General features: G+C 45.8%; 6 protein-coding genes, 1 long non-coding RNA gene, 1 other non-coding gene and 2 pseudogenes across 12 annotated transcripts; 4 read left to right on the plus strand and 6 right to left on the minus strand.

Annotated features, from left to right (window-relative positions):
* Positions 1–269: 269 nt before the first annotated feature.
* Positions 270–259708, minus strand: LOC146186385 (atrial natriuretic peptide receptor 2-like). Of its 2 annotated transcripts, XM_084607168.1 has the most exons (10): positions 259317–259708; positions 180805–180979; positions 177513–177668; positions 140563–140686; positions 51812–51880; positions 51541–51715; positions 31477–31575; positions 28555–28646; positions 6398–6522; positions 270–395 (listed from the first exon to the last, which is right to left on the minus strand). In XM_084607168.1, the coding sequence occupies exons 1-9, from the start codon at positions 259414–259416 to the stop codon at positions 6406–6408; spliced, it is 1107 nt and encodes a 368-aa protein (XP_084463294.1). In that variant the 5' UTR covers positions 259417–259708; the 3' UTR covers positions 270–395; positions 6398–6405. The 2 variants fall into 2 exon arrangements, with proteins under 2 accessions (XP_084463294.1, XP_084463293.1); XM_084607167.1 differs by lacking the exon at positions 270–395 and having other exon boundaries at positions 5733–6522; positions 259317–259707.
* Positions 150915–150987, plus strand: TRNAV-CAC (transfer RNA valine (anticodon CAC)). The gene has a single exon. It is a non-coding gene; the product is annotated as a tRNA-Val (tRNA).
* Positions 259709–274294: 14586 nt separating the features above from the next.
* Positions 274295–293247, plus strand: LOC146186387 (cullin-3-B pseudogene; annotated as a pseudogene).
* A 947-nt stretch (positions 293248–294194) lies between these two features.
* LOC146186388 (cullin-3-A pseudogene) lies at positions 294195–294995 on the plus strand (annotated as a pseudogene).
* Positions 294996–302929: 7934 nt separating this feature from the next.
* On the minus strand, positions 302930–308540 carry LOC146186389 (haloacid dehalogenase-like hydrolase domain-containing protein 2). Its single transcript, XM_084607169.1, has 6 exons — positions 307790–308540; positions 307522–307730; positions 306836–306920; positions 306515–306731; positions 305599–305662; positions 302930–305525 (listed from the first exon to the last, which is right to left on the minus strand). Exons 1-6 carry the CDS (start codon positions 307888–307890, stop codon positions 305413–305415), a joined length of 789 nt encoding a protein of 262 aa, XP_084463295.1. The 5' UTR covers positions 307891–308540; the 3' UTR covers positions 302930–305412.
* Positions 308541–311143: 2603 nt separating this feature from the next.
* LOC146186390 (uncharacterized) lies at positions 311144–350963 on the minus strand. Of its 2 annotated transcripts, none has more exons than XR_014708106.1 (5): positions 350639–350963; positions 345105–345262; positions 331568–331887; positions 315276–315456; positions 311144–312214 (listed from the first exon to the last, which is right to left on the minus strand). It is a non-coding gene; the product is annotated as an uncharacterized LOC146186390 (long non-coding RNA). The 2 variants fall into 2 exon arrangements; XR_014708105.1 differs by lacking the exon at positions 350639–350963 and adding an exon at positions 350426–350566.
* Positions 350964–359834: 8871 nt separating this feature from the next.
* On the minus strand, positions 359835–370313 carry LOC146186391 (uncharacterized). 3 transcript variants are annotated; one of them, XR_014708104.1, is made up of 5 exons: positions 363354–363615; positions 362985–363098; positions 361548–361715; positions 360874–360986; positions 359835–360512 (listed from the first exon to the last, which is right to left on the minus strand). XR_014708104.1 is itself a non-coding variant. In XM_084607171.1 (4 exons), exons 2-4 carry the CDS (start codon positions 363014–363016, stop codon positions 360235–360237), a joined length of 423 nt encoding a protein of 140 aa, XP_084463297.1. In that variant the 5' UTR covers positions 363017–363098; positions 370161–370313; the 3' UTR covers positions 359835–360234. The 3 variants fall into 3 exon arrangements, 2 of the variants coding, with proteins under 2 accessions (XP_084463297.1, XP_084463296.1); XM_084607171.1 differs by lacking the exons at positions 361548–361715; positions 363354–363615 and adding an exon at positions 370161–370313; XM_084607170.1 differs by lacking the exon at positions 361548–361715.
* A 26111-nt stretch (positions 370314–396424) lies between these two features.
* On the minus strand, positions 396425–429669 carry LOC146186392 (neprilysin-3-like). Its single transcript, XM_084608038.1, has 8 exons — positions 429592–429669; positions 426046–426123; positions 423934–424254; positions 421696–421861; positions 402656–402763; positions 398874–399158; positions 396558–397003; positions 396425–396439 (listed from the first exon to the last, which is right to left on the minus strand). Exons 1-8 carry the CDS (start codon positions 429667–429669, stop codon positions 396425–396427), a joined length of 1497 nt encoding a protein of 498 aa, XP_084464164.1.
* Positions 429670–503770: 74101 nt separating this feature from the next.
* On the plus strand, positions 503771–511627 carry LOC146186393 (cytochrome P450 3A19-like). The gene is made up of 5 exons (XM_084608039.1): positions 503771–503857; positions 504200–504291; positions 504404–504547; positions 506485–506647; positions 511503–511627. The coding sequence occupies exons 1-5, from the start codon at positions 503771–503773 to the stop codon at positions 511587–511589; spliced, it is 573 nt and encodes a 190-aa protein (XP_084464165.1). The 3' UTR covers positions 511590–511627.
* Positions 511628–513424: 1797 nt separating this feature from the next.
* Positions 513425–546378, minus strand: LOC146186394 (cytochrome P450 3A24-like). The gene is made up of 14 exons (XM_084607173.1): positions 545994–546378; positions 544633–544726; positions 544029–544081; positions 536991–537087; positions 535905–536021; positions 533556–533644; positions 531489–531634; positions 530530–530645; positions 528266–528407; positions 525324–525484; positions 521594–521685; positions 521324–521467; positions 518128–518290; positions 513425–513771 (listed from the first exon to the last, which is right to left on the minus strand). The coding sequence occupies exons 1-14, from the start codon at positions 546059–546061 to the stop codon at positions 513679–513681; spliced, it is 1575 nt and encodes a 524-aa protein (XP_084463299.1). The 5' UTR covers positions 546062–546378; the 3' UTR covers positions 513425–513678.
* Between the last annotated feature and the right edge of the window lie 30338 nt (positions 546379–576716).

Below are 576716 nucleotides of genomic sequence, written 5' to 3' on the forward strand. Positions count from 1 at the left end.
AAAAGTATTTCAGTGTAGGCAAGTGAAAATGGGGACTTTTGTTGGCAATGATGTGCAAGGTATAGGAACTTTCAGGCGCACCGGTGAAAAATAAGCTCTTACGGACAGCTTAAAGCCACTATTAATAGGAACTCAGCCGTCATTCGATCATTAAAACTGTAGGATCGAAGCTGCCTATTACCCTATCCTTTGTGCTAGTGTTTCAAGAGGACTTGTAAGGATGAAAAAAACAACAACAACAACAACGACAACAAACAAAAGGTATCCGTTTAATTCAATCTTGTGTTAGCGATAACAATGAAGGGCATTTGTCGTTTTGTTCTTGAGTTGTACCTGGCTCTTGGGGACAGGTTCAGAGGGGCTTCAACACTTCGTAATCTCCAATTCATTGTCTCCTGTAAGAAAAAAAAAAGAAAGAAAAAACGAAACAAAATTAAAGTTCATTGCAAAGAAGTGGTGCTCATTTACTTGCCACAGTACTCCGTCCGCACAAGCTGGGATGGTCGATAGGCCTCCTTCGATGAGCAGCGTGCGAAACGTTTTCTTTTTTTTTTATGTGAGGTTATACGGAAAATGCTGTGATGTTACGGAAAATGCAGTGGTGGAAAATGCAGTGGTATATATACACTGTTGTCGTTGTGTCGTCGCACAGGATGTGGATAAACTGCTTATCTAGTATATCACGTTCGTGTGCGCGGGAACAGTGTTTTTGTTTCTCCCTACACACGCCTATAAGAATCAGAGACGTGTGTAGTGAAGCTAGTCTATACACGGAGGTTCCATCAGGAGAGTTGTTTCTTGTGTAGAAGAAACAAAAAGAAAAATATCGCAGCAGTAATCGCAGGTTTAAGGCGTCAAAAAAAAAAAAAAGAAAGAAAGAAAGCGACGCAAGCAAACATCCTCAGATACCTACGTGATGGAAAGGAACGGTGTAATGCGCGGTCCGACGAGCGGAGTCTGCGCCGGGAAATGACTTTCTGTTTTGTTTTTATTGTACCTGGTCTTGTACACGCAGCGTATGTCAGAGCAGAGGCGAGATGAGGGTGTTTGTGCCAAACAACGCGCGCGGCATACGTGATAGCGAAGACATTTTGTGTCACTGCTTGCTTATTTCTTTCTGCCGTCGATGAGAGGCGGCCTCCCTGACTTTTTTGTTAACAGTCATCGTTGGCAGGAAAATACAATAGGGTCTTCTATTCTTACTGGCCCTTTTTTCTCTCTTTGTGAGGTAGCGGGAGCGATGGTTTACGCACGGCAGGGGTCTAATCGGCTGTGGTGTATTGCTGCAGAACACGAGGTAGCAGGTTCGATTCCCAAAAGGACGGCCGCATTTGGATGACATTATTAAGTAAATATTGAAAGTAGGGTGGCTAGAACAACGTTGGATTTTGGCACTTCGGCGCTCTCGTGTATGACAAAGTCTGATCTACCTGGCTTGCTTTGTTGCCTGTATGTAGCACAAAGGCATGCCTGGGTCGGAAGTATGTTTGACGGCCAAAACAGGCAAAAATAATCTGTTGGTCGAATGCCAACGGCAAGAATAAAAAAAATACGAGGGACTTTAGCGACTAAAGTAGTGAAAAGCGAAAGCCTGAGTGCCGCATTCTGCTACGCAACTAGTAATTATTGAATTATTAATCAATTAAATAATTGGTAATTAAAGAAGTAATTACCTATTAAATTAAAGTTAATTGATAATATATTAGTTAATTAATAGGTTACTAATTACTCATTAATTAATTAGTCAATAATTAGTAATTAAATATTAATTTACATATGGTCATATAAGGCACGCATTCGCACATACTGAGGTGGTGCTCTGTGATTGGTCGAGACCTCTATGACGCCATCCCGCCTCGGCCAATCAGAGCCGCCGCAAAAGCGGGACACATTTTGTCCACGACAGCATGAGCCATTAAAGGCTTTCGCCTTAAAAAGCGACAATTTTTGCAAAGCATTCGGTTTGCACCCGCGTCGTCGAAGGCGCCGAATGCTGCATAGGGCCAACTGCTTTCCCTCCCAGGGGCGTAGGGGACGTCGACTCGAGCCAATAGACGTAGAGTAGCATCACCCCTCTCCCGTTCCTTTGCATAGAGAAAAATAAACATCCCTTCACTGAGAGACCCGCAAAAAAGCCGCTCCGCTGTTGGAGCAGAGGGCTAGCGAACAACAGCGCGTACGCTCCTGCAGGCCAGAGACAAAAAAAAAAAAAAGCAGTACGTTCGATGTATGTGCGACCCCCTTCCAAGTGCCGGCTCATTTGCCGGCGCGGGCCGGTGCTCGCGCGCGGAGCAAACAGGATTACCTTGAGTCGGCGAGCGACGGCAGCTCCCACCGCTCCTGTGGGCGCAACAGTTGGGCCCTGCCGGATGGCTGACTAACTGCAGACTTCAGTTGTCAACCCGCAGCCCCTACTGCCGACGATGCTTTGACAATTATGAAGGCTGGAGGGGGTGAGCATGCAGTGCACGCACTGTAGGCTATTGACACTATACATAGTGGAACACGTACAGTGCGTTGCCTTTGGGGTACTGACGTCCCTGCCTTCGAAGAGTGCAGCTTGTTCGCGCCTTTTCTTTCGCTCCAGTTAGCTCGTATGTTCCGCTTGCGGGCACTAATGAGGCCTTCAAAATACAGCCGGGTTAGGCTGTCACGAACAGCATCGCTCCGTGCCGTTGAGGCTAACCTGACCGCGTAGTTTAGACTCGGGAGTGCTAACTAACTGCATTCTGCCTGCGCAAAAAAAAAAAAAAAAAAAAAAAAAACGCATAAGCGTGTTAGGAGTAATCTGATGGCTTCTATATATAAAGAATATCGCAGGAATTTTTGACACGTGTATTCTTTTTTTTTTTTTGTCCGTTAAGAAGACAAATGTACCGGTCCTTCCGCATCTCCTCTCGCGTCTGCTCATATTGTGCATTTCACGTTGACAAGTAAGAGATGTAAACACTCCTTAAGATACTTCGAGTCGCATCTCTCAGATGTATCGGCGTGAACATTCAAGTTGAAATCGTGCTTACGTAAAATAAAGCAGTTCTCGACCTCTGTAATTTCGCCGTCTACACTCCTGTTTGCAGTTTTGAAATCTGGAAGTTTATTTTTTTCACCATAAAATGTAGCTCTATTCAACACGCAGAGTATAGACGACAATGGAGAATTTAACTGCGAAAACACGAAATCCTCAACGAACACATACAATGCGCAAATGGTTTCGAAAGCAAGATAGAAGGCTGCAGCTCGTTCACCCCTTTCCTTCTCCGCTTTCATTCGGTATACTCACATTTCCACAGGAGTTTATCAGGAATTACCCAAATGGGGAGTAGCTGATTTCGTATTGTTCACTCGTATTCCTTTGCATTCGGCATGACGTTGGGCCATTAATGTCTTGTGAATTCTCTATTTTCTTGGTTCGACCTATCAAGCTAGCGATAGATCGCAAGGTTTCATTTCTGCGTTGAATAAGAAGACGAGAAAAAGAAAGAAAAATCGGTACACTTTAGCCCCGCAGTTCGCTCAGGCACTAATCGCAATTCGAATCAAACAAATTGCAAGCGCTGTGATCGCCATCCAAATGCAGTAGTAAGCAGCACGTGGCAGCGAGTGGCCTTGAGGCATGCCCCAAATGCGAGCGCGCCGACTGGAGTCGATCGCTGCAGCGATGAGATTGCCTGCATCGACCGCAGAGACGGCGCAACTTCGCACTGCCGCCCATATACACCGCACGCGTTCCATGTTTTGCAGGTTGCTTTACGAAGAAGCTTTAGAATTTTTGACGTGTGCTTTATCCCCCACACTCAGCCCAAGTTGTGGCGAGAACGGGTGTTTACAGCCTTGGTAGTGCTGCTCCATAAGAAGGCGACGCGGCCGCTGTCTCGCCGATTTAAACAGGCAGTACATACACTGTCTCTATGGGTAGTCCAAGTAAGCTTTGCAAATGCCGTTATAACTTGTTTTACTTCTTGGCTACAAACTTAGGTATCTGCATATGTGATTGTTTTTAATAATCCTCCAGGTCTAATTGCACCATACCCGCAATATATAAAAGATCAAAAAAAAAAAAAAAAAAAAACGACCGCGTTGATCAAGGTAAAGAACGAAAAATAGGAGGATAGTTAAACTTCTTAAGAGTAGACGGGTAACGCCTTTAGCACCACCTTTTAGAGCGTCGCTCTACTCTTCGAACTGAAACACTTGCCCAGCGCGAGCGATCCTGTCCACACCACTGTTCGTTCCTTCGTCTTCTTCTTCAGTAGCGCTACTCGAGGCTACGGAGTGATCGTCCCGATCGTGGACTCGGAGGCTCTCCTTTTTGATGCCACCTGACTATAGGCGGGAGGTTTAACAACTGCTTCACCGGCCTTGATTACTCAGTCTCGCCATGGTTGAGGTGTGCGCCGATCCGTGTGCGTCAACGCTTCGACGCAGGCGTCAGGCTGAGTCTTATGATCCAGCCGATATAGCTCGCCGAGAAGAAGCAGCGAAGAAAAAGCGTGATGGGCTCGAGGCAGCGAGAAGCTCGCATAGGAAATGCCAGTGCGACCGTATAATCATGCTTAACAGAGCTTATAAGCTCAGATATCTAGGTTTGACCGAGGTAAACCTCTACATTTATTTTTATTCCGCGTACCAAACACACGCTACTACGTCATAAGCACCACAGCAGGTTCATTGGTACCTCTATAGCATGCGTTGTGCCAACCATCCTTCGTCGCGTATGCGTGCCCGCTTATAAGTAGAGGTCCTGGGTTCGAACAGCACTAGTAGTGACTTTATTATAATAAATTACATATATTTCCTAAATTATAATTATAGGAACCTCCGCCCCAGTACTGGCCTCATTTGAACCCTCCCCCAGGTCGCTAGGCTTATTTGAATGCGGGGTGTGTGAAAGCCCCGCGCGATCGAGGTGATTTAGTTGTGACATCACGACCCTGTCGACCAGTCAGGATTTTCCCTGACCTCCGCAGGACGACGGTAACGCCGACTTTCCACCAGAATTAGGGTTCTTACGCTAGCGCCTATACAGTATGATACGACCATAAGAAATGATGTGATTTTAAACGCTGGATAAAACCCGTTTAGGGCCGCCCGATTACCCTGACGGGAAGCTCACGGGCAGCTTCTCACTGACGGCCTGCGACATAACTGGAGCGAGTGCTGTAACTGGTGGTACTGCTACATCACACGACTCTTGCCCTTCGGTTACGAACTGTAAAACTGTCGGAGGCAAACTTACGAAATTCCATATAACTTCAAGAAGCATGCCTGGACAGCAAAACAACAAAATGAATGAATAAAAAGTTCTACCCCCCCCCCCCCCCCTTAATAACTTCTAAAGAAATTTCTGTCCGGTCATAATGTCTGCACATCGTGACGATACATTCTTTTCAAGGTGCCAATTGTACTTTTTTTAGATTAATTTCTGCAACAAAAAGCCGCTATGTAAACCATTCATTCAAGCACATTTGAAAACGCTGATGCATCCGAAGCCAGCGCTGAATAGATATACGTTCTGAAGTCACGCCGGGGCAATGCATAAGCCCCGGCTTATGCATTGCGCGTGGCTGCTCGCATAGGGTTAAAAATTACAAGCTCTATTCATATGCAGCCCCTATATCCCCGCAGTAAACGAGGCCGACACAGAACAAGCTGTGCACGTTCGCTGCATGAATGACACCCACATCCCTCCCAGCGCCATTGCGAGCTCTAGAAAAAAGTCAGTGCAATCGTATCTCTACCTGGCACCACCATCTGCAGCGGGAGTAACAAGAAGAACAAGTGAGGTGACAGGCAACTAAATACCAAAAACCACCGAAAGGGTAATAGAACATCTTTCATTCATTCTTAGTGTTGACAAGTTCGTGACAGTCATTCTACTCATCCGTCCTCCTTTAGACGGCGAACCCGGAATAATTGGAATTCTTATGAACTGTGAAACTGTAGGTGAGTGAAGTAGATACGCGAAAAGTGATATGCCTCCAGCCTAGGAGAAGCGAGGAAAAAGACAGGGCGCGCAGCGCTGGAAGTCTGGTAGTATCTTGCTGAGTTGAAGGACACAAATATACAAATAAATAAAGAAGCGTGGAGTCGCATTATTTTGAGCAGAGATGCTGCTGCAGCGGATTCCTTCCATTGGGCTCCCTGCACTAAGCTCCCTGCACTCGGCTCCCCGCTCTGGACGCTGCACCGGGCACCTTTAACTTGGCACCTTGCACGGGGCGCCAAATATTGGAAGCGCGACACTGGTGTCCGGCACCGGATTCCTTGCACTGGATGCCATGTATTGGATGACCTACACTGGGCGACTTGCGCAGGGCACCCTGCACCGGCCGCTCTGCACTGAACGCCATGTGCTGGACACGCTGCAAGGGACACCCTACACTTTACGTTCACGCACAATGTCACTCAGGAATCGGTCCGCTGTCCAGCTTGGCTGCTCCCGATGATTGGCCCGGGATTCGGCGGCTCTGAAGGAGGAGGGTCTTCACCCAGCAGGAAGTACGTCGTTTCTTTTCCTTTGCCCTGCGGGTAGAACGGCAGAAAGCTCTTTCAGATATCATATAGGGTCACTATAGGGTCACTGAATGACCACATCGCGCATACTAGATGAGTAATAATGCAGTAAACGTTGTTTACTTACGTTATGGCTCGTGGAAACATAAAGCTCTCCGGTATCACACAGTGTTTAATGCAGAAAGGCGAAGTAAGGGCCGTACTCGATCAGAAAAAAAAAAATGACCCCCCTTTTTAGTCGCCAAGTAAATGTGACAAAGCGGCGGCATAGGCGCTCCCCATAGACACCATGCCATGTAGACACCCATATTGTGACCCGCTCCCGTGACACCCTTGAATGTGTTTGTTGACGGTTCGACTTCCGACCGATGGCTGGCACAAGTTGCGACAATAGCATTTCCGTGCTGGTCGTTTGAGCTTGTTGTTTCAGCTCACCTTCTTGTGCAATCATTTGGGGGCCCACAATGCTCCAGAGAAGCCAAAGCCTCATCGAATATGGCAGCAAAACAACGCCGGAAAAGCGTTTGAAAAGGCTCTTCGTGTTATTCGCATAATCTTCATCACCAGCTTGACTACACATAATTCAGTGCAAAGGCCTCTTCCATATCTGTTCACTCAATTCGGAACTGCTCAACCTCCATATACTGTATAGATGTTGTTGCAACTGTAGGAAGAAGAAAAAGGAAATGCACGGGCCTGCTACTGGCTCTGAAGCTGAACCACGTCCGCTGCCTCATGCGGACAGATGAGAAATTAAAGAGAGAAAGAAAAAGAAGAGGGGAAGAGAAAGACGCGCGTCGCAACAGCCGTCATCCGCCACCAAAACGGCGGCGGGTGTAATGACAGCTTACAACAGGTACAACCACCGGTGGCAGACGATCCCCCGCGGGGGCTCCCCATTTACAGCCTCGTAGGGCCAGAAGCAGCTACCACACCCTGCCCGCTGAAGGCTTCTGTTGTAGCCTGATTCCTGTATACATGATCTCGGCGAACTCCCTTATATAACCTGCCCACATTATTTTCGCCGCCCCCGCTAATTTTACCTTGTCTTGGAATTCACATCGTTAATCTTAAATTCCCCCGGTAAATACAATACCTTCGCTTACATGCTTTGTCAAAACCAGTTTCTTCCTCTCGACTTCGGCCAGAATATTAACAGACAGCGAATTGAGCAACTTGCTACGTGGTTTAAGAGCGCAGCAAGAGACGGCAACACAAAGAACACATAATTACCTCGCGTTTATTCTCTGACCCACTTCACTCATTTCCTGTCCCTGAACGTTGCACCTATCATTTTCCCTCCCATGTCTCGCTGCGTTGGCCTTAATGTAAGTTGAACCGCTTTTGTTAACCTCCACGTTTCTGCGTCATAGGTGAGTACCAGTAAGGTACAGCTGTTATAAAATTTATTCTAAAAGGATGCTAATTTCATTTATTGTACCCTCAGGGCTTTCGCATTACAGATGGGGTGGGAGCAGTGAAACAAAACAAAATCAAGTACAAGAGGAAGCGTGACACAAAACGATACTGTTTCATAGCCTGAGTTGCTTTGGGACGTTAAACCCCACAAACCAAACCAAACCGAAGATAGTTCAAAACGAAATTAAAAAAAAAAAAGAATACATGTATACATGAGTCAATAAAATGAAACCAAACAAAAACATCGAAAATAAATTCGTGAAACAACTTAGGATTAATCAGATCAGATTCCAACAGTGCGATTAACGTGGCTCTTAAACGCGCAGAATAGATGATGCAAGTAACTGTCTGTGAAAGATAGTTCCAGTCATTGCATGTTTTAGGAAGGAAGGAATTAGAGCAGGTCATTGTCCTACAGTGGGGGACAGGAATTTTTAATGTGTTCGACGCGAGGCGAGATGAAAGATGGCTCTTTTATACAGGTAGCCTTCAACTGCGCATTGTGGTAATATAGCTGGTGGAAAAGACAAATGCGTGAAAGTTTACGGCGAGTAGATAGTAATTGAAGCTTGAGGTTAGATTTCATACGCGTAACACTTGCGGCCCGATGATAATTTCCAACTATGAAACGGGCGCTTGAATCTGCACAGCCTCTAACTCATTTATAATGTGATATTACCGGGGTCAAAGATGGACGATGCATACTCGAGTTGCTGACGGATTTTCAATGAAGGTGGCGATGAAGAGAAATAAAACTGACATTTATAATCTGAGAGTACCAGTCAAATGCGCTGTATTCTATTCTGATAATTTTGGTTATTAACTATGGCAGTGCAGCAACCGCGACACCAGCGGCTATGCTGCTGTTTCTCGCGAGCCTCGAGGGCCCGTTGAAAGCGGACGAAGATCTCCTTCGGACCGCTCTCAGCGCGCTTGGCTCTCGCCCCGGTACCGTCCAGGACTACCCCTTATTAAAGCCTTGCGTTCCGTGCCCAAACGCGGTGACGTGACACTGGTGGAGGTGCCCTGAGTTACATAAGAAGGAAATGTCATCAGCGAAATTACAGGTATATGTTACTAAGGCATTCATTACTAACATAACCTTATCAGCAACTGCGCCCAATCCAGGTCTCTGCACCTCCTCTGTAAACAAGCGGTGAGCATCACTTGAGAGATCGTTCCTCCCTGCTTAACATCATTCTTTGCTGTAATATAGTCCCGTTATCCAGAAACCTCAGCGTTGTAGACGTTGTGAGCGAAAATTGATGACGGCTCAACTCTATTAAGCCTGGCTATGCGTATGCCAAAAGCTACCAAACGAATTGTTCACAAAGTCCGACTCGAACGTTGTCGTCGCCAGTGCACTGGCTGCAAACGTATGGTGGGATCGGAGCTTCGGCGCGTCTTCTTGGTTTATTCCGAATACTGTTGTTGTTGTTGTTCCCTAAATAGCATATGGCATATATCCACACAGGGAGATCGTCCAAGAACTGGGCAGGAAAGAAATTTTTTGAAGATACAAGTCCAAAAAGAATATGATTGGAGGGGTAGAATCTTCTTGCCCCATTTGACATAGCTTCTTGTTGTTGTTCTCCTCCTCTAAATTGATGGCGCGTATGCAAACAGGGAGATCGGCCAAGAATTGGAGTGCAGAGATATTTGTTTTGAGATGTATAATTACAACTAAAAAAAAATGAAATGATTGCTAGGAAAGAGAGAAGGAAATTATTATATGAAAAACCGAAATAAAGAGGAGAGTTTATAATGCATGCCGATAAACACTGTGAGATTTGTATCCACAGGTTAAAAAATTCAAAGCATATTATCAAGGCTGACGTTCAGATTCTATTAAAAAGTTTTGAATGGCGTTAAAAACAAACCTGTCGCTGTACCCAAGCATGGTGGCACTGAACGATAATAAGATCTCGCTGCTCAAATTAAGTCCCAGCAGCTATTGCAACGGCTTCTCCAAATACCATCTTCTCATCATGGTGAAACGGCTACAAAATAGCAAGACATGATCTATTGATTCCGGTTCCCCGCAGAATGCGCAGACGGGAGAAAGCGCCAAACCAGACCTGTGCATATAGAAATTTAGGGGCGGGATACGGCAGCGCAGCCTGGTTAGAGAGACTTCAATCTGCCGTGATTGACATGGTTTTCTACTCCAGGAATACTTGAGATGCAGGTAGTCATCCGATGTTAAAATAAATCCAGTCTGCGTGTGTAATAAGGAGCGCCTACGAAATTGCGCTGCTGTTATGTACGCTGTGGCCGGGAGGATAGGCAATACGGGGCCGTCGAGAGAGACTTTAGCTAGTCTATCAGCAACCTCACTGACTGTCACATTGCTGTGGCCTGGTATCCACACCATATGTATGAGGCTCAACTGTGAAGGGAGCAATGAAAGAAAGATGTTTATGATTGGCGAATCTTTATTCGAAGGAAGCAATGAACACAAGGAATAATTCAAATCAAATCAAATCAAATTTCATTTTCCTTTGCACAAAGTACAAAGATGGAGCAGCCGCAAAAAGCTACTGCTACCATGCAGCTTGACGAGGCGACTGCCCTCACTCATGACAGCAGCACAGGCATAATATATAAGATATATTATGCCTCTGCTTATATATAATATATAAGAGCCTGTAATTACAGCCACTGTTGAATACTGTAGGTCTAGTTTGCGCAGAGCAAGCACCACCGCCGTAAACACCGCCTGGTAAATTAAGGTGCAATCCGGAAGACGAACAGATAAAGCCCAGTCTAGAAGCGGACAGTATATTCCAACGCCTGCCTTTTCATGACACTGAGGTGCATCAGTTGCTCTCATAATAATAGGAAGACTTTGTAAATGATCTTCTAATAATCCATTTAAAATGCGAGGTGTTAAGTGTCTTGCGTTATTGGGGAAGATGGTATATAGACTATTTCAACCGAAGATCCACTGACTTTTGTTAGAAAGATGCTAGAGAGGATTACGTTTAAAGGCTTGTTGTGACCGTGCATAGTCCGCGCTTGCGCGCACTATTGTGCGCCTGTGGGCATGGTATTGATATGTGCTGTTGGTGCAAGGGCTCTAAGTGAGCCTGTTCACATGAATCTTTTTGTGTGAGCATGCTTTGCTGTGTCGAGACCCTACAACTGCCAAGTTGGCCCTGTCAAGGGAACGTCAAGAAAAATACAAAGAAATGTCGCCCTGTGAGAAATAGCCGGAAGTGCTTTTGTTCAACTGTTCACCCCTCCCGTCGAGAGGCGCTATTGTCAAGTGAGGAATGCCTATTGTCCAAAGGAGACGATCGGAGTGACACGTCCGCTGACGTACAGGAGAAGAAAGGAGCATGAGGATTACGGCCATTAGAGGATTTCCCGTGAATGCAGGAAAGAGTTGCAATTGCCGGAAAGGGACAATGCTGGGATCAGTATTCGTGGCGCGCACGTACACTTGGGTTTCTGAGAAGGAAATCCACTTGCCGGAACCAACATAGCGAATCTTTGCAGAAGAATCAAAATTTACCTCCTCGCCGTTCCCAAGCTCTACCCGCCAACAAGTGACAACACCCGACGAAACAATACTGGACCAGCATCAGACCATCAGTGCAGTGATGTGATCGATTGGTTGCCGATATCTGAGGGGTGTGCCCTGGAACTGATTGGTCAGCATCTTCAGACAGGGGCTGGACATAGGGGGATTTAAGGACGTTGCAGATCACGAAATGACGCTCTGAGCCCTGGGTAAACGGCTCATCCAGACGCTTCTCGCTATGAACTCTCAACGCTTGCCATTTTGCTGACATACCCTTTTTTCATGTAAATAAGTTTTCTCAAAGTGCCATTAAACCTGCTTGTATATATTTTACTAACTTCGAAGATTCAATCCTTCATCAACCCGGAGTCTCTGCACGCTACCAAGTGAAGGCCGGGTCGACTTAGTCCCAGCGTCACGACAGGCTGTATCAAATTTTGCACTAGTTTTACCTGCGGGGTATGAAACAGAGGCCAGTTGACTCCAAAAAAAGGGGGCCGGCTGACAACAAAAAACTGACAGGGAGCGATAGAAATGTGATTCATATATCTTTAAATACGTCTGGACAGTCAAAATTGTAATCGAGCTAACAACGGTGGTATTCGGGCTTCATTGTTAGCCACACATTTGGGGAGCCCAAGGCATAATCTAAGCGCTTTCCGCTCTAAACGAACAAGCGGACGAATTTTGTTAGCAGGAGAACCAGAAAACAACACAGATCCAAATTCTATAATTGGCCGGACATACATAACATAAATCATTACAATACCATCTCGCCGCATTCCAGACCTGGGATTGCTTAACCACGCGAAAAATATACCCACAGCCCGAGCCCCTCTCGCTGCAACATGCTCAATGTGATTCTTCCGTGTCAGATTATCATCATGAATGACACCCAGCTACATCAAAAACTTGACTTGAAGAATCGTTTCTTTCTGAAATGTTACCAAATCCTTAATTTGGAAAACAATAACGGCGCACTTTTTTTTTTACATTTAATGCAAATTGTACGTCACATAACCAATTCTGAAGGAAGCTCAGTTACGATTGCTCCAGTTGACCGGCTTTTTCTTTTCCTCCCTTTGCTCTCGTCCCTTGTTCTGTGCTTCGGATGGATCGGTAGTTGCCATGGTTGTGGCGCATGTGCAGTAGTGACTAGCAACGCTTGCACGAAATGGGCGCGGACTAGCCTAGAGTAGCTTACGTTATAAAAACCACGAGCGCGCCTCTGGCAGGCGGTAGTTGGAAGGTGACATGGCCGGGAACTGACCGGGTTTTGTGACGTCACAAGACCACGTGATATGCATGACCGAGTCGGCAGGTACTGCCAGCTTGAGTTCTGCTTTTACATGGGAAAGCGAGATGGGAGTCGAACCCTCCAAGACTTTCGGATCGTGAGTCAGGCGAACTGCCATAAGGCCAGGCAGGCACGTTCGTACGGCTTTGCTCATCTATGTCGGGTGGCCTTTCAATAATGCAGTCGGTTCCGATTGTATGCCAACGAGTACGTGAAAGATATCTGAGGCAGAAATTAAGGGACGAATTGATTAAGGAAATAAAAACTGTAGGACTGCGCTTAATTAAGTCTACTCAAGAGCGGAAATGGCGAAAGACACCTTACAGGACTGCTTTCACTAACTGTCAGTCATTTTCTTCCCTAGTATCATCATCCTCATCCATCACTATCATTGTCACTAACGGCATCGTCATTGTCGTCGTTATTACCATCCTTAAAGTATAGACTAGAAGATTTACCATCGGTTTCTCACGAGCCTGGCGTGGCGTAGTGGTTTGCGCGCTCTACTGGGGATCGGAGGGATAGTGATTTGATTCCTGGTGGAGACATTTCCTTTAAGAGCCAGTTCATGTGAACATTTCTTCGGAACATTTCTATCGAACATTTCCTGCGAACGTCTCCGCAACCAATGAACCAGGAAAGGCTTCCGCCTTAATAAAGTTCATGTACAAGAACAAGGACCCGCAAGGGGAGCCGCCAGCGGGAACCGTTAACACTGTAGCGTTATACCCTTAAAGGCGGAAATTTCATGCTCTCCATTTTTGTTTATTTCATTTACGGAATATTGGTTTGGTTTGGTTTATGCCGTTTAACGTCCCAAAGCGACTCAGACTATGAGAGACGTCATAGTAAAGGGCTCCGGAAATTTCGACCACCTGGGGTTCTTTAACGTGCACTAACAACGCACAGCATACGGGTGCCTTGCTTTTCGCCTCCATCGAAAAGCGGCCGCCGTTATAAAATAGTTTAGGTCTGCAGTCCTGAGTGGCAACTTGAGACCACATTCTACAGCTTAAAAGCGCGCACATTTCAGTCTACTAATTCACCCTTCACTACCATTCGTACTTCCTATTCACGCTGGTGCAATGTGGGGTTGTTCTGCAGTCGACCTCTGCGAGTTTTAATGTAGCGTTGGTGGCTTGATATTGATTTTGCAAGCTCAACTTAGCCAAAGTGCGTCACGGCGAGTGTGTTTAATCTGAAGGAGCTATAGGCTCGAAGAGAAATTTTACCGAACAGTTTACCCCGGGGAAGTTAAGTATCAGGTCAGGGTAAAGTTTCTTTGACGACGCGTCTTGAGTAGACACCAGAGCATTCTGAGTATTAACCGGCAAACTAGTCGCGCCTGTCAAGCCCAGTTGCACCGTTAAAAAGGGAGAATGTTGGGGTTGTCGGAGGGCGCAGCAATATTGAACGATGCAGGGTCTTCCCACGCAATCGAACTCGGGTGCCGTATAGCGTGAGCTTATTCGGTACGCTGCGATACTTTATTTTAAAGCGTACACTCTTGCCCTTTGTTTTTCCCTTTGCATTCTTTCTCGCTGTGACACGAGAGCGGAGGGACTTTCTTCGCTATGTTTATCCTGCGCCAAAAAAAAAACAAAAAACAAAAAGAAAACAACAACCATGAGAATGCAATAAAATGTGGCCAAATCGAAGAACTCAAATCTCCAAGTATTGGGCCCTTCCTGAATTTATCACAGAAGATTTTTTTTTCTTTTTAGTTTATAGGCCTGCTGCTTGAAGTGGATGTCCTAATGGAAATTAAAATAGTGACACGATTTTAGTATAAATGCCTCTCAGGAAAACTCACTTCGTCTACAGCCTCCAAGGAAAGTTCAATGCGTGTACGTATGAAGAGTTTCCACGCAACTAAACAGTTGAAAATGAAAGTATCGTTAACCCAGAAATCTGGGCGAGTTGGTGAACGTTCATGATGTTCTTCGAGCTATTTTTTACATCATGAGTATCGTCAACCCTTGAATTACTGGTTTTGCTCCACAATACATTCTGTCCGATACCATGTTTGTGTGCTATGAGCGATCGCCTATAAATATTTTGCATGCTACTTTGTGAAGTGCAACGTACCTCTCCTAGTGTTTATTGATCAAGATTATACTCAAAGAAAAAGTCCAGTAAGTTCATCAATTGGGTTTCCAATTGCGATAAGGAAACAGCGGAAAAAGAAATAGACACGAACAAAATTTACATTTTTCTTCCCCATTTATTAACGTGTATAACAATAACTTTCCACATGGAATCCGAAGACAATATACTAAAATAAAAAAAGCCAAGGGTAAGTTATGATTGTACGAAAGATTTTAAAAGAACACGTTTTTTCAAGCCTTTTTAATTACCAAGCTTCAAAATGATGGGCGAGGTATATTATAGAAATTTAAATATTTTGACGATCGATACGAAGAAAGCTTAGTGCGAATATTGCGAAATATAACTCTCTGGTCTCGTCAGAAATACACGCTTAATATGGAGAATACCTGAGGAGTTAATCGGAACAGTGTGGCGTGAAAAATGAAACCCCGTTACCCACACAAGAATAACAGACGAAAATGCCGCAAATCTAGACCGCTTTCTAGATAGTGGTACCTCAGATGATATTATTGCATGTTACAACGCCATGTGAATAATACATGCTGGTAAAATGCTACAAAGCAACTATTCTCGCTCAAACTTGCTCATAAAAGTAATAAGCAAAATATTCGTGTCATTGAGAGAGAATTTCAAGCGCTGATTATATGTAAAGCTCTTCCCTCGGCCTGAGAGCCGTAGCTACTCAGGTAACTTCCATTTTTATATGTTTACGCAACTGCATGATATAACATGGATATTTTCAGACCAAATAAAGGCCGCATGTTTTTGAGCTCTTCAAAGAACGCTCTTCACGCAGAACGTGATCAAGAGCGAGGGCGAAAGCTGTGTTAGAACCCTCTTACGCTACCTATGGCTTCAAGACTGCCAGAACCGAGACCCCCGTAAGCTACAAGCAGATCAATTAAGGGGAAATGAGGGTGCTCGTTCTAATACATGAAGGAAAAGAAGCCAAGAAGAAAAGAGCACCGGACGCGATATTCGGAGGTCGTGGGTTCGGATCCCACCATCGGCACGTTGTTTTTTCTTCTACTTTGTGTTTAATTATCTTTCCCCTAAACAGATTACATTACTAATTTCTGTGATTATCTAAGCAAACATTAAAAAAAGACATAAAAGTACCATCCCCAACGCTTTCCTTGGCCTCGCCGACTGTTGGCTTCTTTTCCTTCATGTATTAGAACGAGCACCCTCATTTCCCCTTAATTGATCTGCTTGTAGCTTACGGGGGTCTCGGTTCTGGCAGTCTTGAAGCCATAGGTAGCGTAAGAGGGTTCTAGCACAGCTTTTGCCCTCGCTCTTGATCCCGTTCTACGTGACGCTGGCGGTAACAAAGTACGTCCCACGTCCGCCGCTATGGCTGAGGGTGGCGCTGGTGAACACTCTCAAGGTTCGTATACAGACAACATAAATACCCAAGAAAGTAGCAGGGGGGACAGCGGCCGATGTAGCTCAGTTGGTAGAGCACCGGACGCGATATTCGGAGGTCGTGGGTTCGGATCCCACCATCGGCACGTTGTTTTTTCTTCTACTTTGTGTTTAATTATCTTTCCCCTAAACAGATTACATTACTAATTTCTGTGATTATCTAAGCAAACATTAAAAAAAGACATAAAAGTACCATCCCCAACGCTTTCCTTGGCCTCGCCGACTGTTGGCTTCTTTTCCTTCATGTATTAGAACGAGCACCCTCATTTCCCCCTATATATATATATATATATATATATATATATATATATATATATATATATATATATATATATATATAAGTTCCTGGTTTACTATAATCGAGATAAAGCAAGCTATTCAATTTGGAAGGAACAATATACAGTCATACATTGTACATAATTAGAGAGACAATAAGTACAGAGCTCCACAACGAATAATTCAAGGCGCAAAAAATTTTTTCCACATATAAATAACGTTGTAACCATTCCAGGCTTCTCTGAAATTGTACTATTTGCAAATGACACCGCTCTTTTTTTTTATTTTTTTTTAAGCCTGCAGGGTTTATCTTGCCGGAAAACCTCACGGTAGGTCAAGAAAAGTATTAAATGCACTCTCCTACTCACGCAGCATAACATGAACACCTGGGCACGAAGGCCTTGAGGGAAAACGAGGTGGCAAATGATCTAGCCCAAGCTCACAAACCGGGCGGATCCCCATCCATACCCCGCCACATTCACTGGACGGTATGGTCACAGGCGACATCTTAAGCTAGAAATAAGAAATTTTTCACCAGCACACAAACAAAAGTCCTCTCTGGACGCTATATACCGGAGGAGAACACATACCAGTACATTTCTTAATTTTCGTATTTTAAACAGATTAGTCCTCCAAGGCACCCGCATTATTTTCCTTGGTGCAGAACAAGCCCCACGCCGTACCTCTTGGGGGTGCCAGAATAAACCTGATAAAAAGTTAGTATTGCCACATCGACGTACGAGCAATATACATACGCGCGCCAATGAAAGCAAGGTGGTGCAGAAGAAACAGTTTGGAAACAATGGTCTTGCTTCCAATCTGAGCATGGAAAAGTCGTTAAACTGGATAGTTCAGTTTCTGCCATCTCTTCTGTGTTGACATTCATAACAACATGGTGCAATTTTTAGAACGCCTATAGGAGCGTAGTAGCACAGCTCTATGGGCTGTTTTTTCTTCTTTCTTTTCTCAAGAACACCGGGAGCAGAACAGGTATCTTTGGCGGTGCATGCTTCCCCGGGTCGAGCGAATAGCAGGGACTATAGTCGTAAACGAAGCGGACGCGGTGCAGGCTCGACATAAACCACGTAGTCATGCATTATTAAACCGTCGTGCAGACTTTATTCGCAAGCCGGGCCTACGGACATGCTTATCAGGGTGAAAGTACAATGGCCGCACGAAAAGAGAAGGGATATAGTTTCGTAATAACCGTATCATCACAGCCCGCTTCGCGTGAGAATAATGTACGAACAAAATGAAAATTGAATAAAATTACTAAAACGATTGCTCCATAATAGAGTGCGTTTTCGAAAGCAACAGATTTATTGGGTAGCGCGAAGTCGTATTTTTTCATGAGCGCCCTACAAATCGGTGCCGCCTTGCAAGCTCTTTCGCGAGCTTCAGCACGCAGTGTTATATCTCGCTTAAGCATCGATCGGTCGGGCCTCAATAAAATCTCACTTTTACGCTACAAAGAATGCGCGAGGCTGCGACCAGGTTCGATCGAATATAGCAAGTTCACGGCAGCGTGCACAGAGCTGCGTGCATGATACATTTTATGCGCACATATATTGCCACGAGAAATCAAAAACAGGCGCTATATGGGTTAGTGTTTCGCCCCCTATCTTTATCTTTTTGCTTTCAGGTCTTCATCGTTTTACGCATCACTGTATTAAGACTATAGGGGGCGGTGATGTCGCGTAAGCCTTAACGCCTCTGCACACTATATAGAGGCACTGTACTTCAATAGCGGTTGTCGGCATCTATATGCAGGCCGATAAGGTGTGATTAATGATTGCATCGACTGCTATTAAATCAATATAGCGCTTCACCTAATGGATGTGCTTATGATTTAAAAAAAAAGAGCATATACAACAACATTGTTAGTAGAAAAAAAAAACGTGAGGCTACGCCGAAGATTTCCATGAATCTTAAGAGTAATTAAGTTACGGTTAATGTTACCAAATGCGCAGTTTTTGACTAGTGTAAATTGACACTAAAGGGAATGCTAAGTTGGGCAAGGACAGTAGGTTGGCATCAGATGACCGAAAAGGTGCCATCTTGTAAAAAGCAAAACTTGTATAAGCCGGGAATTCGAATAAAAGCGAAGTACACGTGGCGCCACCTTGTAAGAATACTGTACAGCTACGGCTGGTGACGTACTTGAGTGCGTTCTCAGGAACGCTGTTTCGCCTTCAATTGGCGGTTGCCGTCCAAATACGGAGAAAGGAGCTCGATAAGTGCAGCCAAGAATGCGAAAATGCACTGTATTGAACAACGCGATGCAGAGGACGGATCTTTCGCCTCGCGTTCTGTGAACTCAGGCTGCATTCATTGAAAGTTGTGTGCAGCAGGTTCAGCACCGCAAGCTGCCAGAGTCATTTACGCTCTATTGTGGAGCTTGTGCTCGCTAGGCGGTTGGTGAAGCGGTTTCGTTCTTGTTCCAGCCGTCGAGTCGGCGACGTTTTGTATTTTGCGGGCGTTCTGAGATTGCAAAGTGAGTGTATTGCATTAGCGGCTCATGTAGACGCGCGCATGCGTGCTGGTAGTCAGCGTACGAAGAACTCCGCGAGTGCGTGGTATTCCGCGTTTTTCGCGCAGTACTAACGCGGATATACTTTAAAATATAGTTAAAAACATCGGAGAAGAACCGCTGAATGAACCACCTCATTCCTTCTGACTCATTAAGGAGATAGAATAATAATAATTAAAAAAAAAGCTTCACAGCACGGGTCATCATGTTTGCAGTACGTGAGGCGTCGGCACGCAAGTCCCTAATTGTGGAGCATTTCAGGCGAGTTCTCTTTCTCTATACGGTGAAGCTGTAACATAAAGATACGGTATCCAGCTAAACTGACAGAAGCGGCACAAGCACTTCTAAGCCAAAAAAGAGACAAAAAGACAAAAGGAGGAGGCTGAGGCACTTTGCGCATTGCCGCCATGATGGGCTGTCTTGAACGGCGGGCTAGGTTCGGCATCCGGGAGCATTTACTGTCCATGTGAGTGATGTCTCTGATTCGTCGAAGAAGCCTATTGCAAATGTGTCACAAAAAGTAAATGGACTTACGATGCTCTATCTTCGGGACTCTGTTTCAATGCGCAAGAGCTTAGAGCCTTCTATTTGAAATTTTTTTTTACAGTCAGGCAGCCACATTTAGGAGCAGAAAATAAAATTGTTAGTGTTCTCGAGGAATAATTTATTCGTCTTGCTTGGCTTGACATTTCCATTCAGTGTTACTCTGAGTGGGCAAACTTGTTTCCAGCCTCGTATTAATTTTCTTTTGTGCGTGTGTCTTCGTCAAACAGCCACGTTCGGGGAAAGATCACGTCACAGAAAAAAAAAAAATATCGCCTGCAGTTACCAGTATTCTTGATTCTCTTCCCAAACACGTTAACACTACGGAAATATCACACAGCGACCGCAGTGTCAGCATGACAGTTTGTGAAGTAATTTTATGCATTCGCCGGGTAGAAGTCACTTCGCAGAAAGCTGGAAATGAATTTGCAGTTCCTGATCAAATATGCATGTCATTGAGTTAGCAAGTCAAGTTCAGTAATTATATTTTATTTACATGAACTAATTCTATAAAGAGGGTGCTGAGATTCAGTTGTTTTGCCGCAGAGGTCAACAAAAACGCATAGTGACTTAAAATTAACAAACAACACGGCGCACCTAAAACGCACAGCACAGACTATACGCAAAGCGCTACACGACAGTATATGTCACCAAGGAATGTCAGACAACACGCATACAACGGAAAAGGAGCCATGGAGAGGAAATAGGAATAAAGGAGCACGCATAAACCACTGCTCTACGCATCCAATTGCGCAACAGAGATCGCGGTCAAATATTAGTAATTAGAGAGGACCACTAACGTAAGTGGCTTTAGAACACAAGTGGTAGCAATGCAGTGCATACTTAACGGCAGTAAAAAAAAAAAATAAATAAATAAAAGCTCTGAGACAAAGTGTAACTATAGTGATACTGCAAATAAATAGCGTAAATGCGACGCTATATTACCGCTTGGCAAAATGACAGAGCGTCCAAGAATGCGGAGATTAATACTCTTACGATAAAAAAGAAAAAAAGGCAGCGGTCATGGCGCGAGACATGGGTATCAAAAAGAAAAGCAAAGCCACGTTAACAGTTTGGCGGTGGCCAGAACTTCACACGAAAAACAAAGGTTCTGATTAGTTCGGTGCCGTGGGTCTGGTCGCTAAGAATGGGCACATAAGCCGTATATATATGGAAGAGTAAATGATTTGTGTTTCCACGTGCACAGTGTACACATCGGCGTACTGTTCCTCAGCATCGCAGGTGTGTCCTTTGAGGAATATTCCTCTTGGCAGCGGAGTAAAGAAAGAGAACATTTAAGGGTTCGATACCTTGTCACAGGTTAAGCATCGACAGGTAGGGTCACATGTGAGTCGACGATAGGCTGCTCTGACACCTTGTTGCTATCCAAAAAGCGAAAAAAAAAAAATAGTAGCAAGAAAAAGTGCCAGCAACATCATTCATTATTTGGATTCGTCCTCAGCGTGGTGTGCCCACCTGGAAGTCAACTGTTGCCCTTGCCAGCAAGAGTACTCCGTAGCGAGATAGCCGGTATTGCTACAGATTTGCCTCAGGAGTGTCCTTTGAGGAATATTCCTCTTGGCAGCGGAGTAAAGAAAGAGAACATTTAAGGGTTCGATACCTTGTCACAGGTTAAGCATCGACAGGTAGGGTCACATGTGAGTCGACGATAGGCTGCTCTGACACCTTGTTGCTATCCAAAAAGCGAAAAAAAAAATAGCAAGAAAAAGTGCCGGCAACATCATTCATTATTTGGATTCGTCCTCAGCGTGGTGTGCCCACCTGGAAGTCAACTGTTGCCCTTGCCAGCAAGAGTACTCCGTAGCGAGATAGCCGGTATTGCTACAGATTTGCCTCACTTTTGCTATTCAACGAAATACCTCGTCTGTCGTCTATGCAGCACCCATGGAATGATGTCTTTGTTGGAAACACATTCACACGCTCGCGTTTAGCCCAACTTCCCAGAAGTGAAATAAATATTTTGCTGTCATCAGTTAATTAGCCGCGCGAATAAGGCCGAGACATGCCGAAATCGTCATCTCAATGACGTTAGGCTCTATCAGTTGGAAAAGGACGCAAAATACTGACAGGCAGAATTTGACGACGGTAGGCGCCATGAAGTGAGGCGAATAATAAATACGAAATCATATAAAAGCGTAAACTCCTCATAAAACAAAGCGAAGTTCGTGAAGAAAGGCAGAGCAGTGCTGTTGAAAGAGCACAGACTCAAGCAAGCGCCAGTTATTCACAGCGTCGGAGCATATAGAATCTGACTGACGTATGAAAGGAAAGCAAACTAAAGACACCAGAGCACGACTGACACTGACAAGATGCATATTTTAGGCTGCTGGAGAGGAGGGGGGGAGAGCCTATTGAAATACGTGAGATCGCTTTTATTGCGAAAGCAATACTACTCACACTTTCAAGCCTTCGCGTGACCCGGCCGCGGTTACGTCTTACCCACGTGACGCTGTGACGTCACACCCCACGTGACGTACGGGCTGGCAGGAGCTGCCAACATGGGTCTGTCGTTTCACATAGGACGCTTATGTTTGAATCAGCCTGCCAGGTCCTTGGCATTTCGTTACCCCTCTAGGCCACTAAGGCACATTCATACGGATTGGTTAAAGCGGGGCTTTATATGTGGGCTGAGGAAGAAGAAAAAGAGAAGAAGAAAAACGCTCGGTCACCCGCAGCTAATGCTTTCGCTCGATATTTGGTTCAGCAGCGTTGAACCCTTGTAATGTTTTGAGTTTTTAACAACATTCATGGGCTAGGAGGCAAAATAAGAGTATTGCATAGATAACCTACACACTTAACTTATTCCTCTAGTAAATATGTACAGCGGCGCAGACAGAAACGAAGGCAGACTAAAAAGAAGGCTTCAAAGGGCGCTTCACGCGCCGATCCTCCGGAAGTAGTATATATGGACGGCGTCCGCAGAAGAACTAAGATTAATGTGCCCTGTGTACATTTGCGACATGATATAGAGCAGATTTGAAAATGGGACCCCTCTTTCCTGATTGGATCGATGCGTGCCAGACCGGCCTTTCGTGGGCGACTTTCAACATCAGAGCTGATCGAAATGCAGAGCGTAAAAGGTTTACGGGTAGTAAAGCTGCTTTTTTCTCCGCCCGCGCTGTCCAAATGAGGAGTTGTACGAGCATTTCTTTTCGTAATTTTTCCGCGGAATGTCTCGAGAAGACGCAAGACTACTTTTTTTTTTTTCGCAACAGACGTTACTTTTTAAATCGGTGGTGCAAATATATATTTATTGATACATGTATCAGCAGCTAACACCTACACGACCCCAAACAAAGAAGCGACAATCCATAACTAATGCCGAAGGTTGGGCGAGTTGGTGAAAGTACGGGATTAAAAATAGCGCAAAAAGTACACGAAGGACGGATGGACGACACGACGATGGACGACAGCGCTTGTCCGTGTCGTCCATCCGTCCTTGGTGTACTTTTTGTGCTATTTTCAATCATGAACAATCCATAACGGCGGCTTCCTGTCTTGTATCTTATTGAGAGAAGCAAGGTGCCCGTGTGCTGTGCGATGTCAGTGCACGTTAAAGGACCCCAGGTGGTCGAAATTTTCGGAGTCCTCCACTACGGCGTCTCTCATAGCCTGAGTCGCTTTGGGACGGTAAACCCCACAAACCAAACCTATATTCGCTTGCGGATCCGTTGATGTTCGTATTTTTTTTTATTTTTTTTTTTATTGCAGAGCTCATTTTCTCCGTGGGCACGTTCCTTGGCATCTTTCACAACCTCCTTCAACTCGAAGCGCTCTGACCCCTGAATTTTATTTCCAATGTCCGTGCCCTCCGTGCGGATGTAATTCGTTTTACGATATTCCCCAGTTTTACTGCCCCTCATATTACAGCGCACTGCCACAACGAGATGTTTCCTTAATGCGTATCCGACCTTGTGTATATGTTAGCTCCGCAAGACGAGACAAAGGTTCTGTTTTCCGCAGTACAGAACGACTGTGCTGCGAAGCCCAAAGAACCACTTGATTAACCAGAGAGAGAGAGAGAGAGAGGCGCTGTTTGAGGAGCAGAGCTCCTGGCCCGAAAAATTGAGTCTGAAACGTAGCTTCGGAGGAGGGCAAATAAATGTTGAAGAGAAAAAAAAAAAACATCACAGGTTTTCACAAAAGCTATACCATCCCTACCTACGTATACGTACTCCGGATGAATGTCGTCGGAAAACAGACGGTATTACGCAAGAAATCGTCACTGGCAAGGCACTAGAGAGGCTGAAGAAAAATAGCGATTGAAACAGTAACACGTACGCCACTATTTTATTTCTCTAAGCAGGAAATTTTGCATAAAATACTCGCAGCTAACTCAGTGAGGCATTCAAACATAAGGTACCAAGAATATAAAGAAAGGACTGATCATAATCGATTTCGCCCAAATACATTTAATCTGTGTATCTTTTAGTCGGTATACTGCGAGTATATCTTGTTGGAACGCTCTTTGCGCTTCTTTCGGACGTTCGTCACATTTAAACAAACCGGCATTGACATACCCGTCTTTTCTGGTGATCATCATCACCGCTTCTACAAACACGTGCACTATTTTATTTCTCTAAGCAGGAAATTTTGCATACAATACTCGCAGCTAACTCAGCGAGGCATTCAAACAGAAGGTACCAAGGATATAAAGAAAGGACTGATCAGAATCGATTTCGCCCAAATACTTTTAATCTGTGTATCTTTTAGTAGGTATACTGCGAGTATATCTTGTTGGGACGCTCTTTGCGCTTCTTTCAGACGTTCGTCACATTCAAGTAGACCGGCACTAACGTACCCGTCTTTTCTGGTGATCATCATTACCGCTTCTACAAGCACAGGTTAGAGCATTTATTATCTTTAAGGGTGCTATGTAGACACCAAACATCTGGTAATTTACAAATGTAATTTTATTATCACCGTCTATTTTCCTGCTTTCACACAAAATATGTTATTTTTTCGTAGCCGTGTATTTCTCGAGATATTGTTAAGTAATGTTCACTACAATAATGCCTCACTGTTTTGATCCTTAACTACGCATTTCTTGCGATATTGTTAGCAGTGCTATTTTATCTTGAGGTGTTACTTTTCTTGTGAAGTGTGTGTGTGTGTGTGTGTGTGTGTGTGTGTGTGTGTGTGTGTGTGTGTGTGTGTGTGTGTGTGTGTGTGTGTGTGTGTGTGTGTGTGTGTGTGTGTGTGTGTGTGTGTGTGTGTGTGTGTGTGTGTGTGTGTGTGTGTGTGTGTGTGTGTGTGTGTGTGTGTGTGTGTGTGTGTGTGTGTGTGTGTGTGTGTGTGTGTGTGTGTGTGTGTGTGTGTGTGTGTGTGTGTGTGTGTGTGTGTGTGTGTGTGTGTGTGTGTGTTCGGGAAGGAGGAGGGGGGGGGGGGCGTGTGTGGGCGAGGGTAAGAAGCCGACACGGATCCAGGCATCTAATGCATTCACGTCAGTAGGCAGCCGTAGCTGCCTGAACAATAATACTTTAACCATTCGTGCGTCCCAGCCATGATCATCATCACCGTCACACTCGTAGGTGCATCAACGGCAATACAAATAAGCGCCTCCGATTAAAACATTTATTGTGCCAACAGCCGGCTACTTTCCCAGTAAATTTTCTTACCTCGTGACTCGCTGCAACCCCGACTGTGCTTTCACTTTCTTGGCGTCAGCTCAGTCACTCTGTATGCAATCGGTAATAACAGCTGCACGGAATACCTTCTCAAGATTGGGATCTGGGCAGGAGTGGCTCAGACCCTTTTTGCGCGTCGTCGGTGATGTGACAAAATTTGCCAGTGAGTGACAAGTGTCGTCACTGAGGCGCTTCGCCGGAACTGTTTGATGCGCGACACTGGTTGTGTGCGGGCCCAGCTACGGCGTGTGGGAGACAACGCTTCCTCAGAAAGATGGCCTAACGGTGGGACGTCGAATGCTACTATTGAACAACGCGGTATTGCTTTAGCGGCAACTACTGTGAACACATAAGCAAGACTCCAGTCTACACTCCTTTCTATATTTCCCTCATTCTTTCCCCTTTTCTCACTTCGCCTTATGGGAAACATCTTGAATAAAAAAAAAAAAAAAAATTGACGAATAGCTGCCCATCATCTTTCTCATTCGCCGATGATTATTATTTTTTTAATTACAGCCAAATTATGCCAAACTCTTGTTTTTGCCTCCTCTGATTTCATTAATTCTACTGGGGCAAGATATTGCTCAATCTGCGTGAAATCTCACAGTTCGCTTCGCAGATGCTGAAGATTTTGGTGCTTGTTGTATTTGACTCGGAAGAATAATCACCGAGGAATGCTTTACATACGTTACCTTTATTCCCTTCCATTTTATATTTTAAAAACGGGAACTCCATATGCGTTGGGTTCGCGTCCCGTCTCTATACCGATCAAGCGTTTTTAATTTGATTGCCGAAGGCTCATAATTTTACATTACGATAAACGTGCAATTAGGCAAATGAGTTAAAGTTCTTGCGCGACGCAAAGGTAATTTCAAAAGCTGCGGTGTGCGTACCGCGACGCAATCAGGCGGTTAGTCTTTACTGTTAAAGATAAGTGCGGCGTAATTATTGGCGTTATCGTCGTTATCACGCCACGCTTTCTCGTTGATTACCTTAAACACGCACCAGAACAACATGTCCACCGTCGTGAGGCTATAACAAAATGAAAAGATAGGAAAATAATTTCTAAAAAAAAAAAAAAAAAGCAGTGCGGTGCGGCAACCACCGCATGTATTATAGACATGCAGTAGTGATCGTTTGGAAATATTCCTTTAATGCCGTTCACTTCCAGAGAAGCACGCGCGCATTTTATTTTTCTTATTTTCTCTGGCTACTGAGGTTTTTTACAGAGCTACAAAATAAATAAAAAGTCTACCTATACCGGCGTCAACGACTGTTAAAGCGAGGGGTGAAGATAGTAATAAACGGCTGCTGTAGGCCTATGAGACTGCTACATGCACTTCTGCTTTTCTTGTAGAAAATATCTAATTAGTTATTTATATGGAGTTTTCTGAAGAATACGAACCTATTTAATGCATCTGCATATATTGTACAATAGAGAAATCAAACTGTCATGCATGAACGCTTTATATCTACATAGTTTGTAAATGGGTGCCGTAAAAAAGAGCTAGAACATAGCAATCCACTTCATGCCCATATAGGACGGTTTCAGCAAAAAATGTGGAGCATCATATGTCCGCTAAAAGCTTTATTATTGATAAAAGTATGCTGAGGGCCTTTGGCATCGAATCGAATGAATACATCGATTGAGTAAAACTAAAACTATTTGCGGCGTGTATTGCGAAACACTTCGGGACTAGTGATGCTGGTGTTGAAATCTACGCATTAAAGATAAGATAAACACACGGACGAACCGCCCGTTTTTCGCTTTACGGCACATATCGTGGGCTCATTATCAATAATTCTGTTATAAAATTACAGAATGTCTCTAGAGCGAATGTGTGAGGTTTCCGAAGCGACGCATGGAGGCTATGCGGGACGCCGTATCGGAGGTCTCCGGATGAACTTCGACAAACTCAGGATCGTGTGCAGTGACATTCCGCGCCACACGGACGCCTCTGCACTTCGCCAGTACATCATAATGTAGTGTCTGCAGCCGCGGTTTGAACTTGGTATTAAACACCTGAGCCCCACAGCCACTAAACCACCGCGGCGGGCGCTTTCAAAGGAGTTTTTGTTCACCATTTGCATAATTATTAGTTTGGCTCACATTACCAATGATAAAGTGCTCCCGAAACGTTGAAATAGAGATTGAGGTAAAGTACGTCTATCGCTTCGTGTCCAGTCCTTGAGCTGAGATCAGCACGGATTAATCCCTTGCACAAGACCAACTATGCAGAAATGGTTTTTCCTTGTTTCACTGTTTTCAGCTCCAGGAAAACTTCAGTACTGCGGCTGTACAAGTAAGGAGATGCGTTGCGCATGCAACAACCAAAAAGGAGACGTTCCTGTGAACGACGCAGTCCAAGAAAGAGCGAACTTCTCTACCGCCTGCGTGGACAAAGCCCGTACCGTAAAGTTTCGGCGAACGTGTTGTTCACTCAGTGCCAATATTAAAGAGACATGCAATTCTGCAGTTCACTCATGTGCATAATACATTTTCTAACTTTTTTCTTTTCCTGCAGGCGGCAGCCTTTTACCAGTTTCCACTATTCGGTGGAGGCGAAAAGTAAGGTGTCTGTGTAATGTGCGATGCTGTGTGATGTCAGTGACAATTGATAGAAACCCAAGGTGGTCGCAATTTTCGGCGCTTCCAATGCACTACAGCGTCCCTCATAGCCCAAATCGATTTGGGACGCTAAATCCTAAAAGCAAACCGGTTTTTGAAAATAACGGGGACTGCCGTAATATAGTCGTGTTTGTTGCCATGTCACACCGTACCTGCGAAAATATTGCAACAGTTTACCCAGCACGATTGGGGCATAGTAGAACGTGATTTTTTGTAGTGCATGAATAATCAAATGCCATCTATTCCTGGGTTAAATTTCAAGATAATGCAACTTATTCGACAGATATGAACTTTAACGAAAGTCAGCATGAAGCCCGCTTCAAAGTTAAAGGAAGATTGTCCCAAATGGTAAAAAATAAAAAAAAATGCTTTTCTCCCAACGAAAAAGGCGTTATAATTATCTTATTTGGCTGCAACGACTTTCTCTCATTCTCTTTTGCTAACAGCGAATGTCTGTAACTGGATTCACGGTGATATTTTCGTTCCCTGTTCTTTCTCGCCTGTGCGTCTAAACTTTAATTGTAACTTGTCTTGAAAGCAATTTGCACCAAGTAAACGCTCGGAGCGACAATACGTTTGCGTGCAAATAAGTTCCTGACTTACTGAGATCCATTGTTCTTGGCAAGCATCGTCTCTCACCTTTAGTTCCACTTCCCCGCGGAGCTCGAGCCGGAAAGTCTTGAAGGTGTCGAGGACTGATTTCGTGGCCGAGCTCACGTGGATTTTCAAGGCTGCAAAATAAAACAAAACAGCAAAGAGAAACACGCACACACGAATGAAGTTGGCGATATATGAGATTGATACGGGCGTATGACTATGATAACTTGTTGGTAACGGCGTGTTTATTTCACGCGCGCGTCACTAGGTATAGTTTTCACCTAGGTAGTTTTAATACTAAATTACTAACGTTTAGCGACGATCAACGGAGGGTCCTAGCTACGTGCTTGGCTTCCGGACGTATAGCATCCCAAAGCGCGGAAGCCTCACTGGACAGTAACGCCTAAATTATTAGCCAGCGTGCCAGAGCGTGTAGCCGGTAGTTTCGGCTCCACGTTGTTTACTCATAAAATGTATATAACTGACTTCGAAGCATTGTGAATTTAGCTTATCAGAACACGTTTTGTCACTGCTCTCATCCAAATGGACTCGGTATTTAAGCGCGGGAGACATGAAAGGCTTGTGAATCTACGTTTTATTTTGAATGATATGAACATAAAGTGGTGCCTCTGCTGTTTTTCTTAGCCCATCGTCGGTTGGGTTGGCAGCGCCGTCTCACAGGCGGCTCCTGGCTGGCCGGCTCATAAGCTTGGGCGTTCTATGCCCCGTAGGGCATCTCACAGGCCAGTTTTGACATCTCGCAGGCGTCAGCCCAGTTTGGCGTGCCAGGAAGCCCGGTTTGGCGTGCCTTACGAAGAGATGCCGAATTACTGGCAATATGGATTTCGCGCGGACCTTTATGGGCCGGAGAAAAGTGACATCGATCGTACCGGGGGCTTGTGGTGCGTCGACCTAGGGCGTAGCCCATGCCGTTTTTGGCAAGCGTGCCGCGGTGCGGGCCCTTACGGTATTGCGGAGTGCGTCACGTCGTTCTTGTGAGTGCTGTTACCCAATATACAGCATGCGAAAAGAGAACAGAGCTGCCGTCCGCGCTCTCTCCTTAGCGATTCGAGCCGTCTACCATTACAGACTTCTCCGCTTCTAATGCCGATAAGCTCTCGCTGAGTATTGCGCTCTAAGCGCTCAACTGTATTAATCTGTTTATTCTGCTTCCTTATCAGCGTGTGTGTGTGTGTGTGTGTGTGTGTGTGTGTGTGTGTGTGTGTGTGTGTGTGTGTGTGTGTGTGTGTGTGTGTGTGTGTGTGTGTGTGTGTGTGTGTGTGTGTGTGTGTGTGTGTGTGTGTGTGCGTGCGTGCGTGCGTGCGTGCGTGCGTGCGTGCGTGCGTGCGTGCGTGCGTGCGTGCGTGCGTGCGCGCGTGCGTGCGTGCGTGCGTGTGTGCGTGTGTGTGTGTGTGTGTGTGTGTGTGTGTGTGTGTGTGTGTGTGTGTGTGTGTGTGTGTGTGTGTGTGTGTGTGTGTGTGTGTGTGTGTGTGTGTGTGTGTGTGTGTGTGCTGTGAATCCTAAGAGCTAACCCAATAACTCAATAAATTCTGGACATCGCGAATGCATCCCAGCTGATTTTGTCTTTCCTGCTTTCTTATAGTATCCATGAAAAAAAAAAGAAGAAAGTAATGAAACCGTTCAGTATCCTTAATCTTCTTTTTCCTCATCAAGTGTTGTCGTACAACGCCAAATGCTAACTGTACTTTCTAGATAGTATTTGAACAACCATTTGAGAATTAAGCTGTTGTACTTGCGCGTAAGCGGTCTCGATAATTAAACGAGAAAATGTATCTCCATTTCACATGAATATGTTAAGCGATCATACGTGAGGGCCAAAGTCAAGCCCTTTATGCAAATCGCCATTCTATCGATAAAGACGTCTTATTTATGATATGTTTGCGCGCCGTTTTAGGGAATAGTGAGAAAAACCGTACTTTCCCGCTGTCATTCAAGAGAGTCCTTCCACGTCTAGCCGCCGTAACGCACGCAACACTGTGCAAACATTGACTATAAGCCATTCTTAGCTATGAAATGTGCGCAAGGAGTCTCGGATCGCAAATTCAGTGAGCTATAGGGCCTCCCATTCATGCACATCCGCAACATGTGTCTCGCAATGAGATAATAATATCCGCTGCTAATTGTTGAAATCGTTCCAACTGCGCCAGCAACAGCTGCACATGCGGGAACTATTTATGAAACGTGCAAGAAAAAAAAAAGAAGGAAGGCACTTAGCACGCAAGGGAAAAATAAGTACAGGTTGGTTTACGTCAACGATAAACAGAACGGGGCCTTGCGACGTAAATGCGATCGCGTCCGGGGTAGTGGAAATTGGAAGGCGCCGCATGTTTCATCCACTGACGTAGCACTGAGTGTCTACACACTGCCACAGCACGGTCAGTTAGCTCCTCAATGTCGCGTGTGAGCGGGCTCTGGTACTGAAACCCTGTCCTCTTTATTGCTAATGCCACTCGTGCCTACTTATGTAGATGCGAAAACAAACTCAGCGGGAAAAAGAGTAACAAGAACTTGGTAAGCCTCACCAGACCGACGTGACACAAGCCCGGAAAGGAAAGATAAGTGAGAAAGAGAAAGGAAGAAAGTGCAATAGATGCAGTTCAGTTAATGCGATCCTCGGTGTCCAGTCTGATAGCACCATTTCCTGAAGTGGTGGTGGTGTGTATATGTGCGTGTTTGTGTGTGTGTTGGTGGGGGGGGGGGATCATGGAAAGCACGTAATTATACGAAGCACTTACACTAACAGGCGCTTGCACACCTCCTACCCCTCCACACACACACGCACACGATTGCTGACGAGGTGCGACTACAACGAGAGGGCAGACTGCGGCGGCCAGTGACTCCGCACAACGTGCCCTGCCTCGCAAGAACCATCGTTTTGCGCGCGTCACTGCTCTGTGTCGCATCAAGAGCTGTGCCGGATGCGTTTCGTGTCTCCGCTCTCACCCATGCCGGTGGACTCCATGCGCGATGCGGTGTTGACCGTGTCTCCGAACAGGCAGTACCGAGGCATCTTGAGGCCCACCACGCCAGCCACGCACGGACCTGCGCCACAGTACATAACGTGTGCGCTGGAAGTAAGAGCTAGCGTACATATGCGCACGCACGCATGATGGTTGGTGGACACTTTCACTTCTTTTCCTAAAATCTAACGCAAGAGGAAGCAAACCTAGACATGAGCGAGATATTTTACTTTGAACCAATATATTAACTCTATGGTCAGAAAGAGAAGAAAACGGGAAAGAAATAAAGGAAAATAAATAAAGAGGAACTGAAGTGTTAAAATTGGAATAAAGCAAAATTCACAACCTACTCTATGCTCTGAAATATGTGCAAGCATATTAAATGGTCGTTTAAACAACCTATTTAGTACAGAGAGATCACATTACATATTAGTATTCCTGCCTCGAATCTTCAACTGCAGCAGCTTGCAGGCCTCAAATGCAGTTGTTGCTACGAAGGTCCATTTGCTGCGAGAGATGAAGCGCTTGTACACTGAAGCGCCGGCCAAGCTCTGCTACGACATACAGTGCAGCAAAGCAAGTGAGAGGCTGGAAGTAATGTTCATTAAATTGTTCTTAGAATACCCTCCATGAGGTGCTTGTAGACTATAGGTACTCTAAGGAATAATATACAAATATTGTCTCTGTGAGATGCAACTTACGCGACGCTATATATTCCTGCATCGCATTGGTCTTGACGATCGGAAGCTCCGCATGTACTGGACGTAACTAAGCAGATGCTGTCCATATTCTCCATGAACGCTTTACGAGAATAAAATATTTGTGCTGCAAAACGCTTGCACTTTATCTCCAATTCGTGTTTAACTCTGTGAACTCACGGGTGGAAATATACATACTTAAAGCACTATTTTACATAGTCAATTTCTTTAATACGGGCTCAATTATACAAAAGGAGGACGTGTCCATGGTCACAGCTAGGCGCCTGTAATATTTAATGGACGTGAGACATTGCTTGAACACATGATCCAACTGACTGTGTGCACAAAGCTTGTGCGATCCCGTAAATGTTTCAGTTAGTTGGTTTTCTGCGCGTACGTAGTGTGTGGGAGGGAATTCTGACACGCTGATAACTTGCCAACACGCGACAAGGTATGTGGATCACTGAGTGTGCCCGTTGGATAAGCAGCACGAAATCGAGAACTGTACTATCTGCGTAGTATAAAAAGGTTACTAAATACAACTTTATAGCTCACATTGGCATTAATGATGCTGCATTAGTCTCCGAACTAAGAATGTTAGGTGGCATATTTAATAAGCACTTAACGTGGACCTGAAATATACAGCATATATGAACAAATCTGACCAAAAATATCAGTAAAAGGCTCTGCGGGGTTCGTTACGTCACCACCTAAATGTAAAATTTTCATCATTATAGCGCTGTTCTACGCTCAGCGAAATTACAGCGGCGGAATCGTGAGGAGCAGGGTATCTAGACAAATGTTGGGAAGACATTTAAGCTTCGCCTTTAAGGGCATGACGAAGAAGTGTCAATGGCTCTCGTTTGCGGCTCCTCTGTTGGATGCTCGTTCACGTGCATGCAGTTTGCTACTCGTTTTAATCATTATCCTTTAATCTGTGCCTCCGTGGTATATATGGCCAATTGTATTAGTACAGCCATAAGCTATCCCATTATATGTGGGAAACCCCTGGCATAAGGCGCCCCCTCTTTCAGTAACTGGACAGCGTGCCTGATTGAGGATCCAAGAGTCCCGGTGTGTTTGACTGCCACCTCAAAGCAGCTGCACTAGTCGGAAGCTCCTTCAATGTCACGTGGTCTCGTGACGTCACACAACTCGCCGACTAATCAGCGTCCGCCCATGCCACCTGCCAGAGCCAAAGTCGTGATCTTTCGCTCGCAAGGCAGACGCCGGCGCCGACAACGCTGGGTCTTCTGGTGATAGGGCCCTTTCGGACCATCGCGTTAAACCAGATATAATAATTTTAGGGCAGCAACGTTAAACACCGCGTTACCCACACAACCCGGCGCCAGCGTTGTGAGCGCAAAATTATGGGTATGGATCATGTGATAGGCGGTAGTTGGCAGGTGACAGGTCGTCCACTGACCGACCGTCGAATTGAATGACGTCACGAGTCCACCTGACATAGGCGAGCTGGCAAGCGCTGCCAACTCGGGATTCGCATTTGAGATGGCAAGCTGAGATCAGAATCGAGCCGTCAAATACTCCTGAATATCCCAAGACAGACACAATATCACGACAATATGGAGGACACGCAGCTACGTTCTTCGTGTATAATTCTGGAGGCATTTCACATAATCAGCCAGCTTACGAATTCATGCTAATTAGTATGTGTGGATGAATAGAGGCACAAATAAATGCTGGCTAATGGACGCGGAAGAGTATTCGCAAGGGTAGTCGGTAAACAAGAGCCACTGAAGCTGTCTCGTGATGCCCTCAAAGACAGAGCTAAAGTGTCCGCTCAATTTTTTTGTTCTTTTTTTGTTTTCAAGGGAAATCCTTGAGTCACGCAACTGACATTTCTAATCACACGACACAAACTGTACTATAAACATAGAAGGTCATACCTCACTGGCAATTACGTGGTTTTGAGCTGTGATACAAATATTGCTTTAAAAGACAACGCATTTTCATTTTTATCCCGGTATAAATTAAACAACCTGCTTGATAGGGGATAAATTCAAACGAATGCACGTACCGGTGCGGGCAAAAGTAAACGTAGGACGCTATTTTCTTTTTAAAATTTTCCCGCGTACTGGAATTGAAACTGCAGTTGTGGTGTGTGCGAACCGGTAATAGGGGCCAGTGCGTTCTCACTTGGACAAACAACGTTTTCTTATCTGCAGCACAGAAGGCTTACGTGATTGAAACTTGAAAGAAAAATTGGGCTCTATTTACTTACGCCCGCACCTTTACATGACAAATATTCTTTAGAATAGGGTTGAAAATCGTATTCCATGAATATTTAACGAAATAATACACCAGAAAACTGACAGAGAAACAGCTGCTAAAACTATGTAAAACTTCATTCTATCAGCCAGCTATAGGCAGTTGTAGGCTGTCAGGTAGGCCAGACAAAATGTGGTACGTGCTTGCATCACATAGTGCATATTAGAGCGGAAGTTGTTAAAGGAGTGTAGATGCCTAATTTTCGATTTCGAGTTTTATTCGTTGTAAAATGCACATGACGCTGTTGTACACGGCTCACAATATGATATTCGCCTGCGAACGGTGAAAAATTTATAATCGACTTTTTTTATCACCTGTTTCGATTTCACGCAAAGGACGAAAAAAAAAATAATAGAAAAAACAACAACAGGGATATAATCGTTCCTCTGTCGTTTGAATCCACTGCGACGCTAAAGCCAGCCTGCCTCGTGAACAGGAATCACAAGTGAAGAGTCAGTGATTACATCGCTGTTGTTGTGACCTATATTTGATTGTAACGGTTAGCTTGCGGGGTTTAACGCCCCAAAGAGACTCAGGCTAAGAGAGACGCCGTAGTGGAGGACTCCGGTAATTCCGACCACCTGGGGTTCTTTAACTTTCGTTGACATCGCACAGCACACGGGCGCCTTGCTTTTCGCTCCCATCAAAAAGCGGCCGCCGAGGCCGGGATTCGATCCCGCACCCTTGGCAACAGCAGTCGAGCGCCGTAACCACTGCGCCACCCTGGAGGGGTATTTGATAGTAACGTCACAGCCATCTCTCAGCTACTGAAACCGAAGCTGGCGTGAAAAGAAAAATTATTTTTAAATTATTTACTGGTCGTAGGCGAAAACCACGTGGTTTTCCATGTAAAGGAACATACCACACAACATGGGGATGTAGGGCAAGCCCCATAATGCCTAAAATAGATTGCCCTAGTCCTGAGCAGTGGGAGGACCTTCTAGCCGACTGGGACGCACAGCACCAGCTCATGCTGGTGCAGCGGGCCAGAGCCGCTGCTGAGGCCAACGGACTCCTGGACAGAGGACTGCGACTACTGCTCGTTTCTAACCCACTACCCCTAACCCCCAATTTTCCCCAATAAAGATTATCAATCAATAAAAAAAATCTTATACCATTATTAGTTAACAAAATAGTTGTGGTTTAGCTTTGGTTAACCCTAGTTGAATTGCAAAAGCAAAAGCGGAAGCTTCTTTCGCCTGCTACATTATTCCCCTATCACACCCTATGTGTGTAACGTGCTACATTATTGGGGACACTTAAGCTCACCCTCTAAGGGTATGACGCGAGATCGTAAGTTACTAGCCCACATATAAAGTCACGCTTCAGCCAAGCCGTATGGACGTACCTGCGTGTCGTAGGGGTAACGAGAATGCAAATGATTCTGGCAGGCTAATTCTGATATCACCCTCCCATATGACAAGGGCGACCCCAATTGGCAGTTCCTGCCCGCGGCATAGGGGTAACGTGCATTCAAATGTGCACGTGCAGGCAGATTTTTTTTTTATGAGGAGCTACGCCTGTTCACGGCGTAGCTGCGGCCACCCGAGGTCTCGCTTTGGCTGTCGTTGTATTGCTTTCGCAATAAAATGCAATCACAATTTGTTGTATATCTATACTCCTTTAAAGCTCGGTCCTAAGGCGTAGGCCTTGCCGTTAAAGCAGAAGCAAAGGAGACAGAAAGAGCAAACGGATGTAGCACTGACTGCCGCATTACTAGAGATCCTACACGTTGCGCCACCGGCCGGCACACTGGAAATCTGTGGCATCCTCTGGACGCGGCGGCGGGAAAACAAGCGAGTCCGGGGGACAAACATTTACTGGCGCGTGTTTGTTTTTTTTTTTTTATTTTTTTTGCGTATGCGCGAAAATACGAGAATATTTGTTCGAATGGAACGCAATTAAGATGTGTTCTCAATTTTAGTTAAATTAAAAGTGTTCTGTTTTTTACCGAATAAGCCAGCGGTTCGAATCTGCCTTTGCTGATACTTTTTCGTGTCGTTTCTGTTTCCCCAAAGATCAACAACGCAAACTTAATTCATCATTTCCTTCTGGGCGTGGTGCCCTTTGAGGTTGAATTCATGAGATACTTTCAAGTCATAGTCGCTTAAGCCGCACGGTCGAAATGAATCGCTACCTCACCGGAGGCTAGGTAAATATTCTCTTTATTTTAGAAAATCTCAAATTCAGTTTGTAGATTTGAAAATACGCGGATTGCTATAGTCGAATACAGCTCGATAATGCAGCGGAGAGTGCTTCTCAAAGGAAGCTCTCCAGCATGTTGCGTCGACCGACTCCCATGGCTTCGCGAATAATTTCCTTGTACCTGCGCTAGCAGGTACACGGAAATTAAGGATGTGATGCGTGAAAGGAGAATTATCATGGTTTGACCGGATTAACTGACGCATCGTGAAAATCAGTCGACACATCTGGCTGAAGGGCCATCGTTTTAGGGGCATCTGACCCTGCGTTCTTGGGTTGTATCCGATACTAACAATGGTTGCTTCTTGTTTGTATAAAATTTATTTAAAAAAATTATCATGACCTTTTAGTCTCTGGCGCTGAATAAACGATAGAAATCGTTCAACGCCCCCCCCCCCCCCCCCCCCTCCTTTCTTCACATGACCGCTCAATTCCTTTTCTGAAAGGTATTTAAATTAGCACTTTATCATGAGGGGTTGGCGACCGCATTGCACTTCTTTTTTGACCTCCCTCTTTTTGTTGTAACCATTTTCTGTTTTTCACTACGTGGATATTAAATAGTAACTTGAAATGAAGTAAGACTAGGCTAGAAAATTTCTTTCATAAATACACTATTGTAACCAGCTTTCAGTATGCGTTTGTGAAGCGAAGGTGTATTGAACAAGCATTGTTAACCATAAAAAAAAAAAAAATTGATAACATTGAATGTTGGAAATATACCCTTGGTTATTTCTTGGTTTTTCAGAAAGCCTTTGATTGCGTAAAATATAATATTTTATTAAGTAAATTAGTTCGTGGTGTGCTTCTAGATTTATTAAGGAGTTATCTGTGTAACAGGCTACAGTTTGTACGAGTTAATAACTGGTGCTCTGCTAACATGGTTATACGGCAATGTGTCCCCCAAGGAGATCAATTTCGGGGCCACTGTTATAGTATACATTAAAGATATCACAAATATTCCTAACTCACCTGATTCGATCATATACGCTGATACAAATATTTATTTTACTGAATGTTTGCCTAAACTAGAAGTTACGGTCAATAATTACTTAAGCAATTTAGTGATTTGGTTGAAGAATAAACTCAGTTTGAATCTTAATAAAACTGCTTACATAATATTTAGGCCAACCAACACCACTCTTCAACGTAGTATACTAATTATAACAGCAACATTATAAAGCAAGTTACGAATCACAAGTTTCTAGGAGTTTGGTTCAATGAAAACCTTTCATGGAATACGCACATTTTAAATTTAGTAAAATACTTGGGCAGAATTGTAGAATGTAATTACAAAATGACTAATTTGGTACCAGTTTGGCTAAAAATTTCAATTTACGTGCCCTTTTTTAATCCCAACTAACATACTATATTCTCATAGGGGGAACCACTACTGCTGCAAATATTAATAGTTTCATGGATCGTAGTCGCTGTCGTTTTTTTTCTCACATGCAACCTTTTTTTGTGTAAATATTTTCTGATATGAAATGCATGTTATTGAGTCCGTGGTCTGTTTATTCGAATCTACAAATGAATACTACATGGGTTGATACCTTTGATATATCGTATGTAAGTGCTGGGTTATGCTTGTTTTATAGGTTATGTACACAAGAGGTGTGTGCTGTTGTCTGTATTTGAAAGCCAAGACAAAAGGCGGCAAGCCTGAGGCCTTGGTTTCGACCTTTCTTTTAGAAAAAAAAAAAAAAAAAAGAAGTAAACGCGAACAACTCCAACTATATGGAGCCTTGCTTGCAGTGTTGCATCCCAAGCACAATGTGTGCAGCGACGGGCTCGTAACGTCTGTTGCATATTGGAGATGCATGGCTGCGAGTATATATATATCACCCAAGGCACAACCAGGCACCAGTTGAGGACACAAAAACGAGCGTATTAAAAATCAGTCGCGCTGGATCGAAGATACTCTGGTTGCCTAATTCGGGGCGCATTTTCAAGGCAGAGAATGAAACGCACAGTAAAAAGGTCGACTGCTATTCGAACTGCACGTTTTAGAAACCACGTGGATCGTTAAGGCCACTGGGGAGCCGATATAATTTTCAGATATGACATACTATGTAGACATCGCGTGCCAGAGGAAAACATCCTTGAACAGCTGCCGTCGCAAAAGGCACGATCGTCGAATTTACGAAAGTGGCCGCACATTATTTTTTGAAAAAGGAGACAGAAGAAAAATATAAAGCCAGACGGAACTGAAAACGAGACATTCCCGAGCTTTACAAAATCGAAGGCAGAGAAGGCAGCTCTCGCTTGGAGCTCGAAAGCGCTCAGAGTGCTCGGGAAATCGCGGAAGGACAGGCAGCAGCCGGTCGTCGTCCTTCCTTTACAGAAGCCGCAGTAGCGGCGGTACGGCCATTATTAAACGCATCCCGTAATCGTCGGAGCTGAAGCTCCACCAGCGCGCATCAGCCTATAGCGCACCCGAGAGAGAGAAAGAGAAAGAGAGAGCAAACGTCAGCCCGTTTTGCCTCCTGGTCGACTCTCCTCGCTTTCGCGACGATCGGGATTAATAAGTGAGCAGCTGGGAGTACGGCCTCGAGGCAGCATGCCCGGATCGTTCATGTTTTACGCCCACCCACCAGCAGCGGAAATCGCGGAGGCGTAGGCCGAAGCCGATACGCAAGCAGTTCCAAGCACACGCGTATATAAGTTGTACTAGTATACGATCGTTTTAGGGCGAGCGTAGCGGATGCTTTTTTTTAAATATTTTTTTCTGTCCTCTTTTAGAGGATATGGCCTCAAATGCGGATGCATCGCAGTTGGTCTGATTTCTAAGTGGTGATTCAATTTCAAAAATATTCGTATATGATGGTGGCGAAATGGCACCGCTGTATAAGCAGACTTGCTACCAGCTGGATGCACAGTGTATAAGCTTTGCGCAAAAAAAAAAAAAAAAAAATTGCAGAAATTTATGTGTGAGAATGCGAATATAATGACTGTGACTTATGACTGTGCGTAATGTTTGTACAGAAGCTACACCTTGCAGCACGTTATTAAAAGGCTGAGTCATGCTACGGGGCACAAGTAAGTCATGACTACGTATAACGTAACGTTTCATCACTGACAACTATATACGTTTCCCCTGGCACACGGTGCGGCACCGTATAAAGACGTGGTGGTGCATCCAAATTTCGTGCCCCGGACGCCGCGGCCACCTCCGACCCACCAATAAGTGCCCGATCATGTCACATGTCATACGCACACTATAGTGAAGGGGACCGCGATGTATGCTGCCGAAGTGGGCAGGAGTGACATAGATATAAAGCTCCACTCTAACCAGACAGTAAGACCATGTCTGCGGGGCCTTGGTGTAGCATGTTTGACTCGGAACACAATGGTCCCAGTGGGTTCGATTGTCATCTCAATTACGCTGCCCAAGATGGCAGCTCCTGCAACTTCGGCCATGACATGTGTTCCCGTGACGTCACGCATACAGCCGACCAATCACTGCTCTGCTATGTCACCTGCCATCTACCTCTGCCTGAGGCATGGTAGTGGTAAAGAGCGGACAGAGAGGCACACAGACATGCCACCTCCGAATGTGCAAATCATGTAGCCGGCTGAATATAACATGCAGACTCGTGAATGTTTGCACAAATTCTGAACACGCCGCATGCTTTTCTCGTAATGCAGAGAACAATTTTACACTAAAAATTCCTCTAGACGCGCCACTGGAGGACACCGTTGCCTCAAGAAGAAACTTTAGGGGACACTTAAGTTCGCCCAATAACCTTCTTGAGTTCGCTTTAAGTGTTTTAGAAAGTAACATTCATTAGAGTCGCAAATTAGCGACACTATAATTAACGACGCGTTGCTGTAAAGTAATCTACCCAATGTGTGAGGCCAAAGCCTCCGTCAATTTAATTTGAAGAACGCCCTTTAGTGGCTTAGAGGTAGCCGGCCCCAATCGCGACCGAAGGGTCAGAGATTCGATTCCACCATTTGACAACCTGATTTTTTAGGTGACGTTACAACGTGCAACGTCAAGAATGCCTGACAACCTCTCTCGACCAATGAGGCTTCTTCGGGATGGATAACTCCGGCGAGACTTCATCCACCATCAAGGGGAGCCTAACGCCACGCGTTAAACATATCCAGCTACTTCACCGTCGCTTCATATAGGCTCAGTTTCATTTCACGCCTCACGGAAGATGTTACAGCAAACGATCTTTTTCTAGCTAGATCGAGAGCAGCATTGAACTTCTCGTTCCATCCCTATTTGGAGGTGACAGACGAGCGAACATCAGAGAGTCTCTCGAGTTAAAAGCGATAATATAAACGAATTGACGAAAAAAAGATGTTTCAAACGAGGGGGTTTCCAACTGTGAGCAGTACGCGACATATAGGGTGCGATAGTAAGTGAGCACAAGCGGGCCACCTGGATGAAAAAATATTCAGGGAAGCAATTAAGTCGCCTTACGTGCAGCAAGGCGAAAAATTTTTGGCCACTCTGCTGCGATCCTTGGAACGCCGCTGATTCCTCGAGAGAGAGAGAGAGATAGAGAGAGAGAGAAGGGAGAGAGAAATAAAGCCAGAGAGAGTCTCTGTCCTCCCTCTCTCTTCACACCTTTTACTCTATCTCTCTAAAGAAAGAGGGAGGAAGTAGAGAGTGAGAGTCTCTCTTTACTTTCTCTCTCTTGAGAGAGCGTTCTCCCCCTCTCTCTCAACTTTTTTTTTAAAGAAGAGAGGGAAAGGAAGGTGGAGGGAGAAGAGGGGTGGGAAAGAGATAGGAGGTGAGAGGAAGACAGTCTCTCTTTTTCTCTCTCTTCCTAAAGAGACCCCTTCCTCTCTCTTTCTGTGAGAGAAAGCCCTTCCTCTACTCACTCACTATCATTTCTACCACTAACTATGATTATCTGTCACTACATATTCCAGAATCCCGCCGATATTCCGCAGAATCTCGATGACACATTGCGCGCACAGTTTCTGTGGACGCAACTCATGAGCTTTGCTTCGCCTTAAAAAACTAGAGCGTCAAAACCATTGTCACAAATGATACCTAGCTAAAAAATAACGCATAAGATTTCAACAGCTGAGTTGAATCGCTCGGAAGGGCATCCGCAAACGTACTGGAGGTGTATGATGAGTTGAGCGTAATTGTGTCGAGCAAGATTTTGTCCCGCAAGCACACGCCTAGAACTGTAGGTGGTATATGGATACTTGCTCTTTTTTCTTCTTCTCACTGTGTCTCCTGCAGTCCCCAACCCCATAGTGGGAGAGTTACTGCGCCTTTCCTTTCTTGTAACCTAACCGAACCTATAACTAAACATGTGCTCGCCCATTGTGCGTTGCTGGCTATAGGAGCATAGTTATTGGGAACACACATTCAGTGTCATTATTTACTGAGACTTGAACAGTAGTCTAAGTGGTGTTGCTTGAACTCACGCACACAAAAGAGAAAGCCTCTAAAAGCGTCATTGTTTCCCCGATTCTGCACATGACAGGAGCGTGTATCTCGTATGCAGTCGTAAATGTTCAAAGCAACGTCCGAAGCATCCTTCCTCAGCTATTAAAAGAACCAAAACAATAAGCGCAAACGATGGGTATGAATTGTGCTAAATTGGCGACTGCTGAGTTTCACGAGTATACGCTTCTTGATAAGAAAACAACGCTCGCCGTGCTCACTTGTACTGCTTGATGACCATGCCACATTGCACGTGTTTGGGAGGGAATAAGAAAATTAAGTTGGTAAAACAAAGAGACGCGTGTTTTAAATGCTAAATGAATTAATGGTGGCCCAGCTGGATAATTAAACCGAAGTAGCGATCCCATTCCCAGGGATTCGTCCGACTGTAGTTAATCACCATGGACGACGTATTATTATGCATGCTTTTCAGGAGGGAAAAAAATGCGGATCTGAAGTATAAAAAGAAGCTGGCCATTCCATGCCGTTTTTTCAGCGCTGTTGATGCCCAGTAAGCAGGATCGCAAGGGAAAATATGCCAGCTAACACTCATAGGGTTTTCAGATGTTCTCACTATGATATTAACAGGAAGTGCAGCCCCAAAGACATAACCGAAACTGTTGTCGTGCAAGCTAGGTTCAGCCTTTATCAGAATTTTGTTCCATGCTTTGAATGTCGTTTCCAGCAGAGGGAATGTGCATTGCCTCAACGATAGAAATGACGTCCTATGAAGAGCTAATCATTGAATGGATAACGAGAAGCCAAAACCGAACCTTTTATATTGGAGTATTGGCACACCTAATTGTGGGAGGCCCCAGCTCAGTAACCTATACCATCCTCTCCAGGCAGTAACCCATGGTCACGTATTTTGTAAACTGAAAAGGGGATCTTATCTGCAATTTGCAAAGTGGTTACTTCTTATCAATTTTTTTTAAATGCTGAAATCTGTTACAGGCGCCATTCAGAGTAGCGTACCGAATTGCAATCTACAGCATGGGTAGATGTAGACTGGAAGATGAACAGCGTGAACCGAGGTAGACCGCCGGCAGAAGAGGCGCAGAGCCGCGTTATTGTACCAATAAAGCCTCTAGATATTCAAATCATCAAGATATACTTTATCTAACGAGGGGAAAAGCCGGTGGCTCAGCGTCGTCTCCCAGTATTGTTTCGCAGAGGTTCTGACGAGGAAAACTGTCCAGGCCATTTGCATGCAGCCTTTGCAGCACTCCTGCTTTCGGCACGCATAATTGTTTACGATAGAAAACAAACTGGATCCGCACAAACTGACAACTGTTTACTAACAAAAGAGAGTTTTCATATTTATACAAAGAAGGACGCGTGTCGCTAGGTTTGTTTGCACCACGTTGTAGAGGTTGGACCGCCGGTGTTTACCAGCTGATTTGCGATACAGATTTTGTACATATCTCTGAGCCTGCAGTCCGCGTGCCTGGACCACGATCGAACCATGGGATGCAAGCGGAAGAAGGCCGAGTATGCACGCGAGAGCAGAGACGCCAGACTGAGCACGTCAGTACGGGCCTTCAGGCCACTGATGCACTAAGCCAGGTATCTCAGCCTTAATTATTCTTTTTATGCGATTGTAATTACGAATGTCTGCGTCAGAAGCGTACTAGACGCGGTGGTTGAAGTATCAAGTACACTCGTAGTATCACGCAAGCTGAGCATCGGGACAGGCCTCTCCTTGTTTGACAATAACGATTTGACAAGCATCCATTCGACTTGTGCGTACTATCACCTCTCAGCTCATAACAGTGCTACATGCATGGGCAGGGGAAAAAATACAAAAGTAGCACGCACACACATCAGGAAAAGAGGAAAAGCATCCTTATTTTTCCCGTTTCCCTACTTTGCGGAGCTCCGTGAAGCTGTCCGACGATGTGCAGTTTTTGTCTCAAATTGTGCATTACGATCGAGCGCAAGTAGGCGACACTGTCCAGTACGCTGCCCATTAGTGATTAGCATTTGTAGAAGTGATCTCGAGTGGTCGGAAGACGTGCACTTCGGTGATATTTTTTGTGTTCGTAGAACATGCGTTGCCGGTAATAAGGAGGCATAAATATCAAGCCAGCCGTTGGAAACGTATAGGCCGTATGCATAAATAGGGTTATTGCGGACCTCGATCAACCTCGGGTATATATATATTTTTACATATGCTCTTCCCGAAAATGACTCCCATGCGGCACGAAGTGTGGGCAGTCGGAAGCGAGGACAATAGCAAATGCACGAGTTCTTTGCTTAGCTGCGGGATTCCCCTACCCAATCATAGACATTTCTATTGTGTGTCGTTTAAACTACGTTCGGCTTATAACTAGGACAAGATGTTACTGTTAGAAGTAATCTCCCAACAAAAGGTTTACAGGAAGTCACTGAGCGAGGAAAAAAAATTGGTTCAAGTCATGTAATTCAGTGATCTAAAACGTGCTATATAAGGCATGCAGGAGGCGTGCGCTTACATATCCCCGGGTAAAAATACCGCGCGTGAAGTCGCGAAGCAAATCAAATTATTTTCAAGAACTTGCCTCCCAGTGCGACTGCAATGTAGAGCGAATGCAGTGCGCATTGGTAGAACCAACGCTATGAAAATAACGACATAATAATGCATACAGCCTCGTCCACTTCTAGCTATAACACGGTCGCTGCTTTCAAAGCGTCATTGCGTCCGACCCGGCCACGCAATAGAGCTTAGTGGCAGGCCATGTGGAGCAACACGCCCGGGTCCATCTGTGCTTGCATCGCTTTGCATCGATATGTGCCTCCGTAGGCCTCAATGCTGCTTTGACAGCAGTGGCCGTGTTACAGCTAGAAGTGGATGACCCTGTACATCGAATAAGATTATTTATGCAGAGCGCAGTCATCTTTCAGAGTGCACTTGAATGATGTCAGCAAAACCGCTTTTCGATCATATAGGGCACAGCATCGGCCGAACGCAATTTATTGCACGTCTCTTTCTGAGAATGCGGCTGTACTAAGCGGTCATGCTGCTGGCATTGTCTTTAAAAGACGCCTCGTGGCAGAAGCTGGCTGTTTGTGCATTATCTGCTACACTTACAGCTGAACAAGAATTTCTTACAGGACTGCCAGCGATATCGCATGCCATTCGGGTCTTCGAAGGCAAGTTAGGCCATCATTCCAGTGCGGTTCATTCGGAAGGATAATAAACTAAACGAAGTCCGTGTTCGTTCATCTAAAAATACGCGAATGACACTCGTATGCACGCAAAACGTTTGCCTAAAGTCAAGTAGAATCAGGTCCTACCAACGCATGACATCTGGGCTTCGTTCCTTGCACGCCATGAAAATCCATTTTATGCCAGTTTCAAAGCTGAAGACGCGAGTTCCGCTCGTCTTCATGAAAATCCATTTTATGCCAGTTTCAAAGCTGAAGACGCGAGTTCCGCTCGTCTTAGATAGATTATCGCAATGCAGCGTGCAACAACTGAATGGTGTTGAGAATTTTCCCCCACACGGGACCTAAACCACTGCACCGCGCCGCATGCACTCTAATGTTTTGCCCACCGGGCTCGAACTACGTCCTTGCACGAGCACCCAATACGTAATCCGGAGGTCTATAGTGTGTATCGTTGCTCTGACTGGCTAAGCTATTTCGTGAAGTGATTAATAAGAATGACATCATTAGTCTAAGCCATAGTAACCTACACACGCTGTTGCAATTGCGCTGACTGGGACCATAGCAATGGAATAAGAGTCACGTGATTGGAACAAACTGCCTTCAGACACTGCTTGTATTATGTCCGATGATGTTTTTTTTTCTTCTGCGTTATAGTAAACATTTCCATATTGTGGTGCTATGAGTTTTATTTGTTTTGTTTTGCCTTTACTTTATGATGCGACGCTGACTTGTTTCCGTGGCTGACACCGCTTATGTTATGTTTTGTTTTATGCATGTCGTCGCGCACTTCAATGCCGCTTGGCGCTGTGGGCAAATAAATAAATATGTGCACTTTCACATTTTATTGCACCCTTACGCAACGTCTTCTTTGCTGTTCTCATAATCTCCGAGCATAGCGATAAGCAGAAAAAGTAAGAAAAAAGTAAATACTATTAAATTGTTTCCATCTTACTGGTTTGGTTTGGTTTCATTTTAGAGGGCTTACAGTTCCAAGGCGGCTTAGGCTATGAGGGACGCGGTAGTAGAGGGGTTCCGTAACTTCAAAGTGCACTCACATCGCACAGTACAAGGCGCCTTGCTTTTCGCTTCCATCGATCCTGCATCCTTGGGGACAGTACTCGAGCGCCCTACCTTCTACCCTACCACGGCGGGGCTGTTTCTATGTTACTGATGCCTTCCCAAATATTTTAGCACAGAGAGACGAGTGCTTAGAGATGTTATATATGAGCATCGAAATCTGTTGCGTAGCTAAAAACGACCTCGCGCAAGCCAGTTTGAGCTCATTTTCTATCCTTGCGCGCAATCCTCTTAGTTCTCAGTGACACTGGCTGCTCAGAGTAACAAAATATCATTTTCCTGCGCCCGAGTCAAAACCCAGAGGGAAACACCAAACATTGTTCCTTCAGCATGGGTACATAAATGATGTTCTTTGAAGGTAAGCGAAGATTAGTGACGCAGCGAACAGCGACAGCTGCCGTCAGTTTTTAACAGCTTAGAAATCAGTGAGCGGGAGTCCGCTGCGGCTGCTCGCGAAAAATAATTTACATGAGTTTTTATAATATGCCTTATGGCAAGCTTGCGTAATAAAAAAGAAAAAAAGTACGGGCACGCATGACGACGCGGAAGTTTGAATATGTACAGGCGCGACCACCTCCTTCTTGAACACCGCTCAGCCAATGCCCTGCGGAGCATTCCCCGCTGGCGCATACCGGCTAACAGCTAGAACGAATTAAACCGTCACGTCTAACTGGGTTTAACCTTGGTGTAAACCCTGGTATTTTTTATATTTTTTTATTGCCATTCGTAACGCAAGTAAAGGCTTCCATAGGTAAAACTTGGTCGACGCGCGAGTGAAAGCTGAGTGCTGTGCCAGCACTCCCTCACCTTAGCTGTTCAGCGACGCATTGCATACATTCTTCTCGGGTATGATGAGGGCCATGATTAGCGCTGGCGTTCATTGAACCCGCTTCTAGGTAATGAATAGCAGTGCCTAGGGTATAGTACTTGTGCCGTTAAACAAGTACTGCTGAGTTCTAAGAGTTTAACATCAGTGATCCTCTCTACCTTTTCTTGTTTCCTTGTCACGTATCTCTAAAGTGCAAGGATACTACCGGTTGGTTCACTCAACATGACAAAGAGCTTAGGAGAGCGCCCAAAGACGAGACACAAGTGCCTAAGTTGTTCGTTTTCTTCCCGCCTCTTGAACTTTGTTCGGTTCATTTGTCTATCCGATCTGCTAATTGCCAATATAAAAATCGCACTTCATTTTCATCTGATTGTTTTGCAGTTTTGTCACTTTTTGCTCTCATGCGGAAATAAACATGTCCATATCATTCTCTGAAACTTTTTATTGCACTACGTGATAGCCGAACAGCTCTACTTAAGCGTTCACAGAAGATTTGCGTCTATATTTAGTAAGCCCTGTCTCTATCGTCGAATATGTTTTGTTAAACTTTGAGCAGATCAAAACATTTGTGGGAACCGCGCGAATATTTAGGCTGTTCTGAAGGAAGTGGCTGAGCAATTCATTTCAGGGAGTGCCGCTACAGCATGGAGATTTGACTGACGCATGGAGCAAGTTTTGATCATTAGACCCCATGCTTACATAACCGCTTGGAAAAATAAAAGCATGGGTGAGGTTTAATTTCGTCGAACCTGGTTATATATATATATATATGTGCCAACTACCTCCTGGCGTAAATCAGATTTACTTGATACGACTTGGCGTTTAGATTGCAATTTGAAAGTCACCATCGTTTGGCCACAGTCAGTTATGGCTAGATATGAATTTTGTTTCAAATCGGGCATGGTCATATTTCGGGGGTGGTACGGGCCAGATTTTGGCAATAACCCTGGATTGTTTTGGGGGTCATCATTGTGTTGCGGATGGTCAATCATGGTTCGACATCGACATTGGTCAAAATCGGCCGAGGTAAAAATCTGTTCGTGACCCAGGTCTAATCTTGAAGGTCACAATTGAGTTTTGCACGGTCAGTTATGGTACATCAGTTTCGCTCCATGTCGGCGAGAGTCAAATTTCGGCAGTTGTCCGGGCCAAATATCGGTTATGGCACGGGCCAAATTTGATTGTCACCACTGTGTTGAGCGTGGTCAATTAATTCGCCGTTGTCGAGCTGTAGATTTTGAGATAATGGTGTTTGCTTATTTCAGCGTGACCTCGTGTTGCTGTAGCTAGACAACGGCACAACGAAAAACGATAACAAAAATTCACGAGATCCTGGTTGGTGAGCGTATAAGCGCTTTAGGCCTAACATGGGAACCAGAAACAACAGCTACCTTATATGCTGCACAAAGCTAAGCGCAGTCACGAACTGCCCTCGACACGTGATTTGCGTGCGCATAGCAACAGCAAAAGTAACTTCTTTGAGTATAGACGACGGGGGCAGAAAACTTTCATAGAAGCTCAATGTCGCCCATTTCAATTTATTTCATACGACCGGAGGAATGACTATTCAGTTCAGTTCAGTCGTTCAGTCGTGTCCGACTCTTCGTGACCCTATTGACCATGTCACGCCACGCTTTCCGGTCTCTCACTATCTTCCTAACATCACATAACTTCATCTGCAGTGCCTCGAGGATGCCATCTAATTATCGCGTTCGCTGCCTACCCCTTCTCCGGCAACCCTCAACCTTTCCCAACATCAAATCTTTCTCCAGCGACTCCTCTCTTCTCATCAGATGACCAAAGTAGCTGAGCTTTAACTTTAGAATTTGACCCTCCAATGAGCAGTCAGGGTTTATGGTCGACAATATTGACTATTGATGCGTTGTAAAAGAGCTCAGTCTTCGAGCGCGATTCGAACCACCACCGGCGAAAAAGGACTACTTCCAGACGACGGCGATTTGGACAACTCGGTCACTTTAGCGATAAACATCAGTTTCCTTTAGTCTCCAGGTGCGCTGATGTAGTTGAAACTGAAACTAGCCGAAGTTTCTTACCACTGGCTGAAGACGTTATCGAGTCCCCACCTTCGGTTGTCGCTGAACCTGCGTGCTAGTTGCCCAGGCACTAGCGAGAGATTCTCCGCGGAGCGTTGGCCACACTGAGCGGTGTTCAAGATGCAAGTGGTCGCGCATGTACCTTGTGAGTGGGTGGTAAAGGAGAACGAAGACGAGCTTCCGATGTTTTAGTTTGGTTTGAAGGGTTTTACGCCCCAAAGCGACTCGACCTACGAGGGAAGCCGTATTGAAGTGCTCTGGAAATTTCGACCACCTTTAACGTGTGCTGACATCGCACAGTACACAGGCGCATTGCTTTTCGCCTTCATTGAAAAGCTGTCACCGCGCCCGTGATGGAACCTGTGTCCTTAGGTTCAACAGTCGAGCGCTGAGCCACCAAGCGAGGAACGGGCTTTAGAAACAAAGCCAATAACTGTACGTCGTATATTGGTGCAGGTCAAAGAGTCTGCAATTTTGTGATACCGTCTACCGTCACTTGGTGGGATGACCGCAAAGAATGAGCGATCACGACAAGGGCCTAGTTGGCATGCACCTGAACGTTCGATTTCGGAACAAACTTTCAGAACCGCGCTACGAAATGCATCACTAGGCGTGCGTTTGGGCAAAGAAGCGACATATTTGAAGTGCCGAACTTATTCAAGATTCCCCAGAGTGCGCTCTGTGCCATGCCGAACTTCTACAAGATTCCCCAGAGCAAATTCTCCGGTGATGAGAAGTGTGGCAATGACTCTACTTCTATTACCGTCACAATATGATGCCCAGTCAGGGCTGGTGAAGCGTATACATAAACATAAACATGCATATCAGGGCGTATATATGGTGGTATATAGCGCGACGACTCCAACTACATACAATGCACGGTGCGAAAGCCGAAGTGAAAGGTGCCAGCGTTGCGACAGCTCGTTCGGGCCTCCAAGCAGAACAGGAGCCGAGCTGGGCTCGTTGAGCGAATGCTTAACGAGCTGCGACACGAATACCCCAAAGCGAACGCAGATTGCCGGTTGCGTCGGCCGTAATGCTTTCGCCGTGCAATGCGACGCGCGCGCAAATGGTGTTTCTGCGCTGAATAGCACAGCCATCAGTTATGCATGAGTAAACTAGGCGTGCCGCCGGCTCAAATTTCTTCGTCGCTTGTGGGCGGGACGTCATCAACTCAACGAGCCGATTCCTTGATGAGATACGGTATAAGCAGGGCAAGAAAGCGAACGTATACGGAGCCCTATATAGGGTATCATATGCGAATGCGATAGAGGCACGTGATGACAACGTCACGCTAAAGAAAGCAGGTGGGATGTATAGTAACGCATGCTGTGCCATATACACGTATACGCTCGGCGTTTCGCTTCCCCTCCCCCCTCTTTTTGTTTCACCTTTGCCTACATATTTATAAACAAAGCCGAGTCAAAATAAAGGTTTTCTTTTCTCCTGCCGCAACATATTCTGTCTGTATCCAACGTGCAAACTGACGTGCTGCGTCGCTCAGCTTTGAACTCCGACATCCTGGTTATTTAAACAGGCTAATTAGGCCCTTGGGCACTGCAAGACCTTTGCAGGGGCTTATGCGACGGAGACCGAACGAATGGAGAACGTCTTACAGCACGCAATTACTTTCAGTAAAAGGCCGCGAAAGATGATGTGTTAAAAGTATATATTTCTTGTAATAGGGCGCAGCTACGAACTGAACTTCTATATAACACACTGCTTTGCACGGTAGCTCTCATTTCCTTTAACAGGCGTAGATCAGTCGGAGCCTAGCCCCTGGGTGCGGTTATCTGTGCCGTGTAATATAATGATCCAATTGAAACTATTTGCAATTCTTATGCATTTTGCTATTCGCTACTTGCTAAAATAGCGCCACACAACCGCTCTTGTTGGCAGCTGCTAGTCTTCACGGTGAACGATAACGTAAAAGCAGAACCGGACAAAATCCCCATAGTATATCGACTCAGATATGTTCTATGGTCACTCGTTCGTCTGAAATATAGTACGTTAGGATTTTTTTCGTATACAAAGGATTTAGGTTAAAAATGCCTTCCTTTTCGTTGATTTGGATCACACTCTGAGGGATTCATGCCATTCGCTACACGACTTCAGAGATGCGAATTTGAAAAGCGCTTCCCATCCTTTCAGATGGGAAGCGCTGGGCGGCATGGCGTGGAGTTTGCGTATGTTCATCTCTCAATAACTGAGTGAATTGGCAAACGCTGTAACTCACAGAGTACCGCGCACTTCTTAGCCGAATGAGTATGCCCAGTTGAAGCGAAAATGAACAGGGAGTAGGAAAAAGAGAGTAGGAGCCGACATAACTAACCCGTGTGTAGTCCGATGCGCAACCGCAGTTGCTCGTGGGGCCTGTGGTGGATGGTGAAGGATCGGACGTTGTGCAGCAGAGCAAGAGACATGCGCGCGATCTCACGCGCATGCAGGTTGCCGTTGGACACCGGGATTCCGGACACCACCATGTACGCGTCCCCGATGGTCTCCACCTGTGAACGGAGAAGAAGGCCTCATTTTCTTTTTTTGTTTTGCGCTCAGTTATGGAAGGTCTACGTGTGTAGAGCGAAAAAAAGATGAGGGCGCACCTTGTACACGTCGAACTCCTCGATGATGGAGTCGAAGCACGTGTACAGGTCGTTCAGCAGGTTCACTACCTGCATTGGCGAGAAAAAGGGGACGGATGAGCTGTGGATGTCCTGATCAACTTGCTAAACATGGCCACTGGAAATGGCGCAGAAGGAAGGGATGCCCTCAGGAAAGGGCGGTGACACGCACCATTTCATGAAGGAGCATTCAGGCGAAAAGGAAGGATTCCTAACTCCTGAGATAACAAATCCAGAGCAGCATGCAGCAATCGCAACCTTTAAATTTTACGCCGTAGCCGTCCTCATTAAGCAAGCCTCATTTGCAAATTTCCAACAGAGAAGCGTCGAATCCTGCTTCGAATTCCTCGTCTGCCTCTCCAGCTTTCTTGTCGGTGACACAGCCATGAGCAAGTGAGACAGTACTGTTATCTAGACACATTGCTTCCTTGTCTTTTGTATACAGATTCCTTTTCCAATCTTGCAGCAGTAGGGCCGGCTCTGTTGGCTGTAATCTCGCGAAAATGAAAATTGTAATTTTTAATGCATCTCCTGGCTAAGGTACACTCGGGTCGTCGCCACCGCCGCAGGGTAGCCATTGGTGAGTACTTTGTGCCGAATTGGCTACTTCACTATACTCTGCTTGGCGACGCAAGCTTCAGTTTGGCTCCCTTTCTGGCTACTTCAAACTTTTCTTCTGGCTCATTTACTAGATATTTTTGTTTTTGTAATGACAAGTAAAAAAGCTAGTAAATAGAAACAACCCGTTGATTAAAAAAATGCTGCCATTGTAGAGTATGCACTTGTCCTGAAAGATGCGCGCGCGTCATCACAGATGCAGGGATAGTTCCACATCGAAGCAGACTGAGCTTATGCGCGTTCGGCGCCGCTTTAAAGACTCAGTTTTGGGCGCTTGTAAACTCCGTACTTGAGGCGAAAGCTGCATACCAACTGGGGAGCATCTAAAAGCACTTCCTCTGTGAATACCGCGCATTTTAAGCGCAGTGACGCCGTCAAGCGGTTGCCAACGATGTCTTTCTCCACCCCAAAGGTTTTTCGAGCCACTTTCTGTTCATTTCTTCGTTCAAGGAGAATGAGAATGAGGACGAGAACTCATAACGTGGTGCAGGCCTCATTTGCCCAATCGTGGGTGTGACGCTTAGTGCCCCTGGTTGATCTTAAGTTTCTTTGGAGCGATGTATTACGTGGCAACATGACTGCCCAACTGCGGCGAACTGGATCCAATGCGTCTGAGTTTGAGATACGCTCAGCGCCACGGACATTTGGTGTAGGTGCCACTTTCCCCGCCAAGCGCAACTCGCACTGAAAATTTTTGTCACTGCCAGTTTATTTCAGTTTGCTTCCTGACCGTGTAATTTCTTGTGCCAATTAACACGAGAAAAACTAAATGCGCAACAAAATGAAGCTAGACTTCCTTACGGTGATTCTGTGACTCGGTTTTCACATATATGGGTCCAAGTAAATGGCGATTTAACATTTCAACCCCATTTACACCGCGTTGTTGGCTAGATATATTGTACTAAAGTTAATCTGTAAAAAACAGTATTTATTCTAGATGAGCTATGTGCACGCTCACTGGGCATTTAATGATTTAGTTATTTATCTACAACTCAACTGCGATTTGAAGACCAAGCAAAATGGCTAAAATTTATAGCTTTTTATCTGTCTCTTGTGTATCTCAGAACATTATTATTTACTCTTCATTATTGAAAACTCTATTCGGAATATCGCTCAATTTTGTTCTATTTGACGACAAATTTGGCGCTAAAGGCAAATGACATGGTTACTTTTAATTTGAGTTCAGGCTCCTTTAGTGCCAATTGCTAACAACAACGTGCCCCTACGGCAAGCTGTCTATGAATAACCACTACCAGAATGTTGCGGTACTTCAGTGGAATGCCAGTATCAGGAAAGTCAAACGTACAGACGCTCGTAAAGTTCTTATTAAGCATAATTTCCTTTTGCTGCGAGCGAAAAAGCTGCTGTGAGGACACTTTACATCCCTCAAAATCTCTGACTTTGTACAAGTAATCGGCTGGCTTGAGCGCAGAGACGCTTTAACTGTTATTGGCGTTTGGTGGCAAGGTAAATACCGCGCTGCGATTGGTGTTTACATTTATAATTGCTCAGGATTGCGGGATTGGGCAACGAACACTGAGAATCCTAAAAGTGATCGGATCCCACACGATAAAAATATAAATAAAATTCGATCTTGTTGAATACAGGATTTGACGTAAAGCTATAACCACCATGCAACCGCAAGTCTTTCCCTACAACATAAGCCGCTACACAAGGTAACATCGATTTTTTTTTTTTTTTTTTTTCAGGGAAGTGCTCACACTTGACGAGTTATACGAAGCATCGACGAGGAAAACGAGCAGCTTAAGGCTGTCCGATGAAACGCGACTGTATAGATACAGAACTTTAGAATCTTATCGTGATACTCAATAGCTATTCGTTCGCCCAAAGAAGCCAGGCAGAAAGCGCTGGTTTGGTTTATCTGGAACACTGACAGTGACAATTATTCGTGTGATAGCCCGCGTCTTATTGAACCCGTAACACAGAATGACCCACCTTGCTCTCCTAAACGAAATGTACGAAAACGGCGCTCCATGCATTCTTACAGTTGATTCTCAGTCATTTAGCGCTTGGGGTAAGCTGTTCAGAATTAGAGATATCAGTCGCATACGAAAAAAAAAAAAGAAAACAAAAAAACCGAAACGCATGCGCTTAATAGCATTCCACGTGTAGAACGACTTATCGGAATCGGAATGAGAAATTGTGGAACTTAAATATGCACTTGCATTGTCTCGTACGAGGACCTTCACCTGGCTTCATAAATACAGCATGCTTTCCAATCAAAGGTCCGAGTGTACTGCTGTAGTACTGGGTAAACTTAAACAGGCGTGGGCCACGGTTCCTAAATCCCGGAAGATTGCTTCCGTAATCCCCGCTTCAAAGCCCCTGCGAATCTTCCCTGACTAACTAATCCTTCTCATCCGTAGCCCTAACTAGCCGCTAGATGACCGGCGCTAGGTTTCTTGGGTGGATCCGTACGAGAGGAAAGTTATGCATGCTAACGACGAGGTTTTTCAGGAACTTACGCATAGTGTATGCGTTCCTGAACATCGCGTTATATGTGTTCAGCTCGAACGTAGCCGCGGTAGCCCCGCCATTTCAATATTGAGGTATCAAGACCCATTCACACTTTCGAGTCGCGAATGGCGTTCAACTGGCTACCTCTTGCAACAAGGTAGGGTTCGACTCCCTTCAAGGCAAAATTACTTTACAAGGTAATAAATTCAGCACTTTTCTATATATTTTTCTAAAACTGCGAGAAAGTAGATAAACTGCAGACGCAGTTACTTCTACATTCCTTTCTATATTTACGCCAAGAACCAAAGCAAGCAGTAAAACTAACGCGAAATTCTCCCGTTTGATGTGACGCACACAACATTCGTTCTCCCACAGCTCAGCTAGTTCCCAGCCCTTCTCCTCTCCTAAAGAAGTGGTCGCCCCAAAGATAAGAACAACACACACAGGTAGGGACAAAAAGTCTCTGTACCACACGTCTGGCAATTTTGGACTAGAACCACGGTGCAGGCAAATTATCAGCTTATTTTTCTAGCCCACATGAAAGAAACAAAGTTCAACTTTCACATCGACAAGTATATGGTCTGAGACTACTGAACGATACGATAGTTATGCGCTTTGATAGCAGCTTGCTTGGTCTACAGACTTTTGTCCCCGATACTACAACAAAGCGGGAGCATTGTCGAGCCCCTTCACTACCCCATCGTTACAGACAGAAACGAGCGGCGAACCCAACCTCTTCCTGTCCACCCAGATTTCAGCTTTATTCAGTGTATGGGAGTATTGCATCCTAGTTCTGACGGTCCTCGTGAAATCATGTCGGAAATCGACTTATTGAGTCGGTTGGCGACTCAATTTTTCTTAGGGTGGTATAGCAGTTGTTTTTCGGTGAGTTGTGCCGTTCTTAAAACTTCGTGTATGAATGAAAAGCTCTCTTCCTGCCAGAACGACTGTGGGTGAATTGTGACGAATAAAGAAGGTTGCAATATTTTCGGTTGCTCGAAGAAGAGTTTTCGCCTCACAGTGTGGTGCTGAAACAATTGGTGGCACTTGTCAATGTATCAGTTGCCCAGAAAGAACTCCGGAAACGGGCCGGGTAAATCCATGCAGATTTTTTGGAAAGGGACATGTGGCGGATAATTAGGGTGGCTTAGTCGTGGGTCTCTTGCGACAATAGCACTCGAGACAGGTTTGCACGTAGCGCTTCACAAACGCAGCAAGCCTGGTAATATTTTTGGCACTGAACACTAACGTTCAGGAAAAACCAGGTTACCCGATGAGGGAGCACGCCTGCAAGACTGGTAATATTTTTGGCACTGAACACTAACGTTCAGGAAAAACCAGGTTACCCGAGGAGGGAGCACGCCTGCAAGACTTCGTCGCGAAAGGCCTTGTGTACAACGATTAGACAGACAGCTTCCGTCTAACCACCACTCTTTTTTTTTTTTTTTTTGGAGATGATATCGTCACGTAAACAGGATAACGACAGTTTACGTGAGAGGTCTGTGGGCGGAGTCTAAGCGCTTCCTTCAAGACACTCAATAAGGTGCCACAGTGTCGTTCCTTGGTCGTTCAGTAAGACTGCAAGTGGAGATGGAGGCCAAAAAAACTGAACTGCTTTCAGGTTCAGCTTTGTTGTCATGAAGAGGAGCGCCAGACAGAAAATCAGCAACACTGCGCTTCTTTCCTGACTTCTAGATGATAATAAGGTTGCAGTCGAAGACTCTGGCGTGCAAGTCGCACTGAGGGATCTTTGAGGTTCTCCGAGCAGCACAGCGAGTGAAGATTGCTCACTAGTCGGAAAGGGCGCTTATACAAATATGACAGAACTTTCGTCACTGAAAATAAAATAGCTAGGCATATCTTGGCAGACAGACAAACACACACATGAAGGAACGAAGCGACAGGACAAAGCGCTCTGTCCTGTCACTTCGTTCCTTATTGCATTTGTCTGTCTGCGCTGTAAACCAATTTCAGTAATGCGCCAACTAGTCTGTAAAAACGTTCTTGCAGCAGTGCATCTCGAACCACGACAACGTGCGCCTTGCGTAGGCGATTGCGTATTCGAGACAATCGTGCCACTGCACAAGGACAGCATCGAGGCTGACGTGGGTGTGCTGCTCTGTCAGCTTTCTTTTCGAAGTGTCCATCTATGGACGTACTTGGAAACTATGTCGGCCGTCTTCGAAAGCTGGTTGTTGCTCCCGACCCCAGATGAGCGGTTCTTTATCTCTTCCGAGGCGGGTCTTGGTGCTAAGCTATGTCGGTCAAAGCGTCGATAACAGGCGTATAGGGCCGTCAACAGCCATGCAGAAAACGACGGGCACTTCGTTTGTCCGTTGGGATGGGAAAATCAACAATGGTTCCTGTCTTATCAGGATCCAGGCTAGCGCCCTCAGTACTCACAATGCAGCCCAAAAACGACAGCTCTTGGAAAGCGAAGCGACAATTGTATAGCTTGAGGAACAGAACGGGTGAACGAATTGCTTCGAAAACAGCCCGCGAGCGCCTCGAGTGCCCTTCGTAAATATAAAAGGAAGTCACGATATTATACACGAACACGAGGCATGACTGCTATTCCATGTAGGAAAGCACAATGCCCATCATTCGTTGGAAGGTTGCAGGAGCCGAGAACAGGCCAAAATGGAGCACCTTGAATGTGTACGTCGTAAGGCGGTCCTCTCTCGATCGCGTTAGTCCACCTCTATTCGCCAATGACCACTGCGCAAATCGAGCTACGAGAAGTACGCGGCATGGCGCAGCCGGTTGACTCATTATTTGTCCTGCCCATGCCCCTTTCTTCTTGAGTTCGACTAGAAAATGATCAACTCGAGTTTATACCCACTCTGCGCGGTTCCAGTCGCTTAACGTTACTCCTACTATTTTGCGTTGCATAGCTCTCTGCCCCATAGGTTAGTACCAGTAAGATACAACTGGCATTTGCTTTCCTCTTGAGGGATATCGGTTAGGTGCTAGTCATGACCAGCGAACACGTGCTAAATGCGTTCCATCCGAAATTCCAATTTTATCCTCCCAGTTATTTCCTTTTTAAGGCGAAAACCTTTATTGCCTCATCGCTGTCGTCAGCAAAAGTGTCACGCTTTTGCTGCGGCTCTGATTGGTTGAGACGGCATGACGTCATGGAGGTCATGACCAATCACCGACCACCACCATAGTAAGCGCGAATGCGTGCCTTATATGACCGTGTGCCAATAAGTGATCAATTAGTCATTAATAATAAATTATAATAATTACTGATCGATTATCGATTACTAATTATGGCTTATTACTAATTACCAATTATTTTCTACTTATTGATACTTACTGATTAGTGACAGTTGCATAATTAATTAAATTTTCTAATTAATGCCGCGCACACACACAACAGTAAACGCAGGAGGAGGAAGATGAGGTTAACCCGTAAAAGAAACCGGTTTGCTACCCTGCACTGGGGGAAAGGGGTGAGTGGATATAAAAGTTGTGAGAGAGGGGTGGGTGAAGTTAGTACAGTCACATCACATCACGTCACAGTCATATCACGTAACATGACAGCAAAACCATAGTCTTTCGATTAGGCCTCTGCTTTTCATAAAGCGGAGCAGTGCCTGGGAGGCCTTCACCGCAGACGATCGCCGTGGCCAGAGACCTGAAATCTTAATTTCAGTTAATGGGCGTCCATCTAGATGCTACAGCGCACGGAATAGACACTGTCTTTCCTCACTGTATATGGGGCACTCACAAAGAATGTGGCCTATAGACTCGTCGCACCCACAGTTTGTACATGCAGGGCTGTTTGCCATACCTATCATAAAAGAATACGAGTTTGTGAATGCGACACCAACCCACAGGCGGCACAGCAAAGTTTCTTCGCGTCGGGGTATGCCAGGTGGAAGCCGAAGCTTCAGGTCAGGGTCCAGAGATTTTAACCGGCAGTTCGCAAACTGGCCAGAATTCCACAAGGAGAGCGTGTGTTCCCGCTCAAGTGCCGGAAGCCTGCCCGCTGCGTCTGCCCTGGAAAAGGAATTAACACACAATCGCCGTCTTGGTGGGCTGTTCATGCGACCTCGTCCGCCCGGAGAACGCCCGCCATGCCGCTGTGTCCTGGAAGCCATTGGAAGATGAGGTCATGTCCTCCATTAATTGCATATTGATGAATTTGTCTTATTTCCGCAACTAGTTGTTCATGGGCTCCACGGCGAAAAGCCGCTTTTAAGGCTTGCAGGGCTGCTTTTGAATCTGTGAAAATAGACCACCGCTGAGGGTTCTGCTAACTGATATGTCTAATTGCGACAAGAAGAGCGGTTAGCTCTGCAGCTGTTGAAGAAGTCTAGTGAATTGTCCTAACTTTTATTTCTGTATTAATTGAGGGTATGACCATGGAGCCTGAAGAACTCACGGAATTCACTGAACCATCGGTGTAGACGTGCAAACGATTTCCATGGTGCTCATGAAAGTATTCAAAAGTGATTTGATTTAGTTCTGTCGGCGATAGCTCGACCTTCTACCTGATGCCGGATATTGAAAGAAGCACGCGTGGTTTATGCAGGCTCCATAGTGGAGAGACGGTCTAGATGCGGGTGTAAACTGGGACGGCAAAATAGCGCGATGCGCATCAACGGTCTCTGTAAACCATATACGCGGCCTGGTAATTGGAAGACTGGCCAAATGATGACAGGGAACCCGGGAGATGCGTCGGAAATGTTCCCCCAGGGCGTCAACTGTTAGGTAGGTAGATATGGGATGCTCCTGTGCAATTAAAATGGTAGCAGCCATATAGGCACATTTCGGCAATCCCAGGCAGGTTCGCAGAGCTTGAGCTTGAACGCTCTGTAGAATTCCTAAGTAGTAAACGCACAACAACTGCGAAGATACAAGGAGCGCGATCTCGTCGCTACCAAGCAGAATTCACTGAATAAATGCGCTCGCAGAATGTGAAAGAGTAGTCGCTCGCTTTACACGTAGCAGCATATGAATGCTGCTACGAGTAAAGCGAGCGACTCCCCAGTACATGCGCAACAGTCGCGTAGCAGAATGCAGCACTCAGGCTTTTGGCTTTCATCACTTAAGTCGCCAAAGTGTCCTCGCAAAGTGTCCCCAGTACATGCGCAACAGTTGCGTAGCAGAATGCAGCACTCAGGCTTTCGCCTTTCATCACTTAAGTCACCAAAGTGTCCTCGAAAAGTGTCCCCTGTACATGCGCTACAGTCGCGTAGCAGAATGCAGCACTCAGGCTTTCGGCTTTCATCACTTAAGTCGCCAAAGTGTCCTCGCATTTTTGTGCTCCTGATATGCAGCTACTATCGGGGCTAAGTAATCATATTCGTCTACCACTTCCAGCGCTTCGTTAACTATTGTAAACTGCTGTTCCTTCACGAGGCTGTTGCACCTTAGCGTTCTGCATATTAGTTTTTAGGCCAACTTTTCTGCTTTCCCTGTCTAGATGACTAATCATTCTTTTCAAGTTGTCGCCAGCGTAACTTAGCAAGGCAATGTCGCCAGCGATTCACAGGCTACTGAGGTATTATTCACTAACCATTATTCTTGACTATTCCCATTCCAGACGTCTGGATACTTCCTTTATGCAAGTGGTGTAACGTACTGGGGAGATCGTGTTTTCATCATTACCGTAACACCTTTCTTTATGAGAATTTTATTGCTTTTTTGTGGAGGACGATTTATGGGGTTGCTTTGCGTCTACTATATACAGATATTTTCCAGTGCATTCACATATGGTCCAGCCACACCCTGACTTCGCAATGCTTGCATGGCTACATGCTGAGGCTTCTTCTGAGCCCTATCATTTTCGTAACCTATGATTGCTATGTATAGGGTCTGGTTATATTACAAATATTTTTCTATCGCGTGGTTCATAGTGTCGATATAATTCATTGCAGAGTAACCTTTATGAAAGCCCGCATGGTCTTTTTTTTATTGAAGTCAAAGGTTTTCCTCGTTTTATAATGCTACCACACCAGTAGGCACCTTGTACGTAACGGATAGTAAGCTGATCGGTCTGTAATATTGTACGTTCTCTTTCTTATGGATTAAGATTAGCTAGCGGATTAAAAAAGAAAACAATCTGGCTTGCTGACGACAGTGCTGGCTGTGCCTATTCAAGCCAATAGAATTCCGAATGAAGACCTCATTCACTGGCTGCATTCGCGATGTTCCGCCAATGAATTATCGATCGCAACGACCGAGCAGTCGAATAGATTACCCGTTGGTTGGCTCATCAAAGTGCACGGGAACTAAACTTCACGATACCCTCGAATATCTGGCCAAGTCTAACTTCAGGAGAAGGCGCCGCAATATACAAACAACAAATAACTAAACCCTGTCAGAACACCTGAGAGACGTGCAGAATCTTATTTTCCAACGCCGCCCGTCACTGAATACGGAGCAAGCGCATGTACTTCATACTAAGTTCATACTAACACTCTTCTCATCTCATTAATGCGCTGACTTTGTATGACCTGACACAGCTCCCCAGGACAGATTTCTGGAGATCAGGGCAAATACGGAACACATTTTTCCAGCAACAACCGTTAGCTTTTGTTATTCCCCTTTCCCTTCCCCTCCTTCCTATGCTTGTATTTACTTGAGTTCAGCGAATGACCGACAGGCCTAAATGGAGAAAACGCTGTATTTCACTGGGCCTTCGTGTCGGCCGGCCATCAATAAAGCTTTCCCTCCTCCTCCTGTGGTGCCTAAAAAAAAAAAAAAAGTTGTCAAATATGAGGCACACCCTCGCTCTTTGCTAAACCCTCTGAGAGTTTTTGAGTTTTAGGTGATATGTTTGGTTTGGTTTGTGCGGTTTAACGTCCCCAAAGCGACTTAGGCTATGAGAGACGCCGTAGTGGAGGACTCCGGAAATTTTGACCACCTGGGGTTCTTTAACGTGCACTGACATCGCACAGCACACGGACGCCACTCCGTTTCGCCTCCATCGGAACGCAGCCGCCGAGGCCGGGATTCGATCCCGCGTCCTTGGGCAGGTGATATGTATGTATGTATGTATGTATGTATGTATGTATGTATGTATGTATGTATGTATGTATGTATGTATGTATGTATGTATGTATGTATGTATGTATGTATGTATGTATTGTTGTGACGCTGGGGCTATGTCGACCCGGCCTTCACTTGGTAGCGTGCAGAGACTCGGGGTTGAAGTAGGATTGAATCTTCGAAGTTGGCGAAATATGTACAAGCAGGTTTAATGGCACTTTGAGAAAACTTATTTACAATATTTACACGAAAAAGAAGGGTACATCAGCAAAATGGCAAGCGTTAAGAGTTCATAGCGAGAAGCGACTGGATGAGCCGTTTACCCAGGGCTCAGAGCGACATTTCGTGCTCTGCAGCGTCCTTAAAAACCCCCTATGTCCAGCCCCTCTCTGAAGATGCTGACCAACCAAATCCAGGGCACGCCCCTCAGGTATCGGCATCCAATCGAACACTTCACTGCACTGATGGTCTGAAGCACTGACTGGTCCGGCATTCATTCGTTGGGCGTGATCACTTGTTGGCGGGAAAAGCTTGGGAACGGCGAGGAGAGGAGGTACATTTCTATTCTTCAGCAAAGAAACCACAAGCTGGTTCTGACAAGGGGTTTTACTTCTCAGAAACCCGAGTGCACGTGGCGCCGCATAGGGCTCCCAACATGGTCCCTTTTCGACAATTGCAAATCTTTCCTGCATTCCCGGGAAATCACTTAATGGCCGTATGAGTCATGCTCCTTTCTTGTCCTGCACGTCAGCGGACATGTCACTCTGTCGTCTCCTTTGGATAGGAGGCATTCATCACTGGAGGATAGCACTTCTCGACTGGAAGGGTGAACAAAAGAAAGAAAGCACTTCCTGCTATTTCCCGCAGGGGGACGTTTCTTTGTGTTTTTCCAGACGTTCTCTTGACAGGGTCAATTTGGCATTTGCAAGTTGTCCACAAAGCAAAACATGCTTACAAAACAGGATTCCTGGAAACAGGCTCACTTAGAGCCATTGGACCATCACCACATATTCACAAAACTTATCCATGCCCACAGGCGAACAATAGAGTGCGCAAATGCGGATGCTTGGTCGTAACAGCCTCCTCCCCCGCCAGAAGAGACTCGGAGGGCAGCAGTCCCAGCTGCTGCATGAAGAGACGACTTAATGGCCTGCACGTGAACGCTTGAAGCTCGCTGTTGCTTGTCGCGTTGTCTTGATTGTTGTAGGCCAAATTGCTCGAGCTGTCTGAAACTCAACCACATGTCGAAGCAAGCACTCGGCTCCCGTCTGAAGAGACCAGGTTAAAAGAAAACTGTCATTGTTGTTCGAGAAAAGCCCACTCTCAAGACGTTCAGGACCCACGTATTCCTAGAAAACCAAACGTGCTGCTTTACATAGCCACACATATACAAGCGCACAAAAAAAAAAAACCTGATTATCAATTTGGATACATGGTGAGGAACATCTCGGACCGCTTAGAAAGAGCGGCTAAGCGCGTCCGCATTCCCATTTAACTTCCCCTTTTTGTATCTTATTTCAAAATTGTACTGCTGTAAAATCAAGCTCCACCTAAGAAGGCGACTGTTCTTTGATGTCGCAGTTTGCAGCCAAGCCAGGGGACAATGGTCCGTCTCTACGGTGAATTTGGCCCCTCCAAGATAACACTGCAATTTTTGAATGGCCCATACAATGCAAGCGCACTCTTTCTCTGACGTGCAATAAGCCCTCTCTCTAGAACTCAGTTTTCTGCTCAAGTAGAGCACGGGGTGCTCATTACCGTCGTCATCTCTCTGGCAGAGAACAGCACCTGACCCTCGATCACTGGCATCACACTGGACCGTGAATTCTCGGTCATAGTCTGGAGCTCGCAATACCGGACGGCTAATCAGCACAGCCTTCAGGTTTACGAAGGAGGCTTCCTTTTGTTCGTCCCAGACTACATTTGTCGGTTCTGTCTTGCGGAGAGCGTCGGTCAGAGGGCTAGCCAAAGCTGAATAGTTAGGGATGTAGTGATTGTAGTACCCAGTCAGACCTAGGAATGCTCGAATTTCCGTCTTCGTGCTCGGCCGCGGGTAGTCTGCTACCGCAGAAATCTTAATCTCGCTGGGTTTCCTGAAACCTTGACCTACATTGTGACCCAAGTAGTCCACGGTCGCCCTTGCCAGGCAACATTTCTCGGCCTTTACGGTTAGTCCAGCTTGACGCAAAAGGCTCAGTACAGCTCTTAGATGTACCATATGGTCCGCCCATGAGTCGGAAAAAACCGCAATGTCGTCTAAATAAGGCACCGCGAATGTTTCACACCCCTTTAAAACCCTATCCATGAGTCGGGAAAAACAAAATGGAGCATTTTTGAGCCCGAAACTCATCATTGTTGGCTGGTAGCTGCCCGTCGGAGTGACGAAAGCCGCGTATCTGCTGGCGCGTTCAGTGAGCGGTACTTGCCAGTATCCTCGAGTAAGGTCCAGCGTAGTCACATATGCCGCTCTACTGACCTGTTCTACTCTCTCCTCAATATTCGGAATAGGATACACTTGATCCCTGGTGAGAGAATTTAGCTTTCGGTAGTCTACCACAGGCCTAGGGTCTTTACCTGGAGCTTCTACTAAGATCATAGGCGAAGCATAATCGCTTTCCGAGGGTTTTATTACTCCCAATTCCAGCATGCGAGTTACTTCCCTATCCAGAATTTCTCTTTGCCTTGGAGAAAATCGGTAGCACCTTGATCGCACTGGCACGTCTGAAGTCAGCTCAATATCGTGCTCAGTCAAATCAGTTCTGCCTGGCCTGTCCACGAAGCAGGCCTCAAACTCTGTTATTATCTCGCCCAGATCGGACAGCTGGGATTTCTTTAGTTCTCCTCTCTGCTCCGTCTTTCTGAGAAGCTCCTGAGCGTTGCTTCCTTTTCCGCTGAGGCAAATCAAGTTATCCCCCATCTCCTCGGGAAGGTTTAACGTTAGATTTACCACGGCTTCCCTCTGCACATAAGGCTTCATAAGATTGCAATGATAAATGCGCACTGCTTTACGCCTATCGGGGATTTTCACTGCGTAGTTAGCGTCAGAAAGCTCTGCAACGACTTTAGCAGGTCCTTCCCACTGTACTTCGAGCTTATTCTTGGGATCATTGGCTTGCTCCATAGCTAAGTCCTCTCGGGTTACACTTAGAAGTCTCGTGAGATTACTAGACACCGGCGGCAAGAGGTTACTCTCTAGAACGTCCTCATTCCGTGTCTTATCAAGCTCACTTTCTAGTTGACTTATCTGAGATGCCTCGCTCTCAAAGTTTTCTGACCCGCTATCTTCCGCATTTACCACTGTTTTAACTGCCGTTTCCTCCGCTGTTGATTTTTCTGAAATGAGCAGTGTAGCTAGTTCTCGCGCCTTTGAACGTGTTAAGGCCTGCACATCTCTGTCTCCGAAAATCAGAAGGCAAGCTTTGACCTTCTCGTAGTTGTCCGCGTCCTCCTTGTTTAGCCGCGCGACAACCTCCGCTGCCTCGCAGGGCAGAACCGTCAATAATCTCTGAGACCACGTGTCTCGCTGGAAGGACAGTTCTTCGCAAGTTCGCTCAAAGTTACCCAGATACAGACCGATATCCCCTGATATCACATATGGCTGCATGTACTTTGACATCTTGAAATCTGCCTCCTTGTTGAGAAGAGGTACCGCTAGCTGGGGACAATTGCCCGACCTCTTGCTCAACTCTACTTCTAATTTCCGGAGCTCAATTTCTAGCTCCCGCTTTTTTGCTTCTCTCTCAAGCTTCTCACGTTCGTGCTCCCTTTCCTCTTTTTCCCTCTCAAGTTCACGCTCTCTTTCCTCTTTTTCCCTCTGACGTTCGCGCTCCCTTTCCTCTTTTTCCCTCTGACGTTCGCGCTCCCTTTCCTCTTTCTGCTGTCTGAGCTGTTCCTTTTTTTGCCCGATGAGGTTCCATGCTTCACTGAGCTCCTCATCATCGGTTCCCAGATCAGTGATTGCCTTTATAATCAAGGGTTTTCGTGCCAAACCACTTGTATTAATTCCCAATTCCTCACACAATAGCAACAGTTCCGGTTTCTGCAGCTTTTGTAGGTCCATGATCGCTCCGAGTGTCGGCTACTTCCAAAACAACAGTGCAAACTACCAAACCTAAAGGCGTTTCAACACTTTTTACCAGTTCTTAAAATCTAATCCTGTTCTAGAACCTGGTCCACATCAGAAGAAAAGCCAAGCACTCACCCACACATGCGATCGATGTTCCGAGCTGCCCTCTTGGCCGATTGTTGCTCCTGCTTGTTGCTTGAGATGCCACCTCCGATCACAAGGTGTTGTGGCTTGTAGCTTCAGATCCACCTCCAATCACCAGATGTTGTGCTTGTAGATTCAGATCCCACCGCTGATCACCAGTCGTTGTGCTTGTAGATTCAGATCCCACCGCTGCCACCAGTTGTCGTGACGCTGGGGCTATGTCGACCCGGCCTTCACTTGGTAGCGTGCAGAGACTCGGGGTTGAAGTAGGATTGAATCTTCGAAGTTGGCGAAATATGTACAAGCAGGTTTAATGGCACTTTGAGAAAACTTATTTACAATATTTACACGAAAAAGAAGGGTACATCAGCAAAATGGCAAGCGTTAAGAGTTCATAGCGAGAAGCGACTGGATGAGCCGTTTACCCAGGGCTCAGAGCGACATTTCGTGCTCTGCAGCGTCCTTAAAAACCCCCTATGTCCAGCCCCTCTCTGAAGATGCTGACCAACCAAATCCAGGGCACGCCCCTCAGGTATCGGCATCCAATCGAACACTTCACTGCACTGATGGTCTGAAGCACTGACTGGTCCGGCATTCATTCGTTGGGCGTGATCACTTGTTGGCGGGAAAAGCTTGGGAACGGCGAGGAGAGGAGGTACATTTCTATTCTTCAGCAAAGAAACCACAAGCTGGTTCTGACAAGGGGTTTTACTTCTCAGAAACCCGAGTGCACGTGGCGCCGCATAGGGCTCCCAACATGGTCCCTTTTCGACAATTGCAAATCTTTCCTGCATTCCCGGGAAATCACTTAATGGCCGTATGAGTCATGCTCCTTTCTTGTCCTGCACGTCAGCGGACATGTCACTCTGTCGTCTCCTTTGGATAGGAGGCATTCATCACTGGAGGATAGCACTTCTCGACTGGAAGGGTGAACAAAAGAAAGAAAGCACTTCCTGCTATTTCCCGCAGGGGGACGTTTCTTTGTGTTTTTCCAGACGTTCTCTTGACAGGGTCAATTTGGCATTTGCAAGTTGTCCACAAAGCAAAACATGCTTACAAAACAGGATTCCTGGAAACAGGCTCACTTAGAGCCATTGGACCATCACCACATATTCACAAAACTTATCCATGCCCACAGGCGAACAATAGAGTGCGCAAATGCGGATGCTTGGTCGTAACAGTATGTATGTATGTATGTATGTATGTATGTATGTATGTATGTATGTATGTATGTATGTATGTATGTATGTATGTATGTATGTATGTATGTATGTATGTATGTATGTATGTATGTATGTATGTATGTATGTATGTATGTATGTATGTATGTATGTATGTATGTATGTATGTATGTATGTATGTATGTATGTATGTATGTATGTATGTATGTATGTATGTATGTATGTATGTATGTATGTATGTATGTATGTATGTATGTATGTATGTATGTATGTATGTATGTAATGCATGTCATCTCAAGCCACCCTGCTGTACATTCAAGAGCCTGTCTGCGCCGAAGCGACCACGCGTGACATAACGTGATGCCCGCCTTATAAAACTTGCACGCTGAGGCTCGAGGGTCCTCCTGTCCAGCCGGCCATGACGTGTTTCCCAAGGTGCAATAATACACGCTCTGGCATCACCCGTGGTCGATGGTGTGTGGAGTGGAGACAATTCCTTTACCTGCTCGACCGCTCGTCGAGTTTGCATCGTATATTAATGACCATGAGCAGAAGAGATACTGCACCACAAACGAGGCATGCGTTCATTTATACAGAGCTCGTATGCCCTGCTCCTTTGGGATTCACGGCCATGTGTAATGCATCGTCGTCTCTCCCAATGCACAACTCAGCGCGTGCCCCTTCCTTTATCGAGCGAACGGTATTAAAAACAGTTATGGGCGTTTGTGTCAATCTATACCAGACACAAAACATGCAACACTACGCATGAAAACTTCGCAAGCGCACATTGCTGAAGGGATGGAAGTAGAGGGGGGGGGGGGGGGGGGGGTTACACGGGTAACTCGGGACACGAAAGCCGGGACGCCGTATTCAAACGTCTGTGACTGCGCGCTTAACTAGCTAGCACAGAAAGCGCGAACGCGGGGCTGCTAACGAGGTCGATTCGAAGCTGTGTCTTTCACAAGACTTTAAAGAACACCGCTTCTGAATTGACGGGTCTAAAATATTGGCGAAAAGAAGAGAATAAACAAAACGTACAGAAGCTCCTCAAAGCGAGCGTCTGCTGAGTGGCTTGAACATGTTTCCCTCGCATATCCGTTGGTAGCCAAGTAATCTCACGGTCATCGACCGCCTCTGTATGTGCGCCGAAAGCAGCAATGAAACAGCGCATCCCGATATTTTACCAAAAAACGAGCTAGATGTGCGTCTCTTACATTCTCAATACTGCCGAGAGTATTCTTCGCATTTACCTATTTGCGTGCCGTCTCGTGCTCTGTCCTTCACTCGTAAGTCCCAGAATGGAATGGAGGACACGGACCATGCCTTTTAAGCAAGCAAGACAGGCCTATTCAGCGCATAAGAGGCCATTGGCGGCAAATGGCAGTCGCATCCTGTTCACTCATTGGCCGCGAATAACTCTGCCCCTTGCATTAGAGTGAACGGAACGAAGGCACGGGCTTTTGGGAGGAAAACTGTCCTTTGAGCAGGTCACGCACGTGTCTCCGATACCTGTTCAGCGAATGCGAGCATTTCGGGATGAAAAAAAAAGCAAACAAACACAGTCTGCGTCGACAGACATGCGAGTGCAGCGCGTGTCGTCGAGATAGATCAGCATATATAGATCAACTCAGGTCGCCGCATTTTAGAAGCGAATGAAAACATTGAGCATCAAAACAGGAGTGGATTAATGGGATGGCAGATTGGTGCGATCCACCCTCCTCTTCTTCCCCATCCAGGCGAGAATGAGCCGGAAATCTATGCTGAACCATATTTTAAAGCGAAAGGTCCAAGAAATATATCTTTCAAATTGTCTGTTCCCGATCGCACTTCCACGACTCGCCCATTACACCGGTCCTGGGTCATTCTTTTCAAGGCCCCGCATCGTGCAGTCTTTGTAGTGGCGGCTTCTATATAGCGATTATAATAAAAATGAGAGAGCACCGCGATACCCATTTGGACGTGTGGGAGCTCCCATAGAAAGGCACAGCGCAATGAATTCCACGAGATTCCATGAAAATAGCCTGATGGGATGCGGTCTTTAGCGTCGGGCAGCTGTGCACGACCGCTACAGAATAATTAGGATTACCTGGCGTTCAATAAAGTGTACAGATATAACGGAATAGAAGGGTCTTGTTTAAACTTCATCTGCCTCGAAATGCGGCCGCCAGTATCGGTATTCGGCTGTGCGTCTTGCAGTTAGGGAACTCCCGCTTTTTGTTTAACTATAGGGGCATAGATGATGCATTGATAATAGCTGACAACGCGTCGGTTAGCTAACTTTCTTCCGCTTTACCTTTGGCCAAATGACAAAGATCCGATAAAAGTAAACTCTCAGCTGTGTTCCTCTGCATCGACTGATTTATTCTATCTTAATTAATCTATTCAAATTTTAAATTCTAGCTTCTTTCAACCAAAGCTGCTTATTGAAGCATGAAGTAATTTGCATGCTAGTTCAAAATGTCAGCGGCTTCAAGTCTTCAGGCTTCAGGCCCGGCACCGCCGGGAAGTGTAAGAAAAGACAATGACACCAACGGGACCGTGGAAGAACATTACGCAGTACAGTTCGGAAACTCGACCACACGTTTTCGTGAAAAAAAAAAAAAAAAATTAGCTGGGGTTTAGCTTTAGTTAAACCGGTACGTTGTGTAAGCAAAGCCGACGTAGCTTCTCTTTCTGTTATTTCTTCTTCTTCTGTTTCTTCTTTCTCTTCTTTTTCTTTTTTCTTCTTCTTCGTTCTCCTTTTCTATTTCTTCTTTTTCTTTTGCTACTTTCTCTTCTTCTTCTTCTTTTCCTTTTTCTTCTTTTTTCTTCTTCTTTTTCTCCTTTTTTTTCATCTTCTTCTCTAAAGGTCAAAGTTCGAACGTGGCTACCTGCCGGGTTTACGCGATGGACTGAAACCTCACGTAGTATTGCTTAGGCAATAAAAAAAAAGCAAACCACAATGCAACGCACAGTGCGTGCAATGAAATGCGAACAAGGCATCAAGCAAAGCGCTTGCACCCTGTCAAGATGACCTCGGTTTAGATGCGATTTTTTCTGTTCATCTATGACGAAAATTCGCGGAATTCTCATTTCAATGAGCCTCACAAGCTCTATGATGAGAATCTTTTTTTTTTTTTTTGCATTATATTTATGGCAATGTGCTGTCGGTACAAGAAATTTCCACCAAAAGAATGAGGAGATCTTGACCAGCAAGAAACCCATTTCGGTGTCTCGAGAATTATAATGAATAAATAAATGAATGAAAAATAATATATTGCCCTGTACTGCAATAATTTTCCTAGTTATGCGCACATGAAAAAAAGAAAAATGTGTAGAAGTTCGAAGGGAATTTTCAGTGCACGGGCCAAGCATTTTTGCTGTAGTTCATATCTTTCTTGCGATTTTCTGGACTGTTTTGTGCAGTAGGTGTAAGTTTGGCTCGTTCTGAATAATGATCTGACGTGGCGTAATGTGTATCTTGTATTGCAGTGTATCTTGTGGCATAGTGAATTCAGTAGTGAAATTTTGATTAATTAACAACTTGTTAATTGGATATTCGCTTGTGAATAAATTTAGTATCAATTAGTGAGGTACTGTAAGTGAGTTAGTAATCTTAATTAAATGGCGCTAGCACGGAGGACTATTCCCGGGGGAGGGGAGTAGGAACAGGGATATCAAATTTGGACGTCCCTTGATTGGCGGCATTGATCTTACAGTGAGAGCTGTTATAACCAGCTATCACCGTTATAATTGCCTGCTTAACCATAGAGCATTGACTTCTACCCTTGAATTTGCAGCGTCACCCGTAATCCAAAGACGAGTGAATTAATTTATTGTCATCAGCAAGCACAAATACCCACCAACTCTTTAAGCCAATAAAAGTTTACCAGTGTACTTTTCACCTTGAAGGGAGAGGAGGGGCAAAGGAGGTTCAATAAAAAAAGAAAAACAGAGACAAGGAGGATAGGAAGCGACGGGTGGTCTAATGGCTTGGAAGGTTAAGAATCGAGAGGGTAGCCAGGGTGGAAGGAGTGGGTGTTATGACGAGGGCTGAGGAATGTGTAAGCTGAGGGCAGTTCCATGACAAGCTGCAGGGCTATATAGCTAAATCAAAGCTATACAACAGATTTCGCACATTCGTGTGTTAAGCCGATGAGCGTGGATATAATAATTTTCCACAGTAAACGTCAATTGTCCAGATGTGAATGACAGACTACGGTAATCTAACAACAGTTTCCCGAGTGAATGAGTAGTCGTGAATAATAAAAGACCAGCATCAAGTTTCCTCAAAGCGAATGTGGGACACGCGAGCGGCACCTAAACGAGTCGGAGTGTGAGTCCGCGCGCTGACTGCAAGGAGATTGAGTTTCATTTTGCCATCCCTACTTCAGACGAAGTCGCTCACGCCTGCTGAAACCTCAGCTGCGGACCGCCCCGCATGCCGCGTCGGAATCCGAGGAATTGTAACCTAAGCACGTCTCAAGGGGAACGCTATAAGAAACGCGTGAGCAGTGCGTCATCTAACGTCCGTGACCGACTTCGTCCGAAGTAGGGAAGCCAAAACGGAACTCAATCTCCTTGTAGTCAGCGCGTGGACTCACACTCCGACGCTCGCGTGTCTCACATTCGCTTTGAGGAAACTTGACGCCGGTCTTATCTTATTAACGACTACCCATTCACTCAGGAAATTGTTGTTAGATTACCGTAGCACGTCATGCACATCTGGGCAATTGACGTTTTACTCTGGAAAGTTAATAGGTGTCTCCGCGGCGCTATGCTTTCATTCTTCGGTTCCTAGGACAGCTTGAAATCCTGGCCACCAGATGTTCGCTAACGACGACTTGGCTATGCGGCTCAACTGGTGTCCCGAAATGGTAGCGGTGGCGTGATATTCCCGCGGGCCTCGTCGTCAATATGGTTAAGCAAGCGACAGTATACAAAGAGGAAGTCAGCGCCTTCCAGTCGCGCGCGAGCCGTAAAATCAGACCGAAGGAATTTTACAGGTTGGTAAAGCGCTCAAAATATTGCAAGTATACGTCGTAGCAACCACAGTGACGCATGCAGCAGCCGCTACAAAGAATGGGAAAGTTCGGACCTTCTCGTTTCCCAACACTGTCAGGTTTTCGATCCTTCCACTGTGTGCTGCTGACGGGTTGTAATACTTGTACACGTTACGATAGAGCATATTAGGCACACTGTTCCGCCTTTGTTGTTGTTGTTATCCTCTTAACTGTTGGCACATACCCACAGAGGGGAATCGGCCAAGAATTGGGATCAGTATAGCCAGAACATGGTCGACAGCTTCATCCACTTCTTCGCATAGTCTATATATGTCATCTATAGTATTCTTTTTATTGCGTAAGCAATACTACGCCAGGTTTCAGCTCGTCGCATAAACCCGGCCGGTAGCCACGTTTAATCTTTATAGCGACCGCAGATGGGGTCCCTCTTCAAACCACCGGGTAAACCCGGTCGGTATACCACGCCGCGCCGAAGAAGTAGAAGAAGAAAAAGAAGCTATGTCGGATTTGCTTGCGCAACCTACCGGGTTTAACCAAAGCTGAAGAAGAAAAAGAAGAAGAAAACGGAAAGAAGAAGAAGAAGAAGAAAAATAAATAACAGAAAGAGAAGCTACGTCGACTTTGATTACGCAATCTACCAGGTTTAACTAAGGCTAAACCCCAGCTATTTTTTTTTTTTTTCAAACTTCGTTTGCAGTGGATTTGGTTTATTCGGATTTTTTTCATGAAACTAAGTTGGAACCATCGGTAGGGTTATTTCTTTGACGTTCTTGCGGTAAAGTAAAGCCAGGCGTTCTCTTAATCAACCTTTCCGTCAAATTTCTATAAATTTCTATAAAACCGGTCATGCCAAGCCTTATTGCGGCAACTATTTGCTCAGGCATGCGTGAAAGTTTTTCCGGGCGTGCTTCTTTGATGTACCCGGAGCAACGCTTCATTCCTGGCTCTATTGAGTTGCGACTATCTTTGATATAGCCTGCTGGCACGTGCTGTTGCCGCGCACAATCTCCTTTTTTTGCAACGTTATCAGCCTCCTGAACTTCGCCTGCACGTATGCGTAAACAATAATGTCCGGTGTCATTATTTTCTACTTACCGAGGCACATCCCTTCCCGACTGCTATATGCGATGTTACCTGAGCAACGCGTTCGATCATAGGGAACAGAACGATGAAGAGCGAAAGAGAATATTTTTGCGGTGTTGTCAAGTGGAAAATAGAAAACCCGCAATATGGTGCCCCAATCCCACTAAAAAAAAAACCGTGAAATTCAATATTTGCGCCAATAAGCTAATTTCTGGCGTTTTGTTTCGTCGTTTGCTCAGTACGCAATAAAACAAACATCACAAATATATTAGAACGCGCACTTTTTTCTTTCATTTTGACCATAAACTTCGGAGTACAAATTATTTCGTTCTCAGGACTATCCCGCCTGCCTTCTGAAGGTTTACATTTAGGTTGCAAAAACACTTTCTTTTTTCCTGACTACGAACGGCTGTTTACAAGCACTTTCACTCGCAAAAGAGCCATCACCTGCTTCATCTTGGTTTGCCGAGCATTCCGCAGGCGGCTGTTCGTTCGTACCCCCAATTCTAGGCAGAATTTCAGGACTGCTGTCAACGAAAATCTTCATACCGTGCCGATCTTCAGGCTTAAATTTAATTTCATTTCATTTGTTAATACTGTCAAGTCCAACTGGCGGCTTTTACAGGAGTGGGAAGTAAAGCTGCAAGTAATGACTCATAAAGTTCAGAGTGAAAGATAGACAAGCGTTGAATAAGAGCAGGTATGCAGCAGCTAATAGCGCCTAGTCTCTAAATGCATACATCAAACAAAAGAAATGATTACATCAAAATGCAAGACAAGCAAAGAACACGATAATACTGTTACGACGAGGATCATAGGTTCGACCCCTGTGCAGGCCACCAATCACAACGTTCGCGCAGCACACACGCAGATGCACCAGTGATTCACCGCCAACACCACGGAATACCAAAGCGTGATTCACGCTGAACATAACTTTACGTCCTAAACGATTCTAAAATCCTAAACTCTTAACAGAGACTGTTGCTCCAGTGTCAGTTAATGCCATGGTGCGGATGCCTTCAATGAATACTTCGAGTTTGGTTTTTAACATAAATACAGACAGAGTTATTGGGAACGTTGATTTTCCGGCGACCTCACCTCCATCAGCCGCGCCTCCTAGTTTCCCGAATGGGAAGAACGGCGTCGAGGAGACGGTGAGCGTCGAGGTCTTTGGGTTGGCGGCGTCACGCTGCGGTCGGAAGCAGGCGATCCATTTCGCATCTGTGCCGGGCGGTATGTATCCAGAGTCGGTGTCGGATAAAATTCAGCGTCGAGACGATTGGAAGCATCGGGCAGCGGGCGATGGTCTTGTGGCAGCAGGACCCGTCGACGGCAGTACCGGGAGATGTGTCCTGTCATGCCACAGCTATAACACATAGGTTGCGGGCGCCGCCGGTCAGAATAAAGGTGGGTTTAAACTTGTTCTGGATGGCAGTTGCAGTCGGGCCTGCGTTGCTGACTAGCTACGCCGCATGTGTAGGCGGTTCTTCGGTCTATTCGTGGCTGGAGAGAGATTAAAGCGGCATACTGTCTGCGGCCGTTAACGCGTGGCGCATTTAAAACCGGAGCCCAGTAAGTTGATGGGGTCGCGGGCTCTGCCTGCAGCGCGCAACTGTCATACTGGTGCTTATCTCGGCATGCAGAATCTTGTTACGCAGCATTATTTCCCGCACTACTGACGTCAACGCTCGCGACGGATGTCACGTTGGCTAGTCGCCCAAATTTTGGTGTTTTGCGGTGCAACTTCAACGTTTCAAAAGTGCGGCAGTGCCTGATGACGTCAGCTGTGGAGTTCAAATTGTCTTTGCTAGTAAGGAACGTATAGATATCTTGAGCGACCCCTTTGAGCAAGTGTCCCACTCACGACCGGCTTTATTATAAAGCCGGTCGTGGTCCCACTTTATCTACCTGGGACATTCGTGGGTTTACAATAATTTCCCATTATCTTCGATATATGCGGTGCAAGTCTCGCCAGGCATCTGGTCTTGCTGTAGCAACGTTTGCTCTGGGCGTTTTTTCATCGCGGATCCGTCGCCAAATCACTTCTTTATCTCCTTCTGTAAAACGATCCTAGCTGGCAAGTGAGTCTTCGTGATTGTCAAACCAAATTAATGCAATGCCTTCCAAGAAGAACACCACATTCGCTAGTTTCACGCTCGATTCCCAACGATTATACCGGCTCACCCGTTCGTAGTTGGTTAGCCACTCATCGACGCCCTCGTCAGATTTTCCAGCGAAGGAGCGCGGCTCCCGGCAATGCTGCCAGTTGCTTACCGCAGGTGTTGCTCGGCCGGCGTCACCGTCTTGAGCCATATTCGATGGTATAGGGGCAGCGAGTCGACGGCTTCTTCGAAGACAACGGGGATCCGTGTTGATCTACCCCGCATCTCCACCCCAAATATAAGTACTCAGTACGTAACGGGGTGTTTATTTGTCGTCTAGGCACTGCGAGTCCGCAAGACAGGCTTCTGTTTCTTCTCCTTTTCTCTCCAGCTTCTTCCTCTTTTTCCTCCTCATGCCGCCCCAAAGCACGTGACAACACAATATATCAGTGGAACACATAAAAAACAAGACTACAATTACAATAGAAACGAAATTTCTCACCACTTCTAGTTAGTGACATACACAATTTTTTCCAAGTGCTGCAGGAATTTAGTGAGTGACACAGATGAAACCGCAATGTCTGGAAGAGAGTTGCAATCTCCGTAGCTTCGCCGGAAAAACTAAACTTAAAACAATCCCTAGGCCGACGTATGGTCGGTAAGGGAATAAACGTACTATGGCGATGCCTTGATGTTTCATTGGTTTTGATTTGAAAGCAGTCTGATTGATTTATTTTGAAACAATTGTTTATAGTGAGGAAAAGGGTTTTTAATCTTTCATACCTTGTTCTGGCTTCTAGCGTCGCTAGTTGAGATTGATTACTCTGTTGAGGAATGGTTGCGGCGGTATTTATTATAGATGAATCTTGCAACAAGTCGTTGCATCCTTTCAAGTTTGAGGCTATTGGTTGGCGAGCAGATCAAAGTTTGAACGGTATTTTGACTGCCGTCGCAGTCCGCCTCGAATAATTAAGAGGGCATTGGTCATCTGTGTTCCCATTAGGTCCCCTGTTTACACTTGATAATGTTTACGAGACTGCACGTGTGTCCAATTTCTGCATGTCTACCAGAGGTCCATAAGCATAGAGCTCTGAGCAAATTCGGACAGTTCGAAGAAGATATTTTTGTCGGAAGCATCCCTGTACTCCTTCACTTCATCACAGATTGCAGCTGTGCAGTTTGCTCTCCCAGGGTTGTTCTAGCTGTCGAGAGTGGGCTTCTTCGTTTGCAGTTGGCTGGCCGCGATTTGTTTTTTTTTTACCCTCCCAATTCCTCTAGGATGCACCGGCGACTCTTTAACTGCACAAACAGCGTTCATTCGCACTTGGAACTTCCAACACAGTTTTGAAACATAAGGTTCTTCCAGCCACTCTTGGCTAAACTTCTGCACATACTTGACAGGTTCCAGTCCGCCGGATTGCATGCCCTGCAACACAAGACTTGACGATTGCGCTAAAAATGCCTCATAAATCAATTCAAGCCGCGTATTGGGCTTTAGAAGTTTTGCCAGCTTGACATCCCAGGGACGTTATGGGCTCACAAGGAATTTATCTTGCAGAAGCGAATATAACTTGAAAGAACTTGCACTATATTAAAACAATATTTTAGGAGAACCGAAAACCGCAAATAAAAAGGCCAGTACAACCTAGAAATCGCTAAAATTCTCACCTTCCGCAATACAGTGTAAAAAATAAACCCTAATAAACAGTGCAAAAAAAAAAAAAAAACGCTAAATTTAGCAGGAAAATTGTTACCTTGGCAACATTGTGTTTTTCGCTGCCGAAGAATGAACGCAAAGCTCTAGCCCGTACTTCTTTATAAGCTCATAGCAGCCTGTACTATAATCGTGTACGAACATATTTCCAAATCGCGCCTGTGTAAAAATGCACACGCCTGAATAGCTTCATCCGCTTTTATAAGCTTTCGTCCCTGAGGCACTCTTAATCGCTCGTCGCAAGACCTACATGAGCCGAAGGGGAAAAAGTAGAAACAGTCTTCCGTCGCAACTCGCAAATGAGCAGCCACCTGCACCGCTTCTTTGTTTCCTGAAAAACTGTCTTCCAGTAGTTAGGAGCTTGAAGAGAGGGTAATAAAAAAAGGCCAGGCTAAAACTCGCGGTGCTTCGTCGAGGAGGGGGAGCCGTCTTCTTCGACACGAGTCAGTTCATCACTAGCCTAATGGGAGGGGGATGGTGCCCGCCGTACATCCGCTCATCCTATTCGCAAGAAGAGAGATGCAAATGACGCACGGTTCGTTGCACTGGGGCAAGCGAAGCAGCGCGGAGAACAGAGTAGGGGAAGGAAAAGAACACTTGCCCTTTCCGGTCTCACCCATCACCCTCGCGACGGAGAGACTCCCCTTTCAAGCGCCTGGATTGCGGGGTCCCACAGACTCCGACGGCAGGAAACAAACCCGACACGTGTGCCGCATTTCCGATCCAAGACACCGCCAGAGCGCGCGCGTAGGGGCGCGGTGGATCGAGGGACATTACCGTGTTAACTCGATTGTAGGCACCCGCTCACCTTCACGTTTTTTCTCCCTTAGCTGAAAGTCTCGATCCACGTGCGTGACCTTGACCTGTAGGCCATGCATTTCGTGTCGCGATTCATTTAACAGATGCATTATGCCTTTCTTTTGTGCTTTTGCTCATATGGAAAGCGCTTTTGGTATGACGCAAATCCCTTCTATTGATCGTTGCCGCCTTAAGGAGTCATTAGCTCGGATTTGCGTTTGGTGCAGCAACTCAAAAATAGTCGTTAACCCTATGAACATCGGCCTGCAATTTTCTGATAATTTCCTATTGCTCCTTGTCAGTTAGTCACTTAATTTCCCGCCGGAACGGTTTCTGAGTACTAATGTCATGATGCTTTTTTTTCCTGCATATGCCATTGGCTGTCGAATATACTGTGAGCCGCAATTCATTGCATTGTACGTCTTTAGAGAGTCAGTTTTTCTTGCAAAAACTGATATGGCATAATCTTGCCCACGGCTTTAAACTCCACCGGAGTGTATTAGTTAAAAGGTCAATTTATTCAGTTTTAGCTCGTAAGTTGTGTAATTAAAATAGTTTTGCAGTAATAAATAGTGTACGCCCAGGCTGAGACTTTTCCTGTAAATATTTTCTATTCCGAACTATTTGTTTGTATGAATTTTTGAAAGCATTCGCTAAAGCATACGGTATATTTATAACACAAAGAAGTAACTGGGTTAGGTTGGTTTGTGGGGTTTAACGTCTCAAAGCGGCTCAGGCTATGAGAGACGCCGTAGTGGAGGACTCCAGAAATTTCGACCACCTGGGGTTCTTCAACGTGCACTGACATCGCACAGCACACGGGCGCCTTGCTTTTCGCCCCCATCGAAAAGCGGCCTGCTGAGGCCGGGAGTCGATTCCGCATCCTTGGGAACAGTAGTCGAGCGCCGTAACCACTGCGCCACCCCGGCGGGGGAAAGAAACTGGGTTACCTTCACTACATTAACAAAAAAGTGCCAGACAACATAGAATTGATGAGGCGCAGATCGCTAACCCACCCTGTTATCGATTATAATGCACATGCAGTTTGAAATCCAACGAAACGTTCAAAGAAACAAGACGTCAGTAATAAATACTACTCCCCGCTTACTATTTGCTATTTGCAGCTACACGTTCCATCCAAATCTGCAATTCCTTCCTTGGCTACCACCTTGCTTTCTGCAAGTCGCGGCGTTGAATTATTTGCATTGCGCAGCCAGCGCAATAAGGCAATCAGACGGCTGAGGCTTCCATCCCTGGCCTTGCACATAGATGCATCTTTCGAGAAACATCTGTGCCCCTCTTTTCCACTCGGGTTTACACTGGTTATTTCTTGTCAGCCTCTACCATATCACCGTGTCCTAACCGTCACACGCAATTTCGCGATAGAGACACAAGGTGACGGTGAACTGACGACGTCAGATCAACTCCAAAGATTTTACCTCATGTTGGTTACGAAGATCCCTAAACCCCACGTTTCGAAATGTGGCGCTATGAGCGGTCAAAAAAAATCCAAGGGTGCACTTAAGTCTGCTTAGGGAAGTAATGAGAAAGCATTGCGAACTCTGTTACGCAGCTTGGTGGATTCGCCCGATATTACGCTAGCGAATCTAGGCTACACTCATGGCGTATTTACCTAGGTTAAATAAAAGAGCGGTGCAAATGAAACTTCATTAAGAAGATGATGTTCGCTGCATAGATCGGCATTGCGGTTATGTGGGAACTTGATGAAGATGACGGATGTTTACTGCGCCGCGCGAGAATGTTTTGCAGCTTTACACGAGGCGTGATCGACTGCAAATGAAGAAATTAGAGCATTCACTACCAGAAAAGAGCGCTGTAGTTTTGTGAAACGCATCTGTATTATATTGCGTTGGAATGAAGTGCACCGCTTAGCCTTTTTTTCATTTTGTTGCTGAGTGTGCTTAGAGGGAGTGCGAACCAGGACAACGCGGACCACCTTTACAGGCTGCGAGTGTCGTTCGGAACTGGGTATTGGCCCGAGAGGGCATAGCGGGGACTACGGATCCCAATCGTATACCCCTGAAGAAAGCTGGACGCTAGGCCGGAGGATGGTTGTACCCATATTTACTGGGTTACACGTTTCGTGTTGTAGTGTGTTATATTATTTTATCTCGCCCCGAAGGCAATAAATATATCTATCCGTGCTGGCGAGGGTTCGCAACCCAGTGGTAACAATGTTTCAACGCAATAGCGTTAACGCTCCCATGAAAGTTCATGAAGTTCACTTACCGGTGTTAGATCATTTTTATGCCACAGCCGGTCGCACACAGAACACACACTTCCCAGGGTGTTGTTCGTGAAGCGGCGGTGAAACTCTCGCGTGGCCGACTCTTGCTCGCCCACTCATTGTGCAAAGTCTGCGCGCCGACCACCTTCGACGTCTCCAGGCTCAACAATTAAACCGGTCAACGCCCTCTTCCTTCTTTTCTCGAGATGTGAGCCCGCTCTTCATCCGTTTCTTCTGCACGCCGTCTTCTGACGGTTTCGTGGCGCCTGCCATTTGTGGCTACGGCATGCGATCATACGCGAGGAGCCGAGCTGGCTGGCGTAGTAATGAGGCATAAGGTGAATGCAAATGTCTTGGCAGGCTGATTCTGATGTCATCCTCCCATATGAAAGGAAAGGCCCGAGCATAAGCGACTAGCCAAGCTGGCTGGCGTAGTGTTGCTTTCGCAACAAAATTATTTGTAGGTTATCGGCTCCATGCAAAGCTTTTAAATCTGGCTCGAATACTCACAAAGACCATGCCTCTGGATTTCTCACACTAAAATACTGGAAGATAGAACCGTTTCAGGAGTCCTTTAAAGGTCCTGTACACCGAACGTATGACACCGTCGTTGGGAGCGAAAAATCACAAGCATGGCGTTGAAAGTGGAGATGGCAGCTGACAGCGCCGCGCACTGACTGCATGTAATGTTGCCTGACGTTACGTTTGGAAGGAGCGACCGACTGAGGCATCTCCTTTCATATGGGAGGGTGATATCAGAATCAGCCTACCAGGACCCTTGCATTCACGTTTCAGGGCACGCAGGCAAGCTCATACGGCTTGGTTAAAGCGGGGCTTTAAATGCAGGGTGGTTGAGCTTACGCTACGTGATACCATTAAAAACGAAGCTTAAGTGTGCCCATATTTTTTTTTCTTTATGGGCAGTATGCCGACCTGCTCTGTCCATAAATCCTGTCAATGCCACTGATGATCTGGAAAACGAATACTAAGTTCTGCTGAAAAATGAAAGAAGAAAAGTTTCCATGTCCTTTCCTCATAAAGTTAGTACACCTTCCGCTTTGTTTATCGTTTGTTTTCGTGACAGTTTTTGCAACACAATATATACAAAAAAAAAAACTAATTTTAAGTGGATATTCCATTGAATCTCGCTGAGCTCCGCCAAATTCTCTCACACACCATAAACACCGCGGAAAATGAAGCTTGGTGATATTCAAGACGCCTACACAAGCTACACTATACGGCTTTGATCGAGCTCAAAGACATGCAGAAGAAGCTTAGCGTGATGTAGATACATATTAGAGAGATTTAGCTTACCGTGAACCGCGTTCCGCCACCGTGACCCTCTACCGCGCGTGGGCGGGGCGCACAAGCTGATTGGTCCCGATGCGGCAGGTCTATGTTCCGACATCCAGTATGTGGCGCCATCTATCGGCGTCAAGGGGATCTGGGCATGCGCAGTGGAACGCGCGGTGGCAGATCACGGTAGCGGATCGCGGATACCGATCAGCTAAATCTCTCTATTATCGCTTGAGAATTGACCGCAAGACTAACATTCAGTTAAAGTGAATTTCTAAGTGAATACCTGGTCAGATTGGAGTTTGACATGGGATGTACAAGTCCTCAGTATTGCTACTCAACCACTCGACAAGACAGCAAATCGCATCAAGGGGCATTAGAGACAGAGAGAGACTACAGATCGATCCCATCTACTCGGTTCAGGCGAGCAGCAGTGTTGTGTCTACAGCGTTCTCTTTCATCGCTCAGCTTCGCGTGACCAGGGAAGAGGCATTTTCGAGCGTATTCATTTTGCGTCACACTCGTGGTGCCAATGACCCCTTTGCAACCGAGCACAAAATGAAAAAGGGTGTCACTGCCTGTTGTGCAAGGGTGGCTGCAGCTAGGCCAATGAGGCTGTAATAATTCCGAGAGCACTGCACAATTTGCAGTGGTGAAATGCGGAAGCTTGAGCGTTGCTGCTGCACAAGGTACATCGCGCGCCCCTTGTCGAACAGAACCAGCGTTCCTTTGAACTCATCAAAGTTCACCGGCATTCCATAATTGGCTTACATGAAAGCAAACGCGCAGTCTCTGTCACACGCGGAATCCCACTATTACCATCTTCACGGTAGACAAGGAGAATTAGATAATTATTATGTGCGTTGCACGATCCCGGGCGTGGCGCAGTTGTTTAAAGGATCGGCTGGGAATCCGAGGGTTGGGGGTTCGTTTACTGGTGCTGATAAGTTTCTAATTAAGGAATACCAATAAATGTCTAATTAATTTTGATATAATAACTACTAAATTACTGAGTCACGTCGATGACGTCATTTGTTTGATTCACCAGACTCCTGCTGACTAAAGTTTCGAAATTGCCACCTAACCGGATATGACGTCACGTTAGCTATAGTGTGACGGAAGTGTGTGACAGAATCGTGGCCGGCATTGCCGAAAGTATGAGCCGTTAAAGGCTTTTGCCTTAAAGAGTTTGTGGCAGTGTGTTCCAGGCTTTGGGAAACAAAATGGTTAAAAATCACGTGTTTCGCGAACTGCTCTGTCTGGTTGTTTTTTACATGCAAACAAACATGGAAATAATGTGTAATGAACTACGAAGTTAAATTTTTTTTCTCATCTAGATTTAAAATTATTCGCAAAACCGTCAAATTCTTGCTTTTTAAGGATTCCTTAAAGAGAATATTTTCCTGACTTCTGGCGCTACTGTGAAAACTGTCTTCGAGCTCCTTAGACTAACAAACTGAAATACATTTATTTTATAACATTATTAAATTCGATTGTTCCCGGGTAATTCGTCCATATTTCCTCATTATTTTGGCCAAGAGCTTTTGTAAGCGCACCGATGGTTTAACAATTTCTTTATTGAAATGCTATGCGGTCGGGCAAGAATAAAAAAAAATCGAAAAATTTATATATAATCCCCTAAAAATGAGTCAACTCAGTTCTAGAAATGTAGAGGGGAAACAGGTTATCAATAGGATTCAATGGCATGTCTTACACTCTTTTATGTTTAGCAAGTTACTATAGGTGGGGAGCAGTTTTGTAGAAAGGAGCTCACCCGATAAGTTAATAGCAAAAAGAAATAACGCAAGGTAAAAACGATTGGCCTAAATGAGAATCTAATGCATTAGTCCCAAATGCCATCGGAACCACTCCATTCAATCCCGCGCCGTCAATGGAGCCAACCGCCAATTTAAATAATTATAAAATCAGTTGCGCACAACTAAGCAGTTATATAGGATATTTACTAGATTATAGTGACATCAACACTTCGAACTGAATAAGACTGTAAGGCGTTGTATTTATACATGATGAATACAGCAACATAGGTAGGTGCGCTAGTTTATTAAAAAAATATCGTAAGCTGCTGTTTGATCAACTGCATTCGCTCTTTTCCAGCTTAAAGTTACATACTGTCAGCGAATCATAGAGCGCAATGCGAGTATATATATGCATCGTAAAAGTTTTTTATAGACTCCTTGGTGCCGGCATGCCGTTGATGCCACGTTCCTTCTATGGAGGCGACCTAGCTATTATACCAGCTATGGGAATGTGACACATATCTATGATTCCTTCCTCTCTTACATCATGCAATTCGGCTGTGAATAAGCCTGGAGAGAAGGACCGAAGGCATGTTTTCTTTTTTATTGTTGTTTGTTTGGTTAAGGGATTTAAACCGCACCTTCTCTCTGATAACGAGACACAGACAAATTATTTTCTTATCAACAACTTTTCAAGGTCCCCTCTCTCAGGTGTATCTTGGTCATTGTAACTTTAAGCACAATAGCACGTAGACGACCACTCCGCTCCTCTTGTTGATGGAGCGGCCATAGTTTTTTCGTTGTAAAAACGCGTTCGTTGTTCCTTATGTGACAGCAAGAAATAAGAAAGCGTTTTAACTAGACCTCCACGTGGGCAAAATAAATTCCCTTTGCCACAGAGCGGCACCCAGAGCGTATGTAGAGCTTAGGCCATCTAAGCTGCACTAATGTGATAGTCTGGTTCTCTACTGTATAAAGTGTTGTTTTACCTAGACTGAGACTCTGCGCTCCATATATATGCTGGCTAGTTGCAATTTTGTTTTAGCCACCAGCAATAAAGCTCTAAAAGCTTAATGTAGTCGCATGTAGAGGTTGCTCAGTTTAGTTGTCAGCAACGCAGCTAGTGACAATATTAGTTTTTCCTTGAAACAAGGAAACTGCAGACTCGCTATACCTGTAGCTGTAACAGATCATTTAGTTTAGCTGAAAAAAACAAACAAAAATTGTGGAGTCGACATGGCAATATTCGGTTTAGTTAACGTTACATGCACAGTTTCAAGGCACTCGCCTGCAAATATAGAGAAAGCTTTATGGCGCCTACACTTATGCCCATTCTGTTGAAATTAGATTTCTTTTTTTTTTAAACAGCATGATGCTTAACAGCCTCTGAAAACGTGTAGCTTACAAGCGTCCCAACGCCATAACCACTTATTTGTCTTGAACACGTCATGCATAACACACGTGTTGCAAACTATAATAGAGGGAGAAGTGCAAACTTGGAAAACGAGCCGTAAAAAGGAAGCCAAGACAAGGACTTCGAAGACGTCACCCCTGTAAGCCACAAGCAGCTACAACTTCAATCTCAAAGAGGATCAGCAGTTGTAAGTTGTAAATAAGGCAATTTCCCTTCCCAAGCGTCTCCAATCTGCGCACTTCTGCCCTGTTTAGCCGAGCTCCAAGGTGCTGCTCCGGAATTCAGACGTTCTTGCCGCGAGACTCACTGCTTAGGCACTCTAATCTTTCCGGACATTCTTCACTTAACTTTTTTTTTTTTTTTTTACGTTCTTCTTCTTTTATCTTGCCTTATATGTTTTCTCTTTAATAATTTATACGCTACTTCTGAAGATTCTCGCTGTCTCAAGCTCTGCACTGTTAACTGACAAAAGAACTTGAGCGAGCGTGAATAGTTAAAATGACTCAGGTTCTGCAGTCACGTATACGCGCGGGTTGCGTGAATTAACCGTCCGTGCATGATATGGAACTGCCGCAATACTAAGCTGTAGCTTGCACGGAAATAGAATAACAGATGTGTGCTAAGACGAGATACAGTTTGCCTCTATATAATATGCGTGTGTGCCAGTATACATGTGCACGTACGCATCTTCTTGTGATAGCCCCAGAGTGAGCGCATCCGTTCAATTAAGGCACGAGATCTCTAGGAACGCAAAAGCTTAGGAAGTAAAGCATCGATAATGCAAATTTCCAGAGTACCGAAAAAAGTTCGCGCCATCGAAATTTAGCAAGACTAAAAAGAAAACAAAAGCACGAACATGGTCCGATAAAACATTATCTTGATGTTCGTTTCTGTTTGTTGCTGTTCCGCAAAGAACTACGTGCCATCTAGATAGTTATTTTTTCAATTTGGTTCTCCACTCCAATTCTACTTATTGGAGCGGCTCCGACGACACCGCCGCAGATCACTGCATGCGTCACAGAGTGTCGAGAACAAACGACCTGTGGCCATCTCACCCAAAACTGCACCTAACATAGTTTTATCCGTTACTGTGTGTGTACCAGGCGTTACCCACAAGTTCGGGCTGTAGCGACTGTAGTGCGCCTTCCCACTCCTAGATCTAGCGAGCCGTGTATCGGTGTGCTGTTAACGTGCACCTGAGAGGGCTCTTTCTTTACTTCTATGTAATATTGCAAAGTCGCACTCCAGTGATTCGGCGCGTTCATTTTCAATTGATATAACGGACTTGAGGAGCAAAATGGCTGCCTCAAATTTGTTTGAAACTTAACAAGACTCCTGAGGAAACCCATTGTATGGAAGATAAACTACCAGCCAAAGCTAGACGTTTTTAGTGCGTTTGTACTAGGGCTCCCAATCCGGTGATAACCTGCCGTTGTTCGTGCGTTTGTATGAAAGCAGCTACATCTACAGAAACAAATAGAATAAACGTGACCAAACTACGTCAAGCCTGGGCTTCGAGTCAGCGGAGGCACGAAGCGATCAGAGAGCACTACACCACCGCCGCAGCCGAATAACCCAGCGTGCTTAGCTGCCACTCTCTGGCGCTGTACAGCGCTTTGCATGTTGTACCTTCGGCGATACACCCGTCGCATTGCCTTTTTAAAGTGTATTAACCGGTCAGAAAATATTACAGTGCGCTGCTACAAAGGTTTCCAATCACCGCCGCTATTGCCGATCTTTGTCTGCAGCCTGACCTTGAAACCCTAGATAAGAACAGAAAGCGAAATAAACGTGACGGGCTAACTTACAAGTTTCAAACTTACCCAATTTAATTATATCGGCTGCAGTTTTTTTGTTGCGGTTGATGGTGCTTCAAAGACGACCACAAGTGTCTGTGCATGCCGTAGAACGCTCCGAACAAACGTCGAACAAGCAAAATATTAGAAGCGATTGGAGAAGTTCGCTAGACCGTGCTTGAAGATTGCACGTGAATTATATATCCACGTTGTGTCTGATACTGTAGGGGACTCATACGGCACAGCTAAGTGAATTTTGTGAGATCTTTTTATTGTGAGATGCATTTCCAGCACATTTGTGCGAAGACAGCTCAGCGACCAACGATGATTCCAGTGTGCTCCTATCTGTACAGCACTCAGATAATTCAGAGACGATCTCAACACAGTCTCTAATATCGAAACCGGTGATGAAGCATAAATTTATAGATATAATCCTGAACTAAAGCAGCGGTCATCGCTACGGTATTCGACCAATCCGCAGCAAGCAAAAAAAAAAAAAATAGACGCGTAAAGATTCCAGTAATTCTGATTGTTTCTTTCTATATTCAACTGATTTCCTGAGAAAATTCGTACTTTTCGGATAAACCGACTATAGAAAGTTCAACTGCGAGGTTTTCAAGCGCCTACGAGAGAGCATACAGCCCAAACGTCCAGACAAATCGAGGTACATCAACTGGCTGCAAGAACGTTGATAAACTCGCCTCTCTATCACCACTCAAAAACATTACGGTTTGGTTGGCTGGTTGGTTTGTGGGGTTTAACGTCCCAAAGCTATTCAGGCTATGAGAGACGCCGTAGTGGAGGACTGCGGAAATTTCGACCACTTGGGGTTCTTTAACGTGCACCGACATCGCATAGCACACGGGCGCCTTGCTTTTCGCCTCCATCGAAAAGCGGCCGCCGAGGCTGGGATTCGATCCCGCGTCCTTGGGAACAATTCGCCGCGAGATCGACCTAGAGATGGCGCCACCGTCACTCCGGTAGTGTGGATCGGCAGCCGGCGGCGCTCGTAGAAACGCACGTTGCGTAGGTCTGCTTCCGAGTTTACGGCGGGTTTGTTGGCGATGAAAACGTGTCTTCTGCAGTATTTCTGCAATATTGCAGACAAATATCCAAGGATCGCCAATGCAGCAGAAGAAGAGCGGATTTTAGGAAAACAAAGCACGCAACCACCAGTCTTCTAGATTTACTTTGCACGTTTCTTGCGCTGTACCGCGCTCACGCGCTAAATGCTTGGGCCTGCTTAATGACAGCTTTGTTTTTCTTATCGACTTTTAAACAGTTTGCGCGTGTCTCATGCGAGTGAGACCGGCGAATTTACTGTCAAGCCCACGCAGATACAAGGTTCGTACTCTGACCTGCGGTACTTTAGATTGAACCGAGAAAGCCTGGTTCATTATATCATACTTGACTCGAGAATTAAGCAGGTTAAATGTAGCATTGGCAGCGCACTGCATGGCGAGTTGCTTTAGACTGAGTGCACATCAACTCTGGCCCCAGACAACCACGCACAAGTATTCCCCAAAAATGAGATCACGCCGACACTATACAGGAAACCTCGCCGCACAGGAAAGCTGACTGTTCACGTGTACAGTGCTGAGTGGATTGAATTTGCCGAGATGCTTTTTGCGGCCACTGTCATAGAATGTGATAGTGTATTACTGCATGCGCCACTAACTGTAAATGATTTCCTGAAACCGAGGAAAGTATAAGGGATTTCTGATGCGGGTGATGTTAATATATAACGGTAAATTAGTAGTGTATTTTGTTTTGCAATGCGAATAAATTTCACCGTGTGAGAGAACTTTTACACACTTGACAGAATTTGCAATAATCAGCGATTAATTTTCAGTAACCTTAAAGTGCAAGCTACGAATTACTCACTGCGAAGACATCGTTATAAACTGCGCATTGGCACTGTCACGTTCTGGGAAGCAATTTTACAGGCTGAAAATTTCTTTATCACTAATTATTTAGCAGTGACTAAACCTTATGAGAAGTAAAATATTAGGGTTGCTTCCAAAACAGATGCCGGATATAAAACTATTCCGAAAGAAATGGAGGTCATCTTATAATGCGACTATAAAAATGTATTTATTCCCGAACTAAACACTGATATTTAGCCCGCATGAAGCTGTTTTATTCCCCTTGTCAGAAACGACGAGTTTTCTCGGAAAAAAAAAAAAGAAAAAGAAAAGTAAGGCATATTGGTCCGGGTTTAACGCACGAAAGCGGCATCGGCTATGAGGGATGATTGCAGAGGCTGGTTTTGGTGTCGTTTTTTTTTTTTTCGTTATTAACACCACATTTACCACGTGGGATTATTTATTGTGCAGTCAAATCCCACATCAGAGGAGCGCCTTTCGAAACGGTTGTGATTGTATCCCCCGTTCTCGAAATCAGCAGTCGAGCGCCCTTACCATTCAGACACGGCGACAGAGGTTTAAAAGAAAAAAAAAAAACAATGCCCTCACACAACTCTATCGTGCATACAGACGGCATAGCAGGCATAGAGTGGTCTGTTCAAACTGCAGTCTGCGGTGGCATATGTTTTAGTAGCTGCGGTATTCCAAACAGAAACGGGAATATGCGATTTCTGAGCGCTTGCATTAACTTTTATTGACGGCAGCGATCTGTTTTGCTTTGACACGGCGGTAACGACAGTACCACTTCGTTTGAGACATTGCATGTCAAAGGATCTCAAGCGCCGAAGACCGCAATGGATGATGTCCTAATCCAAGCATGACATGTTCGATACGGACAAGTATATATATTTTTTAAATGAAGCGTGAAGAGGCATATAAGTAAGCAAAAGCGCACACCGCGAAACAAACAAAAACGCTCCTGTACACGCCGCATGCGCGCGCGTAAATCACTGCGGGCTGGCACGCGACGCGAAAACGCATCCACACTGAGTAGGTTTGGCCGCTGAGCCGCAAGGTGGCGACTCTGCTCGATCTCGAGGCCATAGTCGAGCGCCGTAACCACTGCGCCACCGCGGCGGGTCAAAACTATTCACCTAACCTTGCCACCTGTGACTCTTTCTCGTTTCAAAAAAGAAAATGAAACGCGTGTCAGATAGAAAACAATTTAATGAAAAGAAAGGTGGAGAGGTCGCCCGGCGGCAAAGTGACCCTGGCCTGCTACTCCACAAAATGCCTGAAAACTGCCGACGCAAGAGCACCGGCCTAACACATCTGAAGAGATCCGGTCGCAATCGCGGGTGTTTTTCCTCGCACTCGCACTTGGTGACTTACACGGAAGCATGAGATCATGTGACAAACAATGGAGTCGGTTTATATATGCCGGAATGAACAACATGAAGATGACAGTGCATTTTAGGAGCTGGGCTGAGTATATATATCTCTCTCTCTCTCTTTTTTTTTTTTTTTTTGCTATCAAATTCCTCTAAGTTTGGAGCAGCATTTTTTGTACGTTTTTGTTGCAAGGTACTCTGCGTGGGCTGTACTTTGATTTTATTCTTGCTTTCTAGTTTTTTTCTTTTCTTTTTGCAAAGTCGCATTACCCATAAGTTTGAGTTCGTACTAAACGTAGCTGGCCCATTGGCGCTGTCGGTACTACGCATCACGAGCAGCTCTTGCGCGGGCTAACACGGTATACGCAGGCAAAAATGAAAAAAAAAAAAAAAAAGTATGCGCCACTGCTTAACAAAGGGACGCCGCCGTCACCGCAGCTGTTGCTGCTGCCTCACATACGCGGAAATTAGTACACAGCGCTCATAACTCCTCCTCGGCGTCACGTGCTCCCAGTAACAGCTTCGCGTTAGGCACGGAAGGCGTCGTTCCAAAGAAACAGAACGAATAAATTCAGTTCTGCGCGCTCAGTTCTGCGCGCGGCACGCGCAATGACATGCGGTGCTCCCACGATTCCAGGCACGCATTTTTTTTAGCTATAGCGAGGTAGGAACCGCGGGCTTAACAAATGCACCTGTCTCCAAGTAAGCAAATAGCTTGAGCTCATGGATTTCATACGACCACAATATATTTTCCCATCCCTCGTTCGCTCGCGGGAACTCACCCCCCTGAGCACTTTTAGACCTATATCCGTTTTTGTTTCCTTTTTCTAATTTTTGTTCCACGTGCTGGCCTCGGCATCGAGACGAGATGGATGCTTGTTTGCGGACTGAGGACTCGGCGGTGTTCGATTGGATGAATGTTTGGACGTAGTTTTGTTCGGAGCCAGGGCACCGAGAATCCTCTTTCACGCCTCCATCAGTTACCATAGCCCGTGAAAAACGACCGGCACGAGAGATCGCGAGACGAAAGGCTATTCATCAGAGGTCGGAGCTCTGCGCTCTGCCAGATGTCCTTGCAGGCAGCGAGAAAGTCGGTGCAACTAAGTGGGCGTCCACGGAATAAGGGAAAGAGTTCGAGGTTTTGCTGACAGGCCCTGTACGCACGGCGCAGGGTATGTGGACGGTGATGGAAGCAGTGGCTACCGAATGCGACGCCAATGCACGCGGAAAAATAAAAGTTGGAGCCCAGGCAAAATATCAGAATACGGGTGCTACAGAGACGGATGTCGCTGCCAGAATTAGAAAGACCGCTAAGCACGCGCACACATCCGCGAATCAACCGCCAGACATAAGTACGTAACTGGGCCAGCGGAAATGGCAGATTCATCCGAGCACTTAGCGACCGCGGTACAGATGCCTCTCAAAACGAGCAGGAAGTTAAAACGAGTGACGATACCGGCAAGCGTAATGGAGAGTTGAAGAGGTTGACGATCAGTGGAAACGGTTATCGCTCTTTTCTAGAAGCGCCCAGTCTTTCCTTTTGCTGTTATCGTGAGAGCGGTACTCTCGGTAAGCGATAAAAAAGTAACGAGCAAGAGATACGAACGGGCAGTGAGGACATAATTAGATAGCTAACTAGGCGCACAGTCCTGCAAAATTTACAGAAAGGCAAAGCAGAGAAGCAGCAGCAAACAGGAGAAGAAAGAAATCAAAGGAGATAGAAAAAAAAAAAAAGCGAGATCGAGCAAACAGCAGAATATGAAAAAGAAAAAAATTAATGCACAAAAGTAGGCTTACTAATGAGGAAAGATACCACGAAAGCGACATACAAAAGGGGAGTGGGTTATAGCGCAGAAAACTTGACGCTAACTTAACTCAGGTTACGCGAGCTCGAACGCCAGCAGTGGAGTGCTGATAAGATTTTATACAGTAACGTTACGCTGGTCGCAACGCTCAGTTAAAGTTTGAATTAAAAGAACCTTATATAATATTGTAACAAGGAGGGGCCGATGGCACTCAAAAGTCATTAACTATTATTTAACGCGCGAGATTACGTCCGTGCAAAGTCCCCGAATATCGGCATTATCAACTCATTCTGCTCCGAAACAGTGTACAGTTAGAATCAATATGACAGGGAACACGGGAGCGCGTGGCCTTTGCGCTTCGCAAAGTGCTGCCACCAACACGAGACGAGAATGGGTGGCACCAAGGGTATGCTCGGAAAGAGCAGCCGACCAAGCTTAATTATTATGGATGCGTCTTTACCCCTGATTCTTATCACCTGTCGGTGACAGCGCATTTGAAAGCGTGGAGGCCACGCGCTCCGATGCTCCCTTTCATATTGCTTTTAGCTGTACGTTGTATATGCGCCTGAATGTAGTGTAAAGGATGAGAACATCATCGAGTTGTTGAATACAAAATTTACGTGCTTTCCTGTTTGTTCGTGGTGAGGTGAGTGATGAGATTTCGGGAAGGGAAATGGGGTCAACCGTCATTTTTTGTCTTTCAGCGGGAACGTTCGAGCAGATAATTGCACCCCTTTTAACAGCGCACGCTCGAGCTTCAGCACGGTGCAGCTTCTTCTTTTGGTAACAGCAAAAACTTTAGCAACAGACTCCTTTTTTGTCGCGGAGGAGTTCTGTGTGGCAGCCCCGAATATGGGCGGAACTTCTGCAAGATATCGTCAGTGGCCACGTGACCCCTCGTGAGCGCGCAATCAAGGCACTAAAAGAAGTGCCACCCCATCTCTCCCACTGTAATTTTTGTCACCGCAGTGCGTGGACGAGAAATAACTACGCGTTTTCGGCGGTGTCCATAACGCCGTACGTAACTGTGATCCACGTTATGCGAGATTCTAAGTAGCAGGTAACCAAAAAATGTTTCAGTAAATGTCGATTACGAAAATAAATGAAGTTCATTGCTTTACACTCCAAAGCACGAAGCCACAAATTGAATGGCGTGCTTCGGACTTGTTTGCACGCCCCAGTAAAGCACCCCTCAAAGCATGGCAGCGCAACTAGGCAGCCGGAAACCTTCTACTTTTTTTTTGTCTCAGTGTTCCGAAAACTTTCGAGGGCACCTGTGCGTCTTTAAAACGTTCCAGCTAATTGAGAAAGTTTGTCTTTCTTAATACGACATTTCTAACACTAATTGCGGCGCTACTGAATACGATTCGATTTTCTCCCCACATGAACGCTGGCTGAGGTCGAAGTATAGTATTGCTAGATGCAGCGAACTTTCGTCTCGAGTCCTGAGCGCTTTTCATAGTGCACATAATTGACCCTCAAAAAGCAGCATCAGAAATGTCACTAAAATATTTTATGCCACAATAGCGTGCAGTGGATATCTGAGTTCGAAGTTGCCCACAACCGCGCCTATACCGACGGCCGAGAGAAACGAGCGGGCAAAAACCGATAAACTTAGTTCTTCGCATATTTACCTATAAGATCAAATGTTAGTCACGTGATAACTGCTGCCGATGTTCACTGTATCGAACTCATCAAATCGTTCTTGTAGCTCAGGTTCACTGACGTCATCTGTATCCCCCCAAAAGCAACTACCTTTACTACAGTAAAGGCTTTATAGCCAGATATCAGAGTTAATAAGGAACACGCGAACACGCAAGCAACCCGCATTTGCTGATGTGTCCTGCTAAGTAACTTTGATATTTAATTAATTACAGCGAATGATTCATGATTACAAAAGGCCAAGTAGAATATTTGGGGACACAAAACAAAGTGAGCCAGGGCTGAGGATAACATTTATTTATTTATTTTTATTTATTAGTACCTCAAAGGCCCACAAGGGGCATTGCATGGTGGGTGGGCTAATAAGAGGTGATTATTAATATCTTCAATAAATTACTTGAAGCGCTTACATTTGCGACGAATCACAGCTTCGGCAGGGAAAAGCCTTCGGCTGTTTAAATGTAAAAAAAAAAAAAAAACAGCAACTTCAGGTGTGCAGATGTAGGCGTTCGAGGGGATAGACGGCTTCTGGATGGTTTATATGGACTGTGTTGCGTTACGCGGGGGTGATAACGAAATTATTCAAGGGTTAGTAACACAATAAATGAAAAAGACATCTGGTTATTTTCCGTCGAGATTCTAGACTGGGACGGCTAACTAACTTTATTTTTAATGACGCAACGCTTCTTTGATATGAACACATCGAAAATGAAAAACGTACCGCTTTGTTTTGGACTGATTCGAAAGCGTATGGTGAGGTTAGTTTGTTGCTGGTCCCAGATCGAGCAGGCATATTCAACTTTCTGACGCACTAGGTTAAAAAGACGTAACAGATTTATATTAGTTGGAACAAGTCTTATGTTTCGTTTCCGAAAACCCAAAGCACGGTTAGCTTCACTGGTGATATTGGTGGCATGAGTTGACTAAGCAAGATCTTGTGTAACTGAGATGCTAAAGTATTTATATGTCGATTAGTTTTGTATTGGGGTGCCCCCTGTGTAGTTCGTTGTATATGATAAACGGTGGTGAAATGCAACTAGAGTAGTCTCAGTTGCCTTTAAAGATATTAGCCAATTAGTACACCATGTTTCCACTAGTTTTAAATCACACTGTAAAATATATGAGTCCATGATATTAATGATTATCTGGTAGAGCACGCAATCACCAACTCATAAACGAATTCAGAAAGATAGGTTATTAGGAAGATGGTTAATATAGGGTAAAAAATAAGGAAGATCATAGAACAGTATATTGCAGCACACCACATGTGACAGGGAACATGGAAGACGCGCGGTTATTGGCCCATACAAACTGTTGGCGACTAGTCAAGAAACTGCGCAACCACTCAAACACTAGTGAAATTAGATTTAGTCGAGATAGTTTATGCAAAAGCCTCTGGTAAGCAAATTTATCGGAAACATTATCGAAGCCTAACAACCATGCGACTACTGGTGTATTGGAGTCCCAGCTAAAGTTAACGCCGTTAGTATAAATAAGGCTAGTTGGTGAGAGCAAGACAGATGTTTCAAAATATACGTGCAGGTTGGGGCGAAGGAAACTAACAGACTGCAAAAATGCCATGACGGGCGAGTAAATTACATGTTCCGCTAATTTAGATGGGACGGTAGTAATGAAAATGGGCGATAATTCTTAGGCGACCGAAGGTGAACCTTTCTTGTGCACAGAATAACATTCTCCATTTTCCAGTCGTGAGGTACGATGCCGCTGTCTAGTGATTGTTGGTAGATGTGGGAAAGAATAATGAAAACTTTATCTTTACAATTTCGAAGCACATTAGCGCTAATTTCATCGATGCCGACCGGTGACGACAGTGTTAGAGAATCGATTAGCAGTTTTATTCCTTAGGCTCAAAATGCATGTCTGGCATAGGCGGATGATTGAAATGTGGGTAATGAGGCATGCCTTCATTAGGCTCATTAATAACAGTTGGTGAAGAACATGATTTATTGGTTCGCTCACAATGCACTGTAAAATGGGTAAACCTGCGTCGTCACACATCGGTAAGGGGGCTGTTGCCTTGCGATTGATTACCTGCCAAAACTGCCTGGGGTTATTGTGAAGCATCCACGGCAAAGTGGGTAAATAAAATGATTATTTAGCGTTTTTGCATGCTAAATGAAATTTTTTTTTCAGCGGAATGATAGTTCTGCTATGCGGAAGAGATACTGGTACGTTTCACATACCGAAAGAGCCTTTTCGGTTTGTTCAGCAGTCTTTTTAATGCTTGGTTGAAGCGTGTTGATGAGGGTCGTGTATTTACGGTTTTAGTGGAGATGCAAGTTAGAATAAGTTCGCGCATTGTGTTTTTGGAAAACAAAAAGCCCACTTATATTCTACTGTACGATGAGGGAAGTTGGAAAGAAAGGGGCCGCAGAATTCGGTTATAGTTTGCGATTCATGGTAGCATATCCGCCTTTGTCATAGAGTGTGAAAGTTTTCGTTACTTTTCGAGCGCGAGATATGTGACTGTAATAGGTGCCGTGGAATACCGAGCGATCGCCGAGGCCAGGAAGGAGCGTAAGTGGTGGAATACTATCAGGATGAGACTCAAACACGAGATCGAGAACATTAGAAGAATTGCTATCTTGTCTAATTTGAATGGTGACGAGTTGTGATGAACCGAATGTGACGCACGTGTTAAGAAGATCGTTTTTGATTTTCTGTTTACTTTATGTCTCCGCAAGATTATTACATTATATCGAAGGAAAGTGAAAATCATGGAATAGAAGAAAGAGTGTGCACGGATAAGATGTGGTTATAGAATGAAGTCTATTGTGGAATTTGTTTACAAATGAAGCTTCAGCGTCTCGGGGTTGGTAACAGCAGGTCAAAATAACGGATGGGTTCGATGCTTTAGAGTGGACGAAAATGAGTACTGAGTTTGAGGCAATATTTATGGGGCAGCAGAGCAAACTTTCAGGAGCGGCGATAAGGACGCTGCCACCACGCCTGTTCACGCGATCGGGGCGGAAAATGCCGTAGTTGGGGAAAACAGTAGGTGATTCAGAATTGCTCGGAAGGGCTTAACCAGGTTTCAGTTAGCAATACTATTTTACTATCAGCGCTGTCAACAACGCTCTGTAAGGGATCTAGTGGAATTAGTGGACAGGACAGAGCGCTATCCTGTCGCTTCGTTCCTTCCTGTGTTTGTCTGTCTGCGCTGTAAACCATTTTCAGTAAGGCACTAACAAGCCTGCAAAAGCGTTATCGCAAGGAATCTAAATTTGTTAGTTTGCTACAAATGCTAGTGCAGAGAAAAAAAGATGGACATAGGCTGTCTGTGTGAGCAAGAAGCAGCATTTAGCTATGGTTAAAGTGGGACAATCGTCTGGGAAAAATGATCAAATACGCAAGTACAGTTTTCTATGGTCAATGGCATCGACAAGACATTGACACTTAAGGGCCGCACAAAGTGAGATCGCTTCTTCATGTTTGTCACTGTGCTCTGTTTCTCCAACGATCTATCTCTTCAATGCAACAGTACACGTGAAACTGTACGTAAAACAAGCCCGAGCAGTGTTGAATAACATGGCAAGGAAGGATTAGAAGTTTAGAGATGTTGCAAGCAGTGGTGAATTATATAAATTTAGGCCCCATGGGCGCAATATACCTCGACTACGAGAGAGAAGCTGGGTGATGCAACACAAGAATACGTCAGCTTGAATTTTGCAGGCGCACGAACTAACCGTACTGGCAGCATCTTTGAGAAGGGGAGTACAGAAACGGCGTACTCCACCTATGCTTACCTATAACTGGTTCTAATACATGGACGCTTACGAGAGAGCTCAGAACGCGTCTAAGAAGGCATTAGTCAGCAATGGAGAAGGGATTTATAGGCGTGGCATTAAGATACAAAATAAGCATAGAAGATAGAACAGTGAGCTTAAGTTGATCCGACAGCTGAAGAGGGAAGAATAGATTAAGTGGGATACGTGACTAGAGCAAGTAACCAGTTCCCTGTGAATACAGAAACAAAAGGAGACATGTAATTGGCAGCGGTAGATGCTGAGGTAGGCCGATGATGCTGAGCATGCTTGCTGGTCTCAATGCCGACATAATTGGATATCGATGAACGGTACATAGGTATTTGCCCAACTTTACCAGGCATGCGTTTATGTTGTTCACTGATAGTGTAACTAATCACGGCAAGAATAAAAACAAAAATAAAACCTTTCTGAGTTCGGTATCATCTTTATCCCCGTGAGGCCTGGGACACATTTGGGGTCGCAGTTACTTTTATTATGCCTTCAGAATACGTTAGTGGGATTACGATAGTGATGAACGTTTAATATTTACCCCAAGACACTGATTGCTTCAGCTGAGAGCAATGTCCGATACATTGGACAAAAGATACACAAAAATATAGAAAATGCAGATATACAGATATGCAAAAAAATTAAAGTAAGCAGTATAGAGGTTGAATTTTCCCTTTTGCGCGTTCGCTTTATTATCGACTACGATAATTAGCCAAAGTTATATCTTGAAAGTATGCGGAAATACTATAAACAGTACTTCATTGGCGTGCTCGTCAATGCCGCAACACTTAATGCTGCCATTTTGCAAGAACCCCAGGTGGTCGAAATTTCCGGAGTCCTCCACTACGGCGTCTCTCATAGCCTGAGTCGCTTTGGGACGTTAAACCCCACAAACCAACCAACCATTTTGCAACCAATTTTCGCGGAATATTTTGGCGTGAATGTGAACAATAAATCTCTTTAATGCTGCATATATTGCGCCAATAGGTGTCCAACATATCGGAGCACCACATTATTTGAGGACAAATACTCTTGCACAGGAGTACTGGCCCAAAATGTAATGTCCAACTTATTGAAAAAAAAATATATATATGTGCCCATAGCGTTAGGAGGATGTAAAAGTCCGCAGTGACACCGAAATGACTATATGTGTAAACATTATCAAAATACGCAACTTCATGACACCTGTACGTAAAACAACAAATGATGCTAGTATTGCAGGCCTGCCTGTATAAAGAACTTGTGAGCCGCGATCCCATAATTTGTGCCACCGACAGTGAACTTCTCTTCACAGTGTATCACTGAGTATTCGCCAATGTGCGGAACATTTACAGCTGCGCAAAGGCAGGTGCTCGATGAGTTCGCCGGACTCTTAATAGGAACACACCGAGCTCATTCCATCTTCATGCTATAGCAATGGCAATGCGGAATCAGCAGTTCATTGTTTCAGAGAACCAAACCGGGAAGTCGACCGTAATTACAAGTGCATCTGAAACAATGTTGAGTTTCTAGCGGCGTTTTGAAACTATCGTTAGTAATCGCAGTCAGATATTGACATAAAGTCCCCTAGTGACGACGAAGTCTGTACTTTTGGTAAATATTTCTGGCTAGTGGACACTCGGAGCTTTCCTAATAAACCTTTTTGAGGTACAGGCTTAATTAAGGTTTATTATGGTATTAAAGCCTACCAAGGCTTTACCGGTAAATAATAGTAGTGCAGGACTAAGAAGACCTCGTTAGCTCAAGTCGTTTAGAATTTCAACCCTAATAGGTGCAGCACACATGTGATGCGGAAAATCGCAGATTCTATACTTGAGGTAATCTCTTGAACTTTCCTCAGCAGAAAACGTTTCGAAGAAACACCTAAGTGTGCCTTGTGAGCGAATTGAACGTTAGTTTATTCACGATTGGGACGTGAATGTTAAGAAAGTAGGCCGGAGGAGAAAACCGCCAGCGAGGTAATCGACAGTGGAGCATATTTAGACAGCTATATCTCACTCAAATTACATATTTACGGGATGGGAAGTTACGTCTAAACTTGAGCGCCAAGCTTTTGAAGAAATTCAAACGCCGCACCTAATCTTATCAGATAACCACAGCGTTAGCAACCGAAGGTGAGCTCGTGGAAGGTTTGAAACCCAGTGGAACGATTGCGCAAATTACCTTCTACTCGACGAGGTTTTTCTTTAACCTAAATGACAGGCATGCATCTAAGAGGGGCACGAGGGGACCTCAGCCCTTCCACCCCCCGCCCCCCCCCCTTTTTTTTTGTTTCTTTTCTCTTGACCTTTTGTTCTATTGACCGCCCCTCTCCTTCCCACTTTATACAGAAAATACCTTGAGTCCATTCCGAAAAAACAAAACAAAAACAAAATTGGCTACGTGCTTGATTCCTTGCCTGCGTTGATTGGAAATCATTGTCTAGAGGTTATAGGGAGACCGTTTATAAAAAATAAATTTTCAGATATGAAATCTACAGGTTACCTTTGTGTCACCATAGGCCTAAGCGTGTATATTTCAATCATGTCTCCGGTAGTCACTGAAGGAGCAGATTAGCTTCAAGACCTCACCCGCAAACAAAGGCAGTACGGAGAGATGGTACTACATTTGCTTAAGATGAACAAACGAACATCACAATGGTAATTATCGCTTTGATGAAAACTACTATTTATCGATGCATTTTCTCTGAGCATAAAATGACGGAGTAAAACATACGTTTGGTATTCACATGAGTAAAAGTAGCGGTATACCGCACTTTCAATCATGCAACTCGCCGTGCATTAGTGCGCGCAGAATCACAAATTACGCGGCCCTGACGATAAACGTGGTGAAACACAGACTCAGAAAGTAATAAGCGCTTTACAACGACAGCTTGTGCCCCGGATCTATTGCTGCCGTCGCAGGCGTAACCTGATGCTGATGTTGAGCGCCAGGAATGAGGAACAAAGTGTTGCCCTGACGTCGTCCTGAGCGTCACTCTGAACGTCACCAGAAAGCGCCTCGCTGGCAAAACACCCGCTGAAGGATCTAAATGGAATGTACGAGTAACAGAGCATTTCTCCTCCCTCGTGATCCTTCCAGCTGCAGTAAAAAGTTGCCGAAATACATTTACATGCTTTGTCATTCTGAAAAAATTTAAATCACAAGGTTTTCTTATATCATTTAAAAACTGGGCAAGAAGCCATAAGCGAATATGTTGGGGAGCCTTGTCAGGAGTGCCTTGCACCGGAACTGGTTCAATACGTATTCTTATTGATTCCTATGAAGCTTACAAGGAAATCGCTACTCCGGGTTCACAAGATGCAACTGCTACGGCCATACAGCGCCTCCTTAAACGCCACCAACCCACGACCAGAATTGTCGTTATTCAGTGGAGCCCATGGTCACTGGGACGAATCAGGGGGCAATGCGGCGGCACACGCCGCGGCTGCCTTGGCAGGTGTGATGTCCACATTTACTTTCCCACCCCCTTTGCTTCATCCTTACTGGACCTTGGGCGGGCAACTCACCCCTTCTCTTGAGCTTATGCACTGTACTCGGACCAGTCTTCGTAGCCTCAGTCAGCATCGCATGAAGGTGGCCACACCAGACCCACCTTTTACGAGAAAAACCCACCTCACCCGAAGTCAAGAAGTCTTTTTGAATAAGCTGATCGCCCATGCGGCTTACACGACACGTATTATGACCCACTGGCGTCAGTATACAGAGGAAATGATTACGTGCCCCCACTGTACGACTCTAACTCGCGGCAGCATATCTCATCTACTCTGGGATTGCCCTGCTTTTTCTACTGGACGCCCCGAGATCGAACCCTACCGCCTGAACTACCGTTCCCTTCTAGAAACTGATGCTAACACACAGATGATATTTGCCATGTATGGCTCGCTTAGTGGCCTGGTTAGAGCAATATGATTTGAGTGACGACCTAAACAATGAAGATTCTGTCTACTCCGCTTTACCCCCATCCATGGCCATGAGCCTTTCCATTCAATAAAAGAAATTCAATCAATCAATCTGAAATGTAAACGAGATTGGTCTGTAAGTGTCAATAGCAACACGTCGTTCCCAAATTGTTTGCCTCAGTATATCGCGAAATCATTATGCCTCGACAGTTTTCACCACATCTCACGTCACACAGAGTAACCATCCTGCCAATTTCCCTGCATATATTATAGGTTTATCAGGATACCTGAGCTATTGAGTTGTCGTGGTTTGCGGTGAGTTTTTGACCACATTAGGTTTGTTGCATTGGAAATACTACAGGTATCTCAGAATCCCTTTTCACGAGAGGCTTTAAACGGTGAAAGTACGAATCGTCACCATGAAATGCGTTCTGCAAAAAAAAAAAAAAAAAAGCATCTTGTAAACAAACTGGTGTGTTTAAATCTAAGTCATATAAATATATCCTTTAATGTCCTCCCGGAATTCAGAGCAAAAGCACTAACCGTAAGAACTTTAGCGTTTGGTAGGGAGGGCGCTCTCCCGTCTTAAAACTCAATTTCACTGCTTGAGAGCTTGGACTGGAAAAAAAAAGTTTGTTCTTCTAAGCACCAGTACTTTGATTGATCCGCCCTTGAACAGCGCTTGCAAATTAAGACGAAACTTTCGCTCAGAAAACGAGGATCACGGTTGTTATTCCGAGAAAACAATGCAAGTTTTTTTTTTTTTTTAACGTCCGCTTTGTTTATTGCGTGCACCACGAGCAAGATTGCTTCGAAGCTCCATGAATATGCGATAACAGAAGCACGTCACTGATCGTAACAGGGCTGGAAGGTTCGATCAGGCACTTCCTCAATTACCTGCCTTCCATCCGCCTTTGCTGTGACGTGACAGTAATCTAACTGAAATCTCCCATGTCTTCGTGATCACGGGGGGAAGGGGGGGGGGGGGGGGGGGGTCGTGGAAAAGGATCTCTTAACGGCCGTGTGCTTTGTTTATAGCACATTTCTATTGCAAAAATGAACTACATACGACACGCTAAAGCTATATAAAAGTGATAGAGGCATATTCAGGAGACGGTTACATCAGGCGGCGTGTGCGTCACCACCAAGGGTAGGTAGCATGGGTAGGTATCGTGCGCCGATGAAGCAATAAAACTAATACTTTTGCCAGTCGCATTGTCAGCAGAAATGGAATGTGATACGCACGTAGGTTAATAAGTCTGATGAGCTACCTTGCGCGCTATAAGACCATTTTCGTTTTAGATTCTATATAGTCGTATTTAATATTGTTGTTGTGTTTTGCGGTTCCAGGCTCCCAGGAAAGAGAGAGGTTAAATCTCATTGCATGCCTCCCACGAGTGAGAGCAGGAGAAAGATAGCGAATCAGGAGATAAAGTGGACTTGCATGAAGAGATGCCTTCTTAGGGATTTTTGTCATCTTAGTGATTGACTTGTACCGTACTCTTCAATTCCATAGCTCCCGCTTGTTACGGGTCAAAGGACGCACTTAATTGGATACGCTGAGCAAACATCCCAGTAGTGAATGTCGGTACTCCAAAATACGTGACTTAACTTTGTTATTATTGTGTTTAATGACTGTTAATTTTGAAACGTTGCGTGAAAGGCTAGGGGAACAAGTCACTGGAGTAGAACGATGAACTGCATGAAACACGCCAAGATTGCGCGAGTCAACCTCCTTTCGATAGCACTGCAAGGAAAATAAGTGTGCCTTCTGAGCACTGGCATGGATGTATATTAAGTATGTTTTGGATAAAGCGCACATTCCATTGACAGCTATTTTTGTACTACTTTTTTTGCACTCATTCGTTCATGTAACCCCCCTTCCGCCCCTCCCCTTTCTATGCTGAAAATCGTTTTATTGAAACTAACCGTGAAGAGTAAGCGCTTCTTGTGCATGTTCCGTGCATCTCGTTGCTCAGCTTCCGCCAACAGTCCCCCAACATTTCCCTCCAGTATTCCAGTATTTTCTCCAATATTCCTCTAATATTTAGTGCAAAGCTTTAAGCTGCCGTCACTGTCAGTACATCTGCGCCTATTGCACTAGAAAAGCGTATCCTATATTTCTCCAATGAACATTGTCCCTGTCCCGGCATGCGGCCCTCCTCGACCACGCCGTCTCATCCTATCCACCGTCACCCTCCCGGATGATCTCGGATTCTTTTAGAACTTACCAGGTTACATTAAAAAACAATACTCGGCTACCTTCCGCTTGTAGCATAAATGAAAATGCGCAAAAACGCCCATCGTCCGCAAACATCGCACCAATGTATATTGTTAAGGGGATGCCCGAAAGACATGGGCGAAATGGAGACTGGATAGATCCACTCCCTTTCGTCCTCGGTTTTTCGTCCTGTTCCCGAAGAATGTATCAACAGCTCAGCTATCTTGCTGTACTGCTTTATATACAATGTGCGAACAGGCTTGATATGCGTGCACATGATTAAACCTCACCCAAATGTCATTAGGCGGGGGCAAATAACATTTTTCGCGGAGGCAAGCTATTACGCCATGGTGTTGCTGTATACTCCAACGTCTTGAGCGGGAACCTTAAGTGAAAGAGTTATTCATATTTTGTACCGTTAAGCACAATTGACTATACCACCATTACACGTTTGTAGGCCTTGTTTGTCGATTGTGATAAGAAAGAAATGTCAGGGAATAATGGCTTTTCGTGTGCTGTATATCTACGCACTATGCTAAGATTTATCTCTATCTGCCCCATATATCAAGAGTTGCAACCACTCCCGGAGAGAAAAAAAAAAAAAACTTTATCTACATACGCACTTGCACTCAACACGGATTTGCCTCGACGGAGACCTTCGTAATATAACGAAAACGACGAAGGACGGCAAAAAACGAAAAAGAAATAAAGAAAGGTCGTGTCAGGGCGCGAAGAGGAGGAGGATTTTACGATGCGAGCGGAAGCTTCAAGTGCGTTTTTCCGCCATTCGGAAACTTTCGTTCAGACGATGATGGAAGGGGCACCTCGAGTGAGACGCCGCAGAGCATCGTTGACACCGCGCTGCGGTCGATCCAGACACTGCGCCCTCCATTCCAGAAGCTGGCCGCGAAAGGAAGAGTCATAAAGAAGCCAGATATGAAGACTGATACGAGTCGAGTAACAAGCTGTGATGGCATCCGCTCGACTTTAATAAACTAAAAAAATATTCAGCGCAGTGTACCAGGGTGTTTTTAAAAATTTGCAAAGGTTTTGAGGAAGCACGAGCAACGGAGGAATGCAAGCCTTTCTCTGCAAGCAGTTCAAGACCATTTGTGGACCGGCATATGCAGGATGTATGAAAATTGAGTGCAACGTACAATGAAGACGTGTCGAAAACTAAGACAGAGGCGCTGTTCGACTGCCGTGAACCAGTATGCAAAAAAAAAAAAAATATTAAGACAAGATGGCTCCCCTGTCGTCTCAAGACGAGGGACCTTTAAGCAAGGAACGATAAAGGATATCAAGAATGAGAGCGCGTGCACAGGCAGCTACTGAAAAATTCACTTTGTGCCCAGACATTGATGATAAAGCAAGCCAAAGGCACGTTTCGCGCGTATTATTAAAGACCTTTCATAATAAAGTTAGGTTGACGTGGGCCACAAGCGGTGGGCCCATCCCTAACCAGTGGATGTCCTTATGTCCTCCACGAGGGCACATCTGGCCCGACTTTAACTCGTCTGGATAAATTTGACATCACTGAGTAGTTCGTTGGAGCAGTATTGTCCATAATGCATCAACCGGGGATGTGTAGTGTCCTTCAGTGCCAGACTGAGGTCATCGTTGTGCAACACGCGCGTGCAAACACCCGCCAACGAGAAAAGCATCCTGATAGTGTCGTTCAGTATAGAATTGTTCTCCCGCTTGTATTCTTTCCTGTTAACAATTCAAGAAGAGGATAGGCACGCTAAGTGCTTTCGAACGCACATTACGCTTTGCTATTAGTTTTGGCCGCGTCCCGACAGCTGTACTCCCATTTGCTAGCGTTCCGTACCCTCACTGTCCGCTCACAGCCAGAGCCGAGAGGCCAGCGCAGCGCGAGTTACTACCAATAGCATGTTCTTCCACATGTTTCTGAAGATGGAGATGCTTTGTTGTGTTTATTCAATTTTCCCCCTACCAGAGATATGTTATTACACTTCCATTATGCCACCCTTCAGCTGGCAAAACAAATATTATACGGAAAGTTAACTATTAGCGTCCAAAGAGCTCCGCCGCTCTGTGGCGAACCATCATCGCCATCATCATCATCCTCAGCCTGACTATACCCAATGCAGGACGAAGGCCTCTCCCATATTCCTTCCGCACGTAGACGTAACCTGCATTGGAAGAGGTACCAGGAAGAAAACGGTTCGGATAGGAGGACGGTAGGATGCTAACAAAGGAAGGGCTTTGCCAACGGAGCAGCGCCTATTTTGAATGCTGAAGTGCTTAAATGCTAAGAACGGTAAAAAGGAGTGAGTGAGTGAGTGAGTGAGTGAGTGAGTGAGTGAGTGAGTGAGTGAGTGAGTGAGTGAGTGAGTGAGTGAGTGAGTGAGTGAGTGAGTGAGTGAGTGAGTGAGTGAGTGAGTGAGTGAGTGAGTGAGTGAGTGAGTGAGTGAGTGAGTGAGTGAGTGAGTGAGTGAGTGAGTGAGTGAGTGAGTGAGTGAGTGAGTGAGTGATAAGAAGGCACGCTACAAGAAGTGAGTTGAACGAGAGTAGAAAACTGGGCAAGTTGGTAAGTATTCATCTTGTTGGTAAGTATTCATCTTCCTATCTTTTCATATATGTTACATGTCCCAATAATTTTATACAGTTGATAGCGAGCACTTGGTCTGTCTTTCTCTGTATCTGTCCTCGTCCCTGTGGTGCCACAACAAGATGAAGAAGTGAGTATTCGTGGACAATGTTCAGAACATCTGTGCCTAACGACTTTATACATTTCGGCCTAATTTTCTGCATTTATGAAATTGCGCGTTTATTCATGCTGTTCAGTGCTTGTTTCAAATGTTTGCCACAAACGTAGTCTGATAGCCAGAAGCGCGCTGCATCTAGATATCCTGTCCAGTTCCTTTTTCTTTAACTATAACTCTGGTTGGACGGTTTACAGGAAGCAGCCAGATTCCAAATCCGTCACAATCCCAAACTAGTAACCTTGATTGCATTAGCGCAGAAACCAAAATTAATTTCACGCTGAAAAAGATGCAGCTAGATGCCTGCGCACACACTGAATATGCTACTACGGCACATCAACGGGCTATCGCTTGATAAGTAGGGCGCCTGCCTCGATATGATAAAGCGGTCTAATCTGTTCGCGCTCATCGTGCGGGTATATAGTATGCGTGCGAGCGGATCCCTTTTCAAACGACGAGCAGCAACCGGTGTCTGGCGCAACTACTGAGATCACACAGTACCTTGTCAGCATGATTTCTTGGCATACAGGCACTACTCGCCTGTGCTTGATATCCAAGGTTGCTGAATAGAAATAGTCAGGCCTTCCAGTAGCGGGCGCTGAGCAGGTAAAACCCTACACATTGTGTTAACAAACGTTCACGTGGACATGACCTGATTTAAGTTCAGGTTAAGAGCTCCATTCATAAGAATGAAGCGTTCATATGATACCTTTAATAATCATGCCGTCCGTCACGAAAAGACAGAATCGAAATGTTATCCACTTCTTAAATAGGGTCTTACGTAGATATATCGAGAACAGACAGCATCCCGATACCTTCAACGGACAAAATAAGTAACGCTGACGAACAGCTTATGATGACCGGTACGCGTCGTCGTTTAAGGCAATGAAAGAAAATCTAATTCCAGAATAGGGGTGGGAGAGTTGGTATAGCTTTGACTGGGAAAACGATTTGTATGTAGCAACTCATTAAAAATGAAACAAGGCGGCCTCATCACGTTGGGATAGCGTCGATGGTTAGACACAGGCTCGTTACGAATGAATTCAGCTTGGTTAAGACAGAATATTCGATAATGTATGAGACCTTTGCTATTAATGGCATACAAATGGGCAAGGAATTGTTCGGAGGTTTTCCGTATAGTTCACAGAAAGCTAATTGGCTTCGTGCGGGTACAAGGGGGGAACTTCGGCGCAGGAAATTGATTAACATCGGCGGAGACTGCCTGCGATGGGGCGCTGGCTGGACAGTGCATCGTTCAATGCAGCTTGGATACAGGAAGCTCATTACCGATCCCTTCAGGACTTTAATCATTCAGCAAACATTTGACCAACCATGTAAGCCTCCTATCTTGATACAAAAATATCAACTAATAGTAAGGGTGTAACACGACTGCGTTAATGACTCCCGTCTGCGGCGCCCGTTGCGGATCTTCGTCCCGGCACACGCACCCTGCTACTCTCTTAATCATTAATTAGTCTCTTAACGTGAACCTCGGTTATCTCACAAATAACAATTAGAATAGGTATGTGAAAGACCCTTCTGACATCGACATATAATGCCCCGCTGTAACCAAACCAAGTGGCCTAGGAAAAGCGTGTTTGCCTCGGGATACAAGAGTCGAGGGTTTGAATCCGATCTCACTCTACCACTTCAAAGAAGCTGTACGAGTCAGCAGCACCTGCCAGCTCGATCATGTCATGTGGTCTCGTGACGTCACAAAAATCGTCGACCAATCAGAGCACCGTCATGTAACTTGCCAGCTATGACCTGCCAGAGGTTTGATCGTGATTTTTTTTCTCTTACAACGCGGACGACAGCAACAGTAACAACGCCAAAGCCTGGTTTTCTGGAGAACTGGATCCCTAATGCTGTCACTTTAAAACAATTATTCACAGCCTAGGAAAAGGATTCCTCCCCCTGAAAAAAGCCGACGGAAAACAGCATTCTTGCAGCGAATCTGAATTTTACTTCCATGCCACTTGTTACTAGTACACTTGAATGAAAGAGCACTGAACAAGGGTTGAGGTGGAGCCTCAGTTCGCAAGCCGAGCCAACGCTTCGACAAGGCGATTTGTCTTCGTCTGGTCTAGATGAAGGCAAGTCCCCTTGTCGAAGAATTGGCTCTGCTTGGGAACTGAGGCCACCCCTCACCACGTATTCAGTGATCTTTCATACTGTGTAGCCATCTTCTTTCTATTGTTACACCCTAGGTCCACTACATTTTAAGGGATTTCAAAGCCCACTGATCATCTCGAATTGACATACTTCACCAGTGCCTGATAACATTCATGTTAATTAAGATACTCCGAGGAACAACAATATTCATAGGCCAAATCCTTCAACTCATTTTCGCTCAGCCAGCTCAGCACCATCGTACTTGTTGAAGATACGAGTAGGTATTCAGATCTGTAAAGCTGCGTAAGTGTCAGCCCAACAGAATGAGGCCTGGGGCCAAATATAAAGGCAAGTGACTTCGATGAAACAGCGGCAAGGATTTCGTTGCGGCAGATCCAATCGGACGTACGAGCGGAACAAGTGTCCAGCGTTTAGGAAGACATTTTTCTCATGCAAAGGGAGCCTGCAGTCAGTGCGGTAGCTCAGGAGGAGGACAGCTTCGAAATCCTCAATGTCAGGGTCTGCACTGTCGAAAGGATAGCCGATTGGATGGTTGCAGCCAAAGTGGCCAACCAGAATATTGTTTTCAAAGTGGACATTGGGTATCAGGCAAACTTGCTGCCTTATTCGGTCTTTCCTAAATGCAAAGCAGAGACATCCCTACAGCCAAGCAGCTCCATTCTTCGGTCGTACACTGGGGACGTGAATAAAGTATGGAGTGGCGACCTTACCAGTGGTCATGAACGACAAGTCCGAGACATTCACCTTCATCGTGACGAAGAGCAAACAGGCAATACTTGGTGTACAGGCAACTGAGTCGCTAGGACTGGTAGCTCGTTCAATCGAAGCCGTGAACGACGTGCGTTCTGAGAAAATATTGTGAGAATTCCCGCAGCTCTTTCAAGGTACCGGCTGCATTGCACTTTCACACCGGATGGTCCCGCGCGAAGATGTCATTCCGTTAATACATCCTGCGCGACGAATTCTTTCGGCGTTACAAGAACCACTGAGAGAGAAGCTGCAACGCATAGAAAAGGCCCACAACATACAAAGGGTCAACGAGCCAACAGACTGGGTGAGTCCGCTGGTCATGGTCAGGAAGAAAGATGGCAAAGTAAGGGTCTGCCTCGATCCTAGAATTATTAACCAGTACCTGAAGCGGGAACACTGTCAGATGCCGAAGCGTGATGATATTGAGACCAGAGCTCGCTGGCGCTGGATACTCCTCCCGCCTCGATACAAAATCAGGGTTTTATCAGATCCTATTGGATGAGGCCAAGTCAAATATTTGCACATCTGCTGCACATTTTGGGCGGTATCGCTTCTTGAGACTGGCATTTGTGATTACTTCAGCACCGGAGGTATTCCAAAAACATTACCTGGGATATTTGACCGAGCTCCAGGCGTTCGCGTGTACGTCGATGACAATCTGGTATGGGGGGCAACACGGGAGGAGCACGATGAGCGCCTTCGTGGAGGACTGGAACTAGCAAAGCAAGCTGCCCTAACGTTCAATGCAAAGAAATGTAAGTTCGCGTGCACAGAAGTCGAATTCTTGGGTGAAATCATCAGCCAAGACGGAATAAAGCCTAATCCCACGTTCAGGGCATCATTTGCCGAAATGACGCACCCGGTAGATAAGAAGGCGGTTCAGCGAATGCTGGGGTGGCCAATTACTTTAGAAAGTATGTTTTGCATCTCGCTGAGAAGACCGTGCTGTTGCGAGACCTTATCAAAAAGGACACAGTCTTTCAGTATAGACAGAGGGCCATGCTGCTGAATGGGGCGCTCTTTGTAGCGTTTTAAGCAGCACGCCTGTGCTGGCAATTTTCGACCCAGTTAAAAAAACGAAGGTCAGCTCGAACGCATCAACAAATGGTCTAGGAGCTGGGCTTTTGTAAGCGTCACGGAATTAGCTGGCGACCGGTCGCATACGCATCGCGTGACATGACTGCAACTGAACAAAGGTACTCGCAAATAGAAAAAGAAGCAATGGGACTCTCATTTCAGTGCGAAAAATTTCGCCACTTCATTTATGGAAGAAAAATATTTGTTGAAACAGACAACCGCTCACTCCTAGCGATTGAGGCGAAAGGAATAGGCGATACGCCGCCAAGGCTCCAACGTTTCTTTTTACGCTTGCTGACGTACGCTTATTCCTTCAATTTGTACCAGGAAAAGAGTTGCTGCTGGCCGATATACTGAAAATGTCGTCGCGAAAGGAATCAGCGGACATCGCCAACATCCCAGATGACGTAGATGTGCATGCGGTTGGAGTGGTCACGAATCTGGTGAGCAGCGAAACAATGGATCGACTTGTTGAGGCCACTGCAAGGGATCCTGATCTGCAGTCACTTATATGTTCCATAACAGATAACGGTGACCTGGTTGGCAGCATGAAGCCAGTCGCTGCAGAGTTGTCTCTCGTTGAAGTAATTGTGTTAAAAGGGACCAACCAAGGTAGTCATCCTAAAGTTCATGAGGGCAGAAATACTTCAACGTCTACATGAGGGTCATTTGGGCTTGAATAAAAGTAAAGCAAGAGCTCGGCAGCTAATGTTCTGGTCCGGACTGAGCTCCGATATTGAGCGGATGTTAAACAGTTGCGCTGTCTGCAAGAAATACGCGTACCAACAACCACTCGAGCCGTTCCTGGTGCAGCCAACACCCCTTGGTGCAGAGTCAGCGTCGATATCTTCCAGCACGGCGGTAGTTCTTACCTGTGCGTGTACGATGCCCTCTCCAACTTCCCAGGAGTTGAACAACTCAGCGACACCATAGCGCGCACTGCTATTGACAAGCTGAGCGCAATCCTGGCTCGTTATGGTATTTCAGTGGAAGTTTGCAGCGATAACAGTTCCCAATTTTCTTCTCGTGAATTCGCTGTTTTTGCATCCAGGCACAAGTTCAACCACGTTACTTCAAGCCCTGGATGTACACAGTCTAATGAACTTGAGAAAAAAAAAAGCGTCTAAATTGTAAAAAAGAACCCTAAAAAAGAAAAAAGGCGGGATACACAGCAGAACTTCTGGTTGCGACTGATTTCCTACCGTTCGACTACACTGGAAGACGGTCGTTCACCGGGTGAGCTCCTGCAAGGTAGAAGACTGTGCACGCTAATTCCTGACTTCAGCCGACAGCCAAAGACAAGTTTGCAAGCGCAAGCCCCTGAATGCTGGTGCTAAATCTCTACCGCATCTCAAGAAAGGATAAGTGGTTAGGATTAGTGACAAGCAGTGGACTCGCAAAGCGCGAGTAGTGGGGCCGGTTGCACCGCGGTCATATCAGGTGCTTACCGATGATAACAAGCTGCTCCGCCGCAACAGATGGTAGCTAAATATGACGCTGGAACCTTTAGAGCGCAGCATAGCCGAAAGTGACGAGTCCGACAGCGAGAGCGAGCCCATCGCCCAGTCCCCGTTCCCAGTCTCCGTGCCCAGTCTCCGTGCCCAGTCCCCGTGCCCAGTCCCCGTGCCCAGTCCCCGACTTGTAGAGGCAGAGGCGCCAACCACAGACGGCCAGTCAACGCCAAAAGTAAGGCGATCCTTCAGAAACAGACGCCATCCTATAGCCTCCCAAACTGGCTCCATTACGACCAGAACTTCAACCAAGTAAATCGCAAACATTTCAAAGAACTGAAAAACAGGGAAAGATGTAAACGATACGCTTGCGCAGTGCCTACCAGCCATGTTCCGCACCGATCGCTTGCGATGACTGCAACACGTGCCTGTATTGATTAGCAGTTACAGAAGAGAACAGCTCCATCAACAAACGCTCATTCTGTTCTGATATGTTGTGACTGTAACAGTACTGACGCTTCGAATTATCGACTCATTTAACTAACTTGCACATCATGCAAACACTTCGAGTATATACTGCGCACCTTTATTGCGATTCACCTCGAACATAATTCGTTCAAACGACATGGTTTCAGTTCTAAACAACCTTTTTATTTCTTGCGTTCACAAAAGATCTTCACCTAAACCCATACTTTATTTCAAACACCTTATTTACGTCAGTTCAGTCAGTTCAGTCGTGTCCGACTCTTCGTGACCCTATGGACCATGTCACGCCACGCTTTCCGGTCTCTCACAATCTTCCTAACATCACATAACTGCCTCGAGGATGCCATCTAACCATCGCGTTCGCTGCCTACCCCTTCTCCGGGGACCTTCAACCTTTCCCAACATGAAATCTTTCTCCAGCGACTCATCTCTTCTCATCAGATGACCAAAGTAGCTGAGCTTTAACTTTAGGATTTGACCCTCCAATGAGCAGTCAGGGTTTATGGTCGACAATATCGACTGATTTGATCTTCTGGCAGTCCAAGGCGTACATTGTTACAAAGTGTTTGATCGCGTTTGTAACCAACGCCTCACGTTTAAACTCGCACGCCTTGTTAGTTGAACCTCTAATCTTATCCTGAATCCGCTGCTTTCAAACTAACTGCTAACAGTTAACCCCCTTCGCGAATTATGCATCTGAAGATGCTGAACTAATCTTTCGAATATCCCAAAGATCTGTTCTTGATCTGCCATTTTTCATAATTTTCATACACGACCTATCTTCGATTTCATCATCCATCCCCCTTTCTGTGAACAACTGAATCATTTATCGCCGCATCTCTAACAATGCCACCCAGGAAATATTATAAGCCGACTCAAACCGAATCCGAAATCGGTTCTCCTTTGCAATAATGCAGCTCAGTGTTTCGAAATGTTAATGCATGCACAGCTCCCGCAAAACGACTTATTATCAATGGCCCGAACTCCCTAAACTTTCAGACGATATTACTAGCGAACTCATGCATACCTTGATGCTGAAATGAGGAATAAATTACCTTCAGTGTACGATTTACCACTAAACTGTGCTAACGCTTCTAGATCACTTGGCTTTATATATCAGTTGATATGTGCCCTCCATCCATCGAACAAGTACCATACGCAACACACATTAGCCTCAAACTGGAAAATGGTTCCTGAGCATGGAACTCTCACCACTACTTTAATCACTGCTATTCTTATTATTCATCTCGGCTCAGCTTTAGTAATACGGAACCACGTTTCGGTATTAAACTCCTAATGCTTCACCGAAAAGTTGTAATGCTTTGTAGTTTTTGCAGAAATTATATTTCAGCTTCCCTACACTTGGAAAACGTTTTACATTATCATTTACGCTCATCTAGCCACCTACACAGATTTAGCATTCAAAGCGTGTGTGGTTCAACGAACGTCTTTACAAATATTCCCTCCTCATTTCCATAGAAGAATAAGAAAACCTTACCGATAGCATTGTAACTCTGTTTAATCGCCCAGATTAGGCAGCTACTAAATGGCCAATTGAACCTGTCATAGCTTTCTCTCTTTATTTTCTGTATTTGTACACGATTTGCCATTTTTCCTGATGCAGTTCATTTTTCCTGTATTAGCGCATTAAGTTTGATTATTATGTTTTAGTACATAGCTTTGACTAATTTTATTTCGTATTATGTTTTAGTTTGATCTGACTGTCTGCAGCTTACTACCTTTCTGTTAACATGTTCATGTGTGGCCGCTTGGAATTCCTTTCTTCCCCCTTTGTATTGTCCAGAGGGATATTTAAAAAAATAAGTCATGACGACCTTACTCTCTAAATCAGCCGTTAAGAACAGTACCTTGCTTCATGGCAGACCAACATAGACGGACCTGATGCTCACTCCCTGGGCTGCATAATATAACTCGTAATATCATGTTAAACCTAAAGGAAGTTGCGATCTGACCGAATCCGAGGAGTTTGTTAACTGAAAATTCAAGGGGCACTTCAACACCGATGATTTTTTTGTCATTTTAAGTGAATAATTGAATCACATTCCTCGTTGTGCTCTGTCCCCGACGAAATAAACAATTTTTCAAAATTCAAAGTAGAACTGTTTTTAAAAGGAAAACTTTCGAGGACGATTATGATACTCCAAAAATGAGAAAATTGAGCGCAGCTACTTCAGCGTTTCTGTGATACATGGAGGCAAAGAATAATTGAGATGTATGTACGTACGTACGTACGTACGTACGTACGTACGTACGTACGTACGTACGTATGTATGTATGTATGTATGTATGTATGTATGTATGTATGTATGTATGTATGTATGTATGTATGTATGTATGTATGTATGTATGTATGTATGTATGTATGTATGTATGTATGTATGTATGTATGTATGTATGTATGTATGTATGTATGTATGTATGTATGTATGTATGTATGTATGTATGTATGTATGTATGTATGTATGTATGTATGTATGTATGTATGTATGTATGTATGTATGTATGTATGTATGTATGTATGTATGTATGTATGTATGTATGTATGTATGTATGTATGTATGTATGTATGTATGTATGTATGTATGTATGTATGCATGCATGCATGCATGCATGCATGCATGCATGCATGCATGCATGTATGTATGTATGTATGTATGTATGTATGTATGTATGTATGTATGTATGTATGTATGTATGTATGTATGTATGTATGTATGTATGTATGTATGTATGTATGTATGTACCTCTGCGTGACCCATTCGACAAGTCACACCGGCAGCAGCACCAACAGCGAGGCAGCTCGACCTCTGAACATGGGCATACGTGCGCGCTAAAGCGGCAAATCGAAGCAGAAACTAAATGCGTGGCCAAGACGACGTTCTGGGGACGTAAAAACATACAGTATTGGAACAAAACTTGCATCGCGCGTGCGTTGAATCGTGAAAAAATAGTCTGGAAATCTCGATGCAGCCCACAAAGTGCCTAAAATGGCCTAATATATACAGACCCCCGAAATTTGTTGTTCACGCTGTGAACGGATAGTAACGCGCGTATATGATGTTTGTGACATCGGAAACTCAGTGTTGCTCGCATAAATTGCCTGAATTGAGGCCACGAAAACGGCTCATATAAAAATCAACGGCGCCCAAATATGATAGAATGCATCAGGGCAGAGAGGGAAACTCATAGTAATGTTTTACCAGAATGCGCGAATGTCGAAAAAAAAAAAAAAACAAACAACAACCTGGGGTTGCTCTCTAAGTGTATGGCGCGATAACGGCCCGTGTTTGTGTTCACAGTCGTTGTTACAAGTGAAGGTAGAACCAAAAGGAAAATTCACTGGCGTCTTGCTATAGGCTCCTGCAGATTCGAAGCAATGCGGCTCAGTTTATACTGTTTGCCAGTCATCTGTTGGGGCAGCGGCGTACATAAGATCGCAGGGGGCCTTTGCGGCTTAACACCGCTTTTGTTTCTTGCGCAATAACCTTGTACAGGCAAATAACAGTGAATAAGTACGCATTAACACTGGCTGGCAGCGGGAAGCCCGTTGGTGTGGACAGTATAGAAAAGCGATGGGCTCGTGCGAAAAGTGGCAGTCCTTGCTTTCACTTGCATGTAATATGGTTCGCTTCTATATAGTCTTGATAAGAAGCTCGTTTAAGGATACAAATTTTTTCACCGTCCCGCGTAGGTGCTTCAAAAGCCAGAAATGAAGATACTGGACCGAAAGCATACATTTTCAACGCTACACAGCCCGTTCGGGCTGCAGAAAATGAAACTTTTCTTGAAACCATCCTGCTTATAATACGCAAGAAACAAACGGAACAAGTAATCCCGTTTTAAGCATCAAGAATAAAAAAAAAAAACGATGTCTTTATCCGTATCTCAGTCTTCGCAGAAGTCAAGCTTAGTTCAAATGACAGTTTTAACGTGAATAAAGACATGAAACTAGTTTGGTTTGGTATGGTTTATGGCGCTTAACGTCCCAAACCGACTCTTAGGCTAGGAGAGACGCCGCAGTGGAGGGCTCCGGATATTTCGACCGCTTGGTGTTCTTGAACGTGGACTGAAATCACACAGGAAACGGGTGCCTTGCTTTTTACCTCCATCAAAAAGCGGCCGCCGCAGCCGGGAAAAACACGAAACTGATATTACCGCTAGAGCCGATGGCTTAACATGTGAAACATTTTTTTCATTGTCCTAAAAATAAAAATACGTTAACGCAGTGCTTAGGCAACTGCATGATTTTAGTCCAGTCACTTTTGTGGGGCAATGCTTCCAGGGTTCAGAAGCAGCGAAAACATTGATCGGTGCCTTGCTTCTAAATACTAATATAGTACCGGACCCCGGCCGTGCAGACCATCGCCACCGGCCGGGCTGCCAGTGTTGTGATCCTGAGGGACATAAACACTTGAATTTCAGTGGGGTCGTGCGGGGACCCAGGGGCCTGCGCGCCTTGAATTCCTACGTCTAATAAAGTTTTTCTGTCTGTCTGCGAGTGTCGCTATCTTATGTTGTTGTTAAGCAAAGCTTGACGCACGTTGAGCATGATAACATGCATTCGATTGACAGCCTCCCATATGTGGTTCGATCATTTGACGAGGTTCCTTTGAAAGGCCATTTTCAATGCTTTCACGGCTTACCTGCATGCATGATACACATTGTAATGTTGCTTGTGTACGTGCCTTCGAGCGCGTATACGCGTGAAGTACGCCCCCATATCTCATTGCTTACAAGTGCGCAGAAACACATGATATATTGTGCAGACATCCGCGTTAAAATCATATCTCACTAACACCATTCGTCATTTTAATGCGATAAAATTATGGGTGCCATGAAGGTGGAAATAGTCCGGTGTTAATGGCGTTCTTGTCAAGTCTCCACCTTGACAATTGTGACAAGTGGCATATTGTGTTTAGAGGTACTTCTTTCTTTCCCGTTGTACGAAACAAGAAGGAGGGACTGGAATAAAAACGACTTAGTAAATATACAAAGATGAGGGCACGCTTTAGCATCGTTAATTCGATTTCGGATTAGGTGTGTTCGTTTGCCCCGCCGGGGTGGTGCAGTGGTAAGACGCCCGACTACTGTGCCGGAGTACCCGGGTTCGAACCCGGCCGCGGCGGCTGCGTTTCGATGGAGGCGAAACGAAGAGGCGTCCGTGTGCTGTGCGATGTCAGCGCACGTTAAAGATCCCCAAGTGGTCAAAATTACTCAGTAGCCCTCTACTATGGCTCCTCTTTCTCTCTTTCCACTTTAATTCCCACCTGCCTCCCTTCCCTTAGGCACGGTTCAGGTGTCCACCGAACCAAGTGTGACAGATACTGCGCCTTTCCTTTCCTGTGAACTGATTATATTATTATTATTTTCGCTTCGGTTTTCACTTCATTTTCGGCTTCGGTTGGATTGACCCACAGCTTTCAAGGCCAGCCAGGCTTAGGAAGAAAAAAGAAAAGCGAAATGGTGAGTGATGGCTTCGAATGCCACTATTCAATTAGGGGGTCAAAGTATAAAACACTGAGGCCGTTTAACGCATCCTAAACGGGCAATGTGATAGCAATGTGCCATGAATCCCCTGAGCGCTGATGGCAGTTTACGAAGACGATAGTAAACAAAGCACACCATGACAGACTTGCAGTTAGAAAGAATGTCCTGCTGCGGTGATGGCGTAATGATCTCGTGCAGTGGACAGTGAAGCTCATTACCCCCCCCCCCTTCGCTCCCCTCTCGCAGGTTCAAGACCCATTCGCGGACATAACATGTTCTATTTATTTTAGGTCGAAGCAGCCCGTTCTAGCTACCATTGTTATTTATTGACTATCTGCGCCATCAAGAGCTAAGGCATTACAGAGGGAAGTGGGCAAAGAAGCAAGGAAAATTAGGCACGCAAAAGGGCAATATACACAGTTAAAGGCAAAGCGTTTAAAATTACACATGCGATAAAATAACGCGCATGAAATTAGCAAAAACTAAACAACAAAGGCAATGTATGACACAGTACGATAAGAGAACGAAAAAAAAAAGAAAATAAACTGGAACAAAAATTTATGGCCGCTAGAGGGTTTCAAGTAGTCAAGGGAGGTCGACCATAGTCTACATCCTTTATTAGAGCTCGGGGTCAGGAAATATTTACGACACCCAGCTCGTGAAGAGTGTGAAGAACCGAAAAGTTTCCTCTTCCCCTACCCTCCCATCCTTCCTAATCTCCGAATAACGGGCCATGGCCGTTCTTCCCCGTGGAGTAATACATTCATTCATTATATACTTCGTTAAATAAATTCCGGGCAAGATTAGCCAGGCAGCCGTCGGCGCATTCGGTGACGAGCTCTACGAGCACCCAAAAACTACGAAGGACTCCGTACAGAGAAGTCAAAGAAGCTATTACAAACGTTAATGTAACAAGAATAGAATCAGACATCGTACGAGTGAAAGAAAAATCTGTTGTTGTACCTCCGCGTTACTGAACAGCCCTGATAATGTTTTGTGCTAATTCGTTCTCGGCTAAGGTTAAAATTTCACGATCTAATTAAAGTAGTGAGCAGGCGTCCGTAGAAACACTGGTGCAGCAAGTGGCAGACGTCATTTGATATCGTCAAAGTAAACCGATTCACGGCGCTCTTCATAGGCCGTTTCTGTCTCACATCTTTCCCATCCAAACGTCGCGTCAGTTGTATAGGTCACCTAATATATACACATACCACACACCCTCCCATAGCATTGGAGAACCTCGTTCCAATGCTATCCCATTTTATCCCATTATCCCATTAGTTTTATACCATTAATTACTATTTTTAATTCAAAGCGGGAAAGGTGCAAATCATGATTATATTCACCGAGTATTGAAATGGTATTGGGATTTGTTTTAGAAGTGCGCGGTATCGTACCAGCGTGCATAACAATTGTAACTTTTTTCACCCTAATCCCCCCCTCCCCCCCCTCCCCTTTCTTCCTTCTAGGAGCATATATATATAGGTGGTTGCTTTTTCTATGATGACCACCACGATGCCTTCTTTATAGGAACTCGTTGCAATGGCCGCGCGCAAGGAGAGTACGACGAAAGGAGGCTTGAAAACTTCGCATGATTACTTTGATACAACGTAAGGTTGCACGAAGCACCAGAAAGGGCCTTCTTACACCGGGTGATGGCCTGATCGTTTCGAAGACCTACGTGCGGTCATGTTATAATGATCGAGCACGTGCGCAAACTGCAAAAGGTGGTTGCGGGATCTGCGACACCACCGACGCCCAGCCCAAGGAAAAGAGCCGTGAACAGCTGTGCACTAGAATACGAATTTTTTTACCCATCATCGATATTCATACGAAGAAGTTTTGCTTGTTCGCGGAATCCTTGGTAATGAAATACAAACTTTGAGCTGTGTTAACGATAAACATATTTTAAAATTTGCTAGTTATTTTGGACGTAGTAGGGGGTTACAGAAGTACAGCTTTCTGGAGCGCCACGTTTGGTTAATAGGCAATCGAGGGGTACTGTAACATTCTGCTATGCAAGTGTCGATGGGAATGACTTATGCTTCCGATATGTCGCAAGAAATTTGCTTTTAATAGTTTTCCTGCTCCCAGCATATATAGCGTCCAATAAACAAAAAAAGGCTGCGTTTTCGAAAACACTTTTGAGCCAATTAACTGTTGAGTATTGTAAAACACCTTTTGTGAACATATTGATCGAAATGGTTTAAGTTTGCAATGCTTACCAGAATTTTGCTTTCAAGGCTTGCGAAAAACGAAGACTGTCACAGAAAATCGGGAAGAAAGATATTTTAAAATAGATAGCAGCTTCAACTGAGGAAAGATCTGCATACAAATGAAATGTTATGGCGCAGTTGCTCAAATATAAGAAAATTACATTCAAAACCTCATTCGTAGAATTTATCCGAGCTTTCTGGGCATGGTGTTGCTCTGGCTTCAGGCTGGTTTTTGTGTGCTATATTTTTCTATCTTCTTTTACGCATCACTGGACATAGCTGCGAGACCTATACGCATTTTTACTTACCAAGTTCACCTTTGCGCATGTTTGTCTGTATTCCGTATTCCTGCCAGTAGTACTTTTCATTCATAGCCATACCTACATTTTCCAGTTTACGTGTGTCCGAGAGAATTTCAATATTCGAGGCCCTCCCGTCGGTTCGTCGCTTTCTTGGTTTTTGCGGGCTTCCTCTTCTGAGGTTTCTCCGCTTCGGGAACTTTTGTACTATCGTTTTATAATCGAAATAGGAATTCTTTGTCCCCGGTTATATAAGTGAACTTTTTATATGTAACAAGTTCTGGTGTATGCAGTTTGATGCCACTTTAGTCATCCCCTCATGGACCATTCCTTTACTAGGCCCCTTAACGTTATAAATAAAGGCTGAAAAGGAATTGTCCTGCGATAGTTATACGAAAGCGAACGGAAATACATTGTAAGTTGGAGATTGTCACAGTACTGCAGAGTGCTTAGTGAAGTAGTGTTTTGAATAACATGTTTCAAGTATAAAACGAGAAAAATATATGACATGTCTCATATTTGAATGATACGCGAAACAATTCCTACTAAAGCGTGACAGGGGAAGTATGAGCCTATTTGACAACATTTACAAAGCATATGCAGGAGATTTCATAGTCTTATAGCTAGTGTAACGCAAACAACAATGCAAACGAAATATATGTACCGTGAGAAAACAGCACAAATAACGGGACATAAATTATTGCGAGGCTGCAAGGAGAGTAAGAATAAAAGGGCCTCAGGTGAACAGACATACACAAACGCACAGCTAGGTAACTGATTACATTTACTGAGTAAGCACATCAATACATGCAAAGAAAGACGCAGTTTAGTGCCGCTGAAGTCAATCCCTCATGGGCCATTCCTTCACTAGGTCCCTTAACAAAAAAAAAAAAAAAGAGCAGCATCACTAAAACTGAAGAAGCACAAGGACTTGTCAATCAAGAATTAAGATACGCCATCTCATTACGGTACGTGAGATGGCGTATTTTTTTAATGGGAAACTGGAAGTTTGCAGTCTCCATTTTCTATTATCGATTACTAAGCATATTTAGTCATTTCTAATCAAGTGTAGTCGTTACAAGTTGTCGCTAGATATAATGGACATTACAAGTCATTAGTGGTCATTTAAGTCATTACTGCTTCTTACTAAGCATTTTAGTGATTTCTTATCAATTGTAATAGCTACAAGTCGTCGTTAGACATATGGGTCCCCACAAGTCATTAGTATAATCATTATTAGTCATTATAAGTGTAAAGAAGACAAAGAACAGAAAACGCTGCGGCATCGCCATCATCATCGCTTGTCTCCGGCGCATCACCCGAAGATACAAGGGTAATCATGAGGGCAGTGGAGACGACAAAGCGCTGCCTCGAGGACTGGTGGCGCAACAGAGAAGCCTGTTAAATTTCTTCTTTCTCTCTCTTTATTACTTCTTCGGACTATTTGACCGAACATTTAGCATAGAATTTTCTCTCACTCCTCAATTTTTTCTACCCGTTTCTCCTGGCCTGATCCAGAACTTTGTGATCCCCCGATACAAAGGGGAATGGCCGCATCAGCATCAGCATCAGCATCAGCGCCCATCTCTCTAGCGCTGAAGCTGTGCCCTGCGGCTGGTAATTCGATCCTGCTGTGCCCGAATTACTGCCAGCGCTAGACGTTCGAAACAGCTATTAAATCCACATTTCACTTGGTGGAGGTCAATCTGAGGTTCCCTGTACCCATCTCGCCCTGGAACTTCGCAGCAGAACGTTGACTACCCCAATGACGGAGCCTACTTCATTGCACCTACCTCCGCCAGTCACCTGCACAGGTGCCCTTCGTCAACGGGACCCCGCTACCTTCAGTGGAAGCAGCGATGACGACGTCGACGATTGGCTGTCCACTTACGAGCGGGTCAGCCGTCACAATAACTGGGACGACAATCGTAAGCTCAATAATGTCATCTTTTACTTGAGCGACGTCGCTAATCTCTGGTTTCGAAACCACGAATCGGACTTTACCACCTGGGCGAATTTCAAAACAAAATTTTCTGATGTCTTTGGCCGCCCCGCCGTCCGAAAACTCCGCGCGGAACAGCGTCTTCGGTCGCGACTGCAACTGCCCGGTGAAACGTTCACCAGTTACATTGAGGACATTGTTGATTTGTGTCGCCGCGTTGACCCGACCATGACCGAGGCCGTTAAGATACGTCATGTCCTCACAGGAGTCAATGACGGCGCTTTCAACATGCTCGTCGCCAAAGGCCCCACTACGGTCAAGGAAATCTACGACCTGTGTCAAAGCTACGACGAACTCCGCAAGGAGCGTGTTTTGATTCGCCAGTCTCAAGCATCACTTCCTGAACTAGCCGCGGAGAGGGAGTCATCTAGCCTCTTTGAAGACATCAAGGCTTTTGTACGTCAGGAGGCCGCGCGACGACTGTCCCTGCAGCTATATGTTAAGGAGTCGTCACCAACTGGCCTTGTTCCGGAGCTTCGCCGAGCAATCCAGCAACATGTATCTGAAGTCGTCCCTAATCCTGCTCCTGAATCAGCTCCGGTCGCACCCTGAATGCCGTTCCCCACGCCCACAATTTCATCGTCCGGCGTTGCGCCACTGAGCTACGCTCCAGTATTCGCGCCGGCTCCTCCTCATGTATTGCGTCGCACGTATGCCGAAGTTACTTCAAGTCCACCTCCTGAGCCAGCATATGCCTATGCGCCCCTTATGCGTTCGGCACCAACAGCTTTTGCTCCCCCCTTGTGTCAGACACCATCTCCATGGCGCACTGCAGACAACAGGCCTATTTGCTACCACTGCGGCATCCCTGGGCACACTACATGCTACTGCCGGCGCCGAATAAATATGGCCTTTGCTGCACGGCCTGCGCCACCTTATTTGGCCCCCCAGTTCCCCGTCCCATCGGGTCCTCCAACAGCACCCCCTGACCCTCCGGACTTCCTGCCTCGTCGTTCGCCATCACCACGTCGCCGCTCCATTTCGCCAATGCGCCGACGACCCGCTACTCAGCCGGAAAACTAACCGCCGCAGTTCGCGAGGCACGAACTGCGTATTCGACAGAATTTCAAAGTCCTCGTATTAATCCCGCGAATGTTACTGCTGTCATCGTTGAAGGTGTTCATACTCTTGCGCTCGTCGACACCGGTGCCGCTGTATCAATTATCAGCCAAAAACTCTGCCGCTCCCTCCGAAAGGTGACTACGCCTCTCGAGGGACTATCGCTTCGTACCGCATCCGCTCACAGTGTACAGCCGACAACTGTCCGCACTGCTCGGGTCGTCATTGCTGCAGCCTTGTACATCATCGAATTCGTCGTTCTCCCCACATGTTCTCATGACGTTATTCTCGGCTGGGATTTCCTGTCCAAGCATCATGCTATCATTGACTGCGCCAATCTTCAAGTAGAGCTCATTGAACCAAGTGATGCACCGTCTGATGCCCTGCTCCACGAGTCGTGTCCTCGTTTTGCGGCCATACTCCTCGTAGCTCATGACATAACCATGCCGGCCGTTAGCGCTGTTCTGGTTCCCCTCACTGCCTCTTTTACCACCGCCACTTGTGCCCTCTAACGTTGTCTGCCGCCGCCGCCACTTACCGCTGCCGTTTGCCGTCCTTGACATGAACAACGGCGCTTGCACACTTCTGGTAGCCAATCCTCTTGCATCTCCCGCTATGTTGATCGAAGGGGAGTGCCTCGGCCGCATCGAGCCCGTGGACCTTCTGTTCGCCTTTGATGATGTGTCATTCCCTGTTTGCCAAGTTGGCGTCTTGACTCCAACTCGTGTGGCTTCAGATCTGGTACAGCGGGACCTTTGTGACCATTCTGTGCACAGCGCTCTGGAACCGCGCCACCGCGAGCAACTTCTTGACCTTCTACACCAATTCCGCGCCTCCTTCGACATTCCGCAATCTTCCTTGGGCTGCACGACGACCGTTTCCCACCTCATCGACACTGGCGCTCACCCACCTCTCCATCAGCGGCCGTATCGGGTGTCCCCGACTGAGCGCCGTGTTATTGCCCAACAAGTCGATGACATGCTGCAACGCGGAGTAATTAGAGAATCCTGTAGTCCATGGTCGTCTCCTGTCGTCCTAGTTAAGAAGAAGGATAGCTCCATACGATTTTGTGTTGATTATTGCCGCCTCAACAAAATTACTCGTCGTGATGTGTACCCACTCCCACGTATCGATGATGCCCTAGACTGCTTGCAAGGCGCAGAATTCTTTTCCTCACTTGATTTTCGCTCTGGGTATTGGCAGGTGCCCATGGCAGAGGAGCATCGCGCTAAGACCGCCTTTATTATTCCAGACGGACTATACGAATTTAATGTTATGCCATTCGGACTCTGTAACGCCCCAGCCATATTTGAAAGAATGATGGACACCGTACTGCGTGGCCTGAAATGGAACATCTGTTTATGCTACCTTGATGATATCGTCGTCTTTTCAATCGACTTCCCGACCCACCTGACTCGACTTCGCCAGGTCTTCACCTGCCTAACCCGCGCCGGTCTTCAAATGAACCTCAAAAAGTGCCGCTTCGGTGCCCACCAGCTCACAATACTCGGACATGTTGTGTGCAGAGATGGAATTCTGCTTGATCCTGAGAAGCTGCGCGCCGTTGCTGACTTTCCGAAACCGACCAATTTGAAACAACTGCGAAGCTTTGTAGGCCTCTGCTCGTACATTCGTCGGTTTGTTCGGAATTTGTTCGGACAGCTCTTGAAAGGCGCCCCTAACCTCTCCTCTTGGTCGCCAGCCTGCGATGATGCATTCGCGACACAGCGCAATGTTCTGACGTCACCACCAATCCTTCGCCATTACAACCCTACTGTACCTACAGAACTTCATACCGATGCCAGTGGTGTCGGCCTCGGCGCCGTCTTCGCCCAGCGCAAGCCTGCAGCTTCTCCAAATACGTTGTCGCCTACGCAAGCCGTGCTCTTACCAAAGCCGAGTCCAACTACTCCGTTACCGAAAAGGAGTGCCTAGCAATCGTGTGGGCTATAACGAAGTTCCGCCCTTACTTGTATGGCCGCTCCTTCGAGGTAGTTACAGATCATCACGCTCTCTGCTGGCTCGCGTCTCTCAAGGATCCGTCTGGCCGTCTCGGGCGCTGGGCTCTCAGGCTTCAGGAATACGACATCCGTGTAGTGTACCGCTCTGGACGCACGCACTCTGACGCAGACGCTCTTTCTCGGTCACCGGTACGTTCGCCTAACTCATCATCCCCTCCTCAGGCATCTTTGTCAGCCCTCACCATTGAGGATATGCCTTTCGAGCAAAGATAAGATCCTTGGGTTTTTAACCTGCTACATATCCTAGGCACTACTTCTGCGGCTATGAATCCTCGGGCACTCCGCCGACAGGCCTCCCATTTTACTATCAGGGACGGCCTCCTCTACCGAAGGAACTACAACTCAGACGGCAGAAAATGGCTTCTTGTCATTCCGCGCCACCTCCGCTCCGAGGTTAGTGCCCACCATCACACTGACCCGCAAAGCGCTCATGCCGGCGTCCTGAAAACCTATGATCGAATTCGTCAGAAGTATTACTGGCGGGGAATGTACAATTTCGTACGTCGTTACATTCGCTCTTGTACCGCCTGCCAGCAACGCAAGATTTCTAGCCGCCCCGCTGGCCCTCTCCAACATTTACCGTGTCCAGCTCGCCCGTTTGATCGCGTGGGAATCGACCTTTATGGTCCGCTACCATGCAGTACCACCGGTAATCGATGGGTAATCGTCGCCGTCGACCACCTGACCCGCTGCGCGGAGACTGCTGCACTTCCCGCGGCGACAGCCCGAGAGGTAGCCCATTTTCTTCTGCACCACTTCATTCTTCGACACGGCGCCCCTCGCGAGCTACTCAGTGATGGAGGTCTTTCGTGTCTTTCTTTCCGAAGTAGTCCAAGAGCTCCTCTCGTCTTGCAAATCAATACATCGGGCTACAACCGCGTATCACCCGCAAACCAACGGCCTTACGGAGCGTTTCAACCGTACGCTTGGGGACATGCTCGCAATGTATGTTACATCTGAATCTGGGAGCTCCAACTGGGACCAGGTACTGCCATTCGCAACGTTCGCGTACAACACTGCTACCCCAGCAACAACTGGTTTTTCGCCCTTCTTTCTCTTATACGGCCGTGAACCATCTTGCACTCTGGACACAATTTTGTCATACAATCCAGATGCCTCTGAGTACAGTGCTTTTTCCGATATTGTACAGAAGGCCGAGGAATGCCGTCAGCTAGCTCGCACGTTTACCTCCAACACTCAAGGCTATCGCAAAGACCAGCATGATAGCGATGCCCCTGCTCCAACGTTCCTGGCCGACAGCTTCGTTTGGCTATGCGTTCCTGCCACCAGCAAACTAGAAACGAAATACCACGGACCTTATCGCGTCTTGGAACGCACATCCCCTGTTAACTACATCATCGAGCCAGTCACCTCTTCTTCCGACCACCGCCGCCGCGGCCGTGAGGTTGTCCATGTTAGCCGCCTCAAGCCGTATTACAACCCTCTGGTCGTCTCTTCTCCGTGAGTCGCCAGGATAGCGACTTCTTCACGCGGGGGAAATGTAAAGAAGACAAAGAACAAACAACGCTGCGGCATCGCTATCATCATCGCTTGTCTCCGGCGCCCATCTTTCTCGCGCTGAAGCTGTGCCCTGCGGCTGGTAATTCGATCCTGCTGTGCCCGAATCGCTGCCAGCGCTAGACGTTCGAACCAGCTATTAAATCCACATTTCATAACCTCTACCAATCTCTATTATAACCTCTATAATACACTAAATATCACTAGAAATCACTTTACCTTCTTTAATCAGTCTTTAATCTGCCTTCATACGGCGGGCATTTCCTGGTCACGCGTCCGGTAGTCACGACCGACGGTCCCGTCTAGAGGTCACTTTCTGTTGACGCACAATGAGCCTAGAAAAGATTTCGCCTTGAAATACGCGTTTCGTTTCCATGTAATCTTCTTCTGTTGAACGTGCAGAAGCACGGCTTAGCGTTAATGCCCAACAGAGACAAACGAACGCCAACGTTCGTTACGCGGAGCTCAGAAGGATAAATGACGCCAACAAAAATAATATAAGTATGACGCCAGCCCCACCGGAGGGGGACAACCAATAGCAGTCCATAGTGACCTGAAAGGAGCAACGAGAGGAGGCCGCGCCGTAGCTTCAAATGTCAAAGCCTATCGGTACTGTGAAATTGTCAATGTACTTTAGCATGGATGGATGGATGGATGGATGGATGGATGGATGGATGGATGGATGGATGGATGGATGGATGGACGGACGGACGGACGGACGGACGGACGGATGCATGGATGGATGGATGGACGGACGGACGGACGGACGGACGGATGGATGGATGGATGGACGGACGGACGGATGGACGGATGGATGGATGGATGGACGGACGGACGGACGGACGGACGGACGGATGAATGGACGGATGGATGGATGGATGGACGGACGGACGGACGGACGGAATATAGGAGCGTCCCCTTTGAAACGGGCCCGGTAGCAGTAGCTATCATGCTCATTTTTCTACCTATATCTTAATTATTAATTTAGATTGGTTAACATTTTATTTATTAAATTTTTGTTTCTACATTACTAACATTATGTCACTGCTCTGCTTTTAAGCCACCAATCCTCCAGTCGTTTTTTGCTAGTTTCCACCGCAGGTTAATTCACCCGGCCACTGGTATCTCTAAACCCTAGAGCTTCAGGAACAGTTACTGCGCCTGCATCAGCACCCACACATCGACAGCGCCCCCTGTGTAGCCTTGTGCGTGCCTTCTCTCGGGTCAGCAAATGAAAGCGTAGCTACCAAGGACTAAACACTGCAATGACATAGTTTACCTGTTAGAAAATTCCTCATATGGTTATCGCCTTAAAGAAAAAACGCTGCTCTGGTCTGAAGCAGTTTCCTGCAGTAGTCTGCGCGGGCATTGAACATTTATATGTCTTTATTTATTTTCACAACCCTCCCTAATGCATCAACAACTCCTCCCACTAATTTATATGTGTGGCATACAGATACACGCATATAAATTTGCCCGGCATCAGCAAAGTACGCTTCGAGACGTTCAGTGCCCTTCTGGCATTGCCACGCGCCATATCAGCGACACGCGTAATTGTTCCCGGAAGCAGATGCACTTACCTCGGCGTGTTCGATTTCCAAGGAGCGCACGTGTATAGATCAGCGCCGCGCGTAGCCACGGCACGCACCTGCAGAAGGCACCGAGGCGGCTGCACCGATGCCTCCTATGCGGGCGCACTTGCGCCATTGCTACCTGTTCTTGAGCGAAACGCTGCCTGGCAAAACATCGGGCGCCGCTGTACGCGGCTTTATTTGCGCACGAGGCGCACACGGTTCCCCCGTCGTACACGGGCGCCTTAGCTAGCGGAGAGAGACCGACAATTGACTGCTCGCTGCTACGTGTACGCCTGACGCTAAGAAATGCCTGTGTATACTTTGCGCTCTAACACAAGTATATCGTGCCCGAAAGTTTAGGAGATGCTAGCAAAAAAGAAAAAAACAGAAAAAATAACCCCTTCGACGCTCTGAAATAAGCCAGTCGCCCAAATGCTTGAAGGAAAAAACATACCAGGAAAAAATATTCCTAAAATATACGGTTCTGGGAAGAATCACCGGAGAGCAAGGCTCTAAGGAAGCGGGCTCTAAAGAAAAAAAAAAAAAAAAGTCCGCAGGTGAGAAATTATCCAAATAATGAATTACCACACCCGACGGTAAATTTCAGTTTACTCGACTATTTTGAATTTCAGAACAGATGTAAGCATGAAGCGTTTTGCAGTGCCCGATCACACCACGTCATGGCATAAAAAATACCACGCCCCAAAACATTGCAGTAGGTGATTTCATTGAAGTGCAGAAAGATCCTGAGAAGCACTTGCCCGCGGCCACTTTTTTTTCACTGACATTTTTTTTTTTTTTTTTTTAATGGATGTCCCGCACCTATTCATTGTTTAACCACATCTATGCCGAATGGTAGGTGACGCATACAATGCTGCAGCTCATAAGGGAAAACACAGCTTACGCCTTGATAGCACATTGAATAATTACGGCTTCTTCCGAGCACAAGGTGTTAATTAACCTCCATACATTTGGGCGACTGTACGTGGGCGACCAAGCTTCCCAGCATTCCGTTCATGATTGTTCGATCTGTGTCGCCGATCAAGAGGGGACTTTCCGCACTGCAGGCAGATAAGTGGAAGACATTTCCCGCAAAGTTACCTTGGCGTTAGCGCTGTTTACCCATCTGTAAATATGGGAAACGTATCTTGCGTAGAAGTAGTGTGGTATTTCTTGGGCAGCTACCATCATTGCAGTTTTTGATACATTCATTACACCTTCAATGTCTACAAGCGGCAGAAAATTGAAAGCGTTCAGCATTCCCATAAAGTCTGAAATTCTTGTTCTTGCCGGTAAAGTTTTCTTGCACTTGTCGCCAGGTGCTTTGGAACAAAAGGCAGAAGAATGCCTTTAAGGTATTAACTTGAAAAACTGCGTGGGCAGTTGATGGTCGCACTTTCAAAGCTGCACGTAACGACAGCGGTAAACCATGGAAAATTTTCTACTATTGCATGGTTTATGCTGCCGGTATGCGCTAATCTCTGTACCGCTAAAACTACTCCAGTAAAAAAAAAAAAAAAATAAGACAGATTAAAAAGAGCTGCTTTTAGTTATTGCACATTAAGCATCGTTAATAAATATATTTCATTAAGCATACGCTTCATCGCACTTTGGATACGGGATGTTTGATGCATCCATTTGGGGCCATATTTTTTACTTTGCAAATGGAACCGTTTTTTCCCGTGACATTTCTTCCGGTGACTTTATCCCTCCCCCCCCCCCCCCCCCTCCCTTTTTTTTTTCTGGATCCCGTATAAGTTACGACGAAACGGGGACGTTTCACGCGCTGGTACCAATACTTGGTGCATGCGTCACGAGACTGCAGTAACATAAATTGTTTTCCGAGCAAAAGAATCCCATAAATATTTTCCGTCGGATGGAACTTCCGAGCTCCGCTGGGGGATTTCCTGTCGCTCGCGGCACGTGGCGTGAACCGCGACAAAATATTTCTCCTTTGTACTGGGAGCGAAATTCGCGTACGCCTTAAACACCTGCGCCCTGCTCGAGTATCGAAACATTAAGAAAACCCCTTTTCAAGCTGTCGCATAACGCAGGCGTACGTTATATGTCGCGATTTCCGTCCGCCCACTTAGTTTTATTTTTCTTTGTTCAGGGCAGAAATTGAACAGAAAAGGTGGGGGAGGAGGAAAATGGATAAACTGACGTTTCCTTACCGCAGCCAATAAGTTCGCGAGAGCGGATCACCATTTTCGGTGTCTGCGCTCCAAGACAGAAAGAAGTAAAGTTGGAAAGAGAATTCGCAAAGGCTGAAACCCATCTTTTTCCTTGGCCAGAAAGCGATCAGCGCGCAGAGTCGCCGGAAGTAGAAGCAGTCGCATCGTAACACGGCGCCACCGGCAATTCCATTAGCGTCTCAGGATGGAATTGAGACGTCTTGTGGGGGAACAACCACGTGTAGCAGCTGTTATTACTTTGTCTGCGTCGTTTTTCTTGAAACGTCAGGATTAATCTCGAGAGAAGAGGGCGGACAAGACGGTGGCCAGGTCTCGTCCGCTGAGGCAGTGCGGCAGATGTAATGGCCGGGAAAGGAAAACAAAAACGGCGAAAGGTAAGCGGAAGACCGGTAACGATCAGCTGTTGAGGTAAGTACAAGAGCATCCCCTTGGGTAGAGTGAGCCTTCAAAATGGGCGAAAAAGGCTTCTTGAAGAGTGGAGGATTCTCTCTGTAAAGTGTACATCCGCCGAGAGGTTTGGAAAGACAGGTGAACAGTGGGAGATTAGGCAACGAAATGCCTCTGCGCGGCTCGTCAGGTAGAGGTGAAGTGGCTTACTTCTCGTTTATGTTCCAGCCTTATACTTTTCGGCCCAAATCAAGGATTAAAATGAGGTGGTGTTCTGTGAGCCAATACTTCCGCTCGCGTTCCTTCGTCTTTGAACTCAATTCAGTAATGGCTATAGCTTTACGCGAAGTAGAAATGACAGCACGCTCGGACTCATTTTCCTAGGAAGCGCTCAACTTTCTTTAATTTTATGAGGTCCTATCTCGGCTCACCTGTCCTGTTGTTTTCGTGCTTCTTCTTTGTCCTCGTACATTTCCGGCCGTCTTCAGAATCAACTCGGCTCTTGTATGTTACGATTTAAGACATTATATTGCACGATACTTCAGATTTTATTTCAAGACCAATTATTTGCTACTGATAGGAGGAAGGCCGGTCTGGACGAGTCTTCAGCTGGAGTGAAGATTGCTGGAAAACGTATCAACAACCTTAGATATGCGGATGATACCACTTTAATGGCAGAAAGTGAAGTGGAACTCAAGAGACTTCTGATGCGCGTACAAGAAGAGAGTGAGAAGTTTGGGCTTAAACTGAACATTAAAAAGACGAAGATCATGGCGTCTTGCCCTATCAAGTCCTGGAGCATCAATGGACAAGAAGTGGAAGCTGTGACAGATTTTCTCTTCTTGGGCGCCAAGATTACCTCGGAAGGAGACTGCAGCCATGAAATTAGGAGACGCCTGCTTCTGGGAAAGAGAGCAATGGTTAGCCTTGACCGCCTAGTAAAGAGCAGAGACATTAGTCTGCCAACCAAGATCCGTATAACCCGTGCTATGGTCTTTCCAGTTGTGATGTATGGATGCGAGAGTTGGACTGTGAAAAAGGCTGACCACCGAAGAATTGACGCGTTTGAATTGTGGTGCTGGCGAAGACTCTTGAGAGTTCCTTGGACTGCCAGAAGATCAAATCAGTCGATATTGTCGACCATAAACCCTGACTGCTCATTGGAGGGTCAAATTCTAAAGTTAAAGCTCAGCTACTTTGGTCATCTGATGAGAAGAGAGGAGTCGCTGGAGAAAGATTTGATGTTGGGAAAGGTTGAGGGTCGCCGGAGAAGGGGTAGGCAGCGAACGCGATGGTTAGATGGCATTCTCGAGGCATTGCAGATGAAGCTATGTGATGTTAAGAAGATAGTGAGAGACCGGAAAGCGTGGCGTGACATGGTCCATAGGGTCACGAAGAGTCGGACACGACTGAACGCCTGAACTGAACTGATTATTCTTTCGTAGATTAAGTCTTCCTCCTTTCATTCGCTTCGCAAAAAGGCGGTAGCGAACGTTTGAGGACGACGAGGCTACAGCCACCGCAGTGTCGCATCAAAGCGGAGAGGGGAAGACACATAATACAAAATGTAAAGAAACAAAATAAACACGGGAGAAACTCAGCTCCGATGAATTAAGTCTAGAACTTCCCGCATTGTCTGAGTACGACGTGGATGCGTTAACCACACCAGACCACCACTGCGATCTTATATTAAACCATCCACTCAATTATGAACGGTGCTAAAGTGCCTGTCTCTCGCGCTATAGTTATCCTGTCGTCATCGCCATCAACTTCCATCTGTGCGCCGCTGATTCTAAAACCTAAGTGAAAAAGGAAGTGCTTGAGCGCTAATTCGCTTCAGGGCTAAGTGCCTCGCTAGCAATAAAGACGTCTCTTCTGGGGACGAAGCCTCGGGTTAAAATAAGCGGAAGGAGCATCCTACCTGCTCGTAGTGAGAGGTGTCAGAAAGAGAGAGGGAAGTCTCCCGTTTCATCTTTTGAGGGAGAGCCGGTACAGACGAAAGAAAGGGTATAACGAAAAGAACCGGATATAACGAATTAACTACAAATAACAAAAGTCATCAACGTGCTTCTCGCCGCTGCCTAAGCGAAGCCGAGAGGGTGTTTCGCCTTCCTTCCGGATCTGTACAATTGACTACCCTAAACTTAACACCCTTGTTAAAACCCTGCATCACAATCGATAAAATTAAAGAAGATACAGAAAGTTCGGCAGTCTGATCTTGTTAACGAACCTGCGTTGCATTTCATTGAGCGAGTACATTGGCGGTTAATGTACTCCATTCGGGAATCGTCTGTAGCCCATGTAGATATGAAGAAAATTTCTTTTCTTTTTTTCGGTGAACGGGTTTTGCATGTGTGGAGAGCGCTGAACCTTTACTCTAATTTATAAATACTGAAAGAAAAGTAGAGTCGACTAGACGCCTATTGAGCTACGTCGCCGTCCCAAAATAAAGTATAACCGCGGAACGAAAGTGGGAAAACTACCGGCCACATTACAGTAAAAAATGCAAACTTCGGTCAAGCTAGTGTCTTGTTCTGGATGAATCTCACTTAACGTCAGAATAGACGTCCACTCAAAACAATCAACTTTGTTTTCTGCCTTTTTGCGATTAAAAATCTGCACTGATGACTAACTTGAGCAGTTTCCTAATTGCATGTTTCCGTATTATTTACACCAACCTGCGTGTTACCCGAGGCAAGTTCAGCACTTCAACACAATACACTGAACAGTGATAGAAAGAGAGAGAAAAGCACAAACTTTGTCTTAGAGGCAGACGACTTCTATACTGATTGCGTAAAATTTCGTTCCTTCGAAAGGATCTGAAAGTGGCTACTATAAATCGGACCTCCTTTCAGGATTTAATGTTTTTTCGCATCATTATTTCAGCAAATTTAAGTCGAGCTTCGTCTTCTTCGTGAAGAAGAAGGCGGGAGTAAGGCTTTGGCGGCAGCTGGATAGAACTTACGTTGTTTCAAACACGGTGTGCAATGTTTGCTGTAGCGCATCCAAAAGAAAACCACACAACCAAATCCTAACAATCTCTACACACATGTTCAACAATGTCAGGCTTTCTACACAAAATGCAGTTAACACCCCATGGTATAAAAATGTCTTTTTCCGTTGTTTATGCCTTCATGAGCAGACCCCCCCACCCCGCCCCTTCCCTACCCAAATTTAAAGGACTTTTTGACAGCAAGTTGTACAGGCATCCATTTTACATGTTTCAATACATTTTTCCCCGACGCAGAAGAGTATAATTACCGCTACATAGGAAGAGGCAATGATATTTCAATAAGATCATTCTATAGTGCTGATTTCTTGTGCCACTGGTAAAATGTTCCATTAAAGATCAGGTCCATAAAAGGCGTGTTGCTTGAACAATTTCAGGAAAATAACCATATGTTTCACAGGTGAAGTGAAAAGCATTTGATACAACTAACATTGGCAAAACGCTTGCCAAGCGGCACTGACAAACGGTACGCAGAAAAGGATCCTTTACATATCGTAAGAATCAGAAACGTTTGACAACTTGGCTCAAAACTACGGGCGACAAAGACAGTCCACCAGCGCCTACACAGCAGAAAAGGTTTGTTTGACTTGTTTTCTCACAATCTGAAGCCCTGATAAACCCTTCGCTTTCGCGTATTTATCCTTGAACATTGCAAAACCTGCACCACGTACCATACTTTGCTGACAAAAAAAAAAAAAAAAAAAATGTGTAATGTTGTTTCACGAGCAAACACTGAACTCCGATATTTGTTTTGACCTCCACTTTTTAGCCTTGGTCAGCAACTGTTCGGTCTGCTGTCCGTAACCAAGTAATATTCCAAAATACCCGTGCTCAACTGCAACAAAATCGATCGCTGTACATTGAACGTTGTTGTCTTCAACAGTTTTCATCTGTGTCCAAAGGCTTTCACACGTTATACTCAGTTTAACGAAGTTAAAACCCTAAAGTTTTTTGTTTTTTTTTTTCACTCTAATGCATTTCAGTCTAATGCACTTCGCTTACCACACTGAGCTAAGGAAACCGCGAACTAGGGCACTGTGTCGCATCAAGAGAAAAATACCACAAGTCCGCTATATTGACGCAGCACAATACAAAGACCGGGAAGCTAGCACCATCAAAGTAATGAACAAGCGCTAGATAAAGTCGTGGCCTTATCCATTGCAACCGCCACCACACAAGAGACAGATGTAGAAGCCACAGCGCAAGCCGTCGTCTCCAGCTCCCCTACCCTAATCCACCTCGTGCACCAGCCAGACTGACAGACAAAATGCCGAAATTACCGCAAAAAATAGTCCTATGTGTATCCGTACCAGACAAGAATACTCAGACCTAACGCCACCGTCTCATCCAGTGTCGTACTATGGTATGGACCCTGGCCTTGAGTCCCTTCATACGAAACAACGCGCATACGCTGTGGCACGCGCAAGCGCCACCCGCGGGGCCCCAGGAACCTCCGTGGACTGGCGCAGTGATTACGGCACTCGACTATACTGTTCCCAAGGACGCGGGATCGAATCCTGGTCTCGGCGGCCGCTTTTCGTTGGAGGCGAAAAGCTAGGCGCCCGTGTGCTGTGCGATGTCAGTGCACGTTAAAGAACCCCAGGTGGTCGAAATTTCCGGAGTCCTCCACTACGGCGTCTCTCATAGCCTGAGTCGCTTTGGGACGTTAAACTGCACAAACCAAACCAAACCAAACCAAGACTACAGTCCTTCATGGACCATTTGGATTTGGTTTTTGGTGGCTTAAACGCCCCAAAGCGACTCAGGCTATTAAACACGCCGTAGTGGAGGGCTCCGGAAATTTCGACCACCTGGGGTTCTTTAACGTCCACTGACATCGCACAGCACACGGGCGCCTTGCTTTTCGCCTCCATCGAAAAGCGGCCGCCGGGGCCGGGATTCGATCCCGCATCCTTGGGAAAAGTAGTCGAGCGCCGTAACTATTGCGCCACCCTGGCGGGTTATATACCATTTGAGTTCCACCAACTACATCCCACACTTTACCCTAATTTCAGCACTGTATAACAAATACCCCTACTTACACCGCACCATCCTTGACATGCCACATCAACCGGACAGACCCTTATGGTCCCCTTCTCGCCCAATCAATGGAAATGCGTGCTGTGTAGTCAGCACTTCGATTACCAGCGCAAGCGTGTTGACTGAGCCGGGATTGCGGTAGCTTCAGCACGAGCCCTCGACACTCAGAACTCCTCCAGGAGAACGCAAACTTCTTACTGCCGAAATTAATGTTTTGCATCGCCATCATCACTGTCATAATCTACGTGCAGCACCGGGGCGTTGAACCCCAAACTGCCGTCCAACTCAGAATTAGGAGCGCGGCAGCTGCATTACTTTCTGCTCGTATTACACTGTCAAACGCAGTAATACGCTTCATTTTGTATCGGGGCGACATAAGAAGCCGGGGAAATTCTGTTGCTAGCGAATTGTCGTTGAAGCAGCGGGCTGGAAGAAAAAAAAAATACTTTTTGTCCCGGTCATGGTTCGAGCCATCTTATTAATCACGTGTGCTATCGAAACAGCAATTATGGACCAGCAGAATTTATGGCATCTTCTAGAAAGTTAGCCCCCCCTTCCTGTTTTCTTTTTCTTTTGAGGAATGAAAATTCAGCGCGTGCAGGTCGATAAGTTCAAGAAACTTAGTTCATTAACTATCACGTCATCGGAGGCGGTTGTTCTGGGTCAGCTTCCTGTTAATTCCCTACACTTCTTCAAGGATAATGCCACTCTCGTACATAGCTTCGCTGGGAACTTGTTACGTAAAGCTACGAGCAGTGAAAAAAGGAGCAGTCAGTTCCCTAAAGTGTCAAAATTTATTTTCCATCAGCATGGAACTTGAAAAGGCGCATAGGATAAAAGCAGGTGCTTAGAATGAAACTACATAAACAAACAAATTGAAGCAAGAAGTCCGTTCCTCGTGCATATTTCCGGAATAATTGTTAACTTCGAGGTAATAAACGTTTTTTTTTTTTTTCCGCATCGACTCGTAGAGTCGTTATGCTCGTTTTCTCTCGTTCTTTTCGCCGCAGGCTCGCGGCCTTTTAACGTTCTCTTTGGAACACGAGGCGCGAGCAGAATGAATGATCATTTTCATGTGCGGTAGTTCCTTTGCGGCGTTCGCAATTTCTTCGACTTGTCTTAACCGTTCGCTGTCGTTAATTTGCTTTTGAAAATTAAATAAATGGCTCTCTCCGGTTGTGTCGATATTTGTTCGGCAGCAACAGGCGCATTTATTAGCACAAAAATTAAGTTTCGTAGTTTTCCCGGAGCCCCATCAAATGCGCGACGCCAAGCCCGGTATGCACTCCGAGACGACAGTTAAGAAGTGAATCACGTAGAAGCTTAGCCCCAAAATTTCATGAAAAAAAAAGAAAAAAAAAGAACAACTCTTCAACATACCGCAGTTCGCTTCCAACAACGGCCGCATGGTGGTGAACCTTGTATTTCATCTTATAGGTTATAATAGCTCTTTTTTCATGAAAGCGCTCGCTCTGTGATCAGAATACGGCGATTGATCGATACCTATAAACCTTAAATTAGTCCGCAATGTGCCTCGCCGCAGTGACTCACTGGTTAAAGTGCTCGACTGCCGAATCCAAGGAGGCGGGTTCGATCCCAGTTTCAGCGGCCGCTTTTCGATGGAGAAGAAAAGCAAGCTGCCTGGCCGGGTAGTGTGCGATGTCAGTGGACGTTAGAGAGCCCCAGTTGGTCGAAATTTCCGGAGTCCTCTACTACGGCGTCTCTCATAGTCTGAGTGGCTTTGGGACGTTAAACCCTATAAATTCAAACGAAACTAGTGCTGCTTAATGTTACATAAACAGAGCATGGTCGAAAGCAGCGGACATTCCATACAGACGAGCGCCGAGAGCAATTGCGCTGCGATCACCAAATCTTGCCCAAAAAGCACCGTTTAAAAATAAAACGAAGGCTTCTTGTTAAACTCAACAATTTTCGTTCGTTAACTGTGATCTCGAATTCGCAGCGCTTGCAAACCGATTTCTCGAGATTCTGCGTGCTGCGAGATTCTGCGTGCTCACATTCTAGCGTGCGGCGCAACGCTCCTTGTCCGCCCAAAAAAGATAGAATGTCCCACTCTAACATTTTTCAAATATTTCTACAGAGTAGAGGTGGTACACAAAAGCACGAACTAAAAGAAATTGGTCCCATTATCCAGAACGGGTTTTTTTGGGGGGACCAATTTCCTGAAATAAAGCACACAGAAAAGTCAATTTCCTTACAGAGCGACAAACCGGGGACACAAGACAGACAAAGACAGCTTGCGCCAAAAGCCGCTGACCGAGGAGGCTTTCCTTTTGCCTAAAAACTTTTTTTCCTTTTGTCCTAAAAACTTCGCTCGAACAGCCGAAGGGAACGGTTGGCATTTGACGGAAGTGAAATACGTTGTAAATCGATTACGTGTTGGTTCATTGCGTTCTTGTTCCCTTTTTTTTTTTTTCTTGCAGTTAAGACGAGAGGATTGCTGCTTCACTTCATCCTTCGGTGTAATATGATAGTCCGGAATGATAGGAAGTTTTGGAATGGTAGAAAGTATGTTTTGTTCGGAAAGAGAAATTACATACGTGTGTTTCACTGCACAAGCATGTTCTTGCTTTTTTTTTTTTTTCGTGGTGAATAAATAGCACCGTTCCAAACACTTTCTTGGTGAGAGTGGCTGTCCACTCTCTTTTGTGATAGGGCGGTGTCTTAGGCAACCCTATCGCATCTATAGCTTGCCTACTGGTTACGCCCGCGATGACGGCGACTCCACTCAAGCCAGGAACAAGCGCGTAAGAGAAGGCCCCTAAAATGAGAAAACAGGTCTCGACTGCACGTCAGCACTGCCCGTCCCACCGGCGTCACTTGGGTGCGCCCCATGAGGGGGCGCAAACAGGAAATATTACGAGGGACTTTAGCGACTAATGTAGTGAGAGGAGAAAGCCTGAGTGCCGCATTCTGTTACGCAACTGGTACTAATTAGTAATTAAACAAATTAGTTTAATTACCCATAATTATTTATGTATACTTGGCTATTCATTAAGCAGGTAATTGAATAATTGCTCAATTTATTAATTATAATTTGTTAATTACTAAAGTACTTATAAGTCATTATTATTCATTATTAATCAACTAATTGAATAATTAAATAGTAAATGATCACTGATTGGCACATGGCCATATAAAGCACGCATTCGCGCATACTGTGGGGCTTTGTGATTGGCTGAGACCTCTATGACGTCATCCCGCCTTGGCCATTTAGAGCCGCCGCAATAGCGGGACACATTTTGTCCACGACAGCATGAGCCATTAAATGTTTTCGCCTTAAAACCTTTAACGTACGTCAACGGGAAGCGGGCGGCCGGACACTCGGTGAGGTGCCGCCCTAATCGGTTGCGAGCGGTCACCAGGAGCGCATTTAAATTACAGGGTTCAAGCAGAACTTTTTACTCGAATACTCACAGGCTCCCCCCATTTACTAATGGCCTATCGTATTACTGTCCAGTGCTCAGCATTACTCAACTGTTTCTTGACTTCGTCTCCAAAGCTAGATCCTATATAGCGCGCGCAGTTTGCTGGATGCGCGCCACGGCTCCTACCTGCGCCCAGTCTTCAAGCAGAGAAATTTGACCATAACTACCTATACAAGGTCATCGAGGTTCTTGAGCTTATGATTTGGTCTGATGCTTAGCTTTTTTACGTAGGTAATCTGAAAAGCTTTAACAACTGATTACTTTCTGTCAAGAAGGAACTGTATGGGGCGGTAAATGCAGACTCTATAGTTGTATCTGACGATATAATATCCACGCTCTGAAACCGCTTCAGTTTCGCATCCCATGCCAGTACCGTCTTTTATTTTGATCTCCCGCGTGGTTCCTAATATCCGTTTGCTCTTGTATGCATGTGATATTATATAGTGTTTGGAATATTTGCCCAGAATATCAGAATCAATTTGAAGCATGTACGTTATGTGTTTGTCTCTAATTTTCGGATTTCTCGGAACTGTACGGAACCAGCAGTATTCGTGTGAAGTGGCCATGTTTATATATCGATGTATACCGATGCCGTGGCGATGCACTCAGTAATAAACTGCGCATGCATGCATTTGCTGCTTGTCCTCATTTCAGCACGCTGAATAATATCGAGCACAGGAGCGATCGATACGATGACCCGATACCGTGGAACAAAAAGGACGCAATGCTTCAATTCAAAGCAGAGTCAAGAAATTGCGAAGCAACTTTCTCGGGCCTTCCCTGTGATGTGCAACTTTTTAGACAATACTGGATTTGGGAACGTTTTTGGGTGTGTTAGGAAAAAGTAAGCACTTGCTGGCCAGATTACAAGTGTCCCGATGAGTTATTTTGGGGACATTTTAAAGAGATTTCGTATTCCTGGGGGCTGTTTGTGATGTATCATTCGGAAATATGAATACTATGTGCGTGCAGTATAATACCCCACGAGCCCGGCCTAACAGAAAGGTGACAGTACCGCTTGGAGTGGCTTGGCTAGCATATATTTTCTCTTCGCAGGGTTGGGAAGAGCGTCTTTTCAAAGCAGATGGGCCAGGCAGGAGGGGCCTCAAAATTATTTCCTTCTTAGGGACGGCAGTTTGAGCGTTTTCTTGCACACATTCATGAAATCTTCACCGCGCTCTCGGGCTCATTCGTCTGGTGATTTGAACACAGTTTATGTGATCACTTTGTACAACGAATAAAGTACTGTGACATGTCAGATCACAGGTTGCAGTGCATTTGTGAGCGGCGGCGTTGACGGCTCGATTATTGCCGACAGAGCGAGCCACCTTCATGATCCGAATCGAAAATCTAACTTTTCTTAGGAGCGGTCTTTGTTCGCCTAAGTCAGCTAATCATTGCAAAATGAACTGTTCCCGTGCTCCAGTGTAGGTGAAAGCATATAAATATCTATATGTTGCGACAATCGTATACTGGCACGGAACTTGTTGCCATTACTTACCTGCATGGGCGTGCTCTGAGCTGAGAGGGATGTGAATCCCACAATGTCACTGAAGTAAATGGTGACGCTCTCGAAGGACTCCGCCGTCACTGCATCACCCTTGATCAACTGGCTGGCCACCGGCCTGCGGCAAAACATGCAGTGGAATAGGTTATGGGGCTCGATGCTGCGTTGAGCCAACACCCCTGAGAAACTACATTCTGTAATACTTCAAAATTACAATCATGTTTAGTACGTTGCCGTTATAATTCGAATAATTGTGAAGAAAGAAAAATCACAATACCGAGCATGACGACATTGTATATCTACTGCAGCTCCCATTGGACGTAAGCCGCGGTGTTAGTAATCGCGACAAAAATGATCAATAGTGAATGCGATGCAAACGCAGTGCGATCGCATGCACGCACGCACGCACGCACGCACGCACGCACACACACACACACACACACACACACACACACACACACACACACACACACACACACACACACACACACACACACACACACACACACACACACACACACACACACACACACACACACACACACACACACACACACACACACACACACACACACACACACACACACACACACACACACACACACACACACGCGCGCGCGCGCGCGCGCGCGCGCGCGCGCACGCACGCACATACAAACGCGTCAATTATTTGTCAAACACCCCGCACTACTCATATGAGCCGATTTAGCTGGCATTTTTGGTGCGCATACTACAGGTATGCTTCTTGGGCATGACCAAGCGAAACCGAATATCATTTCAATGACTATCAACCAGACAGCAAAGCTATGTGAACAGAATATTTTCGCTCTACATTTTCAAGGGAGTACATCCGCGGCTTGAAATTTCTCTTTCCTTCCCCAGGCATGCTGGATCACGCACAAAGCCTCATATGTATTGTGGATGTGCGGCGGCGCTTTACGAAGTCCTACTGACTCCAAAATTACTTCGAGATTTGCTACCCGCGAACATGAACCACTGTGGTGCAGCTCAGCAATAATATTCGAAACCGAATAGATTACGTTTCACTTCAGCGGAATATTCACCCGATCACTAACTGTCGCCAAACCTCCCAAAGTGTTCGCCACCAATCAATAGTTCCAGTACAGCTACCAGATTCAGATGTCACCTACATAAGTTGCGCTTCGCATTTTCCCCACTTCCTTGTTCAAAACGGCGACAACAAGCCAACTGATAACCGCAGACCAACGTCTCGCAACTCGGCGTCGTCCCTTCACCAGAGATTTGAAGAGCAAGATGCTCATCTGCCTCAAGGGTCCATTGTAGTGTACTTGGATGCAAGCATACGAAGCTGTGCAGCAAAAACGTCAATCTCCTGTCCGTTAAGACCTAGCCTGAATCAGATCTCTACGTTTAAGCTTTCGGAACCATAACATCCTTCTGCGCTGAGCTCGTGGCAGTTCAGCAGGCACTCTGCTCCATGGCCACCATTACTATGCTCCCTACGGCCCACGTTGTCATCCGCGCTGACGAACTTCAGGCGGTACGTTGGCTCCGACGTGTCAGCCGTTGCCCAAAAATATGTCAAGGCATTCACCAGCTTGCGACGCGCATCCCACAGTCAGTAGGTATTGAGTGGGTCCCACGGGACCTTCTGCCTTCCCAAAGTCAAGCAGATTTAGCGACCCGCCTCTTGACCCAAGACTCATCATTATCACGGCTCCTCGATGTGGAAGACACTACACTCCTTTTGTGAAGAAAGAAACACCTACGGCGGCGCACACGTGCTCTTATCCCTCCGTGTGCGGTATCCCTCTCCCGCGGTATCACCCGTGCAGAGGAGGTTGCGCTTAGGAGGATCCGGGTCGGGGTTGCCCTCCCACCAGCTGTCACTCGGACGTGGTCTCACTTCCGACGCTTATATCATTGCCCAGGGTGTCCGATATGTAAAGATGAAAATGTTGAAGCCGACATTCACCACCTGCTGTGGTTCTGCCCAGCTCTGAAACCGACACGAATCTGACACTTGACGATAGCTGGCCTTTCAGCAAGCAAGCCTGCCTCGTATCGCTTGGACGCAGGGACCACATCGACGCTCACTCGTGAATTTCATAAAATCAACCAATCTTTTTCCATTCATTTAATAATTTCTTCATTCTTCATCTCATAACCTACTGATGCCCTGAAACAATAAATATCGTTAAAATAGAAATAAAAAAATTAAACAGCCGCGTTAGCCACATAGCCGGCTAATGTCAACTGCATGACAAAAGCCTCTTCTGATGCTGAACATACCTGTCCAACGGACGCTGGAACCTCTGCATCACCGCAAACTACATCATGCACTAGCCGGTCTGACTCAGTCCTACTCGGCTACGTTGCCTTCTTTTAGATACCGGTGGATTATTGCGATAGGTTATCTGTTCGTCGCATTAGTTGACTTGTATATCCTCAATTCGAGTTGTTTTCCAATCCACAATGATCTCTGCCGGTCTCAGAGGCTTGCTGGTATTATTTTTCTACGACATCACGCCTTGCTGCCAGTGATTTCCCTACAAATGTCCTGCGGGGAGGGGCGGCTCTTTGATTTTCTAAAGGCCCCCTCTTATTCGTAAGTTTGTAACCAATTATTTTAATTCACAAGACTAATACGTGTGTTTAACAGCGCCACAAGAAGGGGATGTAGGCGCAGGGACACATGGTTCATATCTAGCTTGTAGTCGAAGAGAGCACCACTTCCACGCAAAGAAAAATACGGAGAACACGACCGCTGCGGTTTAAATTGCCAGAGCCAAGGTGGAATCATGGGAAGCGTGCAGCAAGACTGTGGCGCCCCATGGTGACCTTCAAGAACTCTCTTGCATGTTTTCTAGCGGCGTTATGCTCACAATCGTAACGGCTTTGCGATGTCTCGCATAAGCATCGTCGGCGCCAAGTGCTCATTCCAGGCTCTAGAGAAGCAATTCTACTATTTCTTAATAAGATCAGGCTCGCAAGACCAATGTGAGTGCTGGAAATTTTATCGTACATCAAATTCAGCGAGTGCTTGTGTATGGGAATAGCAAAGTGCGCTTGAGAGCACAACGAAAAAGCAATCGTGCTTGTGTTATTTCATGCAGCGTTGACGGAACAAAATGGAAACTAACAAAGTGGTCACGGCAGTGTCAAAGAGTTTGTGACGAACACAGCATTTAGGGCCGTATACACTAAACACCTGAGATAACTCGCTTGGAAAGTGCAGCTTATCGCAGATCAGCACGAGATTTGCACAGAACCACACAATTGAGAAATTAAAAATGAATACCAACTCTCCTCTTATCTGCTTCTCTCACCCTCAAGAAATTTTAAAGAACACATCATTATTTCAATTGCTATGGAATTCTGCGCTGCGGAAGGTTGACTACTCCAGCTTGTTCCCGGAGTTGGATGATTCTTAACCTGATAGGGTCGCAGGTGCGGATACAAAGGCCAGTTTTGGCGTGACTACGCCATAGCATACCCTGGTAAGAGTGGCATCTAAAGCGCAATGACCTTGATGCACAAACTTATGCACGGCTATAGAACGCTCTGTGACTCTGTGAGGCGCGATAACGAGCCGCGAACGCCTGAATGACATCTTGCTGTCCTCACGACCATTATGATTTCGCAGCGAAACCATTTGTGCAGCTTCACTTACGAGGGCCTGCATAGTGCACAATGTCGCAGTCTTCCACATTCAGCATACGGCAAAACTTTCCTATTAATTACTATTTCGAATAACCGTTGTCAGCTTGTTGTTCCTGCTGGGACATGCGGCATCATTATACGGCATGTTCACCGCGCAATCCGTGAACAAAGGCACTGCTCGCAGGGTTCGGGGGAAAAAAAAAGTGTCTAACAGCTTAGGCTTTCGTCTTCTGACATACACAGAAAAACGAGTTCGATGACTTAAATCCCCACCCACTCTTTTCTTTCTTACGGCGGAATCTATATAACGCGCCCTTTTGGGCAGCGCCGATATCTCGTCTTTAGCGCTGCCAAATCTAGGGGAGAACACTCTCGCAAAGCGCAAAACGTGCCTCACGCGCAATCTTAGTCGTGTTCGAGAGAAACGATCACCGCTCGCCTGATGAATTCTCCATCTCGCGTACGCAGCCGACGCGTTTCGAGCAACCACCTTCGTCGTCATCGGGTTGACATGCGTCGGAACCTTTCTCGGAACTGCACGTAGGCGAAGTACCCCAGTCATAAAAAAAAAAAAAAAAAAAAAAAAAAACCGTGGGTTCAATTAAAAATTTTCCAATTGAAACGGATTAGTCAAACCCCAGCTGTGGTTTCACCGCACGTTAGGCTCGATCATTTCATATGAATTGGAGCTTTAGGTTTGAAATAATTTGTCACCTCATTACGATCAAATGGCTGCCCATACAGTTGAATTCCAATGGCGTATCTATTGATACGAAATGGTTTAATTAACTCGCATAGCTGAAAACGAAAACGAAAATTCAATTTACGATTTTTCTGGAGAAGTGCAGTAGTGCAGGAGTGGGTTGAAAATACAAGTATTACAAGTTTTTACAGAACTCAAAAGAGACAAGCATGCATCAAACAAACGGAGCAACTAACATAGATTCAATGTATACCCACAGAACAATTTGCGCAGACTTATGTACTCCATTAGAGGGCACTCCTCCTGATGGGGACAGTGATATTTCTCCAATCTTCGGAGTTATTTAATTATGCCCGCACTGATGGTGGGCACAATGAAATCAATTAAGAAGATTAAGCTGCAAATAATATTTTACACGAACTTAATTTTGTTTTCACTATTATATTTTTATAGGTAAGCAGAAAGTAAGCGTAGCAGGGAGCGGCAGTAAATAAGGTGGGTAGATGAGGTTAACAAATTCGCAGGGGTCAAGTGGACGCAGCTAGCACCGGACCGGGTTAATTGGAGGAAACTGGGAGAGGCCTTTGTGCTGTTATATGCTGCTGTTAATATGCTGTTTGGCGCTACTTCTCGTCGTTTCTCCTACACCGCCGGCTCTCAAAGGATATCACAACAGTCCTGAACGCACTCTGCAAAACAAATCACCTCGTCAATGGCGATGGTGACACACTAGAAAAACAATGAGAGCGTATGGCGATGTTGCCTGCTTGTATCTGATTCAGTTAAACGCACTGCTCAAATGCAGGCGTATTCTCAATTTAAAAGGTCTCTACATGTCTTCTGATTGGTCAGCAACAGTTTAAACATTACTGCAAGCGGCACAAAAACTACATGTGACAGTAATGGTGATGTAGGGGTCTAATTACTCTGCACATAAAACATGGAGCAAGAATATCAGATTTTGATGTTAAAAGAACAGGGTGGCGTCTAAAGCTCGAGGAAAAGTTTCACTGTTAACACGATCGGGTGAAAAACAAGGAGGGTGCTTGCCAATTTTCGGCATATAGAGATCGAAAGTAGTGTGATATACATGCATAATTCCAAGTACATTAATAAACGCAGCCTGACAATAAATAAATGCATATTACTTAATCTGCAAAATGAAAAATGGAAAAAAATGGTTAGTGCACCGAGCAAGGTGGTTAGAGAAGTCGCACCTAAATTTTATTTGCATATGTATATGAAAAAATAATAATTTGGCGGAGCTCTTTTCTAAACCGACGATAGTGCGAAACCACGGGCGTCTTCTACAATGGCTTGGACCAAGTTTTGAAAATGGCCATGGAATTTGAGGCCACCATCGCGTCGGGAACAGTGAATCGTGGTTAGAAATTAATTTTGGAGAAAATTGGCCAGGTCAAATTTCGGCACGAGCGTGAGGGAGGGGGGGGGGGGGGGGGGGGGGGGCATGCCCAGATTTGGAGGCCACCATCGTGTCGGCAGCAGTTATTTATGATTTGACATCGTCCTTGGTCCAAACCGTCCAAGGTCAAATTTTACGGGTGGGTTGGCAAAATTCAGAGGTGGCACGGGCCAGTTTGAAGGTCAGAATCATGTTCGCCATAATCGAATCAGGCTGCCAGGCTGGACATCGGTTTTCGTCCAAATCGACCGAGGTCAAATTTTGCGGTTAGGTGGGCGAAATTCAGAGGCTGTCCGGGCCAATTAGAAGGTCCCGATCACGTTCTGCATAGTCGAATTACATTAGACATTTATTTTATACAAAGTGCCCGGTCCAACTTGAAGGTCACGACCGTGTTCGCCGTAATGGAATCAGGCTGGGCATCGAGTTTCGTCCTAGTCCGTCAAGGTCAAATTTCGGGCCAGGCTAGGCGAAATCTGGGTGGCCCGGGACAATTTTGGAGGTCATCACCGTACCCGCTGTAGTAGAATTAGGTTGGTCACCGATTTTGGTCCAAATCGGCCGAGGACAAATTTCAAGGCTGGATGGAGCAGATTTGGGGGTGGCCCGGCACAAATTTGAAGGTCACCATCGAGTTCGCCGTTGTTGAATTAGGTTGGACACCGATTTTAGTCTAAATCGGTCGAGGTCAAATTTCGGAACAGGGGAGGGGAGAAATTTGGAGGTCACTGAGTTCGCCGTAGTCGTCTAGGTTGGACACCGGTTTTGGTCCAAATTATTCAAGGTCAAAGTTCGAGGCTGGCTAGCTAGGCCAAGTTTGCGGATGGCCCTGGTCAATTTTGGAGGTAACCATCGTGTTCGCAGCAGTCGAATCAGGTTGGACATCGATTTTGGTCTAAATTGGTTGGTTGGTTGGTTGCTTCACAGGAAAGGAAAGGCGCAGTATCTGTCACACTTGCTCTGTGGACACCTGAACCGCGCCGTAAGGGAAGGGAAGAAGGTGGGAGGGAAAGTGGAAAGAGAGAAAGAGGAGCCGTAGTGGAGGGCTACGGATATAGTGCCTAGAATATACTGGCTAGTGTGTCGAGCGCGCCGGCTGGGATGGCTCGGAGAGCAATGAAAGCCGCCGGCGGCCGCGTAGCGGCGCTGTGGTGCGAGAGGGTGCGAGCCGGTTTCTCGCGCACATTGCGCCGCGCTGCTGAGAGTTGGAAAGGGAGCTGCGCGTTGCTTTGGCTCACGTTTAATACTTTGTTTTAGAGCTCTTTCAGGAGCTTAGGATTGATATAACGTTTCAACATGCTAATGTTAATATCGAATTGCTTTGTGCAGATTGCTCGAACTTGAAAGCTCAATCGGTACGTGAGCCACACGCTAACCCGGTAAACGCACATGAGAGCTTTCGCGTTTGGAGGAATTCAAACTCAAAGAATACAAGTCACGAAACACAGATTCGGTTTAATAGAACGAAGGCAGCATGTTTAATCAAAGGTGACAATGCGAGTGGAAGGCAATGCTGGCATGTTCTTCCCACTTGTCCAGATATCCTAAAAAGTCTTCCAAGAAACGCATGTCTGGGCTACCCGGCTTAAGTGCACGCTTGGTTATCCTGGAGGTCATTACTCGTATCAGGCGATTGATTAGCGTGACGAAGTCTTCTGTTGGTTGCACCCGAGTGTATATAGTCTCTACATGCCGCCATTGCAAAAAAAGTCCTTTAATAACCTCATCTCCAAAAAGTTGGAATGCAAGGTCAACCTTCATCTTTTCAAGTTATTGGGTCTTAAGCATAAGCTAGGCTGTTATCCACGGAAGGTATCCGCATCCATGTAACCGGAATGAGAATGTCCTCAAACGAATGACGGCCTCCGTGGTGGTTAGGTGTCTGCAGTGTAGCCTGGCTGCCACTCTGTTCACCCACAATGCCCGCTTCACTGGAGCCGGAGGAGTCGTTGCAGTCTTGAAAGCCAGCTTCGAGAAAACAGGAGCCCTCGTTGATTTCCGAGCCCGAATCGCCGGGTCCAGTCCCTGCGTCCCGTTTATGGCGTTTACGAGGTGGTTGCTGCTCGCATATGTTTCTTTCCTTCCTTTTTGGTGCCGTCTTGGGCACAAGGTGTGGAGGGTATAATGTTAACGGTTTGAAAATAACGATGTTAAAATAACCATCTTCTACATGCTTCTGTTTCGCACCCCAGTTATGTAACCCCCCTCACATATTACTCCAATCGGAGCCCGTGAGGTATTTGAATAAAAAGAAAAAAAAAACAGCAGAACACAAACGAGGAACCTTTACTTACAGCGGCTAATTAAGGTACATCGCGGCCTGCGATTGCACAAGGTTTTGCCGAAGTCACCATCTTTTGAATGAAGAAGCTGACGAAGTTTTTTTTTTTTTTTTTTTTTCTCAGATACGCAATATGCACGAGACGCGGCCGGTTAATCGCGATGAAGCTCGTTGGTAATGCCGCGCTTACGGTGAAACATGCGCCTAATATATAACTGCATCCATATGACATATGTGTAGCGCAAAATGACAATCGAGGGACACAGAAAAGGTACACAACACAGGTGCTGTCTGTAGCGCCTGTGTACACTCTTTGCGCTACACACTGCCATGAAGCACCGTTACCGACTCGCCCAGGTTTGCATCCTTGTGAATATAAGTGCATGCTCTAAAAATGTTTCTCGCCAACAAAAGCAGTTGCCGTTTACCTTCAGTCATTTCTATCGATGCTTCGTTCCCATTGTACAGAATGCGTACTTACGTAGCATCAGATAGCGCAGTAATACGTACGCTCCTTGTTCTAGCGGTAGCCCCGTTTGCCAAAAAAGAAAGTCTTCTCTGTGCACCACCGCTTTCTCTTTGGCATTTTTCTCTGCAGTTTAGTTAGAGGCACTGGGGAAACAACAATCGGGAACCGCGCTTCACCACTGGCGACACAGTAAAAAAAGAAGGGATACAGGCGAGCACAGAACGCGCGCACAAAACGAGGAAAAAAAAAAAAAAAAAACGATGCAATCGTCGCCGAGCAGGTAGAAGTGCGGAACGACTCGCATGAGCAAACACCTACTCCGTAAATAAACTACTGCACCTTCGTGAAAGCAAGAGGCGCAGAAGCAGGTTTAACACGCACGCACAACACCAACAGATTGCCGTATTCTGAAGAGAGAAAACTGCGTCGTCTGCTCAGGTGGCACCCTCTTGACAAGCAGCGCCCTTTGCCGCTAACGATTGGCTTTCATTGCAAATAGCGCCATCCTCGCCCATAGGGAAGCGCGGGCGCTTGTCACACTAGCCGGAGTAATTTCGACCACCTGGGGATCTTTAACGTGCGCTGACATCGCACAGCACACGGACGCCACTTCGTTTCGCCTCCATCGAAACGCAGCCGCCGAGGTCGGGTTCGATCCCGGGAACTCCGGCACAGTGGTCGGGCGTCTTACCACTGCGCCACCCCGGCGGGGGGTCTAAATTGACCGAGTTCAAATTTCGAGAATGGGTGGGCCAGATTTGGGGGTGGCCCGGAACAAACTCAGAGGTAAGCATCGAGTTCGCGGCAGTCGAATTATACCGCTGTCACACGGGCATTTCGAAGGCCCTCGAAGAGACTGCCTATCGACTCGAAGGCCTTCGAAAGTTGCCACACGGGCGTTTTCAATGACCATTGAGTCGATAGTCTATCGAGTCAGCGGAGCAGCCCAGAACTCTATCGAGATCTCGAAGGCCCTCGAACGTGCGCAAGGTTGCTAGCGCTGACCCGAGGAGCGTCACGCACACACGTGGACAGCGCGTGTACAATACAAAAACGTGAACAAGCGTTATTTTATATCTTTAATTTGCGCGGTAAAATATTAATATCCATAATAATTAAAAAAAACATCGCCCTTTTTAAAGCAAATAATTTATGCACTCTCTACCCCTGTAACATGCGCCGCCGAGAAATGCAAACGCAATGAAAAGCACAGCCGTATAAACGCCAGCGAGTTAAAAAAAAAACAAAAACAAAACAAAGTTGTCTTTGAATAACAACTAAACACCTGCAGTTACTAAAAAAAAAAGGTAACAGTTACAATTTATTTTGCATTTATAGAGAGATTTTAGTTCTTTAAGCAAAACCGAAAGCAACGATAATGGCGCCACAAAAGTTTGGCGTCAAACACCATAACTATTTCAATAGCCTTCGAGTTTTGCCGTGTAGCAGCGGCACAACTCCTTCGAGTTCGATCGTGATTGAAAATCTCGAAGGCTATCGACTCAATCGCCTTTGAAAATGACCGTGTGACTAGGGTATTAGGTTGGACATCGATTTTGGCCGAGTCCAAATTTCCGCTTCAGCAACTTAGACTGAATTATACGCACGAGGTCACGTGGCTGTGATCTCACGAAACAACTTAGCCAAGCAGAGCAGGAAAGATCGGACAAGATTCTTGGTCGATGCAGGTGAGCGTACGATGTGCTCTTGTGTTCTCGCTTTAAAGGCCACAAACAACCAAACATGTTCTACTGTACAGCGCCAAATGCGGTCAAATGAGGTGCACTTGATATTTACTGATTGGCTTGACTCTGAGAAGATGCCTGTTTCCGTGGTGTAGTGGTTATCACGTGCGCCTCACACGCGCAAGGTCCCCGGTTCGATCCCGGGCGGAAACAAGTTATTTTTTTTTTTTTTTTAACATTTGCTCGCAGTGTTCTTAATGATCAAACGCGGCTAGTATAGCATTACAGAATACGGATTGGCTTTCGATAATGGAACTGCACTGTTAACAGCGCAAGTTTTGGAGCGCTGACATCTGCATTCTACTGAACAAGTGATGCAATAAACACACAGACTCTAAAAGAAGACAACACTTCGCGCAATGTTTAAAATAGTGCAAAAGAAGACAGTGTGGCGCCCAGTTGGGCGATCCTTTTATATTTAGACCCTTTCTCCTTTCAGCGGAGGAAATGAGCATAGCGGTAATACGAAATATTAAACACAATTTATGCCCCTGTTTACACTAACAAGTACTGCAACCACGAAGGACGCATGTAACAATGTTCACAAGCAGAAGGGAAAGAGTGATACCGTTCAGCTTACAAAAGTTTTGAAATTTCTAAACACTCAAGACGGTATACGGCAGTGCTTATGTTTCCATGGTTCAAGTGAACCTAAGAAAACCTTTTCCGAGTTTAACTGGCAAAGCATTCAATGCAGATGAACTAAGACTAATTAACTGAACCAACCTTGCACTGTGCGGTTTTGCTGGCATCCTGGATGTGACGAAATGACGCTGGAAACTGACCAAACGTTTTTAAAATGTATTTCCAGAGTCATTTAACAACCGCAAAAGGTCCACCTTTGGAAGGGGTAAAAGGTTTATTTTCCAGAGACTCAGGAGATCATAAGAAAAGCGACAAAGGTGGATGAATGAGTCGAAAAAAATTAAATTGCTTAAATTAGGGGTTGTTTGCTTCTTCTGGTCGAAGCTCTAGTCTAGCACCATCCGGGTAGAGCCGCTGCCAGTCTTAATCATCGGTTGCAGTAAGCCGAACTGTTAACGCTGATTTCACTAAGCTGGCGAATACAAGCCACGATGTAATAGTGATGCTGGCGAAGTCTCTTCTGTACCTTAAACAACTACATACTGTCAAAGCCATCCACCCGCCGGTCAGCCGACAGCCCCTGTGACTTTCGTCTGACCGGTAGAAAGGTGGATAAGGTGCGAGGAGGTTGTCCTCTTTGACATTTGTCTCTTCTATGCTGTGGAAGGATATCACGAGGAGCGACGTACTCTGCGGCTGAGTGAACAGCCCTTAGCCCAGCTTGCAAAAAATGTCAAAATAAGGTTATATTATTCCCATGATAAAAAGCATAAACTCAGATTATCCGGCAAAAAGTCTGCAGCAGGAGCACGTAGTATATGTAAAAAAAAAAAAAAAAAAAAAAATAAAATGACCATTGCAGAATCTACATTGGAGTAATTAGAAAGCACGGGTGCTGCTGTTTGTTGCTTCTGGTTGCTTCTAGTAGCTTAATTCACTTCTTGCTAGCCCATTTTAGCCTTTGGTACCTTCAAATTGCGCGCCAACCCCTTTCTATGGCCTTTTTTTTTTTTCGGCTCTACTTCCGGTTGCGTGAAGTCACATCCTTGATGTCATATCCACTACGGCACCCGTTTATCTCTTTCCGCTTTCACTCCCACCGTCTTCCCTTCCGTTACGGCGCGGTTCAGGTCTCCACAGAACATGTGTGGCAGATACTGCGCCAAATTTCCTTTCATGCGAACCAGTTATTCTAATTAATTACCTAATTACCTTTTTGGCCTAAATATTTTTTTCTACACCAACATTACGTCAGCCTCTATCGATTGACATCACTCATTAGCCTCTACCACTTCTCAGTAATTACCCGCAACTGTTCCGGACACGATTTTGCGGACACGGTCTGCGGACAGAAATCTGTGAACATAGCGAAGTAACACTTTCGCATTAATAAAAAAATAAAAAAACGCCAGAGGTTGAGCTTGAACAAAACGCAACGCTGAAAGTTTACCACATGTTCACCTTTCTGCTAATGCAAATTTTAGTGACACCTGGTGTGGCGCGAAATGCCGATCCAGATCGGGGTGTTCAGTAACTCCTAGTATTGGGCGCATTTTATCCATAGTGTTGGAGCAACAGAGTATACTGTAAGGCCTGTTGGTCAGACATTAGCTGAATGAAAAACGTAGTGCTTTGACAGGACAAGGAAGAGAACTAGTATCCAGAGAACTAGATTAGGAAAACTTGGGAATAAAAAAAAAAAAAACTATTCTAGAGTACATTAGCAATCACCATTTTTGTTGACATTCGAAATCAATGTGGCTAGGATTAGGTGTGCTTAGTTTACAGGGTTCACTCCCTAATGATTCTAGCAACCGACCAGTATCACTAATGGATGGGTGCATGCTTTCTTCCGGCCTGGCGATCGGCTGTTCAGAAATGAAATGCTAAGAAAAAGAGTGTTCGGGGCCCCCCTCACAGCCTATTGTATACACCAATCTTGGAATACGATAACATGATCCGGTACGCGCAGTAAACATAAACCAAACGATACTTGAGCTATTAAAACGCATGAGATGCGCCCGTACGAATAATTTAAAACCCGATAGCTAACTTCGATACCTGAGTGGACGGAAAGCTCGCGCAAACTATAAAGCAAAATTTGAGCCAACGTGTAAAGATCACCACTGGCGGTCCTATCGCAAGATTCCCAAGTGCGCCGTTTCATTTTGATGCTGGCGCCAAAAACGGTGATCGCGTAGTTTTCAAGTACACTGTGATAGGCCTTGCGAAAAAGCGAAATTTTAGATGGTAATCCTGTTCTCTCCTTTCATGAAGTATACCTCATTTGCAGTACTTCTATAATTTTTGTTTTGACCGTATACCAAATTGCAGCCTTCCATATTTCTTGGCAGTGCTCTGGATTCGACTTATAATTTGCGAACCCAATCTTGTAGCAATGCTAAGAGGAATTGAAGGTATATGGACGTAAAAATAAATATAAACAATAAAGTAACTTTTAAAGAGAGCCGGCAATAAACGAATATTACCCACAGACAAGAATGCAAGAATAAAACGTGGCTGATCACGCAGATTAGAAGGTGGTTCGGTTTGGTTTGTGGGGTGGTGGTGGTGTGATAAAACTTTAATCTCTTTAACGTTCAAAGAGACGTAGTGGAGGGCTCCGGAAATTTCCACCACCTGGGGTTCTTTAACGCGCACTGACAACGGACAGCACACGGGCGCTTTGCTTTTCGCCTCCATCGAAAAGCGGCTGCCGCTGACGGGATTCGATCCCGCATCCTTGAGCACTGTAGTCGAGCACCCTAAACACTGCACCACCATTGCGGGGAGCTTAGAACCATTGCAGGTTTTGTGCATATGAAAAAGGAAGCATGACCGCTCAATGTACGCCTTCAGATCTTAGCGCAATATTAATGTAGTAACTGTTCGCCCCGCGATACCATCACCGTATACTCCGCAATACGGCAGGCTAAGTTATAGATCAGCTCCCTAAGTACAAAGTGCAATATCGATCGTCATTAGCGTTGCAAGCGAGCGGAAATGGACAGCGAAAACGAGAGAGTGAGGGGGGGGGGGGGGAGGGTGAAGGCGGAGGGAAGAAACAAGAACTCTGGGTGTAGTAGCGACAGATACGAATTCCCTTGAGTATTGCGCAAACAACGCTTCCGGAGTTGTTTGTATCTCCCGCTGTGCAGGTGCATCAGTGAAATTGTGTGAGTGCGTGAGCGAATTCTGTGTGTTGTGGGGCACGAATTCAGGAGCCCGCGAGGAATGGATTTTAAGCCCATGAATCTCAACTCGTAATTCGCAATCAAGATTTGTCTTCCGAGCTGCAGCGCGCGCTGTGTTCTCTGCAGAGTACCTCTCCTTGCCGGCAGAGAAAAATCTCCTTCAACGCGGTGTAGTTAGTCAAAGCCTCGTGCGCGGCGGCCGTAAAGCTGCGCAGTCCTAGCGGCAAGAAAAAGCGGCGGCAGTTAAGATGAGAGAAAGCCGTTCCGTCGGCTCCTTACCGCTAAGCTGTCGACGACAGGTCCCAGGCAACACATCAGGGCGAAAGGAAAGCAGTTGTATGCCGCGAGTTGGCCGCACGCGCAAGTCCTCAATTCTCCCTGCCTCCTTCTTTCTTTTCTTCCCTTTCGCGTGGTCTGCTCTGCATCAGGTGCCGAGTGCAGGATACGGCTCTGGTTTATGCTCGCTATGCGGCTCAAGGCACCTAATTCGTGCAATTTTCTCTCTAACTTGGCATTGTATGTGCGAATATGTATTCGGTCTTCCGAATAAGCATGGGTGTGTTCCAAACAAAATTTATATGTAGTGCATTAGGAAACGCGATCGGTCGGAGAGAGTGGATTCGACAGGAGTGCGATATTTAAACTCTAAGCAGCATGAACGTAAAGTCGGAAAGCCTGCCATCACTGTCGAAGCCTGCAAGTAGTATTATTAAACATTTATGCTAGTTTTGTTTTCTAACACATCAGAGCAATCTCGGAAAAAAAAAAAAAAAAAGGCGCCGGTCTAGCTCTACTAATAATGGAAATTTTGGTAAAAGCGCCGATTTCATAGTAAGGCTGAAGGTCAATGTAATACTTCTATTTTGTCGATGGCAAAGGTCAAAGGACGGTTCACACGGTGAAAGGTCAAAACTATGTGCCGGTCAAGGGAGACCAAAGGATAACCTTCCATGTACCCCTCACTCCCCTATGCTATGATGTGGATATAGTTGGTTTGGCTTGGTTAGGTTTCGTTCTTCCTAAGCGGTGCAGAGGCTTCTCGACGGCAGCGGCCTAAGTCCTGCAAGCCTAGCACCCTTTTCCCGCTAAAAGTTGTCCGGCGTTGGCGCCAACAGTTGGAATCCCCACGGAAAATCATGAGCATGCACCTGGCAAGTGCTGCCAATATCGGGTAACACGCCTGCGCTCTAATTGGTAGGACGAGGGTGATTTCAGGAAACCACGTGACGTGGACGAGTTTGTAGAAGCTACCAAGTTGAGTAGCTGTTTTGAGGCGAAGACTCGAAGCCACCGCGTACCTTGTATCCCGAGTCAGCCACTGTCCTCCTACACAGTACAAGCTAATTGGTTTAAGCTGGGCTTTATATTGATGCCGATTCTCTGACCACAAGTGTATGTCAGTCCCATCAAACTTGAAAGGTTAACCTGAAGCAAATAGTGAAGCCAATAGCTATGGGCATCTCATGTGGCAAAAGTGCCTGGAAGAAAATTGCCACAGCTCAATAAGTGATTGAGAAACGAGATTGAAAATATCTGTTGTTTCTTTACACAGGCAATTACATAATCACGTTGCATGCTCCAGAAAAGTCACGCGGCATGCTGCAGAATGACGCGAGAATCTTTAGTGAAAAATACTACTTAACGGGGCCTTACTGATAATGTGAGAATCTTTAGTGAAAAATACTACTTAACGGGGCCTTACTGATAATGTGAGAATATTTAGTGAAAAATACTACTTCACGGGGCAAGCGGAGAAATATTATAGGCACGTTTGACTTACCTTGATATTTTACCTTTGAGGATTACTCTGGAAAGTATAATAGAGCTAGATGATATGATCGGGCTCTGATTGGTAGGCTGTTTGTGTTGTGTCACAAAACCACGTGTCATGGTCGAATTGGCAGGCGCTATTCGGGATTCACCATGGAGATGGAATGGTGAGATCGGAATCCAGTTTTCCAGGAGACTTAGATCCCAAGTTTGACACGCGGCCCCTAGGCCAAGTACGCACGCTCGTAAGACTCGGTTAAAACGGGTATTTAAATCTACATCGCTCCTGGCAACCTTAGCTGCGTACATCGCCGTCTTCCTCACGGATCTCCCCCTCGCAACCGGTAGTTTACAGGTGGTACGACCGGACGCTGATTGTTCCCAGGATATTGTCACGTCACCTGCGTTAATGTTACGTGTCTTTGTGTTACTTAAGTTTGCCAACATTAAGTGCTTGTGACATCAAAAGTGGCATAGATGTCCCGTGGTTTAACCGTATAACTTCGCGTAATGAGCTAACTAAATTCAGTCTTGCTTTGCAATGGCTAGCGAGCGGTGTACTTCACGGCTGTTGGCACAGGCTGAGATAAGCCGCGTCAAGCGGCGTGAACAACGGCGGGCAAGAAGACCGCGAGAATGTCATCTACATCTACCATCTAACAGGATAAACTGTCCGCCAAAATAGGATTTTCGTACTTTAAACCAGGTGTAGGCGCGTTAAACTTGCGCAGTTCTGATTTTCTATGTCTCGCCATGAGTGTGTGGCATTATGCGGAAGCATATCATGCTCGACCCAGTATTGAAGATAAAGGCAGCGAAAAAATGGCTCTATATGCAAGCCTGGTGTGCTTAACAGGGTTGAGTTAATGAAAAGAGATGACGCTACTCAACTCAACACTGTTTGTAGAGTTTGAAAAACTGTGAACTGTGAACATGCCTTGAAAATGCGAAGGCAGGGCAGGGCCGGTATATAGTCTTCCTAAAATGAATCTCAGCCATAAATCACAGCACCGCCGCAAAGCGCATGCTGCGAACCCCAAGCATTAAAGAACCGCATAATAGACAGCCTTGCTAAGTTTTGCGGCTGGCATCGCTGGCTAAATAGGCTATCGGTATAGTTTTTGCACCTGGCTCAGCAAAATTAACCAAACTTCGCTAAACCACTTTATAACAAAAGAAACAAAAGCACCGCCAGCTAATGTTCGGTAGTGGTTATGATAAAAAACTGCTTTTTTGTTGCTGTTGTTGTGTGGTAGCAAGCAGAGAACGTGTTTCTTCGCGCTAAACGACGATTGGAAGTTGCTTTGGGAAACTTTCTGCAATTATTTTTTAGATAGACCACCAGCGCTGAATGTAGATTTTGATGCCTGTGTAATTTACTGAACGTTTTTCTTTTTGAAGAATGCGCGGTCGGTGGAGGCAATAAATGGGCAGTCAGTGCATGGACTGAAAATGCTATTATGCTATTATGCAGCCGTAAATGATGATGGAAAAGCACATGTTTTCAAAGAAGCATTTTGAAAACAACATCCAATATACCCGTGTGGTAAGTCAACGCCTGCTTAATTGAAATGTCAACTAGACACGCACGACTATATTAATCCAAACCAAACCGTCTTCCTCCCCCCAAATTCATTCAAAGTTTTCGCATGTTTAGGCGATTCCCCATCGGAGGTCCTTGTTTCGAACGCCGGATGAGGACGAATTGTTATTTGGCTACTAAGTTTTTGCTATAGGTGTTAGCCTTCCTTTGCAAGTATTCGTGCGGTTCCGCACGGGTGCATGGAAATGAGAAATTACTCCCTTGTTGTTTAAGTAGTGGTCGGAAAATAATGACATTCTGGTGGTGTCGACATTCAACATAATGCATAAGATTCTTTTTGGGATGGACAATTAAATTCCTCTTCATTTATGCTTGATTAGCCATGACAGACGCGCAGTATTACATGGTTCAGCGCAGTGAGAATATATTGCCCTGAAAATAGTAGCATTCGTTATATGTAACGTAGACATATACTTAGAGGTTAAACTAACTTGCCAAGTTTCCGGTTTTCATTCCGTTTTATCCGGGCAGATAAAACGGAATGAAAACCTAACTCGACTTACGCACAAGAGCAGCTGCTTTTCGAGGTCGTCATTTACGTCAAGTTAAAGAAAGCCCCGGATCACGAATGAAATAAACCATCGTTATCTATTGCAGCTGACTTTGCCAAGCGAAAAGGAAACGCGTTAGATTAAATTAGGCCCCCAGCGCCTTGTCTGCTTCTGAAACAAAAGGATAGAGAAAATAAGCTTCAACGCATGGAGGACGACCGGCAAACCATTAGGGAATACGCTATAGGCTCAAGTTCGAGAATATTTTGTGGTTTCAATCTCTACACATGCCAGGGTAGCGTGGTAGATTTAATATCGGGCTGAATAACGGGACTCCCTTTTATATCGGAACGAGGAGTACCGCGGCAACAAAAGGAAGGGCCAATGTACAATTCAGAGAGGCCGCAATCATTAGGCTGATGCTTTGCCCTCTTCTGTTCGGCTACGAGATAGTCTTCATCGCATCTCTAAATTCTGTTTACCACGGTTTCTAGCAAAGGGTAGATGGCAAAGCCTGCTATTACGCACTGTTATACGATCCTCCACCATGAAACCCACGCGCCGTAACCGGTTAATGGCTCGCGTGGGAAACGGACTTCGTGTTTTGAAAACGGATCTCGATGGGGAACGTTGCAAAGGGAGAGCGCGGACATCGCCGCACGCCTGGATCGGTTGCCTCAAAAACGGAAACCTTGGTGGCCTCGCGTCTCCCTTTATTCGCCAAGGTTCCCTCTCAGTAACTCAAACACGCACGCGGCCTCCTTCAGAGCTCCCCTCTTCCCGACTCGCTATTCCCTAGCTCTATTCTTCCCGGTGCTTCTACAATACTCGCGGAAACCCGAGGCAGGCCATAAAACGCCGCTGCTGGGGTTCCACGCGACGCCGCTCATTTCGCCAAGGCGCTGTGAAATCGCAACTCATTCCTCTTTATTTTTACTCTTGCTAAACACGTTTTGAAATTGTTTAGAAGGAAGAGAATTTTAATATATGTCTTGTTTTCTCGAAACTGCATTTTTCCTTCTTTCAGCTTCCATATTCCCTAAGTGCCCTTACCAAAACCGCTGCCGACTTCCCCGCAGCGTGTAGTGTTGCGCTGGAGAATGAAGTATACGCTCGTTTAGTGCATTAGCTGTTCGTTACTGTAGAGTACCGAAACCTTTCCCGAAATGGTACCTTTTGTACCTTAATGAAACACAGCGCAACGTAAAAGAAAAGCAAATAGCTTCATTTGTTACAAAAGTGGTGGGAAACCTAATATGAAAACTGAGTCGACTGTTTGTGAGCGCCAGTGCCAGGAGGATTTCTTTCCTGAAAAAGAGCAGTGGGGAGTCGAACAAAATGCAGAAACAAAAGGTTATAAAACAACGAGGCTGAAGCGAGTACGGAGGGCTCGCCACGTGCCGCTCGAGACTACAAAAAAAAGGGGAGGGGGGGGGGGGGGGGAGCAACTGGGAACTGTGTTATTTTGCGCTGGTTGTATTCTCTGCTGCCTCGTGCCTCTATTTATTTCGAGGCAAAATTAACGCGTTTTCTGAAATGGCCATACTCGCTAAGGTTAGGAAAACAGCATGAGCGATCTGCATTCAATCACTCGACCAACATCGCAAAAACTATTTAAACTATACTCGGGGACAGCTCTCTGCTGCTGTGCAGCCAATGAAATAGGAGTAGAGCTCTTTCCTTACACTATTATTACATCAAGGGGTTCAGGCATATTTCACCTCAGTTACAGTATCGGTTTAAGTTCTGTTTCGACTTTTAGTTGAAACATGCCTTTGGCTAAAGCTGTCTTCCGCATAATATATTCGATTAGGTTTGGTTTTGTTTATGGGGTTTAACGTCCCAAAGCGACTCAGGCTATGATGCCGTAGTAGAGGGCTTCGGAAAGTTCGACCACCTGGACCACGACGGACGAACCGTCCGCGGATGGAGCACCACGTCATCCGACTAGCTACGCCTCATCCGCGCGCTGCGGACGAGGCGCCGGACGACGTCGCGGACGGACACCACCGGAGGTCGGAGCCGCACCGCTCCTTGCAGCACCGCCACCGAAGAGGAAAATGGCAGGTGACGACATTCCAAGCCAACTACTCCGCATTGTTGACTAGGGTGCCTCCACGGCCAGGGAGGCGAGAGCATCGACGCATTCTATTGTTGACACTACAAAAGCGTCCCCACTACGTTAAATAAGAAACTACAATACCAGTGTTACCGCAGTTAGAAGATGTAGTTATGCTAGAAAAATAGCAGACAACCCATATATTTTTAACACCGTTAATAGATTCTAGTAACGTTGATTTTAACGTCGGAAACGCGCGCGCCAGTTTTTGGCTTGAGAAGGGTGCGCCGTTTGCGGACGAGCTCCAGAAACTCCAAAAACAGGGCCCCAAACACTTACTCACTGATTCGTCGTTCATGAGGAGCTTTTCCGAGGAAGTGGCACACAAAGCGCCGCTGCTAATTGAGCACGAACGTTAATTATACGACTTGCTCCGCAAACACATATTACAGCAAAGAAGCAAATGAACGTGGTCCCGGCCGGACAGTTTTTTAACGCCGCACAAGAGAACGTATCACCTCCACAGTGTCGCCGGACAGCTCTCCAAGCACTGATTTTTTTTTTTTTTTTAAGCGATGAAAAAGAATTTCTGCGTTTTATTATACGCCCCGCCGCGGTGGTGTTGTGGTAAGACGCCCGACCACTGTGCCGGAGTACCCGGGCTCGATCCCGACCGCGGCGGCTGCGGTTAAATGGAGGCGAAACGAAGAGGCGTCCGTGTGTTGTGCGATGCTGTTTTTGTTGCTGTTGTTGTGGCTGTAGGAAGAAGGAAAAGAAAATGCACGGGCCTGCTACTGGCTCTGTAGCTGAGCCACCTGATTGATTTACAAGAAGGGAAAGGCGCGGTAACTGTCCTACTTGTTTTCTGTGGACACCTCAACCGCGCCGTAAGGGAAGGGAGGAAGGTGGGAGTGAAAGTGGAAAGAGAGAAAGAGGAGCCGTAGTGGAGGACTACGGAGTAATTTCGACCCCCTGGGGATCTTTAACGTGCGCTGACATCGCACAGCACACGGACGCCTCTTCGTTTCAGCTGAGCCACCTAATTTATTAAAAAAAACTGATTTAGTTATAGAAAGGGAAAGGCGCGGTAACTGTCTCACTTGTTTTCTGTGGACACCGCAACTGCGCCGTAAAGGAAGGGAGGAAGGTGGGAGTGAAAGTGGAAAGAGAGAAAGAGGAGCCGTAGTGGAGGGCTAAGGACTAATTTCGACCACCTGGGGATCTTTAACATGCGCTGACATCGCACAGCACACGACGCCTCTTCGTTCCGCCTCCGTCGAAACGCAGCCGCCGAGGTCGGGTTCGAACCCGGGTACTCCGGCACAGTAGTCGGGCGTCTGACCACTGTACCACCCCGGCGGGGCCAGCTGAGCCACTGATTTATTTATAGGAAGGGAAAGGCGCGGTAACTGTCTCACTTGTTTTTCTGTGGACACCGCAACCGCGCCGTAAGGGAAGGGAGGAAGGTGGGAGTGAAAGTGGAAAGAGAGAAAGAGGAGCCGTAGTGGAGGGCTACGGAGTAATTTCGACCACCTGGGGATCTTTAACGTGCGCTGACATCGCACAGCACACGGACGCCTCTTCGTTTCGCCTCCATCAGCCAGTTCCGCTGCCTCGTGCAGACAGAAGAGAGAAAGGAGGGAAAAGAAAAAGAAGAGAGAGAAAGACGCGCGCCGCAACAGCCGTCGTCCACCACCTAAGCGGTGGCGGGTGCATTGACGGCCTACAACAGATAAAAATTAGTGGCCGGCTAGCCGCCGCCGCAAGCGGCGTTGACATGCCGTCCCAGCCCCGTAGGGCCAGGAACAGCCACCCTCCTCACCCATGCGATTTCAGCCAGGTGGTCAGCCATGTGGTCGAAATTACTCCGTAGCCCTTCACTACCACTCCTCTGTCTCCCTTTTCACTTTCACTCCAACCTTTATCATTTCCCTTACGGCGCGGTTCAGGTGTCTACAGAAACAAGTGTGACAGATCCTGTCCCTTTCTCTTCCTGTGAACCAATTATTTATTCATTATTATCATTATTTTATTATACGCAGTGTCTAACGGCGCAAATAATGCGCAATTTATACTTTCAACTTCATCTTTGATAAAGAAAACAATAAAAATAAACGTTGGTTGGTTGGTTCATAGGAGGGGAAGGCGCAGTATCTGTCACACTTGCTCTGTGGACACCTGAACTGCCGCGCCGTAAGGGAAGGGATGAAGGTGGGAGTGAAAGTGGATAGAGAGAAAGGGGAGCTGTAGTGGAGGGCTACGGAGTAATTTCGACCACCTGGGGATCTTTAACGTGCGCTGACATCGCACAGCACACGGACGCCACTTCGTTTCGCCTCCAGCGAAACGCAGCCGCCGAGGCCGGGATTCGATCCCGGGAACTCCGGCACAGTAGTCGGGCGTCTTACCACTGCGCCACCCCGGCGGGGCTTCCCTGCCGCAAACTTTGACGGGAACGTAAAGAAATTAAAATGAGGTAGTTTTTTTTTTTTTGTGTGTGTGATGCAAGCAAAACCTAGTACTTTAAACAAAAGGGTAACATAAAAGGAATGAAGAAAAGCCAGCCGTCATAGTGACTGTTACACAAATAGGAATAACAAGCAGAAATTTAGGTTCCTGCTAACGTTGTACTCTACAACAAGTTTTTTTTTTATATATATAATTCGAGGCCTCACACACCTACATTAACTGTCACAACTGTTACCGCGCAACAGTCATTATTAACCGCCGTTCATGCGCCTACCCGGGGACCCCTTTTGTTTCAAAAATGATGATCCCTATTAGAGTAGATTTTGTGATGATATGAAGCTTTAGCCGTGAGTGTCAGGCTTCCAGAACCGTTCGCAGCGTACGTTTTTATCTCACGCAATGCATTATTTTATCTCCACAGAGCCTAAACATGAAGGGTGCTTCGTTTTAGAGTCTCTGACCCCACTAACACAAGCTCTTACTTTATACTGGGCAGCATGCATCCTGTTAGCATTGTCATATAAGACCTGAAAATTGACTAACATTAAAATGAGACTGGTACTACTGGTACTAGAGATTTAAGAAAACAATGCTAAGGTGTTGGCCACGCCTACGTCAGCCAATAAGTCAGTGATAAATTGCTTAGACAAGAGAGTCTGCTTCACAAAGACACCAATCCCCAACAAGCTGTCTCTGAAATCTGTACCCTTTCACATTAATACCAGACCTGATGCATCCTTAGGGCACTAACACAAAACACTTAAATTCAGATTCTACATCTCTCAGCATACTTTCCAGCCAGAAGAACGTAAAATATTACTTAGCGCTGTTAAGCACAATGGATGTCTGAACACGTTAAATAAACCCAGGTGGTTAAAATTTCCGGAGTCCTCCACTACGGCCTCACTCATAGCCTAAATCGTTTTGGGACGTTAAACCCTACAAACCAAATATTATATAGTTAAGCGCTGAGAGAGAGAGAGAGATTGAGAAAATAGAATAGAAAGGCAAGGAGGTTAACCAGGCGATGCCCAGTAGGCTATCCTACACGTGGGGAGGGGAACAAAGGGAAATAAAGAGCACGAAGGGAAGGAGTCTATAACATGTCTAGAGATCTATAGTGAAAGGGGGTAAAGAGCACGCAGTTAAAGTCTTGAGCTCAACCCCGAGTTCTTTAAAAACTCAAGTAGCGCCTTTACTGACTACCTTTGGAAGGAGTCATCCATGGGCCCAGAATCTTTTTTTCAGTCAGAGCGTGAGAGTCCAAGCGGCGGAGTGTAGCAGCCAGGAAAGCATGCTCAAGCTCAAACTGAGAGCACTCACAAAGTATGTGCGCAATAGTTTCAACATACAAACGCTGCTCACATGTTGGAGAGTCTCCCATGCCGATGAGGTGGAAATATGCGTTTGTAAACGCCACTCCTAGCAACAGGCGACACAACTTTGTAGCATACAGGGGGGAGGCCTAATGATACCTTTCAGTTGAAGTAGCTGGTCAAAGTGGTGCGAGCGGGACGTCCACCCTCCAGGCGTGTACAATGATTGTCTAGTCACGTTTCGGGCGATCAGTCGAAGGTGCCTTGCTGCGTCGGCTCTTGTCAATGGTATCTCGACAATGTCAGTTGTATCGTGAGCCGATCGAGCAGCATCGTCAACTATGCTGTTGTCAGCAATTCCGATATAGCCTGGTATCCACTGGTAGATTATTTCGTGACCCTTTTGCAATGCCTGGTGGTGCAGATGACGAACCTCCGCTAGAAGTTGTTTATGGTCGCCATGTCTCAAGATCGATTGAATGCACTTTTCGGCAGGTTTGGAATCGCAGAGCACAGCCCGTTTTATTGCGAAAACAATACTACTCTAGGTTTCGAGCCTTCAGCGTAGCGTGGCGGTAGCCACGTACGTCTTACCCACGTGACGCTGTGACGTCACACCCCACGTGACACTAGGGTGAGAGCTGGGTTACCAACTGAAACGGTCGGCGTAGCGCGACGGTAGCCACGTCTTACCTACGTCACGCTGTGACGTCACACACCACATGAACTCGCAGGAGCCGCCAACTTGGGTCACTCGTTTCATATGGGACGGTTATGTCAGAATCAGCCTGCCAGGACCTTGGCATTCACGTTACCCCTATGGGCCACTAAGGCACGTTCATACGGCTTGGTTAAAGCGGGGCTTTATATGTGGGCTGAGGAATAAGAAAAAGAGAAGAAGAAGAACGCTTGGTCACCCGCAGCTAATGCTTTCGCTCAATACTCGGTTCAGCAACGTTGAACTCTTGTACTTTTTGAAGATCGTGTTCAGAGATATACTTTACAGCAGCACGAATCGCGGCCAGTTCTGCTTCAGTAGAGGTAGTCTTAGGCGAAATTAGACGGTAATTGTTTGCTTGTCCCGCAGGAACGACGACGGTGCATGCAGAACTTGTAGAGGTTACCGAGCCATCTGTATAAACGTGAATACGGTCCAAATAGTCATTGTGTAGCATGAACAGTGTCATTTGCTGAAGAACTGGCGTTGATAAGTTCGATTTTTTCGATATCTCCGGAATAGCAAGGCGCACACATGGGAGCTGCAGACATCATAGGGGCGACGGAGGTCGTGCTGCCGGAGTGAACTGTTTTGGGATGGAAGACTGGTGCGTTGCTACGATTTTCGCAAATGCAGAATGTGGTCTCTGCAGAGGTATCTGCACAAGGTGATGCTGTGGAACCCTTGAAATATGTCGTATGTGCATTCGCAAAGAGTCTAGAACAATGTACGTTGAAAGCGGGTGGTCTTTGGAGAGTGTAATACTTCCCAGTATCGATGCGCTCCGATGGAGGCCCAAGCATGCGCGAAGGGCCTGACCCTGTACTGCCTGGAGGGCGCGCAAGTTAGTCTTGCACGTGTTTGAAAGTACGGGCGTACTGTACCGCAGGAATTCTAATAGTACTCTGTACAACTGCAGCATTGTCTGTACTGACAAGCCCCATGATGTTTCGCCAAGAAAGCGGATTAAGTGAGCGAGGGATGTTAGCTTTTTTTTTTTCTTTTCGATTGGGTGCAATGCGGGCTCCATGATAGACTGCAGTCTATCAGAATCCCTAAGAAACGATGAGTTTTGGAGTACGAAATGTTGTGACCGTCGATGCATACCGGATATTGATTCATAGATTTGCGTGTAAATGCCACTAGCGCGCACTATTCCGGTGAAACGCTCAGACCTTGTTTCTGAAGATAAGACGAAGTTATTGTTACTGCCCATTGAAGTCTTGCACGCACCTGGAGACGCGTCACAGAGGAGGCCTAAATGCCGATGTCATCAGCACACATTGATATCTGGACAGTGGAAGGGAGGTTCTCTGGGAGGGCTGTGAGTGTTAGAATAAACAAAGTAGGGCTTAGCCCACCACCCTGGGGCACACCACGGTGAGTGAAATACGCTGGAGTCGAGCCACATTCACACTGAATAAAAAATGATCTTCTTGTCAGAGACTTCTCTATCCAAGCAAACATCCGACCACCGATGCCACATTTTTCGCCGCATCAAAGATGACTGCATAAGCCACGTTGTCGTAAGCACCTTTGACATCAAGAAAGGGTGCCACGGACAGAAGTTTCATTCGTTTCTGTTGTTGAACCATGGGCCCGAGGTCAACGACGTTGTCAATAGAAGAGCGACCCCGCCAAAAGCCGGCCGTTGCTGTGGAATATATTGTATAGTGCTCGAGGTAGCACTCAAGGCGCGTCAAAATCATTATTTCCATGACCTCTGCCACGCAACTGGCCAAATCTATTGGCCTATAGGATGTGAGCTCGAGCGGAGATTTTCCTGGTTTTAGTAGGGGTATCAGCCGACTAGATTTCCATTCCTGTGGAACAATACCGTCGAGCCAAGAGTGGTTATAATGTTTTAGGAGCTCTTCTCGCGCGTCGTTGCCAAGATGGGACAGCGCAGCGTATATGATTCCATCTGGCCCTGGTGAAGTAGAACGCCTATATCTTGGAAGAGCAGAGTCGAGTTCCTCGCGAGAAAAAATCACATCCATTGCTGATTCCCGTGATGCAGGAGGAACAATAGTTAAGCACAAATATTAACATTTTAACAGTTCTCGGAGCGCAATATTAAGAACGTTTCCATGCATATAAACACCCAGCTAAAACGTTTTTGTCACCACGCCGAATGTCATCGCGGCTGGCTTAAGGCATCGCAAGGGGACACCACGCGGTATACAGAGCTTTGTACCGAGCATAGCACTGGCATAGACACTATCCACGTATTTGTACATACACGCTCACATGCGCAGCTGTTCTTCCTTCGATCAGTCAATGCAACGTCCATTGTGAACGATTGCAGCGAGTTACTATATACAGGACTGAGAGACGATGTCAGTACCGCTTCAGCCATGCATTACAACCCCGCTCTGCGTCGGAACGAGTACATTTCGCACTAACCAAAGACGCACCGTCGGAGTCGGGAACGACTGCAGCCCCAGCTCCTTTTGTGCTCATGACAAAGACTCGGGATCTGGATCGGCGCATACGGTGCGCCTTGCTGTGGCAGGCGTCAGCTACAGGTGGAAAGCCCACGTACCGCCGCTGCATAAGACGCCGTACCATCCGGATTCGTTGCCCGCTGCAGACTGAACAGGTGTACTTACGATTAGGAACAGAGCTGGGCGAATCTATTCCTTGACAAAAAAACAAAAGAAAACAAAAGAAATAGAAAAAAGTTCACTCCTCTCTCTTTTCCTTGCGTGGGAATGCATGAATTGGCAGTCTTGTGGCTTTTGCGTCATGTTTAGCACGCTATTCTGAAGACATTTTTTGTAATTTCAAGACAGAAAAGTAAAAGGTATAAAATATAAAAAATAAAACTGCAGCAATAAGGCTCTTCCTGACGCTTAAAACAGTCGCAAATGTTGAAAACGTTTTTTCTTTTCTTTACTGAATAATGCAGTGATAAGGAAAAGTGATTTTTTTTTTTTCTGTCGTGCGTTTTTAAAACACCTTTCATCAAGTGAAAATAAGTGCCGGGTAATAAAGAGGAGACGATATACCCTTTTGGCACTCTCTCCAAATGGCAGCTGCTGACGCATGAGCAGTGCCCGTAAGTAAGCGCCAACATATATCGAAACTTCAGAGGAATGGCCAAAGTATAGAAATAGCTACCGCGATACATACCACTTGAGACGTCCCCACATAACACTGCACGTTGAGAACTTTGGGCTGTTCGCAAGATTTATACCCTTCGCTTCATCCAGCATACATCTACAGAGCAGTTTCACCGTGAACATTGCTGCCTAAGAAAACAGCAGAGGCAGCGCACGTGCTTGCCTTTCCCACAGTGCAGATCCTTTGATCGCGCGCTTTGTTTGGGAGTCCCATTCTGACTCTTATATTTCTTTCCGCTTCCAAAAGAGCGCTGTATCGGCAAATAAAGCGAACCCGACTCAGCGGAAAGAGGAAGGAATTCGCAATGCGTGTGAACGCTGTGTGTCTGCAATGTACGGCGCCAGATAGCGCGAACAGTACACATACGGATGTTTGCTGCTTATCAAGAGAAGCACTGCCTTGTTTCCTGAAAGGAGAGCGGCTTGGGACCGAAAGCCGCAAACGTTTTCTTCGGATATCAGCGAGGAGAAAGCAAACATTAAAATACTGAGCAGCCAATGCCTGCCAGAATATGTACTATACATACATCATATGCGCACTGAAGTTTTCATCCTGAGTAACATCGGTGAGGGTCTAGAATCTTAGAAACGCTTGGTACAGTCCCAGAAAGCGGGATTCAGGATACGATTTCAAGACGAAAAGCTGTCTCAAAGTACGAAGGTATCGCCCATGCATGACCCCCCCCCCCTCCCCCTCTCCCCCCATCCACCTCCTTCCATTACTCTTCCTCCCAGACTTCAGTTCGCCCCGCCAAGATCTTTGAAATCCGTGCAGCTTATCTTTGGGGCGACTGTTCGCACGCGGCCTTTTTGACGTTAAACAAAAGCACCTTCTCTTTTTTTAGCAGTCTTCAGGGAAAAACATACTCCAAAATAAAAGAAAGCGACAGAATCTTAGGAATGCTTTGAACGCGTAAGGGTTGATTCGAGCTAAGGTTTTACTCCTGGGCTTCATACAGTGAAGTGCAATTCCATCAATTCCATCCGAGGGGGGGGGGGGGGGGGTATGAAAGCAGGAGTCTTTTCTGGCTCGCCACTCATTCAGCTCGTAATACTGCAAAGCGTCCGTGTCGCTTTCTTGCGTTTCTTTTTTTTTTTTTTCTTGCGTTTGTCGCAGCAGTGAGTCGAGCAGCAACCTTTACAGCGAGTCCAGTAACAAACTGCAACAGTACTCGGCTGCGGCTGGAGAAAATAAGCAAAATAAGCAATCCGGCAGCGGTCGGCCCGACCGAAAGCGAGTCCTCCAGGGATGCGCTTCTTCCTTCCTTTTAATACATTTTCTCTTTCTGCTTCTCAGATAAGCCGCACCATCATCTCACCATTATGCTCTCTCTCTTTATCATTTATATATTTTTTTGCTATATATATATGGCTCCCTCCCACATCGCCAGAAGTCCGAAGCACACAGAAAGGTGCAATAAACAACCGACCGCTGGGCCCGCGCGCACGCGACAAGATGAGTGGCGGGCACTCTGTACGATAACGCATGGAAAGTGGAGAACAAACAGGGGACTCCCACGGTATTGCTCGAATGAACTTGGCGAGGCGGTGCTAAAGGAGTCGCAAGTTGTCCTTTCTTCGGCGGCATGAGAGGCCGAGTGGGAGTGAGAACAGAAACAACAAGCCCTGTTTGTTGCACAGGAAGTCGTCCAAATGGAGCTCCATAAAACGCTGTGCGCTATATGCGCAGCGTACCGTATACTGAGACCTTTTTCCAATGCCCACCGCGAACGCCTCCTTACGCCCACAGGAGCACCTCTAAGAGTTTCGAGTCTCTGAGTGATTATCAGCCTGTTTGGGTAAAGAGACGGGGAAAGTGAAGAAGAAATAAGAAAAGACGCTCACAGTACTGTTCTGGGTATGCTTAAGGACATGTGAGCGAATATTAGATTCCTCGCCTCGAATCGGATGTGCGATTGCTTTGGCCTGACTTCGTATACACACGGAGGACAATATATTTTCATTCGCCTTGCTTATCGTGCTTGTAAATTGTGCTGCCTTCTTTCGTCGACGTGCCAACGACGGTACTCAACCACCTTTCAACAAATTTAGCGTTGGTTATCGCGTCGAAAATCGACGTAATTTATTTCAGAACACCCATCTGGACAAAGAAGAGAGAGAGTGTGTGTGTGTCGAAACAGAGCACTGGTCACGGTGGTAAGTGTTTCCCGAAGTGAAGCTCGGTTTGGTTATAGTGTTCTGATTTGTTATATATTACGAGGAAACTAAAGAAGAGAAAAAAAAAGAATAGTGTGACGCGTCAGAAGAATAAAAAAAAAATTGGGCGATATACTGTCCCGGAGGAAGCAACCGCCTTCAAGACTTCACTTATGCATAATGAGATGCACACTAAGGTTTTTCGCTACATCAGAGTTTTTGGTTATAACCGAATCTCTCGCCCCCTTTCTTCTATCCCACACGAAGAAAATGTAGTGATCTCCCTCTCTCCATTTTGCAACCAGGAAACTATGAAAGGTGGCAGGTGGTTCTTGCCACCTGTTGGGTGACAGATATGGCCGAAGCTTCGGACATGGCGGACAGCCTTCGCCTTCCCGGCGCTGCTAATGATTAAGCAATAATAATAAAATTAGTGATGTATAAGTTACAATCCACGGGACTGGACATTGTACTTGTGGTTATAAACATTCCAAACATTTGCCAAGGTCGCTTTTAGAGACCACGTGAATCGGATGGCTCACTATTCGCTTACAACGACGCTACACTATACACCTTAGCACTGGGTCGGAGAAGCCGCAGCCTTCGAGAAAAGGAGGTCCACCATCAACTCTGCTATAGTTTATCCAGGCCTCTGCCGGAAGCAGAATATTGGACGCGTACCGGATTCTATGGGCGACGGCACAGCATCGTACACTGTTCACAAGAAAGTGCCACCCCTGCTAATGCAACGCTCGGCAGGAGCGGAAATGAGCCATGTCTCGAACGGCGCCGCGGGGACAGCAACGCTAACATACGGCGCGACTTCCTATCTTCCGCTTATGCCAAACTCATCAGCCGTTACGAATGTTCGCTGACGACGAGCGCGTACCGCTTGCAGGCAAGTACACCGACCTGAGAGATGCATGATATTCATATGCAGTGAACCACTCATATCTTGCATACGTGGTATACCACGCACGCATTTCTTTTAATTATTCAAAGTCCGCGTAAAACATATCGCAACAAAGCGAGACGAATTAGTCCCCATTGTCATAATAAAAATCAACAGGCCCACTGCACGTAGAACTCCCCAAATCATCTCCATTTCATTACGTTTTGATCCAGCCGCAGCCAGCTGGCACTCTAGAAAATTTGACAGTTCAAACCTTCCGCTCCGCTCCCTCCGACTAGCATATCTGCTTTGCCATCAAACACCCTACGTTACCCTAATGAATTACAAGTTACCTTTTCTCTAATATCAATTTCCCTCCATTCCCTCTTATCCCGAATAGGTTTAGCTGGAAGGAATGAAACATTTATAGCGGTAATCTATACGTCATATAAATATAAATATGTGGGCCGAGCGATACCTTCCAGTTCCTAGAATGGATTATGAAAGAATATGTTACAAAATAGAAAATTGAACTTTTTCCTAAGATTGCAATCGGATAATTTAATTCGACCCGAATTTAAACCGACACCATGACCACGTTCTAGTTTAGCTGCAAAACAGCAGGTCTCGTCGTCCGCAGGCCACTAGATATTGGCCCATGGCTCCATTCTTCCCCTTCAACCGAAAGATTGCCTTCATATTGAAGCACGCGGATGGAAGAAACCGAGCCTGCCGCGATAACACTGGAGGCCCTGTTACAAGATAGCGAGGGGAAAGAAAATTTAGCTATTCAAAGCGCAAGCATTTTTGTCGATACTTCCGCTCCGGAGCCATCGTAGGCGTTCCCGATGTCGAGTAGGGAGGATGCACTTTAATCGCACGCCGCTATTAGCGAGAGTTCAAGTTCGGCGCTGACCGGCTCAAGGTGGGAAAGTAAATTACCGTTGCGGCTATTTCAAGATATTCCGGCAGTTACAGTGTGCTCAATATGGCGAGTCTCTACACGGATCAATGGGATTCTCGTGCTCAAGCACACGAGTTCCGCAACTCGATCAATGCCGGAAGGCCGAGGACAACAGAAACGCCGACAGAAAGAAAGAAAAAAAGAAGGCACCGCAAAGCTTTGCTCTCTTTTTTCAAGCCCACAAGAACATGAAGCTCTTCTGGATATTACTTCCCATTTATAAGGCACTGCAGAAGCGGATGTGGAGACGCGCCTCGTGGGAGCACGCCCACTCGTATTAGATCGTTCTTTTCACCCCAGCTTTCTGTTCCCTAAGCCCAAATTAGGATTTCTTTATTCCCTATTCTTGGCCACGTTTTCCGACTCTCTACACCTTTCTTTGCCTCGTCTTTCATTTCCTTCCAAGCCCTTCGGGATTGCGCGAAAAGACGATCGAATCGTCAGCAAAGTCCTCCGTACTATATACGGGGTACAGCCGCCAAGCAGCGCCAGCCGAAGCGTCGCCCATGTGCGAGATTGGTTCTGCATCATGGTCTTTGCAGTCCCCGCTGCTTTTGCCGTACTCATAGCCGCCCGCAGAGCTGCGGCGGCGGATGTCAGGAATTTCCGGCCGCGGCTCATCGGCTCTGGCTTTTCTCCTCTCGACTTTTTCTGCCGAAACGGGGTGCACAAGCGTACGCGCTGAGTAACGCTCTGTGGCTGGGTACCGTCGATGACAAAGACGAGGTGCGATCACGAAGCTCTGATTTCATATTCACGAGAGAAGGATTACATTTCTGTCAGACCGACTCCTCTGAGAAGGGAACTGCATCGCCAAATAAGCTATGGGTGTTCAATTTGACCGAACTGAATGGCCATTGTTAAAAGGATCGGAGATTGTGGCCGCACCACCAATGTGGATTTATGGTTCGTTCATGGTGGGGGTGGCTGAGGAAAGTGAGAGAGAGGAAGAGGGGATTATTTGAAAAAAAAAAAGTGTTTTTATAGCATTATTTAGTCGAAAATATGGGTTTCCACATGGTGCTCGTGCAAAAGTTATAGCTTGGGAAAGTGTGGACCCCCCTTCTCCTACCGCCCCTGCCATTACGTACGAAAACTTTCTTGATGGTCTGATGTAAATTGTACGGCTGCCTGAGCTTCCGTTTTCTTTCTTTGTTTCTACCAGACGTCAGCTTCCTCATCAACTGCAGAAGCCGCTTCAGCGATGTATGGTGGTTTCAAATCGACGAATTACTGAGCGATCTTGAAGCTTAAACACAATGGTCGCAGCACGCTCTCATCAGCTGGGAGAAACAGAAGAATACTTAGCCTCCACCTTTTCTTGAAGACCACCGGTGGGGAGGCCAAACTCTCCGCATCGTGGGAGGGGGCAAGGAATTTCGAGCTCATGTGTCTGAAAGATGACTAATAGGAAACGGAGGACGTACCATGCCCTCGCCTGCTCGTCTCCTGTTCAGGGGGTGGCACTGAGAAACGGGTATATACACGCGAACTAATTTACAAAATTAACAACAAGACAAGCCTTTTTGTATTAATTAACAGCCACGCTACAACTAAGGTCGGGAGTGGAAGCGTTTAAAAGTTATAGGAGTGCACTTAAGTCTGCTTACGTACAGAGTTGCGAAAGCATTGTGAGTTGAAATTGAAATTATCTTTATTTGTTGGAAGCGACTCAAATAAATCCTGCGGCTAGCTCGAAAAGCTGACGAGGCCTTAGCCCCCCTCCCCTCCCCGAGCTTCGTTGCTTAGTACTGTTGCCTAGTTGCGGTTTCTATTAGTCCTATTCGGACGGAGTCAAATTTTCCAGCTCGAGGGAAGAAAGCTTCGGATTAGTCCACCCAATTTCCAAGCCACCATTGAGTCAGTAATATTAAAATTAGCTTAGTCACCAGCTTTTGTCAATCTCGGAAGAAGTCAAACATTAGGGGCCCAGGGCGGTCAAATTTTGGGAGTGGCCCACTTAAAACTGCAAGTCACGCTGAATTGTCCATAGTCAATGCGGTTACACACCGATTTCGGTTAAACTTGGACGAAGACAAATTTTGGGGGTCCTGGGGGGTCAAATTTTTTGGGGTGACATATTCAAATTTAGTGGTCATCATCGAGTTGGCCATGCTTGAATTAGATCAGATACCAAATTTCGACAAGTATCTGGTCATTCGCGCGAACACGCGCTGATTTACAGTTACTACGGATGGCAGCACCTCCCTGCTATCAGTCAGCCATGTAAATTACTGTCTCTAATTTTTCCTCCTTGGTCACTCTGACCTCTTAAAATCAAGAAGATCATACCGGATGTCACTGGAAAGAACGACATGCTACAGGCTGCTCTGCTACAAGCTGCTCTGACCTGCTTAGCTGAGCAGTATTCGGAAGACACATCTATACTGATGGCTCAACTTCTCACGAGCCCTCATCATGCGGTCTTTATGCGCCCTCATCAGGCCAAATTCTGTCATGGCGCCTACAGCGTATAACATCCTCCACCACAGCAGGGCTATACGGAATAAAAGAAGCTCTCTCTTATATTTTGCGCCATAAGCCAGGACGCTGAGTAATCTTCACGGACTCGCAAGGCGAAAAACAAACCTTGTAAAACCTACTGAAGAGAACAAATCCCCAGCCAATATCTCCTTACATTAGATACCTGCACCACTTGGCTGTTGCTGAAATTCGCACTATAATTTTTTAATCTATTACGGCTCACTGCGGCATCCTGGCCAACGAGAAAGCAGACGAAGCGGCCCGCAAAGGTCTACAGCGTCATAACAATAAGCACATCTTTACAAAATCAGATGTGTCCCGACTCGCTAAACGATATACCCAGGATGAGAGGAACCGCCTCTGGAACTTGCCAAGCCATCATTATCTCTTTCTCCATTCCATTGACCTACATCTCAAATCAAGGCTACCACTCGGGCTTCTGCGTCATCTAGAAACAATTATGATCATCCTCAGCCTGAGCCTGACTATACCCATTGCAAGGCGGGGGCCTCTCCCAAATTCCTCCAATTAACACGGTCCTGTTGTAGCTGCATCCACTTGACCCCTGCGAACTTCTTAACCTCATTTGCCCAACTAACTTTCTGCCGCCCGCTGCTGCGCTTTCCTTCCCTTATAATCCAATTTGCTGCCATAAGCGACCAACAGTGATCTTCTCTTCGCACTACATGTTCTGCCCTTGCCCATTGCTTCTTCTTGATGTCCACTATAATGTCATTAACTCGACTTATTTCTATGACCCACTCTGCACGCTTCCTAATTTTTAATTTATCATCGTCTCCATTCACGCTGCCTCTACGAACTGTCTACGATACCATTTCAAGCAAGCAGAGAGTCTGTATTGGGACAACTGCATCTCAGTTGAGATTTTACTTCATATTCTCCTTGAATGTCCAGCGTACGCACTATGAGCAATGCATGCAGTCTGTCACCCAAGTGCCACTCACAGTGGACTCTATATTACATCCTTTAGGCTGCTACAGGCAGCAACACCGTGCACTGACATTTTTATTTGCTATTTACGCGTATTGGTGTTTTAGGTGATTTGTAAATTGCCCGCTCACTTAATTACCCGCTGTACATGCACAGTATTGGACTTCAGTCTCATCCAAAAAGCCATCCATCCATCTATCCATCCATCTTCAATCTTTACATCTTCCAGAGTGACATCACGAGCAAACACGTCGATCTCAGCTGCCCCGTTTCGCGTACCGTTTCCTCTGCGAACTGCCAAAATTGGAGAGTCGAGATCTGCAAGCTAACATCATAATCCTCATCATAATCATTATCATCATAATTGCCACCGTCGTCGTAATCATCATAATCATCACCATCATCCGTTACGAGCCTAATGCTATGCGAATGCCTCTTAGCTCCTTTCCATTAGCATTTTCCAGATCCATCGCATGTAGAATTGGTGACATGCCGAGAACCCAGTGAAAGAATGCTGCGGAACACGGCAATGGACCTCCCCATTCGCAGCAAATCAGCACAAATCCGGCGATGTGTTTCAGAGCTATATACAAAATCCCCGCTTAATATAAAATCCCATGGCGGCGAATTACAAAAGAAGACAGTGTAAAAAAAATCAGCCTTTAGAACACTCCAGCGCAAAACATGAATATATTCGCGTCATTCTGTTTCAGTCTTCCAGCTGCGATATTTAGTAGCAATTACTTTTATTAATCATTCTGAAGCGCCCAGCACTACTCTCATCTACGGTCTGCAACGTGAGGGCCAGCAGGTAATGCAACCGCCGGCTACGGCATCAAAGGAAGGGCTGACTAATGGAAAGAGTAGGGCAAAAAAGCACTTAGACGCACGCACTCTGGGCATGATGCACGCTGCAGCAGAAATGCATCCCCCGGCATACTAGGCTTGCTAATGCGGCGGATTGCGGTGTCTTTACTCTGTTCTTATTCTTTTTTGCGAAAACTCCCATGGCAGCCAATATATGATATTGAGGCTGCCTTCTTACCTTTTATGCCTCTTTTCCATCCTCTGCTTCGTCCCCGTTCATTTACATGCATCCGTGCTGCCTCCTCTCAGCGTGTTCACTTATATGTACACTGCACTGGGCTTGGAATACGCAGTGTAAGCTCACGAAAGGGTTAGTTCTTTGAATGCGGAAGCAACGCGAAAGCCAATAAGTCAAAAACTCCGCCACGCATCTGAAGCCTCTGTCATCTGCCACGTGGCAGGCGGTAAAAGACGCCTGTCACCTACGTCGCTTGGTACACTAGAAAGACCTGCTCTTGTCGGTAGGTGGAGAAATGGAGATAAGGAAATGGCCGATTTACTCCTGGGGGGACGACGAAACACGGAAGACTTGGATATACCGAAGAAATAGCATTTAAATAAAGATTAATATAACAAAAAATTCGGATACAACGAGAATCCTTAATGTGCCCCTCAGTACTGCAGCGCAGTCGAAAAGGCGTGTCACGGTTTGCTCCCTTAATTTCTCCACATTAAAATTGCAACGGATCGCATTTCTTGTAGCCAATACCATTAATGGCCCGATGTGTTTGATGGCAGAACGTCAAGGCAGGCGGTTTGGAGCAGTTTTGGAGCAATATCGCATCTTGGATCCGAATGGATAAGAATTGAGCACATAATGCAACACTTCCGACTCCGCGACTGCTTTTGTATTTTCTCCACATCAATCGAATTGATATCCAAACATTTCTTTACTGCAATCCAGGTTCTCTGCAGAGTTGCAGGAGTTATGAAAATACTTTTGCATTGAAACTGTGCCCTGAAAGCCGCGCATGATTTTCTCGCATCAAAAGAAGGAAGGTGAGTCAGAAAACACTGCTGTGCAGGGTCTCACTTAGGCAGCAGCTGGTAGAGGAGATCCTCAGCCTTCCGCTTCTGTCCGAGGTAGTCGGCGGTGCGTTCTTCGACCAGGGACTCGAGGCTGCTGGCGTACTGCTCCAGCCGACCCACTAGCGCCTCCAGCAGCGCCTCGCTGGCGCTGCACGGGAGCCTGCACGCACACGGGAAGCAGCGAACACTATCAGCACACTGTACGAGTGCCCACGTCCCAAAGATTTCACCAAGGCATCTTTAGCGGAGTGAAGAGAACACTAGTCAACAATACCTGGCACTCGCGTTTCGGCCGCGAGACCGGCATTCTTCAGAAAAAGCTGAGTTGCAGACAATGTCCGATAGGACGACTGCTGACTTCCTATAAAGAGACGTAGCCATTACGTTCTGTAATAGTATACCCAGCTCTGTTTTTCATTCGCGGCAGGGGCTGGATTTATTTTCATATTTCACAATCGCCTGCCAAGAAAGTATCCTTAAATACGATATGTGTTTCGTCAGCTAAAGCATTGCCCATTACGCGGGATATATTTGTTTGATTTTGGTTTGAGTTTGTGGTTTTTAACGTCTCAAAGCGACTCAGGTCATGAGACACGCCGTATAGTGGAGGTCTCTAGAAATTTCGGCCACTTTAACGTGTACTGACATCGCGCAACACACGGACGCCTCGCTTTTCACCTCCGTAGAAAAGCGACTAGATCGGTATTCGATCCCGCATCCTTGGGCACAACTATCGAGCGCCCAAACCACTGCACCAACACGGCGGAGTAAGATATATTTCTATTAAACCTGTAAAATCTATCCCTTTTCCTTGCCTATCGATCCTTACTTGGGCTCAGTCTAGTACGTGAAGGCCTAGCGGGTGGAGCCCCAAATGCAGAGCTGACGGCTGAATCCTATTCGGTCATCTCGGCTGAAACTGTGCCTCCCGTTACGTCAGTGACAAATTTACAAAAGAAGGATATGTTAGAACAATTCGGCTATAAATGCGCTTTATAAGAAATGGTGTGAAAATTTAAACGTACGCCAAGTTTTATTAAAAGGTTCTAGAAGCTTCAGCGCCATTAACACCACAGGAGACTGCAGCAGCGGAGTTGAATGTTTTTCGGAGGAAGAGGACTACGTGCCCGTTTTTGGCTCTCTGATTTAGGCATGTCCTGACATAGGGGAGAGATAAAAGACGAACTCGTGTTATACCCCTCTCTGCCTCTAATACTTCTAACTATATACGGTTTCCTATACTTACGGAGCTTAACATGAGAGGTTAAGTGGAGAAATATGGGAGAGGCCTTCGCCCTGCAGTGGGTATAGTCAGGCTCATGATGATGATAATGATGCTTACGGACATTGTCCAGCTTTGTCCTTAGCTTGTGTTTATTTATTTCGCATTATTACTGTCCCTTCATAAAGTCAGCGCATCGTGACGCAAGGCAGCCGAACAGAAGATCCCTTTAACGCAAACTAATACAGAACAAGATGCTGCTCCTGGAATGTTCGTCGCTTCTCCCATCCTGTCCGTTTCATAAGCTGTACTGTCTCGTGCGGCCCGTCTGAGTCTTTCAATTCACTATCAATCATGAATTCAGGACGCCGCGCAGTGCAATGCTTACGGACTAAAATCGAATGCAACTCAGTGAAAGGGCATAGTCCCCAGGCAGTAAAAGATAAAATACTACACGGCTGCAGAACGGCGAAAAAGCACTCTTCGTGCAGCAAACTATTACGCCAACAGAATAAAGAAAACTACTTTGAAGTACTCGACATAGATGCGGAACCACTTGTGTGGAGTGGTCCGGGGCCGGGGCCATAGAGAGCTGGGCGTGCCACGCATAGCGATAGCCAGTTCGTTCGCGATAGTATTGACCTGAAGGCAGCAAGCTTCGTTCGTGGCCTCAACTCGCAGCAGACCTGTGGGCTTTGTTGATCGCGATTTGAATCTTTTTCTGCGCGTGCTACGCTTGGCGAAAATATGTACTGCATATTACCACACAGATCCTTAATATTTGAGTGCATCAAGGCAAGCTGACAATGTAAAAAACATTTACCCGGTTTTTGTAGAAACCTAACGGTAATTTATTGCCGAACAGTTACAGCAATTTCTAAAAGAAAACACTTGCAAAAAGCAACAAAATTCATAAAGTAGACTCCGTGTACTTAAATACGGAAGTTTATTAGCAGTTCAGTACGGAAGGATAGTCCGAAGGATTGACGTCAAGGCCTAACTTACTGACACAAAGGCATACAAGGTACATTCCTAAAGACGTAGAGTAGCATTATCACTGTATCGCGATTCCTGAAATGGCACAACTTATGGTTGCTCGCGCTTACATGCCTTATTTCTTGGACTTTCATTCAGGTATCATTGCCCTTTGCCCATTTATCTCAGATAGCTAGTTTACTTTTGACTGCATGTGATAAGGCAAGTTATGAATACAAAGTTGTAGGTTAAGCTTCAGATAGCTGTTAGTATAAAAACCATATCAGTGCTGCCTGTATTGTCCACTATGTCAATGTTTATATGAATACCCTGGATACAGTTGCTAATGTTCAAATCCGCGCATTCAAGATACGGAGAAAATTCGAAACAAATTGCGGACTAGCCGCCCATATTCTGCTTTACGGCACATCTCATTACCGAATTATGGACGGTTCAGCCGTAAAATCGAAAATTATTTACACTGTATGACAGTATTAAATTTTAGCGCCACTGCCGCCTGGCGCTGACTGGCAGCCACGGTACACTGCCGTCTTTACGCTACTTTCGACATCGGCCGAAAGGAGGCGGCCATAGAGTAAATGTGAAAGCATTGCCAGGACTCGTTTCGCAACAAATGATGGAATCTTTCACATTCACGAGCGGGATTGCTTTCACTCTAACGAAGTATTCTTCTTGAACGTTTCCAGATGCAACAGCAAGCACAGCCAGCCCCGAGTACATAGTCTCCAGTGCTTCCGCTCGCAGAACTGTGGCCACATAGAATTCCATAAATATTTTCAGTTCGTAATAGTAGAGAGAGGTAATCACATCTTTGGGCTTCGGAAGATAAGCGGCGCTATGCGTATTGAAACAGTCGCACACCCCCTGCTGCACACGAAGAGCTCAGCCTTTACTCTGCAAAGCGGCACTCAAAAAGTTATGTACTTTTAATGGCGAGATAATAAATGGTGAAAACGGTACGGCTGCAGCTCAACGGGTGCCTTTACCGTGCAGGAGTTATGAGCGCGGGCCTCTACAAGCTCGCGACAGGCCACGAAAGCACGTCTTGCTTTCAGAGGCGAAGCGGGGAGCATCTCACATGTTTAGCCTCCGTATGACGTGCTTGAGCACCCGGAAGTCGGGCCTCCTCGTCGGGTTGCTCGACCAGCAGCGCTCCATGAGCATCGACAGGCCTTCGTCCACGGTGTCTTCGTCGTCCCCACGGCCCCGGCATGCTCCCGTTGGAATCCGAGAGTCGTTGCCGATCCTCGTTCCTGCAGTGAACGACAGAGGGAGTGAAATTAAAAGGGGAAGATAAAGATGCTAGCCAGAAGGGGTTTTTCGGCTGGCGACACCACAGTGAGGGAAAAGGGACGTTAAATGGGGACAAGAACGAGACGTGAAGGGAGTAACGAGTGGTAAGTAACGACGTGCCTTCTGCACAGTCACGATCATTCTCTCAGGAACGACGCTCCTAAAGGGCAGCTGAAGTGAGCTAGGATGAGCTTAAAGGGATCGCATATAAAGCGTGCTAAACATATTTTGCGCTTTGGAGGAAGGAACTAAACGCCGAATTAAGCCGAGATGGCATTCAGGCTTCTCCGCAGTGCGCACCGCCATGTATGGGCCTGTTAATGTAGTGCATTTTCAACGCAGAAACATTTAAAGGGCAACGCCGGTGGTTTTTTTTATCATTTTGTGTTTTTGGTTGAATTACATTCCTCGGCACGTCCTGACTCCAACAAGAAAAAACGTTTTTCGAAATTCCAATTAGAAGTATTTTTACAAAAGCAGAACAGCAAATCGAAACCGAAACTGCTGTCACGGCCAGAAACGACGTCCCAGTTGACGAAATGGTGACGTCACACTCAGTATTAGAAAAACAATCGTACGTGCGTTGGATGGTGGAAATAAAGTATGGAAATCCTGACGCACTGCATAAAATGTCTGAGGTAGTTCAATATAAGCCTCACAATTTCATAACAACGCGGGAAGTGGACAGTAACGCAGGTATACTGTTTGTGACGTCAGAAACTCAGTGTTGCCCGCAGAAATACTCTCAACTTAAGCCATGAAAAAGGCATATTTTAAGGCCGTGTTGCATGTGAAGGGATTATCGTACGGCGCCAAAATTTTGTAGAATGCGTCAGGACAGAGAGGAGAACCTACGGTAAAACTTTTACTAGAATATTCAAATGTGCTCATGAGGTGCAGTTTGGCGGCATCCTATAAGCGAAGGATACAGCTGCTAAGAATCCCATCGTAAATGACATTAATTATTGAGCTTCTCCTCACTTTTCCTGATAATTGCGGCAGTCTTAATCACTAAATACGCCGCCATTTAAAAATTCTACCGCAAGAGAATTGACGTACGCATCTACAGGCTTCGTAGATTTGAATATTTGAATCTTTTCGAGTTCGCAAAAACTGCATCGGCTTCCCTTAGAGACCGTACAATTAATAAACCGTCAAATGTACCTACGACACACAAAATGGCCGCCCATTAGTCTGATGACTTAACCATTTGCTTGAAAGAGATTTCAATGCCGTTTGTTTAAAAAAAATGCCGTGGAACTGTTTGCAAACTGCCAGCGGGGTGGAAAGTAATGATTCTAGACTTTCCACCAGCACGCAGCCGGATTTCTTTCTTCTTTTTTTTTTTTTTTTTTTTTTTGGGGGGGGGGGGGGGGGGGACTCACAGTAGTCTTACCCTTCTTCTATTAGGCGGGGAGGAAGTGGGGTACTGGCTAGTATATGCTCCAAAAGAATTTGGTTAAGCGAAAAAAAAGAGAAAGGGGGTATCTTGATTTCGCGGGGAGAGCGAGGACTCGGATATGTTCTAGGGACAGTTTTACTAATCACTGTAACAATCTGGAAAACAATTATACGCCGAAGATGATTTATGCTTTGTAAACGAGGAAAATATTGGACTTCACTGTTGTGCAAATCGAAGGCATATGGTACACTCAGAGTGACCAGTCACAGTTACGCCAGCGCAGTCAGGGTAGCACTGTGTGCTTTATAGCTTTGCAGACGATGCAGTTGATGCATATTGACAGATGGCTAACAGCAGTATGAGAATTTGTTAACACGTCGAAACCGCAAACATCTCCGAGCATCTATGCATCCCAAATATATATGACCACAGCTGACGGCTCTATGCAAAATGCATCCCTGTACGCTACTGAATAGCACACGATTAAAAATGGAGGACTACGAGATGCTGATTTTTTTTTTCTTTTTTTTTTTTTTTTTTTTTTTTGCCGCTTTCAAATGTTACTCCTCCGATACGATACTTCCAGAGACAGCTTCAACCTCTTTTGGCCATATTTCTGCGGTCGTGTTATGAGCAAGTGGCCCCGAAGAGGAAGCAGGAAATGCAGTGGGTTGCTCTACAGCAGATTCCTCATTGACTAATTGCGAGGATTCCCGTGGAACGTGGATAGGATCCTCCGCCATTACGCGGAGTAGCGCCGCTACCGTGCCTTAATGGGCGCTCGTAATCGGGAAGGAGTCTGGCACGAGGTGGTGCGCGGAACTGCTACCCCAAAAAGCGGGTGCCGGGGATACTGCTGCAACTTGGCCGAAGCGATATTGCCGTGTCGGGCAGGTGAAAGCAGTCTGCGCCGAGAAAGAAAGGGAAGTCGTTCGTGCGTGCTCTACGACTGAATATTTAACCAAGCGAGCGTATACGCAGCGGCTAAGCCTCGCCGTGGCTGCAAGAAAATCGGGAGTCGCAGACGGCGGAATGAGTTTAATGTATTAATTTCAGAGCCGAGCTTGGGATGATCAGGCGGGAAAAGTTTCACTCGGTAGCTCCCAGAGCCCAATGCCTTCTAAAGGCAGCCAAAATCGTTAACACACTGAGAATAAAGAATAAATAGAGAAGCAATTTCGGACAATTCAGTGCAATCCAATGCGCTGACTTGCACTGTAATTATACTTTGTGCAACGAAGTAGACTTCATTGTAGAACATTGCAAATAAATTTGACCACAATACAGGAGCACACAAAGCCACTACAAAATAGAAAATCGGTATAAAAAAGGGTAATAAAAAGCACATAAAAAACAATTAATAGAAATATGCTTCGTGGAGAAGTTAGAAAGCATATTCGCCTATCTGCGATTGCATAAAGACTTTCGTCCAACCCCTAGAATTATTCAGGAAAACTGGCAAATTGTATAGGGCACGGAGCATGCTTCGAAATAGCGTAACTGCCAGTGTGTGTGTGTGTGTGTGTGTGTGTGTGTGTGTGTGTGTGTGTGTGTGTGTGTGTGTGTGTGTGTGTGTGTGTGTGTGTGTGTGTGTGTGTGTGTGTGTGTGTGTGTGTGTGTGTGTGTGTGTGTGTGTGTGTGTGTGTGTGTGTGTGTGTGTGTGTGTGTGTGTGTGTGTGTGTGTGTGTGTGTGTGTGTGTGTGTGTGTGTGTGTGTGTGTGTGTGTGTGTGTGTGTGTGTGTGTGTGTGTGTGTGTGTGTGTGTGTGTGTGTGTGTGTGTGTGTGTGTGTGTGTGTGTGTGTGTGTGTGTGTGTGTGTGTGTGTGTGTGTGTGTGTGTGTGTGTGTGTGTGTGTGTGTGTGTGTGTGTGTGTGTGTGTGTGTGTGTGTGTGTGTGTGTGTGTGTGTGTGTGTGTGTGTGTGTGTGTGTGTGTGTGTGTGTGTGTGTGTGTGTGTGTGTGTGTGTGTGTGTGTGTGTGTGTGTGTGTGCGTGCGTGCGTGCGTGCGTGCGTGCGTGCGTGCGTGCGTGCGTGCGTGCGTGCGTGCGTGTGTGTGTGTGTGTGTGTGTGTGTGTGTGTGTGCGTGTGTGTGTGTGTGTGTGTGTGTGTGTGTGTGTGTGTGTGTGTTGAAGCGAGCGAACGCAGTAAATAATATTAAAAAGTGTCCTTTTCAACGCCCCCATCGGCATAGCAACGCAGACTGCCACCAGTTATGAAAGTCTGTCTTTTTACTGCATTTCTATGCCTCCGTTTGCATACAAAAAGGCACGTGATTCCACGATACCCCCACTGCAGAAACCCTGCTCTTTTTATCTTAAACTACGTACAAGGCTTTTTTCCATGGCTGCCAACAACTGACAGCTGGTGTTTCGCGTTGCGAAAGTAGTACCTGGCCTTCTGGTAGCCTGTGTAAACCTCCTTCAGAGAATGTTTACCCTGCCCTTTGTATTCTAGCGTCCATGTATGTTGGCCTCAAATATGAGCATGTTACTGGCCATGCTGAATAACTGAATAACACGCAGGTATATTGCTTTCCTACCTAAAGTAGCGTAGAAGCGATGTTTGATTCATTTTACCTTCCGTGTTTCACTTCTGACCTGTAACCAGCTCATCATGCTTGTTGGCAGAACTCATGCATGCAGGGAAGTGGGGAACAGTTCATAGGAATGGAATGGAAACATTACCGTAATATCAAGCTGCACTGAAACTTTCAGTGTTAGCCTTTCTTTTTTTTTTAGAACAGGGGGGGGGGGGGGGGGGGGGGGGTAAACAACTTTATACACATCACTCCACAATTTATTTTCAGTCTCAGAATGAATTTAAAATTTGAAAAGGAGAGGGCAAAACATACAAAATCGCGTATCCTCATGCAATGTTACATAGAGTTTCGCGGCGTTTGAAGTTATCAACTGTAAACCCAATCCACCGGTCAGGCTTTTCCATTGTTTTGAATTCATGAAGCACTTATTAAAGAGAGCGAGAGGAAGCGTTCTTTTTTTATCTACAGAGACGTCAACTTACCGGCAGCTATCGATAACCGATATGGGAAGAACTTTCCAAATGCCCTTGTTCAGTGCACATTGGTTAACTTATGAGATAGGGCGAAAAGCGTGTCGTCGAGATGTAAAGAACCGAGGAGAATTGTCATGAATCTCCTTTCCCCTCGACGCTTCCAGGGCGAAGAATCTTTCCTCTCGCTTGGCAGAAATTCGAAGCGGGATCGGGTGGGTCACGTGGTCAACGCTGGAGGACTTTCTCCGCGATTGACGGTTGCAGGGCTGTGAGTACGGCATACGTCGACGAGTCAGTGCTTTCTGCAGTGTTGTTTTTATTTGCATTAAATACAGAATAATTCAAGCATATCACAGCTTCATCTCAGTTCCTTCCGACTCCAGACCGAAGCCAGACATCCACAAGAGCTGACCTGTACGGATGCCAAAGAGAGTCTTCGGAATTACCTGGCCACCGCCGGTCTTACGCAGCCGGCTCTCAATCTTGCCTGCGCTCTCAATGCTGTCCCGTCCTCACCAAAACTCGTTCCTCAGACAATAGATAACGTCTTGCCAAAATCACACCTCAGGCAATGAAATTTCTCCCGCCGTTTTTCAGAGATGAAGCCATTCCACAAAACAAAAGAAAGCAATGCGCCATAAAGGCAACCGCCGTTGTTATCCGCTTAGGATAGCTAGCCGAAAAAATAGAGACACGGTGCCAGAATGCCGGACTCTGTACTGTTGTATCTTGTTCGAAACGAAACGACTTCTGAAAAAGAAAAACATTGCTTCCCTGCTTCTCAGGAACACGATACTCGCACCTAGGCGCCGTTGAGAGACAAATCTCTTGTCATCCTGTCCCGCTTTGTCGGCAAATCCTCTGGCGCTCTTTCGATGGCACTCGTGTTCCCCACGACGCGCCCTCCGGGCGGGCGTGACAGCCATAATGAGATTTCATATCTCCTATACTGACTTCTCGATGGCAGAGGCGATGAAGCGAACGCATATAGCTTATATGAATAAGTTCATGTTAATGCTATCAGGTAATCATTGTCGAAATCGAAGTTTAAACTAGCATTTTCTGGACAAGCGGTAACAAATACAGTGCACGAGAAAGGTGACGGCTTAGAGAACCTTGCGTTAGCGTATTTAATTATATGTCGATTGTGAAGCTTTGAAGTAAAACTAATGCGATGTAAATCCAGCACGCTTCTGTAAGAATTGACTCTTTCTTTAAATGGTATACTTCAGGCAATACACAGAAGATGGCCAGAAGTGTTACGTGATTGGCCATACTCTTGTTAATGTTATGTTCTCTATTTCACACCTGCCATGGCAGATAAACATATCACTGATATAGTGAGTTACTAATACCCATGCTACACGGGCACTGTAAGGGCGTTTGAATAAAAAGACACCTCCCCAAAAGGAGTTTCATCCGCAGACACACGACAAAGTTCAATCGCCGTTCCAGAAGCGGTCTTTTGCAAAACCGGAGATCGCCGATCTCTTTTACGGCTGGAAAGGTGTAGCCTCGACACCAGTGTACACCAGTGATTATCATCTAGCGAAGAAAGGAAGCAGCAGTTTATTTTTGTGTCACGTTTACACGGTACAAAAAAGATATTTATGCTTCGCAGAAGGTTAACTAAGCGCAATAATGCACTTTTTCTGCAGTTTGAAGATAGTGGCTTGGTTATAGCAATGTGATTTGAGTGACGACTTAAACAATGAAGATTCTGTCTACTCCCCTTTATCCCCATCCATGGCCATGAGCCTCCCCAATTCAATAAAGGACATTCAATCGATCTATCAATCCCGTGATGACGTTAACCGCCGATGCGGATGCGCGACATCTTTTCTTTTTTTTTTTTTAATTTACCGTTCGTGAACATACTGTAGCTAAATTTACTATAAACAACGTGTAATAACACACGCATTTGATTTATATGTTGCAATACGTCGGTTTATTGGGTTTATTCTGAGTAGTTTTGTTTCAAGATGTAGCGCCGCGCTTTCGATAGCGTCCTCGGTAGGAAACGCTAAAAAGAGATCGCCAGCGCGGTGTGTCTGCTATGCAACTCCTTTTGAATACAACTCTTTCAACTCGCTAAAAGACCGCTTAGGTAAAAGAGTTTTTGCTCTCTCGTGTCACATGGGTATAAGTTAATGTAGTTGTCACTATTTGTTTTGAAAAGATACCAAAATAATCAGGGAATAAATGGCGACGACTATTTAATGCAAATAAGAAAGCCGCTAGTTGTCCGAGAAATTAACCTAATAGAACACTTGAAATCGTGCGAGTCAGTAAAGTAAGACCAGTGGCCGTTTGTTAAATCAAACTGCTTGCGGTGAACACGAAAGCGCGCACTCTGAGAGAGAGAGAGGAGCTCTGTAATGAAGAACAGCCAGTTAAGCTGTTTAGAAAGTGCTGACAATACATACTTTTAACAGGTTATAATTGGTACTTAACTAAGGTAATTTAATTATGAGGAAGCAATTTGCGATAAACGCAGCGATAAGTTGTGAAATACGTAAAAATACGCAGTGAGGAATAGGGACGAGTTGTCTGTATCATACGGTGTTAAGAGCGCGTTAGTTATTTAGAGGGCGAGCGTGGCAAGCTGTCAAAAGTGTGCTTGACAGGAGTGCGTGAACCTTAAAATTTGTTCCGGAAACTATGCCGAGCTTGCGTTAAACCATGCTGGACACTAAATAAAGTTATTACTCACTCGTTGTATGAGGACTGACCTAGGCTACAACCTGGATAATTAACAACGCCGGCAAATATGATGTTTTGCAGCAGGCTTTAGAACGTACTAAACTGGTTATCCAAGTGATATAATGACTTGCGCGAGCACGATATCTGTTGCAAGCCACGCGTTAAATAGCTAGATATTTCCCAAATTTGATAGGGACGTTTGGTATGGTTAGGCAAGGAGAATCATTTAATTAAAGGGCAGCTGCTAGCGTCACTAAGTATAGCAAGTTTGAACCAGCTATTAAATGAGTGAAAAATCCCTAGAGTGAGCAAAGTGTCATTTTAATTGCCCGCAAACGAAACTAATTCAAAACGCGTACAAAAAGCCGACATTCGAACTTGACCAACTCCATCATATTTTAGTAAGCTTTTTGTTATCGCTGCATGTTAAATAGGGTTGACGCAGGAAAAAGTGTCCTGAAGGCATTCAGAGAGGAAGTAACAGGGATGCAAAGTCGGAAGAAACTGGAAGGAAAAGTAAGAATGACTTTTTTCTAGTTTGACGGCTATCATTCCTCGCTCCTCGTAGTTAACTGCTGACAAGTTGTAATGACAAGATTGTCTGGTGCGTCCAAATTGGGCTTGACATGGCTTTTTTTTTTTTTTTTTTGTTCCCAGACTAGAGACACCAGGTCTGACCCTCATCTCGCGAGCATTCGACGATGAGATTCTTCGAATCAAGCATTCAAGAATTGCGTTGTCCCGGCCTCTTTTTTTTTTATTTTTGTTATTCTTTTTTTCTAGCTTAGGAGGAGTCAAACGTTATTCTCTTATGCGCGTGAAATTTCGCGAGGCTTTTCTTTTAACCCAAAAATAAGAATAGTGCTAACGAGTTTCCCGAGTCTGTATACGATTGAAGAAGGCTCTCGAGACAGCGCTCGACCCGTCGTCTCTAAGCAATGGTTTTTCTTCATATCTTCTTTAGAAAAACACACTTCGGGGGCTGTCTGCGTAAAGACCCCTGTTTAGCCCTGTATTCGTGAACAACACTTCATTTACTACATTCGAAAGCCACTCCCGAGTTGCAGCGAGATTTTATGCACTGCTACATGTAAATAGCAATTAATAAAATGATTGAGGGGGGGGGGGGGGAGGGGGGGTAGTTACTCAGCCGTCAACTGCTAAATGACAGATGACAAAACTTAACATACAAGCGATACATAACTGTTAAAACTTCGTCTGCAGCGTTACACCTGTGAAGACGCTATGAAAATTCGGTAGAAATTTAAAATAGCGCTAACGAACACCGTATTTTGCTTCAGTAGGAAGAAGGCACTCTGCCAACGATAAAAAAGAAGCCGCGTTTCTTAATAACAACATTAATTTTGAAAAATTTGCTCCCATTTATTTGCGGTCTCCCCAAGTGGGCGCGAGTGTATCGTAACAAACAAGGATTCTTCAATATATCATATACCGGATGTTTAAGCGAAGGTGAACCACAATTCTTAAGTAGAACTCTTTTTTGGGGGCTAGTTAGTATATTTTGAATAAAAAATGATACGGAGCGACGGACGAGGACAAAGAAGACACAGGCGCTAGTCCTGTCTTTTGTGTGCCTTCTTTGTCCTCGTCCTACCCCCGTCACGCCGTATTATTTTTTATTCACAATTTAAAGAAAAAATAGGCCTTTTGAAATATCTACAAGGGTTCAACGACGCTGCAGTACCAGTGTTGCTTGACAGAAGAAGATGCGGGAATTATACGCTAATTTGTAATCTGGATAACTGAACTTTAATACATTACTTTTGAATTATTACACTTAGGAGCTTGAATGTAACTGGATATTGGAAGGTGGCGGTTTCATAGCCATATAACATTTTAAAATTTTGAAAGCGCGAATCCCGTCGTCGCTTGGTCTCAACAAATTTCTTCCACAGTGCGCCGTCAGTGAAGCACGCGTCGTGAAGCGACGTCAGCCATCGCACGTAACTCCGTTCCGTAGCTCACCAGTCACGTGACTTTCCCTACACCTCCCACGTTGCAGAGGTCGGCGCTGCTCACTACTCTAGCCAGTACAGGAGAGACGCCGCAGTATCAAGTAACCGACAAGGGGGGACACTTTCATAGGGCCCCAGCGGTCACCTTTAGCAGCCAGCGCTCCTAGTGGAGGAGGCAGAGCACGCCAGCCTAAACTGCCTCAGAGATTTTTGTGCTTGCTGACAACGGCATAAGACGTTGTTTTGCATGTTGCCAAATCTCGGAGATGGATGGATGGATGGAATGTAGGAGCGTCCCCTTTGAAGCGGGGTGGTAACAGTAGCTATCATGCTCATTTTTCTCCCTATATCTTAATTATTGATTTAGATTGGTTAACTAAACCATCATTCTATTTATTAAATTTTTGTTTCTACATTACTAACATTATGTCACTTCTCTGCTTTTAAGCGGTGGTGCTTTTAAGCCACCAATCTTCCAGTCGTTTTTTGCTACTTTCCACCGCCGGTTTATTCACCCGGCCACTGGTATCTCTAAACCCCAGAGCTTCAGGAACAGTGACTACGCCTGCATTAACTTCCGGATGGATACCATTACATTCGAGTATAATATGGTCAATTGTTTCACTGGAGTTTCCACATACAGCACATGCGTCATCTCCATTGTTAAATTTCTTTTTGTAGCTGCGTGTTCTAAGGCACCCTGACCTAGCTTCAAAAAGTAGGGCACTGCCTCTTGAGTTATCAAAGGCCATATATGTGCAACGCCATCTGGCGGAGGCATGGAACACCGAGCTCAGGCACGAAAGGGTCCGAGTGTCCCCTCTTGTAGGTTATGTTATTGTATGGAGAGGCCATGTTACACCATGCTTTGGCATTACTGAATGGTGTCGCTTCGATGTCAGCCGAAGATGCGCGCTCTTCGAAAAAGGTGCGCGGCAGCAATATTGGTGCTGCCAGGCGCCTAGAGAAATTGCATTCTTGAAATTCTAAAAACGTGATTTGGTTTTTACTGACGGTCAAATAAAAATGTTTTATTGCAACCTGGTGCCACACTGTGTCGGGTAAAAAGTTAACTATTAGAAATCTCTTAACCGGCTTAAATTCACCGTAATTCACCAGCCAAAAGTGCTTCTATAGAGTGCCGCATAAGCTACATTCATATCTTAAAAAAGCCTGATTTAAGAAGTCTAGTTTACGTTCGCTGAAACACCCTTTATATGGACATTTTTTTATCCTATATAATAAACCTAGAAGAACGACGCGTACATTACCTAACCCCGGCAAACTCCTGTGAGCGAGGTCGAAACACCAACGAAGGGACGTGAAAACCGAGAAACAAGACCACGCAATTTCTTCCTTCACAGTGCCATTCCGCGTTCTCCTTCAACCTTGGTCAAAATGGGACTTGTTTCTCGCTGTTTCTTGTCGTCACCGGGCAGATGGGACACTTTACGCCCCATAAAGGAATATGTTAAGGAAATAAGGGTAATAACATGGACGAAAAAAAAAAAAAAGAAGGCCGCAATAAACCCAAGGATCGAGGCGCTCATCTCGTCCGCTGTCCTGTTATGGCCCCTGGGAATGTGGATAACGCGGACAACGACGTCCTGTGCCTGCCTGGGGCTTACGCTGCCACGGCTTCGTTCCTGCTGCGCTGGGGGCTCGCTCCTCTCCCTGTATAATGCATGTGGCCGCAGAGGGCCAGGCATGTTGTTGCGTAAGCTCCTTTCTCCGAGATGCCAGCTGCGAGAGACGCACCGTGGTCCTTCCGCCCTCGCATTTAATTTCCTCTTTTTGTGGCTCCCTATTTTTTTCCGACACGTTCCTGAGCACGCGCCACTGCATCGTCCGTCCGAAGAAAGGGGGCGCTTATCTAGTAAGCATGCGTGAGGTCTCGGACGGAGGCGCGAAAGAATTTGCCGCGGCCCACTGGATTCGCCCTCTGTACAAGAGAAGCTGATGCGGATGAAGCATGGTCTGGGGGCATTCCTTTCTAAGAGGAGTGATTAGCGCACACTCTAACCTTAAAGTACGTGCAGCCATTAGCAGACGTGTTTCGAAAACACTCCAGAGGTGCTCCGCGGAGCACAGGAAGTGGAATTTTAAAGATACTACCTGTTGCAAAAAAAAAAAAAAAAAAAAAAAAGTTACGTTGAGGAGCGGGCGCGTAATATAAAAAATGGGGCAGAAGCAAGTATCATGACCATACCTTGCTTCATCTGGCTTTACACTAAGGAGCACGGTAACTCTAGACAAGCGTGCCCAACCCTGTATTTGCATATATGGCACTCATTAATTAAATAGTAATTTATTTATTTTAGGCGTGGTTAATGCAGTGTAGAAACTTAGCATCGATAGCTTTGCGCAGCCGAGAAATAGGAATCTATCAGGTGATCTGCCTGCAACACATCGTGGACTTTGCTGTTAGTGGGAGACGCGGCATTACATCGTTGCTTTCAGTCGACCATGGGCGACTGCGAGAGAGATCCGCTTACTTGGCATAGCGCGAACAGGGATTAACTCAATAACGATGGTTAGCTTTTCACTTACCGTGTCAAGAATTACAAACATGATACTGCACTTTGATAAGAATTGGCAGTGGCTTAACTCAGATAAGCCAGGATATACAAAGAGAAAACAGTAATAGTCGTGGGCGAGACCGAATCGTTTCTCTGTTGTTCTTGTCGCGCCTCCTTCGCCACCTTGCGTCGTCTCTTTGCAAGTCTCTCTTCTCGCTCTTCGGGGGCTTCCATTGCTCGTTTAGCGCTCTCCGCTTCATTTTTATACGTGCCGCTATCTCACGCTGAACTATGTCGGTAGGATGAGTAGATTCGGCTTGTAGGCTAGCGTAGCCAGCGCTCGCACTAGGTGTTGTTGCCTCATCCATGGCATAGCAATACAGACTCGCCGCAATTCTCAGCGTATATATTCACTTTCGCAAGCGAGTGGCTGCTTCACAGCTTATATCCCCCGCTGAAGTGCCCCGCGCACGCTCAGTGAGGCGCATAGCTAAGTGATGGCGTCACGCGTAGCGCGGCGTTCCGCGGAGACCGACGACATTTGTACTTTCTTACAGGAGCCTGAAGATGTGGTACCTGACCAATGTTAGTAAGAGTAGTAGTAGTATAAAACATTTATTTCGGTTACATCAGTTATGGGTCAAGGGCGGGGTTGGTCGGATCCTCAGTCCGGGACTCCGTTGTTAGTAAGAAAATTCTTTACAAGGACCTCATTGATAAAATGCTTCCTGTGCCGTTTACCACACCGTGCAGGCCCAGGACAGAATGTGCTTAAGCGATTAAAGTAAATCTGTTAAAACATTCTCCTTTAAACTTCATACATGTACACTCCCTGTTGAGACCTGGCTTATGACAAGGGTATACTCATACCATGGACAGCAAACTGTTTTATTTACAAGAAAACCGATAAAATATAGAAAACTTATTCCTGGACTTCTACGACCCAATATTTTTCTGGGATGTACTGCAGCCCGCATTAAAGAAACAACTCCCGCTAGACCCACATAGCATACGTTTTTTGCCGGTAGATTCATCGAATGAAACGCAATACTATTTAAGTATAGTCCTGGGCCTCCAAGCTTTGTGGAAATCAAAAATGCGGTTTGAACATGCCGAGCATGTTGCTCACCCCGTGCGCGAACACTTAATTGAAAGTGTTGTCCGTCTTCGAGAGACGTATTGAGCGTTGCCGGATCCGCCTTAATGAACGGCTGTAGTTAATGATTTGGCCTCATTGAAAATATTTTAATGTTATGGTAGCCGAAGTGCGGCCACCACTTTTTATGAACTGAACTGACAGCCGGCAATGAAGAAAAAAATATGTAACGGTACGAATGAAGTCTGCCAGGTGTGTGAAGAAGAGACGGGTAATCGATATGTAGAAAAATCGAAGTAGCAGCAGAATATGAATGAGCACCGCTCGCTCCGTGCACCACACGCTCGAAAAAGATAAATCGGGAGGCCAGCAGGCCGCGCTCCGCGAGGCACGCGGATCAAGGTCGGCCGAAGGTCGAGCTCCGGCGTACAGCTAAAATTAAATTGGTTCACAGGAAGGGAAATGCACAGTAACTGTCACACTTGCTCTGTGGACACCCGAACCGCGCCGTAAGGGAAGGGAGGGAGGTGGGAATGAAAGTGGACAGAGAGAGAAAGAGGGGCCGTAGTGGAGGGCTACGGAGTAATTTCGACCACCTGGGGATCTTTAACGTGCGCTGACATCGCACAGCACACGACGCCTCTTCGTTTCGCCTCCATCGAAACGCAGCCGCCGCGGTCGGGTTCGAACCCGGGAACTCCGGCACAGTAGTCGGGCGTCTTACCACTGCACCACCCCGGCGGGGCAACGTACAGCTAGCCCTGTGAACCTTTTGCTTATCGACCACCTAGCGCACGTTAAAGATCCCCAGTTGGTCGAAATTACTCCGTAGCCCTCCACTACGGCTCCTCTTTCTCTCTTTCCACTTTCACTCCCACCTCCCTCTCTTTCCTTACGGCGCGGTTGAGGTGTCCACAGCAAACACGTGAGACAGTTACCGCGCCTTTCCCTTCCTATAAATCAATCAATCAATCCGTTTTTTTTTTCATTTCAAAAGCACAAACGTGGCTGATAGAAATAACTACATCAAAACTTTAGATGAACAAGGTGCGACCAGTCCCGCAGCCAGTTGTCATGTCATGGCACGCACACAACAGGAAATCCGCTGTAGACAGCTTCACCGCCTTAGATGCTCCCCTTCTTTTTTTTTTTTGTGTAACGGGGGAAAGGGGTGGCAGATTATATTGGAAGATGCACCTTTGTTAAAATCCAGTCTTCTCCGACGTCGTTGACTGTTGTTGTGGCTGTACGAAGAAGGGAAAGAAAATGTACGGGCCTGCTACTGGCTCTGTAGCTGAGCCACCTCCGCTGCCCCGTGCAGACAGAAGAGAAAATAGATAAGAAAGAAAAGAAAGAGGGAGAGAAAGACGCACGCGGCAACAACAGCCGCCGTCCCCCACCGAAGCGGTGACGGGTGCAATGACGGCCTACAACAGATAAAAAGTCGGTGGCAGGAGCACCCTCGCCGCAAGCGGCGGTGACCTACCTGTCCCAGCCCCATGGGAGTAGGTGTTGTTACGAAAACTCAACATGCAAGGGAACGCGCAGACAGCGTCATTGTTTGTTTTTTTTTTGTTTTCACGAAAAACTACAAAGAATATAAGCAATTTTTGGGCAAACAGTGGGATGCATCATCATACAAGACTCCATTTCGTCTGCTGAATCGTTTACTGTTAGCCATTGTTCTAATGATAATTTATATGCCAAACCAGTTCCCCAACCGTTAGTGTAATCACAGTTGGTGTCCTACGAGCTACCTTATGCTCCTCTTTCCGCAAGGCTAAGCTTAGGCTGGAGATTCAGCAGAGCCAGAAAACGAAGTTGCCAGCTCGTTCTTTGCTTTAGACGAAGACAGTTGCATGTATGATCGCCACAGAATCGGTATTTCATATAGACGTGCAAGGTTTGAAATGTTGTTGCAAGATGCTAAATTTTTAGGGTTTCTATATCAGTCACGATAATACACATGATATTCTGGTTTTTCATTCGCGCTCGGCTGAAACAAACTTCAGATTAAAAAAACGGAGTGTTTTTTAAGCATTACAGATCTTTATTTTTAAAAAGGCGGTAGATACGCCTGTTATGTTCAGTTATACCTATTGTATGTTCGCTTGCAGAGTTAGAGTAATATATTATATTTATTACTGTAGTACGCACCTGGTATATATGCAAGGCGAAAAATGTGTACCTAACCTCAATAACTAAATCAACAATCTGAATTGTTTTTATTTTTTATTTCAAGCAGCAAGTTTAAATTGAAGGTCACGCACATTATAGATGAGCCAGAATTTCTTTTCTTTTAATTAGACAATTGGTTGTAAATATTCAGTGCCAAAAATGTAATTTTGAACTCGGTCAGCTGAGCTTCCAGCGTTTGGTATATATAAAATGGGTCACTGCGCTTGGTATCGTCGCCGCAATGAAGTAAACTTCTTCTACGACATCAAAAACTAAAAAGGCGTCTGCATCTGATGTATCAAAAATGCTGACGACGCCTTTTTATAAGCATTATTAGAAGAAAAGTCAGCCCAACACGTTTTTGTATGTGTATTTTTGACGTTCGACTTACCGAAGCACATTAAGAAAATTTATAAATTGGACTCATCTCTACAATACACCTCCACAGACCGCACCAACCGGCGTATCTCACACCGCTTTTTAAAAGTGAAAATCTGTAATGGCTGAAAAATAATCCTGTATATTGGCCGGTTGCAGAAACACAAGTATTACTTCCCTTCACATAAAGCCGCTACCCCCTGGTGACTACATAGCCAGCTTAGGAGCAGATTTTACGCTCAGCACTGGATACATTCAGTAATAAAGCACTGCTTCACAGGCTAAATCGGAAAAACCGGAATGCGAAAGGGAAGCCTCGAGTTTTGATCTTTCAGTTTTGAGGAATTTCTCGTGGGAAGCGAGCATGTACCTCATTGGCACTCCGCTATCGCATTGCCCCCTCAAGGTGCGTTAAATGGTCCCAAAATATTATACTGTACACCGATTTCACCGATCTTTGCCTGACTTTGAAATCCTAGCCTCAAACCGAAAGCGAAATGAAACGTGTTTGCGCACAAACTTCGCATTTAGCCAGCCTATATGAATGGACTGTAGTTTTTTAGGTAGAAACAATGCCACAAGTCTTTGCGCCGTGAAACTAATTGCTGGGCTAGTTGGTGTATTACTCATAAAAGGAAAGATTCCCAGCGCTAACAAATAGACACTCACAAATAGACACACAGGACAGGCGCTGACTCCAACTTCTTTTTCTCATAACTGGCATACATATGTTGCCGATGGTGTGGGAGCATTTGTTTTCTGAAGATGAAGTTTCTATGTTGTGCTGTTTCGAAAAAGAAGTTGGAGTCAGCGCTTGTCCTGTGTGTCTGTTTGTGAGTGGATCTATTTGTTAGCGCTGTGAATCTTTCCTTTTCTCCGTGTTTCTGCACTGCACTGCTGCCCGCTGGGACGAGCCGCGACGTCATAGTGAAGCTACTTTTGCTTCGCGTAAAAGACTTCCAGCACTGCTCCAAGGGTCAAAGTCTGTTTGGTCATTTTGGGGCAACAGCGAGCGAAATGTGAGCCTGTTGAACTTAGTCACTGACCCCAAGGGTGCTGTCGCTGCTCTTCAGTTGAGCCGGATCGAATGAGGGTCAATATCGAGTGTTGTTTACCTGCAGCTAATTACGAACACACGATGAAGTTTAAAACGGTGCAAGGGGGGAATTTATCCACCTTTCGTAATGTGCTGGTAGGCACATAAAACCAAATGAAGATCAGAGATTCAACATAGTGTGACGTCCAGGTTCGGTTACACTGGCTAAATTAAGCAAAAAAGTACCAAGTGAAATAAATACTGTACAACGCTGGAATTTTTTCACTCGATTTTGAGATTCTTTTCCCCCTCGCAACCCAAAATGTATAAAGGCATCGCGCTTATAAATAGGGGGAATAGGGGGGAAGGAGGTGAAGGAGGGGACAGAGGCTGAATGGAACGTATCTTGATATGAGGATACCAGGGTACAATAGTTGCAGTTGGCGTATGCACGACACGTGATCTTTAATTCATGCCTCTCAGCTAACGAGTACAACAGCTTCAAAGCAATCTTTTTTCGTTTATTTTCAATAGCACGTATTGGCATCTAGTTTATTCCTATTCATACTGAGTTTTCCGATGGAGCTTGCTCGATTATAGCGTTTCTGCTTCGTGCCCGTAAAATGGCCAGTAGCCGATTTCCTGATGTCAATAAGCATCCTCCTTCGTTGACCACCCAGAAGATCTTAGCCTTTCCAATGGGTGCTACGTTGAACATGGCTATCTACAGAAACGTCCAAGCTTACAGGCACTGGTAATTTGTAACTAGTGTGTCAACTAACCTCGCGTTGAATAGGATCGAGCAAGCCCAGTTTTCGATTTTTGCTTCTTCTAATTGCTTTTACTACCGAATATTCGTTCTTGTTTATTCCTGAGAGTTTTTTTCCAATTCTACATATTCTACCAATTCTGCGCTTCCTGCAACCACTACCTCCACAAACCTATGCCAGAACGTTCTTTAACAAAAAAAAAAAAAAAAAGCCTGAGCTGCAATTTTCGTGATTTTAATTAAAAAGTTAAAAACTGATTTATAAACAGGTATCTGCTAAATTCACCTGTGCGGCAGAGTAACCACCAAGCTCTGACGTCCTCATGTGAAAAAATGTATAAGGAATCGTGCTGTACATTTATGATTATTTTTATTATTATGAGGGCAAATAGATTTTACTGCGGTTATTGTCTCTAGTAGACTAGAAAAAAAAAAGATTACGAAACGATGAAAAGCCAAGGAAGGTAGTTGAGGAACAGACAACACCAGAACATAGAATGTGTCATATTTGTTATTGTTCTTCCTTGGCTCATGGCACATACATTATTTCGGCCATACGCCGTCTTCCCTGTCAGCTTTAACCGCAACGTACGGTACCAGCAGAGCAAAAATATTGAGACCGCTTTAATAAAATGTCCTTTTTGTGCAGAGTTCGCTTTTGGCGTCTGTGGCTTTCACCAGTGTTAAGCCCAAAAACAATATTATATGTCCTCATATGACGACACCACTCATTAAAGTGTTAAGACGAACAGATGAACAGCGTGGGCCGTAGGACGGCTCCAAAGGAACATTGACTGTGCTCTTAAATGGCAACACTGTGCTATTTTTGAATACCTTGAGTTGACTATCACTAGAGGTTTCTTGGTTCTCCCTGTCTGAGTTCTAAAAATATTTTCAAAGTAATGAAGAAAACGCTTATAAAAACATTTCTCTGGAACGAAAAACTTCGATCATTAATGTCTGATAGCATCAAAAAGAAGCTCTGATTTTTTGTTTTCTTTATCCACCAAACTCGAAGCGCATATCGGCAGATTCGCCACTCGCGGCGTTAAACACGCCAGGTCGCAGGACAGTAGTAGCGCAAAACAATTATTTATGAAAATTGTTTCAGGGTTAGCGCGCACTTGATCAGGTCATCATTATACGCGACTGCGTTGGCTGAAACCGCTGCCACCAACTCTCTTTCGTCATCAACTTTCTTTGTGCCGCGAGGTCGTAGACGAACAAGGCCACTTCGCCACCCACCCACCTTAGGTTTTCTTTACGGGGTATGACTTGGTTTTCTTGAGAAGCCCACACCATATGGTAAAGGTGTGCCTTCTGGCCGCAAACCTTGTATCAGCTGAATAAGAATGTGACCTAACAGCGTGCATTCTAGCTCGGCGGCTGCAGGACAGTGTTTGCAAATACCTTAAGTGACGTTCATTTCATTTATCCAGTCCTCGTTTGTAGTTTTCGTATAGCGATTCGGTAGTCGGCAAGGATGTATGTATGCGGCTAATGCGACCGCTGCTTCCTCCATTTCAGCGACGTCTGAATTCCTAGCCGTTGGCACCTCTACCGCGTGGCCTCGGCGAGTGGCGGTTACTGTTGCGATGCCTCACAGGGACCCGCGCATCCACAAAGCAAGCTCCTTTGCCCTTGAAGTAGTTCTTGTCTATTGTCCTGGCTCGTGTCGTGTGCCATACCTGATGGCATTCAGGGTGCATTTTGGGATCTAAGGGCATGGCGTGGAATTTACCCCTCCATACATGCAGTATCCTGTCTCTGTTGCGTCCTGCTGGGCAGGCTAGTGCCGACCTGTTGAAGTACTCAAGTCCGTTGGCGGTACCATAGAGGTGGAAAGTTCGCGTTAAACGATGAGCCTCTGTGATTTCGTCGCTGTCGTTTTAGACGCCAAGTTTAAGGAGCCGGTTTCTAGACGCGATGGGAACTACCCTAGCGCCCTCTTGTAGGCAATCTGAGGTGTTCTGTCGAGATGCTTGAGGCTGCTCTTCCGAAGCTTGAGGTACGGGGTTACGCAAATTATGCGGCTGACGATAAAGGCTTGATTTAGTTGGAACGTGTTCTCTCTCACAGCATTCTTCTTGTTTCTAATGCTTGAGCTCATTCTGTCGGATAGTTCACAGATTGTGTGGAGCTTAGTGACAGTTGCAGCGTTGATCACCTAGGATAGGAATGGTGTCTGCCTCGGGAATGTATCGTGGATCTTAATTTGGACTGGTTCTTCGCTGCCCAGTGAGGCCGCAGTCGATGACGTAGTTATGCAGCGTGTTGCCGGCTTCCTGGAGTGCATCCTCAATCTGACCTTAGTTGCCCCTAGGTGATGTCATCTGCGTACAAGCAATGGCGTATGCCTTCTATGGCGTTGAGTTGGTTCAGTAGGTACGACGGGCCATGTTAAAAAAGAGTTATAGGTACGAACTCCGCAGTGCGTGCTTTGGAGGTTGTTCAAGATTTTCGATCCCCTGATATTATCGAATGCCCCCTTTAAAGTCGAGCGCCAATATGGAGGAACCATTCCTTTTAGTGCCATTTAACCAGAACATTTTCAGCGATTCAAAACTCGTACAAAGGTGGCCATCGGCCTTTCACCCAAGCGAAGTCCACTTAGAATTGATGCCCGGAGTTGCACCATTAGGATTTCTAATATTGCTCTCGACCTCATTGTTTCCAGTGTCGTGGAGTTGGCAATTCTCCACTGCTCTATATGAAATACAACGTTGCACTTCCCCACAAGCTGTTTGCATTAAGTTCGGCGCTTTATGTACATGGCTTCCCGAAACACCGCTCGAGCGATGATTCAGAGGGCACGCGCATGGTTCAGTCAGAGCAATTGCGGTTGTCGTCAATAATTACATCTCTTCCGAAGCGTGCTCTATCGCGCTCGCGTAACGACCTCCATCGCAAAGCTAGCTTAGTGGCTAAGCCGTCCACGTAGCATTTCTACACAGCTCTAAAGCTATAACGGCGGCTTTGTAGTCGCCTGGTGATCTGTACATGTCCATAGAGTTTCCGCGCAAGCCTCAGGCCTCGGGTAGGCGCACATTCACCGCCGATACTGATCCTGGACCGCATATATCGCGCTGCTTATCATTTCTCGACCCGGACCGCCCGGATGTACCAGCCGTGAGAAACGCCGAATGCACGTTTTATGGCATTTTCTCCTTTGTGGCTTTTTTTACTCCATTCCATTATTCTTCGCTTCAGCTTGTTTTGTGTACATTGTGCACCCTGGATTCTGATCGCAATGTTTGTTCCGTCTTATCTTTGTTTCCTTCTCTTCGCCAGGGTTCTTGGTTAGGAGGTAAACTCCTCGCTCAGGACGCGTTGGTTGTGATCCCGGAAGTGCCAGAGAGAAACTTTTCGCCGAGTTCCGCGTCGTCCTTCCAATCACAACAAAGAAAAGCAAAGGAATAATGGGAACCGAACGTTGTCGCTGAAAGCCATAACACGTGTGCAGGATAGGCGTCTATCCCCAGGCTTTCTTTTGCTGCTTTACCTCTGTTTACATATATTTTTCTCTTTGCGCCGCCTCCCGGCGATAACTCGAACCTTCTAAAGCCTGCAGCGTAAATGAAGAACATGGCTGGCTTAAGTGATGAAAAAAAAAGTGAAGGGGGGAAGTATACGTGCCCATACTTCCTTTTCGCAGGAAGAAAGTAAGCCTTTATACCCATAATATCAAAGCGGCGACACAGCCAACTACGTCACTGTAACGTAGATGAAACCGCTTTTTCTTTTGCTTCAAGGCGGCGCAAGACGCATCTTATGTCATACATCACGAAAGCTGTGAAAGCCGCCTTATTGAAAAGAGCGGTCGTATACTTAGTCTACCTATGAATGGTACTGAGAAGGACGTGACGCAAAGATTAAGGAAGGAAACAGAAAGAAAAGCTCATGCATCCACGGGATAAAATTTCTCGTTTGAGAGCTAGATGGCCGCCTGTGCCAACGTGCTAACCAAACCAAAAGCGGTGAAGCGCACAACTCCTCCAAAGGAATGCGGACGAGGAAAAGGACGTAGAAAGACGAAAAGAAAATTTGATGCTTTCTTATGTCTTCAAAAACAAGTACACGCACGAATAGAAAGTACGTTTCACGACTGAAAGCAAAAATAGCGGGAACAACTTTCACAGCGCTATGGACAAGAAAGCGGCAGTTCCAAAGAAGGCAGCCGAGGTGACCTCAGATTATTCAGAAGTATGCGGAGATTCTCATTATCTGAAGAATGACACGCCTTCGACGGAGGTGCATTGCTGCCTTTGTGAAACGACAAGGTCAAGTAATTTCGATAGCAGCAAGTCATCAAGAACCGCATTGTTCGCCTCCAGAGCTCCAATGGAACTACTTAAGCCCTTTGTGTATAAATTTCTAGACGTTCAAACGGTGATACCCACGGAAGCATTAGTGGAAGTTGGTACACTATGCAGCTCACCACCAGAGCTTCGCGCAGACTGGAAGCGAGATTTTCTGATTGGTCACCTGCGATCTGGCGGAAAGGCGCAGATGAGACAATCGATCGCACAGATCGTCGCCACTGGCCAAGAAAGCGCATGTGACTAAGTGTGGCCTTGTATCCTCAAAGTTTGTTTTTGTTTTTTTTTTTCTGCTTTCGGCAGCCCTGGCAAATATTCGCTGCACAAATATCCTAGATTTGTGCGATGTCATTACTCATTATATAACCTTAAGGTGCCCACTCCGGAGCCCTCCACTATGGCGCCTTTTTCTCTCTTTCTTCTTTCACTGCCTCCTTCTTTCCTTTCAGAAGGTAAAGTAGTGGCGTGGTGCGCCTTTTTTTTTTTTTTTTTTTTCAAAAACCAACTATCCTTTGCGTAGTACGAAACCAATTAACGAATAAGACTTGAGACAGCTTATAATGACAGTGTATAATTAATATCATTTACTCCCGCACCTCGGAAGCTTACGGCGATGGCCAAGTTATAAAACAAAAGGTCAATGGCGCTTGCCCAAAAGCTTTGTAAACACATCATGTAGGTTGATCAATATATCACTGAAATAGGGTTGGGTTGGTTTGTGGGGTTTAACGTCCCAAAGCGACTCAGGCTATGAGACGCCGTAGTGGAGGGCTTCGGAAATTTTGACCATCTGGGGTTCTCTAACGTGCACTGACATCGCACAGCACACGGGCGCCTTGCTTTTCGCCTCCATCGAAAAGCTGCCGCCGAGGCCGGGATTCGATATGGATTCTATGTTAAAAAATCTTGGAGACGCTTTAGCTGCCTAAGAGTTGACGCGATAATGGTTTTTTTTTTCTTGATTTCAACCTTTTTTTTTTTTATTTTTGCACGCACCGCAATGGGTTCATTAAGTGGCTTCTAACACGCCTCGCCTGGTACCAACTACAACTCATGCGATGTACCTGAAACCATTGAACTAAATTTCATTACCTACAAAGATGCAACTTTGTTTGGGACGTGTTACAAAGAACACCGACAACCTTTATTCTAAGTTCCTAGAGTGTGTGATACTTTCTGGTTACGGAAGCTTATTAAGAATATGATTTTTCTGATTGGATTACACAGCTTGCGGAAGACACGCATGTTGGACCCCACTCCTGAACCTGTTGTGCCACCGAACACGCATTAGTCGAACAAAGTGCAACTAAAGGACTTTTACGAGAAAAATGTCTTTCCCCCGGACAGGTTTCCATTGTTGATATGGTGTCTACTCTTGGCGCCGTTTAGTCATGCCGTCTGTTTCTGTCAAGCTTGTGCAGTGAAGCATTAGCTGGGTTCGCTGAAAAATAGCCTGTAAAAGAGCCGCTAATGTGCATAACAGTGCGTAATAAATACCATTTATAAAAAATTTCTCGGCTTTTACGCTCCTTGAGTATGCAGAGAGGCTTTGGTCCGAATATCTCCTTGAATTACCTATATTTTCTGAGCTACCTACAGGAACCTCCACGCCAATTTTGGCTTCATTTGGACCCTCCCTAAATTCATTACCTTTATTTGAATGTAGTGTGTTCGAAATTTCCGCGCGAGGCTATATGGCCGTGACGTCATGACCCTGTCGACTAGCGTGCATTTTTTCCGACACCTTCGGTGACTGTTGGTGGCGGTGAAAAACTTTATATTTGGGAGCCTTAAGGGATTACATGCTAATGACGGGTCGGCTCTTGGCTGCGTGTTGTGGCCGGAAGCTGGGGCTTCCCAGCGACACCCAAAGCCCAGTCCGTCAGCCGCTTTTGAACGGCCGGGTCAGAGCTGGACACCGCAGCCTCCCATCGCTCGAGGTCGGAGAGTTGCCAAGTGGCTGGAGGGTGGAATTTCGAGCATTTGATCATAATATGCTCAAAATCAGCTTTAGGTGCCCCACACAGGGTGCACTGCGGCGAGAACAGTCCTGGATGGATCAAAGCTAAGAAAGCAGGGGATGGGAATGTACGGGACTGAAGTTGGCGCCACGTCACCTGTTGTAGCTTAGTCATAGATTTATGAGGAGGAGGGTAGATGGTTCGTTGATCACGGTAATGGAGAGATATTGGGGCGGTGTCAGTTTACGGCGGCGGCTTTTCAGCCTGAGAAGCTCAATACAATATAGCGTTATAAAAAATGAGAGACCAAGAGACGAAATCGTCAAAATCTCGACTGTGCATCCACATTTAAGGACATGACGACCTAATTTAGGGGGTGGGCTATCTAAATTTCAGGTACTGGGGTTGGGACAAGCCTGCTTTGAACATGGCTCAAGTCAATTTTCAAAATATAATTATAATAATTGGTTCACAGGAAAGGAAAGGCGCAGCATCTGTCAAACTTGTTCTGTGGACACCTGAATCGCGCCGTAAGGGTTAGGAGGAAGGGAAGAGTGAAAGCGGAAAGAGAGAAAGAGGTTGCCGTAGCGGAGGTCTGCGGAGTAATTTCAACCACCTCGGAATCTTTAACGTGCACTCTTTCTTCCTACAGCCACAACAACAACAACCGCACTGACATCGCACAGCACACGGACGCCAGTTCGTTCGTGTGCTGTGCGGTGCCAGTGCACTTTTGAAGATAGCAATTTTTATTTTTGGAATGCGCTATATAATACACATCGCGAGGCCTACAGAACTAAAATAAAACACGCGGAACGATTGGATTCGGCGATATATATCGCTCTGAGGTTCCGTGCCTCCTACCCACTTGAGATTCCCTGGCTCGAATCCGCTCCGCTACGATGGGTTTCTTTTTTTCCGTGAACTCGGCAAAGGCTTCTCACAATATTTGTGGCCAATTTTGATAGTGTTATAAGTAGTTATTTCACATTAAAAGAAACACCGATGGCCGAGTGGTCTAAGAAATCAGCGAACTAACTGCTCTGTTTACGACGGTAATAGCAATACGAACTTTCCTTCAGCATGAAGGTTATTTCTGCTGAACGCAGTCCTAGCGGAAATGTTCGGAGATTTTTGTATACGTCGGCATATGTTCGGCTTTTTAATCCGCTTTATGTTCTATCTAAGGTTAAGTGCAGTTTCCGGCCGAAATGGGATCTAAGAAGTATGCCATAATTGAATGAATGAATGAATGAATGAATGAATGAATGAATGAATGAATGAATAAATGAATGAATGAATGAATGAATGAATGAATGAATGAATGAATGAATGAATGAATGAATGAATGAAGCCTTTATTTGAAGGAAGGGATGGCTCTCGGCCGCAGTTTGGGGAGTTAGGAGGGACGGGAGTGTAGCTTTGTCTTCACAGTTCTTCAAGCTGTCGCTTGTTGCTCGCCATGTTGCGGATCTTCGCGCTAAGTCGACCTGTCTCACACTACTCTAAGCAGGCCGCTCTCACTGCCATAAGTAGCAATAGTATGTTGTATCGCGGTGCTTGATAGAATCTGATCTGCTAGGGTGGGCATGTCGTCGTGTGGAATATGCGCAATTTTGTTTCTTCCTCGTGAAAACAATGGACATTGCCATATAAGGTCTTTTAGGTCTGCTGTACACTGTTCATGACAGTGGGTGCATATTTTGCGTTTGAGTGTTTCGTCTTCCGAGAAACCACTTGTGAAGTATGTGTGGTGTAAGCTGCGTTTGTTATCACTTTGTTGAGAAATATCTCTTGCGGTCGAGTGAGCCCTTTCGTGTTGTCAAACACCGGCGTTGGTGTTGCTTCTCGAGAGATACACTTCGGCCCGCTTCACCATCTTTGCCATAATTATTAACCCACAGAAATGGAAATTGCTTTGAGTGAGATATTGAGTGAGATATACTTCTAAGCATTAGTCTGCCTGGAAAAAAAGCAGTGCAGACGCGTTACACTATAAGTTGTCTACAATCCAGTCTTGAAAATGTCATGATGGTGCACTGTACAGCAAACAGGCAGACCATATTTATGCTGTACTGTATAACTAGCGTTCATGATATACTACATAATTATCTGATTTTTCCTCGGCGCCTTCCCTTTCCAGGGAAGCTTGACGGGATACTCAGCCTGTAATTTCGGAGTACCCTTAATACATCTGGCTCTTCTGAATCTACAGAGGGTGAGCGACCGGCTCTTTACTGTCTTTGACAACTGTTTCTCCCCGAGGATGCATGCGTGAATCTCATCGTCATCATCATGTGTCAGTTCAGGGTTCTCACCTACTACACCAAGCAGGACAAATTGAGCTCTGGGCTTGTAATGAGCTTCTCTCACGGTGTCTGTGTTTTTCTTTTTCTGTTTTTGTTTTTTGTTTTGCGCCGCTTCAATTTTTTTTTCCTAAAAAATGCACCAATCGATAGATACAAGAATGCACCAATCGATAGATAGAATCGAATAATTCCCATATCGATATAACTTAATAAAAGCAACTTGCTCACTGCAATGGTGGCATAGTATATTAGCTATTGAAATTATGACAAGACACTGCACTGCGCACTGTTGGTTTAACCACGTACGGCTAGACTAGATCGTTTGTGCTCAGTGAAAACCCAGAAGAAAGCTCACGAAGAAGGAGCCGATGCTGAATTCATGTTGTCGTATTTGTTTCACGCAAGGCAAGCAAGCCAAGAAAGGCTTGGCTTGATAAAGTGATAAGTGGTGACAGACATTCTTTGGGTTATATTAACTGCTCTTCTGGTATTTATAAACTTTCCTCCCTTTCTTCAGCAGGAATGAAAGACATTCAGTCAGTTTCCCATGCTTCAGGACGGTCCCTATCTACTACTTAGTGCCAGATTGAAGCAGCAGAAAGATTGTCTCCTATTGCCTTCGTTCATGAGAAAGAGGAGTCAATTAAATTACCGCTGCGTTATCTATAGGAAATGAGCACACGTCATCAGTTAAGTCGCATGCGTGTGGTTGTCACGCTCTGGTTCGCACATAACCAAGTGCGCCGCCAAATGCGAAGTGTCGGGAAAACCGTATTAGGCGCAGTGCGACGAAGGACTGCGGCACACCTTGCTCAACTTCCGGTGCTTAAAGAGACGACGCTGCCGGCCGAGGCTGGTAAGGGCTGTTCAGAAAAATGCCGCGGTGCTAAGAGTTGAACCACTAATAGGGCTATAGTTCGGATCCTATTTGCGGTCTGTCACGTCCTTTGAAGCGAACAGGCATACTACCCCTTCATATGTCACGCGCTACAGTTGACTATATTCATATATCGTATTGGTGAGTGCGCAGACGCGCGCTGAAGGTTAAAGTGAGTCGTTATAGCAGCACGCATTTCGTAACAATATTTGAGGCCCACATGGCTGCACGGCTGCGTTTTGATGGAGGCGAAACGAAGTGGCGTCGTGTGCTGTGCGATGTCAGCGCACGTTAAAGATCCCCAGGTGGTCGAAATTACTCCGTAGCCCTCCACTACGGCTCCTCTTTCTCTCTTTCCACTTTCACTCCCACCTTCCTCCCTTCCCTTACGACGCGGCTGCGGTGTCCACAGAACACAAAGTGAGACAGTTACCGCGCCTTTCCCTTCCTATAAATCAATCAATCATGTGTTAAATAATGGCGAAAGTATTGTGCTGTAAAAACCAGCCACCCTGCATACACAGTGTCTCGGCATCTCCAGAACACTGAAACTTTCTAAGGGCAATAAATTATCTGATATCATATATATTCAAAGGGACGTCAAAGACGTGAAACATTACAAGCTCATCACCTTATTGTTCATTGCCTCCAATATATTTATATCAAAACAACTTCAGACTTGGATCACTAAAGAACCAGGTTGGCTTTCGTAAAGGCTACTGGACAATATAGACCATATTCATGCAGTCAATTACAGAAAAAAAATTCAGTTATTAAGATTATAGTCGAAATCAAGAAGAAATGGGCATGGACAGGGAATGTACAATGCGAAGACAAGATATTAAATGTTATGGACTGGATTCAAATAGCAGACCGGTATATCAGAGGCCGGCAGGAAGTCAGGTGGCTGGATGAGATTAGGAAGTCTGCGGAGATAACGAGACAGCGGCCGACACGAGACCAGGTTAATTACAGACGTATGGGAGAGGGCTTTGCCTGCAGTAGACACACATTGATGATTATGAAGACAACATGTAAGTGTGCCTTATCCCTAACTTCTCAATGAATCCGATATATTTCTGCATTCACGGACGTTGACCAAGAAGACCAAACAATAAGAACGCGTGCATAGAAACAGCGATGCTGTTTCCCTATTGGAAATACCAGCACAGAGCTAACTAACCAACGCCTACTAATCGAGCGGGCCGAGAAAATAGTGGTGGCGAACGAAACTCTGGACTGAGAACGCGTATCTTCCTGAGACCGTACTCAACAATCAACCCACAAGACCAGCCACAGCTGCTATGGCGGGCCTCCAGCATAGCGGTGCCACATGAAGCCCTGGAGAGAGGTCTCTACTCAGGATTTCAAGGAAGATACTCAATAAAAGATTTTCCTCCTCCTCTTCTGTTCCATTTATCTTCTTTTCCTTAGAACTCCTGGGCCACAGAGTTTACAGCCATGAATGCGTGCGTGCATGCGTGCGTGTATGTGTGCGTGCGTGCGTGCGTGTGTGCGCACCGTTAAAGCGGGTTCTTACAATTGATCCATACACATAATGCATCTGCGATAGCAGAGGAAAAAGATCTATTAATGCCTAAGCATTAAGTGGCCATGTTTGAGGAGTTTGTCACCAGAACTTTTTCGGCAGGATTCCGTCAAAGTGAGGAGAGAAAGGAAAAATGGAATGGTTGTAGTCAATAGAGAATTAAAGAATGTCGGCAGGGAAAATATTTGGTGCATGTGAAGTCATGAGTTAATTAATTAGAGCCAATTAAGTCAGTCAGTCGTCGAAATAGCCAAACGGGCTAATGTCGACGTCCAAAGTGATCCCCCACTTACGCCCACGTGGCTATGAGAACGTCCGAATATTGACGTAGCTATGTCGAATGTGACGTCAGTGTGTGGCGTCATAAAACCGGAAATGGACGTGTTTGGACATAAAAGAGCCGACTAAACGAGTTAAAGCGATCAGAAAGTGTGTAAAGGGCATTATTAAATCATATGAAATGTAATTAGACCATACATAAGGGAAAAAGGCATCCAAAAATACGTAACGAGTATATGACGCATAAAAGACGCGGTTACTACAGCAGCTGCCGCTTTGTTGTCATGGCGCAGCCAGCAACGCGTGACATCATGGAAAAAACTGGCGGAACCGCATAGGCGCGCTCGTCTCGATTTCGCCAGTCGCTTCTCTTCCTGTTAATGCTTAGGCATTCCCTCAACGCGGGTGGCCGCAGTGATCTCAAACGTCTTTTCTGAGTGCCAAAAGCAAAATGCCCTCTATTTTATACACGTAGTTCAAACAGAGCTTTAGCAATTGTTAGCAGTTATTGATAGTTACTGGGTAAGCCTAGAATGGCTCCGATTTGATTCATTTGATTTAATGTTTGAATAAATTAACTGACTGATTCTTTTTCAGTGGTAAAGAAGCTTTGTCAACTGTATGACAAAACGACATGGTGAAAGCTTCCCATTAGCCTCAATTATCTTGGGTTTAAATTAATCAGATTTATCTTTGCCCATTTGCATGCTGGGTAAATCTCAGCACTGAGTCACTCTGAGGACCAGGGTTCATTGCATGCAATGGCGGCCCGCATTCAATAGAGGGCGAAATGCAAAATTTGCCCGTGTACAGTTCAATGAAGTCCCCCCCCCCCCCCCCCCCCCCCCCCCAGCGCAGGTTAAAAAAAATGACAAGGGTTCAAAGCTGCTGAGCAGAATATATAGAGAGAACATTAGCTGCGGGTGACAAAGCGTTCCTCTTCTTCTTCTTCTTCTTCGTCTTCTTCGCGGCTGTTCGAGGTCATTCGTGACTGCAGCCACGGACTACGCGACTGGCCGAAACCTGGCGTACTATTGCTTTCGCAATAAAACCCCTATGGTGGAAAATAATACAAAATCCCCACGTACGGCGTCCTTGCAGCCTGTTTGTCGCTTTGGGAGGTTAAGAACCAAAGCAAACCAAGTTAGCAGGTTAAACCAAAAATTGTGGTGGCTTAGCTTGGTTAAGCCTGGATATCAGAAGCGAAAAGGTTCGGCGATGCCATGGCTTAGCGTGTGGTTCCTTAGCATTGTTGGCCCACTACACATACTTTAAAATTGTCTGGGAAGCGAGGCTGAAACTCACGAGTAGCATAGCCAAGCTCACTCACCCGAATGTCAAGGTCCACTTTTCGTTAACAGTTAACCTCATCGTCACATCCAGTGTTCTTCTCAGCAGTAAAACGCGCCCGTCTTGCTGCGTCACTAATACGTCTCTTTTCCAACCGCGCGGCACGCTGTTCACTTTTCTCAGCCCACCGCCTCCTCGTGTTTTCATTCCGCCATGCAGCAGTGGTTTCGGCCTGAGCAGCAGCACCCGACGCCTCGTGTCCTGTCATTCTTCTTCTCTTTCCCGGCATACGGTGTCACGGTGCCACGCCCGCGGCTTGAAAACCTAGCGCAGTGCATTCTTCTTCTTCTTCTTCTTCTCCTGTGACGTCACGTGGTTTGCGCATGCGCAGCTGTGGCTTTTTCTACCGACGGAGAACACGCAAGACTCGGAGTTGACTAGCCTAGCGAAGTTTTTCGCTTCAAAATGTGGCCAGTGCAGGTGAGTATATGCACCAAAGTAATCTCTCCTAAGACATCGCTGCATCATGCGGTCCTCTTTTCTTGAGCGGTTTATTTTCTGTTCAGTATCATGCACACTTACTTTTGAGCGCACCTGCCGGGAAACCAGATAATGAAGGCGCGGCTGGGCGAGCTTTCTATTTTTAATAAAGTAACTTACCTCCCTCGTTTCTCAGGCGCTTTTCATAAAGAATTGATGCAGCTTTATTCAGTTCAGTTCAGTCGTTCAGTCGTATCCGACTTTTCGTGACCCTATGGACCATGTCACGCCACGCTTTCCGGTCTCTCACTATCTTCCTAACATCACATAACTTCATCTGCAGTGCCTCGAGGATGCCATCTAACCATCGCGTTAGCTGCCTACCCCTTCTCCGGCGACCCTCAAACTTTCCCAACATCAAATCTTTCTCCAGCGACTCCTCTCTTCTCATCAGATGACCAAAGTAGCTGAGCTTTAACTTTAGAATTTGACCCTCCAATGAGCAGTCAGAGTTTATGGTCGACAATATATACCTCCCAGTATTTTCCTAATCATTCGGCACACTATTGCAGAGTTCGGTAAACCGATCATTTTTTAGTCTGCTTTACATTCTGCCCATTTATACGCTCCGATTGCAACGTTGCGCATATTTACCAGCGACCAAGTGTGCAAAGAACTTCGAACTCGAACTTAGTTTTTGCGACCGTGTATTTTCTGCACTCCTGATAAAGACCTCCCTATAAATTATGCACTTGCGCTCGCAACATCCAGTTTCTTGATGCCGAGGTAACCATAACAAGGCTACCTTAACTCAGATAGCCCTTACGAGAATACATAAATCGAGCTGAGAACACTAGCCTGTGTTTCCAGCTCATGCATTATTTTCTTCGCGGTACTTGGCTGCTGCAGGGGCCGAAACATTTCGAGGCTCGATACAGCCTCATAAAATATTTAATCTACGTGTTTTCGAATAGCGCAACGCAGCAACTGACGAAGGACAGAACTGCACAAGTCCGTAAGAGGATTTTCCCAGATGAACGACGGTTCAAATGGGAAACGGTTTCGCGGCGTTTCCTTTTAATAACAGGCTAGAAGGGGTTACATAAGTTATCCGACTCGGAAGTGGTGTTTAGGTTCCTCTATGCTTACTTGAGTAAATATATCAAGAAATGAGAGTGGAGTTCAATTTAGTTTCCAAGGAGATGCACTTGGAGCTTTATTGGCGCGCTTGTTCAGATCGAATTGCTCTTTGTACGCGTCCTTGAAGTTAAACGTGTATGCTTTGATGGTGCGGCGACGCGGCGGCAGCCCTGGAGTTGTTGCTGTTTTGCTTTCGGTTTTCCTCTTTCATCTGAGATATTTCGAGAGATGCAGGCGCTCAGCATAACGTATATATACTGTAATGCCCTATAGCTTTCGCACTCAGCTTAGCGTCCTATTTCGTGGCGTAACCATGCTATCGAGAAAGCACAATATTCAGCAAATAAACGCAAGAATCGAACGAAATCGGGCCATAAATTGCAAGAAAACAAACACAAAACTCTGGCGCCCACTTTCAGCTAGTGGTCAGGCGATATGAGAGAATTTGTGCTCATCCGAGTTCCGCCGTTCTAAGGCTGAATGACGTCATCTTAGTACTTCGGCATGACCTCTTTCTTCCTCTGCGGGTGTCGACGCCATCATTCCTGCTTCACTCTAGTGTACGCGTTATATGCCTGCAATTTGTCTCATCCGCTAGATTTAGGGGGCAGTTGTACGGCGCTGTGGTCGCTATTAGGCAATGATCTCCTCCGTCATTTCTTCAACTTGGCAGAACTATCGTCTCTAACTTTTTAAGAGCGACCAACGCACATCTTCTGTCTGCTTCTGCATCGCAGAAATGCTTGCGTGCGTGTTTGTGTTATAGCGACCCTGACGACGATTGACTACTACTAACTTTAAATCTGCAGCTCTTTCTGACCAGAATGAAGTTTGCCCGCATCAGGAGACGGGTTTTCTGTTAACAAAGACGCATTAAATATTTTTCTGGGGGCTCTATTCAAACCTCTGATATATACACCGAACATGACACCGAGATTTCCGCGCTAAGTAAATGGTGCTGCAGCCTCGTCTCTGAAACCCGCGCAGAAAGAGCTTGTTGATGCAACAGTCCACAGACAAAATCGGCCGGTCATGGTGAAAATTCTATTGCATTTTTGTCCTTTTGTAGTTGATAAAGTAACCATACTTGAGGAAAATAGTATGTATGTAGCTATAATTTATCGGTACACGTAGTCTCTTGGTAGCAGTTATGCAAAATGATCCGGCCCTTGTGAACGTCAAAGCAACACAGTTACGTGTTCCCCATGGCCAAAAAATTAAGAAACCGGACAGAGTCTGTACCGACTGAAATTGCATTTCCATTTCACCTCTTAATGGTTTTGAGACGATGTACTGATTACCACGTGTAGTACATGGCTTTGCAACCGGTCTATACCATGTCACCGTCGTGGGCCGCACACAGTCGATTGTGGGAGAGTGGAAAGTTGGTTACTGCATGCGTAATACAATACGATATAAATTACATACATACATACATACATACATACATACATACATACATACATACATACATACATACATACATACATACATACATACATACATACATACATACATACATACATACATACATACATACATACATACATACATACATACATACATACATACATACATACATACATACATACATACATACAAACATACGTACGTACGTACGTACGTACGTACGTACATACATACATACATACATACATACATACATACATACATACATACATACATACATACATACATACATACATACATACATACATACATACATACATACATACATACATACATACATACATACATACATACATACATACATACATACATACATACGGACGGACGGACGGACGGACGGACGGACGGACGGACGGACGGACGGACGGACGGACGAACGAACGAACGGAGATAAGTTTTCAGATCCATCGCCGTTACCATCAGCCAGATTATACACACTGCAGGGCAAAGGCCACTTCATTATTACTTTATTAACCCGGTTTTGTGCTAGCTGCATCCACTTGACCACTGCTAATTTCCTAACCTCCTACCTCAGCCTTTCTTCCTCCCCTGTTAGGCTTTCCTTCCCGAATTTATTTTGTTACCGTTGCGACCGTCGGTTATCCTCTCTTCGAACTACATGACCTGCCCATGTCCATTTCGTCTTGATTTCCACTACAGTGTCATTAACTCGACTTATTTCTATGACCCGCTCTGCACGCTTCCTATCTCTTAGCGTTACACCTACCTTTTTCCGTTCCATAACTCTTTGTGTTGTCCTTAACTTAAGTAGAACCCTCTTCGTTAGCCTCCATGTTTCAGCCCCATAGGTGAGTACCGGTATAAGATGCAACTGTTATATACTTTCCTCTTGAGCGGTACCGGTAAGCTGTTAGTCATAATCTGCGAGTACTTTCCAAATTCGCTTCATCCTAATCTTATTCTTCTAGTTTTTTCCCTTTCATGGTCGAGATGAGGGGTTACGACCTGTCCTAAGTAGACGCATGGCTACGACTTGCAAGTGCTCCACAACCTATTGTAAACTGCTGTTCCTTGGCAAGGCTGCTGAGCATTACGTTAGACTTCTCATATTAATTTTAGGCCTACCTGTCTAGGTCATCAATAATTCTCTGAAATTCGCCCATTGAGTTACTTAGCATTGCAATGTCATTAGCGAATCGCAGATTACAGAGGTATTTTTCATCAACCATTATTCCCAACTGCTCCCATTCCAAGACTCTGAATACTTCTTCTAAATACTAAGGAGATCGTATCTTCTTACCTAACGCCTTCCCTTATAAGAATCTTATTACTTTCTTTATGCAGAGGTATGGTTCCTGCGTAGCCACTATAGATGTGCTTTAGTACTTTCACATACGGCCCATCCATACCCTGATTTCGCAATGCCTGCACGGCTGCCGAGGTTTCAATTGTGTCAATTGCTTTTTCGCTATCAGTGAAATGTTATCACCTGGTTGATAGTATGGATGTGATCGATAGTAGAGTACCCTTTCCGAAAACCTGCTTGAGCATTTGTTTGATTGAAGTCTAAGGTGGTCCTGATTCTATTAGTGATTATAGTAAATAAAGGATAGTAAGCTGATTGATTAGTAAGTTTTCAAGTCCTTTGCGTCCACTTTCTTACCAATTAAGATAATATTAGCGCTCTTTTATGATTTAGGTACTGTCGATTATACCAGGCATTGCGTATACAGAATGGCCAGTCTTTATAGCACGATATCCCCTCCCCCTCCGTTCTTCAACAAATCTGTAGTTACCTGATCTTCCCCGGCTGCTTTCCTCCGTTACATAGTTCCTAAAGCTTTCTTAACTTCGTCCTTCGTTACTGGCGGAACGCCTGATTGCTCTTCACTATTGGCAATCTCCTTATTGTCCTGACTACTTTCGTTACTGCAACTTGCAGTGGCCAGGCGACGCTAGTGGAGCGCAGCGTTCAGAGCCGAGTAATCTGAGGCGGCTGGCGCGTCGAGATGCATTCGCGTTGTACGGCGGGGAGCATGTCGGCTCTCGTTTTCTTCGGTTTTAAAGCCATCGCATGTGTTGAGAGCTACATCCGATCACCAATACCGGCGAAAGGACACAACCTGTTCGAGAATGGTCATGTTTAGAACGTGAACGATGTCGATCGACGTCACCGCGAAGTGCGCGCTGCTCTCGACGAAACAACCGCGCGCACGACGTTGAATTTCGCGTGAGTAAAGGCTGAGCTGCATGTACGCGAAAACTCACGCGAACGCGACGGCGGCAAGCGTCGCGAACAGAAATGCATGCGCCGCTTGGCTCCTCGCTCGGATCTGCCGAAATAGAAAATTTCGCTCGTTCGCACTATCGCTAACTTCACGTTTTTTTTTTTTTTCGGTAATTTCGAGCTTTGTACGAACAATGCTGAATGGCCGAGGAATCAACAGATATCTAGTAGCAGCCATAAAATAAAAGGTCACGTGGCTACTTGTAAGCGCAAGTTACACTTGTTAAACGCTTCAAATTAAACGCAGTGTGTTGCACATTCATTTTATTTTGCATGTTGTCGCAAAATACTTCAATTCTTGCCATTGCTACGACTGTTATTTCATTTGCAAATAGTTTAGCGGTATACTATGCCAGCAACACAGAGCGTCATCGCCGTTGCGCACTGCCGTCGGTTCGCCCTGTAGCGAGCATGTATCTTACTTAGTACGCGACGCAGCGAACAATGATCGCTTTCGGCGCGCTTCGCTCTGTCTTTCGTTTATATGCAACTCAGTCTTAAACGGAACTTTTCAATTCCCTATTACGTTCACACCTCATACCCAAACATTGAAAGTGAAGAAAAAGCTGAGATTAAGAGGTTGACTGCCTTTTTTTTTTTTTGTCCTTGTTGTTTGATTACAGCAGCATAATAATTTTCTCGAGGTTGCGACAGTTTAATACCATGACGAACACTTTTGTTCGTGGTGCGCAGTTCAACAGTGCCGCAGAAGTTACAGGAAGGCAGGTGCAATTCCCGTTACGGATGTCGTGGCTATTGCAAGCACTGTGCGGTTGTAGCGTGCGTCATTAATGAAAACGGGCGAGGATTTTGTACCTATACGTACTACCTAAAGCGTCGGGAAGGCCGGCGCGGGTAAGCTGATATTCAACGCCAAAGCTTACATAAGTGACTTCGTTAGAGTAATGATTTATGACTGTCGTTATACTAATGATAGAATGCTCTATTGCCTAGGAAAAGAAACTCTTGAGCAGCTTGAGCAGTCGGTGCAAGAAATGTTCGGCGCGGAACTATAAAACGAAGTTCCTTCTCCGCGTACGCGGTCTCACGGGCCTCCACACACCGCAGTTCGACTTGTTCAGTACCTTAAGAACTAACTTACGAGTAAAGACAACTATGCTTGTCCAAATCTGTGCTTAAAAGTTTTGAGCGTATTTTTGGTTTAGGGTTCCGAACAGACACTGCATTAGAGGTGCGGCTCGGACGGGCAATTTTTTAATTAATTTTGCTTCCGATTAAATGCCGCTGGAATTCTATGCTGCGGGACTTCGTCGCTTTTCTGCTCGTTACGGCCTTTAAAAGACGGACAATGCCACTCGATCCTACACATTATATACCAGTACACGCCAAATTTTACAGTGCGGAGCGTGTACTGCGGCGAGTGGTCCAACCAGCGTGCGGCGGCCCGTTTCAGAAGTGTATACCGTTTTCTTCGCTCAACCGGCAATCTTCTTATTTCCCCTTGGCGTCTGCACGCCACTGACCCCAAAAGCCAATGAATTTCAGTTGCTTCACTCTCTCACAGCCACTATCTTCTTCTCTCATAATTTTTCCCAGGGTCTCCCCAGCAAGCAGTACGCTTGGGTCCCCTGCGCGATTGTGGCGCTCTTTCTCGCAACACGTGCGCTTATTTTTATTCTTATTCACATCCGTAGCAGTCGGAGCATCGCATGAAATGACTGAAGCCACTAAATGAGTAAATAACAGACGCCACAACATATACGACATCTGCTCCTGGGCCGCCTCATTGCTAGCTCCCGTCGGCCGCTAGTGGCGCCGCATGTCCCAGCAAAATCATAGCCACTCACCTGCTTGGACAATCTTGTCCATATTAGTGACGACATTCCGCTTTGTCACTTAGCGTATACAAATAATTTTAGTTTATGCCTTGTTTCTTCTTCCGCTTTAAGGTTCTTACAAGCATGCTCGATTTTTTTTATGTTATACTTCCTTATGTCGGACACTTTGCGCCTACTGATTAGCTTTAATAGCTTTGTCAGTTGTATCCTGTCTGTTGGATTGGAGGTTTTTCTAATTTCAGATTATCCTTTAGTCCCTGACACACGGACCTGAATGTAAAACGACTTGAATGTTAGTGTCCTTTTATCATGCTTTTTATGGACTGAGCTTCGCCATGATTCATCTTTCTCTGACCTGGGTTAAAAAAAACCCTGTCCGTACGCTCATTACATATTTACATTCCTTGCCACCGGTGTTGCATATTTGAAACGGCAGGTGATTTGAAAAGGCCGCAAGAAGAGGTGAAAAAAAAAAAAAGGACAATTGAAAACGGGCGTTGAAACAACCACGGAGCGAACGAAAAGTTGAAGAATGAGGCTGGTAGCGGGCGCGAAGCAAACTTTGGTAAGCACCGTCGGCAGGAGCCGCGCCCAGCGAGAGGGGCCCAGTAATTAACATTCTCGACAGATGACAAAGCAAGCAGAGCCGGCCTGCACCGCGTCACGCAGTCGGCGAGCTTATCGACCCGCGCCGGGAAGCAGCCGAAGTAGAGCCGAGACCCCATACGAAGGAGGGCTCAGCCACCCGCAAACGTTGGCCTCGAGTGGCCTAGTGCTGCCGCTGATCCCTGCACAAGGTGCTGACAGTGCGCTCTCCGAAACAGACGCGCAGTGTCGTCACAGAAGCGCCGAATACAAAACACGAGGAAGCATGGCTTCCCATCGGAGGATGTGCTGGCTTTATTTTTATGCAGCCTAGGCTGTCTACTGAGGTGCACTGACAAGTGATCATTACGCTTTATGGTTACTTAAAATTTCATGCAAATTGCTGCTTTTGTCAAACGTTTAGAGCTCAGAATATCTGCTCCTAATCTTTTTGCAGCATTCGTGGAAGTACTACCTTTAGGAAGGGGAAGGAGCAGAAATCTTCTCTCCCAAAGATTTGGAACGCTGAGCATCGCTGAGCAGACAGTACGTGCCACGCGGTGAGGCTGAGAAGCAAAACTCCTAAGCTCTAAACTTTTGACCAATACTTTACTTACGAAAGAAAAATAATGTGAAAAGGCCCATCTTGGAAGCGACGTTGGTCAAATGCAAGTCAACAAACGGTTCACGTAGGAGCCCGCTTTTTGTGGTGAACGCGAGGAACGCTGAAAAGTTTCTATCAATGATTCACGTCTGCAAGACCTAGCTTATGTATACAGAACATGCATTCAGCATTTGTTATTTATGAGAAGCCTGCTACTCAATGAAATAAGAAAGTTCGTAAGAAGTGAGTAAAAAAGGACAAGTGCTGCGTGAGGTAGAAAACCGTATTGTCTGAAGTAATTGTGTATTTTTGTATGATATTGCATTTTGTATGATCTTGTATGATATTTGTAATTTTTATATGAGTGAGTAAAACGAAGATGTGCTACATGAGGTAAAAGCCGCATTGTCTAAAGTAATTATGTATTTTTGTATAATATTGTATTTTGTATGATTTTGTATGATATTTGTATTTTTGTATGACTTTGTATGATATTTGTATTTTTTGTATGAGTGAGCAAAAAAAGAGAAGCGCTACGTGAGATAAAAAGTCGTATTGTCTAAAGTAATTGCGTATATTTTGTATGCTATTGTATTTTGTATGATTTTGTATGATATCTGTAATTTTTGTATGAGTGAGCAAAAAGGAAAAGTGCTACGTGAGATAAAAAGCCGTATTGTCTAAAGTAATTGTGTATATTTTGTATGCTATTGTATTTTGTATGATTTTGTATGATATCTGTAATTTTTGTATGAGTGAGCAAAAAGGAAAAGTGCTACGTGAGATAAAAAGCCGTATTGTCTAAAGTAATTGTGTATATTTTGTATGCTATTGTATTTTGTATGATTTTGTATGATATCTGTAATTTTTGTATGAGTGAGCAAAAAAAGAGAAGCGCTACGTGAGATAAAAAGTCGTATTGTCTAAAGTAATTGCGTATATTTTGTATGCTATTGTATTTTGTATCATTTTGTATGATATCTGTAATTTTTGTATGAGTGAGCAAAAAGGAAAAGTGCTACGTGAGATAAAAAGCCGTATTGTCTAAAGTAATTGTGTATATTTTGTATGCTATTGTATTTTGTATGATTTTGTATGATATCTGTAATTTTTGTATGAGTGAGCAAAAAGGAAAAGTGCTACGTGAGATAAAAAGCCGTATTGTCTAAAGTAATTGTGTATATTTTGTATGCTATTGTATTTTGTATGATTTTGTATGATATCTGTAATTTTTGTATGAGTGAGCAAAAAGGAAAAGTGCTACGTGAGATAAAAAGCCGTATTGTCTAAAGTAATTGTGTATATTTTGTATGCTATTGTATTTTGTATGATTTTGTATGATATCTGTAATTTTTGTATGAGTGAGCAAAAAGGAAAAGTGCTACGTGAGATAAAAAGCCGTATTGTCTAAAGTAATTGTGTATATTTTGTATGCTATTGTATTTTGTATGATTTTGTATGATATCTGTAATTTTTGTATGAGTGAGCAAAAAGGAAAAGTGCTACGTGAGATAAAAAGCCGTACTGTCTAAAGTAATTGTGTATTTTTTGTATGATCATGGAATCAGCCCTTCCTCTTCTCATTTGAAAGAGAAAGAAAGTTGATGCTCTTAAAAGTAAACGCACAGTGAGTACGCAATTCTTGCGTAGACAAAATATTTGCGTTCTTTTAAAGAGCGTTACGTGTTTTATGATACGCGCATCACTAAAAACAAGAACAAAAATAAACACACAAAGACCCAATGTTACCGCGTGTCACGCCGTGTATGACGCAGGCCTAGAGTAAATTCATACCCCCATGACTTGTTACTACACCCGGCCCGGCTACTCCAATAATGTCACCTAAAGGTACTCGCTAAAGCTTACCTGTAGCGCTATTGAAAACGTAGAAGCACAAATGTGGCAGACGTACACACCTATGTAAGTTTCTAAACGCTCTCACACGTCAACCCAGAAGCTCTTAAATACACCTAATGACATCAGCATTTCTCAGCCATTCCATAAGTCTCTGAAATTCGTCTTCGTCATCATTATCATAAGCCTAATTATGTTCAGCGCCAGAAAAAGTCTACTCCGTTAACACAGCGATCTGTCGATCACCTTGTATTCGTATTGTATTCGTATGCAGTGGGCGCACTGTTCCCGCTCATTTCTTCGTCAATTCGGCTTAGTATGTCATTAACTCGCGTTTGTTCAGTTACCCATTCTTCTATATTCAGCCATCTTAGCGTTACGGCTAGAATGTTCTTCTACATGCTCGCTGTGCTGTTCTCAACTTGATTTTGCGTCTTTTCTTTTAAATTCCTTCCATGTAGGCGTGCACCGATTTAATACAACTGTTCTCCTATTTTAGCATTCAAATTACAATAAAGAGACACGTCTGGTATTACTTGCAGCGGAAGCCCTTGCAAGGAACGCAACCGTGGAGAAGATTCACGTTTGCCCCGAAATATTTCCGCACCCCTGCGAAGTGCAAATTGGCGAGGAGGTTCCTCTAACGGGGGCATTTCACACAAAAGTAATTAATTTAAAAATCTTTGCCGTTATATGGGCGTCGAATCAAGGCCATCTGCATGCTAGGAGGGCCGGCGCGAAACACACAGGACACCAGCATCGGCGTCATTTTTTATACACGCAATTTATTTCACGCGGTTAGGTACAAAACGGTTTGTATACAGACTATGTATAAAGCGCTCATCTATTGCTGAGCTGAACTATATTCAGAGAAAAAAAAAACGGCGGCAAAGATAAACACCGTGTCAAGAGCGAAAGCCACTCTGGTTGAAAGTCATTCTCCTTATAAATGGGTCATTCTCCTCATAATGTGTCGTTGGTCTAGAGCGCCACCTAGTGAACGGGTTGTGGTGCGCATGACTTACTGACGTGTGTCTTGGAGGTGCACTGATGTTGAAGTAACAGCGATAAAAAAAAAAATATTGCAAACATTTTTTTTTTTTCGCTGAAGGAGAAGGATACGTTAAAGGTGCTATCGTACCTACTTTAAGGCGAAACTTAAGAGTCTTTTTCTTTAATATAAAACTCGCAAAATAAAAAAAAATCAATAAGCTTCGACGTGGCAGCGGCGCTCCATCAGCGACCCCGGATGACAGGTCTCGGAAAATATCCGCTTTTCTCTTTAAAGATGGCCCCTGCACTGCTCCGTGTATGCCCTTAGCGAAGGATATGCGGTAGCAATCGTCACGTGGCAGCTTTCATTTAAGGCTGGTGAATAAAGCTGCCTAATTATTACCCCGCTGCAGGCACTTCAGTGAGTTGTTTCAAGACAACCAGAATATTCTGATCTGACACTTTGTTCAGGAAGCCAATAGTAATAAAAACCGTTAGCTGATTGCTCGTTCAAATACTAGTTATTTTCCTTTGGTGAAAACAGTGCTATAGACAAGGCCACGTGAGTACTCAACAGCTTTCAGCTGGCTGCACTGGGCTAGAACTCTCCGTCTTAAAAGCTTGGTTGCCTTTAGCTAGGACACTCGGTGTTTCCTGTCCTTGCAAGCAAGCAACAAATTCTTCTCTACGTTATTCTGCTTCCAACGAGCCGCACAACCAAACTTTTTCTTTTCAGTCTAATGAAACAATATCACCCTTGCCAGGGACTAGACGTTTGGGGGTATACATTGGAGTTGTCATACTTCAACAACCGGCCCACTTTAAGAAGTGCGTCCTCACTCCTCGAGGATGCTTAAAGTATAGAGTCGGTCGATTTCCCAGCCACGCCCCAAGCTCTTGCCGACCTTGTCCGTGCCTCTTGCGAGGAACAAGCGTTCCGCCGTCCACAGCTCCTCAGCGTTGAGCACCGACACTCCAACTGCCAGTGGTGCGACCTTCTGCAAAAACTGCCCGAAGAGTCTGTCACGCGAGGTTCTTTTTTTTTTTTTCCGCTGCACGCTCGCTCCGGACAACAAAAATATTTGTCCGCCAAAATTCGATCGCGAAGAGGAGACTGAACAGCGCTTTCTTTCTTTTTTTTTTTTTCTTGAGAAGAAAATGATTACAAAAGCGTAAAGGGGTATTCAAAGGCTTTATAGCGTCAACAATCTGGGCAACGCAGTACAATTTTTTCTTCGTAATTTTTTTTTATTTTTCAGCTGTTTCAACTGCCCCTTGTTGACGATTCGGCCCAGTCTCTTCACGTTTCGCGCACACCGCGCCAAGGAGAAAAAAAACAGGGGTTTGAAAAGAGTTGCTTTTTTCCAGAAATTCCTTTCATTGTCTACAAAAGATCCATTCAGGCTGTAGGCCAGCAAAAAGCACATAACTCGACATACTGAACAAAAAGTATGTGCAGAGATCCAAGTCACCGGGCCAAAGTAAAAGCAGAAACTTATGCAAATAATAAGCCTTCGTGAACACCACTTTTGCTAGCTTGCCTACTTGCTTTTTTTTTTTTTTTTTTTTCTCTGTTCCCTAGCGTTCTGATTTTCACTTTCGTTTAGCGACCGGAGGTAGTATTCTTGACAAACAAACACACAAACAAAAAACGAACCCAATTTACGGGCAACAATACGGCTGCAACCCAACGCGTTCAAATCCACGCAGTGCATGTTTGTGCGTGCCTTCCGGGCTCTGGAAGAATGCGTCGTTCGCCAGTCCGCTCTCTGTTCTCGGCTGGTTTCAAACAGCTTCGAGTCGACGAGATTACAAGCTCCAACGCAAACGGAACGAATAAACTGGCGCGAAAACATCACTCGAGGGCAGTGCACTTCTACGGAGATTTATGTTTGCTTATATCTTCGCGCCAGGCTGACGGCTCAGCATTGAGTGTTCCGTTCTGCTCCTGCTTCGTGTTTTTCCAGCGAGTGCAGAAACTCAAACCACACAGAGCAGGAAACCGCACCATGAATCATGCGCGAAAAACGGTGACGCAGAAAGAGGATTGTTTCCACGCGCACGTCACGCACCGGATTTAAGGGCTCGGGACAAGTGGGGCTGGAGCCTGATACGGATTTGAGTCAAGTGGATCTGCCACACCGCGGAATCGAGTCGGGACCCATCACATTCCCGAGGCGATCGCACTGTGTCCACGGAACGCTAAGGAAAGCCTGTTTGCTCTTTCGGGCCCATCTCGTTCGGCGCGCCGACATATTGAGCAGAGAGCGCAAGCGCTTGAAGAAAGGCTGCCGAGCTTTCGTATGGCACGATATTGATATACACGGTGTGTCCGTGTTATTTCGGTGATTCAGCAAATACAAAAGTATATTTGTCGATATCTTGTTGTTTAATAACTGAACTGCAAGCAGTTCCCGTGTTTATCCTCGGTGCTCGGCCGACTATCCAGAGGCGACAAACTGCGTAGAAACATTCGCTTGGAATGGTGCTTGGCTGTTCTGGAGGGAACTGTTTGGGAAACGGATATGTGACAACACCTTGCGTAAAGAGAAAGGGACACAATTGGCTTTACCACACAAAGGGGATTTCGATCTTCCACGGATAGAGTTTCCATCGAGGGAGGAATGAGCTGACCAAGGCCCTTTTCCCAAGCATTTCATCCGAGAAGAAATAAGCACCAAGCCGGGGTAAATATTGTATCCATATAGGGAAACCGGTGAGTACCCGGCCGCACAAAAGCTCGAACCTGGTATCTACCGAATGCGAGGCGGGTAATCTTCCACAAGCCCACCACATCGAACTGAAATAAAAGAAAAGGGATTCGAAAGTACAAATATGCTGGCTCTTTTAAGAGCAGAGTTTTGAGAGCCAAAGGCCGGAGAAGAGAAAGGTGCCGTCTACTGCACTGCCTGCGCAAACATTTTGATGACCACCAAGTAAGAAAAGTTTCTTGTCATGGACCTCGAGAGCAGAAACGACGCGAATCGCGCCAAAAAAAAAAAAAAAAATACATGACCAGCTGCTGCAATTCGAACCTGCAAAACACTTTCTTTAATTTCTCTAATTGTTCATTAGCCTTCTGAGGCATACAGCTACCTAAGATGCTGCGGCAAACTGCAATATATTTGCCTGACCATGGTCGCGGCACCAAAGGAATTCTATTTCCGTCCGGATTATTATGCTCCAAATACTTCCAGCACGATATTCTCGACATAAACCCGTTACTGCGCCAGAAATTACTAGCGTGACTAAACATTGCCGGTCACATCACGTGATCCCGTACGTGGAAACGCCAGTAAAGGTGCACTAAGTGGGAATTTGCATGGCGCGGCCCACACACGTAGCAATACTAAAGTAACGCTAGATGTTTTTTACCAGACCTCGGGTAATTATCCGTAAGACAACAGTCATGAACGTTGCTGGTTCTTCTTGCTCTCGGCATCTGGATTCTCTTACATTTTTATTTTGCTTTCTTTCGATTATCTTGCCAACACGATTTTGTAAACTGGACTTAAACAACAATTATTATGAAGCAATACGTGACTGCATGATGGTAGGGCGAATGTGGCGCACATTTGCGGCAATGCCCTCCAAACAAGCGCCCAAACGTCACCTCCGTCACAGGGAACGGTTACGTAAGAGAAGGTCAGGTTTCAGGTACCACAATCTTCAGCCATTCTAGTTCTATGTCGATTAGAAATAGCAGTACAACACTACGCAGACCTTTGTTCTGCAACCAGATCTGTAGAGGTTCAACATTTTATATTATGTCGTACCGGCTATCTCGTACACCCATGCTTCGTTAATGCTATAGAACATTTGATCGTTTGCACACTTTCATTTCAAATAAATATATATATATATATATATATATATATATATATATATATATATATATATATATATATATATATATATATATATATATATATATATATATATATATATATATATATATATATATATATGACGGCGGCACCGGAAGCGCACCGCAAGAGATTGGCAGCTTCGCACGCGAGAACGATGAGGACTATAGGACATCCAGATTACGGTGCTAGAGACTGGTTAATTAACAGGCGAGAAGATTGGCTTCAACAATGGCATAATGCATAAAGAAAAAAAAAGCAACAATGACGTAGTGATATAATGAAAGAATGGCTTAGTGGTTTGAAGGATCTGTTGGCGCAGGCGTGGGCTCGTACGCCGCTCCTGGCCGTGAATGCATAATTATGCCACGTAAAAAATTATGTCATCAAATAAACAGTTATTAAAGTTTGTTTCGACAGGGTATACACTAACCAACGCTTTCCGTTAAAACTGGCACTTTGTGCTATCACAGAATGTGTTCGGTGGCGAAAGATACACCTTTATACAGCTAAATACACTTCTTACTCCTACCCGATCGTTTCTATATCGAATCAGATATTCCCCCGCATGCCCAAATTGTTCTGAGCACTACGCAAACCTAGAAGATTGCATGTTTTCATGCCCTGTCGCAATTTAATCACCTCACTTTCTACACCCTCCTCCCTTAACGTGGCAGGCTTGGTTAGCCTCTGACCAGCTGAAATATCAGTTGGCCTTGGTGACCCTGGCCCAGGACATTCTTGACGCTTAGTAATGCGTTAAATAAAGTTGTTTCCTCCTTCTCCTTTCACACAAAGAAAATAATGTAATGCTATTTGATTCCAAAGACAATATCACACAGCGTCATTTATCATCTGCTACTCGGAATTATTCATCGCAGTAAGATTGCAATGGACATTCGTGATCGAATACGTTAGGCGAAATCATTGTAACGGAATGCTTACACCCCAGCACAGGTGAGCATGGAGTTGGAACAAACAGCATGCAGTCAAAATCCGCACGCCATCAAGTAAAGAGTTTTCTTCGGCATAACACTCCTGGTACCCTTATCGAGAACCCTAGGAACGCAGGAATTAGCGTGTGATTTCCCCTTGTTGCCGTTTTATATATACATATAGTTGAATACAGCTAGCCCGCTTGCACTAATCAAGTTCGCGATAGTGTTGCCTGATATTCAAAGGCCTGCATATTATGACCACCGAGCCACCGTTATTTTGTGGCTTGTTGTGTTGAGTTTAAATTGTATTGGCATATGGGCGATATGTAGTGTGCTGAAGTAGAGATGTCAAACTCTGCGTAAAACTGAACGTTTGATATGCAATATCTTTTACAGAAACAGCCATGTAAAATTTGCTAAATGGTAAACTGTTATTTCAAATACATTGCATAGTCACTTCTTCACATCCGCATGTCATATTCTTATCCTCCGATTGTCATTGCTGTCATCCTAAAAAAAAAATGAGATAAGAGAACGGAGAGATAAGAGACAGTGATAAGAGAACCGACAGATATGAGGATATTTCGGGGCCCCGCACTAAATATTGGGCACAGAGAAATATATTAAAACGAAGAGATAAGAGCACGCTTTGCCGGCAGCCCTCATTGAAATGACCAGCACAGATTTAGGGGAGAAACTCCCAAGAACGGAGAGATAAGAGAGCTCTTCGGAATCGCGTGGCGAATACAGCGGCAGAGAAACGCAATAAAACGGAGAGATAGGCAAAAAATAAACAAGACACAGACACTTCTTTGCAATAATGTCATGTAAACTTGATTTGAAAATTTACAGTTGCACTTTAAACTAAGTTGCGGCTTGGTTAATGCATTAAGCGAAAGGGACTGCTCTGGTTACTCCTTGAGTTGTTCAGAGCTGAAATCATTAGACAGCGACATCCTCCAATTAATGATTACGCGGATTCTTAAACTAGGCCTTGTAAAGTCTAGGTGACGTTTTTTGTCACCTAGCTTCGAAGAATGGCACATAACGGTCAATGTACCGATTCCACTCGCTTCGAGCGGTATTGATCTTTGAGTGTGAACCCGCTTTCGTCTACACTGGTGCTGACTCTTTTCCGCCCCCGTGTCACACATTGGCGAAAACCCAATTTTGGCTCCAGTATGACTAATTTAGTTGAGGATTCTTCGGCAGCCTCCTCCGTAATATACTATATCCTGTACACAGCGTATACATGAGACGCGAACACTATAGTGACTTGTAACAAGAAGGAGGAGGAGGAGGAGGAGGAGGAGGAGGAGGAGGAGGAGGAGGAGGAGGAGGAGGAGGAGGAGGAGGAGGAGGAGGAGGAGGAGGAGGAGGAGGAGGAGGAGGAGGAGGAGGAGGAGGAGGAGGAAAAACATTTGTATTGACAGCCTAAATCCAGATGTCTAAGATGTCGATCGGCTTACTGCAGCTCTTCGTTACAGTCCTCCAACCAAGTGCCCAGGTAGGGGGGTGAGATTTGATTAGTAGTGAGGGTGAGAGTAACAGTGCAAGAGTAGAGACAGTGTTCGATACCGATGCAGAAGGAAAAGCAGATACAACAGTGGTGCTGTTGTACAAGTTTATATTGGTACAGCTAGGGTAGATACTTCGTGTCATTTTCAATGCGCAGAGTAATTAGGGACGACCTGTTCCCCGTGCGCCAGCTTGCTATTCTGAAAAACCACGCAAGCGTGAGACGTATAATTGTTCTTGGGCAACGATGCTCACCAGGTAATAGGGGCTCATTTGGAATATGGAAACCGGAGTCGCGCAGGGGAGTCCTGCTGGCAGTAGTGGGACATGCAACGCGAGACGGGCAATAAAGAAGACCAGATCGTTCTTTACGGTGCTACTAATGAAGCATGCTGATGATCGCGAAGACTGAGCACTGGAGATAAAGAATTATACGCCGCTCGCATAGTTTCCCTACCTTTCCCTAGGCTTCCAATCTGCGTTCCACTGACGTAGGTATGTCTTGTCTCGCCGCTACCAATTAAACTAATAACCTGACGAAAGTTCTGTAATGAGATACCCATCTTTCTTCTTCTTCATGAAGAAACGGACGAAGTTCGCGGTGTCTGGAGACGTTGTAACAGCGAACCAAGGCACGCTTTCAAACCGTGGGTGGAACGAGATGCTATTATTATAAAATGCCAAGAATATGGAGTCGTGGAAAGAATTTCGCCAGCCAGTCTCGCAGAGAGCTGCTGCCCTGGCCAGAGTGCGGGAGCTGCAAAGTTATTCCGCTCGCGACTAATTTCCGCTTAAAGCTGACAAGTAAAAATATTAAACTTACTAATTCCTTGTTTCACGTGTACGTGAAATTAGTTTTCACCCAAGCTATAGAAATGGCCTTAGAGTCCGCTGCGAGAAATTGCGCTGCATGTCCTCAGGGGGTTCTTTTTTTTTCTTTTCCCCCCTTTTAAACCACACTGGTGGCATATGCAAAATTAAAAGTGCGACAAGGAAGATCCTCGAGCTTGTAAAAAGCGTAACCATTGACTCAATGTCGGCGAAATAAAAAATGCACCAATATATGCTGTGCGATCTTAAAGGGTGGTAAATAATTCCAGGCAGTTAAAGGTAATCATGCCTAGGTTTGAATTATTTATGCATACAAAACGCCGAAATGTGATCAAGCATAGCCTTAATTTGGTAGTGCAGGCTTGGCTATCGGCTCATTTCTAGTAGAATATTGATTATTTTCACATGATAATTACTATTACCATTTTGCTATGCAGCTAGTTACAAAGTCGCTTATGCCATGACTCCATTTAACGGCCACTCCGAGCGATCCTTGCAATATAGAGCTGAGGCACCCAGGCAATGAAATGATCGCGAACAATTCTCACTGTTACTAGTAGAATGTATATGGTAATCTTTTCACATTAAGGTGGCTTTCTCAAACTCCTATCCCCGGCTTTTAGTGCTACTGCTTTTTTAGGCTCATGGAACGAAATCCCGTGCGCGAGAGTTGTGCGCGAGATCTGTCATACTGCGCGAGATTCCGCGAGATGCGTTCCTGTTCCTGCCACCTGTAATCCCATACATCAACGCGCGCCAAGGAACGCCACGCGACAGGAGCGATGGTGTACCGTCGAAACTCACACTTGCCGAAGAGAGTGAGACAGATACAGCGCCTTTCCTTTCCTTGTAGATCAATTATAATTATGTGTAGTACCGCAACGAACGCCGGTAAGAGGCAAACGACGAGAGCCCGCCGCGGTGGTGCAGTGGTAAGACGCCCGACTACTGTGCTGGAGTACTCCGGCTCGATCCCAACCGCGGCGGCTGCGTTTCGATGGTGGCGAAGCGAAGAGGCGTTGTTGTTGAAATTGTAGGAAGAAGGAAAAGAACAGGCCTGCTACTAGCTCTATAGCTGAGCCACATCCGCTGCCTCGTGCGGACAGAAGAAAAAATAAAGGAGAAAGGAAAGAAGAGGGAGAGAAAGACGCGCGTCGCAACAGCCGTCGTCCACCACCGAAGCGGTGGCGGGTGCAGTGACGGCCTGCAACAGACAAAAATTCGGTGGCAGGCTAGCCCCCGCCGCAAGCGGCGTTGACCTACCAGTCCCAGCCCCGTAGGGCCAGGAGCAGCCACCCTTCACCACCTCCCCATGGCTTGGTTGGTTGGTTGCACAATTTTTAATTCCATCTGAAACGGGGAGTCGTGGCGAAACGAAGAGAGAGGCGTCCGCGTGCTATGCGATGTCAGCGCACATTAAAGATCCCCAGGTGGTCGAAATTACTCCGAAGCTCTCCACTACGGCTCTTCTTTCTCTATTTCCACTTTCAGCCCCAGCTTCCTCCCTTCCCTTACGGTGCGGTACAAGTGTGAACCTTCCTGTGAACCAATTATTAATATTAATTTTAAAGGAAAAGAGAATGACAGGAGACGAAGAGTACGTCCTCTCCCTTATCCTCTTAGGAGACATCTTAGAGACCCTCTCTCCCCCGCCGGGGTGGTGCAGAGGTAAGACGCCCGACTACTGTGCCGGAGTACCCGGGTTCGAAGCCGACCTCGGCGGCTGCGTTTCGATGAAAGCGAAACAAAGAGGCGTCCGTGTGCTGTGCGATGTCAGCGCACGTTAAAGATCCCCAGGTGGTCGAAATTACTCCGTAGCACTCCACTACGGCTCCTCTTTCTCTCTTTCCACATTCACTCCCATCTTCCTCCCTTCCCTTACGGCGCGGTTGCGGTGTCCACAGAAAAACAAGTGAGACAGTTACCGCGCCTTTCTCTTCCTATAAATAAATCAGAGACCCTCTAATTTTTGTGTGGACTCAGGAGTTGTTGTTGTGGCTGTAGGAAGAAGAAAGAAAATGCACGGGCCTGCTACTGACTCTGTAGCTGAGCCACCTCCGCTTCCTCGTGCAGACAGAAGAGATTTATTTTATTTATTTATTTATTTATTTATTTATAGGAAGGGAAAGGGGCGGTAACTGTCTCACTTGTTTTCTGTGGACACCTCAACCGCGCCGTAAGGGAAGGGGGGGAAAAGGTGGGAGTGAAAGTGGAAAGAGAGAAAGAGGAGCCTTAGTCGAGGGCTATGGAGTAATTTCGATCACCTGGGGATCTGTTGATTGATTGATTGGTTCACAGGAAAGGAAAGGCGCAGTATCTGTCACACTTGTAGCTGTGGACATCTGAACCGCGCCGTAAGGGAAGGAAGGAAGGTGGGAGAGAAAGTGGATAGAGAGAAAGAGGAGCCGTAGTGGAGGGCTACGGAGTAATTTGGACCACCTGGGGATCTTTAACGTGCGCTGACATCACACAGCCCACGGACGCCTCTTCGTTTCGCCTCCATCGAAACGCAGCCGCCGAGGTCGGTATCGAACCCGGGTACTCCGGCACAGTAGTCGGGCGTCTTACCACTGCACCACCCCGGCGGGGACGTGCGCTGACATCGCACAGCACACGGACGCCTCTTCGTTTCGCCTCGAATAGAGAAGAAAGAAAAGAAAGAGAGAGAGAGAAGGACGCACGCAGCAACAACAGCCGTCGTCCACCACCTAAGCGGTGGCGGGTGCAATGACGGCCTACAACAGATAAAAATTCGGTGGCAGGCTAGCCCCCGCCGCAAGCGGCGGTGACCTACCTGTCCCAGCCCCATCAGAGGAGACCGTTTTAGATTCAACAAATAAGTGAAACCTTAATGCTACAGTCGCTGACAACTTTAAATTTCCTGTTTTAAGTTCAACTGTTGGGTATCTATACATCGGCACAAAGGTTTTCCAACAAACGCGTTTCACGTTTCGGAGCGCTCCTGCAACAACGGCAGGAGAACCGTTTTCTCTAGAGTGGCGCTAACGCCGCATAAGTGACAGGGTTCCTGTCAGCCCCGCTTTTCCAATAAACGAGGACGCGCGTTACGAAAGCCTCTGGGACCCTCGACCTCGATCGAAAGCGACGCTCGCAAACGAAACGGGTGCGGATTCTTGCAGCTGCCTTCACGTGTGCTAACACTAGACACTTTGTCTTCGCAACTGCTGCATGCAGCGCTTGTGCGAGAAGTGACGCCTTCGGCTTTCTTCTTTCCACGACGAACAACCTAAGCGCTAACTCTATTCAAACGCTGAAGAGTCTAGCACGCGTGCAGTGACTTAGCGAGAGGAGCGTGGCGCTTCTTCGGTGCCCAAGACGCAATCCGCCTCCGGTGACGACTTAAGCAAGACGAGCACGGCGCTTCTTCGGTGCCGACGGTGCAATCCTCCTCCCGACCACACTTAGTTTGGTTCGAGCAGCGTTCGAGAGGCGCTTATTTTCGTCTGCTTGCGTTCGCGTGGGGCGGCAGCTTGGTGCAGGGGCACAAGAAGACGTGATGAGAACTATACCTTGTAACTATCGCAAGGCTTCAGAGAAAAAGGGGCACTTCACTGCTCCCTCCAACCGCTGATCACGTTGCATTTCAGTGACGTCTACAGCAATATAGCAGACGGCGATTAGTGTTATAGGGACAGAGTGACTCGCACTAAAGATGGAAGCATATCATACACTAAGTAAACAGTGGCCCCGAAGCAGCGCGTCCGTGAATTGTTTTTTGTGGCTGTGCTGTATCTGCAGCGGACATAAAGCGGAACGCTACTGACCTTTTCTTAAGGTGGAGGTTGGAGGAGAGGTCGCCCAATAATCGCTAACAAATTGGATTCCAGGGGAAGGAAAGCGTAGCAGTGGGCAGCAGAAAGTTAAGTGTGCGGATGAGGTTAAGAAGTTCGCATGGGTCAAATGGATGCAGCTAGCACAGGACCGGGTTAATTGGAGGAATAATATGGGAGAGGCCTTCGCCCTGCAGTGGGTATATGCCGACTGATGATGATGATGATGATGATTGAGGAGGAGGAGATGGGGGTGCCAATTAGGGCAATATGCTCTTTTTCCCTATACCACGCACTATGCTGGGAAGATCGATGGCTAGCTGCTTATCGCGCTTCATAACTACTTGTCCTAAAGCGCAAGCACCACGAATGCATAACCGCGAAAACTATTCGAAGTGAGTCTGAAGCCGCCATCAGCCTGCCACAGTGAGCGGGTGGCAACATGGGATGAGAGAAATCCTTCTCTCCACAATCAGAGAAGATAGGTAACGCGTGTATACGTTTGCATATTACAAAATACTCCGATAAAGCGAAGAACACGAGTGCAACTAAAGCTTCGAATATAAGGAAGACTCGGGTGTAACGGTGTTTACCGAAAACAATGACGAAGCATGAACGTCATGAAGAAAGAAGCAGAATGAAAACAAATTACTGGCTAAGCGAGCCAATTTCTTGGCCAGGAGTTTTTATATTGTCTATATGTTCTGAAGTAGTTATGAGAGAGAAGACTTTCTCATTAAGCAAGACGTGTTTTGTCCATGCTATATCCATCGTTCGTGTCTGATAAGGAAAATGCACTCTGAGCTCGTCTAACGCTTGGCAGCGAGTATGACACAGCCTGGGTGGCTTACGGAATATAAACATGTGCTAATGTGCATATCTGATGATTTTGAGTTGGTCAACCTAAATATTTAAATGCAAAACAGAAACGACAAAAAACGCGTATATAGTGGCATTGTTACGCTTTTTGACCCTTTTCTTAGAGGCGGAGGCCTTAGATATCTTCATGTTTGGAAGAAAAGAGAACTAGAGCAAACTGCTCTAACGGCGGTGAGATGTGAAGGGTGATTTTAGTACATTTACTCCACTCTCCCCGTGAAACCTTTGCAGTGAAGCATCATCGCCGTAAGGCTGCTTCTCAAAATGGTGCTCGCACAAAGTCAGTGGCACAAAACATGACAAACCATTTTGCCCAGATATATATGCGCTTCATGGCGTTCTCTATCAGGCTTTCTTCTCAAAATGCGCGCTTATCAACGGCTTTGCTCCGTGCCATTGAGAACAAAGCTGCTGCTATCGATCTATCACCAAACTCATTTTTCAAAACGTTCAACCCTCTGTTCACTCTTTAGCTTTGTTACTGCAATAAAGAGAGGTACAGCTGTAAAAGAAGAAAGCGTTTGGTATCAAGCGCGAAGCCAGCAACCCATACATGCGCATTCAACCTCGTAAAAAAAGAACGACAGCGAGACCGGCCCCGCTCAACTTTTCTAATAAAATCGTCTTGCTTATACGATCTTCCTCGTTTGAACCTCTCCGACTTGTCTTGTGGAGCCACCATCACAGAGAGAACGAAAAAGAGCGATAATGAGGGAAAGAGAAGAAAACAAGCATTAAGTCTGCTCAGCCGTGCGTAAAAGATGTGGAGCCATCGAGAGAAAAAAAAAAGAAAGGAAATCGAACTCGCCACCGTCCACGGAATTTCTGCTAGAGCTATAAATTAATGCTGACGGGACATGTTGATCTAATTCTTTTTCGTGCGAGCGAGACGGCTCTAAGCAATCTTGGCCCCATCTCTATAGTTGTTCTCGTCTTCACGCCACAGATTAATTGGCGGCTCCAGGCCGGTGCAGCCGAACCCTGCGCGCGAGTTTGCGCAAGACATTCTGAAAGCCTCCGTCCTATGCCGCCCATTAGCTATTTATTTATACCAGGCACGGAAAGTGTCTGTTTATTAACCGAATCAGGTAAACCTAATTTTCTCATATTGCCATACGGGGAAGAATGTCTAGACTAATGTTTCGCCATAGCATCGGCGTTTTCTTGCCGAGAAGGCATTTTTAAAACCGAGTACATAACTGTAGCAAACAAGAAAAAAAATTCTTTAGCCATGTTCATGAAGCGAAAGTGCACAAGCATACATTAAAAGTAAAGTTCTCTTTTTAAAGTTCACAGTAAAGATATTGAATCTAAATTGCAAATACTGTGACGTCTACGAAGACGGTATACATGCCGACCCCACGGAAGACAAATATACAATGGTTTAAAAGAACTTGTAGATGGGCTAGATGGTTTTCAGATACAGACGGCATTCTTAGCGCTAAAAATACACACGCACACGCGAGAAAAATAAAAAAGGAAGGACACGGGACAGGCGCTTCCCGTGTCCTTCCTTTTCTCTCGTGTGCGTGTGTATTTTTAGCGCTAAGAATGCTGTCTGAACAAATATACAAATACGGAGATAGTTTGGCTTGGTTTGGTTTGTGGGGTATAACGTCCCAAAGCGAATCAGGCTATGAGAGACGCCGTAGTGGAGGGCTCCGGAAATTTCGACCACCTGGGGTTCTTTAACGTGCACTGACATGGCACAGCACACTGGCGCCTTGCTTTTCGCCTCTATCAAAAAGCGGCCGCGATGCCGGGATTCAATCATGCCGCATTCTTGGGCAGAGTAGTCGAGCGCCCTAACCAGTGTAATACCACGGCGGGGCACAATGACGGAGAGGCGACTGTGTTGGAACCACGGAGAAGAAAGCGCGGCCCACTTCCGTACCGGCTAATTCGACGAACCTCATCAGCTTTGGAGGCCGAGGATACAGTGCTCTAGAATCTTTGGCAGTGTGTCGTCCGCGCCGGGGAACAATAGAGGAGCGAGGTCGCCGCAGCGATGAAAGCGCGTGTGACACCCAGGGGGCGCTGCCAGTAACAGGTGTGCCAAGGGGTGCGGTGCGCCGAGCCGAGCTCCATTCGCTTGCATGCAAAGACAAGCGCAGACCGTCTTCGCGCGTTGATTTGAGGAATTCGTGTTTCGTTGTTCTGCATGTTCTTCGCCGTTTGTTGCGCTTTCTTGGTGTGTTGTTGAAACCTAACATCTAAGCAATGCGTGCACGACGACGGAAAGACGACGCGACACAAGGGACAGTGCCGGGCTGCAGCAGCGGTTACAGCTTGTGCAAGGGAGTTCCTCTCTCTTGCGTGTATGCCGATCGCTGTGAGATTTGGTCACAGGACATCAAGAAAGCAGACAGAGTGCTGAACGAAGCAAGCGTTGTGTGCGAGCGCTATTTTGAACAAGTTTTCATTCAGCGCACGTATAAAACAATCAACGGTGAACTAGAGTAGAGGCCGGTCACACACTTACTGATGACGCCGTTCCGACCATCTTTCCGGACGCATCAAAATATGTTTCAAAGTCGCTGCCATGAAAGTCGGGAACATCTGTGAACAGACAATTCATGCAGCGAAGCGGAAACGGTGTTTACAAGCTAGCTCATGAAGAGCAGCCGACATCTAACTGCGACAGTCCCGAGGAGCCCAACAGGGGGGGATTTTGCCAAGAAAAACGAATGTGCCGTCTTTGTCAAAAGCAGGCTGCATGTTTTGCTTCTCACTTGTATTAAAAGCCAATGAGGATTTCCACTTTATCACAACTAGTTGAGAAGTGAGGAAGGTGCTCGCCTTTACATTTGAGATTTAAAGCTTCAGAAGTTTAGTATGAATCCACTACTATATGGCTGAAAAGCAGATCCTGCAGCCTACTAAATACCCGAAATGTGGTCAAGGATCGCCTTGCCACGCTGAGAAAAACCTTTCCACTACGCCGAGTGCATGTGAGCTGGATGCTGCCGGAGACAGTAGCAAATTGGCCCTGAAAAAGCTGTCAAAATTGATATGTCGGCTACAAAATCGGGTGAGGAGGCGGAAGTTTCTATAAGAGGAAAAAAGTTGTTCACAAGACATTTCAAATCCAGTAGAGGCGGAGGCGCTAATTGAAAATGTTAGTGGGCTACAGTAGTGCCCTAGCTGGTGCAGGCATACAAACAGTTGCTGGTGAGTGCTCGTCGTTCAGCGGAGATTTCTTTTCCCAGAAGTGTACGCTTGCGGTAAAGGACGGTACGGCCTACCAAGGCTCTGATTTGCATGTTGTGCCATGTTTGGAACCTGAATAAATGACTGTCTGCAGAATGACGTTCTTTGTTTTGTTTTTTTTTTTTTTTTTTTTTTTTTTTTTTCACAACGCAAGAGCTCTCTAAAACACTTTACTATTCAGACAGGATTCTAAGATTCGCGAGTTTCGAAACACCGCAGGCTTCAAATGAATTTCTTTCAGTGCAACATATTTATCCAAGTGTGTGCAATAGACTCACATAGGTTCGGAAACACGAGATGCACTCATAACACACGCAAAGTGTGACCTAAGCTGTATTTAGCTCTTGGCTAATAGCGCGCACCGCACCAATATTACAGTTGTACTGTGATAGTCAGCACTTCAGCCATCGACATGCACCAGTGCGTTGTGCGACGAAGACAAAGAAGAAGTACGCTGGGCTCGCCGTTGCAAGGTCCTCTCCTCACAGCTCTCTATCTGAGCGTCAATAAACGCCCTATTACAATTGGCGGAGGTGCCGGAAACGATCCCATCCAAACTGTAACTGCGAAGCCGTACACTACCCTCTACGACCGCCATGCAAGACGAGTCCACTTCGACGCTGCCGGCCATTCCACCCACGATCATGTGTTCTGGCGTCGTGCGCCAGCGTGACCCTTGCCTCTTCAGTGGCACGGCCGATCAAGATGTCGACGACTGGCTGTCATCGTATGAAAGAGTAAGCAGCTACAACAAGTGGGATGACTCATACAAGCTCAGTAACGTCATATTCTATCTGACGGACGTGGCGAACCTCTGGTTTCGCAACCATGAGGCTGACCTGTCATCTTGGTCGACATTTAAAAAGATTTTCGCGGAAGTGTTCGGCCGCCCGGCAGTGCGTAAGCTTCGTGCCGAACAACGTTTACACGATCGTGTTCAGCGCGCTGATGAGACCTTTACCAGCTACATAGAAGACATCGTTGATCTCTGCAAACGAGTCGACCCGGCCATGCCGGAAGCGAACAAAATCCGCTACATCCTCGAGGGCATTTCTGAGGACGCCTTCCAGATGCTGGTAGCGAAAGATCCCACCAGCGTTAGTGAACTCGTGAAGCTTTGCCAGAGCTACGACGAGCTCCGCAAGCGGCGCGCTTCTAGGCGCCGCACCAGTGTGTGCGACGAAGGCGTATCCGCATTAGCCCTGGGTGGTTCGCCAACTTCTGAAGGGAGCCCGCTGAATCAAAAGATCTGGCGAATGCATTGGACGTCTTGAAGAGCTTGATCCCGGTCATATCACCACTCTTGCTAACTCAACCCCCTCCTTCGACGTTAGTCTGTGCTCTTGCGATGTTGCGACCGCTTCGACGCCCTCCGACGTTTTCCAACATGCTATTGATGCTGATCTTCCACTTGCGCAACGTGATCAACTTGTCGCCCTCTTGCAGAACTTCGCTTCTTCATTCGGCCTTCCTCAAACTGACTTGGGCCGCACGTCTGTCGTAGAGCACACCATCGACACCGGTAAAACTGCACCTTTGCGCCAGCGCCCCTATCGCGTGTCGGCTTCGGAGCGCCAAGTAATTGCTGATCATGTGGACGACATGCTCCGTCGTGGTGTCATTCGGCCATCCCACAGTCCCTGGGCGTCTCTAGTTGTGTTGGTACCTAAGAAAGATGGCTCCTTCCGGTTTTGTGTCGACTACCGCCGGCTCAACAAGATCACGCGCAAGGACGTCTATCCTCTGCCACGCATCGATGACGCACTGGACTGCTTGCAGGGCGCCGAGTTTTTCTCCTCGTTGGATTTACGATCGGGCTACTGGCAGGTGCCAATGGATGACGCTGACCGCTCTAAAACTGCCTTCATCACACCAGATGGATTATATGAATTCAACGTCATGCCCTTTGGGCTTTGCAACGCCCCGGCCACATTTGAACGCCTCATGGACGCTGTGCTTCGTGGATTCAAGTGGCGAACCTGTCTTTGCTATCTCGATGATATCGTGGTCTTTTCTACCGATTTTCAATCCCACCTGCTCCGACTGAAGGACGTTCTCACTTGTCTCGCTACCACCGGCCTCCAACTGAATCTGAAGAAGTGCCGCTTTGCTGCTCGCCGACTAACTATTCTAGGTCATGTCGTTTCTAAGGATGGCATTCTTCCCGATCCCACCAAACTTCGCGCAGTTGCCGAATTCCCACGCCCAAAATCGCTGAAGCAGCTACGAAGTTTCATTGGCCTGTGCTCCTACTTTCGCCGCTTCATCTTAAATTTCGCCTCTATTATTGCTCCTCTCATCCAGCTCCTCTCCGGCAGCTCCGACCTCTGCGCATGGACACCTGCTTGTGATGACGCCTTCAACACTTTACGCCGTCTCTTGGTTTCGCCTCCCATCCTCCGCCACTTCGACCCGAATGCGCCAACTGAGATTCACACTGACGCTAGCGGTATTGGGATAGGCGCCGTTCTCACCCAACGCAAACCTGGTATCCGAGACCAAGGCAGAGTCCAATTATTCTGTTACGGAAAGAGAATGCTTGGCCATTATTTGGGCCATCGGCAAATTCCGTCCGTATGTCTATGGCCGCCCATTTTATGTGGTCACTGATCATCACGCTCTGTGCTGGCTGGCGTCCCTCAAGGACCCGTCCGGCCGCCTTGCTCGCCGGGCTCTTCGCCTCCAAGAGTATGACATTCGTGTCATATATCGCTCAGGCCTCAAGCATACTGACGCGGACGCTCTTTCGCGCTCACCGCTGCCTCCCTCTTCGTTGTCTGATGAGATCTGCGCCTACGATTTGTCTTCGCTTGCCACTATCGACATGACCATGGAACAGCGGCGCGACCCGTGGATATCTACACTTCTGGACTTTCTTTCAAGTCACTCTCCAGGTCGTTTGTCTAGGGCGCTTGCCCGCCAAGCTCACCATTTTTCAATTCGTGACGGGCTGCTCTATCGCCGCAATTATCTTCACGACGGAAGGAAGTGGCTTTTAGTCATCCCCCGTCATCTCCGCGCCGAAATTTGTGCTGCTTTCCATACTGATCCCCAGTGCGCCCACGGCGGAGTGTTGAAAACCTACACGCGCTTGCGTCTACGCTTCTTCTGGCGTGGAATGTACCGCTTTGTCCGCCATTTTGTCCGCTCTTGCCAGTCTTGCCAACGCCGAAAAACTCCTCTCAAGTCTCCTGCTTCTTTGCAGCCGTTGCCCTGTCCTGCCCGTCCGTTTGATCGTGTCGGCATAGATCTATACGGTCCCCTTCCTACAACTTCAGCTGGCAACCGCTGGATTATCGTGGCAGTGGATCATCTGACCCGCTGCACTGAGACATCATCATTGCCCTCTGCTTCCGCACGCGACGTGGTTGCCTTTATTCTGAAAAACCTGGTTCTTCGCCATGGTGCCCCTCGCGAACTGCTCAGTGACCGCGGACGCGTTTTCTTATCAGACGCTCTTGAGGCTCTCCTGAAAGAATGCCGCATCATACACCGTACCGCTACCTCGTACCACCCTCAGACGAATGGACTGACAGAAAGTTTCAACCGCACTCTCGGTGACATGCTGGCTATGTACGTGAACTGCGACCATTCCAATTGGGACCAAGTTCTACCGTTTGTAACTTACGCATATAAGACCGCGGCACAGACCACTACTGGATTATCTCCATTCTTTCTCCTTTACGGGCGCGAGCCACCCTGTACTATGGACACACTTTTTCCCTACCGCCCTGACATTTCCGAATCTTCCCCGCTCTCCGATGCCGTCACGTACGCAGAAGAATGCCGTCAGCTCGCCCCCTCTCTCACAACAGAAAATCAGTGGCAACAAAAATACCTCCGTGATACCGGCGAAGCTTCGTCATATCTCCCGAACTCTCTGGTGTGGCTATGGGTGCCCTCCACAACCCCTGGCCTTTCAAAGAAATTTCTTGCTCGCTACCACGGGCCATATAGGGTCCTCCAGCAAACATCTGCAGTCAACTACGTAGTTGAGCCCGTCACGCTCTCTGCGGACTTGCGTCGCCGTGGTCGTGAAACAGTTCACGTGAACCGATTGAAACCATTCTATGACCCCGCTGTGCTTTCCGCGCCATAAGTCGCCAGGATGGCTCCTTTTTTTACCCGGGGGGAAAATGTACTGTGATAGTCAGCACTTCAGCCATCGACATGCACCAGTGCGTTGAAGACAAAGAAGAAGCACGCTGGGCTCGCCGTTGCAAGGTCCTCTCCTCACAGCTCTCTATCTGAGCGTCAATAAACGCCCTATTACAATTGGCGGAGGTGCCGGAAACGATCCCATCCAAACTGGAACTGCGAAGCCGTACACTACCCTCTACGACCGCCATGCAAGACGAGTCCACTTCGACGCTGCCGGCCATTCCACCCACGATCATGTGTTCTGGCGTCGTGCGCCAGCATGACCCTTGCCTCTTCAGTGGCACGGCCGATCAAGATGTCGACGACTGGCTGTCATCGTATGAAAGAGTAAGCAGCTACAACAAGTGGGATGACTCATACAAGCTCAGTAACGTCATATTCTATCTGACGGACGTGGCGAACCTCTGGTTTCGCAACCATGAGGCTGACCTGTCATCTTGGTCGACATTTAAAAAGATTTTCGCGGAAGTGTTCGGCCGCCCGGCAGTGCGTAAGCTTCGTGCCGAACAACGTTTACACGATCGTGTTCAGCGCGCTGATGAGACCTTTACCAGCTACATAGAAGACATCGTTGATCTCTGCAAACGAGTCGACCCGGCCATGCCGGAAGCGAACAAAATCCGCTACATCCTCGAGGGCATTTCTGAGGACGCCTTCCAGATGCTGGTAGCGAAAGATCCCACCAGCGTTAGTGAACTCGTGAAGCTTTGCCAGAGCTACGACGAGCTCCGCAAGCGGCGCGCTTCTAGGCGCCGCACCAGTGTGTGCGACGAAGGCGTATCCGCATTAGCCCTGGGTGGTCAATAAACGCCCTATCACACAGTGAAGTATTCTAGTTCACTGTACCAATATCGTCGCTCGCATTACAGCGCCATAGAGCCGCGCAGACCATGGAACAATGCATTATGATTGAAATGTTAAAATTCTTAAGCAAATAGGCGATCACCAAGCATTATATATCGAATTAAGCGCACCACGCAGTGCAGATACGATGAGCCGACGCTCACGGTAGCGCAGCCAGCGGACGGCTCGCTGCGCACACCTGTTACACGAAGCGACCCCTGGCCGATGGCGCAGCAGTCCTCGCAAAAAGAGCCCATGCTCCACCCTCGCACGAGACACTGCCCAATATTCTAGAGCACTGTACCGAGGAGTATGAGCGAGGAGGAAAGCCTCTCGATCTATATAGCTCTTTTTCCTCTTTTCTGCATATCTCTCTTGAATTTTGGACTGCTGTGCCGCCGCCACCCCGCGACCGTATCGCGCGTCGCCGGCGTCATTTGAACGGTGTGTATGTGTGTGTGTTTCGGGAGCTCCGCCAGCCGCTTTGCCTTTGTTGCACATCCGTCGCCTTCCTGGCCACTTTGTCGTGTTGTTTCTTCACGTGCTCGTAATTTCATCACGTCAGTGCTACGATAACTACAGCAGTGTTTGGTTTTATGCCCGTGACGTTCGAAATCTGTCATATCATGAAGCACCGGCCTGAGACTTTTAAGATTCCCGAGTCACTGAAGAGCAACGCTTATGCGTCGTTTTTTTCTGAAAAGTGATCGGATACAACAACTCCGACTGACACGCAGAAGGGCCGGAACGTCTTTGGAGACAGTGGACGAGCACATCAAAGCGAGTGTACACAGTGACCTTTCGCCCGGCTGTACGTGATGTATGTGTGTATTAGCGCGGTAGCGTTAAGGAGCTCGTGTCGCAGAAAAGCCGGTGTCGTCGGCGTCGGCGGCGTTGGCCGTGAGCGATATATCCCGGCATGCACTTCATAAATAAAAAGCAACTTCCAAGATGGGCTGGGTGGGAATCGAACCAGGGTCTCCGGAGTGGGAGACGGAGACGCTACCCCTCAGCCACGAGTTCGATGCTTGAAAGCGGTACAAAAGCGCTTCTAGTGAATGCGGTGTTGTCTTAGAAACGTGCCGTAGAACGTTATACTGCGGTGTACATCGGTAATTATGAGCATGTTACTTACAGAAGTCGCAGTTACACGAGTAGCGAAGTACGTTTCCGCTACATTTCTTCTGCGCTCTGCGCACATGCAGAGCCATCTTGCGGCAAACACAGAAGAACCCCTCCTCGCAATGTGCGGCGCTGCCCCGACACGTGGCGCGCCACTCGCCCCTGACGTTTCGCTGTGCACCCTCACGGGTTGTAGAATCAAGCGTCTTTCCTTTGTTTAGATCACTATCTTCGCTCACCCGCTTCTTCCCTTCGGGCCGCGCGGGTACCGGTGCGAGGATGCCCCAATACCCTTGCGTTTAATAAGTTTTCTCGCTCTCTCCCCTTCCAACATCCAGCGTGCGTCACTCAACAGTGGTGTTTAGGCGACGCGGCTCCTCTTTCCGCTCACAGCGCGATTGCTAGGTGCAGCGTCTGATGCCGGACGCCTCTGAAGTGATCGCTGCGCCTTAGCGCTTCTGCTGGGATAGTGTCCCCTGCGATGTGTGCCGAGCTGCTTCTAAAGGAACACGGGAGCAAGAAACGTTGTAGTGAGCACAACACAGTGCGATAATGTAGATTGTGAGAAGCACTTGTTTGAACAAATAGTTAGAAAAAAGTTGTAGAGTGCACTTAGAAGTGTTGAGTATGAAAACTGTCTTTGTGTGACTCAAGAGCATACCGAGCGAATGAGTGGGCGGTGAGAACGAGGTGTAATAACCCTATCGCGTTCCACTCTTGAAGGCGAAGCTTAAGCGTCCTCCAAATTTTTAGAGCGCAGCTCTTTGGCGCTCGTTCCTGGGTGTCGCGTCGGCGTCGGCCTCGTAACCAGCGCCTCCCCACTTTCATCCCCCCAGTTCGAGCCGGCGCTTGGCAACCGAAGCCTCGCAGGAAGCGCGGAGCAGCCGGAGAACACAAGGAAAGGAAGGGGGTTTGGGGGGGGGGGGGAGGGGTCGCCGGAGGAAGCGCTAGCAGCGACTGTCTGATGCCGCTGCCGCCGCTAGCGAGTCAAGACAACGTGACCGCGTAGACAATAATAATAATTGGTTCAAAGGAAGGGAAAGGCGCAGTATCTGTCACACGAGTTTGTGGACACCTGAACCGCGCCGTAAGGGAAGGGAGGAAGGTGGGAGTTAAAGTGTTAAGAGAGAAAGAGGAGCCGTAGTGGAGGTTTCGACCACTTGGGGATCTTTAACGTGCGCTGACATCGCACAGCACACGGACGCCTCTTCGTTTCGCCTCCATCGAAACGCAGCCGCCGAGGTCGGGTTCGAACCAGGGTATTCCGGACAGTAGTCGGGCGTCTTACCACTGTACCACCCCGGCGGGGCATGACCGCGTAGAAAAACTGATTTATTTTTTATAGGAAGGTAAAGGCGCGGTAACTGTCTCACTTGTTTTCTGTGGACACCGCAACCAAGCCGTAAGGGAAGGGAGGAAGGCGAGAGTGAAAGTGGAAAGAGAGAAAGATGGTTGGTTGGTTGGTGGGGTTTAACGTCCCAAAGCAACTCAGGCTATGAGAGACGCCGTAGTGGAGGACTCCGGAAATTTCGACCACCTGGGGTTCTTTAACGTGCACTGACATCGCACAGCACACGGGCGCCTTGCTTTTCGCCTCCATCGAAAAGCTGCCGCCGAGAGAGAAAGAGTCGTAGTAGAGGGCTACGGAGTAATTTCGACCACCTGGGGATCTTTAACGTGCGCTGACATCGCACAGCACACGGACGCCTCTTCGTATCCCGTTCCTCTCGCTCGTAACGCGTCCCACGGCTGTGACAACCTCGCGAGGCACTTGTATAGATCTCGTCTTTGAGAATCAAGCATTGGTGTACCAAGTCGAACATATATCGGTCTATTTCTCCGGCCACAAAACTTCCGTCATGACTGTCAAGAACTGTTAGTGGAGTCTTTGTTAAAGGAATACGTGTGAAAAATAAAAAAAAAATTCTGTGATAGCGAATACTTGTGTTGCTCGATTTCTTTGCCTCAATCTATCGAAAAGGTGAAACAGCTTATTTGCTGCGCTCAAATTTCGAATTAGCAAGTAACGTAATCGTCGGTAATTTTTTTTATGTATGCTGCATCAAAGTGTATTTCTGGGCGAGTTGGCGACTGATCATGGTAGAAGAAAATAGCGCAGGAGACGGGACAAGGCAGTAGACAGCACGAGCGCCGACTAATTAACAACTGAAGTTGTTAGTAGGCGTTCGTGTTGTCTACTGCCTTGTCCCGTCTCCTGCGCTATTTTCTTCTACTATGTATGCTGCGTTTTCCCGAATGTCACCACATTTTTAGAACAGAGATTCAGTTCAAGCGCAAATTTTTCATAAAAAACGTCAAACGTTCAGTCGTGTATTCCCGCAGTTTCCTCCTCGCTTCGGTGAACGCTAGCTGTTCACGAGCGAGGTTGGATGCATTGTAAGCGTATGCGAGAGAGCTTTCTCACTCTCTTTAATGCCCTATTTTTGCCTAATTTTTCATTACTGCTAAGAGCAGATCGCGTTGAACGTGGTGTTTGGTTGATGCGTTCTCTCCGCTCCGTGCGCGCGTGTGCCCGCGAGCGAGCTGCCTTCAATGCACTTCGTCTACTTTATCATTGCTGCGGCGAGCTGGTCGCGCTAGAAGGCGGAAAGGTAAAGGCAGTTCGCTCGCACGCATACGCGCGTACGGAGTGCGATCTCCAGAGCAGACCCCCCTCTCCCCCCCCCCCCCTTTATAAAGTGCGTTTGAAGTTGGTTTGAAGGCACCCGGCTGTGCGAACGATCCTTCCCTCCGCGCCAAAAATGGTTCAGTCCATAGTTCGTCCTCCAAATGGTAGGGCGTAACTGAAGGAGGAACTGGAGCTAGCGTTGTAATTCGTGGCCGCCGGGAGATACAGGAAGTTTCCGCCCCGTGTTGGCACTCGGAAGCGGACTCTGCCGGCTTCGGTCGGCCGCTCTGCACCTCATAAACTCTGGCGTGCTCGAATGTACTGTGTTTACAATTCACCCGAAGACGGATCTACAGCCTGAGCTTTGCCGGAATCGCCGAGTTACTGGTCTGTCATCTGTGCACACGATGTCCCTGGACAGCGACGCTCCAAAACTAGTACCAAGCATTTCGCGGCAGCATTACCGGGTATCACGTTCATCCGGAAGCTGTATCCGTGATGAAGTAGGCGACTGACTTGCTGGCTATCAACGAATGAACCTCTACAATGAGCGGTACTCAACCATCCTGTTCATCAACGTCGTCTTCTTGCCTACCGTCACGGTCCGTATGGGTTTGGCAACCACGAGCGCACTATGAAGATTTGAGTCTACTTAGCAGAAAAGACCAGGAAGTTCTCCGGCTAATGTATTGCGAACAGAAAGCCAGCTGAATACGCGCTTGCGGGATGGTTCTCCGGCACAAGGCAGAGTGACACACCCTCCAGCTCCCCGTAAATGTCGATGTGCATCTCCAGCGCGACAGATGCGGTGGGGTAGCGGGCATCCACCGCCAGAAGTTCTCGAGATATTTAACGATGTTCCACTCATGGCTTTATTGATGCCTGAGTCACTTTTTTCGTTATCGGGGCTGCCTTTAAGTGCCTACTCGGACGAATGTTGCGTTTCAAGGGACAAAAATGTTCAGTCTTGTGGTGTGAGCGGCGAACTGTTGCCTCCTACCGGAGTGTGCAATGTCGAAGTTTTGTTCTGAGGTGAAATATTCAGCGCGGAGTTGGCAATGCTTGCCCAATTGACAAATGACGTTAACTTGGGCTCCAAGTTTTGCAGACGTGTCGCGCTAACGTCGACTGTCCCGCTGTTGTTGTTATTGCTCCCTTAGGCAAGGTTAGCTTTGGCAAATGTTTCCGCCCGGTATTATAAAAGACTCGTGCAATACCGAGACCGTTGTCTCCTCCTTTGGCTGTGTGGGTACTGCCTCGACACCACACTCGACATGCTTGATGCGACTGTGGAACCGATCAATTTCACCTCTAGAAAGAAATATTTCATCGTTCCTCATGCCATGGCTTCTGCCCTGAGAAGTCGCACTGAGCTATGGGCACTGAACTTCTCAACAGAATCTGTTGTTTTGCCACAATGCTTGAAACTTGCGCCGTGCAGCGTCGACAGGCCAACGTTCGCCGCCATGGTTACAGAGAGACCGAGTCTCCCGGTGAATCGCAATTCGCGTGATGTACCACTGTAGCTCCCAACGCACAAGCGCCCAGTTCTGTCGGGGGTTCTTTCTAAACACTAGTCCGTGTTTGACCTGCCAATCGGCCCACCTTCCATTCGCCCATATGGGACGCTTCACGGAGTCGACTTTGGTGCCTCGAATTCCGATCCGAAGAAAGGCCTGCTGAGTGTCACCGTCTGAACACAAAATGATCAATGAAGCAATGAACGAGATGTTAACCCGTGGTGTTATTCGAGATTCATCGACTCCTTGGGCTGTTCCATTGATGCCTCTCCACAAGGAGGACGAACCATGGTGCTTTCGCGTTGACTGCCGTCGTCAGAATGCGATGACTAATGATGTATACCTCCTCGTGTCCATGATGTCATCGACTGCCTCTTCGATCGGCTCCATACTTTTCTTATGTTGATCCACGATCGGGATATCGGTAAATTCTATATTCATCCAGCGGATACAGAGAAAATTGGGTGCGTTACACCTGACGGCGTTTATAAATACAGTGTGATGACATTTCGCCTTCCCAATGAATTCTTCACTTTGAGATATTTGTGGGCACTATACTCCGCGGTTTGAAATCGAAGATATGCGTGGGCGACCTTGACAATGTTGGAATTCTCTAAAGAACGTTCAGTGCTCACGACGCAAGCTTAACTCTGGTCCTGGTCTGTACGCGCAAACGTTGGCTTGTGGACAGCTTCACAAAGTAGCTCTCTGACGTGTGTAAAGTGTTGGCGCTCAGATACCTTGCTGACAGAGACGGCGTCCTACCTGATCCCGCCAGGGTTGAAGCTGTTGAGTAGTTCAAGCCACGCGGATATATATCAAAGAACTGCGGAGTTCTTTTTTTTTTATGCTCATAATTTCATTGCTTCATCTATCCCTTTGGTCTTCGCAAATCTCCAGACTGACCTCCTACACACACTCGACATCATCGCTGGCGAAATCAGTGAGCTCAATTATCGCACTGCGCGCGTCTCACGGGAAGCGGCCGTTGTTCTGCGAAAACTGAACTCGTTGACGTTGCCCATTTGAAGCCCTATACCATCCACACGACTCTGTCTAACCCACCCTTTGGGCTTGAGGTGCACATAAAGGGAAGTGACACGCCGACGAAGAGGCGGCTTCTGCTCGGACTAGGAAGCAGACCCAGCTGCTAGCATTGGCCGCCCGTTCTGCACAACGTGAACCCGTAATTTTATTAGTATTCACAATATAAGAACGTACTGTTTTCGTAAAAGCCTCAAACGTCCTATACAAAACGCGAGTTTAAAGCGGTCGCAGTTTTAGCGCCCGAAAAAACTGATATTCGCTGACTGCATCACGCATACCCTTTTAACGTTGTGTACAGCAGGCAATATTCCCAGCATTCCTGCGCACAGGCACACGTATTAAACAGGCTCGCTATTGTGCTGCCTAGCCAAAGCAGCGAAATTCCGACGGCAAAGGGCTGGAGGCGTGCTGCACAACGAACTACAAAAAGACGGTCAGTACGCTTTCCAACCTTTCTTTAGTTTGCTTGCTGGCGTTGCCGCGACTGTACTCCTCCAAACTCGGTATATGCCATCGTAGTTTTTATAATTGAAGCCTCGAGTTGAGATACTTCCAGCTTTTTTTTTTTTTTTTTTTTTTTTTTTCAGTTTGGCGCTGCTGTCGTAGTCGCAAGATATACCGTACGCGCACTCAACGCTACGCCGTATTCTGTTTGTCCATGCTGTTTATTTGCGTCATAGAAGCTCTCGGGTCCAAATTTCCTTTGTAGACGAACCCGTTTTTTATTCTAGTCGGGTTTTCTTCGCCTGCGCATTGTAACCTAGTGGTATCTGCGCTATGATGTAAAGTATGCATTGCTTTTACTTGCTACTTTCCTTTAATAACAGTTAACCTGCATTTGTCCGTCTGACGTCTATATTACCCCTAGATGCGAGAAAATAATGCAGCCGCCGTGACCGTCAAAGTTTAAAGAGCTTTGACGCAGTTATGACTGCCATTATTCGGCAACAAAAGTCGTTTGCCTGTTTCAGTGTTATTGCAGCCAGCGGGATTAAAAGGCGGACCATCATTGTGTTCAATGTAAGTTTATCCCTCCCCACTTATGTCGGATCATGTGCATATATTTGTCCTTTTATCTGCACAAGCTGGTCGCGCATACGAAGTCTCCATTGCAAGGTTATAAAAGAGAGTATAATAAAACACGGAGCTGCATCTTCCGGCAGAGGAACTTAGTCTCATCAGCGTTCGCATTACATAAGCTGGATTTGCTTTTTTTTTTTTTTTTTTTTTTTACTGTGGCTGACTGCGTGGAAATCTGAACACTAAAATTAGGGCATGCCTTCCTATCCGTAGTATGTGCAAGTGGCACGAGTTTCCAAGTAATCAGAGGCACAGCTAGCGCATAGCGAAAGTGCAACGTAAAATCATCAAGGAACCGAGTCCTGAACAAAACCTGTCGGTTGCTGAAAAATTACAATATTATGTATAACAGATGCTTCGCAAGCATAGAAAAAGAACTAGTTTGAAAGGCCGGTTAGAGACACAAAACATGTAGCAAAAAAATTGCCGTTCATGATAGTCTATTAAGCCTATGCGCTCGCGAATTTATCTTTTATTTCAAAAAGTGGACAACCTTGGGCATTGATGTCTCAATAGATGATGGCAAAACTCAGGCGCATACTACGTCGGTGCAAACGTCCGGTCACGTGAATTTCGACTTCCGGGTCGTTTTTGTTGTTTTGTTTGCGCAGATGTTGCTTGATTGGCGTAGGGTTTCAACCTGTATTTCGTCAATAATAGTGGTCATATCGCTGGAAAAACGGTGTTGTGCTTTGCCTCAAGCTGTAGCAACTTCTTTGGAATGGGACGCATGATATTCTGAATGCCGTCAAAAAATGAGCGGCAGAAACAGCAGGCTGGCCGTTGCGATCCGCTTGCAGACAGCCGACGGCCAACTCTACGGGCAACTCCAGGCTTTGCTTCGAGTGTTTTGATAGCGGTAAGTGTTTTTACACTGTTGTGAAGGCTAGCGAATTTCTCTCGATTAGTGAAGCAGCACATTGCCGATGTTAACCAGCGGCAGCAGCGCGCGCGCGGTCTTTCGTCTTGAAATGTTTTGCAAATATACATGGGTATTCGGCCTACGTCAGTACAGCGTGATAAGGCGTTATAAGCAGTGAAATAAATTTTCGCTGGGCATTTGTGCTACATGCGAGCTCCTCGAATCAAAGCCTATGCGACAATGCTTTCAGCTGCATCCCGATAGAAGGTCTCGTTGCGTGACTGCAGGCCGCGTTGTCAACGAATGTGTTTTATGAGCCCTTGTAAGATTTATACATTGCTATGTGATAGATTTTTCGCTAGTTTAATGCCAAATAATGAAGGATGCTTCATAAGCAGGTCAATCAGTTTGAGCCTGCAAGTGTGGAGAAATTACAAGGAAGATGTGTTATGATAAAGTTTCCTGTTCGTGCGGACCCGAATATGATGCAGTTATGCTTATTCATGTTTTGTGTACGAAGAGAGAGGGTTACAGACGAGGTGATCGCGTTAGGAAGAGATACAAAACATTTGGCAGCATTTTGTAATGCTGATAGTCAGACTCCAAAGCTAAATCATATCATATAACACAAATAAAGAAAAAAATAAAATAAAGATATAAAAAAAATAAAAAAAAATAAAAGCTTGCATATCATTATTTGCATAGTGCTGCCCTCATTTTTTTCACGATATTGCATACAATAAGTTTATGTGTCATTGTTTCTCGTTTCAGAGTTAGTCTGCAGAGGCTTCAGAATGGCCGGGAACCATGATTGCGGGGAGGCACGGCCTGCCTTCTACGTGTTAGGTTTGAGATACATCACTTCTCTTGATCTCCAGGATAGCAAGGCAGCAAGTTTTAGAAACAAAGAAAACGAAGCCCAAAAACATGTTGTGATCTAATTAAATCGTCACTGAGACAGTGATTAGCTATTTCAAGAAATGAAAAACGCCGCAAGGTAGGCAGAGGTTGGCCTAGCTGGTAGCTTTTGGGTCCATGAAAGTCACAATAGTAGTTGGTAATGCTATAAAAATGCTAGCTTTAAAAGCCTAGAAAAACACTGTGTTCACAGCTATTCCATACTTTTTGTAATCACCACTGTCTTGGAAATGGTTGACCAAAAATCAGTAGGGCATTCAAGCTGTGCTGAAGCGATATACCAAAATTAAAATAGGGCGACTAGTTGGTTCAACATTATGCGAACATTTGTCAAAGGAACTTGTAGCAAATGCTTAAACTAACTTGTATCAAGCTGATGTGTGCGCTAGAAAACCCAAAGCAAGATTTCTGTACATTGTACCGTGCATTGTTGCAGTTTATTATTTCTTGATCACAGGTCTTAAAACTCTTTAATTTATGGCCGCTGTGCCGTGCATTTTGTTGCAATTTGCTCTTTCTCTCTCAAAGGTCTGCTTTAGATTAATTTGTTACATGCTATAGAAAATGTATTGCAAAACTTTTGCAAGAAAATGTTGGTTGTTATTGTGCACACTACAAGAAGGGCTTATCATTAACAGCTGAGAAACTTTCCCCTTTCATAGTTCTATAATAAAGCTGCCTGTATCAAGAGTTACGTTTTGCTATTTTCTTTTTTGGGAGACCCTTGTGCTTAACTTTGTTTCTTTTGTGGTGCCTGTAGCAAAGCTGTGCACCAAGCTTTAAAACATACCTTCCTTTAATTAATAGAGGTTTTCATTAGGAAGAACCACAAGACAAGCTCACCTTATGTCTAGCTGTTCGTAATAAGTGATTTACTTTGAACACACTGCATACAATACATAACCCATACATTTTCCACATTTCTGTATGTATGCATCGGTAGCCGAGGTGTCATCCATTCAAGGCATTTGTTTGTACAAGGGCTAGTGGTTCTCGTTTAACCAGGCTTCGAGTATAAAATACACATCAGCAAAATGGCTTCAGACTTTTCTCTACATTGATGGGAAGCGATTGCAGGGGTTTTACTTTCTGAAGCTTCTGGAGGTTTCAAGGGGTGCCGTAAAGACAAAACATTTTCTTTATTACTTTTTTCTTAGTCACATAATGCAGCAATCGGTACTGAGCAGAATTTCCTAAAATGATTAGCTCCAGCAGTTGTATGTCTATAGTTTGAAATGTCTGGAGCCACCTGCTTGGTTAATTTTGTTCGTAAGCACGGTTCTCTTGCATGTCCCAAAGCCTCAGTAAGTGAATGCCTCTCCTACTGCTGGGTTAGCTAGGCTCATCCGGGTCAGGAATAGCTACAGTCCTTCCAAGCTCTTGAGACACATTAGTAGATCTTTTCAGCCTTTTACTAGGTATTGGTTTCATACAGGTTAGGTCATAATGCATACATGCTAACGAACATTCACAGAAAACAATGCAACATATGTGATGCAGTTGCACTTTTCAATACAGCTGAAATAAAATTCAATTGCACGAGACTTTGTATTTCTTTTATGATACATGCAACCCTTTTATTTATTGAATAGCTATCAATAATTAAAAGAATGATTATACTAGTATAATTAGGAGCGTGCCAGATTCTGCAGTATTCAATGAACTATTCAATAAAGTAGTTGAGCTGTAGGGAGCATGAAGTGTTCCCTTCTAAGGCTGTGACGCTCAGGTAAGTAAACCTAGACCTTCGCTAGCTTGAGCACTTTTAAGAACGGCATGTCCCAGTTTAAGATGCTGTGTACCTTCCTTGCAGGCTGAGGCAGTTGTTAATCGGTCGGCAAGAAACCCTTGCTGCTTCTGCTCAGTGCAACGCACGTAACACGTGAAAGTTTTGTGAAGACAGTGAAAAAAAAGTGCTCTTTTGATTTGTATGCGTTCAGCTCTTCTCCGTCGCAGCCCCAAATCGCGCGGCAGTCCTCTACAACGTAACGCTAGACTACGGCTGCTATAGCAGCCCGAATATTCAGCTCTTGGTAACGCCGAACCTCCATAATATGTTTATTCTAATGTATATTAGACACACATGTAGCGGCTGCACAATAATAGTAGCAACCAACGAACTTTTAGCAAGTATTGGAGCGTTGCTAAACTTCAGCGCGAACGGACGACATTGGCTGGACGGTCGCACTTACAACGCATTTTCGCTCTTTTTTCAGGTAAACAACGCTGAACGTGGGCATGAAAATGTACACAGATTCCCTTACGGCGCGGTTCAGGTGTCCATAGAACAAGTGTGAGAGATACTGCGCCTTTTCCTTCATGTGAACTAATAACAACAATATCATACTGACCTTTCTTATGACTTCATTAGTGCTCAAAACACTAATGAAAAGTTGAATTAAAGCTTGACTGCGCCGCGTTTCAAGCGCTCCCCGTAGACGCGCTCCTCGCCGAGCGAACCGGAAGTCGGAGTATCCAGCATGCTTTGCGCTTCGTTTACTTTGACCCCCACCTGCTTATTTTAGATACCTTCTTCAACAGGCCACAGTGTACTAACTTCTAAATTCCTTTCAAGATCGCTATCATCAGCCTTGTCGGCCTGTCTTTTATCTTGAAATCTTCTGGGGCGTCCCTAACTTCAAATGGAATTTGAAACCTTCGAGTAGCTAGAAATCCCTTTGGGAAATGCCTCGGAAGCCGGGAACTGACACATCCGGGGGATACTACGCCTTGCCTAAAACCCAGCTCGAGACGTGATGAACGGGCAGGCGCATGGCGTGAAAGGAGCTGCCAGCCCCCCGGATCACCCACAAATCCCATCTTTTTTTTTTTTTCTTGCAGTATCACAGAGGCGGTGAAGAGTACGCCGTATTCGGTCACTGTTTGTTCACATTCATCTTAGGTTTAGCGCAAAAAAAGCTGAGATAATACGGCACGGTGAAGAGCTGAAACAAAGTATTCCTTGTACTTTTTCTGGTTTAAAGCAGCATGCACACTCACGCACATCGTGCAATACCTTCACGATAAAAAAAAAATATCAACGTGGCCTCCACTGAAATCCGACTTAACTTCTTTGCGCTGTTTTTAAGTAGGGACACGCAGAAACGCTTTCTGTTGGAAGAATGGGCTTTTGTTTCTGAATAAGAGTGCTCCAGCAGCTTCCTCCAACTGCCCTGAAACTTCAGCTCGATTTTTTTTTTCTCTCTGTATGCGTACTTCACGAGGGACAAACTTGGGCGTCATTATGTCGCATGTCTGAACTGAATCCCACAAAACGAAAAGCGGCAATTCTTGAAACGCCAAATAAAGACGTCTTCTGGAGTATGAAGTGGATTTTTTCTTTGGTTAATGGCCTCTTTCTGCTTTACGCTTTTTGGCGTGCTAGCAAAGCAAGGTCACACGCAATGAGCGCCACTCGTAAAATCGCCGTCACCATCCTTCAGCCAACAGAACACGGATCTGTTTCCCGTGTTTCAGCCTCAAACTGCATATATGGCGACGCGCTGCGGGCGATCCTCGTTCTTACGATGGCGCGATGCGTTTTGCGTTAAGTCCTTCCTGTGCATCTCGGCTGGTGATGGCCGTTCTAACAACCCGCTTAGACAGTGCGTGTAGCAGCTTGAGGTGTTATTAGCACCATTGGCGAATGCATCACAGTGCGTCGAAAAATTTCAAGACGCCTCGGCGAGGCTCGGCAAAAAAAGAGAGGGGAAAGAAAGATCCCCTTATCAGTCAGAGCATCATGATTTGTTTTCAGGCCTTAAGTTCTACTGCCCCCATGTCAAACCACATCATTTCTCTCCGCAAATTTCACCTTGAGCACTCTCGCTGTGAAGCAAACATTGTTGTCTTCATTCTCCAAGGTCATTAAAAAGCGCAAGCTAGGTACTGCGCATGACCGAGTGTCATCTGGGCCTCAAAAAAAAAAAAAAAAACACTACCACGGCTCGGTTTCGATCCGTGCCAGAACGAACAGATCAGACTTCTGGCCTCGTGTAAAACTGCAACGCACTCTCGCGCAAACACCTTCATCTTCATCAAGTTCCAACTGTAACACACTCGCGCGCTGTGCATGAACCTCATCGTCCATGTACAGTTTCATCTGCTCCGCTCCTTCATTTAATGTAAGTAAATACGCCATACACATTCACCATCTGGGCGAGTGCAGTCGAGGCCCGCGAGCGTAGTTTCGAGCGAGTCCACTAGGCGGCGTGGCGCAGAGGAAGCCACTCTTGTTAAAGACAGAGACAGCAGCCGTGCCAGACAGAATGCCGAGACCATCGAACAACGAGAAGCCAGAGAAACCAGTTGCCGAGAAGCTCACCAAACGCGGAAGTGAGCTAAGATCGAAGCGCCAGCAACGACTCCGGCTAAGGCCGATGGCTTAAACTCTAGAAACTTGATTCAGGGATAGTTGAACCTCTACATTTTCCTCATTTGGTCAGATCGCGTTGCCAACGCGCCTAAACGACTCTGGTTGTCAACTCACCTGAAGATGCATTCAAGTTCGACAAAGAGGCTATTTGTTTAGCTTAGAAATGACATACCCTGTTCCCAAGGACGCGGTATCGAATCCCGGCCTCGGCAGCAGCATTTCGATGGAGGCGAAAAGCAAGGCGCCCGTGTGCTGTGCGATGTCAGTGCACGTTAAAGAACCCCAGGTGGTTGAAATTTCCGGAGTCCTCCACTCCCCCACAAACCACAACCACCACAGTGATAATTACATAGCCAAAACCCTTAACACATTCATGAGCGCAGCGCCAGTCGCTCAGCAATTATGATTGCAAAAGATAGGTTCCTATCACAATCAGCAACTTGAGACTGGTCCACACAAACGCACTATCCTGCACTGTTCAAGCAGCGAGCATTGTTGCCGTCGCCGCTTGTGAAACAACAATGCGAACGAAACGTTGATCCCATTTCTTCTACTAATGGCCTTAACTTGACGACTCAAGAGTTTGACGTTGAACAGCATCGGGTCGCTAAGACAAGAGATCACAATCTCAGGAGTATATTCGGACTCCTGCCTAAAGCGTCGTCAATGCGAAGCTCTCGCTCCATCTCCTTCTCCCTCCTCACGCCTGTCATGCGGAAGCGGCTTGTAGGCTGTCGTGCGGCTTAGCGCGGGTTCCTACGTGAGCAGTTCCAGCCGCGCTCGACGCAACGATGGCGGTAGTAACGAAGTACGTCCGCAAACTTTGGTACCCACCCGGTTTTGAGAACAGCTGGCTTCAGATATCTCATTCAAATGAACTATTTAATGCATTCAAACCTGAAACGCATAATTTTGGCGGCCCCCAACTACACTTCGTTTCACAAGCTCTTGATTAGCAGAACTTAGAAGGCAAAGGGCGACTTGGGTCAATCGGGATGACGTGCTCTACACGATTCCCAAGTACCTGCCTACCACGATGTAAAAATGCGCTAGGATCACGTTGTTCCCATCATCTTGAAATATTTTTTTATAGTGTCATTCATTCATGTAACCCTGTGACTAGCCGTGGCACCTCTGTCCCAGCAAATCTTTCAAGTTCGCCCCTCCTCACTCTCTGGCATCCTCGACCCTGGTCTTCTTTTCTGCTTCTCGTAACCGCTCTCCACCTTCGGCCGTCGGTAATGCGAATTACAGGCAGGTATCACATCCATTCTTTTTTTATTCAGCTAGTACATTAATTTCTGTACAGTTTTTAACCCACTGTGCTTCGCTTTCAGCTTCCAAAAGCAACATATATCCTATCATTTACCTTTCAATCGCACATTCTGCGCAGCGCTGTTTTAATTCTCACTTTTCACCCATGCATAACTGTAGCCCGCAAGTTCCGGCTTCACAAGTGAGTACTGATAGCATAGAGGAAGGAAACAACTTAGGAGAAGCCCTGAAATCATTTTTCTGAAGCCGGCGATCGGACGCTGCAGTGTCTCTCCTCCTCCTTTACCCTCCGCATTTTCTTTCTCCGCGACGCTCACGTACCTCGGGTCCTTAGCAACGCTGTTGCTAGTGGCCCGAGTTTTCATAGCAACAGCGATGCCATTGCTAATGGCCCGACTTGGCTAACCCTAAATTTTGACGTCACTTCCGTCCGCCACACTTTCTCCAATGCATTGGGAATGGCAAGGGCCTCTCCTTAGTTGTTTCCTTCCTCCATGACTGACAGGAAGGATAGATCAGCCGTGCTTATATATGCTTCTTTTTTTGTGTGTGTGTGTGTGTATTGGTGAGCTCCTGTTCAGACATCTCATATGCACTCCATTTCAGTCGTATATTCACCAGACAATTTTCTTATGCAAACAGGACGATATAAATTAAGTAGGTAGATACTTATCTCCGCCTTTAAGGATGTGACAGGATAGTCTTAATGTCTCTCCCGTTTTCCTGCTCCCCTTGCGGATCCTCATTGGCGTACATGCACATTTCTACTCGCCTAATCACTAACTTTAAAAGCGTACAGGGTCGTCCACACTGAGTGCGAACAAGCATGCTTTCGTCTGAGCGCCATTAATGCCTTCGAGTCGACCACGCGCTGAAGCAAAGTCGACAACTATGCCAAGCCCCGCCTTCGGGTCGCTTTCAACCCGTGGCGCTTTGCTTCGATCTGCGGCAGCCTCGGACGCAATGGCGTTTTGAAAGAAGCATACTTGTTCTCATTAAGAGTGAACGACCCTGTATACCTCTATAGCACGGGCAGAGGCACATTAGTTTATGTTTTTTTTTTTTTTTTTTTTGGGGGGGGGGGGGGTAGCCTCACCATAATATATGTATACCTCTATATCTCGGGCCTACTCATTTAAGCTAGCGAAGTATATGAAGAACCAGCAGCCATGGGTATAAAGCCCCGCATTATCCTAGCCGTACCAACATATCTGCGTGTGTCTCACTCGGGATTCTTAAATGCGAAGACTGAGTTGGCAGCGATCGGCTACTCGGTCATGTGACGCGGTCTCTCGTGACGTCACACAACCTGACGAACAGTCAGTGCGCGGTCATGTCACCTGCCAGCTACCACTTGTCAGAGGAATATGATCGTCACTTTCCAATCACAACGCGACGTCGGATTTCCTAGATCGGGGGCTTTAAGGCTATCGTGTTAGATAGAAGTTTATAAGTCTCAATGAATGAGGCCAAGGAATCACGACATTTCAAATGTTATTTGCCTCATTATAGAGGAGAATTCCGGAATTAAATATTCGCTTTTGGTTGGAATATGGAGCTTCCATCTCAACATAGAAAAAAAAAATACGGAGCATAACTCGTAATGAGTGACAGGGAGTCCGTGCCTTGTATGCGAGACCCATAAAATCGACACACCAGCTTACAGCCGGAGTGCACTTGTTTGAAGCTCCAAGCCAAGACGGGACTCCCTTCCAGTGAGCGGCCGATTACCGTTATTTTTTTTTTTTTTTTTCATTTTTTTTTTTTTTTTTTTTACTTTCGGAACAGGCGTTGCGCAAGTAAAATAGAGGACAACCGCATGTTTTCATATCGACGCCGTTCAAGTCGCCTCTGGGGATCCAAGAAAAAAAAAAAGAGCTTGTCATGTCTTGAACAACGCCGCAGTATCTCTAGTGGCCTGCCATTACCTCCTCACGAGAACACGGCAGCCACTCGGTGCAATGGGAGCGCTATATTCGTACCTTTGCAAACAGCCAGATCAATTGCCTTATCATTCCTCGCCGGGCTAAGTCAGGAAGCCTTATTCGGGGTAAATGCGTTCCGTACAAACTTAATGGACCCCGCACACGCCAACTCCAGTTCAAGATGTCACGCGACGGTATAGTGACGACGACAAGAACGATGCGTGCCCGAAGAATGAGCACTCATGGAGCGTCGAAACGAAAATAATGGCCGCACAGTACTCATGATATCCGAGCGATTGTCTGCACGCGTCGTGCTGTAAATCGCTTGCAATGACAGCTCGGTGTCATGCATGCTGCGCCTGCTGAAGTGTGAACGGTGGGCTCGTCCTTGGAAGGGTTTGCGGTATCGAGCTGGGATATGGCCCGTGAAGCATATGAAAAAGAGACTGATCTCAAGATATATTGCTAGTCACAGAAAAATAACTTATGATAGCGGCAGGTAAGTACGCAGAAAATTTAAAGTGTTTTACCTGAACACCGGTCCGTTGACCGGCGCATATACCTGCATGGCGCACGCGGGGCGTTATGTAGCACATGAAGAACACAGGCGCGTCACGTAAGCCCACGCTCACTACAAGCTTTATCAAAGCGTGCCCGCGTTTATCAGTGTGTAGGTGCACTTACCGCCAGGCTCCTCCGGTGCGTCTCGCCGCATCAACTCGCGACACGTGGCACAATCAAAACAGCAAGTCAGCGGTCCCCGCCTCACCGGCTCGGCCATCATCGCGGCCAAAGCGACAGCGGTCGCAAACAATAATAGCAACGCAGCAGTAGCAAGAGTGGCGGCGTCAACGACGTGCGCCGGTGAGACTTCCGGAGTCGGCGGCGCGGGTTCCCGCGGCGATCAGCTGTCCGGCGCTAGTCGCATGGCCCGAACGTGCTGCGGCGAGTGCGCCGGCTACCGGGCCCGTCCGCGGCTCGCGCTCGACTCGGTACGAACGGGCTCGCGTGCCGTTCTGGCGTGGGCACATGCGCACTGGCCAGGACCTCGCACACCGGGCTGCCGCCGCCGTAGTATACCTACACCAATCGATGCGCCGCCGCCTCTGTTCTGTGCGGCGGGCCCTGTTAGTCCTTTCCTTCCCCCTCCCCCCCCCCCCCCCCCCCCCGCGCCTCTACCTCCCGAAACGTTTGCCACTGGTCCCTCCCTTTTGACGCTTGAGATTTTTTTGTGCCTTCTATAGCCAATCTCAGTATAATGCCGTCCGCTCAGCGCTAGCTGTGGCGTTCCACAGCCGAGCGCGCGAGGTCGCGGGTTCGATCCTGGGAACGCAATTCTGCGGGATGGAAATGCGCATACGTCCCCGCACTATCTCGATTTTCGTCAAACCAGCATGCGGTCAAAATTGATCCGAAGCTTTCCTCCACGACATGCCACAGATTCTGTGGGGGCAACAATCGCTGGGCTTCCGGATTAGGACCATGAATCCTCGATGAGAAAAATGCAGCGAAGTTTCCTTACTCTCACCCTTTCACGCAGCCCGCAACGCTGCTCAGACAAAAGTCGAACTATAGCCGTTCCTTCAATGCGGCAGCGTTAAACTCCCCGTTCTCCAGAAAATCTCGCGTCGGCTTTGGCGTCCGCGTTCCGAGCAAAAAATTGCGAGCATATGCCTCTGGCAGGTTAGCAGTTGACAGGTGACTCGATCGAGCATCGGTTCCTCGTCGGGTTTTGTGAGGTCACTGACCGCATGATATGGCCGAGATAGCTGGTAACTCGCATACTGGCGTAATTTCCAGGCAGCATAATCCATTGACCCAGTATTGGAGTTTGTTGGCAGTGCACTGGCCCTATGTAGGGCCGAGCATGGCCAACAAGTACCAACGTTGGGAGCGTGTTGTCCTGCTTGGGAAGCTACCACATTATAACGTAATATAATGTCGTAAGCAGGGCATTACTTCTATGTCAGGGCGGTCTTTCGCATACTGTGCTACACTGCGACTGTATGCTACCGATTGTATGTGTGTGATACAACAGAGGCCCAAATAAAGGGGGCGGAGACTAGCCAGTAGCAAAGAGCATGCACGTGAACGCGAACCCGCAAGGGGAGCCGCACATACCTTTACAACGATTACAACGTAGCTTACGTGTCCTTCACTGCTTTCCAGATAGCTACATTGGCTCCGTGCACGCCCGCAGGTGTTCAACGGTCGGCGCTGCGTTCAGCGCCACAGGCGGTCACTTCTGCATCCAGAGCGGGAAAGCGCCCCACAGGAATATATGTGCATAAAATCCTTGAAAGCATTTTAAGGCGAAAGCTTTGTATTGCTCATGACTCGCCGGGCTGTCCGTTCGCGAGAATTGTGTCACACTTCATCGCGAGATCCCGCGGGATACCACGAGATTGTGATGTCATCACCTGGTAACGTCATCGGCCATGACTGGACGGGATTAAAGTCAGGCGTGATGCGTGTGGGAATCACCTGGCGGCCGGCACTGAACGGGACTATAGTGCTTCAGAGCACTATAACGGGATTGCAGTGCATAGAGATGCAGATTCAAACAAAATTTTCCAAAATCTTACTTTCATTGTGTGCTCATTAGGCAGCCGTTCGTTCACAGCTAGCATATATGCTTTGAAAAGTACTGCGACTAGCTATGCAATGTCATTTAGAACCTATATATTGAAAACGGCACAATATGTATGTTACGAAGACGGGCATACCCTTAACAGGCGCTCTGGCAGCTGGTGTTTCCGAATCGCACAATTCTTTCCTGAAGTCCAACATCCTGTTATGTGCGGCCCACGTTTTCATAGTATCGTCGTTAAAACTGGGCAGTCTAGAAGCTCAACGTGAAAAGCAGCTCTCAAACGGCATGACAAACACAGACAAACTGCGCACCATTGCAGACGATGGCGCAACGGATACTCGGACGCTGCAGTGGCTCTCAGCGTGCACACGACGGCGCAGACGACACCCCGGCCGCTTAATTCCGCCGTATGCGTGCGAGCAATCTCAGCGGCCGGGATATCGTCTGCATGCGCCGTCGTCTGCTCATGCAGTTCCAGAGCTGCCATTCGCGTAGAGCATCCAGGCTGACTAGTTTCAACGACTGTACTATGAACCAGTGGAGCGCACGTAATAGCATATCGGACTCCTGGAGAAGCCTTTGCGATTCGGAGACAGCCGCTCACAGAGCACATGTCAAGGGATGTGTCTGGTTTCACAGGCCAAACTTATCATGCCGTTTTAAAAATATAGGTTCCAAATGTTCAGTGCATATTTTATCATAGTGCTGCTCATAGTACACGCCAACTGAACGAATGGCTGCCTACACGGTGAAACGATAAAAATTAATGCTTTGTCTCCGTTAGTCACGCTCCCGTGAGGTGTCGGTGGCCAGCAGCGACCCCCCCCCCCCCCCCCCTTTTCACGAATCGCGGTGTTTTAAAAATACATCGTCAGTGACGACTTGTGCAAACAAGGAAGATTCTGCCTACTCCCATTTACCCCCATCCATGGCCATGAGACCGGAAAGCGTGGCGTGACATGGTCCATAGGGTCACGAAGAGTCGGACACGACTGAATGACTGAACTGAACTGAACTGATGGCCATGAGCCTTTCTATTCAATAAAGTACGTTCAATCAATCAATCAATCAATCAATCAATCAATCAATCAATCAATCAATCAATCGTCTTCGAAATGATGTTTCATAATTGTGCAAAATGTTTCAGAGTTTAGTGGGCTTTTTTTTTTCTCATCGTACTTGTACTGTGCAATCATAAAATTCGTTTAAGACATCTGTTTACATGTAATCCTATGGGCGCATTCCCACTCTGGACGACGAAGGTGTCGCTAGTGGCGCGTGCGTCACCCCAGAGTTAGATGTGCGCAGAGTCTATAGAGAGAAAACTTCAGTATCTGCCGCAGTCCGAATCCGGGTGTGAAAATTTCCGAAACTTTTTAGCAAAGAAAAAGCAGGTACCCGCGCAGCACGACATCGCGCAACGTGATATGTCACGAACCGAAACTAAGGGCGAAAAACAAAAAAAGAATGCAACTTTTTTAAGGCTCTCGTGCCTTACGAGTTAGTGCCTTTTATGGCACATAACTCACCGGTGTGTCCGCGCGTTCGTCGGTGCGTCCGCGGCAGCTGTCAATCATCTTCAGAAGGATTGGGATGGTTCCAGTACTGATAGTTAATCAATGATGTAGGAGTAGAATTAGTAGAGGATAATGAGTCAATTAATAAATACAATTAGCAACATTAGTCAATGCCAATTAGTTAATTAGTTCGTGAATATTAGTTAATTTATTAATAATATTTAGTTAATTGGTCAAATACTTAGCTTTGAGACATCTTAAACGCACGCACTGCTCATGCGCAGTGTTCTCGTGCGCAAGCCTCAACCGCCACCTAGTAGCCATCACAACTGCGGACGCGCAATGACGTCACAGCTGCGCAATATGATTTCGCCTCTTCGCACTTTAGGTCGTTAAAGTGCCCCCTCAATTTTTACGTCTAACGCAATTCGAAATACTGCCGCAGAATTTGTGCGCCCTACATATGTCAAGTGCTCCTTATAGCGAAATTTAGGCCTAATGCGTATCAAATCACAGAGCATCGTGTATTTGATAGGAATTATTATGCGAGGTTTGAATATAAGGAAGGCCTGCTTCCGTGACGAGAGCGTATAAAAGAAAGATAGCAGAAAAAAATGTAAATTCGAAGCCTCTAACTAATCGGTCGAGGTCGGGCCGTGGAATGAGCGCTGCAGGTTATGAGGAGTAAGCACGCCAGCAGAATCCGCACTTGGAATTTCGATTGCTTTCACCAGAACCGCACAAAGAGTCCCAGTGATTTGCCTGTTTATTCCCTCCAACCTCCTTTAAGCCTAATTCACATGGAACCTTTATCCCCCCCCCCCCCCCCCCCCCACCTTCCCAGTTTGGTTCGGTTGTGAAAGGCATGTGGCAGGGCCGCCGAAATCGCACTCTCACGGGCATTTATGGCACGCCCTTTCTGCCCTCGTGACCCAGAAAGTTTGGCGGAACAGTCGTGTGCGTTTCGCACGTGGAACGAATTGGTGGGCACTATAAACGCAGACGAGGCTTCCGCGTAAGCTTTCGACAGTGTCGAGATATTAAATCATTGCTTGCTTTTATTCCAATTTTCGCGTGTTTTAACAGTGCCGAAAATGGTCAATGTCCAAGAGCGCGAAAACTGATGTTTGTGCTGATTCTGCGAGACTGCAGCTCAACATCGCAGCGAGCATCAACGCAAGTCCATCATCTCACTTGCTGCTGCACAGGACAAAGAAGGTACAAAGAGGGCTTGCCAAGGCGTCCTCAATTCCCTTTCACAGGTGTTTGCAAGCATGACAGGAATACCGAATGGGGGCAGATATAACATTTAAACCCACGCGGCAGTTCAAACATTTACAGCTTGCTTTTTGTGTACGCCGCATAAAAGTCACGGAGTTTTATATGTAACACGTCTTCAACAGGCATGCTTTAGATGTGACATACAGGCCGTTTTGACGACCAAGACACTGAGTTTTTGTTCAGTCTTTATTAAACCGATGAGTAATGAAAGACTGATTCACATGAGGCCACCACCATCGACAAACAAGCGCGAGTGTGTCGTGAAAAAAAAAAAAAAAAAAAGAAAAAGCAGTCCTCCATAGTGCAGAGAGACTGAGGCGCCCCCTTTGAGCCGTCAAGATCACCGACACAACGGAAGACGGTCAATCTCTCAATACACGACAACATCGAGGGCATCACGCTGATCAGAGGTGATGTGGGGTCGTAGCTAGCCAAGATTTATTCAATCTCCAGACAGCGTAAAACGGTTCGGTTAGCGGAAATTCGTCGAGTATTAGTTGACAAGACTGAAGGGGCACACTGTAGTTAAGAAGCGAGGGAAATAGGCAGGGCGTATTCGAAGAACACACAACTCTGTCTAGTTTCGTTAAGTACAGACGTCCATCGTATCACTATTGCTATGTTCGATATTTGCTGCACCACGTTAGAGATATTTATTGTTGAGAAAAATATAGGTTTTAAAATGGACCGCTGCTACTTTTAATTCTGATCATTGGATTCATAATTCAAGAAGTCAGGGCTGCGTGCATCTGATATCCGCTCAGAAAAAAAAAAAAAAAAAAAAAAGATGCCCAAAATATGATTACGACAACGACCGGTTAAGGTGCATCCTTTGTTTAGTTTTCATGTTTTCTAGGGATTATAAAAGGTCTGTTTATAGTTAGTAGCCTCGTTTCCTATTACGAAGCGGTAAGTAATTTGACGATGCATCGGAAGATTTTTCTTTTTTTAAGTTCCGCTTCGAGAACTGGACTTATAACTTAAATGACGAAAGCCCCGCTCCGAAAACACGCCGCCATGGCTCAGTGGTGGAGATGCTAGGCTAGTGAACCAGAGTATCCGGGTTCGAACTCGACCTCCGCAGTCGCTCCTCAAGGCGACGTGCAAAGGACGTGCACGTGCTGTGCGGTGTCAGTGCACGTTGATAATACCCAGGTGGTAGAAAGTAGTCCTACACTACGGGTACCTATCCATATCTTTCCACTTTCACTCCCCGGCGGCCGCATTTCGGTGGAGGCGAAAAGCAAGGCGCCCGTGTGCTGTGCGATGTCAGTGCACGTTAAAGAACCCCAAGTGGTCGAAATTTCCGGAGTCCTCCACTACGGCGTTTCTCATAGCCTGAGTCGCTTTGGGACGTTAAACCCCACAAACCACAAACCAAACCAACCACTTTCACTCCCATCTTGTTCCCTTTTCTTATTGTTACAGATACAGCTTATTTCTTTCCTATAAATCAAAACAATCCAACTCCTATTCGATATAAAGGATATAAAGCTTTTTTTTGCTCCACTTATTTATATCGTTCGATATGAACGATAGTGTAAAATGTCTCATTGAGCGATATATCCGTGATTTTTTGTAAGCCGTTTTACGGAGTACACATTGAAATTCGCACGAAAGCCGTCAACACAGAGCAATCGAAGCCCTTTGCGTAGACATTTGACGCTGAACCGTTGGCAACGACGATGCTCTCGCAATTTCGTAGCATCTGCACTTGACCCTACAGGTTAAGAGCCTGTGTAGGTCAATATTCGTCTTAGGTCAGGCAAAGGCGGCTGCTCTGTCCAGCCTGGACTACCGACAGATGGCTGTAACTATAGTAATTGCCGATGCCGATAATATTCACTGCTAACCGGGCATCTCCTAATGCATCTGCCATGTCCTGAAGGATTGCGTGCCGCCACCAGTATTACAGCAAACACAATATTCTACAAGACTGCTTGAGGCCTACCTTGGTACTGCACTGGGCAGTATCCTGAAGTGCTGGGCTCGAGAAATTGAATCTTTTCTTACTAACCATAATGTTTGGCGTGAAGAGCTCTGTAAATCTGAATACTAGTATCTGACATCTAGTTCAGTTCAGTTCAGTCGTTCAGTCGTGTCCGACTCTTCGTGACCCTATTGACCATGTCACGCCACGCTTTCCGGTCTCTCACTATCTTCCCAACATCACATAACTTCATCTGCAGTGCCTCGAGGATGCCATCTAACCATCGCGTTCGCTGCCTACCCCTTCTCCGGCGCCCCTCAACCTTTCCCAACATCAAATCTTTCTCCAGCGACTCCTCTCTTCTCATCAGATGACCAAAGTAGCTGAGCTTTAACTTTAGAATTTGACCCTCCAATGAGCAGTCAGGGTTTATGGTCGACAATATTGACTGATTTGATCTTCTGGCAGTCCAAGGAACTCTCAAGAGTCTTCGCCAGCACCACAATTTAAACGCGTCAATTCTTCGGCGGTCAGCCTTTTTCACAGTCCAACTCTCGCGTCCATACATCACAACTGGAAAGACCATAGCACGAGTTATACGGATCTTGGTTGGCAGACTAATGTCTCTGCTCTTTACTAGGCGGTCAAGGCTAACCATTGCTCTCTTTCCCAGAAGCAGGCGTCTCCTAATTTCATGGCTGCAGTCTCCTTCCGAGGTAATCTTGGAGCCCAAGAAGAGAAAATCTGTCACAGCTTCCACTTCTTGTCCCTTGATGCTCCAGGACTTGATAGGGCAAGACGCCATGATCTTTGTCTTTTTAATGTTCAGTTTAAGCCCAAACTTCTCACTCTCTTCTTGTACGCGCATCAGAAGTCTCTTGAGTTCCGCTTCACTTTCTGCCATTAAAGTGGTATCATCCGCATATCTAAGGTTGTTGATACATTTTCCAGCAATCTTCACTCCAGCTGAAGACTCGTCCAGACCGGCTTTCCTCATGATGCTCTCTGCATATAGGTTAAATAGGCAGGGCGACAGTATGCAGCCTTGCCTCACTCCTCAATCGGAAACCAATCAGTAAGACCATGCCCAGTTCTGACTGTGGCCTCTTGCCCTTCATACAGGTTCCTGAGGAGACAGATGAGGTGAATTGGAACTCCCATCTCTTGGAGAGCTTGCCACAATCTGCTGTGATCTACGCAGTCAAACGCTTTCGCATAATCAATAAAGCAGAAGTAGATGGGTTTCTGGAACTCTCTTGCTTTTTCCATGATCCAGCGAAGGTTGGCAACTTGGTCTCTAGTTCCTCTGCCCTTGCGAAACCCAGCTTGCACGTCCGGAAGCTCCCGATCCACATACTGCTGCAGCCTACCTTGGAGGATTTTCAACATCACCTTGCTAGAATGCGAAATAAGCGCGATCGTGTGGTAGTTGGAACAATCTTTGGCACTGCCTTTCTTTGGAATGGGGATGTAAACTGACCTCCTCCAATCCTGTGGCCACTGCAGGGTTGTCCAAATCTTCTGACATATATGCAGAATGTTAACAGCGTCATGGTTGAGGTTTTGAAGCAACTCAGCTGGAATGCCATCAATTCCGCTAGCTTTGTTCTTAGCAAGGCTGGCTAAGGCCCATTCAACTTCACTCTTCAGGATGCCCGGCTCGAGATCAGTGATCACAACCGTCTTATGTTGGGTTTGCACATTCGGGTCCTTCTTGTACAGTTCTGTGTATTCCTGCCACCTCTTCTTTATCTCTCCGGCTCCAGTGAGGTCCTTGCCTCGTTTGTCCATTATCACGCCCAGCTTAGCACAGAAGTTTCCTTTGATATCTTTGATTGTCTTATACAGAGCTCTTGTGTTCCTTAATTGGCTGTTGTCCTCAACTGCTTGGCACTGTATGTTCAGGAAGGCATTCTTATCTCTCCTTGCTATTTTCTGAAAATCCGCATTGAGAACCTTGTATCTTTCTCTTTCCCCCATAACTTTTGCCATCCTCCTTTCCTCAGCTATTTGCAAAGCCTCTTCAGATAACCAGATTGCTTTCTTGCACTTCTTTTGCTTTGGAACTACCTTAGTAGCAACTTCTTGTATTATATCACGAACATCAGTCCACGTCTCTTCGGGCTCTTTGTCTTCTAGATCTAATTCTTGAAATCGATTCCTCACTTCCACAGCATATTCTAATGGAACTTGATCCAGATTATACCTGAAAGGCCTTCTAGTTTTCTGCGTTTTCCTCAATCGAAGCTTAATCTTGGCAACAAGAAGCTGATGATCGGTGCCACAATCGGCCCCAGGCCTTGTTTTTACTGCTTGTATAGCGCTTCTCCATCTCTGCCGGCAAATAATATAATCGATCTGGTTCCTGTACAGACCGTCCGGTGAAGTCCATGTGTACAGGCGCCTCTTGTGGTGTTGAAAATGAGTATTCGCTATGGTCAGGTTGTTTTCTTGACAAAACTCTACTAGCCTCTGCCCAGCTTCATTTGGCTCACCAAGACCGAACTTGCCTGTAATTCCGGATAGTTCTTCACTCCCTACCTTAGAATTCCAGTCTCCTATGAGAAAAACGACGTCTGATGATGGGGTGCGGTCTAAAAGGCATTGTAGGTCCGCATAAAATCTCTCAACGTCAGCTTCTTCAGCAGTAGTGGTCGGTGCATAGACTTGGATAACTGTTATGTTGAAAGGGTGACCTTGGATCCGAAGTGAAATCATTCGGTCGTTTTTGGGGTTGTACCCTAGCACTGCTTTGCCCATTCTTCTGTTTACTATGAGAGCGACTCCATTCCTTCTCTTGGATTCGCGCCCACAATAAAAGACATAATGGTCGCCGGAGTTAAATTCTCCCATTCCGGTCCACTTGAGCTCGCTGATACCCAAGGTATCAATGTTCAATCTGTCCATTTCTCGCTTGACGATATCCAGTTTACCTTGCGTCATAGATCTTACATTCCATGTTGCTATGTGATACATCTCCTTGCAACATCGGACTTTCCGGTCGCTTCCCGACACATCCACAACTGAGCGTCCTTTTGGCTTTAGCCCAGCCGCTTCATTCGTCCTGGAGCTACTAGGAATCGCCCTTTGTTCATCCCCAGTAACATGTGGGACGCCTTCCAACCTGGGGGGCTCATCTTCCGGCGCCATATCATTAATGGTATTGTAACTGGCCATAGGGTTTTCTTGGCAGGAAATACTGGAGTGGGTTGCCATTACCTTCTCCAGTGAATCACATTTTGTCAGAACTCTCTGCCGTGACCTGTCTATCTTGGGTGGCCCTACACAGCAGAGCTCACGACTTCATCGAGTTTCGCAAGCCCCTCCGCCACGACAAGGCAGTGATCCATGAAGGGGAGTATCTGACATAGGAACGCATAAAATGTGTATCTTAAATATTTTTGTTCGCTTATTAATGACTGAACGTACTCAAGTGATCTGTGCACTTTTTTTTCTAGTTTCTTGCATTTTGTGATTGATAGGTATTTTCCATCCTAAACAATATACACATGTCCAAAGTTTAGGGAAATCCGCCAAGATTGAGTAGAATTTGTTATCATTACTGTATTGATTGCGCACTGGTATCCACTTAAGCACAGCCATACGGCTTCAAAGGAAACCCATACAGCTTTCCCAGATATTTGGTAGTTAAAGAAAAAGCCCGCACCAGGACAAATCTTCCGTTAACCTTTTAATATCGCTTTTTGTTGTTTAGGTTAATAAAAGAGAATTTCATTACCAACTCCTCAAGGTACTGCAATAAAGAAAAAAAAAGTATTTTAGTGGGTGAAGAGAACGTTTGCGCGCACTGCCCTGAAACCACCTCTTTTTTCGAGGTAAGCATAGTTAGCTTAGTTTTCATGATATGGCATAGCCCTTATGGTATGGGCTCCCCATAAATTGAAGCTCGGGGGTTCAGTGAGGCACCATATTGTCGCACCAGAGGACCAAAAACAAGTTCCAAGCCGACTGCACTCACTTACGATCATGCTGCACCTTCGACTGTGATCGGAAATCGGGCGCCGAGACTGAAATAGGGTTTCGCTTCCGCGGTCAACCATAAACGGAGGGAGTCTTCCTGCTTCGCCGATGCTCTTGGATCGAACGAGCCAAACAGGTAGGCGTAAGCAAAGTAAAAAATAACAATAACTCAAAGGCATGCACACAGAGTCATAGACTCTACTGTGCGCTTACCCGAAAGGAAAACGAAACCATCGATCTATGTAAGGAGTGAATCGAGAAAGAAACTGGTTTGGTTTGGTTTGTGGGGTTTAACGTCCCAAAGCAACTCAGGCTATGAGAAACGCCGTAGTCGGTACCTCCGGAAATTTCGACCCCTGGGGTTCTTTAACGTGAAACTGCCATGATTATTGACCAAGTAGGCGGCCGAACAGATGTCGTTTATTATTGCGAGGCAAGAGCGAGGTTGGGATCGTGAGGACGTCCAAACACTGTTGTCCTCAATGTACGGTGCAGCAACGGGAGAGAAAGTGGTGTGTGTGTGTGTGTGTGTGTGTGTGTGTGTGTGTGTGTGTGTGTGTGTGTGTGTGTGTGTGTGTGTGTGTGTGTGTGTGTGTGTGTGTGTGTGTGTGTGTGTGTGTGTGTGTGTGTGTGTGTGTGTGTGTGTGTGTGTGTGTGTGTGTGTGTGTGTGTGTGTGTGTGTGTGTGTGTGTGTGTGTGTGTGTGTGTGTGTGTGTGTGTGTGCGTGTGTGTGTGTGTGTGTGTGTGTGTGTGTGTGTGTGTGTGTGTGTGTGTGTGTGTGTGTGTGTGTGTGTGTGTGTGCGTGTGTGTGTGTGTGTGTGTGTGTGTGTGTGTGCGTGTACGCGCGCTAAATCTTACGCCATGTATCTACCAACACATCACGGCACTGGGAATAGCATCGTACGATGTTCCTGTAGGTGGGAACACCGCAGGCACTCCAAAATACGACTAAAATGAAAACGTGCACTCAAAACAGCTTACATGACTCATTACAGCATCGCCGTAACGTCTCGGTGGCAGATTTTGCCCAGTTTCACGCAGGATTTCACATTCACTATTTTGTTATAATATACACAGTTCATGATGAAAGACTAGGCGAAGCAAGCAATAAGAATAGCAATAGTCGCACAGTTCGATATGCACACAGAACGATGATTTTTTTAATACACTGACTCATGAAAGTCGGTACGTGCTTCCTATAACTGTGCGTGCAGCCTTGTCTGTTCGCGTGTTACGAAAATTGTCTCGAAACAGTTTCATACAGCTGCGCAGGCCTCGGCTCCGTTACCACAGGTGAGAAAGGTAAAATATTACTGCACTGGACCCAGTATATGACTTGTCGATACTGAGTCATCATAGTGCATTTCCAATACGCCAGAGTTCATCTCCCAGCATTCGTTTCAAGGATATGCGAATCGTCAGCTTTGTTTTTTATTATTTTGCACACATGACTCCTGCACTCGATCACCAATAGACCGGACTGTCAGCGCATGCCGCCGATTAAAAGCACGCATCGTACTGCAGAGACGCGAAACTAAAATAACTACACCGGCGTTCAGCTCGCCGAAGCTAGAACGCCTATGGAGCTGTAATTAAGTAGTTCCAGTGAACCAATTACAGAGTGCTCTAAACACTGGATACAGGCAAATATGAGCGTATGTACTAGCTATATTCACAGCGCTGAAACATCAAGCAAACGCCTAACGCACTCATGGAAAACAAAACACACTAGAGCAAGGCTACTGACCGTCTTGTGAAAAGCCCAACTCTCATTGCGGCAACTTATCACTGGCACTGTGGTAATGGCTAATCGCACGACTCTCCAAACAGCGCGCCTCTTCTTGGCATCGGCAACGCAGGGTAATAGATCTTCGCCGCGAAAAGAACACAAGACGCGTGCGCATTGTAGCTATGCTTGCCATGTTTGGACAATTTCTGGTCGACGTCCAAAATAACTACCGGTCCCGCGGTTAATCCATCGGGTGTCCGCTCTGTCTCTGTGTTCTATCCTACAGATATCCTGACGGTGCAATTGGTATCGCTGTTTGCGGTGTGCTCTTTATTATAGGTAAACGACACTACTTTAGGCATAGACGCAATATCCAGGGAACTTTCATGAGCCTTCAACCACTACCCGTGATATTTTAGTTTTGCGGGCGAGGTTTCCGTTGTAAGATCTCACGCTACTGCCTCGCTATATCTACCTTTATCTGCTGCTCAAACACAGTTGTCCGCTGGGTCTCAATCCTGAGCAGTATGCGGGCCACAGAGAAGGCACTTCTAGATATGGGGGCTCACGTTAGAGCCATCATTGTCATTTCTTCACTCGCTGGTAGGCGGAACGTTTGAGGTCTTTGTCTTGACTACGAAATCGAAGCAGGAAAAGAGTGGTTATTCAAGCGGGATAGCTAGCTAGCACTGCTCTTTCATAGGTAAGATATAATATTTGCCAGAGAAATCAAGCGAGCATTACAGCTATACACCAAGTACTAAAACTGCACTGCAAAGACTTTGGAAATGTAGTCTTGCACCCCTCCTCTACACTGAAACCGTTTTTTTTTTTCTTCTTTTTTTTTCTTGTTCATACACGAGCGTAAAAATGGTTCGCTGTCAGCCTGGGGCCTAAACTGTATTGGTGCATTCTTCTTCTTCCTTAGCTCATGGCACATACTCGCGAGGGCGGATTGGCCAGAAATCAGTGAGGACAGCCAAAAGTACTGCATATACTGGATTAGTTTAACAAATCAAATATGAACTAAAGAAAGAACAAATATGAACTAAAGAACTAAATATGAACAAGTGATTCAAGGTCGTAGATTGGAATAAAAGCAAAGTTTTTAAAGTTTGTAAATTTTGAATGCTATTAGTGCTTATTGATATGGTGCATTCCTCATGTCCGCTCTGACCTGATCGCGAGCGCGTGCCTTCTGGGGTTCAGAAAATCGAAGTTCTTGGGCTAGGAAGCTGACGTTGAGCCGCTGGCCTATACGTAGCCCGCTGTCGCTGCGACTTTTGTCGAAACCTTAATCCGTGACACTACAATTAGCAGCACTGTTGTTGAGAGTCGCTCAGCGCCTTTGCGGCTCATGTTTTGAACTTTAAAAGCCGGACGGCTTAAAGCTGCTCTGAGGAGAAATAAAAATTGGCTTGTATCGATAGATAATGGAATTCTAGCGGAAAAGACACCGATTACACTCCATGCGGAGCTTTTTCTTTTTTAGACTAGAAAAGACTGAAAACAATAAACAATACAGGTGTCGCCGCCAGCGCCAGATTTCGGAAATAAACTGCGGTGCGTCGAAACCGAATGCTTTCGTCTTTGATCCCGGAGTCCTTGCAAGTAGACGTCACGGGTTTGATTCAAGTCACCAGTAAATATGCAAATGCGTTTTTCGCATATATAAATGCGCGTTTTTTCTTGTCAGACCAAGATCAGTATACACACGACATAGAGTAGAATACCACTCGAACAAACGTCACATAAACGAAGTATTCAGTTCTACGAAATTTCTTACCCCCGAAATTTTACTGAACGCTATGCAAACACCTGTCATTTAACGAAATTCAGTGCATCGCTCATTTCAATTTTACGAACATTTTCCGCGGCGTCCTCATGGGTCTCCTATATTATACAAACACTTCAACAAGAAGAAACCTCACTTTTTGTTGCATATTTTGACGTTGAGAACCACGTTTCGTTGCCACGTGACTAAAGGTGGCAGTAATTTACCTTTAAATTGAATTGGCTATCCAAATACGCTCGTAGCCAGCCGAATCCATAACTGGTTTTACACGTTTAATTGGCTCCACAGCCATAGCCAGCCATAGAGCTTCAGCGCTACTGTAGCCTTTTAACTCCAAGAAAGGCGTACGTGTTCCTACTGGCTATTTATTTATTTATCTATTTTACCGTCAGAGCCGGAGGGCATTACCGACGGGAGTGGGGATACATAAAAGCACAAAAAGGCAGCAATGACAAAGAGGAAAAAAAATATTTAAGTACATAGAAATGGCCGCAAATAAATAAAGCAAATATGTTCAAAATGCAGCGGGGATACAGTACAATACATTTTTAGAGAGTAAAAGGCAAATATTCACATAGTTACAAGTATAAAAGACATTCAAAGGGAAACAGTAGCTTTGCGAAATGCGTTATAATCCTACACACAAACAATATTATGGGGAAGGCGATTCCAGCTGACACAAGTTCTGGGTATGAATGAATCATGAAAACGTTTTGTGTGACAAGATAGAACCCCAACTTTATGGCGGTGATCAATGCGTATCGATACGTAAAATGGTCTCGTTAATAATCTGTCTTTCAGATAGCTGTTGTGATAAATTTTATGAAAAAGGCATAATGACGCTACTCACTTACCGTGAGATAGAAGTGGATCTGCTGACCATGATCTGCTGAAGCAATGATCTGCTTGGGGAAACTGAAGGCTTTTGCTGCCCACCAGACCGTTGTGTCGGAGAAGGTTCACGAGAGCTTGGACACAGTGACTGAGTTCAAGACCACTGTAGTCTTGAGTTCAAATGTCCTGTTTTTTAAAGGTTACTGCATTCTTCGCTTGAAAATGGGCGTAGTTACAAATAAATCGATTGAGATATGATTTGAACACCCGATGTTTTTTGTAGCTAATGGAAACAAACTCCCAGGCACTTATTTTGGTTCAGCGAACTTTCACTTTAACAAATCTTTTCCTAAGGTCCCTTGAAACTTTTTCAAGTGTAGTTTCACTGAAGATTCCGCATTCATAACCACGATCGAGTTGGCACCATTCTTGTCGATTATTCGAAAACATTTGATATAGGCTGCCATAAGCAGCTTCTACGTAAATGCCGTGTAATATTTTAATGCAAATAAATGACTCGACAGGATAATAGACTATTACATTTATGATCTCAGTTCTTCAGATTTAACCATGTACAGCCATCGTAACTCACAGTAACGTCAAGGCTCTGTGCTGCGGCCATTATATTTATAACGTATGTTATTCAGGTCGCAAATGTTATTAGTGACGCCGCAGTTAAGTTACGCATATATGCCGGTGCCTGCGTCCTTTACCGCAATGTTACTAACGCTCATACTCAAAGGGAATTAAATTAGGTTTTTCATCGTTTCTTGAATTAAGTAACACAAGGCAAAATAAAATAAAGTACACTAAAACAGTCGTGACAACTTTTGGCAGCAAAAAGCAGCCGCTTCAGTTCTCTTACAATGAGAATAGTAGGTGTTTAGCCCATGTTAGTAATCTTAAATACCCAGGTGAAACTTCTTCACATAACTTGCAATCACATATCAAGATATCAAGCCCACTTCTGGAAAAGCAGTTCCCAAACTTGGCTACCTTAGCCGAACTTTCTAAAATGCAGCTAACTGCAAAAATGTAAATTAACCATATACAAATCACTAGTTAGGTCGATACTGGAGTATGCTTCTACTGTTTGATGCCTTCATTGCGCATGTGCTATTGAGCCTTTGAAATAACTTTAAAAAATAAGCAATCACATTTACCTGAGCTCACTGCGATCGTAAACTTTTACCTTCAGCACACGTTCACACTTTATCATTGCAGACTTTCAAAAAGGCACACATGTGAAGGCATTATCATGCTGCAAAAGATCGTTAACAAGTATCAACTCGCATTTTTGCACTCTAGCGTGCATGCAACTCGACGGAACAAGTTACTAAACATTGTTCCTTTCAGGCTACATATAAACTGCTGTTGAAATGTAGAATAACTTGGATAGCTAGCTTTGCGCATAGATACCTAATGATTTCGTTCTGCACTTCCCTTAACAATATGACCGATTTATGTAATTAACATATTTTATAAGTATCGATGTTATTTTGTTCTACCTTTGTTTTACTCTCATGCCTCGCGTGCGACAGCAGTATTTGTAAATAAATAAATAACACAGTCAAGAAAGGGAAGACAAATCGAATTTTTCAAAACAAAAAATAGATAGAGAGGTTCTCACCCCTTTTAAACAATTCAACTCTCCAGGAACAAAGGGTCAACGTCCCTTTTAGCATCCTTACCGAGGATCGGAGCAAAAGGAACCAAGACATTCATGCAGCAAAAGTAGACCACTTTCAAAGTCTTGTACACATGGTCTGAATTGTTGTACGGCAATTGTTGTACGGTTTCTCACTGAAGAAAATTCAGCCTGAGGGTGGCTGAATATGTTCCTCCAGCAGGCCAAAGTCCAAAAGGGATAAGTATATTATGGACTTCAACAGGGAGGTCATTATAGTTTCATCACCAGATTTTTAAGCATTGGGTCGGCTAGCAGAACTGCTACGCAGTTGGAGATCGGAGCTAGTCGTTAGTGATTATTAGCAGCAGCGTGGCAAATTTTCAAGTACAATTTATTTTCGTTTGAATATCATTATATGTTAAAGCTGTTATCGTGGCTTTAGCTCCTGTTTCCTGACTAGCTGTAGAGAGGCGTCCTACTTTCACATAATGTTCGTGAGGAATGTGCGTTTGCATTGACCGCTGTTCTCGAGTGGAAAGCATCGGCTACCCACAGCATTCAAGACCGCAAGGAGAGAGAGAAAGCGAACAATGACTGATAAGAACCTCAGAAAATTGAAAACGTCCAATTCCCATCACCTTGCCCGAAAGTAAAGCCACTGACAGTCAGGTTGTCGTCATAAGAGTCAGAAGTCTGTGGGAGTCTTCCTGACGATTCGAAGCCATGCAGTTCTCTCAGCGTGATAGTCATCACCAGTCAGATTATATACCCACTGCAGGGCAAAGGTCTCTCCCAAATCCTCCAAATTAACCCGTTCCTGTGCTCTGCATCCACATGACCCCGACAAACTTCTAATCTCATCCGCCCACCTATTTTTCTGCCTCCCCCTCCCAGCTTCGATTGAATCCAGTCATGAATACATTTAGCAACCGTTGGTTATTCTGCCTTTGCATTACATGCCCTGCCCACACCAATTTATTCTTCTTGATGTCAACTAAGGTGTCATTACATTGACTTTATTCCCTAGCTAGCCCACCCTCCTTTCTTTTTAGCTCTTGACGTTATACCGATATTTTATCTTCCATAGCAAAAGGCTATGCCTTCCATAGTTCAATATAAGTCCAACCCTTTTCGTCGTCCTCCACGTTTCTGCCCTATAGGTGAGTACCGGCAATATACAGATCTTATAAAGTCTTCCTCGTCAGAGATACGGGTAAACTCGTATTCAAGACCTGGTAGTGTAGTGTTGTGTGTGTTACCATTTCGGTTTCGACTTTGTTGGCCCTCGGAAGCAACACAGTCATGAACATCATCCTGTCAATGCATGCTTGGTATGTGCGCCGGCGGAGGAAGGTGATGTGACCACGCGACGTCGAAGTGTAATGATGTGTAATCCAGAAAGTAAATATTGCTGAAGTACTACACTGGCGACGAGGATAAAAACGTAAGCCCATCGACCACCTCCAACCACCTACATCAACGTACCGAGACCGTTATAGCTGCTAGCCTCGCCGAATTGGATTGGATTGGTACTGAGGCTTTCCTTTTTTACCAGGTGGACCAGAAAGGTTCTAGCCAAGTCAATTCCCTACTGTGACAGAGTATGTGCCGCCATGGCGCAATGCCACTAACACTATTTATCTAGTATGCCTTATCCAGTTCTCAAGGCGTCGTTTGGTTGCCTCCACTGCCACAGCCCTCTCATCCCGCTGTGTCGCATCACTGTCTCCTTGCGGCTGTCCAGACGTGAACCCCAGCAGCCGAAAGCGACGCATTAATCATGTCCATGTTGCCGCCATTCCCAGTCGATGAAGACATCGCATCTGTTGGCACCGACTGAAAGTGAGTCGCCCATTTTAGAAACTTTCTTGCCGCGAACAACATCAAATATCAGGCAAGATGCAAAGCAATGCTCCGTCATTACGCTGGCGACTAAGTGCGCAATATATATTACGCGTAGCCCTCGTGCAGCCACCGTCTCGTCTATGAGCACCACCGCCCCGAACGAGTACACTACTGCCGTGGCACAGCTGACTCAACCCTTTGACCCACAAGACAACCGAGAGGTTCAATGTGTGTGTGTGTGTGTGTGTGTGTGTGTGTGTGTGTGTGTGTGTGTGTGTGTGTGTGTGTGTGTGTGTGTGTGTGTGTGTGTGTGTGTGTGTGTGTGTGTGTGTGTGTGTGTGTGTGTGTGTGTGTGTGTGTGTGTGTGTGTGTGTGTGTGCGTGTGCGTGTGCGTGTGCGTGTGCGTGTGCGTGTGTGTGTGTGTGTGCGCGAGCGTGTGTGTGTGTGTGTGCGTGTGTGTGTGGCAAAAGTTCTAACCGATGCTATCTACGTACGTATCAACGTCATTATACCGAGTGCACGGTAAAAATTTCTCCCCACTAATATAAAAGTAATCATCTCCCGATTCTAACAGTTTTTTTTTCTAATATATACGGAGCATGTGCTGGAAAATTTCCATCGAAGTTCATCGCATGTCCTGACCATGAAGAAGTGAGCGAACCTGCCAATGAGTGATGGTTTTTCAAAGTTATACCGAAATTATGGAGGCTTATCTGTCAACCCAATAAACCAATCAAAATTGAATTCGGCTGGACGGCGCGCGCTACTGACTGAGATTGCGGGCTCTCTGGCTTTGCACTTTTAAATTAGATAATGAGGCAGAATGGAGGTCGGCTTCCATAACGCGAAGCAAGCGCTGGGTCGAAGCTATCCGCCGATAAAGACTGCCAAATCTCCGCGCCACAAATGCACGTGCCGCAAAATGTGCATATGAAAAAGAGTATTCCTCCGAGATTACACTCGCACAGTCTACGTGGCATGCAAACGCGCACAGCACGAAAGTAAGTTCGCGGAATTCCGTTAAGCATTCCCTAAATGTAGAAATTAATCTTTTACTGCTTTAGCGAAGATTCTCGAGGACCGATGCAGTTTTACCTGCATAGGAGAGTTCGCTCTGATTTGAAGAGTTCGCCTGAAAAAGGAATTACCACGAGGGAAAATGACATGTCCATGTTAACTTGGCGAGCTTGGAAAAAGAGGAAGGTGGATATTAAAGGATACTCTGAGGATAAACAAAAATTGGCGGGTGTTGTCTCTTTTAAACCGATTATAGTGCGAAAACAGGGGAAGCTGCAGTTTCGGCTGTACATGTGGCGCCATCATCTATAGGAGTCGGCGTGTCAAGTGGTGGATGTTTATTCGTGGTCTCAGGGCATCCTTATGAAGAAATATTTATGAATGAATGGCCTCCGAGATCAGCTCCGGTGCCACGGAGGCCACTAGAGGCCACGAGTTTATGGCACCACCTGAGAGCCGCAGCGTCAAATGATATGTTTTTAACACTATTTAACCTGGTTATAACAATAGCAAGCGCCTTCCACCATGGCTTAGCGGTGAAGACGCTCAGCTACTGAGCCAGAGTGCCTGGGTTCGCACCCGATCGGTTCAAATTCAGTACGATGTTTTGTTTTTATGTGTGAAAGCACTACAGGCAAACATACATGGTCAGTCATTGCACTGTCAAGTAACATTGGCTCTGTCATAGTCTACGCCATTCTATACGTTTGCTGTCTGACCAACTTGAAAGACCCATCGGGATACTGGCGGGTTGGAGCCACTATGCTAGACTAAGTTTGAATTACCCGCTCGAGGCCACAAGGCTGTGACCTCACGGAATGTCTTAGCCAATCAGAGCGACGGCACAAACAAGAACGATCGGAGGCGGTGAGCGCACGAGTGCTTTCGCACTAAAGGTAGACGGTAAACTGATCTCAGACGCGTTTTAACGAAACGTAGAGACCCCTTTCGCGGCAAACGGAGGTTTTCTCGGCTATAAATGTCAAAGAAACTGGATATATATGTCGCCACTATCTGCAGTTTTCTCTACGCGCATCCCTGAGGCTAAGCCAGGCCACCATTGATTTTCAAACGGTGTTCGCGGATTCTTTTTCGCTTTTGACATCACGATCTTGAATCGAACGGCGGGAAAATGTTAAATTGTTTCAGAAAAAAAAAAAAAGAGATCACCTTTCGCTCCGGGCAGACCCAAAGGTGTAAGCAAGTGAAGGGCAATAAATTTGTACATAGATGACAGAACAAAAATTAAAGCGCCCTGCTGCGGTACATCAGTAGTTAGAACGTTCGAAGACTGAACACAACGACGAGGCATGGAACCCCTGCCGCAGCGGCCGCTTTTTCGATGGAGGCGAAAAGCAAGGCGCCCGTCGAAGTTAGAGGCCAAATAAAACGAAATTTTATTTTGTAGCGCAAAGATACACTACGCGGGTCAGAACAAATGTCAGAGCCGAGTTTCGCGTGAATGTGCCCCGCCCGTTATGCGCATGCGCGAGAGCCGCGTCTAATTGAGAGGAAGAACGCTCGGTCACCCGCAGCTAATGCTTTCGCTACATGGATATTCGGTTCTACCTTTTTTTTTTTTTTTTTTGGCTTCAGTGCGATCAGTGGGTCCTATAACTAATTGAGACGAAGTTTCATACTCCACAAGAACGTATTTCTGTAGTTGCGAGCGTTTCAAAGCTGTGTAACAGACGACTCTTGCGCCTGTCGGCGTGTCGTAGAGCTGGGCCATTTGCCGGATATGACATAGAAACGGACGCTCGAGAATTGTCCTCAACCCGGGCCATTTAGGGTGCATACACAAGAGCTTGAGACTTAAGCGTGGCTTGGCGGCAGTAATTTGTTAGACGTACTGCTGAAGATTTTATAATTGCCGCCGCGATCACCATACCGAAACAGTGTTCAGCCGTCAGGGGCAGGAATGCGCGTGGTGCGCAAGAAACGCACGCGTCACATGCGTCTCAGAAGTACGGAAAACATAGGGCAAAACAAATTGTGGTCCATATTGATGATTGGCTTTCCTTCACAGTGCTGTAAATTCATGCGATCGACGCTCATGTCTCTCAAAATACCCGAATAAAACCTCTGCCCATTATCTGAGGTTTCTTCTAGAAGCAACAAGTCTCCAGTATGCTACAGCTACAGCACACGATGGGCCGATTGAGCCTGTTTCTACGTCATTTCAGCTTATTAATGGCCGCCCCTTTTTCCAGTTTGAGTTACGAAAACAAACGTTTTTTTTTTTTCTTTTTTTTTTCTTTAGCGATTACTGAAACACTCGCTTCAGTTACGAATGCGGTTGGTTGGTTCATAGGAAGGGAAAGGCGCAGTATCTGTCACACTTGCTCTGTGGACACCTGAACCGCGCCGTAAGGGAAGGAATGAAGGTGGGAGTGAAAGTGGATAGAGAGAAAGGGGGGCCGTAGTGGAGGGCTACGGAGTAATTTCGACCACCTGGGGATCTTTAACGTGCGCTGACATCGCACAGCACACGGACGCCACTTCGTTTCGCCTCCATCGAAACGCAGCCGCCGAGGCCGGGATTCGATCCCGGGAACTCCGGCACAGTAGTCGGGCGTCTTACCACTGCACCACCCATGCGGTATTTCGCTTTTATTGTCGTTGCGACTGTAGGAAGAAGGAAAAGAAAATGCACGGGCCTGCTACTGGCTCTGTAGCTGAACCAACTCTGTTGCCTCGTGCACAGAAGAGAGAAAGTAGAGAAGAAAGGAAAAGGGAAAGAAAGACGCAAGCTGCTACAGCCGTCTACTTAGGACAGGTTCTAACTGTTCAACCTGACCATGAAAGGGAAATAATTAGAAGAATAAGATCAGGAAGAAGAGCAATCGTAGAGTACTCGCCGATCATGACTAACAGCTTACGGGTATCGCTCAAGAGGAAAGTACATAACAATTGCATCTTACCCGTTGTTACGACCAAGCATCCGCATTTGCTTGTACATATTTCACCAACTTCGAAGATTCAATCCTACTTCAACCCCGAGTCTCTGCACGCTACCAAGTGAAGGCCGGGTCGACATAGCCCCAGCGTCACGACAACTGGTGTCCAGCGTTGGGATCTGAATCTACAAGCCACAACATCTGATGACTGGAGGTGGGATCTGGATCTACAAGCTACAACATCTGGTGATTCGAGGTGGATCAGAATCTACAAGCCACAACATCGGTGATCGGAGGTGGCATCTCAAGCAACAAGCAGGAGCAACAATCGGCCAACAAGAGAGCAGCTCGGAACATCGATCGCATGTGTGGGTGAGTGCTTGGCTTTTCTTCTGTTCTAGAACCTGGTCCACATCAGAAGAAAAGCCAAGCACTCACCCACACATGCGATCGATGTTCCGAGCTGCTCTCTTGTTGGCCGATTGTTGCTCCTGCTTGTTGCTTGAGATGCCACCTCCGATCACCAGATGTTGTGGCTTGTAGATTCTGATCCACCTCGAATCACCAGATGTTGTAGCTTGTAGATCCAGATCCCACCTCCAGTCATCAGATGTTGTGGCTTGTAGATTCAGATCCCAACGCTGGACACCAGTTGTCGTGACGCTGGGGCTATGTCGACCCTGCCTTCACTTGGTAGCGTGCAGAGACTCGGGGTTGAAGTAGGATTGAATCTTCGAAGTTGGTGAAATATGTACAAGCAGGTTTAATGGCACTTTGAGAAACTTATTTACAAGATTATTTACACGAAAAAGAAGGGTACATCAGCAAAATGGCAAGCGTTAAGAGTTCATAGCGAGAAGCGACTGGATGAGCCGTTTACCCAGGGCCCAGAGCGACATTTCATGCTCTGCAGCGTCCTTAAAACCCCCTATGTCCAGCCCCTCTCTGAAGATGCTGACCAACCAAATCCAGGGCACGCCCCTCAGGTATCGGCATCCAATCGAACACATCACTGCACTGATGGTCTGAAGCACTGACTGGTCCGGCATTCATTCGTTGGGCGTGATCACTTGTTGGCGGGAAAAGCTTGGGAACGGCGAGGAGAGGAGGTACATTTCTATTCTTCAGCAAAGAAACCACAGGCTGGTTCTGACAAGTGGTTTTACTTCTCAGAAACCCGAGTGCACGTGGCGCCGCATCCGCTCCCAGCATTGTCCGTTTTCGACAATTGCAAATCTTTCCTGCATTCCTGGGAAATCACTTAATGGCTGTATGCGTCATGCTCCTTTCTTGTCCTGCACGTCAGCGGACATGTCACTCTGTCGTCTCCTTTGGAAAGTAGGCATTCCTCACTGGACGATAGGGCTTATCGACTGGAAGGGTGAACAAAAGAAAGCACTTCCTGCATTTCCCGCAGGGGGACGTTTCTTTGTGTTTTTCCAGACGTTCTCTTGGCAGGGTCAATTTGGCATTTGCAGAGTGTCCACAAAGCAAAACAGGCTTACAAAACAGGATTCCTGGAAACAGGCTCACTTAGAGCCATTGGACCATCACCACATATTCACAGCACTTATCCATGCCCACAGGCGAACAATAGAGCGCGCAAATGCGGATGCTTGGTCGTAACAGCCTCCTCCCCCGCCAGAAGAGTCTCGGAGGGCAGCAGTCCCAGCTGCTGCATGAAGAGACGACTTAATGGCCTGCACGTGAACGCTTGAAGCTCGCTGTTGCTTGTCGCGTTGTCTTGATTGTTGTAGGCCAAATTGCTCGAGCTGTCTGAAACTCAACCACATGTCGAAGCAAGCACTCGGCTCCCGTCTGAAGAGACCAGGTTAAAAGAAAACTGCCATTGTTGTTCGAGAAAAGCCCACTCTCAAGACGTTCAGGACCCACGTATTCCTAGAAAACCAAACGTGCTGCTTTACATAGCCACACATATACAAGCGCACGAAAAAAAAAACCTGATTATCAATTTGGATACATGGTGAGGAACATCTCGGACCGCTTAGAAAGAGCGGCTAAGCGCGTCCGCATTCCCATTTAACTTCCCCTTTTTGTATCTTATTTCAAAATTGTACTGCTGTAAAATCAAGCTCCACCTAAGAAGGCGACTGTTCTTCGATGTCGCAGTTTGCAGCCAAGCCAGGGGACAATGGTCCGTCTCTACGGTGAATTTGGCCCCTCCAAGATAGCACTGCAATTTTTGAATGGCCCATACAATGAAAGCGCATTCTTTCTCTGACGCGCAATAAGCCCTCTCTCTAGTACTCAGTTTTCTGCTCAAGTAGAGCACGGGGTGCTCATTACCGTCGTCATCTCTCTGGCAGAGAACAGCACCTAACCCTCGATCACTGGCATCACACTGGACCGTGAATTCTCGGCCATAGTCTGGAGCTCGCAATACCGGACGGCTAATCAGCACAGCCTTCAGGTTTACGAAGGAGGCTTCCTTTTGTTCGTCCCAGACTACATTTGTCGGTTCTGTCTTGCGGAGAGCGTCGGTCAGAGGGCTAGCCAAAGCTGAATAGTTAGGGTTGTAGTGATTGTAGTACCCAGTCAGACCCAGGAATGCTCGAATTTCCGTCTTCGTGCTCGGCCGCGGGTAGTCTGCTACCGCAGAAATCTTAATCTCGCTGGGTTTCCTGAAACCTTGACCTACATTGTGACCCAAGTAGTCCACGGTCGCCCTTGCCAGGCAACATTTCTCGGCCTTTACGGTTAGTCCAGCTTGACGCAAAAGGCTCAGTACAGCTCTTAGATGTACCATATGGTCCGCCCATGAGTCGAAAAAAACCGCAATGTCATCTAAGTAAGGCACTGCGAATGTTTCACACTCCTTAAAACCCCCTATGTCCAGCCCCTCTCTGAAGATGCTGACCAACCAAATCCAGGGCACGCCCCTCAGGTATCGGCATCCAATCGAACACATCACTGCACTGATGGTCTGAAGCACTGACTGGTCCGGCATTCATTCGTTGGGCGTGATCACTTGTTGGCGGGAAAAGCTTGGGAACGGCGAGGAGAGGAGGTACATTTCTATTCTTCAGCAAAGAAACCACAGGCTGGTTCTGACAAGTGGTTTTACTTCTCAGAAACCCGAGTGCACGTGGCGCCGCATCCGCTCCCAGCATTGTCCGTTTTCGACAATTGCAAATCTTTCCTGCATTCCTGGGAAATCACTTAATGGCTGTATGCGTCATGCTCCTTTCTTGTCCTGCACGTCAGCGGACATGTCACTCTGTCGTCTCCTTTGGAAAGTAGGCATTCCTCACTGGACGATAGGGCTTATCGACTGGAAGGGTGAACAAAAGAAAGAAAGCACTTCCTGCATTTCCCGCAGGGGGACGTTTCTTTGTGTTTTTCCAGACGTTCTCTTGGCAGGGTCAATTTGGCATTTGCAGAGTGTCCACAAAGCAAAACAGGCTTACAAAACAGGATTCCTGGAAACAGGCTCACTTAGAGCCATTGGACCATCACCACATATTCACAGCACTTATCCATGCCCACAGGCGAACAATAGAGCGCGCAAATGCGGATGCTTGGTCGTAACACCGTACTCACCTATGGGGCTGAAACATGGAGGCTAAACGAAAAGGATTCCACTTAGGCTGAGGGCAACGCAGAAAGCTATGGAACGCAAAATGGCAGGTGTAACGTTAAGAAATAGGAAGCGTGACGAGTGGGTCAGAGAAATAACTCGAGTTAGTGACTTTGTAGTGGGAATAAAAAAAAAAGAAAGAAAAAAATGGACATGGACAGGGCATGTAGTGCGAAGAGATAACCAATGGTCGTTTACGGTAACAAATTGGATTACAAGGGAAGGAAAGCGTAGCAGGGGGTGGCAGAAAGTTAGGTGGGCGGATGAGGTTAAGAAGTTCGTAGGGGTCAAGTGGAAGCAGCTAGCATAGGACCGGATTAAGTGGAGGAGTATGGGAGAGGCATTTGCCCTGCAGTGGGTGTAATCCGGCTGATGATAATGAAGGCATGCATATAGGTGCTATTTTAGTCGTTCTTTTTTATATTATTTCCAAGCACGCATATCATATGCCTTTCATGCGGCTCCAGTTAGGGACAGTGGTGCTTTAGTTATCTTTTTCTGCATCTTTATTATAAGATTTTTTTTCTTCTTTTGGCTTACCGCGTCTGTTCGAGTATGGTCTAAACCTGGTGTAATGATGGACGTCTCCACCATCTGCTCACGTTCTGTCGTGTTTTCTCTTGGTATTTTTTGTTTCGGCTGTGCTTTTTTTTTTTTCCTCTCTTTTGTCTGATTTGTTGGCTCTCTCTACCCTTATTTCCCTTTTCTTTCTTTTGCTCCTACCTGTAGCCTACTCCCACAGTGCCGCAGCTTGATTGGCATGCTCGAATTTTAACCCCTCATTTTCGTCCTGGCTCATGTCATAAGAACATTTTGTTCATGATTTTATCCGTCTATGTCTCTCTTACCATAATTTCGTTTTTTTCCTGCGTAAACTGGTTTTCTACATATGCGTTTTCCTGCTCTACCGCTTCTTTTCTGTATTACTGCAGTGCCTCCTCTATCTCATGTCTACACACCGTACGTCCCTCCCTCTACCCCCCCCCCTCCCTCCTCCCTTTCTCTCTCTCCTCGCACGTTCTTTGTTGTTCTCGCAATTCTGCTTAACTGTATTGCCGCTGTTCTTTACTTTTCCCATTATGTTTCTTGCTTTTCTCTTTTGCAGTTCTATCCACCCGGAATCCCTGTGTAAATCTCTTTGGGACTCGGAGTGTGTTATTGGTTTTTTTTCTACATTATCGATTTGCGTTCAAAGCCCTTTTTTTTTTTAGATTTTGCACTTTTTGTTCTTTTTGTTATATTGGCTGTAAGCCCACTGAACCTTTTGCTGGCCTGGGCCTCCCTTTCTTTATTAATTTTTTGAGTTGCAAGTACAAATAAAATGGGTAAATGGGCTGGTTTAACTTCATCTGGTCGCAATGTGCAGCTGACAGTCGCTGAGGGTAAGACGGCCTTATACGCAAAGACAAAGAATAATAACTCATGTTTGCGAAGTACCGGCCATAAATGATGCGGCACCCCTGTTTTGTCTACAAACAGAATTTGGACCGCCGTGTTTATGCGACAGGGCTTACCACAGCTTGTCGCAAAAATACACAACGGCACAGTCCCCACCAATTTCTAGGAAGAGCACTGCTTTTGAGAAAGACCTAAGCATTGAACAATAATAGAGAGAGATGCGAATAGAATAGAATAGAAAGGCAGGGAAGTTAGCTAGGCGATATATACGAAGCACAAGAAACCTTTGTGCTTCGTATATAAGGCCCTTCTTCACCGCTCTTACTCGGCCGCTGTGATGGCCCGATGATATCTACGCTGGGTTCCCAAACTGAAGGTCGTGAGTTCAAGTGCTGAGTATTTTAATACGTACTTATTTCTGTTTCCTTACTCTCTTCTGCGTGATCACTGCTGTCAGGAAATCACTAAACTGCCGTAATGAGGACGCTTGATTTTTTTCTTAACAATTAACTACACGCCAGGGGACCAGCTGTTGCATTCCTTTCTCGCGGGGCAACATAGTGCAGATAACGCTCTTAGTTCAGTACGCCGAAATGGTGCTCTATTCCAGTCCGCTTTCCTGCTTCAAACTTTACTTCGGCTGGGAATGGGGACGCCAGAATGAACGCCTGAAATAAGACGATTTACAAGCGTCTCTGATAGCTTGAGCAGTTTTGGGGCGTTACACCACATAAACCAAACTAAACCAACGATTTACAACGTTAGCGGAGCTGTAAGGGTGGTAGCCACATTATTTGGGAGAACAAGCATGGTTTAAGGGGTCCTGCGTCCAAGAGTTTATAGTGGATGATGATGTCTCCAGAGCCCTGATGACCAGCTTCTTCTGATCGTCCAAGTATGAGCTGGACTGCGCCTTCTTCCAGGCCACGGGTAATTTTAGGCTGCATTGCCGCAAGAGAGGTTAGTCCTTTTGTGGATTAACTGACCTGCCATTGGCAATCGTTCCATTAAGAACAAACCGGGAGGAGTTTAACTGGGAGCGTCCAGAGCTAGCGAGAGCTGTACCACGCCTCGCTTGTATCGAATGAGATTTCGCACGTGTCGAAGTTGGCATCATGAGCTGGCCTGCGCTATAGGAAAAGAAAAGCGACGAAGAATATGCTGCTCACATAGTGTGCCGATGATTAACGGCACCTAGCACCGCTACAACATGTGCATTCAAGGAGGCCACATGGCGGCGTTTGCTGAATTCTGCACTCGAGAACACGTCCTTACTAATAATCACTTACGGTCGCTTTGGCATCCTTCACCGCTCGCCGCTACATTGATGCTGCCGTCGAGTGTTTTTTTTCTACCGGCGACGAAAATTCCAAATTTATTTGGAAAAACTACATCGTAATATCGTACATTTTCCTCTAGCAAGGGGCGCGTGCTGGCGCTGGATGCTGCAAGCTGCCAACACCGCGCCATTTCACTACATGAACGAAAATACGCAACGTACAAACTGATCGGTTCATCTAATCACTGCAATGATAATCTCTGAGGGCCTTTGCGCCCGTCTATGAAGTAGGTCGGCCCAACGTACACACTGCCCAATATGTTCAAGGCACAACTCTCGACCCTTCAGCACAAGTAGTAGTAGCATTCATGGTTTCCGTGTTGTGCATGCGTTATGGTGTCAAGGCTTTAGGCCATGCAAGCAATCTCGCTTACTTTTCATGAAGTGGCAAGCCTGCCATCAAGAACACGACTGTGTCCATGAGAAACATATTTTAATTACCTTTGCCAGGGTGAACCATTATGAACAAGATGGTTCTACGTGCGGCCTACTTCCAGTTCGCGCACGTACGGTAAGAAACCATTACTGGAAGGTATAAGAGCTGGCTCTGCATACTAAGAATTCTGAGCGACCTGTTTTCAATTTTAAGTTCTTCCCTATCACGTTTCCTCGTGGGCGAAGATTGGTATATAATGCAGGTTCCTCACTATGCTAAACATCCGTTCTGTGCTTTCTCCGAATCAATGCGCAATTTATATTCGAAGAACTGCATGCCATTGAGCCCGAAACCTTTTCGGCGCAGTGCAAAATTTTGTGGCCAGAATGCAAACTTATACCGCATGGTATGGGCTTGTCAACAAAATACCAGTATTGACATCATACATCAGCAAACGTGGGAAGACTGGGAGGCGGCCGGCCCTGTCCAGCTCGGACCTCGAGGAACAACAAGCACGGGCAGCGGCTTTTACCAAGGATGTCCCGGACTAGGGACCCGGCCAGCCTTCCCTTAATCTAAGCCAATGCCAATAAATGTTTTCATCATCATCATCATCATCCTCGTGAACGCGTACGCGCGTACAAAATGCTCGCTAGCGGGTGAAAACGAAGACGTCTGGATGGCTCGAGCAGCGCGATTTATTATGTCAATACTGGTCCCGTTTCCAGCGTTATCAATACCTGGCCGCTTCATGCAATGATCCCTTGCTATCTACAGCCGAATACCAGCATCTCATATACTCACGGAAAGTTCGTTCATGTAAATCACGGCAGTGTGAGGTAACGATGACTCTTATGAGATTCCTCGCCTAAATCTTTAGTTATGTAGATGCGGGATCAACCCCACAAACCTTTGTGAGGCTTGCGGTGAGATTGAAAATATTGATCACTTCCTTCTCGCTTGCCGAAGGTTCTCACATCAGAGGAGGGTGAATTTAGAAATTCCAATTGCAAGCTTGGTATTTACGTTGTCGATCCCGCTTCTACTCTCCTTCGGTGCGAGTGCGAAAGGATTTGCCTTGCCTCAAATTTGTCAGTACTTACATAACTACATCACCGCTACGGACAGATTCCCTTGCTAACTGTATTCCAAATTTACAAACTTCCGAATTTTTGCTTCGTATTTTTTTCCTTTCAATCAATTTTGTTGCCTTTAACCTTATGTTTTTGTTTATTTGATAATTACCTTATTGCATAATTCACTATGTGTAAGACATTTGGCAGTCCTCACTGAACCCTGGCCAATCCCCTTTCGTGGGTATGTGCCATATATCAAGGCAGAAGAATAAGAAGAACAGCGCGATAGGCCCAGGCGCGGCCGTCATAGAGAAACATACTTACGTAAAGAGCGGACACTTCCATAGGGCCCTGCGGCCGAGCAGTGCCAGCGCCCCGAGCGGCTGGTCAGACCGCTAATTTCGTCCTCCGAGATTTTCGGCACGTGATTTACTCTGTTTCGGTTTCGCTTTTGATAGAAACGCTTTCAATTTTGACTTACCTTCAGCTGGTAAAATATTCAACTACATCGTCTAGAGTTGCGCGCAAGTGCTTTAACGATGCCATGCATACAGACGTATTAAAGTCGCGGATCGCAACCTCTTTACTGGAAACACCGGCAAGGTTCTCGCAGAGTGAGTGAGTGAAAAAACTTTATTGAGGTCTTTTGGTTAGTCTCGGAGAGTCTTCCTGCAGCCGCTTCTTCGCCACCGTTGGAGACTCCTTAGCACGGGTGGTTCCCTCATTCCAGGGCTCCACTGGTCCTGGCTACCTCGCATGCGTGCTGCACCAATGCCCTTTGGGCGGTGAGCTCGCAGCTGGTTAGCAGGCCCTCCCATTGCTCCGCACTCGGGTTAGTTTGTTTGTGGAAAGTGTAGTTGTGTTTACATTCCCATGTGACGTGGTATAGGGTCGGACTGTCTCCGCACCAGGGGCAGCTATCTCTATACTGTGTGGGAAACATTTTGTTTAGAATGTATAAGTTGTGAAAGGTGCCAGCTTCTCCAGCTGGTCGCTTCTTCTTGTGTGAGTCGCTTGTGGGGCGGAGGGTATTTTAACCTGGTGCCTCTGTAGTGATTTAAAATATCTGCGTACGTCGGGTCCACCATCACGGGGTCTACGAGGTCTTCTGTCAGCAAGGCTCGGTGCGTGATTTCGCGAACCAGGCTGTCTGCCCTCATGTTGCCCTCTATGTTGGTGTGCGCCGGTGCCCAGAAAACTACTTGTGTTGCTTTATAGCCCGAGGCTCCTGCGCCGAGGAGAATGCGTAGGGCCTCCCTGCAGATTCTTCCTTGTTGGAACCTTCTGCAGGCTGTCTTGGAGTCTGTTATTATAACCTGTGATTCGTTTCTTCGATAGCCCTCGGCCGCTGCGAGTGCCACAGCGATCTCCTCTCCGTCTACTACCGATCTTCCTCTCGCGGATGCGCAGCTGATCGTGTTGCCTGAGCAGTCAACCACCGCTGCTGCTATCCTCGTGTTGGTGCCGTATCTGTCTCTCGGGTATAGTCCTGCGTCTGTATATACTGTATATGCCTTTTTAGCTAGGTGGTTCTCCACGTATTCTGCTCTTGCCTGTCTTCTGGTCGCGTGTAGGTTGGGGTCCATATTTCGTGGTATCGGGCGAATTCTGAGGGTTCGCCGGATTTCGTCTGGAATGTTTTCGTTTGGGTCTGGCGTGTTTTCCGCCTGGTAGCCTAGTCTTCTCAGTAGTCTTCTGCCTGTTTCCGTGAGTTCTAGCCTTTCAATAAGCGTGGCTGACTTAGTTCATGCAGGTTAGAATAATGCGATCAGAGCTGTTGTTATTAGAATTTTTTGCCGTTATTGAGCCACTTTTCTCAGTGGCACACAAGGAGACAGTGGTTCCATACAAAAACGTTTATTTTCTTGTTTACATATTGTATGGCACAGAAAGAATACTGGATCACACACTTTATAGAATACATCATATTACAAAGAGCAACAAGAATGAAGGTATGGTGAAGCACGCGGAACAGTCACGAAGAAATTTCGCATACCGGCTGTGTGTTTTTCCTGTAAAACATCACCCGTGAGAACAACAGAAAAGGAGTTGTGAACTGGTAGACTCAAGCAAGGAGGAAAAAATGCAGGCACAGCCCGCGCGAAATTTCTATAAATCAGCCTTGATCAGTAGGCTGTTCAGAAATTTAAACACACCACACTGAATACATAATAGTAACCCAATGCTATGCTTATACTCATAATCGCGGACAAAATTGCCCTCTGCCCGTATGGCAAAGGTATTACAGCAAAGCCACTGTTAGCGACTAATAGCGGTATATGTCGTCAAAATGCAGGCCCCGAACAGGCAGCAGCGCTTTTTAGACCCCAACGAGAATGCTTTAGCCATGACAAGGAATTCGGCATGTAAAAATGGTGCTTACGAAGCGGCAAAAGCCCATGCATTTTTCAAACAGCGAAGTAAACACCATTCACAAAACGATCCCAAATGCGCAACACGCAGTTCTTGTACTGCCGAATAAAAGTTTGTGTTAAGATACATCTGAGCCACCGAAAAATTATTTGTCTTAAAGCTGTCTTAGAAAAATACGCAATCGAAGGAATGCACAGGTTCTTCAGAAAAACACCACCCAAAAACATATAGTAACTGCACATTAAGTGTTTCACGGCTCCTATTCTATATTACACGTGCAAAATACGTTCAAGTTGCGCAACAAACGACTTGCTAAAACCGTTCTTAGCTCAAAAAAAAAGAGCAAAATTATTTCTGTAGACAAAAGGAAACAGTTTACCGGCCAAACGAGGTGACGCATTGAAAAGCACAGTGAGGTGGGCGTAACTGGCGGCACATGACCGGCTCAGCATCAACGTTTATATGGAAAAAGCAAGGAAAGCATACGCTTTGAGCCGGTGTACGTATGATAAGCTATCTACCTTTGAGGTGGAGTGGAAGCGAACATTGCTACGCCACCTCGTGGGTGGTCAGACCCTTACTTGCTCGGCCGCGAAAAGGCTCGAGTGTCCGCTCTTTACGTAATTCACTTTGTGTAAGACATTTGGCAGTCCACACTGAACCCTGGCCAATCCCCCTTCGTGGGTATGTGCCATATATCAAGGCAGAAGAAGAAGAACAGCGCGATAGGCCCAGGCGCGGCCGTGGCCCAGGAGAGGAAGATTAAGTGAAAGGCGGACGCCATGGCCAGGCTCCCTAGGAAGAGATAAGCTAAGGTGCTTCGGGTTCCAGACTATCATGCGATTGACGAGGGCAATGCCGACAACCTCTGGCAGACGCTGCGCAGGGCCTTCCAGGACATCCTGGAGAAACGAGACAGCGGGTGCCGCTTCTACGAGCTGTATGACATTGCCTACAACCTGGTGATCAACAATAAAGCGGCGTTCCTCTACGATGGATTGCGTGAAACCGTGACCAAGCATTTGGTGAGCAAGGTTCGGCCTACTGTCTTGGCTTCTGCTGACACCTTCCTTGGGACGTTATATCAGGCATGGAGCGACTATCAGTCAAGCATGACCGTGATAGCAAACATCGTTATGCACCTGGACCGGGTATATGTGCCGAAGAACAACGTGCATAGCATACACAACCTGGGGCTGGTCTTGTTCCGAGACGAGGTAGCCCTCCACGGTAACGTGGGGGTCAAACTGCGTGAGACTCTGACGCATATCATAAACCTAGATCGCGAGGAGGAAAGAGTGAGTAGGCCGCTAATCAAGGAGGCCTGCAAGATGCTGATCAAACTTGGCGTTGATTCGAGGTCTGTCTACGAGGAAGGCTTTGAGCGGCAGTTTCTGGACTAGTCGGCAAAATTCTACGCGCTCGAGAGTCTAAGGCACCTGGCAGAAAAGGACGCGGTCGCCTACATTGATATGGCTGGTTGGTTGGTTTGGTAGGTTTGTGGGGTTTAACGTCCCAAAGCGACTCAGGCTATGAGAGACGTCGTAGTGGAGGGCTCCGGAAATTTCGACCAAGGAGCAGCGCATGAACGAAGAGGCCGAGCGGGCAAGGCAGTGCCTAGACCCTTCCACTGAAGGTCCCATCAGCCAAGTGGTCTTCCAGGAATTGATTGCGAACCACGCGAAGACAATTGCGGAGATGGAAGGCTCAGGAATCGTCCACATGTTGGAAACCCAAAATTTGGAGGCCCTGTCAGCATGTTTGGGTTGCTTAGTCGTGTTGATAATGGCCTGAAAGCAGTAGCACAATGTGTGAGCAAGTACCTCCGCGAACTAGGGAGATCAGTAATGGCGCAGGAAGGCGACAGGGGAGACCCACTGCACCTTGTTCCGAATGTGCTGGCTCTTAAGGACCGTTTTGACCACATTCTGCAAAGCTCGTCTAAGAACGAGTACATTATCAGGGCGACGGTGAATTCCGACTTCGAGTACATCCTCAGTTTATATGAGAAATCGGCCGAGTCCGTCGCCTTATTTGCGGACCACGTACTGAGAACAGTGATAAGAGGAAAGACTGGGCAATAAAAAGAACGGCTTCTGGACAGTATCGTCACAGTATTCCGGTCCCTTCTGGAGAAGGAACCTTTTCGAGCGCCACTACAAGCTGTGCCTGTGTAAGCGGCTTCTTCTCAACAGGAGCGCTTCAGAGGATGCAGAGAAGAGCTTAGTATTTAAATTCAAGGTTCAATGCGATTTTTATATCCACCTCAAAGTTTGAGACCATGTTCAATGACATGAATATCTCGAAATCAATGACACAAGAATTTAAAAGCGCCTTGGATTCCTGCAATATGCAAGGATTGGACTTGCGTATGCACGTGCTGACAACTGGATCCTGGCCTTTCCCTGCGATCGTACAACAAAGCAACATTACCGCGGCTCCTCGCAATGCTTACGAGACATTCTGGCGATTCTACCTGGCGAGGCACTCTGGCCGAGTGCTGACGCTACAGCCGCAGCGAGGCTGGGCGGATCTGAGTGCGGTGTTTTACGGACAGGACCAGCCATCCACATCGTCAGCGCCTCCCGTGGTTGTCAGCGGGCCGCGGACATACATCATCGCCGTGTTGACGTACCAAATGTGCGTGCTGATGCTTTTCAACAACCGCGATAGTATATCGTACGAGGACATTGCCTCCGAGGCAACCATCCCTCAGAACGAGCTGGTGAGCGCCCTTTCTTCTTTGTCAACTGGCAAGCTCACTGAGCGGATATTCAACAAAAACCCTTGTACAAATAACATCGAGTCAGGACACATGTTCACCGCGAATGAATATTTCACATCAGAAGAGTGCAAGGTAACAATCCAGCCGCCCGCTGCCAGCAAAGAGGGCCACACGAAAGACCGCGAGAGAATTGTGGTCAACGTGGACGAGGAGCGAAGGTTTGAGCTGGAGGCTGCCATAGTGAGAATAATGAAGAAACGTCAAAGGCTATTGCACGACGAGCTTCTCACGGAGATGGTCAACCTGCTGCGCTTGCGATACACCCCTAGCCCCGAGGCCATTAGGAAAAGAGTCGTGGCCCTCATAGAAAGGGAGTACCTGGACAAGGCTCCCGAAAACGAGGAAGTTTACATCTACATTCCATGAAAGAACAGGGGTTAAAACCACCCCAGTAGCAAAATCTTCTTCGTATAATAAATACAGCGGATATTCGTAGTCGCCTTAGTAACTTCCTTGAAGTCGGTTTATAGACAAGAAAGCGACAGCACGCTCATTTCGATGCATTGTAATTTTGCGCAGTTTCTGCGCGCGTGATAACGTCAGCGTACAGACCTACGCATAAGCTACGCGACTGCGACTTTCGATTGCAAATGAGGGAAAAAAATGGGAAGCTAAGTACGTACACCACACATTGTTTTAGCGTTAAGACGCATCATTGGGTTTGAGCAGTCATCAGTACGAGTTTTACCATAGTTCTCGAAAACCGCACGGGCTACACGGGCGACGGCTACCGATAACAATTGATGGTTTGAAATAGCTGGCATCTAGCACGCACCGCCGCAGTAATATCACTAGATGCATATTTTCTTCGCCCATTATGCCAACATATTTCTACTATTATTCGTGTCATGCGCGTTCACTTCTAGCCTCGTGGGCTATTAGCATTACGATATTTGTTTAAAGAAAATTTGTTTCAATGGCTTTGCCTATTGCTATCTAATGCCTTACGTTATGTTTCGCTCCCTTTCTGTTTCTTTTCCGAACGTGCTGACATCATCAGACAAATTGAATAAAGCTATCTACATACGTACATTTTCTGTGGTAGTGTTTCTGTGTGCAAAAAAGGGACACTTTCATCATCTATCCTCAAGGTGGGATTATCGAATGATGATGTTTCATGGAAAAGTCGGCCTCAAATTACTAATATAGAGCCGCCGGCGATGGCATCCAATGGCAAGGCACGCAGGGTACAAAGGGCACGAAGATCAGTAAAAATATGCTGTCATATTGGTGGAAGAAAACGACCGTTGCGCCGTCAAAGTTCCCGAATGCAAATATTTTGCGGCAGGGAACGCCGAGTCGTGTTATCTCCGCTTTTGTTCTGCGGGACTGCAGCGCATTCGCCGGCGATAGTGGGCGAATGAGGCTGCGAGTCGCGCGGCTGTTAAAGTGAAATCGTTGTCATTAGTCGTGCGAAAAGTGTTTGCATACTTGAGATCTCTAACCAGGCGCATACCAATGGGCGTGAGCCGTGAAACACAAAGCGTGCCTTTCGAGCGCTCTAAGAATACCACGCTAACCATTGAACAAAATGACGACAAGCTGGCCTTCTCGAAGGCATTCAGCATACAACACATCAACGAAAACGGCAAGGCAATAGCAAAATAAAACAATATAAACTCGAATATGTATGCCTAAACAAGAGGTTGGCGAAACCTGTTTCTCTCTGAATGGCTCTGAAAAAAGCGGCACGTTGTCTTCGACAATAAGAAAAAAAAAAAAAAAAGATCTTGGGGTTTAAGTACGGCTTGAACGGGACAAGCTGTTGGCCAGTTCAAGAAAAACAGCCCAACTGGCCCTAATCACGCGAGCTGAAGAGGCCCCCGACTGGAAGCCACCCCGGACTCGCCCCAGCCCCAAATAATTCCTTGCATTCCGTGGCAATAAAAGTTGTTACCAGCAGCACCATCTTATACTTTTGAGCGGACGCCGCAGAATAGTAGACACCTACACCTAACCAGGTCAAAATTTGTGTATTTATATTTCGCATTGGTTTATAAGAAAGGAAAGGCGCAGTATCTGTCAGACTCGAGAGAATGAGGATGAGAGTGGAAGCTGAGAGAAAGAGGTCCCATAGTGGAAGGCAACGGGGTAATGTGACCACCTCTGAACCTTTATGTGCGGGAGGGCTGGTGGTGGCTGCTCCTGGCACTAGGGGGCTGGGAATGGGGTCAGCCGCGGGGGCTCGCCTGCCACCTGTGGTTGTACCTGTTTTAAACCGTCATTGTATCCGCTGCCGTTTCGGTGGCGGATACAATGAACCCCCACGCCCATCAAAGCCGAAGAAAAGCAAGAGCTAAGAGCCTGCACAAAACCCTGAGCTGGCTACAGGATGTCATCTACGTCAACGCCGCAGAAGACGTCATCTACGTTGACGCCGCCCAGCGAGACTCGTTATGGCGGATACTGTTTCGACATCCAGACCCCTAGTGGCGGAGGAGGCCGCCATCGCCGCGGTCATCGCTTTTACTAATGCAACAAACATAGTAAGCGACTCCAAACTGGCAATCAGTAACTTTGCTAGAGATAGAGTCTCCAAACCCGCCTCACAAATACTCAGTGAAATGAGAGAATATCCTCTCTCGAGAGAGAGATCGAATTAATATGGAGTCATGGACCCCAGCTCATGCGGGGAATCCGGGAAATGAGGCTGCCTACAAATACGCTCGAGAATTAGCCGGCCGAGCGGTGGCGCAAAATCAGGAACCAGAACCCTTCGGTGAGCCGGCCGTATCATACCACGAACTCACTGCACATTACAAAGCAATGAGAAGAACACTCCCACCACCCCATAAAACACTGACCAGACAACAAGTGATATAGAGACAGCTACAGACGGGACCCCCCCCCCCCAATCCAAACTACATATCAAAATTCATAAATAGGGATATGAATCCCTACTGCCGGTTTTGCGAGGGCGAGGAGATAGACAACTTCGAGCTTATGATCTGGGCGTGCAAAGCCCATAAGCCTCCCTCAGAACTCTTGCCTGATCCCTCTAAAGAAGCTTGGGACAAGCTAAGGTCCGGTGATGACCCTGGCATTCAGTTCAAGGCCGTCAAATGGGCCGGCGTTGCCAAAAGTCTCCACGGCCTGCGGCACGCTAGCCGACTTCTCCTATTCCTCCCATTTATGGTGAATAACGTTTTATCAGCCTCAGTCTCTTTTCCTTCTTCCTACAGCCACAACAGCAATAACCCAGGGCTGCCTCTCCGTTTAATTGGAGTACAGGAAAGGCGCAGTATCTGTCGCACTTGTTCTGTGAACACCTGAACCGCACTGTAAGAGAAGGGATAAAGGTGGGAGTGAAATCGGAGAGAAAGGGGTCAACAGTATATCTTGCTGGGCTAGTTGGTCTGAGAGAAAGGGGTGTCGTAGTGGAGGGCTCCGCAGTAATTTCGACCACTTGGGGATCTTTAACACGGTGAAGGGTGGCAGTTCCTGGCCCTACGGCTGAGTGAGAGCGATCGATGTTCAGATGTGTCAGAGACACACCTTCCTCTCCCGTTTCTTTCTTCTCTTTTTTCTCTTCTGTCTGCACGAGGCAGCGCAGGTGGCTCAGCTACAGAGCCAGTAGCAGGCCCGTGCATTTTCTTTTCCTTCCTACAGCCACAACAACAACAACATGCACTGACATCGCATAGCACGCGGACCCCACTTCGTTTCGCCTCCAGCAGAACGTAGCCGCCGGCGTTTAAGTTAGACTTTGAGGAAAGGAAGGCGAAGTATACATTTCGGTGAACACCCCGAAATCGTGGATACCCACACTCAACTAGTTCAAGGTCACTTGAAGGCCAAATTTAGTGTGTGACACGATGCCTGATTTATTTATAGGAAGGGAAAGGCGCGGTAACTGTCTCACTTGTTTTCGTGGACACCGCAAACGCGCCGTAAGGGAAGGGAGGAAGATGGGAGTGAAAGTGTAAAGAGAGAAAGAGGAGCCGTAGTGGAGGGCTACGGAGCAATTTCGACCACCTGGGGACCTTTAACGTGCGTTGACATCGCACAGCACACGGACGCCTCTTCGTTCCGCCTCCATCGAAGCGCAGCCGCCGAGGTCGGGTACAAGATGACCTGCTATACTAGCGTAGTCAAGCTTTCGCTTCTATCATAAATTGGTCTATAAGAAAGGAAAGGCGCAGCATCTGTGTTTGCGAGACTGTAGGAAGAAACTGCACGGGTCTGCTACTGGCTCTGTAGCTAAGCCACCTTCGCTGCCTCGTGCAGACAGTATTATTAGAGTCCCTAGAAGTATTTGATAGTCTGCCGTCCGAGCGGGGTTCCCTGTGGAAACGGTTGGCCGCTTCTCGGATGAAAGCGTCGGGGGCGCTGCTCACCTTCGGAGAGTTATCGGAGCGTGGTGTAGGTTGTGCCGTACTGCGCATCTGCGCCCTGCTGAACCGCTAGTGCCGTGACAACGCTTGTGCACCACGTGCACTTCTTTGCGCTCGCGAGCCGGAATCCGCGGAAGTCAGCAAGCATTTGTGTTGGTGCTCCTTTTTTATGGATGTGCGATCGCGTCATGTCCACACAACGGGACAAGCGTGACAGCACGTGTTTCGAACCCTACCGCCTTCTAGGAACTGACGCTAGCACACAAATAATATTTGCCAAGTATGGCTGCCTCAGTGGCCTGATCAGAGCAATTTGATTTGAGTGATGATCTGTGGAAACACTAAAGATTCTGTCTAGTCCACGTTACCTCCATCTATGGTCATAAGCCGTCCTATTCAATAAAGGACTTGCACCTCAACTCGTGCTCGCGGGTGCAAGAGCTGGTAGCGCTCGTTCAAGGTGAAATGCTGTTTTGGGACACCGAAAGACGCAGAGAAGAGGCAAGAGTGGGAGTGCACCATCAAGCGCGGCGACAGCTAGTACGTGCTCGACGAAGGTAGTGTCGTTTGTGAGCGACACTTCGAACCCTATAGCTGTTTTATTGAGAAGACTGTGATTCAGGAAAAGGTTAATTGAGGTTCCCCGGGATGTTACCTCACGAAAGATGCCGTCCAGACAATGCTTCCTGACGTTCCAAAACATTCGCCGAAACCCTTGCCTCAAAAGAGAAATTAGCGCAACTTATTGTGTGAGCAAAAACAGTCAGCAGGAAGACCTGCAGAGAAAAAGAAGCGCATTGATCCAAAAGCACCAGTGAGCCGATTGAAGAATACAATGACGGTGGATCGCACGTGTGACGCGAGTCTGCTCCAGGAATGCAGAAAGCTGCCGTCACCACCACCGCGCGGACAAATGTCGATCTTTCTGATGATGAACAAGTAACATTCGCACATGCCACTCAAGTGAGGACGGGTCTCCGGAAGCAATCTACGTAAGCCGGCGAGTTCTGTATACATGAAGCTGCCATGAATGCTGCAGTGTACATCGAGCAAAGAAAGTGATTGAGATAGCAGCTATCAAGTAAACAGAAGAGATAATTAATCTTCTTCAGGACATTGCGAAACTCAGTTTGTGTTGTGTCCTGGCTGCGGATTGAAGCCCATGCATGACAAAGACCTTTCCCTCCTTCAATGGGCGTTACTTTGCGACGAACTGTACCATTCTTTCTGATGCAGCACGCATGCATAGCCTGCAAATACTTGCGAAAGTTAACTCAAAACACCCTGTCAAGGAGAAAACGGCCAAGTCTGGCGGGTGTAAATAATAAAAAGACTTCCAAGCCTCGAGCAGGTTGTCGTATGAAAGACGTACAATTGGTGACAAAGTTGGTAAAAGGTCTATGAAATGAAAACGAACACCTTTCAAGGACAGAGTTTGAAAGAAGGGTTAGTGGCCTTCCTCTCAAGCAGCAGCTGGCTGTTAAAACATGTTTTGAGGCTGTAAAACGCAATTCAAGAAAAGGTTGGTTGGTTTGTGGGGTTTAACGTCCCAAAGCAACTCAGGCTATGAATTCAAGAAAAGGGCCGGGGTGGCATATTCGAGTGGCTACTCGTCTTCCTAAGCACCAAAGAATGCATATCAGCAGTTTGCCTGAAGCGCGATGCGATTTGCAGGGCTTGGGTTTCCATCTTGCGTGCTTTAATTTTGCCTGCATCCGAAAGGTTCTACTTACGTGTTATAACTTAACAAGAAGTTAAGATGAAATTATAGCGTGAACGAAAACGCCAGTGACAGCGCTCTGTTTCTCGCACATATATGGTCCTCTGAGCCTAGAATGTGCGTCTAATATAGCCCTTCATGCAAGCGCAATTGTTTATAGAAACCCTTCAGAAGACGTTATTACAATACGGCACCGCGGTAGTATTCAGTGAGGATAATAGGGTATAAAAAGCGGCTTCGTTTCTCCGTCGGCTCCGGGGCATGCGTGCAAAACATCGGTCACAACAACAACAACAACAACAACAACAACAACAACAAAAAAAAAATCGTTTCCGTGGTTATGCAAATAACTGGGGCGCGAATCCAATACTACGACTAAACTGAAATAAAAATCTAAAGAGCGGCATCGCACGTACAAGGCACCAGGCAGTGCGCAGCGAATGCATTTCGAAGCGCACGGGTGCGCGCGTCGTCTGCTCCGTCAGAAGTGGCGCACTCCGGTTCACCGCAGCGCCACCGCGGCGATCATTCAGCGGCAGCCCTTGCCGCGGCCGGCGGACGAGAGACTAGCAATATTTCTAGGGACCCTAGTATTATTCCCCTAGTGGGGCTGGGGCAGGTGGGTCACCGCTGCTTGCGGCGGGAGCTGGCCTGCCGCAGAATTTTTATCTGTTGTAGGCCGAAATTGCACCCGCCACCGTTTCGGTGGTGGACGACGGCTGTTGCTGCGGCGCTCGTCTTTCTCTCCCTCTTCCTTTTCTTTCTTCTCTATTTTCTCTTCTGTCTGCACGAGGCAGCGGAGGTGGCTCAGCTACCGAGCCAGTAGCAGGCCCGTGCATTTTCTTTTCCTTCTTCCTACAGCCACAACAACAACAGGAGAAAATAGAAAAAGAAAGCAAATAAAAGGAGGGAGAAAGACGCGCGTCACAACGGCCGTCGTCCGCCACCGAAGTGGAGGAGAGAGGTGGTGAAGGGTGGCTTTTCCTGACCCTATGGGGCTAGGAACTACCACGCGGACCATGTGCACTTTTTTTTTTTTTTTTGCAGTCTTTACAAAGCTTTATCGGTTTATGCTGCACTGCCCGAGATAGTCAGAGCAACTAGGGTTTCTTGTGTTGCGATGTACTGCAGCTATCGGCAAGCACGGCCGGTACACCGCGTTTTAATTTCTCAGGTAAAATTGTGACATGCGATTCTAACAGTGTGTTGTGCTATTCCTCCGGAAGATCTAGATTTACTCACCAGTGCTTCTACACATTAGACGTGTGCACAATCTTCGCTATTTTAAGCTACATGCTCTTGACAGCTCAACTGATTTTGTTTACATATGTGCTTTTTTTTCTTCTGAAAACTGTAGGAGGTAGAATGCCAAAGAATTGTATCATGGTTAACATCATACTGTCAGTCAATGAAAACGTTAGGACGATCACGAAATAAATAAAAATCTCTCTCAAGCATCTGATTTTTACTTGAGTTGTATTACGAAAATGCAACTGCATGGTATGTATGAGTTGCATTTTTAGCACTGCTGCATTCATTTTGCAGGCATCATACCCCGAAATGTATGTAGCCAAGACTGTACGGCCCAAAACCTCTACTAGTGTTTGTTGAGGGCCTGGGTCTGCTAGTAACAAAGCTGTTCCGGCTGTCAGAGAGTCACATATATCCACTTGCCAAGGCTGCAGTGCATGCGAGCCCACTCATAAACAAAATTAACCAAGCATAGTGTGTGGGACATTTTATACAATTCACGTACAACTGTGGAAGCTCTCCATGCTTGATATTCCCATGCTTGATTCCCCAATACTGATTGCTGCATTATGTCGGCCAAAAAAGGGAAGTACTAAATTAAAAGCTTTATTTTAATGGCATCTCTTGAAACCTCCAGAAACTTCACAATCAGAATGCAAAACCATTATTTCTTCCAATAAAAGCTGGGAGGAGCCTGTAACTATTCTGCTGTTGTGTACTTTGTGCTGGAGTCTGAGAGAAAAACTATAGATTGTGTACATTCAGGTGTTTCCAGCAGGCCCATAGGCTGTTAATGCATACATACTGAAATGTGGGAATGTATACCTTCTGCATGCACTATATGCAATTTGTTCAAGGTAAAGGAGCCAAGTACGAAAAGCCAGGAATAAAGTCTGGTTCTTCATAATGAAAGCATAACTTGAAAGCAAGGTATCAACGTTTAGCACAGCTTTGCTACGGGTACCAAGAGCAACAGTCAGGCACAAGAAAATAGCCAAAGATAAAAGTGACTAGTCTTTATTACACAGCCATAAAAAAGCAAAGATTCTTGTACATGGGAAACCGTTCTCGTACTGTAATTATACCTCATATCACTTTCTCCAGCAGAACTTTTTCAGCACATTTTTTACAGCATGTGTGATTAATCGACCTCCAAGCAAAGCTCATGCAGAGTAAGGAATAGCAAATTGTGACAAAATGCCTAGTACAGGCTGTAGAAATGAGCTTCAATAGACCTGCGGGCAAGTAACAGTAAGCTGTAAGAAAATGCATAGTATAGAGCACAGAAATCTTGCCCAGCAAGATTCGTACTTCTTATCATTACAGACATAAAAGCTGCTAGCTAGGCCGGCCCCTGCCTACCTTGAAGAATTTTGCACTTCTTGAGATAGCCAACAATCCCCAGCACCTTGCTTTCCATGTGGAGGCCATACAGCAAATGAAAATAACACAAACTTCCTGTATGGAGCACCTTGAATTGCATCAAAAGTAGCTTATGCAGATATTCATTTAATTTTCGCATGCACCTTTAGCAGCACATAGGCCATTATAAAACTGCTTTGCTGAAGAGCAAAAGTTGGTTTTATACCATGTATCTCAGCTGTCAGCTTTTCTATGAGCCATACAATGAAAGATGAAAAATATATAGGTGGACAATGTTAGTGCTGTCCTGAAGTGAAGATTTTCATAACTCTGACCCAGAGCATATAAAAATGCTGTTATTTTTATCCTTGAAATAGTCTTCAACTGTCTCTCTTTCCACACAGGACAAGAATAAACACCACAGCACCATGTAGTAAGTCTGCACAAGCATGAAACTAGCCATCTTGCTCGTATTTCTCCGCAATTTTGTGCGTGCCCATGCTGATTGTTTGGCTAGTGAAATCATTATTCGTTGTCTGTAATTAAATCAGCAAATCATTGCTTACACAACAATGTATAAATCTTACAACTGCTAATGGTGACACGCTGGCCTAGTCAGGCAACGAGACCAACCATCGACAGCTGATTGCACTGGCCGTGGTTGTAGAAACTTGCATTTAGCAGAAATGGCCGAGGAGAAAATTACTCAGCACTTATAATATATCCCGCTGTACTGACGGAGGCCAAACCACACAATTTGCGAACTTTTTGAAGATGTGAAACGACCGCTCGCTGCTACCGTCATCATGCGAAAACAGCTGTAGCGCATAGCCGAAGTCGCCCGAGCACTAACTTGGTACTCCTGAGCGAGAGAAAACCACCTACTTCACAAAACTTTCTTAGCTTTCACAGCACTATCCAACACTTGCCATTGAGAAAATATTCGAAATAAAGCCTCGTGTTCTACGTGCAACCCTCCTTCAACGGTCAGCCAGCGGATTGCAACGGCCAACTGTTTTCGCCATTCACAACTTGACGGCACTTGGAACATATATATTGTATCGTGTTCTAGTAGAGTTGTCGTAGCTGGAAGCTGAGTACAACACCTCATTCCCAGCAAATTAGGCGCAAATATCAAGAGAATAAAAGTCGCACCCGCCCGCTTGCAAGCAATGCCAGCAGAAACCAAATCACAAAAACGCCCCGGAAGTCAAAATTCACGTCACAAAGCCTGGCCATGATGCAATGTCCGCCAAAACTTGGACACCACCTATTCCGTCGCGACCATTGTTGGCAGCGATAGTTCCGAAAGATGCGCTATCACGGCGTTGTTGGGCAAAGCGCAGATCGGTAACATGAGGCATGCGGCCGAGCTAAAGGAGGATCACATAGAGCAAGGTTTGGGCAAAGCCGCGCCAGCAACCTTTTAACACCAGGCGCGCTGAGGGGCTGCCCTTTAGTCGTGATCGAAGGTGAAGCCAACGAAGCTTCAACATCTACTGCGGCTTCACTAGCTGCCGCTGGCAAATTAGCCGCCGCCTACAAGAAAACAACACATTGCTACCAGTTAGAAGCGGCATGGCGTTCTAGCGCGGACAGAGGTCACTTATTGTAAGATTCAGGGCAGTGACCGTACAGCTAGAAAGCTCGGTCAAAAACTGCAAGCCTATCCGGCAAATCAGAAGGGTTGGCAGGTATGCATATTCCAGGGTACTGGAAAAGGCCCCGTAGTCATCCCTGGGAAAAGTGACGAAATTCCACTCTATCCCAAGGAAGGCAGAGTGTATGCAGCACACTTCTACAATTCTTGAACAACAGAATAAAGCATGTGCCCACTGTACACAATACTTTGAAATCACAGTGCTTTTGCAACGTGAAAAGACTGCAAATTGCATGGACCCACTAGAACTACACCATGTAAAGAATTTGCAGTTCACATACAAGGCCACCAATTCAAGGTGGATCGCTTTCATGAAACCCATCAGCTCTAGCTCCACTGCTGGCATGGATGAAACCAAACAAAGAATCAATATTGCAAAAATTCTGTAGCTTAATCTGTTCACATATACTTTATTACATAATCACGAGCATTGCTCACACCAGCAAATTATGTGCCCTATTTTTTATGACGTTTTGAGTCTAGTATTGCGTCCACAGCTTCAACAAATGATGGCACCACAGCCCACGGCCGATTTGCTATCTTGTTTTCATCTCCATCCATGTACTTTCCTGTAAAGCATCCACATATCAGGAAAAAAAAAAAAAAAAATTCCAGTCACAGACTGAGCAGTAGAACATGTACCTGTTTTCACAAGAATTCCACGTATGCCAACTTGCTGTGCCCCGTCAATGTCATCACGAACGTCCTGAAAGCAAACAGAACCTGAGCAAACACTGCAAGACAAAGCATCCACAAAAGCCTGAGCTCTACAAAGTTTGTCGCATAAATTAAGCTACAATACAAAATGCTGCCATAAAATATTGCCTTAACTGGGCTTGAATTTCTTGCTTTATCATATGAACACAGCTTTAGCATAAAATGAGTACTCATTCCACATATAAGCTTGCATGGCACAAACCAGACCAGAAAATTTCGAGAAACCCTGCTAAATTTTACACTGCTAAGTCTCAATGTGCCTTTTTCTGATGAAAACTATGTGGTTTCTTCATTCTGAAAAACAAGGACTTCCAAATATACTTATTTTACTTATGCAGACAGAAGATGCCTCCTCATTCCAGAGTAAACATATAAAGCCATAGAGAAAGAGAAAATGTTAACTGCCACACTTACTGCATTTGTTACTTCAATATGTCAATGTGCTCCCTAGTCCCAGTAAAGTCCTTAGCACAATAAATTTCCTACAAGTAAAAGTTAGAAAGGGCAGCTAGAGCAGCCGGCTTTCTCGCTGCACCTTTGAATTCAAATTTTGCCATCTCTTTTACGGCAAGCCATAGAAGCATCCCTTTTATAGTAAGTATAGTACTGCTCTAGCAATGAAATAAAGCCATGTAGCCTATGTTAATACAAGTGATCCTATGACTAATAATGAAATGGACTTATCGTTCCAAGCACGGCTATAACCATTAACCATGCTCAGGCCATATAGAGGTTATGTTTAAGTGAAATTCATCTCACTGTCTAGGTCGCAAAAGCAGAAATAGCTTTTGTGATAGTTTCAAAGTAAATAAAGATAGCAATTTAAACTTCACAAACTTACATCACCAATCATAACAGCATCTTCTGGTCGCGTCTCAAGTTGCCTAAGTGCAGTCTGAAAAAAAGTCTTCTCAGGCTTGCCCACAATTTGAGCTGTAGTGTCGGTGGCAAACTCCAGAGCAGTCACAAATGGTCCCGGACCCAAAGCCAGGTAGTCGCTAGTGCGATAGTAGCGAGCTTTGTGGATTGCAACAAGCATTGCTCCATCAAGCAACAACCTGAAAATAACAAATTTCCCAGAAGTCGCATGTTTTCAAAGTCTTCATGTACACCTGCTTCATAATAACTGTGCTTCAAGTGCAGGACTGCATAATCGATTTACCTAAAAGCTTCATTCATCGGACCATAGTCAAACTTTTCTGGTGCCAATCCAACGAGGACTGCGTTGGGTTGCTTCGTATCCAGCCCTTAAATAGAGAGTCACAGTGCCGAGCTAAGCTGTGGCAAAACGTCTGCAAAAACTTGGCAGCTAATTTCTTTTTTCTTTTATTACTGTGAATACTTTACACGAAAATTGGCAGAGCGTAAATATGGGCTAGTTGGTTCATGACACATAGAATAGGTGCAAAAATTACAGTTAAGTCCAGCGCTCGTGTTCTTTCTACTAGACGTTTAAACCAGGAGCTCGCGCCCACACAACATACTTAGGGGGCTCGTCTACTCAGCTCTACCCTGGACGACCAACGAGCGCTCATCGGTCTCGCTCTAGAGGCTGCATCGCAGGAGTCCTGGCCGACCCCTAGATTTGGGCCTTCAGCCCCTTGACTGTTCTTAATAAATGTTTATCAACCAAACAACAGTATATTGAACTGCACCATGACCAGCTACACCTGCACGTCACGGTCGCCACATGCAGGTAGAAACGTTCTGATTGCATCCAGCTACTTGCGTCCTGACTGACGGTCGCCGTTCAAAACAATTGAACGGCCAAATCAAAGGGCACAACTGGCGGTGAGAATGTGAGGTACAGGAAAGAATATATGCAATACAAGGTAACAATTAGCTTACCTTTAAATTCCTCAATAGCAGCATCAGCAACCATGAGGTGGGGCCTGAGATTGCGGATTTCTATGAAGGCCCTCGCCGCAGTCAGGGACGAGAATATTTCGTCCGAGGAAATCTTGAAGCCTAAACTAACCAATCGCTCGTGCAGCAATCGCCGCGATTCCTTAGTGGTGTTTGTTACAAACTTGATCTTAATTCCAGCTTTGCGTAACCTGCAGAACAAGACAGCGTTTAACAACTGCATCGGATAAATTTCAGAACACCGGCTTACCTCTCGAGAGCTCCGGCGGCCCCAGGAATGATGTTGTCTTCAACATGTAACGTACCACTCAAATCAATGAGAGCTGCCTTAATGCGTTTTTCTGAAGCCATTGCCGAATATGAACGAACTATCAAAGAAAAACGCGCGAACGTAATTCATGCAATCACTTCGTTCATGAGCGCAGACATGTTGTGGTTGTAGTTTCACCTTTGGTTTCACCAGTTTCACTTTCAGATCCCCCTGTGGCGAACGTATTAAGTACTGATCACAAATGTTATTAAATGCCTTACCTGTAGCAGTAAATAAACGTGTGTATGTACGTGAGAGAAAATTATGAGTATGTCAAGATCGTAAGTTTCGATTGCGGTTAGACTATCGATCTAGCTTTGATTTTATGTACGCAAGGCGGCGCTAGCCGTACAAGACTACTAGAGTTACTGTGCTACCCTGTGACGCCGTCCCCTGTGTGACGCCCTCCTCACAAGGGCGTCACAAAGTGCTACCAAAAGTATGCAGTAACTCTAAAGACTACTTTCGCGATGTCAATACCTGACAAAAAACCTGCGAGCGGGGTTCCCCTGTGTGGACCCTCGGCCATATACGGACAGGTGTCGACCACGGCACGCGAGCGGCCCCGCCTCTTCTCCAGTGGTGGGCCGTGGTGCGTGGTTTTGACTGATGGTGCCCGGAGCACCGCACATACTGTTTTCTTGGTGTTGTACTTTAATTTTTCATTTTGGTCGGACTCGGTTAGCCCGACGTCCACCCGTTGCAAAGGGCAAAACCGATATATCATCATCATCATCATCAAAACACTAAGAAAAACAAAAAAAAAAAAACCTTCCAATATTTTTATTACGTTAGTCGTGTCTTCACGTTTTTCATCGGAAGTTTGTGGCGGAAAGTGAGCTGTTTTACCTCACCAGTATTTTGTCGCAAGTAACCGGAAGTTACAGTGCTCTAGAATTCCATGTCCTTGTTTCCGTAGTGAAGTGCATAAAGTGTCTGAAAGTGTTTGCTGCAGCAGCAGATTTTTGTGGGATAGTTGCGACCTATTGGCGCCAGCTAGTACGCGTTTCGACTTCAAGCGTCATGCGACATGATCGGATAGAAAGCAAGCGTATGCACTGTGTCATATTCTAGTGCGCTATAACTATAGCGTGGCGAACTTTATTGCTGCCATTCTGGACCGATTCCTCCGCTGAATCGAGGCGATGGTCCGTCAGAACTACACCCTACAGCAGCGCACCCGGGTCGTAGCCATCTACATGGAACATAAAGACCATCCCCGGCCCTTAAGAGCCGTCTCAGCCCAGTACAGAAAAGAATTTCGTGGAAGGCCGCCAACCGGACGCTCAGTGCTTCGCTGGGTGAATAAATTCATGGAATATGGATCAGTTCAACGCAAAAAGCGAGTCAAGAAAGTCGGCAATAAGCCTAAAGGAGAGTTTGTATACGCAGTCGCCGGTGCTTTCGAAGCCAACCCAAACCTTTCGCTAAACAAAGCTGGCGAGTTGTTTGGTGTTAACAGGATCACCATACGCAGTGCACTAAAGAAGCTAGGGATGTTTCCATGTGCAAGTGTGGCGCAACAAGAACTCTGGAAAGCAAAGAAGAAAGCTTTTTTCACTACGCATCCACGGAACATCACCAAACGGATGAATGCCAGCAACCGAGCAGATGGAGAAGAGTCATCCGTGTGTACCTGTGTAATGTGTTACGGCAAAAATTCCAATGAGTGTTGACTGAGTGTTGTCTTAAAAGACTTTGCAGTGGTCGTGTTTGATATGTGTAAGAGACATCAGGCATATGTCTAGCAGAAAGCAAATGGACCTTTTTAACACGAAAACGACATTGGAGGCAAAAAGTAGAGGCAAGAAAACGCTGCCACTTTGGTGACTAAGATAAGGTACCATATTGATGTGTTCATTTGTAATCATCATTAACTGTTAATTATTCAATAAAATGTTAGCATTACTGGCCTATATTACCATAGCATGCTTTTATTATTCGCTTCAGTTTCAGACAGTCTCTAAAAGGTGTCCCAAAAGGCCCTGCTAGTTGTATAGCGTGTTTCTTCTAGTCTTTCAATGAAATAGTATCCAGTTGTGTGGACAATACAAGCCATTATTGCTATTTTAGTCTGGTGGTTACATGGAACTGTTTATTGCAGGTTATTTTCCACGCATGCAACAATTTATCAGTTGTACCATTTACCTCTGCATGTGGGTAGATAAAAGACTAACTAGAATCCATCTACTGATCGAGAAATTCATAGTGCTGGAGCATTTATGTGAATGAGGACGACGCCAGCAGATGGCAAAATGTGACATTTCAAAAAATACTTTTCTCGTAATTCTGTGTCAGGTCTGGTTTGCTTGCTGATTCAGTTTGTTATTACTAATGAAGAAAAGACTTTTGAACTTCAAAGAAAAATAAAATTAGCTCCATTCTGTTTAACAATGGTAGTCATTGATAAGTTCATCTCGCTGTGAAGAAAACGTGTGCAGAATTAAAGATGCGCATCAGATTTGTCTGTTGGGAGCAAGTAAAGCTTTTAATATTTAGGTTTATAGAGAGTAAAGAGCAGCTGTAGGTATTAGAATTTTGGCATTCGTGACAGTTTTAAATCTGCAACTGTTCTTGTGTGTTTATGTGCATACTGTTTTGTTGCAGTGTGTGCATTGTGACACTGTAGTTTGTTGAAAAATATAGGGAATGTTTGCCCAAGAACACCCCACTTATTATATTCCTATATGGCACCTCTTCCTACCGAAAGCCATGGCTGTGAAGGCAGTCACATTCTTTCACCCGAGAATTTTTTTTCTGCTAAGCGGAACCATTGAGCACACACCGACTGGCACCAGAATGTTTTCTTGAAGTGCTGAGGCAAAGTGCAAGAAATAAAATTGGGCAATTTAACATGTTAGGCCAAATATGAAATAGGTGTGCTAGCACTTTGGTTTCAGATTGCACATATTCATTAGCATACGGTTGTAATCTACCACCTGATTTAGATGTAAAGTCTAGCTTTAACCAAGGTCAATGAACGTGCCTGCATGGCGTAGGAATAGCATGGCTGACTCTAAATGGCTCCCAGTGGGTTCAGTTCCCAGCTGATGCTGCCATCTCAAAAGTGCTCTTCAATTCGGCAGGTGCTATCAATTCAGCGATGGCATGTGGTCTCGTGACATCAAACAAACCCCCAGACACGAGCGTGTCACACGACTGCTCCTACTGCATGAGCCTAGAGACTTCCGACATCACACAACAGCTATATGGCTGAGTAGCAGTTCAACAGTCGGACACAACTCAAGTCTACAGTAACCGCCACAAACCATTCTTCCGTGACAGAAAGCCCACTCTTAAAACTTTTCTAGTTGCCTAAAAAAGCTAACTGTCAAACTAAGCTATAAGCTCAAGAGTTTTGATGCGTTCGACCTACTTGATATGGTTGAACATAGAATAGAAAACCAATTCTGTTAACTGTTAGTGGAGCATTACGAAGGCACCTACCATTTCCCATAGTTATGAAGTGCTGCTTTTTTCTAAGTTGTTTCTTGTAAGTTCTGACATATTAAAAGGAAAAGTTTTAACGGCAACCTGAAAACTGAACTTGTAAATGATACTTTTTTTTTTTTTCATTGCCACTCTTGTACTCCATCAGTGCTAAATTATGTTAGAAGTGCAAGCCTTCATAAGAGTCCTCGTTTATGAATTATGAGGAAGATACAAGTGCAGCAGCAGCAGCAGCCACTCTTACATTTCCTGTCAGCCACGTTTGCTGTCTGTACAATCCCTACTCTGCGCGGTACAGTGGAGTGCGTGTCTTTTGCAGCATGCACTTAATGAGATCCGGAAATGGGTTCAAATGTTGGTGCTAGATGTGTTCAGTGTATGGAAGTCATGCTTTTGATCATTCGCCCAGAGTATAACTCCTTGGAATGGAGCGAGTTATTAAAAAAAAGTTTATTTTTTTTTAATTTGCAGCTGATTGATTAGTACATAGTAATTTCTGGAACTATTCTTTATCAAGGTTCGCCATAATCAGATACAACTCAATTCTGCAGCATAGAGAATATGCTATCTGCATTAACAGCAATACAGAATTACCAAATTACTCTGTCACAAAGTAATCGGTGGCTGAGACTTTTCTGATTACCGAAATGGAGACCTAAGTATCAAACCGGATTACAAGCTCAGGAATCTAATCTCTGGCATCTTTCAGTGAAATTTCAAACCACACACTGTGTGACATGGCCCATAGCAGCTGCCATTTTTATTTAGTTGTATCCTACTGGTGATCTCATCATGAGTGATAGGCCACCATGTGTAGCTACGATGGCCATGCTGCAGGTAGGCGTGAAATTTGTCTCCTAGCATTGCTAAATGAGCCCCTCGGATCTGCAACAGCGAGGTTGGATGGCACGAAACCTGCGAGAAAATGCACACTCAACCGTAAAGTGAGTGGAAATGTAAGGAAACAATTTAACTGCAAACAAACCGACACTGTCAGTCGGCACAAAGATTGCATGAAAACTGCGCAAAGAAGACGCAATTAACAGGAGCAATACGGAACAAAACTTTCAGGAGGAGAACAATCAGAGGTGCAAAAAAGAACTAAAACACACAGGAACAACAATAACACAAACAAACAAACATGAAAGGCCAAAAAAAAAAACCTACAGTCATGTAGACAGAAACAATACTCTCTGGAGAATGGACGCCGAGGGAATGGTAACACATTTATCAGGTTGTGACCTCAAGATAGCCTCAACCTCAACTATATTTCCTGTTCCAGCAGCCCTTCTTTCGTCCTATAATCTGTGTGCAATTCTTTGCAACTTCGACAGCAAACCGCCAGACATGGTTCCCAAGGCTTCTCCAGGGAGAGCACGTGTTCATGCAAGCAGTTGTTTAAACATCTACCCATCTGGCCAGTATAAAAACGACCACAGCTGAGCAGGACCTTATACACGACGCCTGTTACGCATGAAACAATTATTTTGAATGCCTCATGCCAGGATCACGGGTTTAGAAGTCTGTTTTGCCACCAAGTTGAAAAGTCTTGAAAACTTAAGGTGAAGACTTCAGCGAATCTGAAATCTTCTTAAGGTTATGAGAAACCTTAAGGAGATATGAAATTACTACTTTTTAGTTCAGCTAGCCAACTCTTGTGAAAGAGGTTTTTTACTCAGTCTTGCGCATTTTTGAGCATGAATTCATCACCTAATTTAAAGAAAAGTGAGGTTGGGCAGCCCGCCTTACCGAGTCTTTCAATATGAAGATGAAAGTGCATAATTTCAACACGATGTAAAAGCTATGTAAAAGCACTTTTCCAGCACATAGGTTTCAATAACAAACCCAAAGTCAAATAAGTTTTATGCCACAAACATTTCAGCGAAACGTGAATAAATCTTGCGAAGAACCCTTACTTCATAAAGCAATAAACTGTTAAAATCTTTTTGAAATATGCGAATTGATTGACGTCATATTAGCTACTCTTTCTTAAAAAGAATGCTTCTTTCTTTTATCTAAACCAGACTAAGTTCTCGAAAGGTGCTAATGAATCTTGACTTTGTTAACTACATTCAAGATCATCGAGTCGACGCGGCTATGATTCACTCTTCTTTTCCGGTAAAGGGCCCCTTCATCAAATATAGCAGTGCGGCGTGCTCGTCTAACTATATGGAGACGCTTTTCTTATTTGCCTCACTTACAGAACGTCCACATCGCGGGACTATTTCGGAACTAATAAAAACGTTCAGCCATTTTATTTTTGTTCTCATCTAGGTTTTAACACATAATGCGAGCTTCAAATGTCTTCTATTGCACTAATATCAAAATACCTGCTCAGTTGTCCAAGAGCATGCAGCACTGAGCCTTATAGCAAAGAAAAAACGGAGGGGGTCATCGCATAAGTAACGTGTAATATATGAAATGGAAAGCAATAGAAGAACTTCCAGATTTAATGTAGCCAAGTGCTCACAGGGCAGTTCGTATGAAGAACACTAGGTGAAAGAAATTGTTCGCTAGGCTGCTTGTGGAAGCTTTGTAATCCTGGCTTCAATTCAATGTCAAGTTGTGACTAAAGCCAGCTGACCAGACAGCGGAGCTTCAATAAATCCGTGCTGTCGAATTCGTTTAAGCCCTTTTAGAGAAACAAACTGCGATATAGGTACCACTGAAAGTTCCAGAAACCATGGTAAAATTTTCCAGCTTCTTCAATAATATTACTGCCTTTATCATACTGGGATTTAAGAGATGTATCGAAGTATCAAAAATACAGTATCGAGTATCTGTATCGGAAACCGATTTCGTTTCTGTATCTTGTATCGGTATCGGAAATATAATTTTTTAAGGTAGCGAGTATCGGTATCGAAGATACTTTTTTGAAGTATCTTGCCCAGCCCTGCACAGTGCGTACAGACTAAGCAAAAACACTTTATTTAGAGCTGAAAGTCGCCCCTGTGGACTGCACAGGGTGCAGACTCCTCGGAAATTAAGCTAGCTGATGTTAGGTCCCGTGAGGCATGAGAAGAACGGTAATATAACTATCCTTTTTCTTTACTGGCTTTATTTTTGGACTAATCGTAATATAACTGCCAACAGCAGATTGTGAATCAACTTGTTTGGCATCCTAGCTTTGTTAGGTAATTAGGAAGGCTTTAACGGCGGACTATTTTCTGTCGCAGAGGAATGGTGTGTGGCAGTTACTGTAGACTTCAGTTGTATCAGACTATCGAACTGCTACTCGGCCATTTAGCTGTTGTATGATGTCAGATGTCTCTAGGTTCATGCAGCAGGAGCAGTCGTGCGACACGCTCGTGTCTGCGGTTTGTGCGATGTCACGAAACCACGTCATCGCTGAATTGATAGCACCTGCCGAATTTGAAGAGCACTTTTGAGATGGCAGAATCAGCTGGGAACTGAACCCACTAGGACCCATCCAGAGTCTGCCATGCTATTCCTAGGCCATGCAGGCATGTTCATCAACCTTGGATAAAGTTAGGCTTTACATATCAATCGGGTGGTAGATTATAACTGTATGCTAATGAGTGTGCGCAATCTGAAACCAAAGTGTTAACACACCTATTTTACATTTGGCCTAACATGTTAAATTGCCCAAGTTTCTTGCACTTTGCCTCAGCACTTCAAGAAAACATTCTGGTGCCAGTCAGTGTGTGCTCAAAGGCTCCGCTTAGCAGAAAAAAATTTCTCGGATGAAAGAATGTGACTGCCTTCAAAGCCACGGTTTTCAGTAGGAAGAGTTGCCTTATAGGAATATAATAAGCGGGATATTCTTGTGCAAACTTTCTCCATATTCTGCAACAATCTACAGCGTCCCAATGCACACACTGCAGCAAAACAGTATAAATATATAAACATACAAGAACACTTGCAGATTTGGAAATGATTACAAATGCCAAAATGCCAATTTCTATACATTTGCTCTTTACCCTATATACACCTAAATATTAAAAGCTTTACTCACTTTCCACCAACAAGTCTGATGCACACCTTTAGTTCTGCGCACTTTCGCTCCGCAGCGAGATGAACTGATCAATGACTACCACTGCACAACAGAATGCAGCTTTTTCTTTTTCTTTGACGTTCAAAAGTCTCGTCTTCATTAGTACAACAAACTTTGGATGACGATCATGCAAACTTCAGATCTGAAACAGATTTACGAGAAAAGTATTTTAAAATGCCAGATTTTTCCATCAGCTTGCTTCGTCTGCAATCACATAAATGGCCTAGCACTATGAATTTCTTGATCAGTAGATGGATTCTAGCTAACATTTTATTTATTTATTTATTTACCCACATGCAGAGGTAAATGGTGAAAGTGATACAAATTGCTGTGTGGCATGCCTATACATATATTGGTATGGAAAATGATCTGCAATGAACAGCTCCGTGTAACCTCCGGTCTAAAATAGCAGTAACGGCTTGTATTGTCCACACAAGGGTTAAAAAACTGGATACTATTTCACTAATAGACTAGAAGAAACTTGTTATGCAAGAAGCAGGGCCTTTTGAGACCTTTTAGAGACGGTCTGAAAGTGAAGCGAATAATTAGTTCACATATAGTTAGTTCAATTAGTTCACCTAGTTTCTTTGGCATCTATAGAGTGAATATTTATTGTATGCATGCATAACAAGATGCAAACACATACAGTGCAGTGAAGAAAGTGGGGGGCATCTGTCTTTCTGTAGGGACTGCAATTTGGTTAGTGAGGCAGTTGAGGCGGCCTTACACTTTGCTGCCATGATAGCAGACTTGATAAGTGATGGGGCTAGCGGGCTAGTTCCCATTTCTAGCTGCACTCCTGGGCTCTAGAAGTGACTTCATTGATAGGCAGATGAGATCTGTTGCAAAGGCATCACGGAAGTGATGCCATCGCAGTTTATTCCTTCGCGGGCCCTTTGAATCAGGAGGGGTCTCTGGTCATTCAGGTGGGATTATTTTAGTGCCACAGCTATATTTTCATGCAAAAAAAAGGAATGTAGGTAGTGTTTTTGAGGAATAATCTATCTACATTGCTCCTCTAGTTACTTATATGGAGTTTTTGGTGAATCAGCAACTGTGGCTATTATATGCACCAAACAAAAATATTGGTGCTCCTTTAAACTGTGGAGGCGTATTTCAGCTAGTGCCTTTTGTACTGGTAGCTGCTTGTTAGGCAGTTTAGCAACAACTTAATTACTTCCTGGAATATTCCCTGCATGCACTACAGCGTGAACTTACATTTTTGCCCATTCTGGTCTTATATAACCACGACTCTTTGTGTCCCATCTTCTGGATTGGAATTGGAGCTTACACCGTGCTTCGTCACTTAAGTATGGCACTGAGGAACTGATAAGCCACCGTGATAGGAGCATAACTAGCCTGCTGCTGTTAGCGTGACAGTATACTCTCAAAATGCGCAATGCAAGAACTCGCTAACAGAGAAGAACTAAGACTAATGTAACTGTTTTCTTTCCCCATCTTCCAGCCCTGCAGTACATAATAAGAACAACCACATGGTCTACTCTAGTGCAAGAGCGATGTGATAATGCCATTCGCTTCAGTGGTGAGGCTCACGTCCAAATACTGTCTTAATACAAACAACAAAGAGCACCTTTTTCGTTCTGCCAAGTTGTCCAACACTAAATGTGCGCAGAACAAATACCACTCCATTGCTAAGCAATATTCCTATCTCACTGCCGAAACTAAATGCCAGTTATTTTCCACTACCCTCTCTGAAATGTTACGAGCCAACCCAAAGTGCTTTTGGAAAACAATTAACCCTGATGCAAATGCTACTATTTCACTCTGTGACAACACCGGCTCACCAGTAGGCGTACCTGACGTGACCCATGTCTCAAACTATACATTCTATTGAATTTTTACTAACAAAGCGACTCATAATGTTGCCTGTCTCTCATCACTGCCACATCCACCAATGGATGGCATTACCTTCAACTCATAAAAATCCCAAGCCACGCCCGTGCTGGTGATGCAAGAAAAGATTGCAGGCTATTCCGCAAATCAGTCAGCCTTCCTCACATCAAACATTGTAACTTTATTGCAGATTCCAGTACCGCTAAACTTGGAGAGATCCATCAAGCTTTTCATAGATTGTTAGGGGACCAAGCTGAGACTAGATAACATTCTGAACCTGCCCCAGTGCACGTCCACCTTGGCAGCCACCTGGGATTACAGCACCGAGACATTGGAGTGCACATGCCAAAGCAAGCAGGCGAAGTACAGGACCTTGTAGAGGCTTTTTCTAGGCAGAAATTTTGCAACGTCCCGAGTCTCATTTGGTACCAGAAAGGCAGCAAAGGAGGACGGGTTATCAATAAAGGATATAATTTGGCTTAGCACATGCACAATTGTTGCCACCTTAATCGTTCTAAGCAGATTTGCTAAATTAGTTTTAACTCTGCTGCCCTCATCAATTCATCTTATTTTTGCCTCTTTATCACTGTGTGTTATTTCTCTTTTTAATGTCGCTTAACGATTCTCTTGCATAGCTGAATAACCCTTTGGTGTGTGTGTCTGAGGTAATCCTATCTTAATTTTATTTTTAATTTTTTTAATCACCCTTCCTATTATCCTATTTTCTTTCTAAGAGCTACTGCTTTTATGAAGAGAAACATTTATCTGTTCTCAAGCTAGGCCCCCACTGGACTGGGCAGTACAGGTGCATTATCTCCCACTTGCAAAAACCTTTAATCAGTGAATTTCAGGAATAAAACTGCTTTAGAAGTTATGTGCATCGATATATGTGCATAAAGCTGGCTGGTGGCGTCGCCTACCTATGTCTCTGTACATGCCTTTTTTCTCTTGTACATTGCAACCAACCGGAAATAAATAAAAGTTGATATTGTTAATATTATCGACTCATTAAAATGTTCCATCTTCCTGGACTATTCATGAAATTAATTCCAAAGTTTTAAAAAACATTGAACATGCTCCCAGTCTTATTCTCTCATTCATACTGGCTTCGTTTCATTTGACTGGCAAACTGGCAAGCAAAGGTCATTTCAGTTTTCAAGAAAGTTGACCGATCACCCGGACCCACTTCACTAACTCTTGTGTGCTCTAAGATCATGGAACACATCATTTATTCCAACGTTGCTACATTTCTAAAATCGGTCAACTTTTCCGATCCAAACCAGCATGAATTCAAGAAAGGCCGCTCACGTGAGACCCAATTAGCTTTGTTCCTGCACAACATTAATTCAATTTTAACCTCAATATCCCAACTGATGCATTATTCTTATGTTTTGAGAAAGCATTTGATGAAATACCCCATTCCTGCCGTTATTAAAAGTGTCTCTTTTAAGCCTCTGTCCACTCGCCTCCAACTGGATCCGAAGCTTTTTAATCAACTGCATGCAATTGGTCTCCACAAATCGCTTCTCATTGTTTTACTTGCATGTTCTTTCAGGAGTACCTCAAGGCTTGGCCCCTTGCTCTAATAAATATTAACAACCTGCCTTTCACAGTAACATCTATCATCCTAGTTTTTTTGTGGATGACTGCACATCCTACCCCTCTATAACTAACACAGCGACACTTCTCCAAACTGACCTCTGTAATGCCCCCAGATACTACAAAGACAGTACTACTATTTTTTTTACTGCCACCGAAATTATACTCTGCCTGCTAATAAAATTAACAATACTACCATTATTTCCACCAATTCTTTTATATACCTTGGTATCAACCTCACCACTGATTTAGTTAACCACATAATAAATTCGTCAAATTGGACAATTAGGTACCTTTTTCCTAAAAGATTTTTAACTTACAAAACACTTGTGCTACCTAAACTTGAATAAGCTAGTGGAATCTTTGACCCGCCCTTGTCTAGCCATTACAGCTCTTGAATCTGTTCAGAACCTCACTAGTTGCTTCAGTGTTTCAAATTACTCATGATACTGTAGCATATCTGCTTTAGCTTAAAATACAACTTCCTTTTTCCATTGCTATCACCAAATTTCACGTCTCTGCTTTCATTGCAGGTTTTTCTATTGTTCACCCCTTGACAGCCAGCTTATTCAACCAGTGCGTCGAATATGCCTTGCACAGGCCGTTCTAACAGTGTCATCCCGCATCATGCCCATACTACAGTAGAACTACGCTATAGTCAAGTCGGATATAGTAAAAACTCGGGTATAGTAAAGCGAAACTGAAATCTCAGTTTATTTTCCACAGAGACCTGTACATTTTCCCCCCCTTATAGCAAAGATAATTTTTTGTAAAAATCAGTTATAATAACGTGCGTCTGGCCGCGGCAACGACTTCCGACTAAATAACATCGCCGCTCGCGCTGCTTAGAATCTCGAAGCGTTTTTTTCTCTTTGAAAAAAAAAAAAAAAAATGATAACACAGTTTTTTTTTTTTTTAAGTTGATTTTACCACCACGCTGAGCAGCACCCAGGCGGAGCCAACTTTACGTAAGCCTTGGAGCCATAAGGGAAAGCATGCAGTGGTAGGGGAAAAAAAAAAATGTAAAGCTGCGTACAAACAGAAAGTAGGTGGCGCGGTCCGTTCTGAAAGTAAAAGAAACTAAAAATGCAGCGAGAAATAGGAAAGGGAAGAAATGGCCAAACATTCCCAGCACTATACAGCGTGAAGCATGAAGCAGCAAGAACTGGAGGCTTGGCGTATACAGTTTTGCAGCGCTTGAGTGCTGCACGCATTTCTCATATCTTGCCTCTTAAAAGACAGAACTAGCGGAAGGTGACGCCATATTAATGCAAGGCTCTGGTATTCGCATGAAATCAAACTCTGTTGTGTTTGCAGCCATATGCTGCATTCATGCTTAATAGATACTTTCACAAGATGTAAACAAAAAATCTTATAACTGAAAAAAAATGGCATGAAGAGGCAATAAGAGTGAGATGGAAGATATTTTAGAGTGTTGTTTTTTCATTAAGCAACAAAACATGTTCAGTAAGTAGCCATTTAGTTACCAGACAGCATTTTCAGGAACATATGTCGTCACCAACAACTGATATACTAAAGATTTTTGTTGGTCCCAGTGACTTTCTATAAAAGGGCTCTATTGTATTACATTCCAGAAGTTTTTATTTTTTTTTTTAGAACACAGCTCACGACTGGAATTACCTTTCCAGCAGCCTTGTGCTAGTCAATCCCTGATCCTGATCATTTCAAGACTGCCATCAAAGAAGTTATGTCATCTCTGTAATCACCACGAACAGTCATTGTTAACTGCCGTTCTCAAGCACCCAAACCTCATGTAATGTCCCTCCTGGGGACCATCGAGGTTCAAATAAATAAATAAACAGTTTAACTGAGAAAACGCGCAAGAGACACAAAGAGATCCCTGCAATGTGAATTAGAACGTCCTGCTACAATCCAAAGCAGTTGATGCCATGTTGACGGCACTGCCACAACCACACTGTACTTCCTCCCACTCGCACACTCTGGCTCACCCTGTACACAGGCACGTCCACATGCCACCTTCGTAGGCATCATTCTGCAACCCACATTAACGAGTACAGTTGAATGTAAAATGTACGTGCTAGCATTATACAGGTCACTAGCAGGGAAGTACTAGTAGTTATGTGTGATCATGAGGCCTCCGAAAAGCTCACAGCGTATTGGCTCGAGTGCTGTGCACGCCTCTGCGTTGATCAAGGAGGAAATTGCGGTTGGTTCGAACAGCATTGGTCCGAGAACAGCTGGTTTGTTAATGCGTTCTTAACAGATGCTGGAACAAGCAACCATTGGAAACAACAGGCTCAGTGGCAGCTTTGAAACATTAAAGCATGTAATTTTTTAGGATAAAAAATTGCTGCAATCATATTGTTTTTAGCCTATACAAAATATATTACATTCAAGTGGTGAAGTAACAGTTTCTATGCGCCAAGTGCACATAAAAAAAAAAAAGTTTTATTAGCGCTAAAACGTTAATTACCTTAAAGAGCTGCGCAGGTTTCCGAGAGCTGAAGTACAGCTTAAATTCGCATAGCAGCTATGAGAGCAACAACTACAATATATTTTGAAGGGACAGCAAACCAAAATGAAGGCCCACATAGCTTGGGAGCGGTAAGATGAGGGTCGTCATGTTTGCTTGTTAGTTATATGGGGTTTTATGGCGTCTATGGCTATCATGTGCTAAACACAAGGTTAGGTATCTAGATAACTGCAGTTGACACAAAAGATTGGCTCCCTTGAGAAACCTTTAAACATGTGAAAAGTGGACAAGTGCATGTTCTCCTAAAAGCAGTGCTGGTTTGGTTTGGGTGGTTTAACATCCCAAAGCTACTCAGGCTATGAGACACGCTGTAGTGGAAGGCTTGGGAAATTTCGACGTGGTGAATGAAATGGGATGCGTTGACTGTAAAATAAAGTAAAATATTTTTTTATTAGGTGTGTGATTTTTGTACATGCGATTAAAATGTGATTTACTATGAGCTGGTCACCACACAATTCTCATACAGGTTTGTGTGTCTTTGTTAGCAAGAAATTGTGCATATAATGTGCATGCCCAATACATAGACTACTTCAATGAAACGTTTCTGGTGCTGGCATGATTTCCATTCCTCCAATATGGGCTTCGTGGAATGCTGTTTGTTTGTTTCATTTTCCCAAGAAACCTGCCACTTAACTCTTAGTTGGCCGTGAACTAATTTCATGCAATCTCTGTGTGGCACATACACCTGTTTTACTTCCATGCTTCTGACTTGTGCAGCGCATGCATCTGTTCACTCATCATCTCTAATTCCATTGTGACTGGGGACCCAGCAATTTTATGGAATGTTCTAGTGTCGTGACTTTTACTAAGTTATGTATTACGTTTCCTGATGATGGCTCAACGGCGTTTCTAGAGGTTAATGCAGTAAGGACACTTAATGAATCTGTGTAAATAATGCTATTTTTGATGTTTTCATTCATTAATTGCCCCATAGCGACACAAACTGCATGCATAACATTCTGCTGTAAAAGCTGATGCACACTGACAGAGTGGTACTGATTTTTCTATTTCATCCTATATTATTCGCCTTCTGACATAGTCCTTAGTTTTTGAGCAATTTGTATACAATGCGGTGTAATTCCTACATTGTTTCCTTCAGCATCAGGTGTTCCTGTAATATGAGGTCACGTGATGTGTGCATTTTCTCGAACCGTGTTAGTGTGCGGTCAAAAACATCAGGTATGGTATACCACGATGGGAGTGGTTTGTGTCTTGGGGCAATTAATACTTGGCATTTCACTTACTAAGTCCAGTTCCTGATATTTTTCTTCGAAACGCAAGAGGGTGGCTTTACTGCCCGGCGCTTATTGCTGAAGAGAATCCCAGATGGGCACTTTGTGACTGTAGAATAACATGAGTGTTTCGCTGAAAACGAATTTTGAAGTCATATGAACAAGTTAGGGCAATTCTTTGATCTTGTAAGAAAGGTTCATTCGTTTCCACATAAAGGCTGGCTATTGAGAATGTTCTGTACACACTAGATGATAACCGTAGCCCCAATAATATGAACTGGATCTAGTCGATTGAAGTTGAATGGTCTTGCTGAAGTGTATAAAGTAGAACCCCGCTATAGTAAATTCGAAGATAGTGAAGTAAAACTGAAGTCCCATTTCACCTTCAATAGACGACTGTACGTTTCCCCCTCTTTATAGTTAAATGCATTTTTGGTAAAAATCGGTTATAGTAAAGTGCGTCTGGCCGTGGCGACGAATTCCCACGAAATGACCGCCGCATGCGCGTTACCTAGGATATTGAAACAATAATAATAAGAAAAAGTTCTTTTTTTTTTTTTTTATGGATGTACCACTCGGTTTAGCAGCAATAAGAAGCCAACTTTACGTAGGCCTTGGAGCCGTGAAGGAAAGCATGAAGCGCGTAGGAAAAAAAAAAAATATTACAGCTGTCTACAAACATGGAAAGAAGGTGGCACGGTCTGTTCAGAAAGTAAAGGAGAGTAAAAGTGCAGCAAGAAATAAAGAGAAGAAATCGCTGAACATTTGCTGCAGTGTGCTGCACGAGGCAGCGGTGGAAAGTGGAGGCATGGCATGTTTGGTTTTGCAGTGCTTGACAATGCCGTGCGCCTTTCTCATCTATTGGCTTTTCAAAGACAGAACTAGTGGAAGATGATGCCGTGTTCATGCAAGGATTTGATTATAACATAAAATTAAGCTCAGTAGTATTCGGAGCCACCTTTCCCTCATGAATAAGAGGTACTTCCACAAGATGAAAACAAAAAATCTTATAATTGAAAGAAGAAAACGGCATGAAGAGACGATAAGAGAGAGATGGAAGGTATTTTGGAGTGATTATTTTAACAACCAGCATCTTCAAGACCACATGATCACCAAGAAATGATGCAGTAAAGAACTTAATACAGTAAAGATTTTTGCCAGTCACTGGCTTACGAAGCAGGAAATTGTATGAACTGGCAACATATATCCTAGAGGATCTACTGTATCATAGGGCTGTGGGGTCCTACACAATTTTTCATCTGTGAATTGGAGGACACGAATGCTGTGGATCATCTTGAAACCTCCCTAGTTACTACTGCAATGCAGTCTCCCTTGCATACCAGAAGAACTTCAATTTTGCACCAGGGAGTTGCCCATCTGACAGCAGCAGGCAACGTGTCTAAGCCTTTCATTGGCTTAGTACATTGGCATTGACAGTACAAAAAGTGTTAATGATGAAAAGCCTTAATGAATATGCAGAGCAGACAGTTTAACAGCTAGCAAGCTTTTAAAAGCACCACTGTGCTCTTCATCGCAATGATCCCTGAAAAATCTTCAGCAATAACTGCCAATAACTGCCGCGTTTGTATTTGCTGTGTCAGGGGTTGTATTTGCTACGTCAGACCCTCTCTGCAGATGAACCACTTTAGGGACACAATTAGCGTTTGGCGTACTTACGGTGACCAACAGAGGGCTCAGCATCACATCTTCAACCCATGACAAAAGTTATATGGCCCAGCAATGAAACCTCCAAAACACATTCACAAAGAACGCTTAGTAAGAGATACCCGGCCTTGTGTTAATCATTCCGCTATAACACTTGGTGCTAAATTAAGCTACGCCTATTCACAGCTAGAAACTTGGTGCAAAAGCTGCTTAGTCCAAAAAGACCAGAAAGGAACTTCAGTCCTAAAAACCAAACAGACGAAGCACTTTACCTGAAAACTATCACATACATACTAACTTTAATTAAATGGTGCACACTGCTTGCTTAACACAAGCTTGACAATTGCCTATTGCCTGCACTCTGCATGCATACAGCAGCGGCACAGCAAGTAGACCAGCAAGGAGTACCTCCTAATTGGTATTCAGACTTTTCATATAGCTATCATTAGTTGCTCCTTCGCCACATGCAGTGCATTCATTTTCGTTTTCAATGCTGCTCCTATTTTGCGCATATATATCTTAACATTTCTTTTTTTGCACATGGGGAGAGATCAAAGGTGCTGCGAGACATGCGCACCTCCGCGGTGACAGAGAAGCTTGTGTTTCTCGACTTTGGGGGCAAGTTTATGGTGCCTTCCAGTTGATTACAATCGAGTGATGCGACCACAGTTGTTTGCTTTATTTTATCCAAGAGCAGCGCCACAGCTCTAGCACGCGTTTTGACAGCAGTTCCGCCTTTTTTTGTAATAAGTGAGCATTCATTATAACCGTGGTCGTTATAAGTGACCTCGACTGCATTGGCAGCACAGAAATCACTGTGGGTGTGGTGACCCATGATGCATATATGTACACTTCCATATGCCAAGCACCATTTGCCCCAGGCATAAAAAAAAAGAAGTAAGGTAGGAGGGGGTGCATCTTCAGAATCCACTTTGTAGGCACAAGCAAGCGCCAAATATTAGGCGGGAACAAACTTAAGTGTCGGAGGTTGAGCTGCTCGCATCTCTTGGCGCGCAGCACAAGTGCCACTGAAGTTACGGCTCGCATCAAAGCTACAGCAGATGGTGCTTTGGGAAAAGCCACTACTGACCATGAGAGGTCCAGTTCTGTTACTGGCACAGCAGGCCATGCGAGAGCTATCGCAAACCTTCAGTCAGCTAAGAGTTCACCGCAAGACAACCGGTACAATTGCTAGCCTCTCCTCATGACAGCAATCTTGCATTGAAAACAAGCAGGCCAGACCAAAGGCCATTTTCATGTGGGCTCAAAGGTGCATCTTGTCACACGGTTTTACAAAACTAGCAGTCGAACATGCCAGCAGTTCGTTAAGGCTCGTTTGGATGCTCTGTGGCCAGTGCATAGTTGTGTATTACCAGTTGTAGAAATAAACCTCAGTTGTTGTTGTTTCATAAAAACCTAACATCCTAACATCCTTCCTAACATCATTGAAGAAACAAACATTTTTTGTGCCGAAACACCGTAATAATCGAAATCGAAGAACAATGGCAGCGTAAGGCAAGCAATTTGAACAGCAACGGATGGTGGCATAGGAGTGACTCCAAACAAAAAAGAGGTGATGCGCACCAAACTGGAACGACTCAGCGCAAAGCTTGCAGGACTCAGAACGAAAGATGACCTGAGCCCTCAGCAACAAGACCCCATTGTGGAAATATCAGACGAGTTGGATATTATTTCTAAAGAGATAAAAGAACTGGAAGCCCAGATTGAGCCCCATGTGCGTGAAAAAGGCCTCATGGCAGAATATAAAGGTGTTTGTCAGTGTCAAGCTCTCATCACCCGAATGCGGACAACACTTCGGTGCTTAAGTGCATTAAATCCTAACGGTGTAACAAGCATGGTGAATACAGAAGAGGCCACGGCCGTATCTCTTGATGCCCAAGCTGGAGCTCCAGAAATTTAGCAGCAACAAGCTTGGCTGGCAAACTGTTCTGTGAGCAATTCTGGCAAGCAGTCCATGCGAATAACACCTTGACCAGAATATAAGCGTTCCTGTACCTGCTGACAGTGTTGACGGGGAAAGCAGAGACAGCCTTGATCGGCATTCAGGCGACGGAGAAGAATTATGACTACACCGTCACTCAGAAGACAGGATCTGCTCGTGCAAGAACACCTCACACAGCTGTTAAAGATACCCCAGGTTAGAACTTTGACTGACGTGAACGTGCTGTGATGCCTCCACGATCACGTTCAGTGACACATCGCAGGGCATGAAGCATTAGACGTCGGATCAGACAGCCATGGTGCACTGCTATGCGTAGCTTTGTTTCGTGTGCTGCCTGACGAGTGAGCTGTTAAGTATCATGATGCCCACAGTGCGGACAGCGATGTATTGGACAGCTCGTGTCTTCAAGTCATTCTGCAATCAATTCATCTGGAAGTGGATAGCAGAGAAAAAATACACGGAGGAAGCACGCATGCTCCTCACCAAATATGAAGGCCTGGCCATCCCAGAGAATAGCTTCCCAACAATGTCAATGTCAAGGGCTCAGTGGCCAGCCTCCCAGAGGGTGCCAAATTGAGCAAGGAGAGGTGCCCTTTCTCTGCCTCTGAGACGCATAATGCGGCAGACTGTAATGCATCAATATCAATGGAAGAGAAGAAAAAAAAAAGACTGCGAAATGAAAGGAAGTGCTACTGATGTGCAAAAAAGAGTACACGACGAAAAAATGCAAGAATTGGACACTATGGTGCGCAAAGTGTGGCCGACGATACATTACTTTTCATTGCGATCTGCCTGCTTCGAATGCCAACGACGAGACTGTTACAGGATTGCATTCAACAGCATCTCTCAGCAGCAGTAACAAGATTGCCGTGCCGCTTCAGGCGGCACAGGGTTGGGTGGACAGACCATAAAGAAAGCGCCCTGCTCGCTGTGTTTTCGACGGAGGAAGCCAAAAATCATTCGTAACAGAAAAGCTTTTGCGAGAGCTAAATCTAAAGATGTCTGGCTGCTGTGTCTTCGACGGAGGAAGCCAAAGATTATTCGTAACAGAGAAGCTTTCGCGAGAGCTAAATCTAAAGATGTCTGGCAAAGATTTGGTTTGGTTTGGTTTGTGGGGTTTGACATCCCAAAGCAACTCAGGCTATGAGAGACGCCGTAGTGGAGGACTTCGGAAATTTCGACCACCTGGGGTTCTTTAACGTGCACTGACATCGCACAGCACACGGGCGCCTTGCTTTTAGCTGCCGCTGAGGCCGGGATTTGATCCCGCGTCCTTGGGAACAGTAGTCGAGCGCAGTAACCAGTGCGCCACCCCGGCGGGGTTGTCTGGCAAAGAGGTGACCACTTCCCCTTTCGGTGGCTTGGCCAACATCATGAAGAAAGCTGGTCAAACTCTGGCTGAGGAGACAATATGACTGCAAGGAGCACTACATTGAAGCCCTTGAAATTGAACACATATGTTCCGACCAGCTGCTGCTTTCAGAAAACTATCGAGATGACTCATGCGGCTGATTTAAAATTAGTGGATGTCGCTGCCTTATCAGCTCGCCGAATCACACAAGGGGAACTTTCTTTTTTTTTTTTTCTTGCAAGGGAAACTTTCGAGCGTTCTGGGAGCTGGACAGCCTTGGTATCTCCTAAAGTAGCTGCCTGTCTGGAAAAGAGGAACAGCAGGTGAGAGAAGAGTTCACCCTTCCCTGACTTTGACCAACGGGCACTACAAGGCAAGCTTCCCATGGAAGGCACTCCACCAAGAGGTAGCCAGCAATGAGAACACCTGGGCAGTTTGATGCGATGTCTGAGATCCAACAAAAACAGGCTAACAGTCTATGATGCAGCCATCCGCGAATATATGGATAAAGGCTTTGCAGAAAAGGTTCCAGCTGATGAAATCGACAGCACCTTGTCTCGAGTGTATTATACGCCTCATCGTGCTGTTTTCCGCTCAAACTCTACCAACAAAGTTCGCACCATGTTCTACGCATCTTCGAAAGCAAAAGGCTGCATATCACTTAACGATGCCCTCTCCACGGGCGTGAACCTGAACCCTGACTTGCTGCTGCTTATTCTGAATTTTTGATGCCACGAAATTGGATTCACCGCCTACAATGAGAACACCTTCCTTCAAACTGGCATCAAAAGTGAAAACTGCGATGCACTCCGGTTCTGCTACTCACCTCCGTAATGTAAAGGCTCATCGGAGGGTGATATAGAGGTGTGGCGTATGACAAGAGTCCAATTTAGCGCCATGAGTGGCTCTTTCATGCTTGCTGCCACAATACAACATCATCTACAGTCTCTGAGGATCCCTCTCCATCAGCAGAAATTTTGGGCAGCTGCCTACATGTTGATGATTTAATAACCAGAATCAGGAACATCAAAGAGATGACGAAATTGTATGAAGAGGCACAGCAAATAAAGAGCTCAGCTGGGATGAAACCGCAAAAGTGGATTTCCAACAGTGAATTCCTGCAACAGCGCTTCGATGCTGATGATGTTGGAAATCCTTGCACTGATGCTGCAATGGCAGCTTTCGTGCTGGGGCATGAGTGGGACAGAGAAAACGATGAGCTAAAGCATTCACTGAAAACAGAGCTGGAGGTGCTCACTATCAACAAGAACACTACAAGCTTCGTACTCCAAGCCTCAGCAAGAATCTTTGACTCACTCGACCAGCTGATTGTCACAGCGAAAATGCTGTTTCGAGAGCTTTGAGTGCTTGGATTAGACTGGGATAAAACATTTATTTATTTATTCAAGTACCTACATATTGCCCTGGTGGGCATTACAGTAGGGGGGACAAGGCAAAAAACTGGAACACTTGTCAGCGCCGAAGTTCTAAAGTGAAAACAGTATAGGCATCAAATACATCGTCCTGATGGGCATTGCAGAAGTGTCGAACGATAGAAACCCATTTCAAAGCATCAGAGTAACAACAAATACAAGAAGGAGTGAGTGAGAAATGGGAAAACTGAGTCGATTCAGTACATCGCCTCAAGGCCATTTCCTTCCCTCATCGGTACAACAACCAATGGAACGGCAGAACCGAATTTCACATTTTCACGGATGCAAGTTCTCAAGCCTATGGAGCATTTGCATACCAGGGAGGCGAGAGCGACGGGAAAACAACGATCTCCCTTGTCATGGCCAAAACACGTGTGGCACTGCTCAGGATGCTATCCCTACCATAGCTAAAGCTTCTCAGGGCCTTGATTGGAGCTTGGATGTATGTATACCTCAAAGAATCTTTTGCACTGAATATCGACAAGGCCTACAAGGTCACACCGTGGATAGACTCCATGATTTCTATGTATCGGAAAACTTTGTAGCCAATAGAGTCTGAGGAATTCAAGAGAAATCAAACCCAAATTATTGGAGATACTGCCCAAGTATCAGCAAGCCAGCAGACCATGTAACTCGAGGAATTTCTCCAGAAGCACTCAAGAGTTGCAAAAAATGGTGTAAAGGACCGCTAAGGCTTGAGAAGTCGCCAACAACCTGGCCTTATACGCCGGCTGATATTTCCACCGAGACAGCTGACGAAGAAAGAAAGAGCAAGAAATTAACGATCAGTTACATTGCAGTACCAGCACCTCTGCCATTGATACAAATGCAGCGCTTCACAGCAGTCTAAATCACCTGCAGCGAGTCACAGGTTGAGTGCAACGGCTTGTGCAAAACTGTAATCAAATGGAAGATTGATTTAAGGGACCGCTCAGTGCACATGAAATCTACCAGGCGCAGCATTTCTTGCTACGCAATGTCCAGCGAGAAGCATTTGGCAACACGAAGAGCAAACGATGACACCCACTTTCAAAGACCATTAGAACTTCGAAATTTAAATGTGTTTCTGGATGACACAGGATTTCAGAAACTGAAGAAGCATATAAAGCACTCAAATCTCAGCTATGAGACTTCTCATCAGGTTGTTCTGTCTGTGTCTCACCCATTCGTCGATTTCTTTATCTAGAACACTCACCAACGAATGCTACATGCAGGATGTGCGGACACTCTCACTCAGCTGCGCGAAGGGTTTTGGGTTATACGAGGCCATCAGATCGTGAAGGAAGTTCTGGACCATTGTATGATACGCTAAAGAATGAACCGCAAAAGTGCCACTGAGCCTGTAGTGCCACTGCTACGCGACAGGGTGTCGGAATCGGCTCCATTTGCGGTTACAGGCCTTGCCTTCGCGGGACCCGTATTAGCAAAGATGGAAGGCAAGATCATAAAATTTTTCTCAATGACTCCTGACCTGCATAGTAACTAGAGCAATATATTTGGAAATTGTGTGCGACCTCTCAATGGGCAGTTTCCTCTTGGCATTTCGCTGGTTCATAGCGTGATGCGGTATCAGCTGCACAGTGCATTCTGAAAATGCAAAGACCTTCCACCAAGCTGCAGCAGAACTGAAGAAGCTACGGAATGTGTCGCACAATCAAGAAGAGCAAAATTATTTGTCTCACCAAAGCATAGAATAGAAATTCGTTGTGAAAAGGGCAGCTTGGTGGGGAGGCTTTTGGGAGTGGATGGTGTGCACCGTGGAAATGACGGTGAACCAAGTACTTGTGTTTGCTGAGGTCCTAACATAACTCCACACTGACAGCCTTAAGTAACCTGCAAGTTAATGACCTGGTACTGCTTCGTGATGATTTGCACTCTCAAAAGACTTCAAAAATTGGCCCCATAATTGAGGTGTTTCCTGGACGAGATGGAAGAACGCGATCCTGCATGATCCACTTGCCAGGTGGCACTAAAGTGAGGTGCCCGATACAACTGCTTCACCCGTTAGAAGCCTGAAATGAATAAGGCAGCATTCATGTGGCGGGGAGGATGTTAAGAGTTCATCGAGCTGCTTCCGTGATATCGAGCCGCTTCCGTTCCCTTCAAACTGGCAACCCTACACTCTGAACTCGCCTGCAGTTCGTTAAGCCTCATTTGGATGCCATGCGCCCAGTGTGCCATCGTGTAGCATCCGCTGTAGAAATAAACCTAGGTTTTTGTTCTATAAAGATGTCCCTAATGTCATTGAAGAAACGAACAGTGTGCACCAGTGTTTTACGTGCAGTAGATGCTTCCTGCCATGTAACAATAAACTGACTGTTTCACTGAATGGTAGTTCTATAAATTCAAACAATACTGTTGCACTTTAGCACAGCGCTTTCAAAGCAATATTATGAGAGTTTGATATAAACAATTATTCAACCTATCTGGGTTCGGTATACTTGGAATCTACTGTATTTTTTATATACAAGGTAAGTGATAGTATGTAACTAAACTGCTTCACAGCACAGCTAAACAATAATTAACACAAAAAATAAGAGAATTAAGCAAGTTTGCAGTTAATAAAGAAAGTAAAAGCGTTAGAAGGGGCCACAACATAAATAGTCTCATATGTTGACTGAACCACAATAAAAACATCTACCTGGATTTAGCATGGTTTCTGAGTGCAGGGAGTCCATGCCATCCTTCTTCCAAGATCCAAGCCATTTCTAATGACTGTCGACACTCTGCGTTTCTGAACTTGGACAACGAGCGTCGAAGTGCAGGCTAGTTGGTTATACATTTGGAATAAACAGCGCGAATGACGATGACGAAGACCTCGTCCTTCGTGGACAAGGACGCAGACCTTAGCTTGTCACGTGCACACCCAAGCATAAGCTCTGACTGGTGTCCTATACTTTGCCAGACGGAAACCGCTACCAATTCACTGTGCTCGGGAATAATTGTGCTGAGCTACAACACCTGAAAAAAAAAAAAAAAAAGGGAAAAAGTTTTAATGATTAATCGGTATCCTTTGCCAACAGTGGCACATGTAACAATCAAAAGGTGACAGAAAGTAATGGTCAGATGCACAAGCATAATGAATGAAAGCAGAGTAGCGGCGCTTGTGTTCCTATACATCTCCATAAAGGGCCATTGACGAAAAATTGAAGTTGGCTTGTATTGATAGAATACCAACTCTTAATAACAAGATCACTCTAACAGAAAAAAAAAAAAAAAAGAAAAAAGCCTTTTCAACTCGGAAAATAGCAAGAACTGAAATACACATATCGCTGCCGCAGCCCATGGTCACGATGTACAACTACCATGACATCATTGGGGAGGCTAACAAGTGTGCATTAAGCTTATACATCCAAATATTGAAGGTTTGTTTTGAAACTGCTAATGCACTTTTGTCACACAAAGAAGATGGAAATAAAAAACAACCTGAATTTTTGATGCCAATGAAAACCTATACTTGATGGCATCACAGGGTTCCAGTTCTGTTCTGGCACGTCACAATTATGCAATTTGCATACATTGTTTTGATTTGAAGCGCCTCAGTTTAAAAGTGCGGCGCAGCGGAGAAAACCTAAGTGCTCTTTGGATGAAGCTCATGCCTCAGCACACATTCTTATTGCGAAACGCAGTAGAAAATTTATACAAGATTGTGTATACCAGTTCACTGCACAAGACTGACCTGCATCAAACTAAATGGAGCTGTTTATACTGTATGGCTTTGTGCTATGGCTGCTGGGAGGGAGAAAGAAGGCTGGAAAAAAAAAATTAAAGCTGTAAAATACCATGGCTGTATCATAACTCTTCGATGGTTTACAACAGGCTGCTGTACTCCAATTTCCATGCTTCTGGCGTACATAGCCCCTTCAAGAAAGTAGCTTGACATCTGTAGTTTCAGTTCCAAGAAGTTCGCATTTTATTTGCCAGGCAGATATTTAAAAGAAAGAATTATCTGAGACGTGGTAGTCTCAAATTTAATAAATATGTTGAGCTCATGTCAAGACATGCTAAGGATACAGCGTCAGTTATGCGATTTTGCAACTTCTACTGTACATTTTTTATGACAGCAGTAGCGAAAAGCCTAAAGATGACTATCTCCACCATGATAACCCAGGAGCTGTAGTTAGTAGTCCAAAGTAAGCATACTTTCTATTTCAGCTCACTCTCGAGCAATTACACATGTTCTTTATGTGTTCTCGCTGCTTTATTTTTATTTGCTCGAATTTCAACGACATATGCTAAAATTTCAACAAGAAAACTTCCAGTATGTGTGGTGGCTTTACCGGAACATCAACAAAGTGCAAAGCTCTCACAGTCAAATTAAAGTAGGTTTGACAGCCAAGCTTTCAAAGAAAAGCTCCTTGAGCAGATTTTCGATCTTGATGTCAAACCAGCTCACTCCCTGCTCCCTCTGTGAAATGTGCCATCCGTAAACCCCAAAATGTTCAAAAACGAAAAACAAAGCCCTGCTATATGCAGAAGACTGCACAGACAAGAGCATTTTTAGCCAGCCATTAGCAGTGTTGTTACAGGAACTAAAATGCATGGCATCAATATGGTTTAGTTCGTAGGCTTTAACATCCCAAACCAACTCAGGCTATGAGAGACGCTATAGTGGAGGACTCCAGAAATTTCATCCACATGGAGTTCTTTAAGGTGCACCGACGTCAATACAAACTTCATTGCACAACATGTTAGTTACAAGGTAATTTGGCTTCACTGCATTTTGAGTGGCGTAGCAAAAGGCTGGGTATGTCAAATTTGCAACAGCCGTCATAGGAACCAGATGACTAGTGCTTCAGAACAATATAGAAAGGAACTTGCAGATAGGTGCGTGAAATTTTCATAACAAAGAAAAGAGGTAATGCAGCATGTTTATTTATTATGAATTATTTTTTGTTTTGCAATTTTTGTTGTGATATTCATGCCTTTTTTCATCTTTTTGATTTTTTCAGCAAGCTCACAGCTAGGGATTTTTTTTATGTTATGCAGAGTCTAAGCAAAACATGCTGTATCTGCTTGAAATATGACCTAAATAGCCATATTTTAGCAAATATTAAAGCAGGATGGTGCAGTTATTTCATTTAACAAATTTATTTCGAAGATGCCTCCTGCTTTCTCACAGTACTGACCTGATAAAAATAAAAACTAATAAAAACTCACCAGCGAGGATTATAACCATTGCCTTACATAGCTTTACTGAATTTGTCAAGCACTAAGCCATGCCGAGCAATGAAACTGCATTATTTTTACCAGTGTTGCGCAAGTACCGGTACAGTCGGGCATTCCACAGGGATCCGTCCTGGGGCCCCTTTTCTTTCTTATCTTCGTCAATGACATGATACAAGTAGTGAACGTGAAAATAAGGTTATTTGCAGATGACTGCATACTATATCAAGAAAGCAATAACTGCAGTGACCAGGTTTGAATTCATCATTGGCCAGTGTGGAAGCATGGTGCGCCACATGGCAAATGACTATGAATGCAAAGAAAACGGTCGCTATGTCAATCACGCGAAAACGAAACCCTTTAAAATTTTCTTACAGCACTGGCGGTAATATTCTCTCCACGGTCAGCAGCTACAAATACTTGGGTCTCGTAATTACATCTGATCTCAGATGGAACGAGCATATGTCATATATTTCAAAAAAAGCAATGCGCAAGCTTGGTTACTTGAGGAGGTCGCTTCGACAATCAACACAAGAAATCCGTCTTTTAGCGTACAAAACGTACATTAGACCAATTCTTGAGTACGCCTCAGTAGTATGGGACCCGTATACCCAGAAAAACATAACACAGTTAGAAAGCATTCAAAGAAAATCGGTTAGATTTATATTCAACTGTTATAGCTGGCAAGTATCTCCGACAGTTCTTCTAAACAACGCAAACTTAGAGCCATTAAAATTGAGACGGTATAGGGACAGACTGAAATATATGTACCTACTATATCATGATATGCTGTGAATAGATAAGGATGTGTACATTAATTTAGTTTCTAAGCGCCCAACACGATCTAACCATTCGAAAAAAATTAAAGAATTTTCTTGCAGGACTAACGTGTTTAAAAACTAGTTTTTTTCCACGGACAGTACGTGAGTGGAATGCGCTCACCTCGAGTACAGTGGAATGCCCGACGGTCCAGTCATTCTGCGGCATGCTTAACAGTATTGAAGCAAAATAGAATTACCATCGTGTCGTTGTGCGCAATGCCTTGAGTGCTTCATATGCATGATTGTTTTCATTGTTTATACATTTCGTTTCTTGCTCAAGTGACTGAGCATGCGTGGTTGTGTCATGCTGCTGTGTACGCGCCTTGTTGTTTTCGTCGCGCTTTACTTTTCGTTACTATTATTATTGCTGGATTTCGTCTCTTCTTCTCACTTAAATTCTTGCGATGTTTTTCTCTATGTTCGTTTTCTTGATGTATTATTGATATGCCCACTCCTGCCTAAGGCCTCAAACTGAGGCCAGCAGTATCCTGTAAATAATAAAGTACTTGATCTGGTTTAGTTTATGGGGCTTGTCTCAAAGCTACTCGAGCTATTATTAAGGAAAACCATAACGGAGGAGTCATAATCTTGACTACTGGGGGTTCATTAATGTGCACAGACATTGCACAGTACACAAGCAGCATCTCTAGTTCTTCCTTGCACCCTGAAGCTCTCAACTAAGTCCACCCTCAAAGACAAACACTCCTAACTTGTCATTCCATTACACCCTTAGAAGCCTCCTAGCAAAACATAGTGCACTCATTAGTTTAAGTGATGCCATGCTAAGCATAGTCATCCTAGCTGAAAACAATTGATAATGAAGCATAAGCGATATTCCAAGACTGTGAGATTTTCTGGAGCAGCTACTTAAGTAAACGAACAAGTGGCCTCTGAAATAACTCATCGTAGGCTGCAATTCCGCATTACGATTCACTTGCTCCAGGAAATAATTATTATCTGTTCTGAGGCCTCATTTCTACCAACAGTAATCTGTGTTGAGCACCATGCTTCCAAGAGCGATGCTTCATTCATTCCCTCGTTTTAAAAAAAAACAATTTCAGCATGGAAACTCAAACTTTTGCATGCTTCTCTTTGTATACCAAGTGATTTTAACTGCCCCGAAATAAATTGGTTTAACCTACTTGAGACACATGCCAAATTTTGCTCAAGCTCAATAGATAGCCCGACTAGACAGAACACTCAGTTATCTAGAGTAACAGACCTGATACTAACGTCACACCCAGCCAAAAATACTTGCCAGGAATTGGTGATAACTCAACAAGCCATGCCTTATTTCTCAACTAATTACCCTGCCTCAAAAAAAGTAATCAAATTTCACAACATGCGTTGGGCTTTATGGCTCATAAGAACTTAAGGCCATCATGTACTAAGCTCAGGGTCCAATTACTATAAGTCAGTTTGTTTAGAATGCTTACTTCTTTGAAAAAAATTGAAAACACAAGAACGCTCTATAAAGGCATTTTCCCTTGCAAGAAGCTTGGATGGGATGGGACGAGACAAGTAAAATGCTTGAGACAAGTAAAAAAGTAAGGTGGTTTCTGGTTTAGGGGTTTAACATCCCAAAGCGACTCATGCTATGAGAGACGCCGTAGTGGAGGAATCCAGAAACTTCGTTCGTCCTCCTGGGGTTCTTTAACATGCACTGACATCGCACAGCACATGGGTGCCTTGCTTTCCACCTTAATTGAAAAGCGGCCGCCGCGGCCGGCATTCGATCCCGCATCCTTGGGCAGAGTAGTCAAGTGCCGTAACCACTGCACCACCCCGGTGGAGTGCTTTTATTGAGAAAACAATATTACTCTAGGTTTCGAGCCTTCAGCGTAGCGCGGCCGGTAGCTAAGTCTTACCCACATGACGCTGTGATGTCACACCCCACATGACACTAGAGTGAGAGCGGGGCTACCAACTCAAGTGGTCGGCAGGAGCTGCCAACTTGGGTCTCTCGTTTCACATGGGACGGTTATGTCAGAATCAGCCTGCTAAGACCCTGGCATTCACGTTACCCCTATAGGCCACTAAGGCACGTTCATACGGCTTGGTTAAAGTGGGGCTTTATATGTGGGCTGAGGAAGAAGAAAAAGAGAAGAAGAAGAAGGCTCGGTTACCCGCAGCTAATGTTTTCGTTCAATATTTGGTTCAGCAGCGTTGAACCCTTGTAATTTTTTCCTTTTGGCATAACAGTCTAACATGGCCGATTGTCAACTCATCCTTGTATGCTTCACACGTAGGCTTTTCTTGTTTAGGCAGAGTGAATGTGACAAAGGGTTACTTTGATACAGTGCTCTTCAAAACAATGACCTTCTTTCTTCAATGATAAGCTTAACCAAATGTATTTTGTTCACTTCATTATCCTTTAAGCCAGCAATTTATTTCTCATTTCACTCTATACAAACTTAATGAAGTCTTTACAAGGCATGTTGAATTGTTTCATTACAGCTTTACAAACACGTGCTGCACATTCATCAACTTTCTCACTCCTGCTGATTTCCACGTGGCCATAGGGAGCTAGTAGTATTTTATACCTGTCCTTAATTGATCGCCAATGTTACTACATTGCGCATGACATCTCCAATGTGGGCTCCAGTGCATTTTTGTCGCGCGGTACTGCGATTACGCTTCAGGAATCCGTGTAAATAATACTACTGGTTTTAATACTTTTCTTTAAAATTCTTTTCACAGCTACCGAGACGACACAGCATTGGATAGTATAAAATCGCGCAGCAAGATTCATTATCTCGGCAATCGTATCATTACAATTTGTTGGTTACAAGAAGCTCCTACAGATGACACCTGCTACACAAGCACCTCGTCAAACCTCAGTGACTGCCATTTTCCTTCTTACCTTAATATTAACACAGATATGGTAGACGATTCACATCATATGGCATTGCCTCTTGAGTTGCTATGCAGCAAACCCATCTCTGTATTCCACACCTAATCAAACATAAGTTGTAACTAAGTAATAGAACCTCAGTTATCCCCATGTAGAAGTCCTCAGATCATTCAGCCAATCTATATTCAACAGGCATGTGTCTATGCACTAAAAATGCAGCATTTATCTCTTACCCATAGCTAACCACCGAAACATTGGTACATAGCCTTTTGATAAGTCTTACTACGTATTACCAATTTCTGAAGTACATTAGCAACCTCGCTTATTGCACCTCCGACTGCAAAAGCAGTGGGTATGCTCTCTGTAAGGGATCGGTGGACTTGCTAGGCACCAGTAGGACCGTCCACTCTTTTTTGGGTCACTTGTTCAAGCCCAGCCACAGCCGTTTCCCACTTGCCCTCAGGCAAGAGTCGGGAAGAAGCGCGCAGAGAGGCAGCTACAGCAGGGTCCGGCTCAACGAAAACAGAGAGGGAAAGCAGTCCCTTCTTCGGAAAACTTTACGGTCGCGCTCAAAGACGCGCAGTTTTTTCTCATCGCTGGGGCTCTGTTTTTTTAAAAGAGCGTTGGTGAACTTTGGACACTGACAACCCCGTAGTACGTCGACCGCACCGATCGCCCGGAGGCAACACAGCTTTTAAACGAGCGTCTCCTTTGAAAGGGCAGCATATTGTTCAAACCACAAATGCTGCCAGGCTGAAAAGTGTAAGGCCCACATCCTTGGCGGGGACCCTATAAATGTGACAATTAGTCGGTGCAGGCACGCTGAGTGGGTCTCGGTGACGATTCCAACCCTGGATGCCAACAATGGTGGGAGATGGCGGCGCAGAGCGGGTATCTGGGCGCATGTGTAACAGTGACGGATAAGATGCAGATCGTGAAGACGGTTTTGCTCTTCTAATGTGGTCCGCAATGATGGCGCTCGGACGTCGATAATTGCCCTGTAAAAGGAGCCGCCAAGGGCACAAGCTATAGGCGACAATTGCGCACGTGGGACTGCTTTATGTGTTTTACTGTTTACGTTTTCTCTCCAAGGGGAGAGAGTGAGTATAACACTGTGAAGGCATGGGGCGTGACATGTAATCGTGAGCCAGTCATTTCGAGGTCCATTCTCTAAAATTTCGTTTGTTGTGAAACGAATTTGTTGTTCCTTTTGCATTGTTTGTTTTAGGGAGAGGGTGATGAACCTTACGGAAATGGAAAGACACGCCAAAATGTTTGTAAACCAATCATGTGTGAGATTGTTGTGATTGGGTGATGAAAAATGTGGGCCGGGCTCCGAAGGTGGTAAAACCGGGCCCGCAGCTTGGAGGATTGGTTCTGAGCTAGATCTTGATCCCTCGTCTCTTCGGCCATGCTGGAGAGTTTAGACAGTTCTATGTTATCGTGCTTGTTGTTTCCCCTGTTATAAATATGTACATTCCTGTATAAAGTTTTCATTTCATTTTTCCCTCAAGTCAACTTGTTGTTGCCAGTTATCGTCAACTCTATCGTCTCAGACGGTGTGGCACCGACAACAAGGTGTCGGTGCCGAAGAACGCCATTCACAGCGAGGCAAGAAACTTCATTCACTCGATTTTTCCTCTCTTGTTCCGGACATCTGTGCATCCGTCACTTCCATAATGGCAAGGTACTGGAATAACTTGTCAAATGCCATTGTGCATCAACTTGACCCACCCAGATCATGCATCGAAAAAATGAATTGCTGAATGTCCCAACCCTTATGTAACACCATTTCAATGGGCCTGTTCAGCTATTGTAATATAATAAACTCCATACATAGACAAAAAAAAAAAAAAAACTCAAAATATTATGGCACCTTGCTCTGTATATTGGTTACACACTGTAGACTCTCGTTAAGATGAAATCAATTATGATGAATTCTCAGATAAGATGAGCAATGTGAGACTGTTGGTCGGTTTCCCATAGCACTTGATCTAAAGAAGCCTGCTTAAGATGAACTCTTGAGTGTGCTTCGGTTAAAATGAACTTTCGATCCAACCCCGAACTATGGCGACACTCAAGAAGCATATGCGCAGCACTGTAAAGGAAAATATGAATATGTAACACGCTTCTGTGAAAGAAAGCGCGTCCACACAATATGGCTTCTGTGAATCACTGCAGAGAATTCCAGAAAACCTGTCTTGTGAGAGAACGGTTTCAAGGGGGAAGTTCTTACCGGTGCGAAAAGGGCCGAGTATTATCGAGCCTGAGCTGGGATCTCTTACATGGTCAGATTTTGGCACTGTATGTGCATCATATGCCGTGTGCTGTCTCCCACAGATTAAAGAGCGCCTATGCACAAAATGCACCCGCTCATTGACTTAAGACTTTAAAAGTACTCCAGAGCTGCTTTTTCAACCGACTTTGCATCACAACACGAGCGTTATGTCAGGGCAACGATGGCCCCATATCAGCAATAAGTGCTATTTATATTGTAACGAAAGCTACACTAGGCTAGTACAAGTGCATTTCGAGAAGCCGAGCACAGGTCATTACTGCACAAGCGGCGTTACCATGGCAACCAGTTGTGCCGAAGCAACAGGTGAGCGCTGCACTCTGTCACAGTCGCTGCGAGTGATGTCTTCATTTCGCTAGGCGCCTTACTGTGCATGCACAGAGTTGCTCTGCACAGGTGGGATACAGGCTGGGGCTGAGCGTTCGTTCCTCAGATATGTACCATCGAAGAAGGAGAGTGGACGTGCTCATTACGGCAGTAGTACAGGCTGCAGGAAATTGAGTCTCCCGATCCAGAATTCGCTGCAAGGCACAAGGCCGACCGACAGCGTGAAAATGAGGCAAGAAAGGCTAAGTGGGCTACCGAGAAGCCCAAAGAACGAGAAGAACGTCTTGCGAAGGGACGCCGCCAAGCCACTGAAAAACAGTGACAGCGTCGCTATAGGAATGTCAATAGACGAAACTGTACAAGGTGAAGACATTTTCAGGCAGTGTAGAATGAGCTCTTTAGCAGGGACCTTGCAATAGGACAATTTCCTTGCTTTAAAAATATCTCTGAGTAGTTTACCTCGAAATATGATCTAGACTGATGATCCCTCACTAGCTTCAGGTGTTGGTATGTTACATTGCACACTGATTAGCAGACTTCAGTTTCAAATCTCTTTCAACAACATAAGATGTGCTAATCTTGCATCCGCACGTTCTGGAAAATGTTTGCCTTTTTCGATCTCATAAACCACAGAAATACAGAAGTATGAAAAATCAAAAACAACTGGAAATATCTCTTCTAGTGTTTTTATAGTGCCATGACTTCAAGTACAATTCAACTTCACACTGTGCTCCACACACATTAAATGCAGTTACATTTGGGCTTGGTTTGGATCGGACTGGCTGCTTAGTCGATGAAGCTGGCACTGGTGATCACAATGCAGCTGCAGGTCATGCGGCGCCGGTTTCACAAAAACCATTTTTGTAGGAACAGTGACAACTAATTGGTAGATACATGCCAATAGTAGCACAATCGGCAAATTCAGCCAAATCTCGGGAGCTTTCTGGGTAAATCAGGAGGGTTGGCGAGTATGCTGTTGACATATAGTATCTGAAATCTGAGTATGCATACGTGCTTCAGAACAAGATATGACATCTAGGTATGCATCTTTTACCACGGTGCCTATTAAACCCATAGTGGTAAGCAATGAGCCCGATGATATGCACCCTTGCTTGCTCGTATCAATTCTCTCATATAACTATCTCAATAGTAAAATGATATACAAGTTTATGACAGTGTTGTTCACATGCACAAGAAAGACTCATGTGTAAATGAAAACAAATGAGGTATATTATTACGATAGCAATACTGCGCCAGGTCTCAGCCTGTCGCGTCGTCGCGGGCGCGGAAGCGCCATGTTTGACGTTTAACAGCCGAGGAGGAGAAGCAGAAGAAGGAGAAGAAAGGATGCTCGGTCACCGGCAGCTAATGCTTTCACTCCACATTCGGTTCAGCAGCATTGAACCCTTCTCATTTATATGTGGACTGGTAGCTTACGCTCTCGTGTCATAGTCTTAAAGGATGAGGTTAAGTGTCCCCAATAATGTAGCACCTTACACTGATAGGGCGTGATAGCAGAATAATGTAGCAGGCAAAAGAAGCTTCCGCCATTGCTATCGCAATTCAACTAGGGTTAACCAGAGTTCAACCACAACTAATTTTTTGTACATAAATACACAGTACAGCATGCGACTACAGATAAACTAAATGTTCTGCCATCTGAAATGCTATGGCAAGCTGGAGTTTTCTTGAAGGCCTGCAAGCAGTCATGTCTTTAGCTAGGCTGTTTCTTCAATTGCAGAGGACCCTACAAAATAATAGAAGTTAATAAGTATTTAAGAATTTTGCCAATCTCGGCTATTAATAGTCCGCTTTATCTTTACAGCACAAAATGAGATTGCTGAAGTTGACACCTGCAGGGTAACTTGTAGGTTGATATTACTGCAAGAAATGATTTTGGCCCTATGAATACCACTAACATGACAATCAATGTGATCCATTTTGAGACATGAACAACAGCATGTTTCATTTACTCATACAAATTCAAGTTGGTTTGTGGGGTTTAACATCCCGAAGCAATTCAGGCTATGAGAGATGCCGTAATGGAGGGCTCTGGAAATTTCAATCACCAGAGGTTCTTTAACGTGCATTGACACACGGGCGCCTTGTTTTTCGCCTCCAGCGAAAAGCAGCTGCCACAGCTGGGATTCGATCACACATCCTCGGGCATAGTAGTCGAGTGCGCTAAACCATGTGTCACCATGCCGGGATACTTGCGGCGATGGGTCATCACAGAGGGGTACTCGTAAAAATCCATGTTATAATAAAAGCTTTTTACTAAATCTAGAAAATGAACGTGAGCAATAGGTATTCTGTCAGTCCCTCCACAATGTAAGAAATTTTACTTTAGCTTCGCTAATGCCGAACACGGAGTGAATGAAAAATGACTCCTCGCCTTCAACTCAACGCATGCAGACAAACAAGAAAAAAAAATTTTTCAAGATACTTTCTACATGTATGTAGGCAAAAACTCGCTTGCGCAGCAATGCCCTATTCCCACGCTTCCTTCCGTGGTGCATGCCACCACACGACCGGTTGGTTTATGCATTCTGCACTCTTTCTGCTTCTTTGACACTGTCCTCTCCACTCAGCCTCTGAAAACGCCCGCTGCGCTACGTCATGTGGTGCAGTGAGGTGATCACGGCATACAATTAGAGGCACATACCATGTCGCTTCAAATCTCTGTCTAACTAGATTAGTAGATGCATGCCAATTAGAATTCAAAATGTTATGACAGCATGCAGTAAACAGCAAGAAGATCGTTGCATCACAGTTTTGATATGCAAGATCAAAAGTGGCATCTGTTAGTGATGCCTTGCGAGCAAATGTCGTGCCAGAGGCGTCAGCAAGGCATGATGGAATACGCAGTTTTTATTACCTCTCGTTACAACATACTGCACCCTGATCCATTCTATATATCTAATTACCTCTATCAATTCTTACTCATGACATTAGTTCTGCATTGCACGAGACATATAAAGCTTTCATCGTATTAAATAAAACAAATCGCGACAATACTTCCCACAACCAGTTCCATTCGCTTCACTTCAAAGCGTCGAATGAGGGGGTGCACCCAGAGACCCCAGCTGATATCAGCTGGAAGGGGCACGTGAGAAGGTGTCACTCTACTTGGTTGCAGACGCCAGGGACACTTTTATTGCGATAGCAATACTGCGCCAGGTTTCAGTTCGTTACGTCGTCCCGGGAAGGGCTCTATTTGACCTTGAATAGCCGAGAAGAAGAAGGAGGAGAAGAAGAGAAAGAAGAAGAACGCTCGGTCACCGGCAGCTAATGCTTTCGTTCCACATTCGGTTCAGCAGCATTGAACTCTTCTCATTTATACGTGGACTGGTAGCTTACGCTCTCACGTCATACTCTTAAAGGATGAGCTTAAGTGTCCCCAATAATGCAGCACCTTACACTGACAGGGCAGGACAGGGGAATAATGTAGCAGGCAAAAGAAGCTTCCGCCGTTGCTATCGCAATTCAACGAGGGTTAACCAGGATTCAACTAGGGTTAACCAGAGCTAAACCACAACTATTTTTTTTAAGGATTACTTATAAATTATAGACTCCATGCAGATCTTCAAAATCTCACAAAGACCACCTCTATGAATTTCTTGCATTAGACAATATTATTGCAATTATCGTTTCACGGTCCCTTTTCTCTAACCAAGCAATGCACAGGCTTGTTATGCTCATCTTCATACCATCTTTGCCGCCCCCCAATACAGTGCACCAATATACTGCCCCTGAAATCAACTAAAAAATACAAAATACAGGCTTACCTGAAGACTAATTCAATCATCTCTTTTTCAAATCAAGGCTTTCCTTTGTAAAATGTCCTGCCTGTGCTGTCCAGATCAATCATATTGGTCAACGCTGCTGCTTTTCCCATAAGTGCATAATGAATACTAAATGCTGAACTTCAAGTAGACGTTACCAAACATACTTTACACAAAAAATATGTTAGTTTCTGACAATGGTCACAGAACATTTCAATTTTGATGGCTACAGAAGTAATTAGACTAGAAAAAAAAATATACAGAGGACAAGTGTGCGCTGACAACTGTAGAGTATCCAGAAAAAGGGGTACATTAACGCTGTTCATGCATATGTTCAAGTTAACGCAGTCAAGCAAATTCATTACCATCAGCTGTGTCATGTCTGTGTGCTGTCGATGAAATCATTTTTTTATTCTAAGATGTAGATAGATACACATTTAACACAGGCTAAAAGTTAAGAGAGCAGCTTGAAAAAAATCTGTTCGTCAGTTTTACCTAGCAAATGTTAGCACGTTAAGATACCTTACATACCTACCTGTCCTCATAAGCGTTCAATATCTCAAAACCTTCTTTTATTTCCTTTTTGCCTCCAGCGTATAGTGTGCGTAAGCAACTCCTCTGTTACACTAAAAGCTGAGGAGATAGAACTATACATAAGCAAAGACATTGCACAAGTGCGACACCACTTGTTGTAATGAAACATTGACAATCCGCATGGACTGCATTAATGTATCACCATGTTTGAATAAACCACATTTGTCAGTACGCACTTGTCGTGTGTATCTAAAAAAAAAAAATAAGGAAGCCCGGTTAGCTTTACTGAACAGGATAATCAGTGTACCCTACAACAGCTGTGTGTCACAGATCTAACAAAGAACCCCTAACAATTTGTAAGCCAAGGAACATGCAGAAGGGAGGTTGTCACTTACCGCAGATAAACAGGAGATGTGAAATGCTCTAATTTCCACTTTTTCTTCTGGACAGGTCATTAATCAGGCACAGGTACTTTTTGGATCAGCAAACCATTGAAAATATGTTGAGTAAGAGCACTCCACTTGTTCCACAAAGAACCATTGAACTCGGGCAGCTATAACGGAACAAAAGAAAGAATATGTATGGTTCATGCACCTAATGCAATTCAAAGAATTTCTAAGATCCGCAGTCTGAGTGTAACTCATTAAATGATAAAATTTTAGATAGAGACCTAGCTAAACACTGACACAATTCGAGTAGATTTGTTTGGAGTCGTCGAAGCTGAAATGCCGCACCTATAGCAGTGAAAAGTAGGTAAAAAAAAGCAGCAAGCAATTTAGGATGTCAGAATGATTTCTTGAAGCATTTATGCCCCTGTGCTAAATCTCCCATAAGTAACCACTAACAGAAACAGAAAACAGGGTAGTTACACATTACCTTCAAAAATACCCCACCTCTACATGTACACTGAATCATATTACAAAGGAGTGAAATGCAATCTCTCCTCTATGGTGTTCCGTGTGACTGCTCCATGCTTCAATGCTGTTATTTATTAAGCTGACCCTGAAGCATAGTAGCTAACCTATTTCAAATGTTGCTGTACAGTTAATACACAGTCCACACATAAACATTCTAATACTAGGCTGCAAGCAAAGCCAAATGCATTTCAGAACTGCCATGATATGACATAGCATGGATAAACCATTTGTCTTATCCGGCTGCATAGACACATATGAAGGAAAAAGAAAGCAAACAACACTCCTCACCGTCGCCCTTGAAAAACTGTGCCATCGGCCGTCAATGTACAACATGGATAAGTTTCAGGCAAGCTTTTCTCGATAAAGTTCAGCGACAAGCTCACCTTGTTGCAGTGGCAACAGTCAGTTACATGTCGTGTGCAAGCACATGAAGAGAGCCTCGTGAACTACTCGCTGGCTAAGTTCAAGCTATTTTTGGATGCCCAGTCGCCTCAGCGACCAGCAGGTGCATAGAGCACACCCTGCAAGGAACCGCCAACGCGAGTCTGGCCACCACCATTACAGCCCAATGCCCAACAACGGTCACCACATACATGAATGTTGTCGCATAACTGGACCGAATCATAAGACATTCATCATTTCGACAGACGTAAGCAGAGAGTTAGAGTGCCAAGGTCTCAGTGTCCAGAGTGCAAGCCCCGCTACGTGACCTAGATCGCACAAATCCTCATATCACTTTTAACAGAACAGATCGACCACAACGCATTTCAGCCCTTCTGCCAGACCAGTGAGATGCTTGGTATAATACAATCTCCTCTAAGCACGGCGCCCCTGCCTACAACCCTGTAGACTACCTTTCTAAGGCGATATGCTTCGACTGCTGCCAACCAGGACACCTGTCTGCCAAGGGCACTGCGCCCAGAGCTCCACGCCTACAACCTCCGGGCAACGCCAAACCCCCCTACCCCTGCCAGGTCCTGCCTAGTGGGATCACTTGTACTGTGCGCTGTGATAGAAGCTCATGCTGAAGGTGTAGGAAAAGTTGATGCCTTTCCAAACAGTGGCTCCACGCTCACAACACTGTAACACTGTCCCAGGACTTTGTCACATAATCTGCATTGTCGCCCTGGAGGAAGTCACCCATCTCCATCGCCAGTGGTGTTACTGTGATACTGGCAGGTAAAATATCTACATGCATCTCCATTGGACCTATTTCCGAGATGGTAGATGTGACGGTACTCACACGTAACACGCTATCTCTGATCCACGGTGAGGACTGGTTTGAAGCTGCCCAAACCGAACTTGTCATAATGCCACCCAAGCCAACAATCCAAATCCACCAGCCACCCAAGTCCAATAGACGAGCACAAACACCATGCTGCTCTGTAATGGAAGCGTCTTCCTGAGGATGTCGAAAGCCATACTACCGCACATGACCTCATCCCTGTTTGCTCTAACTTCGTCATTGGAGGATTAGAGATCAAACCCCTCCCAGATGTCAACCAACTGCCGTGGCTTTCACTGGCATGCCATGAAATAACACTGCAGGACAACAGTGCCGATGAAAAGACAGCCACGCCACCAAACTATGCAGGCAGCTCAGCATTGGAAGAGGAGAGTCCCATCCTAAGTGAGGCACAGATAGGAAATAGCTAAACAAAAAACAGACAGCCATCGCCCAAGATGCTCTTCAGTAATATACAAAGCTTTTTGACTTCGACGAAAACAGTTTCGAGCTCTATGAGGGGGCCGAACACGCCATTGACTTGCCCCTGGAGTTGTGCCATATAGTCGACAACTGTACCGTTATGCTGCTGACAGAGCATTCATTAAGCAGCAAACCAATGGGCTCTTAAAAAGAGGCACTACTGTGCCATCCACAAGCCCTTGGGCCTTTCCTGCAGTCGTGGTTTTAAGGGGCACGAAAAAGGGGCTCGGTGTAAATTACATCCCTCTCAACAAGCAGACTCACCATTGCCTAGCCACTTCCCCGTGCCAAACATATTATAAGCAATATCGCTGGCTGCTCCCTCTTTGGAGTGTTAACCTGAAATTTGCATACTGGCAAATTCAAGTATGAAAGGAAAATCAGCCTAAGACATCATTTTAACCCATCATGGCACCTTTCAGTGGACTAGCACGACATTTGGTCTTAAGAATGCCCCGCAACTTTTCAGAGTCATGCAAAACATTTTTCAACAGCTGAGGCCACAACATGCAAACCGTGGTGTCCGGGTATATCTTGATGTCCTTCTCTTTGGTACCAACTTCGTCAAGTTCGTGGACCTGCTACAGGATGTCTTTACACTACTGCTGAGAAGTGGCTTCAAAGTCACACTTGCCAAATGCCAGTTTGCAGTACCATCTTTGACATTCTTGGGTTACGTTCTTTCCCAAGAAGGCAAACAACCAAACCCTGAGAAAGTTGAACCGATGAAGATGCCCCCGCCAACGAATGCTAAATCCGTACTGTCCTGGCTTCAGACAGCAAATTTCTACCGACGATTCACCGTAACTGTGCCCAGGTTTCAGTGCCTCTTCAGGAAATTGTCAGAACTGGAACCTTCAAATGGACTGCAGCTTGTGATTCTGTGTTTGAGGCTCTTCGAAAAGGATTAAAAGCCCTCATACTTGGTCAATTCGACCCAGCCACCCCAATCACAGTGACAATGAATGCCTCTGCTGTGCTCTTTTAACGACAAGGGGCTAACAATGTTATTAAATACGCCAGTAGAGTGCTCTCTGCTATCTAAAACATACTTACACAGCTATGTGTGGGAGTGTCTGGCAGTTCACTGGGCCATCTGTTTAAATTCCGCCCTTACCTCGTCAACTGGAAGTTTTGCCTCTTGACAGATAATTTGACTGTAGCCTGCCTTACCACAACAACTAGCATGCTCATAGACCTTGTAGAATTTGATTTTACTGTTCAACACAAGACAGGGAAACAGATTGTTGTCACTGATATGCTCTTCCTCCTTTTTTTGTGCCACTTTAGACTCCAAAATAACACTGCGCAAACTTCAACATGTAGACCAGGAGTGCTCGTCCATCCGCCAAAAGTTCTTATCCGACAGTGAAGAGACTTCTAACTTCCTCTTACTGAATGACATTCTTTACCATGATATGCCTTCTAACCTGCACGCCATTGTTGTACCCTGTAAGCCACGCCAATCAGTTCTAAAAATGGCTCATGACAACAGCGGCCATATGAACATAAAGCATACACCTCGAAAGCTACAAGACAGCTACTGGTGACTACAGATGAACTCTACTATAAATCAGTATTTTCAGGGCTGTCAGATATGGCAAGCTTACAGCCGCCCTACAACAAAAAATTAGGAAAAGACATGCTTTATGCCGACGACAGAAGTCCCATCTACTGCTCTTGCAATGGATCACATTACAATGCCTCTTGCAGACAGTAACAGGTATATCCTGAATGTGACTGACTTTGCCACACTTCATAGTACCTGCTGCTGTGTCGACAACAAGTGCAAAGGAAGCAATTCAGCACTTGTGTTCAGTATTCGATCACTACGGCGTCCTTGATGACTGTCAGATCACGGTCGTGCTTTCAACTCTTGCGAATTCACGCACTTCCCGAGACTTCACGGAATTCAACAGCACTTCTCTGTTAAATACCATGCGTCAAGCAATGATCTCATAGAGCCAAGCAATGCAACTATTGTTTCGGCACTCAAGAAAATATGTAGTGCTGTAGTGCTGAACCTTCACTTTGGGAAAGGAAACTCGCCACAGCCTGTCAACACTACGATCAACATGAGCTTAGGATTTTCACCCTTTCAACTACGGCATGGCTATGTTCCTAAATTGCCCACAGATAAATTTTGCCATCCAGTGACACCTGGCTTTGAGGCAAGGTTACTGGACCTCACAGAACGTCATACACAAGCACAAGACAACTCCATCCAAGCTCAGCAGCTACAAAAATGTCACTACGATGAGTCACATCGGAATGCCAAGTATCGAACTGGCCAGTGTGTCTGGCTTCAGCGTCAGGAGCCCATCACAGATGGTTCATCCAAGCTTGCCCCCACATTCAAAGGCCTGCATAAGATTGTCAGCTAAGGCACCAATCACCTTCGAATGCCACCACCCACTTGGCCAGTACATCTGCCAGGGACGAAAGAATTGTTCCCTTGAGCCAAATAAAGCCCTTTCATGCGCCATACATAGATCAAGCCCTGGTGAACATGCAAGCAATGCCGCTTACTGTGTCATGTGAATATGCAGAGAGTGAAATTGTTGACTCAGAACTGTTCTCTCCATCATCAGTTGGGCCTGTGCAAGATAGATGTGACAGAGAACTGTCCCCCGAAGCACCAAAACTGATTGCGGACTGTGCTCACAACACTGCCCAACCAGTTTTTTTCTTCCTCCATGCCTTTATGTCCTTAGCCAACCTCGTTGTCATATTCATCCCCCGCGATGGCTCAACGACTGTGAGGAGTAATTTGAGAATGGGGAAATCATTTAAGAGGGGTGGGATGTGAAGACTGCAGACCTGACCCATGCCAATCAGGTTGCGCCATCTACCTTTTCGGCAACCATCTAGGCCTGTAGCAGCGCATTCTTTTAGTAAATGGCTTGTGTGTGCAAGCAGCCATTAAAGCAGCTGAGAGTCTTGTTGGTGTGTTCTCTCCCCCGCCCAGTGAAGTGCACGATGCCGAATTAAAGTGCTTTTCTATCAGACCTCAGACCCGCAGGTACGCCTCGCATCCCCCGCACCTCACAGGAGTATTTTTGCGACAACACGCAAAATAAAATGCACTTACCACGCCGTATTGAATTTGACAAGTTGATGTGTTAACTTGAGCTATATATGTAGTCACGTGACCTTTTGCTTATTTTTTTGGTTGCGACTACAAGTTCGCTGAATCCTTGACGATTCACAATTGTTCATAGTACAAACTGAGAAATTCACTCGGCAATGCATAATGCAGCACTTCAAAAGGAAAAAGCATACGAAACAAGTGGCAGTGACATACGCTGAGCATTCCTGCTATTGGCTGACTGCGCATGCACTTCTGGGCGAACGAGCAAAATTTTCTCTTTCGGCAGGTTTGAGCAGTTTGTTCTAGTAAAGTTGGTCAGAGCGAAGACGCCGATGCGCCCAGCGACACATGCATCTCTATTCTTGCGACGCTTGCCACTGTCGCGTTAAGGCCGGAATACATGGAGCATTTTTTTCTAACGATTATCGCGCGGCAGTAAAAACCGCCGCGGTGTGACGGACGCTAAGCGTCCGCGGAGCCAGCTACATGAAGCGAACAAGCGGCGGCTGCCGCCTCAGTATGGCCAGAAGAGTCAACAACGTTTCAGTCCGCACGAAATGCAAGAATGTTTATATGCCATTTGCTCCTCTCCTAATCGTCAAAATACTAAATAAACACTCTACTATTACTCAATAAACACTCTACTATTAGGTACGCTTACCAATGTCTCCTAACCGATGGTCGCTTAGGGTAACAAACTGGATTCCAAGGGAAGGAAAGCGCAGCAGGGGGCGGCAGAAAGTTAGGTGGGCGGATGAGATTAAGAAGTTCGCAGGGGTCAAGTGGATGCAGCTAGCACAGAACCGGGTTAAGTGGAGAAATATGGGAGAGGCCTTCGCCCTGCAGTGGGTATAGTCAGGCTGATGATAATGATGATGACCAATGTCTAAGTACTTTTTTGCCGTTTCAGCGGAGAGAGTCGGCTGTGAGTGTTCTGTTTGGCTACACTGTGCGTGAAAAACCACGGTACGAAGTTCTTTCCTTCCTCCATAGCGGTACGCGTAGCACGGAGAGCAGACGCGAGCAAGCAGGATTAAAATTTGTCAGCTTCGTTCTGTGAGTTGCTTGTGGCACTTGTTGGCGAATAGCACTCTGGAAACCCGCCTCTGTTGAAAACAGTAATCTGCATTACGAGGGAGAATGCGTGGCTGCCCAGGTTATTGTAGGTTGCAATAGGGATAGTGTGCCTACTGCTGTTGAAAAAAAGATTATTGCTGACGAAGATTAGGAACTTGGAAGAAAATAAGAAGCAAAAGAGGAAATTCTGGGTGCACCCCGTCTGGCAAGCAAGAAAGGAGGAGGGCGAATACCACACCGTGGTAAGCTCCAGAATTCGTCTACTGTTCAGCGTTCCAAAACACCAACTAGCCACTTCTGTTTATCTTACCACATGCCACAATGAGGTTTTGTTCTATTATTCTTTTTACTTTCAAGATGCTTGTTGAATGCCACCCAAATGCATTGATCACGCGTAAAAAAATGCGAGAATAGGGACGTGAGCTATAATAACTACTGCAACTTGGAACTGCCGTTCGTCATCGTAAGCGATACCATTCTTTTGGGCGTTGCTTTTCCGCATATGCCTGAAAAAAAAAAAAGAAGTCGATCGTTGAACTTGGTAATCACGGAATTTGCGAAGCCTCGGTAACCGGCTGGGAACCTCCAAGCGGTAACCTTGCGGCATCCACTCGGTAAATAGCCATAAACACTCCATGCATGGTGGTAACTTGCTGGTAAACAAGTGACAATTTGATGGTAAGCATTGGTAACTAACAATGGTAACCAAAGGTTACCACAGCAAGATCCCATGTAACCACGTATGTATTAATGCAGTGTCATGTGTTTTCTGTCCGAAGCAGTGCATTGAATGAGTTTGGCAGAAGCATTCCACAGAGATTGGCCAAATCACTTTTGCTTACCTAGAAGTGCAAAAGCGATGCTTTGACACTTGATAATGCCACGTCAGCAGCATATCCTGTCAATTCTAACATACCCCCGACCAGTCATTTCAGCCCCAATAAACCCGAAAGACGAATACTTTATTTGAAATGAATATCGGACACCTTTGTCTAAGCTCCAGATTACGGTCAGCACGATCGACCGGTTGAGAAAAAGAAGTACTTGAAGTGAGACGCCTGTGCCGTTTTTAAAATTGAAGCAATGTGAACTGAGGAATGCATCGCCCACTGCATTAAAAAAAGATGCTGTCTCTCTGTGTCACCTACCATGTTATACAAAGCCCATAAATGATAAAGGGTAGATCAGATGTTCGGTCTCTGTTTTGGAAGAAGTCATATGCCTATTTTACAGTTCATAATTATTGTTCCACTGTTGTCATTTCAGTTCAAAATCATGAGGCAGGACAAGGATATGTTCTTCAGGTACTACAGGATGACTCCGAAGCAGTTTGACCAGCTCCACAGCATTGTCCGAAAGGACTTGGAGAAGAATTTTCTTTGCCGGAAGCCTGTTTGCTCTGAAGAGCGACTTGCCATTACTCTCAGGTACTGTAACCCTTGTGACTTTACTGAGGCTCGCTCACAGGTTTTCAACTTTCTTATCATACGCAGGTACCTCTCCTCTGGAATGGCTATCAAACAGATAGCAATGGTGTTTAGAGCACCAGCAACATGTCAGCTTGTCATACACAATGCCTGCAAAGTGATCTGGCAGCATTTGGAGCCACTTTATCTGCCTGTATGTATTGCTTGCCTCATTCTGTACTTAACTCGTCATAAAGTTTAAGTAGGGGGTTTAGGAAACAAATTAGCATTAAAGAGCCATGAGGGTAGCAGTGGAACATATTGTAGTGGTGCAATGACCTAACATGGAAAAATTATATTTAGAATTTTACTCGCTTCCAAACTGTTCCTTCATGTCTTCTAATTTTTCTTTGTTGTTTAGGATCCAGGGCCTGTACAGTGGCAGCAGTCCTCAGAAGAATTCACTGGGCGCTGGAATTTTCCCCATTGCGTAGGAGCCGTTGATGGCAAACACGTACAGATCACAGCACCACCACATTCGGGAAGCCGCTACTACAACTATAAGGTACAGTTCATTAACAGCAGCTTGGCATGGTAATGAACTAGATCAGATGTCAAATGTGTACAGTCTGCTCATGCACATCGTTTTTGCTTTTACTAGGAGACATTCTCTATTGTTCTCATGGCCATCGTCGATGCACACTACAAGTTCTTGATGGTCGATGTCGGTGCACCGGGGCGGCATAGCAACGGCGGAATTTTCAAGTCACACACCTTTGGGAAGAGGCTAAGCAACGCCTCTGTGAAGTTACCAGCAGCAGCATGCCTCCCAAAAAGCCAGAAGGTTGCACCGTATGTCTTCGTTGGGGACGAGGCATTCCAGTTGAGGCACGATTTTCTGCGCTCCTACCCCGGCAAGAGCATGCAAGAGCAGAGGGTGTTCAACTACCGCCAGAGCAGAGCAAGGTAATGAATGGCATTGTATAGATAGGGATAAGTTTATTCAGTATGAGAAAAGAAAGAAGGATGATGTTGAAATTCCTTCATATTGATTTTCGTCAGTAGCATTTATTTCATATAGTATTTTACACCGTGCTTGAGTGACAAGGAGGGAGGAGAGCTGCTATGAAGAAGCGTAGTATTTATTGAAATAAAATCATATGAGCAATTAAATGCACAGCAAAATTATTTTCTGCAGTACATACGGCCAAGCAAAAATAAGGGTATAAACATTGTCTAGTTTGCATGTTTTCTTCGCAGCGGTGTGTACAACATTAGTAAACAGTAATCACTGCATGGCATTTGCCTGTGACCTTTTCATAATTCATAACTAGGCCATTTAGTTTTCAATTTTAACTGAAAACATCCACAAACTTTGCCAGTAAAAAAAAAATATGGAATTTGTTAAAACCCCCCCCCAAAAAAACCTTGTTTTTTGGGGATGTTCATGATTTCCTTCAAAGTAAAGCAACGGGCAAGCAGATCCTCAAAAAGCACACCAAGGAGGGGGGGATCAGCTTGAGAATATCTGTCACGTTGACCCACCGAAACACACTGCTATCATGGACCATTTACGTAAATCTGTCAGTCAGCTTCTCCCTAAGGCTTATTTTTCAACTAAGTAACTCATTTCCAGATGACACTCCTGCATTATTGTATTGTTTGTGGAAGTTGTATATAGTAAGAGCACTGCTAGGAGTGCTGCGGAATGAATTCAGTTGAACAGTATGGGACACACAGTAAGGGATGAGCACAATATAAAACAGCTCAAGTCAGAGTTGCACAGTTACCGCCAGTACATGCTGGGCGCTGCTGTCAAGCCCCCTTTGTTTTCAAAACTGCGTGCATGTGGCTGGCTAGTATTAGCCCAAGCGTCTTTGCACATTTTAGGTTTTCCTGTGTGAAGTGCTAAGGCTAATCTAGCACTCGCACAATTGTCTGCATTCATAACAAAGGAGTGTGCTGACATGATTGCCGACAGTTTAGGTATGCTTGTATCTAAAACAATCAACCCTAAACACAGTTTGTTCCAAGATCAGTAGAATTTTGCCTTTTCACTTTTATAATCTTGTGTACTGAGACTTTTTTTCACCAATGTTCGCCACAGGCGCCGAATATAAATAAATTTCATTTATCAAGCTGTTCAGTTTAAACAGTTAATTGGTGGCTGCAATAGTTGCCTACAGGTCACATGAAGCATGAAACAAACTGCAGTATAGTCGCTGCTTTTTTATTCCTTTTCACTCTCATGCCTGCGCCAGGCAGGATTTAGCATTCTGGTAAAAAACTAAAGCGACCAGTGGATGCACTATTACTGTTTGATGTCCGCGCTCCTGGATTTATATGGTTCAGTGTACATTCCTTCATATCTAATACCTTTTTTAATTACTAACTAATCATGTGCACTAATACAAATCTTGCTTGAAGTGAAAATGGCTAACTTGCACTATTTCACAGTGACAAAACATATAATCATGTTTTTTAATTGCACTGCAGGCGCATTGTGGAAAATGCTTTTGGCATTCTGGCGGCTCGGTGGCGAATCCTGCTTGGACCCATCAACCTACATCCCAAAAACGCTACTGTTGCTGCTCTGGCCTGTTGTGCCCTTCACAACTTCATATCGACAACTTGAGATGCAGCCTATTGCCCGCCAGGCTATGTCGATTGCGAAGATGATTATGGGAATGTTGTCCCAGGACAGTGGAGGAGAGAAGCTGCATCAAGTAGCCTACTTGACTTGGAGACCACACAGTCGAGGAACTACCAAGGAAATGCTGCTGAGACGCGAAACCATTTCGCCCACTACTTCTCCAACGAAGGTGCCGTTACTTGGCAGACGGCACATACTGGAATTCCAGCACCTCAGAATCAATAGTATATCAGGGGTGGGAGTGCCCCTTCATATGCTCCATTCTGCTCCAAGGCACAATATTGCTCCAAAAGTGTTCCAAACTGGCTGCCTCGAATGTTCTGTCATCAAATTTAGCAGAACACAGATTTTTGCTGCACTCTGTGGTGTTAATGGTATTATCTCCAGAAATGTGATTCGATGCAATTTGTTTTCTTCTCCATCTGTGAACACTATTTTCCCGTCAAGGTGTAGTTTTCCAACCCAGTTGCGGCCTAAAGGAATAGGAAGGCCTTCGTCCATATTAATGCCTTCAGGCATTAAAGCAGTACAAAAACTGGTGAGCATAAGTGCCTAGTCACAGGGATAAGCGGGCCACGTCCTGGCAAGCGTGCTGTGTTTTGGGCACTATTCCACAGATGAAGCCGAGCCATTAGCTATCACAAGGGAGTGTTGAAGGCTGCTGCTTTTCTATTATATCACTTTGTGTTTGTCAGGAATACGCAGCACATCTGTCATAAGATGATCATATAAGAAAGGTTAACTGAGATATCCCCCAATGAGGAGATGTTCAACCACAAGTCACTAGCTGGAAATATAAACCTTATATGTCTGAACCATGCTGAGAAGGGCAGCTCACAGCATTTCGTGGGAACATTCAGCCCCTCCCTTGTGCCCAGACCCTTCATATTGAGGTTCACAGTTGGTGTTAAGTCGCAATAAATGATGAGGGTTTAAATATCTGTTGCAGTGCCATGTTCCTTTTATCGTTGCATTTTGTGAAAATACTTGTGTTGTAATATCAGCCAATTTTTGATACTTATGATCTGTGGGGCCCCACAGCCCCTTTTAGCATCTCAAACCGCGCGCGCTTTTTTCTGTTTGTGCTGGTGTCCGCCCGGGCAGCGCGAGTACGCATGAGCGAGCTGCCCGGAGCGGGGGCGGCATGTTATCGACGCGAGACAGAGGGTAGATAAGCCCGTCGGAAGCATGGCTCGAGGCTCTTTCGCCGGGAGGCCGGCCAGAGAAGGGCGGCGTGGCAGTGTCCCAAGCCGGCGGGATGTACACGGACGACAGAGCGGAGTCCTGCGAGGCAAAGACGGAAGCGGCGCCTACAAGAAAGCCTTAGGAGTGTTAGCGTGAGTGCTGCCACGCGAGTAGCAATGGTTTTGTACCGTAATCAATGCTTTGTACTCGCCCTATCTGCGCCGCAGTGTGTTTTGTGTTGTCGCGGTGAAGCCCTGACCCACGTTCCGTTTTATTCTGCATAGTCCATTGTCACGCACTTCGACGGCATGTTTCCAGCGCAGTTTTGACCAATGCTGTTTCTTTTCTATTTTATACTTTTCTGTTGATCCGGAATAAACCGGTGTTTTTAAGAAAGACTTGGTTTTCACTCGTCGGGCGAGACCATCGCTCGCGGACCCGTATCCTAGAAGGCGGAGCCTTCATTTGGCGCCCAACGCGCTTTCTGCTCGAGCTTTGGCTTGCCCCGCGAGTGTAGCCCTTTGAGGTTCATGCAGTTTCGTGCGTAGCGATGTCGGACTTACCGGGTGCAAGCGCCCACTTAACGGAGACAGTTCGGCCTCCCACACAGGCGGGTTCCAGGCATGAGCAATCAGAAGACAGGAAAAGCGAACTGTCGGACATTTGTAGCGGAATTCTTGGCCTCCTGTTCGAGCTACTTGAATCAAAGGCACATTTCAGAGAAATGGTAAGAAGTGAGGCAGTTTCGTTAACGCCCACACCCTTGTATCGCGATAATCAGCTGCGGCTGAATTTGGCCGTGCCAAGGTTTAAAGGATACGCCGACAAGAAATGCGTTTCCGATTTTCTTTATGAAATCGACGATTATCAGAAGGCAATGGCAATTTCGGACAGCGCTCTGGCCACGCGTGTGCTTCCCGTAGCTTTGGTACGTTCCGCAGCAACCTGGAGGCGTAGACAGCGGCCGTTCACAACAAAGCAGGATTTTATAGACCGCTTTCGAGAAGAGTTTTTGCCGCCTGACTATGACATACGTATGAAAGACGAGCTTTGCACCAGGACGCAAGGCAAAAACGAGGGTTTGCTAGAGTTTTTGCGCAGTTTTCAAGAGCTGCATGAGCGGGCAGTAGTTGTCTCCGCAATACGACCGTAGACTTCGGACCGGACCGGTTTATCAGGGTGGCCACCGGTTGAACAGAGGACACGAAGCAAGATCGCGTTCCAAGCTCTGCTCGCTTTGTGTGCACTAAACAATTAGCCAAGAAGGAGCTGCCATGGAGACCGCCGTTGAAAACGAGAACTACAAGCCAGCGGGATGTCCTGACATTCGTCCGCACTTGTCATACCTGCCAGACCGCGAAGCCGAGGGGAGGGAAACCACCGGGCCTCATGCAACCTGTAGAGAGCCGATACCCATGGGAAATTGTAGCTTACGACATAATGGGTCCCTATCCCAGATCAGTGAAAGGGAATCGCTACTTGTTAGTAATCACTGATCATTTCTCGAAATGGGTAAATTGTATCCCCTGAGTAGGCTAGACTCGAAAATAATTTGGGATAAGCTACTAGAAACATTCACTCGCTTTGGTTTCCCAGCTCAGCTTATCACTGATAATGCCACTTATTTCACCGGTATGATATTCACTGCCACTTGCAAAGTTCTTGGCGTGCAGCACAAAAAGACTACGCCCTACCATCCTCAAGCAAACATTACAGAGCGAGTGAACCGAAATCTCAAGACTATGATGGTGGCATTCACGGAGCGGCACAAGGACTGGGACGCTCGTATCCAGGAAATGGCATTCGCCACAAGAACCACAGTAAGCCGGTCAACAGGTTTTACGCCAGCGGCCATTCTTCTTGGTCGTGAGCTCAGGTTCCCTATTGAGCATGCTCTGAATGGCTCTGATTTACCGGGTCTTAGCCATTCTAAATTTGCGCATGATCTTTCCAGCCGCTTGGCCGAGACTCTGAAGGAGGCAAGGGAAAACTTGGACCTTGCCCGCCTGGAACACTGTAACCAGTACAACAAGGGAAGGCGACCTTTGGAGTTCACAGTCGGCGACAAAGTCCTTCGCCGCACGCACCCACTAAGTGATGCAGCAAAAGGGTTTGCGGCTTCTCTCGCTCCACGATGGACTGGCCGTTACACGATAACAAAGCGCGCGTCTCGGCTTTCTTACTTTATTCGCCATGTGCAGGGTGGTCGAGAAGCCGGACCAGTCAACGTGGACGATCTCCGAGCTTACCACGGCCGTCCACTAGCCACATAGAACCACTTGACCTACCAGGCACTACGGGTACCCACGCTCGGCGGATACCTCCAAGCATGCGCCCCGCCAGCAGCAGTACCAGTTCCGTCCTTATCCCGCATTATTTTTGTTTTACACCTTGGGAGGTGTCCCGTCTTGAGAGGGGGGGAGTGTGGGGCCCCACAGCCCCTTTTAGCGTCTCAAACCGCGCGTGCTTTTTTCTGTTTGTGCTGGTGCCCGCCCGGGCAGCGCGAGTACACATGAGCGAGCTGCCCGGAGCGGGGGCGGCATGTTATCGACGGGAGACAGAGGGTAGATAAGCGCATCGGAAGCATGGCTCGAGGCTCTTTCGCCGGGAGGCCGGCCAGAGAAGGGCGGCGTGGCAGCGTCCCAAGCCGGCGGGATGTACACGGACGACAGAGCGGAGTCCTGCGAGGCAAAGACGGAAGCGGCGCCTACAAGAAAGCCTTAGGAGTGTTAGCGTGAGTGCTGCCACGCGAGTAGCAATGCTTTTGTACCGTAATCAACGCTTTGTACTCGCCCTATCCGCGCCGCAGTGTGTTTTGTGTTGTCGCGGTGAAGCCCTGACCCACGTTCCGTTTTATTCTGCATAGTCCATTGTCGCGCACTTCGACGGCATGTTTCCAGCGCAGTTTTGACCAATGCTGTTTCTTTTCTATTTTATACTTTTCTGTTGATCCGGAATAAACCGGTGTTTTTAAGAAAGACTTGGTTTTCACTCGTCAGGCGAGACCATCGCTCGCGGACCCGTATTCTAGAAGGCGGAGCCTTCAGATCCAAAATGAACATCTGACATTCGAATGCTCTTAGTGGAAACGCATATGCTCAGAAGAATAAAGGAGAAGGTAGATACCCCTGCGAAAGAGTTTGAAGAGAAGCACAAGTCAGTTTTAAGGTTGGACTCTCTTCATGAAGAAATCAGTTCTTTCAAACGAGCAAATTCATTTTCAAAGGTACATTTCTAATTTCAGTAAAGATTACGCTGTGAATAGCAAATACACCCTTTATACTGTTCCTTATCATTGCCTGGTATCTTTCCCACCTCTTCAGTGGTCAGGGATTTTTGGCAAATGTTCAGGAATAACATGCTACATAGCCTGGTTTAGCTGTGGTGGACTGGAAACACTATAAGAAGTTGATGGCCCATATACAAACAGGCCACTGAATACATTTCTTTGCTTTCAAAAGTATATTTAGCTATAAAGTGAAGGAAATCTAGCTCCATCGCATGCTTTGGGCATGCTCGAAGCTTGAACTGCCCATGAACTGCCCATACATTGCTGCTTCGTCTCGTTCCTCTGTAATCATATTTCCTTTGTCTATGTCCTCTTGCCATCTCGCTTTTTCTTTTCGTTTCCTTTTTTGGGGAACAAGCCGAGGGCTTTGTGGGGTTGATGTCCTGCTGGACTGTGTCAGGCCATTTGATGCGAGTGGCTCTGGGCTCGGGCTCCTCCTTGCCTGCATTCCGCAGACCTCGTCTTGCAACTGTTCATCTGTGTCCAGACAAAACAGAGGATTTCAAAGCTGAAGCACTATAAAAGATTTAGCAAGATTATACAAACAAGACACAAAATGACTAGCAGGAACATGCCATGCTGCTTCTTTATAAATGCGAGTATGTATTCCAGAATTGAGCCTCACATAGGCCATTATGGTTTTCAGCATCATGTTGACTGTAACATGAGGAATAATACCTTTTTTTTTTTTTTAAATACCAGAATGGTACTTGTAAAAAGCAAAGCATTACTTTCGATCTTTGAGAGGCTTCACTGTCAGCAATTTCTACTCCATGTGTGCGCTCTTGCAAACACATTTCCAAGTAGTTAGTGGCATAACTCAAATGTAAATTCATACCTTCTACCTCACTGTATATTGAGCGCAGCAGAGATTTGCACTGATTGTGCAGTGGTTCAATGTCTTCTATGTCCTGAATACATGGGCCCTGCCCATGGCTGTTTGAGATGGTGCTGAAAATAAAAATGGAACATCACATGAGCCTCAGTGCCACAAACTTCTTTACATTTCACAATTGCACAAATTCTTACTGATATGATAATGCTTGGTTGAAAGAAAAAGACTTTACCCGACAGCAGTGGGTCTTTCGCCAAACAACCAGTCTTCTTACATTGCTTGGACGCAGGGGCCTCATCATCATTCCCTCTTGGACTTTATTTTAACTGCCAACTTTTTTTCTTTCATTTCATACCTTTTTATTTTATTTTTACATATTCCTTTATGCCCTGAGGCAATCAACAACATTCTTAAAAAAAAAAAGACTGTTGTAAATAATGCAAACAGCTGCAATCATGCATGTTAATTTTTTTACACACAAAATGATAAACAACCCATTCCAGTACGCAACCTGTAGAATATATATGTATATATCTTTTTTCAGCTGCTTATATGTCATCTGATCTTGCTTGCCAAGCACTTTGCTTCCTAGCCTCTTTATGTATGTAGCACCCTTTATTGGGCTTCTTTTGGAAATAAATTGTTTTAAACCAGTAACCATCAAGCAATGGCCATACCTGCCAATGTCCACCTATCTTTCAGGAGCATCATCAGGTGGAAGTACGGCCACTGCACTTGCATAGCATCGGCGGCTCCTGAACCACTTGGTGCACCATCCTTCCATGCGCAATGTTTCTTTATGAAAGTATCGCGCAGGCTTTTCCACAGCGCAATTATATTAACGCCTGCCAATAGAGTTTCACAGATTAATCTCTGTTCACTACCATACATTCACACCAATTAAATATGTTACGGTGAATATTTTAGGAATCCAAAACAGCACGCCATTAATTAGCCTTTGCTTGTCACGGTATGGTTGCTGGAAGGCTCGAGAAATTTTGACCACGTAGGAATTAAACGTGCACTGACAACGCACAGTATACAGGCTCCTATTGCGTTTTACCTCGACTGAAATATGGCTGCCGCAATCTCATCCGCGTCCTCGAGGAGCAGCAACAAACCATTAAGGGACCGCGGCGAGGTTGAAATAAGTATTGACGTTATCTTGAAATGCACGTAACACACCACGTTGATGACACGGCGAGGCTGGTCGCCCTTGTGGCTAGCTACATGCTTTTCACAATATTGTGAGCCAACTAGCCCAATGCTCGTAACCATGCACCTACCCATGAACAAATTCATGCAGATCGACAACCTCGTTGCATATGCATGTAACAAGAACTCTGATATCTTCCAGACAGGCAAACGTAATAAAAGAGCATATGTCGCATCATTTCACTGCAGGGAACACTCAAGCAATGATCGGCTCGAAGACTGGCTCCGCCGCGCATACTAGTAGTGCAGCAGCGGAACAGAGGCTCTTTGACCATGCGGGATACATTCCTAAGAAGAACATGCATGCAGACCGTTAAAAGGCGCAGAAAACGACTGCCCTGCACTTTGCTAGAAATACTTGTAGCATGCAAACATACCCGAGTCGCATCCAATTTCCGTGACAATTTCGGCCCATGCCGCTGCTTTCTTCCTGTGGTTTTTGTAGTCTTTGCGGGAGCTATCCCATAATATGGGGCGCTTTTGCACCGCGCATATAAGTTTATCATTGAACTCTACACGCGAGGCTTTGGTCGCCATTTCTCTATGCGGGTAGAGCGCGCGCGAGTAAAGATGTGAGGGTTCGCACCAAAGGGAACGAAAAGACGGAAGTGAGTTGAATTTGGCCACTTTCGGTAGCGTCAGACGCGCGCGGCGCGCGTCAAATATCTGGCAGGTCTAGATGGGAGGCGGCGGGCGTTTCTTTTCTTTTTTTTTTTTTTGAGGCGGGGCGTCGAGTGCGCGCCGTCGGGCGCAAAACACCGGTTTGACGCGGCAAAAACGCTCCATGTATTCCGGGTTTTCACGTATATGCAGCTCAGCCTTAAGTTACGCCGAAACTTTCGCACTGCATAGCTCATATGGCTAAATCGCACAAAAGCGCGATGCGAGGTGCTGCTTACCTTGTCTTGCTGTCGGCTTCAGTAGACACCATGCTGCCTCCGCTCGTCCCCGGCCTTTCCCCCGACACGCCCTAGGCCATATGTTGGTGAGCTGCTGGCGGCGGGCTGGTAGGCCTGTTAAAATGCCATAACGCCACACGTTCCTGCCTGTATACTCATGCAAGCAAAGTATGCGTCAACTGCTTGTAACGACACCGCGGTTTAGGACGACCTTACGTCCGAAGAGTGCAGGCCCGATTCATGTAGCGCTGGCCGTGTCGATATGATTTAGAATGCGGGCCCCGAATGCGCCGAGCTCGCCACCTCCGGTTCGTAATGCAGCGAGGCATGCTGAAATGACATTTTACAAAATGATGCTGACGGACTTACCAGCACTCTAGCTTTATGCGGGCCGCATCAATCCGCTTTCGGCAGCACAACACGTGACACAAGTGCCGCCAACCGTCGGCTGTCTTGACGGCCGGGCCCTGTTCAGAAGAGCTGCCAGCTCGTTTCACAGTACGCGCTTTTCAGCGGCTGTGTACGAGCTGGTGAATTCCGCGGAGCTGCGTGCTAGTAGAGTATGTGTTTCCATAAACTCTACCAGAAGCAGCTCCTGCTCACGCGACATCCTACACTCACAAGCCACCATTTCAACTGGCGCCAAAACTTGCACTGCAGGCAGCAACTAGCGGCGAAAAAGGGTGCATAATTTCTGGTTGCGGTTTCGATGTAGCAACAGCGAACAGCCATAGGCGTGCAACAACTAAGGTTGCGGCTGGAAAAAGAGGAACCATAACGTACGATTTGTCTTTCAAAACGAAATAGCAACATCAAATATTTAGTTTACGGTTACGTATGCAGGCGCAGCGCTGAAGAAACTTGCGCCGCAGGATAACGAACGATAATTTATTTATTTTATTTCAAGATACTGCAGACCAGTATTCCGGTCCTAGCAGGAGTGGCATACATATATGGCTGTGGCTAAAGGTACGTCGGACGGACCCGATCAATGGTCTTAAAGGTACGTCCGACGGATCCTGTGCGTTTTTCTTCGGGATCCGTCCGACGGATCCGGGAAATATTTTTCAGAGGTACGGCGGACGGACCCGATCGGTAGGGTTCTTCCGACGGACCCAACGCATTTTTCTCCGATATGGGCCTTGGGATCCGTCGGGAAAGCCGGACGGATCCGAGATCCCCAGATGTGGTTGTAGGTGGGTTGTAGCAACAACATGGTAGCCATATGTAGCCAAATCGAAGTTGGTATGAGGTGTACGTGCGAGGTGCAAGAAGTATGTACTACATACTGCATGCGTGAAATGTGAAATTACAAAGAATAGTACAGTGGCAAGAATAGTGCCTAGAATGGGTGATATACTACGTGATGGCATGATGATAGGTTTACGTGAGTTGGACCGCGGCAGGGTGGCAAGCAGGACCAGAGCGCAAGCGCATGTAATCGCGGTGTTGACGGCCAGCCCGCGGCCCGCACGCCCGCTCATTTGGTCCTCGTTATTATGTGGATTAACGTCTACGATGGTCGTTATGTAATTATGTAGTTTTGATTCTTCAAAGTTTCCTCACTTCCATCTGTGATGAGATGCGTCACGTAACGCATCGCTTTCTGCTCGCATTGAGGTTTGGTGCTGCAAGTTCCACGTAGTACAAGCGGCGCTGAAAATGCTGGGCACCGCCGGCGTGTCTCTAGCCCAAGCATCGCGTCATTCGTGTTTGTTGTACAACTGGAGGTGTGGTTTGTGCTTACCATGAGATGCTGTGATGTACGGATTACGTCCTACTAGAGTGCTGTGATGAGTGCGCCGATGTCCGGACGGACATCATTGTGTCCGTTTATGATCGGCGATGTTGCACGTGCATGTCAGTGTTTATTAGGTGCAGTGGTAATTTATTTACACGCGCTGTGCAACAATCAGACGAAAATAAGTCATCGACAATTTGTTAGCCTGTACTACAGAGCTCAAAACTCGGAAAATGGGAATGCACATGATGCAGTTTTCGCATGTTGGAGTGGACCGAAAAATAAGTGCCCAGCCCACACCGCCGGGATGCGCATTACTACAGGTGAAATGGTTCAGGTTTCTGTAAAATAGCTGCCTGGCACAGCACCTTTTTAAATGTTCAGGCTTTGTACTATTGTTGAAGGCCACTTTATCATTAATAAAGGAACGAATATGCTTTATGTGTTAATGACTAGTGCTTTTTCAACTTATTATCTTCATTTTTTTTTTCGTTTTTCCTTAGTTTCCTTTGTTTTTCATGCTAGACAAACACAAATAGTACACTTTTAAACTTGTCAGTCCAAAGCTGAACATGAATATCTGCCATGCATGTGACAGCTTTAATGCTAGAAAGGTTGACATGTATAGCATGTACGTACACGCTGTGACATCTTAGTGGCACGTTAGGCTACTTGCCCCAAGGTCGTGATGTTTAATACCAGTGATGGCAGTCGCACTTTGGTGCAGGTGAAATGCAAATGCTTCTGTTTTCTGCAAGATGTCAATGCAAAGTACAAAGCCCGGGCAGTCAAATTAGTCTGGAGCTCTCCACTACGGTATTCTTCATAGCTACATATGTCACTTTAGGATGTGAAACCCTACATGCCACAGGTAGGCTGCATTGTTTTTTAGATTTTGTAACCTCTCATCTATGTTTTGCAACATTTGGCTAATTTTAGTTCCCAAACAGTTGCTAAAGATGAAACCGAAGCAGTTCTTGGCATGGTTTGCTGCTTAGATTAATTTGCTAATTGCAGTTCTTTGAAACTTGCATCAATGCTGGACAGTTCAAATAGCAAGCAGTTGAATTACAGAAATGATGTGGATCATGCATTTCAGTTCTGACAAGTGGAAAGTAACGGTCCCCTCCTTGCATGCATAGGTGCCTTTAGACAAATACATACTCGGGTGTGTGATTGTGACGCATATCAAGGGTCAACAGAAGGCCATGTGGAGCCAGTGTGATATTCTTCATGAAGGCTAAAGTAAAATTGTACAACAGCTGCTGTACCATGCAGAAAAAAATTGATCATTTAGTGTATGATTAACTGACCATGAATAGCATCTTACTCAGAGTATGATGTGATATATATCTGGTTTAGCATCCCAAAATAACTACGGCTATGAGGAACACAATAGTTGAGGGCTGCGGTATAATTTCGACCATCTGGGGTTCTTTCACATGCACTGACACCGCACGGTGCATGACGGCCTATTGTTTCGCCTCTATTGAAATGCTCCTGCTCTGGCTGGAACCAAATCTGCATCTTTGGGTTCAGCAGCCAAGCACTCTAACTACTGAGCCAGCACAACGGGGCCAAGTATCAAAATGCATGCCATTACATTTCCTTCTAGCCTGTGGTTTTCTTCACAGAACTAATGTATACAAGGAAAAGTAAATAGCAAGAAAACACTAGTTTTATTGCACATTATATTCACATTTCAGCAAATATTCTCTAGGAAAAAAATTCTCATAATGTTTGCATGGAAACCATGAACATCTTACAAAAACAAAACAATGCACTTACTCCACTCCAACTATTAATGGGCAAGGTTGCATCTATGCTACTACACTGCACTTATCACAAAACCACAAGCCCCATCTGCTTCGGCCAATCACTTGATGAAACTAACGGAGACAGATGTCGCACACCACAGACTGGTCGTCTCGCAACATATGTCTGCATATGTTGCATTTCAATTTCATGCCTTTCCACTTAGCTTCAACTGTTGCCAGCATTACTAGTCACCCATCTTTTCTGAAATTCCTTTTTACGCTGTTGGGATCAGCATCCTTGTTAACGATGGTCTCTGGAATTTTCGATGCTATCATTTTCACATCTTCCTCATCTGGAAGAATGAAGGAAATGACAAGCTTTGAGCAGAAAAAAAATTAGGGAGACTCCTAATCTCCACCTGTAAGGGTATGGTGTGCCAGCGTTAATGGTTTTTGTCTGCAGATCCCACTGTGGATTCCCGTTAATTTACATGCCCTTTGCTACAAACATAATTACTAATTCCTTAATTCATGTCTCTGTTGTCTCAGATATACTCATTAGCATACGGTCGTAGGCTGCCTTGTAAGGTGATAGACAACCTGGCATAGACCTCTGTAAGCCTCAACCTTTCTTAATTGGAGCTGAAACATCCCAGAACATATTTCAAATATAACTTTGTAAGCTTGACTTAACAGCTCCTGCCATGTCGTGTGGCCTCGTGAGATTTGGCTCGTGGCACTTTTGGCTTGTGCACAGGGGTCATCTGTTAAATACTGGTTAACATGCATGAAAAATACATTTTCACACAAACTGGTGGCAAATGGTCAAGTGGTGCACTGCAGATTCTGAAATGTATACCCATATGCATGCAAGGATCGCATCATCACATAACATGATCAAGAGTTTTATCAGTACCTGTAGTTACTTAGCATTTCAATGCCCATTAAAGGACCACCTCAGACAATGGTTGTTGTTACCACAAGACCTGTTCTGAGAGCGTACTGACACCATTCCACTGAGCGATGGACATATGCATACCCTAGATAGCTCATGATTGTGGATCTCATTTATTTCTATGACTTCCAAGGATTAAAAGGTGATGAAAAGAAATAACCAGGTTACCTTGACACAATGCTAAATTACAGAGGGTGAATATGCTGCATGAAGATACCAAGAAGCTTGTACAAAAAAAGTTAAAGTGAAATGGCAGGATTTTTGAAACATTGAAATAAACTACAAACTATACTTGTCAAACCTGTCATTAAGGAATGGAAATCATGCAGTAATCAGAAACACAACATGGAGGCCATTTTAGGCCATCTTCAAAAAACACATACCAACACCTCACACACAGCTTCATACTTATGAAAGAGGACAAACCAATATGCAAGGAGTGTGGAGATGAACTAACAATAAACCATATCTTACACGTGCGCCAGAGTCGAGAAAATAAGAGGAAACATTTTGTACAATTTTGCAACAGATCCCTTTCCATCCTAGCATGATCCTAGGAGAGACGTGCAAATTTCCTGCATTTTTGGTTTCCTAAAATGTTCCTAAACAAGCTACATCCTAAAAAACATTTTAGTCATTACACACAAAATAAATACATTAAACCTTGTTCTTGGTGCATGGCAGCATTAGTCGCTTATGCACCATAAAAATCAACACAATGCTGTAAGGTATACCTTAGTTAGCTATGTTATATGAGACAAGCTTTTGGTCTGGTGTGGTCCTTATTCACGTGAAAGCGCTGTCATGAGGGTCTATGTCCCAGCGATCGGAAAGTGACCTATTCCAATACTTTTACAAACTGAAGGCGATTCTACAGATTTCTAAAGACTGGAGTGCTCAACTGTTTTATCAACGTCCGCCTGCTTTGACAGCCTGGAGTGAAACTGTTGAAGAGAATACATTTTTGAGCATTTAACGCATTTCTGAAGGCGTTGCTTTCATTTACGGGGCCCACAAAAAGCAGCTGAATGTCAAACGCCGCCTAGGTAGGCTTTCTAGCAAGACAGCGGTGTAGCGTGGAAAATCGCTCCGCCGGTCCATCGCTGGCACCGCTGACTTGACAGGCGAACTGTTCAAACTTATAGCTACTGACCAAACCTGAAACACTGAATTGCGCATGATCAAGGCAGAATTTCTCTAACACTGAGCACTGGTAGCTATCGATTTCGCGCCCAATATTGTGAAAATCTGTCCTCTCTTCGATCATTGATACGTCCACGGTTGAACATTTATGCGCCTCGGGGTAGGCCAGCCTTTGGAATATGGATGCGTGGTTGTAGCAACGATCACTTGCATGGCCCACTCTGCAAAATTCCAAGAGTCAGCTTCTGCAACGAAATGTGCAGCGCACATTTTCTACCGCGTACCTAAGTCCGGCGATGCATGCATATCGATCCCGATCGTTTCAGCTGCGCGGCCGTTCAGTCGGGTCAGGCTAACTTCGAGCATGCGGGGGTTTAAACTACATGTACGCAAAATTCAACGACAAGAAAAAGATGCAGGCTAAGCACTTTAGTCTAGTCTTCCCCTAAATACCAAAGAACATTGCTGTTCACAGGGAATTCGGATCATTCGCGCTTCCGGCTTTCCGGTTGTGCACTCTTGCGGTGCGGTGCAGTAGGTCTTCGCCTCGACGAGTCGATGTGCAGCTCGCCGCAGTAGCAGCGCAGGCCTCTAGTAGATTCGGCATGTCTTCTTCCACGGCTCTGAGGTAGAATTTAAACGAATAATTTAGCTAGAAACATCCTTTTCCCTCGGTCTGCTAAGAGGAACGAGCATAATGCCATTTCATATACATACTTTGGACTGCCGAATGTTCTGCACGGCGAGGTGTGTGTGTGTTGTGCCGGCGCTAGACCTTCGGAGGTCGATGCAGGACCTAAGACAGCGTAAATGCTAGGAATAGCTCGCTCGCATTACGGGCAGATCGAGGTGATAGTTTAGTGCGAAGCGAAAGCTGCTCGTGAATGTGCGTATCTCGATGCCAGCTGGTAGAGCTGGTGCAGTACGTAGCATCGCCTGCAGCTATGTGCGTGACAGCGATGCTTGCCGTACACAATCCTGAGTGAAGACCGTGATCTATGTTAGAACGGATGCACTCTTCGTAACACCTCATCGAGAGTCGCGGATAGCTGATATGGCTGATATCCATTCACGCGTAGCACGGAATGTGGCCGCGCTCGACGTGCATACAGCCATGAGCCTGTATATCGACGTCCGCCGTATCTTTACGAGAATCGAATGGATACGTCGGACGTACCTTTAGACACTTCGTACATATATACAGCGCACAAGAAACGCAATAAATCACACGAAGCACCCACAAAACTAACAAACAGAGGCAATGTAATGACACGAAATGTGTTGACCAACAGCCGGAGAGAAAAAAAAAAAGGGAAAACATGAAAAACCTTTGTGCGACATAACTAACTAGTACAGTTGGCTGCGCACGCTCAACCGTCCCTCGTTCTTAAATGAATGATTTCTGTGTCGGACGTTCATGCAGCTATGATAGTTTATTTTGCCCAAATAACCGTGTCACGTGGTCACCTTGTATTTCCTAAAAAAGAAACGGAACCACAATAATGTATGTACTTGGCGCACATAACCCTTACCCCACTTTATACATCAATGTAAACGCTGACATATAACACAAAACTTACTTCAGCAGGTTGTCTTCGTCGATTTTCTGGTCCGTGCCCTTCACTGGCTTCGATCACAATCTTCCGTGCACTTGGAACAACCACACCGAACTTGGCTTTAGACAATGCATTCAGAGCAGAGCCGTGGAATCAGCTGTTTTCTCATGGAGAACATGTGTTCATGTGTTTTCTAGAAATCGCCATGTTTACTGTTTACCTCTGCAAGCGCGCCTTTACGGCGACAAACGTTACCAATAAAAAAAATTTAACTGTACAATGGTAACTATGTCTTCTTCTGCTTGATATGGTTGAATTTAAAATACAGTTTTTTGCAAACTAAAAGCATTATATATTGATGTGCAAATAAGCCTTATGCCGTGTAAATAAAAGCCCCGCGGAGGCAGGATGCTGGCCATTGGTTGATCCTGCATTTCGTCACGCATTGGTCTGCGCCGTACGGAAAGAAGAAGAAGAAAAAAAAAAAAAAAAAAAAAGACGAGGAAACCGCACAGAAAGCGCAGAATGACATATAAGAACCATAGCAATACCCCAGAGAAAAAGAAAATAAAAGAAACAAGTAGTCAACTAGTATATATGGCCGTTTTTCCCCTTGCGCACCCACCTGACTCAAAACAATTCTGTGCCTCCAGGGGCGTATGCAGCATGGACGGTCTCTGCAGTGAGGCGACTCAGAGAAACAATTAAATTCACTACAATGTTTGCCATGCCCGATGGTGGCAGAGGGCCCGCGTCAGTCCGGAAGACTTCCTAATGTGTCTCAGGCATAGCAAATGGGTCCGGCTGCACAACGGCGTCAATGTACACCTTTGTAGCGCGCTGTTCATCCGATTCTGACAAGCTTTTCACGTAGCCCTGCATTGCTGTAGCGCACACTACATTCTCTTGCAAGGAGTGCAAGTCTGACGATCTAAGGGACTGTTCACAGCACGATGAACTGACCGCGCACAGTCGCAGACGGACATGCACCACCGGCGTCGTCGCTAGCAGACGCTTCGGAGCTGGAGGTGGCCGCGGTGAGTATTGCCGGCTGCGCCGTCGTCTGCTGCAATGCGCGATTCTCATTCTGTCCATGTTGTCGTATGGCGTTTGACAACTGCTCTGTAAATGTAATTCTATCTATTATTTATCACTTGAGCGACAGCATTAAGCTAATTTACCTCATGCGGCAGCATATCAGACTGTAAAAAAAAAAAAAAAAAAAAAAAAAAAAACTGCCCGATTTGTTATAAACGCCCAGCTTGCAGTGAGCTTTTTGGGGGTGTTCGGATTCACAATGCATATTATTTGGGGAGTTTTAAAACTAGACTACCTCCGAAATGACGTAGTATACTTTGTCACACACTCTTCAAAGCGCTGGCCAACATTTAATGACCGGCCACCACTTCTGATTCTCTGCGAAACGAGAAAAACGTTCCGATAAGTTGTTTACGTGTGTTTCTAAGGGTCGCCCTCCCACCTTTCACCCCCAGCCTTTGTCCAAAAGTTTAGAGTCCAGAGGGTTTGCGTTTAAGCCATATATTATGAGTTAAGAACTCATAATATATGGCTTATAATATATGGAGAGAAAGAGGAGCCGTAGTGGAGGGCTACGGAGGAATTTCGACCACCTGGGGATCTTTAACGTGCGCTGACATCGCACAGCACACGGACACATCTCCGTTTCTCTTTCACATCTCCCCCTTTCTCTTTCCACTTTCACTCCCACCTTCCTCCCTTCCCTTACTGCGCGGTTCAGGTGTCCACAGATCAAGTGAAAAATACTGCGCCTTTCTCTTCCAGTGAACCAATTATTAATTAGATGGTTCAGCTACAGAGCCAGTACCAGGCACGTGCATTTTCTTTTCCTTCTTCCTACAGCCACAACAACAACAACATAAATTGCTTCGCCCATGCAATTTATGTTGTTGTTGTAAAAATTGCATGGCCGAATTCAGCCTCGCCGGGTTGGCGGAGTGGTAAGACTCCAGACTAATGTGCGGAGTATCCGGGTTCGAACCGGACACCGGCGGCATCCGTGTGCTGTGCGATGTCAGCGCATGTTTAAGACCCCCAGGTGGTCAAAATGTAGCCCTCCACAACGGCTCCTCTTTCTACTTTTCCACTTTAACTCCAACCTTCATCCCTTCCTTTACGGCGCGCTTCATGTGTCCACAGAAAAAGTGTGACAGATACCACGCCTTTCCTTTCCTGTGAACCAATTATTTATTTATGTGGGCGAATTCAGGCTATGACACTGCAGTCCTCCACTACGGCTCCTCTTGCTCTCCTTCCGCTTTCACACCCACCTTCCTTCCTTTACTGCATGGTTCAGGGGTCTACAGAAACAAGTGTGGCAGATACTGCGCCTTTCTATTCCTGTGAACCAATTTTTAATATTAATATTATTATATGATAGACGCCGTAGCGAAGCGCACCCTCCACCACCTAAGCGGTGGAGGGTGCAATGACGGCCTACAACAGATAAAAATGCGATGGCTGGCTAGCAGAAGACCAGTCAGTAAAGGCTCTTACGGACCTCTTTAACAGGTACTGTACAGAGGGCAGCGTCCCTGAGGAAAGGAAGCACGCTAAAATTATTGTTATAGGCACCGTGCAGGAGTAACTCGCGGTGCGACGCGCGCGCCCCTCGCGGCGGGAAGAACAGTTTGGTAGGGAGACGTGCGCCCGGCCGTGCAGCGGAGACGCGGCGGATCTGCTATGCGTGGGGCGTATTCGCCGTTCGTTCTTTCGATTTGCGGCATTCTATGGTCACAAATGAATTGCTAGGTTGGAGACCTTGCATTGCTGCTGCTGCACACATTTTCACTGGCCTGATAACATATTTTTCGCGTCACCGAATAAGCTTTACGACGCGAAGAGACGCTAAGTGCAAATTGCTGCCTTCCAACGAGCAGTGAGCTGGCAATCATGCCCGGATATTGCCGCGTCCAGATTTACCGCGAAGCATTTTTTTCGAAAGAGGACACACTATGCCTTCACCTGCATTAGCATCCTTTCTCAACCTGCAAAAAAAAAATAATATTTAAAGAAATTGGGCAACTCGCATCAGTGCTACTGGGACCGCCGTGCGCGCCCAGTGGGCCGCGCTCGTGAATGCAGTTGTTCATTGCATAATTTTTATGTATGCTGTCCTGTGGTCTATATTTCCCTGTCTACGATAGCTTGCATAAGCACCAGTACAATGCAGAGTAATCAACAGGAATGGAGCGTTTTAATGGCGCATTTACTATGTTTTGCGCATGGAAACTGTAGATCGCTTGTGCAGTGCTGTAAGGGAGTTTTCATTCTCATAGCTGTGTCGCTGTATCAGCGACCGCATGCTATCTGCCATCCTTTCCTTTATCGTCGAGAAAAGTGGCAACCGCCTCACCAGAAAACAGTTAAAGCTCTTCAAAATCCGTCTGCGTGCCTGCGGCATTTCAGGTCCCCGTAATCGCGTTCTAGAGTTTTCAGGCTTGTCGCTTTTTATTTTTTTAGGCTTTTTTCTCTTCTCCGACTACAGCTTCATTCATTCCTATTCTTCTCCCATACTCCTTCCGTCCTTCTCGGCCGCTCGATTCCCCGCAGCTTTTTTTTTTTTTTTTTTCTCACCCACCCCTACTTGGGGCATTCGAGCTGGCCTTTGTGAAGCTGTACCACACTTGGGAGGAGGGGCGTTCGCCACAAATGTTTTTTTTTTATTTTTCTACATTTTTACCGTGTTTTTTACGCCCCCACCCTCCTACCCCCTTCGTTTTTTGATCGGGCTTTTCCAACTGCGCGCGCTTCTCCTGTCGTCTTCCGTTTCGCGTGTTTCTAGCCTAGAAATAAACGCCCAACGGGCGGCCAGGGCTCGTCCCTGTCTCTGCATCCTGTGTCGTGTGGCTCTCGCATTGTTTGTGCTTCGCTACGTCGCTCGAGCTGACTGAAACTGCTACCATTTCGCTGCGCAGGCCGCCTTTTTCAAGCGCGCGTCCTGCCCAGGCGGCCGCGCGTCTCCCTATTAAACTGTTATTGCGCTCACTCGTGGCGCTGCCTGTTCGTCGCGAGTGCTGCCCCCTGGGTTTCTGCACGGTGCCTATACCTAAACCGGGCAAAAGACTCGAGATGGGGAACCTCCGCCCAATCTCGCTAACGTCATGTCTCGGGAAGATAATGGAACAGGCTCCTTATGCACACCGATGCGGAAGGCACGTTTCCCCCGTCCATGATTGGGTTTCGATCAGGTCTTTCGACTCAGGACATTATGTGGCAAATTCAACAAGACATTCTAGATGCAAATCGCATAAGAGCCACGCGAACCATCCTGGGACTCGATGTGAGTAAGGCCTTCGACAATGTGTCACACGCTTCCATCCTCAATCACCTCTCACAGTTAAACGTAGGCAAACGGACATACGACTACATCGCTGCCTTTCTGAATGCGCGTACGGCTACGCTCCATTTCGTTGACAAAGTTAGCGACAAAATTACACTAGGGACGAGAGGAACACCGCAAGGCGCCGTACTTTCACCTTTTCTCTTCAACATCGTTATGAGCGGCCTCCCGCGTCTGTTAGATGATATCCCACACATACATCACTCCATATACACCGACGACATCACCACATGGACCAATTCTGGCTCCGATGGAGATATTACAGAGTCATTACAACGAGCTATCGACACGGTACAGTCTTATGTGCAGGAAAACAGCCTTACCTGTTCACCGGCTAAATCAGAACTATTAGTTATAAGGAACAAACAAGCTTCACAGGTAAAACCAGATTCTCGAGAACCCATCCACTTACACATTGACAACCATCCGATACCCCCGGTAACCACCATCAGAGTTCTCGGAATGTTGATTCAGAATAATACGCAGAACACAGAAGCTATACGCCGGCTACGCGTCACGGCGCACCAGATAGGTGGGCTGGTGAGACGCATTGTCACACGTCGCAGGGGTATGAGAGAAGCCGACCTGTGCAGGATCATTGAAGCCTTTATGATAAGCAGAATCATGTACGCTTGCCCGTACTATCTGCTTCGTAGGGATGAACATGCACTTAATAGCACAATTAGAACAGCATACAAAGCGGCCCTTAGCTTACCAGTATACGCTAACTCAGATCGACTACTGCAGTTCGGAATTTTTAACACGCTATCTGAACTAATTGAAGCCCATAAGACAGCACAAGTGACCCGCTTGTCACGCAGCCTTGCGGGAAGCGTAATTCTCGACAAGCTCCACATACACCCCACTGAGGAGGTGTGCGCAACATCCCATTTTTCGGCTGACATAACTAGCAGACTAGTTGTTAAACCAATAGCCAAAAACATGCTACCAGGTAGACATGATGCCCGCAGGAAGACAAGGGCACAGACCCTTGAGAAACAGTACGAGGACGATCCACAAGCAGTGTACGTGGATGCAGCTCAACACATCAAAAACGGAGCATACATGGCATGTATGGCCACTCCAAAGTCAACCTTCATTAACGCCATAACATTTCATGCTAGCTCCATATGCGAGGCAGAGGAAGTAGCTATCGCACTGGCCATCGCGGATCCCCGAACCAAAACTATTCTAAGCGACTCAAAAAGCGCCGTTCAAAATTTCGCCAAAAATTCTGTAAGCGCACTCGCGGCGCGAATTCTGCGCAACCGATCTCTCAATCACAACATCAATCTCGTATGGGTTCCGGCTCACGCGGGTAACTCCGGAAACGAAGGGGTCGACCGTCTAGCCCGAGGCTTAAACAACTGGGAGACGGGAGATCTATCGGGAACGGACGCGGCTGTCGAGGCACCGCACACATACGCGGAGGTAACAAACTTATATCGCGAGCTAAGATGTACGTACCCCGCCCCTCACCCCGACCTCGACCGGGCGCAAGCCACGACACTCAGACGCCTACAAACAAAGGCCATTCTTAGCCCCTACCGACTATCGTTAATTACGAACGAATTCAACCCTGCACGCCGGCACTGCGGTGACGGGACGCAGGCCACTCAAGACCATATACTGTGGGAATGCGCCAGCAATCCCCCTCCAAAGACACTTTTGCCAGCTCCCTCAGCGGAGGAATGGGACAAGCTGTTGGCCAGCCCAAGAAGAACTACGCAACTGGCCCTCGTCACGCGAGCTCAAGAGGTCGCTCCCGACTGGAGGCCACCCTAGACTCGCCCCAGCCCGAAATAATTCCTTTCATTTCGTGGCAATAAAACTTGTTACCACCACCCGCCGCAAGCGGCGTTGACCTACCGTCCCAACCCCGTAGGGCCAGGAAAAGCTACCCTCGATGTCAGCGCACGTTAAAGATCCCCAGGTGGTCGAAATTACTCCGTAGCCCTCCACTACGGCTCCCCTTTCTCTCTATACTCTTTCACTCCTACCTTCCTTTCTTCCCTTACGGCGCGGTTCGCACGTTAAAGATCCCCAGGTGGTCGAAATTACTCCGTAGCCCTCCATTACGGCTCCCCTTTTTTTTCTATACTCTTTCACTCCCACCTTCCTTTCTTCTCTTACGTCGCGGTTCAGTTGTCCATAGAAACAAGTGTGACAGATACTGAGCCTTTCCCTCCCTGTGAACCAATTGTTATTATTATTATTATTATTATTATTATTATTATTATTATTATTATTATTATTATTATTATTATTATTATTATTATTATTATTATTATTATTATTATTATTCCACTCATATCGCTTAGCATGCGTGCGGACCTAAGTTCCAAGTCCATCGACACGCATGTATCGATGGTCGGGTCCTAACCCCGGCACCCCGATACAGTAGTCGGGCATCTTTAACACTGCGCCACAGCGACTGGAACCTTTTTGAAGCGAAGAGCTTCCCTAGGCTGGTCAACAGCGGGTCTGGCGTGCGTGTGATCACTTTTAGCCGCAGCTCTATATGCGCGGTTGATTGATTGATTGATTAAAACTTCATTTTCCACCGATTTAGGAGGCCACCTACTCCCCATTCCTGGCACGCAGGCCTGAGGAACGGGGCCTGGAACCTCCGTGACTAAGGACTGGCGAATACACATTGGTTATTCGCGGCCTCAGCCGCCAGGCGTACGGCTTTTTGTTGGTCAACGGGGACGTCGCTTCGCAGGTTACCTCTACTTTTAATGTTGTCGCCAGCGCCCGGAGACTTAGGGAATTCCCAAAGTATATGGTAGAGGGTCCCCCTCGCTTTGCAGGCTTTACATTTATCATTTTTTCTCTCATCTATCTGGGTGTGAAACAACCAGACAGGGTTTTGGAAATTTCCGGCTTGTAATCGCCGCCAGGCTATGGCCTCTTTATTATTTAAGCTAGGATCTTGTGGCGGCATCAGACGTCTTCCTAATCTATAATTTTTGATTATTTCTTTTTAGGTTTGCAAACGTTCCTCCATCGCCTGGCAGTCGGGCGGCTCTGCGTTTGCCCGGAAGTAGAGATCTCGGGCTAAATCACGGGCCGCCTCTTTGCCGAGGACGGACGTGTGTGCTGAGACACAAATTAAGGTGATTTTGCGATCAATTTTAGCTACAGCTATTAAAATTCGGGCGGCTTCTTGCGAGACCTGCTTTTCCCGATATTCCAGAGAGCAACTGTACTGTCGCTAGAGATCAATTTAGCCTTCCTTCCGACGCAAGCGAGCGCTATTGCGACCTCTTCAGCTGTGTGTCTGTTTCTGCTTCGGTTGGTGGCGGAGACGACTGGTGCGCCGCTACCATCGACCACTGCGGCGACTGCCGCTCCTGATCGGCCGCTTGCAGCGTCTGCGTAGGCAACTTCTTTTACTCTGAATTCTTTTGCTCTTTTAACCAGTGCTTCCGCTCTCTTCTCCCGTCTCTGCTTGTGGTATTCTGGGTGCATGTTGCGGGGGAGAGGACGGATGATGATGCTCTCGCGACATTGTGGCGGGAGGGCAACCTTGTCGGCTGTGCCCCTATCTATTTTTCGACCCACCCATTCTAAGATGGTTCGACCCGTGCTCGACCTACTTAATCTCTCATGTTGGGTGATTCTCACCGCTTCAGCAAGTTCCGTCCAGCTATTATGCACTCCCATTTCTATTAGGCGTTCCGTAGAAGAGGAGATGGGTAGACCCAGCGCCCTCTTGGCGCAACGCCTGATGAGTGCGTGTGTCTTATCTTTTTCATTGGTCCTGATGTTGAGGAACGGTGTGGCATAGCATACTCGGCTTATTATGTACGCCTGCATCAGTCTCAAGTGGCTTCTCGCTTTGAGGCCTCTGCCTTTGAATGCAATCCTCCTAAATATCCCTGTTACTTGCGTCGCGTAGGTAGTGAGTTTTTTGTATCTTTCCGTCGTTATACCCGTCCTTTTGTGTAAAACGTCCGAGGAATCTGATTTGCTGGACGTTTGGTACGGTTTTGCCGTGGACCTTAATTTCAACGTTAAAGTCGCCCTTGCACCTCACTGATTTTGGGTTATATATGAAAAGTTAGGATTTTTGCGGAGAGCACGGAAGGCCGCTTTCGGCCGCGTTACAATGCTATCCGCCGCCGCCTGTAGGAACTCCCCGATTGACGTCACTAGGAGAGGCGCAGGTGTTTGAAGCGATTAGCTTCACTACGGGATACAGAGCCGAGCTTCGCGTAGGGGGGCGCTGTGAGCGCGCGAAGAGAGAGGACGTGCAGCGTATCGGCTCCACCAAAGTTTTGGCTGGAGCAACGAAATTTCGACCTCAACCCCATCAAGCCAGCTGCGACTGTCTGCGTGAAATTGGCAGCTACCTGTGGACACCACCCGCACACAGGTGGGACTATTAGGGCATTTTTAGGGCCGATCATCACTTGCGTGTCGTGGCGGCGACGCTAGGCCTAACGGCTGCGCCGCAGCCCGGCCGTGGGTGAGTCGCCCAACAGCGGCAAGATGGCTCAACAGCTACAACGTGGCTACGACCCGGCCACCATGACCTGGTCAGAGATTTCGGCAACTTCTGCGCCTGATAGCCCGGATTCTGCGCCCATCGAGAACGCGAGGCTATTCAAATTGGTTGAACGCCGCTCCCGCAAGCGGAACGCCAAGAAGGCGGACACCAAGTTGAATGACCCCTCAACACAGCAAAACGCTGCTGCGCGCGCTGCAGCACTTCACGGCGGGCCCCCACGTAACTCTGGACCCGTTTGGAAACCAAAGCCGCTTCCGCGGCTTCACCCCGAAGACATTGTCATCATCCTGAAGCCCCGGGTGACCGTCGCTCTCAAGGATGTCTTCCAACATGGCGAGCTGGGAGCAGCGTTCGCGGCCTACCTGGGCACCCAGGCCGCAGCATCGCTCAGCCTCCTCCCCACGTGGGAGCAAAATCTTATTGTCGCAGGCACCCGACAACCGCACGTCGCTGACAAGCTTCTGCGTGAATTTGAAATTGAGTCACCCAAAGGGCACCTCCCCATGTACGGCCAATTGAAACTGACTGGTGATGTGTGTCGCGGCGTCATCACCGTAGCCAACTACGAGACCAGTGAGTCACTCCAAAACAAGATCCAGTGGCGTGCTGGAGAGCTTGCGGATATCCGCAAGCTTGGAAAATCAAACGTCGCGGCGCTCACTTTTGTGGGCAAAGTGGTGCCGCGATTCATTCACTATAATTCAGAGGTGACCCTTGTACGTGCGTACAAGCGAACTGTCCCGGCCTGCGTGCGATGCGGTACTTTGGGCCACCGGGCGGACACATGCCCCTGCCCGGACAACGAAAAGTGCGGCCTGTGTGGCCAAACGGTGCCGACCGTCGACGGGGTCGAGGCACCTCATGAATGTACTCCATCCTGTGCAGTGTGCGGGCAAGCCCACCCTACCAACTCACGTGACTGCACAGGAAAATTCCGCCAGCTGAAGGTACCAGGCCCCAAGGCCAAACGCCGTGAGCCCCCAGCAAAACGGCGGCAGCCAAGGCAGCAAGCTTCAGGTGGCAATGGCGGAACGCCGCCTGCTCCTCCTGCTACCGACATCAAAACGCCGCCTGGGAAGAAGAAGGCGCCTCCACCGCCACCGCCCAGTGGCACGGACAACCACCACTTCCCGGCTCTCAAGACGGGTGGCGCTGCCGGCGCCCGGGCATCCGCGCCCCAACATGGCAAACAGGTGAGCAACTGGGCGGGAATCGCCTCCTCTTCTCCCCGGCCCCCCTCTTCCCCACTCACCGCCTCCGCGCTCGATGCGGAATACAAAAAGCAGATTGACGTGCTCCGGGCACAGAATGAAATTTTACTGAACAAAATTCAAAATTTAGAATCAAAATTGGCGTCCGCCGCTCCGAGCCCACAGAACTCGGACGCGATGGAGAGCGATGCGGAGCTGTCGCCAGCCCTCGTGACAGCGATCTCCGCGATGGAGGAACGCTTATCCTCAAAAATGCAATCTATGATCGAGGCCGCTATGGACCAGATCTTCACCAAGGTCATAACTGCCATACCCGCGGTCGTCTCAAAACACATCTCGGACAACCCCCGCCTCCTCCGTCGGTCGGGGCCCATTAGGGACGTATCCCGTCCTGCAAAATTCAACCGTCGGATCACTGATTCGGACAATGAGGACAGCTGCCCCGCTCCTGCAGCAACCTCCTTGGTGCCGCAGGTAGCTGGCTCTGGGGCAGCCACTCCCTCCTCCTCCCCTCCAAAAATGTTCAATCATGGCGAGACACCTTAGTCAAAGACGCTCTTCTACCTCCAATTCGGCCATCTCAACATTAATAACACAATGGAACTGTAGAGGTTTTAAGGACCGCACTAAGCGGGCCAATTTTCGCCTCTACCTTGAAACATTCGAGTCTGTACCAGCCGTGGTTGCCCTCCAGGAGCCAGGTCTGGGCGCCACACTTTCAAATTACACGACGTTCCAACAGGATCCCGCGTCTTGTCTTCTCGTACACAAAGCATGCACAGCCAACTTAGTGGATCTCGATCTCCAACTAGATTATTCCTATGTAATGGTGACAATCCTACCACTCCGCCGCAGGGACCCGCCATTGCATGTACTCAACGTGTACTGCCCTCCCAAACTGAAGCGAGTGACATTCGCGGACCTCTTCAGCCGCGCGCTAAGAGTAGCGGGTCGCGATCCCCTCCTGATCGTGGGCGACTTTAACGCTCCCAGTCAGCTGTGGGGGTATCGCAAGGAGGAGTCGCGCGGACGTAAGTTGGCGGAACTTGCGTCCACGTTGGGCCTCACCCTCCACACTGACCCGGTCTGCCCAACACGGTTAGGAAACTCCGTGACACGGGATACTTGTCCGGACTTAACCTTCACTCGCAACATAAAACACGCAGACTGGCTCAACACCAAGGAAACCCTCGGTAGTGACCACTGCATCCTTAACATTACAATACACACACGCCCGCTCAAACGTCCCACAACACAAGCCCGTATCCCAGATTGGACGAAATTCAGGCAAAATTTTGACTCACTTGATAACACACCCATTTCCGAGCAGGGCTACTCAGCATGGTCTCAACAGCTGCTGACACACCTTCGCTCGCATGAAACACAGATCCAGCTCTCAGAGGCGGTCACGGACGTGGATAACCACCTCCTACACCTCTGGGAAGCCCGTCGCAGCCTCGTCCGCCGTTGGCGACGCCAGAAACACAACAGAAAGCTTAAAGCTCGAATTGCCGAGCTCACCCAGAAAGCGGCTGAGTACGCGGCCCAACTCGCCGACTCCAACTGGGTGGATAGATGCAACACGGCCGCGCGACAAATGTCTAGCCGCAACACATGGCGCCTCTTTCGAGCCCTCATCGACCCAACCCAAACACGAACCGAAACACAGAAACATTTGCAGAGAGCCATGCATGCTTTCTCTGGCAACACGACACAACTGGCACAGAAACTCCGGGACCAGTATCTGTGTACAGCCCAAGACCCCCGTGGATCATCATACTCTTATGCAGGCAGAGAGAACACAGAGCTGGATCAAATTTTCCAGCTCCATGATCTGCGGGCGGCTCTTGCCAAAATGAAACGAGGCACTGCCCCGGGAAGGGATAAGGTCACCGTCAAGCTTTTGACGAACCTGCCCGACTCGGCATACCAGTCCCTCCTCGACTACATCAATGCGATTTGGCGCGGGGACACCCCCCTGCCAAGCGACTGGAAAACGGCTCTGGTAACCTTTATTCCTAAATCAGGGAAACCAATTGACACAGATAACCTCCGTCCCATCTCTCTCACCTCCTGTGTGGGCAAACTAATGGAGACGATGGTGCGGGACCGGCTATCTGAATATCTTGAACAAAAACATGTATTCGCAGGCACCATGTTCGGATTCCGCCCACACAGATCCGCTCAAGATGTCCTCCTGCAACTCAATCGGGAAGTCCTTGACCCACTCGAATGCCCCCATAATGACCGGGTAGTACTCGCCTTAGATCTCAAAGGGGCATTTGATAATGTAACACACGAGATTATACTCACCCACCTAAGCCAGACCGACTGTGGTCTCAACACATTCCAATACATCAAGCAATTTCTCACGGATCGTCAATCCTACATTCGCATCCAAGATAATGAGCATGGTCCTTACCTACTCGGCACGCGGGGAACCCCCCAAGGCGCAGTACTTTCCCCGTTGCTCTTCAATTTGGCTATGATGCACCTGCCTGCCCAGCTCGATGGTGTCGCTGGTGTGCAGCACGCCCTGTATGCCGATGACATCACCCTGTGGGCCACGCATGGCAGTATCGGGGACATTGAAACCAGCCTGCAAACAGCTGCGACGATAGTAGACCGCTACGCCCGCCGCTGTGGTCTTCAGTGTTCCCCACAAAAATCAGAATTTGTGCACCTCCGCCTTTCGCGAAAGTGCACAACTCAAATCACTCTATCTTTAGACAGTGGTCCCATACAAGAAGCTGACGAGATACGGGTACTCGGACTCTACATACACAAACACAGACGATCAGACACTACATTGGCCAAACTCCGTAAGGTGGGGGACCAGGTGGGCCGCATGGTCCGCCGGGTTTCAAACAAACGCGGGGGGTTGCGAAGTAAGGATGCCTTGCGGCTGGCAAACGCCTTCGTGACCAGTCGGATTCTATATTCGACACCGTATCTCCACCTACGGAAACAAGAGGAGGATGCCCTTGAGGTTATCCTTCGCAAAATTGTCAAGCGTGCCCTGGACCTCCCAATCACTACTTCAAACAGGCGTCTTATGGCCCTTGGGGTGGTGAATACTTTCCGGGAGCTCCGGGAGGCCCACCTTATAAATCAGTACACGCGTTTGTCGCAAACGGAGTCGGGTCGCCGCCTTCTTGCTCGACTCCGTATCCAACACACCACACTCATGGAAGACAGGTTTCGCATCCCAGAATTGTGGAGACGCGCCCTCTGCGTGCGACCTCTGCCAGCGAATATGTCACGCGAAGATCATAATGGTCGGCGCCTGGCACGAGCGGAAGCCCTAGCCCGACATTATGGCAACAAAACAGGTGTATACTACGTGGACGCCTCTGGCCCTCACCACGGGGGATGGTACACGGCCGCTGTAGTTCACAACAGCAAAACGGTTAACGGTCTCACCTTCAGAGCCCGCAGTACAACACACGCAGAAGAGGTGGCGATTGCTCTCGCGGCCTCTCATTCCGACTCAAAATACATAATTACCGACTCGCGAGGAGCCTGTCGGAACGTCAGACAAGGCTGGACTCCCTTACTAGCCTATAAAATTTACTTAAATTGCATACGGGATACGGACCCCGCACACCGCTACCTTATATGGGCCCCTGCTCATCAGGGTTTGGCAGGAAACGAGGCAGCAGACGCAGCCGCCCGCGCGCTCTCTCACCGGGCTGTTTTCTCCTCCCTACCCGATCAGGAACCCGATTTTAATCCGGCCTACACCTTCAAAGATATCACGACGTACTATCAAAATTGTCATCGCCTTTACCCCAGCCCATGTAAAGGTCTCAAAAAGGCGGATGAGCGGCTCCTTCTCCGCCTTTTCACCAATACATTGCTGTGCCCGGTAGCCCTAAAACATTTTGACCCCTCCTTTAGTGGCAGCTGCCCACACTGTGGAGCGGTGTCTTCTGACATCTATCACATGGTGTGGGCCTGCCCCTCCAACCCGGCTATTCCCCCCATCCCCAACCCAACCCGGGAGAACTGGGAGGCGGTCCTGCTCGGCTGCCACGACTTACAGGCCCAACAAGCCTTAGTGAGACGCGCCCGAGCGGCGGCAACCGCCACTGGGGTCCCCAACTAGGGACCTCCACCTAGTGTTTGTAAGGACCGGTCCCTTATGGGCCGATCCAAACATCCATGTGTAAATAAATGTTCTTACCACCACCACCACCCTTCGCGTATGCCGTGACCTCACAGGCAAGACGAAACGCGCCGCCCCTCACCAAGCTCTGCCAACGTTGCCTAGGAACGCTTAAGCGGTGTGCGACTCCTCTTCGCTATAAATAAATTATTATCCATCCGGGAATCGAACCTCCATCCCTTGGATCGACAGGTGAGTTCTTTACCGCTGTACCATACCGCGGGTCGTGAAGCGCTGCTGATAATTCCGCTTGTGTACGTAGCGGGATTCCGTGCGTGACAGATACTGCGATTGGCGCGCAATTTGAAAGTACCACATATTAAAATAGTTACGTCAATCAATTAGGATGACGTAAAAAATGTGACGTCACCCATCTGTCGTCAGCTATGAGGACCAAGCGGCTGAAGCCGCGAAGAAACACTGTCACTTCGCCTGTCTTTAGTCGCGGAGGCCCCGGCCTCCGTCCCATAGGCCTGCGTGCCGGGGGCGGGGAGTAGGGGACCTCCTACTTCGGTGGAAAAGTTCACAACAACAACAACAACAACAACAACAACAACAACAACAACAACAACAACAACAACAACAACAACAACAACAACAACAACAACAACAACAACAACAACAACAACAACAACAACAACAACGACAACGACAACGACAACAACAACAACAACAACAACAACAACAACAACAACAACAACAACAACAACAACAAGCGGGAACGAGTGAGCTCCAACGCCGCCGGGCCGCTCTTCATGCCTTCCGCGTGACAGATTCTGCGCCTTTCCTTTCCTGCAAACGAATTATAGAACGCCGGTGAACTTAGACGTGTCGACATGGAAGCCAAGGAGACTTTAGCTGCTGGCGAACCTCGCAGAAGACTGGAGAAATTACTTCTTATCCCGAGGTAGTCACTGCTTTTCGCTGCGTATATCCAGGCATAGCAGAGCTAAACCATGTTCAATTTTTTGATACTTTTGGGCATGCTCCAAAGCAAACTAGTAAATTTCAGTGGAAATTGTTTGGGGATTCATAAAGGATTTTCAGTAATGATATGGGTGCTCCGAATAAAAGCAGTATACGCCGTGAAAAACAAGTATATTTAAAGTCTGGTGAATGCAACTGGTCTTCAGCTGAAATTACTTTGATGAGGGTAGTTTACATTATCCTGGTAGCACTAAACTTCTTTTCCAGTATAGCTTGCAGTCAGGCCGGCAACAATGCGGCTTCGTTAGCGGTATGATTAGAGGATTGCTCAAGTTACTTTCAGTCCACCTTGGTACTTGTGTTGTAATGTACATATCTATGTCAATTCATATCTGTATATATTTATAAATATATCTCGAGCAGCCAAATGTCCGGAATGTGAAATTTAGATATATTTCCTCGACATAAGGTATGTTATCCGCAATGTCCCATGTTCTTACCCGTGTACGGTTTCAGTTTTGTCAAATGTATAATGTCTCATAATACTTTCTAAACAGGATTTTCCAGAATTCAGGTCCGCCAGGCCCACGCGTCGTCCGCGTCGGGGTTGGGACCAGGCAACGACAGGCACCTGTGCACTACTTCCAGCTCCCCCAACACCTCCCAAGGGATATTGTTTCCTGTTAGCGTCTGAGGCCGCTCCATGTCACCGCGACGACCTCATCGACGCTGTCGAGGAAGTCACTGGTGCAGGCGCCGTACTGTACCTCCATTACACTGGCGGCTGCAAGTACTTAGTGTGTGTGCGGCACCAGTCACACGTCATCAAGTTGCCAATGTCCAGGGCCGTCAATCTCGGCAACCAACGTGCTTCTGTCGACCCAATGGGCCCGCCAGTGTTGTTACCTTTTACAGGTACCCCAACCCCATTTCGTGCCAGACGAAGTCCTGGTCGCGGCGTTGGCTCTCTTCGGCAAAGTGTGAGCCGTGCAGGACGGGGTGTTCATGGACAACGCGCTCACGTTTAACAGCTCGAGAGTGATGCGGCTCGAGATGCGGAACCAGGTGCCCAACGCCACAGTCATCCATTGCTGCATGGTCAAGTTAGAGCAAAGGGGAATGCAGAGAGCCGTAGGCACCACCCTCTTACAGGTAAAGTTGCATGGGTTGTGCTTGAATGCAGTGTGCGGCACGCCGCGTACCTTGCTAAAGACAGGCAACGCCGTGACCAGGACGTCGCCCGGTACGAATGGGGGGTAGCCTGTAAACGGTGACAAGCAATACAGGTGGGCCCACTGGGTCGAACACATCGATTGCTGAGATTGGACTCGCTGCATCCCCCGGTACTGTAATTTGACCTTGTGGCTTGAGATGAGAAGATTGGTGCCCTACTTCACGCTCATCCAGAGACTCAAGTTCAATCTAGAGCACTGGCGGAAGCAGCGAGTTCGCGCTCAATGCAACCAGGTGGCCACATGGCGGCGGGATGCAAGACCCCGAGATGCGGTGCGCAGCCTTTAGCCAGGCCGCAGAGGGGTGCACTGGTGATCGCAAGAGGTATGGCAGGAATTACTCCACTGCGGATCGCGTGCAGTGGTGATCCTGCGCGATGGTGGCTCCAACGCCAGTAGGGACCCACGACTCGCTCGAGGCGAAGCTTCCGGCTCCTGCGATCATCGAGCCTGCCACCACTCCTCCCGCAGCCCCGATGTACGCAATGAGGCAACGCTTTACCGCTGATGCCAGGGGAAACGGGGAGCCATTGGCGGCCAAGCCGTTTCAGCAGCAGTAGCCGCAGCCGATTGTTGGGTTGTTAAAACGTTTATTTGGGGCCTGCAGTAGAACGCGCGCTTGCGCGCGCGCTCTCTGGACGGTGCTTACGTCGTCCTCTGGGCACCGGCCGCGCGGCCGGGGTCTCTGCTCGTGGTTGCCGGCTCACTGGTTCCCTGCCTGGCCAGCGCCTTGATGACCTGCTGGACGGGCCAGAGTTGTTCCTTTTGATTGCCGCGCGGCCGGGGTCTCTGCTCGTGGTTGCCGGCTCACTGGTTCCCTGCCTGGCCAGCGCCTTGATGACCTGCTGGACGGGCCAGAGTTGTTCCTTTTGATTGCCGCTCCCTGCGGCTGCTTCCAGTCGCGGCGGGATCCTCCCAGACTTAGCTTCTTCCTGGTACTTGTTGCAATTACACAGAATGTGTGCGAAGCCGGCCGTCCCTTTTCGGCAGACTCTGCATTTGTCTGTCCGGTGCGTCTCGGGCCGGCCTTGGTCGTAGACAGTCTTTCGAGTTCTGCGGCGCGTTGGGCCTCAGCTATCTCCCCCAGCGTGTTGTGCACCCCTCAGCTACAGGAGGCGTTTGGTGCTCGTTTCCGACGAACGCAGCTTTGCCTCACAGGTAGCACGACAAGCCGAGTGATCGCAGGAGCTGCCATATAAGCACCTCGCTCCTTGCCCAGCCGGTTCCTTGCATCAACCGGTCTCAGTGCCTGGAATATTACTGCTGGGAAGCTCAAGAAGGCAACGGCGTTCCTGTTATGAATGTCTCGGTGCTTAGAGCATCATGGAGACCAGGTCGAGACAGCATGCAAGGATAGTCTATCGCAGGCTGCTCTGGGCACCTGGTCCCCGCCAGGCTCCGACAAGGAGTCCCTTGCTTCATTGTGAAGCCAGCATTGTGCCCAGCGTGTTCAAGATGTCCACCGAGCGACGCCAACGGATCATCCACTGCTTCGATGGTGAGGAAGCCACTCGTTGCCCATCCCACCGCACCCGAGAAAGATCCCTCTATGGAGGATGACATGTTTTTCTGAATTTCCGGCTGGCAAGAGGGCTATTTTCTTGTTATTTATTTTTTTTCTATCACTTTCTTGTACATCCTCACGCTTAGCATTCAAGGCTCTCTCGGCACGGAAAAGCGGCGCGAGGTTGTTCGTTTCACCAAATCCCGCAAGGTCGATTTACTTTTTGTTCAAAGCTGGAATTTACGTAATTATCACTGCGTCATTACCTCTAAAACCAGTTTTTGTGTTAGAAGTTTCTTCTCCTTTAGTTGCAGTAGAAGTCGAGTGGTGGGAGCGGTTATTTTCGTCGCAGCTTACTCGATGAGGGCCATTGTTTCTTTTACATTCGAAGCAGAGGTATTGTGTTTGACTTTTGTTATGGTGAAAAGAACATTCGCATCATAAACGTAATGCGCCCACCGACCGTTCCCAGAACAATATTTTTTCCTTATCGCCCTTTTTTGCTTGATGGCCAGATGTAAGCAATCAATTGTGGTGGGGGGAAACTTTTGTACAAGGGCAACCTACTGTAATTCATATACTATAGTTCAAGGTGTCTGATAGAGGGAGGGCAGCGTAATTACATGAAAAGCATATTTGACGCGAGGAAAGAAGCAAGCAAACAAACCTTACCAATCAACAGGGCTGAAAGAGCGCGGTATCAGTGTGTAATATATTTACGTTGATTAAAAAAAAAGCCGATATTTCCACATTGTCATCATGTATTGCTATGACATGGTAATAATGTTTTGTTACCATTTGGTACTTGCACTGCAGTCAATCAAATTGCAGATATATTGTTCTTTTGTTGTTAACTCCTAGGAAAACATTGAATTCAGAACACCTGACCATATCCTCTGGCTTAGAAATGTGTGCCTAATGATTTGATCGGGGATATGTTTTTCACATTGCGATTACTCAGTTGCATGACCTGGGCTCTGGGAATCGTCAACATTACGATCTCATCATGTATCACTGCCGATAGGCGTTCGTCCACTGATGTAGTCAATTACTTAGCAGTGAGAAGCTGGCTAGTCCGAGAACGTGTATGTTCAATTGAGAAAATAAACGTTGTCCATTACACTACTTTTTTTTTAATGTTTTGAATTTGAATCCCTAATTACGCTATCCACGCTTTGTGTCAGTTGAAGCGGAGGTTCTTTGACCACGCGCTCTCTAACCTAGATATTACACCAGATACTGGCATTCTGAACATTGACATAATGTGACCACTATCCGGATTTCATGCGCTTGAATTCCAATCCCCAACCTAGCACCATCTCGCATTCCAAAGTTGGGTCTGGTAAAGAAAAGTTCACCGCTACCGTTAATAACGCAGTCTGGTCTTCGGTGAACTCAACGAACGACCCACAACAAGCTTTTTCGTGTTTCTTGACACTCCTGACACCTTCTATCCATTGCCAGGAAAATAAATGAAAGAAAGTTATCGCGTCACTCCAAGACCCATGTCTAACCGACCAGCTCCTAAAGTTCATGCGCAGTTTTATCTTTACCTAGCAATTTTATTCTTAACAAACTTAAAAAGAAAGTAGATGCAGGAAATTGCGCAGTATTTATGGACCTCACAAAAGCATTCGATTCTCTTAACCACTCAATTCTTTTTTTATGAAAGCAGAAGCAGTCGTTATAACAGGTCCACCGTTGCAACTGATTAAAAATTTCTTTAAAGACGGCTAACTAGCAAGTATTTCAGGCGTCTATTCTGATGAAAAAACTACTAATATCGGCGTACCTCGACGCTCAATATTAGGCCCACTTCGTTTCCTTGTTTATATATAATAACCTACCTAACCACCTCACTTCTTCAGAATGCATATTATATGCCGATGATAAAACTGTCTTCACTTCTGACAAATCAATATTGACTGTAGTTAGCAATCTTGACCAGGACCTTGCTCATAGTTTAAACTGGTAAGAACTTAATACGCTTCAGATTAATTCTCCAAAACCCGCCATTATTTTATTTACCTCAAGCCAGGCAACTATTGGATCCCCCTTATATTCGAATTGGGCAGCATATCATTTCAGCAAGCGATTACTGCATCTAGTTGGGCGTAAAACTTGATTCACATTTAAAAGTTCATCTGCACATTGCCCACGTTAAAACTAAACTTGCATATAATATACGCATTCTAATCAGAACACGAGCCGTCTCTCGCATGCTACACTGATCAGTTTGTATTATGCGTTCATCCATTCCCTCATCATCAACGGCCTTGTTGCCTGAGGAAACACCACACACATTCAATTTCTCTACAAGCAATTCAACACCGCGCACTTAATATAGTTACACCTTCAACGATTCCAGCGCTAAGAAATAATTTCATAAACATGGAATCCTGGCAGTCGTAGAAGTAGCTAATAATAACCTATGCATATTCTTGTATAAGTTACTAAACGACGAGTTTCCAGTATCCCTTATTCCACAAATTTCACTAAAAATGATAACAAAACAGGATTTGCAAAAAACAAAAATTGTTTTCTTCCTAGAGTGCGAAGAAATTATGGAAACAAACTTTCAATTTCTCTGCTATCATGGACTGTAGAGCGTTACCATCCATCATTAAATCACTTAAAAAAAATTACACAGTCTCTTAGATGTCTCTTAAGAGGAGAATGGCGAAAGCCTACCCTTCCTATATCCTATAATTTGCCACCAATCGTTAGCCTCTTCAAGACATTCATTGCAGTGCTACATATAATTACAATTGGTTTACAGGAAAACGAAGGCGCAGTATCTATCCATTATTGATATAAACAGCGCGAACACGAAAACAAGGGACAAGAAACAAGAAAGCCACAGTACATGCGCTGACTCACAACTAAGCCTAAGCCGTTTACTCCAAGGCCCAGAAAAACAAACATGAAGAAAAACGAAACAGTCACGTGAAAAGCCCCTGGGTTCACCTGCTGCATAAAAATTACTTAAAAAAATCACTTGTCCCTTGTTTTCGTGTTCGCGCTGTTTATATCAATAATGAATAAGTACCAACTCGCCCAACAAAGTATCTTGGTAAGCAGTATCTATCACTTTCTCGGCAAGTATGAGTTCGGAAGGTGCACCATCGCTCCTGTCGCGTGGTGTTAATTGGCGCGCGTTCAGGTGTGGCATTGCAGATGGCAGGGACGCATCCCGCCTCGACCAGTCAGAACGCCGCAAAAGCGGGACACATTTTGTCCAGGATAGCATGGGGCAACTCCGGGGGTTTTTTGACATTCGAATATTCTAATAAAAATTTTACTGTAGATTCTTCTCTCCTCCCTGACGCATTCTAGAAAATTTGGGCGCCGTACGATAATCCGTTCGCGCGCAACACGACTTTAAAATATGCTGTTTTCATGGCTTAAGTTGAGACTATTTCTGCCGGAAACACTGAGTTTCTGACGTCACAAACAGTATACCGGCGTTACTGTCCACTTCCAGCATGATTATGGAATTGTGAGGCTTATATTGAACTACCTCAGACATTTTATGCAATGCTTCATGATTTCCATACTTTATTTTCACCATCCAACGCAAGTACGAGTGTTTCTTTAATACTGAGTTGGACGTCGCCATTTCGTCACCTGGGACGTCGTTTCTGGCCGCGAAAGCAGTTTCGGTTTCGATTTGCTGTTTTTCTTTTTAAAAATAATTCTAATTGAAATTTCGAAAAACGGTTTTTTTTTGTGCTCGAGTCAGGACGTGCCGAGGAATGTAATTCAACCAAAAATACAGAATGATGGAAAAACCACCGGAGTTGACCTTTAAAGGCTTTACTGAAAGCCTGAAAACTAACCGATTCGCTATAATGGTTGAACGTGGCTGGCGCGTATCCTCTCGCCCGCATCTATTCTTCCTGGCTTGTTCTGAATGCGCGTAGTTCATTTTTTGTGTGTTTTTTTTCGTAAAGCGCTGTATTGCGACACAGAGTCAAATTACGTGTTGACTCAGTTGCTTGCACTTGGTACAAGTATAATGTACTATAGCTGGAGAATCTCTGGCTGCATGTTGAAGAAAGTAAGAACAAAGTACTGAATATGCGGCGGAAAAAAACGTCCTCAAAATTTCAGACTCTGCAGCTGTAAAACATTCCTGTACAGTTGGTAGCTCAACTCTAATTTGCACAGTGCACGACCAAAACTGAAGAGTGAGATAGCAGCTAATATAACGCGCACTTTCAACATACTACCTGAGATCGTGATGCAGAAAAACATTGTATTTGTCAAAATTACCCTGGCCGCAAAGTGAATTGATGAATCCCCCAAATGGGGCACTGGCAAGATGTCTGAAAATCGACGGCTTCAAAGAAGTGAATAAAAGACAACTAATCACAATCAAGGGACATGGTGACCAGTGCGTGCTATAAGATACCAGCATTAAGCTTCCTGGCTTTAGCAGGTTTGACAAGGCTCTACCAAACTGACCATATTTCGCTCGTAGAGATAAGGATATAAGTGGAGAATACGAGTGAAGCCAGAAATTGTAACAGAATATTCCCACTCTGCTTTACACTCGAACTTCCCAATGCATTTGACATACTTGATCTACGGTATATGGTAGGCCACTCTGCTAGCTATAGAGTAAATGACTCAATAAGATATAAAGATATGAAAGAAGACAAGTAGAGTATATTTTCAGCCTACCTATTCATTCTATTACACGGAATAACTTTGGAATTAATCTACTTCCATTAATGTACTAATGTACATCATCCGCATCATCATGTGTAAAATCCATGTCTTTACTTTCAAGCCGAACCTAGCGTAGCCATACAGATCGCTCTCGCGTAACTCCAGGTTTAACCACAAGCTAAACCACAGCTAATGTTTTCTTGTATTATTCGAAAGGGGCTGAGTTATGCGTATGCAACCCTAGCTCCGGTGTGTCTGCGTGCTACAATGAAAATTATTAGCAGGTCGTCGTGTCCGCATGAACATGTGCTAATTGTGATTCATTTACAGCGCTGTCAGCGAAATATTGGGTCAAGTAAGGAAATAATTGGGACATGCAATACTTCACGCTTGATATGATGCGAGCTAGGTTCACATCACGAGCGAAATTCCAGAGTCCTGTTTTGTGAAAATCAATTTATTTGCGAAATGTCCAGTCTAGAGAACAACAAGATGGAAGGTTAAGACAGGCAAAATTCGTGCCGACCCTTTGTGTATTTCCAAGCGAACCTCTGTAACCGGCGGTCAGCCTAAAAGTTCTTTCATGACGCACACCTCTCACGGGGACTCATTTTGGACCCCACAGGACAGTTGAAGGCCGCAGAAAATTCATGAATTCGGCTGACGACACTGTTGCATTGGAATGAAGAAACACAACGAGAAGTGGCGTCTTCGCAAGGATAATCGGCATCGTACGTATGATCGGATTCAAAGTTTTTGTAGTCGCAACAACGCAAAGCACAGTTCGCAACAAAAAACAACTGATCTGCAGTGTAGGGGATGGCAGAGTTGAAGCTCTTTTTCGTCGATACAGGCAGATGGCTGAAGGCTTCGTACGACGCGTACGTCGCCGCTACTTCGGCAATCAGCTCTGAGTCTTCAAGCATGGTTTCGAGATTATATCCATACTCGTCGACGGCCTGGAAAATAAATAGTTCAGGTACGTTTATCCGTTTGCTATAACGGTATTGTTCTGTTAATGCAACATAAATAATGATGAATGATAATGCAGCGGGCGCACAATTATTGGAAATTGGCAAAACGTTCTAAATAATACTACCCAGATGAGCCGTGACCCTTTATATAACAGTAAACATAATGACCGCGTTCTCCAAGAGCCTTGTCGGGATCTGTTATGTTTTCTGGTCTTTTATGTTTATTCTTACCTCGTGCGAAGGCACAAACTCGAATTTAGGATGCGTAAACCGACATGATAATGATTTTAAGTGACGATTTTTAAGCGTCGTCTGTGTTCTCGACAACGATCGCCAGAATTAGTCGAAAGTGCCGCGTTGCTATTCGTGGAAAAGCTACGCTCGCACTTATCTTATTGATTGGCCTTTTTTGTCAAGGCACAGAACTGAGCTAGTTGGTATCTCTTGATTAACAAGAGCATTAGAGGAGATAAGTTTCATTTGATATTTAATGCTCACCCTGACTTTTTTACTTCTTCGTCCTGTCCAATGAGCTAGTCTTTCTATTTATTCATGATCTATTTAGTTTTCATTATAGGAATGCATATCGGCGACGTCTACTTGTGTGACGCAGCGGCAGGCGTCGCCAAATTTTGACCACCAACTGGTTCTGTGTCTATTGCCGCTTGAGCGATACTACGTTGCTCTAGCTTGCGCCTATGTGTGCTCATCACCGGCGCCTGTAACTACATCGATGCTACGTTAAGGTGCTGTGCGTGTTTCCACTCTGTGGGTATCCCATACGAACGAAAGGCAAAAGTCTTAAAGCTGCGAACATTTACACTCGTAATATAGAGTTTTCAATTACCGCTTGACGAAGAAAGCCGGCACCGAAATCCCTTTTGAAGGCACTAGCTCCTGGGTTCTCACAGTACATATACGACATTGTGACATTTAGCCAGTCTGATCTGTTCGCTCTAGCTCTCTAGCGATTGAAGCTTGGCCTTGTCACTCTGCTAGGTTGCGCGTTATTCGCCGAGAGGAAAAAAAACTTGGTGATTAGCTATGAGAGACACGACGGCGATGACGATGCGGTTTGTGCGCCTACAATCCGATTATCTATCATTGATCAATCCAAACTTAACAGAGAAAACGTAAATCACACCCTCAATGTGTTCTAGGTGTCAGCGACGGTTGACGTTATTGCTACATCATTGAACGAGCATGCCCCTTACCAGTTACTACATACCCAAGCCATGCTCGTTATTTTTTGCGTACAATTTCAATGCCGATGATACATATTCAAGAGCACGGGTCCTTCAACACTATCGCTTTAAAGGAATAAATGTTATTGTTCACTATTTTAGATTTTGCAAATTGCAACTATAAACGCAATGCACGTTTCCACTGCTAATCGCAGCAACTCACCGTTCTTGGAGCAGATTTAGCACACTTCGCCGCTCGGTCGTAATAAGAGTGCGTGAGAGGTGTCCACCAGTTTTCAGCTCCTCCCGCCGCGTCAATTCCAGGGGAATCCGGAGGACACCCACCGAGCAAAACAGCGCGCGCGATGGCCTGTGATTCAGAAAGCGAGATTTCCTAAATTTAGTAGCCTTCTATTGACTTCTGAGTCACCGAGAAAGTTGACGCCCAATGGTTTAAGTTTTAGTTTCAAATTATATTCTCAATTGTTCCTTTCCATGATTGTTTTTACATTACCTCCGATGACTGAACGAGTTGATGGAATTAAGTCACTTATACTAATTCTACTGCAGAACTTTGCTCTTTAGATGCGGAGACATCCACTCAAAGACACATTTTGGCTGCGTTTTCCAATACTTCTATACGATGCATCACCAGCGATCTTACAGTAATGGCATAGAAAGATTCGTTTAATTCGTAGCATTACATGGCTCATCCGGAGAATGCGTAGTTTGTGTTTAGATTGTGAGCGCAGATTGTGCGTATAAAATGTGTCCGCATTGGCTGTGTAGCTCACGCAGAGTATAATTGCACTGAATTACAGGCCTTAATTATTGTTAATTAGATATCTGTGACAAAATTGAATTTTATACTATGTAGCACCAAGTCATGTATTAGTGGCTAGCTTACATCGAGTACGATTGCTCTACACCATTGCAGGTACTAGTTAATAATCATTAATTAGTTGGGATTTCGAACTGAAATTGAGAGCACAACGTCGTCATATACCTTGAAAAGATCTCGTCGAGTAGAGAAGAAAACCAAATGCCATATCACGAAATAATGAAGCAATCGCGAGCTCGCCTGTCTCACTCCTCTCAGAGAAGCAGGTAACAAAAACAAAACAGTAGCGTGTCACGCTTGAGCATTCACATAATTTAAGGCGACTTAAGTGCTGCCGGCAGTGTTTATCCATATGCCATGCTTCATGATAGCTGCATGGTCACCGGATTGCTTTACTAAGCATCTCGCGCCTCACCAGTGACACCTTTTTGTCACTCAAACCTCTGACTTGGGTGACCGCTCTGACTGCGCAGATATGCAATCTTAACGGCGTTATACGACCCTTTCTGTAAGACGCAGGGGTAATATCGTTCACCCGGGAGCTTTTAATGAATTCAGAACACCCCCTCCACCCCCCCCCCCCCCCCCCCCCCCATTTTTTTAAACTCCAAATCTATGTTTCCTGGCATGCAATAAAAACGCAAAGTTACTCTTCGGCATCTTGGTATAAGCTTCCTCATGGGCATTTTTTCTGCACACAGTATTCAGACTAGACATACGAGCAAGCTCTCATCATAGCTATTCCTAAGGGCTTGAGGTGGTCGCAAATGGATAGTGTAAAGAAAGCGATGTATAAAAAGCGCGCAAACCGTTCCGATGGTTCCGTAGTGGTAGGCCAGAGGCGCATTCCCCATGAAAAGAGGAGGTCTGGCCACACCAGCTGGAACAATAAGCTTGTTGAGGGAGGGCGTGTAAGCGGCAGCAACACTCGCCACCGGAAAGTGCACGCCCGGGACGGCAACGCCCTGCAGAATGCGCTTCTGCACTATGCTTGATGATAGTAGCCACGTTTCCCAGAAGATGCCGTTAGCTTCCGGAAAACCTCCATATATCGCTTCTAAGTCCGTCTCGGTTCTAATGTTGTCGGGGAATCCCACGACCACGTCCATCGCAGCAATACGGCGTAGTGCCGCTAGCCGTGTGGCTTCAATGATGCGCCGTGATGAAAAGCTGGTCTGATTGAGGTGTCCGATTGTTGCATTCAGCAGCATCCGAGACAGAGATTCCACTTGAGTTTTCACTTGCGTATTCAACGCTGGTTTAAAACAAGCGGCAAGGTTTAAGTCACAGATGATACAAAGCAAACACGTAAAACATGTTTACGCAGTAACACGTGTAGGCTAGCAAAGTATAAAGATGATAGGGACTATATCAGACTGCCATTCTAATAAATGGCCAATTATATGGATTCAACGCAGTACCCCCCTCCTATTGTATAGAAACAATTCAGAAATTGGCAAATATCAAAATACTAATACAAAATTTCTTTGTAAGTTTCACTAACATATTTGTTACGTTGCCACATATTATGTGCTGCATCAGTTGTAGTGATCGTTCGTGCTTTTGTAGCGAAAGCTACACTACTGTAGGTTTTGAAACCTTCGGCGTGGCCCCGTGGAACCATGGCAGGAGTTGCCAACTTGGGTCTCTCGTTTCACATGGGACGGTTATGTCAGAATCAGCCTGCGACCCTGGCATTCACGTTAACTCTATAGGCCACTAAGGCACGTTCTTACGGCTTGGTTAAAGCGGGGCTTTATATGTGGTCTGGTTGCCTGCACTATCGCTTCACACTCTGAAAGGCGGAACTTAAGTGTCCCCCATATTTACATGCAATAAACGCCTTTACTACCGCCGCCTAAAACGCCGGTGAACTTTGATGCGTTCAACGAAATCCGGATTGTCTTCGATGCAAGACTCGGTCTCCCACAGCCAAATCTTTAGCTTCACACTCGGTTCAGCAGCGTTGAACCCGTGTATTCTTTTGCTGGAGAACTGCCCATTACTATTTCACCATTTCCGCTTACAAATAACTCATCTGTAAGGACTATAGAAGCTTGGCTCATGCTGTAGAAGCGAGGTGTTTCCCTCATTCTTGGTCGTTGAAAAGCGTTATGCACCATCAAACCTTGCCGGCCTGTACATTTTTGTACGAGTACTTATCCGTTTTAGGCAATTTTGCATTTACGTTGTTGTAAAGCGTAACTAAGGACCATGCAAGGTTATTTAAATTTTGAGCGTATAATATTGCGGAAACGCTAAAAACGCTAAGAACACTGTATTGTCGGTTGAAAAAATTATCCGTACTCTAATGTTTCAGCGTTACCTGGGAATCAGAATCATATGAAAGCTTATCTTCATGCGCACTTTCAAATTCATCTAGATAGTGAGGCTTACCAGCGTGAATTATGTTCATTCAACGAATGTACATTTTGTCAAATCGACGCTTCGCTCGTGATTTCATGACCGTAAATAGTATCTGGTGACCCGTATTCGTCGTTAATATGTGCAATTGTGAAATAGGATTGCTCAATTCAGGGATCGTGGACGTGCTAAGAAAATTTAACTATCCACTACAGGCATGCAAATCTTATCGTGTTCATATATAGTCTCCTTTTTGTTTCTAAGGAGACCCGTGATGATCTTAAAAATGTTATTGTACCCTCTGATAGCAAAACACTGCTGTCGAACAAATTTTGTTTAAACTGAAGGGGCTCCCCATCCTTCATGAAAAAACCTCCACTCCTGGAGTTTTGAAATATTGCGTATAATGAAACATTGAAGTAAATAATAGCAAAATAAAAAGATGTGACTACCGAACAAATCAGAATAAAAACACAGTCAAGACTTCTCTGCATCGCATCTCCGGAGTGTCGAAACTCATTGGCCCATAGGATACTCAGTTTTAGAACAGAACGTGTAACTACAGATAGAATCTGTGAATAAGAACGCTTCAAAATATCCATAGGCATTTACAAGTTTTTCATTGGCGGATGGGAGGTGGCGTGGATAATCAGAGCACACTCATCCACTCTCACAGCAAGAACAGTAATAATTACACTAATAAAACTATTTCTCCCCGAAGTGACACTTTTGCCCCGAGTTGAAAGGCACTCGGTACCTACTTTTCATCAGGAACAGCCCTTGTAAAGCCGGTTCCATAACTTCTGAGACTTTTCGGATGCAGCGATCTTTCAAATCGCTGACACTGTGCACTGCTAGCAATCCATTTCTGCCGAAGCCCACGAGTTGACGGATGAGGCTCCAGGTCATCAGTCGCTTTGCTTTCTGCCGTTGTTCTGGCAAAGTTATTAGCTTCAAGAGCGCGAGCCCAGCGGACGATGCATACGCTGTGTCATTGGAGCCGTAAGCCAGCAGCGAGATCTGTTGAAGTTTTGTGTGCCATTGATCTAGGAAAAAGTATCAGCCATAAAATACGGGAGTCTATGTTTTACCTACGTGAATAAAAGGACACATAACAATTCAATGCTTAAATTATGGATAATAATTACCTGCACATTATAAAAACTGACGTACATCATTGAAACACTAAATGGGAAATATTTGTTAGAGGCGTCAAAATTTCCTAAACTGGCAACTTGTCAGTTAATCACAATTCGTAGTTGGTTAGTTTCGTGCCTCTAAACCAGCCCGTGTTGAGAGACCAAAATGAAGTCACCTGACGCTGAGACACAGCAAGCAGTGTTTTACTGTCAAATCGGTAATTCCTAATTTACTCGACACACTCCATATCAATGCAAAGATAAGGGAAAACTGAACGCTAGCTAAACGTCATACGCACGTATCACCTATATGCTCGCATATCCTGACCATAGTTATACCTCATATTTTAAAGGAAAACACTGTCTGCTGGGAATATGTTGACATTAAATTTCTCCTACAAGCTCCGTGTAAAAAATAGCACACGATGTGCAATAAATATATAGTCAATTTGCAACGATCTGGAGTAACGCTTTATTAAAGTTGTGCCATTTTGTGATGCTGCCACATCAATTTATTTGCGCCATACAGCTAGCCTCAGCTGAGGCTGTGGAAGGCTTGGGGATAGTGTAGGCATTTCACAAAAGGTATACGATCAGAAAAGTTGCAACGAAAGAAATCCCAAGCACTCAAGTGACATCGTAAATCAAACATCAGCTGACAGTAATGAAATTAACCAAATAACAAACCTAAACCTGACACACTCCTAAAATGCGAGCATAAATGGTTAAAAAGTTGGCAAATTATTCCAGAGTAATAATTGGCTCTAAATCTTGTTACATAATTGAACCCTTATAAAAGCATAAAGGCAGCAAAATATTACTGAAAGCATCTAAGGCGTTCCAATTTTGAACTATTTGGCAAAAAAAGGGACACCTGAATTGCCATTAGTAAATAAATTTTCATTTAAATACCCTGAATACCCTTGGGTAGAACGAGAGAAGGAAGATGACTACGCAGTATGAACGAGCACTGATCAAGGGTAGAGGAGGAGCCTCGGTTCGCAAGCCAAGCCAGCGCTTCGACAAGTGGATTATCTTCGCGACTGAGCAGCGCGACCATCACTCAAGTGACGAGTGATGATAGTGCTGCCCAGACGAAGACACTTGTCGAAACGATGGCTCGTCTTGCAAACTGAAGCTCCCCCTGTACCCTTGCTCAGTGTTCTTCCACGCTGAATGTTTTTTGTAATGCATAAGGCTGTTAAAAACAAAGAAAAAAAAAACTTTACCACTTCATTTCTAACAAAATGCTAGCAACATCTAGAATAACAGAAATTTCGGGTTTGCTTAACAAATCGCATGATTATCTATCAGGCACTTCAGATTGCTTGAAAGAGAATGCAGTAGAAGTCGAGTTCTTAGCTGCGTATCCTTTGCGTGTTTGTGTCAATTTCGTTGCTGCATTCGTCAGCAATTCACCAGACACTCGTCTGCGGTTGACACAGGTCCTCACATTTTCCATGTGGGTAAGAAGGGTTTCAAATTTTACTACTCGGGCTGGTGCTCCGAGAACGGTCTTTCCTGATGACCTCTCTGCTATGACGTCATCACTGTCTCAATCTAGAAATTCCGTCTCTGAAGGGGCTGTGTTTGAGTGCGCCGGTAAGTTTAGCAAGATCAGATTAAAACCGCCGAGTCCTACACGCAGGTACGTTGCGTTGCAAATAGTAAGGCTCCTTTATCTATATGCAATATAAAGTCGATATGTAAGCATAAACATTTCAACAATAACAATATACTGCATTATGAAAAATGGTTTCGAGTGGTAAGAACAATGGTTTTAACAGCTTATACTTGAATGACTCGCACAAAATTAATGTATTGCATCCTCACGCATACACGAGAAGCCCAGACTGTACCGAAAACACTGGAGGCTCATCATGACGCCCTGCAGCAATGCTGTAGGAGCGTAGTGGAACGCAGGAAGCTCATCATGATCATGACACCCTATAGCAATGCTTCCTAGGGTTGCAGTGTAGTGTTTCTCTAGATGCAGATTTCCGCCGCCTATTTGATACGAAAGTAGGAAAATAGATGCCCTATTTGCGCTGGCTGTATGGGTATTGTGTGCAGGCGAAATCTCAGATACCGCAGTTAGACAAACAATGCGAAACAGTCCTGTGATTCTAATGAGCAACTGGAGCAGATTGCACAGTTAGCAGTGCTACAGAGAAAACCATATTTTTGTGTACTTGAGGCATACCAGGAAGTTGTGTGGTTGAAACAAGTGATCAGTGCTACATCCGTAGCTGTCACGAAGACGTTTCGTTAAATTAGTTAGAATGTTTGCATGACCCCATCTTTAGCCTAACTAGGCATTTGATGGAGAATGATCTCCCGCATATATCTTTACATTTATTCAGGTTGTTTGCCTGCTTCGGCCGCCAAATCTCCTCCAATTTCCTAGCCTCATCCGGCCAGCTAACTTTCTGCCGAAGACTTGCTGCCCTTGCTTTCTTTTGGAAACAAGACCGTTATCTTTAGCAATAATCGGTTACGTTGTTTTGCGTTACCTGCCCTGTTCTTCGTAATTTCGGCTACAGTGACATTTTCTACCACGTGTTAACTCATCACGCCTGTCGCTCCCCAGTGTATTATAACGTTACGCCTATAATTTTCCTTTTTATAGCTCAATGCCTTGACCACTTTTTGTTAGTTTTCAAGCCAAACAGGAGTGTCGGCAAGGTACGGCTGGCGCGCAGTGTTCTTTATGTGATTACATTAGCCTTCGCGGCATATATAAAATTCCCTCGGAATATATATACACAGAGAAATATAACCATCTTCATAATTTTCTAAATAATCAGCTCTCACATTTAGAGAATTGTTTCTGTAAGAGATTAATTTGCGCCCGATGCTTTCTATATTCGATAAGAGCATGGAAGTGTACAATGTAGTGTATATTGTTCCCATTTATGACCGACCCTTGTACTTGTCCAGCTACTTTCGCACGCGTCCAGTGCACACACCATCTTCAGTTAGCGGTGACTGTCATGTCATTGTAAAACTGAAATACCTGAGACAAGAGATAATATGATGCTAAGGATCGTCGTCCTTATTGTAGTGTTCATGGGCAACACTAGGTGCCCTTAGTTAATAAGTGTTGTGAATAACCACCAACAGATGGCGCTAAGAATTTGTATATAAACTGCTGCACGCTTGAATAAAGAGTCTCGTGTGGCATGAGCGGAGTGATTGATTCCCGCGGTCGCGGGAAGGCCAAGACAATACTTATGTCTTTCTATCAAGGAAAATTCCTTCCCTTCATGAGAGTGCGAGAAATACATTAAATCCGGTCAAGAAAAATATCGTCTCTCAGATAATGATGTGTCCTGGGTACTTTATCGTCTAAAATATGCAGTAATATTCCCCAGTGCGGAATTGGGCCTAATTGGATGACTTACCGGGTGGCTGATACCAGTTGACATAGGCAGCTAACTCTTCTAGGTTGAAGAACAATCCTTCCTGTCTTCTTTTTGATATTCGGTCTTCAGCATTCAGATTCCGGGATGCTGGAACGTTCGTTTGTTAGTCACTGTATAATCATTGCGAGTACGCTTTTACTCTTACTTGTGAAACATTTATTCTGAACATATGCGGACTTCGTAACACCTGTCGACGACAGTACGGTTAGGCGGCGAGGTGTGTTTTTGTGTGGCGAAAACTCCGGGATGAGACAGCTTACGGTAAGGTTCGAGAAGTGCTGTTATGGTACACTCTAAAGAAAGTGACATTTATTGTAGCTTTTAGACGTCAGTAACCTATGGAGCAAACGTTACGTCGCCAGTTTTTATGTTTGGTCACGTTTTCTTTTATTTTTGCACATACCAAAGGTTACAGCGACAAATATTCCAGCGTTTCAAAGTTTACCATCAAACTATTGCCAAGTAACCTTTGCACAGTCACATATGAGTAGCATGGTAACCTATGTGCCGACAAGCCAGGAGATGCGCACATGGAGACACGCATGAGCATACGCGCGACGCTTGACCTACTATTTTGGAAAGCGGAGCTTTTGCCCAACGGTTGGCTGCGTTGCACGTGGTGGTCTGGACGGCGGGAAAGCCCAGCATTAGAGTGCTGCGGCGGCTGCCCCGTTAGCGCAGTCAGTTCGAGTGATTCAATTATCTCATGAACCACGTCATCGCTGGCGGCGTTTTTTTTAGAGTGATATAGAAGTGTTGGGGGTATGTGTGCGTACTGTAAAATCACCAATGTCGCTAAGCAGGAAGGGACTTGTGAGGTGTGCATCGCGGCAGCTGCAACGAATCTTTACATGTCTGTCGGGTGTGTGTGTTTAAAAAAACTTTATTTGGAGGAAGCTTGAGGTAACCGGGGCAACCTCACGCAAACACTAGGTGGGCTCCTCATTACAGGAGCCCATTGGCGACCGCTGCGGCTCGGGCTCGGTGCCAGGTAGGAGCAGCCGAGCAGGGCTGCCTCCCAGTCCTCCTGGGTGGGGTTGGGTTTGGGGGCGAGGTTCGGGGTTGACTGGCAGGCCCACACCATGTGGAAGATGTCCGAAGACTTCTCCGCACAGTGCGGGCATTTTCCTGTACAGACTGGATCATAGTGTTTTAAAACTGCCGGGCACAGCAGCGTTTTGGTGTAAATGCGGGGGAGTGTGCATTTCTCTACCTTTGTAAGGCCCTTACAAGGCTTAGGATAAATTGCATGGCCGAATTGAAATAATTCAGTTTTTTTCTCAAAAAGTGAGAGCCGGATTAGGTTCGGGATCCATATCATAAGGGTCTGAAGGCGTTGACCGGAGAGTGAGCGCGCGGGCGGCGGTGTCTGCCGTTTCATTGCATTCGAGGCCCATGTGAGCTGGAGCCCATACAATCGTTCGAGATGCGGGGGCCCCGAGGTAGTCACTGTTTTGAAGGATGCGGTGCGCAAAGAGAGGAATGTACCCCTGTTTAATATTTCTGCAGGCCCCTCTCGAGTCGGTGATGATGACTCGCGAGTCCTTGTCTGCGGCGGCTAACGCGATGGCAACTTCTTCCGCATGTGTTATTTCTTGAGCTCGGAACGTTAGGCCATTCACCGTGATTTTTTGACGGACGACTGCAGCTGTGTACCACCTCCCATGGTGAGTGCCGGAGGCGTCCACGTAGAATATTCCGTGTTTGTTCCCATAGTGACGGGCCAGTGCCCCCACCCGCGCAAGGCGCCTGCCACTGTGGTCGTCACGTTTCATGTTGACCGGAAGAGGGCGCACGTGCAGGGCGTATCTCCAGATTTCAGGAATGCGCAAGCGCTCTTCCGTAAGTGTTGGGTGGTGGATGTGTAGTCGGGCTAATAGGCGGCGTCCCGTCGGCGTTTTTAAAAGCCTTGTGTATTGATTGGTCAAGTGCGCCTCTCGGAGCTCCACGAATGTGTTTACCATCCCCAGGCTCATAAGACGCTGGTTGGATGTGTTGATCGGGAGATCGAGGGCACGCTATTACATCTTTCTGAGAATCACTTCGAGGGCGTTCTCATCAAACCTGCGCAGGTGGAGGTAAGGAGTCTAGTAGAGTACTCGACTGGTCACGAATGCATGCGCCAGCCGCAAAGCATCTGTGCACCGTAACCCGCAGCGTTTGTTGGAAACCCGGTGCACCATACGGCCCACCTAGTCCCCCACCTTGCGCAGTTTTGCTAGTGTTGTATTAGCCCGTCGATGTTTGTGGATAAGGAGACCAAGTACTCTAATCTCATCGTGTTCGGGTATCGTACTGCTCGCCAGGGATAGTTCCATATTGGTGGTGCACTTAGGCGACGGGCGAATGTTGGTTGGTTGGCTGGTTCATAGGAAGGGAAAGGCGCAGTATCTGTCACACTTGCTCTGTGGACACCTGAACCGCGCCGTAAGGGAAGGGAGGAAGGTGGGAGTGAAAGTGGATAGAGAGAAAGGGGGGCCGTAGTGGAGGGCTACGGAGTAATTTCGACTACCTGGGGATCTTTAACGTGCGCTGACATCGCACAGCACACGGACGCCACTTCGTTTTCGCCTCCATCGAAACGCAGCCGCCGAGGCCGGGATTCGATCCCGGGAACTCCGGCACAGTAGTCGGGCGTCTTACCACTGCACCACCCCGGCGGGGCGGGCGAATGTGCACAAATTCGGATTTGGACGGTGAGCATTCAAGCAGTAGATCCAGGCCTAGGCGTAGGCCCAGCAGCTCCGCCGTGGTGGAAGAACCCAGGTATGACAGGTGCAGCTGTCTGTGCAGTTGCAGGGCGGGGATGGTAGCCGCCGCTGCTAGCGAGCAACTGTCTCTGGCCACGGAGCCGTCGGTGTAAACGAGGAGGTGGTGTTGGAGTTCCTCGTAGATGACGGCTCTGGTCAGCTGCTGCACTGCACAGGGCGGTGTGGTGCGTTTCCCCGCGATTCCGACAATCTCTCGCTGAACCTCCGTAGCAGCGGGCCAGGGCGAGAAGAGGTCGTAGGGGGGCGTTGCATTGGTGAGCTGCTCGTACTCGAGCAGCGCCGCTCCCATGCGTGAGTGGCGATGATGTCGCAACCGATGTAATAGCGGGCCGCCGTCCTTTGCGCGCTGTAGGCGATCAATGTGTCGGAGCGCCCGCCGCGTGGCCTGAAGTTGTAAAGGCCACGCACCTGCCTCGGCCAAAGTAGCTGCGCATTGAGAGCTCTGAGGTAGGCCGAGGCAAATGCGGAGCGCCTTGCGATGCTCGACCTCTAGCTTCTTCCAGCATGGTTTGCGCAGTGTGACGAGCGGTAGCGCGTAGAGTATTGCCCCCAGAGCCGCGGAGTTGTACAGCCGTAACGCTGCTTGCTGGGAGATGCCCTGAACTGACTCCGCCGCCACCCAGGTGTGCCGTGCTATGTGACTCCCGCGCTGCCCTCAGCCGCCTTCGAACCACCGGCCGGGGAACTCCGCTGCTGTGCCAGATTCGCGCACGTCTCAAGCACTTGGCGGAGCGTGGCTGCGCTATACGGGCACAGTGGATCCCCGGGCACTGCGGCATAGAGGGCAACGAACGTGCCGACGAGCTCGCGACCGCAGCACATGAACTCCCTCCTAGCGACGAGCAACTCGCTTTGGAGGATGTGCGTGCGGTAATCGACGATCACCTCCGGACGCAGCACCCCGACCCACGCATCGCAAGAGGTGAGCGCATTCACAGTGTCAGCGGCCGCTCGCTGACTCGGCTGCAACGCGCAATGATCCTCCGTGCACGCATTGGATGTGTGTGGCCTGGGGAACGACGGATGCGCCACGGACTTGCCAATAGTGACGTGTGTGACGGCTGTGGCGAGGTAGAAACTCTCGAACATCTTCTACTGCGCTGCACCGCGCTAGCCGAACCACGACGTGAGTTTCTGGCGGCTTACAGAGCGCAGGGGGTAATCCCGGACAGCGTAGCTGTGCTCCTGTGGCCGCCGGGCTGTGCGCGCGCCCGCGAGCGGGCTCACGTGAGCTTGTGTGAGTACATCGAACAGGCGGGCTTGATGACCCGCCTATTTCACCTCGCCAGATAGTGCGCGCTGGGACTGAACGCTCCACGTGTGCTATTTCCCACAATAACGGCTGATCGCCCACGACAGCCGTCAGTGTTTTGTACAGTGTGCAAGTGCGTGCGTAGTGAACAGTTGCCTGGACGTGGAGCTATTGCGGAGGCCCGCCCGACGTGCCGAGTACTCAGTGACCTAAGACATTTGCGGGTGGGCCTCATGCAAACTACTGTATACTGTACCATAGTGTATATATTTCTTTTATTTTTACCTACTCTTTTCTTTCTCCCTATCACTCTCCTCTTTGATTTCCTCTACCTTCTCCTCGCTATCCCTTTATTTCCGCCGCCCCAGTTCAGGTGCTTCAGATATAAGATAGCAGATACCGGGGCTGGCAAACATCTTTTCTTTCCTTTTGTACATACAATAAATAACCACTACAACAACAACGGTGAGCATTGTACGTCATTGTCTGCTCATCGGACGGCTTCGCAGCTAGCATGATTAGTTTTTTTGACTGCAACAGCAACTGTCCAGACGGCCATGAATAGAATGATGGATTTGGGCGAGTGGCCTTTTTTGCATCTAAAAACCAATAACGACTGGCGTAGACTTCGTTTATTCGTTGCTTAAAAATGCGTATTATCTTTGTTAATTTATAAAGTTCGTTGTTTAACTGCACTCCGAACCGAAATCAGGTTCAAAAGGTTTCTACCAATACATGACTGACTTATCACGCGAAAATGTGTTCATGAGTCTATTTATTTGTGATATTGGTTCGGGTCGGTGGCACGGGTCGATCGTAAGGTATAATCTATGAACAGTGTAGCTTGGCAATCAACCCCTAGTTGTTGCTTGTTCGCATGCGTGTGGACGCGCTGACGTGTAAGTGTTCGCGTACTTTGAAATGAGCACGCTTGAAATGCGCGGCTGTACTTGTTTTCTCGATCAGAATTATGCAACTTTGCAGGTCTTCTCACTTCTTGTGTATTGATCTTTTCGACGCAAGCGTATGGCGCTACAGCTAGGCACGTGAAAAACACAATTGAATATATGGCTGTACCAAACAATAGTCCATGCATTACGTGATATGTCAGGCAGCCTACTGATGCTTCAGTGCAGTACGGACGGGGTGTAGCGGCACTATATAGCGTGAAAAAATTTTCACGCTTCTTGCAAACTGATTCCTTCGTGCGTTTGACTTCGTATTCTTTCTAGGTGGCTTATAGCAAGAGAGGGGAATTTATTAAGTGAAACAGCATAGTTAACAGCATGGTTACTCGAATGGTTAGTGGGCTGGGTACAAAAAATGCTTAAAACAAAACGTAAGCCCTGCAAGCACTTAAAAACGCAGATATATGTGACTTCATTGCTTCAGCGAGCACGATATCGCTTAAAGAAAACCGTTACAGCGCTACTTGAGTGCTGAACACAAACTTTCATGAACAGAAAAGCTGCAAGTGTACGCAACCACGCGTGCGTATATAAGTATACCCAGTGACCAGCTTGGGCTGAGCTGAGTAGTACCATGCAGTTACCACCGAGTGCACGCTGTCACTTATTCAAGCGGATCGAGCGAGTAGCTAAGCCTAACAGATAGGCCTCGAGTCAGCTGCCCGCCGCGGCTCCGCGGGCAAACTCTGCCGCAAATCATGACAACCTTGACGGGGTACGACCCGGATGGAATGCGTATCGTCACCATTCCGCAGGCGAAAACGCCAGTTTTCGACAAAGTAACAGAAGCCAACATCCAACGCAAGATAGAAGAGTGGGAACGCGCATCAGCCCGTAACAACTAAAGCCCCTCAATAAACTAAAAGTAGCGCCAACATGTGAAGTTTGCCGCCCGCCTCCTCTCCTGCGCTCTCCTTCGTCGTTCGACCCTCTCATTGGCCGAGCGCCGTCACGTGCGCGCGCGCGCTTTTTTTTTTGCTGGGCGTGCAGCTTCCTCCTTTCCAGCGGGGCGGGCGGCGCGCGCGCGGCACATATCGCCGTGTGTTTTGCTGCCACGCGAACTGCTACTAAATCGTTCCCGCTGGCTATTTAATTTTTTTTTTCATGCATGTTGCGCTCTTTGGCCGGCGGCTGATAGAAGCACGGTGGTGAAGGCGAGTTCAACCAACGCAGACATCGCGTACAAATGGTGTCATGCACTGACAGTTGAAAACGGAACCGTTTCAGTGCAAAATATAAAAAAAAACTGCTACCACGCTTCTCAAGTTTCACGGTAGCTTACAATTCAGTCCAACCTGCAAAGAAATCACACAGACTGCAGCTCCGCAGCCTAGTTAATTTTTTTTTCAAGCATGTTGCGCACTTTTGTCAACGGCTGACGGACTCAAGGAGGTGAAGGCGAGTTAAATCGACGCCAAAATCGTGTACGTATGGTGACACACCATGGCAGCTGAACACGGCACCATCTCAACGCCAAATATAAAAAAAAAAATAGCTGCTACCTCCCTCCTCAAGTTTACCGGTAGCTCACAAGTCAATCAAAGCTGCAAAGACTCCACACAGACTGCAGCTTCCGCCGCCTATAGTTAATTTGATCTGCAGCTGAAGTTGAAAATACATGGAAGACAGCTGCTGTCATACTTCTTAAGTTTACCGGCAGCTCGCAATCCAGTCAACGCTGCAAAGAAACCATACACAGACTGTTCCAAAATTGTTCCTGTCCGCCGCCTAGTTACAAATTTTATAAAGCATGCCGCTGAGTGGCCAAATGTGACGAACTACGGACACACGGAGATGACGGCGAGTTGAACCAACGCCGAAATCATGTATATGTGGTGTACGTATGACACTCACAGCTGAAACTATTCTGGCGGGAAATCCCTGTCAACATTCGGTAATTATGTTTCAGCAGTGAGTAATATTTTAACCTGAACACATTGCGACAAAATGCAAGGCTCTGGTGAGACCCGCTGCCTCGATCGGCGCGCGTGCGGCGCTGATCGAGACGGCTGTGAAGGGCGCCTGCTCCGGAGAGCGCGCGCTAGTCGCGCACCCCGTAGGTGGAGCCACGGTCGAAATGCGAGAGGAGGAGCGGCGCCGCCGGAGGAGGAGAGAGGAGATGGCGCTACTTTTAGTTTATTGAGGGGCTTTAGTAACAACCGCTCGGCACGGCAGAAAGGACGAACGCCAGATGGCCACTTCACCGCCGCAGCTGATACGCCGCTGCAGGAGACGCCACGCACGCAAGTCAAGCGTTGGAAGCCTCCTCCGCAGCCGCGTCTCGACAAGCAAGATGCAGTCATCATAATCAAACCTAGAGGAACGCTGGATCTCAGCAAATTCAGGGGAAGCAACACTCTCGGAAGCTCCTTGCACATGGCAGCAGGCATTAATAACACATCAGCAGCGCTCAGCGTTTGGCCCATTTGGGAACAAAACATCATCGTCGTCGGCGTACGAGATGCCGAAATAATCAGAAAGATCCTCGCAATTCAAGAACTTAAACTAGGGGACACAGCACACGCAGTGTACTCCTACCTCCGGCCTTCTGACGACACATGTAAAGGAGTAATACAGGTGGACCCTAGGGTTTCCAACGAAGACATCACGGAAGCGCTTCGCTCCCCGGACGCACCAGTGGTGAGCGTGAGAAAACTAGGTTCCTCCAACAAAGCGGCCGTCACTTTCGAAGGAAGAAAGGTCCCTTTTCACGTCTTTTACTACGGAGAGGCGCTTCCCGTGCGCCTCTACAAGAAAACAACACCAGCCTGTTTGCTGTGCGGGAAACTTGGACACCGGGCGGATGTCTGCCCTTGCCCTGTGCAGTCACGATGTCCGCAGTGTGGCCAGGACGACATTCAAGAAGCCCATGACTGCCAACCCAAGTGCACAGTGTGCGAAGGCCCACATCCCATGGGGTCGAATCAATGCAAGTTCAAGTACCGAACATCACAACCAGCCAAATCCAAGACAGGTCAAGACAGTCACCAGTCCAGGGCCAAGTTTCGGGACCGGTCCAGCCGCAGAGGCACATCTAACAGCGGGGACCGACTGACCCAACGGGCCCAGTCCAACAGCAGCAACTCAGGACCACGCGGCTCCCGGTCATCAAGCAAAGGACGTGACACTAGCGACAAGGCGTCGCACCCCACCGGCAGTCGTCCAGCTGAGAAAACAACAGGACCCCATTACAAGGACCAGCGCAACGACGGCAAGGTGAGCTGGGCAGATGTAGCTGCCTCCTCCCCCGAAGCGTTGGCTTACAAACAACTTAAAGCAGAGATCGAGAAACTAAAGTCAGAAAATAGGAAATTAAAAGAGCAATTAGGCGTCGCAGCCAACCCGAAGAACACATTACCTCCATTGACACAACAGGCATGTCCGATGGAGGAGGACAAGGAAGAGGTACACCCTCCGTACCCACAGGAGCTAAATACTAGCACTATCGACAGGCAAACTGCACTAGAGACGCCACAGCAGGCGCCAATGCCGCAGGTACCACAACCGCAGGCAGCAGCACCGCAGGCACCCATGCCGCAATTTATTGAGAACACCGAAACACAGGACCGCATTACCCGCTTGGAAAACACAGTCCAAGATCTCATGGCCAATAAATTACAAATTATGATCGAGACGACAATCAAAAGCATGTTAGAATCAGTCATCAAGCCCATGATGGAAAAACTTGAAGCAGTTCTAATCAGGATGCAAGCGCAGGAGATTAGAATTGACCGAAAAATTCAGGAATATTCGGATGTTTCTCACAACAAGGGCACAAAACTACAGGGCAAAATGGGAAATCGTCGCCTAGTCATCCCTGAACTTGATAAAGAACCTGAAGATACACCACAGGATCCGACACACATTTCTAATCCTCAACATGGCGCCACAACCAAGACCTAAACTCACCATCCTACAATGGAACTGCAGGGGACTAAAGCGCAAGAGGGAAACATTACAACAATACATAGACTCTTATTCTCATGCGCCGCAAATAATAGCCCTGCAAGAAGTAAATATGGAGGCTAAGATCAGAGGATACTCAACACATCAAACAAACCCCTCGACATGTATTTTGGTCCACAAATCATGCACAGCAACCACTGTAGACCTTGACCTACACAGCGACATTGAATATACCTTCATAAAGTTGCTACCACAACACCGTAACAGCAAGGGCACCTATATACTCAATATATATAGTCGCCCCAAACAGCGCCGCGCAGCCTTTGACGCTATCTTTATCAAAGCACTAAGAGAAGCTCACACAGCTCCCCTAGCTATAGTCGGCGACTTTAACGCTTCTAGCCCATTATGGGGATATCCAAAGGAAGACACTAAAGGCAGGAAACTAGCTTCCGCCATCGCTGACATGGCACTCACCTTACTTACTGACCCGCAGCATCCGACTCGAGTCGGTACCAGCATAACTCGGGATACCTCCCCCGACCTGACGCTCGTCCGCAACGCCCGCAACTATGAGTGGCTCAATACGGGAGAGACCTTAGGCAGCGATCACTACATGCTGCAGACCATCTTTGAAAGCAACAAGCACAGCAAACCTCGTGGGCAAGCCAGAATGACAGACTGGGAGAAATTCAGGAAGGATACTAAACTAGTTACATCGGAACAAATAACTAGTTACGAAGAGTGGGCGGCATCTATTCTCGACCTTAAAGAAAACCTCACAAAAACCCTTGCCACCACGGAGGACCACCCAGCTGTTGACAACCATCTTCTACACCTTTGGGAAGCTAGGCGTAGTCTCATAAAACGGTGGAAGAAACAAAGGCACAATCGAAAACTCAGAATTCGAATAGCGAAGCTAACTACTCAAGCAGACCAATACGCATGGGACCTCGCTCGCACCAATTGGCTAAAAAGGTGCGAATCCCTCAAAGGTCGCCTAGACAGCAAGACTACGTGGAACCTTCTCCGATGCCTAATTGATCCACCGAAATCGAAGAGTGAACAACGTAGAAATTTGCATCGAGCCTTACACAACTTTCAAGGCACGGATGATGAACTCATGGATGAACTCACGCGTCGCTATATCTGCACTTCGAGAGACGCAGAACCCTCAAATCCAGAATACCGGGGGGAACCGAACGAAGACCTAGATAAAGACTTCACTTTAGAAGAAATCATAGCAGCACTAGCAGATATGCGCCGAGGTACAGCCCCGGGACAAGACAAAATTACGGTCGGACTTCTAACCAACCTCGGCACGGAGGCACTGCAGCAACTTACGGATTACGTTAACGAATGCTGGCGCATCGGCACCATTCCACAGGCATGGAAAACAGCCAATGTACACTTTATCCCCAAACCCGGCAAGAAAATCAGCATTGAAAACCTACGCCCCATATCCCTCACGTCGTGCGCAGGCAAACTCATGGAAAAGGCAGTCCACGCACGTCTCTCCAACTATCTAGAGAACAACGAGCTACTGCCACACACGATGTTTGGATTCAGAGCACATCTGTCCACCCATGATGTGCTTCTGCAACTCAAACGCGAAGTCATTGATCCAGCACGCAGAAACAGTGACCGAGCACTTCTATCCCTCGACCTCAAAGGAGCGTTTGACAATGTCAAACATTCCACAATCCTCCAAAATCTCCAGACCACCAACTGTGGCCAGCGAGTCTACTCATACATCTATGATTTCCTTAAAGACAGAACAGTCAACATCAGCATCGGCACTAAACAAACAAAGCAAGTGAAGATGGGCACGAGAGGCACTCCGCAAGGGGCAGTATTATCCCCACTTCTGTTCAATATTGCACTCCGCAATCTTCCACCTCTTCTAAATCAGATACAGGGCATACGACACGCCCTGTACGCTGACGATATAACCATCTGGACAACTAGGGGTAGTATGGGAATGATGGAAGAACAACTACAAACAGCGGCAACAACAGTTCAGAATTATGCACGAGCGTGTGGACTAACCTGCTCTCCCGAAAAATGTGAACTCCTAGTCTTCCGCCAGCACAAAAATCAGGCCACGATCGACATCCACGTTGACAACTCACCCATAAAGGAAGTTCAGACCGTTAAGATACTGGGTCTATGCATCAATAACAAGGGCAACAACCACCTCGCCATCCAGAAACTCCGCCTCGTGAGCGAGCAAGTCGGCAGGATGATCGCCAGAATAACGACGCGGAAATCAGGGATGCGCGAAGAAGATACTCTCCGACTGGTGCAGGCCTTCGTCGTGAGCCGCATCGTCTATGCGGCACCCTACCTTCGTCTCAAGAAGTTTGACATCAAGAACCTCGACGTCATAATCAGAACAGCCTACAAGAAGGCCCTGGGCCTCCCTCTTACGACATCGACGGACCGGCTTTTACGACTGGGCGTCCACAACACGGTAGACGAGCTGATTGAGGCACACCTCACGGCGCAGGTGGTACGACTCTCCACGACTCTGACTGGCCGACAAGTCTTGAACGATTTGAACATCAATTGCCCCGAACAGCTAGACCCTAAAAGCGACATCCCAGCCTCATGGAGAGGACAATTCAAGGGAACTCCATTACCGAGGAATATGCACCCCGACTTTCACCAGCCAAGAAGACAAGCACGAGCGGAAGCTATAAAAAGGCACTACGGCGGGCGCGAGGGCGTGTTCTATGTCGATGCTGCGGGTCCTGAACAGGGAATGGCGGCCGTTGCGGTAGTACACCAAGATAAAACAGTGGATGGACTAATATTACACAGCCATGACACACTGGCCGCGGAGGAAGTGGCAATTGCCCTAGCTGCGACACACACTACCTCAGAATACATTCTTACAGATTCACAGACAGCATATCGCAATTACCTCAGGGGCAGGATTGCACCGCTAGCAGCTAAAATCCTGCAAGATAGTTACACCCGTGGCTACCAACCCATGGATAAACACTTAGTATGGGTACCAGGTCACCAGGGCATCCCAGGGAACGAGAGCGCACACGCCTCAGCCCGAGCATTTCTCCCCCGGGCACCCAATACGGATCTCGTGGAACCTCCTATCCCATTGCTAACTTACACCGAAATACTTCAGCACTTAAGATTATCTCGCCGGGTCTACCCTCCACCGGCAAAGACACTAGACAAAGGGGAGGAGATACACCTCCGCAAGCTACAGACCAACACTTTTAACAATCCACGCAGACTACACGCAATAGATCCAGAGTCATTTGACTCACAATGCAAATTCTGCGGGGAGAAGGCGGACCTATACCATATGGTGTGGGCATGCCAGCGAAATCAGACTGTCACTATTAATAACCAGCCAACGCAGGAGGGGTGGGAGGCAGCTCTGACCAGCTCGGACGCAAGGGTTCAAAAAGAACTCATCGGAAGAGCGCGGACAGCAGCCTACGCCAATGGGGTTCCGGACTGAGGACTCCAACCGCCGCTACAGCCTCCTAATCATTTTCATTAAAATATTTTTACCACCACCACCGGCACAGTAGTCGGGCGTCTTACCACTGCACCACCCCGGCGGGGCGGGCGAATGTGCACAAATTCGGATTTGGACGGTGAGCATTCAAGCAGTAGATCCAGGCCTAGGCGTAGGCCCAGCAGCTCCGCCGTGGTGGAAGAACCCAGGTATGACAGGTGCAGCTGTCTGTGCAGTTGCAGGGCGGGGATGGTAGCCGCCGCTGCTAGCGAGCAACTGTCTCTGGCCACGGAGCCGTCGGTGTAAACGAGGAGGTGGTGTTGGAGTTCCTCGTAGATGACGGCTCTGGTCAGCTGCTGCACTGCACAGGGCGGTGTGGTGCGTTTCCCCGCGATTCCGACAATCTCTCGCTGAACCTCCGTAGCAGCGGGCCAGGGCGAGAAGAGGTCGTAGGGGGGCGTTGCATTGGTGAGCTGCTCGTACTCGAGCAGCGCCGCTCCCATGCGTGAGTGGCGATGATGTCGCAACCGATGTAATAGCGGGCCGCCGTCCTTTGCGCGCTGTAGGCGATCAATGTGTCGGAGCGCCCGCCGCGTGGCCTGAAGTTGTAAAGGCCACGCACCTGCCTCGGCCAAAGTAGCTGCGCATTGAGAGCTCTGAGGTAGGCCGAGGCAAATGCGGAGCGCCTTGCGATGCTCGACCTCTAGCTTCTTCCAGCATGGTTTGCGCAGTGTGACGAGCGGTAGCGCGTAGAGTATTGCCCCCAGAGCCGCGGAGTTGTACAGCCGTAACGCTGCTTGCTGGGAGATGCCCTGAACTGACTCCGCCGCCACCCAGGTGTGCCGTGCTATGTGACTCCCGCGCTGCCCTCAGCCGCCTTCGAACCACCGGCCGGGGAACTCCGCTGCTGTGCCAGATTCGCGCACGTCTCAAGCACTTGGCGGAGCGTGGCTGCGCTATACGGGCACAGTGGATCCCCGGGCACTGCGGCATAGAGGGCAACGAACGTGCCGACGAGCTCGCGACCGCAGCACATGAACTCCCTCCTAGCGACGAGCAACTCGCTTTGGAGGATGTGCGTGCGGTAATCGACGATCACCTCCGGACGCAGCACCCCGACCCACGCATCGCAAGAGGTGAGCGCATTCACAGTGTCAGCGGCCGCTCGCTGACTCGGCTGCAACGCGCAATGATCCTCCGTGCACGCATTGGATGTGTGTGGCCTGGGGAACGACGGATGCGCCACGGACTTGCCAATAGTGACGTGTGTGACGGCTGTGGCGAGGTAGAAACTCTCGAACATCTTCTACTGCGCTGCACCGCGCTAGCCGAACCACGACGTGAGTTTCTGGCGGCTTACAGAGCGCAGGGGGTAATCCCGGACAGCGTAGCTGTGCTCCTGTGGCCGCCGGGCTGTGCGCGCGCCCGCGAGCGGGCTCACGTGAGCTTGTGTGAGTACATCGAACAGGCGGGCTTGATGACCCGCCTATTTCACCTCGCCAGATAGTGCGCGCTGGGACTGAACGCTCCACGTGTGCTATTTCCCACAATAACGGCTGATCGCCCACGACAGCCGTCAGTGTTTTGTACAGTGTGCAAGTGCGTGCGTAGTGAACAGTTGCCTGGACGTGGAGCTATTGCGGAGGCCCGCCCGACGTGCCGAGTACTCAGTGACCTAAGACATTTGCGGGTGGGCCTCATGCAAACTACTGTATACTGTACCATAGTGTATATATTTCTTTTATTTTTACCTACTCTTTTCCTTCTCCCTATCACTCTCCTCTTTGATTTCCTCTACCTTCTCCTCGCTATCCCTTTATTTCCGCCGCCCCAGTTCAGGTGCTTCAGATATAAGATAGCAGATACCGGGGCTGGCAAACATCTTTTCTTTCCTTTTGTACATACAATAAATAACCACTACAACAACAACGGTGAGCATTGTACGTCATTGTCTGCTCATCGGACGGCTTCGCAGCTAGCATGATTAGTTTTTTTGACTGCAACAGCAACTGTCCAGACGGCCATGAATAGAATGATGGATTTGGGCGAGTGGCCTTTTTTGCATCTAAAAACCAATAACGACTGGCGTAGACTTCGTTTATTCGTTGCTTAAAAATGCGTATTATCTTTGTTAATTTATAAAGTTCGTTGTTTAACTGCACTCCGAACCGAAATCAGGTTCAAAAGGTTTCTACCAATACATGACTGACTTATCACGCGAAAATGTGTTCATGAGTCTATTTATTTGTGATATTGGTTCGGGTCGGTGGCACGGGTCGATCGTAAGGTATAATCTATGAACAGTGTAGCTTGGCAATCAACCCCTAGTTGTTGCTTGTTCGCATGCGTGTGGACGCGCTGACGTGTAAGTGTTCGCGTACTTTGAAATGAGCACGCTTGAAATGCGCGGCTGTACTTGTTTTCTCGATCAGAATTATGCAACTTTGCAGGTCTTCTCACTTCTTGTGTATTGATCTTTTCGACGCAAGCGTATGGCGCTACAGCTAGGCACGTGAAAAACACAATTGAATATATGGCTGTACCAAACAATAGTCCATGCATTACGTGATATGTCAGGCAGCCTACTGATGCTTCAGTGCAGTACGGACGGGGTGTAGCGGCACTATATAGCGTGAAAAAATTTTCACGCTTCTTGCAAACTGATTCCTTCGTGCGTTTGACTTCGTATTCTTTCTAGGTGGCTTATAGCAAGAGAGGGGAATTTATTAAGTGAAACAGCATAGTTAACAGCATGGTTACTCGAATGGTTAGTGGGCTGGGTACAAAAAATGCTTAAAACAAAACGTAAGCCCTGCAAGCACTTAAAAACGCAGATATATGTGACTTCATTGCTTCAGCGAGCACGATATCGCTTAAAGAAAACCGTTACAGCGCTACTTGAGTGCTGAACACAAACTTTCATGAACAGAAAAGCTGCAAGTGTACGCAACCACGCGTGCGTATATAAGTATACCCAGTGACCAGCTTGGGCTGAGCTGAGTAGTACCATGCAGTTACCACCGAGTGCACGCTGTCACTTATGCCTAGAAGTGATTATTGATTTCTTTTTTCAGTTTGACCGAAGTTTCTCTGCAGTTTTTTGGCTTCGCGTTATGGGCCGTCTCTAGACATTTGAAGCCGCACTGATTCCCCCAGAGACGGACGTATATTCATTCAACGCTGATTCGTTGTATTTCTAAAAAAACAGTTCAAATACAGTAGAGCTTAAAGCAAAACACATAAACAACCATTAATGCTTGTCGTCTTTTTTTGCTGATGCACATGCGTATACGTGGTCGGAAGATTGGGCCGTCTCAGCTGGCATAAAATATCAGCGACCACATATTGCAGCTTCTCTGTTGCTAGGCAGGTGTTCGGCTTCGTGTAACCGGCCTCGACTGGAAACTTGAAGCCTCGTAAAACCACGGGAGATGTGGCTAATATTTTATCGCTTGGAGATCGACTGTTTGTACCAAGTTCTACTTTCACCTCTGATGCCTCAGATGCCCGAACAAACTTATATACGAGCTTGACGAGCTTCCCCAAGTTGTACAACCAGATGCTGTCCAACCTTTGCTTGCTTAATTGTTGCATACTCACTAGTCTACAGGTTGAAATGAAAAAACAAAAACAAAAAAAAAAAAAAACGAAAGATAGGCCTCTGGAGTGCCCGAAGGTCTGCCGTATAAAGGTATTGTGGGCCCCCTATACGGCGAGCGTTCCGTGATTTTCTCCACCTAAGTTGGTTTTCAATTTAAAATAAAATAGCGTTGTCTTCTCATTGAACCAAATTTCACTCTGGTGAGATGATCAGGTATGCATTTTATGCAAAAGGTTGCTTAAGGCTCTTATGTGACGTTCACAGATCCAATGACCTGCAAGAGACGGCGCTTCGAGCTAATACCTCAATCTCACGCACTTTTATTTATGCGGAAAAGTAATCGATTAACGATCTGGATCGCCAGTGGAAGTCTAGAGCGTGCCTTCACACTCTGCCTGCTAACTTATATCATGAAGAAATAAAGTATCCACCTGTAATTTCACCAATGCTGGTACAACATTCTGCAAAGGGTTGCTCTGCCAGGAACTACAGTGACTCGAAGAGTTCCTAAGAATAGCCAGTAAGGCCTGGTAATCTCCTCGAAAAACTCAAATATGTGCAATATTTTGTAAAAAATAAAATGTTTTACTCAAATAGTTCGTTTTCTTGGATGCTGAATTATCTTCTTTTTTTTTTTTTGGGTAACTTCCGTGACATTTTTTTTTCTGAACCTCAGCACATTTGCTTGAAGTATGGCTGCGAATTTAGCTAACCTTACAGTGTTTTTAGAATCACATGTTCTTGTTCATCGCATGGAGTATATTTGTTCAAATGTTTGGAGGCGTCACCATACTACAATGGAATTTTTAGTGAAGGACATTCTTGATAGCCTCGGCGGGGTGGTGCAGTGGTAAGACGCCCGACTACTGTGCCAGAGTACCCGGTTTCGATCCCGCCCGCGATGGCTGCATTTCGATGGAGGCGAAACGAAGAGGTGTCCGTGTGCTGTGCAATGTCAGCGCACGTTAAAGATCCTCAGGTGGTCGAAAAAACTCCGTAGCACTCCACTACCGGGTCCTATTTCTCTTTCCACTTTCACTCGCACCTTCCTCCTTTTCCTCTTTCTTTATTTCCACTTTCACTCCCACCATCCTCCCTTCCCTTACGACGCGGTCGAGGTGTCCACAGAAAAGAAGTGAGCCAGTTACCGCGCCTTTTCCTTCCTATAAATCAATCAGTTCAAAATCAATCAGTTTACGGCGCGGTCCAGGTGCACACAGAAACAAGTATGACAGATACTGCGCCTTTCCCTTCCTATGAAGCAATTATTATTATTATTATTATTATTATTATTATTATTATTATTATTATTATTATTATTATTATTATTATTATTATTATTATTATTATTATTATTATTATTATTATTATTATTATTATTATTTGTTGATATACTCAAGGCAACCTGTACTGTATTTTCGGAATTTGTGCACTCTGAATACTTCTAGGTATATGTGCATTATAAGCATACTGTATGCTTAGAAGATGGTCCTGTATCTTTACTTTTGCATCGCGCCACGATTTGAAGGCACCCGTATTGTCTCTACTGCTTACTGTATTCAGTTCAGTTCAGTTCAGTCGTTCAGTCGTGTCCGACTCTTCGGGACCCTATGCACCATATCACGCCACGCTTTCCGGTCTCTATCTTTCTAACATCACATAAATGTCCTCAAATGCGTCCTCAAAACTGTGATAAATTCATTGTTCTAAATATTTCGTTGTCGAGTTTTATACCGTTTATATTTTGTGGTTTCTGTCTTCATACCACTTGTATTTTGTGCTCGCTGTGTTCCTTATTTTGTGTTCGCTGTGTTCCCTCAAGTGACTTGGCTTTACAGTATAGTGGTTTTATTTATTTCGTTTTTTAAAACCATAACTATAGTGCCTATTGTTTCTTTATGATGCAATGGAAGAACGGGTAACTTAAATATTTTGCTGCATGTTCGACTTGGTTTCCTCTGGTTTGCTAACAGTGGTATAATATGGGATTATATTTCGTACTTGCTTGCGCGCCTCTTTTTTATATTCTCGCGGTGATACCTGTGCACTAAGAAACATGCATTATACTAGAATAATCGCTTAGGTTTTATGTGATTTAGCTAACACAAAAGAACATATTTTTTTTTGTATTTGCGTCTATACACTTGAGTCAATGAATGTTTTGGCCATCACACTGATTTTTCTAGTTTGCTGTCTTTCTACGTAATCAACCTGGTTAATAATTTTTTTTTTACCGTTGAAACCGGTACACAGCCGAGTTTTAGATATCATAAGTTTTAGCACGCTCAAAGGACATTTTTGATAAATGAACTTTTTATGCCAAGCATTACAGCGTACAAAGGGTACACATGTTGCAGCAAGTAACAAATGCCATTTTGAATGCTGTATACCTTTGCAAAGTTTACACCCCTTCAAATACATGTAACCTATGTATAACCTATGTAACCTTTATGGCTTGTAACCTTTACAAAGGTTAATAGGGCAAAGGTTAGATTTTGTAAATTTTAAATTTAAATACACAAGAATGTGAAAATGTGCACCTGTACAAAGGTTACCGTATTTTGAGTGCACTGCCGGTCCACAGCATAGAAGGTGCATTACAGGTACGTTTGGTCCTCCTTGGATAGCAGCATCCCGTTTAAAATTTGTTTGCCTTGCGAACGAAGCCACCACTTTAGCCACGTGCACATGATATACAGGCGCAAAGCTCTGGGCAAGCGGTAAACTCAAATACCCTAATTATTTAACGTACGAAAAGAGCTAAAACTTTCTCACGCAGTTATTTAGCAGCAGTGCTATCTCTATGCTACTTTCCCAAAGATTAGCAATTAAATTGGCCTTGTCTTCTACAAAACATAAAACGACGGGTTTAAAGCAATATTCTTCTCGTAGCAATTAAAGTTTGAGATTAAATGGTTTTTCCACTGAAAGGTGGTGAGATTAATTTCCGAAAGGTACCAGAAACTTTCCAAGGCGTTGAAGCAACCAACTTAACTCAGACTGGCTGTTATCAATGATATTACGATGGTACCTTGAGATTCGAAGTTCGCTATGTCAGGAATGAGCATGACAATCTCCGGCAAGAGAGGCTTTGCCTCGTAGACGAGCAGCGTGCCAGCGTAGTAGTCTTTCTTCTCTTGCTCACTTAGCATTGCTCTTTCTTTAAGCCATTCCTTGTCACTGGAGCTGATGAGAACCTGAAAAACGTGTGCACATTTCTGAAATCGGTGATCACTTGAGAGCATTAGTTCTGTTATTGCTTCACTGCTAATATTTGGTGATACAAAAACGTTGTAGAAGAAGACATAGTACACTGCTTTCAATGTGGCCTTGCAGTACCCGTACCACCAAAATAAAAATTTGTTGACAAGAGAACAGCAAAACTGACTGGGACATCTAAGTGTCAGTGAAACAATGTACAATACGTAGCACTGTTTTGAATGCTTCGTTTGGATCGGTAGCCCTTAGGCGCAATGAAACACTGACATTCAAACCTACATATTCTAACGCGATTTAAGGTGTACTTTAGCAACGCTTGTCTCAACAATATGCACTTTATTAAAATCACAATCATGGTTGTTGGGAAAGGAAACCTAAATGTGCAGTGACTGTAATTGTAAAGATATGACTACCGAAGCTCTCATAAAGCTAACACGCATAATAAATCCGCCTTCCACGTTAATGGGCTAGCCTTTCAAGATGCTACACCAAAAAAAGTTATCGAGGACAATTCAGCTTCCCGTTTACAGGGTGTGACGCCATACCGTTGCACGTATACCATCCGTCGGCTCTCTTTGCGGTTCCACTTTTGCTACTTGCTTTGCCAGTAATTTTATTTTTGTGCCCATATTATGCCGAACATACTCATAAAAATAAATCAACAGCTACCACATTATATTAACAACCAATCGACATAGATATTGTCACGTGCAGCAGTTAGGAACAGCCCTCGCTAAGAAAGCTCTCTCTTCAGCAAATTTGTGCTGTTCCTAAAGAAACCGCGGTGCCGCATGGAGTCGAGCCCCGTCGCAGGCAGATGGACCGAATGGCGCGACGATCGTGGATCGAGCACAATGTTATTGTGAGCTTATCGCTCTTCTGGTAGCCAGCGGTGAGTAAGCGCTCGCTCATGACACGGCTTCATGGCAAGAGCACAGTCGCCACCCCAATAGGAGAGTAAAATTCTTGGCTGATTTCTGTCAACACGTATATCGCATAGTTCGCAGCCATATGAAGCACCCTTTAACGTGGCTATTTGCATTCGAGGATGTGGTAAGGCTGGATTGAACCCTTACCTTCTCATCTGAAAGGTGAAGCTCTAGTTGGCAGCGGCAACCAACTGCGCCATCATATGGTATCGCGACATCTAATCTCGATGACTAGTCAGTACACGACCGTCATCTATCGACTACCATCTGCCAAAATTATACCCATGATTTCTCATTCAGAACGCCGACACCAGAGTTTCAGTACAACGGCACTTTGAGCACTCTCGCGTTATAAGTTTTCCGTACAAAAGGAACGTGCCGATAAATGAGTGCTGCCCAACGATGGAGCCAGCTGCATGTGTGTTGTGCGGTAAAATGCTATACCAACAGCTCCTGTTGTATCTACTTCCATAGGTTCTGTGGTAAGCGGTATCTCACAGCGGTATAAGGTTACAGATCAAGCGCCGGCATAGCAGCCATATTTTAAGCTCTCGAATCTTCATTGTTGCATACGCGCTGCGTTCAGAGCTGCGCACCCCCTACACTGCAGCGATGAGGCCGGCGCAGAAGAGCGGCGAGCCCTGTAGTCATTGAAAATATTTTTCTCATCTGAAACTGCATGCGTAGACACTACCCTCTACGCAACAAAAAAGGTAACTAGCTACAGTGGGGCTGACATGATGATGCACGGAACACGTATAGATCCTGTAATTTCTGTCTTTGGGAGTGAGCTGCGGATTAGAATGTCATGCTATTTGTTTATATGCCTTCACAAATATTCTATTTGCTGAGAATATTCGTGTCCTCTTAAATATTAGGAGTGCGTGAGTGAATAAGGTTCTGATCTGAACACAAATATTAAAGCCCAATATTCGATTAGTATTCGAAATTGTACATATTCACACACACCTAACAGAAAGCAATCTTTGTATTGGAGCCAGAATAAAAACAACGATAGCTTTTTGTGTTTCTGGAGGTCAGTAGAACAAAGTGCGAAAGCATATGCAATATTTAAATTGACGGTGAAGCGACAATACTGCTAGAAACAAAGATGCTCTTACTCGAAGTATCTTCTTGCCATTTACGGCGTTGAGACCATCGACACGAAACGCCACGTAGGTGTGCAGCGCATATTGCAGCGAAATGCGCATCATGTGAAGCATCGGGTTCTCCGAGGTCTCCTTTCCGCCGCCAGTAAGGCTCATCCCGACGGTTGCGAGAAAGCGCCGGATGCGGGGCAGCTCCAGAGCGAGCCCGTCCGTCGGATACCGCACACAGGCCCGGAACATGCTGACAGCCTTGTGAATCGCCGTGTGGTTTCCTTCCGGAATAGACGTTGACTCGAGGACAGCTTTCAGAGAGCTCAAGGACTCTTTTCGCATCTGTAAATGCGTCGAATTAGGGAGACACTGAATCAGCGGTCACGTGTCTTATTGAATGCCCCAGCACTTTGGCGGCCCAATAAATGTAGGGTGGCACTGCAGTCCCTTAATGCGGACATGCTTACTGAACATATATAATAGAGCTGAACGTTGCAGAATGTGCCCAAAGGGAGGAACTCATGCACAGCTTATCAAATATGCACATTTTCTCCCTACCTCTCTTGCCGTTAAGTATCCTGATAAATGATCAATATGCGGGGTTCGTTAGTGGCCACACTAGCGTTCCCGAAGTGGCTTAGTGAAATGGCCAGAGCTGTGGCATTCATAATACTTGCTGTGTGACCTCGCACGGCACTGCGCGACAACTGTCCAAATGTGTGAATGTGTCTAAGCACATTAAGTAAGGTGGGGCTTGTGGTTCGTCCCCTTCACAACTAACTCTTTGCCCCCCCCCCCCCCCCCCCTTTCAACATGCGTCTCCGAGGCAGAGTTCAGCGAAAGTTCGGTGCGCTAAATATATTCGTGATAGGTCGAATATTAAATGTGCCAGCTCTAAAGAAATCGGCAAGATCAACTACGGATTTAAAGTATGAGCTACTATCTCCAATTTACAACACGTAGCGGACACCTGACTATGGCATCGTACGCCAGCAAAGAAATTTCCAGCTGTGGCGGAATAAGTGCTCACAGACTTTAATTCTAGGATGCCTCGTGAATACTTGTAGTATTAAGGGACACTTGTTTGTTTACCTGTACAAAAGTGTTGTCCGAGCGCTCGTGCAACCCTCCACAGACGTGCTTGTAAAAGTCGTCGCAGGGATCCGTAGCGACATCCATTGAATTCCGTAACAGTTGGTCAAGCCTTTCGCAAGGTTCAGCACCGCATTCCATTGTCACGGAGTCCTGTGTACGTACTCTTTCCGCATGTTGTGCATTCCCGTTATTTTGATGCGAATCTGTCGCCAAACCCATCGAATTAAGCGGCTGGCTTCTATTCTGGTTCTTGTTTCGAATTACCGTGAGAATATTATCTACCAGTCGCATATCACGTTTTTTAGTTCGAATAGCTGCAACGTTGGCAGCTCCGAGAGTACTCTCATCTGAATATCTCGGCATGTTGTCCAATGACCCGGTTCTTTCATTTCCACTGTAGCTCTTGTAACGCCTATTTCCATCTTGCAATCTCGCTCTGTCGGCAGTTCTTTTCGATTGCGCGGCAATATTTAATTCTAGCTCACTTCTGCTCTCATGACGTTTCAAAACCATTTCCGGTTCAAGCATTTTGTGCTGCGCACTTCTTTTATAGCCGATGCCGAGATCCGTGATGAGTTCTGAATTGATAGTTTTGCTTACACCTTTTGCCCCTGGAGCGCCGGTAGCACTGTCATCGGAATAGCCGTCGCGTTGGGAAATCTTGTCTTGATCAATGCCAGTAATAGGTGTTGGTCTTTCTTTCACGACAAGCCGTATATTCAGAGCTGGTTTCGTAAATTGGCTTAGGTTAAGGAATGCAGCCCTGTATATTATTCTTCGCGACATTCGCCTTGTAATACCAAACCTGGCACGTCTCTGTATGAGCGGCTTTCGAAGTGAGCTTCGCGATGTAGTCTCATAATTTATCGGCAATATTTGATCGTCGTTTCCGACTGCAGATATTTTCGAGTTCAGCAGTGTCACGTTAATCGCATCATCAAACCGGTCGTCGGGCGTTTTATATACATTCGTTTTGTTGCTGTCAATCGACAAGTTGGGTGCAGTTTGTCTTTCATTGTAGCTGCTCATTGCTATTACAACAGGGTCTTCCTGCGCCAGATGCCAGAACTGCCCACTCAGTCCAGTGTCTAAGTCATCGACTGCCATCTCTCCTCCCTGTGAAGAGAGAGAGACAGAGAATGACAGGGTGTTTCTCACTGCGTTGCTTCGGTAACGTTTCTATGAAGAACAACACATTACATTAGTTCTTACAACATCCTAGTTGGGAAAAACTACAGAAAATTTTCTGTTGTTACGACAGAATGTTAGTGCGGTTTTTGACGGGAAAGCTATTGGAGAACAGAACGTTCTTTAGTAACATCAGAATTTTCTGTAGTTACAACACAGAAGGGCTACAGAACTACAGACAACAGAAATACACTACAGAAAAACTACACAACTACAGAAAAGTACTACAGAACTACAGAAAAACTTGACGTTTACGATAGAACTACAGAATATTTTGTCGCATGTTTGACACGATTTCGAAGTGCGCTTCGACTGTAGTGTTTTTCGATGTAGCATATGTTACATCAAAATTAAATATTATGGTTAGTTGCAACGTGGGTACACGGCAAAATTGTTTCTGCTTCAAGGTAAGGTAGCCTGCATTGATCTTAACGGTCACGGTGCAGAGCGCTTTCAATTCATCGAGCTAAAATTTCATTTTCGACAGGAGCGGCTGGGTGCACTAGAACCATGAGATGAGCTGGGCTTGCTTCTGGGTCTGCATGAGTCCAGAATTGTATCTGTAGAAATAAGTGCGTATGAAAATTACTAAGGTATCCCCAAAACTGCAGCGCGAAAAAAAAAGAGCACAAAAAAGGAACAAACACACACGACACGGACAATTGCTGTTGGGAAACGTTGGTAACGAAAAGCTGTCCAAGCAGATAATCAGTTGTAAAGGCCATGCTTTGAAAGTGTCTTTTAGTGTCAAGACGCATACACCGGATGTACCATTTAGAACTATTGTTAGCGAGTATGGAACATGAGAGTTGCTTGTTAGTTGATACCTGCAGGTATCTGCGAGTTCACACTTTTAACGACCCTTTTCTTCAAAGAAATTGTTGATTTCTTGAAAACCAAGCACAACATTGGCTTCGTGTTCTCTGTGAATGTGGAATATTTGTTCTATTCGATACCCCACCAAGAGTTCGCGTCAGTGAAACAGAACCAGCACTATTTACAAACCATGGAATGTGTATTTGGTTCTGCGTTGCATCCAATTTAAGTGATATTTTTCCAACAAGTATTGACCAGATTTTAGCATCTGATTATAAAGCGGACGAGGTCATAAATGAGGACCGACATGTTGACGATGATTTAATCTTGTTGGACTATTAGGCAGAGCGCTTTACACTACTGCGTTTTTGTAGACAGAATTTAAGACGAGTTTCAACAGCATGGAAAAGGACCGACCTTCAGTTACGAAATGCCAAACGAGAATCATCTTCAGTTTTTATATATTCGTATCAAGTTTAGTGCGTACTGCGTGTGTTGGGGCTACGCCCCATGTGTGCAAACACGACTGTTTCCTTATGATTCCGCGCACGCTAAGATACATAACGGAAGCATGGTGAACTTGTGCCTCCAATCGGCACTAGATAAATCGTGCGACCATGACTGCAGACCAGATTTGATGGCATATTGGCAAAAAGATTGGACTCAGGCTACCCTCAGTCGATCGTGACGGCTGTTGCCGAAAACCTCCTGAAAAAGGTAAAGAAGAGCGCTACGACCATGAAGACGAGGCATGTTGAGCTCACCTTGCGTCCGGAAGCTGCCCTACCTGCTGTCATGCATAACTTGAAGATAGTTTCGATCAGGTTTGGGGTGCCGCTCGTTTTTTCGGCTCCTGTAAAGCTCGGCCAGCTATGCCTTCGTATCTCTGCAAAGGAGGCCACCAAAGCTAGATGCGGGAAAAAGCATGCCAAGCCCCTTGTTCAGTGGCAGTCGGGAGTGCTATTCGAAATTCTACTGTAGTGCGGAAGAGCCTATGTCGTCCAATATGGCAGATGTGTCAACGATCGGTTGAGAGAGCAGGAAATAAATTTAGAGAATGACAAAGATGGTGAGCTTGGTTAACATTGTAGCTCTTTCCACGAATGTTCGCTGCATTTTCATTGAGCATGGATTCTAGGCATAAACAAAGATCAAACTGCTCATTACCATATAAAGAAAAGGGGCGATTATTGCGTAAGTGATACTTAAATTCCCTTGTACAAAGAAGAATATGACCTTTTCTCTGCCACTCGATAATTCGATAATATGTATCACACGGTGAGAAAATGTTCTATATTGACGGTGGCATGGGTTCTTCCTTTTTTTTTTTTTCTGCTCGCGCATCCCCTATGAAACATTTATATTTCCTACGCGTTGGCGAAATAAATTTAGTTGTCAATAGCAGCGATTGTCCGTGACGTGTGTTTTTTTCCTTCCTTTGTTCTCGTCTTTTTTTCGCGCTGTAGTCATGTGGAAGTAAAGTAACCAACTTGCCCAAAAGCTCGCTTTACTAAAGAATTACTAAGGCTCTTTGATTTCGTTAATGTGCTATTAATTTGAACTAAAATGCGCAGAAGCATGCAATAACACTCCTGGAAATGGCTACGCATTAGGACCCGCTCTCTGCCGTGCTTGAAAAAGGTCTGGCGCAGTGCGGTAAATACAACTCTGCCCTTTATATAGTTCACAAAATCGAAGCACATCAAGTTGTTCATATATACCCTGAAAACATAATATAGTAAAATTTAAAGGGTATCGCGCTCGATCAGTTCGGCCGATTTTAACACATCGAGGCGCCTTTCATTTCTGAGACACAGGCTATTTCTTGAGAGTGAGCACCAATGAGATATCATAGTTTTGTATGGCCGGGTGAAATACTCGTGTTGAAAGCAAAACAACTTATCAGTGGGAGCGCAGAAATAAACTTTGAATGGTACGCATCGGTAACACAGACCATACCTATCCGCGTGTTACAATACCCCCGTATTGGAGCATCTCACAATATTCTACAGCTCTCTGAAGACTTTCTTGCAATTCGAGCATATTAGTCTTCTTCAATAGGATGATTTTACTACTTGGTGCGAGCGGAGAAAAAACTTTCGAAACAAATATTTCGTACTTCTCTGAAGCACAGACTATTCCTATCACGTGCGTGTAAAGGTATTGCAGTATTCTACAACTGCCTGAAAACGTTTTCTTTCAATACAAGCCAATTGGTTTTTCTGCAATCGGCAGCTTTGACTAAGTACGAGCGCAAAAAAAAAAAAAAAAACTTCAAACGCAAATCATTAGTACGCGTCAGAAGCACAGACCATTGTTACCCCCGTGTATAAAGGTGTCTCATAATATTCTGCAGCTGCCTGAAAACGTTTTTTCGCCCAATCAAAGCATATCGGTTTTCTGCAATAGGTAGCTATAATTCTTAATGCGAGCGCAGAAAAAACTTTAAAAGTCAATTTTTGCACCGTCGTCATAACTTAGCTCATTTCCATCATATGTCTCTAATAGTATTCTACAACACAATACAACTGCCTCGCAATTGAAAGGTTTCTCAGAAAGATGGACCTAGTAAAGGCTTACGTTATCTTCGCTGAGGCTTCTTAAAGTGACGTACACAGCAGAGATGAGGAAGGCAGCGATGAGCGCCAGCGCCGTCATACTGATGCTGGCAAAATGCTCACACCTCGCCGACTCCCCATCTTCTTCCTCTAGGCGAATAGCCACGACTTGTGGCTCGGCAAAGGCATCAGCATTGTCGGGAATTCCGTCAGAACTTGCCGGTGAGTCTACCGTACGCTCAGGTTCCTCACTATTTGGTACCAAGTGAGAAGCAAGCGAATTTTTCGTAGAGCGGTGCAACCAAGCGCAACAATTCTTATAGGAAGTACTCTTTAATCATGTGCATATGAATGAGAAGCGGCTGAATATGTAATGAGTTGTAATTTTAAATCTTAGCGTATGCGTTCTTGTTTCAAGACAGCGTTTATGCTTCATAGAGGCTTGAAATAACAAAAAAAAAAATGTCATTATTATAAGATTGCTGTAAAGCGAATCTATTTGGTCAAAAAAGCTGCAGAGTTTGCGCGCAAATTTTGCAGTTAGCGCATACTTATACCACATATGTGGCACAGTGCATTTTACCAATAAACGAACAAGATCGGCACGAAGAGGGAAAGTAGAGATCGAATTGGTCAGCTGCTCGAAGCGAAACAGGTGCTTGAACAACGTTCAATTTGTACAACCTCGAAATTAGCACTAGCTGAAACTATCGCTCGAATAACTAGTTTTAGATAGTGTGCGAGGTGTATAATGCGGCAGGGCAGCACAAGACTTGCATCACGACAAAAGGAGATAGTACGAAAAAGAAAATTTTGATCTAAAACGCAAGAGACGGGTCCTCGATGAAGCACGTTGAAAGTATACTGCAGAAATGCCATATTTTATTCCTGTCGTCTAGGCATATATGGCACAAATGAATAATGTTCACGATGGTAGTGAGCGGTGCGGAAAAGTGTCTCATGGAAATATGAATGGTCATGAAGGGGTCATGAAAACATGCATTAGGAACCGACTTTCTCATTGCATGCACCTTTGTAATGTGAGCCAACATAAGCTTCAGAAAAGTGCACCGCGGTATCTGGGCAATTCCACTACCAGCACAATTATCGCCAAACTTCTGCAAGAAAAGTACTAGCCGTATATGATGCTACATCCATGCGAAGAATCAGAACAATGATCTTGGGCAAACCAAATCGATCACCACATATTCAACCATTTGAAATCGGAGTACGCTGCAGCGATATATGGCCGTATGCTTCAGCAATTTTTGCGTGCACCCAAGACACGGTTGCCATTTCTTTACGCATGCGTGATTTTATTAAAACTTGTTTAAGTCTAAGAGTTGAAGCACTTACCGTAATAACTGAGCTGGAGAAGCACTTAATTGCTCGGCGTTATCTTGTTTAGGAGATTCAGGATTCATAGCGTTGAAGCTGAAGTCTCTATTTCTTGGATAGTGCTCCTCTTCAGCCTCTGGATATAGCGAGGACAAATAAAGATAAGCTAATATGTATCAATTTGGTAAAGTTCTTTTAGATAAAAAGTTCCGTCCTGCCGTGGTGGCGCAGTGGTTACGGCGCTCTACTAGTCCAATGAGGCCCAGCAAATAGACTCCCTAATTCGGCAAGCAACAAAGGCAGCGCTTAAATTACCGAAAAGCACCAGCAACGAGAGGCTACTCGAACTCGGTGTCCATAACACAATACATGAACTTCGAGAGGCCCATTTACAAGCAGAATACCTCAGATTGGCCGCTACATCTACCGGGCAACACATACTCAGTAAGCTAGGCATCCCTATTCCTGCAAACAATGCATCTCTAAGAACACATTTACACTTCAATCTATGCTAAACCCTTACCACAATCATGCACCCCCACTATGACAAAGATCGCAGGAAGGCGCGCGCGGTAGTGCTCCAGAAATGGCACGGGAATGATCCCGATGCAGTCTGGGTGGATGCCGCCTGCGATGAGAACGGAGCCACTGCGGTTGTCCACAACCCCCCATTTCCCCCTTAACTTTCGAGCTTCAATTAGGCACCATCCCTGAGGAAGCCGAGGAGACCGCTTTGGCTATTGCTCTGGTGTACACAGATGCCAGCTATGTACTTAGCGATTCTAAAACTGCCATTCTAAATTATGCCAGGTTTCGGGTTCATCATCCGGCGCATCGCCTGCTGCACATGCCCACCCCCCACCTCCCCCGACAGGTTGAGCTCATCTGGGTGCCTGCGCACTTGGGAAATTCCTGCAACGAGGCCGTCGACTCCTTAGACCGAGGGTCTAGAAACCGGGCACAGGCGGACCTCGTGGAAGATTTCTTGAAGGAGCGCATGCACTCGTTTGCTAGTTCACTGCAAACTCCCGCGCTGAGCGCCTCATCTATCCGTCACACCACCCCTTCCTCACTACCAGAGAACAGTCAATTTAGCGTCGCCTGCAGACACGAACGCTGCCGACACCAGCTCTACTGCCAAAATTTCAGTCGGTATCCCCCATATGCACTTTGTGCTCTCATCCCAAGGCTACCCTTACCCACATTCTTTTATCCTGCCCGGCGTCTCCTGCCCCCCGCCAGACCGGTGCCTCTCCGAACCTGGGAGGTCTTGGAGACCTCACTGCGGTCAGCGGACCCGGCCAGGCAGATCATCGTCAGTCGGGCCGCATACGTCAAGGACCAACATCACATGAACGTATAGAGTTCGAGTGGGGTCGTGCGGAGACCCAGGAGGCCCATGTGCCTCAAATTCTACGTAAAATAGTTTTTTCTTCCTCCTCCTCCTCACAAGGATGAAGGATCGATTCCCGGCCTCGGCGGCCGCTTTTCGAGTAAAGTGGCAAGCAAGGCGCCCATGTGCTGTACGATGTCAGTGCACGTTAAAGCAGCCCAGATGGTCGAAAGTTTTGGAGCCCTCCCCTACGGCTTCTCTCATAGTTTGAGTCGCTTTGGGACGTTAAACACCACAAACCAAACCAAAGATAAAAAGTTCCAGCAAAAACTGAAAAGTTGAACATTGTTGCAGCTTATTTTAACTAAAACGAACATAACTCTGTTTATCTGTGACATAACGGCTATAAATGGGCAAAACTACCTATATATAATGTCACAACAAAATACCAGCAAGGCTTCATAACTAACACTCGTTACTACTGATATTGATGACGCAGATTATTTCGGGACTCATTCAAGCCGGCAAAGAGAAGATGACAACTGAATGAAAGGCTTGAAAAGGTACTGACATTGACAGAAGCGTGGTAAGGTGTGGCCACATGCACCTGCGCAGCCGGGGTTAAACCGCACCCAGGGATTGTAGGCCGGTACGCGTTCCGCTAGTACATGCGTTACCGTCTGGTGAAAGCTTCGGGTAAGGCTGAGCCGTGAACCTATGGATGTGAATTGGTCGCAGTTTCCAAAGAGAAACTAGAGGGATGAATTTTTGAAGGAGAGGAGAAGGGGCACTTACGGCTGATGTAGATACTAGACGCTCGGTCTTGTAACACTTTATAGAGATAACTGTTACAGCTGAGACAGCCAATCTCACACACGGTTTTAGGCGTGAGAGTGCGTAACCCGAGGGTGTCTTTCTAATGATGAGTATCCAAGTGCGTTTCCTCTAACGTTAGGTATCTACAAGACAAGGTCGCCAAATGTATCAGTCGGTGGCAGTTAAGCGACATTTTTTGGACAAAAAAGCACCTGCATAAAAACGAAAATATCAACTTCACAAGTATTTCTTACCTTCCTAGCGTATGGCTATTCAACACACCTTTTTTGCCGAGAAAGCCTGTTAGCGAAGTGCTGCGTAAGAGCGCTTCTTCTTCTTCTTTGTCTAATTTGATAAATGGCACATACCCATGGAGGGGGATTGGCCCGGGTTCAGTGTGGACTGCCAAATGTCCTACATATACTGAATTAGTGTATTCAAATAATTATCAACTAAACAACAATAAGAGTGTTCGTCCTTTTCTTCTCGCATCTGTTCATTTGGCACATACTCAGAGTAAGGAATTGAGCAGAGTTCAGTGGATGTGTAAGAATTGAATACAAGATCCTGACAGAGACTGTGTGATATATATATATAACTTATCAATTGGAAATTAGTCTTCCAAAAATAATTCAGAAAAATTTTAGGTGACAAAAATAGCAATCAAAAAATAATATTTAAAAAATGCGATAAAATTTGTAAGCATAATCCAGACAGAGTAGCGTTATCATACAAAGAGATCCAAGTCGACGGCTGAGGGGAAGGACATGGCTGGGACAGAGCTGCGCCTCCGATCCTCGTCAGCCTTTTGAAGGGTGCAAATAAATGATACTTCTCTCTCTCTCTGCTCGAAAGAAGATTTGCGATCACATTGGGGGTTTTCTTACCGAAAGGACAGCAGAAATAAGCCTCGGCGTCATCAGTGTTAGGTACAACCAAAATATTGGCAGTGGCTTAGCTTGGTTAAGCCTGGCAATTGCGAAAACAATAGCTATGGCTACGCCTAGGTTCAGCTGGTTGTGTAGCTGGTTGTGGTGCTTGTGGTTATGCTTATGGTTATGCAGTGATTCACTCTGGCCACGGCATATGATTCAACTATTGTTTATTCCGGGGTGCTACCTGGTTATTCTACGTATAACTAGCGGCGAGGCAAGGAGTGCCGTGGCTGCAACGATATACATGGTTGTGGGTGAGGTTAAGGCAGAATGTACAACTGCCGCTCCGGCACCTGCTGCAACGGCATTCTTTACGCCAGCAGAAAATGATAGCATCCCTGGAGACTGCGTTGGTTCCACCTGCCGCTAGGCCACCTCCTATAGTATCCAACGTTGCACCCCCGGCGGTAGCTGCGGTAGGAGCGGGAGTTAGGCCGTGGTTGGTAGCTACCGCCTCGCAAGTTGACGGCGCGAGTTGGGGCCCCTGTTTTTGCGGCATATGAAATGACGTCACTCCGGCTGTAGCGCTCCCTCACGGAGGGAGCGGGAGTTAGGCCGCGTTTGGTAGTTACCGCCTCGCGAGTTGACGGCGCGAGTTGGGGCCCCTGTTTTTGCGCAGCTGTGCTTGGCGGCGCGCGAAAGGTCATGCTAAAGGTCAATTGTAGCTACCGTCTCGCTACGCGAAGGGCTGAAAAGTGAAAGTAGAATTGCTTTCGCAATAAAACGCACTTCTTGTAAATGCAAGGGAAGAAAAAACGTAAGCGTTTGCTTCAGAAGACGCGCCTTCGGGCTTTCCAGCGCTGGTAAGATCCGCATGTAGTCAGAGAATATGATTAGGTGAGTAATATTACCGGAAACGTTTTGAGGGGCCGAACAAATTGCAAGCAGTTCAACAGTAAATATTGGTGTATAATCCGGGACTCGTACACAAAAACACCAATCGAGTGCCTTGGAATACCTAATTTGGCTTTTTCATCGCATTGGGAGAGGAGGAAGAGTAAACATTTATTTACAATGAAATGATTTGGGAAAGGAGGTGCATATATGGTTGTGGAGCTGAGTGGCAGAGCCTATTCTTGGACGCCACTGGCAGCCGCCTCTGTCCGAGCTCTCTGGACCAGGACACGCGGGGCCTCCAGGTCCGAGCTGGACAGGGCCGCCTCCCAAATCTCCCTAATTGGCTGTTTTAAAAACTTTTATTTTTAAATTTTTCTGGCAGGCCCACACCATGTGCAATAGGTCAGCATACTGCCCGCAGGATTTGCACCTACCCGTGAATGTCGGGTCATCTGTGAAAACAGCTGCGTGGTGTGGAACTTCCATGTAGCCATTTATTACAAAGCTGTCAGGTGCTTTGCGTTCGATGGTTCTGGTCAAATAATAGTCGTCCCGCCGAAACACCAACGCTCTTTTCCTCCAATACATGTTTTAGGACAACGAAGCACACTAGGTGCTTGTTCATTCATTGAAAATGCGTGAACGCACGAGTATATCTGCCAAAATCTTCTTATCGCCAAGGCGAATAATGGGTCCTGTCAACGCATGACTCTACGCTTCGTTTTCTGCACGGCTAAAAAAAAAAAACATTGTGCAGCACTTCCGGAGCTACAGAAACACGCGTCATTGGTCTTAGATCGATTATCGCATTCCACACGCAACTTGATGTTATTGGGGGCAAAAAGACTGTTCCGCACCGCTGAAACGAAAGTCGATGTCAATTCGAATCATTGGAGCGTGATAATCATGGATGTACTCATCGAGTTAAAATCGTGCGAATTACAACCGGTTGCAGACTTAGCTTACGTATCCGAATTGATTGTCCATAAAGTCTTGGTGTAAACAGGTGGTAGTGGTCTTGATTAAGGAGCGTTTGCTGGAGTGGGCTGCTGAGGTTTAACCAGGCTGAGCTATAGGCCAGAGTTGAAGGTCGATTAAGCATAGTAAGGTACACTTTGCTATGGCTAAATTCTTCCATGGCTGACTGTGAAAGCAAAAGACACCAGGACAGTACAGCCTGATCCAGATGACATGGAGGCGCCAAGAGCATTTTGAAGCAGGAAGAACTTTCACTTTCCGACAGAAATGGCATCCCCCTCCCCTCCCTCTGCACATGGCTGGGGTGGCAGGAGGCACCGCTTTAGATGCTGGCCGCGAGATCTTGGGTACGGCAGCCGTTTCAGCCAGTCGGAAGAGGCGGAGGTGGAGTTCGCGGTCCGAGCTACGCAGCAAGATCTCCCAGGAGTCTCTAGAATCGTTATTTAGTGCTCTCTCAGGAGAACTTTGCAATTCCCATATTATACGGCCAAGAAGCCAACTTTGCCCACAGGGTGTAGACTCGTGTGATCACACATCGGGAAACATATCGTTTGCCAGGATCGAGTATGGGCACGTGTATTTGTCTAGTCGTCTGAACACGAGTGCCGGATCCGTACTATTTAACTCCCTTTTTTTAGCTTCCATCAATTTTGGCTTATTGTAAACCGAGGTTCCCGGAGTCGACCCAGATGGGCAGCGGGGGCGATGAAGGGAACGGGCTGCCTCGGGACTTGAAGGTGTTATTGTGGCATTTTCAGGCAGGGGTTTACGTTGTAGATAAACACAAAAGCCGTTTATCCGCCTCGCGCAAGTACCTCTGCACATCTGCATTCCTTCTTTGTCCAGACTGCAGTCGACTGGAATGGCCTGCCTGCCGATGCCGCACTCCACACCAGCACCGCGAATTTTAAAAAGCATCTTTTTATTTATTCTTTGTTTTAATTTTTGATTTTTTGTGTTGCCATGTATTCCCCTCATGTAATACCCCGTATTGGGGCAATACGGTGTACAATAAATAAATAAATAAATAAATAAATAAATAAATAAATAAATAAATAAATAAATAAATAAATAAATAAATAAATAAATAAATAAATAAATAAATAAATAAATAAATAAATAAATATTTACCGGCACGGATAAAGTTCGCCAGGTGCGTCGGAAAGAAGTAGACGTGCGAAGAAGGGAGCGGCGCCGGCCCCTCGAGCCGGTCCTGAGGTCGATTCCCTGCGTGCTATGACCTCCATGAATGGCGTCATTAGACCTTATGGTCTACAACACAGCACATTGCTGCTACGCGAAAAGGAGTCCTCTGTACTATGCCCCCAGCAGCTGAATGTTTTGCCCTACACGCTATGATACATCATTCGGTGTGTAGGACAGGAGAGGACTAACAAGTAGCGACGGCTCGTTAAATCTCCCCGGCCCGCCGGAGTCAATTGGGAGCTTCTAAGAAATGAGCGCTCCAAAAAAGCCCAATTGGTGCCATCGGCAAGGAAGAGCGCGGGGAAGTATGTGCCGCCATAATCGACTTCGAGTGGTCCATGGGCCTTTTTAAAATATTTGTAAAAGCTAGGCTCTGCACAGAGCTTTCTAAATTGACTCGAATACTCCCTTAAGTGGACGACATAACTGGCCGACATAAAGAATCACATTATGAAGAAAAACGAGTAGATTTAAAATATTGGTCGTAACCTGAAATCAATGATGAAAAAATTAGGCACGTTAATATCTAATTGAAGCCAGCGCAATACCGCAACACGGCTCCGAGATGATCGTTAAAGTTACATTTGCATGTCAAATTTGACAGGCACCAGTAACGTCTTCCAGTTAAGTCATAACATCGCATTGTGAGTCGTTAGAGGCAAGAAAAGTTTGGAAATAACAGGACATTTATTGTTAGCATTGAGCCCTAAAAGGTATACAAGATGGCTTCGAATATGTGGCTATCGATGACCTAACGGGCCTACTAAGCAGCCCGAACATGCGTCAACGGGTCTCAGCTAGCCTATATAGCTTCCCACCTGCTCTAGAGAAGAGACAGAGCTTAGGTGTAGCGGTGACGGTGCCTTTTTGCAGCTCCATAAAATGTGATCACATCTGACTATCTCATCGCATTCTTTAGAAGTTGAATTGCATTGCTTTGTGTACATGTATATTGGCAAGGGGAAGCGGAACGCATTTCGAAGGTCATCACTTTCTGGTATTCTGCCTGTAAGATGATCTTCACCGACGCAGTCAGAGAATAACAAATAATGCAATAAGGAGAAGGAGTCAAGCATTGCCTTCGAAATATATGTTAAATGTATGGATGTTTTTTCATTTGTTCCTGAGAACATTAATAAATGCAGATATTTAAAAGAAAGAAGAATAACAGCAAACTGCAGATGAGTAGAGGTAGAAGAAGTGAAGCCGGTCTACGATGCGACCAGTCAAGAGATCACTGCCGCTCCAAACGTCGCCATTTCCCAAGACACCGCTGCCCGCATCTTGTACTGGTGGTAACCGCGCACCGCCAATTGACACGTCAAGCCTGCGGTCCGTGCCACGTTATGTGACATTTGTTTTGGCGACCTCATCTCTGACTTCTGTGGTGCTGTTCGCTGCGCCCGCCATATTGACCAGCAGGGTGGACCTCTGCCGCAGACCGGGTGGCTGCTACTCTCTCGAGCGAGACCTCATGGAATCCATCGACAGCAGCGTCCACCCGTGCGACGACTTGTACCGGTATGCGATGACCCACAGAAAGTGTTTTTTTTTTTTTTTTTTTTATACTGGAGCTAACAGTTTGGAGAGGTCTCAATACGCCGTTGAATTTAATTGGTGTGCACGCCGTAGGATTTTGAGCCTATCGCTTTCGGTGTTGAGTACATGCCGTAGCACCCCTATGTAAGTAGACGTGGGGCTATAAGCATCATGGGGCCATCCAGCGGTGAGATGAAGTGTATTACATACCTTGTCCTAAAGAAACATTGTCTTACAATAATCGGTTTCGTTTGACTTAAGACTTTCGCGTCCCAAAGCGATCAGACTATAAGGGCCGTCGTAGCGGACGGCTGTAGAAATATCGACAATTTGACGTTCTTTAACGCGCGCTAGCACCACGCATTAGAGGTTTCGTTGAGTTCCGCCGCCATGCAAAAGGACCAGCCACCAATAAATAATAATAATAATAATAATAATAATAATAATAATAATAATAATAATAATAATAATAATAATAATAATAATAATAATAATAATAATAATAATAATAATAATAATAATAATAATAATCCATGAAAACGCGGACACCGATGTGGCGACCGATCCCGCGTCCTCGGGACTAACAGTAAAGCTTCCTTACCACTAACTTACTACCACAGCGAGCCTTAGAAGAATTCGTGATGTTTAATTTCATTTTTTTTTCCGGGAAGTAAACCGTGAAAATGGGATGAAACACAAAAGCTGAAGTCAAGCTTGAGAACTGTTTCACAGGGTGTAAATAGATGGGCTGAACAGTCTCGAAAGTCGACAAATAATCTGAAAGGCAAGGCTATTTGCCGATTCAGCATTGAGGCATTGGTGACAGTGCCAATTATTAGTAAACGCAGCCCAATATTTAAAGTAAGCTGTCGTAGTGAAAAATATAGAGGTGGCCTTCTATTTGTTCCGAAGTGAGCGGGGCAGCACACCGCTGTTCGTTCAACGCAGCCTCTAATATGCCGGACTACAGACAAGGTTTCTGCGCCATCGGGTCGTGCTCCCGGTTACCGGCTTCACCAAAGAGCCAGCTGCGGCGTTTAGGGGAAACAGCGCATGAAAATGACCAGGCCTGGCGATGCTTATAAAAACTCAATTTAAGTACAGCCGCCCATCCCTGTTTACAAACCTCGGTGGCCTGCATCGGCGCATTCTTCCTCGTACGCTTAACTACACAGTTCTGCAGTGAACCTCATTCTGACAATATCATGCGTGGAATGTTTGTTGCGAATGAAATAAAGGCTTGGTGTAACGCCCACGCACTATGTAACGTGGAAAATAGGGTGACTAGTGTATCCACCGTTTTAAGCCTGAACTTTGTGATGATGCAGCCCCAAGGATTATGCAGCTCACCAAACAAGAAGGACCTGCCTTCAAGCTTTGTGAATGAAAACACTCTAACACGCGGTAAATGGTTCCTCCAATCAAAGCCTCGCCTTAAAATGTCGGGCTCTGTGCACACCCAGCGTTAGAGGGATGAACGCTGCAGGGAGGCTGTGCGGCGGGCTCCGCATGCTACCCCGCCTTGAGTGTTTTAGTATGGCGGGATTTTGAAAACACGCGGTTTGGAGCCGTCTAAAGTGGCAATCCTCAGATCTGTCGAGACCTTAGGCGGGTCCCGGGAATGTCCTCCTGCAAAAGCGTAAATGATTTGTAATCTCCACATAATTTGCGACTGACGCGAGACGTGCGGAGTGGAGCAAGCCATGTGTGGGTAAACGCCGGCGTTTAAGAAAATGAAACCGTTTATGAAAGTACTGGCCAAGGATTTCGAGGTTATGGGCTCGACCAGAAAATGGGACATGAGTGCAATGATGGCGAGGGTACTGGAATATACAACGAGAGTGGGAACGAAGCTTACAAGTGCGACTTAGGAGGCGGAGGTGCTATTTCCCTGGTGGTGCCGATGAACGAGAAGAACAAGGCAATAACTAACTCGCCAAATATGGGGGCATATGCGAGCGTAAAGACGATTACGGTGCACGTGGCATCGCAGGACAGCTCAGCGTAAGGAGCCTCCTACAATGCATGCAACGGGTACCGCTGGAAGTATTTCGGGTGGAACTCCTGACAAGAAACAAATGCATAGAAGTTTTGGATTAGATTCCTTTCATCAAGCCAAAGGTGAAACACATTATACTTGGGGGAGGCGTGTTTCGCGTCAAGTCCTTTAGTGGATTGCCTGTATTGTAGATTGTTACTCGAGGCATGATACGTTGTAGACTAGTGGGAGATCTAGCGTGCGTGGGTGCTCGTGTGAAGGCCAGTCGGCGTCGTCTTTGCAGGAAAATCCTACACCGCCGGAAGAAGACCTGCTGACATGCAAGCCGGACTGTATCGCGTCCTATGGGGTGCACAATGGAAGGAGCTGAAACTGAATATTTTGTAAAGCCCATAAGCAGTCGACGTGCGGCGGCAGAACAGCGGGAAAAAGAACCAATCTGGCAAAGAGAAAGCTGCGTTCGGCCCAGGAGTGGCCATGCGGTGATGCGAGGCGTGGTATTAAGAACGGGGACCAGTCGGGTTCCTTCCCGCCACATAGCGGACCAAGGGGTCTCAAATCAGGAGGATAGGGTTCCAGCCATCGAAGAAGTACAAGCGGTTACAAGGCAACAGGTGGGCTGGCGAAACTCGGGCTTTCAGAGTGAGACTGCTTGAGAGAAGGAGCTTACAGCCATCATCAATAGCATGCCAAGACGAATAAAATGATGCAAGCCAGGATGGCAAAGATAGAACGCGTGCTTGAAAGCTGCAAAATATAGATTGCCGTTTAGCTTCGGTTAAACATAGTGTAAACAACAGCTGGAGCATGCACACACATGGAATCGAAGTTGCAAACGTCTTGCTTCGGTCATTGTTGCTGTCGGTGTTGACGCAGAAGCGGTGGTGGCACCGGCGGCCATCTGTACTGCTCGTCGCCCGCGCCTCGCAGTATCGTCGCACCGGCGTTCCGCAAGACGCTGACATGTTGTTTTGGATTTTCCGTCGCTCTTTATGCTTTAGTTCCGGTTCTTCTCCTCCGCAAACTCTCAGTTCGCAAAGCAATGTCCTCCGGATCATCGAATGCAGCAAACCGACGATCGTAACGAACAAGATTGCTCAGTTGCTCTTCTCCGGATCTATATGGCGCGGCTCCGGCCGAAGCGCGGGGCGTCTGACGTCAGCGATCATGTGCTTCGCTACACAGCTGCTCACGTGTTAAGCTACTTTCCAAGTCAGTTGATCTTTGACCACTGATATTTTTGGTGGGAACATATCTACCCAAATTGTTTGTGGCTTAAGTTTCAACTCATCGAAGCTGTTTGAAGGTCATCAAATGCATATGATGAATTTGGCTTTACCTCGCGTAGTGAAGTTACGACTTGAAAAACGACGGGCAGAGTTCCCGGTGGTTCAGGCCTTGCAGGGAACGACGCAGACAGCGCCTTCGCGCACTACGGAGACCGTGTCTATATGATAACGTAGAATCAGGGCATGGTCAAGAGGCCTTCACCGGTGGAAGATGGAGCTAATGCTAAGAGGGTGTCAAACATCGGCGGCAGCACACTGCATACGGTGGTTATTGGAATAGTAGGCTACCAGCAAGGAGTAACGAGTGGGAGTGACATGGACGTCACATGGCTGTATGCGTGGAATAGAGTAAAACCATTCTTGACACCGTCCCTCTCAACTTTGCATGGTGTCAGAGGTCGGGCTCCCGTTGCGCGAGGACTGGCAGCGTAATAGGACACTATTGAAGAGAGGCGCCGAAGAAAAATGTGTAAAACGGGGGGACGAGAGGAAGCCCTCCCGCAAAACGATGCCATGTAAGAACGCTATGCATCCCTTTGACATCAGTGATTGGCCGTCAGTAGCTGCGCTTTATAATTCCGGGAGGATTAAGCACTATTGTAAATCTCTCTCTGTCTTTCTTATTTCGCTTTAGTGTTAGAGAAAACGCTATATGAAAGCCGCCGCACGGACGCCTGAATCGGACGCCTGGCAGAATTGTCTGGTAGCATCATCACCAGTCGTGATGTCATGATCGGACGTGACGTCGTTATGACATCACCATCAGTGACGTTATAGTCCTAGTCATCTCTATTACCGATGACTAGTTAGTCATGATTAATGACAAACTATTACTTGTTAGTGAGTAGATAGTCATTAGTACTGGCTATTGACTAGTTAGTCATTAGCCGTAATTATTACATGGTTGTGACATGGTCGTGGCCGGAAGGACAGGGTCATGGCCGCCAGTATGAAACATTAAAAGTTTTCGCCTTAATATTGCAGTCTCAACGCTACAGATGCAGAGCTCAAGAACACTGAAGCCGTAAATGGAAAGCTCCAATTGCAGTTCGAGCACACAAAAAACGTAGTTTCAGAAAGGAGTCCTTTCCATCGCCGCAAAAAAGATGGGAGGAAAACAGTCTTTCACTTTGCTACGTCGCTACACAAATTGGTTTGTCGGCGTAAAGACGACACCAAAGAACAATTTGTGTGCGACCGGTTTGTTGTGGGCCTGTTCGGCCAGCAGCTTTCGGAATCAGCTAAAACGGACCTGAAACACCCTTTGGAAACGGCAATTTCGAGCGCCAAAACAATTGAGGCGATGAAAAGACAGCAAGTAGAACTTGACTCATAAGCCGAAACGCGAGGTATCGACGGGGTTAAAGGGAGAAATCCATAACGAGCTGTAGCGAACAAGGAGGACTCATGTCAGGCGTCATCGAGTCGAAGATTCTCCACGTCGCAACGAGCGTGCTACTTCTATGGCCACTAATTTCGCAAGCGTTGAGAATGACCAGACAGGAATTAAAAATTCCGTTTATTTCACAAGAATGGACACTTCAAGATCGCCTGCGGTGTAGAGAGGCAGACGGCAGGGTAGAGCTGGCAGACCCTCACCAATCCCAGCAAGTTTGTGGGTGCCGGTTAAGGGCGATAAGCCAGGCCCAACCGCGGATTCGTGAATGCTCTGAAGGAAGCCAGGGAAGAATCGACGCACTTCGTGAAAGAGGATCAACGGCTGCTGTGTTCCGAGGTAATTGTGGAGAATATAGAGGGAATCGAGGAGCGAACCTTGCTGCGCTGTATAGTCTATAGGGTAGTCCAAAGTCCAAATTCAATGGAAACGAAAGAAACTGTATACGTGGTTCCCAACCTTCGGATAACTCTACTTGGGTTACCGATGGTGCGGCACTTGGCTTTATCCGTATCGTATTGTATCGAACATTTTACGCGGATGACGTTACTGTAGGGTCACCGGGGTAGCGGCGGACAACTGAACGAAACGCCACAACAGGCAGTAGAAATTGAGGAAGAGGAAGCAGTAGAGGCAGGACTCCTACTCTAACTCAAGTCTAAGCTGCTTGTGGTTAGGGATAAACGAAGAGGGTTGATAGCTACGACGCAATATGTGCCGCGACCGCACTAGAGGTAAAGCGGTGTTGCCGGTCGCTCAGGTCAAACGATCACGACCCTCAGTGTGCGTCTGCAGACTAAGGAATAATAGGGAAGCCTTATAAATGCTTAAGAATGCGACAAACGCAGTGAGGCTCATCAGGAGAATCACAAACCTTCAGAGTGAGGTGCAAGGGTGGGCGAAAACAAAATTATGTCAGCTGGTATACGAGCTTTTACGATCAACAGAATAGTTTATGGGACGCATTTTATGGGATGGGCGCGACGGCGAAAAACAAGGTGGAGTCTATGATTAGGCAGTCATATATAACGCCGGTCGGATTGTCTAACATTGCCCTTATCAAACCGATGCTTGGATTAGGGGAAAACAACGGAACTACGGCAGGCGCACATGCTGATGCAAAACAGCAGATATTCGAAAAGAAGCAGGAATAGACATTTTGGACAGGATAGGAATTTGTGCTAAGGTGAGGCGGGTAAAGCAGAAGTGCTTATGCGTACATAAATCTCTGCCCTGTAATATGCATCCGGTACGTCACGTTGGCCGCACGAAGACACGCGACGGAGCTTCACATGCTCGGTACAGAAACTAACACGGAGCCACTTATGTAGATGCCTCAGAGTATTAGGACAAAGGCGCACTTACATTTGTGGTGGTGGATCGGCAAGGACGCTCGATCATCTCTGGATAAGTCTAAGAAATGCAGAGGAGGCAGCTTCTATTATTACTATATATTGTATTATATTGTAATATATTATATTATAATATATTATATTATATTATATTATATTATATACTGTATTATATTATACTATGTTATAATATATTATATTATATTATAATTTAGTATATATATTATATTATTACTACATTAGTTATATTATTACTAACACTGACCCGATTTTCAGCGTCAAAAGCAGCCATCCTGAATTTAGCGAGGGGCAGAATATCTGCCAGAGCGGCCCACGTGTTGGATCGGGCCTCGGAATGATATCCCAGGGGAATCGAAATTGTCTAGGTATCTGCACACCCTGGGACCGAGGCGGCTCACACAAAAGCTCGAGGATCGTCAGCCGAGCTGATAGCCGGTCGTTCCTGGGCGGTCAACGGAAAATATAGTGGTGCCCTTTCAAATTATAAACCTGATAAACTGGAGAGGAGTATTTATCCGCTTTTAAATACTCACTCATCAGCGTACATGAATGCGCCTGCAAAACATTCCAGACTAGATATTTCCTCAATCATATACTGAGTAAAATATACCCGACGAGATTCAACCCGAGTGCAGATGGCGCCAGGAGGTGGCAACCTATGGTCATATATTATTACGCGTGATCCTTCTCGCGAGCAGTGGAAGGCCGTTTCAACCAGCTCAGACCTGGCTGTACACACCAGGTCCGTGGTGTGGGTCACTCAGGTTGCCCTCAGCTCTGGGTTGATGGTTATCTAATACTGAATCGTCCGCGCATACTTTCTGATGGAATAAATTTTTCCATCTATCGATCCATCCATATCAACGCCATGACAGGAGGAAGATCTGTGCATGACAATACTTATCCATGATACTTCTTCCTCCGTCATTCGACAACTTTGATCGCGCGGAACCAAGACGCAAAATGGCGCGGATTCGGTCTTTATAGAGTTACCGTGGCAGCGAGCATCTGGCAACGGGGAGTTCACATTCGTTTATCCCATTACAAAATGTTTTGGCATTAGCGAAACTGGCATCGCTGCTAGTGAATTAGCGATGAAGTGGCTGCTTTCATGTCGGACTGAAAACATGTAAAAAACTGGACGTTGATGACACCTCACAGCCTTATACGACGTTCTCTGTAGAGCCTTCGTCAAACGTACCGTTCGTTTTTAAACAGGAATCTGTACCAACTATGGTACAACGCTTTCAAAATTGGGAAGCGTGTCACGAGTGATAAACTGCTTAATGCAGAGGTGAAAAACAAAGAAAAGAATGTGACGTGAAGACTTATGACCCGTGCGGACCAGTACTCTGCGACTCTTTTGCACTCGTACAGTGAGATGAGACTTTGAATATGATTTTCAAAATTCGGCTGTACAGCAGTAGTAATGAAAGTTATGGCTGTAGCATGGCAAGGAATTTTGAAGGCAGGCACAGCGTGCATTAGAGCTCAAATTTACTTTTATATATTGAGTGGGATGTTTATATTTTTTATTTTTCGGCGTGTGTACATTTTTCTTAAGATCTCTTGTCCACAGAGTAGAGTAATTTTGAATAAAGGCAGCAACAAATGATTTGCTGAGGTGGAACTTAATTTAGGCGCGTAGAAAACACAAACTAGATTTGTTATGCTTTTTTACATTTGTCGATGCATGAAAATTTCCACTTATGACTGGCCTTTTATACTACAAAAAATGAAATGCCCCCAGACTATTGATTCTAGTTCCAGGCATGTATATGCCACAGATTAACACATCTGAGAATATTTGTTTTCTTATGCCCTAGATTTCCGGAGAAAAAGGTACACAAACCTCCAAATATGTTGTTTTGAGAAAAACACCATTATATTCTTTGAAAACATTTCTTCTCTTCAAAGATTCCCTGGTCTGTAGGCTTTTGAAGCGGCAAAATTGCTGCATTACAATGCTCTTTGTAATTGTTTGTTTGGATCTTTTTTCTCTATTTCGCTTCATATGTCGGCTTGAAATCAATTTTTTGCACCCGGTTTGCGTCTATAGATGTTAGCGTTGACACACAAAGAGGTTCTGGGTATGGCTCTCAAATATTTTAGCCCCGTTACTAGTGCTACATTTCTATTATTAAAGCATACAAGGGCGTCATCTACAGCTGTCTCAACTGCTTTGATGCTGACAATTGTGCTTTTAGGACACCTCATCCAAATTAATTGGCTTAGTGCCTCATTGACATTCTGGGTTCTCCCATGAAGGCATATTAAAAGCAATGCGGGGTCTGAAAGGTCGCGGCAAATAGGTTCCACAGTGTCCATTACAAGAGTAATTCCAAACCGTAATCGAAACCGGACAAGTATCGGAAAGGAAGAGACGATGCCGAGGTCCACCCCCTTTTCCCGTCAATTGGTCAAAGATAAAGGGGAAAATATTTTTCAAACCGCGAATACCAAAGTATTCATATTTTCTTAAGATAAAGATACTCTCTCTCAGATGACTTGAAAAACTCAATATCGAATTTTTGTGACCAAGCGAAGTCTCACCCCGTGTTAATGGCAGCCAGACGAGCCTCCTGCACTTTTACTCCATTACCTGGGCCCGTGAGGCTGCAGAACAAAGTGTTCTCCCTTCTTCCCGCCCTGCTATTCAGGCACGTATGTCACGGCTGGAACAAACGAGAAAACGAAACTGTGCCCTTCGAGAAGTATGAACGCCGCTTCAAGACAATGTTCATCTGGAACCTGCTGAAGCGGAACATTCCTCGGAGGCCAAAGACTGCTCTGGACAAAGCAACCTCGATGCTGTTGCAGTGCGTCAGAGAGGTACGTGATGACTTCTATTTCCCGAGGCCCTGGTGTAGTCGTGTGTTCTTTTGGTTTTGAAGCATTCTGGCTTCTAAGGCAGCGAGGACATTTTGGTCGACCTTGATGCTTCTCTTCAGTACAATTTTTTACCTTTCCGTTCGGCAATAGCGGCCCCCAGTAAGCAACCTTAGAATCGTGTGAAAATTCCGATCGAATATTTTGTAGTTTTGTGATAACTACAAATTTATTACTCATGAAATTATCGAGATATGAAGTGCGAGGTATTGCATTAAATCTTCTAAATAATATGTGAATGATTAACATGAGCTGGTCAAAACAAGCGACGCAGTATCAGTGCTTGTAAGGCTAAAACAAGGAGTGCCGTAAATCAAAACTAGGTCAAATATTTTTGCTCGTTTATTAAATATCATTTTAATGTCGAGGTATATAGTTTCGCTCAATGTATAATGTTTGCAGATGACACTAATATTATCGTTTCTTCCCCTAATCTACTGACACAAGAATGCTCTGTGAATACCTACTTCCCACAGCTTTGAAACTGGTTAAGAAGCAATAAATTAGGATAAAATGCTTATGAAACAACATATGCAATAATTCGTAATACAAGCAAACTTTTACGTAAAAAACTCGCGGTTAAATTTCAGAGTTTCACGAAGACCTATTCTCGGTCTATGTACATAGAAAACTTGATTACTGAATTTGCCCGTGCAGTCGGATGTGAGTCCAAGATATTTCATTTCTTACATCTCGGGCTAAAAAAGAATATTTTGCTCTCTCTTTTACTCCAAATTAGCATATTGTTTGACTTTTATGGGGACCACTACGCAAAGAACCGCACTAAACACATTGCTTTACAGCGTAAATTTTGCGATGTTTTAAATGTTTTTATGATTGCACAAGAATTTAAGAACAACATCTCTGTTGAACATAGAAAGGCGGATGAAATTGCTGTTTTATTGCGAACAATATAGCTGAAGGAAAAAGAGCATTAATACTCTGAAAATGCTCAGCATTTGTAACGAACTGAAAACAGCGAACAACAAAAGTAAAAACCAAGTTTCAAAAGCTAACAATCGCCTATCAGATACCTGCCATCCTAAACCAATTTCAAGGCGGCGGGGTTCGGGAAAACAACACTTCAACGCCGTCTAGCAACAGTTATCTGCATGGTATCGAGACAATCATGGCGGTGGTCCATTTTATTGACGTGCATATATCGCAGTCGATTTTCCTGCTGCTATTGCTAGATAGCGTTTTGATGCACTTTTTCTTACCATCGCCACTGGCTATATAGCACTTTTGCTCACGTCTGTACATCACGTGTACTTCCAGGCCCTGTCATGGAAATGTTGTCCACTGGCATAAAATACGCACAATACTCAACATTTCTCTAAAATAACACTTCTTTAACACACATGTTCCGTATGAATCATGTGAATGTGTTGGGTTCATATTTCATTATTTGTTAAGTTCTCCCAATCTAAAAACGCATCTTATTTTGTTTGTGCAGAACAGTTATTTCTTGTAATAGTTTGATGTTACTTAAGATAGTACGAATTAGTATTTACTATGCAGTCTCTACTTCGTGCTGCTGCAGAGATGAAACGTATTTGTAACAATACAGCTTAGTCAAATGGCGCGTTATAAATCTTGTCTTGTTCAAAGTTTCTGTTTTCAATGGATCTAAAAGCATTGCTGAAAACTGAAGAAGGTCAAAGGGCTCGTCAGGCGCCACCTGACTTTAGGTTCAGGGTATGCATTAGGCTCCGTATATTGACTCTTGTTGATAATTCTGGTGCTAAGCAGCACCTTTTGTAGTTCTGTATAGTACGTTGTATCGCACTATAGCATGTTTTCTTTAATTACGTTATTTAGCAGTTTTCTGTTGCGAATAGACAAATTTCTTCTGCTCCTAGAGACATTTCTGTCTTTACTACAGGTTCATGGTAAAAATGGCGCAGAAATTTGCTAAAACTAAATATTTTGTACACTCTTTTTCTACTGCATAATGGCGCTCCTAGCTCTTGCACATGTGGTCAATTTCACAGCAACGTACTGCGAGAAAATTCCCAGTATTGTTGCCCATAACACCTGCACATAGAGAAATGTTAAATAATATTGTTACGAGGCACGTCGAGATGTTAGGAGGCGATGGTACGTCGTAGCCGCAACAGTTCACCGTAAGGGACACACTCACAGGAGAACCAGACGTAGCTGCAGCGTCGTCTTTCTCCACTAGCCCAGCACTTCGTCATCGTCTCTTTCACTGCGTACCGTAACAATGCCCCCCTCCCGTGGAAGAAGCACAGTCCCGGTGCGTAGACTACACAGGTGAGCGCGAGATATAAGGTTTGAGACGGGCGACATGCACGACTTCTGGATGATGGTTTGCAGTAGAGTGGCGGTTCACAGGGATAATCTCGTACGTCACGTCGGTAAGTTGCCGCAAGACCTGGTAAGGGCCCACGTAGCGGGGCAGAAGTTTCTCGCACATGCCTACACGTCGAGCAGGGAGCCAGAGGAGTACGAGGGATCCAGGAGGGTAGTAGGCGTCACGGTGCTGGAGATCGTAACGGTGCTTTTGAGAACGCTGGGACGCACGAAGCCGGTCTCGAGCAATATGACGGGCGGCATCAGCGCGGGCGATGGCATCAGAAGCGTAACTGCAGGAGGAATCGTCAAGAGGCAGTAAGGTGTCGAAGGGAAGTAGAGGGTCGCGGCCGAAGAGTAGATAAAAGGGAGAGTATCCGGCGGTATCATGGCGTGAGGAGTTATAAGCGAATGTTATGAAAGGTAAAGAGATGTCCCAGTCACGGTGATGGTCAGAAACATACATTGACATCATATCGGTCAGGGTACGATTAAGGCGCTCAGTAGGACCGTTCGTTCGTGGATGGTAGGCCGTTGTGAGGTTGTGGCGCGTAGCGCATGAGCGCAGAAGGTCATTAACAACTTTAGAAAGGAAGCAGCGACCGCGATCGGTGAGCAGTTGACGAGGAGCACCATGAAGCAAGATGACGTCATGCAAAAGAAAGTCTGCAACGTCGGAGGCACAGCTGGTGGGGATAGCTCTGGTTATGGCATACCGGGTGGCGTAATCGGTCGCTACGGCAATCCATTTGTTCCCTGAAGTGGATGTGGGAAATTGCGCAAGCAGGTCGAGACCAACTCGAGAAAAGGGCTCAGTTGGAACTGCGAGTGGTTGCAGGGGCCCACTAGGGTGAAGAGACGGGGTCTTCCTGCGCTGGCACAGCTCACAGGCGGCGACGTAGCGACGAACAGAGCGGTAGAGGCCAGGCCAGTAGAATCGCCGTCGAACATTGTCGTATGTGCGGGACACTCCTAGGTGCCCTGCTGTAGGAGCATCATGAAGGTGCGCAAGAACAACAGAGCGTAGATGTGTCGGGACAACAAGCAAAAGGTCTACACCATCTGGGCGCATATTGCGTCGGTATGATGTGTTTTTAAGCAGCACAAAGATACTGATGGGCGGATCGGTGCTGTCGTTGCGCAGGTGATCAATAATGGGGCGCAGGGAAGGATCGCGACTCTGTTCGAGGCCGATGTGGAGAAAGTTCGAAATGGACAAAACGCAGTCGTCAGCAATTTGTCAGGAAGTTCAGGAGGGTCAACGGGGTGGCGGGACAAGCAGTCGGCGTCTTGATGTAGGCGGCCTGACTTGTACACAACAGTAAACGTGTATTCTTGTAATCGCAAGGCCCAGCGACCTAAGCGGCCAGTAGGGTCCTTGAGTGATGACAACCAACACAAGGCATGATGATCCGTCACTACGCTGAAGGGCCGCCCAAACAAATAAGGGCGGAATTTGGTCAACGCTCAAACAAGTGCAAGGTATTCGCGCTCCATAATGGAATAATTGCGCTCGGACTGAGATAGAAGGCGGCTGGCATAGGCAATCACACGAGAGTGGCCGTGCTGGTACTGGGCAAGGATGGCGCCAATATCATGTCCGCTAGCGTCGGTGCGCAGTTCTGTAGGCGCAGACAGGTCGAAGTGCGCCAGTACAGGAGGAGCGGTGAGCGCGGAAATGAGCGTTGTGAAGGCCTGAGCTTGTTCACGGTTCCACGAGAAATTCACGTTTTTCTGCAAAAGGGAGGTAAGGGGACGTGCTAGGTCAGCGAAGTTCCGAATGAAGCGACGGAAGTAGGAGCAGAGCCCGAGAAAACTTCGCACATCACTTGTATTACGTGGTGTAGGGAACTCGCGGACTGCACGAACTTTATCAGGGTCGGGCTGCACACCATTTTCGTCAATCAAATGTCCCAGGATTTTGATCTGGCGGCCGCCGAAGCTGCATTTTTTTGCGTTGAGTTGAAGACCGGCGCGGCGAAAGACTGCCAGTATCGTAGAAAGCCGTTAAGGTGACTTGTGAACGTAGGAGAGAAAACGACAATGTCATCTAAGTAGAATAAGCACGTTGTCTACTTGAAGCCACGGAGAAGCGAGTCCATCATGCGCTCGAAGGTCGCAGGAGCGTTACAGAGGAAAAATGGCATGACCTTGAATTGGTATAGTCCGTCAGGGGTGACAAATGCGGTTTTCTCTCGATCCCGTTCGTCGACAGCTATTTGCCAGTAGCCGGAACGCATGTCGATCGAGGAAAAATAGCTGGCACCATGCAAGCAGTCGAGGGCGTCGTCAATTCTCGGGAGCGGATAAACGTCTTTTTTAGTGATCTGATTGAGGTGGCGGTAATCTACACAGAATCTCCAAGTTTGATCTTTCTTTTTGACTAAAACGACAGGAGACGCCCAGGGACTGCAGGAAGGCTCAATAATATTATTTGTCAACATCTTGTCGACCTCCTTCTGTATCATGAGGCGCTCAGCAAGAGAGAGTCGATAAGGCCTTCTGTGAATAGGGCTGGCATCACCAGTATTGATGCGATGGGTAACGACAGATGTCTTGGCCAAAGGTCGGTCGGCAAAATCAAAAATGTCCTTGTACGAAAGCAAAAGGTCGGAGAGAGCACCGGCTTGCTGAGGTGTCAAATCCGGTGCTATTATGGGAGTAAAAAGGGTCGAACGAGAAGCTGATACGGGGGGTTCAGACAGAGGCACAGGCTTGAGGGCAGAAACTTCGCAGTCAGCCAACGGAAGCAAGTCAGCGAGTGCAATGCCATGGGACAAAACTTGGACAGAACGGCTAAAGTTAAGGACGGGAAGATAGGTTCTGTTATCCGTGACGGTCAGGACAGTGTGAGGGAGTATGACGTTACGGTGGAGAACAACATCGGTGATTGGAAAAGTGACGTATGTACCATCAGGAATAGCAGGAAACGGGGCCAAAGGAACATACATGACAGCTTCGGGCGGTAGGCGAACAAACTCGGCGGAGCAGAGGAGTGGCTTGATATCTGTTCGGTCGGAGCAGAAAGGCAGGTCTAAGCGAAGGAGGCCACTTGAACAATCAATCAGGGCAGAGTGCGCCGTTAAAAAGTCGATGCCCAGGATCACATCGTGAGGGCAGCGGTCAATTACACTGAAGAGCGCAGGGGTAGTTTGACCACAAATGCTCACTAGCGCAGTGCAAAGTCCCACGACGGCAGCGACGCCTCCATCGGCGACACGAACGGCTGATGAAGAGGCGGGTGTGACAACTTTTTTGAGTCGGCGGCGAAACGAAGAGCTGAGGACGGAAATTTGGGCACCAGTGTCAATGAGGGCGGTAACAGGCACACCATCTACACAGGTATCTAGAAGATTGCGGCGATGAGCGAGGGTCAGCAGAGGATTTTCGGGCCGGGTCGTCAATGCAGCTCTCAGTTTTCCGGGAGCGGGCCAGAGAAGTGAGGGGACGAGAAACGGTGAGGTAGGGGCGAGCGAGAACGGCGGGTCTGGGGAGACGCGATCGGCTGGACATGCGCGGGGATGGCGGGTTAAAGTCACGAAAGGGCGGATCACGGAGAGAGTTTGGGTGTGGTCCGTAGGCGGTGCTGCGATCATGATAGTAGCGAGGTCGAGGTGGCGGAACCCAACGGCTGCGGCAATGGCGAGAAATGTGGCCGGCACGTGAGCAGTTGAAGCAGATGGGTCGGTTGTCCAAGGTCCGCCATTCTTCTGGGTTGCGGTAGCGTCGGGTAGATTCGGGGTATCGCGTCGGGAAGAACGCAGTCGGAGCCGCAGCAGCTACCACCGGAACGGTGGGCTGGACAGATGGCTGTGCGGACGGCTGACCAGAGCTGAGGCTTACGCTCGCATTAAGGCCCACGTTCGCTAATTCTTGGCGAACGACAGCTTGGATCAGTGCTATAGTAGCATTCGCCGGCTGAGGTGTGAATGCGACGGGAGCCATTGCCTCCAGCTCTCTGCGAACGATCCTGGTCAAGTTTGGCTCATGGGACGGCTGCTGCAGTGTTGGCAGATCTTCGCACGAAGACGTAGCAACTGTGTTTGGCAAGCGGTCGAAGCGGGGAGCAATACGACGATGTTTAGCTTGCTCAAACCGCCGGCATACCTCGAGGACGGAGTCGACCGTCGTACAATCTTTGCAAAATAGAAGGTTAAAAGCGTCGTCAGCAATGCCCTTTAAGATGTGGCCCACCTTGTCACACTCGGGCATGGCGCTGTTCACTTTGCGGCATAGAGCTAGTACGTCTTGTATGTACGACAGATATGATTCGGTCAACGACTGTGCTCGCGATGCCAGGTCCTTTTTAGCGCCGAGCTTGCGTCCGATCGGCTTGCCAAAGAGATCCCGAAGCTTCTCTTTGCACATGTCCCAGGATGATAGATCTTCTTCGTGCGTCTCGAACCAGACGCGCGCCGTACCAGCCAGGTAGAAAATGACATTTGCAAGCATCAACGTTGCGTCCCATCGGTTGTGCTTACTGACTCGCTCGTACATAGCGATCCAGTCTTCGACGTCGATGTCATCAGTGCCGCAAAAGGTTCCCGGATCACGAGGCTGCGCAACGACGACAGTGGGCGCTGGTTGTGCCGCTGTAGAGGTAGCTGCGTCGGACTGCATAGTGCTTTGCACCAAGTTGGCGGCCACTACGGAGATCCAGCTTGTGGTATTGGTGTCTTACCCAGCAGCTCCACCAAGATGTTACGAGGCACGTCGAGATGTTAAGAGGCGATGGTACGTTGTAGCCGCTTCACCGTCAGGGACACACTCACAGGAGAACCAGACGTAGCTGCAGCGTCGTCTTTCTCCACTAGCCCAGCACTTCGTCATCGTCTCTTTCACTGCGTACCGTAACAATATAGTAACACTAAATCAACGTTTCTAACAAGAACCTTTTACAAAAGAGAAAAACGGGAATGGTGCTGCAGATGAGCGGGTCTTCTTTTGAGGAAGCCTAGCTCCTATTTTAATTCAGCATGGATAGTGCCGGTCCCATTCATACATTCGTTCGAGTGCGATGATTTCCAGAAGTTATGGCTATTGCCACATCAGGCTCTGGTACGTGCCGCAAAAATTTACGTGCAAATCACTGGCCGTCAGAAACGCTGTGATAAGGTTTGCTTACAAACAATTTTAGGAGCTAATCTAAGGCGACGCGCAATAACCTTCTTATGAAGGCAATTAAAGGGTTGCTAAATGCTGCCAGTACATTTTGAACAAACAGAATGGCAAGGTTTTAAAGCAGCTCGACGGAGAATATGATTAGCGAAAACTTTTGCTCAGAGATGAAGATCGATCGAGAGGACGATGGGCAAAGCACGGTGCGAAAGTGGGCTGCAGTGAGCATGCGGAACGATTGGCTTGGGCGACCCCTACCACGTTCTCTACTCCCTCCCACGAGACCAATTCCTGAGTCTGAGTCCACTTCCCTACGACGGGTACTCGCCGTGTTCGGCAAAGCAAGTCGCATCAGTCTTGGATGGGTTTGGCATGGTGAAGAAGTGTGAATCAGTCTTTTTCGCATTAAAATATATAACAGGCAACAATCGCTTAAGCTTTATGGAAAACAACCATCCTCTAACTTCTTTGTCGCTGGCTAAAGAAGCAATATACTGGCTCGTTCAGCTTTGTCGCAGTTCACTAACCGCATGTGGTATTATACTTTGTCGGTCCGTAAAGGGAACGCAGTCTTCTTCGAAAGGTGGCAGTGCACTCAGGGAGTTCCTGCTGGACGTGGGCTTGTCGTGGCCTCAGGAGAGCGCAGCCAGCCGGCAGCAGGTGTTGGAACTGCTGGTGAAGCTGTCGTTGGAACTTGGCATGCCAACGCTGTGGAAATTTATAATAGGTCGCCACCCGTCGAGACCAACAGAAAATACGCTCTACATGGCCCTGGACTCGCGCTTCTACGGCTGGTCAAAGGACGTGCAACAGCTTGAAAGACGAGGCACCCTACATCGTTACTTGCGCCGGGCAGCCGAGATGGTCGGCGGGATAGGCAAGTCCTACAGCGCCATGATTGACGACGTTCTAAAAACGCACCAACAGTTCCTGAAAGTGCTGCAGGTAAGACTTTTGTACAGACTGTCAAATGCTTAGGCACGTACAAGTAATCTACGGTTGCTCATCGGTGACATCTGCTTCAATAGTGAAACCACAGCAGGGTATGCGCCTTTTACTGGCTCAAGCTTTATACCAACGCAATGTAGGAATCGTTTCTCTTCTTATGGCGTTGCTGCAAAAATAAACATTGAAGCAAAAACAAAAAGACTTGAAGGCGTAATTCGAGATAAACTGAAAGAAAGAAACAAACGGGTGACACCATAGCAGACAGAACGAAAAGGGGAAAAAGACGCAATGAGCTCAGCACATCGGTGCATGCATTTAAAACCCCTGTTGCGTTCTTGATTCCACCAGTATGCATAATGAGCCCTTCACCCGTCGCCGCCACGTGATGCCGTCCGCTAGTTTTATTTTGCGGTTTTTTGTTTTTCCCATTTCCTTCCTTTGTCCTACAGACTGGCTATTTTCTTCTTTACCTATCCGTCTGATCACCTGATTTCGCGTTGGTGGAGCAAGAAAGGGGACTATTTCTTTCAGGCGCATATCATTTTTCTCATGTACTACATTTGTGATCTTACGGCTTCACGAAAAGCTATAAATGCTTTATTAGCATAGCGCAAAGCGCGTTGATGCTCGCTATGCGTTCCTGCTAATAGTGGTACCATCATTGCTCGTCAGGCAGTTTTTATCTTGCATAACAGGAAAAGTGCCTCTGTTATTTTCCTATTAAGTCCCAGAGTGTTTTGTAGGTATCGGAAGCAGTATCGTGCTCTACCAAGAGATAAATTCTTTCAGCCGAGTTGCTACTGTATATCTATCAAAGCAGCAGGCAAAACCTGTTTGTCTTGTTTCTAAAATTCAAGTTGGCGCATATGCTTTGTTTGAATTCAGATTTAGTCGATTACCGGTAGGTTCCAGATTTCTCCCTTGCTCAGTTGTTTGATCATCCCACCATATGTCAGTTGCTCTCTGAGATGAATCAACCTTACATGTAGCACTGGCTCCGATTTATCCCTGCCTTATTTTATCGCGTATTGAAAACTGCGTACAAACGCAAAGCTAGCGGCCATCGGCAGCTGCGGACGTGTATAGTCGGTGGTACGGTTACAAAGCGTATGCCCGGACTAAGCCAGTCGCACCATTCTAGCTATGGACATTTTCTACCTACACCCTTTAGATCCCAAATAAAATCTTATTCCTGGAAATATTTTTCAAATTAGATTCTGAAGTGCTTCTCATATGTGCTGCTAATCTAATTTGATTGTGGTGGCGTGTGAAAGGTTGCAGAATTCTTTTTATTCCGAATAAAGATATGTAAGCTTATCTCCATGTCCAAGAAAGCTAAAACACAGCTTGATGAAATTTTTGTCTCTGTATCTAGATCAGTTGCCTAATGCCGTTTATTGGATACCATTGCTTTTCTGGCTTCTTATTTTGTCGCACAGGGTAAACGGAGCAGGTACAGAATTCCCCAGTACATGAACTTAAGCGACTACGATTTGCGGCTGGCCATCAACGGTCATCTTCCGGACGACTCGCAGCTCTGGATTGACGACACGGTGGTCGTCTTGCAGCCTGGATTATTCAGCGCCATTGACGAAGAGCATCTCAGAGGTGATGCTGCGCGTCGGCGCTTCAAGCTATACCTGGGTGCCTATTTGGTCTGGGCAATATCACCGGTGCTGGCCAGCCATCTCGACCGTGCCATGCACGCCGACATGGGGCACCTGCAGACTCCCCTAATACACAAGACCCACCACTGCTTAGCGTCCATAAGCCACTTGATGCCGCTGGTGAGCTGGAAAGTGCAGTATGACTACGTAATCAGCAAACAGCGTGCGTGGCACATGCTCAAGCAGCTCACACGTTCAGCCACCGAGCACATCGGAGTCTACAGCCCGGAACTTGCGGCGCGGGTCACTGAGGCTACGTCGCGCTTGACTATCAACGCAATGAACATGACCGTGGCTTGGTCGTCGCTCGACCAAATCTATGACTACATTCCCGTCTATGCTGGTAACGGGAGCTACTTCGACCACTACAGGCGCGCTGCACAGGCCACGGTACGCTTCTGGAAGAAGTCTCTGCGCCGACCACAGCTAAATTTCTACCACCTCCCAGACATTTCGACAGAAGCCGTTTACCGCATCCTGGTCATGCGGGAGGTCGCAATAAGTTGCGCCTTTTTCGTCCCACCCCTGATGATGCCGGATCATCCATTGGCTGTGTCGCTTGCTACCGCTGGGGTGCAGATGGCCTCTAAAATCCAAGTGTTGCTTCACATCGTCCTCCTTTTCAATGACCAGTTCATGGTAAGAAGGAATGTATAGCATTATGATATGGCTTGCCTACTATTTTGTTCCACATGCTTGATTATTATAATCGTAAACAGACACACTACCGATCGGTGAAGGGTCGTTATGTCGGAACATCTCGAAGTTCAAACAGATACTTTTACCAGGAGTTGAAACCTAAACTAATAAGTTCTTTCTTGTCGGAATTGTAGCAATATATGTTTTTGGAAGTACATAATTTTCTGATAAAACTGGAGGGCTTGCATGGCATCCCGTATAGTGAAGCCGTATAGTGGCAGTCATTTATGTGTTATCTAAGTCGTTCCGGTTGTGGTGATGGTGGTGATGATGGTAATGGTTACGGCGTTGTGAATCACTGGTTAGGATGCTTTTGACTGGTGAAGCCAACGACGCTGGATCGAATCCCGGCTATGGCGGCTGCTTTTCGATGCAGGCGAAAAGCAAGGCGCCGGTGTGCTGTGCGATGACAGTGCGCATTAAAAACCTCAGATGGTCGAAACTTTTTGAACCATCCACTACGGTGTCTCATAGCCTCAGTCGCTTTCGGACATTCATCATCATCAGCCTGATTATACCCACTGCAGCGTGAAGGCCTCTCCCATATTTATCCACTTAACCCGGTTTTGTGCTAACTGCATCCACTTGACCCCTGCGAAATTCTTAATCTCATTCGCCCATCTAACTTTCTGCCGCCCCCTGCTACGCTTTCCTTCCCTTGGAATCAAGTTTGTTACCCTCAGCGACCATCGGTTATCCTCTCTTCGCACTACATGTCCTGCCCATGTCCATTTCTTCTTCTTAATTTCCACTAGAATGTAGGTAACTTGAGTTATTTCTCTGACCCACTCTGCACGCTTTCTATCTCTTAATGTTACCCCTACCATTTTTCATTCCATAGCCCTCTGGGCTGTCCTCAACTTAAGTAGGACTCTCTTGGTTAGCCTCCACGTTTCAGCCCCATAGGTGAGTGCAGGCAAGATGCACCTGTTGTATACTTTCCTCTTGAGCGATACCGGTTAGCTGCTAGTCATAATCTGCGAGTGCTTGCCAAATGCGCTCCATCCCAATCTTATTCTTCTTGTTATTTCCTTTTCATGATCCGGATCTGCAGTTACTACCTCCTAAGTAGACATAATCGCCTACTACTTCCAGTACTTCGCTACCTAATGTAAAGTGCTGTTCCTTCCCGAGGCTGTTGAACATTACCTTAGTCTTCTGCATATTGATTTTCAAGCCTACCTTTCTACTTTTCCTGTCTAGGTCATCAATCATTATTTGCAGTTCATCCCCCGAGTTGCTTAGCAAGGCAATGTCATCAGCAAATCGCAGATTACTGAGGTATTCTCCATCTACCCTTATCCCTAACTGCTCCCATTCCAAGTCTCTCAATACTTCCTCTAAACAAGCTGTGAATAGTACTGGGAAGATTGTGTCTCCTTACCTAATACCTTTCTTTATGGGAATTTTGTTACTTTCTTTATGCAGAACTATGGTTGCTGTGCAGCCACTATATATATCTTCCAGCACTTTCACGTACGGCTCGTCTACCCCCTGATTTTGCAATGCCTGCATCACCGCCGAGGTTTCAACTGAGTCAAATGCTTTTTCGTAATCAATGAATGCTATGTATAAGGGCTGGTTATATTCCGAGCATTTTTCTATCACCTGATTGATTGTATGGATATGATCGATAGTAGAGTACCGTTTCCAAAACCCTGCTTGATCTTTTGCTTGATTGCAGTCTAAGGTTGTCCTGATTCTATTAGCGATTACCTTAGTAAATACCTTATACGTAACAGACAGTAAGCTGATTGGTCTGTAATTTTTAAGGTCCTTAAAGTCCCCTTTCTTGTGAATGAGGATAATGTTTGCATTCTTCCATGGTTCCGGTACCGTCGATGACACCAGGCACTGCGTATACAGGGTGGCCAGTTTTTCTAGCACAATATCCCCCCCCCCCCCCCCCCCCCCCCCCCCCCCCCCCCCCGTCCTTCAGCAAATTTGTAGGTATCTGATCCTCTCCAGCTGATTTCCCCCTTTTCATAGTTTCTAGTGTTTTTTGACCTCATGCTTCGTCACTGGTGGAACGTCTGACTGTTTTTCCCTACCGCCAATCTCATTACGGTCCTGACTAATTTGGCTACTGTAGAGATCTGTATGGAACCCCTCGGCTACTTTGACTATCTTGTCCATATTAGTGATGACGTTGCCCGCCTTGTCCCTTATCGCATACATCTGGTTTTTGCCTATGCCTAATTTCTTCTTTACCGCTTTAAGGCTTCCCCCGTTCTTTACAGCATGCTCAATGTTCTCCATGTTATACTTCCTTATACCGGCCACCTTGCGCTTATTGATTAGCTTTGATATCTCTGCCAATTCGATCTGATCTGTTGGATTGGAAGCTTTCATACTCTGGCGTTTCTTAATCAAATCTTTTGTCTCCTTAGACAGCTTACCGGTATCCTCTCTAACTATCCTACCATCTACTTCGACCGCGCACTCAGTAATGATATCTCTGAAATTATTGTTCCTTGCCTCTAGGGTAATGTCGCCATACTCCGAGCTGAATACCTATTCTGTAGCGAGATCCTGAACTCTTCTGCCCTCCCCCTCACCGCTAATTCGTTGATGGATTTCTTTCTTAATAATCTGTTGCGTTCCTTCTTCAGTTTTAGGCTAATTCGGGACTTCACCATCCTGTGGTCCCTGCATCGCACTTTCCCGATTACCTCTAAATCTTACATTACACCCTGCAAATAAGCGAACTCTGTCGGAAGGAGATTGAGGATTTTACACAAATATGATTACGGCGCATGTAGAACTATTGCAAAGGTCTGACTAATCGCAGACTTAAAAGGTGTGACAAACCGACCAGTAAAGTTGAAAAAAAAAAGCGCTCCGCATTCCAGCGCTACAGCTTGATGCTCCTTGTGCTAGCGAAATAAAAACAAGTCTTCTTCTAAGTAGCCTTGGCTTAGGCTTTTCTTGTGTTTTAACAGCCCTTTTAAAATAAAAATGTTGGGTGGTCATTTTTATGTTATTTCTCGTACAGCCCCAGTGGATTCGGTGCAGCCTCGAAACGAGGACAGTAAAAACAAAACGTGAAAAACTCCAATTGCTTCTCCCCGCGTAACTTCGCCTTCATTTCCGTTGCTGCTGTCTCCGCTTCTCTGCACGTGGGTCTCGAGGATAATCGTGCCATCTCTACGTCAGTGAGGCACCATCGTAAAGATGGCAAGGTAATTTTAAACATTCACTCAAGCTGCCATGCGCTGAGGCAACAACCAGAAATAAGGCACAGCAGGTCACATTATAGTTTTAGTTGATACGAAGCCGTTGGGTACTGATGGAAGAAGTACCACAATGTCACCAAAAGTTTCCTAAGCAAGGGTAGAAAATTTGAACTTTTTGGGAAGCCATCGAAATGGACTGCCGATGGCGATAATTGTTCCTTGTTGAAAGTGAGAGAAAAAATGAACGGCGGTGTAAGTCTTCGAATGGTCTTTGACGAAGGCCCCGCGGTTATTCCTCGGAGTTCCAGCGATTGTTACGCCTCCAAACAACGTAACAAAAGCTAGGAGACTAACAGGAGCCTCAGTATAATATTCAGGACATATATGCGCAGTCGGTTCCACCTTAACTTACCAATGACGTCGGTTTAGTTAGCTTCGGGCTGTGCCAGAACTTGTGTGTGACACAAACAGACTTCAGACTAAGAAATTGTAGCGAAAACTACACTATGATAGTAGAAGCGCATTACGCGGAGAGGGCAGAGGATACTACTGTGCATGCGCCGTTACCATGGTACCCAACTAGGTCAAAGCCACAGGTGTGCGCAACATGCCGTCGCACCGCCGCAGCCGCTGCTCAGAGTCCGCCGCGCATGACGTCATCACTTCGCCATGCAGTTCACTGCGCATGCGCCGAGTCGCACCGCCCAGCCGGGATATAAGCCGGAGCGATGCGTTCGCTCCTAAAACGTGCGCCATGGAAGGAGAGCAGCCATGCTCATTACGGCAGCAGTGCAGCCTGCGGTAAATTGAGTCTCCCTATCCAGAATTGTTTGCATAGTACAAAGCCAGCCGATAGAGTGAAAAGGAGGCAAGAAAGGCTAGGCGGGTGGCTGAAACTCCCGAAGAACGAAAGAAACGTCTCGGAAAGACACTGCCAAATCGCCGAAAGAAATATCTGTAGACGAGTGAGATACGACGCGACGAGGAGCGTTACCGGTTCACACGGTCTAGGAGAGGTCAGAAGAGAAGGGTAGTTTCCGCACTACGCATATGCGCGTTTCCGCGAAGAGCTGACCGACTGAAGACATGAAGGTGGATTCTACCTGCAAGGCCGGTGAACTTTTATGTTTCAACGTAGCGCTAGCTGTGTTCAATGGGAAACAATGTTATCCGGTGGTGGTGATAAAAACGTTCATTGCCTCTAAAAAGAGTGCGTTACATGATGGTTGCTCTGAAGTCTGGCTTGATGCTGTTCTGCTGGTAATCACTATCTGGAGTCTCCAGTACGGGACCCCAATGGCTTCCGTTGCCGCCATTGCTCGTTTTATCAGCGCTTCTTGCGCTTCCGGAGTGGAGCAGGCGGATAGAGTCGCTTCCCAGCCGAAACTCTTGCTCCACATTCGGTTCAGCAGCATTGAAACCGTCTACTTTTTGTTCAGTAAACCGATAAGATGTTCGCAGCCTTTATTGTCACACTGGGCAAGACAGGCTTGTAGTGCATAGTCCGAAGCATCGGTCGCGAGCACGAACTTCCCACTCGGATCCGGCGCACAAAGCAAGGGTGCACTTTTCAGGAAATGTTTGACTGCATCGAACGCTGTCTGTGCCTCATCATCCTATGGGAGCTGCTGCGGTGCGCGTCGAGGAGGAGGAGGAATAACATTTATTTCCGGCGAATATGGCGCGGCAGCCACCTCCGGGTCCCGCACGCAGTCGTCCGGGGAGGCAGTCTGTCGCACCGCGGCCAGAGGACACCCGGCCCCGTCTAGGAGAAGAGGTCTTCAGCCTCGGCCGCAGGCGGACGGCGAATAGCTGTTTTTTTTTTTGTCGGTGCTTCTTAGCGTGGTCTCCCATTCATCGCTAGTTTTAATCGCGTTGCGCCCTGGGGCACGAATGCATCTCCATATTATGTGATCTAATGTTGCCACGTGGCCGAAAAATTTACAAATTTCGGTTTCTGCACCGTCCCTCCTCCGCCCTCTGGCACGCGTCGATTGCTTAAGTTTGTTACGATAAGCACTACACAAGGATAGCCAAGGACGTATTGTCGGTAATAGTTCTCCAAGCTGAGAAAGCTCCTGAGTTCCTTCTTTTTCTGGAGCCTCACCATCTCACCTGCTCATCATCATTATCATCAGCAGCAGCCGCATTATACAAACTGCAAGCCGAAGGCCTCTCCCATCAACCCAGTACGGCGCTAACTGCATTCACTTGACTGTCGCGAATGCCTTAACCTCATCCGCCGACCAACTTTCTGCCTGCCTCTGCAACACTTCCTTTCGCTTAGAATCCAATTTGTTACCCTTCGTTACCTCACCTATTGCTCTGACCTTGTCAGAGTTAGCGCTAAACTTGCCAGGTCCAACAATATCTGCCCCAAGAATTCAACTTCTCGCCTTGCGAAACGGTATTTCTCTGCCTTCACGTTGAATCCGGCTGCGGAAATCGAGAAAAGCACCACCTGAACAGCAGTCAAGTGCACCTGCCATGTATCTGAATTAAATTCAAAGTGATCTATGTAAGCGCATGCATATTCGCGGTGCAGCGCCAGTACCCGGTTGAAGACCCTCGGGGACGTAGAGCTCGGATTTTGGAGACCGAAGTGCATGACCCTCCATGCGTACTGCCCAATGGCACGAAAAACGCCGTGAGTGCATGTGCGAACGTATAGAGAGCTATCTGCCAGAATCCTCCGAACATGCCTATTTGGCTGATGGAACTGCCTTTCGCCACTCTGAGCGGGAGCTCAGAAGGCAGGCTCATCAGCGTTCTGTTCTCTTATCGCGTTCAGTTTCCGGAAATCGCAGCACACGTGCCGCTATCCATCCTTTTTACCAATGCAGATCACAAGGCGCGAGTGTGAACTCTCTACGGGGTACATGAATCCGCACTTCAGGAGCTCATCCACCTGCCGCTTGATTTGCTTTCGATATGCCATCGGTACTTACTACGCATGGCCACATCGTATCTCAGAACCTTCCTTCAGTGTGATTTTATGCGTTTCTAAGGTGCATTTGCCGGGCTTGGTGCTGAGAACTGGCGTATTTCCCTGAATAAACGCCTCCAGCTATCGGTCATCAAGCATCTTTCTCTCTCTCTCTTTCTTGCACCTCCCGATTCTACCGCATCATTCACAACTTTCTAGTACAAAGCATTCGTTTTACACTATGTACAAGCTTAACGGCATAACACCTTCAAGTTGCAGCCTCTGCTCGGGCCACGAGTCGCATCTCCCCTGTTCCTTGCTTTTACGAGCCGATGGTCGTCTCTTTCCATTCCATTTTCTCTGTGTCCTCCTTGCAGCTGTCCATGTCTGTTGTTTCCAGGCTTCCTCTCTGGCGAACGCGAAGCCCCGCACGATTTCCGGTAGATGCGCGGTTGCTCCATTGATCCGCCGCCGTTCCCAGGCGTGGACTGTGGCCAGCTACGATGCGAGCAACCCAAAGGGCCACGAACTCCGTAGAGGTTAGCGTTCGCCTCGGCCCTTCGCCGTCCTCGAGGCGCCGATTGACTGGGCCTCTCCGTGCTGCCCTATGCTGGACTTTGCACGTGGTCACAAGTTCGATCGCACCGCGCACGCACGAAACAGAGACAAACAGACCCCGCGTTCGTCCTTGGATCTCATTTCGGGGAATCTAATTGCAACAGTCTGATTTCTGAGCTGGATTTGGAAGCCAGCGGATGTCCTCTTCTCTACGCTACGTGTTGCGTGGTTATATATACACCTCCGTCTCTTTCCATGTTTTTCCGAAAAAAAACGTTCATGATGGGCTGCATTTAAAGTAGCCATGTAAAAACGGTTGAGCCTAGGATATAAACTCGCTGAATTTATAGATTGCATTGTCATCACCAATCACACAGAATACACAGGACGACAATTATGGAGGTTTAAGAATGCCTTGAATCTCAGTTCAGTTCAGTCGTTCAGTCGTGTCCGACTCTTCGTGACCCTATTGACCATGTCACGCCACGCTTTCCGGTCTCTCACTATCTTCCTAACATCACATAACTTCATCTGCAGTGCCTTGAGGATGCCATCTAACCATCGCGTTCGCTGCCTACCTCTTCTCCGGCGACCCTCAACCTTTCCCAACATCAAATCTTTCTCCAACGACTCCTCTCTTCTCATCAGATGACCAAAGTACCTGAGCTTTAACTTTAGAATTTGACCCTCCAATGAGCAGTCAGGGTTTATGGTCGACAATATTGACTGATTTGATCTTCTGGCAGTCCAAGGAACTCTCAAGAGTCTTCGCCAGCACCACAATTCAAACGCGTCAATTCTTCGGTGGTCAGCCTTTTTCACAGTCCAACTCTCGCATCCATACATCGAAAGGATCTTGGTTGGCAGACTAATGTCTCTGCTCTTTACTAGGCGGTCAAGGCTAACCATTGCTCTCTCTCCCAGAAGCAGGCGTCTCCTAATTTCATGGCTGCAGTCTCCTTCCAAGGTAATCTTGGAGCCCAAGAAGAGAAAATCTGTCACAGCTTCCACTTCTTGTCCCTTGATGCTCCAGGACTTGATAGGGCAAGACGCCATGATCTTTGCCTTTTTATTGTTCAGTTTAAGCCCAAACTTCTCACTCTCTTCTTGTACGCGCATCAGAAGTCTCTTGAGTTCCGCTTCACTTTCTGCCATTAAAGTGGTATCATCCGCATATCTAAGGTTGTTGATACGTTTTCCAGCAATCTTCACTCCAGCTGAAGACTCGTCCAGACCGGCCTTCCTCATGATGCACTCTGCATATAGGTTAAATAGGCACCAATCAGTAAGACCATGCCCACTTCTGACTGTGGCCTCTTGCCCTTCATACATGTTCCTGAGGAGACAGATGAGGTGAATTGGAACTCCTATCTCTTGGAGAGCTTGCCACAATCTGCTGTGGTCTACTCAGTCAAACGCTTTCGCATAATCAATAAAGCAGAAGTAGATGGGTTTCTGGAACTCTCTTGCTTTTTCCATGATCCAGCGAAGGTTGGCAACTTGGTCTCTAGTTCCTCTGCCCTTGCGAAACCCAGCTTGCACGTCCGGAAGCTCCCGATCCACATACTGCTGCAGCCTACCTTGGAGGATTTTCAACATCACCTTGCTAGCATGCGAAATAAGCGCGATCGTGCGGTAGTTGGAACAATCTTTGGCACTGCCTTTCTTTGGAATGGGGATGTAAACTGACCTGGCCACTGCAGGGTTGTCCAAATCTTCTGACATAATGTATGCAGGATGTTAACAGCGTCATGGTTGAGGTTTTGAAGCAACTCAGCTGGAATGCCATCAATTCCGCTAGCTTTGTTCTTAGCAAGGCTGGCTAAGGCCCATTCAACTTCACTCTTCAGGATGCCCGGCTCGAGATCAGTGATCACAACCGTCTTATGTTGGGTTTGCACATTCGGGTCCTTCTTGTACAGTTCTTCTGTGTATTCCTGCCACCTCTTCTTTATCTCTGCGGCTTCAGTGAGGTCTTTGCCTCGTTTGTCCTTTATCACGCCCAGCTTAGCACAGAATCTTCCTTTGATATCGTTAATTGTCTTATACAGAGCTCTTGTGTTCCTTAATTGGCTGTTGTCCTCAACTGCTTGGCACTGTATGTTCAGGAAGGCATTCTTATCTCTCCTTGCTATTTTCTGAGAATCCGCATTGAGAACCCTGTATCTTTCTCTTTCCCCCATAACTTTTGTCACCCTCCTTTCCTCAGCTATTTGCAAAGCCTCTTCAGATAACCAGTTTGCTTTCTTGCATTTCTTTTGCTTTGGAACTACCTTAGTAGCACCTTCTTGTATTATATCACGAACATCAGTCCACATCTCTTCGGGCTCTTTGTCTTCTAGATCTAATTCTTGAAATCGATTCCTCACTTCCACAGCATATTCTAATGGAACTTGATCCAGATTATACCTGAAAGGCCTTCTAGTTTTCTGCGTTTTCCTCAATCGAAGCTTAAGCTTGGCAACAAGAAGCTGATGATCGGTGCCACAATCGGCCCCAAGCCTTGTTTTTACTGCTTGTATAGCGGTTCTCCATCTCTGCCGGCAAATAATATAATCGATTTGATTCCTGTACAGACCGTCCGGTGAAGTCCATGTGTACAGGCGCCTCTTGTGCTGTTGAAAATGAGTATTCGCTATGGTCAGGTTATTTTCTTGACAAAACTCTACTAGCCTCTGCCCAGCTTCATTTGGCTCACCAAGACCGAACTTGCCTATAATTCCGGATCTAGTGGTACAGCAAAAGCTGTTGTCGCGTCTGAAGGAAGAAGGAAAAGAAAATACACAGTCCTGCTACTGGTTCTGTAACTGAGCCACCTCCGCTGCCTCATGCGGACAAGAGAAAATAGAGAAGAAAGAAAAAAAGGGGAGGGGGGTGGGAAACGCGCGTCAGGACAGGCGCCGTCAAACAGAGAAATGGTAGCGGGTGTGAGTGAGTGAGTGAGTGAAAAACTTTATTAAGTATATTTAAGGGAGGGGGATGTGTAGGTGGGGTCCCTAGTCCGGGACTCCAGCGGCTGCCGCTGCTACCCGCGCACGTGTCACGATGGCCCGTTGGGCCTCTAGTCCAGAGCTGGATAGGGCAGCCTCCCACCCCTCAATTGTTGGCACTGCATTCGGATCATCTCGAGGATTGTGTGGGCAAGTCCACACCATGTGGTGCAGGCCTGCCTTTTCCCCGCAATATTTGCATTTGGGGTCGCAGAACCCGGGGTGTATTGTGTTTAAACGGGCTGGTGTGTTATATGTACCTGTCTGTAGGTGTCGCCATCTAACTTCCTCCGCTTTGGAGAGCCCCTTGGCTGGGGGTGGATATTTTCTGCGAGAGAGTCTGCAGTGCTGTAACCTGCAATGACGGCCTGTGAGTGCGGCACCTATAGCCTTATAAACATCACCGCCTTCTAACAGGTGGGAATCAAAGTGGAAAGAGAGAAAGATGTACAGTAGTGCAGGGCTACGGAATAATTTCAGTCAATCACCTAGTGTTCTGTAACATGCATTGAGAATTAACGTACAGCAAACAGACGCCGCTGCCAGTCGCGTTCGAACACCGGTACCAAGGAACGTTATCGGTGGCCTTAGCCACTGCTGCGTCGCTATGGGGCTCATAATAATTAATAATAATAATTGGTTTACAGGAAAGGGTAGGCGTGGTGTTTGCCACACTTTACCGCAAATATGTGAAACCCATCGTAAAGGAAGGGAGGGAGCAGGGGAGTGAAAGGGAAAGAGAAATATGTGCCGTTTGAGGGCTGCAGAGTAATTTCGACCACCTGGAGACCTTTAGCGTACGTTGACACCATACAAATCAGGTCTACCTCTTCGTTTATATGAGGCTGGACACCACGGAATCGCGCAGGCCTACACGTAATTAAGTAAAGGTTACTTGAAGGTCATATTTAGCGCCACCTGGAAACCGCATGTACGTAGCGTAGTGAAGCTTTCGTTTGAAAAACGCCAGACGACGAGGCGATGAGCAGGACAAGCGCTTCTGAAGTGCAGTAATGTCTTGAATCTGAGCCAAATAATATTGGAAACGTATTAAAGAACGGACAACTGTTTTCGCAAACAAGCAAGTCCACTCCTAGAGAACATTCAAACTTGCGCCCTCCTTCTTCTACTATACGCCTACGTACCTAGTCATAGGAAGTACGCATCAGGTTATTTTAGGCGTCCGCGGCAGTAGTGGAGGTGCCTATGTCAGCTGCGTCATGCTGGCGCGTCATGAAGCTCAGCCTATTGCGGCCATTTCAATTTTCACTCGCGCCAGCAGCCTGGAAGCTGGGCGAGGTGGAGGAAACTCAGCCACACCGCCTGAAAACAGAGAAAACAAGAGTGAGAATTAAAGGCACTGGTGTTCAGATCTCGACTCCAGATAACCATGCTCCTGTCAAATGGTCAAATTAATTGAAATTCTTGTTGCAGTATATTCGTGGAGGAGCGGTGTTTTACGAGATCCATTTTTATGCACAGTTCTGGTCACCATACTAAAACGATGTTTTTGCAGATGGACATCAACGCGGAGCTGAGACCCCTGATTCCATTCATAAAACAGTTGATGACCTTAAGGAAATACCTCAACACAGCTGGGCGCGCCTTGGCTGGTCTCGAGAGCTTGACAACCACGGATATTGCGGACATGACGCACGACGGCTTAGTGACGTTGACAGCTTCTCGCGTGATCGAGTCCCAGTGCGCGGCGACGGCTGAAGATGGCCGGCATCCGGCTTCCTCTGCTTTCCGTGAAATGCCTCCTGGAAAAGTTTTCTTTCTCGTCGCCTGCTTCATGGAATGCGGTGGTGTGGGCCGCAGTCGTCTGCTGAAGGTGCGAAAAATGCAAGTCGATTGTGCGCAGGCGTAGATTTATTTCTTTACCGAATATAGTTGTTACGAAGTTCGCATCAAAGCTTATTTAAGCTTTCAGTACGCGCACCTTCATCTGCTGCCGCACAAATAAAAATGGTGTTCTACGAGGCACTTTAACCGTCGTACAATAAACGCACAGTGCTAAAGAAAAAAAAAAACAGCAGGCGAAGTAGACACCTGCACATTAGTAGAATTACTCCTCATTTGCCGTACACTGCTTTCTTGAGATGTCGCTGTCCAGCTGTGGGTTAATCAGGACATTTCTTCAGGAGCGGTGACAATTTTATTGCCTAACCACCGTGGCTTACTTGCTTAGAGAGTTGGATGTTCAGCGCCATTGTCACTTGAGGCCCTGACTAGAGAGCCAAGATACTCTTGCGCAAATGCCTGCACATAATATGCATGTTTAATAGGAGCAACAACATTAGTGGCTCGCAGTCTAAAAACTTTGTAGAGACGTTTAGAGCCAGCACGAGCTAAGCATGCTTTCGAAAAGTTCCCTGCTTTCATACCATTAGCATTGCTTATATATTCGCATTGCTCACGCGTAATTATGTGGGAAATTACGTTGATCACCTGGATTATGACATCATGTTATACAGGAAGAAAGCTGTTAGACAAGCTCTAGAACATAAATGCATTTGTTATATGCGGCAGGGTCGCCTTTGCTTTGGCAATTACTTTGAGTTATACTTTATGCCACATTGCATCGTGCACAAAAGTTTATTCGTTTCCTGCAGCTTCTCTGTTCTGCTGTGAAGATGCACGATGCATCTTAAACGTAAACTTTGGCACATGTAGGTCACAAGAAAGTCTTGAATGTTAATTTGAATTCAACCTAGATATATAATTTTGGCGAACTTTCCATTGTGACACTGAAGAGATGCATTTTAGATGAGAGTTTGAAAGACTTGCAGCTACAACTTAATATACGGGCTCTTGCGATATCTGCTACGCCTGTTAAATCTTCAAGGAAAACCAAAGATAGCGGTGCCTTTCTCCTCGCTAGCTTGTGCGAACGATAGCCGATAGCATCTGAGACATGAATACCTAGCCCCTAAAAAATATATAAGCGTTCACCGAACTAAATTTCGTTGCAATTGAAACGGTAAGTGTAATAAGCTGCATCCGTGTTGAATGTACACACTTTGTGATCAAGATTGAATTCCGATATGAAAGGAGACAGCGCGCTGGGAAGATATCTGATCCGTCGTGCAATGCTCCAAGCATGTCATTAGACAGTAACAATAAATACCTGTCTTCAGATGAACGTAGCAGAGGGGTTTTGTATAATCTCGCACATACGCGAAAAAAGTAGTCTATCGCGAGCGTATGTCACTGTCGCATCTGGGCAAATCTTTTCGCTTGTTTCAAAATTCCCTTCATCAGACACAGGAGGCAGGAACCATAAGCACTCCTGAAAACAAGTTGGATTTGGTTAGACTAACGCAACACGTGTACGACCTGGATGTTTCTTAGAACAAAACAGATGAACAAAGCAATCCATTTCAAATGGCAACTAGGCGCCGCCAAAAATGAAGATATCTCCACCCCGTGCTGTGTTACAGTACTCGAGGGCAGGCATATTGATGTACAGTGCATGGTCGTCTACTTCTGGCTATAACGTGGTCACATGCTTTCAAAGTGCCATTGTGTCGGACCTCGCCTCGCACTGAAGCTAAGCGGCAAGCAGTGCGAAGTACCACTTTCTGGTCCCTCTTTGATTCATCGCTTTGTTTCGATATGAGCCAACGTCGGATATGCAATGTTGCTTTAAACGTAGAGACCATGTTACGGCTACAGGTGGATGGCCCTATGCATACGGACATCACTAACTCAGCCCAGCACTTGCAATATAGTCGCATGCCTGCTGCTGAGCAGTTTAATTTCTTTTCTGTATCTATCTTCGTTGTAATAGAGCGCACGTTAGCAATCAGTAACTCATGCGCATTGAAGCGGAAGTCAGGGAGACGGACCCATACCCTGTTTTTAGCGGACATCGCTCGGAGCCTTTCACTGGTGCCTTAACAGGAAATTCACTGAGCGGGTAGGTGACGAGGCTCCAGTGGTAAGCTCCCGTTTTTTCCTTTTGCTAGGTGTTGACAAGTGTGTTAAAGAATTACATTTATCACTCAGAGTAGATATAAGAGCAGTTCAAAAGAAAACAAACTAAGTTTAGAATATGGTCTTTGCGTCCCCGGTAGTTGTTTATATATATAAACGGTTTTCTGTCCTTCACTACCACATTAATTTAGGTCATCGCAGTAGAAACATGGTAAAATCATTACAAAGACGACCCAAAATGCGTGTAAGTCTGTACGTGTTGAAGTTATAATAAAGTGTAAGCTCCCAGAGAATCTTTGGGTATCCATTATTGCAGTAAATTTGTTGGTACTGAAGCACCGAAACAGAACTCCCTCGTAAACCTTTCATTTGTCCCACACCTCATTCAGGAGTAGAAGCGCCTGGCAGCACTGAAATGACAAGGAAGAAATATATCGCAGGATAGGTCGAAATGTATTTTTGTATTAATATACGTCGATCTTTATCGCCATGATTCTTTCAAAGCTGCAGTCTAACTCTGGCTCATTGTTTCCAATTTACTTCCAGAAAGCGCACTGCAATGCTATTCTTCCAACGATGCCACTGTTCAAAACATCTTTCCAGTGCACTCCGAAGAACAGCCTCGCGACAAACTACTCCTGGCCAGTGGTTGCTTCGGGAGGTGTGACTGCAGATAACTGCTCAGTCAGTGCTTAGGCCTCCATTAAGGCCCACGACAGGAAATGTGCCATTCAGCCATTTGAGCCTTCGAGTAATGAACCAATGTTGCTGAATGATGACCTTCCGCCGTCGTACAAATGCAGCAGATAACGTGACCATATCTGTGCAACTTTAAATAGCCCTTAAATCATATTATTCGTATCATACGTGTGGAAAGAACATTCGCATCAGCGGACGTTGATGTAGCCAAAGGTGTTGTGCATGAAGGCACGTGATGTCAAGTTATTTCTCTATTCACTGTCAACACACCTAACTCCTGACGCGCTTGGTTTGAGCTGAAATCGCGATTTTAATACTATGTGGTTTCTGTGATATCTAACATTTTTCTTTACTTGTTCTTTTGCCATATACGCTTGATAGAAGCCGTCGTGTTCACCACCACTTTCTCATTCTTTCAACCTTGTGCTGCTAAGAATTTTTATTTAATGATGACACCAGCAAATTCGCACTTTTGTCTGATAGTAGAGTAGATTTTTTTTACTCCAAGTTCCGCCCAGCAGCCGTTTGTTATTAATATCCTTTCACGCCTGGCGTTACCGGGTATTAATAAATGAACTTTATAATTCCGTGTATAGTTCTGGATTGAAGCAGTGGTGAGCGTACCACCTCAAGATAACCTCAAGATACTGACGCTCTCAGAAAAAGTGTGTCAGTCCTGAATGGCGCAAAATGGCGGCGTGAAGTTGTATATACGAAATGAGATCTAAAGTCAATAATGCACTTTTCGCCTACATTTTATGCCTAACTCTTAATACATTCTGCATGCATGCCCAACTACAGCTGAATTTAATAGGGCATGAGTGCGGGTTAGATGGCGGTCCATGATGTATACCAACGCAACACAGCAAAAGACGCGACGAAGATCATTAGACACACACCCTATGTGTCAGCACTTCTGTGTTTACCGTTCTTCGTTGTGTCTTTTGCTCTTTTGTGTTCATATAGATCACCTAAATTCCATTAGATTAGCGCAAATGCTGTGTTGTGATGAGCTCGAGTCCCCAGTAATGGGATCGGTTCCCTAGGTTCGTGATCTAGCAGTTCTACAGTTCCTACTAATTAAGCTCTCGACCTTTTAGTGGCCTTGCATCGCCTCTGAAACTAGCAGTAATGCGAAACAGCTAACAAATAACGCACAGGCGCCTTGAAGACGCATTTGACAGGATCGCCGAGAGGGCAGAACGTCCCACTAGGTGTTGCGTCACTGATTTCTAACGCCTTAGAATATCGGGCACCCACTTTTATTAGTCAGCCTACGAAGTATCTGGAATTGATGATATGAGTGAGAAATGTCTCTCTTAACCAGCCGCTGGACGTTCCTCGAACGCAGGCTGCCCCAAACAGCCACACCGTTCGTCTCATGTGAACAAAATTTATTGCAGAGCTGAAATGCATATACTGCAGTGGAGCGGGCGGGCAGCACTTTTTGTAATGCACTCAAAGCTCAATGTAAGAAAATGCAAAACTATTTCCTTATACGTATCCCACTGTTGTGTATACGGACACTCAAATAGATGGAACGACATGCAAGGGGGGGGGGGGGGGGGGGGGGGCAAGTTGCGAAATGTCTATCCCTACCTGAAGGCCTCTGCACATGTTGTCTTCAGCGAACTTTACTCATTCACTGTTTTAAAAGAGAGCACCTAATTTTGATTTCGCCGTCAAATTCGAAACTTTTGTGTGATAAACAGGAAAAAACATTTTTTTCAGGTTCTTGAATTTTGTTGGTCCTCTACATGTGTAGGTAAATAGTTTCCTATACCGCAGAATAGAAAATGAGAAAATAATACTTAAGTTTAAAAATAACGAGTTCTTAGATCAGCATATCGGCGATGCCTGGAGCATTGTTGCTTTTTTTGCGACAGGTAGAACGAGAAGAATAATTAGAGAAAGAGCGTATAGCAGATGACAGACCAGGAAGAGGAGGACATACACACTTTTTTTTTTCCTTTTTTTGCCACAGGCAGAACGAGAAGAAGAATAAAAAAAAGAGCGCTATAGCAGACGACAGACCAGGAAGAGGAGGACACACACACAAGGGTAAATGGGGTACGCCTCTTCCTGGTCTGTCGTCTGCTATAGCGCTCTTTCTCAGACAATGAATAACCAACTCGCTCAGCAACATACCCTGTTCGAGAAGAAGAAGATTGTTTGCACTTTATGAAGAAGAACTGAACAAGGGTAAATGGGGGTACGCCACAGTTCGCAGATGAGCCAACGTTTCGACAAGTGGACTTTTCTTCGCCCCAGACGAAGACAAGTCCACTTGTCGAAATGTTGGCTCATCTGCAAACTGAGGCGTACCCCATTTACCTTTGTTCAGTTCTTTTGCCATAGCCATGTGGGATTGCCGACATGGAGGCAGCGGATTTAGGTTAGCCAGTCGGGGCGGCGAGACGTTTTAAACCATTTCAGCGCGGTGTAGACCATATCGTCCAACGCTTCCTCCGAACAGCGTATTCCGGCATGTTAGACCTCCGCGTGTCTCGGTATGTGCGGGTATGTTTGTGCAAACACTTGTGAAGCGCGGCGCTCCGGAGGAGAAGCGCCGAACCTGACTAGTACGAGAAGTACGTCTCATCCGGCGCCAATGTGTCGGCTTCGGCGAGCCCGTGGTAAACATGTTCTATTGACTAGAGTTGCGATCTTTTAACACTCTTCCCTCTCCCTCAAAGTACCGAGTGTATGAAAGCGGTGGTCACGCACGCTAAAGAGAAGCCGTCGAGACAACTGCTGTGTGAACGCGTGTCTTGTATTTTGGGACCTTCTTCTCTTGCCGTTTTGTGAGATACAACAAAATACAATAGAGATACAAGCTCTATTTACAGAAGCTGGTCAAATGGAGCAAGAAGACACGGTACACTCCACGAAGAAGACAGAAGAAGAAAAGAAGGGAAGTATAAGATTCGAACGACGCCAAGAAGACACGGTACACTCCACGAAGAAGACAGAAGAAGAGAACAAGACGGGAAGTAAGACGATTCGAACGACGCCAAGAACAAGAAAACAGAAGAAGGAAAGAAGACAGGGCGCATGTGTAGTGGTGACCTGCACCCGGCACGGTTACCTTCGCTTTACAAGCGTTTTATGTTAAACGGCCCTTCGTATTTTGCCGGGACTTTCTGACTCTTTCCGCGGTAATATGAGTCGCCAGGCCAACGCTACACTTGGGGTCGCGAACCTCTTGCAACACATACGCACTGCTGGTACGACCTCTAATGGTTCTAACAGAATCTGTAAGGCCTAAAGTTAAATGTATGCACAAACTTGGTGTCATAACGCGCATTCGATCCCTGGCTCATTTTCATATACCTGACAAACTGCTTTTTTCCAAACAGGCGGCTTACTGCTGATAACCTGGCTGTTTTGAAAAACTGTACTTCAAGACAACTTTTTTCTTATATAAGTATTCTTTCCCTGTCTTCGTCACTGAAGTGCTGCTTAACTAAAAAGCTTCATTGACGCTATAGATTTTTACCTGCGATATCGACCACTTCCTGTAATTCTTCTGTTGAACTGTTTGAAGTCGCAAGCTTTTTTTCCAAACATATCCGACTCGCCACTACCTATTTAATGCTCGTATTGTCGCAGAAGCCAGCCGGACTAAGTAGGCAAGTTGATTTCCACCAAAGCTCAAGCACCGGTGAAAGAAGGCACGACCGGCTAACCAACTAGTGAGCGAACTCCGCGAGCAAAGACGAGCGCGTGCCAGTCTCTCGAGCTGGACCACATGGCGGTGCCAGTATGTAACATTGCGGCAGTATTTATATCGTCGTTTATGTACAAACAGTAGTGCATTGCTTGAACCAGCTGCGACCAAAGCACGCACCATAGTTTACAATCAATACGTATACGGAAGTGAACGATGGGGGGAGAAGGGGTTGTTTTCTTATCATTATAATAGCTTTTGGAAAAGCAGCAGTCACTTGTGAAGTATTCCCTCTCACGACTGCCCTATCAGTATATCCATATATCTGACGTTTCCACACCCACTGCACTAGCTCCAACATAAGTACATACACCCTGTTCGTATCTTATTCCTGAGAGCTGGACCGCGGCCCCCTCTGCACCAAGCGTCTACGCCCAGCACTGTGTCATCTGATTCTTTGCCCACGTGCAACAGATGTTGAGTAACAATCCTTCACGTATATCTACAGCCTCGACGGGACATCTTCAGATAGCGACCTAGACAAGGATAGAGTGTTATTTGCTCTGTCTTGCTGCATTTTGCAACTCTAGCTCAGTGATGCGCTAATCATAGCTATACAAATTTTCCTACCTCGCGAGAACTCCTTTCCCACTTTCGAATCGAAGAGTGATAGCGTTTCGACTGACCGCGTTCTATGCAATCAACAAAACAGCGGCACTGCAATGTGTCCATACATATTTCTCATCAGTCCCTACCCTAATATGCAGGTAGGCCGTTGCCTGGCGCCACCCTTCCGACTAGTACATTCTCATATACGCTCCTCTTAAGCCATATGCTCCCAGGAGAAAGACCAGAATAATGTGTAAATGCGACTCGACCGGGATCCTCGGCCACATCATTTGGGCCTGCCCTTTTTATCCCGGGACGGGCCCAAAATCTGGTACCATAACTCTTGGAGACCGTGCTACGCTGCTCGGACCCTGGTCTCCAGCTGGCCTTGAGCGCCACCGGCCAGCAACGTCTGCCGACCTGCGGTTGAAGCGGGGCCCTCCGCCACCCGCCCCAGTGAAGGAGAGCCGGAGCTCCGTCATCCGGTGGTTTAAATAACAGGTTCTACTTACTTCCGCTCCTTTATCGATATTATTGAATGGACCTGTCGTGCAGTGACAAAACGCGAAATGCAGTAATACGAGGGTGCCCTGTCCTGTGTTACTGCAAGCAGTATTTTGATTCTGCTGTTCAAGTGCTGCGCTTAGCGCCTTTACGAAAAGAGACAAAGAGTAAAGGGAAGGAAATGCGCAGAGGTCAACAGGACAGAGAAGACGTTTATCCATGGGCGCTGATCTTCTCAAAGCGATGAGACAGAGTTTATATCGCCCAATATCGCTCCAGAAATGGCCCGAAGCTAATGGTTTGGTAGTTAACTCTAACAAAGCCAAAACCATCTTTTTTCGCACCCTTAGCCAATATATTACTGTAAACAATACTCTGCATCTAGAAAATAAATATATTGGCATTGTAGACAAATTGAAATCGTCGTTGTTGTATTCAACTATTCCATGAGGGGGTCTGACCATATAATGTATATTGAAAGCAAGCTTACTAGATCTGTAGGTTTCCTCTCTAGACTCGTGAAAGAATTTCCCCAAAGCTCAAGCTTCTTATTTACCACGCTATAATTTCATCACACATAAACTACTATCACCTCGTTTAGGGTACAATACACAAAACAAATCTAAACATCATACTCTGTTTCCAAAAGAAGGAAAATAGACTGATCGGTGGTGCATATGTTACACACTCCACACGGAAACATTAGTTCCGAAATATAGGATTCATCGTGTGCATACCATGTTTTAGTATAGTTTGCTGTACTGCCTTAAATTATAATCTCAATGCTCAACCGGCTTATTGAAGACTATTGATGAACTTAAGCCTTAAACAAAAACGCTTTCACACCAAATGTAAAGAAATATGGGGTTCCTCGAACGAGGACATTAACGGTAACCAGAGCCTTCGTTTTACTTTACAATGCATGCTAAATCATAATAGCATAAACGCCCCAAACATCTTTACCACCCAAGTTAAGGACTTTAAGCTATATTTCATCAAAGCTGCATTTTCTTTATGTACTTTCCGTTCCTTGCCTTGGTGAACATTATCATGAGAAGAGTCACTTCGTTTTCACTACGTTTTGCCATGTTGGTTGCATACTGTTAGACGATTGTTGGCCGTTATTTACTGTCCTTGGTTTAGGATGAAAATATTTAATGTCTCATCATTGTCAGCAGAAGCTGTCGGCAGAAGGTGTCACGCTTTCGAGAGAGATAGTTAAAAGTAAATTAATAAACCTTGTCTCCACCAGGAATCGATCCTCCATCCCTTGGATCCCGATCCGAGCGCTTCACCCACTGCGCCATGCCCTGGACCGTGAAATGTTCATCATAATTCCCCTTGTCTACCGTGAGGATGATAGCGGGATTCCGCGAGTATCAGATACTGCGCCTTTAATTTCCTGTAAACGAATTAAAGAACGCCGTTGAACTTTGATGCGTTTAATGGAATGTTGGTTGTGATCGCCTTTAATTTGGCGCTTCCTCGAACGCGGCACCACGCTGCAAACAGAAGGAGACCCAGATGTCTAGGAGGCGTTAGTACAGCAGGGATCAGCGACATTCCAAATTGCTATACAGGTTGGAAAAGGCGCGGTATCTGTCACAATTCTCTGCGGACACATGTACCACGCCGTAAAGGAACGGATGAAAGGCGGGAGTGAAAGAATAGAGGGAGATAGAGGTACCGTAGTGGAGGGCTACTATCCACCGTGCTATAATGGCTTTCGCCTCATCGCACTTTAGTGGTCTAAAGTGCCCTCTAGATTTTTTTTATTTGGCTCTTTCATGTATATATTTGTGCTCTTTCCATACTTCATAATGTCCATGTTATATATGTATATGTTTGCCTTTGGCGCACACGTCTTGTTGCTCTACCATTACAGGGCCTCAGACATCTCTCAAGCTATTTCTTCGAGACCATTTCCTCTATATTGCAGGAAATCAGCTTTCAATTCAATTCAATTCAATTCAATGTATAGCTGATATTGGGTACTAGCAGTGGTACTAGGCGCAGTGCACAGGAGTGGCCCACAAGACACTGCCGGTAGGGAAATCGTTTTCTCTTGTAATACACTCTGAAGGGCTAGTTGGTTCCTACTAAGTGAACGAGTAAAACTGCACGAAAAAAAAAAGACATGAGAAACACACAGGCACAAACAAGGCGCAGACTCCCAACTAGATTTATTCACGAAACAGTTGGCCTATATAGCCTCTCAACAAAACAATAAATACACTATCGCGAGAAACGCTCGAAAGTTACAACACATTATGGCAGAACAAAGCGGCTGTGGAAACCCGAACATGCCATTCTAGATACTCTATCTCCTTTCTCGATAGCGATATTGACGACGAACTGACGCAGTTGTCCATTTTTTGGCAATCAGGAAGGCCTCGATGACCCCCCTTTCAGTTTTGTCCCTTGCCCTAGCGAGGAAAGTGGTTTTATTGAGATAGGGGTTGCATCCGCAGCTTTTGCAATGCAAAGGTAAATTGCTACCTGTGCCGGTGCGCATAGAACTATTGTGTTCAAGTGCCCGCTTATTGAAGCACCAGCCCGTTTGGCCAATGTATGCCCGGCCGCAAGATAGAGGCATTTGGTAGATAACCCCGGAGGCACACCAAGTTCACCAGGTGTGCATCCGGGGTTATCTACCAAATACCTCTATCTTGCGGCCGGGCATACATTGGCCAAACAGGCTGGCGCTTCAATGAGCGGGCCCTTGAACACAATAGGTCTATGCCCACCTGTGTGTTTCTTATGTCCTGTTTTTTTTTTTTTTTTTTTTTTCATGCAGTTGTACTCGTTTTTTCTTGTATAATGAATGTAGATACTGAGCCAAAAAGATGGAGAGAAAGGGGGAGGTAGAAGCGGTGGATAAGTCACTATTGTCTTCAATCTTTCTTTTCAGTGTTTTTGGTACATAGCCCGCTGAACCTTGCGCTTATAATCAGCTGTATAAGGCAAAGGGTCGCACGAAAGGTTTTCACCAGTGAAGGCATGTGTCAGCTTATACCTTTCTTTCTTTGCTGTCCAGGACGCATTCCAGAAAGACATGCATGTTTGGGTGCTGCTGGAAGGAGGTGTTTAATTTGGCGTGAATATGTCCCGGACGTATGCCGGTAGACAAGTCATGGAGTAAATTCTGGCTATCCATACAAGCTGTGATGGAATTAGCTTGGAAGGATGGTCAAGGACCGCTTCTGTGATTGCTTGTGTTTCGGTTGAGATCAGGTCAGGAACTTCGGTGTGATCACGCACTTCCTGGTTGAGGGGGCGTATGAACGAAGTTGTAGCATTGGAGTCAGCAAAGATTTGTTTGGTTGAGTTTATAGGACTTACAGTCCGAAAGCCAGTAGGCTATGAGGGATGCCGTAGTTGAATGCTCTGTAAATTTCTACTACCTGTAGCAATTTAACTGGAACTGACATCGCACAGTACATAGGCGACTTGCCTGTCGCTCCCACAGAAAAGCGGTCTCCGCGGCCGGGATCACAGTACAGGTTTTCTTTTAATTCTAGGTGTCATCAATGTGGGATCACATTTCCTATTGCCGAATCTGTCTCCGGGCCCATTATGCGAAGTATAGGAGGGTTGGTGAAGCGGAATTTAGAGATGGTTCTATGGCAATTGAAAATCAAGGATTTCTTGGAGGTGCATAAATTGTGCAAGAGTTACTAATATATAATGACCGTGAGAGATAATGTTCACGTGAAACAGTGGTGCTGATGCTCATGTTCTGCTACGATCTTCTCCTGTGGAGCAATGTGCAAGTTTGACTAACCATGCATACCGAACCTCATCCGAAGTAGATGGAATAAAAAAATTAAAAGAAACAACCCTAATGTTTTTGTTAACTTTCAAGTGAGACTATATAACAAACAAATCAGCATGGTAAGCACTGTTCTCTTCTGCTGCTACTTTTATCGCACTTCGCCTTCGTTATTTTTAATAAAATATACAGCGTGAATGTTTGGGCGTTTGTTTAAGCAGAAACAAAGAAAAAAATATAAAGATGTATAAAGTGAATGACTCCTTTATTCGTTTTTCTCGTGGCCAATCTAAAGAGTCGGCAGTAGTTAACTTCGCATGAATTGTTAACTAGTCATACGCTTAGAAATCCTGGGTCCATTCGGAAGACCTGGGCGCTTGTTATCATTCAACTGGCCCCCGTATTAGCCATTGTTAAATACTACAGTGTTTCTTAACCATTTACGCGAATGATATGCGATCGTTCACCACCTTTTATATCGCGTCGCGGCTCCAGCCGCTAGTGGGCTACTCTTGCGCAATGACCATAACTGCATTCTCTGAGAGATGGAGGAACGCCGCCAGCGGGAAGGGCGAGTATCGATTACAGTGTCGCCAGGATGCCCACGGAGATATAACAGGTACACGCTTTCTTTTAGCCTAACTGGGGCATTCTAGAATTAAATGACCTAAAAAGTGTCTTTGACTCCACCTTGGGAAAAATAAAAAAAAAGTACCCGGTGTCTAAGCTGGCTCAAAACGATATAGGCGCGAAAGTATTTTGTGGCATCGTGTAGCATGGTTCTATTCGGCAGTTTATATTGAATTGAGAGAATGGCACATAATTTGGTATGTGTTATATGTCTCTATCACAGAGCATACAATTAGACCTAGGCGTATATAGCTTATCTGTTCTAATCCCTCTAGCAAATTACAAGCAGATAGATGCCAAATTGAAACCGAAAGTGTATGACGACACCCTGAACGCTGAGCGAAAAACAGTTGCATCACAGCTTTGAAACGAAATAAGGGACATGTGACGAACACATGGAAGTTCTTTATGATGCAGTACGAGCAAATGGCGGGCCAGAGGCGAGTGAGGCAGAGGCCCGCCGCAGGGTTATCTGTTTTGCATGCCATCGTTTCACTCGCCGCTTAAGTGGGTCGAGAATGGTTGTCACATTTGCTATGGTAACCAGCTAGACACAAATTTGATTTTTGCTCAGACCTGGCCATCATATGAGCGATTTCGCACTGAAATACCTTGTGGCATTGTGATTGTTGGCCAAGACCTCTCTTCCGCCGTAGAAATTCATCACCGGCTTCATACAGGCCCGTCGGCTGAACGGGGTTTCGAAGATGATGATTGCAGTTCTTTATCCACCTGCCTAGGTTTATGTGGCGCGAACATCACGTCACCCATTCCTTGCACCTTCAAAAGTGTAGATGACTGAAGCATCGCCTATACACTTGCTCAAACGAAAGATAGGTGACTTGGTGAACTTTTTGCATTTTCAAGAACGATTCGTCTGCCTGTGCGTTTCTTTCTTGCTCAGCCTTTGTTTCTCGTGATGATCCACATGCAGAACTGTGCTCAATTTTACATATACTGAAAAAGGTACAGCAACAGCAAAAAAACATTGGTAGAGCTGATTAAGCGTAGTAGTTCAGAATGTCAATCAACGTGTGCTGATAGGGCTTTGCTGCCGAAATGCGTGGATTGGTAGAGTTAGGTTTCCGGATCAAGGCAGGCCGCACGGACAACAGGATTCGTTCTCTGTACTTGCGTTTTCCTAGCTACGACGTAGACCAATATGAAAATTATTTACCTCTGTGGTACGGCGCATCTGGTGAGGCGGATGCGGCAAAGCGTTAAAATTATAACTTTCCCGTGGCTTTATGGACATTACGGTTTTCCCCTGTTTTACGAGTACTTAGTTGATATAGCTGATCTGTTTTACCTTTGTCATTGCCTGTATATACCCCGTTAAGAATTCTGACATCAAGTGCTTTTATTAAATATGCATTCTTTGCACATTTCTAGTCGTCATTCATAAATACGGCCTCTTTGCGATGTAGTTCCTCAACTGTGTTTTTAACAGTTAAAATGTCTAAACCAAGCAAAATGGCCTTATCCGTATTTTATCGTCGTTTTAACTGGAAACCGCGGGTAGTAGCGCTGTAAAAATATTCATAAATAGATTGGCTATATAGGGACAATAAAAGGTCACAATGTACACGCTTATTAGGAAAATGATGGCATATGTTTGGTGCTTATTCGGGCATTGCCGCAGACTTCCTACCCGAATTTTGAACTGCATCCCTCCAGCGCTTTGCTTTGCTTCGTCGTGTTCATCAATATTTCTTATCTGCGGCAATTAGTCCAACTGGACACTTTAACATGCGAACACGGTTTTGTGCCACCGCTTCCAAGCACAGATGAAATGACCGCTTGCACAAGAAAAAATAAAGGCACACGGAAGTGCCATATATAACGGGTATGAAGAGAGCCACGCTGAAAGGCGCGGGGTTTTAACCACCGAAGCAAAATAACAAAGTACAATTTTCATTGATATAAATAAACGCCGATCTTCCGCACATAATACTATCTAAATCGGAACCCATATTCCCTTCCGCATCAGTTTTAGTGAACGCCCAAGGCTTTTGCAATAATAACATTTCATCTCAGTCTTCTTTATTCTATGAGCCATGCCTAATATAGCACGAAGAAAAGTCTTCATTGGCTTCCATTGGCTTCCATTGGCCATGCATAGGCAGCTGAGCATGAAGCAGACTGATCAAAGTTTCGATCACGAGAATTGATTCGAGATGCCAAAGGAAGCGATGACGACGCAGTTTGGCAGTAGCATTCTAAAGGAGCGCCACTCACTCCTAGGCCGACTATTTGCATACTCGTGACTCGACTCGATCTTATCTACGCTTTGTAGTTGTTGTTCACCTTGGCAATAAGATCGCTTAGATTACGGCACATTCGAGCGGACAAAAGAACTCTTTGCAAACAACGTCTGTTGGTGTTGTGTATCGTCTCCTGGAGCTCCGGGCCATATCAATTAAAGATTAAGCACGTACGCCAGACGAGACGAGTGTCGACCGAATAGCATCACTGGCCATTTTCTGATCGAATCCTTCAGAAGCACACCTTCAGGCAAACCAGCTGTCATGTCGTTTCTCTCCTTCCCCGTTTTAAGTGACTGGTTTCTCTTGGCAGGCGTCATTTGCTACCTGCTGTACATGTGAGTAGCGGGGGCATTTCACTCCTTCTGCGGCTAATCTCGGTATCTAGCGGGAAGCTGTAGGTTCTGGAAAGTATCGTGATCTAGCGAGTCATAGGGACGCAGAAGCGCAGAAGTAGTATATATACGCACCTGCTGTGCTCCGGCACATTCTTATTACGCCGACTGTGAATTAAGCCAGGAGAAAAAAGGAGAGGACACCGGTCACCATGAAACTAGGGCAATACCAGATGTGCGTACAAGTTGTGCTGTATGTGCTCTCCGCTTTGGGCACTTGGCACCATGAGCTCTTTTACGCCAGTCGAATTTGCTCAGCATTGAATGCTGGGGTTCAGGATAATAGCTTTGGGGCGGGTGTGGCTTCTCTGTGATGGTATGAACGTATTGGAGGAAGATGGTGCAACCTTATCGAGATCTATAGCTATCATAATTAACGGCTACACGTCCCTCTCGCCAAATAAGCAAGGAGGAACACTGCACGAGTGAAACCGAATATTACACTTAACATCAAAGACTGAACGGAGCACTCCGTAGCGTCAACGTGAAGCGCTGGGAGTATTGTGAGGTGCATGCACAGTACAGGGAGAAATAACGTAGCGATATATCAATCAAAGGCGCATTACACCCGCTTTAAAACGAATCAAAAATATCTCTCACGGCAGTTCACTATGAAACACATGCAGGACGGGGGTTGATGTCGCGTTTTCTCACAAATCATAGCTGGATTACAAGATTACAGAAAGAATACAACGTTAGATAGCGCGCACGTACTCAGAGAGCTGTAACGGGCTCAACACTCGCGTATTGACGTGGCGATGCAAAAAGGTTATTTTATTTTTCCATAATTATTCAGTGTCTAACCTGCTCCGCACCAGAAAAAAATCTTTCATGTAGCTAGGTGCGTTGTAACCAATATCATTAAAATGAGACCAGGCGTAACTTTTTCTTCAATTGTCACATTGGATTGCTAAACGATGTAGTGTACACATAAGTGATCAGTTAACCTGGGTGGGTTGGTTTCGAATGGACGAAGCTGTCCTCTGCACATCATTCATAATCAACAAATAGGGCAAAAAATAACTCCATAAATAGCAAGTACACAAAAGAGTCCGATGTTTGCTTTTTTTTTCAAGCACTATCCTTATTAAAACCCTCACCAATGCATTGAAACTGGTGCACTTGTGCAGTACACACTACTTGATTGGTTGAAGGGTTCGCCAGGTTGCATATATAACTGCACATTAGATGTTAGTAACGTGCACCTTCAGATGTTATGCCATGGAGGAAAACAGTTCCGGAATTGTACGCTGGGCCACACGAATAGGAAACACGTACGTTTTTTCAGTGCGCTTTTCTGAGACATACCATCTCTTCTGGTATCACTGAGAGTGGTTTCAGCTCTTCGTATTTCACCCCCAGCCGAGCGACTCGATACCGTAACTATTGGAAAAACCAGAACCTCGTGCACGAAAAGCTCTCCCTCTACTTTGGGCCACAACTCAAGCATCTGTTTAAAGTAAGCAACATTCCTTTCCTTCACCTCTATTTGCCAGCTTCCAAACAGGCATAATTTTTGTTTCTCTTTGCAGCCATTCCACATAGTAGAACAAGAGCTTTACAAGAAGCACGGGCGACTTTTCGGGTAAGAACAAACTAGTGACGCTTTTCATACGATCCGCAATAATAGTTTGGGCTACCACTAGCGCGCTTTTATCACTGAATTTGTTTACACGCTCTCTCTCTTCAAACAGGTCGTTTGAAGACGGAAAGCCGGTTCTGTACGTCGCCGAGCCTGACCTCCTCAAGCTAGTTCTCGTGAAAGACTCCTCGAAGTCGCAGAGAAAGGTCAGTCTAAGCATCTTCGGTGCTTTCTTCTGTAGTTTTAGTTCCAAAATGTAAAGCTTTCTCAGTCCAATGCGAATCATCAAATGGCTTAATACTTGTTCTACATAACATTTACCCACTCTTAGTTGAACGGTCGTAGTTTTTTTTTTATATTTGCGCGACCTTTGACTGCACGAGCAATTTGCCTGATCTAACTGCATCACATAACTGCATCTTCTATATCACACTGCCAGGCGCTTCAGAGAGACTCGTTATTAGTTAGTAATAATAGGTTTTTCGAAATATGATGATGGTTTCTGCGGCATACTAATAGCTGCACCATGGACGTAAAAACAGACATTTGCATTTTCAACAGCTTAATTAGGCTTCGTAAATAACGGTACTAGTAAACGTTTTAAATATGACTAAAGGCAGCTTGTGATAGCAGGAGGTTTCCTACCGGTCATAATTAATAAGCGTAGCAGCTTTTAGTACTTCAAAATTCTATTATTCTCGGCTCTATCAATCAATTCATTTTGATAGCTTCAGGCACGATCTGAAATCCGCGCGCCCGCTTAGCGCGTGGTTATATTAAACTCCAAGCCTTCCATGGGGATGACCTGCAGACAGACGGGTTATTGCGGTGCACTTATTCTACATGTGGAAACGAAATATTACGTTCAAGAACTCTTTCCTGTAATGCGTCCAAGATTTTACGTATTAATGTCGAATCACATGTGAAATTTTCAAAATGTGTTGAGTCAGAGGGCAGAAAGCAATATTTTTCTCGAAGTTCTAGAGGTTAAATGTTACGCATATGTTTGTACGTTTATTGATGCGGTCTTTGGTGTAACCGACACCGCGGAAAAGGAGTGAATCGGCAGATCAACGTCGCGAGACGTTGCGAGGAGGAAAGAGGAGCGTTCAGAGGGAGCGCGGCATCTCCTTGAGCGGGGCCCATCCTTTGACGTCACAATGGCTGCTCTCGAATTTCGCGTTCTTTAGCGTCGTTAATTCAGTAAATGTTTTAAAACCCATATGATTACTACCAATATCAACCTTTCACAGCAACTACACATTTTCCGTGAAAGCTGCGGGCTGTCCTTTGTAGCCGAGGGCTGCGCTTGCGTGCTTATATATGTTTAGTTATGAATGAATTAGTATGGCTCCATAGTACCCGCCTTCGTTGTAGTTCCCCCAAACGCTGGAGCAACTTGATTGCGTCGAGGCACCTAAACAAAAAGCGTTATCAGCGAAATAGCACATCTATCTAATACGAAATTAATTACTCATTCACGTTTACCCATGATTGGCCCTACGGCTACAAAGGAAAGCTATTCAGCTTTCTCAGAAACGTCTTAGTTAAAGAAAAATTCGTGCTGATTTCGCGGTCGAACACGGGACCATTGCATTTCCGAGGCATTCGCTCTACCAACTGAGCTAACCAAAACGGTCAGCAGATCACGCGGCATGGCGGAAACGAATTGACCACTAAATCGAATTTAGAATGGCGTTGATCGAATATTTACGGGAATCCCCCAAAGCGGAGTGAATTTGTAATAATATTGTATTAACTCACTGACATTCAACAAAGCGCAGCCATGTGGCTGCAAAGGAAAGCTGCACAGCTTTTTCAGAAACTTCGTAGTTCCCGAGAAATTACAAGTTTACTTCACCCTCGGGTATCCCCCTAAATATTGGACCAGTGACTGATTGTTCACGCGCATGACGCCGGCGCGAGACACATCATCGAGCACGGGCGCAATGGAAAAGCCGCCTGCTCAAGTGACCCAGTCCAGCCGAGAAGCCAAACGGCCATCGGCTTTTACAGTCGCCCATCTAATCCGGTCAAGCGGTTCCTTGCATCTGAGGCACTCCCTAACGAGCCGGCTGCGCTCACTGCCAGCGAGAGTATTTATTGATCTCAGCAGAGGTGTGGATTTCGCCACCCGCTCTTCACGCCCCGCTAATACACTGCATGGGCGCTGAAAATGCAGCATCTCCTCCTTAAAAGTGCATTTCCTTGTCTATAATTTACATTCTCCAAAAAGGGTGCGTTAGTACCTAAATGTACCTTTTCTGAAAGGTGTGAGTTATGGACATGGAAAGTGTGCAATTTTATTTACAGTGAAGGACGAGAGCAAATTTTCAACTGGTTTATTTTGTAAAACCGTAATTACATCCGCAGTTATATTGCGAAAGTACACAGCAATATTCTTCAAAAAGCACGCACTGGCTCAATGCTCATCGCTCGATCTAATTTTCCGGGTCTTAGTACCCAAAGTACAGTCGATTGGCGGGCAGATTTAAAGGTGCAATCGAACAGCGCGTGTCAAATGCATCCCCACTTACAACCCGGCAACGAACAGAACAGACCAACCGGGCCTGTTACAACATGCGCGGCTGCACTCTTTCCTTCGCTTTCCTACGCTGACAAGCGCGGTCCTCGTGTGCCTAAAGGCAGTCAAACGCAGAAGGTTGGTAGCTAGCGCCGTACTACTAGCAACGTGCCGGCGACCCAACAATTGTATCACACAATTGTAGTTGCTAGATTCAAATAGCCACGTGATCAAATTAGTGGTTAACGTCGTGCTACCCATAAAATATTTTCAGATATTCAAATCTGAAGACATCGTAATAGACAACTTATTATCAAACGTTGAGCCCGAGAAATGGAAGAAGATTCGGAGTGCTACATCACCTGCGTTTACAGCAAGCAAGCTCCGCAAAGTAAGTTTTCTCCGGCCGCTATTAACATGCATGGCGAATAGAGGGCGTACCGTGATGACATTATTACGCCCTTTAGTACCGAAGGCTTTTGTCGGTCCTTAATGGAGAAGTGTAGGCGTCAGACTTTGCACTTATTTGTGCGCCAAAGTGGAGCTGCAGGATTCGAGCGCAGGCTAGTTTGAAGCTCTTTGCTCGGCAATCATCCGCCGCGCACTGCGGGCTCACTGAAAAGTGCATTAAAGATATAAGCATACGTAGTTATATTTTCTGATGCCCATTCTTTTTAATGACCGCGTTTTATAATCCTAATTCATTGGGCCATATATTCGCGCTTTGCATACCCGATTCTAGCATATCCCATCAAAATGAAAAAAAAAAGAAAAGAAAAAAAGGCTAAGCAACACGAATATGTTGGCGAACTCCGGGTAACAGATAAATCACGTTGATCTAATCTAGTCAACTAACTCTAATACTTAACGGTCTAACTGATTACGTTAACTAATGAGATCTGCCCTGTGGTGAAGTCACGAGATTAACTCGATGTCAGCAGTGCATTCACCCTATGGCATATGCCGCGAGGCGCAATCCTTTTTTGCTAAGTAAGCTGCGCAAATGATTCCATGCTGGAGCAAAGACAGTGCCCCCTTTTTTTACTTGTATATGGCACCAAGAACACCATTTTTTGCACTAATGAAAGAATTTTAGCTCTTCTTTAAGCATAGTTTAACTGTCTTTAGTATTTTCCTTTAGAAAGGGCTTCACTCCAATCTCTGCAGCAGAGAAAGTCCTGATTGTGGCACATAAAATAGATTAAACAGTGTTTTATATATTCAAGAGTAGTCGAATAACCAGGCTCCTTCGAAATAATATATCATACCTATTGTTCGGAGACTTTTCTGCGTGTTTTCCTAATTGTCATTAGAGAAAATGATATGTTTGTTTAGAACACCCAAACTCATAATGTCTAGCTTGAAGCCATGAAATCGGGCGCTATGACGTTGTCGGTCGGACGTGGCGCCCCTATAGACTGCTTTTCTCTTTTTCGCATTGCTTAATGAACTATAGGTGAAAAAGTACACTTTTGTGAAATTAGGCTTTGTTTAGGAATCCTATTCTCCGCGACCAGAAGCGATACCCTCTCCACATTTTCCGAACTATAATAGACACTTGTGCAGTAATCCAGCTAACTAACTTTAACTCTTGTACATAAGGGCAAGGATAAGAATTATTATGCCAATTATCGCATTTGCGACTGCATGCGTTCAATTAAAAAATAAATTATAAATACCCCACTTCTAATTTTGCTCAAAGTCTTCAAAACAATGATTAAGATGTAGGAAAGAAAGGATATGAAAAGACATGTTGCATTATTTTGTTCCTTATAAAGTTAAGAGATCTCTAGCTTGTCACTTTCCTAGCATCGGCAAAAGCACCTCAAAGGAGATCATGACGCAGCTGTTACTCTGCCCGCAGTTGTAATAAATTCACAAAATACCATGTTTGAGACAGAGTCGATGCCCTGAGTAGGCAATCAAAATGTTCTTTTTTTTTTTTGTTTCGCGCTGCACTTAATCAGAATTTTGCCGTCCAAATAAACATAACATGAAATCTAAGCATAAGCATAAAACAGTTTCAATAAGTGAATGCCGACATTCTCCTGATTTATTTCTCCTATGAGTGAACCGGTATCATATATGTGCCAGGATATTCATTAGCGAATGCTCTAGGAAGGTAGATTTTGATCTCCTTTCGACGATAGAGGTTCAACAGAACTTGTGATAATGATTGTTCCCAATCGATATTCTTGTAATTGAACGTATTGCCCTTGTTTTGGATCTGTAATTGTACTCCTGACACCCGCTGATAATTAGAGTATGACTTTTTGTACTGGTTTCAACCAGTTCATGTGCGTTCTGTTGCTGACTGCCAATTTCAGAGGTTCTTTTATCCCTTGATCATTTCCACTATGTAACTTTCTTCTGAAAAAATAAAGAATTTATTTGACAAGAAATGCAACCTTAGGTGTTTAAAGACTATTGGGGCTGCAGAAATCGAGACGGAAGGCCGAAACGATTTCAAGAAGTTATTTTATTTCCTTTGTCGCTCAAACATAAATCATCCTTGGAATCTGGGTGCCTTGTGACCGTAACTTCATGAGCATGAATTTATTCATGCAACCGGTCGCAAGTCTTTACACTCACCTTTTTTTTTTTCTGATCAAGTAATTGTTCAAGTTTGTCCCCAAGCTCAAGGACCAGTGGCACGTTCTTCAGCCTTTCTGACAACAGAACGTTACTTACGCTGATTGCATCACATTCGTGCTGCCTGTTCCTTGGTCGTTAAAGGTGGGTTCAGACGGGAGGACCGGAGCGCGGACGGTCCGCGCGCGTCAGCGCTGCCCGCACCCCACGTGACGCCGACGTCACTGCTCTGAGCGACGGCTAGAGAGCGGCGTGGCCGGTGGCCGTCCGGGGCCCCGGATCGCGGAGCGGATTGAATATGGGATGCCTGGCGTTTCACTAGTCTCCAAATTCTATGGCACTTCTTACCATGTCCTGTCGCAGAGAACAGCACTTTATGGACGCGTGCTTGGTTTGCCACACTCCGTGCAATCAGTATTTGTTTTGGAATTCCTAGCAGCCTTGTTGCTCACGTGTGTGACATGATGTTAACGAAGAAGGTCCTTGTTTTGGCACTCGTAAATTTGACTTAGCGTGCGGCAGGCTTCTATTGCATTATAGGTGAGATTCGACGAGTGCTTTTGCATAAGGCACATTTTGGAACTCAGAATCCTGACCCTTCAGAGTATAAAATACTTTGCTCTGGAGAGTGCACTAGTCATGGCGCAAAAGACCTAAAGGTGGATCTTGCAGTGACCGGAATTAGCCGGAAGCACTGACGACGTGGTCTGCTACGAATGTGCGGAGAGCCTATGAAGCAGGTTGAGAACTGCCTTCGACTCAAGTTGTCTAGGCTGTCGAGTTTGCGCGGTTATTTCTCCGACCAGATGTACAGCAGAAAGCAGCGTGTATGAATACACGAGACATTATTTCGATTCGGAGCAACACACAGCTATATCATTGCAACGTTAGGAAGAGAAAGGGGTGTTATCAATACATACATTTTTCACGATAACTTTAGAGATTCTCACATTGCATACTTCATAAGACCTTAAAGCTGCTTACCATAAAGTGATTGAAAGATTTCTTTTTTTTGGTTGCATGTGGAAAGAGAACAATATATTGGAAGGTATGCTAACATGCGATTGCAGTGGCCTACACTTTCCAGTGGAAAGCATAGTGGATTTTTTAGAAATACATTGCCTTTTTAATAGTGTATTATATTGTGATGCTCCTGGTTTTTGTTAGAAAAAGACGACAACACAAGTACACAGGAACGCAAAAAGACAAACTTTTCTCTGCATAAATTATTATGGCCCGTTTCCTTCACTATTACTCCCATTCGGCGTCTGCAGCGCTACCTCACTGCGCTTAAGTGACAACTTGATGCTGCTGCTTAAAATTAATTGCTTTATATCGGCCATTGAGAAAAAAATATCTGTCATGGCAATTAGGGGCAATTTAAGGCAGAGTAGCAGCTGTTTCACGACCGCCATTGAGGGGATTTTGCCAATACCGGAGTGCTGAGAAAATTGAGATCCCGTAACTTGATAAGGAACAAAATAGTGCAATATGCCTTTTCATATATTTTCTTGCCTACGTCTTGAGCATTGTTGGAAGGATATTGAGCAAAATTAGGAGTGTTTGTTTTTATAATTTAATTTAGAAAGGAACTCATACAGTAAAACTGCAATATTTGGTGTATTATATGCTATGCTGCCAATTGATATAGAGAAATTAAAATTAGTGAGCTTAATTATTGCAATAGTGGCTATTTGGAAAATGTGTAGAGAGTGTGGCTTCTAGTCGTCGAGAAAATAAATCTTAAACAAGGTATAATTTCTCATGGTGTACTTTTTGAAAATTTTCCTTGGAAGCAATACCTACCTTAGAATGGCGGAAAGACGCCTAACGTGCTCTTTACCACCTGTAGTTTTGCAGCTCAAAATATATTATGAATGGCTTCAATGCCACCACTTCTTTACGTCATTGCAATATCCGGACACACGATGTGTGGCAAAAGTTTGCCTGTGCCGTGCAATCATTCATATATTTTCTCATTTAATATTAACCTTAGGAAAAGAATAAATGCACTGTTAATATATTGAGTACTACGCGCACAGTTTATAAAACACAAAATAAATTAAAAATATTAATTATTTAGGCAGTTTGATCTCTCAAGGAATCACTCCTCTGCAATGGCGCGATTTTTCGTTAACACCATTATGTGCTGTGTATTATTTCACTGCAACTATGAGTGTTGTTACTACCTACCCGGCACACCCACCGAAATGGTGGGTGTGCCCGAAGAAATGGTTTCACTCGAACTGTGAGTGATGTTATCCCCCCCCCCCCCCCCGCCTTCATCCTTCCTTCCTCGAAAACACACAAAAGAAGTTGTAATGACGTGATCAGTAAAAGCACCCGTCATATAGTTCATTTTGCAAAAAAAAAAAAAACAACTCCTACCATCGAAATTTCGGATAGAAATAGATGACTTGTGATCTCCTTTGCTAGTGCTTTGTGTTCCTTCATCTTTGCGTTGAACTCCCGCCACCAGTCTACTTCACTTCTTTTGCCACGCATGGAGCATGATGACGATTCAATGTAGAGATGTTCTTTGCCTTTGACACCTTACAGCATTTTTTTTCTTGCGTCTCCAACTGCAATTTACAGATGCAAGTAATCATCGATAGCTGTGTGACTCTGCTATCAGAGCGTTTGAAATCAGTCGCTAAGGAGTCAGCGGACGTCGACATGAGGGGGTAAGAGGGTCCATCAAAGAGTTCATCCTTTGTAAACAAGGCTTGACGTATCGCTGTAGAAAATGGGGCATTCCTGTGGTCAGCATGTGCAGGTTTGCTGGTCATCACTTTCTTGCAAGACAACACAAACGCTCTCTTAAGTGGTCACACATCGGGACATCAATTACAAAAGGAAGTGCACTCCACCCAGCGCGACAGTGCACACCTCTCTACATTATAGTACATGCACCCTATTCACTGCGTTGGATCCCTCTCTTTGGCCTACGGCTCCTCGACACGATTTCACAGAACTGATCCCGGCCGAAGCGGCCGTCATTCATTGAAAATATAATGTGAGAATGCCCTTGAGATGACATTCCGCTGACAGCTAAAAATTCTAAGTTACTAAGAATTATACCCGCGCTCTTTGAACTCCCCAGACTGGGGCAACAATTAAAGTGACGGGCAACCTGGTCCGCATTGAGTACTTTATTAAGAGAAGTGTATTACGTTTAATTGAACGGGTTGGACGTGCCAGATATTGTGCCAGATGATGAATAAGCACGTTGTACTGTATGCTGCACAAAGAAGATCTGTCACGCTTGTAATTGCGCGGTGGTAACGTAGAATGACCCACGCTACAAATTTATTCTTAAATTTAAATTTTGAGGCAAAAGAGTCAGGAAAATGTTTTTGTTTATTAAAGCAGAAAAACCTATTCTTCAAACGGTATGTTGATGTCACCTGTCTCACGATCTTATTGGTGTTCCCATCAATGGCGTCCAAGACTGCGGGTTATTTTAATCATTAGCTACATGTGCCTTCGCTATTGTCATAAGTTGTCATGGAACCGATTCCATGCCAGTAGTATTGTTCAGCTTAACCTTTGAGTTATATCAGCGTTAAAAAGGCATTCACAAGATGAAAAAATATTCTCACTGTGAAGAGCAGAGCAGAACGGCACTATAGCGCGGAAGGATAGGCGGCCCTACATGTGTGGCATAACAAGGTGAGAACTCTGGCACCATGCATTTACGTATAGGATCGACATCCTATTATCTGCTTTTTACAACTACTTGTGCCTAAATGCACATTTCCGAGCTCGAAACGTTTGCCTATACATGTATACAAATTAATACTATCACTTAATATTTTTCCGCAGTTACTGTTTTAATAAAAAATAACTATCTTTACTGCATGGTGGTCTAGAGTCGTGCCTGTTTGCATAGGTTGAACACTGGATTTAGAAAGAACAACAATTCATTTTTTTTTTGTACAACGTGACCACTCTCACATTAAATGAAACCTAAAGAGGATCAGTAAGTACATCATCCAGAGATAACATGTATGTTTATTTACGCGTGACAGAGCGCTAAGGCAGGACATTTTGTAAAAGAAACGTGCATGCAACCTCCCTCGCGGACTCTGGTCATTGCGCTCTCTTGTGTCACAAAGTATATATGGCAGTCCACTACCGAATTACCCGGGGAGCTTTGCTAGTATGCGATATTAATATGCCACCGCATACTACGACTCTTCTTCATGCATCGAGTCTGTGGCTTGTGTGAAGCAGCTGTAAAAGCAAGATAAGAACCACACATTGTCAGGCCGCCAGGGCATTCACGCCGCGTTGGGCTGCCGGGCAAGCGCACTTGTTCTCGTTAAATAGCTTTTTATAGGTAGCGGACCCAAAATTTAGTGCAGGGACGGTTAGGCAGCACTATTTCGAAATACCACTTGTAATCTGGTTCCACATAGGTTCCAATTATAAGTAAAACATTTAAAACGTTCCGCTTATACGTGGAACGTTCTTAAAAGTTCCACTTATAATCGGAACGTATGCGGAATCGGATTAAGAGTGTACGAGTGGACTCGTATGCTTCAGCAAGATGCAGGGTGGTCGCAAATAGTTGCCGCGAGAGTAAATATAATCACAATTTAGAGCTTCTATGTGAACCATTTTCTATCTGTAGGTCCAAACGTCAAAATAAATGGTAATGCTATGGGAACGCTGACAGAATTGGAAGCCAGTACTGCCTGACGAGGCTTGCGGTGTAATAATTTGAGCAGTGCGCCCTATTTTATATGCCGGCCTGTACGGTAACGCCTTGCCTCCAGACACATTTCTTGAAAAAAAAAGCGGCGTAAGACCTTTCTTCACTGCACAATGCGCTTGTACAGACGAACTCTGTAAAGTAACAAGTGCAGACTGCAATGAATATATAAGTGTGGACAAAATAAACTGCCTTCTAACATCTTTCACATGATGTCTAATAGAAATAGGGACCTGTGATATGATAATGCTGCTTGTAGACGCTAGCACGCTTTCTGAAGGGCAAACAATCTTTCCTTAATTGTGTTTTATACGGGAGGCAGGATAGCAGTTAGACCAGAATAGGGTGCCTCTTATACTTATGTCCGCAATCGTACTTATGAGAAGGATTTTAAATTTGTCTTTATCACAATTTTTCTATATGTGTGTGTGTGTGTGTGTGTGTGTGTATATGTGTGCGTGCGTGCATGCGTGTGTGAAATTAAGTTCTGTGCATAAAACCTCACCGCTTTTGGTAATCCCCTTTTCTTCCTTTCCCATTAAGCTTCTTTGGTCAATACATCTTGAACGCCGTAGCAAGGTGCTCATTTGGAGCTAATCTGTCGCCGAACTCACCAGAAGAAAAGTCTCTGATCGAAGGCGCAAGATACGCTCTTTTTGTCAGAATTACACCATTTATAGTGCTGAAAGGTAAGCACCTGCTCCGCCTCGTTCCTTTCTCTGATGAAAAGACTATATCCTTCTGACAGAATGTTAGAGGAAAGAGAATTATTGAAAATTTGGGGACTAGTCAGTTTCAACCATCTGACAGACTATGCACACTGCTACGCTGGCGTATAGTTAAGTCGAACAGCTTTTCTAGAGACAGTAGAGCGAATTTGTAGCTTTAGGTAACCTTTAGATGTATTATTTCGCAAATAAGATGGTTTTATATACATCATAGCAAACGCAATAAGTAATATTTCGAAAAATTGTGAGCGTGGTAGCGCATTGTTCATCATTCTTGTAGAGATTTAATTTTCCAGCGGCAGTAGAAAGAATTGTGTTCACATTTTTAATTGCAATGCGCGCCTTCAAAAAAGAAATTATTTCCAGAATTGCTCAGGTGCTCATCAGATAAACCATGGTATCACACCGTTGAAGATATGCTTTAATTTTCGCATGTCCTTCCAGAACATTTGCTGCCATAATATTGCGCAGGAAATGTAACAAATTCGTTGCTTAAGGCGTGATTAAGCAAAGGGCTTCTGTTTCTATGCAACAAGAATATTACGTGAAATGGTTAAGTGACCTATTCAGTGGCATCTTATTTTCATCCTACTTCATTGCTCGTATACTTTTCAGGATGTTCTTCGAATAAGCGTAAAGCAAAACCTAGTGATTCCACATAATCTAATTACAGCAGGATGTGTAATCAAATTTTGTCTCTGAAGCTAGAAAAATATTCGTAATAAATGAAAAAAAAAATCCATATTTCAGACCACCTAGAATTATTTATTAATCATCTTTTGAGGCCTTACTATTGTTAGGTTGCATTTACCATGACTTTACTTCACTGAACGCGAAACGTTACGATTCTGAAAATATTTAATTCCGCGTGGAAGCACATTGAGAATGAAAGTTTGGCATGTTACGACTATTTGCCGTAATTGTTCAGAATTTTCGCACAAGGTGCAAGGTAAAACAAAGATGGGTATGACGTGATACCGACCTTAATTTCACATACAGCTGAACATAACCATTTAGTTTCAGACTTGAAGATAAAGAAAAGATATTCCAAGTGTCAAATAATGAAAGTTATTAAATGTGACCTGCTGTCGTGCTCGTTCGTTGCATCACGTTTAATGCAGCGTCAACGCAAAGCATGTCAAACTTTTATCAAGTATGTATATACGTCAAGTATATACATGTACATATGCATGAAAACTTTCTCCCTTTCCTTTTTCAGCCCTTCAACAGAAACTCAGTGAAATCTTCCATGAGCGCTTCTTCAATCCCGAAGCCTTCAATTTCTATAAATATGCGACATTAGACATCATCCGAAAACGGGAACAAAACGAAATAGTAAGCAGCCTTATTTATCACAACTGCCTCACGTTTTGAACTAACTTCTAAGAGTGTTCTTATTATTCAATCGTACTGCAGCTCAGACATCTAATGTTCGATTTCTTCTTCGAAGTGTTTTGTAGTTGGTACTATGCACTAAGATAAGGATGGCACGAATGTTGCTAACGAGAAATTACTCGCCATTTTGTTCCAGAAGCGTCCATTCAGTGAGAGGTGCGTTTTAGCGCTGCTTTAGTAATTAATTTTTATAATTACACTGCGCGCCGGCAGCTTTCAGCGTTAGCAAAGATTTCAAAGTTCCAGTATTGCTGACCATCAGAGTAGAAAGCTTCTGTCAGACCGAAAATTTTGTCCGTTCTTAGCGGTGAAGATAGTGAGAGCAGAAATTTATGTAGTAACATCACAGTTTTCTGCGGCTACTACAGAGGAGTAAAAAAACCTGACTACATAAAGGTACAAAAAACAAAACAACAACAGAGAACTACAAACAGATACCGTAAAACTACCGGAAACTGACGTTGTAATAAAGCCACATGTTTTTTTTTTTAAATTTTGCAAAGGGTTCAGTCATCTGTTTCTGCTGGGATAGTGTTTAAGATAACAGTAGGTAACTATCACACCTTATATCGAAAAAAGTTCGTTCCATTTTAATGCATTGTGGCCAAGAGCGGGGGGATTCTGCTTTGCGTCGAGAGCCAAGAACGCTTCCATTATCCCCGTCATCGAGTTGTTCCTTCGCAGGTACTAGATAACCAAGTAAACTGCGTTCAAATTTGACGCAAGTGGTACAAGTCTGACAGTTTATCATCAGACTGCTGCCCCCCCCCCCCCCCCCCCTCACACACACCCTACGTGAACACACCATGAATCATAGCCGTCACATTGTCACAGATAATAAGTTAAGTGCGCATCGAAATTTGGCATATCAATAAACTCACCAATGCTGAGTGACATCACGTAAAATAAAGTGAAAAATAGCAGAGAAAGACTCCGCTCTCGCCGGTGGAAATCGTATCACAATGAGAGCCACGTAATAATTCGAAATTACCTAAATTTCCATCTGCCAGGATGCGTTGCAGTGCATCCGTTGTAGAAACGCCGTTAAGTGCAAATGTCGCATTTGGCTAGGCTAGGGCGACACTTAATTCACGCGTCTTCGTTGAGAACTTGTAGCTGAAAAAGGGCGAAAGATACCGGGGTCACGTAAAAAAAGAAGACTAACCGCATCTCCCATGATTGGCAAATGCCAGCGAGCATAAGAAAGGGCTGCTTACTTTTGCGTTGTGAGTTGTACAGTAATAAACGGGAAACAAAGACTAACGTATAATTCGACACGAACTCAGCGCTTATATGGCGCACACAGAGAACAACAGAGACTTGAAAACGCCAATACGAACACACGCACTGTTTACTGAAGGAAAAGTTTTGTCCGTGGCAGTGTGGCAGTGGGATTGCTATGTCCCCATATCAAAGAAAACTTTTGTGATAGCTATCCTAATCTGTCGTTTTTACAACCATTCAAACCTTTATAGCAAAGTACGAGTGGGGCGGCCATCATTAGATAACGATCAAGTATAGCCCAGCAGCAGTAGACAGATCGCAAGTTGCGACGAACTGAGGAGTAGGGCGGCACATTGGTGGTAATAAATAAACGCGAGTGACGGAAAACAGGCATATAATACGTCATTACAAGACAACTATGTTACGCCATTTTCTGTTTAGTTCAGATGAAGCAAACTATAGGGTGTGCCGGGGAAGTGGACCATGCGCCTAAATATAACTCTACTTGAGTTTTTCTCTGAAAATTTATCTTCAAGTTATGTTTCAATACTCAGGTAGCCCACCTCTAAATATTTTGAGTAGCGAAGCTCACTTGAAGATTTCAGTTCTGACAGAGACCAAGTGCCGAAGCGTTTTACTCACAAAACACTTGCTATATGAAACATCTATGTTGAGTGCTTAATTTGCGCTCTTAAATAAAGTGTTTTTCTTTCTCTCTCTCTCTTGCACGCTTGCGAACGACAATTTCCGAAAATGTAACATTTACTTCTGGGGAACTGCAGAAGAAAGAAGACTTTCTCCAAATGATGCTGGACGCCAAATCAGCTTCTAATGCGTATTCAGAACCTTTGGAGCGGTCAATACTGAGTCCCGAGGAAGTAACCTCTTTGCTGAAACCAGAACACGTGAAAAGTGAGTACTATTTTTCTATTTCTTCAGAGTGCGCGCTCATACAGGTTTGTTTGCGGAACCATATATTTGCCCCATTTATCGCCAAACATCTGCAAGAAAGCACAGTAATGCCACCTGCGAAACATTCCCAAGATACGTGTTCCACACGATCGAAAGCGCAGCAGAGCAGACAACGGCACATGAGCAACAGACACGAAGATTAGGACAATGTGTGTGTTTCTTTTTTTTTCTTCTGTGTGGATCTCTCTTCTGCTGCATTTTCCATCGTGTGCGATCAACTAGATAAAAGACAAACAACAATACTTGTTCCATTTAGTAAACTCTGTCCCTGTATGCGATCTCCTTCTATGTGCGTGTCCTAGTTACATGCTGTAGATTTTTTAATAACAGTTTACAGAAAACGTTCATACAGGATATAAATCAGAATCTACTGTAGAGCGGTCAAGCAGAAACACACCAGAGCTGCACTCGGACTGTCGTTGCACGCTTCTCCCATACGCTTTCTGCAATCAGTTTTACATTTCTTTGAATATTTGTGCAGTACACGATGACGCGTTGCTGTTTCGATGATGTTACCACCGAGAAGTGCAGTAATGAAGGAATTTAAGGCTTTCAAAGAGTCAAACGCTAAGGAGGAAGGCAGCTCTGCCATGCATAAGCGTGTGAAAGCATACCCCACTCGGGCCTGGCAACACTGGGCCGGCGCAATGAATCTGGTTAGAGAGTAGTTTCCTCACTGAACATCCACACTTAATTGATATGCAGGAGAACGGAGCGATCACATGCCAACACATGGAGAGCACTAGATGCTCCCCCTTCCGCAGAGGGCGATTATCGCCTTCGTTCAGGGCTGTTACTCAGTACTGCGAACGTAGTGTGCCTTCCCACTGTGTCTGACTAAGGTCACTAATAAAGTGCCTTCCCACTGTGTCTGACTAAGGTCACTAATAAAGTTTAGTGGGCATTTCAACTCACCATATGCACAATGATCCCCGTATAAGTCAAGGCTGTACAACCCGTATTCATTTCATACGACTTTCCTTCAAAACGTGGATAATCATTCCTGATCACTGTCTGTTGGAACTGTATTCCGGACGCAGTGGCATCAGGACGTTTGTTTTAAAAACAGCGCGTGACAACGGCGCATAGGAAGAACAAACAACGAAGTACTGACAATGCTTGGACTTGTCTGTGAACATGTGCAATAAAGTCAGCCATGCCCCTTCTGCTCTGACTTCACCTGGCATATGTGACCACAAAACCTTACACCCAACTAGAAATACGATAAACTATGCAATAATCTTTAACTGCAGACCCATTTTTCTGACTAGTGTACACTCTGAAACTTAAGAGCATATCATTTGCACTAAATAATTAAACCATCTTAACTGCAACAACTTTTTCCCTCAATGAAACTTTGTTTCTGAGCAGGATTTCTATGCAGTACACTATTAGCACAGTTAACGGTAACATGGCCAAGCAGAATACGTATTGTTATACTTCCGCGGGCTGTTTGATTTGATAGAGCCTGAACTACTGGTACAGAATCTGTCAGTTCTTAACAAGCCTACTAAACTTATGACTTGGAGAGAACCTTGTCTGCTCGGTAGAAGGCACGGATTGGTTCTCCTTGGTATGCCGCCATCTTGCGTCTCAGCTGGCGTTCCACGAGGATCGATTTAAGGCCCACTTTGTTCCTTGTTTTCTCAGAGACTTTGCTGAGCCTTTTTATTGCTGATTCTGGCTACATCTAATTCATTGTTGCGTCCATTGCGATAACTGCGAAATCGATCACGACTCCTTGCTTAAAGACCTCAACCGTCTTTGATCGCAGAGTATATGTGAAATCTGGAATTTAATATTTGGAAGAATGGCTTGATTATGGCCCGCAAATAAAGAAAAACGCGCTCTAATTCGTTATATTAGTAGTGGCACTAATTTGTACTTTGGCACAGAATATGAATATCTAGCTGTTATTTTTGCAAGCAGCGCGCAGTGGAAAACTGTATAGTATATTTAATTAAGGGCTAGAAAAGTTTGCCGGGTGCTAATATTTATTCCTGACGCTAACATTTGCGCTCTAGCGGAGTATCGATGTAACGTGAACCGCAGAGACAGAAGCACTCTGCCTGTAACAAAACAGCTGACGTCTTTGCACCAGTAATGTGCTTACAAATTTATTTTATGCAAAAATCAATGTATAGTTGTTTACTAAATGAGACTCCAATTTAATTTCACCATACTTTTAATCTCCATAAGTACACCAAATGCCAGTTCAATCTAGTCTCTTAAGGAGACGCTTTAAACTACTCAACTGATAAGCTCTTCTGTTTCACGCTGGCTGCGGCGCAAAGACCTGACCGAAGAGGAGGCCCTCTCACAGTGTGTGCTATTCTTCCTTGCTGGCCAAGACGCAACATCGTCCACCCTCTCGTTTGTAACCTACTTGCTGGCCCTCAACCCGGGAGTCCAGGATAAACTGCACGCTGAAGTCGACGACTGCTTCCGGAAGCATGTATGTATTTTACTTCACCTTCACTGCAATCAGCCCAAAGAGCAGCAGAAGCAAAGAACGAATTTCACTGCAAAGATCATTTTGATTGAGGGAGTCATTCTTATTAAAACTTAGAGTAGAACGAAGGCCTTTCTATGAGATAGGGACATATATTATGGTGAGGCTGCCCCCCAAAAAACATAAAATAATGTGCCTCTGCCCGTGCCACTAGGTATAACGGACTTAATGAGATAGGGACAGTGGGAAGAGCAAAGTTACATTGAACGGCCAATGCTTTCTTTAAGTGCTAATTCCCAAAGGGAAAGCAGTGTGAATCGGACCCTACCGTCATTACTTGGTGCAGCAGATTCACAGTACTCGTTGGCACATGTCATGAGATAATTTTCAACTGCTGGTGGAATTCCACGCATCCTCCACTTTTGACTGGGTACCTTAGTAATCACAAAGAGGAGCATCACTAGGAAACACGGGCACAAGAACAGGCTGTAAAACAGCAATAGCGCAGTCCTGTCTTTCAGCGTGTTCTTGTGTCCGTGTTTCCTTGCTCTGCTCCTCTCCATGATTGCCTCGCTGACTTTTCCACACGACAGTATTAATCACCTAAGTAACGCTTTACACTTGCGACTGTTGCCGCTTTGTTGTTCGGCGTCTGTCTCTAGGTCGCTCTGGTGCGCGAGAAGTTTGTGCCACGTAATAAACAGCTTTCTAAAATATTAATTTGAAGATTACGTCCGCAGTGAGCGTGCATCATGTGCTAGCTTCGTAAGTAAAAATTTCTCATGTTCTAGTTGATACGCCCCGCCGGGGTGGTGCAGTGGTAAGACGCCCGACTACTGTGCCGGAGTTCCCGGGATCGAATCCCGGCCTCGGCGGCTGCGTTTCGATGGCGGCGAAACGAAGTGGCGTCCGTGTGCTGTGCGATGTCAGCGCACGTTAAAGATCCCCAGGTGGTCGAAATTACTCCGTAGCCCTCCACTACGGCCCCCCTTTCTCTCTATCCACTTTCACTCCCACCTTCAACCCTTCCCTTACGGCGCGGTTCAGGTGTCCACAGAGCAAGTGTGACAGATACTGCGCCTTTCCCTTCCTATGAACCAACCAACCAACGAACCAACCAATCTAGTTGATACCGCAGCGCACCTCGCCGGTGCACGAGTGCTGTGCGCCTTTGTAAGCCTCTGGTAGGCGGTAGTTGGCAAGTCGCATGTCTGGGCACCTTATGATCGGTGGGTTGTATGACATCAAGAGACCACATAACATGCCGCCCTCACCAGGAGCTGCCAACTTGGATGTCTGCTTTGAGATGAGAAAGCGAGACTGAATTTAACCTTCCAGGACCCTTGGATCCCAACTTTCTAAGTCAGGCAGGCTCCCTAGACCATGCAGACACGTAGTCTTTGTGGGAGTTTGTGCTTAGGAATTTGTGGATAAGGATGTGTGTCAGATAACAGAGTTACAAATTAAGAAATTTGGATTAGGCTATATCAGTGAAGTGCATTATATGCCCGAACCATCATAAACGGAAGCCGCAGACGTTAGTCATTAACGCTGCAGTGTCATACCCTTAAAGAAAGGGCTCAAGATGTCCCCATAACTGTTATATTACTTGCAGTTCTTAACCTTCACTTTATAGGGAAACACACCCTCCTATGACGAAATCTCCAAGCTGCCTTATTTGGACAGCGTCCTGAACGAAGCGCTCCGAATGATGCCATCGGCAACAAGGTAACAATCATTTGTGACCAACCACAGTGTGCAAGCATCCAAACATCTTACAGCATGAGCTATCGGTACCAGCTTTACGTAATAATCATAACACTCGCTTTATCTCGAACAGGCTGGAGAGGGTCACGATTGAAGATTACGTTCTCGGTGACACCGGAATCAAGGTTCCTCGTGACTGCAGCATTGTGGTACCAATCTACGCAATGCATCACGATCCATATTTTTTCCCAGAGCCAGATGTCTTTAACCCCGACAGGTTAGTTGTGTCTGTAGCCTCTTGTGATGTACTCGTGAATAGCTACGCAATAACTAATTCACATATTTTTCAACGTTAATTAGTTTTCTGCATTGCTGTCACGGCAAACTTTCAGCATACGGTGCAGCAGAGGAGCATTCTTTACTTGAACTTCTCAGACTTCCGTTGTCAACTCAATAAAAGTTAATTCTACAGGATGGTTTTTCGTGTTTATAGAGAGCTAGAACACACGCTTGATCAGTGTTATTGGCCTGGTTATGAGTAGTCTTATGAGATGTGCGCTACATTATACTCAGCTGACACAACACAAATGTCTGATGCCACTTGTTCAGAAACTTTTTTTCTTCTAGCAGACATTTGTCTCTGTATAGACGCTTATTATTTTTTTTTGTTCGCATCAGAACAGAGTTGTCTCTATATAGGAAGTTTTGTTGCGCGTGCGGTCATTGAGTTATACTAATTTTACGCCACATTATTCTTGTATGTTTTCGACAAACGGCATCGAACCTATGTATACTAACTGTTTAGTTCTGTGCTAGAGATTCCGGCTTCTTGACTGCACAAGAATCTGTTCTACTAAAGTCATTTGCCTTTTCATGCTCGTCTCGCACCAAACTGCCTTTCTGACTCTCTTTCGTGCTAGTGGCGTGCCTTCTTTAAAGAGATATCCGCATTATTTTGCGTGCTAAACGAAATGGAGCTATTACTTTAAATGCGAGTGATAGAATACAAATATCAAGTATCATTTAAAAAAAAAAATGCACGCATCAGTACACTCTTATCGCCTCGTTTACTGTGCCTTAGTAGTCACTTCAAGGTTTTTCTCCTTGCCCCGCTGGGGTGGCGCAGTGGTTACGGTGAAAAGCAAGGCGGCCGTGTACTGTGCGATGTCAGTGCACGTTAAAAAACCCCACGTGGTAGAAATTTCTGGAGTCCTCCACTACGGCGTTTCTCATAGCCTGATTCGCTTTGGAATGTTAAAACCCACAAACCAAACCAAACCAAACCAAGTTTGTTTTTCATTCGTAACACAACACTTTAAATTTGAACTTGCAGTTGCGATGTTCAGCTACGCTTGTGATCTTAGTCACAATACTGCGCTGGCGAGTCATTACACATATTAATGGAGTTATTCACATGATCATATCAGACTAGGAGGAGGCTGACCATTCAAAACCAAAACCAATCTTCAGAAATGAGCTTCATTTTCCATGCTTATATCTCGAATTAAAACACTTCCATTAAACACCTTTCTATTGAAATTAAATATTTTTCGTCGCTGAGCGAAAGAAATTTAGAAAATATACACATCAGTAGCCTTTGAAAGCTAAGGTACTTCGCATGGGGGGCGCCGGCCTAATCAAACTTCAACATTGTCTTTTGTTCTTGCGCATACAACTGTATAGTCGATTGTGGTATTAGTTACCTTTTTTGTTGCAGTAAGTGCAGAACTGAACTCAGCTATACTCCAAAATTGATTAAATAGACTGGATGGGACGCAACTTGCCTAATTTATTTAGTTTAACGCTGCTGATCTATCATTGTTGATAGGAAGTCAGTCGACGGTGCTTGTTCCCAGAACAAATGTTTCTAAATGCTCGCTCAGAAACATCAATGAAATCTGAAATAAAGCATTTTCAGCGTTCATAAATAACAAATAAGTTGATAATTATTTTCACAACATTATGTTCAAATTAACTCCCTACCTGAATCGAGACAGAAACTTCATTATATGTGCATCATAATGCAGGAAATATACCTCTCAAGAAGACAACGACACGGTTACGTATGCTTTCATTGTGTGGGTGATTCAAAAGTATTCACTGTGCCATCCAAAGCGCTGTCAGAAATAATACACTCGAAACTTGCTTTCTCCCTGTTGTCGCTCCGAAAAGTTACGGTATACTTCCCTTTGCCGATTCATTTCTGCAACTCAGGTTCAGCAAGGAGAACGTTGGATCCATTGGTCTCTATACTTACCTACCATTTGGAGCCGGACCTAGGAACTGCCTGGGAATGAGATTCGCCGTGCAACTAATGAAGACGTGCCTCATTCATGTCATTCACAACGCCGAATTCGTCCGTTGCCCCGGAACCAAGGTTGCCATTTTTAAAATATCATTGTGTTGTGCACTGTACGTCATGAAATCAAACTTTCCTTAATAATCTAGGATACAAAAATGAAGCGGGCTTAAAGATCTCCTGAAATGCTTCTTGGGGTAACATTCTTATGCAAACAATTCATAAAGGCGGTGTTTGTGACTATTCGAGCCAGATTTGAAAGAATTACGTGGAACCAATAATTTGCATACAAGGTCTAAAACGTGGTCCTGGCAATCGCTCGCAGCCAATTTGGGCGACACATCGTCGCGCGCGAGCTCCCCACTGACGTCAGTGGGGCTGGTTGGCGCGCCCGCTTACTGGTCGCTCCCAACTTAGGCAAGCGGGACGGGGCGTAGTGGGCGCCGTCGCAACTTGTCTTCTTTTTTTCTTGCGCGCCGGCGTGGTTTGATTGGAGGGAGGGGGGGGGGGGGGGGGGGGAGGGGGAGGACTGGCATCATTGTCGATCGCTCATATGTGCGGTGCTAATGAAGCTAGCATAAAATATTTTGCGTTGCAGAGGTGCTTGACAAGATACTTATTGCTAGTGCACGCGTTTTATTATTCTAGCAAATAGCTTTCCATGAGCCCTTAAAGCGGCAGTAATCGTGCGGGAAGATAGAGGAAATAGTAAGAAGGTATTGCACGCCCATAAAGTTAGCGCTAAAACTATATTTTATTCGCAGAGAATGCTCTGTATCCTGCTATAATAAGAAAATGATGTCTGGAGATGTGTTCATCACGAGTATAGGACAGCGCTGATGCAGATAGCAAGTTCTTAAGGGACTGACAAAAGATACGGGTCTTTGCGTTGTTAATGTTAAAGTCAGGTATGATTTAAAGCCAAAAACGTCCTGTGACCTGCCCCTTAAAATTTTTTAATTGTCTGAACTAGACATTTCGCACCTCTCTGCTGCTAATAGAAGCCAATTTTAAGAGTCAGCACGTTACGAGAACGCTTGTAGAACTTGACCAGAGCTGCAGGAATTGCTTATGGCTTAGGGTCGATGAACAAACAAACCTCGGTGATTGCGCCATTTGATGCGAATCTAATATGATGTGCTAGCTGCAGACACAGGAGCACAAGAAAAAGAGGCACACAGGGCATCACTGTTCATGTTTTTCTTTAGTTCTCGTGTCTTACGCTGGTGCAATATGTTGGCATAGAGTTTATCATTATATGGCCTAGAGGGAAAGCTGGCGGCGCTGAACTTCTGCCACCATGAAAACCTTCGCGAGCATCTTAACTGAATGCCTAGAATTATGGGGTGCCGCGATACCTGATGTAGGAAAGTCAGACTTTCTCTAGCCCATAGTGTTTCATTACTCAAGAACGGCATTCCCAAAAAACAGTTCTTGTCGTGTTTTTTTTTTTTTCCGGAATACATGCAAATATGATTTCAACGAAGAGCGGATATATGCGGTTTCTGTGTAATAAACCTCACTATTGGGATTGAGAGGGAAATGTCAACAGTAGGCGCAATAGTCCTCGCTTTATATTTAACTTTTATCGGAACATTTCATTTCAGCCTGGGTCAGAAAATGTTCAGCATGTCACTGGTTGCCGTAGGAGGTGACGGTGAATAAAGGAAATTATGCGTTTAGAAGTGTGACGTTTGTCGACAGACTTAAGTTCTGTTCACCCGCAGATATCGAGGCCAAGCGGTAGCCACGAATGGCGTGCATGCACTAGAGTTCGTTAATGCATTTACAAACATATGTGCAGTAACGCTTCTTAGCATGAACACTGCCATAATGTACTTGTGGTAAAACAGATTACCACGTCGTGCTTTCTGGTCTTCTTTGCAAAGTTCATACACTCAGTTCCAGGACATGATAACTCTCACTTGGAGTGCGCAGATGACTTTCTCGAGGTGCGAACATAGTGAGACAAAGCGAATTATGTTATGCGCGAAAAATTGTTTTTAAAGGTTTGCTGCAGTCATCTTTCATTTTGGGTAAATTGTACACTTCAGCGCTTTTCTGCTCATTTATCAGAATTAATGACCAGATAATTAAATGTTAAAACATCTAAGCTTCTAAACAACATTTCATTTTCAATATTTTACATCCAATGCTTATTGTTCTACAATAGGTAGCGTGTCGCCACATGATGCGTAATGGGTCCATGGCGGCTGTGAAGTGCTCTTTCAGAAACTTGCATAAATGATGGCGCCAGCTTTCGTTCTAGTTAATAGTTAGCAACTTGTTTCAATGTTTCAATGCTATGCTATTGCGATCTGTGAGTTCGCTAACAAGCTCCCATCAGAGCAGCGTGAAGTACCGACTTGCCAGTAAGCTATGTCAATATACATAGCTCAAGAAATGCGCACTCAGGAAACAGAGAATATAACACCTCACGGGCGCAGGTTGATGCTTCTGAAAGATGTCTTGAAGTGTGAATGGACGCATATCTTAATTTATCCGGTGCGTATTACACTGGTTAAGAAGGTCAGGAGTTAGTGCTACAATAAATTTATTGCCCGTGATCGCTGGCGGTTGTTCATGAGCCTCTAGAAACACTAGAAAAACAAAACTGCTAGTCAACTCTCCTATACTTCGCGTTTTCCAGCTTAAAGCTTGTATAGTCGAACTGAAATATATTCAATCTGTATTTAATAGTCTCAACAACCCCCTCGAAATCCCTCGTACCGCCATTATTAGCGTTTTTCGAACTTGCGGTGGGTAGAACAGTCGATATATCTAATAGCACGGTGGCACCTCTATCGTTGGTGGGTTGGTTGACTTGTTGAGTTTAACGTCCCAAAGCGACTCAGGCTATGAGAGACGCCGTAATGGAGGACTCCGGAAATTTCGACCACCTGGGGTTCTTTAACGTGCACTAACATCTCACAGCACATGGGCCCCTAGCTTTTCGCCTCCACATAAAAGCGGCCGCCGTGGCCGGGATTCGATCTCGCATCCCTATCCTTGTAGATAGGTAGTATGTATGTATGTATGTATGTATGTATGTATGTATGTATGTATGTATGTATGTATGTATGTATGTATGTATGTATGTATGTATGTATGTATGTATGTATGTATGTATGTATGTATGTATGTATGTATGTATGTATGTATGTATGTATGTATGTATGTATGTATGTATGTATGTATGTATGTATGTATGTATGTATGTATGTATGTATGTATGTATGTATGTATGTATGTATGTATGTATGTATGTATGTATGTATGTATGTATGTATGTATGTATGTATGTATGTATGTATGTATGTATGTATGTATGTATGTATGTATGTATGTATGTATGTATGTATGTATGTATGTATGTATGTATGTATGTATGTATGTATGTATGTATGTATGTATGTATGTATGTATGTACAGCCTTTATCAAAAGTTTACAGCCAAGGGTATCTATTTATGAGCGATACTATGCGGCTCGTAATACATTCCCAGGTTTCCATACTTGCTGAAGGCAAAAAGATTTTTCGTCCTACATTCTCCAATGGCTAGGACTTCCACGATTATTACAGAAGTCGTATTATACGCCTTAAAAGCAAACCCTCTGGTCTGTAAACTTTTGATAAAGGCTTTACGTATGTATGTATGTATGCATGTATGTATGTATGTATATATGTATGTATGTATGTATGTATGTATGTATGTATGTATGTATGTATGTATGTATGTATGTATGTATGTATGTATGTATGTATGTATGTATGTATGTATGTATGTATGTATGTATGTATGTATGTATGTATGTATGTATGTATGAGGACAGACAAAAGCCCTAGCGACCAGGAAAAAATTAATTTAGATTCAATAATAAACCTGAAGGGGAGGAAATCCCGAGGTTAATGTGTTAACCGCCGAGCGAACCATCCCACAGCTAAAGGCTTACTGAGTACCGCCCAAACAAGAGTAAATTTGGAACAGTCAAAGATGTAGTTTGTTACAAGGAATCTCGATGAAAGGTTTTCGGAGGAAGGCGAAACGACGACAAGACAGGAAAAATAATCCAACTTATCGGGTTAATTTGAACTCATGGCTTAGGGAGAACAACCAGATCTATGGAGATAGAAGTTAAGGGGGGGGGGGGGATTCTAAACCTGGAATTTATCAAGACATTTCGCATGAAGTGAAAGCCACATACTTGGATTCCATTTATACTGCGACAACTGAAAAGCGCCAAAAGATAAGAAGGGCAAATTGGAGTGCTTCAAACAAAGAAGATGTTTGTTTGAATCGTGCACCCATAAAGGAGTAACGCTTCTCCTGAGTGCGCACTTCGTTCTTCGAAGAGTGTCGACGGAGTGCCCTTGGGCACTTGCTGGTAGCGACAGCGCTGCGAAACTGTGTGTTGAGAGAACGTGGGGTAACCTTGAGAATATAATTTGGCCTCTTGTGCTAATTCTCAACGCCACGTCTTCCTCGTGCGGTGAAGCTAACGACAGAGGTTAAAACTAAAAGCGGCTCTCTCTTAGCGTGGTTCACTACAAAAGGCGCCGAAACAAACCTTGATCTCAAGGAGATTTTTCTATTTATAGCGGCTTGGTAAAAGCTCGATATATATTTGTAGGCAGTGGCTGGATGCAAAGTTTCGTCCACTGCAGCTTCGATGTGAAGTCGGTTAGGCTTAGCGGCACTTACGAGCGGTGCGCTGCCAGAACTCCGGTGTGCGGCACGTCGCTGCAAGAAGCGCGTCACTAACATGGTAAAAGTTGGATACATCCGTATTCTACTGTATACGATTGGATGATACCATAATAAATTACAAGCCTTTCACCTCATGAATTACGCGAACGTAATGCACGTTTAAACTTGACGTCAAAACTACTGCTCAAAATGAGAAAAATATTTTTTTCGCATGTTCCTGGCACAGACTACCCCGGAGTTTCACACTGGCTATGGTCTTCTGCAACCGAAAGAACTTATTGTGGGTATCCGAAAAAGGAGCAATAATGTGTAAGAGAGGATATGCATCGCATCTCATCCAAGATTTATCAAGGAATACGAATAAAAAATATATTCCATCTATTGTTTTGTTTTCTTATAATTCATGGTGAGCAGGTATTTTTAATGGTATGTATACTGCACTGCTAAAATCGAAACAAAATCGCCAAGTTACTATTTCTATTGTAATGTCAGCAAAGGCAGTGGCATGCCTTTAAATGACATAATAAACGGGCAATTTTGTAGCGGCTTTAGTATTTCAAAAATGGTGGCTCTGTGAAATCAGCGATGTTCAATGACGTCATTGTAATGATCAGCATGAATACTAGTTATAATTTTCCTAAACCTTGATGCTTTTCGCGTCCTTACTTAAGAATTTCGCTTCTTGTTGGCAATGCGTAACTATCTACTCGTAACCACAGGCCTTTTCCCTCGAGCAGCAAGGAACATTGATTTCTCGGTAGCGTTCAGGGCGAGGTTTCTTGTTCTTTTTGGTCAGTGCATGGACACTGCAATTGTCTTTTGCTTTAGGAACTTGCCCATTATAAATACCTCGCTTCCATACAAGCGCGTGCTGGATTCCCTGTGCGCCACTATATTGCTGAGCAGTTTAATGTCCTGGGATTGATTCAAGCATCACGGAAGCGCTTTCTAAAGCACGATGCAAGACCGATGCAGCAGCGGAGACTCACTTCATATTCTCAACTGGAACTTCGCGGGATGATTAACCAAGTTATGAATATCCTCACCATTGACGTAATATGTTTCCTGCTTACAGTCTGAAGTCTTCACGAAAGAACCAAGGTAAGCGGAAAAAGCGTAACCTCATTTAGCAAGTGTAGGCTAGATCCACCAATGACTAAATATTGTATGTAGCGTGTTCCAACAGTGATTCTAGGCGAATATTGGTACATTTATTTACTCCGAATCGCGGTAAACAAGGCAATCCCTCCGAAATTTGCACCCCAATGCGCCTTGATGTCATTATACAAAGGCCATGACTACGTAAATCACCGAATACTTTACCCGTGATCCTCATATTTTTAGTGCACAGGCAGCGATACGATTGCCAGAGCTAACCAAAAAGCTTACTTTTGCCTAGCTGGTTGCCTAGCAACTGCGACTCCAACCGTTGTGATGTCACAGATCTGGCGAGTAGGATGACGGCGTGCACAACAGGTACTCTTGTTGCGGAAATTCTGGGACCCTATCCCCTATTGCTCGCCATTGGCTTGTACAGTATCACTAACGGTCCTCCATGTAGTACCAAATTTACTCTTTGAATAAGAACTGTGATGCAACCGCTTTCAGCATTGAGTTCAGTGTGGTGTTATACGATTTTGTCTTCCATTTAGAATTCTAGCCGATAACGTATGTTCCTAGTCTTGCATGCCGCCACACATGCAATTAGGTCATTTAACACTACCGATCTCTTCGGCAGTCTTTCAGTACTAAAACTTTACACTAAACCACGCCAAATCATGCCAAACAAGATTTTCACGCCTTTTCATTAGTTTGCGTGGTTATTCTCTGGCTGGTTGTGCTACACTAAACATCCGGATGGCAAAATTTATAAGACCGAACTGAAGCTTCCGTGGTCGAAAAGGTAGATATAGCCACTCACCCATCTTGTCCGCTCCGGCATACACGTAGCGGTTGCCAGAGCAGAGAAGAACATTACAGCCTTTTCCACGGTTTTATACTCCACCTGAATCTAAGATTCCTTTCAGCCTTTTTGACATCCTTGCGGTGCTCGAAGTTTGTCTGTTTCTATGCTTTCGTATCTGTCTCCATAACGAGCAACATTCAAGACGTTCCGCGCGAGGTCTAGTATCTTTGGAGCCAGCAAAATGAACGCACACAAACCGATAATTTATTTCAGATATTGCAAATACGCTTGTAGTCTCTATGTACACGCATGTCCCAGTTTCGGGAGAAATTGTGACATGTAGGAATGCGAAGAACCAGCGCTCTCCTGCAATAAATCCGCCTGAATATGTTAGCCGCGGTGACTAGGGGAGTATATGCCCAAGGGCAGAATGTCCTCCCATTAGTGTGCAGGCGTTCGATGGTGATCTTGAAGCCATCAGCAAAAGGATGTTTTGTTATTGTGCAGGTGCTGTCGACCTCTTCCGTATGCCGACAATAGCACCCGCGATTCTCAGTGAGCCGAGTCCTTGTTTGATCTCCAGAGGAACCTGCAAGACATTACACATGCTGAAATTAGTTCCATAGACGCACAGTGGACAAGTCGTATTTCTGTCATCCACTCAGTTATTGTTAGCAAAGCTTCAACCCTTCCCCCGCCTCGAATGCATAGGGCGTCTCATGTTGGATTTTTTAGTCATGCGAATGACAATAATTTACGGAAGTGAGCCATGAACTATAGTCTAAGATGGATAGATGGATCAGCAGCGCATGGAACCGTTTGGTGGCTGTTTTACGAATGCTCTGTCGGCACGCTCAGGTCTAGTTGTCATAATTTTACTACGACAATATTGACGATTTTTGTGCCATCGGCGCCAGACTTCGGCCTCATGGTGATCCCTTGAAACGGAACAATTGCAAGACAGATTCGCCTCGCATGCTTTCGGTGCAGATCATAGAAAGCGATCCCGGATATGTCCACCTGGGATTGCTGAGGAAATAAAAAGTTTTAAGTGAAATATATGGGAATGTCGGAAGATATTGCAGTGTTTTGCAACGTCAGCAGCCTTAAGAGATTGAAGCTCAGGATTCTGAAACCGTGTCTTGGCAAGTCAGTCACAGCGAGGATAGTCATGTGTTCACGCTTTTTTGCAAGGATGTATTCTGCTAAGAAAGAAAATGGTGCTGTTACAGAGTGATTTTATTTAATATAAAACTGAACTCTGGATTTATTAGCTCCTTCGAACCAACTGCGACGCTGGCAGAATTGTACCTCGTAGTTACCTCAGTTGCAATTATAGTGTCGGTATTTTATCATTTTCTCTTTGCGTTTTATAGTGTTGCATCGGGGCCTGTTTATTCAAAATACTCTTCTTTCACCGTCTCCAAAATAATGGACTGATGCGAAGGGGCCATAGTGGCGAAAGACAAGCGTGTTTGAATGCATAGGTAAACAGGCAAAAAACTAAATCAAGTGGCGAGGCAGGTGGAGTTAACTCTCTGGAAAAAGGTAGGTATATACACATTAGACTACGTAGGTAGATTTCACATCATTGGTTTCGCGAATAGAAGGTGAATCACCGGCAAGTGAAAACAAGAATTAAGACCCAAGCTACGGATCGCTTTGTCGCACCTCTGAGAAGCGCCTGAGCTCACGTGGTATCGTAAAGACGTGAAGCTTGTCGCGAAGACCTCCAGTGGTCCTCTGCATATCGAACGATGCAGTATCGCGCCGTAGCAATACTGTGTAAAACTAAAAGCGACGAACAAGCACACTGTTCTAAACATATGTGTTGCGTGCTAAGATTTCTTCCGCGGCTCATTGCTGTTGCTTCAGGACTCTCAACAATTACGAATTTCTCACGGTCGTCCATGGTGAACACGTGAGGAGCTAATCGCTCTCTTCGAAGTGCGTGGCGCCTGAAATGGCCGCATATGGAAGAAAGCAAGCATTTTGGGACCTTGAGACGATGATTCGCATGGCCTGTCATGTCGCTTCTTTGTCCGAACAGGTTCAACACACCGGGGCGTCTAATACAGTGACCGCTCCGAATAGAATGACTAAGCACTTGCGTGCTCAGTTTAAGAATGGACGACCCTGAATGTGCACGCATCTTGATCGCTTAACTGAACTAACGACCACATCCAAATGAAACAGAAGATTGGCTTTCTGATTTAAAATACAAACCGAATGCAGCTGGAAATGAAACCATCACGAAACACCTCAGCTTTCAGCGCCATGCTAATATTTCACAAAGCCTTGTTTATTTGTAACGATTACTTGCTCTCGCCTTCTTTCTGATTTTCCTGATGTGCAGTAACATTCCGCGCGCCGATCATGACATCGCTAAAAACACCCGAAAAGTACACGGGACGATCGTGTGCGATTTCTTTCTCAAAGCGGCCATTTGTAGACATAGGCCCACGATCTCCTGTCTGCCAGCGGTTCCTTTCTCTACATGGACTAAAACAAACACTTTAGGTAAAACTATAGGAGCACTCATTGTGATTTATCTGTGCAGTAAAAAATTATTGATGTGCCCTAGCCGACTACCGATGGAGATCTTTCTATAGCCAATGTCTTGTCTCACCTGCGGTGATACTCATAGTTCGTGTAAGTCGCCAATGCTTTATGCATGCCCACGTAGAGGTTTGTGTGTGCCTGTTGACCGAAATTTATTACACGTATAAGAACGTAAAAACGAATGGCGATAGTTTGCCTTTTTCTCTGGCCTATGCAAAAGAAAATTACCCATGAATATTGTCCCAAGTTTTCTTTTGCCGGCACTTTCCAAGTAACCCTTCCACCTGTGTACGTCTGCCTCTAAAAGTTACTACAAAGCCTGACTTCAAATTCATGGTATTGAACCTTAAAAGCTTAGTTGATATGATAGCTTTGCACTAAGCACTGCTCCACAATAATCACCTTCAATTGGTTGTAATTAGTAGTGCCTGTCAGGATACAAGATAGTAGTTGAAGGATGTGGCCACTTTTGCTGGCCGTAAACGGGTAGACAAGTGATATATATTTGCAAGTTGTTGACGCAGCGTCTACGGCAAAGCTTCTCACGGTTTTTTTTTTTTCGAGGGCGGGGGGTGAAAGGGCACACTTTTTTTACTTACTCTGTCTTTAGAATGGTTGAACGCATGCATGGTGGGAGAGGCGGTGGAAAGAAGCGTGAAGTCTGCTTCTACGTAAAACGCGGGACATTTGCAGTGAAGCCTAAAAGCAGAGAGTTAAAATATATTGAATTTGATGGCATTCCTATTCATAACAGTAAAATATGTGAGCAGCATTCAGTGCTAAGCGCCTCTCATACTATCGAGGGAACCGAATGCGGAATGCGGTAACTTCGTTAGGAAGCCCTCGGCCTTCCTGTACTGGCAGCATGCTTACAGCGCGTTAGAAACCTCAATTCTTTCCGCCGCTTCAGAAAAAAAAATTCGCCGATCCAGCATCGTCACAATGGCATCGTACAACGTTTTGCATTCTATTATACGAGGGCCCTAAAGGCCCTCAGTGGCAGTGGGAGTGCATTGTGTTTGGTAACATAAAACCTGGAACTTGAAATAAAATATTTCAATATTTCAAACAAAAGCTGCGGTGTGGGTGCGTCGCAGGTAGCACCGCATGAACATCCGTTTAGAGGAACTTCGTTTAACAAGTCTGACTAGACACTTGAGGCACTCATGCGTTGATTTGCTCAGTATCATCTCTATCCTGGGCTTTGTTCTCAGGCTAGAGACTCCAACTGAGCTCCGAGGGCAGTTCGAATTCGTCATTAAGAAGGCGTTCGAAACTCTTCAGCGGTACTGGCAGATGACGCGCTTCCTCGGCAGCAGCGACGCCTAGTGTCGTACCGCGAGCCCGCAGGCCAGCCTATAAGCCTCGTCTGTCGTCTTTTCCGCGTATCGGACTCGGAGATCTTTGAATGCGTAGCAGCCGGGGAACAGAAGCAACAACAAGAAGCACCCGGTGAGCTACGCAGCCATGACGTGTTGCTACGTCACCGATTTCCACGTTTTTTCTCGTTCATGGCCTGAAAAAATACCCTCCCTACTCGTTGTTCTGCTTAGAAGTATCACGAACATGAAAGCGCTATTTATTTGTAGTGCTACATAAGAAAATCGCTTAGTATATTGCTAATTGCAAGTCTGGTATTTAATTCAGTGTGCTTTTATATAATCGGTGGTGGGTGTCTACGGTATAAGGCAGTCGCGTAAGGCTTATAAACTACTGCATTGAACGAACGTCTTTGAGCGGTACAGGGGTAGCTTGCATTGCTCGCAACCTAAAGTGCAGCAGTTGGGTTCCACTTGGCCGCCTCTTGCTTTGCTGCTGTAGTGGCTTTCTTTCTTCACGGGCACATTTTATGCTATTTGGTCGGAGTAACGAACCCATGGATGCCGTCACAATCTTGCCAGAACTCTACAGTGTTACTTGGCTAGTGCCATCTGCTAGCTATGTTACGCTGACTTATCGACAGGCTGTGTGACGCCACAAGGCCTCGTGACCTCTGTTGACCAAGCAGGGTTTCGTGATAACATGCCGGTTCTTTTTCGGAATGCGGGCTCTAATGTCATTGCATTAATAAAATTCGAAGTCGTATACGAACGCATAGTTCCTTGAACGTGAAATTGGTTATTTGTGAAGTCTTCGCGTTTTCCAATAAAAAGGAGATATTATTCCGTGTACATGACGCCTATAAGCACAGTAATGGGCGAGATAAAACACTTGAACGACCTGTAAACGTTTCGCCCATATGAGCTAGTGGGAGTAATAAAAGCCATTTACTTAATTTTCTTTGGATATAAATGTGTTGTTCTGATTGCCAAGAACTTCCCTGAGCTGTATGTAGCGTACTCTTGTAATATCTTTTTGTTTGAAAGTGGCAGTCGGTTCATACCTTCGTCTCCTCTGTACGCACAAACCGGACCCTGTGTACCGAGTGAAGCAGACACAGCTTGACCGTCTGCAGCGCCAGGCGCATCCCGATGCAGTTCCTCGGTCCAGCTCCGAAAGGAATATACGTGTACGGCCGGATTGACTCGACGTTCTCGTCACTAAACCTGTAATAAAAATCAGGCTTAAGCACTGAGTTCGTTGGGAACCCGGCACTTAATAAAATACCCGATACATTTTTCATCCTGAGGCTCACACAGCCTATAGCGACTAAAACTGGCACCCATTGCCAGCCAAGGAACTTTAATTAGTACGAAATCTTTGGATCTATAGTCCCCTCGCGCATACGTATAGGTGGTGATGGCCACCACGAAACGGCAAGATGGTGAACACCTGAACGCACAATTTTGGGGCTGAAGCAGCAACATCTGTGGCAGCGCTAACACAGTCCCTACAGAATTGCCATCCTCTGTGATCACGTCATCAATGCGGAAGTTATCGCTTTACCTTGGACCGTCTTTGTCAGAGTAACCAAGTTATATGGCTGGTTTTATTAGCCCTATAGTGAACACATATGGTTTGGTTTAGTTTATGGTCTTAACGTCCCAACGCGACTCGGGCTATGAGAGACTCCGTAGTGGAGCGCTCCGGCAATTTATATAACCTTGAGTTATTTACCGTGCGCTGGCATCGCACAACACACGGGCGATTTGAGGTTCGCCTTCATTGAGAAGCGGCCACAGCGCCTGGGACTGGATCCTGCATCCTCGAGTAAAGCACTCGAGTGCCGTAACCACTGAGCCACCGCAGCGGCACGAAACACTTATGGCACTCCTTTTGTATGATAAGAAAAACGCTTCTTCTCAGCCCTATCGGCTCTATTATAGAGCTGAGGCGAAAGCCGTATTGCCTGGTAATTTTGCGAAGATGGTACCCGCCCAAAAACTTAACACGAATAACTCAAAGCGTGGCTTGGACTGCCGTCAGCGTCGCAAAGTAATAGTTGTCGGGTGCGAAATAATGCTCTTGGTACGTTTGCGGCGGCTGAAGATAGGTAGCTGGTGCACCGCTCGCTTTGGCTGCCTTTTCAACTGTACCCGATCGCCGCTCTGCGCGTTCTCCTCGTGTTTGCGGCCTCACACTCGGGCAACGTGTTGCGCTTTTCGTACCGCATGAACTCGAGACCGCGCGGAAACTCGCGAGCAGCGTGCACGGCTCGTGAGTTTTGTCCGAAAGCTGTGGATCTGCCAAAATAAACGTTACTGGCAGTTTCGTGCGCTTCCAAGTGAATTCCACAGGAAGTAACACGTATCGTGTCCTAATCAAGGAATGAAAAAAAAAAAAAAAAAAAAAAAAAAACAAGCAGCAAGACTAAAGCGACCTAGAGTAGCTGGTAAGCTGTGGTAACAAATAAAACTCTTGCATGTTAGCATGTCCCGTACTTCCCGTGATGCGCGTGAACTGCGGCAGCATAGTGTGCAATGCATTGCCCAGACGTGATATGCTGCATCCGCGAACAAAACGTGGAGACGCCTCCGTAACGAGCGCGCTATCAACGCAGTGGTCGGGGATAGTCGAAAAAGCAATCAAAGCGAGTTGCGCTCCAACTATCGTAAGCCATCGTAAACGTACTGGGAGCGTTGTCTCGCACACAATGACTATCGATTAACGACGCTGGCGGCAATCCAAGCCAGGCTTTCTGTCATTCGTGCTAAGTATGTGTGCGGCTGTGCATACGCCGTAGGTGGCTAACTAATGTGAAAGGTCTTCAAATGTCGCACCAGCATCGTCAAAAAATTTCTGGGGTGCACTTAAGTCCCCTTAAGTGCAGTCATTCAAAATCCTTTCTCTTACTTCTCCGACTATTCTGCTGCATGTTCGTTCTGTATGCCTTCGCCTTTGCTAACGCGTTTTATGCGATAAACCAAGGCTATTGCGAGTGCCATTGGTCTGAATTGGGCTAGCTGGTTAATAGATTAGAACATAGTGGCTAGCGCGCAAGGAAGACGAACACAGAAGGTAGGGGGCAGGACATACGCTGGACAATTGGTACTGAATTTTACCCCGAAAAGGACGCATTTACACACAGAATGTTCTTTTATCTTCCGCCCTCCTCCTTAACTCGTTCCGCTGATGCCGCATTCAGTTGCAGACGCGTGAAGCATAATAACGAAGCCACCTAAAAATGTCACTTTTACAAAGAGCCCTGACGTGAAAAAATTGATAAGAGCTGAAACGCAGCAGGGACAATGGACATAAAAGGTTAATGTACGATAACCTCAGATAACATAAAAAGGTACAAACGTGAAATAAACGACGGCGGCGCCAAACAATGCAGCAAAAGGCAACGTAAAAGCTAAAATCGACCCGTGTTAAGACGGACCAAGATAACATTGGCTAAAGCAGACAATCAATGGCACAAAAGACTAGTACCCCTACACTCTGTGTGCGTCTTTCTTGTGGCTAGCCACTGTGCTCAAAGCTGTTCCAAGGCTCGCGGCTCATTCGTTGTTCCCTAGCGAGATCCGCAAATGAAATTGCTCTACTGTGGTGTTTTGTGTGAACCTCGCTAGACTGTGCCATGCTGCTGTATGACGAGATGATTTATTGTCTTTGATATATCTTGAAGTTTGGAGCGGAGATATTGAAATGAATTCGTTGCTTTCGATATATACTCGAGAACAAATTATTAAATTTTTTCCTGACTAGTCTTTTTTTCTTACTGTCGCTGTTCTCTCTTTTAGCGCCCTCCGGCGTCCTTACGCTTGACAAAAGCAATTACAAAATCGTTTTCACGTGGTTGGCGTAGAGTAATGGTTTGCGCTCTCGGTTGGGGAACGGAAGGATGGTGGCGCGATTCTAGGCGGTGACACTATTCTTTTTCTTCAGTGTCAGTTGATGCGAACAAGCTCTTCCGCAGAATCTTATGACAGGAACTGTTCACGCCAGTGATGAGCCAAGAACGATTTGGCATTTAAAGAAACGAATAGATTTCCTCCAATTCATATATTTTGGGGCTTGATTACATGCGGAGAGGGTTACTAAAAACAAGTTGTTTTACAAATAACAATTCTAAATTCAAGGCAGCGCTAGTACGTTGTTTTCCTAAAACAAGCAAGAAGTTTTTATTCAGTCCTTCTCCGCCGAATCGTTTTGCACAAAATGGAACTTTAGTTCTCAATGTGGAAAACATCTCTTACCTCTCTGGGTCGAACCGTTCGGGTTCGGGAAATACTTCCGGATCGTGGTGCATCCCGTAGATTGGTATGACCACAGTTGACTTTTTTGGAACCTTGATCCCAGTGTCCCCCAAAACGTAGTCCTCAGCAGCGATCCGCTGAGTCCTGAAGCGAGGCACAAAAAGTACAACGCGACTGGGTTACAGTATATAGTGACTAACTAAATTTCAATTTCTGTCACTGCACGCAATGATGATTATGGAGTTATAGTTAGCATGCTAATAACATTACCTTGGTACAGCTGGTAGTAGGCGCAACGTTTCGGACACTACGCAGTGCAGATGCTTCAACTTGGAAACAACGTCGATGCTTGGTTCTGGGCCCTGCGGGAAAGTAACATGTGTTACCACTGATAATAAAGAAACGTAAACTGACTTCATATTTATGACAGCCATCCTGAAAGAATAAGTAATTTACTCCACACCAACGAGCCAGGCTTAGAAGTTGAAGAGGGCATTTAGGATGTGAGAAACATGATGCGTTCAAGGTTGTTACTTCGACTTCGCATGTGTTCCCATAGCGCGTTGAATTTCCGCACATATACAGCAAACTAGCTAACGAATGCAGCAATCAAAAGTTAACAGGTTAGAAGGAGAGATGCAAATAGATCTCAGGAATATGGGGCTGAGCCAGCTCTTCCACCCTTGCACTGCGACGGCCGCTTATGGTTAGTGATAAACGCAGATTTGAAGTGCGGTCGCTATTTACATCTCTGCAACTTCATCTCTCACCTTGTCATGATAAAGAGGCGGCTGCACATGGCAAGGACAGTAAAACTATCGCAATGGTTCACTGTGCATTGGTGGTTTGGACATTTTCCACATACTGTACAAAAATGACTGGCCTAGCCACAGGTAAGTTAGCTATGCTCTACTTCTATGCGCAAAAAAGAGCTGCACTAAATATGCCTAGTTCTGTGTATTGGGCTGGCTGATTTTCTAAGCCAAATCAAGATGAATTGAACTTAGACTGGTGTATTTACGGTAATGTTTGTTCAGACAGCAATATGCTACAGTAAGAACACCTTACAGGCCTTATAGGCCTATCAGGCGTACCTAAGCCCCAAACGCTCAATGAGGTTTTGGAAGGCGTAGTGATACGCCATTGTGTGTTCTATCTATCTATTCTTCTATTTATATGTTCTATCAGATCTATTTTCCTAACCTTTCCATGTTTAATGTTAATTCAGAATAATTAACTTTGACCTTGACCTTCATCATACTCATAATAGTCATGCTATCTCAGGGTCACTCAAAGCAACTGGTATTATGACCGTTTACAGATCAGCTATATGCTCACTTGCTGTCATAGCCACACTCGGTTAGGCGGACGGAATCGGGAAATCAGCGAAATTCATGTGCTAGGGTAGAAGTGATTTTGCCCCGCCGGGGTGGCGCAGTGGTTACGGCGCTCGACTACTGTACTCAAAGATGCGGGATCGAATCCCGGCTTCGTCGACTGCTTTTCGATGGAGGCGAAAAGAAAGGCGCCCGTGTGCTGTGCGATGTCAGTGCACGTTAAAGAACCCCAGGTGGTCGAAATTTCCGGAGTCCTCCCCTACGGCGTCTCTAATAGCCTCAGTTGCTTTGGAACGTTAAAAAAATAAGTGATTTTGCACGAAAAATAAACAAAGATTTTGCTCAAGTTGGCCTCTTAGCGAATTAGTAAGGAAACGATGATTGGTAATGGCTGACTGGAACTCCACCTCCCACGGTAGCCGCCTAGCGAGTTATTACGATGTCACCGCCCTCAGGTAAAGCATTCCTCTGCTCTCATCAGAATACCTCCGTCCGAGCTAGCCACAGACAAGCTTGTAGCAGGTAGTAGGTTGTTAATCGTTTATTGATGCGCAGATGTGAAATATGCCTTATTTTAACGTGGTATAGTAAGAGGTCACGTTCTCCAGAAAACTCGGCGTCGTCGGCATCGGCGTCATAGGGAATAATCACAGACATGCGTTTAGCATGTGGAGCCTGACAGCTGACACGGACGGACGCTGGTAGGCCATAAGGTTGCGAGACATCATGAGACCGAATGACAAGGCCGTTTGGCAGAAGCTGCCAATCGGGCTTCTCATTTCAAATAGGAGGGTGAGGGGAAGTAAAGTTTACAACACCGTGGCAGTCCGAGTCACTCACGCCAACCCTAAACCACTTGAGCATGTTCGTAAACCTTGGTTAAGTGGGGATTTATGTCGGGCGGACGTTCGCACAATGCGCTCATGAGCATGCCTCTGTCTGGTGGTAGTTGGGAGGCGACAATATCGGGCACTAATTAGGCAGCGGGCTGTGAAGGCCTCATGAGACCACGTGTCATAGCCGAGCTGGCAGGAGCTGTCATCTCGAGCACCTCGTTTGAGGTCAGAACGACAGCTTTGACTTTTTGTTGGCGATTGATACTGAGCTAACGACGTTTCAACAATGTTTATTTCGATACACAAAAATCCGTATATACGACTGAAAACAAGTACCACAGATGCCACAGACAAGTTAATTCTGCTCTAAGCGGTACACACACTTCTGCGCACTCAAGCAAATCATTGTGCACTTAATTGCTTGATTTGTTTTTTTTTTTTTCTGTTAGCAACATGAACAGTTTGCTGAGACATTGCTCTTGTAGTCTTACTATCTCAGCTGCCTCAATTATATCACGAACCAGCAGTTCCCTGTCATGCAGACACATGGAATACATGTGAGACTCAACCCATTCAAAATCTACGCGGAAGAGCTTGAAAGATGCGAAGCGCTGGAAAAGATACAGTAAGCAGCTGGTTGGCGAGATAATCGAGGCAGCTGAGATAACGCGACTACGAGAACAATATGTCAGCAAACCGTCGCCGTTTTTGCCGGCCCCTGGAAACCGAGCCAGGCAGCCTACAAGGCGCGAAGGCTCGGTGGTCCAGGATAAAAGTGGACCGAGTGAATGCGCGATGGGGAGGAAGTCAGCTGTTCTGATAGTCTATGGTAGTGAAAATAACAAAAATGAAAATAAATAACGAGAGCAGGAAGACGCAAAGAAACGAACAGAAATCGCAATGATACATTCATATGTTTTGATCTTCATGGCACGTAAGCCGTTCGTAACATTTTTAGAGCGTGTGGTCTATTCTTCGCACAGCAACTCCCAAGGTCATTCACTTGCCTTATTGACCCTCTGCCGTCCAAAACACGCCATGTGAAGGGCTCGGAAATTTCGACCTCTTCACACTGCAGCTCCCAACGCCATTCACTTGCGTGCTTGACATTCTGCCTTAAGATGCCCTAGTAGAGGGCTCCGGATATTTCCACCACCTGGGTTCAAGGTCACTCACCTACTGGTTTCACCTTGAATCAAGAGACGCCGCAGTGGAAGGCTTCGAAAATGTCGACCACCTGGTGCTCTTTAACATGCACTCACCACGTGAATAAGCGGTGGGTTTAACAGCCGCTTCGCGAGCACTTGGTCTCATCCTCGCCAAGTCTGAGCAGCGTGCAGGACCAAGTACGTCACCACTTCGGCGTAGCTATCAGGCTGATCTGTAGCTATGCTGACTAGAGCTTAGGTTCGGCTACCTAGGTTTAACCGAGATAAAGTTCCGCATTTTTCAATGTTACGTCGTTTCAGTTACTGCACAACCGTGACGTGTACGTACGTAAAGTATACGTGCAGTCATCATCACCTTCGCACACCTTTTTTATTACTGTACTACCGACCACTCAATGTAAGGTGCGCTTATATTGAGCGACCGTGGTACTACCATCAGATTTTCTTAAATGCCAAGTCGTACATTTTTGCTTGTTTCATAAAGGACTCTCGGTTCCCCCTCCTTTTGTGCCCTTTTCATATTGGGATAATGACACGGAACCTTATGACAGAGCTTAAGCCCAATCCACGTAACCACGCAGGTTTCTACATCTTCATGAAATCATGATTTTGAATTGTAACTATATTTTGTACGTTTGCCGCCCGCGAACAAGCTCACGTGAGTATCGAAGCATTCGTCGGCTTCCTCCCGGAGTCTTTCCTGTGCATCAGGGTTAAGTGCGAGGTAGTAGACGGCACCAGCCAGCGTCGAAGAGCTCGTATCTTGTCCGGCGAGAAAAAACACCAAGCACTGGCCCAAGGCTTCGTCTTCTGTAAGCGCTGCGCAGGTATCGGGACGTACACTGTGTTAGGGCTCTCTCACTTGTCGAGTACAACAATTAAAGAGTGTGTGCAAAGCGCACAGAGAAAGAAGGCAATTTTAATAACAAAAAAACTTTTAAAAATTATGCCATTGTGTATGGGCTACCTAGTTTAAAAGCCCAGGTATGGCTGCAAACGTCCAGTCATAGCAGACTAGCAAAACCTGAAGACCGGATGAAGGGAGTGAGATCCAGTCTTTCCACTAGCTCCTTGCGCAGAGCTTTGTTCGCAGGCAGGCGCACATGCGCGCTCATTAGAAAGGGTAGCCTAGCGCCTTGGCACCCAGGCGATGAGGTATATACAATGGCAAGCTGTAGTGGCAAGTTCCTGGCACATGACGCATGTTGCGATGTTTATGACTCTAAGCTGTTTGAAGCGTGTGAAGTTTTTGGCTGTTACGGCCTAGCTGCGTATGTCACTTGCATATAGCCTGCTGTGTGACCAGCAGTTGCTGCTATATGGGTCCAAGGTCGTGCAAGCGTGAAGTAACGACGAATAGTAGAGGGCAGTCCGGTCTTAGCTAGAAAGTTATTCCTTCACCGCATCTTGGCAGTGGGGATCCATCCGTGCACAGCATGTGCTCGGGCCAGTCTCCTCCGCCATAGCATTAATCAATTAAAGGTGTGCGAAGTTGTCTTCTGGCTGAATGCCTTTCAAGGTTTTGAGCGGCAAAGGTGATACACTTGTCAGTGGTACGTTGTACTGTCCGGTTAAAAAGAAAGTCAGAACTGTGCAGCTGAAAGCGCATCATATGAATCGCTCCATGGGTGACCAACAGAAGCTGACGCAATCAATGAAAACGGAATTTTGCTATTTTCTACTTGGTAATATGCGATCCAGGGTTGAAAAAAAAAACAAAAAAACAGTATGCTGCAGCTTCTTCTCCCTCTATATACATATATAAACAAAAGACCATGGCTCTAGAGGAAAAGGGCCGGGTCAAAAAACGTTACAGAAAGACAACCTTTTAACGCGAGATCGTTAAAGCCCCGCTCCCTGGAAAATCCGGCGTAGCGTTGTGAATGAACAATCATGGAAATGGCTCTGGCAGGGTTAACCCATGGCTGGAATACTTGGGTAGTGATTGGTTTTATGTTTACCTGATGTAACGGGACCACATGGCATAGCTGAATTGGCAGCAGCTGTGAACTCAGGCCACTCCTCTCAAATGGGAGAGTGAAATCGGAATTCAGCCTTCCAAGACCCTTGCATTCAGAGTCGAGCACGCTACCCCTAAGCCACACAGGCGCTTGGTTAAGTGGGTCTTTATATCCATTTCGGGTAGTGTTGCACTTATCTGGTATCTTATAATATGGCTGCATGATATGAGAAGATTGATATGCCAGATAATAAGGGGAACAAGCTAAGCGATTAATAATAAGGTGATTAGCAAAGAGTATTTAAACGAACAAGGACCGCAAGGAAAGTCGGAAAACGGGGGCGATTTCAGGGCTTAAACTTATGTTTTAGTTTTCCTTTGCCATCCAATACTTTGTTCTCGGACACACTAATATGCCTCCAAAATATACTGTCTGCGCCGCAATTTTCTTCGCCGATCGCCTTGTGTGGATATGTGCCTTCTGTTAATTAGAAAGCAAGGACAATAACGACATGACGGATCATGTTGAACGTGAGCTTAGCCGTTGCTTGGTGAGAAATAGCAACCTATGAAGAAAATACTGAGTGTATGTGGCAGTATTTGCGTATGTGGCAGAACAGCGAGTGTATGTGGCAGAACAGCGTAACAGTTCCGGCTTTCCGGGACACTCTTTAATCTTGACGCAATTCTGGGATACCATAAGATAGTTTTAAACACGTTTTTATTCAAATAATCTAAGCTTCGGAGGTAAAGATTTTGTTTTTAAAGTTTTTCCTGGGCTTTTAGCGAGTAGTTCAGATTGCCTAGAACAATGTGCTGCTTTATTTTTTTTTAGAATAATTCGGACGCAGCCGTGCAACAGTGTAAGATAGATTATATGAGCATATTTGATAGGAATGATCTAACTCTCTGATGCGTTGCACAATTTTGCTTCTGAACTTTGTTCTGCGTTCAAAATCAGTAATTAAGATTTCCTGAAACCAATGGAGTGCGTTTTCTTTACTAACGGTGTTTCAACTGCGGCATATTGTTGGATATTTTTATGAAGGTATTGATAGGGATTGTCTAAGCTTTCGACGCATACAAATGCTTGCTTCTGAAGTTTGTCCTGCGTTCACAACTAAGTCAGACTGCCGCAGAAAACCTATAGGCGCGTTGTTGAAAATTTGTAGTAACAAACTAGAAATTGCCAAGGAAAGGTATGTAGATGTCTAGATTGTTATCCTGATGCTAAGAGGTACGTGTAAAAAAAAAACAAAAACGTTTAACCAACCTTTTCCCAAAAAATATCGAATATTTAGGGGTATGAAAGTACTTTGCGCAAACGAGTAGTGTTGGGTCAATGCTGTCACATTACTGAAAATGTGTAGCGCAGAGACACGAAGCGAATAATAGTGAAGCACACAACAAAACATGAGCGCTGCCTCTGATGCTGTATGCTCCACTGTTTGTCTTTAGTCTGCACACTAAACGTTTTCAGAAGGGGCTAGCGTGCAATGGACGTAAAGTGCTGCACTCCTGAACTTAGTCATTTGTATGCAAGTAAAGAATGTTATTAGGTTTGATAAAATTATGGGGTTGTGTGCTTAAGGCTAATGTTTAGTGAATAACCAACATTGTACTACGATTTCAAACCTTACCTCTCGACAGCGTCTTCTCTTCTGGCTTCGTTTCAGATCCCATGTCAAACAGCTTGCTTTCGTCGTCGACACAGCTCATTGCGGTCGTGGCGAAGTGTCCTTCTTTAGCTTCTATCATGAGCTGCAGAAAGTCTTCTATGCGCTGGAAGATAATAACAATCAGAGCAACAGATCAGACCGGACACTGCATTTTTTTTTCTCCCCAGAAACAGAGAATAATGTCAGTAACACTGACGTTCTGAGAAGTAACCTCCAAATCGAGAATCAGAGTAGATAAAAAACGTGAGAAGTATAGGCAGGCATACCAATATGCAGTCGCTCTTTGTGAAGAAGGAAATCTTGATAGCAAAGATTTTATGAAACAGCTAACGTTCGTGATTGACACAGTTGTAATGACTGTTATAAATATATTTAGGAAAGTGAGGTGTTCGCTTAAATTTGCGAATAGAGACAGTAAAATGGTGCCCTAAGGGAGCCGCAAATTTTCTTTTCCTAACTTCTATAGCTGGGTTTGCTGGTGCAGAACAGTGTCATAAAATACGTGACAGAAGGAACCATCAGCCTAAAATTCACACAGAGTATTACTTGGCACGGTCCCACGCATTGTAGAGAGCCTATGTGTACGATTCTCGCTTGTGTTTGCCTATATGCACTACGTAATCATAGGGTAAGTGTAGCAGAACGTATTAGAGGGTCAGGTAGACGAACGAGATCGGAAGGTTGCGGGGAAAGCTGACCAAAGCTGGCAAAGGACAGGCTTAATAGGGAGAATGTGGGAGAGGCCTGTTTCCTGCAGAGTGCAGATTTAAGCTTACGATGATGAAGCGGCCTTCCTAAAGAATCGAAGAAATTTCGTATAAAATTTTATGCTTGTGCAAGCGTTGAGAGGACCGCAGTTTTCCCAATGTAGGTAGGTATCAGCCAAATCACATGCTAAGCATACACAGCAGTGAATTGTATTTTAAGCACCCAATCAGATAGTAGGCAGTAATCAGACTGCAGTCTTACACCTTCACGTACACGCCCCACCCGCTACACCTCGTATGCTAACATATGCTTCAAATGTATAGTGGTATCTGTGAGTATAACCATGAAAGGGAAGCGTGGTTGTTCCTTGACGTTTTATGCGAAGCATATTGCTAGAGGTAAACCACAGCCCTTCGTGACGGTTACACGCCGTGCAAAGAATGTGGAATGCTACGTCACACCACGTGATACGCTGACGTCACGACAGAGGAGAGACGGGGGTCCAGCTCGCGCCGTCGGCTGCGGTTGCACGCCGTGCGGACCACGTAGTATGGTGACGTCACACCACGTGATACGCTGACGTCACGACAGAGGAGAGACGGGGGACCGGCTCTCGCCGTCGGCTGCGGTTGCACGTCGTGCGGACCACGTGGTATGGTGAAGTCACACCACGTGATACGCTGATGTCACGACAGAGGAGAGACGGGGGACCGGCTCGCGCCGTCGGCTGCGGTCACGTGGTATGGTGACGTCACACCACGTGATACGCTTACGTCACGACAGAGGAGAGACGGGGACCGGCTCGCGCCGTCGGCTGCGGTTGCATGCTGTGCGGACCACGTGGTATAGCGCAGGTTTATATATAAAGGGGAGACGATTGCGCTCGCTTCCAGTAGACCCTCAAAAAAGGTGGCGATGCCTCCAGGGAGTGCAGCCGAGCGGTGGAATGAAAAGCGAAGGCTGCGGCGTGCTGCAGAGAGCCCAGAAGAGCGGGAAGAACGTTTGGCCAAGGAGCGTGCTCGGCATGCGGCTCGGCGACAACGATGCTCCACTGATACGAGCAACGCTTCCACTAGGATGGACAATGAGTCTAGTAGTACGTCGACACGTTTGGAGCGTAGGAATGCCTCTACATATTCGCGTAGTGGCAATCGGGTATCGTTGGCCTGGGGGACGACATGTTCGTTGTGCGTGTCGGTAACACAGTTAGACTAGAGATGAACGAGTCATGCTATTACCTAGTTTTATGCGATGGGAAAAGATTGTGCATTCCAAGTTTAAACCGTGTAAAAGTACGTGTAACCAAGGAAAGAAAAGTTTAGCCAAGTGTAACCATGGAAAGCCGAGTTTAGCAATCAATATGCTTTGCATCTGACCAGGCTTAACCAAGCTAAGCCTCAGCCATATTTTTGTTGCCTCAGACAACGACGCAAGTTTCAGTGCGGTTAGAAGAAGTAATCCATTTCCAAGCGGTATAATGCACTCTGAGTACAGTGTCTACGGTAAATTACACTGACCTCATTTTTCTGCTTTCTTTCAGCCATGATTCGCTGAAACAGCTCTCTGAAATACGTGTACTGGTAGGCAGTCTTCACCGTTATCCCGAGAGCCTTCGTTAAGCCAGGGAACATCACTGGAACGAGGGATGCAATCGTTAAAATTCGCGCACACTGTGAAACTCACATTTGAGATTGTTTAGGTTCTGTTGAACCACATAGATAAGACGACTGCCTCAAAACTATCAGTAATCACAACTTAAACATGTTATAAGGGAAGGCAACCATGTTTTTTAACCAAAGCACAGTTTAGTCACATTCAGAATATCATGAAGTATGCAAGAAAAAAAGAACTTCACGGTCCTTTCATGGGCCTCCCTCGCACACGTCTTTTAAGTGAATTCAACCATACTGCTGATAATTGATTTTCTAGATACAAATACCCCCCCCCCCCCCCCTATTAAATATGATTTGTTGCATGCTCACTAGAAGGCGCTTCATCCGCTTCTTGTTTCGACCAAACTGGCCACGTGCTTCGCATCAGTGATAACAGCGACGACATCCGAAGCGCACCACGAGCGGCTGGCAGTTAAACGCGCGGGATGCTATAGGTTGCGGCGAGTAGCGGCCAGCCAAGCTGATATGTTAGCACTGCTGCTGGTTAGGCTTTCACTATAGGCATAAGGCTTTACTATTTTCTCCCCGTCGACCTTCTCACTCAAGGAACGGGATAGTTAATGCTATGTCCAGTGCTGTGTCGATTAAGCAAAAGTGCGTTCAATTGGAAGAAAGAAAAGGTACGGTCTGCAGATATCGGATGCAGCTGAAAATAAAGGCGGCAAGCATACAGTGCACCATGATTACAACAGATTCCCACCTGACGCGCATTACAAGTACATCTCATCATGAGGCACCAGCTATGCCCTGCATAAGAAAGATTGTCCAGACCGGTTTTTACTGCCGCTGAGCGGGAGACTTACGCGACATCAGCTGCGAAGGGGTGAGCTTCGAAGTAAAGGCCTTCTGCGACTCCTTCACAAATTGGTGCGTCGTCTGAGCTTGAGAATCCAATCTGGTGCCAAAGGCGCACCTAGCAATGACGTCCACGGTGTAGTGCGAATAGAACCTGCATAATATGAGGCTGGTCACACTTGGAAAACTGCATTCCATTCAGGGAACTCCTTGTTATGGTATATTTTACGAGCAAAATTTGGCGAAAAGAGCTGGTACGGAGTTTCAATGTCTTTAAGGATCGAAGCTTTCCTGCATTTTCTACATTGATAGAGTTCTGAAACAGTTACAAAAAAATAGGTTTCAAAGTGGCAATACTTTCTCTAATTGCGAGAATTGGCAATTACGTTATTGAAAATTACCGCCTTATGAGTATAGCACTACAGTGGAAAGCCCAAAAAGCCTTTGACAGACTGCGCCAGTATGTTAGCAGATTTATGCGAGTCGTCAGCGAGTAAAATCTTGAGCACAAAAAAAAAAGAAAAAACACAGCAGGTTAAAAGAATAATGTCGAATAACAATAGGTATATACGCATGCCTGCGTGGTAGGTAACTGGTCCTTTTGGGTTATTTGCTGTGCAATGTGTTTGTACTTCACTTCCACCAAATGCTGCCTCCGAAGCAGCATTGAAACTTTGCCGCTTCGCACTCAGTAAATTTCAGCACTATCACTGTGCAAAAAGGAAGTATTTACAGTTTTATCCCTTCTTAGATCGTTTCTCAGTTTCGTGCCGCTGTCGGAAAGAGGAAAACTTTCCTCTTCACATTTAGGGTAGCGGGCGAAGATGGAAACGCGAGATGGAGAAAGAAGAGAAGGCAGTAGGCGACGCGTGGCTAAGTGGCCAGGAAAGGTTGGCCAGGAACCTTTCCCGTCTGAGATTCGGGAAAGGTTGATTTTAAACCCAATCTGGACAAGGATGGGAACAATCGTCACCGGCCGGGCGCCCGGCTTTCTTATGAGGTTTCCGCTGGGCAAAACGCGACTGTGCTCTATCAGGCGAAGACACAATTTCGAACAACTCAGCCTGCAAGTGTGGTTTGTGCTACCGTGTTCACGCGCATGTTCAAATTGACGCGCTCTGACGAACGAATATAAACAGACGTACAAGGTTAACCGCCACCGCTGTAAACTATCTTTCAAAGCAGCAAGCGATCTGCAGCTTTAGGCGATATTTCCGAGTCACCGCATGCAGTCTTGGTCAGGCCCAAATTCTCCTCCGGCCGCATGAAATTGCAAAAAAAAAAAAAAAAAAAAAAAATCAAGAAACGGGATGTTTCTTTGCAATACACTGCGATTGTACCATGGAGACCTCACTCCGAGGAAAAGACGGAGCATGACATAAATTTCTTTGAGTAGTCAGGAGAGGTCATGAGACCTGGTGATGGCACCAACACCTCGATAATTAAACGCTAAGGGATCAAGTCAAAAGGTCACTTGACATTGTCGCAAATCGGTCAGCGTGTGTTGCGTGCCACGAGACCATAAGCCGTCACGAACTCTCGAGAAATAGGGGAATTTCGTGATCGAGTTGGCAGATGACGCTAGGTGACACGACTGAGATCTCATGGACATTGGTAGGTGACCGAGGTGACATTTCGAGATCGAGGTGACATTGCGGGGGAGTGCTTGGTCGGCGCGGTGTGTGAAACAACCAGACCACCAGGCGTGACCGAAAAGCGTAGGGAAATTACAATAGAAAGCAATAAAAAGGGGGCAGTGAACCTGTCCGGATGCCATGAAATCGACCTATATAACTGCAACATCGCTTCCATTCTTACGTATTCCACTTAAGCGTACCAGTAATGTATCATTTGTGGTCCCACCACAGCTAACGCCAGAATATTCGCGATAAATAGTCGTAACCACCTTCTGGGTTTTCTGCATCCATAAAGTGGTGGTACGAAAGCGCGCCAGTTAGTGCAGGAGTGACTCCACACGGGTGCCGCTTGTCGCCTGTGTGCTACTAGTGTCCTCTTCCAGAATTGGCGCACCCGAATAGCAACGACAGCGGTGGTGGTACCATTTAGGTGCTTACTTTTTCATGTCGATGTTCTTTCCATTTTCCGCAGCTTCGTCCAGATGAGCGCAGGTTATTTTTACGCACTCTTGAATTAAATGGTGCATCTGGAAAGAGCATGTTTCGGGGCCCAGGTTTTAAGGTCACTGAGCGCAGTTCTAGCACTATCAATTTTTATGTAACCAAATTCTTATGGTATAGCATTTCGTGTCTTTGTTGTAACCTGTATGGAAACAAAAGAAAAAATCATTGCTGAGAGATTTCGATTTGAACTTGAAGAACTTTTTTCCTCGCCACGTCCGTCTCGGCTGCGGGAGGTGGTTAGTTCGAAACCCACCGCCGGACACCCACCGGTAAAAATAGGTACAAGCAGATCCTCGGCCTGGCGCCCAGCGTCCTCAGGGGGTGAGCTTGGAAGAAGCTCTGCTAACCCCGCTGCACCCTCCGGGGCACAAGCTTCGAACGCGTCAGCCTGCAAACGTGGTTCAGGATTCCGTTGAGATTGATAATGAGATATTGACGATCAGGTGATGTCGATAAGATGATGATGCTCCTCATGATGTAAAGAAAAAAAAACAAAGGCCACATTAGGGCTCCTGCCGCACGAGTTGGGCTTATGGTTGTTCGATGGCGGAACGAATCACCGTCCCATCGGCGCCGCTATTTGCGCCATGATCCCTTTCCCAAGCATTTAACCCCAGAAGGGCCGAGCACCAGGCCGGGGGAAAACTTGTAACCATTGAAAAACCGGTTGGTACCCGGCGACACTAGAGATCGAACCCGGTACCTCCCGAATGTGAGGCGGATGCACTACCACAATGCCACCGCTTCGGTTTTCATTTTTGAACCCCGTGAAACACGGGAACTCGAACCACCATTGCAGGCTGCAGTGTTCGAAACTATTTTGCCCCAGAAGGAGCGCAACGGTGTTGGCGGAGCCTCTTCCAAGCGCGCGGTTTTTGGTATGTGACGTGATGCGCAAAAAATAACGCATAGTGATTGCTGTGGGGCGGTCAGGCGTACCCTCTACTAGAAGCCAAAATTTAAGCTCCCAATGGCCATAGTCGTGACTGCGCCAACCATAGATCGCGTTCCAGTGCTCGATAATGTCGACGGGTCGGCCTGAACTTCAGCAGCGGCCATAACCCTATTGGCAGTGTGATTCTTTTGAGGGCTGGCGCGGCTAGATTAGCAGGTCATCAAGAATGCCCAAGAGCCGACGAGCGTGTTAGTTGTATTGCTCCAAGGCGGCAGTGTCGGCGGCAACTAAATTATTATCGATGTTTCAGCTGACATTGCCGAGCCACCGTCATGACTGATGGTTGGAATCTGCTACATAGCGGAATTTTTGAAACAGTAGCAAAGTTTAATCCTGCAGTGTAGCAGAAGCAAAAATAATTCTTGTGGGCACTTCGTATTCCTAAACTGCGTTGAGGCGAAAACCTCTATCGTGCGGTGTTCCGGAGCCCTTCACTAGGACACCTCTTTCTCTTTGTTTTCACTCCAACCATCGTGATGACGCGATAGCGTAAGCTACCAGCCATTATATAAAGCCCCGCTTTAATCAAGCCGTATAAACGTGTCTGCGCGGCCTAGGGGTAACGTTTATGCAAAAGTCCTGGCAAGCTGATTCTGATATTGCCATCCCATATGAAAGGAGAGGCCCGAGTTGGCAGCTCCTTGCAAACGTAATGACAGGAAGCACCCGCCTCCCGCGTCCAGTTAGTGCTCGGCCATGTCAGCTGCCAGCTACCGCTTCCCGCGTAACGAAAGCATTACGGACGGACGGGCGAACGAAGTGACACGATCCGCGAGTATGAGCCAATAACGGCTATATCAAAGGGCCTGCTTTGCGCTATCTCTTCCGTTTCTTTCGCGGTTGCAGTTCTTAAGCAAGCTATCACTTGTTCACCGGTTCGTAGAATTTTACACCTCTAAAAAGCTTACTCGAAAGTGAATTGCTGGTGTCACTGCTCCACAGAGCGCATATGAGGCTAAATTACGCCTAACGCCACAAACTGATGCGGCAGATATCTCTGTGTGTAGCACCAATTTACGTGCGTTCTGAGACGTTCGGAGAAAAGCGAACATTGCCTCGCTAACGCTTCTTACACCGACGTGCTCGAAGGGTTACGCACTCACTGAACGCCATTAAGCAGGAACTGATATTTTGAAAGATTTGCGTAACTTCGCCAGAGCTTCGTGTCCTCTGTATATATAAAACCTCACACTAGACAGGTAGCACGAATCTGTTGAAGTTCACCTTTTCAAGAAAGCCCATTTGCTGTGTGTTAACATTCCAATGTTTTGTTGTTTTTTAATCTGACTACCACGTATACCAAGGATCAGTGAAAAGACGGAACACACCTTTCGCAGCTTTCCAGTAGTGAATGATGGACTAGCTGCCGGTCGTATTTTTCTCCAACGTTCCACCCGAGAAAAAACCATCATATTGTTTAGAATGGGGTCACCGAAGTCCATTTCCTGCAAAAAAAAAAAAAAAAAAAAATACGATCAATCAAAACAAGTCTGTGGACAGATTAGGTTTTTTTTTTTTTTTTTGCCAGCATATTTAACGCAGGACTTTTGCAAGGCTCTGCTTATACCAGATTTCCCTTTTTTTTTATTGGGAACGCTACCAGTACAATCAGCAAGTAAGCATTGACGAAAAAAACAGCAGTACGCCAGCATTCTGTCCTTATAAGCAACTCTTTTTGTCATCTAACACGGTACGCTGCCTGCGCTGCCCTGAGACCCAACCTCAGGTTCCGTCGGACGATAGGACCGCATCTTCGACATTCTGGTATAAAAGAGGCTTCAGCCTTCGGTCATTGGTTGCGGTGCCTCTCGCTATGCATTGGAAGTCTGCACCTGGAAATGCTACAGGGCCAATAGGGAAATACGGAGTGTTTCACCGCATATACATTAAAGCTACTGATTTAAAGCAGTGTCGCCACATGCAGAAGACGTCAAGTCACGAGTATAGGAACATGGACCCTGCATTGCCAGTGAAGGTCCTCTGACGCATTAAAAAGCGATGATTAATTAGTACTTCATGTTTATGCAAGCAAGCATACAAGTTTCCTCTACGTTACGCATCGTGAGGTATAAAAGTTGGAATGTAGAAGCACTGCACACGTTATTAAGTCCGAGACTATACCTACAATACAAATATGTAGCTAAAAAAAGCTTTGTTCACTTTGTGCCATGAGATTGATGTCGCGGTTCTGCTACTTAAAACACGCACACGCAGGCTGGCAGGCATGCATGCCCCCCCCCCCCCCCCCCACACACACACACACACACAAACGAACGCACACATACACACGAGCGCCCATGCAGTTTGTGCACACAAATGCACGCAGTTATACAATGAACACTTGCTGTAGCGTATACGTAATCTATGACGGCACATCAACAAATATATAGCTTCAGAGAGCTCGAATGTCTCACCAGTCTGTTTGGCAGCATGCTGAAATCTTTGATGAGCACTTGCTTTACCAGATCCGGCTCCGCGACCATCAGAGCTGGCTTGGTTCCTTCGAAAAACCTAGATAGAAGGGTGGTTTAACTGAGTTCCTGTGTCAGTTTCACCACGCGCTCCCGTACGAAGCAGGGACGAGAGGGTGAGAGAGTATTCCTTGGGCTCCCATTATTACTAATAATTAAGCAATGAAAATATTATAGTCCGTTCCGCGTACGATGCGACAGAACAGCGAGAATAGCAAGGTCAATGCATGCTCTGTTTCACATACACTGTACTGAGTCACTCTGTGACACGTTCTCCTGGGTTATGCTAAATTTATCATTGAAAGTGACAACTGTCAATTTGACTTCAGAAGTCAACAATGAGGTTGTCTCCCAATACCTATTATGTACAACACTGTGAGCTAGATTCTGGCTGATTTTCTGCGTGTGTGCGTGCGTGTGTGTGTGATGTGCGTGCACAGCAAGGAAACAATAATTGTGCTCACCACTTAACTAATAACGAGCGCGCCACCATCGCATCCTGTAGAGGACTACAGACTGAGGATATTTTAAGTAATGTAGAGAACGACATGCAAGTAAAATATACGCGCGCCGTAGCCTTCAATTATAAAGCAATGACAATGGCTGCGGCTAAACCCCAATATGCGCTCCATGGTTGCCTCGAGCCAGCTTCAAGCACAGGCTCTACTCCAGGATGGCTACGTCCATAAAAGCATCTTCTATCGCAAACAGCTGGTCGCGACTAAAGCGCTTGCAGAAAGTTTTTCTCTCTTGAAAAAAAAAAACTAAGTAGCCACAACATTCGCAACTTTGTCGACGTTTTCATCCGCCATGTTACTTCAGAAGCGTTTTGGCTTAAACCCCTGTAGTCATTTCGACGAGTGAGTGTCTTGTGCATCCTATAGCACTACCTGTTAGGAAATCTCACACGAACGTCTCAGAGCAAACGACGAAGCGGTAAAGTTTTCGGCCCATTCCTTGTTGAGGAAAGGAAACGGTATGTTGTGCGCGAGTCAGTGTTTATGTGAGCGAAGAAACCACGGACCACATCTGCTCTTGTGCGCTACTTAGTACTCTGGCGAGGGCATAAGCACTTAACCTTCCAGGAATGTAATATTATCCTGTAAAAATAGTGCTAGAACAACTTGCCGCGAGAAAAGCAACATTACCCAACCTCTCGTGCCCGCAGAAGATCTGGCGTCGGCGTTGTCTGGGGCACGTGGTAATAAGTATGAGGCACTAGCAGGAACTAAGTGGTCAGGGGTTATGCGACATCTCGGGAGTCGGGACAGCATAGACGAGTTTCCAGGAGCATCCAACTGGGCTACACATCTTCTTTGAGATGGAACGCTGAGATGTTAGAAGCCGGTACCAATAAATCCCGGGTCAGACACGTTACCTCTAGACCACGATGTAAGAATATTTAGGTAAGGACACTGAACGGGCGAGACACTGGATGCAAATGACTAGATCAAGTAGCAGCCACGCTCCTTCTAACCGGGCCGCTGACCGCAGCGTTAGTGTCGATGAGCGGTGAATTTTCGTCGGAAGAGGAAAAAAAAAAATAGCGGAACGACAGCATTCCGGTAGCGACTATCTGATATCGCGCAGCGCGTTTCTTCCGCCGCCGCCAGCGCCTCCGTCAACATAACAAGCCGTCGGCGCAGAGCATCTTGGCCTACGCCGACAGCTCAAAAGTCAGGAACTAGTTAGGTAAAGAAACGTTAAAGCTCTAAAATCGGTTTCAACGAACTGCTCATAATCTGTGCGCACAGCAACAACCACCCTCCATTTCTTATCATCTTAACCACGTACCAGTGTGCCATTGCAATGCGGCGATATTTGCAGAATCATATTTTCTAAACCGTGAAAATGGAGTTCTTTGCCGCATTTCTAACTAGCATCAATAATCCAAATCAATTTAAAAAGGTCCTTACAGTGCTGAATAAAGTATTTGTGTTCATGAACTGCTTTATTATGCTGATCGTGTGCACCACATCGTATTATTGTTCATCAGATCTCTAATGTAGATTTAAGAAAATTGTTAACTATAATTTTATCTCTATTGTTTTGTATTGTACAACTTACGCTTGGTGTTTTTTTTTTTTTTTATTGTTGTGAAATTTTCTTCCCCTTAGTAAAGCACTTTCTACTCTGAGGATAAAAGAAAGAAACAAAGGAAAAAAGAAGCAAAGAAAGAGATTGGTATAGAGAAAGTCAGAGGCAGAAGAGGGTGGAATTTCAGTGGGAGCACGCAGATCACAGTTAGAGAACCTCCAATTTTAGGAGGGGATAAAGTAATGAACAAACTAGGGGTCAATCGATTGCGCATCATGGAGAAGACGAAAAGGTAGCGGGCAGTGCTAAGCAAAGAGGCAAAGTCAAAGAACAAACGAAACGAGCGATGGTTAAGGCTCTGTCGTCAACGTGCCGTCGCTTATTCTACGGCAGGTTCAAGATACGCGCGAAATATTCTTAGCCTTCTACCCCCTTACGCATGTACAACAATGATTCTCAAAATTGCGCCTAATAATGTGCCTAGACAAAAACAACACGGCAAAAATATTTTTCGCTCATCATCGGCCACAGTTTACGAGAAAATGGCCCTCAAAAAACGCATATTTCCCATATCCCATATAAAAGTATTGCCTCCCACTACGTCCAGGGTCGCTGAGTGAAATGCCATCTCGTAGGGCTCAAACGAACTAGGGGACTTTATCCACGGCCGGTCACGATGGGGTGAGCTCTCTTTCCTACGGCCTTCTCAATTGCCGCCCCCCACCCTCCCCACCACCGCAAGGGGCGTCACAATCTCACAGTTTACTTCGCGCCTGCTGCCACGGCGACGTGTAGGTATCGCTTGGTTTCGCGCTGTCATGCACTGGATTCGTACTGCGCGCCGCACCGAAGTGAAAGAAAATAGAACGTAGTTGTTTTTGCTAAATGTTACCAGTGTATTCCATATGCGAAGGAAATCTTTAAAACAAAATCTGCCCGCTAGCACCATCAAAAAGATCAATAATTTTTTTTTACTAACGTATGACGAGCATATGACAGATACTGGTGTATTGATACATTCTTTACAAATTACCATACTCGACTGACAAGTGCTATAAGTAAACATATTAATGCAAGGTTGACATGTGGCGTGTCTATCGGATTTTACGTCCTAAACTAACTCAGGCTATGAGGGGCGCTGTGTGGAGGTCTTGGAAGTTTCGATCGCCTGGTTTAGTTTTCATTAATTAATGTACCCTGCACTTCACAGTATATGACTGAGGTCTTGAAAGCACCGCTTTCATCGAGATGCGGCTGCCGCGGCCGAGACTGAACCAGAGAGAAATGAACACTCACACTTTTCAAGCTCGCACTCCCAGATATCGCCCTGTAAGAACTCCAAACACGACTACTGTCATCAAATGTTAGTTATATTGACGTAGTTTAATATTGTAATTTATATTCTGTAATATGCTTGCTGGTAGTTGCTGTTAAAACTGGCCTACGTTTGCGGATACCAAAATTGTGCGTTTATTGGGAGTTGCATAGCTAATCCGAAAATAGTTCTTTCGAATAACGCGCAGAAATAACAATGAATAATTCAGGGAATAAAGTTTTTCTGAGATCGAGATGCTTCTCTTGTTTAGAACTAGAAATGGAAAATAAGGGGCGCTCTTTCCCATGGCCGGTGTGTGTGTTTTTGCGGGAAAACACCAAGTAATTTAAATTTAATCTTGGAGCCCACATCAGTAAAATATTTTGCTTTATGTCTGTACCTAGCTACATTACTACAATTTTTACTAACCCTGACCGCAAATGCCATGTGCTTGCATATTTCTAATACGCCCTTTCTAGATGCAAGCAGCTCCACCATTCGAACACGTTAGGAAGAACATACCACACGACGCGATACGCACAGTAAACGATCTTGGGTGAGGAGGAACTTGTCGCTACTTACCAAAGCTTATCTAGGCCGTTTAGTGAGAAAATTCGTAATTTCATTTTCTGCTGCTTTTGCTTGCTGATCATAAAATTACCGGATGAATGGCGAATTATTAGTGGCCGCAGCAGCCTTGTGTCGATGCAAGGGGAGGAACAAGGTGTCCGTCTGCTTTGTTATGCCACTGCAAAGGACTTCAGCTGTTCTATATTATTAGCGACTCTCTACCATATGGCGTATCGTTCCTGTTTCTCTCCCAGCTTTCAGCCCTCCCTTGATTGCTGAGCCAAGCCACACGGGATACATTGTCGTTATTGTCGTATCCTGCCAGTGTGACATGCCAAACAAAGACTACTGACGGATGATTTAACGAGGCTGCTGGTAAATTAGAATGTACGGACACGACTATTTACGTGGCTGTTAATAATTTCTTTCTCCTTATGTGACTAAAATGTGTCGAGCTTTATTTACTTGCTTCTCCAGTAACTCTACGTGTACTGAAATATCTTCTCATACGCAGACGCGATCACATTTGTCTCGAGCGCTCGAGCGTTGCCCTACAGAGCAAACAAAGTAAACTCTTATCGGAGCTGCTTTCCTGAGGCAGGTGATTGTGCTTCTGCAGCTCTCATGTCTATTCGGCTGCTCTCGACCGCGAGTATTATCGCTAAACGTCTATAGCTCCTTTAGAGTCCCGCTTCATTGCTCCAGTGCTCTGGACAAGGGTGACATGATCTAAAGTTGTCGAAACGTCGCCGACTGGTCGGCAAAACAGAGATACTTCCATATATGAGATAAGAAAGCGATCCCTTTGTTCTTGCTCCTGCAGGCTACATGAAAAGCACAGTGGCTGCTTTTAGTCCTTAGGGCAGTGTTCAACACTGTCAAACGTAAATTTCCCTTTAAGCACCAGGCACACTCTGTTACAGCGTATAATAAAGTGGTATGAAGAAAAACCATTCAGCTGCGATCAAATACTGTGATGTGACAAAAACAAAATTACGCAGAACACTTAAGTTGCGCCTTTGAGGGCATGACGCGATAGCGTAGGCTACCAGCCCGCAAATGCGTTCCCGCTTTAGACAAGTCGTATGAACGTGCCTGCGTGGCCTAGGGGTAACGTGAATGCAAGGATCCTGGCAGGCTGTTTTTGATACCACCCTCCCATACAAAATGAGAGGACACAGTTGGCAGCTCCTGCCAAACGTAATGTCAGACAAACATACATCTATTTAGTGCTAGGCCATACGAGCTGCTATAGCTACCGCCTGCCAGCGACATGCTCATGATTTTTCGCTCACAATGACAATGCCAACGCCGGATTTTCGGCGAACGTGGCTGTAACGCGATCGCGAAAAAATAGGAGTGGAGTGAGTTCTAAATTGGCATTTCCATTTTGGGTTTGATTTTCGGTGTCCCTACAGCCAACCTTCAAGGAGACCACCCTTCTGGCCACAAAGCGGCTGATCGACCGTGCAAAGCTGGAGGGGAAGGTGAGGGGTCTCCTTGACCAAGAACCCCTTCCAGCAAGGTGTTTTACATGATTTTAGATAAAGTTCATTCTTTCTAAGTGACCTCCCTCTTGATTACATCTGGGGTAGCTTTGCTTTACAACTTGAGGCACTGCTCGAGTGATTCATCTGATTTTGTTGCGTGACCGATGGGGTGAGCAAGCACAAATATGACATGTTTCTAGGCCTAAGACACATGTACTCTTTAATGAGGGAGATTTAAAAAGTAAAGCAAATGTGTACTCTTCGCGTGTTGCTTCGGCTTGTTTATTTTTCTCGTTTATTTCGTTATTGCGCGAACTAGCAGTAGAAAGTAAGTTATTTACGTCTTTATTTCAATGTCCGTTAATTTCGCACGTGTACTGCTGCTTTCTTTAAAGGTGCAGCATTGCATTTGAAGTCATTGGTCTAAACGCGAGTAAAATACGCATATTTAATTACATTTCGTTTTTAAGTCAACAACTATCGTTGTAAAAACGTGGAATTGCTTGTAATACACACTAATGAATAATGCGTTATAATTAGAAGCAAGCAATAGAAACTACTTGCGACTTTTTCACAATCAGGCGTTTCAAGCATATTCGCAAGCAAACAATCCCAGCAATCCTTGCATAGGAAATCATACTGGATCGAAAAAAAAAACTAAAAGCGAAATGAAATTCACGAACGAACGTCGAGCAAAGTCCCCCCGTTATTAACCAGGACACACTGCGCTAGTAGCACAGCTTTCATGCAATGACGTCATAGGGCTTTCAGCCGGAGCTGTTTCGCGAGTACCGCCAGGGGCGCTGGTGATGTCAAATTTACATGGACGACAAAGCACCGCTACGTTGGCGAAGTGGCAAATGGGCCCTATTGTCATGGCATTACAAAAAAAAAAAAAGCACGGAACTTAAGCGCAATAGATTTACACGACCGATGTAGGCGTATGCAGCAGATGTCTCTGTAGAATGTTGATGACGTGCACGTGAGCGAATAGCGTCAAGCCAGGCCTAAGCGTCAGTCCAGTCGTTACTGGGATTTTGTTCCTTACAATGTCCAACCAAATCACCTACAGTCACGCTGTATTAAGCATCTTGATGGGTTTAAAAGAGCGTGTTCTGATTCATGTTCTGAAACAAAGTGGTTCGCTACTCCTCTATTATTACGTCTGTAAACTAGTATTCCTATTTTCAGTTTGTGCGTGTAGTTAGTATTTGTGTTCAAGTGTTTGATTCTCGTTGTGTCCCTTTCAATGCGTGGTTTGTACTAGCACAAGGCCTTGAGGATTCAGTATTAATGGTGCTATTGTGACGCACAAAAAGAAGCAAAGTCTCCGATTGGGATGCGGGCACGAGGGACCTGCGTCATTTCGATTGCCGGAGCACAAGGTTTCATGAGTGCCTTTACGTGAAATATCTAGTTATGTCCTCAGTGATGGAAGGCGCTAAAACAATTATTCACAGGAGATTACTGAACATGATTTCAGTGCCAAACACTTCGTCTATTCCCAGACTGTAGGCTTAATTCCTGAATCTCTGAAACCTGGAGGGACCATCAAGTAGCAAGACTCACCCAAATAGCCGGCCGTACTTCCGGCACTTCTCTTGATCCGCTATGCATATTGGCTGCACATGAAAAAAAAAAAAAAAACGGTTTTTGTTTTGACTCATTGAATGAACACAATCAAAAGCTATATCACAATGTCATAAGCACAATGAAAAAATAAATATCTGCTTCAGTATTTGGGGCAACTTTTAACATTCAAGGAAATGTCTCATGAACAAGCCAGGAGACCTGTCGTCACTAAGACGGAGTTTACCTTTCGTATTTACATACCTGGGGTAGGTATTACTGGTCGTAGAGAACCACAAATAGGAAGTTATAATTCGATTCCCATAGAGACAGATTGCTAACGCCATAAACAGGGGTGCTTAGCTCGACGTTTTCAAAGAGATGATTGTTCGTACTTCGTACAAGCTGCGTGAATCACCCAGTGCGATCAATCTCTATTTTATTATTCGGTGCAACTACTACAACAGTATTTATTGCTTGTTGCCGCCAACTCCAGGAAATCGCGGCAAGATCCCACTGCTTAATCCCGTTGACCATCTAAACTCATCAGAAGTCTTTAATAATTCCTATGCAATTTAGTTTTGTCGTGAGTACTATAATTTACCTTGCTTAGTAGTTTGTACAAGGGGCGAAAGAAGGACATCTTCTCGTACTTCACATTCTGTTTCTTCCAGTAATTGCTGTTTTTCGTCAGGTATCTGGAAAGAATGGTGAGAAGCGATAATCGAGAATGAGCTTACGGAGCACTATTTCTTTGTACATAACCTCTTACGCCATCTATTGCCTAACAGCAGTGCAGTGATTTATCTCGTACGTCGTAGATATTTCTGTATGTGTATCCTGTAGGTTTCTTCATGCGACTATGTGTAGGGTGCATATTTAGAGCTCCTGGCGTTATATTAGTTGGTCGTAGTGATCGTCAAAATCAAACAACGTTAATATTTTGTTTATAAACAGGGTCGAGTATGCGAAGTTGCAACAGCATTCGATTTTTGCACTCCTATTCACCCAAGTTTCCTGCGACGGATCAATGACGAAGTGTGGGCACCGACCACTACAGAGCCACTCACAAACTCGTAACTTGTAAAGTATCAACGCTTGATTGGGTGCAACTATACGAAGGTAGGGGGGGGGGGGGGGGGGGGGCAAGGTGTTGACACGTGAGGTATCAGCACCGCGGGCGCCGTTCACAGTGGTGCCATCGCTCATGTGATTGCAAGGTTGGTCCTCCAGGACACAGCGTCTTAAAGAGTCTAAAAAAACTTCAATAGCTCAAACTAAGTACTCATGTCTTTGAGAAATATTTAAATGCGTTGGTGAACTGCTATAAGCAGAATCGAACGCTGACTCAGCCTTTGGTGCCTGGGCAAAAGCGCTGCATCGCGGTGAATGAAGCTTTCGCTTAAAAAGTATATATGATTTAGATTTTACATAAAACTTGTCTGAGGTAACAGCGTTGCGGCATTACCTCTGCGAGACTGACCGCATGAGCGCTGTGTTGTGTCAATGTCAGTCATCTCTTACGGTGTGTGTCGTTTTCGGAAACTGATCTCGCACCAGCTGCTCCAATCTCGCATGCAATCGGAAATTAAATTTCAGTGTGATGGTTGTTTAGTATTTCTTATCTATGATCCAATGTCCGCCGTGCTAAAATTTATGAATTGCGTATCCTTTCTCCTGTGCCTTGTCAACAAGAAAGTAGTACGGAGTTCATTCAACAGATCATTGTTTTTGGAATATGCATAGTGGCTGCTACTTCATTTAAACGCTACGATGCGGAATGTAGCACAACGTAGAGTTAAGCGAAATGAGGATCGAAGCCCCGTTGTGACGCAGTACTGCAAATTACGAAAGCACAGCTTAAGTCATGCGATTATAACTCGGTGAATAGCTTATGTGAATAGGAGGAATGAAGTTTACATGCGTGCAATGGGGAAACGTACGAAAGACAAGTTTTATACTCACAAGTAGAGAAGTACAAATGCTGTCACAGCGAAGACGATCCATTCAGTTGCGACGAGAAAAATCGCCATTCCGGTGGCAGCGCTGTTCGTGAGGTGGGACCGTGATACTCACAGAGGTACGGCAACCAACAAGTTATCGCGACAACAGCTCTCATACAAGCCCAATCAGGCAAATTACTGGCGACATAAATGATTGTCAAGCACAAGCGATGCAGCGGCGGGGTGGCAAGCGAACCGCGAAATGATATAAACAACCCATTCGCTCGAGGTCACACACGTAGGAGGCGAGTGTATGGTCACGCTGCGCAGAGCTTCGAGTACATGCCGGGTAGGCGGGTGTTCGGATAGCGGAGGAGATAGGGCGAGGGTTGCAAAGGAGGAGATGACGGCCCTTTCTTCTTTTCCTTTATGCGCAGCGGCGTACGGATCGCGTTTGCGCCAAGGTTGCGTCGCCGGCGTCGCCACGTGCCGAGCTGTCGTCGGGCGCTTGCGAGCGTACAGGGTCGTGACGCATTACGAGACGCTCTGTCGGCGGTGCGCGCATTGTCTGACGTCTTGCAGAGGGTCGCTGCAGGGGGCGCGCCAGATTTAAACTTGAGAACTCTTTCTAAGCAAGAGAAATATGTAGTTAAGAAGCCATTCTGCATCATATCTCAGTTATGGTACCTGCGTCCAGGCAGGCGCTTGACGTGTCATCCGTTTCAAGTCTGGAAAACCTTGTCGACGAAGGTCTGGATCCTCTTCTGAGCTCTTTAGGTGATTGTATTTTAAATGCGATATTTCTTTTTTCTTTTTTTTTGTCAGCTTCCGAAGCTCGCAGCACGCGTTTTTTATCCCACATGCTGAGTTATTTTAAAGATGTTTTAATTTTTTGTGGTCATTTGCTTGTCGATTACTCTGCAGTTGTTATGACATCTCCTTTCTTCGCATTACCTCTGAGTTCCAAGCCCGAGCAGAATTTTGTTTCATTGACGTGCTTCAGGAGAGCTTCTACGTAACTTACGCTCAATTCACATGATATGAGAACTTTATGCGCAACTTATAATCATTTCCGTAAAAACTGCTCATCAATGACAAAAGTTTTCTAAAAAAGCAAATTTTCTCGCCCTCATTGGTCCTCTTTTTCCTCACTGCGCCAATATTCAAATTCCAGTCGAATTCCTGGTAATGCGACGAACTTAAAGTGATCCAGATTAAAATCCTTTTGTGCAGCTCACCTGTCCGGTTTGCGCGACGTACACTTGCAGGCTCTTGGAATGTTGTAAGTTCTTGTCGGGCACTGCTGCCGAAACATACGGGGCAACGCGATTATCTGTGGGCTTTACCATCGATCTATTGATGTTTGCTTTGAAATACGTGCCAGCAAGGAAATAAAGAGCCTCGCTACGCGAAATACATGACTAGAATACTTCAGTGTAGTTCCTCTCTAAATGCAGATCAGAATTTATTCACTTGGAAGCGAGTTAAGGATCTCTTCTGTGCAGAACTTGTGCCCACTTGTAATCTCGAGGGCACCCATCAGTGACCCAAAGAAATGATGGAGTTCAAAGCAATCGTTTCGATAGCCGCCGTCGTCCCCAGTGCTAAGCATGTAGGCCAGCATGACGAGGCGTGATTATATATATATATATATATATATATATACACCCTTTAACCCTTGCCGACTGTTGGCTTCTTTCCTTCGTATATATATATATCGGGTGTCTTAGCTTACTTAGACCAAGGGTTAAAAACTAAATTATTTGAGATAGGCCAGGAAACCCACTTTCATACCACTGCGAACCGTCTTGCGCACCACAGGCAATTTCTTGTTCTGCAATTACTTAATTAACTAATTATGTTAATTGTTCTAATTTACTAAATATTGGCTTTAGACCATAAATGTGAATTGGAAAGTTGGAGAGCACCTACAGAAACCCCCATTCCATTAATTGAGATAAAGAAAGTCCCACGTGTATTCTTTTTTCCAGGCTCAAAGAAAGTCCACGAAATACAAACAAAATCACGTGACTAGAGCATTTGAGCGCCACGATTGCGGTGCTCTCAGTCGTGATTCGAGCTAACGAAATCAGCTGCGGCAGTCACTGGGCGGTCCCGCTGCAGCAGCAAGCTGACATGTTGGCGTTGGTTGGAGCGAGCTCGCCGCACTCGCTGCTACTTGCACCTTCACGTGCGCCGATTGGCTGACGCGGGCCGTGATTCTAACAAGGCATTTGCATCCCCTTCTCTCTCATCAGCGAACGTCACGACAGACGGATGAGCGATAAAGGATCAACCACTGAATCTACGCGTACAAGCTTGAGTAAAGTAGCGAGACGACATCATGTGACTCGACTCAGATTCGCGTTCGCATCGTCATTTCCTGGTACTTTATCGCCATCCGCCTGTCGTGACGTAACCTGCTGGGGTGCGCAGGCACCCCAGCAGCCTACGTCACCTCGGTGGTGACGAGCGGGAACGCGGGGGAAGAAACCATCGCAAGCATATCCGCCTGCCGCTGCAACGGTGCCGAAAGGACACGGCCGCAGGTGGTTTCGTTCAATCAAACCCCTACTGAGAGCACAACAGTCGTTGCACGTGATTTTATTTGTACTTCGCGCGCTTTCATTTGAGCCTGGAGGAAAAGATACACGTGACACTTTCTTTATTGCAATTTGTGGAATGGAGGTTTCTGAAGGTGCTCTCCAACTTTCCAATTCACATTCATGGTCTAAAGTCAATATTTAGTAAATTAGAAAAATTACCATAATTAGCGAACTAAGTAATTTCAGAACAAAAAATTGCCTGTCGTGTGCAAGGCAGCTGGCAGTTGTATGCAAATGGTTGCCGTGGCCCACCTCACATATTTAATTTTTATTTTTTAACCCTTCATTGAAGTTCATATATATATATATATATATATATATATATATATATATATATATATATATATATATATATATATATATATATATATATATATATATATATATATATATATATATATATATAGTGTGAGCACTGTGTGGCGCTTCTTCTTCCACACGGCTGAACGTGCTGCAGCCACCGTAGTGCTGCTTCATCTTCATCCTGCTCCCTCTTGTAGATACCCATCGTCATCGCGGAGTGTGTTTGGCTGCAGTGTGCGACCAAGGCTTCAGGTCTGCAATAAAGCCTGATTCCCCAAGTCCGACCTTCGCGTTACCTTACACGTGGTGGAGGTGCGCCTTGATTTCCCCGCTGCTTCGTCACCTGCATCCACCTGGAGCTTCGTTCTGGCCGCCGTTTGACCCCGACCACCATCGTCATGACTCAAGAGGGCCACTCCTATATATATATATATATATATATATATATATATATATATATATATATATATATATATATATATATATATATATATATTTATATATATATATATATATATATATATATACAGGAGAATGTTTAGGTGTCGTCTTAAAAGAGGACGAGATAGCGCCTTAACCATCGTCATGGTAAAGCATTACACGTCTATTTAGTTTGAGTTTAGGGGAAATATGCAGCATCTTCTCGGTGCACGCCCTAAGTTTACAGTGAACAGCTTAGAATTGCAGGCACACATGTCTGTGGTTTGAGCCCCTGTCACAAACTGGACTCAAACTGGAAAAGAGGGTGGATGCTAAACAAGAAGAGAATTTGCAAGGCACCACACTGAATGATGGGCAACGAACGGCTACGTCATAATTTATTACGAAATGGCTTGTGTATTCTTCGGATACGTTTCTCTCAATTCTGGGTTATGGCGACGACGACGCCTTGTTCCTGAACGAGCTGAGTACGATATCGCGCATTAACCAGGCAGGGAGCCGAGGAGCAGACAACGCGCTGCAGCTCATGCATGCCTTACGTTACTAGAACATTGGTGCTGGCGAGTAACTCGACAGCGCTGTCCCACTTGTTTCATGGCATTAGTAAGTTAATTTTGCATCACACAAACTCCTTCACCAATGTAATTCATGACTTCGAAGCCAAAACTATCGTAACATGGTCATCCGTTAACTGCGGCCATTGGGTGTCCAACGGCAGCACGCAACAGCTACGTGTGTGCCGGTCGCTCCACCCGTCCGAGCCTCGTGTAGCAGACGAAGCGGCCGGCAAAGAGCCGGAGTAGGGAGCCAACATGTTGCACAGCTGGAAGTTTAAGCATGAGTAAAGTCCCTTGATAATTTGAAAGTAGCGACACTCTCCTCCGCGCCGCGCTTTCCTCCTCGATTCTCCTCGCGCGGCGGCGGCGAGCGCTGCGCACGACACGCTTTTTCCCCCTGACGCCCGCCGGCCGGCCGCAGCAGTGAGTGAAGCGCGAGCTTTTGGGCCAGGTCTGCGCTCCAGGAGTGCACAAAATTTTTGAAAAATTGAGAGAAAAGCATTGAGAATGCCTATATAAAGTTCATGAATTGATTGCTTTCTTCTTAGAACTGTTTGAATGGGGAATACTGATAAACAAAGCTTTCAGGCGAGTTCTGTGCTACAGACACTTTTTAAGTCTCATGATAAGGTTTTACTTTGTGCACTTAATCTAGTACTGCCTCTGACTTTGTGTTTGTTTTTTTTAGAGCGTGAAATCTGTCACCGCGGTAAAACTGGTGGGAAATGGAGGTGGGAAAAGAGCAAGCCACAGAAATAACTGACTACTATCAGCGCGAGGTTCATGTCTCTGTCGAGGAGGCTTCCTTTACTTCAGGACAGGTCGGTGAGAGAAAATTCATGGAGCTGCGTTTGGTCTGTTTTTTTTTTCGAGTTCGTGTAATATTGGCGGCTCAAACTGGTCTTCAGTGAAATGTAGCTAGAACATAGAGCGATGAGATAATTACTCAGGCTAGGTGAAAAAAAAAATCTTGCATACAATTGAAATGAGTAATATGTTACAGTGTTAAGAATTGTTGCTCGCAAAATGTTCCCCTATTTTTACATAATAACTATGATCATCATTGATTGTTTAAGTTTCGTAAATACAGAAAATTGATGCAATGATTCCGGCTGATTTGACATCGATGGGATAACTTTTCTCGCAATAAATGAATACGCGGAATCGCGCTTTTAGAGCTCCAGCTTTCAAAGCGAAGGTAACCTGCCAACGCCTTGTAGTCATGGTCAAAGTGAAGCGTGTGTGATCATATGAACACCTCCTGCACATTGGCGGTATCCCTGATAAAACGAACGCATATTTTTTTAACCCACGCGTGCGTCGAAGCATGGCAAGACACATTCAAGAATTGAAAAAAAAAATGCCATACGACCTAACTAGTGAAGATTACCCGCAATACCTCGGGTTTACTTGCCAAAGAGTTTTTCAGGGCCAGCATTCAATGCTCCCGAGTAACCGACGCACACTACAAGTAGAAGCTGGAAAGGCTAGCTCCTCTACAAGCCCGAATTTTGATTTTTAGTGAAGGAGGCCAGGGATCCTAGCATAATCGCGACAAATGCAATCGAGAGACTGTAATTTTCCAGTTATTTCTGACAGCAAAAAAACAGATTATAGCGCCCTGTTTCTCACTGTACAGAAGTCGAAGCGTGTTAAATGATGGAGCCTTGGAGCCTCGCAGAATATTCAGCATGCTGCAGAGGACAACCTTATTTTTATACAATGAACATGCTGCCGCCGCAAAAATATTGAGCAGCAAGCAGGAATAAAAAACGCAGCGTCAGGTGACGCGTTATTACGGGGAGTGAGAAAGGCACTCGACGTCGCAAACAACTCTGTTGTTTCTAGGAATAAACGTCTTTCGACTAATCTTGTGAATCCATTGACTCGTGCGCAAGCCGTCACGCTTGCCTTGAGATATCATGAATACCGCATAACCATCTTCAGGTCGCTTGATGCAGTTGTACGCGCAACAGCACGGCATAGAGCTTGCACGCTGCAATAAAAGCACAGCGCGCAATATTCGCTCGCCGAGACTAGGGGAAAAATGGCGCGAAGGAAAAAGAAAACACAAGGAAAACGCCGGACGCGTGTCGGTTTCCAATGGCAACGGCAGGGAGACCAATCGTCGCTCAGGAAATCGGGCGGAGAGCCGGCCTTCAGCGAAGGGGAGCGCAAGGGGCGAGGAGGTAGCGCGGCGGCGGCAAAGTTCAATCGTTGGCGTAGCTTTCAAAGTATCAAGGGGTTTTAAGCATGAGTTGACTGCAGCGCCGTTAGTTCTCGCGATGGCCACCGGGGGTACTTCTCCGGGCGGAGCTGTGAAAATGGGTTTGTTGTATTAACGTTGTGCGTTCTGGTGTTTATAAGCAGGGGAAACTAGGCGTGACGAATACATGCGGCAGTATAGTAGCGGTGGTAAAACTGAAGCTCCTAACGAGCTGCGTACGATATCGCGCAATAACAAGAAAGGGAGCTGAGGAGCAGACAACGCGTAGCGGCCCGTGCCCAACGCTACTAGAACATTGGTGTTGGTGAGCAACTCAACATGCTGTCACACTTGCTTCATGCCATTAGTAAGCTAACTTTGCATCACACAAACTCCTTCTCCAATATAATGTATGATTTTGAAGCCAAAACTCTCGTAATGTAGTTATCATTGTACTGCAGCCATGTAGAGTGCAGCGGCTGATTACCTAAACCTGATAGATAGATAGATAGATAGATAGATAGATAGATAGATAGATAGATAGATAGATAGATAGATAGATAGATAGATAGATAGATAGATAGATAGATTATATAGATAGATTAGATAAATAGATAGATAGATAGATAGATAGATAGATAGATAGATAGATAGATAGATAGATATATAGATAGATAGATAGATAGATAGATAGATAGATAGATAGATAGATAGATAGATAGATAGATAGATAGATAGATAGATAGATAGATAGATAGATAGATAGATAGATAGATAGATAGATAGATAGATAGATAGATAGATAGATAGATAGATTTATTGAAAGGAAAAGGCAGAGAGGTTGGCCGGAATAATTCAAATCTGGCCTGCTACTCTGCACTGGGGAAGGGGAAGGAGAGAAGAAAGAAGGTCATGATGGGTGACGATGTGGGAGAAGACATATGAAATACATATACAGATACAGTAGCTTGTTTTACAAGCGCGAATCAAGTCCGCTGGCGCACAAAAAACGGAAAAGAGCACGCACTGCCTGGACTCCCTTCCCCTTGTCCTGCCAAGCACCCAGCAGCAGTTCTTAAACCTTTCGTAATTAAGGACTCAATATGACTAGAATAGTGGCTTTCTGTGGTGTTCAAGGATACTTAATCCTAAATTGGTACTTCATGCATTGCAGCAAGCATTGCTACATCGGAAGAGCAAAGAGATGCCCATCGCCCATATCTCAGCTTTCCAATGCATGATCTCTAACACAATAATGTGTTTGGCGATTTTCAAAACCGTGATACTGTTGTGAGGTTCTGTTCCGAGATTATATATATAGGGAGACAGAGAGAGAGAGAGAGAGAGCGAAGTGTACGCTTCATTTAAAGAAACATTTTATTGGACTCGACGTTTCGACCAGAAGCTGGCCTTCATCAGGAGTGCGAAAGCAAATGATGCGGGTAGGTTCTATAGGCGAAGAGCGGAAAAAAGAAACAGGTTGCGGAGAAGCGTAAAATGGTATTGTAGTGGTGGGTGGAGTAAAAAGCAGGTACAAGCGGGGAGTGAAAAAAAAAAGTGCAGGTGGGGAGTGCAAGAAAAAAGAAGACGGCACATGGGAGGAAGCACAGTAATAGGTATGTCCACAGGCGACCAAAGCAGGAATTGTGCGGCCTTCATTGTGAGTATGGTGGGGGAGGCTGACATTCCTTCGGTTTACTGGCAGTAAGCTTGACTTGGCGAATGAAGCGTACACTTCGCTCTATAATTTTTAGGCGTCCAAGTACGTTAAATGTTCTCGTATCCATATCATATATATATATATATATATATATATATATATATATATATATATATATATATATATATATATATATATATATATCGGCAAAATGACGGGGGACTCATTTTAATACACGAATGAAAGAAGTTGACAGTAAAAGAAAGCATAGGGAATATTTTCTTTCTTTAATATTTTGCTATTGACATTAGTTAGGACTGCTGTTATTGAAGGGAGAAATATAATTAGATGCAAAGTAGAAAAGATAACAACACGTTGCTGGTGGGAACTGAACTCACCTACAACCTCACCTACACCTAGGAAGGCTATGCAACAGGCACTGGACGGCGTCCAGTACTTCCTATCATCTAAGGGATTGACCCTCTCGGCTACTAAGTCTGAGGCCCTCGTCTACCATCCCAGAGGAGCACGGAGTTCCCGCCGTCTTGCAACTTTGCATATCGAAGGAACCCCTCTTCCATGGAAACGCCAGGTGAAATACCTAGATCTCACAATTGACGAACGTCTCACCTGGATCCCAGCTGACAAAGCCCTCATTCCCCATCTTGATCGTGTGGGAAGAGCAGTCCAGCGTCTCCTTGCAAATGGCAATGGTTGCTCCTCCACTTGGGCAATCAAGCTCTTCGAGGCAGCGGCGACTTCGGTCATCCTATATGCCCTTCCCTTCGTCTCCCTTCGGTCGACTCGAGTCATTCGTCTCGACACGATTCGAAGGCGTTGGATTAGAAGATTCCTCGGAGTCCCTCAATCCTCACAGATTCCCGCTACCCTTGCGGAAGCTGGTATCTACCCTCTGGATCTTCTCCTCGCCCAGAGGGGACTGACTCACATTGATCGTCTCAGCCATGCTCCAGATGGTGCCTCACTCCTAGCACGGCTGCACAGCAAATCCCATTCTCGTATGGGTAAGCTGTATACAGTGTACAGAGAAATCATCGGTCCTGTCCCAGGTCTCTCAGTCCTTCCCCCTCCACCCAATCGACCCCCAATTCCTGTCTTTTTGGATACGGATGGTCACACCAAACGTCACACCCCTGTAGCTGCCTTCCAGCAGACAACTGCAGCCCTCCTTGAGGAGTGTAGAGAATCTACACTCCTCTTTACGGATGGCTCGGTTCGACCCGCTACCTTCCAAGCAGCTGCTGCCATGACAGCACCGCAGCTAGACCAGTCTAGGTCCTGCCGCCTGTCATTCCCTGCCAGTTCAACAGCTGCTGAGCTGGCCGGTCTACACCTAGCCGCACAGTTCATCGCTTCCAGTGTCCCTCCTGGACCTGTGAATGTTCTGTGCGACTCCAGATCTGCTCTGCAGCTCCTGACTATCTACCACGGCACCAACCTCTCGGTGAACATTCTCCGAGCCCGTTTCCTAGCCTTTCAGGACTCGGGGTATCAACTGGCCCTACATTGGGTTCCAGGACATACTGGAGTCCAGGGCAATGAAGAGGCGGATGCCTTGGCCAAAGCGGCGCACGACAACGGCGCCCCAGTCACTGAGGCTGTCACACCTTTTGACTTTTCAAGACCCCTCTTGAGAAGGTCGATAAGGTCTTTCCATCCTGACCGTCGTATTGCCGCTGGTGAACGTCTCCAACGGCTCTCTGACAAACTTTCACGGAAGGACGAATCCCTCCTCCTACGACTTCGAATAGGCTGCACGTGGACTCCGTCCCGCATGTATGCCTGTGGCCGAGCTCCCAGCCCAGCCTGTCCCTCTTGCGGCAATACTGGCACACTGGGACACTTGCTCCTCGTGTGTCCAGCCTCCGCTGGCCATCGCCAGAAACTTCTGAATGGCTATCGGAATCTTGGTCTCCCTGCTGATACGGAAGGGCAATTGCTCTTCCCAGCTCGGAACCAACTTTCTGCTCACCGGCTCCTCCTGATTTATCTGGAGGAGTCTGGCCTCAGCTCTGTTCTGTAGGCCTGCATGGGCCTATAGTGCTTCGTGCGGAAATGGCGGCGACATATGCGGCGTCAGCAACCTTCCCCTCCCCAACCTTCCCCTAATCCCAACTTCCCCTTCCCCCTGGTCACCAAGAGTGATGCCACAAAGATGGCTAACATAAGACGTGACCAGTACCCCCTCCCCAAAAATAAACCATAGTCACCACCACCACCACAACCTCCGAATATCGCGTCTGCTGCTCTTACCAACTGAACTACAGCGACGGCGACGATTATGCACCTTTCCACTTCGCCAAAGGAAGTAATATATACACGCTTTTAGCTGCAGTTCTGCGCAATCTGTCGGCACCAATCAGGGGCGAATTTGACGCCGGGACCCATTCCGAATAAGACGTGAATTCGGGCAGAAAATATCTTCACACCCGACAAAAAGAAATAATTCCAAAGGAGCCTAGCCTGAATTTATTGCACCGCAAAGAGCATTTTTTTTTTGCCGCAGTCGTATAGGACAAGCAGGGTTCTTCCGATAATCATATACACAGGCTGTTTAATGCGATAACAGCGCTCGTTAACAATACTTTATCCCGAAGCTGCACGTGCTAGAATAAGAGACGTCACTTGTGGACAGCTTTTAATTTTGAGTATCTCGAGTACCCAACGTCGTCCCATACCACACAAAAACGGGCCGCTTTTGAATTTTGCTGGTTTCATTAGAACCAGCATGTTCTATAGGAACCACTCTCCGTCCTTTTATTACAAACATAATTCGTAATTTCTGCTTGCTATGCTTGCAGACGATGGTGAGTCAGACAGCGAATTCCTTAAACATTATCCTGCAAAGTTCGGTACTTTTCTCCTCGACACTCGGTGCTATGGCGTACGTCGCCAAAAGGGGCGCAATGCTAAATACGCATAACCAGATATACCAGGACTACGGGCTCAACTTCCATGACACTTTGAGCTCGAATGTCAACGCTAACTTGGCCATCAAAATGGAGGACAGTGAATGGGGACGCTGCGCCACCTGGAAACAGCGACTCGGGCTATGAGAGGCGCTGTTGTGGAGGGCTCCGGAAATTTCGACCGCCTGGAGTTCTTTAACGTGCACTGACATCGCACAGCACACGGGCGTCTTGCGTTTCGCCTCTATCGAAAAACGGCTGCCGCGGCCGGGATTCTATCCCCCATCCTTAAGCACAGTAGTCGAACACCCTAACCACTGCACCACCGCGGCAGAGCTGACGTTGTTGAGTTTCAGCAGATTGTCCCATTTGTTATGTGTATTCACGCGCTCGTAGAGTGCTGTCCAGTCTTCAACATCCTGATAATCAATGCCGCTTTTTGTGGGAGGATGACATTGGTGCATGGGCCGAGCTCAAGCGATGGAAGGAACTTGGGCTGCTGGAACTTGGTTTAGCGTGGTTACAGCAGAGGTCCCCGTCTCTTAACCTGTAGCTGAGTTCCAGGTTCATCTTGCAGCTTCACGTACCAGTAAACCGCAACCAGTTCGAAATATATAATAGGAGGTTATTTATAAATTTTGATGGTATAGTCGGAATATGAACACACAGCGCGCCGTGTCGAAACTAAGACATGCACTTTTGGTCTCTTTCTCCTCGTTTCCCTGTGATCTCAACTAGCTGCTGCTATTTTCTTAACTAGACTTTGTATTTAGCAGAAGCCAATCAAAGCAGCTCAATAGTTTACCGTGCATAAAGAAACATATATGTGTATAAAAGATTTTAAGCAAAAATTTTACACCGAGGAGATCCTCCTAGGGAGTTACTTTTTCTGCGGGATTCCACGTTCACAAACCAATTTGAAGCTATGTGGATGCCATTTCAGTCTCGTTCCCCCCAGAAGTGACTTTCAGATAGCACCGCACATCAAAATAATGTTTTAAGAATATTTTGTAAGTTTTATTAAGGTTATATATAAAACTGCAATGTTGCAATAGTGTTAAAAGTAAGAGGTATAACGGATACTTATGGCTCCAGTCTCTTGTTTTTATTTTGTTTAAAGTTCGGCGCATGGTTTTGGTGTTTATTTTAAAGCGCTGTTTTTCAACTGATCTTTCTCTGGGGGGGGGGGGGGACATACGGATCAGTTACGTGTTTCGGTAGTATCCCGTGATATTATTTTATAATCAAATGCCATTTGAAATTTATTTTGTATGGGTATGATTTACCGGTACTGACCTCGTCGCTTACTGGCAAAGCAATCAAGCCTGCGCTTGCAAGAGAAAGACCTACTCCAGAACAAAAAGTGATGGCAGCATATTTTGCAAACGTAACATTAAATGAGAAAAGGTTGTTTTTCGAAATGTGGTCAGCATGTCATGGCTCGAGTTTGGCTCTAGGTTCGCGAGAGGACAGTGCCTTGTGGTATATGTGTAAACTGCAATGGAACTTCTGTTTAAATGTCGCGGCAATCGGAGCAGGACACTTTACGTGATCCATTTGCATTGCCCAGTCGGTTAATGTATACCATGCAGAAACGAAGTAATTGGCTTAAGCGAGTGATGGCAGTGAATAGTACTATGCCAACAGACTACCTTTGGCGACAAGGTGTAGCTCCCGATTCTGTCGAGGCGCCTAATATAGCGCAACCATACCTCAAACAGCACAAACGTTCTACTTAATCCAACAATACAGCGTCCTAAAACGTCCTGGATTCAGATTTAGTAACTTTTATATTTTGATTGCAACTTCTACTCGATAGCCAGCTGGCTGCAATATTCATATCAAGGGTTCGAACCTTTTTGATTAAAATCGTTTTTCTTTTCAATAAATACCAATACTTTATTATATATTTTTAAGTTTTGAACTGAATATACGTTATACCAAAAACATTTCTTCAACAATAAAAGATAACGTCATCTTTATAACGACATTTCTAAATATAACGTTACAATTAACGTATTTTGAATGTTATGTTGTAAGAGGTATTACAGTACTTAAATTGCAGCTAATAAACTTAATTACGGAGGCGTTTCAAGCACTGGGTCACTGAACCTCTTCTGTTGTCATTACAGCGCAAATATGTTTCAACTTGATGTAATATGCAGCTAAATCTGCAGCTAAATGAGGAGTCGCTGGAGGAAGATTTGATGTTGGGAAAGGTTGAGGGTCAACGGAGAAGGGGTAGGCAGCGAACGCGATGGTTAGATGGCATCCTCGAGGCGCTGCAGATGAAGTTATGTGATGTTAGGAAGATAGTGAGGGATCGGAAAGCGTGGCGTGACATGGTCCATAGGGTCACGAAGAGTCGGACACGACTGAACGACTGAACTGAAGTGAACTGAAATCCGTTAGAATATGTGTGCCATAATTGAATAAATAACATGATTATTTCGTTAGAAAACTGATTATTACTTATGCTTTCAATCACTCATTTACACCCCTCTTCTGTGAACACCAGCTTAACTTTAGTGTATTATTTGAGTGGTGAGTGCGTACAAGCTGCATATTGTGCTCCATTGTGCAAGTTGAGTGTCGCCGTCGTTGATCAATTCTTGGCGTTGGGGAACTTCACGGCTGACCTGCCTGCTGGCTCTGTAGGGCTCTTTATACCAATAAATTCCTGCAGCCTTGGCGGACCAGTGAGAAAGAACGGTATTATATCCCAAGTAGCACACATTACTTGGCCCACCTGGGGCCCGTATGGGCAAGTTGGGCTTGGGTAACCACAATAACACCCATGAGGATCAAGCATCATATAGGCGCGGAAAGGGCTAACTGATTACATATTCCCACATCTGGCCCTCAAGGGTCCCGCTCGGGAAATTTTAGGGCCGATGTAAATAAAATTTGGGTTCTGTGTAGGAAAAGCCTGGGCTAATCTAAATGGGGCTGCCCACTCAAAAGCCGAATAGGTCCCACATGGGCCACGGCAGGGCTAAATACGGGTATGCCCGCACATTGCCTACATGTGACCCTTGAGGGGTACTTGAGGGAAGGGCAGACGAAAATGTGGAATTCATGCTGAAAATTTCTGGGCTGCCCCAAATAGGGCTGCTCACCAAAAACCTAGATATTTCCGCATGGCCGTTAGCGGGGCAGGCAAGTACTCTTTCCCGCTTCTGCCCGCATCGCTCTCTAGCGGGGCAATTTAGAGCAGATGCGATGCAAAGGTGGGCCTAAAGCAAATAGATGACGGGCTAGTCCGATTGGGGCTGCCCACTCAAAAACCGAATAGGTCCCACATAGTTTGCGGCCGGGCTGAAAATCGATTCACCACCACGCTGCCCCGGCCCACGGGTATTTCTTGGGGTACTTGCGGGAAAATGCAACATATATTCGTAGTCCATGCGGTAAAAATAAGGTCAGCCCAATTGGGGTGGCCCATGAAAGGCCGCAGTGGGCCCCAAATTGGCCGTAGGCGGGCATACCGCTCTGAAACGTCTCCACCCTATCTGTAAGGCGCCATTTTATTTATGTAAATCATGTTATACCGGCCACTAATTGCCTCTTCTGGAGGATTCACATAACTGTCCTAAGCGTATCTATGCAATTAATAAAGACTATGTTTACTCTACAAACTACGTTAATTATGCAGTATCGGCAGAAAATATGCAACAGTAACTGTTCCGCTTTACGAATATGTACTGAACGACCTCCAAATGTTTTCTACAGTATTACTATTCTGCACGCAGCACCGAAATAAATATTCAGACCAACATGTTGGGGTGATGTGGGCCAGCCCATATTATTGTGGTGTTGGGAATAAATTTCTTTCATGTTACTGAGTGTAGCATACAAGTAAAAAAAATAGTGCTTAATGTTTCACACTTGATTATTGGAACTTGAGCAACCCTGAAAATGCCCGATTCAACCCATGAGGGCAGCACGTGGGTCAACTGGCTTTCGCAAATCCCGCGCCTGTACAATTCAGGTATTGGAGGGATTAATCGACCTAAAAATAAAACCTTGATCAATGGATGTCACTGCCTGCACAAACGTGGGACCCATTAATGGTTCTGGTGTCCTGCCCACATTCGTCTACCTGAGCTGAATGCGGGCAGCCCTATTTGGGCTAAATGCGGGTAGCCCCATTTGGGCTGCCCACGCGGACACAGTTTGGACCGATTGCGGCGAAATTGGGCAGCCCACGCGGGGCCCCTCTAGGTAAATCCCGCATGGGGCCCATGTGGGCTGCCCTCACAGGCCCAACGCGGGCCCCCACGTCAGCCCACTTTGTGCTACTTGGGATAACATAGAAAGCATTAATAACATTTACCAACAAACTACAAAGATGAACAAAGGATACGTACATGGAATGGCGCACCAAGTAAGAAGTCGATTACGTGAAATATTTTCTCACGGAATATCACATTCAAAACACAAAATGCTGATAAGTACGCAACGGGTAATGCTAGTTCGCTTTTAGAAAACACAATACGAGAGGTCCCGCTGTATAAGAATATATTATCGGTCCAGGAAAGAAGCTGTTTTATCATTTTCGAGAATGCAGCCTTTATGTTCTTCAAAAGTTCAATACAAGTGAAAGGGTGTTCAGAAATTTATATTAGCATCTCAGAAGTGCTGAAAAAAAATAACTTTACGAACATTCAGTAACGCTTGATTGAACCAAAATGTCATGTTATTGACGTTTTTAGATGGTAGCCTATATAAACTCAGCAATTTCTGGGCTGCAGAATACATCGCTCTAACTCTAGAAAGCATTTTCCGCTTGTCGTTTTCATAAATGTGTGACAATGACTCTAATACCACGATAAGCAACGCTGGGCCTAACTTTTTCATGAGAGGTCGTGGTACTGGATACAATGCGCCACTAAATATGTCTATCTGAATTTGCCTCTTATCCAAACGAAGATTCTCGACTCTTTACCTCATAAGGTTCACCGCAGTGTGGAGTGTCACTTGTATGCACTGTTAGGTCATGATGATTGAAATATTTGTAATGAAGGCTAAGGACTCATCAAGCGGGCAAGCATCGTTTACCTTGGCGTTCTCCATTTACTTGTAAATGGGCCCAAATAATTGAAATGAAATATATCGAATTCTTCAAAGGTCGTCACGGGGTCTCGGCAAGAAACCCTTTATTAGACATATGTGAGTAATCAATTTCCAACTGCGTTTTTTGAAATGCTCCAGAATTTATCTCCATTTACTTTTTGTGGGTACGAATTGTACAGAAAGGCAGTTATGTGCTCTTTGTGCTGTAAGTGATCAGCTGTAAAAGGTGCAGGCTAAAAAAAGATATAATTATTCTTTAAGTGGTTTTGGCCGACTGGGAATTCCTCATTATGTCAACAACAAACATGACACTGGTCTAGCCATAAAAGCTAGCAGTGGTTTTGCACAAATAGGCTTAGTTAGGTCTATTGTTCATAACTAAGCCTAGTCGAGGTAAATTAAGCTTGTCAAATTGTAATTACGGCAAATGTGGGCTTTATGGTACCCTACAGATATTCAGACTTAAATATGTTTATTCAGACCCGCCTAAAACGGTCAGTTATGCTTAGGAAGGCTCAGTTACGTAAATGTATGTTCAGATGCATTCATGCTTCATGTCCTAATGCATGTTTAGATCATCACATTGATCTAGGTTATGTTTATGGTACTCATGATAGCAATAGTCGCTCATAGTTTTGGGCAGATCATAGCAAACCATATTTAACAAAGATACGACACTAGCGCAAGCTGGATTGACTAAAACAAAGATTGTTGGCCACAATGTTTTCTTCTGCCCGCTCTACGTTTACATTGCGTTACACCGAGATAATTTTTTGAGAAGGTTCAAGACTTTAAAAATATAACTGGTTTTAGATTTGTTTTAGCGCCGGGGTTATATGGGCTACGGCGAACACCAGGCGAGAAGCAGACTGTGTCAATTAGTTCGCTAATTAACTGAATACATTTATTAGCTTTCTATATTTATTGTACGGTGTGTGTTTTATTTGCAGGGTTGGAGCTGGTCCTTTAATACTATAGCCATGTAAAGAAGCGTTCTTTAAAATTCGTGGGCGCGTTACAAGGCCTACAACGACACCCTGATAGGCAGCTTCATACAGTAACACAGCGCCAGGGACGTGTACATACATCACTCCACCCAGAGATGTCGTGACCCTGTGGCATCACCTGAAAGCTAAAGGGAAGTCGGCAATTCGTTGTCAATTTTGTTTTGACAGCAGCCTCGCTGATAGCCTCCACGTTGGTACACAATGCCCGCTGTCATTGCGCTTGAAGCCTGGCCTCAAAGCGCGCATTGTGTGAGCGATCAACGCCTCAAATTCCGCTGGCGTTGTAGCTGCGTGAAGCCGCATATTACGCTGACATTTGTTGGCATTGGTACGGTTGCTACAATTATTTGAAAAAATATTTTTTCACTGCTATACTATTTCGCAGACGAGTCCAATTCTCTAAATACTACATAAGACCTAACGTGACAATTCAAAAAGATAATTAATGTATTCAGTTCTTTGTCCGCATCTTGACCTCGTATCCGCAGTAGCACTATATATAGCTCCAGAGATAAAATGAATCTGAAGTCAATTATCTTTCCTAAAACATTTTGGACGTTCTAAAAAACACCAGGTATGCGAGACTCGCGGTTCCCCGAGATAAGAAGAGCAGATGAAGGATAATTTGTTTCAGAAGACCACTTGGGCAGCAGATTACGGCACATATCAGAGTGTTAGAGAGTGTGTCAAATCATGATGCTAATTTGTGATTTCTAGTCTTATTCTGACGCAGACTGCACCGCTCGTGTTTACCCTTCTCTCATACAGATGAATGCCGTCACGTCGAATCTGGTTGACGGTTGGGACGTCTTCAGTGCCGAGTTTGAGGAGCACAAAGTTTGTGACCAGGGCAAGAGCTTCGAGTCGCTGAAGGCGATCTCCAAAACGCGTCTAGGAGCCTCGCACCGTGAAGCCAACAGTGCACGGACCTGCAGCCGCATCTTCGACTAGCGGCAACTCCTCTCGATTCTTGAGTTAACAGTATTCACATTCCCAGTCTCCTGCAGTATATGCTGCTTCTTGAGAGCAGACATGCTGAGGCGCAACTCTCCCTCTACGTTGCGCGCGGAGATTTTAAACGCGCTGTATCGCAATAAAAAAGACGGAAACCAGGGTGGAGTCGCTCAGTGGACGCAGGTGGAAGCGCGCCTTTGTGTGTGTTTGCGTGCGTGCGCGCGCGCGTGTGTGCGTGTGTGTGTGTGTGTGTGTGTGTGTGTGTGTGTGTATGTGTGTGGGTCACTTAACCAAGTCCGCAGAATTACCTCTCGAGCATTCCACTTGTACGGTGCTAATGTTTTATTGCTGATTTCATTCTGTAAGAACAAAAAATTGCACCCGATTCAATCAAAACAGCTCAACGCGAAGTATGCGCATAAACACGTATTGCCTTTCACTTTCATTTATATGCTAGGGTGACAAGGTAAGCCACTAGGCAAACATCAGCGAAATCAGTGATAGGGAAGAGGGGAGGGGAGGGGAGGGGGGGGGGCGGGTGGCGCACTACAAAGTTTCTTATGTATTGGAGCCACTTAACGCAACTCGTGAAAATGCGACAACGGTGTTTGTTGTTACATTGCACACGTATGAAACATGGTGCAGACGATGAATTGTAATGCACAGCGTCAGAGGAAATAGAAAATTTTGGAAACTTCAAGGAACCCGCAAAAGGGCTGACGTCTATGACAAGTGAGCTAAAATAGAAAAGGTACAAGTGGCACTTCATCGTCTTTTGAGCACAGTTACAAAGAAGGGATAGTTTACTGCATAAAACATATTGAAGCTAACTGACTGATCTGCTGAAGACCACCTACGCTGCCGTTCAGAAAGAAAAACGTCTCAACGCATATGTCCCCATTGAGTGCTCCAACACAAATATCTAAAATATTATGTGCATTGCATGTAAGTCTTGTTCCAGAATGTAACGCCTGCAATGCATCGGTGACGTCGGAACTGAGAAGACATTGTCAGCTGGTGATGACAATGCCGAAGGCAGCAGACGAGAAGACGGGTATTACATTGAAATAAACTAGTCATTAGGCTGACTTGCGCCTGCAGAAGAACTAAGTAACTCGGCAGCGGTGATAGAAAAGAGAACTTTACTGGATAGATTCGGCATACACCCGAAACACAAAGACCACCGTGGACAGTATAACTGCATAGCAATCAATACTGCCCACCGCATTCGCCACCGCTCAATTCAAACTCCCTGAAGAAATACCGAGATAAAGTGCCCAAAGGATGCTAGAGGAGGCTGGAACCATGTGTAAGCCACCGGGCTTGGCTCTAATTATTTTCAAATCTGGTATTTGTTGATGACATTTCCTTATGGCGTAGCTCTAGGGGTTAACTGCAATTATTTATCACCAACATAGGCGGACAGAAGGGAACGATCGGTCAAAGAATTACCCTACAAAAAATACGGTAATACTTCGCACAGTAAGAAGGGAACAGCAGTTTACAATGGCTAGCGAGGTGCTGGAGGTTGGAATGGAATCAAGTAACATATCACAGGCAATAAACGCATATCTAGACGATGAGAGAGTAATACCCAAGAACCACGAGTCGGATGCAGCTGCCACTCTCAGATCGCGCATTCAGTCTACCAATACCATTCAAAAGGAACGTAAATGCAGCTGCACTTGTATCTAACCAGTGCTCACTTATCGTAAAGAAGCTTTGACGCTAAGAAAAGGGTACATTAAAATTGAGAGGATTGCCGAGGAGCCATCGTCATCAGCTGGACTAAACCCCTGCAGGATGAACGCATCTCCCATATTCCACCAGTTAACCTGGTCCTGGGCAAGCTGCATCTGTTTGATCCATGCGGATTCCTCAATCTCATGCACCCACTAACATTTTGTTGCCGCCTGCTATACTTTCATTCCCTTGGTATCCCATTTGTCATCCTTTTCGACCATCGATTATCCCGTCTTCGCACAGCATGATCTGCCCATTTCCCTTTCTTCTTGAGTTCGAGTAGTATGTCATTAGGTCCCGTTATTGCTGTTAACCACTCTGCACACATCCTATCAGTTTTTTTTACACGTACTATTTTTCGTTCTATAGCTCCTTGCATTGTCCTGAACTTAAATCGAACCCTTTTCCTTAGCCTTCATGTTTCAGCCTCATAGGTGAGTACATGTCAGATTCAACAGCGATTCTTTCGACTTGAGCAATAGGTAAGCTGCTCATATTCTGCAAGTATATGCCAAATCAATTTCATCCAATCTTATTAACCTACTTAATTCCCCTTCATGGTCCGGATCTGTGGTTACTACCTTTCCTAATAAGACATATTCACCTTCAAATTTCGGTGTTTCGAAACCTTTTATAAATTGGTGTTCCTTCAGCACGACTCAGACTCCGAAATTTTCAGCGCATACCACGCCAGTACGGCGAAGAAGCAATTTATGTTGGGGCGTCCGCCGCGTTATGGCGTGGCGGACATGCTAATCAAGATGCTCTTTAACGTAACATTCGGTTTCGTGTGCACCATGTCTGAACACGTGTGATTCTCGAACGATGACATTGTGATTCCACCTGGAGGAAATGTCCAACTATCTTGGTCACTTGCTCCCGGCAAAGGCCAACAATTGGTGTATTGTTGTTGCTGCAACTATAAGAAGAAGGAAAAGAAAATGCACGGGCCTGCTACTGGTTCTGTAGCTGAACCGCCTCCGCAGCTTCGTGTGGACCGAGGAGAAAATAGAGAAGAAATAAAAAGAAGATAGAGAGAGAGAGAAAGACGCAGGTTGGGGTAACAGCCATTGTCCGCCACCGAAGCAGTAGCGGGTAAAAGGATGGCCTACAACCGGTACAACTGCCGGTGGCAGGCTGGCCCCCGCCGCTCCTTGCCCTACGAGGCTGGGAATGGTAGGTCCCCGCCATTTGCAGCAGAGGCTCGCCTGCCCACGGCGGTTCAACCTGTTGTATGTCTTGATTGCACCCCCCACCGCTCCAGTGGAGGGTGGAGGACGACGGCTTTTGCGACGCGCGTCTCCCTCTCTCTTCCTGCTTCTTCTTTTTCTGTGCAGGACTTCACTCAACGACATAAAAAGCTCAAAGGCGCTATAATGTCTATTACGACCGAATTTACGTACCCACTTCAACCGACCCATGTGCTTCCCCTGAAGTGCATAACTAAATGTCTCATCTCCCTTCGCGTACCGTTTATACATATGCACAGGCTGTAGTTTCGTAGGAATGGTCAGTACGGCATGAGTTATGAAATAGGGAAAGTGTCCGTGGACGTCGACGAGGTACTGAAGGCGCTCCGTCGTCCGGTGGACGGTGACGAAGTAATTATAGTCAATTTCTACGCACGTGGGAGCTGTCCGCTACACCTGGCGCCTAGCCGAGTGTCCTTCAGGACCTCTACTGTGGGAAATGAAATTTTACCAAACCAAACCAAAACGCCACCTCGTATACCGGTCTAGCTTCCTTCGCTGCCTATTGTCCAAAGGTGATAGGTGTCGTGAAGGTCAGACTCGACTACATGTCAGAGACGCGACTGTACAAGTTGTTTACCATCGATATATACCACGAGAGCATGAACACTCTACATGGCGAGCACTGAAATGCCGACGACAACCTCGGGGACGTCTTTACGGTACACGACGAAACCTCACTCACAGCCAACAATTCACGGGCACTCAAATACTGATGGCCAAGCAGCACACTTGTGTGGGACAAGACTAAAGTACTAGATATGACAATGGGAGAGAGGTCTACGCCAGTAAACGTCATGCTTGACGAGTTCGCTGTGGAGCTAGCGATTCCTGGTTTCTACGATTGCCATTCACAAAGCTTCAACCCAGAAGTGAAGGTTACACCATTCATGATCGCCAAAAGCACGATAGGGAGTTAACACCACTGTGGTGTCACTTCTCATTATTTGTGCTTTCCGTGATGAAAGTACCATGTGCTCGCGTCAGCCAGACTCGTGTAAACGTTTAACCTGGCACCATTGTTAGAATTTACTTGCTGAAACATCGTCGAACATGGTTCTAACCCGACAGCTGACACTATTTCTCCTGCTATTCGAGCGCGTCGAAGGAACGCCCGAGGATGGCCGTCGTCGACATTCACTAGAGCCTAAAACGTCATTTTATGGGTCGTTATTTCCCATGCTAGACTTTTTGCTTGTGAAGAGTGCGTAAATTGATACCATCTGGTGAACCAATGGCAAACGACTAGTCTACGGCATCAGTGCAGAAAAAGAAGGGAAAATAACTTACTCTTCATCCTGCAATGGGGAGAAGAAATAAGTAAATTTACCCGTTTCGTTCGACATTCGACTTAACATTAATGATTTCGAAGATAAGCTATTTTTATTAGTCGGACTAAGCGTATGAAAAGAGATGAACTTACTATTCCAGACAAGGATAACTATGATTAGTCGTGCCTTTCTTGGCTCATATATCGAGAAAGATATAATGATAGAGCAAGCAAAAGAGACAGGCTTCCATGTGTTTTCATTCTCATCGTCTGCAACGTAATTTAATAATGCCAAATGTGTTTGGGTGGTTCGTAGCCTGCTAGTTCTAAAAGCACATAGTGAAAATGCTGGACATTGTTTTAAGGAACAATTAAAGCCAAGTCGGAAGATGGATGCGCAACCGGATGTTCGCCTGTTTTTATTTCAGCTTCGATATTTGTGTACTCGTCTTTCTCTCACAAATATGACTTCAGCGAGCTACCAAATAATTTCCTTAGGCTATTTTATATGTGGAAAGGTCATAAACGATGCATTCATCACACTAAGCTTGCAGTTCCGGGGACCTGGTAGCAGTAGTTTTCTTCGCAGCCGTTGCGGCAACATATAAATCCCAAATTGGTGCACTTGAGTTCTTCGCAGGTCGCATTGCTGCGCTGTTCAGGGCAGCTCTGGCCTTGAAGCGGTACCATCGGACAGATCTCCGGGTATTCAGACGGAGGGCCGACACCTGCAATTTCATCAAAGTATTTAAACGAAATTCGGTAAATAAACACGAACATATTTTCGAAGAAACAATAAATTCGTGCTTAATCTCCCGAGCAGAGTGTAACCTAGTGAGATTCCAATAAAACGTGCAGCTGTGAGATGCACACAGTGCGCTCTTCGCTTGAAGATAACTGACTAAGCAGTGAAGATAACTGACTAAGCAGAAAATACGCTGCTGTCATACTCTTAGAGGCAGAGCTTACTGTTTTTCAGGTCAAACAGTGACAAATGCTTTACGAAAAACTACACACTACATAAGGTGATGAAAACAAAACGCGAAAATTTTAGAGCCCATGCAGTTATTTTTATCTAAAACGCGATTGTTCATTATATATCATTTTTTTGTAAAGGAGCGAATTAATCATTTCGAACTGTCATAAAATATCACGTATCCGGTTAATCGTATGTAACGTCTATTTTGTGCGCCCAGATTCTATGAGCACACATATCAGTATTGATTTTCGTTTGACGATCACATGAGCCGCCTATCAGTAGAAATCATGCCCAGTGTTCTACGCTCTGTTCCAAAAGCGTTTGATCGAGTTTTACTATGAGCAATTTCATTCTTGTGATCCTTGTTTCTTGTCTAGACTTTTCCTTTTTCACCTACGTAGTCTGCACCACAACTACAGGGTGTGTCCAAATCTAGGTAGACACCAGAGTTAATGGTGGTTGATTGGCCTAAGTATTTCGCAGATTGCGTATAGTAGCGAGAGGATGAGGCTAATGAAGCTTCCGCTTCAGCAAGCACATCATTCTAGGTTTCTAAGGCTTCTTTATTATGCATAGTAATCGCTTGAACATGAGCAAAAGATTCTCCCAAGTTTTATCAGATATTTGCCCCATCCTCATGACGTAGCAACGATACCTAAAGTACTCGTGCGCAGCGATGTTTACAATATTGCCGCGACTATGACTTGGAGGACTTTTGCAATGTCCTACGCTGACGTTCCTGAATCGTCACTCGCGATGATATGCAGCCGCTGGAAAAAACTCAGATGTTCTGACGATATCTAACCGCTGACTGTGCTTTTCGGTCCTAATGTCGCGTCACCTCCAGAGCACATCAGTTTAGTTCGCACCTTATAAATGAAATGCTTCACTAGGTTCAGAAAGGTGCCACTTTTCAAGTCTGCGTAGTGCGGTCAGGGCGCCGAGTACTGCAATGTGTTCAATTTCCTGCATCAAATTATAAAATTCCATCATGAAATAAATTATTCAGCGTGAATAACAAGAGCCCAAAACAAGTAGCCGCGTTCGCGAACCAGTGGAATATATATAATACCACATGTATTGTGGAACCCTTGTGGCAACTCGTGGGAAACCGAAGAGACCGAAGTTTGCTGGTGATCGCAAGCTGCCTAACGTGCTGTTCCTGCTCCTTTATTTTGACTCGTAACAATGGGTGGAGGTGCAGGGCGGCGGAGGTAAGCGTAGAATCTAAGCATAGGAGAGGACTGGCCGGAGATTGTACGAGTGGCTACATTGCTTGTTGAAACCTCATGGCGTATAATGTTGAAAATGCGGGCGAGAGGAGGCTAGAGGCACTCGATGTGGAGGGTTGCCGTTCATCCCGAACAATTTGGCGTATAAGCTCCCGGAGAGTATGATTGTTGGTATCTCGTGGCAAGCTAGGAAAATAATGGCTGAATGTTGGAGCGTGCAGGTATTCTGGATGGCGCGTTGCTGTAGTGCCCGTTAATCATGGTATATTCTGGAACAAATACATCCATGGGCGGAGGGGGAGGCGTTGGGGGGCTACGAGGAGCGAGACTAGCAAACAGCCTCTCATTTACACCGCGAATTAATAAACACATATTTTTCGATTCGGCTATGTTCGGTTCAGCACGCCAAAAACAGACGGGTCGTGTCATCGAGACACATCATGATGCTTTCATTGGGCCTCTGGATTCGACACAGGAGAGCATGTTTTGCCCTTTCGTTCTACTCGAAGCTTTCAACGTCGCGCCGAAGCTTGCCACGAAATGCCTGCGAAGTCCTGAAGGTCGACACATAATTCTCTAACCACGTTTTGACGGAGTCCTTAAAAGCGAAGTAGCCATTCCGCACCTTACGATGGTCGTTCGAGTCGAATATAGGCAGCGACGCGATCATAGTGGTCGAGCCGATCTTGAACATCTTCAAATCTGTCGCCATTGAAAGATCTTGGAATCCGTGGCGAATGGATGACGAAAAGGGGAGCCTGTAGCGTTCGGTAGGCCAGTAGTTAAGTAGGTTGAGTGGCTGTTGTGACGGGCATTCTGTCAGAGGGTGGACGTAGGTCTGCAGCCGGTTCCGGTGGAAGGCCTTGCTGGCGGCGGCTTGTCCGAGGACCGGTGGGCGCGGGGATGTTTTTAATATGCTGGTCGCTTTCATCTGGGACAAAAGGCGCAGCTCTACCCCGCACCAGCACCAATTGTTCATGTTACTAGTCGCACAGCTCACAGGAAAACTACTGCCTATCGCCGCCAGACGAATGGAAGGACGAAATGCCTAAAAAAAAACCCTGACCGATATGAGCTCCATGTACGCAGACATCGACCACAAGAACTGGTATGCTGTTCTGCCCTATGTGGCGTTTGCATATAACACCTCAGGTAAAAAAACTACCGACAACACATTATTCCGCTTTAGTTATGGACTGGAAGTGACGATGCTCCTCTCGGATTCTACACCGACCTCCTTCTCCGACACCAAAGAATTCGCAAGCTATAGTCGAAGAAGTCTGCAGACTGGCCAGGCTTCGCTTTCGTCAGCAACAAAGGCGTGATGCACAGCGATACAACCTGTGTCACCGGGACTAGAATATCCTCTCGGTGACCAGGTCTGGGTATGGACCACCCTCCGGCGGGATGGTCACTCGTAAAAACTCCTCGTCGAATTTTTGGTATCTATGGTGTACTTCGCCGTGTTAGTGCTGTGGATTGCGAAGTCCGTTTTGAAGAAACTGCCCGCCCGCGTCGTGCTCCTCAGTCCGACATTGTGCATGCCAGCACTGAAATCTTATCACTGGTGTCAGGTGCAGTGTTTGTGCGTGCGCTCTCTTGCTGCTTGGCACATCACCTGTTCCTCCGCCATCTTTCACTTTACCCCGGTGCCCTTTTAAAATCTAGACGCCTTTTTGAGGAGGGGAAATTCCACATGTATCCTGGAATTGGTGTTGCCCCTGAGAAGACAAGGAGATCGAAGTGAGCGGGTGATCGCAGGCTGCCTAACCGTTGCTGCTTCTCTATTTTCCGACGTGGCAACGAATACACGTTCTAGAAAGTGAGATGTGGAAAAAAGAGAATCTATTTGACGCTCCGGTCGAGGAATCGGCTTGCGTCGGATGAAAGCGGTTTCTTCCGACGATGGCCTGTCCCGCGGCCGAAACGTCAAATAATATTTTTCCTTCACCACGTCTGACTCTTTTCGAACGTGTTCTCAACAAAGCCCTAAGAATTCCCCTTGTTTCCCTTATATGTATGTATGTATATATATATATATATATATATATATATATATAGAAAGGAGCTGACAGTCGACGAGTTGTGGGTATTTGACAAGAATTAGTCTTATGGTGATTATACGGATAAATAAAACTAAATGAAAAGAGGAAGAAAAAACAACACGCCGCTGGTGGAGGTCGAACGCACGACCTCCGAATATCGCGTTCAGTGCTCTTGAAACAATATCGACAATCAAACATAAAAAAATCCCCCAACGTTTGCTTTAGACTCGGGTACTGTCAGCTCCTTTAACTCTGTAATTATGAGCCCCTCATTTCCCTTTCAATTATCTGCAAATAGCGTGCGAGGGTCTCGGTTCTGGCAGTCTGGAGGTCGAAAATGTAGCGTAAGTGGGTTTTCGCACAAGGGTGGCAGCTCCTGGCCCTATGGGGCTGGGACGGTAGGTCAGCGCCTCTTGCTGCGGGGGCTAGCCAGCCACCGAATTTTATCTGTTGTAGGCCGTCATTACACCCGCCACTGCTTCGGTGGTGGACGAGGGCTGTTGTTGCGACGCGCGTCTTTATTTCCCTGTTCTTTTTCCTTTCTTCTCTATTTTCTGTTCTCTCTGCACGAGGCAGCGGAATTGGCTCAGCTACAGAGCCAGTAGCAGAGCCGTGCATTTTCTTTTCCTTCTTCCTACAGCGACAACAACAATAGGTGCAGTAAAACACCATACAAACAACTTGCCTGGAAATATGGGATTTTTTTGTACTGATCCCGCTAAAAAGCGGCAAATGGGTGATCACCTGCTGCCGCCCCTTCTTCCGGATTAGCAGTGTTCAAGCGTCTATTTTAGTAGTATGCAATAAACATCTAAATGCGAACTGTTTTCATTGAAATCATCTTATAACAGAAATCCACTGCAGAACAAAACATTTTTCCGGTGAAATCCAAATGACCCGCACCTAGAAACCCGGTAAACTTCCCTAATTACTCACACAACTATACCCTCTACCGCTTTTGTTTTACATCCCTAGACTACGCATTTGAGACTCCATTAGGTAAGGTTTCGGTTATCTGTTCTGCCTCCTTTAGGCACTGCACAAGCACAGTTCGTTCTCTTTTTACATCGAGAAAACACCAGTGGCGTTTCTTTGCTTTGAATGCCCATAGCCGCCATTTTCTCTCAAGTAATCCCCAACCGTACCTTTGACGCACCAGGTGCCTCCACATGGCTTGGGACAGCACTCGAGACCCCGGGTAGCGCACTGTTGAGGCGTGCACACGGTGTAAGCGCAGTCGCTGTTCTCGCCGGGGCGTCTTTTGGGACACGCACCGAGTGCTCCTTCCTGCGCGGCGAACGTCAGCACTGCAACGACGCCCACAAATGAAAAGAAGCGGCGAAAGCTTTTGTTACACACAGATTTCATCGCAGTTGTTGGAAAGAGCGCTTGTTTTGCCGAAGAGCAAACTAAATCGTAGGCCACGCGGTACTTGGTTATATACGTTGGCCGTGCTGTGTTTACGAACGCGGAAAAGAAGAGCCACAGAGTGACGTGACGGGCGTGTTGCAGGTCTGCACCTGTGCGTCATTGACGATGCTTTGTGTATATGAATGTATTCCGCTTGTGCACGTGGCTTGTTTTTTTCATGACCGACACCTTTGACTGCACACTCTCATCGATGAGAGAGAGTATTATGAATTTCGCTATTTCCGCAAAAAGCAAATATAAGAAAACAGTAGATTTTTTTAGTTTTAAAGAGTGCGCGCGGATGCCCGGAGTTTTGAGGCATATTTATAGCGTTTTGTAAGCACAGCGAGGTTAAGTTTTCTTTTTATGCAGGAAGGGGGAAGGGTGAAATCTGTTTTATGGTGTATAACAGGAATGATTAAGGAAAAGGCGACGCAGCGCAGTTTGTGAGCAGCAAAATGTATAAAAATGTAGAGACTGGCGCAAACGCTCTGTGCTACAGGCTGCATGCTGTGCACGCAGGAAATGCCTTCGAGGACACGTGCCTGATCTCTGCGGTATAGAGTTTATACTACAGCAGCTGCTCCTGCCCTGTGAGAAGCCAGCGGCTCTGACTATCAGCGATCTGCCCCGAAATACAGCTCGACTTCTTTTGCGTTCTTGTTCTTTGAACCTTTATATCGTTATTAGCCGGTGATAAAATGTGGGGATAGGGACATTTGTTTAAATTTCCATGTGCAGATATAAAAGACAGGGGAATCCTTTTAATTGAGTCAGTTTGTATCGATTTGTTAAGCCCAGCTACGGATATATGTAGTCCACATAGTGCTTTTTTTTTTCAGTTGTTTTATATCGTTGCCAAGTTCACCCAGAGACTTTGCCAAGTCAAGTACCACAAAATGAGGAGCCTCTCTGAAACTCACATAGGAAATTTTCGCCGATGGAGCGCCATAGTAGCCACGTCAGCCTCCATTAGAAGAAGGGCAGGAAAACTAAAAATGTGCTTGCCCCTGTGTATCCTACCTGCGTCTTATATATGCATTGCAGAGGCTAACCAAGTACACATTTCCTCGTAGGACTCATACAGGCCCCTTGTGGGGAACTTGAGGGCAGATACAACAAAAATACGAGTTTTATGTAGAAAAAACATTGGTTAATCTAACTGGGGCTGACTGTACAATGCATGCTTGCATGGACTCTGGCGCGGCTTATAAACGAGAATGGATTCCTTGTAGGCTTCTCGAGGGGGCATGCGACAGAAATGTGGCCTTAGACTGAAAAAGAGCCAGCTAAAATGGGGCATGCACACCCCCAAATTTAATGGGTTCGTCATGGATTGTGGTTGCACTAGTAACAGCCGCACATATCCTGCCGCCCCACACGGCGTTGCTTTGGGGCTCTTTTGTATTATCCGCTAGTTATTCGGGTGAATGTAACGAGGCAAGGTGGGTAAGGCTTAAAGCCAATACCGTACGAGCTGCGACTGAAGCAGCCCCTGCGGTCAGGCACTACTGCAATGGATTTGCACCTGCAGCCAACAAAGCACTTGCAAGGACCGCCTCCTTTGTTGAAGCAGTGAATCATACAGTGCATCAAGCTATATTAAATTTATTAATTGCTCCTTACCGCTCACAAAAAATAAACTACATGTAGGCGAGTGATTCGAAAGCGAATTTAGGCAGTAAAAAAAATACAAATTTTGATTTAACCCTAATGGTGCGTTCGTCCCTTAGACATTGCTCGTCTTTGGCTTTGACAATACCCCATATATCTGATGTGCTCTCAACTAATGTGGTATATAAAAATATGAAGCGCTAATAACTCGACCAGTTCTGTATTCTGAATCTTTACGACTATCAATTAATGCGTAAAGTGAATATTGAGCGCGGGGACAGATTGCATATAACAGGCGTTAAGAAAAAGTTTTATTGGACATTATATATACATTGACATTTCTGATAACAAATGACAAAAACAGAAAACGTGCACGGTTAAGAACAGGGGAAACTGCACATAATATACCTGATGCTGAGGAAATACATCAAAATGCACTATTTACATTCTGGATAAGAATGGCGGCTAGTGATGATAGTATAAACAAATTTGAATGACAATATAAGTGAAATTATACACAGTGTGCAATAATTTGACAAAATAAATATAGGTACAAATATATAAAGCAATCGCATGCACAGTGTGTTACACATGTGGTTTGGGATGTATACAGCTGTGAATTGACACAAATATTTGCACTACTACATGCACCAAGATGGAATGAAAGCCACCCGGACACGCCCATCCGACACGGAAACAAAAGGGCAAGACCATTGGGAAAGGAACTCTCGCTCCCCCAGGTAGAAAAGTTCCTCAGCCAGAATTCTTACTATCTCCTTTAGTACATGCGCCAGGAGAGGGAAAAGCGCACGTCGGCTCCGGCTTGAGGCAATATACTTACAACTATTGCGCCGTAACGCGAAAGCGCAAACTGCAATCAGCGATCGTGCAAAGCGACCGCGAGGACATCTACCATTTATCTGAAATCGAGTAATGCCAAGACATCTAAAAAACCGACATAGACTGCCCTTCAAAAGGCACGAGCAACAACGCTTTGCTGGGCCTTGTGAAGATTAGATTATTGAAGTGGGCAGTGGGGCAGTGCGCTTTCTGTACAATGCCCGATGATTGTAGCCGGTCTCGTGTAGACAAAACGCCCCTGTCGAAGAGCCACACAAAGTCACGTAAATACGCTGGAAAAAACGATGCTATGAGTGGTATAGCCAAGGAATGGAATCCGCCCTTCACCGGCATTCTGCGGGCACTAGCGAAAGAAGTAAAGTTCTTATTGACTCTACTACTTTGTTCGCCGAGATGTTGAAATCCGGGCAAACATGGCGGGCGTGGCGCCGAAATGTCACGATACACGAATAAAAAACCGGAATCCGGGCAGACCACTGTTAAGCGGTATATCAGGGAAAAGCTTCCTAACACTTCTGATAAAAAATAGTAGGTGAGCACCCGCGTTGAGCACTCATCTGATACAGCAAACGAAGAAGGTAGTTAGCCCAGAGCCAGCAGC

The sequence above is a fragment of the Amblyomma maculatum genome, chromosome 6 (genome assembly GCF_055883805.1).
Source record: "Amblyomma maculatum isolate TAMU_Amacu chromosome 6, ASM5588380v1, whole genome shotgun sequence".
In the NCBI taxonomy this organism is placed as follows: Eukaryota; Metazoa; Arthropoda; class Arachnida; order Ixodida; family Ixodidae; genus Amblyomma; species Amblyomma maculatum.

What these genes read in the sequence shown, in the direction of transcription:
- LOC146186391 (XM_084607171.1), bottom strand. Translation starts at nt 363,016, where the DNA reads ATGGTGTCTACTGAAGCCGACAGCAAGACAAG. An exon ending in GAAGCCGACAGCAAGACAAG is followed by an intron (nt 360,987 to 362,984) that starts GTAAGCAGCACC and finishes TTTTATTTTCAG; the next exon opens with CACCATCTCAAACAGCCATG. An exon ending in AATATACAGTGAGGTAGAAG is followed by an intron (nt 360,513 to 360,873) that starts GTATGAATTTAC and finishes GTCTGGACACAG; the next exon opens with ATGAACAGTTGCAAGACGAG.
- LOC146186389 (XM_084607169.1), bottom strand. Translation starts at nt 307,890, where the DNA reads ATGGCTTCAGAAAAACGCATTAAGGCAGCTCTCATTGATTTGAGTGGT. An exon ending in ATGCTGTTATGATTGGTGAT is followed by an intron (nt 305,663 to 306,514) that starts GTAAGTTTGTGA and finishes GTTTGCTTTCAG; the next exon opens with GACGTTCGTGATGACATTGA. An exon ending in TGGAATTCTTGTGAAAACAG is followed by an intron (nt 305,526 to 305,598) that starts GTACATGTTCTA and finishes GATGCTTTACAG; the next exon opens with GAAAGTACATGGATGGAGAT.
- LOC146186394 (XM_084607173.1), bottom strand. Translation starts at nt 546,061, where the DNA reads ATGGCGATTTTTCTCGTCGCAACTGAATGGATCGTCTTCGCTGTGACA. An exon ending in GCATTTGTACTTCTCTACTT is followed by an intron (nt 544,727 to 545,993) that starts GTGAGTATAAAA and finishes CATTCTTTCCAG; the next exon opens with ATACCTGACGAAAAACAGCA. An exon ending in AAGAACATCGACATGAAAAA is followed by an intron (nt 531,635 to 533,555) that starts GTAAGCACCTAA and finishes CATATTATGCAG; the next exon opens with GTTCTATTCGCACTACACCG.
- LOC146186392 (XM_084608038.1), bottom strand. Translation starts at nt 429,669, where the DNA reads ATGACGGCGCTGGCGCTCATCGCTGCCTTCCTCATCTCTGCTGTGTAC. An exon ending in GAAGCCTCAGCGAAGATAAC is followed by an intron (nt 426,124 to 429,591) that starts GTAAGCCTTTAC and finishes CTCTCTTCACAG; the next exon opens with GGAGGAGAGATGGCAGTCGA. An exon ending in AGGGCTGTTCCTGATGAAAA is followed by an intron (nt 397,004 to 398,873) that starts GTAGGTACCGAG and finishes GTTTTAAACCAG; the next exon opens with CGTTGAATACGCAAGTGAAA.
- LOC146186385 (XM_084607168.1), bottom strand. Translation starts at nt 259,416, where the DNA reads ATGATGGCCGAGCCGGTGAGGCGGGGACCGCTGACTTGCTGTTTTGAT. An exon ending in CGCACCGGAGGAGCCTGGCG is followed by an intron (nt 180,980 to 259,316) that starts GTAAGTGCACCT and finishes CGTTCACTGCAG; the next exon opens with GAACGAGGATCGGCAACGAC. An exon ending in CATGGAGTCCACCGGCATGG is followed by an intron (nt 28,647 to 31,476) that starts GTGAGAGCGGAG and finishes TTTATTTTGCAG; the next exon opens with CCTTGAAAATCCACGTGAGC.
- LOC146186393 (XM_084608039.1), top strand. Translation starts at nt 503,771, where the DNA reads ATGTCTGGGCACCTTATGATCGGTGGGTTGTATGACATCAAGAGACCA. An exon ending in ATGATGCCATCGGCAACAAG is followed by an intron (nt 504,292 to 504,403) that starts GTAACAATCATT and finishes TATCTCGAACAG; the next exon opens with GCTGGAGAGGGTCACGATTG. An exon ending in GATGTCTTTAACCCCGACAG is followed by an intron (nt 504,548 to 506,484) that starts GTTAGTTGTGTC and finishes TCTGCAACTCAG; the next exon opens with GTTCAGCAAGGAGAACGTTG.